Here is a 443,193-nt window from a genome sequence, read left to right as displayed (position 1 = left end):
ACAGCAAACATGATAGCACTGGCCACCACAGACTCGTAAAACATCCTCAGCATCATCCGGCAGATGTTAAAGTACCTCAGTCTCCTCAGGAAATAGAGATAGCTCTGACCCTTCTTGTAGACAGCCTCAGTGTTCTTTGACCAGTCCAGTTTATTGTCCATTCGTATCCCCAGGTATTTGTAATCCTCCACCATGTCCACACTGACCCCTTGGATGGAAACAGGGGTGACCACTGCCTTAGCCCCCCTCAGGTCCACCACCAGCTCCTTAGTCTTTTTCACATTAAGCTGCAGATGATTCTGCTTGCACCATGTGACAAAGTTTCCCACCGTAGCCCTGTACTCAGCCTCATCACCCCTGCTGATGCATCCAACTATGGCAGAGTCATCAGAAGGGTCTCATCCAGAAACATTGACTGATTATTCTACTTGACCTGCTAAGCTCCACCAGCATTTTGTGCATGCTGCACTATCTGTAAGGAGTCTGTAAGTTCTCCCCATGACTACGTAGGTTTCCTCCAGGTGATCCAGTTTCCTCCCGCATTCCAAGGATGTATGAGTTAGGGTTAATGAGTTGTGGGCATGGTCTGTTTGCTCTGGAAGCTTGGCAACACTTGCAGACTGCCCAGCACAATCTCTGCAGGTTTGATTCGATGCTAACTGCACCCTCACTGTATGTGACAAGTAAAGCTAATCTTTAATAGTCATAGAAAACTACAGCACAGAAACAGGCCCTTCAGCCCAATCGTTCCATGCTGACCTATTTAAATTGCCTACTCCCTGCATAGCCCTCCTATCTATGTACCTATCCAACCTATCAAAATCAAATGCACTACTTGTGCTGGCAGCTCGTTCCACACTCACACGACCCTCTGAGAGCAGAAGCTTCCGGTTATGTTTCCTTTAAACGTTTCACCTTTCAACATTATCATTTGATCTTTAAAGATAATCCTTTTCACTTTAATTTTCTTCTCTACTCCATCTAGTTCTCTGAACAATTGACAACTGTCAAGTCACTTTTTATTGTCATTAGGTCATTGATTGTCGGTCCTGTGATTATTGAAACATTAGTAAGAATTCCTGGATATGCCCCCAAAATCTTTCATCCTATTCAAAGCCTGTAATTCTCCTTGTCATAATGATGTAATGATTGATACCAGGGTCCAGAGGAGATTCACATGAATTATCCTGGGAATGAAAGGGTTAACATATCAGGAGCATGTGATGGCTCTGAGCCTGTACATGCTGGAGTTTAGAAGAATGAGATTGAAATTTACCAGATATTGAAAGGCCGAGATAGAGGACATGGGAAGGATGTTCCTATAGTGGGGGAATCCAGGAGCAGAGGGCACAGCTTCAGAATAGTGAGACATCTATTTAGAACAGACTTGACAAGGAATTTCTTTAGCCAGAGTGTGACAGATCTGGAGTTCATTGCCACAGTTGGCTGTGGAGGCCAAGTCTTTGGGTGTATTTAAAATGGAGATTGATAGGTTCTTCATTAATCAGGTGTCAAAGGTCACAGGGAGAAGGCTGGAGAATGGGGTTGAGAGGGATAATAAATTTAGCATGATGGAATGGTGGAGCAGACTCAATGGTCAAATTCTGCTCCTGTATTTTACTGTCTTGTGAAATATCATTAATTGTTCATTTACCTTTGCTGGTGGCCATAAGAAACTTTAAAAGCACTTATGTTACTCACCAGAAGGTTTATTTATAGAGTCATAGAGTTATACAGCATGGAAACAGGCCATTTGGCCCAACTGGTCTCTGCTGAGCAAAGTGTCTCAACCAAGCTGGGCCCATTTGCCAATATTCGGACTACTTATCCAATCAAGATCCCAGTGTAATCTTTGATAACCTTCCTTGCTCTCTCCATTTTAATGTAATCTGCAAAATTACTAACCCTTAAGTTAGTAATTTCTTATCCAAATATAGTGTAAGTTCTTATCCAAATTTCTGATACAGAACACAAAAAACAATAGGCCCAACACCAACCCCTGAGACACACTATTTGTCACAGGCCTTTAGGCCAAGAAACAAACCACTACCATCATCCTCTGATTCTTACCATCAAACTAGTTGTGTAACCAATTAGCCAGATCTTCCTGGATCCTATGCATAGAACATAAAGCAGAGAGCACTACAGCACAGCACAAGCCCTTTGGCCCACAACGTTGTGCTAAACATTTAGCCTAATCTAAGATCAATCTAACCCTTCCTGCCCACAGAGCCCTCCTTTATCCTACCTATCTAAGAGTCTCTTAAATTTCTGTAATGTATCCAGGTACAGTATTGTTTGCCAAGTATGAGGTTGTGGCCATCACTGAATCGCGGCTGAAGGATGGTTGTAGTTGGGAGCTGAATGTCCAAGCTTACACGTTGTATCGGAGGGATAGGAAGGAAGGCAGAGGGGGTGGTGTGGCTCTACTGGTAAAGAATGGCATCAAATCAGTAGAAAGAAGGATCAGAAACTGTTGAATCCTTGTTAAAAAACTGCAAGGGTAAATGGACGTTGATGACAGTTATATACAGGCCTCTCAGCAGTGGGTGGGAAGTGGAACACAGATTACAACAGGAAATAGAAAAGGTGAGTCAAAAGTGCAATGTTATGGTAGTCATGGGAGATTTTAACACACTGGTCGATTGGGAAAATCAGGTTGGTAATGGATCTCAAGAGAGTGAGTTTGTTGAATACCTAAGAGATGGCTTTTTAGAGCGGTTTGTCATTGAGCCTACTAAGGGATCAGCTATACTGGATTGGGTGTTCTGTAATGAACTGGAGGTGATTAGGGAGCTTAAGGTAACAAGAATTGGTAATCACAATATGATTGTGTTCAACTTGAAATTTGATAGGGACAAATTCCCTATCATAGCAGTATTTCAATGGAGTAAGGGAAATTACAGTGGTATGAGAGAGGAGTTGGCCAAAGTAAATTGGAAGGAGATGCTGGCAGGGATGTCAGCAGAGCAGCAATGGAATGCGTTTCGGGGAAAAATGAAGAAGCTGCAGGACATGTGTATTCCAAAACCAAAGAAATACTTAAATGGCAAAATAGTACAACCATGGCTGACAACAGGATTCAAAATTAATGTAAAAACAAAAGAGAGGGCATACACCAAAGCAAAAATTAGAGTGAAGATAGTGGATTTTGAAGTTTTTAAAAACCTACAGAGAGCAATTTAAAAAAATTAGAAGGAAAAAGAAGAAATATGAAAGCAAGATAGAAAATAATATCAAAATGGATAGGAGAAGTTTTTTCAAGTATGTAAAAAATAAAAGAGAGATAAGAGTTGATATAGGACTGCTAGAAAATGAGGCAGGAGAAATAATAATGGGGGACAAGGAGATGGCAGATGAACTACTAAGTATTTTGCATCAGTCTTCACTGTGGAAGTCACTAGCAGTGTGCCAGATGTTGTAGTGTGTGAGGGGAGAGATGTGAGTACAGTTACTATTACAAGAGAGAAGGTGCTCAAAAAGCTGAAAGACCTAAATGTACTTAAGTCACCTGAACCAGGAGAACTGCACCCTAGGGTTCTGAAAGAGTAGCATTAGAGATTGTGTCAGCGTTAGAAATGTTCTTTAAAAAATCATTTCACTCTGACATGGTGCCAGAGGACTGGAAAATTGCAAATGTCACTCCACTCTTTAAAAAAGGAGGAAGGCAGCAGAAAAGAAATTATAGAACAGTTAGCCTGACCTCAGTGGTTGGGAAAATGTTGGAGTCAATTGTTAAATATGAAGTTATGGAGCACTTGGTGACACAGGGAAAGGTAGTTCAAAGTCAGCATGGTTTCCTTCAGGGAAAGTCCTGCCTGACGAACCTGTTGGAATTCTTTGAGGAGATTACAAGTAGGATAGATAAAGGGGATTCAGTGGATGTTGTATATTTGGACTTTCAGAAGGCCTTTGACAAGGTGCCACACATGATGCTGCTTACCAAGATAGGAGCCCATGGTATTACAGAAAAGTTACTAAGGTAGTTAGAGCTTTGGCTGATTGGTAGGAGGCAGCAAGTGGGAATAAAAAGATAGTTGTCTGGTTGGCTGCCAGTGACTAGTGGTGTTCCTCAGGGGTCAGTGTTGGGACCACTTCTTTTTATGTTGTGTATCAATGATTTAGATGATGGAATAGATGGCTTTGTTGCCAAGTTTGCAGATGATACGAATATTAGTGGAGGGGCAGGTAGTGTTGATGAAACAGGTAGGACTTATACAGGTTAGGAGAATGGGCAAGAATGTGGCAAATGAAATATGATTTTCATTTAAAGTGCAGACTATTTTCTAAACAATGAGAAGATCCAGAAATCTGAGATGCAAAGGGACTTGTGCAGAGCACCCTAAAGGTTAACTTGCAGGTTGAGTCGGTGGTAAGGAAGGCAGATACAATGTTAGCATTCATTTGAGGAGGTCTAGAATACAAGAGCAAGGATTTGATGCTGAGGCTTTATAAGGCACTGGTGAGGCCTCACCTTGAGTATTGTGAACAGTTTTGGCTCCTCATCTTAGAAAAGATGTGCTGGCGTTGGAGAGGGTCCAGAGGAGGTTCACAAGGACGATTCCAGGAATGAAAGGGTTATCATTCCTGGAATTATCATTCCTGAGGAATGTTTGATGGCTCTGGGTCTGAACTCATTGGTATTCAGAAGGATGAGGGGGCTCTCATTGAAACATTTCGAATGTTGAAAGGCCTAGACAGAGTAAATGTTTCCCCATGGTGAGAGAGTCTAGGACAAGAGGGTACAGCCTCAGGATAGAGGGGCACCCTTTCAAAACAGAGACGCGGGGAAAATTCTTTAGCCAGAGGGTGGTGAATTTGTGGAATTTGTTGCCACCTGTGGAGGCTAGGTCATTGGGTTTATTTAAGGCAGAGATTGATAGGTTCTTGATTGGACATGGCATCAAAGGTTACAGGGAGGCCAGGAAATGGGGCTGAGGAGGAGAAAAAAGGGATCAGCCATGATTGAATGGCAGAGCAGACTCGATGGGCAAAATTGTCCTATTCTGCTCCTGTCCAAGTTGCATGCCATCTTGGACAATGACTCCCATCCACTCCATAATGTACTGGTTAGGCACAGGAGTACATTCAGCCAGAGACTCATTCCACCGAGATGTAACACTAAGCGTCATAGGAAGTCATTCCTCCTGTGGCCATCAAACTTTACAACTCCTCCCTCAGAGTGTCAGACACCCTGAGCCAATAGGCTGGTCCTGGACTTATTTCCACTTGGCATGATTAACTTATTATTATTTAATTATTTATGGTTTTATATTGCTATATTTCTTCACTATTCTTGGTTGGTGTGGCTGTAACGAAACCCAATTTCCCCTCGGGATCAATAAAGTATGTCTGTCTGTCTGTGTCTTATGGTCTTATGGCATCTGGCTCTACCACCAAGGCTAGCAGGAAAGAGCTTAAGAATAGAATTAGTAGATCCAGAAGGAGCCATGAGAAGGCCTTGGCGAGCAGGATTAAGGAAAACCCCAATGCATTCTACGAGTATGTCAAGAGCAAGAAGATGAGCCATGTGAGAATAGGACCAATCAGGTGCAATTGTGGAAACGTGTGAATGGAGTTGGAGGAGATAGTGGAGGGACTTAATGGATAATTTGCCTCAGTATCCAACAGGGAAAAAGACTTTGGCAATTGTGGGGATGACTTACAGCAGATTGAAACAGTTGAGCATATAGACATTAAGAAAGAGGATGTGCTGGAACTTTTGAAAACCATTGTTCGATAAGTCACGGGACCAGATGAGATATATCTCAGACTACTGTGGGAGGTGAGGGAGGAGATTGCTGAGCCTCTGGCGATGATGTTTGCGTCATCAATAGGGATGGGAGAAGTACCAGAGGATTGGAGGGTTGCAAATGTTGTTCCCTTGTTCAAGAAAGAGAGTAGAGATAACCCAGGAAATTATAGACCTGTGAGTCTGACTTCAGTGGTGGGCAAGTTGTTGGAAAAGATCCTGAAAGGAGGGATTTATGAGCATTTGGAGAGACTAAGGATAATCAGCATGGCTTTGTCAAAGGAAGGTTGTGCCTTATGAGCCTGATTGAATTCTTTGAGAATGTGACAAAACACATTGATGAAGGTAGAGCAGTGGATGTAGTGCTTTCTGTAATATATGGATTTTTGTAAGGCCTTTGATGAGGTACCCCAGGCAAGGCTCATTCAGAAAATAAGGAGGCATGGGATCCAAGGAGACCTTGCTTTGTAGATCCAGAATTGACTTGCCCACTGAAGGCAAAGGATGGTTGTAGATGGTTTGTATTCTGCATGGAGGATGGTGTTCCACAGGGATCTGCTCTGGGACCCCTCCTCTTTGTGATTTTCATAAATGACCTGGATGAGGAAGTAGTGTTGTTAAGAAGGTGTATGGTGTGTTGGCTTTCATCAACCGTGGGATTGAGTTCAAGAGCTGTGAGGTAACATTATAGCTATATAAGACCTTGGTCAGAATCCACTTGGTGTACTGTGTTCAGTTTTGATCACGTCACTACTTAAGGATATGGATGTTATAGAGTGCAGAGGAGATTTACAAAGATGTTGTCTGAATTGGAGAGCATGCCTTATAAGAATAGGTTGAGTGAACTTGGCCTTTTCTCCTTGGTGTGAAGGAGGATGAGAGGTTACCTGATAGCGGTGTATAAGATGATGAGAGGCATTGATCGTGTGGATAGCCAGAGCTTTTTCCAGGGCTGAAATGGCTAACATGAGGAGGCCTAGTTTTAAGGTGCTTGGAAGTAGATACAGAAGGAATGTCAGGGATAAGTTTTTCACACAGAGAGTGGTGGGTGCGTGGAATGCACTGCCAGCAAAGGTGGTAGAGGCTGACACAATAAAGTCTTAGATAGGTACATGCAGCTTAGAAAAATAGAGGGCTATGCGCTAAGGAAATTCTAGGTTGTTTCTAGAGTAGGTTACATTGTTAGCACAACATTGTGGGCCAAAAGGCTTGTAATGTGCTGTAGATTTCTAGGTTCCATTTATATGCTAGTGATATTAAACCTGATTTTGATTCTGATTCTGATTCTGACTAATGAAGAACCTATCAACCTCTGCTTTAAATATACCCAATGACTTGGTCTCCACAGCTATCTGTGCCAATGAATTTAACAGATTCACCACCCTTTGGTTAAAGAAATTTCTCCTCATCTCTGTTCTAAATAGACGCCCCTCTATTCTAAGGCTGTGTCCTCTAGCCCTAAAGACCTCTCTATCAGAAAAATCCTCTCCACATCTATTCTATCTTGGTCTTGCAACATTTGATAAGTTTCAAGATGATTCCCTCTCATTCACCACAGGTAAATCACTCAAAGGCATTATTTTTAATGACAAAGAGTTTCAAATCCCCAACTGTAAAGTACATGTTCACGTGCTTGGTTAAGAACTCTTCTGTTGGAGAGTAACACTTCTGTGGTGGTGCCCATGATGAACTAGCACAGAAGTGGTTGGAGATTGCATCCACAGCAATATCTGTCCCTCAGCTGAGATAAGCCACAGCTTCTGCAACCATGCAATTAGAAATATGAATAGAAATATTCAGCAGGTCAGGCGGCATCTGCTGAAGGAGAAGATGGGTTAATCTTTCAGGAAGAAGACCTTTCAGGCTCCAGCATCTGCAGGGTTTGATTTCCAATGCATTCAGAAAGTTCTGCACTCGTGTCATTCTTCTGCAAAGCACAAACTTGTCTTTACTATCCATTAAAAGTTTTAAAGATCTTTATTTTGTTCTTGTGTGGTGTTGACATTAATGTATGATGTGTGCTGTAAATAACTGATACTCACTGGTGATAAAAAAAAGTTGGTCGATGGAAGTTTTAAAGCTGAAGTGCAGGTTCACCAACACAATTCTTTTCTCAGAATAAATGTGTAAACTGAAATGGGCCGTCAGCGAACTTATTGATAAATCTGCTGTCCTGAAATGGGCCAACATTGAACTTATTGATAAATTAGTTGTCCTGAAATGGGCCAACAGTGAACTTATTGATAATAATCTGCTGTTCTGAAACGGGCCAACAGTGAACTTATTGATAATAATCAGCTGTCCTGAAATGGGCCAATGGTGAACTTATTGATAATTATCTGCTGTTCTGAAATGGGCCAACAGTGAACTTATTGATAAATTAGTTGTCCTGAAATGGGCCAACAGTGAACTTATTGATGATAATCTGCTGTTCTGAAATGGGCCAACAGTGAACTTATTGATGACAATCAGCTGTCCTGTAGTCCTACACTTCAGGACAGATCCTCACACTGTGTTTCCTTCTCATTTCCACCTTCCCTAGGTATCTACCAGAAGAACATATGACAGAGAGGCAGAATTAGGCCATTCAGCTCATCGAGTCTGCTCCACCATTCCATCATGACTGATCCCAGATCCCATTCAACCCCATAAACCTGCTTTCTCACCATATCCCTCGATGCTCTGACCCATCAGGAAATCTATCAACTTCACTTTAAGTATACCCACAGACTTGGCCTCCACTATAGTCTATGGCAGAGAATTCCACAGATTCACCACTCTTTGGCTAAAACAAAATCCTCCTTACTTCTGTTCTAAAAGGTCACCCCTCTAGTTTTGAGGCTGTTCCCCAGAGTTCTGGATACACGCCCCAGAAGAAACATCCTCTCCACATCCATCTTGTCTAGTCCTTTCAACATTCAGCAGGTTTCAATGAGATCGCCAGGCATTCTTCTAAATTCCAGTGAGTACAGGCCCAAAGCTGCCAAATGATCCTCATATGTTAACCCTTCATTCCTGGAATCATCCTTGTGAACCTCCTCTGGACTCTGTCCAATGATACCACATCCTCTCTGAGAGACGGGGTTCAAAACTATTGACAATAGTCTAAGTGCAGCCTGACTAGTGTCTTCGAAGGCTTCAGCATTATTGCCTTATTCTTATATTCTATTCCCTTTGAAATAAATACCAACATTGCCGTTGCCTTCTTTACCTCAGACTCAACCTGTGAATTAACCTTCTGGGAGTCTTGCATGAGGACTCCTATGTCCCTCTGCACCTCTGCCATTTGAATTTTCTCCCCATTTACGTACATAATAGTCCACACTGTTGTTCCTTTTACTAAAATACATTATCATACATTTCCCAAAACTGTATTCCATCTGCCACTTTTTTGCCCATTTTTCCAATTTGTCTAAGTCCTGCTGCAATCACATTGCTTCCTCAGCACTACCTACCCGTCCACCTGTCTTTGTATCATCCACAAACTTTGCCACAAAGCCATCAACTCCATTATCCAAAACATTGACAAACAATGTGAAAAGTAGCGGTCCCAATACTGATCCCTGAGGAACACCAGTAGTCACTGGCAGCTAACCTGAAAAGTCCCCTTTATTCCCACTTGTTGCCTCCAGCCTGTCAGCCATTCCTCTATCCATGCCGGTATCTTTCCTGTAACACCATAGGATTTTATCTTGTTAAACAGCCTCATGTGAGGCACCTTATCAAATGCCTTCTGAAAATCCAAGTAAATGATATCCACTGCCTCTCACTTGTCCACCCTGCTTGTTACTTCTTAAAAGAATCCCAACAGATTTGTCAGGCAAGATTACCCTTTACAGAAACCATGCTGACTTCGTCTTATTTTATCATTAGTCTCCAAGAACATAAAAACATAAGAAATAGGAGCAGGAGTAGGCCATCTGGTCTGTCGAGCCTGCTCTGCCATTCAATAAGATCACGGCTGATCTGGCCATGGACTCATCTCCATCTACCCACCTTTTCATAATAACCCTTAATTCCCCTACAATGTAAAAATCTATCCAACCTTGTCTTAAATATATTTACTGAGGTAGCCTCCACTGCTTCATTGGGCAGAGAATTCCACAGATTCACCACTCTCTGGGAAAAGCAGTTCCCCGACATCTCCGTCCTGATGAAGGGTTTCGGCTTAAAACATTGACTGTTTATTCATTTCTGTAGATGCTGCCCAACCTGCTGAGTTCCTCAAGCATTTTTGTGTGTGTGTGCATCTAATTTTAATAGACTTCTAAAGGCCAAGCCATCACTCAGGCCATGATTTTAAAAATGTTTTATCTTTAGTGAAGGTTATCCACTTCAGAAACATAACCGGCCTCTTCCTGCTCCTGGTGGCAGGTTCACAGCAGAGGAATTGAAGCCGGCTTTGGTCAGACTGAGTGGTGGGGCAGGTTCACAGCAGAGGGGTGGGGATTGGGGGCTGGTGATCTACTTCTGCTCCCATTTCCTTGTGCTAGTCATCCTCTTGTTTTAACAACCATCACCATCAATAATCTTCTAAACACTCAGATTTCTGCTCATTAACTCCAGCCCTTTCTATTCTTTTCCTGTGGCCCTCTAAGACTCTCCTTCTGCCAACCCCAGTCATTAGCATCTCATTGACTTAGAATCCTTCATCCCAACAACACACTCCCCTGCTAATCTTCTCCATACATCATATAACCATATAACAATTACAGCACAGAAACAGGCCATCTCGGCCCTTCTAGTCCGTGCTGTACGCTTACTCTCACCTAGTCCCACTGACCCACACTCAGCCCATAACCCTCCATTCCTTTCCTGTCCATATACCTATCCAATTTTGCTTTAAATGACAATACCGAACCTGCCTCTACCACTTCTACTGGAAGCTCATTCCACACACTCTCTGAGTAAAGAAATTCCCCCTTGTGTTACACCTAAACTTTTGCCTCCTAAGTCTCAACTCATGTCCTCTTGTTTGAATCTCCCCTACTCTCAATGGAAAAAGCCTATCCACGTCAACTCTATTTATCTCCCCCATAATTTTAAATACCTCTATCAAGTCCCCCCTCAACCTTCTACGCTCCAAAGAATAAAGACCTAACTTGTTCAATCTTTCCCTGTAACTTAGGTGCTGAAACCCAGGTAACATTCTAGTAAATCCTCTCTGTACTCTCTCTTTTTTGTTGACAAATCATCTTCAATATCTTCACATTAAGCTCATAACCCCTCACCACGCCCTCTCTCTAGTGTTTCACCCGACTTCCCTTTGCCCTTCCCACTGCATGTGTAACACACGCAAATTGCTGGAGGAGCTCAGCAAGTCAGGTGGCATTTATGAAGGGGAATAAGCAGTTCTGATGAAGGGTCTCAGCCTGAAACATCAACTGTGTACTCCCTTCTGTAGAAGCTGCCTGACCTGCTGAGTTCCTGCAGCATTTGTATGTGTTGTTCTGGATTCTGCAGCATCTGTTGAATCTCTAATTTGATTATGATTTCCTTTGAAGAGTTGTTGCAAATGACCGGTGGTGAGCCTCTCCTTTACAGTGAACAATAATACATTTCATATATGAAAGGAAATCATGCAAAAAATCAATGTGATCATTATATCCTGTTCTTCATGTGTTTATTCAACATTGGACTGGACATGGGTTTCAAAGAACAAATTGGGACTTGTGTATTGAAAATGATAGAGCAGCCTAGATAGAGCCATAGAGTCACAGAAAAGGACAGCACAGAAACAGGTCCTTCCGTTCATCTCGTCCATGCCAAACCATTTAAATTACCTACTCACATTGACCTGCACCAGAACTATAGTCCTCCTTACCTCTGATATCATGTACCTATCGAAATGTTGAAATCAAGCTCTCATGCACCACTTGAGCTGGCTGCTTGTTCCACACCCTCACGACCATCTGAGTGAAGAAGTTTCCCTCATGCTCCCCTTAAATTTTTCATCTTCACCCTTAACCCATGACCTCTAGTTCTAGTCCCATACTCAATGGAAAATGCCCGCTTGCATTTACTCTATATATACCCCTCATAATTTTGTATACTTCTATCAACTCTCTCCTCAATCTTCTAAGTTCAAGGGAATAAAGTCCTAACCTATTCAATCTTTCCATATAACTCAGGCCCTCCAGACCCAGCAACATCCTTGTCAATTTTCTCTGTACTCTTTCTTCACACAGCTGTGTTATTTCTTCACTCCCTGAGGAAGCCTGCAAAAGGTGCATCATTTCCTTTTGATCACCTACTGTAAAACAATTCACTCTAAATTATGTTGAGGTCCATCTGGGCAAAGCTTCTTCTGGGGTTTCCAAGTGTGAAGATGGTAAGGAAAGCAAATGCAATGTTAGTTTTCATTTTGAGACTAGAATATAGCAGCAAAGCTGTAATGCTAAAGTTTTATAAGGCATTACTTAGACTGCACTTGTGTATTGTGAGCAGTTTTGGGACTCTTATCTAAGAAAAGATGTGCTGGCATTGGAGAGGCTCCAGAGGAGCTTCACGGGAATTATTCCAGGAATCAAAGAGTTAATGTAATGAGGTGTTTGATGGCTCTGGGCCTGTACTTGCTGCAGTTTAGAAGAATGGCGGGGGGAGGGGGGGATCTCATTGAAACTTATCGAATACTGAGAGGCCTAGATACAGTGGATGTAGAGAGGGATGTGTATTTAGAACAGAGATGAGAAGGAATTTCTTTAAGTAGAGGGTGATGAAGCTATGGAATTCATTACTAGAAATGGCTGTGGAGGCCAGGTCATTGAGTATATTTAAAGCAGAGGTTGATAGGTTCTTGTTTAGTCAGGATGTCAAAGGTTACAGGGAGAGGACCGGAGAATGGGGTTGAGAGGGTTAATAAATTAGCCATGATGGAATAGCAGAGCAGACTCGATGGGCTGAATGGCCTAATTCTACTCCTGTGTCTAGGTACACAGTGTACTCATGCTATGATTAGAATTGGATTCCTCTCCAGGATACGTACTGAGAACATAGAATGTTACAGCACAGTACAGGTCCCTCGATGTGCCAACATTTTAACCTGCTCTGAGATTAATCTAACCCTTCCCTCCTACAAGCCCTCCATTTTTCTGTCATCCATGTGCCTGCATAAGAGTTTCCTGAATGTCCTTAATGTATCTTCCTCTGGCAAGGCATTCCATACACTCACCACTCTCTGTGATAAAAAGTCACCTTTACATCCACCTATACTTTCCTCCAATCACCATAAAATTATGACCTCTTGTAGTAGCCATTTCCACCCTGGAAGAAGTCTTTGTCTGTCCACTCTATCTATGTCTCTCTGCACCCTCTCTAAAGCTTCCATATCCTTCCTATAACGAGTTGAGTAAAACTGAACACAATATTCCAAGTGTGACATTACCTTGTGGCTCTTGAACTCAGTCCTCTGAATAATGAAGGACAACTCACCAAACACCTTCTTAACCTCCCTATGAAAGGAAAATCTCTGACTGAGTAATTTAGCAGAGGATTTAGTGGATCTGACTCACAGAATAGTGAAGAGTGAGCCAGTGGATCTGCATAATTTGGTTTTCTGAAGTTGTTTGATGAGAGGAGTTGGTCAATAAGGTCAGAGCAGATTGAAACAATCAAAAGAGTTCAACAATCAACATCAGAGCTGCATAAAAAGAGCTACCTTTTAATGCGGATGGCCATCGAGATTTTAAAGGCAGACTTTTGTGGCAGTTTCTCTGAGTTGAGGAGCGACCAGTCAGAGAGAAGTAGTGCATAAAAAGAGCTACCTTTCAATTAGGTCCGCATTCCAAATTTAAAGAGCAGAGCTTCACTGCAATTTTCTCTGAGTGGAGGGGTGACCAATCAGCAAGAAGGTTTCATAAGAAAAGGCAAATAAAAATAACTCAGTCAGAGCAGCCATTCTTTGAGTGCACCTGTGTTCAGAGTGACTTCAGCTCATCAGGCTTAAGCAAGAACAAGCTTGGGTGAGGTAAAGTCAGAATCAGATTTAATATCACCGGCATGTGTTGTGAGATTTGTTAACTATGGTAGCAGTACAATGAAATACATGATAAACAAATATAGAGAAAAAAGCTGAGTTACATTAAGCGTTTATATGTCTATTAAATAGTTAAGTTAAAATAACTAGTGCAAAATAACAGAACTAAAAATCAGTGAGGTAGTGTTGATAGGTTCAATGTCCATTCAGAAATTGGATGCCAAATGGGAAGAAGCTGTTCCTGGGTTGCCTAGTGTACGCCTTCAAGCTTTGAAAAAAGCTCTAAGAAGGGAAAAGATGGAATACAAGGTCAAACCAGCCAATAATATCAAACAGGTCACTGAAAGTATTTGTAGTCATATAAAGATTAAAAGGGAGCTGAGAGTTGATATTGTAGCACTGGAAAATGATTCTACTGAGGTAGTAATGGGGACAAAGAAATGGCAGATGAACTTAATGGGTACTTTGTTTCAGTCTTCACTGTAGAAGACACTAGCAGTGTGCCAGAGGTCCGTGAGCATCAGGGAGCAGGAGTGAGTGCCATTGTTATTACAAAGGAAAAGGTACTAGGCAAACTGAAAGTTTGTAAGGTGGATAAGTCACCTGGACCAGATGGACTACATCCCAGAGTCCTGAGAGAGGTTGCTGAAGAGATAACATGTATTGGTCATGATCCTTCAAGAATCACATGATTCTGGCATGGTCCTGGAGGACTGGAAGATTGCAATTGTCACACCACTCTTCAAGAAGGGAGGAAGGCAAAAGAAAGGAAATTATAGGCCAGTTAGCCTAACCTTAATGGTTGGGAAAGTTTTGGAGTTTATTATTAAGAAAAAAGTTTCAGGGTACTTGGAGACGAATGATAAAATAAGTCAAAGTCAGCATGGTTTCTGTCAAGGGAAATCTTGTCTGACAAATCTGTTAGAACTCTTTGAGGAAATAACAAGCAGGGTGGAGAAAGGAGAGGCAGTGGATGTCATTTACTTGGATTTTCAGAGGCGTTTGTTAAGGTGCCATACATGAGGCTGCTTAACAAGATAAAATCCTACAGTGTTACAGGAAAGATACTGGCATGGATAGAGGAATGGCTGACAGGCAGGAGGCAGTGAGTGGGAATAAAAGGCACTTTCTCTAGTTGGCTGCCAGTGACTAGTGGTGTTCCTCAGGGGTCAGTATTGGGACCGCTGCTTTTCACATTGTTTGTCAATGATTTGGATAATGGATATAATAGCTTTGTGGCAAAGTTTGCATATAATACAAACATAGGTGGAGGGGTAGGTAGTGCTGTGGAGGCAATGCAATTGCAGCAGGACTTAGACAAATTGGAAAAATGGGCAATAAAGTGGCAGATGGAATACAGTGTTGGGAAATGTATGATAATGCATTTTGGTAAAAGGAACAATAGTGCAGACTGTTATCTAAATGGGGAGAAGGTTCAAACATCAGAGGTGCAGAAGGACATAGGCATCCTCCTGGAAGATGCCCAGAAGGTTAATTTACAGGTTGAGTCTGTGGTAAAGCAGGCAAATGCAATGTAGGCATTTATTTCAAGGGGAATAGAATATAAAAGCAAGGAGATAATACAGAACTTTTATAAGACACTGGTCAGGCTGTATTTGGAATATCGACAACAGTTTTGGGCCCCTTATCTCAGAAAGGATGTGTTGTTAATGGAGAGAGTCCAGAGGAGGCTCACGAGGATGATCCAGGGAATGAAGGGGTTAACATATATATTTTAATTTATTCGCTTATGGGATATGGACATCACCAGCTAAGCCAGCATATGTTGCCCATCCCTTGTTGCCCTTGAGAAGACGGTGATGAGCTCCCTTCTTGAACTGCTGCTTTTCCTGAGGTGTCGGTACACCCACAGTGCTGTTGGGGGGGGGGGGGGGGAGGGTGGAATTCCATGATTTTGACCCAGTGACAATGAAGGAATGGTGATATGTTTCCAAGTCAGGATGGTGAGTGACTTGGAGGGGCATTTCCAAGTGGTGGTGTTCCCAGGTATCTGCTGTTCTCGTCCTTCTAGATGGTAGTGGTCATGGGTCTGGAAGGAGCTGCTTTAGGAACTTTGATGTGTTGTTGCAGTGCATTTTGTAGATAGTACAACTATTTGTCAATGGTGGAGGGACTGGATGCTTGAGGAAGGGGTACCAATCAAGTGGGCTGCCTTGTACTGATGGTGTTAAGCTTCTTGAGTGTTGATGGAGCTGCAGTCATCCAGGTGAGTGGCGAGTATTCCATTACACTCTTGACCTGAGCCTTGTAGTTGGTGGACAGGCTTTGGGGAGTCAGGGGATGAGTTACACACTGCAGGATTCCTAGCCTTTGACCTGCTCTGGTAGGCACAGTGTTAAATGGCTAGACCAGTTCAGTTTCCTGTCAATGGTAACCCGCATGATGTTGATAGTAGGGGATTCAGTAATGGTGAAGCCACAGGATGTCAAGGGATGATGGTTAGAGCCTCTCTTGTTGGAGATGGTCATTGTCTGGCACTTGCATGGCTCGAATGTTACTTGCCACTTGTTAGCCCAAACCTGGATATTGTTCAGGTCCTGCTGCTTTTGGGTATCTATCACTATCTGAGGAGTCACGAATGGTGCTGAAAATTGTGCAGTCATCTGTGATCATCCCCACTTCTGACCTTATGACGAAGGTCATTGATGAAGCAGCTGAAGATGGTTGGTCCTAGGACACTTCCCTGAGGAACTCCTGCAGTGATGTCCTGAGGATGAGATAATTGTTCCTTCAACTACCGCAACCATTTCCTTTGTGTCAGGTATGATTCCAACCAGTGGAGGGTTTCCCCCTAATACGCATTGATTCCGTTTTAACTAGGGCACCTTGATGCCATACTTGGTCAAATGCTGCCTTGATATTGAGGGCTAGCACTCTCACCTCACGTGAGGAGCGTTTGGCAGCTGTGGGCCTGTACTCACTGGAATTTGGAAGAATGTGGGGGGTGGGGGAATCTCATTGAAACCTACCGAATGTTGAAAGGACTAGATAGGGTGGTTGTGGAGAGGATATTTCCTATGTTGGGGGTATCCAGAATTAGAGAGCACAGCCTCAAAATTGAGGGGCGACTTCTTAGAATGGAGGTAAGAAAGAATTTTCTTAGCCAGAGAGTAGTTAAATTGTGGAATGTTCTGCCACAGACTGGTGGAGGCCAAATCAGTGGGTATATTTAAAGCAGAAGTTGATAGTTTCCTGATTGGTCAGGGCATCAAAAGATATGGGGAGAAAGCAGGTGAATGGAGTTGAGTGGGATCCGGAATCATTCATGATGGGATAGCGGAGCAGACTCGATGGGCTGAATGGCCTAATTCTGCTCCTATGTCTTATGGTCTTCTGTACCTCTTTTCTGTTGGTAACAGTGTGAAGAGGGCATGTGCTGGGTGGTGGGGATCCTTAATGATGGATGCCACATTTCTGAGGCACCACTCCTTGAAGATGTCTTAGATACTATCGAGGCTGGGTCCCATGATAGAGCTAATTTGACAAGTTTCTGCAACTTATTTTGATCTTGTGTAGTAGCACACCCCGCCCCAACACCAGAGAGTGATGCAGCTAGTCAGAATGCTCTCCATAGTACATTTGGTATGAGTGTTTTAATTGACAGACCAAATCTCCTCAAACTCCTAATGAAATATAGCCACTGTCTTGCCTGCATCAATACGTTGCATCCAGGTTAGGTTCTCAGAGACACTGACGCCCAGGAACTTGAAATTGCTTCCGCTGTCCACTACTGATCCTCCATGAGGATTGGTTTGTGTTCTCTCGTCTTACCCTTTCTGAAGTCCACAATCAAAATTTGGTCTTGCTGACGTTGAGTGCAAGGTTGTTGCTGCAACACCACCCACTAACTGGTAAATGCTTTATGTTACCCTCTCTGCTTATTAATTCTTTGTTCAGCTGTTAGGGCAGAGCAGTTTAGTGAGAATGGCTCCAGGGGCAGTGTTTTGTACTTTGTGTGGGATGTGGGAATTCCGAGAGACCTCCCGTCTCCCAGATAAACACATCTATGCCAGTGCACTAAGTTGCAGCTCCTGAGAGAATGTATTATTCTGATTCTGACATTAAGGAACTGGAGCTGCAGCTCAGTGATCTTCGACTCATATGGAGAATGAGGAGCTGCAGAGAAGTAGGCACTCTTAGGTTGAAGGAGACAGGTAACTGGGTGACTGTCAGGTGAAGGAGGGGAAATGCACAGCCAGAGTAAAGTACACCTGTGGCTGTTCCCCTCAAAAATTAGTATACAACTAAGTATACTATTGAGGGGGATGACCTGCTGGGGGGCAGTGGGGGGAGCCATGGTGACCAGGTCTCTGGCATGGAGTCTAGTGCTGTGGCTCAGAAGAGTAGAGAGGTGAAGAGGACGGCAGTGTTGATAGGAGATTCCACAGTCAGAGGAACAGAGACCATATTATGTGGGCATGATAGAGACACCCGGGTAGTATGTTGCCTCCCTGGTGCCAGGATCAGGGATGTCTCAGATCAGGTCCATGGCATTCTCAAGGGTGAGGGCGAGCAGTCAGAAGTCTTGGTACATATTGGCCCCAATGACATAGGTAGACAAGGTGAGGAGGTCCTGAAGAGAGATTTTAGGCAATTGGGTAGAAAGTTGATAATAATCCAGGGTAATAATCTCTGGATTGCTGTCTGTGCCACATGCCAGTGAGGGCAAGAATAGGATGACTTGGCAGGGGAGTGTGTGGTTGAGGAACTGGTACAGGGGGAAGGGGTTCAGATTTATAGATCATTTGGATCTCTTCTGAAGAAGTTATCCAAAAGGGATGCACAAAACCCATCCTGCACAAAAGGGATGGGTTACATCTGAACCCATAATAGACATCCGTTATTCTCGTAAGACTATGGATTTGCGCCTTGGAAGGTTTCCCGGGCAGGATTGTATGGGAGACTGGCATTTGCCCAAGCTGCAAGACTTCTCCTCTCCACACTACTGATGTTGTCCAAGGGAAGGGCACTAGGACCCATGCAGCTTGGCACCGGTGACGTCACTGAGCAATGTGTTGTTAAGTGCCTTCCTCAAGGACACAACATGCTGCCTCAGCTGAGGATCGAACCAGTGACCTTCAGATTACTAGATCGATGCCTTATCCACTAGGCCATGCGCCAACACATCTGAACCCAAGGCTGTCTAATATCCTTGCGGGTAAGTTGGCTAGAGTTGTTTGGGTGAGTTTAAACCAATTTGGCAGGGGGATGAGAACTGGAGTAATAGTGCTGAACATAATAAGTAGGAACAGGAGTGGGCCATCTGGCCCGTCGAGCTTGCTCTGCCATTCAATATCATGGCTGATCTGGCCATGGACTCATCTCCACCCACCTGCCTTTTCCCCGTAACCCTTATTTCCCCTACTATGCAAAAATCTATCCAACCTTGTCTTAAATATATTTACTGAGGTAGCCTCCACTGCTTCAGGCAGAGAATTCTACAGATTCACCACTCTTTGAGAAAGCAGTTCCTCTTCATCACTGTCTAAAGATAAGGTAGTTGGTTTACAAACAGAGGCAATGTGTAGTGAGACGCCTGGCAAGGAGAGGCTGTTGATAGGGCAACATTGAAATCAACAGGATGAGATGCATCGTAAAAGGTGGGCAATAAGGAAAAGGGTGAATACAGAACTGGGGATCAGTTATTCTGGATTGGATGTTATGCAATGAACTGGATTTAGAGAACTTAAGGTAAAAGAATCCAGGGGAAAGTGATTATAATAAGATCAAACTCACCCTGAAATTTGAGAAGGAGAAGCTAAAGTCAGATGTATCAGTAATACATTGGAGTAAAGGGAATTACAGAGGCATGAGAGAGGAGCTGATTGGAAAAGAACACTGGCAGGGAATGAGGGCAGAGCAGCAATGGCTTAAATTTCTGGAAGCAATTTGGAAGGCACAGGATATATACATCCCAAAGAAGAAGAAGTATTCTACAGGAAAGATGACACAACCATGGATAACAAGAGAAATCAAAGCCAACATAAAAGCCAAAGAAGGGCCTGTAATCGAGCAAAAGTTAGTGGGAAGTTAGAGGACTGGGAAGCTTTTAAAAACTAACATAAGGCAACTAAAAAGTCATTAAGAAGGTAAAGAAGGAATACAAAAGTAAGGTAGCCAATAATATTAACGAGGATGCCAGAAGTTTCTTCAGACACATAAAGTATAAAAGAGAGACAAGAGTGGATTCTGGCTCTGCTGGAAAACAATGCTTGAGAGGTAGTAATGGGGGACAAAGAAATGGTGGACGAACTAAGTATTTTGCATCAGTCTTCACTGTTATAGTTCTACCTCACTGTTTTACAGTCTGATCTCTATGAATAGTATGCAAGACAAGCTTTTCACTGTAATATATACGCACAAATGCCCCTCCACTTTGTGATTTTTATAAATGACCTGGATAAGGAAGTGGGAGGGTGGGTTAGTAAGTTTTCTGATGACACAAAAGTTGAGTGTGTTGTGGATAGTGTGGAGGGTTGTCAGAGGTTATACTGGGACATCAATAGGATACAGAACTGGACTGAGAAGTGGCAGATGGAGTTCAACCCAGGTAAGTGTGAGGTGGTTCATTTTGGTAGGTCAAATTTGAAGACAGAATATTAATGATAAGACTCTTGGCAGTGTGGAGGATCAGTGAGATCTTGGGGTCCATGGATAGTCAGAGGCTTTTTCCCAGGGCTGAAATGGTTAGCACAAGAGGACTTAGTTTTAAGGTGCTTGGAAGTAGGTACAGAGGGGATGTTAGGGATAAGTTTTTCCACACAGAGACTGGTGAGTGCGTGGAATGCACCGCCGGTGAAGGTGGTAGAGGGGGATACGATAGGGTTTTTTAAAAGACTTTAATAGGTACTTGGAGCTTAGAAAAAGAGAGGGCTATGCGGTAGGGGAATTCTAGGCAGCTTCTAGAGTGGGCTGCAGGGCCTGTAGTAGGCTGTAGGTTTCTATGTTTGTTTCCACCTGACCACCCAACATAGAACACTACAGCACTGAAACAGACCTTCGGCCCATCTAGTCCATGCCAAACTGTAATTCTGCCTGGTCCATTTGACCATAGCACTCCCATCCATCCATGTATTTTAATTAGAGATACAACACAGAACTTCTGGCCCAACGAGCTGCATCACCCAGCAACCCACCGATTTAACCCTCGGGTCACTGACCAATTAACCCGTACGTCTTTGGACTGTGGAAGGAAAGTTACTTCCAATCTTCTCTTCAATGGTGTAGCCTCTCGCGTCTTTAAATTATAGGGAAAGTTTTTGCAGAGATAAGTTACTGAGGGATTTACTGACGATTTCCCACCGGGATCATTCTGTGGTGTTCGGTGGGCGATTCCCCCGCCCCCGCTCCGTGTCTGAGCTCCAAATGTGTGGGCGGGGAAGCCCAGTGCCCCGTACTCCGCTGTTCTGCGGCTAACCTCTGCTTGCTGGAGGTGCCCCGCCTTACAATGACTTGTAATTAAATCAGAGGCGATCGGCTTAATTTCAAAACTGCTGTCTTCACTTCCTTAGTTACAGAGAGCTTTGGATAACAAGCAGGAGCGGAGCTGGATTCGCGCAATAGCGTTCAGCCGACCCATCTCAGCACGCCGTCCTGAGGACTCCGCTTGTCCTCAGGGGGCAACGGGAGCCGGCCCGAGATCGCCCCCGGCCCACTGGTAAACGGTGAGACACAGGTGAGATTTCTCTGCGGTTCGTAAGCACATCATCGCCTCCTCGCTCCTGGTGTCGTCAGCTAAACGATAAGACATGCATGGAGAATTAGGCCATTTGGCCCATCCAGCCTACTTCTTGTTTTTATGTATTGCACTGAACTACCTCATTTCAGGATAACACACACAAAAAGCTGGAGGAACTCAGCAGGTCAGGCAGCATTTATGGGAAAGTGTACAGTCGACATTTCTGGCCGAGATCCTTCAGCTGAACTGGAAAGGAGGGGGAAGACGCCAGAAGAAAAGGTGGCGGGAAGAGGAAGGAAGTCAAGCTAGAAAGTGATAGGTGAAGACAAGTGGGTAGGAAAGGTAAAGTGCTGCAGAAGAAGGAATCTTAAAGGAGAAGAGAATGGGCCATGGGAGAAAGGGAAGGAGGAGGGGACCCAGGGGGAGACGATAGGCAGTTGAGATGAGGTAAGAGGCCAGAGTGGGGGATGGAAGAAGGAGGAAGGCAAAATTACTTGAAGGATAAGTTGATGTTCATGCCATCAGTTTGGAGGCTACCTAGATGGAATATAAGATGTTCCTCATCCACCCTGAGGCTGGCCTCATTATGGCACAAGAGCCAGCCACAGACCAACATGTTGGAATGGGTTCTGAATTAAAATGTTTGGCCACCACAAAATTCTGCTTTTGGCGGATGGAGTGGAGATGCTCGGCAAATTGTTCCCCCAATTTATATTGGGTCTCACCAATATAGCGGAGGCCGCACCTGGGGCGGCAGATACAATAGACAACCCCAACAGATTGGCAAGTGAAGTGGGTGCCTCACCTGGAAGAACTGGTTAGTGTGTGGATGTCTGGGAAATGGAGGAGATCTGGGTGACGGCAGCATCAATGGTGGAGGAAGGGAAATCCCATTTTTTGAAGGAGGATATCTCTGATGTCCTGGAAAGGAAAGTCTCATTCTTGGAAGAGATGCACGGGAGATAACTGAACTGAGAAAAGAGAATAAAAACACAAAATGCTGGCAGAACTCAGCAGGCCAGACAGCATCAATGGGAGGAGGTAGTGACGACGTTTCGGCTCGAAACGTCGTCACTACCTCCTCCCTTAGATGCTGTCTGGCCTGCTGAGTTCTGCCAGCATTTTGTGTTTTTATTTATTTCCAGCATCTGCAGATTCACTTGTGTTGCCTGAGAAAAGAGAATAGCAGTTTTACAGGAGGCAGTGTGAGAAGAGGTATAATGGAGTAGTGATCAAGATATGATTGAATTCATTCTGCAATTTGAGAGGGAGAAGCACAACTCACATGTATCAGTATCGTAATGGAATAAAGGGAATTACAGAGGCATGAGAGAGGAGCTTGCTCAGGTGGATTGGAGGAGGACACTGGTGGGGATGATGGCAGAGCAGAGATGGCTGAGGTTTCTGGGAATAATTCACAAGGCGCAGGATAGGTATGTCCCACAGAGGAGGAAGTTCTCAAATGGCAGGCCTAGGCAACCATGGTTGACAAGAGAGCTGTAGTTGTGAACTTCCCACTATTCAGGACATTTACAACACACTTGCGTAAAAAAGGCCCGAAGGATCATTGGGGACCCAAGTCACGAACCACAAACTGTTCCAACTGCTACTATCTGGGAAACGGTACCGCAGCATAAAAGCCAGGACCAACAGGCTCTGGGACAGCTTCTTCCACCAGGCCATCAGACTGAATAATTCATGCTGACACAATTGTATTCCTATGCAATATTGACTGTCCTGTTGTACATACTATGTATTATAAATTACTATGAATTGTACATTCAGATGGAGAAGTAATGTACAGATTTTTACTCGTATGTTTAGGATGTAAGAAATAAAGTCAATTCAAATTAAAAAGAAACATAGGGGATGAAGATCTGGAGGGTGCAACTCAATTGTGTTGCATAGAGACGGTCCATTATCTGCACTAGGCGTCAGCTGATTCGGTTCACTTACACTCCATCAAAAGAATGTAGCAGTGTACATGATGAATTCCTCCTATAAGTATTTGGAAATAATACAGTTTTATAGAACTATTGGTAGTGTTCTGATTTGTTCTGTATTTCATTTAAATACGCCATTTGTTACTCAGTTAAATGGTAGTTTGTCTTTCTCTATACCTTCTAACAATTTCCATGCTATTTCGGCTAATTGGGGCAGGCACTATTGGAACAAAATGTGCTGGTCCTGATTAACCAAAATCCACGGTATGTTCACATATACATAAAACACACTGTTAGTTACAATAGGATTATATGTATTGCACTGTACTGCTACTACAAAACATTTCACCACCCAAATCTGTGAGATTATTTGATATTTATTGTAAACTCTTTGCTGTTATCTGATTATTTTAATACTTGTTAATTTGCGAAACCTTTTTGGAGAGCCTGATCCAGAGGCAGTCTGGAACAAGCTCAATGAGGAAGCAGTAGACAGACACTCTGTTGGTCAGGGTTGACTATGGGTGTTGTGTTGCAAGCCTGGACAGTGCGATAAGGAGAGCAAGCTGTTGACAATGTAGCAGGCTCCCCCTCTCCACACGTCTGATGGACACAAACGAATGGCAGAGACCGATAGAGTTTGGCACCAGGAGTGTCGCAGGCGTTGCCAGTCAGTGTCGAACTCGATGTGGGACTGCCTTAGGGACTCCAGCTCCAGAATTTGCCCTTTGGGTTCACTCCCGAAGCCTTCCCCATGAGTGGGTATTCCCGCAAGGCAGCGGAGGTTTGAGATCAGAGTTTCTCACGGCTGACGGGCCCCATGTGCCCGAAGCCCTCCATCGGCCCTTCTCCTGTCAGTAGAAACTGTTTCGCCGGGCTTTCTACCTAACAGATCTCGCAGCCCGCCTGGGTGGTAGGGCCGCTGTTCAGATCAGCCTGCAGCAATTGCCTCCATCTCTCATGGTTGTGGGCGAGGGCCTGGTCTCTCCGGTCCACTCTGCAATGTGGTCTGCCCATTTCTTCCCTGTCTGCCCCGTAGTCACAGGTAAAGGTCAGGAGTTGGACTTGGTTGTCTGTGGCTATTTGAAGGAAGCCCCTGCCATTGGGAGCATTTATTTAATAGTGAGAACTTATTCCCATCTATCCCCCCCCCCCCCCGCACCCAGCACCATTGGCAAATTACACACTACATTGATTGCGTTGCGGTTTCAGGTAGCCATGAGCAACAGGGCATCAACCAATCGGCTACAGCGGGCGAGTCTTGAACAGCAACTAAACAAGTTGCACAGAAAATAAACTGTTGGAAGAGTTAAGACAACGGAAACTACAACAACTCCACCCATTAAAGAACAAACGGTAGAAGGAGAAGAGTTTTCAGTTAATTATGTATATTGGATATCTCAGTGATAATAAACTTTTCTAGTTGCGGTTACAAAGATTGATTGACAGGGGAATAACCAGATCATCTCCTCTCTACCGAGTTGTAATGGCATGACCTGTAAGGGCAAGTGGTTAACCAGATTAATGAGTTGAGGTCATTATTAAGTATTCACGTCTTCCACCCCTCCACCACCCTAGCCCCGAGTTTTCATGTTTTATTGTTTTCTTGGGTCTTGGTTCTCCAAAATATTCCGCATGGAATTTAAACTGGAGCTGTTTTACAACAATGAATCATAGTGGATTTAATTTTGCTTTTTTTACCTGATCAACAGAAAAATCTCTTTCCTGTCAAAACAGATCTGTACTAAGTGATTTAAATTCATTACAAATTCATTCATTCAGGTGCCTTGCCGTTCGGTGTGGGCAATCATGTCTCTCCATCCATCACGGTCCCTGACCCTCCGAGTTGTAGTTGTTGCCTCCCCTGTTTCTAACCACAATGTTAATCCATCTCTCACTTCCATTCTCTGTCTGCCTCTGTGTCTTTTTCCTTCCAGCTTTCCAGTTGTAACTAAATGTTCCAATGTCTCTCTTCGCATGATGTGTCATTGCAAACACAAAACACAAAATAGTTGATGGCACAAGTACTCACCCTGTTTAATACGACACACCATACGACACACCAAATCATCACTGCTGCAGCCATTTGGTTTTAGAAGTCACATAATTAGTCAAATGGAGATCTGATTTTGGAGACCTGTGTGCAGTCAAGGTGTTTCAATTGATTGTAGTAAATATACACCTCTCTCTGGAAGGCCCAACTGCTGGGGAGTCAGTATCCTGGCAAAAACTACACCAGGAAGACAAAAGAACACTCCAAGCAACTCTGCGAAAAGGTTAATGAGAAACACATGTCAAGAAAATTTCCAAATCACTGAATATCCCTTGGATTACGATTAAGTCAATCATCAAGAAATGGAGAGAATATGGCACAGCTGTAAACCAGCCAAGAGCTGGCCGCCCTCAAAAACTGTGACCATGCAAGAAGGGGACTAGTGAGGGCAGCCACCAAGAGACTTATGACAGCAGTGAATGCAGCAAAATCCTGGAGGAAGACTTGATGCAGACTGCAAGGAACGGCTTAAAAGCTACAAAGTTAATGTTCTGGAGCAGCCAAGTCAGAGTCCAGACCTCAATCCAATTGAGAATTTGTGGCTGTTCACTCACAATCCCCACACAATCTGACAGAGCTTGAGTAGTTCTGTAAAGAAGAATGGGGAAAAATTGCAGTGTCCAGATGTGCAAAGCTGATAGAGACCTATCCACACAGACTCAAGGCTGTAATTGCTGCCAAAGGTGAATCTACTAAATACTGACCTGAAGGGGGTGAATACTTCTGCAATCAATTATTTTGTGTTTTATGTTTGTAATTAATTTAGATCACTTTGTAGAGATCTGTTTGCACTTTGACATGAAAAAGTCTTTTTCTGTTGATCAGTGTCAAAAAAGCCAAATTAAATTCACTGTGATTCAATGTTGAAAAACAATAAAATATGAAAACTTGCAAAGGTGGGGGTGAATACTTTTTATAGGCACTATATTGTTCTCCCACTCACTCAGAGGAACTGTGTATGAACTCCTACACTCAATGTGTGTTGTGCTGTGTCCAGGGGTTTCTGTGGATCCTAGGCTGGGAACCCCAGACCATTCAACCACATTTTATAACACTATTTACATTATCAATGCATGCTAGTATTTCTGTATATTCTATACTGGTAATATCTAACTTTATTTTTACATAATTCTTTATTCTTTATTGCTGATGAATGCTCCTTCTTGTTGCATGTTGCACCCTGAGCAGCACCCCACAGTAAATTCCCAATATATGTAAACAATGGCCAAGACAGGCAAACTCTGCCATCATGGTATGGGAAAAAGGGCAAACCCTAACCACAATGGCCAGAACAGGGCCAATCCCCACCACAATGGCCAAAACAGCGGAAACCCCCACCATCATGGCAAAAACAGGGCGAATCCCCAGAATGGACACAACAAGCCCCTTCAGCAGAGGTGTTACCCGTCCCTGGACACTTCAATATACCCCAGCTCATTTTATAACTATTATTTTAAGGTAGCAATATTATTTTAATTTGTTCTATAATATATCATTGTGTCAAATTTCTCCCTGATTTCCAGGAACGCAGGAACAAAATGCTGTCACAGACTCAGTACTATACCTCCTCAGCAGCTATGACTGGAATCTTGCAGCCTCAGATCTCTGACTGTGGAACCCAGACCTTCAGAGCAGTAGACCCTTACCCTGTCAAGGCTGTAGCACGCATTCGCCCAGCGACTGGTAAGTTTCTCTCTTTACAAATGAGGGAAAGGCAGTTCTGAGGCTGCAGAAGGACGTGGACGGATTAGAATAGTCAAAGAAGTGGCAGATGGAAAACACAGTAACACACACAAAATGCTGGAGGAACTGAGCAGGTCAGACAACATCTGTGGAAATGAATAAACAGTCAACACTTTGGGCCAAGATCCGTCATCAGAATCTCTTATTAGATAGAATATAGTGTTGGGAAGGTGTGGTTGTGCACTTTGGTAGAAGAAAGAAAGGCAGAGACTATATAGAATCAGACTCCGATTCTGTCTCTAACTTCCATCGGAATTACTCTTAAAATTAGCCTTCCTTAGGTCGTACCTGCAGTACTTGTATTGTTCTGGATCACTGGTCTCAGGTACCACTGATCGATCCCTGAGCAGACTGTGAATCTCCTGCTTCATCCATAGTTTTTGGTTTGGGTACGTCTGGTATACTCTTGAAGGCACACTCTCATCCTCATAGGTCTTGATTCAGATCTGAAGATGAATTCCTGAATATGATAAGTTCATAGCTAATCAAAGCAATCCTATAAGCACTCCTCTACCTCCCTTGATCATACCTTCATGGTCTTCACCACTGGTGCTGTGACCCTCAGTCTCTTTTCTATATGGGGAGTGATTTCAGAAATCGGAGGTGCAAAGAGACTTTGGAGGTTAATGCAGGTTGAGTCATTAGTAAGGATGGCAAATGCAATGTTACTATTAACTCCCAGAGACTACAATGTAAAAGCAACAATGCCTTACTTAGCAACACACACAACATGCTGGAGGAACTCAGCAGGTCAGGCAGCATCTGTGGAAGTGAATACACTGTCGATGTTTGAGGCTGACACCCCTCTTCAGGACTGGAAAGGAAGAGGGAAGATGCCAGGATAAAAATCTGGGAGTAGGGAAAGGACTAGCCAGAAGGTGATAGGTGAAGCCAGGTGGATGGGAAAGGTGATGGGTGATGGGCCAGTGATGTTGTGGGGGTGGAACTGGACTTTCTGACGGTGGTGTCTGAAAAGAGGATGTTGTCCAAGTTGCATGCCATCTTGGACAATGTCTCCCATCCACTCCATAATGTACTGGTTAGGCACAGGAGTACATTCAGCCAGAGAGTCATTCTACCGAGATGCAACACTGAGCGTCATAGGAAGTCATTCCTGCCTGTGGCCATCAAACTTTACAACTCCTCCCACGGAGTGTCAGACACTCTGAGCCAATAGGCTGGTCCTGGACTTATTTCCACTAGGCATAATTTACTTATTATTATTTAATTATTTCTGGTTTTATTTTGCTACATTTCTACTCTAGGTTGGTGCAACTGTAACAAAACCCAATTTTCCCTCGGGATCAATAAAGTATGTTTGTCTGTCTGTAAAGGGCTGGAGAAAGGGACCCAGGGTCTACTGTACTTCCATAGATGCTACCTGACCTGCCGAGTTCCTCCAGCATTTTGTGTGGGTTGCTTTAGGATTTCCAGGATCTGCAGAATCTCTTGCATTGATGTTTTATGAGGTATTGGTGCAGCGACTCTCAAACTATTGTGAGCAGTCTGTCACGGATAATCAATCCCAAGCCCGGCTGTGAAAGGAGGAGGGTTGTGTGTGGGGCTAGCAACCCCATTCCATAAAATCCCAGAGCTACAGGAACACCAACACAAGTTCCGAAGACCTCATCCCTAGGAGAGGAAGGAGACAGTGAGAAGCTGGGCTGTACTGGGTGAAAGACTGGTGCAGGACAGAGGGCTCTGCTGAGGTTCTGCTGGTCTGTTTGCCAGTATGGGTGATGGGGCTTAATTAGACCATAAGACCATCAGATATAGGAGCAGAAGTACACCATTCGGCCCATCGAGTCTGCTCCACTGTTCAATCATGGGTTGATCCAATTCTTCCAGTCATCCCCACTCCCATTTTGGAAAACAATGGCTCCTCCATCTCATCATCCTCAACAGGGCTGTCTCCCTGGGCTGTGTGCTGAGCCCATTGCTGTACACTCTGCTCACACGTGACAGCACGGCCAAACAGCCAAGCAATCATATCGTCAAATTTGTCATTGAGACGACAGTGGTGGGGCTCATCACCAACTATGATGAGACGGCCTACAGAGTGGAGGTGGAAGAGCTCGAGGTCAGGTGCCGGGCAAATAACACTTCCTCAATGTCAACAAGGCAAAGGACATGGTTATCGACTTAAGGAGAACTGGATCCACTCACACCATCCTTTTCATTGGCAGCACAGCAGTGAGCAATTTCAAACTCCTGGGAATACTCTCATGGTTCCAGAACACACCTTACACAGTCAGGAAAGCTTGGTATGACATTGCGGACATCACTGAGTCATGGCTGAAAGAAGGTCATAGTTGGGAGCTTAACATCAGAGGATATACTTTGTATCAAAAGGATGCAGGAAAGCATAGGTGGTGGTGTGGCTCTGTTGGTAAGAGATGGAATTACATCTTTACAAAGTGGTGACATAGGGTCTGAGAACGCTGAATCTTTGTGGGCGGAGTTAAGAAACTGCAAGGGTAAAAAAACATTATGGGAATCTTATATAGGCTTCCAAATAGTAGTCAGCAAAGGGAGCTGGAAAAGGCATGTAATAAAGGTAATGTCACAATTGTAATGGGGGACTTCAATGTGCAAAGGGATTGGGCAAATCAGGTTGGTGTCAGATTACAAGAGAGGTAATTGTTGAATGACTACGAGATGGCTTCTTAGAGCAGCTTGTGCTTGAGCCTGTTCGGACAAAGGCTGTCTGAGACTGGGTGTTGTGTAATAACCCAGATCTTATTAGGGAGCTTAATGGAAAGGAACACTAAGGAGTCACAGTTTATAATATGATTGAATTGATACTGCAGTTTGAGAGAGAGAAGCATAAGTCACATGTATCAGTATCGTAATGGGATAAAGGGAATTACAGAGGCATGAGAGAGGAGCTTGCCCAGGTGGATTGGAGGAGGATACTGGTGGGGATGATGGCAGAACAGAGATGGCTGAAGTTTCTGGGAATAGTTCACAAGTCGCAGGATAGATATGTCCCACAGAGGAGGAAGTTCTCAAATGGCAGTGGTAGGCAACTGTGGCTGACAAAGGAAATTAAGGACTGCATAAAAGCCAAGGAAAAGACATATAGCATAGCAAAAGTGAGTGGGAAATTGGATGATTGGGAAGCTTTTAATATTCAACAAAAGGTAACTGAAAAAGCTATAAGAAGGGAAAAGATGAAATATGAGGGCAAACTAGCTAATAATATAAGGCAGGATACCAAAATTTTTTTCAGTTATAAGAAGAGTAAAAGGGAGATGAGAGATGATATTGGATCACTGAAAAATGATGCTGGTGAGGTAGTAATGGGGGACAAAGAAATGGCAGATGGACTTAATGGGTACTTTGCATCAGTCTTCACTGTGGAAGACACTAGCAGTGTGCCAGAGGTCCAAGAGTGTCAGGGAGCAGGAGTGAGCGCCATTGCCATTACAAAGGAAAAAGTGCTAGGGAAGCTCAAAGGTCTGAGTGTGGATAAGTCACCTGGACCAGATGGACTACATCCCAGAGTCCTGAGAGAGGTTGCTGAAGAGATAACGGATGCATTGTTCATGGTTTTTCAAGAATCACTTGATTCTGGCATAGTCCCAGAGGACTGGAAGATTGGAAATGTCACTCCACTCTTTAAGAAGGGAGGAAGGCAAAAGAAAGGAAATTATAGGCCATTTAGTCTAAACTCAGTGGTGGGAAAGGGTTGGAGTTTATTATTACGGATAAGGTTTTAGGATACTTTGAGACTAATGATAAAATAAGTCAAAGTCAGTATGGCTTCTGTAAAGGGAATTCTTGCCTGACAAATCTGTTTGATGTGGCAAAGTTGTTTCCCATGGTGGGGGAGTCTAGTACGAGAGGACATGACTTGAGGATTGCAGGGCGCCCATTCAGAATGGAGATGCAAAAAAATTATTTTAGCCAGAGGGTGGTGAATCTATGGAATTTGTTGCCACGGGTGGCAGTGGAGGCCAAGTCCTTGTGTGTATTTAAGGCAGAGATTGAAAGGTATCTGAGTAGTCAGGGCATCAAAGGTTATGGTGAGAAGGCAGGGGAGTGGGACTAAAGGGGAGATTGGATCAGCTCATGATGAAATGGCAGAGTAGACTCGATGGGCCGAATGGCCGACTTCTGCTCCTTTGTCTTATGGAGTTCTTCGAGGAAGTAACAAGCAGGTGGACAAAAAAGAGGCAGTGGATTTCATTTACTTGGATTTTCAGAAGTAAGTTGATAAGATGCCACACATGAGGCTGCTTAACAAGATAAAATCCTATGGCATTACAGGAAAAATACCTGCATGGTTAGAGGAATGTCTGACAGGCAGGAGTCAGTGAGTGGGAATAAAGGGGGCCTTTTTTAGTGATGTTCCTCAGGGGTTAGTACTGAGACCGTTTCTTTCAAATGGTTTGTCAGTGATTTGGATAATGGATTTGATGGCTTTGTGGCAAAGTTTGCAGATGATATGAAAATGGAGGAGGGAGGAGGGAGGGAGTGTGAATGTGTGAGGGAGGCGGGAGGCACAGAGTGTGAATGTGTGAGGGAGGAGGGAGTGTGAATGTGTGAGGGAGGAGTGTGAATGGAGGAGGGAGGGAAGGAGTGTGAATGTGTGAGGGATGAGTGTGAATGGAGGAGGGAGGGAAGGAGTGTGAATGTGTGAGGGAGGGACGGAGTGTGAATGTGTGGGGGAGGAGGGAGGGATGAGTGTGAATGGAGGAGGGAGGGAGGGAGTGTGAATGTGTGAGGGAGGAGGGAGGGAGTGTAAATGTGTGAGGGAGGAGGGAGGGACGGAGTGTGAATGTGTGGGGGGGGGCGGAGTGTGAATGTGTGGGGGGGGCGGAGTGTGAATGTGTGAGGGAGGAGAGAGGGAGTGTAAATGTGTGAGGGGGAGGGAGGGAGTGTGAATGTGTGAGGGAGGAGGGAGGGATGGAGTGTGAATGTGTGAGGGAAGAGGGAGGGACGGAGTGTGAATGTGTCAGGGAGGAGGGAGGGAGTGTGAATGTGTGTGCGACGGTGAGATGGAGGGAACCTCTCAGGATCTTCTCCATCAACTTACCAGCCACTGAAGTAAGACTCACTGGTCTATAATTTCCTGGTCTATCTCTACTCCCTTTCTTGAATAAGGGAACAACATCCACAACCCTCCAGTCCTCTGGAACCTCTGCCGTCCTCACTGATGATGCAAAGATCATCGCCAGAGGCTCAACAACCTCCTCCCTTGCCTCCCACAGTAGACTGGGGTACATCTCATCCAGTCCGGAGACTTACCCAACTTGATGCTTTCCAAAAGCTCCAACAGGAATTTGTCTGTTCCTATCCCTCTCCAATGCAATGGTAAAGGAGATAAGATTGTGATCACTATCTCCAAAACGCTCCCTGTGAGAGACCTGACACCTGACCAGGTTCATTTCCCAATACCAGTTCAAGTACAGCTTATCTACATGGTTTTATCAAAAAGCTTATGTAGGCTTATCTATATGTTGTGTCAAGAAACCTTCCTGAACACACCTAACAAACTCCACCACATCTAAACCCCTCGCTCTAGGGAGATGCCAATCAATATTTGGGAAATTAAAATCTCCCACCGCAACAACCCTGTTATTATTACACCTTTCCAGAATCTGTCTCCCTATCCACTCCTCCATGTCCCTGTTACTATTGGGCGGTCTATAAAAAACACCCAGTGGAGTTATTGACCCCTTCCTTTCCTAACTTCCACCCACAGAGACTCCGTAGACAACAACCCCTCTATGACTTCCTCCTTTTCTGCAGCCGTGACACTATCTCTGACCAACAGTGTCACAACCCCCCCCCCCCCCCCCCCCTTTGCCTCCTTCCCTGTCCTTTCTGATACATCTAGAGCCTGGCAGTTGAAGTTGCCATTCTTGCCCCTGCACCATCCAGGTCTCTGTAATGGCCACAACATAATAGATCCGAGTGCTGATCCATGCTCTAAGTTCTTCTGCTTTATTCATGATACTCCTTGCATTACATTCGGTCTGAGCGCATCCCTCCTCTATCACTTGCCTATCCTCCCCTTCACACTGTCTCCAAGCTTTCTCTATTTGTGAGCCAACCTCCCTTTCCTCCGTCTCTTCAGTTCGATTCCCACCCCCCCCCCCCCCAGCAATTCTGGTTTAAACTCTTCCCAATAGCCTTAGCAAACCTCCCCGCTAGGATATTGGTCCCCCGGGATTCAAGTGCAACCCATCCTTTTTGTACAGGTCATTCCTGCCCAAAAGAGGTCCTGATGATCCAGAACTCTGAATCCCTGCCCACTGCTCCAATCCCTCAGCCACACATTTATCCTCCACCTCACACTATTCCTATACTCACTGTCACGTGGCACAGGCAGTAATCCTGAGATTACTACCTTTGAGGTCCTGCTTCTCAGCTCCCTCCCTAACCCCCTGTAGTCTGTTTTCTTGTTGAGCATTTTATTTAGAGATCAGTCACGGAACAGGCCCTTCCGGCCAAAGGAGTTGCTCTGTCCACTAACCCACCTATTTAACCCCAACCTAATCACGGGACAATTTACAACGAGCAATGAACTTATTACCCGGTCTGTCTTTGTACAGTGGGAGGAAACCGGAGCACCAGGAGCAAACCCAGGTGCAGATGGGAAAAACACTTCTCCTTCTGACCTTAGTTGTGACTATTGTGCAATGTTTCTCTAAGGTAATTCTACCACTGGGGACCACGGTAGCATTGCAGTTCCTGTGACCCTATTACAGCTTGGGGTGTCGGAGTTCAGAGTTCAATCCTGGCATCCTCTGCAAGAAGTCTGTATGTCCTCCCCATGGAATGTGTGGGTTTTCTCCAAGTGCTCTGGTTTCCTCCCACAGTCCAAGGACGTACCAGTTAGTAGGTTAGTTAACCATTGTAAATTGTCCTGTGATTAGGCTCGGGTGAATGAGGAGTTGCTGGGTGACGGGGCTTGATGGCCTGGAAGGGCCTGTTCAGTGCTGGCCGACTAAATAAAAGGAAAAGGCATAACTCCAACTTGTGATATTGGTTCACAAACACATTAAAGGTGTTCTCCCCTGTTCTTTTCAAACAGGATTCCAGTTCAGGAACATCTCTCCACCCAGAGGTAAACCAGTGTGGAATGATCCCAGAAAAACACGTGAACAGTGGACTGGTGCTTTAAGGAAGTACAGGGTGACCCTAAACCACAGGTTCACTGAGTCTGCCACCAGCAGGAGAGCCCCATATTCCGGTGAGTAATCTTCGTGGTCCATGAACCAAATCGGATGGATTGCACAAATGTGATGAGTATGCGTGCAGCTGATTCATTGCGGGGTAAATCGATCGATCGCAGGATGAATCGATTGATCGCGTGGTGAACCGATTGAGCCTCCTATGTACGCAGGCTCTCTCTTCGAGCAGGTTTTTGAGTGCGGATGTCTCTGATTCAGTGGACTTGGGTCATCACTCCCGCACTGTAATATAACAGGCATGAACCATTACTAACGTGACTCAGTAGAAACACTTAATCCTACTTCTCCATTGTTGTTCCTGCTGTACAGCTGTTCTTGGCACTTTCTTTGAAGTAATATCACAATAGGCAATGTTCATTAACACGGACCCCTGTATTTACCTCATTCACATTGTGGTGTACAGGAACATGGAGCATTCCAGCACAGTACAGTGCTGACTTCTTAACCTACTCTGAGATCAATCTAACCCTTCCCTCCCACACACCCATCCGTTTTTCTACAATCCATGTGCCTATCTAAGAGTTTCTTAAATGCTCCTAATTTATTTGTCTCTACCACATCCTCTGGAAGGGTTTTCCACACACCCACCACTCTGTAAAAAAAAAACCAAAGACAACAAATTATCTCTAACAACCTATCTATACTTTCCTCTAATCAGATTAAAATGATTCCTATTTGTATTAAGCATTTCTGCCCTGGGAAAAAGTCTCTGGCTGTCCACTCTATCTATCGTGTTGTACACCTCTATCAAGTCACCTCTCATTCCCCCAGCTCGCTCAACCTCTCCTCATAAGTGAATCTCCTCTGCATCCTCTCAGAAGCTCCCACATCCTTCCTATAATGAGGCAACCAGAACTGAACACAATATTCCAAGAAAATTAGGCAAGCTCTCTGATCCGGGATTGCTAATACCCAGAAATATGAGAGAAGGATGGATCCAGGGTGTAGATGCTGAGAACCGACAAGGATTCCCAGGATTTGCAGGTTGAATCTACTTGGGAGGGCTTCTGTTGAGACGTTCCAGCGGGTCTGGGTGGTAATGGATTGTCATCTGACTGTACATACATACAACAAAATGAAACACTGTTCCTCCAGACCATGGTGCACCCAGATATCTCACACAGCACATGAAACAAAATATTACTGTAAGTTAGTAAAATATCATTCAAAATGCATGTGGTGCACAACACAGGTAAACAGTAAACAGCTGGCTGTCCTGGTGATGAGACCTCCGTGCTGACAGGGAATTCATTAGTCTCACAGCCTGAGGGAAGAAGCTGCTACCCAGTCAGACGGTCCTCGTCCTGAAGCTTCTGTATCTTTTTCCTGACAGGAGTGGGTCAGGGAGATTGTAGGATGGGTGGTAGGGATCCTCAACAATGCTTCAGACCCTTTGTCTATAATGTTCCCAGTAAATGTCACAAATTGTGGGGAGGGAGATCCTGGTGATCCTCTGTAGGGCTTACGGTCTGATACTTTGCAGCTACCATACCACACAATGATGCAGACAGACAGGACACTCGATGGTGCTCCTGTAGAAAGTGTTAGAATGGGGGTGCAAAGCCTTGCACAGCTCAGACTCCTTGCTGCTGATGTTCCAGCGGGTCTGGGTGGTAAGGGAGTGGATCTGAAACAACATACAGATTTTCAGAGCACTGGAGTACATGCTGTGTAAGATTCGCTCTGGGGAAAGAAGTTCACATCTGTTCATGTGCTCAAAGCATAGCAGAGTAATGTTTGCACTTTTCACTCCGTTTCTCAGTCTGAAGTCACAAAGTGAAGCGAGTGTCTGTGAGTATTACCCAGTGTGAAACGAAGTCCAACCCTCTGTATTCACAGCACGGACTTCCAAGCCTGGTTCCAGATATAGAGACGGTCGCAGCTGCAAGTTTCCTCAGTACCACTCGCTTAACGACGCTCATCTTTTCAACTACTACCTCAGGAAGTTTGGGTTTCAGGAACAGCCACGCCGTCTTTCTGTATGTCCTTTTGTTTTTCTCAGTGAATAGCAGACAGTGCCAGCACCGTGAATCTCCATAAAAGCTGAGCTTTGCTAATATCTGTACAAGTCTTGGAAATGCTGTCAGTGAGTACAGTCACACCATTCCTAAACGTGTCTTTGCACAATTACATGTCCCTAATGTACCTGCCTATATAACTCCCCCACCCCACATCATGTTACACACATCCTTCACTCTCTGTTTCAAAACAAAAGCTGACCTCTGACACCCCCCTCTACTTGCCTCCAGTCACCTTAAAATGATGCCCCCCCTGTGTATTAGTCACTTCTGCCTTGGGAAAAAGGCAAAGGGAACTATATAAAGCATCCTTCTGCCTAAAGTGGAATTTTCCTGGAGGCCAGCCATTTTGATTCCAAACCCCATTCCCATTCCAGCATATCAGACAACAGCCTCCTCTTCTGCCATGATGAAGCCACCCTCATATTACTTCTAGGTAGCCCTAAACCTGATGGCATGAACGTCGATTTCTCCAACTTCTGGAATTTTTCCCCTTTCTTTTACTCTTCTATTCCCCACTCTGACCTCTTATCTCTTCTCCTTATCTACCTATCACCTCCCCCAGTACCTCTCCTCCTTCCCTTTCTCCCATGGTCCACGCTGCTCTCCTATCAGATTCCTTCTTCTCCAGCCCTTTCCTTTTCCCCCAATCACCTCCCAGCTTTTATTTAATCTGGCCACTTGGCTTCACCTATCACCTCCCAGCTTGTCTGCCTTCCCCTTCACCGTCTTCTTATTCTGGCATCTTCCACCTTCCTTCCCAGTCTCATCCCGAAATGTTGACATTTCATTTCCATAGGTGCTGCCTGACTTGCTGAGTTCCTCCAGCACTTTGTGTGTGTTGCTCTGGATTTCTAGCATCTGCAGAATCTTTTGTTTATGATATAAAATATAGTAGCTTGACTACACAAATATCTTTGCACTTTGGGAATAAAGAGAAACTCCCGTCTCTTTGGCTGATGTAATGCATTGAACAGAATTCATCCAATGCCAAAATATATCTGGCCCATGGATAGAATGTGCTTGAAAGACTGAATGGCCTTTTGATGTTCTCTGTGTTAGTCTTATGCCTGGGTTTACCCTGAAATTATTTTTCATTGCTTTTCCAGTTAATTTAATGTGACATAAATCAGTCTTTTATGAAACTGAGCATTACTTTCATGTGATTTTCAGAACTCCAGAAGCGTACTGCTTCCACAATCATCAAACTCGAGGCGTGACCTGTCCAGGACTGGATCCCAAGCGGATGGTGATGTTTTGTACAAAGTGACGGTACAAACAGGCAAGAAAAGAGAAGCAGGGACTGATGCAAAGGTGACATTATATAGATCTTTTAATATTGGCTAAGAAGTCCTCACCTGCATGTCTTATGAGGATATCAGGAACAGGTTTAATATTACTGGCATGTGTTGTGAAATGTGTTTTGTTTTGCAGCAGGACAATGTAATAAATAATAAGTAACTGTGAATGACAACAAGGAGTATCTCAAAAATAAATAAGTAGTGCACAAAGAGAAACAGGTGAGTGTGTGACTGTAATAGAATAGGTTGAGCACGCTCAGGCTTTTCTCTTGGGAGCGAAGGAGGGTGAGAGGTGATGACAGAGGTGTACAAGATGGTAAGAGGCACAGACTGAGTGAAGAGGCAGGAATTTTTCCCAGGGCAGAAGTGGTTAATCCTGGGTCATAACTTTAATGTGATTGGAAGGAAGTATCGGGGGGATGTCAGGGATAAGTTTATAACAGAGAGAGTAGAGTGGTGGGTGTGTGGAACGCAGTGCCAGGGACATTTGAGAAGCTCTTAGGTAGGCACATGGATGGCATACAAAGGGAGGGAAGGGTTCGATTGATCTAGGAGTCAGTTAAAGGTTGGCACAACATCATGGACCGAAGGGCCTGTACTGTGCTGTGCTGTTCTATGCTCTATGGTATCTCAGGGTAAGAACCTAACCTTTAGGAGGATGGTTCAGAATGCCACATTTTTCATCTCGATTCACACATCCTCTATTGAAAACTCATTTTCTCTTCGGTGCTTGCATCTGTGGTAATGTTTTGGATGGGTTATATGGGGAGATAATAGTAATATTACTGTAGATGTTTGCACCTGTGGTGACATTAGGCGTTTACACCTGTGGTGACATTAGGCGTTTACACCTGTGGTGACGTCTGGCGTTTACACCTGTGGTGATATTAGGCGTTTACACCTGTGGTGACGTTCGGCATTTACACCTGTGGTGACATTAGATGTTTGCACCTGTGGTGATGTCTGGTGTTTGCACCTGTGGTGATATTAGGCGTTTACACCTGTGGTGACGTCTGGCGTTTACGCCTGTGGTGATGTCAGGCGTTTGCGCCTGTGGTGACGTCAGGCGTTTGCGCCTGTGGTGACGTCAGGCGTTTGCGCCTGTGGTGACGTCCGGCGTTTGCGCCTGTGGTGACGTTCAGCGTTTGAGCCTATGGTAAGGTTAGGCGTTTGCGCCCTTGGTGATATTAGGCGTTTGCACCCGTGGTGACATTAGGTGTTTGCACCTGTGGTGACGCTCGGCATTTGCACCTGTGGTGATGTCTGGTGTTTACACCTGTGGTGACGTTCAGCATTTGAGCCTATGGTAAGGTTAGGCGTTTGCGCCAGTGGTGACATCTGGCGTTTATGTCTGTGGTGACGTCCGGTGTTTACACCTGTGGTAATGGTTTGGATGGGTTACATTGGGGGTGAAGTAGATAATTGAGAGTAATGCTTGTTTTTGCTGATCAGGCATAATCACACAATCTCATCATAAGTTTTAATATGAATTCTCATCAATAGACACGATTGCAATGGCTTTTTCTTTTATGGAATCAAACCTTAATGATAGTAGCTTGCTCATGAGATTCCCTGTTTTCAATACCGGTATTCGAGTTATGAGTCTAGTAGCAATCCTGTTCCCTGCTATTACAAAGGAAAATGTGCCAGGGAAGCTGAAAGGTCCAAGGTGGTGGGTCAGTCACCTGGACCAGATGGACTACATCCCAGAGTCCTGAGAGAGGTTGCTAAAGAGATAATGGATGCATTGGTCATGATCTTTCAAGAATAACTTGATTCTAGCATGGTCCTGGAGGAATGGAAAATTGCAAATGCCACTCCATTCTTTTAGAAGGGCGGATGACTAAAGCAGGGGATACCAACCTTTTTTGCACCACAGACTGGTTTAATATTGACAATATTCTTGCGGACCAGCCAATGGTGGGGGGGTTGTTGTGAGTGTTAATCATGACCAGAAAATAGGTGATAAATCAACTATAAATCACTTATAAGTGGCTAATACACTCAATTTCGTTTCTAAAAGGGTTTATCTAACGATTTTAATATTAAACACACAGTGCATATTTTCCTCGTATGAACATATAAAATCATTAAAACACACCAATATCGCTGAATCAGTGAGAGCCCTAGCCTTATTTCCCTGCAACAAGACGGTCCCATCGCAGGCTGATGGGAGACAGCGATACTCGAAGGAGGTTCCTTATGTCCAGTCTATTCTGCAATTTAGTTTTCGTGGCTCTCAGCATTTGCTTTTGTCCCGCTTGCTCACGTTTTTTTCACTCAAAAAAACTCAACAGGTTTGTCTTTAAGTGCAGGGTGCTTGGACTCAAGATACTGAAGCAGTTTTGAGTGTTTCATTGCCTCATTAGACAGCCTCCAGGCCCGAACTCCAGCCTCCCACCCGCCCACTGCCAGACGCCTTGGCCAGGTGCGGCTGGGGTGAGAGGACAAGGTCAGGGCCGGAGGTCCCTGTGCCGGGCCGCGGTGGTCACAGTCCGAAGAGAGCGACCGAGCGAGCGAGGAGTGCGACAGGGCACGTGCTCGCCCTTCTTGTAGGTAGGTAAGATCTATCGGCTGACAAAAGTTTGGCTCAAGGGATGACTTTCAGTAGATCACAGCGAGGTAGCTGCTCTGCTACTTACGAAACCCTGAGCCCGAATTAGGTTGTCTGTGAATATTTTAGCACTGGGTTCCCCACGAACATTTGGTGTGCTAAACAGGTTTAGAGGCGACGCCCATCTGTCTGCACTCCAGGCTAGTAGCATCGGCACTGCCCGTCGGCCGCGTGAGGCAGCCGGTTACCCGAGGCCAACCAGTGATCCCTAGCATGAGGGTATCACTGTGTGTAGGCGACTGATGACCTCACGTGCGTTCAAATTCAACAGTGGGCGTGACAGGGAATGAGGAAAGGTGCAGCTGACTCATATCGTTTCATATCGCCAAATCATATTGTTTCCTCGCGGCCCGGTAGCACATGCTTTGCGGCCCGGTGGTTGGGGACCACTGGACTAAAGGACGGAAATTAGGCCAGTTAGCCTAACCTCAGTGTTTGGGAAAGTGTTGGAGTTTATTATTAGAGATGAGGTTTTGGGATACTTGGAGAATAATGATAAAATAAGTCAAAGTCAGCATGGGTTCTGTGAAGGGAATTCTTGCCTGACAAATCTGTTGGAGTTCAAGGAAGTAACAAGCAGGATGGACAGAGGAGAGGTAGTGGATGTCATTTACTTGGATTTTCAGAAGGCATTTGATAAGATGCCACATACAAGGCTGCTTAACAACATAAAATCCTATGGCGTTACAGAAGGGATACTGTCATGGATAGAGGAATGGCTGACAGGCAAGAGGCAGTGAGTGGGAATAAAGGGGTCTTTTTCTGGTTGGCTGCCAGTGATGAATGGTGTTCCTCAGGGTCAGTATTGGGACCGCTATTTTTCACATTGTTTGTCAGTGATTTAGATAATGGAATTGATGGCTTTGTGGCAAAGTTTGTGGGTGATACGAAGATAGGTGAAGGGGTAGGTAATGCTGAGGAAACAATGCAATTGCAGCAGGACTTAAGACAAATTGGAAGAACTTGGAGTGAAGGAAGATGAGAGGTGACCTGATAGAGGTGTATAAGATGATCAGAGGCATTGATTGTGTAGATAGTCAGAGGCTTTTCCCCAGTGTTGAAATGGCTAGCATGAGAGGGCATAGTTTTAATGTGCTTAGTATTAGGTACAGAGGAGATGTCAGTGGTAAGTTTTTTTTGCAGAGAGTGGTGACTGCGTGGAATGGACTGCTGGCGACGGTGGTGGAGGTGGAAATGATAGGCTCTTTTAAGAGACTCCTGGATGGATACTTGGAGCTTAGAAAAATTGAGGGCTATGGGTAACCCTAGGAATTTCTAAGGTAAGGAAATGTTCGGCACAACTTTGTGGGCCAAAGGGCCTGTATTGTGCTTTAGGTTTTCTATGTTTCTGTAATGGGTAAAAGAGTGGCAGATGGAGCATAGTGTTGGGAAATGTATGAAAATGCATTTTGGTAAAAGGAAAAATAGTGTGGACTGTTATCTAAATGGAGAGAAGGTTCAATGATGGAATGGAGGAGCAGACTCAGTAGGCTGAATGGCCTAATTCTGCTCCTATGTCTTATAGTCTTGTGGTCTTACACTGTCAGTAGAATGTGCCTTTTTCTAGCATAGGTGAATTTTTGGAGATTCCAGCAGTTGCCAAAAAAATAGGATTTTACTAAGGTATCAGTGAATTAATTTTAATATTGTGCTGAATACATAAATAATTCTGGTTGTATGAACATGACAATATGCACAAGCACTTCATTATTCTTCCTAGGCCTCTGTTGTTTTTGAATTTAGAATTTAATTGCATCAATGCTTCTGGGCCTGTACTCACTGGAGATTTGAAGAATGATGAGGAATCTCATTGAAACATATTGAATATTGAAAGGTCTGGATAGAGTGGATATGGAGAAGATGTTTCCTGCATTCTGGGAGTCTTGGACCAGAAGACATAGTCTCAGTGTAGAGGGATGTCCATTTAGAATGGAGATGAGGAGGAATTTCTTTCACCAGAGGGTGGTGGACCTCTGGAATTCATTGCCACAGGCTGCTGTGGAGGTCAAGTCATTGAGTATGTTTAAAGCAGAGGTGATGGGTTCTTGCTTTGTCAAGATGTAAAAGGTTACAGGGAGAAGGCAGGAGAATGAGGTTGAGGGGGATAATAACTTAGTCATGATGGAATGGCAGAGCGGCCTCGATAGGACGATATTCCTGCATCTTATGGTTTTATAACAATGTACATCTTTTGTGAAGTAAACTGACTGGCAGGAAATGGGGAAGTGTGAAAGCTAATGCCACTTTGTCATCATGACCCAGTCCATCCCATATGTTTACTTGGGATGTTATTGCTTTGATTGGAAACATCAATTACATCATCCCTTGCTAATGTTTAAATAGAACAGACTTTCAAAATTATAGCTGAAAATATAGAGAACAGCAAGTCAGACAGCATCTTGTGGATAGAGAAACTGAATTAATGTTTTGATTCACTGAAGTTTAATTAGAAACCTGCTGAAAGATCTCTGAGCTACATTAATGCAGTATCTATCTACACAGATGCTGCTGGACCTACTGAACATTTTCTACTTTATTTCAGATTTCCAGTATCTGCAGTAATTTTCTTTTGTTTTTACTCAGAATGTTTACAGTTTGTTTCTATGCCAAGTTGTAAACCACTACACTTTTTATGTTCTTGATTTCTTCTCTAAATACAGTGGATTCTGGTTAATTGGTCCAAAGATTAACCAGGGCAGCTTATTTGGGACACTATTGGCTTAATTGGGGCAGGCAATTGTTGACAAAAATTTCTAACCAGTGTCAGTCACGTGCACTTGTGTGGCTATCAGACACTACCCCGTGCTTAAAGTGGCCAGTTTTTAAATAGCATTACTTGTGTGTGTTCATGTTCAAAAAGCAGTGATTTTTGTCACTGTTATTTGGTGAGAAATAAGCAGGAAGACAATTCAGAACTGCCTTACTCATTGTGGGTTCAAGCATATATGGCAACTCTAGGCCAGTTAGCTTAACATCTGTAGTCGGGAAAATGCTTGAAGCTGTCATTAAGGAAGAAATAGCGAAACATTTAGTAGGGAGTGGTTCCATTAGACAGATGCAGCATGGATTCAGAAAGGGCAGGTCCTGTTTGACAAACTTACTGGAGTTCTTTGAGGACATAATGAGTGCAGTGGATAGAGGGGAACTGGTGGATGTCGTATACTTGGATTTCCAGAAGGCGTTCGATAAGGTGCCGCACAAGAGACTTATAAATAAGATATGGATGCATGGAGTTGGAGGAAGTGTATTGGCATGGATAGTGGACTGGTTAACCGATAGAAGGCAGAGAGTTGGTATAAATGGGTGTTTCTCCGGTTGGCAGTCAGTGGTGAGTGGGGTGCCACAGGGGTCGGTGCAGGGCCTGCAGCTGTTTACCATTTACATTGATGCTTTGGAAGAGGGGACTGAGTGTAGCATAGCAAAATTTGCTAATGACACTAAACTGAGTGGAAAAGCAATTTGTACAGTGGATGTGGAGAGACTGCAGAGGGATATAAATAGGTTAAGTGAGTGGGTCAAGGTCTGACGGATGGAACACAACGTTGGTAAATGCGAGATCATCCACTTTGGAAAGAATAATAGAAGAGCAAATTATTATTTAAATGGTGAAAGATTGCAGCATGCTGTTGTGCAGAGGGACTTGGGAGTGCTTGTTCATGAATCGCAAAAGGTTGTCTTGCAGTTACAACAGGTTATTAAGAAGGCAAAAGGAATGTTGGCCTTCATTGCTAGAGGGATTGAATTCAAGAGCAGGGAGGTCATGCTGCAACTGTACAGGGTACTGGTGAAGCCGCACCTGGAGTACTGTGTGCAGTTCTGGTCTCCATACTTGAGGAAGGATATACTGGCTTTGGAGGCAATGCAGAGGAGGTTCACCAGGTTGATTCCAGAGATGAAGGGGTTAACTTATGAGGAGAGATTGAGTCGCCTGGGACTATACTCTCTGGAATTCAGAAGAATGAGAGGGGATCTAATAGAAACATACAAAATTTTGAAAGGGATAGATAAGATAGAAGTATGAAAGTTGTTTCCATTGGTAGGTGAGATTAGAATTAGGAGACATTGCCTCATGATTCAGGGGAGAAGATTTAGGATGGAGATGAGGAGAAACTGTTTTTCCCAGAGAGTGGTGAATCTGTGGAATTCTCTGCCCAGGGAAGCAGTTGAGGCTTCTTCACTAAATATATTTAAGATACAGTTAGATAGATATTTACATATTAGGGGAATTAAGGGTTATGGAGAAAAGGCAGGTAGGTGGAGATGAGCCAATGATCTTATTGAATGGCAGGGCAGGCTCGATGGGTCAGATGGCCTACTCCTGCTCCTATTTCTTATGTATTCAGACTTGGAGATGCCAGAAACAGGTAAGAGTCAAAATGAAACAATTTCACTACTTCAACAAGTTAAGAACTCTGAAGAATTTGAAATTGATGATAATCATCTTGAATGCTGCAATGAAAATGAAGATCTGGGGGATTCAATCATTAAAAGCATTGCATGAAGGCAGCCCATTATCTACACTAGGTGTCTGTGCTGATATTGTTCATTTACAGACAATCAAAAGAACACAGCAGCATACACTGGATGAATTCATCCTTTGATAAATATTTGGAACTAATACACAACTTGTACTACTGTAGTATTAGTCGTGTTCTAATTTGTTCTGTATTTCATTTAAATACATAACATATTACTCAGTTATATCCTTTTAGCCAATTCCTTGAAACTTCGGCTAATTGGGACAGTCATTTAATTGAGCCAAAATGTACTGGTCCTGATGCGTCTCAGTTAATTGGAATCCACTGTACTTGTGTACTATTATGGTTTGCTTGTTATCGGTGATTTAATTCTAAATTTAGAGTGAATTATGAAACGTCGTAAAGTGAGGATACTTAAAATTAGATTGTAAATTAGAGCATTATATAAAAATAATTTCAAATTTTCTTTAACATTGTTCCAAGAAGAGCCTTCTTTACCTTGTGTTGGGGAATAAAAAGCAGAATCACTGAAGGAACCCCTTAAAAACATGTCAGACAATCCTCAAACCCTGCCTATTGGCCTCCAGCTGCACAGCATCACCCCACAATCCTTTTTGCCACCAATTTCATATCTTTGTCCAGATCTATCTCCACTCATACCTGACCTCTCCTAAGCTCAAATCTGACCCAACCTGTCCAACGCTCAAATCAGATTTGACTTCTCCAATGCTCATTTTGGAACCAATGCTTTCGAGACTGAGTTCGGAGTGGTTAAGTCTGAGAGCTATAGGAAATACTTGCTGTTTCATTTCCTTTAGTCTATCCACATTCACTTGCTTTTTGTCTTCTGCTAACATTGTAAAAGATCCTTTCATGTTTGTAACTGTTGGGCTTTCTTCAGGAGGCTGTTGTGAGGTGACTGAGCTGGCCTCCAAAGGATTACTGCACAGCATGTTGTCTGCCATTTTCTTCTGATCTCTGTGGACCATGGGTTTGAATTCTGTCAGCTGGTCCTGGGGCCCAGTTTCCATGCCACAGCCCTGAGTTGGGTTTCCAGCAGGGCTTTGATCAGCCTCAGCATCTACATGGCTTTCATTAGATTTCAAGCCTTCACATTTATTCAAAGTTGGTTTCTTGGGTCTACATCCTGATCTGATTTTTGAAGTTTGCTCCTGACTGAACTCTGCTAATGACAACGCTTCATGTTCGATTTCCCTTTCATTTTCATTCAAACCAGTTCGTTTTAACTCCAGAACTCCTGCTAGGGAATTCTTCTGCCATCTTCTGCTTTCAGCAGTGAGAAGACTTATTTGTGTCAGGTCTTCTCTGCCCCCATTGGGTGTGACTGGGACATCTAGTTTCTTTGGATCAGGTCCAGATATGGTAGCACTCTTCTGACGACTGCTCGTTGCAAGTTCTTGCTGACCTGATTTCTTCACATCTTCTTCAGAACTCCACAGATCAGAGATTGCAGAAAGACTGCCATGAGTACCAGGCTCCGTCGGACTGATAGGTGACCAGCCTGCATTACGACTCTGATGGGTGGGGCTACTTTGGAGCCTGATCTCTGAGTGATCTTCCCTCTGAACTGGGTTAACTGCAGGGGAATAGTTAATCGAAACTCCAGTGGCACTTTCGTTGAGGCAGAGCTCCACACGGTAGCCCGGCTTTGACAATTCTGAGTTGCCTCTAGACAGTGCGACTAGAAGGCTGCCCTGAGATGTTTCAGCTATAGAGATAGTTCCTTGTTTGACATCTATAATGCCACCGAGATATTGTTGTTCAATAGAATTCCTTTGAATTCCTGCAGTGTTCACTGCCGAAGCATTTTCCTGGTAATTTCCTGCAGACAGACTAACTTGCTTTGACTTTCTCAGCTCCATACTTTGTCTAGGTGTGACGTCTACAGGACTACCCAAATCTGATGATCTTGCACCTTCTCCTGTGGCTGATTCTGGTCTGAATGTAGTAACACTCCCCTGATGACTGATTGCACCAGGATTCTTCAGGCCTGACTTCATTATTTCTGTAAGCGGTCTGCAGGAAGGTGGGACTACACCAGGGAGTTCAGACGTCTGAGTTGAGGGATTGTCTGCTTTACGACTACCTTCAAGTTTAAGAGGCAGAGTCGAAACCTCTGTAGAATTGTCATCGGGGCTGATATGGGTAAGAAGATGTTTCTGCTTAAACTCCATCTGAGTCTCACTGAGGGCAATGTTTCCACAGTTAAGAGATTTTGATAGTTCTGCATCATCTCCACTCGTAAAGCTCTCCTGAGAGCGTTCCAATACTGGGTAATCTTCTTGCTCATCTTCTACAGTACCAGATGGGGTTGACGTGCTCTGTGCTCTGGAATTCCCATGGAGTCTAACCATTGTAACACCCTCTTCATAGGGAGTCCTCTGATACCTTCCTTCAACAAAACAATCAATCTCCAACCTTCTCAACTCAGTGCTCCCCTTGGCAATGACATGTGCATCGAGGTGTATATTTGATATCTTCTGATCTTCTCCAGAAGTTGGTTCTGGTTGGCTTGTAAGGGGGCTCCCCTGATAGTTGACTGTCTCAAGGCTCCTCAGTTCTGACTTCTTCACCTCTTCATCAGAACTCAAGGGAGACAAGGCTGCTTCAAAGCTATTGTCCGATGCCAACGTGGATGGTCTCCCGAGATAAGGTTTGAACTTCATGGGGCTGTCGTCGTGCCTGAGCTCCGTATTGCACCTCTGGGTTGTATCTGTTCCAGGAATGTGTTCAGCTTTGTCCCCCAGCTGTCCCACGTGCAGGTGGACACTCACAGGCTGCTGCCACTCTGACTGCTTTGCATCATTTCCAGATGCAACGTGTAGAGGATTTTCCTCACATGCAGGAAGTTCACCTTGGTTGTTTTCCACAATGCCGGGCATATTTGATTCATTTAGCTGCTCTTCAGAATTCCCACGGGATATAACCGTCATAAGAGATTCTTCGGAAATGACTTCCAAAGGGCTCCACTGGTAGATTCTAGATGTAGGACTGAGAAATGCCAGGGTTCTTGGATCAATGGTCCCTTTCTGTGTAATGTTGGCAGAACCACACTGGTCAGGATCTTCTCCAGTACTTGTTCCCACAGTAAGACCATTGGCGCATCCCTGGCGAATCAGTGCAATCAGACTCTTCAAATTTAGATTCTTCATTTCTTCATCAGTACTCCAGGAAGGTGAGGCTGCATGAAGATTTCCTTCAGAAAGCATGGCAGAATGGCTTCCTGATGCTGCAACAGTTTCAGGGTTGAACAGAGTTTCACTGAGTTCAGTGTGACTCATCTCAATCATGTCCTGCCCAGCATTGTGTTTTGGTTCGCTGCATGCCGAACCACGCATCGGGTTTACTGTTTCACTGGAGGTTAGTCGGCTCCCTCGGTCATCTCCAGGAGGAACCTTAAGATCTTCCTGATCATTTTCTACCACAGAAGTGTTCTCTTGTTTAATCTCTGATTTGATTCTAGCAGCGTTCTCCGGACCCCTGACTGTTCCAGGGGGATGCAGATCGGATTTCCTCATTGCCTCACTGAGGCTGCTCTCGGAACGTCTCCCTAACGATGAAGCTGAGCTAAGACCACCTGCAGGACTGAGACCCACTGGGTCCACTTGCGGCTTGGCTATGGTAACACTCACATTGAACTCTGTGTGAATCCTTTGTTGTTCATTTACCACAGGAGCAGGTTTAGATTTGATGTCTGTTTGATTCGCATTGAACTCAACACTTTCAGAGAACATCGCTGAGTTATCTCCAGAAGTAACCTCAGCAGTATTTTCCTGAGGCTTCTGCGATATGAAAATCTCTTTGTCAATATCTTGGAGATCTTGCTGCTCACCAACGTTCCCATGGTGTTTTCCTGTGACAAGGCTTTCTTTATCACTGACATCCAAAGAATTCTCCTGATCTTTTCTTTCTGTGGGACTATTAAGATTTGGTCCTTTCAGACTGCCACACTCCTGAAGTATGATATCTACAGAATCATCTACATTTGATATCCCATTATCTTGCCCAGGGGGTGTTCCTGGTCTCTCCGGATGACTATTTTTTCTGGGATTCTGTAGATCTGTCATTTTCTCTGTCTCAGAGGAGCTCAACATGGGTGAGCCTACACCAAGACTTCTCCCAGAATCTATTGCCGAAGGACTATCTGGTGGTGAGCCTGCTTTGGAATTGTCTTCAGATTTAACCGAGGGCTCCTCCTGAGGCCTGAGCTTTATTGCACTCTTGTAGAGTTTAACCATGATGTTCAGTCCTTCTTCTCCAAGATGTTCAATTGCCATGTTGACACCCAGCCCACTGGCCTGATCACTACTTGTAGGAGAATGACTAAGAGTTCTGCTTTTCCCAGATTCCATTGCTCTCCCATGATATGTGGTAGAGTCAAAACGACCTCTATGAGACTCTATTATATTATTAGTAATAGCCTGCATTTCTGTTCGAGAACCTTCAGCTTTGGCTACATTACATGGCTGAGGAATGACATTTACTGGAGTAATACAATTTGATTTCCTTGGGCAATTACTGTGATCTGTGGGATATAGGATTGGTACAGGGTCATCTTTTGGTGAAATTTCAATAAAATCCTTTTTAGGATTGACACTTGGACACTGCAGACTTCCTTTTTCACCGCCTTCTGATAGAGTATTCTTATGGAAACCATCTGATACTCCATTTGCCAAGTGTGGTGTTTTAAAATCTTTATTGGGGCTCTCCTGATGTCCGGACATTCTGACTTCCAAAATGTTTTTGTTTGGAACGTCAGTGAGGTTTGATCTCTGGTCCTTCTTAGCACCTTGGCATAGTTCAGGTTCAGTAGGTCTGTGTTGGAGTCCAGCTTCTTGTGGATCCCTCTGGGCTTTTACTCCCATCTCTCCTCCAGAATCCTCTTCCTGGGTTACTGACTTGGTTTTCTCGTAAGAATCCTGTGTAAGATTGATTGTTGCCTCTCCAGTTTCTGATCCTAGATTTGGTTCTAATGAATTTGGATTCCCATTAATTTGAACTGGTGGATGAAGAACCAGATTTTCCTGTGGATGTCTTGTGGGAATCTCTTGAGAACCAAACTGCAGGAAGCTTTCTTTTGTATCTGCTTTCAATTGACTTGGAGGAAGAATGACTGTAAGGGAAATATCGATTGTTGCCTTTTGACCTTCCTCAGGGTTTCTTCCAGGACTGGCTGAAGTGATGGTCTCCAGGACTGTGTCCTGAGGTCTGACGGTTACCATGTTCCCAAAGTCTCTGTTGTGCTCACTTTGTTCATCACACTTCAATGCTTCAGCACAGTCAGGGGGGCTGCCAATTGCACCACACTTCCCACATCCATCTTTTATAAAGTTTCCTTCAGGATACATTCCTACAGAAAGCTTATGGGATTTTATTGTGTCATAGTTCCTGTAGGAAGCACATGGCTTTTGCATACAGTTCAAATGGTTAGGCATTACATTTCCTCCTTCAGCCCTGATCTCTACAGGATTCCCAAGGCTTCCTGTCTTTACAGAGTCAAGTACTCTTGGTTTAATCTGAGATGTTTCATTTAGGTTTTGAACATCGACTGACTTCCTTTCAGGTACAAGTTTCCTGGCACTCCCCAGAGGTCTGTCTGCTGTTGGATCAGCCTGAGGATTGATCTCTATAGAATTTCCAAAGTATTTTGTTACTAAAGGACTATCAGGGGTTGGATAATTCAGGTGAACACCAGAACTGTCTTCATGTCTTGCTGTGGTGAAAGTACCATGGGAACCGGCTGCCAAGGGGCTTTCAGGAGTTGTAAGTTCTGCAGCTGTTGTAATGGGTCTGTGGGGTTTGAAGTTGGCAGGACTGTATAACTGTAGATTTCTGAGCTCATCTGTGGAACTTGGGTATGGTTTAACCATAAAAGGATTCCCATGTACGGGAGCTGATGGTGGACCAACAAAACTTGGCATCTGTATGTGAGCTTCGGTAGTGGATTGGTGCCTGGTGGTGGCAAGGCGTTCTTCAAAACTTAACCCTAAATAACTGCTTGGAGCCCCAGTTCCAACAGACCTCCATTGGAATGGTCCTTCTGTCAAATTATTCCAACCTGGAATCCTCAGGTCTGCTCCAGGATAACTGGTGAAAAGCATTGTGACAGGACTATCATGAGGTCTGACCATTAATGGACTGCTGAAGGTTCTCATTGATGCAGGGACCTCAAGCTGTCCAACTGACAATGGCTTCATACTGGCTGGGACATCAATAGGTCTTTGGAATTGAAGGCTCTCTGAGTCACGCACTGGATTCCAATGACGGCCTAACTGTGTGGGAGTCTCTTGAGTTATAATTGTAGAATCTGCCATTTTCATGGAGTTTAGTGTAGGACATTCTTGCCCTGTTGTTGCATGCCCTTGAGGCTTATTTTCAATGGATTCTACATCATTTCTGAATTCTGAAGGATTCACGTGAACTCTGGCATCTGCAGGAATATCTACACTTGACATCTGCAGGCCCACTTCTTGCTTTCTGAAGGGTCTGACTCCAGTTTCAGCACCTTGGTGAAGCTTTCCTTCCAAAGTATTCCAATGGGGCTCAGTTCGGATAGGACTAGTTGAGCTCAGTATTCCTACAGGAGAGTTGTTCACCACCATCTGTGGATAGCCTCTTGTCACTGCTGGAGACCCAGAAAGGAGATTAGCTGTGGCAAAACTGAACTGATTTGATGTTGGGAAGTCACTTTGCAGATAATTTTGTATGTTAACTGCTGTTGGAGAATGCCATGGTACACGTGTTTCAGGGTTCAATGTTACCAGGCTCTTGGAGAGATTATCCTCTAGAGGGTTTATTATTGTTGGTGCCATCCCTGGGTGTGTCATGTCTGAAGGTTTCACAGCACTGGTCATTATTGAATTGTTGAGGTTCTTTTCATAATTAACTTGAGTCCAGCCTGTTCCATAAAAACCCTGTGCTCCGAGTGCCCATTCGGGACTCCCCATAGGAGGAATGAGAGGTGGATTGACTTCAACAGCATTGCTTACACCTGTTTTCCTCAAGATGTCACTGGAAATGTTTCCAGAGCTGGCTGTGAAGTCAATTACCCCTGGTCTGGTAGCTGGATGAAGATTGAGATTCAACGTCCTCTGATCATCAGGGCTCCTGTAGGACGTGGCCATCACCGCATCCTCCTCAGCTCTGATTGCTTCTAGACTAATTTCTGATTTGACTGTGTCGTGGTATTTGTAGAATTCTTTTCTTTCAGGACTCCCATAACTTCTCATTTCCAAGGGGTTTTCAATAGTTGGCATCTTGGGGATAAAGCTTTCTGTGTTCCCATGTGTCGATGAATCCTTGCAGGATGTTCCTGCTAAATTGATCTCTTCAGTTAGAATCTTCAACGGAGGGTCTGAAGATGACAACTTAGTTATATCATTGGGACCCCAATGGAGGCCAGAACTTCCCTGATGTTCACCATCGTTTGGATCTCTTTCAGATTTCTGGAACTTCCCTCCTGCAGGGTTCCCATGGGGGCTTGTTTGTGTTGACCTCTCAAGGAGCCTTGCTTCTGCTGAATTCTCATGTCTTCTATTTTCTGTTGATTTTTCAGGGGGTTGACTTTCTACTGAACTTCTGATGGGCTTTATTTCTACTGAACCTCCAAATAATCTTGCTTCTATTGTACTTCCAAGAGGTCTGTCTTCTACAAAATTATCCAGGGGCCTAGATCCGGTTGGATTCCAATTGGATTTAATTTCAAATAGATTCTCAGGAGGGGTTGTTTGCACTTGACTCTTTAGAAACCTTGTTTCTCTTAAACCCCCTGGATCAGAGTTCCCAAGCAGCCTTGTGTCTGTTGGACTTCCCTGGTGCCAGTCATCTCTGGTAACCCTGTGGAGGCTGAGTTCCATCTGCTCTCTGGGGATTGTTTGCTGTCTACTACCAAGGGGACTGATTTCCTTTGGACTTCCATGGGACATGACTTCTTCAGGGCTTCTATTGTTTCTTACTTCCGCAGGATTCCCCCAGGGCGTGGCCAGTGTATGGCTATCCAAGTTTGAAAGCTGTGGGTTTGTTTCAGGGCCTCTTTGAGGTTTTGCTCCAACATGTCTGTTCTGATTTAACTCCATGAGTCAACTGCACTTTGGATCTTTTTTCTAGTGTTCCTATTGGAGTTCTGCTGGTTGACTGAGGCTTGTTCACTGAAGAAACACTCCACTCTTAACTTCTGTGACATTGCCATGAAAACTGTGAAGTGTTTAATGTCTAGTGTAGTTCACGTGGAATTGTCTTAAAGTTGGTATTGTTTCATGGAGCTGGATTTCACCAGATCCTGTCAAAGACTGACTTTCTGCCTTTTGCATGATTTCAACATTACCCTGTGATGAATGTTCAAATGTAGACTCACATTAGGCAAAACTTCTGAGCTTCTTGTAAGGCAAGTCCTCCTTTTCCTAGCTCCTCCCTCATTTCATTGTGACAAGAGTGAGAACTGTTGCCATGGTTACACTACAATTGAAACTTTAACCTCTCAGTTGTGGCCTCATAGCAAATCTAACTCTGGTTGGTGCCCAGAAAAGAATGAGGGTAAATCTTGGAGGAGTAACAATGCTTGGCAATGCCCACTCTCTCTCTGCAATCACTCCATTGAGTATGATGTTCTCCTAAGGGGTTATCTATTAATGACTGTAGAGACAGATTCAGGATCCACCTATTCTGGTGCAGTGTGGGTAACAGTAAGTGGTGGTTGTGGTTAGTGTTTGAGTCTTTTGGTTGTTCCGTCTCTTGATTCTCAGCTGCTGCTTGTTCTCTGCCGCACAACAGAGGTTGTCCTCACGTAGTACAGCTCCCTCTTGAACAGATCTCCTCCAGGTGTATCTACTGAGTAGAATGTCTTCCCAGTCTTTGGATGCCATGTTGGAGAGGGATGTAATCCTAAGTAGCTTGGGATGTATCCCATCTGACAGGCAAAATAGTTTTCATGTAAGTAGATGTATTTAGAAGGATGCATGGGGATCTCATTGAAATCTACCAAATGTTGAAAGGACTAGATAGGGTGGATGTGGAGAGTACATGGTGCTCCTATGGGGAGCGTTTTTAGAACTACAGGGCACAGTCTCAAAACTGAGGGGCAACAAAGGTAAAGAGGAATTGTTTTTAGCTAGAGAGTAGTCAATCTGTGGAATGCTGTGCCACAGAGGTGGTGGAGGTCAAGTCCATGTGTATATTTGAAGTGGAAATTGATTGCTTCCTGATTAGTCAGGGCATCAAAGGATACGACGAGAAGGTAGGCGTATGGGATTGAGTGGGATCCAGGATCAGCCATGATGGAATGGCGGAGCAGACTCGATGGGTTGAATGGCCTAATTCTGCTCCTGTGCCTTGTGGTCTTATGGAATTCAGGATGCAATTGTTCAGGAAGATCTAAACAAAATGAAGAATGCAATTCAAGAGCTGCAAACTTGGCAGCTCTAATTTTAACTGGGAAAAGTATCCCAGTCATGGCCATTTGAGGCCCTAGAGGTTTTAACCAAATCAGCAAAAAATCTTTTCCTGTCTCTGTCCTTTTCCATGGGATGCGATTGCTTATATCCATTTGGAAGAACAGACAGATATTACTTTATCTCATCTGCACAGTAGTGGATTATTCTTTTAAATTAAAAGAAAGTAAATTTATTATCAAAGTACCTATGTGTTACCATCTATTACATTGAGATTTGTTTTATAGATCATAAGACACCGGAGCAAAATTAGGCCATTTGGCCCATCAAGTCTCTCCGCCACACTATCATGGCTCATTTACTATCTCACTCAGCCCCGTTCTCCTGCCTTCTCCCCATAACCTTTGATGTCCTGACTAATCAGGAACCTATCAACTTCTGCCTTAAGTATACCCAGTGACATGATCTGAACAGCCATCTCTAGTAATGAATTCCATAGATTCACCACCCTCTAGCTAAATAATTTTTTGTTCATCCCTGTTCTAAAGAAACATTCCTCTTTTCTGAGTTTGTGTCATCTGGTCCTGGACTTCCCCCACTACAGGAGACATCCTTTCCACATCCACTCTATCAAGGTCTTTCAATATTCAATATGTTTCAATAAGATCCTCCCCACCCCCACCCCCCCATTTTTCTAAACTTCAGTGAATACAAGCCTAGAGCCATCATATCCTTTCATTCCTGGGATCATTCTTGTGAACCTCCTCTGGACTCTGTGCCAGCACATCTTTTCTTAGTTAAGGGGCCCAAAACTGCTCACAATACTCCAAGTGTAGTCTGAACAATGCTTTATAAAGACTCAGCATTACAACCTTACTTTCATCTTCTAGTCCTCTCAAAATGAATGCTAACATTGCATTTGCTTCCTTACCACCGACTCAACCTGCAGATTAACCTTTAGGGAATGTTGCATGATGCCTCCCAAGTCCCTTTGCTTTTTGGATTTGTGATTTTTCTCTCCATTTACAAAATAGTCCATGCCTTTATTCCTTCTGCCAAAGTGCATGACCATACACTTTTTGACATTATATTCCATCTGCCACTTCTTTGTCCATTCCCCCAATTAATCTAACTCCTTCTGCAGACTCCCTACTTCCTTAATGCTACTCACCCCTCTACCTATCTTCATATCATCCGCAACCTTGGCCATAAAGCCATCAATTCTTTCATCCAAATCATTGACATACAATGTGAAAAGAAGCAGTCCCAACATGACCCCTGTAGTACACCACTAGAGACCAGCAGCAAGCCAGAAAAGGCCCCGTTTCTTCCCACTCTTTTCCTCCTGCCAATCAGCCAACCTTCTATCCATTTTAGTACCTTTCTCATGCTACCATGGACTCTTGTTTTGTTAAGGAGCTTCATGTGTGCCACCTTGTCAAAGACCTTCCGAAAATCCAAATAAACAACATCCACTGACTCTCCTTTGTCTATACTGGCTATCCTGATTGTTATTTCCTCAAAGAATTTCAACAGATTTGCCAGGCAAGATTTGCTCTTTAGAAACTATACTGACTTTGGCCTAATTTATCATGTGCCTACAAGTACCTTGAAACCTGATCCTTAATTATAGACTCCAACATCTTTCCAACCACTGAAGTAATTGGGGACAAAGAAATGGAAGATCAACTTAATGAATACTTTGCTTCAGTCTTCACTGTGGAACACACTAGCAGTGTGCCAGAGGTCTGTGAGTGTCAGGGAGCAGGAGTGAGTGCCATTACTATTACAAAGGAAAAAGTGCTAGGCAAACTCAAAGGTCTTAAGGTTCAAAGGTTTCAAAGGTACATTTAATGTCAGAGAAATGTATACAATATACATCCTGAAATTCTTTTCTTTGCAACCATCCACGAGAACAGAGGAGTGCCGCCAAAGAATGAATGACAGTTAAATGTTAGAACCCCAAAGCCCCCCCAGCACCCCTCCCCCCGCGCGTAAGCAGCAGTGAAGCAACGATCCCCCCCCCCCACTGGCAAAACAAAGCATCGACACCCGCCACTGAGCACTCAAGTGTAAGCAAAGCAACAGTAAAGACACAGACTTGCAGTTACCCTAAAGACTACTTGTTCATCTGGTATTCGACATACCACAAGCTCTCTCTCTCCCTAATAAAGGAGAAAGAGGTATCTCCATTTCACAGCGAGAGGGGAGACATAACAAACAACTCACTGGTTTATGATGTTAAAAGTCTGTTGTGTTGCTTTTTCTGAGCTCTGTGCCCAAAGATCAATGTAGTTATAAAGAAGGGAAGACAGTGGCTATACTTTATTAGGAGTTTGAAGGGATTTGGTATGTCAACAAATACACTCAAAAACTTTTAACTTTTATAGTTGTACCGTGGAGAGCATTCTGACAGGCTGCATCACTATCTGGTATGGAGGGGCTTCTGCACAGGACTGAAAGAAGCTGCAGAAGGTTGTAAATCTAGTCAGTTCCATCTTGGGTACTGGCCTACAAAGTACCCAGGACATCTTCAAGGAGCGGTGTCTCAGAAAATCAGTGGCCATTATTAGGGACCTCCAGCACCCAGGGCATGCCCTTTTCTGTTACCATCAGGTAGGAGGTACAGAAGCCTGAAGGCACACACTCAGCGATTCAGGAACAGTTTCTTCCCCTCTGCCATCTGATTCCTAAATTGATATTGAACATTACCTCACTTATTTTAATATACAGTTTTTAAGTTTTTTGCATGTTTTTAAAAATCTATTCAATATATGTATCCTGTAATTTATTTATTTGTTATTTTTTCTATAATTATATATATTTATATATTGCATTGAACTGCTGCTCCTAAATTTCACGTCATATGCCGGTGAGAATAAACCTGATTCTGATTCTGATTCAAAGATCTCAGGTCTCTGGGCACACAGCCAGAGATTTTCTGTCTCCAATGACACACTGATCTCTTGCAGAGGCACCAACGTCTGATACCCCCGTCTCCAGAGCCACAAAATCTTGGTTCTCTGAAGGCGAATGAGGTTTTTAGGCTGAGCCCTTGGCGTGCCAAATAACAGCCGGTCGTGAAACACCGAGAGCGGGTCCCATTCCCGCAAAGAACTGTAGTCAGTGTGTGACTCCAGGTCAGGGTCTTCAAAAGAACCCTGAAAGGGAAAGGTGGAGATATTAAAGATGGAAATAGAGCCGTTTTCAAAGATGCAAGCAAAGGAGTCGCCGTTAGGTACCATTAATCCTCCTAGGCTCCTCCAAAGCTGCTTAAGGTGGAGAAGTCACTTGGACCAGATGGACTACATCCCAGAGTCCTGAGAGAGGTTGCTGAAGAGAATACTGATGCATTGGTCATGATCTTTTAAGAATCTCTTGATTCTGGCATAGTCTCAGAGGACTGGAAAATTGCAAATGTCACTTCACTCTTTAAAAAGGGAGGACAGCAAAAGAAAGGAAACTATAGGCCAGTTAGCTTAACCTCAGTGGTTGAGAAAATGTTGGAGTCTATCATTAAGGATGAGGTTTTGCGGTACATGGAGACAATGATATAATAAGTCAAAGTCAGCATTGTTTCTGTGAAGGGAAATCTTGCCTACAAATCTCTATCTGAGTTCTTCGAGGAAGTATTGTTACAAAGGGTGGACAAAGGAAAGGTAGTAGATGTCATTTTCTTGGATCTTCAGAAGATGTTTGGTAAGCTGCCTCACATGATGCTGCTTAACACGATGAAATCCTGTGGCACTACAGGACTGGCAGGAGGTAGCAAGTGGGAATAAAGGGGACCTGTTCTGGTTGACTGCCAGTGACTAGTGATGTCCCTCGGGTCAGTATCGGGACCGTTACTTTTCACATTGTTTGTCAATGATTTGGTTAATGGAATTGATGGCTTTGTGGCAAAGTTTGCAGATGATACAAAGATAGGTTGAGGGGTAGGTAGTGCTGAGGAAGCCTGGTGAAAATAAACTATCTCTGATGTCTCCCCTTACCTTTCATCCTCTCATCATTAAAGGATGTCCTCTTGCTTTGGTCATTGACACATTTGTAAACAGACACTGGCTGTCCACTCTATCTATTCCTCTCGTACACCTCTCATCTTGTACAGCTCAATCAAGTCACCTCTCATCCACGTCCAGCAACATCTGTGGAGGGGAACAAACAGCTGACATTTCAAGCAACACACACAAAATGCTGGTGGAACGCAGCAGTCCTCGTAGCTGACATTTCCGGTGGAGACAGTTCAGCAGGCCATATGACATAGAACACTACAGCACAGGACAAGCCCCTTGGCCCACAGTTTTGTTGAATCAATTGAATTCATAATCAAGTTGGCAGCTGAACTAATCCCCTCTGCCTACACAATGTCCATATCCTTCCATTTTCCTCACATCCTTGTGTCTATCTAAATGTGTCTCAAAAGTCCCTAATGTTTCTGCCATTACCACCGCCCCAGGCAGCACATTCCAGGCTCCCATCTCTCTGTGTACAAACAAACAAACTTGTCTCTCTCATCTTTGAAATTATCCCCTTTCACCTTAAATACCCAATGCCATTTGGACAGGAAAAAAAGTGGGCAACAGGCACAATGAAAGGGTAGGGAGATTGGGAGGAGCACAAGCTGACAGGTGAGGGAGAAGGTAATGAGGTGGGAGCTGGTGAATTGGACGTGATTTGAGTAGCTGGGAAGGGTTAGCTAGAAGTGGCAAAGTGTTGGAGAAAGAAGAATCTGATAAGAGATGAAAGTTGACTATGGAAGAAATTGAAGTAGGAGACGAGCCAGAGGGAGGATATTTGACTCTACTTGGCTCAGTAGTCCTGCTGAATTTCCAGACCTGATTGTGGTGTAGTTCTATTTCTGATACAACTCTTATATTCCATTCTCTGGAGGGAATTCACTACTGTCATATATTCTGTTTGTTCCTTATGCTCTATCTCTACTTGTGACCAAGTTCGTGGATGATACGGTGATACCTGGAGAGCCAGGGAGTGTTGAGGAAGCAGGGAGTCTGCAGAAGGACTTAGATTTGGAGGGTGGGCAAAGAAGTTGCAGATGGAATATAGTGTAGAGAAGTGTATGGTCATGGTAGAAGGAATAAAAGCATAGACTATTTTGTAAGTAGGGAGGAGATTCAGAAATTAGTCGTGCAAAGGGACTTGGGAGTCCCTAAAGGATAGTTGAGTTTGTGATGAGGAAGGCAAATGTGATGTTAGCATTCATTTTAAGAGAACTAGAATATAAAAGAAGGATGTAATGCTGAGGCTTTACAAGGCACTGGTCAGACCTCACGGAGGATTGTGAGCAGCTTTTGGTTCCTTAATGAAGAAAGGATGTGCTGACATTGGAGAAAGTCCAGAGGAAGTTCATGAGAATAATCCCAGGAATGAAAGGGTTAACATGTGGCAAATCTGTTTATTTTCTGATCCTTTGGGTACTTCAGGAATTAAGAATCAACAGCGATCATAATTCTTACGTTTGGTTATTTTAGAACTCAAACACACAAATGCTAAATAAAGAGATGAACTTACAGGACTGCTTTGAATTGGTGGACTGGACCGTATTCAGGGATTCATCTTCAAACCTGGATGAGTATGCTGCAGATGTTACCAAATTCATTAAAACCTGTGTGGATGAGTGTGTACCCACAAAGACTTACTGTACATTCCCAAACCAGAAGCTGTGGATGAACCAGGAGGTACGCTGTCTGCTGAAGGCTAGATCTGTGGCATTCAAGTCTGGCGACCCAGACTTATACCAGCAAACCAGGTATGATTTGCAGAGGGCTATTTCAAAGGCGAAGAGACAATTTTGAATGAGGTTGGAGGCAACATCGGATGCACAGCAACTCTGGCAGGGTCTGCAAGACATTACTTTCAACAAAGCGAAACCCAATAGCAAGAATGGCAGTGATGCTTCATTACCAGATGAATTCAACGCCTTCTGTCCACGCTTTGAAAGGGAGAACACAACTACAGCTGTGAAGATCCCTGCTGCACCTGATGACCCTGGGATCGCTGTCTCGGAGGCTGATGTTAGGCTGTCTTTAAAGAGAACGAACCCTCTCAAGGTGGAAGGTCCCGACGGAGTACCTGGTAAAACTTGTGCCAACCAACTGGCAGGACTATTCAAGGACATTTTCAACTTCTCACTGCTACGGGTGGAAGTTCCCATTTGCTTCAAAAAGGAAACAATATTACCAGAGCCTAAGAAGAATAATGGGGGCTGCCTTAATGACTATTGCCCGGTAGCACTCACATCGAAGGTGATGAAATGCTCTGAGAGCTTGGTTATGACTAGACTGAACTCCTGCCTCATGCAAGGACCTGGACCCACTGCAAGTTGCCTATCATCACAATAGGTCAACGGCAGACACAATCTCAGTGGCTCTTCAGACGGCTTTAGACGAGCTGGACAACACAGACACCTATGTCAGGATGCTGTTCATTGACAAAAGCTCAGCATTTAACACTATCGTTTCCACAATCTTGACTGGTAATTTACAGAACCTGGGCCTCTGTACCTCCCTCCACAATTGGATCCTCAGCTTCTTAACCGGAAGACCACAATCTGAGGATTGGTGATAACATATCCTCCTCGCTGACAATCACCACTGGCACACCTCAGGGGTCTGTGCTTAGCCCACTGCTCTACTCTCTGTATACACATGACTGTGTGGCTAGGCATAGCTCAAATACAATCTACAAATTTGCTGACAATACAAACATTGTTGGTAGAATCTCAGGTGGTGACGAAAGGGCGTACAGGAGTAAGATATACCAACTAGTGGAGTGGTGCCGCAGCAACAAACTGGCACTCAACGTCAGTAAGATGAAAGAGCTGATTGTGGACTTCAGGAAGGGTAAGACTAAGGAACACATACCAATCCTCTTAGAGGGATCAGAAGTGGAGAGAGTGAGCAGTTCCAAATTCCTGGGTGTTGAGATCTCTGAGGATCTAACCTGGTCCCAACATATCGATGCAGTTATAAAGAAGGCAAGACAGCATCTATACTTCATTAGGAGTTTGAAGAGATTTGGTATGTCAGTAAATACACTCAAAAACTTCTATAGATGTACCGTGGAGAGCATTCTGACGGCTCCTCTCTGGTACAGGGGGAGGGGTTGGCTACTGCACAGGACTGAAAGAAGCTGCAGAAGGTTGTAAATTTAGTCAGTGACGAGGAGGTCCATGTGCAGGATTCCCTAAAGCGCTGTGTGAGTCTGTGAGGAGGAGGTCCATGTGCAGGATTCCCTAAAGCGCTGTGTGAGTCTGTGACGAGGAGGTCCATGTGCAGGATCCCTAATGCACTGTGTGAGTCTGTGATGAGGAGGTCCATGTGCAGGATTCCCTAAAGCGCTGTGTGAGTCTGTGAGGAGGAGGTCCATGTGCAGGATTCCCTAAAGCGCTGTGTGAGTCTGTGAGGAGGAGGTCCATGTGCAGGATTCCCTAAAGCGCTGTGTGAGTTTGTGACGAGGAGGTCCATGTGCAGGATTCCCTAAAGCGCTGTGTGAGTCTGTGACGAGGAGGTCCATGTGCAGGATTCCCTAAAGCGCTGTGTGAGTCTGTGAGGAGGAGGTCCATGTGCAGGATTCCCTAAAGCGCTGTGTGAGTCTGTGACGAGGAGGTCCATGTGCAGGATTCCCTAAAGCGCTGTGTGAGTCTGTGAGGAGGAGGTCCATGTGCAGGATTCCCTAAAGCGCTGTGTGAGTCTGTGAGGAGGAGGTCCATGTGCAGGATCCCTAAAGCGCTGTGTGAGTCTGTGACGAGGAGGTCCATGTGCAGGATCCCTAAAGCGCTGTGTGAGTCTGTGAGGAGGAGGTCCATGTGCAGGATTCCCCAAAGCGCTGTGTGAGTCTGTGAGGAGGAGGTCCATGTGCAGGATTCCCTAATGCGCTGTGTGAGTCTGTGAGGAGGAGGTCCATGTGCAGGATTCCCTAAAGCGCTGTGTGAGTCTGTGAGGAGGAGGTCCATGTGCAGGATTCCCTAAAGCGCTGTGTGAGTCTGTGACGAGGAGGTCCATGTGCAGGATTCCCTAAAGCGCTGTGTGAGTCTGTGACGAGGAGGTCCATGTGCAGGATTCCCTAAAGCGCTGTGTGAGTCTGTGAGGAGGAGGTCCATGTGCAGGATTCCCTAAAGCGCTGTGTGAGTCTGTGAGGAGGAGGTCCATGTGCAGGATTCCCTAATGCGCTGTGTGAGTCTGTGAGGAGGAGGTCCATGTGCAGGATTCCCTAAAGCGCTGTGTGAGTCTGTGACGAGGAGGTCCATGTGCAGGATTCCTAATGCGCTGTGTGAGTCTGTGACGAGGAGGTTCATGTGCAGGATTCCCTAAAGCGCTGTGTGAGTCTGTGACGAGGAGGTCCATGTGCAGGATCCCTAAAGCGCTGTGTGAGTCTGTGACGAGGAGGTCCATGTGCAGGATTCCCTAAAGCGCTGTGTGAGTCTGTGACGAGGAGGTCCATGTGCAGGATCCCTAATGCACTGTGTGAGTCTGTGACGAGGAGGTCCATGTGCAGGATTCCCTAAAGCGCTGTGTGAGTCTGTGACGAGGAGGTCCATGTGCAGGATCCCTAATGCACTGTGTGAGTCTGTGACGAGGAGGTCCATGTGCAGGATTCCCTAAAGCGCTGTGTGAGTCTGTGACGAGGAGGTCCATGTGCAGGATCCCTAATGCACTGTGTGAGTCAGTGACGAGGAGGTCCATGTGCAGGATCCCTAAAGCGCTGTGTGAGTCTGTGACGAGGAGGTCCATGTGCAGGATTCCCTAAAGCGCTGCGTGAGTCTGTGACGAGGAGGTCCATGTGCAGGATTCCTAAAGCGCTGTGTGAGTCTGTGACGAGGAGGTCCATGTGCAGGATTCCTAAAGCGCTGTGTGAGTCTGTGAGGAGGAGGTCCATGTGCAGGATTCCTAAAGCGCTGTGTGAGTCTGTGACGAGGAGGTCCATGTGCAGGATTCCCTAAAGCACTGTGTGAGTCTGTGAGGAGGAGGTCCATGTGCAGGATTCCCTAAAGCGCTGTGAGAGTCTGTGAGGAGGAAGGCAAATGCAATGTTAGCTTCATTTTAAGACAAAAATATAAAAGCAAGGACAAATAGATACTTTGTTGATCCCAACGAAAATAACAGTGTCACAGTAGCATTACAAGTGCTCAGATATAAATATTAGAAGAGAAGTAGAAAGAATTTTAAAAAAAAGTTACCACAAACAGTCTAACAGGAGGGAGTTATCACTTCCCAGCTATAGGTTAATTCATTATAGAGCCTAATGGCCGAGGGTAAGAATGGGCTCATACAGCTCTCTTTCGTGCAGCACAGTTGTCTTTGTCTATCAGTAAAAGTGCTCCTCTGTTCAGCCAAGGTGGCATGCAAACATGTCTCCTCATCTCTTATCCTCAACAATAACCGAAACATAAATGGAAAACAAGCAGCTCACACAGAACAGCACAAAATGAAATATATACAGCAGAGCAGTAACATAATATGAACCAGGGCATTACATAAGGCAGAGGTTGATAGATTCTTGATTGATCAGGGCATGAAGGGATACAAGGAGAAGGCAGGAGACTGGGGCTGAGTGGAAAATTGGATCCGCCATGATGAAATGATGGAGCAAACTCAGTGGGCCAAATGGCCTAATTGTGCTCGTGTATCTTATGGTCTAATGGTTTTCTGAAAACCTATCAAATATTGAAAGGTCTGGATAGAGTGGATGTGAAGAGAATGTTTCCTATAGTGGGGGAGTCTAGGACCAGAGGACACAGATAGAGTGGATGTGGAGAGGATGTTTCCTATAGTGGGGGAGTCTAGGACCAGAGGACACAGATAGAGTGGATGTGAAGAGAATGTTTCCTATAGTGGGGGAGTCTAGGACCAGAGGACACAGATAGAGTGGATGTGGAGAGGATGTTTCCTATAGTGGGGGAGTCTAGGACCAGAGGACACAGATAGAGTGGATGTGGAGAGGATGTTTCCTATAGTGGGGGAGTCTAGGACCAGAGGACACAGATAGAGTGGATGTGAAGAGAATGTTTCCTATAGTGGGGGAGTCTAGGACCAGAGGACACAGATAGAGTGGATGTGAAGAGAATGTTTCCTATAGTGGGGGAGTCTAGGACCATAGGACACAGATAGAGTGGATGTGAAGAGAATGTTTCCTATAGTGGGGGAGTCTAAGACCAGAGGACACAGATAGAGTGGATGTGGAGAGGATGTTTCCTATGGTGGGCGAGTCTAGGACCAGAGGACACAGATAGAGTGGATGTGAAGAGAATGTTTCCTATAGTGGGGGAGTCTAGGACCAGAGGACACAGATAGAGTGGATGTGGAGAGGATGTTTCCTATAGTGGGGGAGTCCAGGACCAGAGGACACAGATAGAGTGGATGTGAAGAGAATGTTTCCTATAGTGGGGGAGCCTAGGACCAGAGGACACAGATAGAGTGGATGTGAAGAGAATGTTTCCTATAGTGGGGGAGTCTAGGACCAGAGGACACAGATAGAGTGGATGTGAAGAGAATGTTTCCTATAGTGGGGGAGTCTAGGACCAGAGGACACAGATAGAGTGGATGTGAAGAGGATGTTTCCTATAGTGGGGGAGTCTAGGACCAGAGGACGCAGATAGAGTGGATGTGAAGAGAATGTTTCCTATAGTGGGGGAGTCTAGGACCATAGGACACAGATAGAGAGGATGTGGAGGGGATGTTTCCTATAGTGGGGGAGTCTAGGACCAGAGGACACAGATAGAGTGGATGTGGAGAGGATGTTTCCTATAGTGGGGGAGTCTAGGACCAGAGGACACAGATAGAGTGGATGTGAAGAGGATGTTTCCTATAGTGGGGGAGTCTAGGACCAGAGGACGCAGATAGAGTGGATGTGAAGAGAATGTTTCCTATAGTGGGGGAGTCTAGGACCAAAGGGCACAGTCTCAGAATTTAAGGACTTTAGACAGAGTGAGGAGGAATTTCTTTTGCCAGTGGGTGCTGAATCTGTGGAATTCATTGCCACAGATTGCCATATGGTCAAGTCATTGGGTATATTTAAAGGTACTTTGATAGATTCTTGATTAGTTAGGCCATTGAAGGCAGGCGAATGGGATAATAAATCAGCCATGATGACATGGTGGAGCAGACTCGATGGGATAAATGGCCTAATCTGCTCCTATGTTGTATGGTCTCATGGTCTATGGCAAAGGTCCTTACCTATACCCTGGGAATGGGGCCAACAACTAATCATATCCCATTTTCATCAGGTTTTCCTGCAAATGAAAGGATCAAAAGGAAAAATGAACAAAAAGCGACTGTGGAAGAGTTCTGTGTCAAAACAATTGGATGGGACAAAAACATTTCAGTTTCACCGTGGATCATCGCACACGTTTAAAATCTATGGGCCAGATATAGGGGAGCTCCAGAGCATCATATTAGAGGTAACCATGTTCAGCTGACATTATTAATTAACTCATTGTCATCTTTGGTGGCATTTTCCACATTGAGTCCTGTGGTCACAAGAAGACAATTTACCATCTCATACCTATCTGGGCTCCATGATCTTGCCAGAGAATCTTTTTGGTTTCTTATTCCCCAATTTTACTTTCCATCGAATGAATTTGTGTATGTCAGCAAGAGGATGTATTGCTCACAGCAACAGGAGGCCCCTCTGTTTGTCAGAGTCAGGCATGGATTTCCAAAGCTGGTACACAAGCCAGGGTGGTACGATATGGAGAGCAAGCTGTTGCCCATGTAGCAGATTCCCCCTCTCCACATAGCTGATGAATCCAAAGGAACCGCAGAGACCAATACAGATTGGCACCAGCTGCATTGCGGGAGTTGCCAGTCAGTGTTGAATCTGAGTTCTGCCTTAGGAACTCCAGCTCTGGAATGTTCCTCAGGGTTCACTCCCAAAGTCTTCCCTATGAGTGGGGGTAGCCGTAAGGCCACAGAGGTTTGGGATCAGAGTTTTCCTTCTCCTAGATGAGCTGACAACCACAGGTGATGAGCCCCGTCTGCCCAAAATGACTGGTTTTAAGGCATGTTTGCCCCTTCTGTCAGAAGAAATGGTTCTCCTGGGTTTAGTAGCTAAGCCACGCGTGAAGGCCAAGAGCCAGACTTGGTTTTCAGAGTCTATTTGAGACTCATGCCTTTGGGATCACTTAATAGGTTGTAGGAGCTTGTTCCTTCCAGCCCAGCTATGACAAACTTAGGGACTCCAGCAACAACACTCTGTATAAAATTTGTTCTCTCATATGCTTTTGATAATTTAATTCAGAATCCTCTTTTTATCAATCCTTCTGTCTCGGGGAAACAACTTTCTCCACATCAGTTTTATCCAAACCAGTAATGATCTTGTGTGCCTCTTTTAAATTTCATTGTAACTTTCCCAGCCTTAAATAGAACAATTCCATTGTTGAAAAAGAATATTCCTGGTACTTGCTGTAATAGATTGGTTCAAGTTCAAGTTCAGTTTGTTGTCATTCAACCGTGCACATGTATACCATCAAACGAAGCAATGTTCCTGTAGGCCAAGGTGCACAACACAGTAAATATAACTCACACACATAACACATAAAGATATATTAGCACAAACAAGAGAAAGTCTGTAGATGCTGGAAATCCAAGCAACACACACAAAATGCTGGAGGAACTCAGCAGGCCAGGCAGCTTCTATGGAAAAAATACAGTTGACCTTTTGGCCTGTAACATCAACTGTACCCTTTTCCATAGATGCTGCCTGGCCTGCTGAGTTCCTCCAGCATTTTGTGTGACGATATATTACCACTAGTAAATTAACTAATAATAATAATACAAGTTTCAAAAGTAAACAGTATAACGCTACTGATGTTTCATGCGTAATGAGACCTGGATGCTGGCAGGGAGCTCAATAGTCTCACAGCCTTGGGGAAGAAATCGTTTCTTATCCTAACAGTTCTTGTTCTAAGAACTAAGGTACCTCCTGTCTGATGGTAGGGGGTCAAATGGATTGTTGGATGGATGGGAGGGATGACAATACTAAGGGCCCTGTGTATACAGTGCTCCTGATAAATATCTCTGATGGGTGGAAGAGAGACCCCAGTGATCTTCTCAGCAGTCCTTTGTAGGGACTTGTGGTCAGATCTCTTGTGATTCCCACACTAGGCGGTGATGCTGCTGGTCAGGACACTCCTGATGATGCTCCTGTAAGATTGATTAGAATGGGTGTGGGGTGGAGGAAGCTTCACTTGCCTCAGCCTCCTGAGGAAGTGGAGAAACTTCAGTGTTCAAAGGTACAGTATATCCCTGGTACTCTCTGTAATACATCTCTGACAAATTCCAAAGGCTTGCTATCCTTCTGAAAGTGTGGTGCCCAGAATCAAATGTATTACTCACTCTGAGGACTAATCATTCCTAAGACCGTAGACCATAAAACACAGGAGCAGAATTAGGCCAACGAGTCTGCTGTGTCACTCTATTAATGTCCCATTGTAACATACAAAATATATGTAATATTTCAAGATTCTGGATTGTTTTAATGTCATTCCCAGTACACTAGTGTGATGGAGAATGAAATCCAGAGTTACTCTGGATCCAATACAGCACAAAAACAAAACATAATAAGATAATGAACACAATAATAATATGAAGCCAAAATAAATATAAATACATAGGATAGCTTATACACATTGATTGTATGTCCATAGAGTGACACTAGGCACAGGAGTGTCTGTACATAAGGTGACTGACAGGAAATGATGAAGTAGTGGTGGGTTAGTGGGTGGAGGTGTTGATCAGCCTCACTGCTTGGGGAAGGAACTGTTTTTGAGTCTGGTGGTTCTGGTGTGAATGCTACGTAGATGTTTTTAAGCATTATATTTAATTTGTAAATGTACATCTGACCAGCATTTTTGCCATCTCTGCCCACTTCCTCAGCACGACGGTCTGGAAAAGCGGCATGCGTGGTACGTTGAAGATGTTTCCATCACAAGTACGATCCGGAAGAAGACATGGAGAATTCCGTGCAGGAGCTGGCTCTCGCTGTTTCACAATGATTGCCAATTGAGTCGCACGTTCTCGCCCCTCACTGGGAGATGCAATGAATACACAGGTCAGTATATGCCAGACTGTCGGTCAGCGCAAGGCAGCACATAGGTCACGCGTCAGTCATGCGTCGGTCAGTGCAAGGCAGCCCATTGGTCAGTGTATGCTAGCCCGTTGGTCAGTGCAAGGCAGCCCATTGGTTAGTGTATGCCAGCCCGTTGGTCAATTTAAGGCAGCCCATTGGTTAGTGTATGCCAGCCCGTTGGTCAATTTAAGGCAGCCCATTGGTCAGTGTATGCCAGCCCGTTGGTCAATTTAATGCAGCCCATTGGTCAGTGTATGCCAGCGCGTCAGTCAGTTTAAGGCAGTCCATTGGTCAGTGTATGCCAGCACGTCGGTCAGTTTAAGGCAGCCCGTTGGTCAGTAGGAGCCATCCAGATTACACCCATGTGGTCACGGGGAGAATGTTCAAGCTGCTTCCATACAGTGTCAGGAATTGTTCCCTGTACCTCGCACTGCGTGCTAACTACTTCGCTGCCTTGTTGCCCCCAAATTGTGCAGTTTGCAGACATTTTCTGTTTTCTCGCTGTCTGAAGATCAGGCCTTTCCAGTTGTGAGAATTTGATGCCCTTGGCACATCCACCTTTCCTATAAGGCTGGCATTGAAGTAGGTGATGCTGAGAACATTCATCTCACTGTGCTTAACCTTTCCCTTCTCGACTTTGTTAGTAAGCTTAACAACTTTGAGTCACTGACTCATAGGAAAGTACAGCATAGAAACAGGCCCTTTGGCCCATCTTGTCTGTGGCTGCCATTGAAACCACCTACTTCCATCGACCTGCACTGGGATCACAGCCCTCCATATCCCTACCATCCACATACCTACTCAATCCCCTCTTAAACATTCAAATCGAGCTCGCATGCACCACTTCTGCTGGCAGCTTATTCCACACTCTCATCACCCTCTGAGTGAGAAAGTTACCCTCATGTTCCACTTAAATCATTCACCTTTCAACCTTAACCCATGACCTATGGTTGTAGTCCCACCCAGCCTCAGTGGAAAAAGCCTGTTATCATATCTATACCCCTCATAATTTTGCATAGTGCTGTCAAATCTCCTCTCAATCTGCTAGAATCTAAAGAATACAGTCCTAACCTGTTCTATATTTCCTTACAATGCCTCAGGCCCTTCTGATAGGGCAACATCCTTGTAAATTGTCTCTGTACTCTTTGAACCTTATTTACGTCTTTCCTGTAGGTAGGTGGCTAAAACTGCACACATATATCTGTATAATATATGTATTTTGTGTGTGTGGGTGTGTAGAAAAATAGAGCAAGATCAGAGCAAAAGTAGTAAGGTAGTGTTCATGAATGCATGCACCGTTCAAAAATGTGATGGCAGATGGGAAGGAGCTGTTCCTAAAACGGTAGTGCTGACACTTCGGATCCCATTCCCCTGCAATTCTAGTTTAAACCAACACCTCCCCCTCACCCACTGGTGCACGTGCGTCTGAAATACGGGTCTAATTTCATGTTTTCTTTAAGCGAAGCATACACATATCACATGGTAGCGTGATGACACATGCAATTCATATATTAATAAATATAATCCATAATGAATTATTTAAATGATCAGGAATGCTTAACCTAACCAACCATGGTTCAAGAAAACCAGGAAGTTCTCTCTCCAGCGCTTGTTGTTTGAGCATGTACAGACTTTTTTTCTTGTCATTATTCCCTAAACAATGCAGTATAACAACTATTTACATAGCACTTACATTGTATTAAGTACCATAAGTAATCTAGAGATGATTTAAAGTATACGGGAGAATGTGCATAGGTTACCGCGGATTGGGAATCAAAAAAAAATGGAAGATCTCTAAGTCGGAACAGGTACATCTGGTATTATTTAGCATCAGTTAGTCAAACGTATGTCTTAGTATATAGTATATATTTTACTTTTCTATGCATATAAAACACTTAAGAAATGTATGTATTTCAATAGTTAAACCACTGCATTGCTCAGTAATAATTGTAGCTTTCATTGGGACAGGGCCTTCACATGCTCCATTATTCTCACTTTATCCTTTCAAATTGTTCCGATCGTTGACCGACTGTAGCGTAATACTTTTCCAATGACAGATGGCGTTTCATCTCTTTCCGATCGCTTTATTATTTCCATTTTATTTTCAATCGTGATCATTTTCTGTCAATGGAACAGAAACACTGCGGGTGGCGGGTCCTGAGCTCCGCTGGGTCCTAAAGTCCACCACACTGAGACAGGTTAAATAAGGTCCGGAGCTCTGCCGGGTCCTAAAGTCCATTGCACTGAGACAGATTAAATAAGGGACTTGAGCATCTGCATTATTTGGTATCAGCGGGGGGTCCCGGAACCAATCCTCCGCAGACAAGGAGGGCTGACTATATAAAATTACTCAAACATCACTTAAATATTAAATACAAAATACTCACCCCTGTTTAGCAGTAAACTCCAAATCAATTGACCATCAGACCATAAGATATAGGAGCAGGATTCGGGCATTTGGCCCATAGAATCTGCTTCACCATTTCATCATGGCCAATCCAATTTCCTCTCAGCTCCAATCTCTCACCTTGTCCCTGTATCCCTTCACGTCCTAACCAGGCAAGGATCTATTAACGTGCCATAAATATACATACAAATTTGGCCTCCACCTGCCTGTGGAAATACATTCCATAGATTCACCACTCTCTGGCTGGAGAAATTTCTCCTCATCTCTGTTCTAAAAGGATGCCCTCTATTTTGAGGGTAGGTTCTCTGGTCTTAGACTCTCCCACCAGAGGAAACATCCTCTCAACATCCATTCTGTCAAGGCCTTTCACCATTAGATAGGTTTCAATGATGTAACTCATCATCCTTCTGAATTCTAGTGAATACAGGTCCAGGGTTATCAAACACTCTTCATATGACAAGCCTTTCAAACCTGGAGTCATTTTCGTGAACCTCCTTTGAACCCTCTCCAGTTTTAGCATATCCTTTCTAAGATAAGGGGCCCAAAACTGCTCACAATACTTCAAGTGAGGCCTCACCAGTGCTTTATAAAGTCTCAACATTACATCCTTGCTTTTATATTCTAGTCCTCTTAAGGTGAATGCTAACATCACATTTGCCTTCCTCACCACAGACTCAACCTGCAAATTAACCTCTAGGGAATCCTGCACAAGGACTCCCAAATTCCTTTGCACCTCAGATTTATGTATTTTCTCTCCATTTAGAAATAGTCAACCCTTTCATTTCTTCTACTGAAGTGCATAACACTTCCTTTCCCGACACTGTATTCCATCTGCCATTTCTTTGCCCAGTTTCCTTATCTGTCTAAGTCCTTCTGTAGCCTCTCTTCTTCCTCAGAACTACCTACCCCTCTACCTGTCTTCATATCATTTACAAACCTCTCAACAAAGTCATCAATTCCATCATCCAAATCATTGACATATAATGTAAAAAGAATCGGTCCCAACACAGACCCCTGTGGAACACCACTAGTCACCAGGAGACAGACAGAAAAGGTTCCCTTTATTCCCACTCTTTGCCTCCTGACAACCAGCCACTGCTTTATCCATGCTAGAACCTTTCCTGTAATATCATGGGCTCATAGCATGTTAAGCAGCCTCATATGTGGCAACTTGTCAAATGCCTTCTGAAAATCCAAGTGCACAACATCAACCGATTCTCCTTTGACTATCCTGTTGATATTGGAAAATTGGTTGATATTTCTTTGTACTAGTTGTTATTTCTTCAAAGAATTCCAAAAGCTTTCTATGACAAGATTTTTCCTTAAGGAAACCATGCTGACTATGGCCTATTTTATCTAGTGCATCCAAGTACCCTGAGACTTCATCCTTAATAATCGACTCCAACATCTTCCCAACCTCTGATGTTAGACTAACTGGCCTATAGTTGCCTTCCTTCTGCTTCTCTCCCTTCTTAAAGAGTGGAGTGACATTTACAATCTTCCAAACTGCCAGAACTATTCCAGAATCCAGTGATTCTTGAAAGATTACTACTAATGCCTCCACAATCTCTTCAGCCACCTCTATCAGAACCCTGGAGTATACACCATCTGGTCCAAGTGACTTACCTACCTTCAGAACTTTCAGTTTTCCAAGAACCTTCTCTCTGGTTATGGTAACTTTACACACTTAAAGGCCCCCTGACACCTGGAACTTCCACCATAATGCTTATGTATTCCACAGTGAAGACTGATACAAAATACTGACTCAGTTCGTCCACTATGTCATTGTCCCCCATTGCTACCCCTCCAGCATCATTTTTCAACAGTCCAATATCCATTCTTGCCTCTCTTTTACACTTAATGTTTCTGAAAAAACTTTTGGTATCCTCTTTAATTTACTGGCTGGCTTACTTTCATATTCCATCTTTACCTTCTTAATGACTTTTTAGTTGTCTTCTGTTAGTTTTTAACAGCTTCATAAATCTCTAACTTCCCATTATTTTTGCTCTATTGTATGCCCTCTCTTTGGCTTTTATGTTGGCTTCGACTTCTCTTGTTAACCATGGTTGTGTAATGTTGCCTTTAGAATGCCCCTTTCTCTTTGGGATGTATATATCCTGTGCCTTCTGAATTGCTTCTAGAAATTCCAGCCGTTGCTGATCTGCCGTCACCCCTGCCAGTGTTCTTTTCCAATCAATTCTGGCCAACGCCTCTCTCATGCCTCTGTAATTCCCTTTACTCCACTGTAATACTGATACATCTGACTTTAGCTTCTCCTCAAATTTCAGGGTGAATTCAATCATATTATGATCACTTTCTCCTTAGAGTTCTCTAATCTATGGGTAAGCCTAGTAATTTCTAAGGTAGGGACATGTTTGGCACAACTTTGTGGGCCGAAGGGCCTGTATTGTGCTGTAGGTTTTCTATGTTTCTAATCGATTCTGGTTCATTGCACAACACCTAAACCAGAATAGCTGATTCCTTGTGGGCTTAACCACGAGCTGCTCTGAAAAGCCATCTTGTAGGCATTCTAGAAATTCCCCCTCCTGTAATTCAGCACAAACCTGATTTTCCAACTCTATCTCCACCATGACTATTGTAACATGGCTCTTTCAGCATGCATTTTCTATTTCCTGTTGTTATTTTGTAGACCACATCCTTACTACTGTTTGGGATTCTCTATACAACTTCCATCAGGGTCTTCTTACTCTTGCAGTTCCTTAGCTCTATCCACTATGATCTAATTCCTTCTGACCCTGTGTCACCTCCTTCCAATGATTTCCAATCATTTTTACCAACAGAGCAACACCACCCCCTCTGCCTTCATGCCTATCCTTCCTTGGATGTGTATCCTTGGACATTAAGCTCCCAGCTGTAATCTTTCAGCCATGATTCATTGATGCCTACAACATCATACCTGCCAATCTGTGACTGTGCTGCAAGTTCATCCACCTAATTCTGTGTACTGTGCACATTCAAATATAACACCTTCTGTCCTGCATCCACGCTTAACAATTTTGTTCGCTTTTACATTGTAACTCATCCTGTTGACTGCAATTTTGCCCTATCAACAGCCTCTCCTCACTACACATCACCTCTGTTTGTAAACCAGCTACCTCATCTTCAGCAATATCATCCGCCTTTCCTACGATACTTCTTGCATTGAAATACACCCAGCTCAGGACACTAGTCACACCATGCTTAAGCATTTGATTCTTAACTTTGTCTGAGGTCTTACCAACATCTGTCTCCACAGCCTCTCCACTAACTGTTCTGGCACTCTGGTTCCCATCCCTGTGCAACTCTTGTTTAAATCCCACCTGCAGCATTAACAAACCTTCCCGCTGGGATATTAGTCCCCTCCATTTTAGGTACAAACTGTCCCTTCTGTATGGGTCCCACCTTTCCTGGAAGAGAGACCAATGATCCAAGCATCTTATGCCCTCCCTCCTACACCAAATCCTTAGCCACGTGTTAAGCTGTATAATCTGCCTAGCTCTGGCCTCACTGGCACGTGGCATGCGTAGCAATCCTGAGATCACAACACTGGAGGTCCTGCCCTATAACTTAGTACCTAAATCCCTGAACTCCTATGCAGAACCTCGTCACTTGTCCTGCCCATGTCATGGGTACCTGCATGGATCACGAATTCTGACTGTTCACCCTCCTACTGAACAATGCTGAGGACTCAATCTGAGATATCCCAGATCCTGGCACCCAGGAGGCAAGATACCATTTGGGAATCTCGTTCTCACTCACTGAACCTCCTGTCTGTTCACCTAACTAACTAATCCCCTGTCATCACAGCATGCCTCATCTCCCTCTTCCCTTCTGAGTCGCAGAGGTAGACTCAGTGCCAGAGACCTGACCACTGTGCCTTTCCCTTGTTCGGTTATTCTCCGAAACAGTATCCAAAGTGATATAGCTGTTGTTGAGGGGGTGGCCACAGGGATATTCTGCACTGGCTGCCTTAACCACTTTCCCCTTCCTGACTGTCACCCAGTTTCCTGTGTCCTGCATCTTGTGTGTAACTACCTCTCTATCAGCCCTTCAGCCTCCTGAATGATCTGGACTCCATCCAGTTCTTGCTCCAGTGACTTAACATGGTTTGTTAGAAGCTGCAGTTGGATGCACTTCTCACAGTTATAGTTGTCAGGGACACTGGATGTCTCCCTGCCTTCCCACATCCCACAAGAGAAGCATTTCACTATCCTGTCTGGCATCTCTAATAACATAGCTGAGCGGATATAAAAAAAGGAAAAATATTGAGCTTTTTGTTTTTTTGCTTTCTGACTATAGCCTCTCTTTGCTGAAGCCTCAAAGAGCTAAAGCCTTTATATCATCACTCCATGTCCACTCAGACGATGGCCCTGCCTTCCTTTAATTTGCTCTTACTAATCAATCCTAAATGCTGATTGGTTACGGGTTAAAGCTCTATTATGCTGCTGCAACCTCCTCCTGTCTTTTTCCCTTGGGTGGTGGACCTAATTGGACCTTCCTCTCCAAACTTCCAATGTCCGGACTGGTCACTGGTCAAAGCTCTAATACAATTTCCAAACTGACAATGCTTAGACAGTTTTTTCAATTCAGCCACATATGCTGAAATGGTCTCCCCTGCCTTTTGATTCCTCTTATGAAATGTAAAGTGTGCTGTAATCAACAATGTCTTTGGTTCTAAGTGTTCCTGCATCACTTTTACAATATGAGCAAAGTTCATTTTTGATGGTTTGGATGGAGCAGTGAAACTTCGAAGCAAACTGTATGCCTTTAACCCAATGGACTCAGCAAAATTAGTGCTTGTTTCCCATTGGCTACTTCATTTGCTTCAAAATACTGTTCCAATAGTTCAATTTACATGAGCCAATTACTCGTCAATCTTTCTGATGTAGACAGCCATCTCTGCTCCTTTTTATGATAATTATCACCCAGCACACATTCTTTATGAACCTGGAATTCCTCTGTTTATGGTTTTTTTTGACTGGACACCTCTGCATGAGCTGGGCTGCACGCTTTAGTCATTGCACTTTTTTTAGTTTAAACCTCTCACTATGATTAGCTGGTTGGGATCTATCTTGGGTTTGTTTTAAAAAATACCTTGTTGCCAATGTTATGTTTTGTAATGTCACAACATTAAACTAGTTCAAAGGAAGACACGGGAGTCAGAAATATGTGTCTAGCTTCGAGTTTACTTTCAGCAAGATGCACACATATCATGTGGTAGTGTGATGACGCATGTAATTCACATATCTATGCATGGAACCTAAAATTATTGAAATGAACAAGAGTGCCTAATCAAACAATACATATACAAGATTATTCAAATATTACTTAAATATTAAATACACAACAGAGCCCAATGACCCTAAAATCTGAAGCCCTCCCTCCTACACCAACTTATTAGATGAATAAAGTTGACTGAATCAACTGTGGACTGAAATTTTACTTTGAACAGCAGAAAAATATGTAAGAATGCTTGTAAACTAAATATGTTTTGTTTTTAATGAAGCAATTTTGGAAGAGTAAAAAATACACCTAAATTGAATGCAAGTAATTTCCTTATACAATGAACATTTGGAGTGCTGTGTATAGTTCTGGTTGCCTGGATTAGAGATTCGATTCATGTTCAGGTTCAGATTCGGGTTCAGATTCAGATTCAGGTTCAGATTCAGGTTCAGATTCAGATTCACGTTCAGGTTCAGATTCACGTTCAGGTTCAGATTCACGTTCAGGTTCAGATTCAGATTCAGGTTCAGGTTCAGATTTAGATTCAGATTCAGGTTCTGGTTCGGGATTGGGTCTGGGTTCGGGTTCAGATTTATGTGTCATATCTACATTGAAATGCACCATTTGTGTTAACAGCCTACACACCGGAGGGTGTGCTGGGGGCAGCCGGCAAGTATTGCCACACGTTCTGGCACCAACATAACACGGCCACAATGTTCAGCAGAACAACACTGAACACAATCAATTAAAAATAGTCTTTCATTACTTGGAATTCGAGAGCTTTGGAAAGCAAATGTGAGCAACCCTTCAACCTTGACAGCTGGAACTGATCCACAGAGATCAAAACACTCTCAAATAATTTCTTAACAAAAATAGATCCACCTCAATCTTTTATTAATATAGAAATGGATACCATGAGACCATCACATGTTTAAGTGGCCAGTTTAGTTAAACTGAGAATGAGACTGTAAAATAATGAGAAATATTTCCAAAAAGATATTGAGTTTGGGAGTTTCTTTTCATCTCACAGATGAGTGGTTTCATCATTTGGCAATTAACTGCACTCAATCCAAGCCCATGCTGTTCATGAGCTTGTGTCAGATGTGAATGTTAGTTGTCTGTGCATCACAGGTGAAACTGAATCCATCATCAACATTCAGCCACTCACATACTTTCCCCAGGTAAGTACTTTAACCCTCATTAAGGCCATAAGACCATAGACAATAAGACATAGGAGCAGAATTAGGTCATTTGGCGGATCCTTTTAACCTCTCCTCAGCCCCACTCCCCATAATCTTTGATGCCGTAACCTTTGGTGTCATGCCAATCAGAAACCTATCTATTTCAGCCTTAAATGCATGCAACAACCTGGCTTCCACAGCTGTATGTGGTACAAATTCCAGAAATTCACCACTCTCTAGCTAAAGAAATGTCTCTGCATCTCTTTCAAATGGATGTCCCTCTGTCCTGGGGCATCTCTTGTCCTAGACTCTCTCACCATGGGTAACATCCTTTCCACATATACTCTGTCTAGGTGTTTCAACATTCGAAAGGTTTCAATGAGATCCCCTCTCATCCTTCTAAATTCCAGCAAGTACAGAACCAGAGCCATCAAACATTCTTTGTATGATAATCCTTACATTCCTGGAATCATCCTTGTGAACTTCTTCTGGACCCTCTCCAATGCCAGCACATCTTTTCTAAGACAAGGAGCCCAAAACTGTTCACAATACTCAAGGTGAGGCCTCACCAGTGCCTTATAAAGCCTCAGCATACTATCCCTGCTCTTGTATTCTAGACCTCTTGAAATGAATGCTAACATGGCATTTACCTTCCTCACCACCGACTCTACCTGCAAGTTAACCTTCAGGGTGTCCTGCACAAGGACACCCAGACTTTTGGTTTTTCTCCCTGTTTATAAAATAGTCCGCACATTTATTTCTACTAGTAAAGTGCATGACCACACATTTTCCAATACTGTATTTCATTTGTCACTTTTCTGCACATTGTCCTAATTTGTCTAAGTCCTTCTGCAGCCTTCCTGTTTTCTCAAACTTACCTGCCCCTCTACTAATCTTCAAACCATCTGCAAACTTGGCAATGAAACCATCTATTCCATCATCTAAATTATTTATATACAGCATAAAAAAGTGGTCCCAACACCAACCCCTGTGGAACACCACTAGTCACTGGCAGCCAACCAGAAAAGGATCTTTTTATTCATACTTGCTGCCTCCTATCAATCAGCAGAGCAATCTAACCATGTTAGTAACTTTCTTGTATTACCATGGGCTCTTAACATGGTAAGCAGCCTCATGTGTGGCACCTTGTCAAAGGCCTTTCGAAAGTCCAAATATACAACATCCACTGCATCCCTTTTATCTATCCTACTTGTAATCATCTCAAAGAATTCCAACAGGTTCATTAGGCAAGATTATCCCTTAAGCATTCGGTACGGACTAGAAGGGCCGAGATGGCCTGTTTCCGTACTGTAATTGTTATATGGTTATAAGGAAACCATGCTGACTTTGTACTATCTTGTTCTGTGTCACCAAGTACTCCATTACCTCAACATTAACAATTGACTTTAACATCTTCCCAACCACTGAGGCTAGGCTAACTGGTCTATAATTTCCTCTCTGTTGCCTTTCTTCTTTCTTCAAGAGTGGAGTGACAGTTGTGATTTTCCAGTCCTCTGGCACCACCTGCCTGAGCCCAAGATCATTACTAATGCCACACAATCTCTACCGCTGCCTCTTTCAGAATCCCAGGGTCCAGTTCCTCTGGTCCGGGTGACTTATGTACCTTTAGGTCTTTCAGCTTTTTGAGCACCTTCTCCCTTGTAATAGTAACTGCACCCACTTCTCTTCCTTCACACACTACACCATCAGGCATACTGCTAGTGTCTTCCACAGTGAAGACTGATGCAAAATACTCATTTAGTTCACCTTCCATCTCCTTGTCCCCTGTTATTTCTCCTGCCTCATTTTCTTGTGGTTTCATATCCACTCTCATCCATCTTTTATTTTATATACTGTACTTGAAAAAGCTTTCTCTATACATCTTGATATTGCTTGCTAGCTTGCTTTTCATAGTTCATTTTTCCCTCCTAATAATTATTTTAGTTGCTCTCTGTATAGTTGCTCTCTGTATAGTTTTAAAAGCTTCCCAATCCTCTATCTCCCTGCTCTTCTTTGCTTTGTTGTATTTCCTCTCTTATACTTTTACATTAGCTTTCCTTGTCAGCCACGGTTGTACTTTGTCTTGTGTTACCAAGTGACTCTTACATCTTCGCAACCACTGAGGTCAGGCTAACTGGTCTATAATTTCCTTTCTGCTGCCTTCCTCCTTTCTTATAGAGTGGTGTGACTCTATAGAGACCTCTGGCACCATGCCAGAGTGAAATGATTTTTGAAAGAATGCCACCACAATCTCTAATGCTACCTCCTTCAGAACCCTAGGGTGCAGTTCATCTGGTCCGGGAGACTTATGTACCTTTAAGTCTTTCAGCTTTTTGAGCACCTTCTCGCTTGTGATAGTAACTGCGCCCACTTCTCTCCCCTCACACACTACAACATCTGGCACACTGCTAGTGTCTTCCACAGTGAAGACTGATGCAAAATACTCATTTAGTTCATCAGCCATCTCCTTGTCCCCATTATTATTTCTCCTGCCTCATTTTTAGTGGTCCTATATCCACTCTCATTTCTCTTTTATTTTTAACATACTTGAAAAAGCTTTTGCTATTCACTTTGATATTATTTGCTAGCTTGCTTTCATATTTCATCTTTTCCCTTCTAATGATTTTTTTAGTTGCTCTCTGTAGCTTTTAAAAAACATTCCAATCCTCTATCTTCTCACAAATTTTTGCTTTGTTGTATGCCCTTTCTTTTGCTTTTACAATAGCTTTGACTTCCCTTGTCAGCCATGGTTGTACTATTTTACCATCTGAGTATTTCTTTGATTTTGGAATACATCTATCCTGAACCTTCCTCATTTTTCCCAGAAACTCGTATCATTGCTGCTCTGCTGACATCCCTGCCAGCAGCTCCTTCCAATTTATTTTGGCCAACTCCTCTCTCATACACTGTAATTTCCCTTACTCCACTGAAATACTGCTATGTCAGACTTTACTTTCTCCTTGTCAAATTTCAAGTTGAGCTCAATCATATTGTGATCACTGGCTCCTAAGGGTTCCTTTACCTTAAGCTTCCTAATCACCTCTGGTTCATTACATAACACCCAATCCAGTATAACCGTTCCCCTCGTAGGCTCAATGTCAAACTGCTCTAAAAAGCCATCTCATAGGCATGAGTTTCCACAGGTAAATACTTTAAATCCAGAAGTAAATACTTTTTAAATTCACCTCATTAACATTTACAACAGGTTTTCACTTCTACCAGACTGCTCTGGTAAACCTCAAGATGGAATTGAAAGTGTCACCTCCCCAATAATACTCACTGATTGGCTGATGAAGGGGGGAATTCACTGTTGTGTTCCAAATACAAATTACCAACTCCCACTACACACACACAGATACTCTCACACACACACACGCAAAGGAACCTCTACATCTATATGTGTGTACAATACGTTACTGTACATTTTTACACACACACACACACACACACACACACACACACACACACAAAAACACATACATTTACATACATGTGACCACATGCATGCCATACACACAAACCTCTATATCCCTATCCATGTACAAAACACTACAGTAGTTTTACACACACATACTAAAACACGTGCATACACACTTGCACACCCATATGCATGCTCACACTTTGTCCATACTCTGTACATGCAAAACCTACCACACTCTATTGACATATACATCAATCCATTCAGGCACATCCACACTCAGACAAAATACAACACACAGACAAAATACAACACGCACACACACACAGACAAAATGCAACACGCACACACACACAGACAAAATATAACACATGCACAAAATACAACACCCACACACAGACAAAATACAACGCGCACACACAGACAAAATACAACACGCACACAAAATACAACACCCACACACAGACAAAATGCAACACGCACACACAGACAAAATACAACACGCACACACAGACAAAATACAACACATACACAAAATACAACACCCACACACAGACAAAATACAACACGCACACACAGACAAAATACAACACATACACAAAATACAACACCCACACACAGACAAAATACAACGCGCACACACAGACAAAATACAACGCGCACACACAGACAAAATATAACACGCACACACAGACAAAATATAACACACACACACAAAGTAAAAACACCCACACACAGACAAAATACAACACACACACAAAATACAACACGCACACGCAAGGTACAACACCCACACAGACAAAATATAACACGCACACGCAAGGTACAACACCCACACAGACAAAATATAACATGCACACACAAAGTACAACACCCACACACAGACAAAATACAGTATGCACACATACTGTAGGAAACCCTAAGATACATTTGAGAAAGACAAGTGGAGAGACAGGGGAGAAAAGAGATGGAAAACAACACCTTCACTGAGAAACTATCTTATTTTTCTGTTACTGCTATCCTCAGAACAGCCAGTTTAAAGGCAATGGTTCAAACCTGCTGAACTTGGAATTCTTGGACTGAATTTAAATGATTCTTCACTGTTATCTCCGCATTCATTTCTCTTTATTTCATTCTTTGCGCATCAGCAGGCTTCGTATTTTAAACATCAGCAGGTCAAATCACTCTGTGATAGGTGAGACCTGTAGCCAGGGATGGAATCCCTAGCCTTGCCAGTCCTGTGTCACATCACATTCTTCCGGGCCGGGTTGTGCTCTCAACTGGAGGGAGAGGAAACCTCATGACCTTTACCTCGACAGTGAGCACAAGTGACATGCAGCAGGCAAAGTGGGAGGAATATCACACAGCTGTTACACAGCAACAGAGAAGAGCGTCTCTCTAAAGCAAAGTTACAGACATCACTGTGCTGATGTGGAAATATGGAGAGACAGAAAACTGGTGAGAATGGCACATATCATTTACATTTGCAGCTGATTTTAGGTATCACATTGTCCTTGCTAAGATAACTTAATAACTAAGTATTGAAATGTTATTTGACCTTATGTTTTTAAAGTAGAAAGGAAACAGCCTATTTGTTAGAGTCTGCAGTGTACTTTGGTCTTTAACAACTTAGTCTAAGTTGAGAAAGAGTTATGTATTGACTGTTGATGTCGCAGTAAGTTGTAAGTGCGAGTGAGAGGAGATGTGGCTTATTCTGGGTGTCGTTTATTTCTCAATCCCATGTAAGACTTTGCTTTTAAAGATGGAACATATTTTCCAAACTTTGAGTGCTATGCACTGAGGTCATTTATGGAAATGTGTGCTATAGAATATCAAGAGCAATGAACTGGGGAACCCAATCAAGCATGTCATCGCTGTGCTGCAATTTGTAGTAGGAAATTTCAACCGGGAGGTTCCCATTGCAGCAGACAAAGATCATTTGTATGTGAAGGGAGCCCTGGGCTCCACCCTCCTCCCGTGGCAGAAACACCACAACAGCAAATGATGCCCGAGTGACATGCACTCAATGCTGGACGAGCTCAACAGGTAAGACAGCACCAATGGAGGCCAATAAACAGTTGCTGTTTTTTGAGCCAAGGCCCTTTAATGGCCCTGCAAAGGAAGGGGGACTGAAACCTTGACTGTTTGTTCCCCTTCATAGGTGCTGCCTGATGTGTTGAGTGTGGATGAGTTTAGATTTCCGAAATCTGCAGAATCCCTTGTCATAGAATCAGAGAATGCTGCAGCAGGGAAAATTGCCCTTCGATCCATCTACCCCATGCCAGACTGTCATTCTGCCTAGTCCCATTAACCTCTACCCAAACAGTAGCCTTCCATACCCCTCCCATCTACAGCACACAATGTTGTGCCAACTATGTAACCTACTCAGGAAGCTGCCTAGAATTTCCCGACCACATAGCTCTATTTTTCTAAGGTCTGTGTACCTATCTAAGAGTCTCTTAAAAAACACTGTTGTATCCACCTCTACCATTGCTGGGAGGGCATTCCATAAACCCGCCACTCTCTGTGTGAAAAAACTTGCCCCTGACAGAACATCTGTGCCTGCTTCCAAGCACCTTAAAACAATGCCCCTTGTGTTTGCCAATTCATCCCTGGGAAAAAGCCTCTGACTATCCACATGATCAATACCTCTCATCATCTTGAACACCTCTATCAGGTCACCTCTTGTCCTCCATCGCTCCAAGGAGAAAAGGCCGAGTTCACTCAACCTATCCAAATAAGACATGCTCCCCAATCCAGGCAACATCCTTGTAAATCTCCTCTGCATCCTTTCTATGGTTTCCACATCCTTCCTGTAGTGAGGCGACCAGAACTGAGCACAATACTCCAAGTGGGGTCTGACTAGGGTCCTGTACAGCTGCAACATTACCTCTTGGCTCTGGAACTCAATCCCATGGTCAATGAATGCCAACACACCGTACACCTTCTTAACAACACTGTCAACCTGCGCAGCATCTTTGAGTGTCTCATGGACACGGACCCTAAGTTCCTCTGAATCTCCACACTCTGAAGATACCGTGGAGAGCATTCTGACAGGCTGTATGATACCGTGGAGAGCATTCTGACAGGCTGTATCACTGTCTGGTATGGTGGGGGGGGGGGGTCTACTGCACAGGACCAAAAAAGCTGCAGAGGGTTGTAAATCTAGTCAGCTCCATCTTGGGTACTGGCCTACAAAGCACCCAGTATATCTTCAGGGAGTGGTGTCTCAGGAAGGCAGCGTCCATTATTAAGGACCTCCAGCACCCAGGGCATGCCCAGGTAGGAGGTACAGAAGCCTGAAGGCACACAGTCAGCAATTCAGGAACAGCTTCTTCCCCTCTGCCATCCGATTCCTAAATGGATATTGAACCTTTGGACACCACTTCACTTTTTTAATATATATTATTTCTGGGTTTTTTTGCACAATTTTTAATCTATTCAATAAACATACACTGTAATTGATTTACTCATTATTATTATTATTATTATTATTATTATTTTATTTTGTGTTTTTTTCTTTTATATTACATATTGCATTGAACTGCTGCTGCTAAGTTAAATTTCAACTCACATGCCAGTGATAATAAACCTGATTCTGATTCTTACCATTAATATTATATTCTGTCTTCAAATTTGACCTACCGAAATGAACCACTTCACACTTATCTGGGATGAACTCACCTGCCACTTCTCAGGCCAGTTCTGCATCCTGTCGATATCCCACTGTAACCTCTGACAACCCTCCAGACTATCCACAACTTCTGTGTCATCAGCAAATTTACGAACCCACCCTTCTACTTCCTCATCCAGATTATTTATAAAAATCAGAAAGAGGAGGGGTCCCAGAACAGACCCCTGCGGAACACCACTGGTCACTGACCTCCATACAAAATACGAACCATCTACAACCACGCTGTGCCTTTGTGGGCAAGCCAGTTCTAGATCCACAAAGCAAGGTCTCCTTGGATCTCATGCCTCCTTACTTTCTGAATGTGCCTCGCATGGGGAACCTTATCAAATGCCTTACTGAAATCCATATACACTACATCCACTGCTCTACTTTTACCAAGCGCAAACACGAGGAAATCTGCAGATGCTGGAAATTCAAACAACAACACACACAAAATGCTGGTAGAACACAGCAGGCCAGGCAGCATCTACTTTTACCAATGTGTTTTGTTACATCAGAATCAGGTTTATTATCACTGACGTGTATCATGAAATTTGTTAACTTAGCAGCAGCAGTTCAGTACAATACATAATCTAGCAAAGAGAAAAGAATAAAATAATAATAAATAAATAAGTAAATCAATTACAGTATATGTATATTGAATAGATTAACAATCATGCAAAAAGCAGAAATGATATAGTGTATATTAAAAAGGGACATAGTGTTCAAGAGTTCAATGTCCATTTGGGAATCGGATGGCAGAGGGGAAGAAGCTGTTCCTGAATTGCTGAGTGTGTGCCTCCAGGCTTCTATATCTCCTACCTGATGGTAACAGTGAGAAAAGGGCATGCCCTGGGTGCTGGAGGTCCTTAATAATGGACGCTACCGTTCTGAGACACTGCTCCTTGAAGATGTCCTGGATACGTTATAGGCTAGTACCCAAGATAGAGCTGACTAGATTTACAACCTTCTGCAGCTTCTTTCGGTCCTGTACAGTAGCCCCTCCATACCAGACAGTGATGCAGCCTGTCAATGCTCTCCATGGTACATCTATAGAAGTTTTTGAGTGTATTTGTTGACATACCAAATCTCTTTAAACTCTTAATGAAGTATAGTTGCTGTCTTGCCTTCTCTATAACTGCATCGACATGCTGGGACCAGATTAGATCCTCAGAGATCTTGACACCCAGGAACTTGAAGCTGCTCACTCTCTCCACTTCTGATCCCTCGATGAGGATTGGTATATGTTCCTTCGTCTTACTCTTCCAGAAGTCCACAATCAGCTCTTTTGTCTTACTGATGTTGAGTGCCAGGTTGTTGCTGTGACACCACTCCACTAGTTGCCATATCTTGCTCATATAATTCAATCAGGCTCGTAAGGCACAACCTTTCTTGACAAAGCCATGCTGGCTATCCCTAATCAGATTATGTCTCTCCAAGTGCTCATAAACCCTGTGTCTCAGGATCTTCTCCAACAACTTGCCTATCACTGAAGTAAGACTCACTGGCCTACAGTTTCCTGGATTATCTCTACTCCCTTTCTTGAACAAGGCAACAACATTTGCAACCTTCCAATACTTTGGTACTTCTCCCGTCTCTATTGATGATGGAAAGATCATTGCCAGAGGCTCAGCAATCTCCTCCCTTGCTTCCCACAGTAGCCTGGGGTATAACTTGTCCAGTCCTGGTAACTTATCTAAATTAATTCTTTTCAAAATCTCCAGAACATCCTCTTTCTTAATGTCTATATGCTCAGGTTTCAGTCTGCTGTAAGTCATCCCCACAATTGCCAAGACCATTTTCCTTGATAAATACTGAAGGGAAATTTTCATTAAGTACCTCCACTACTTCCTCCAACTCCATGCACACATTTCCACTATCGCACCTGATTGGTCCAATTCTCACACAGCTCATCCTCTTGCTCTTCACATACGTGTAGAATGACTTGGGGTTATCCTTAATCCTGCCTTCTCATGGCCCCTTCTGGCTCTCCTAATTTCATTAAGCTCCCTCCTGGCACCCTTGTAATTTTCTAGAGCTCTAACTGTAAGTAGTTTCTTGAACCTTTTGTAAGCTTTTCTTTTCTTCTCAACTAGATTTTCTACATCCTTTGTACACCATGGTTCTTTTACCCTACCATCCTTTCCCTGCTTCAATGCAGAATGCATTCATACCAATGCAGAATGCCATGTTCCCTGAACATTTGTCACAGGTCTGCTGTGCATTTACCTGAGAACATCTGCTCCCAATTTGTGTTCCCAAGTGTCTGCCTAATAGCATCGTACTTCCCTCTACCCCAATTAAATATTTTCCTAAATTGTCTGCTCCTATCCCTCTCCAGCACTATGGTAAAGGAGACAGAGTTGTGATCACTGCCTCAAAAATGCTCTCCCACCAAGAGATTTGACACCTGACCAGGTTCATTTCCCAATACCAGATAAAGTACAGCCTCTCCTTTAGTTAGTTTATCTACATATTGTGTCAGGAAACCTTGCTGAAAACACATAACAAACTCCACCCCATCTAAACTCCTTGCCCTAAGGAAATGGCAGTTAATATTGGGAAAGTTAAAATATCCCATCTCAACAACCCTTTTACTATTGCACTGTTCCAGAATCTGCCTCCCTATCTGCTCCTCGATAACCCTGTTACTATTGTGGGGGGACTATAAAAACACCCAATATTGCCCCATTTCTTGTTTCTGACTTCCACCCACAGTGACTCAGGTCTATTCCTGCCCTTGAGACATTCAGGTCTGTGTAATGGCCACAACATCATAGACCCATGCTCTAAGTTCATCCCCCTTGTTTATGATACTCCTTGCATTAAAATAGACACATCTCAAACCATCTGGCTGAATGCATCTTTGCTCTATCATCTGCCTATCCTTCCTCACAAACTCCCTACAAGCTGTCTCTACTTGTGTGTCAACCACCCCATCCTCTGCCTCTTCACTTCAGTTCCTGTCTCTGTAGACCTAGCTGAAACCCTCCTCAATAGCAAGAGTAAACTTTCTCACCAGGATATTGGTCCCCCTCGGATTCATCCTCTTTGTACAGGTCACGCCTGCCCCAAAAGAGGTCCCAATGATCCAGAAATCTGTATCCCTGCCCACTGCTCAAATCCTTCAGCCACGTATTTATCCACCACCTCACTCTATTTCTATATTCGCATGGCACAGGCAGCAATCCCGAGATTACTCCCTTGAGCTCCTGCTTCTCAGCTTCTTTCCTAATTCCCTGTAGTCTGCTTTCAGGACCTCCTCCCTCTTTCTACCTGTGTTGTTGGTACCAATATGTACCATGACCTCTGGCTGCTCACCCTCCCATTCCAGGATATCTTGGACACGTTCAGAAACATCACAAACTCTGGCACTTGGGAGGCAAACTACCATCTGTTTTTTTTTTCTTTTTTATTCTCACTGATATGCCGATCTGCCCCCCAACTAGAGTCCCCTATTACTGCTGCCTTCCTCTTCCTTTCCCTATCCTTCTGAGCCACAGGGCCAGACTCTGTGCCAGAGGCATGGCCACTGTTGCTTTCCCCAGGTGGGTTATTCCTCCCCCCCCCCCCACCAACTACTCAAAATGGAGTACCTGTTGTTAAGGGGGACGGCCACAGGAGTGCTCTCCACTATCTGACACTCTCCCTTCCCTCTCCTGACAGTCACCCACTTACCTATCTCCTGTGGCCCCGGGGTGACTACCTGCCTGCAGCTCCTATCAATTACTTCCTCACTATCCCTAACAAGCCAAAGGTCATCGAGCTGCAGCTCCAGTTCCTAACATAGTCTCTAATGAGATGCACCTGGCGCAGATGTGGCCATCAGGGAGGCTGAAAGTCTCCTGGATATCCCACGTCCTACACCCAGAGCAGAAAACTGGCCTTGCAGTCATACTGACTATTCTTAAGTAGAGGCAAAAAGAGATATGAAAGTAACTTACCTCCTTACCTCACCTAAGCCCGTCCTCGCCAAAGCCCCGATGAACCTAAGCCCTACTACTCTGACTCGCGCTACTCTGGCAACTGCTTCCTTGATGACCACTCTGCTATGCAGTGTCTCTGTTTTATCTCAGAACCTTCTCAGCAGCCTTCTGCACTTCTCCCAATTGAATCTCCCCCTGAAAGAAACTCCTTGCTTTTAAAATCTTCTCAGCGGCCTTGTTTGATGATGAACTACTATGTCTGTGCACTTCTCCCAATCCATGTACCTATCCTGATTTCTCTTAAACGTTGCAATCGAACCCACATTCACCATTTCTCCTGGCAGCTCGTTCCACACTTGCACCACTCTCTGAGTGGAGAAATTCCCCCTCAGGCTCCCCTTAAATATCTCACCTTTCACCCTTAACCTATGACCTTCCATTCTAGTCTCACTAAACTTGAAGGAAAAAATGTATATCTCTATCAAATCTCCCTTCACTCTCCTATGCTCCAGGGAAATAAGTCCCTCCTATTCAATCTTTCCTTAGAACTCAGGTCCTCAAGTCCCAGTAAATTTTTTCTGCTCTCTTTCAGTCTGATTGACATATTTCCTGTAGGTAGATGACCAAAACTGAACACAATACTCCAAATTAGACCTCACCAATGTCTTATGTTGAAGTTGCATAACATCCCAACTTCAGTATTCAATAAGATCATAAGACCACAAGACATAGGAGCAGAATTATGCCATCGGGCCAATCGAATCTGCTCTGCCATTCAATCATGGTTGATCCTTTTTTTAAATCTCCTCCTCAACCCCATTTCCTGGCCTTCTCCCCGTAACCTTTGATGCCATGTCCAATCAAGAACCTATCAACCTCTGCCTTAAATACACCCAAAGACCTGGCCTCCACAGCTGCATGTGGCAACAAACTCCACAAATTCACTATCCTTTGGCTAAAGAAATTTCTCCGCATTTCTGTTTTGAAAGGGCGCCCCCTATCCTGAGGCTTACATGGGGTACCTTATCAAATACCTTGTTGAAATCCATATACACTACATCTGCTGCTCTACCTTCATCAATATGTTTAGTCACATCTTCAAAAAATTCAATCAGGCTCGTAAAAATTCAATCAGACCTGCCTTTGACAAAGCCATGCTGACTATTCCTAATCATATAATACCTCTCCAAATGTTCATAAATCCTGCCTTGCAGGATCTTCTCCATCAACTTACCAACCACTGAGGTAAGACTGACTGGTCTATAATTTCCTGGGTTATCTCTACTCCCTTTCTTGAATAAAAGAACAACATCTGCAACCCTCCAATCCTTCAGAACCTCTTCCGCCCCCATTGATGATGCAAAGATCATCGCCAGAGGCTCAGAAATCTCCTCCTTCACCTCTCACAGTAGCCTGGGGTACATCTTATCTAGTCCCGGTGACTTATCTAACTGTTGGAATCTGTTAGAATTCTTTGAAGAAATAACAAGCAGGATAAACAAAGGAGAATCAGTTGATGTCGTGTACTTGGACTTTCAGAAGGTTTTTGACAAGGTGCCACACATGAAGCTGCTTAACAAACTACAAGCCTATGGTATTACAGGAAAGATTCTAGCATGGATAAAGCAGTGGCTGATTGGCAGGAGGCAAAGAGTGGGAATAAAGGGAGCCTTTTCTGCCTGGCTGCCTGTGACTAGTGATGTTCCTCAGGGGTCTGTTTTGGGACCATTTCTTTTTACATTATTTGTCAGTGATTTGGCTGATAGAATTCATGGCGTTGTTGGAAAATTTGCAGACAATACAAAGTTAGTTGGAGGGGCAGGTAGTTTTGAGGAAGTATAGAGGCTGTAGAAGAACTTAGACAGATTAGGAGAGCAAAGAAATGCAGATGGAATACAGTGTTGGGATGTGTATGGTCATGCAGTTTGATGGAAGAAATGAAAGTTAACTATTTTCTAAATGGAGAGAAAATACAAAAAAAAAACAAGGTGCAAAGGGACTTGGGTGTCCTTGTGCAGGATTTCCTGAAGGTTAATTTGCAGGTTGAGTCTGTGGTGAGGAAGGCAAATGTGATGTTAGCATTCATTTCAATAGGATTAAAACATAAAAGCAAGGATGTAATGTTGAGAGTTTATAAAACACTGGTGAGGCCTCTCTTAAAGTGTTGTGAGCAGTTTTGGGCCCCTTAACTTCAAAAGGATAAACTGACATTGGAGAGCATTCAAAGGAGGTTCACAAGAAAGATTCCAGGATTGAATGGCTTGTCATATGAAGAGCGTTTGATGGCTCTGTACTTGTATTCACTGGAATTCAGAAGAATGAGGGGGGACCTCATTGTGACCTATTAAATGATGAAAGGCCTTGATAGAATAGATGTGGAGTGGATGGTTTCTAAGTTGGGAGAGTCTAAGATCAGAGGACCCAGGCTGAGAATACACAGGCTTCCTTTTAAAACAGAGATGAGGAGGAATTTCTTTAGCCAGAGAGAGGTGAATCTGTGGAATTCTTTGCCACAGGCAGCTGTGGAGGCCAAATCTTTATGTATTTTGAAGGCAGAGGTTGATAGATTTTTGATTGATCAGGGCGTGAAGGGATGTGGGGAGAAACCAGGAGATTGGGGCTGAGAGGAAAATTGGATCAGCCATAATGAGATGGCAGAGCAGACTGATGGGCCTGATGACCTCATTCTCCTATATCTCGTGACCTTGTGGCCTTATGGAAACACATCAAATATTGAAAGCTGAAACAGAGTGGACGTGGAGAGGATTTTTTTCTGTAGTGGGGGAGTCTAGAACCAGAGGACACAGCCTCAGAATGTAGGGGCATCCCTTTAGAACAGATATGAAAAGAAATTTCTTTAGCCAGAGGGTGATGAATCAGTGGAATTCATTGCTACAGAGGCTTACTCACTAGGAATATTTAAAGCAGAGGTTGATTGGTTCTTGTTAGTCAGAGCATCAAATGTCACAGGAAGAAGACAGGAAAATAGAAACATAGAAATCTACAGCACATTACAGGCTCTTCGGCCCACAGTGTTGTGCTGACCATGTAACCTACTCTAGAAGCTGCCTAGAATTTCCCTACTGCATAGCACTCTATTTCTCTAAGCTCCATGTACCTATCTAAGAGTCCCTTAAAATACCCTATTGTATTCTCCTCTACCACCTTCACCGGCAGTACATTCCACGCACTTACCACTCTCTGTGTCAAAAACCAACCCCTGACAACCCCTTGGTACTTATTTCCAAGCACCTTAAAACTATGCTCCCTTGTGTTAGCCATTTCAGCCCTGAGAAAAAGCCTCTGACTATCCACACGATCAATGTCTCTCATCACCTTATACCCCTCTATCAGGTCACCTGTCATTCTCCATCACTCCAAGGAGAAAAGGCCAAGTTCACTCAACCTGTTCTCATAAGGCATGCTCTCCAATCCAGGCAGCTTGGAGTTGAGAAAGATAATAAATCAGCCATGAAGGAATTGTGGAACAGACTCAATGGGCCGAATGACCTTATCTGCCATATGCTTTTTATTTTATGGTCTCAAGGTATAGAATCCAATGGGATTCTCTTTCACCTTGTCTACTTGAGCAAACTTAAGCCTCTTTAGGCCGTCCTGATTTCCTTCTGAAGTGTTTTTTTCACAAACTCAGGGCTGTCTGGTCACTGACCTTGTCGACTTTCTCTGCAATAGATAACGACACAGGTCTGGTCATCGACATTGTCCACTTTCTCTGCAATAGATAACGACACAGGTCTGGTCACCGACCTTGTCCACTTTCTCTGCAATAGATAATGTCACAGGTCTGGTCATCGACCTTGTCCACTTTCTCTTCAATAGATAACGACACAGGTCTGGTCATCGACCTTGTCCACTTTCTCTGCAATAGATAACGACACAGGTCTGGTCATCGACCTTGTCCACTTTCTCTGCAATAGATAACGACACAGGTCTGGTCACTGACCTTGTCCACTTTCTCTGCAATAGATAACGACACAGGTCTGGTCACTGACCTTGTCCACTTTCTCTGCAATAGATAACGACACCGGTCTGGTCATCGACCTTGTCCACTTTCTCTTCAATAGATAATGACACAGGTCTGGTCACCGACCTTGTCCACTTTCTCTTCAATAGATAATGACACAGGTCTGGTCATCGACCTTGTCCACTTTCTCTTCAATAGATAACGACACAGGTCTGGTCATCGACCTTGTCCACTTTCTCTGCAATAGATAACGACACAGGTCTGGTCATCGACCTTGTCCACTTACTCTTCAATAGATAACGACACAGGTCTGGTCACTGACCTTGTCCACTTTCTCTGCAATAGATAACGACACCGGTCTGGTCACTGACCTTGTCCACTTTCTCTTCAATAGATAATGACACAGGTCTGGTCACCGACCTTGTCCACTTTCTCTGCAATAGATAACGACACAGGTCTGGTCACCGACCTTGTCCACTTTCTCTGCAATAGATAATGACACCGGTCTGGTCACTGACCTTGTCGACTTTCTCTGCAATAGATAATGTCACAGGTCTGGTCACTGACCTTGTCGACTTTCTCTTCAATAGATAATGACACAGGTCTGGTCACTGACCTTGTCCACTTTCTCTGCAATAGATAATGTCACAGGTCTGGTCACTGACCTTGTCGACTTTCTCTTCAATAGATAACGACACAGGTCTGGTCACCGACCTTGTCCACTTTCTCTTCAATAGATAACGACACAGGTCTGGTCATCGACCTTGTCCACTTTGTCTTCAATAGATAACGACACAGGTCTGGTCATCGACCTTGTCTACCTTCTCTTCAATAGATAACGACACAGGTCTGGTCATCGACATTGTCCACTTTCTCTGCAATAGATAATGTCACAGGTCTGGTCACTGACCTTGTCAACTTTCTCTTCAATAGATAACGACACAGGTCTGGTCACTGACCTTGTCCACTTTCTCTGCAATAGATAACGACACAGGTCTGGTCACTGACCTTGTCTACCTTCTCTTCAATAGATAACGACACAGGTCTGGTCACTGACCTTGTCGACTTTCTCTTCAATAGATAACGACACAGGTCTGGTCACTGACCTTGTCGACTTTCTCTGCAATAGATAATGTCACAGGTCTGGTCACTGACCTTGTCGACTTTCTCTTCAATAGATAATGACACAGGTCTGGTCACTGACCTTGTCCACTTTCTCTTCAATAGATAACGACACAGGTCTGGTCATCGACCTTGTCCACTTTCTCTTCAATAGATAACGACACAGGTCTGGTCATCGACCTTGTCTACCTTCTCTTCAATAGATAACGACACAGGTCTGGTCACTGACCTTGTCGACTTTCTCTGCAATAGATAATGTCACAGGTCTGGTCACTGACCTTGTCGACTTTCTCTTCAATAGATAATGACACAGGTCTGGTCACTGACCTTGTCCACTTTCTCTTCAATAGATAACGACACAGGTCTGGTCACTGACCTTGTCCACTTTCTCTGCAATAGATAACGACACAGGTCTGGTCACCGACCTTGTCCACTTTCTCTTCAATAGATAACGACACAGGTCTGGTCACTGACCTTGTCCACTTTCTCTTCAATAGATAACGACACAGTTCTGGTCATCGACCTTGTCCACTTTCTCTTCAATAGATAACGACACAGGTCTGGTCACTGACCTTGTCGACTTTCTCTGCAATAGATAATGTCACAGGTCTGGTCACTGACCTTGTCGACTTTCTCTTCAATAGATAATGTCACAGGTCTGGTCACTGACCTTGTCGACATTCTCTTCAATAGATAACGACACAGGCCTGGTCACCGACCTTGTCCACTTTCTCTTCAATAGATAACGACACAGGTCTGGTCATCGACCTTGTCCACTTTCTCTTCAATAGAAAACGACACAGGTCTGGTCATCGACCTTGTCTACCTTCTCTGCAATAGATAATGTCACAGGTCTGGTCACTGACCTTGTCGACTTTCTCTTCAATAGATAACGACACAGGTCTGGTCACTGACCTTGTCGACTTTCTCTTCAATAGATAACGACACAGGTCTGGTCACTGACCTTGTCCACTTTCTCTGCAATAGATAACGACACAGGTCTGGTCACTGACCTTGTCTACCTTCTCTTCAATAGATAACGACACAGGTCTGGTCACTGACCTTGTCGACTTTCTCTTCAATAGATAACGACACAGGTCTGGTCACTGACCTTGTCGACTTTCTCTGCAATAGATAATGTCACAGGTCTGGTCACTGACCTTGTCGACTTTCTCTTCAATAGATAATGACACAGGTCTGGTCACTGACCTTGTCCACTTTCTCTTCAATAGATAACGACACAGGTCTGGTCATCGACCTTGTCCACTTTCTCTTCAATAGATAACGACACAGGTCTGGTCACTGACCTTGTCCACTTTCTCTGCAATAGATAACGACACAGGTCTGGTCACCGACCTTGTCCACTTTCTCTTCAATAGATAACGACACAGGTCTGGTCACTGACCTTGTCGACTTTCTCTTCAATAGATAACGACACAGGTCTGGTCACCGACCTTGTCCACTTTCTCTTCAATAGATAACGACACAGGTCTGGTCATCGACCTTGTCCACTTTCTCTTCAATAGATAACGACACAGGTCTGGTCATCGACCTTGTCTACCTTCTCTGCAATAGATAACGACACAGGTCTGGTCACTGACCTTGTCTACCTTCTCTTCAATAGATAACGACACAGGTCTGGTCACTGACCTTGTCGACTTTCTCTGCAATAGATAATGTCACAGGTCTGGTCACTGACCTTGTCGACTTTCTCTTCAATAGATAATGACACAGGTCTGGTCACTGACCTTGTCCACTTTCTCTTCAATAGATAACGACACAGGTCTGGTCACTGACCTTGTCCACTTTCTCTGCAATAGATAACGACACAGGTCTGGTCACCGACCTTGTCCACTTTCTCTTCAATAGATAACGACACAGGTCTGGTCACTGACCTTGTCGACTTTCTCTTCAATAGATAACGACACAGTTCTGGTCACTGACCTTGTCGACTTTCTCTGCAATAGATAATGTCACAGGTCTGGTCACTGACCTTGTCGACTTTCTCTTCAATAGATAATGTCACAGGTCTGGTCACTGACCTTGTCGACTTTCTCTTCAATAGATAATGTCACAGGTCTGGTCACTGACCTTGTCGACTTTCTCTTCAATAGATAACGACACAGGCCTGGTCACCGACCTTGTCCACTTTCTCTTCAATAGATAACGACACAGGTCTGGTCATCGACCTTGTCCACTTTCTCTTCAATAGATAACGACACAGGTCTGGTCATCGACCTTGTCTACCTTCTCTGCAATAGATAATGTCACAGGTCTGGTCACTGACCTTGTCGACTTTCTCTTCAATAGATAACGACACAGGTCTGGTCACTGACCTTGTCCACTTTCTCTGCAATAGATAACGACACAGGTCTGGTCACTGACCTTGTCGACTTTCTCTGCAATAGATAATGTCACAGGTCTGGTCACTGACCTTGTCGACTTTCTCTTCAATAGATAATGACACAGGTATGGTCACTGACCTTGTCCACTTTCTCTTCAATAGATAACGACACTGTTCTGGTCATCGACCTTGTCCACTTTCTCTTCAATAGATAACGACACAGGTCTGGTCACCGACCTTGTCCACTTTCTCTTCAATAGATAACGACACAAGTCTGGTCACTGACCTTGTCGACTTTCTCTTCAATAGATAACGACACAGGTCTGGTCATCGACCTTGTCCACTTTCTCTGCAATAGATAACAACACAGGTCTGGTCACTGACCTTGTCGACTTTCTCTTCAATAGATAACGACACAGGTCTGGTCATCGACCTTGTCCACTTTCTCTTCAATAGATAACGACACAGGTCTGGTCATCGACCTTGTCTACCTTCTCTTCAATAGATAACGACACAGGTCTGGTCATCGACATTGTCCACTTTCTCTGCAATAGATAATGTCACAGGTCTGGTCACTGACCTTGTCGACTTTCTCTTCAATAGATAACGACACAGGTCTGGTCACTGACCTTGTCCACTTTCTCTGCAATAGATAACGACACAGGTCTGGTCACTGACCTTGTCTACCTTCTCTTCAATAGATAACGACACAGGTCTGGTCACTGACCTTGTCGACTTTCTCTTCAATAGATAACGACACAGGTCTGGTCACTGACCTTGTCGACTTTCTCTGCAATAGATAATGTCACAGGTCTGGTCACTGACCTTGTCGACTTTCTCTTCAATAGATAATGACACAGGTCTGGTCACTGACCTTGTCCACTTTCTCTTCAATAGATAACGACACAGGTCTGGTCATCGACCTTGTCCACTTTCTCTTCAATAGATAACGACACAGGTCTGGTCATCGACCTTGTCTACCTTCTCTGCAATAGATAACGACACAGGTCTGGTCACTGACCTTGTCTACCTTCTCTTCAATAGATAACGACACAGGTCTGGTCACTGACCTTGTCGACTTTCTCTTCAATAGATAATGACACAGGTCTGGTCACTGACCTTGTCCACTTTCTCTTCAATAGATAACGACACAGGTCTGGTCACTGACCTTGTCCACTTTCTCTGCAATAGATAACGACACAGGTCTGGTCACCGACCTTGTCCACTTTCTCTTCAATAGATAACGACACAGGTCTGGTCACTGACCTTGTCCACTTTCTCTTCAATAGATAACGACACAGTTCTGGTCATCGACCTTGTCCACTTTCTCTTCAATAGATAACGACACAGGTCTGGTCACTGACCTTGTCGACTTTCTCTGCAATAGATAATGTCACAGGTCTGATCACTGACCTTGTCGACTTTCTCTTCAATAGATAATGTCACAGGTCTGGTCACTGACCTTGTCGACTTTCTCTTCAATAGATAACGATACAGGCCTGGTCACCGACCTTGTCCACTTTCTCTTCAATAGATAACGACACAGGTCTGGTCATCGACCTTGTCCACTTTCTCTTCAATAGATAACGACACAGGTCTGGTCATCGACCTTGTCTACCTTCTCTGCAATAGATAATGTCACAGGTCTGGTCACTGACCTTGTCGACTTTCTCTTCAATAGATAACGACACAGGTCTGGTCACTGACCTTGTCGACTTTCTCTTCAATAGATAACGACACAGGTCTGGTCACTGACCTTGTCCACTTTCTCTGCAATAGATAACGACACAGGTCTGGTCACTGACCTTGTCTACCTTCTCTTCAATAGATAACGACACAGGTCTGGTCACTGACCTTGTCGACTTTCTCTTCAATAGATAACGACACAGGTCTGGTCACTGACCTTGTCGACTTTCTCTGCAATAGATAATGTCACAGGTCTGGTCACTGACCTTGTCGACTTTCTCTTCAATAGATAATGACACAGGTCTGGTCACTGACCTTGTCCACTTTCTCTTCAATAGATAACGACACAGGTCTGGTCATCGACCTTGTCCACTTTCTCTTCAATAGATAACGACACAGGTCTGGTCACTGACCTTGTCCACTTTCTCTGCAATAGATAACGACACAGGTCTGGTCACCGGCCTTGTCCACTTTCTCTTCAATAGATAACGACACAGGTCTGGTCACTGACCTTGTCGACTTTCTCTTCAATAGATAACGACACAGGTCTGGTCACTGACCTTGTCGACTTTCTCTTCAATAGATAACGACACAGGTCTGGTCACCGACCTTGTCCACTTTCTCTTCAATAGATAACGACACAGGTCTGGTCATCGACCTTGTCCACTTTCTCTTCAATAGATAACGACACAGGTCTGGTCATCGACCTTGTCTACCTTCTCTGCAATAGATAACGACACAGGTCTGGTCACTGACCTTGTCTACCTTCTCTTCAATAGATAACGACACAGGTCTGGTCACTGACCTTGTCGACTTTCTCTGCAATAGATAATGTCACAGGTCTGGTCACTGACCTTGTCGACTTTCTCTTCAATAGATAATGACACAGGTCTGGTCACTGACCTTGTCCACTTTCTCTTCAATAGATAACGACACAGGTCTGGTCACTGACCTTGTCCACTTTCTCTGCAATAGATAACGACACAGGTCTGGTCACCGACCTTGTCCACTTTCTCTTCAATAGATAACGACACAGGTCTGGTCACTGACCTTGTCGACTTTCTCTTCAATAGATAACGACACAGTTCTGGTCACTTACCTTGTCGACTTTCTCTTCAATAGATAATGTCACAGGTCTGGTCACTGACCTTGTCGACTTTCTCTTCAATAGATAATGTCACAGGTCTGGTCACTGACCTTGTCGACTTTCTCTTCAATAGATAACGACACAGGCCTGGTCACCGACCTTGTCCACTTTCTCTTCAATAGATAACGACACAGGTCTGGTCATCGACGTTGTCCACTTTCTCTTCAATAGATAACGACACAGGTCTGGTCATCGACCTTGTCTACCTTCTCTGCAATAGATAATGTCACAGGTCTGGTCACTGACCTTGTCGACTTTCTCTTCAATAGATAACGACACAGGTCTGGTCACTGACCTTGTCCACTTTCTCTGCAATAGATAACGACACAGGTCTGGTCACTGACCTTGTCGACTTTCTCTGCAATAGATAATGTCACAGGTCTGGTCACTGACCTTGTCGACTTTCTCTTCAATAGATAATGACACAGGTCTGGTCACTGAACTTGTCCACTTTCTCTTCAATAGATAACGACACTGTTCTGGTCATCGACCTTGTCCACTTTCTCTTCAATAGATAACGACACAGGTCTGGTCACTGACCTTGTCCACTTTCTCTGCAATAGATAACGACACAGGTCTGGTCATCGACCTTGTCCACTTTCTCTGCAATAGATAACGACACAGGTCTGGTCACTGACCTTGTCCACTTTCTCTGCAATAGATAACGACACAGGTCTGGTCACTGACCTTGTCCACTTTCTCTGCAATAGATAACGACACCGGTCTGGTCATCGACCTTGTCCACTTTCTCTTCAATAGATAATGACACAGGTCTGGTCACCGACCTTGTCCACTTTCTCTTCAATAGATAATGACACAGGTCTGGTCATCGACCTTGTCCACTTTCTCTTCAATAGATAACGACACAGGTCTGGTCATCGACCTTGTCCACTTTCTCTGCAATAGATAACGACACAGGTCTGGTCATCGACCTTGTCCACTTACTCTTCAATAGATAACGACACAGGTCTGGTCACTGACCTTGTCCACTTTCTCTGCAATAGATAACGACACCGGTCTGGTCACTGACCTTGTCCACTTTCTCTTCAATAGATAATGACACAGGTCTGGTCACCGACCTTGTCCACTTTCTCTGCAATAGATAACGACACAGGTCTGGTCACCGACCTTGTCCACTTTCTCTGCAATAGATAATGACACCGGTCTGGTCACTGACCTTGTCGACTTTCTCTGCAATAGATAATGTCACAGGTCTGGTCACTGACCTTGTCGACTTTCTCTTCAATAGATAATGACACAGGTCTGGTCACTGACCTTGTCCACTTTCTCTGCAATAGATAATGTCACAGGTCTGGTCACTGACCTTGTCGACTTTCTCTTCAATAGATAACGACACAGGTCTGGTCACCGACCTTGTCCACTTTCTCTTCAATAGATAACGACACAGGTCTGGTCATCGACCTTGTCCACTTTGTCTTCAATAGATAACGACACAGGTCTGGTCATCGACCTTGTCTACCTTCTCTTCAATAGATAACGACACAGGTCTGGTCATCGACATTGTCCACTTTCTCTGCAATAGATAATGTCACAGGTCTGGTCACTGACCTTGTCAACTTTCTCTTCAATAGATAACGACACAGGTCTGGTCACTGACCTTGTCCACTTTCTCTGCAATAGATAACGACACAGGTCTGGTCACTGACCTTGTCTACCTTCTCTTCAATAGATAACGACACAGGTCTGGTCACTGACCTTGTCGACTTTCTCTTCAATAGATAACGACACAGGTCTGGTCACTGACCTTGTCGACTTTCTCTGCAATAGATAATGTCACAGGTCTGGTCACTGACCTTGTCGACTTTCTCTTCAATAGATAATGACACAGGTCTGGTCACTGACCTTGTCCACTTTCTCTTCAATAGATAACGACACAGGTCTGGTCATCGACCTTGTCCACTTTCTCTTCAATAGATAACGACACAGGTCTGGTCATCGACCTTGTCTACCTTCTCTTCAATAGATAACGACACAGGTCTGGTCACTGACCTTGTCGACTTTCTCTGCAATAGATAATGTCACAGGTCTGGTCACTGACCTTGTCGACTTTCTCTTCAATAGATAATGACACAGGTCTGGTCACTGACCTTGTCCACTTTCTCTTCAATAGATAACGACACAGGTCTGGTCACTGACCTTGTCCACTTTCTCTGCAATAGATAACGACACAGGTCTGGTCACCGACCTTGTCCACTTTCTCTTCAATAGATAACGACACAGGTCTGGTCACTGACCTTGTCCACTTTCTCTTCAATAGATAACGACACAGTTCTGGTCATCGACCTTGTCCACTTTCTCTTCAATAGATAACGACACAGGTCTGGTCACTGACCTTGTCGACTTTCTCTGCAATAGATAATGTCACAGGTCTGGTCACTGACCTTGTCGACTTTCTCTTCAATAGATAATGTCACAGGTCTGGTCACTGACCTTGTCGACATTCTCTTCAATAGATAACGACACAGGCCTGGTCACCGACCTTGTCCACTTTCTCTTCAATAGATAACGACACAGGTCTGGTCATCGACCTTGTCCACTTTCTCTTCAATAGAAAACGACACAGGTCTGGTCATCGACCTTGTCTACCTTCTCTGCAATAGATAATGTCACAGGTCTGGTCACTGACCTTGTCGACTTTCTCTTCAATAGATAACGACACAGGTCTGGTCACTGACCTTGTCGACTTTCTCTTCAATAGATAACGACACAGGTCTGGTCACTGACCTTGTCCACTTTCTCTGCAATAGATAACGACACAGGTCTGGTCACTGACCTTGTCTACCTTCTCTTCAATAGATAACGACACAGGTCTGGTCACTGACCTTGTCGACTTTCTCTTCAATAGATAACGACACAGGTCTGGTCACTGACCTTGTCGACTTTCTCTGCAATAGATAATGTCACAGGTCTGGTCACTGACCTTGTCGACTTTCTCTTCAATAGATAATGACACAGGTCTGGTCACTGACCTTGTCCACTTTCTCTTCAATAGATAACGACACAGGTCTGGTCATCGACCTTGTCCACTTTCTCTTCAATAGATAACGACACAGGTCTGGTCACTGACCTTGTCCACTTTCTCTGCAATAGATAACGACACAGGTCTGGTCACCGACCTTGTCCACTTTCTCTTCAATAGATAACGACACAGGTCTGGTCACTGACCTTGTCGACTTTCTCTTCAATAGATAACGACACAGGTCTGGTCACCGACCTTGTCCACTTTCTCTTCAATAGGTAACGACACAGGTCTGGTCATCGACCTTGTCCACTTTCTCTTCAATAGATAACGACACAGGTCTGGTCATCGACCTTGTCTACCTTCTCTGCAATAGATAACGACACAGGTCTGGTCACTGACCTTGTCTACCTTCTCTTCAATAGATAACGACACAGGTCTGGTCACTGACCTTGTCGACTTTCTCTGCAATAGATAATGTCACAGGTCTGGTCACTGACCTTGTCGACTTTCTCTTCAATAGATAATGACACAGGTCTGGTCACTGACCTTGTCCACTTTCTCTTCAATAGATAACGACACAGGTCTGGTCACTGACCTTGTCCACTTTCTCTGCAATAGATAACGACACAGGTCTGGTCACCGACCTTGTCCACTTTCTCTTCAATAGATAACGACACAGGTCTGGTCACTGACCTTGTCGACTTTCTCTTCAATAGATAACGACACAGTTCTGGTCACTGACCTTGTCGACTTTCTCTGCAATAGATAATGTCACAGGTCTGGTCACTGACCTTGTCGACTTTCTCTTCAATAGATAATGTCACAGGTCTGGTCACTGACCTTGTCGACTTTCTCTTCAATAGATAATGTCACAGGTCTGGTAACTGACCTTGTCGACTTTCTCTTCAATAGATAACGACACAGGCCTGGTCACCGACCTTGTCCACTTTCTCTTCAATAGATAACGACACAGGTCTGGTCATCGACCTTGTCCACTTTCTCTTCAATAGATAACGACACAGGTCTGGTCATCGACCTTGTCTACCTTCTCTGCAATAGATAATGTCACAGGTCTGGTCACTGACCTTGTCGACTTTCTCTTCAATAGATAACGACACAGGTCTGGTCACTGACCTTGTCCACTTTCTCTGCAATAGATAACGACACAGGTCTGGTCACTGACCTTGTCGACTTTCTCTGCAATAGATAATGTCACAGGTCTGGTCACTGACCTTGTCGACTTTCTCTTCAATAGATAATGACACAGGTATGGTCACTGACCTTGTCCACTTTCTCTTCAATAGATAACGACACTGTTCTGGTCATCGACCTTGTCCACTTTCTCTTCAATAGATAACGACACAGGTCTGGTCACCGACCTTGTCCACTTTCTCTTCAATAGATAACGACACAAGTCTGGTCACTGACCTTGTCGACTTTCTCTTCAATAGATAACGACACAGGTCTGGTCATCGACCTTGTCCACTTTCTCTGCAATAGATAACAACACAGGTCTGGTCACTGACCTTGTCGACTTTCTCTTCAATAGATAACGACACAGGTCTGGTCATCGACCTTGTCCACTTTCTCTTCAATAGATAACGACACAGGTCTGGTCATCGACCTTGTCTACCTTCTCTTCAATAGATAACGACACAGGTCTGGTCATCGACATTGTCCACTTTCTCTGCAATAGATAATGTCACAGGTCTGGTCACTGACCTTGTCGACTTTCTCTTCAATAGATAACGACACAGGTCTGGTCACTGACCTTGTCCACTTTCTCTGCAATAGATAACGACACAGGTCTGGTCACTGACCTTGTCTACCTTCTCTTCAATAGATAACGACACAGGTCTGGTCACTGACCTTGTCGACTTTCTCTTCAATAGATAACGACACAGGTCTGGTCATCGACCTTGTCCACTTTCTCTTCAATAGATAACGACACAGGTCTGGTCATCGACCTTGTCTACCTTCTCTGCAATAGATAACGACACAGGTCTGGTCACTGACCTTGTCTACCTTCTCTTCAATAGATAACGACACAGGTCTGGTCACTGACCTTGTCGACTTTCTCTGCAATAGATAATGTCACAGGTCTGGTCACTGACCTTGTCGACTTTCTCTTCAATAGATAATGACACAGGTCTGGTCACTGACCTTGTCCACTTTCTCTTCAATAGATAACGACACAGGTCTGGTCACTGACCTTGTCCACTTTCTCTGCAATAGATAACGACACAGGTCTGGTCACCGACCTTGTCCACTTTCTCTTCAATAGATAACGACACAGGTCTGGTCACTGACCTTGTCGACTTTCTCTTCAATAGATAACGACACAGTTCTGGTCACTGACCTTGTCGACTTTCTCTGCAATAGATAATGTCACAGGTCTGGTCACTGACCTTGTCGACTTTCTCTTCAATAGATAATGTCACAGGTCTGGTCACTGACCTTGTCGACTTTCTCTTCAATAGATAATGTCACAGGTCTGGTCACTGACCTTGTCGACTTTCTCTTCAATAGATAACGACACAGGCCTGGTCACCGACCTTGTCCACTTTCTCTTCAATAGATAACGACACAGGTCTGGTCATCGACCTTGTCCACTTTCTCTTCAATAGATAACGACACAGGTCTGGTCATCGACCTTGTCTACCTTCTCTGCAATAGATAATGTCACAGGTCTGGTCACTGACCTTGTCGACTTTCTCTTCAATAGATAACGACACAGGTCTGGTCACTGACCTTGTCCACTTTCTCTGCAATAGATAACGACACAGGTCTGGTCACTGACCTTGTCGACTTTCTCTGCAATAGATAATGTCACAGGTCTGGTCACTGACCTTGTCGACTTTCTCTTCAATAGATAATGACACAGGTATGGTCACTGACCTTGTCCACTTTCTCTTCAATAGATAACGACACTGTTCTGGTCATCGACCTTGTCCACTTTCTCTTCAATAGATAACGACACAGGTCTGGTCACCGACCTTGTCCACTTTCTCTTCAATAGATAACGACACAAGTCTGGTCACTGACCTTGTCGACTTTCTCTTCAATAGATAACGACACAGGTCTGGTCATCGACCTTGTCGACTTTCTCTGCAATAGATAACAACACAGGTCTGGTCACTGACCTTGTCGACTTTCTCTTCAATAGATAACGACACAGGTCTGGTCATCGACCTTGTCCACTTTCTCTTCAATAGATAACGACACAGGTCTGGTCATCGACCTTGTCTACCTTCTCTTCAATAGATAACGACACAGGTCTGGTCATCGACATTGTCCACTTTCTCTGCAATAGATAATGTCACAGGTCTGGTCACTGACCTTGTCGACTTTCTCTTCAATAGATAACGACACAGGTCTGGTCACTGACCTTGTCCACTTTCTCTTCAATAGATAACGACACAGGTCTGGTCACTGACCTTGTCGACCTTCTCTTCAATAGATAACGACACAGGTCTGGTCACTGACCTTGTCGACTTTCTCTTCAATAGATAACGACACAGGTCTGGTCACTGACCTTGTCGACTTTCTCTGCAATAGATAATGTCACAGGTCTGGTCACTGACCTTGTCGACTTTCTCTTCAATAGATAATGACACAGGTCTGGTCACTGACCTTGTCCACTTTCTCTTCAATAGATAACGACACAGGTCTGGTCATCGACCTTGTCCACTTTCTCTTCAATAGATAACGACACAGGTCTGGTCATCGACCTTGTCTACCTTCTCTGCAATAGATAACGACACAGGTCTGGTCACTGACCTTGTCTACCTTCTCTTCAATAGATAACGACACAGGTCTGGTCACTGACCTTGTCGACTTTCTCTTCAATAGATAATGACACAGGTCTGGTCACTGACCTTGTCCACTTTCTCTTCAATAGATAACGACACAGGTCTGGTCACTGACCTTGTCCACTTTCTCTGCAATAGATAACGACACAGGTCTGGTCACCGACCTTGTCCACTTTCTCTTCAATAGATAACGACACAGGTCTGGTCACTGACCTTGTCCACTTTCTCTTCAATAGATAACGACACAGTTCTGGTCATCGACCTTGTCCACTTTCTCTTCAATAGATAACGACACAGGTCTGGTCACTGACCTTGTCGACTTTCTCTGCAATAGATAATGTCACAGGTCTGATCACTGACCTTGTCGACTTTCTCTTCAATAGATAATGTCACAGGTCTGGTCACTGACCTTGTCGACTTTCTCTTCAATAGATAACGATACAGGCCTGGTCACCGACCTTGTCCACTTTCTCTTCAATAGATAACGACACAGGTCTGGTCATCGACCTTGTCCACTTTCTCTTCAATAGATAACGACACAGGTCTGGTCATCGACCTTGTCTACCTTCTCTGCAATAGATAATGTCACAGGTCTGGTCACTGACCTTGTCGACTTTCTCTTCAATAGATAACGACACAGGTCTGGTCACTGACCTTGTCGACTTTCTCTTCAATAGATAACGACACAGGTCTGGTCACTGACCTTGTCCACTTTCTCTGCAATAGATAACGACACAGGTCTGGTCACTGACCTTGTCTACCTTCTCTTCAATAGATAACGACACAGGTCTGGTCACTGACCTTGTCGACTTTCTCTTCAATAGATAACGACACAGGTCTGGTCACTGACCTTGTCGACTTTCTCTGCAATAGATAATGTCACAGGTCTGGTCACTGACCTTGTCGACTTTCTCTTCAATAGATAATGACACAGGTCTGGTCACTGACCTTGTCCACTTTCTCTTCAATAGATAACGACACAGGTCTGGTCATCGACCTTGTCCACTTTCTCTTCAATAGATAACGACACAGGTCTGGTCACTGACCTTGTCCACTTTCTCTGCAATAGATAACGACACAGGTCTGGTCACCGGCCTTGTCCACTTTCTCTTCAATAGATAACGACACAGGTCTGGTCACTGACCTTGTCGACTTTCTCTTCAATAGATAACGACACAGGTCTGGTCACTGACCTTGTCGACTTTCTCTTCAATAGATAACGACACAGGTCTGGTCACCGACCTTGTCCACTTTCTCTTCAATAGATAACGACACAGGTCTGGTCATCGACCTTGTCCACTTTCTCTTCAATAGATAACGACACAGGTCTGGTCATCGACCTTGTCTACCTTCTCTGCAATAGATAACGACACAGGTCTGGTCACTGACCTTGTCTACCTTCTCTTCAATAGATAACGACACAGGTCTGGTCACTGACCTTGTCGACTTTCTCTGCAATAGATAATGTCACAGGTCTGGTCACTGACCTTGTCAACTTTCTCTTCAATAGATAACGACACAGGTCTGGTCACTGACCTTGTCCACTTTCTCTGCAATAGATAACGACACAGGTCTGGTCACTGACCTTGTCTACCTTCTCTTCAATAGATAACGACACAGGTCTGGTCACTGACCTTGTCGACTTTCTCTTCAATAGATAACGACACAGGTCTGGTCACTGACCTTGTCGACTTTCTCTGCAATAGATAATGTCACAGGTCTGGTCACTGACCTTGTCGACTTTCTCTTCAATAGATAATGACACAGGTCTGGTCACTGACCTTGTCCACTTTCTCTTCAATAGATAACGACACAGGTCTGGTCATCGACCTTGTCCACTTTCTCTTCAATAGATAACGACACAGGTCTGGTCATCGACCTTGTCTACCTTCTCTTCAATAGATAACGACACAGGTCTGGTCACTGACCTTGTCGACTTTCTCTGCAATAGATAATGTCACAGGTCTGGTCACTGACCTTGTCGACTTTCTCTTCAATAGATAATGACACAGGTCTGGTCACTGACCTTGTCCACTTTCTCTTCAATAGATAACGACACAGGTCTGGTCACTGACCTTGTCCACTTTCTCTGCAATAGATAACGACACAGGTCTGGTCACCGACCTTGTCCACTTTCTCTTCAATAGATAACGACACAGGTCTGGTCACTGACCTTGTCCACTTTCTCTTCAATAGATAACGACACAGTTCTGGTCATCGACCTTGTCCACTTTCTCTTCAATAGATAACGACACAGGTCTGGTCACTGACCTTGTCGACTTTCTCTGCAATAGATAATGTCACAGGTCTGGTCACTGACCTTGTCGACTTTCTCTTCAATAGATAATGTCACAGGTCTGGTCACTGACCTTGTCGACATTCTCTTCAATAGATAACGACACAGGCCTGGTCACCGACCTTGTCCACTTTCTCTTCAATAGATAACGACACAGGTCTGGTCATCGACCTTGTCCACTTTCTCTTCAATAGAAAACGACACAGGTCTGGTCATCGACCTTGTCTACCTTCTCTGCAATAGATAATGTCACAGGTCTGGTCACTGACCTTGTCGACTTTCTCTTCAATAGATAACGACACAGGTCTGGTCACTGACCTTGTCGACTTTCTCTTCAATAGATAACGACACAGGTCTGGTCACTGACCTTGTCCACTTTCTCTGCAATAGATAACGACACAGGTCTGGTCACTGACCTTGTCTACCTTCTCTTCAATAGATAACGACACAGGTCTGGTCACTGACCTTGTCGACTTTCTCTTCAATAGATAACGACACAGGTCTGGTCACTGACCTTGTCGACTTTCTCTGCAATAGATAATGTCACAGGTCTGGTCACTGACCTTGTCGACTTTCTCTTCAATAGATAATGACACAGGTCTGGTCACTGACCTTGTCCACTTTCTCTTCAATAGATAACGACACAGGTCTGGTCATCGACCTTGTCCACTTTCTCTTCAATAGATAACGACACAGGTCTGGTCACTGACCTTGTCCACTTTCTCTGCAATAGATAACGACACAGGTCTGGTCACCGACCTTGTCCACTTTCTCTTCAATAGATAACGACACAGGTCTGGTCACTGACCTTGTCGACTTTCTCTTCAATAGATAACGACACAGGTCTGGTCACCGACCTTGTCCACTTTCTCTTCAATAGATAACGACACAGGTCTGGTCATCGACCTTGTCCACTTTCTCTTCAATAGATAACGACACAGGTCTGGTCATCGACCTTGTCTACCTTCTCTGCAATAGATAACGACACAGGTCTGGTCACTGACCTTGTCTACCTTCTCTTCAATAGATAACGACACAGGTCTGGTCACTGACCTTGTCGACTTTCTCTGCAATAGATAATGTCACAGGTCTGGTCACTGACCTTGTCGACTTTCTCTTCAATAGATAATGACACAGGTCTGGTCACTGACCTTGTCCACTTTCTCTTCAATAGATAACGACACAGGTCTGGTCACTGACCTTGTCCACTTTCTCTGCAATAGATAACGACACAGGTCTGGTCACCGACCTTGTCCACTTTCTCTTCAATAGATAACGACACAGGTCTGGTCACTGACCTTGTCGACTTTCTCTTCAATAGATAACGACACAGTTCTGGTCACTGACCTTGTCGACTTTCTCTGCAATAGATAATGTCACAGGTCTGGTCACTGACCTTGTCGACTTTCTCTTCAATAGATAATGTCACAGGTCTGGTCACTGACCTTGTCGACTTTCTCTTCAATAGATAATGTCACAGGTCTGGTCACTGACCTTGTCGACTTTCTCTTCAATAGATAACGACACAGGCCTGGTCACCGACCTTGTCCACTTTCTCTTCAATAGATAACGACACAGGTCTGGTCATCGACCTTGTCCACTTTCTCTTCAATAGATAACGACACAGGTCTGGTCATCGACCTTGTCTACCTTCTCTGCAATAGATAATGTCACAGGTCTGGTCACTGACCTTGTCGACTTTCTCTTCAATAGATAACGACACAGGTCTGGTCACTGACCTTGTCCACTTTCTCTGCAATAGACAACGACACAGGTCTGGTCACTGACCTTGTCGACTTTCTCTGCAATAGATAATGTCACAGGTCTGGTCACTGACCTTGTCGACTTTCTCTTCAATAGATAATGACACAGGTATGGTCACTGACCTTGTCCACTTTCTCTTCAATAGATAACGACACTGTTCTGGTCATCGACCTTGTCCACTTTCTCTTCAATAGATAACGACACAGGTCTGGTCACCGACCTTGTCCACTTTCTCTTCAATAGATAACGACACAAGTCTGGTCACTGACCTTGTCGACTTTCTCTTCAATAGATAACGACACAGGTCTGGTCATCGACCTTGTCCACTTTCTCTGCAATAGATAACAACACAGGTCTGGTCACTGACCTTGTCGACTTTCTCTTCAATAGATAACGACACAGGTCTGGTCATCGACCTTGTCCACTTTCTCTTCAATAGATAACGACACAGGTCTGGTCATCGACCTTGTCTACCTTCTCTTCAATAGATAACGACACAGGTCTGGTCATCGACATTGTCCACTTTCTCTGCAATAGATAATGTCACAGGTCTGGTCACTGACCTTGTCGACTTTCTCTTCAATAGATAACGACACAGGTCTGGTCACTGACCTTGTCCACTTTCTCTGCAATAGATAACGACACAGGTCTGGTCACTGACCTTGTCTACCTTCTCTTCAATAGATAACGACACAGGTCTGGTCACTGACCTTGTCGACTTTCTCTTCAATAGATAACGACACAGGTCTGGTCATCGACCTTGTCCACTTTCTCTTCAATAGATAACGACACAGGTCTGGTCATCGACCTTGTCTACCTTCTCTGCAATAGATAACGACACAGGTCTGGTCACTGACCTTGTCTACCTTCTCTTCAATAGATAACGACACAGGTCTGGTCACTGACCTTGTCGACTTTCTCTGCAATAGATAATGTCACAGGTCTGGTCACTGACCTTGTCGACTTTCTCTTCAATAGATAATGACACAGGTCTGGTCACTGACCTTGTCCACTTTCTCTTCAATAGATAACGACACAGGTCTGGTCACTGACCTTGTCCACTTTCTCTGCAATAGATAACGACACAGGTCTGGTCACCGACCTTGTCCACTTTCTCTTCAATAGATAACGACACAGGTCTGGTCACTGACCTTGTCGACTTTCTCTTCAATAGATAACGACACAGTTCTGGTCACTGACCTTGTCGACTTTCTCTGCAATAGATAATGTCACAGGTCTGGTCACTGACCTTGTCGACTTTCTCTTCAATAGATAATGTCACAGGTCTGGTCACTGACCTTGTCGACTTTCTCTTCAATAGATAATGTCACAGGTCTGGTCACTGACCTTGTCGACTTTCTCTTCAATAGATAACGACACAGGCCTGGTCACCGACCTTGTCCACTTTCTCTTCAATAGATAACGACACAGGTCTGGTCATCGACCTTGTCCACTTTCTCTTCAATAGATAACGACACAGGTCTGGTCATCGACCTTGTCTACCTTCTCTGCAATAGATAATGTCACAGGTCTGGTCACTGACCTTGTCGACTTTCTCTTCAATAGATAACGACACAGGTCTGGTCACTGACCTTGTCCACTTTCTCTGCAATAGATAACGACACAGGTCTGGTCACTGACCTTGTCGACTTTCTCTGCAATAGATAATGTCACAGGTCTGGTCACTGACCTTGTCGACTTTCTCTTCAATAGATAATGACACAGGTATGGTCACTGACCTTGTCCACTTTCTCTTCAATAGATAACGACACTGTTCTGGTCATCGACCTTGTCCACTTTCTCTTCAATAGATAACGACACAGGTCTGGTCACCGACCTTGTCCACTTTCTCTTCAATAGATAACGACACAAGTCTGGTCACTGACCTTGTCGACTTTCTCTTCAATAGATAACGACACAGGTCTGGTCATCGACCTTGTCCACTTTCTCTGCAATAGATAACAACACAGGTCTGGTCACTGACCTTGTCGACTTTCTCTTCAATAGATAACGACACAGGTCTGGTCATCGACCTTGTCCACTTTCTCTTCAATAGATAACGACACAGGTCTGGTCATCGACCTTGTCTACCTTCTCTTCAATAGATAACGACACAGGTCTGGTCATCGACATTGTCCACTTTCTCTGCAATAGATAATGTCACAGGTCTGGTCACTGACCTTGTCGACTTTCTCTTCAATAGATAACGACACAGGTCTGGTCACTGACCTTGTCCACTTTCTCTGCAATAGATAACGACACAGGTCTGGTCACTGACCTTGTCTACCTTCTCTTCAATAGATAACGACACAGGTCTGGTCACTGACCTTGTCGACTTTCTCTTCAATAGATAACGACACAGGTCTGGTCACTGACCTTGTCGACTTTCTCTGCAATAGATAATGTCACAGGTCTGGTCACTGACCTTGTCGACTTTCTCTTCAATAGATAATGACACAGGTCTGGTCACTGACCTTGTCCACTTTCTCTTCAATAGATAACGACACAGGTCTGGTCATCGACCTTGTCCACTTTCTCTTCAATAGATAACGACACAGGTCTGGTCATCGACCTTGTCTACCTTCTCTGCAATAGATAACGACACAGGTCTGGTCACTGACCTTGTCTACCTTCTCTTCAATAGATAACGACACAGGTCTGGTCACTGACCTTGTCGACTTTCTCTTCAATAGATAATGACACAGGTCTGGTCACTGACCTTGTCCACTTTCTCTTCAATAGATAACGACACAGGTCTGGTCACTGACCTTGTCCACTTTCTCTGCAATAGATAACGACACAGGTCTGGTCACCGACCTTGTCCACTTTCTCTTCAATAGATAACGACACAGGTCTGGTCACTGACCTTGTCCACTTTCTCTTCAATAGATAACGACACAGTTCTGGTCATCGACCTTGTCCACTTTCTCTTCAATAGATAACGACACAGGTCTGGTCACTGACCTTGTCGACTTTCTCTGCAATAGATAATGTCACAGGTCTGATCACTGACCTTGTCGACTTTCTCTTCAATAGATAATGTCACAGGTCTGGTCACTGACCTTGTCGACTTTCTCTTCAATAGATAACGATACAGGCCTGGTCACCGACCTTGTCCACTTTCTCTTCAATAGATAACGACACAGGTCTGGTCATCGACCTTGTCCACTTTCTCTTCAATAGATAACGACACAGGTCTGGTCATCGACCTTGTCTACCTTCTCTGCAATAGATAATGTCACAGGTCTGGTCACTGACCTTGTCGACTTTCTCTTCAATAGATAACGACACAGGTCTGGTCACTGACCTTGTCGACTTTCTCTTCAATAGATAACGACACAGGTCTGGTCACTGACCTTGTCCACTTTCTCTGCAATAGATAACGACACAGGTCTGGTCACTGACCTTGTCTACCTTCTCTTCAATAGATAACGACACAGGTCTGGTCACTGACCTTGTCGACTTTCTCTTCAATAGATAACGACACAGGTCTGGTCACTGACCTTGTCGACTTTCTCTGCAATAGATAATGTCACAGGTCTGGTCACTGACCTTGTCGACTTTCTCTTCAATAGATAATGACACAGGTCTGGTCACTGACCTTGTCCACTTTCTCTTCAATAGATAACGACACAGGTCTGGTCATCGACCTTGTCCACTTTCTCTTCAATAGATAACGACACAGGTCTGGTCACTGACCTTGTCCACTTTCTCTGCAATAGATAACGACACAGGTCTGGTCACCGGCCTTGTCCACTTTCTCTTCAATAGATAACGACACAGGTCTGGTCACTGACCTTGTCGACTTTCTCTTCAATAGATAACGACACAGGTCTGGTCACTGACCTTGTCGACTTTCTCTTCAATAGATAACGACACAGGTCTGGTCACCGACCTTGTCCACTTTCTCTTCAATAGATAACGACACAGGTCTGGTCATCGACCTTGTCCACTTTCTCTTCAATAGATAACGACACAGGTCTGGTCATCGACCTTGTCTACCTTCTCTGCAATAGATAACGACACAGGTCTGGTCACTGACCTTGTCTACCTTCTCTTCAATAGATAACGACACAGGTCTGGTCACTGACCTTGTCGACTTTCTCTGCAATAGATAATGTCACAGGTCTGGTCACTGACCTTGTCGACTTTCTCTTCAATAGATAATGACACAGGTCTGGTCACTGACCTTGTCCACTTTCTCTTCAATAGATAACGACACAGGTCTGGTCACTGACCTTGTCCACTTTCTCTGCAATAGATAACGACACAGGTCTGGTCACCGACCTTGTCCACTTTCTCTTCAATAGATAACGACACAGGTCTGGTCACTGACCTTGTCGACTTTCTCTTCAATAGATAACGACACAGTTCTGGTCACTTACCTTGTCGACTTTCTCTTCAATAGATAATGTCACAGGTCTGGTCACTGACCTTGTCGACTTTCTCTTCAATAGATAATGTCACAGGTCTGGTCACTGACCTTGTCGACTTTCTCTTCAATAGATAACGACACAGGCCTGGTCACCGACCTTGTCCACTTTCTCTTCAATAGATAACGACACAGGTCTGGTCATCGACCTTGTCCACTTTCTCTTCAATAGATAACGACACAGGTCTGGTCATCGACCTTGTCTACCTTCTCTGCAATAGATAATGTCACAGGTCTGGTCACTGACCTTGTCGACTTTCTCTTCAATAGATAACGACACAGGTCTGGTCACTGACCTTGTCCACTTTCTCTGCAATAGATAACGACACAGGTCTGGTCACTGACCTTGTCGACTTTCTCTGCAATAGATAATGTCACAGGTCTGGTCACTGACCTTGTCGACTTTCTCTTCAATAGATAATGACACAGGTCTGGTCACTGAACTTGTCCACTTTCTCTTCAATAGATAACGACACTGTTCTGGTCATCGACCTTGTCCACTTTCTCTTCAATAGATAACGACACAGGTCTGGTCACTGACCTTGTCCACTTTCTCTGCAATAGATAACGACACAGGTCTGGTCACCGACCTTGTCCACTTTCTCTTCAATAGATAACGACACAAGTCTGGTCACTGACCTTGTCGACTTTCTCTTCAATAGATAACGACACAGGCCTGGTCACCGACCTTGTCCACTTTCTCTTCAATAGATAACGACACAGGTCTGGTCATCGACCTTGTCCACTTTCTCTTCAATAGATAACGACACAGGTCTGGTCATCGACCTTGTCTACCTTCTCTGCAATAGATAATGTCACAGGTCTGGTCATCGACCTTGTCTACCTTCTCTGCAATAGATAATGTCACAGGTCTGGTCACTGACCTTGTCGACTTTCTCTTCAATAGATAACGACACAGGTCTGGTCACTGACCTTGTCGACTTTCTCTTCAATAGATAACGACACAGGTCTGGTCACTGACCTTGTCCACTTTCTCTGCAATAGATAACGACACAGGTCTGGTCACTGACCTTGTCTACCTTCTCTTCAATAGATAACGACACAGGTCTGGTCACTGACCTTGTCGACTTTCTCTGCAATAGATAATGTCACAGGTCTGGTCACTGACCTTGTCGACTTTCTCTGCAATAGATAATGTCACAGGTCTGGTCACTGACCTTGTCGACTTTCTCTTCAATAGATAATGACACAGGTCTGGTCACTGAACTTGTCCACTTTCTCTTCAATAGATAACGACACTGTTCTGGTCATCGACCTTGTCCACTTTCTCTTCAATAGATAACGACACAGGTCTGGTCACTGACCTTGTCCACTTTCTCTGCAATAGATAACGACACAGGTCTGGTCACCGACCTTGTCCACTTTCTCTTCAATAGATAACGACACAAGTCTGGTCACTGACCTTGTCGACTTTCTCTTCAATAGATAACGACACAGGCCTGGTCACCGACCTTGTCCACTTTCTCTTCAATAGATAACGACACAGGTCTGGTCATCGACCTTGTCCACTTTCTCTTCAATAGATAACGACACAGGTCTGGTCATCGACCTTGTCTACCTTCTCTGCAATAGATAATGTCACAGGTCTGGTCATCGACCTTGTCTACCTTCTCTGCAATAGATAATGTCACAGGTCTGGTCACTGACCTTGTCGACTTTCTCTTCAATAGATAACGACACAGGTCTGGTCACTGACCTTGTCGACTTTCTCTTCAATAGATAACGACACAGGTCTGGTCACTGACCTTGTCCACTTTCTCTGCAATAGATAACGACACAGGTCTGGTCACTGACCTTGTCTACCTTCTCTTCAATAGATAACGACACAGGTCTGGTCACTGACCTTGTCGACTTTCTCTGCAATAGATAATGTCACAGGTCTGGTCACTGACCTTGTCGACTTTCTCTTCAATAGATAATGACACAGGTCTGGTCACTGACCTTGTCCACTTTCTCTTCAATAGATAACGACACAGGTCTGGTCATCGACCTTGTCCACTTTCTCTTCAATAGATAACGACACAGGTCTGGTCACTGACCTTGTCCACTTTCTCTGCAATAGATAACGACACAGGTCTGGTCACCGACCTTGTCCACTTTCTCTTCAATAGATAACGACACAGGTCTGGTCACTGACCTTGTCGACTTTCTCTTCAATAGATAACGACACAGGTCTGGTCACTGACCTTGTCGACTTTCTCTTCAATAGATAACGACACAGGTCTGGTCACCGACCTTGTCCACTTTCTCTTCAATAGATAACGACACAGGTCTGGTCATCGACCTTGTCCACTTTCTCTTCAATAGATAACGACACAGGTCTGGTCATCGACCTTGTCTACCTTCTCTGCAATAGATAACGACACAGGTCTGGTCACTGACCTTGTCTACCTTCTCTTCAATAGATAACGACACAGGTCTGGTCACTGACCTTGTCGACTTTCTCTTCAATAGATAATGACACAGGTCTGGTCACTGACCTTGTCCACTTTCTCTTCAATAGATAACGACACAGGTCTGGTCACTGACCTTGTCCACTTTCTCTGCAATAGATAACGACACAGGTCTGGTCACCGACCTTGTCCACTTTCTCTTCAATAGATAACGACACAGGTCTGGTCACTGACCTTGTCGACTTTCTCTTCAATAGATAACGACACAGTTCTGGTCACTGACCTTGTCGACTTTCTCTGCAATAGATAATGTCACAGGTCTGGTCACTGACCTTGTCGACTTTCTCTTCAATAGATAATGTCACAGGTCTGGTCACTGACCTTGTCGACTTTCTCTTCAATAGATAATGTCACAGGTCTGGTCACTGACCTTGTCGACTTTCTCTTCAATAGATAACGACACAGGCCTGGTCACCGACCTTGTCCACTTTCTCTTCAATAGATAACGACACAGGTCTGGTCATCGACCTTGTCCACTTTCTCTTCAATAGATAACGACACAGGTCTGGTCATCGACCTTGTCTACCTTCTCTGCAATAGATAATGTCACAGGTCTGGTCACTGACCTTGTCGACTTTCTCTTCAATAGATAACGACACAGGTCTGGTCACTGACCTTGTCCACTTTCTCTGCAATAGATAACGACACAGGTCTGGTCACTGACCTTGTCGACTTTCTCTGCAATAGATAATGTCACAGGTCTGGTCACTGACCTTGTCGACTTTCTCTTCAATAGATAATGACACAGGTCTGGTCACTGACCTTGTCCACTTTCTCTTCAATAGATAACGACACTGTTCTGGTCATCGACCTTGTCCACTTTCTCTTCAATAGATAACGACACAGGTCTGGTCACTGACCTTGTCCACTTTCTCTGCAATAGATAACGACACAGGTCTGGTCACCGACCTTGTCCACTTTCTCTTCAATAGATAACGACACAAGTCTGGTCACTGACCTTGTCGACTTTCTCTTCAATAGATAACGACACAGGTCTGGTCATCGACCTTGTCCACTTTCTCTGCAATAGATAACAACACAGGTCTGGTCACTGACCTTGTCGACTTTCTCTTCAATAGATAACGACACAGGTCTGGTCATCGACCTTGTCCACTTTCTCTTCAATAGATAACGACACCGGTCTGGTCACTGACCTTGTCCACTTTCTCTTCAATAGATAACGACACAGGTCTGGTCGCTGACCTTGTCCACTTTCTCTGCAATAGATAATGTCACAGGTCTGATCACCGACCTTGTCCACTTTCTCTGCAATAGATAACGACACCGGTCTGGTCACTGACCTTGTCCACTTTCTCTTCAATAGATAACGAAACAGGTCTGGTCATCGACCTTGTCGACTTTCTCTGCAATAGATAACGACACCGGTCTGGTCACTGACCCCAGATATAATCTGTATTTCTTTTAGGTTTTAAATTGTTTTACTTTAATGAAAAGATGTTAAAGATGATAACAAACAATGACTGAACTTTGAGACAGAATTAATCAGCCTTTGATCTGTAAACAGTATCGATATCTCAGTAAATGATAGGGCACCCTGCAATTAAATACTCAGGTGTTGTAAGCTCTCTGACCCACTACCATCAGGCAGGAGGTACCGTACCAGTAGAACAAGGATTGTTAGGATGGGAAACAGCTTCTTTGCCCAACCAGGAGACCTGCCACCACCCAGGTCTCTCCATGTATGGAACACCAGTAGCGTTATATCGTTTATTTTTTAAACTTGTGTTGTAAATGCACTTTAGTTTTTTGTTAATTTATTTGTGGTAATATTACTTTATGTTATATGTGTTCATAATTCTATCTCCTTTACAATAGCATTGGAGACAGATAGGAACAGACAAGTTAGAAAAGCATTTAATTGGAGTAAGGGGAGTTATGAGGCTATCAGGCAGAGAATTGGAGGCTTAATTTGGAAACAGATGTTCTCAAGGAAAAGTACGGAAGAAATGTGGCAAATATTCAGTGGATATTTGTGTAGAGTTCTGTATAGGTACGTTCCAATGAGACAGGAAAGTTATGGTAGGGTACAGGAACCATGGTGTATAAAGGCTGTAATAAATCTAGTCAAGAAGAAAAGAAAAGCTTACAGAAGGTTCAGAGAGCTTAGGTAATTTTAGAGAGCTAGAAGATTATAAGGCTACTATGAAGGAGCTTAAGAAGGAAATTAGGAGAGCCAGAAGGGGCCATGAGAAGGCCTTGGCGGGCAGAATTAAGGAAAACCCCAAGGCTTTCTACAAGTATGTGAACAGCAAGAGGATAAGACATGAAAGAATGTGACAGTGGGAAAGTGTGCATGGAACTGGAGGAAATAGCAGAGGTATTTAATGAATACTTCAGTATTCACTATGGAAAAGGATCTTGGTGATTGTAGTGATGACTTGCAGCAGACTGAAAAGCTTGAGCATGTAGATATTAAGAAAGAGAATATACTGGAGCTTTTGGAAAGCATCAAGATGGATGGTACCGGCATCAAGTTGCCGGTACCAGAAGAAATGTACCTCAGGCTACTGTGGAGGCGAGGAAGGAGATTGTTGAGCCTCTGGCGATGATCTTTGCATCATCAATGGGGGCGGAAGAGGTTCTGGAGGATTGGAGGGTTGCGGATGTTGTTCCTTTATTTAAGAAAGGGAGTAGAGATAGCACAGGAAATTATAGACCAGTGAGTCTTACCTCAGCGGTTAGTAAGTTGATGGGGAAGATCCTGAGAGGCGGGATTTATGAACATTTGGAGAGTGAACATGATTAAGAGTAGTCAGCATGGCTTTGTCAGGGGCAGTTTGTGCCTTACGAGCCTGATTGAATTTTTTGAGGATGTGACTAAACACATTGATGAAGGTAGAGCAGTAGATGTAGTGTATATGGATTTCAGCAAGGCATTGTAGACGGGTCATATTTTGCATGGAAGTCAGTGACCAGTGGAGTGCCTCAGGGATCTGTGCTGGGACTTTTTCTCTTTGTGATTTTTATAAATGACCTGGATGAGCAAGTGGAGGGATGGGTTAGTAAGTTTGCTGATGACACAAACGATGGAGGTGTTGTGGACAGTGTGGAGGGCTGTCAGAGGTTACAGCGGGACATTGATAGGATGCAAAACTGGGCTGAGAAGTGGCAGATGAAGTTCAACCCAAATAAGTGTGAAGTGGTTCATTTTGGTAGGTCAAATATGATTGCAGAATATAATATTAATGGTAAGACTCTTGGCAGTGTGGAGAATCAGAGGGATCTTGGGGTCTGAGTTTAAAGGACACTCAAAGCTGCTGTGCATGTTGACTCTGTGGTTAAGAGTGTGTGGAATGGGCTGCCAGTGATGGCGATGGAGGCGGAAACGATAGGGTCTTTTAAGAGACTCCTGGATGGGTACATGGAGCTTAGAAAAATAGAGGGCTATGGGTAAAGCCTAGGTAGTGCTAAAGTAGGGGCATGTATTGTGCTATACGGTTTCTATGTTTCTATCTCACCCTCAGAACAAAGGGTACCCTGATCCTCTCTCTGAATGTCCATTCCATTAACTAGTATCCCACCATTGTCCAGCCAGAAGATGCGGTGCTACTCCAAAACTCCTCCCAAACCTGTCACCCCAATGGAGATATCACCACCCACTGGCTCCATCAAGCTCTCACCATCCTGAACTGTGAAGGGGTTTAATTCTGTTGACCCCGTAGGACATTGATAGTGTGGTATAGTGTCCACCATTTTCACTGGTTCTTTGGTGAGACTGATGGCAGGAGACTGTGTGGCTTTGGTTGTTGTCCAGACTAGGCCCTCATGCCACAAGGTCACCTGTTGCAACCACCCGGGGAAGGAGATGCTCGAGCTGGTTGCAAGGATAAGTGCCAGAAGGAAGATCAGTGGGGAGGGACGAATGGACAAGGGAGTTGCATGGGGACTCCCAACGTAGATTGGGAGATCACTTCACTGAGCACCTTTATCGACTGCAAACACAAGGAAATCTGAAGATGATGGAAATTCAACCAACACACAAAGTGCTGGTGGAACATAGCAAGCAAGGCAGCATCTATAAGGAGAAGCACTGTCGATGTTTCGGGCCGAAACCCTTCGTCAGGACTAACTGAAAGGAAAAATAGTAAGAGATTTGAAAGTAGGAGGGGGAGGGGAAAATACGAAATGATAGGAGAAGACCGGAGGGGGTGGGGTGAAGTTGAGAGCTGAAAAGGTGATTGGCAAAAGGGATACAGAGCCAGAGAAGGGAAAGGATCATGGGACCTTTATCGACTGTACTGCTTTCTATAGATGCTGCCTGGCCTGCTGAGTTCCTCCAGCATTTTGTGTGTCGTGCTTGGATTTCCAGCATCTGCAGATTTTCTCTTGTTGGTGATTAAATTGAGAGCTGCTGGGCGCATGGCTTAAAGTGCTGGAATGACCTACTTTATGATGTATCTCAGATTAATAAATAAATAAATGTTCAGCAGGCCAGTCAGCATCTGCAGAGAGAGAAACAGACTTACTGTTTCCAGTCAGTGTTCAGAAGGCCAGTCAGCATCTGCAGAGGGAGAAACAGCGTTAATGTTTCCAGTCAGTCTTTAGCAGGTCAGTCAGCATCTGCAGAGGGAGAAACAGGGTTAATGTTTCCAGTCAGTGTTCAGAAGGCCAGTCAGCATCTACAGAGGGAGAAACAGCGTTAATGTTTCCAGTCAGTCTTTAGCAGGTCAGTCAGCATCTGCAGAGAGAGAAACAGGTTTAATGTTTCCAGTCAGTGTTCAGAAGGCCAGTCAGCATCTGCAGAGGGAGAAACAGGTTTAATGTTTCCAGACAGTGTTCAGCAGGCCAGTCAGCATCTGCAGAGAGAGCAACAGGTTTGATATTTCCAGTCAGTGTTCAGCAGGCCAGTCAGCATCTGCAGAGAGAGAAACAGATAGATAGATAGATAGATAGATACTTTATTCATCCCCATGGGGAAATTCAACTTTTTTCCAATGTCCCATACACTTGTTGTAGCAAAACTAATTACATACAATACTTAACTCAGTAAAAAATATGATATGCATCTAAATCACTATCTCAAAAAGCATTAATAATAGCTTTTAAAAAGTTCTTAAGTCCTGGCGGTAGAATTGTAAAGCCTAATGGCATTGGGGAGTATTGACCTCTTCATCCTGTCTGAGGAGCATTGCATCGATAGTAACCTGTCGCTGAAACTGCTTCTCTGTCTCTGGATGGTGCTATGTAGAGGATGTTCAGAGTTATCCATAATTGACCGTAGCCTACTCAGCGCCCTTCGCTCAGCTACCGATGTTAAACTCTCCAGTACTTTGCCCACGACAGAGCCCGCCTTCCTTACCAGCTTATTAAGACGTGAGGCGTCGCTCTCTTAATGCTTCCTCCCCAACACGCCACCACAAAGAAGAGGGCGCTCTCCACAACTGACCTATAGAACATCTTCAGCATCTCACTACAGACATTGAATGACGCCAACCTTCTTAGGAAGTACAGTCGACTCTGTGCCTTCCTGCACAAGGCATCTGTGTTGGCAGTCCAGTCTAGCTTCTCGTCTAACTGTACTCCCAGATACTTGTAGGTCTTAACCTGCTCCACACATTCTCCATTAATGATCACTGGCTCCATATGATTAATGTTTCCTATTAATGTTCAGCAGTACCAGTCAGCATCTCCAGAAAGAGAAATCTGACATGGTCCAGGAGGACTGGAAGATTGCAAATGTCACTTCACTCTTTAAGATGGGAGGAAGGTAAAATAAAGGAAATTATAGGCCAGTTAGCCTGACCTTAGTGGTTGGGAAAGTGTCAGAGTCCATAATTAGGATGAGATTTCGAGGTATTTGGAGACTAAAGATAAAATAAGTCAAAGTCAGCATGGTTTCTGTAAAGGGAAATCTTGCCTGACGAATCTGTTAGAATTCTACGAGGAGTAACAAGCAGGATGGATAAAGGAAAGGCAGTGGATGTCATTTATTTGGATTTTCAGAAGATGTTTGATAAGGTGCCACACATGAGGCTGCTTAACTACAAACGTTTGTAGATAAAATCCTTTGGCGTTACAGGAAAGCTGCTGGGATGAATAGAGGAATGATTGACAGGCAGGAGGCAGAGAGTAGGAATCAAGACACCTTTTCTGTTTGAATGCCAGTGACTAGTGGTATTCCTCAGGGATCAGTATTGGGACCGCTACTTTTCATGTTGTTTGTTGATGATTTGGATAATGGAATTGATGGTTTTGTGGCAAAGTTTGCAGATGATACAAAGATAGATGGAGGGGTAGGTAGTGCTGAGGAAGCAATACGATTGCAGCAGACTTAGACAAATTGGAAGAATGCACAAAAAAGTGGCAGATGGAATACAGTGTTGGGAAATGTATGATAATGCATTTGGGTAAAAGGAACCGTAATGCAGACTATTATCTAAAAGGGGAGAAGGTTCAAACATCAGAGGTGCAGAGGGACTTGGGAGTCCTCGTGCAAGACCCCCAGAAGGTTAATTCACAGGTTGAGTCTGTGGTACAGAAGGTAAATGCAAAGATTCCTATGGTGGGCGTATCCAGAACTGGAGAGCACAGTCTCAAAATTGAGGGATGATCCTTTGGACCAGAGGTAAGGAGGATCTTTTTTACCCAGGGAGTAATGAATTTGTGGAATGCTCTGCCACTGACTGTGGTGAAGGCCAAGTCCATAGGTGTATTTAAGGCGGAAGTTGATAGTTTCTTGATCGGTCTGGGCATCAAAGGATATGACGAGAAGGCAAGTGTATGCGGTTGAGTGCGATCCAGGATCAGCCATGATGGAATGATGGAGCAGACTTGATGGCCTGAATGACCTAATTCTGCTCCTGCCTTATGGTCTAAATGGGGTTAATGTTTCTGGTCAGTGTTCAGCAGGCCAGTCAACATCTATAGAGAGAGAAACAGAGTTATTGTTTCTGGTCAGTGTTCATCAGGCCAGTCAGCATCTGCAGAGAGAGAAATGGGGTTAATGTTTTCAATGGCATTGCTTTGGAATCTCGTGTCTTTTATTGGCATTGTGCATTTGTCTCGACACCTGCATACATGAGCTAATGTGTGATTGCATAATAATCCTCACATAATGCACCCAAAGAAGACAAGCAGCTACTTGGCATTTAGGTGAACAATTTCATTCATAAAGCCAATGCATTCTAAGGTTACAAGCCAAAGGCACAGAACTTCAGGGTTTGTGTAACTCAACCTGTCTAAAGTTGAAACCTGAGCTACAAGCTAAAATAAACCTTTATGCCAGATGAGCTTATCATTCTCTGTCTTTAAAGCAAAGCCTGTTTTACAGATTATACACTATGGCACCTCTTCTTTAAATATGATGAAGATTGTAACAAGGTGTGTAGCAGGACTTGACAAAACCAAATTGTACGTAGAACATAGAAACTAGAGCAGTACAGCACAATACAGGCCCTTTGGCCCACAATGATTTACTGGACTTTTAATGTATCAATCCAACCTTCCCTCCCACATAGCTCTCCATTTTCTATTATCCATGTGCCTATCCAGGAGCTTCTTAAATGCTATCTCTATTCCACAAGACATTCCACACACCCACCTCTCTCTGTGTAAAGAAGTTGCCTCAGATGTCTCCCCTGTGCTCCCCCCCCCCCCATTACCCTACAGTTAAGGCACCTTGTATGAGCCATTTCCACCCTGGGAAAAGAATGTGACTGTCCACTTGATCTATGCTTCTTATCACCTCATACACCTCTATCAAGTCACCTCTCATCCTCCCTCACTCCGAAGAGAAAAGGCCGAGCTCACTCAAACTGGTGCTGTGGTAGAGTGGGCAATGTGATTGTAATAAGGACAATCTAGTCTAAAACTTGGCATAAACTTTATTCATACTGTCTTTCCATGGTACTTTCCAAGTGTAACATTTAATCTGTGTAAACATTCAATTTACTGAGTGCACTTCAGTCAGCGTAGCGAGATGGTTGGAGATCACAGCTATTACTTAGACGTTCCCCCATCTGTAAGGTGATGCCAGAACCATAAATAATGGAGAGACCCAAAGCCTGACGATAGGGTTGGTGCCTCCGGGCTCTTTTTACACTCTGTTTTCTCTTCTCATCATGTGACCCTTTCAGTGTAGTAATTTTTCATGAGAGCTGTACAGCAATGCAGGAGAGGACAGAGTGTGACTTGTTTTATGAAAGTGACACGGAGAGTAAGGGGTAGAAAAGGAAGTCGAAAATGACGCCAACATGAAAGACAAGAAGAAAAAATCAAAGGAGCATTTAGATAAAGAATTGGAGGATGAAGAGTCTGTGGACAAGAGGAAGAAAAAGAAATCGTCATCAAAGGAAGAGTCAAGTAAACGACCCAAATCGAAAGGTTCAGTTGAAGATGATGATGCTGAAAAGCGCAGGAAGGACAAGAAAAAAGAGAAAAAATCCAAGAAAGTCTCTGATGACAGTGGTGAAGAGAAAAAAGAAAAGAAGAAAGAAAAAGGCAAAGGAGAGAAATCAAAAGGCAAAAAATTCAGGAAAGCGTATAACTATCGGGAAGTGTATGAGCAAGAACTTCTGAACTATCGCACTGAGACTTCAGATGATGGGGAGGATCTGTACCACAGAAAGAAAGGTCATTCTTATGCTAATATTTTGTTAACTGTGTTTGTCTTTCTTGATTCACTCTACCTATAAATTTACTGGTTTCTGTTGGACATTATCTTCCTCCTTAAACTGAGTTTCGGAGAACAGAGAATTATACCACGCACAGTGCAGGTCTGCAGGGCCCTTTCTAAGAGTGAAGGGCTCCACTGACACCCCCACTCTCCTCAAAACATATTGAATTTTCACACTTTTTTCTCAGATATCTGACAGCTGCAGTTTGTAAAGTATAAACCTCTTCTTCATCTGTATCACCTGAATGGAACACAATATTCCACTTACTTTGTGTGTTGTGTTCAGTTCTGGTCATCTCATTGTAGAGAGAGTGCAGAGAAGATTTATCAGGATGCTGCCTGGATTAGAGAGCAGGTGTTATGAGGAACGGTTGAGTGAGCTCGGGCTTTTCTCTTTCGAGCGAAGGAGGATCAGGGTTGACTTGATAGAGGTGTATAAGATGATAAAAGGCACAGGTTGAGTGAATAAGCAGAGACTATCCCAGGGCAGAAATGGCTAATACCAGTGGTCGCAATTTTAAGGTGACTGGAGGGAGATATAGGGAGGATGTCAGAGGCAAGTTTTTTTTACACAGAGTGCTGCAGGGGTGGTGATAGAGGCAGATACATTAGGAACATTTAAGAGACTCTTAGTCTCATGAATGAAAGGAAAAGAGGGAAAGCTGAGATTGATCTTTCTGTAAATGTTCTATGAATCACACTGGCCATGGTGTTAACTCCAGCTATTGAAGGATCCAATAACCATACTCAGAAGGACAGAATTATGTTCTTGTTGATTTTCAGAAATGTTAAGGAGACACCGTCCTCGGTCCGGTAAAGATTCTGACGCTGCATTCCTTGTGGATGTTAATTCTGATGTACAGTTTTCCATATGGTCCTGACTCTGAGGTATTCTCTGTGGAATGTACACCTCCCTCTGTGAGCTTAGCCTCCTTCCTTTTCACCAATTATATATTGTAATGTTATTCTCCAAATGCACACTAGTGTACTAGTTTGTATGTGAAGAAGCTCTGTAGGACAGATTCCAATGGAGAGAATATAGATTCTGAGCCAGTGTGAGTTTGTGTTGTGATAAGATTTGAATCTGAAGCAGGAGTGTTCTCCCTCTCAGCAGCAATTCTAAAGCAGCGTTTTCTATCAGCACACTTTTGCTTAGATTTATTTATTTATTTAGGGATACGGTATTGAATAGGCATTTCCGGCCCTTCAAGTTGCACTGCCAAGCAGCCCACCGATTTAACCCTAGCCTGCTCACAGGACAACTTTCAATGACCAATTAACCTACTAACCCGTACGTCTTCAGACCATGAGAGGAAACTGGAGCACCCGCCCAAACTCCTTACAGAAGACGTTGGTGTTGAAATCCTAATTCCACCCCAAGCTGTGATAGTGTCACCCTAACCACTATGCTACCCTGGCACCTCACGGTCATAGAACCCTATAGCATAGAAACAGGCCCTTCAGCCCATCTGGTTCAAGCTAAACCTATTCTGCCCAGGGTCCTCCAGTGTTGATTGTTGTCAAGTCGTTTGCAAGCTGAGTTTCACTAATACTCACCCTATCTCAGTTTTGATGTAATTTCTGTACAATTCCTCAAGGAAAAACCTTGCCTGACAAATCTGTTGGAATTCTTTGAAGAAATATCAAACAGGATAGACAAAGGAGAATCAGTTGATGTTGTGCACTTGGATTTTCAGAAGGCCTTTGACAAGGTGTCACACATGAGGCTGTTTAACAAACTACGGGCCCATGGTATTGCAGGAAAGACTCTAGCATGGATAAAGCAGTGGCTGATTGGCAGGAAGCAAAGAACGTGAATAAAGGGAGCCTATTCTGACTGACTACCGGTGACTAGTGGTGTTCCACAGGGGTCTGTGTTGGGACCCATTCTTTTTACGTTATATGTCAAAGATTTGAATGATGGAATTGATGGCTTTGTTGCAAAGTTAGTGGATGATATGAAGATAAGTGGAAGAGCAGGAAGTAGAGAGGCTACAGAAGGACAGGCAGGTTAGGAGATTGGGCAAAGAAATGGCAGATGGAATAATGTCGGGAAGTGTATAGTAGAAGAAATGAAAGGATACACTATTTTCTAAATGGAGAGAAAATACTACAAACTGAGGTGCAAAGGGACTTGGGAGCCCTTGTTCAGGATTCCCTAAAGATTAGTTTCCAGGTTGAGTCTGTGGTAAGGAAGGCAAATGCAATGTTAGCATTCATTTCAAGAGACTAGAATATAAAAGCAAGGATGTAATGTTGAGACTTTATAAAGCATGGTGAGGCCTCACTAGGAGTATTGCGAGCAGGTCTGAGGCCCCTATCTTAGAAAGGATGTGCTGACACTGGTTCAAAGGACATTCAGAAAATATTTCCAGGATTGAATAGCTTGTCATATGAGGAGTGATTGACCGCTCTGGCCTGTAGTCACTGGAATTCAGAAGAATGAAGGGAGACTGCATTGAAACCTATCGAATGGTGAAAGGAACGCACACAAAATGCTGGTGGAACACAGCAGGCCAGGCAGCATCTATAGGGAGAAGCACTGTCGACGTTTCGGGCCGAGACCCTTCGTCAGGACATTCGTCAGGAATGGTGAAAGGCCCTTGATTGAGTGGATGTGGTGAGGATGTTTCCTATAGTGGAGGAGTCTAAGACCAGAGGGCACAGCCTCAGAATAGAGGGGCATCCTTTTAAAATGCAGATGAGGAGGAATTTCTTTAGCTAGAGAATAGTGAATCTGTGAAATTCTCAGCCACAGGCAATCGCAGAGGCCAAGTCTATATGTATATGTAAGGCAGACGTTGATAGATTCTTGATTGGTCAGGGGATGAAGGGATATGGGGAGAAGGCAGGAGATTGGGGCTGAGAGGAAAATTGGATCAGCAATGATGAAAGTATGGAGCAGACACGATGGGCCAAATGGCCTAATTCTGCTCCTCTACCTTATGGTCTTATGGTCTTAATTGCAGGCTCGAATATTGATTACTGTGATTATTGATTCTAATACAGTTGTCCAATCTTATTATTGATCTCAATTGTCTTCCACGTGAGATTCTAGCATATTGTTGTGCATGAGTACTAATGGCAGAGTGTGGGACAGCAGCTGGTGGAGAGATTTGTGTTGAGAGAGCAGGAGTCTTTAATAACAAATAGGACCGAGAGAGACACCAAGCACATTAGCTCAATTATAGACAATTCTGGAATGAAGATTTGAGGCAGGCATGTAGAACGTTGCTGATTCACATTTAGAGACAGAAGCATTTGAGAAGGTTTCAGTGGCCATGAGGCCGAAGGAAATGATTAAGAGATTATGTTACAGAGGCAGGAACAAGCAGACTTAATGATGGATTGGATATGTGTTCAAAGCTCAATTCTATATTGAGCAGGGCATCAGGTTTTCATGGCCTGGTTCAGCCTGAATGAGGGGCAGGGTAATCAGTCCTCTCCTATCAGATTCCTTCTTCTTCACTCACCTGGCTTCACCAATCGCTTGCCAGGTTTTAACCCTCCCCTCCCCCCACCTTCTTATTCTACTTCTGCTCTGTTCCTGTCCTGTCCTTTTGAAGGGTCTCAGGCCAAAATGTTGACTGTTTATTCCTCTCCATAGCTGTTGCCTGACCGGCTGGGGGAGGTGGGGGGAGTGTGTGTGTGTGTGTGTGTGTGTGTGTGTGTGTGTGTGTGTGTGTGTGTGTGTGTGTGTGTGTGTGTGTGTGTGTGTGTGTGTGTGTGTGTGTGTGTGTGTGTGTGTGTGTGTGTGTGTGTGTGTGTGTGTGTGTGTGTGTGTGTGTGTGTGTGTGTGTGTGTTGCTCAGTGCCAATGAACTGTTTAAAAAACTATAGTACTCAACTCCGTGATGTTCGCTTGGAGGGCATTGTCTCTCGTACAGTAACAAAATCATAATGTTACCTGTTAATTGTTAAATGTTAATTCCTGTGATCATTAATGGAGAATGTGTGGAGCAGGTTAAGACCTACAAGTATCTGGGAGTGCAGTTAGACGAGAAGCTAGACTGGACTGCCAACACAGATGCATTGTGCAGGAAGGCACAGAGTCGACTGTACTTCCTTAGAAGGTTGGCGTCATTCAATGTTTGTAGTGAGATGCTGAAGATGTTCTATAGGTCAGTTGTGGAGAGCGCCCTCTTCTTTGTGGTGGCGTGTTGGGGAGGCAGCATTAAGAAGAGGGACGCCTCACGTCTTAATAAGCTGGTAAGGAAGGCGGGCTCTGTCGTGGGCACAGAACTGGAGAGTATGACATCGGTAGCAGAGCGAAGGGCGCTGAGTAGGCTACGGTCAATCATGGAAAACCCTGAACATCCTCTGCATTGCACCATCCAGAGACAGAGAAGCAGCTTCAGCGGCAGGTTGCTATCGATGCAATGCTCCTCAGACAGGATGAAGAGATCATTACTCCCCAATGCCATTCGGCTTTACAATTCAACCGCCAGGGGTAAGATATGTTAAAGTGCTGGGGTTAGGACTGAGCTTAAGTTACCATTCAATGTATTTTAGTAAACTATTTAAGAACTTTTTAAAAGCTATTTATTAATGCTTTTTGAGAGGGTGATTTTAGATGCATATCATATTTATACTGAGTTAAGTATTGTATGTAATTAGTTTTGCTACAATAAGTGTATGGGACACTGGAAAAAATGTTGAATTTCCCCATGGGGATGAATAAAGTATCTATCTATCTATCTCTGCAGCAGCTGAAATTTTCATTTGGTTAATTAAACAATTCCACAATAAGAAAGAACCCTGTAAAAGTCAACAAATAAGAATCTGCAGATACTGTAAATTTGAGAGATGCTGAGAATATTCAACAGATCAGACAAAAACCGCAGAGAGAAACACTCAGAATGGTTCAGAATAAGAATCACCAAATGTAAGAGGGGAAATCTGTTGTTTGTGGCAGCAGTTCTATAAGTTACAACAAGTCATTACCTTGGACGGAACAGGAGTGTAGCGTTGGTGTAACAGTCAGGACCAGCAACCTGGCTTCATGATGAAATACAGGAACAGACTGGATGGGCCAAGCCGCCTGACTCTGCTCCTGACTTATGGTCTTATTTCATCTTTAGGAAGAGCTGACATGGGATTGGAAGAGTTAAGGATCTGGAGGGTTAAAAGGACCCTGATGGGAGTTATGTACAGGCGTCTGAACAGTAGCCAGGATGTGGCCTACAGATTACAATGGGAGATAGAAAACACACGCCAAAAGGGCAATGTTATGTTAGTCATAGGGATTTCAATATGCAGGTAGATCGGGAAAATCCCGTTGGTGCTGGTTCCCAAGAAAGAGAAGTTACAGAATGCCTGTGAGGTGGCTTCGTAGAGCACCCTGTGGTTGAGCCCACGAAGGAGCAGCAATTCTGGATTTGGGTGCTGTGTACTGAACTGGATTTGATTCAGGAGCTCAAGGTAAAGGAATCCTGAGGAGAGTGATCATAATATGATAGGCTTCATCCTGCAATTTCAGAGGGAGAAGCTAAGGTCAGAAAAATCCCTATTTGGTGCAGTAAAGGGATGAGAGAGGAGCCGGCCACCGTGGATAGGAAGAGGACACCAGCAGGGATGACAGCAGAACAGCAATGGCTGGAGTTTCGATGAGTAATTCGTAAGGCGAATGATATATACATCCCAAAGAAGTAGTACGCTAAAGGCAGGGTAGCGTAACCGTGGCAGACAAGGGAAGTCAAAAACAACATACAAGCCAAAGAGAGGGCATATAATAGAGCACCAATTAATGGAAGGTTAAAGGATTGGGACCAACAGAAGGCAACTACAAAAGAAGTAAGGAGGGACAGGATGAAATATGAAGGTAAGCTAGCCAATTATATCAAAGAAGATACCAAAAGTATTTTCAGATATATAAAGAGTAAAAGAGACGTGAGAGTAGATATCGGACCACTGGAAAATGATGCTGGAGAGGTACTAATGGGGGACAAGAAAGTGATGGATGAACTAAATAAATATTTTTTTTATCAGTTTTCATTGTGGAAGACAACAGTGTGCTGAACTTCAATAGTGTCAAGGACAGAAGTGAGTGCAGTTGCTATTATTAGGGAGAAGGTGCTTGGGAAGCTGTAAAGTCTGAAGGTAAATTTATTGTAATGCCTGCACTGTTTTGTGCACTTTATGCTGTCCTGGGTAGGTCTGTACTCTAGTGTAGTTTCTTTTTCTGTGTTGTTATTATGTAGTTCAGTGTAGTTTTTGTATTGTTTCATGTAGCACCATGGTCCTGAAAAACGTTGTCTCATTTTTACTGTGTACTGTACCAGCAGTTATGGTCGAAATGACAATAAAAAGTGACTTGACGAGGAGTGATTGATAAGTTTGTGCCCTAAGGTAGAAGGAGTCAATATTAGAAAACCTAGCACATTTATTTTTCAACATAGTCCCCTCCTACATTTACACACTTAGTCCAGCGGTCATGGAGCATACGGATCTTGGACCTCCAGAAAGTGTCCACAGATGGGTGATTGATAAGTTTGTGGCCTAAGGTAGAAGGAAATGAATTATACGGCTCTCGTTACATGCACGTCCAGGTCAACTCTTTGAGTGATTATGCAGAAAGTTTTAAGTTAATAACTCATCTCCGTCTACCTTAGGCCACAAACTTATCAATCACCCCGATGAGTTATTAATTGATGTGTTATTATCTGAGTTTCTTTAAAATAAAATCTTGCCTGACATATCTGTTGAAATTTTTGAAGAAATAACAAGCAGGATAGACAAAGGGGAATTGGTGGATGTTGTGTATTTAGATTTTCAGAACACCTTTGACAAGGTGCTGCACATGAGGCTGCTTACCAAGGTAAGAGCCCATGGTATTATAGGAAACGTACTAGCATGGTTAGAGCATTGGCTGATTGGTAGGAGGCAGCGAATGGGAATAAAAGGATCCTTTTCTGACTGGCTGCCATTGACTAGTGGTGTTCCACAGGGGTTGATGTTGGAACCACTTCTTTTTACTCTATATGTCAATGAATTAGATGATGGAATTGATGACTTTGTGGCCAAGTTTGCAGACAATATGAAGATAGGTGGAGGAAAAGGGAGCATTGAGGAGTAGGGAGGCAACAGAAGGACTTAGATTAGGTGAATGGGGAATGAAGTGGCTGAAGGAATTCAGTTACAGGAAGTGCATGGTTATGCAACTTGGTAGAGGAATTTGTAAGCAGGCAAAAAAATTCAAAAATCTGAGGTGCAGAGGGACTTGGGAGTGCTTGTGCAGGATTCTCTGAAGGTTAATTTGCAGGCAGAATCACTGGTGAGGAAGGCAAATGCAATATTAGCATTCATTTTGAGAGGTCGAGAATATAAAAACAAGGATCTAATGTGAGAACCATAGAACCATAGAACACTACAGCACAGTACAGGCCCTTCAGCCCTCCATGTTGTGCCGACCCATATAATCCTTTAAAAAAAGTACTAAACCCACACTACCCTATAACCCTCCATTTTTCTTTCATCCATGTGCCTGTCCAAGAGGCTCTTAAATACCCCTAATGTTTTAGCCTCCACCACCATCCCTGGCAAGTCATTCCAGGCACTCACAACCCTCTGTGTAAAAAAACTTACCCCTGATGTCTCCCCTAAACTTCCCTCCCTTAATTTTGTACCTATGCCCTCTGGTGTTTGCTATTGGTGCCCTGGGAAACAGGTACTGACTATCCACCCTATCTATGCCTCTGAGGCTTTATGAAACACTGGTGAGGCCTCACGGAGTATAGTGATCAGTTCCGGGCCTGCTGTTTAAGAATGTATGTGTTGCATTGGAGAGGGGTCGGGGCGATTCACAAGACTGATTCAGGGAAGTAGTGAGTTATCGTGTGAGGAACGATTGATGGCTCTGGGACTGTACTCACTAGAAATTAAAAGAAAGTGGGCTGATCTCATTGAAACCTATCAAATTTTGAAAGTCCCGGTTAGAGTGGATGTAAAGAGGATGTTTTCTGTAGTAACTACTTCATGATTGCATCAATGCAGACAATGTTTTTTAAAGTACTTATTCTGAAAGGGGTCAGTAAGGGCAAACTTTTAAAGCTGAACAGTCTCCTCTGGGATTGATTGTGTCTCCAGGAGAGGGGTGTATTAGAGGCTGAACATCAGTCAATTATCAGCTGGAGCAAGGTAGCTCTGGAAGCTGGTTACTGTACCCTGTCCCGTGATAAAACCTGTGTCAGAGCCACATATTCCGCCTTGGAGTCTGGGCAGCCAGCTGAAAGAGGTTGGCAGTTACACTCATGAGAATGCACATTCCAGTCAATTAGGGTTTCTTTGTGGTTGTTCTATATGTAAAGCTGCTAAACGCTCCTCATATGTTAACCCCTTCATTCCCAGAATCATCCTTGTGAACCTCCTCTGGACTCTCTCCAATGACAGTACATCTTTCTGAGATGTGGGGCCCAAAACTGTTGACTATACTCCAAGTGCAGCCTGACTAATGTCTTATAAAGGCTCAGCATTATCCCCTTGCTTTTATATTCTATTCATAAGAATATAAGAAATAGGAGCAGGAGTAGACCATATAAGCCCACCCCACCATTCAATAAGATCATGGCTGATCTGGTCATGGACTCATCTCCACCTACCTGCCTTTTCCCCATAACTCTTAATTCCCCTACTATGCAAAAACCTACACAACCTTGTTTTAAGTATATTTACCAAGGTAGCCTCCATTGTTCATCCACAGATTCACCACTCTCTAGGAAAAGCAGTTTCTCCTCACCTCCATCCTAAATCTACTCCCCTGAATATTGAGGTTTTGTCCCCTAGTTCTAGTTCTAGTCTTTCCTGCCTCTATCTTATCTATCCCTTTCATAATTTTTATATGTTTCTATAATCTCCTCTTCTTCTGAATTCCAGTGAGTACTATCCCAGGCAACTCAATCTCTCCTCATAGTCTAAACCCCTCATCTCTGGAATCAACCTAGTGAACCACCTCTGCACCACCTCCAAAGCCAGTATATCCTTCCTCAAGTAAGGAGACCAGAACTGCATGCAGTACTCCAGGTGTGGCCTCACCAGTATCCTGTATAGTTGCAACGTAACCTCCCAGCTCTTAAATTCAATCCCTCTAGCAAAGAAGGCCAACATTCCATTTGCCTTCTTGATAGCCTGCTGCACCTGCAAACCAACCTTTTGTGATTCATGCACAAGAACTCCCAAGTCCCTCTGCACAGCAGAATGCTGCAATTTTTTACCATTTAAATAATAATCTGCTCTTTCATTTTTCCTTCCAAAGTGGATAACCTCACATTTACCAACATTGTACTCCATCTGCCAGACCCTTGCCCACTCACTTAACCTATCTATATCTCTCTGCAGATTCTCTGTATCTTCTGCACAATATTCTTTTCCACTTGATTGAGTGTCATCAGCAAACTTAGATACACTACACTTGATCCCCTCTTCCAGATCATTAAAGTATATCATGAACAGTTGTGGGCCCAGCACCGACCCCTATGGCACACCGCTCACCACTGATTGCCAATTAGTGTAACACCCATGTATCCCAAATCTCTGCTTTCTATTAGTTAACCAACCTATCCATGCTAATACATCACCCCCAACTCTATACATCCTTATCTTAATGGATAAGTCTTTTATGTGGCACCTTTTTGAACACTTTCTGGAAATCCGAAGTCAATAATGTCCATCTGTTCCCCTCTATCCACTGTACTCATTACGTACTCAAATAACTCCAGTAACTTTGTCAAACAGGAACTGCCTTTGCTGAATCCATGCTACATCTACCTGATGGGTCCATTTCTTTCCAGATGCCTCACTATTTCTTCTTTAATGATACCTTCAAGCATTTTCCTAACTACAGATGTTAAACTAACTGGCCTATAGTTACTTGCCTTTTGCCTACATCCTTTACTGAACAGTGGTGTGACATTTGTCATCTTCCAATCCTCCAGGACCTGCCCAGACTCCAGAGAATTTTGATAAATCATTACCAAAGCCTCTACTGTAACTTCTGCCATTTCTGTCAGTACCCTGGGTGGTCCATCAGGACCATCTATCTTCAGGCCCACAAGTTTGCTCAGCGCTACCTCTTTAATGTATCAAGGTCCTCACCTCCCATCACATCCATAACATCCCTCATCGGCATGTTAGACGTGTCCTCCACCGTGAAGACCAACACAAAATTGTCATTCAAAGCCTCTTCCATTTCATCATTACCCAATATCAATTCCCCCATCTCATCCTCCAAGGGACCTATGTTCACTTTAGTCACCCTTTTCTGCTTTATATAATTATAAATACTTTTACTATCCGTTTTTATATTTTGTGCTAGTTTATTTTCATAATCTAGCTTCCCTTTCTTTATTGCTCGCTTTGTGGTACTCTGTTGCTTTTTAAAGTTTTCCCAATCTTCCAGTTTCCCGCCACTCTTGGTGACTTTGTATGCACGAGCTTTTAGTTTGATGCCTTCTTGTATTGGCTTAGTTATCCAAGACTGTCTCTCCCCACTCTTCCTGTCCTTGCCTTTAACTGGAATATACTTTTGTTGAGCACTGTGAAAAATCTCTTTGAAAGTCTTTCACTGTTCCTCAACTGTCCCACCATATAGCCTGGGTTCCTAGTCTGCACTAGTCAAATCCTCACTCATCTCATTGTAGTCTCCATTGTTTCGGCATATGCACAGTCATGTAGTTTGGTAAGCAGACTCAAAGGCCTGCTGAAAATCCAAGTACACAGCATCAACCAATTCTCCTTTGTCTATCTGCTGTTTCTTCAAAGAATTCCAACAGGTTTGTCAGACAGTATTTTCCCTTCAGGAAACCATGCTGACTACGGCCTATTTTATCATGTGCTTCCAAGTACCCAAAAGACTCATCCTTAGTAATTGACTCCAACATTTTCCCAACCACTGAGGTTAGACTAACAGCCTATAGATTCCTTTCTTCTGCCTCCTTTCCTTCTTGAAGAGTGGAGTGACATTTGCAATTTTCCAGTCTTCCGGAACCATTTCAGAATGCTTGAAAGATCATTACTGATGCCTCCATGATCTCTTCAGCCGCCTCTTTCAGAACCCTGGGTGTACACCATCTGCTTTCAGATTTATGGTTTCCCAAGACCTTCTCTCTAGAAATGGGAACCTCACACACTTAATGACCCCTGACACCTGGAGCTTCCGACATACTGCTAGCGTCTTCCACCATGAAGACTGATGCAACTACTTATTCAGTTCATCTGCCATTTCCTAGTCCCCCATTACTACCTCTCCAGCATAATTTTTCAGTTGTCCAATATTCACTACGGAAAAGGATCTTGGTGATTGTAGTGATGACTTACAGCGGATTGAAAAGCTTGAGCATCTAGATATTAAAAAAGAGGATGAGCTGGAGCTTTTGGAAAGAATCAAGTTGGGTAAGTCACCAGGAGTGGACAAGATGTACCCCAGGCTACTGTGGCTGGCGAGGGTGGAGATTGCTGAGCCTCTGGCGATTATCTTTTCATCATCAATGGGGACGGGAGAGGTTCTAGAGGATTGGAGATTTGCGGATGTTGTTCCCTTATTCAAGAAAGGGAGTAGAGATAGCCCAGGAAATTATAGACCTGTTAGTCTTACTTCAGTGGTTGGTAAGTTGATGGAGAAGATCCTGAGAACAGGGTTTCTGAATAGTTGGAGAGGTATAATATGATTAGGAATAGTCAGCATGGCTTTGTCAAAGGTAGGTCGTGCCTTACGAGCCTGATTGAATTTTCTGAGGATGTGACGAAACACATTGATGAAGGAAGAGCAGTAGATGTAGTGTATATGGATTTCAGCAAGGCATTTGATAAGGTACCCCATGCAAGGCTTATTGAGAAAGTAAGGAGGCATGGGATCCAAGGGGACATTGCTTTGTGGATCCAGAATTGGCTTGCCCACAGAAGGCAAAGTGTGGTTTTAGACGGGTCATATTCTGCATGGAGGTCAGTGACCAGTGATATGCCTCAGGAATCTGTTCTGGGACCCCTACTCTTCATGATTTGTATAAATGACCTGGGTGAGGAAGTGGAGGGATGAGTTAGTAAATTTGCTAATGCATAAAGTTTGGGGGTGTTGTGGATAGTGTGGAGGGCTGTCAGAGGTTACAGTGGGTCATTGATAGGATGCAAAACTGGGCTGAGAAGTGCCAGATGCAGTTCAACCCAGATAAGTGTGAAGTGGTTCATTTTGGTAGGTCAAATATGAAGGCAGAAAATAGCATTAATGGTAAGACACTTGGCAGTGTGAAGGATCAAAGGGAACTTGAGGTCTGAGTCCACAAGACATTCAAAGCTGCTGCGCAGGTTGACTCTGTGGTTAAGAGGGCATACGGTGCATTGGCCTTCATCAATTGAAGGATTGTGTTTAGGAGCTGAGAGGTAATTTTGCAGCTATATAGGACCCTGATCAAACCCCACTTGGAGTACTGTACTCAGTTCTGGTCGCCTTACTACAGGAATGATGTGGAAACCATAGAAAGGGTGTAGGGGAGATTTACAAGGATGTTGCCTGGATTGGGGAGCATGCCTTATGAGAGTAGGTTGAGTGAACTTGACCTTCCTTCCTTGGAGCGACAGAAGATGAGAGGTGACTTGATAGAGGTGTATAAGATGATGAGAGGCATTGATCGTGTGGATAGACAGAGGCATTTTCCCAGGGCTGAAATGGATGACACAAGAGCGCACAGTTTTAAGGTGCTTGGAAGTAGGAGGAGATGTCAGGTAAATTTTTTACTCATAGAGAGTGGGGTGAGTGTGTGGAATGGGCTGCCGGTGATGGTGGTGGAAATGGATGTGATAGGGTCTTTTTAAGAGATTCCTGGATAGATACATGGAGCTTAGTAAAATAGAGGGCTATGGGTAACACTGAGTAATTTCTAAAGTGAGTATATGTTCAAAACAGCATTGTGGGCTGAAGGGCCTGTATTGTGCTGTAGGTTTTCTATGTTTTTATGATATCCACTCTTGCCTCTCTTTTATACTTTATATATCTGAAGAATCTTTTCAAATCCTCTTTAATATTATTGGCTAGCTTATGTATTCCATCTTTATCTTCTTAATGACTTTTTTAGTTGCATTCTGTTGGTATTTAAAAGCTTCCCAATCCTCTAACTTCCTACCAATTTTTGCTCTATTATATGCCCTCTCTTTGGCTTTCCTATTTCATCTCTCCTATTTCCCGCACATCTGCCCTCACCCCATCTGCCCACCACCCCACTTGGGATAGGGTTCCCCTTGTCCTCACTTACCACCCCACCAGCCTCCGAGTCCAACGTATAATTCTTCGTAACTTCTGCCACCTCCAACGGGATCCCACTACCAAGCACATCTTTCTCTCCCCCCATCTTTCTGCTTTCCGCAGGGACTGCTCCCTATGCAACTCCCTTGTCCACTCGTCCCCCCCATCCCTTCCCACCGATCTCCCTCCTGGCACTTATCCTTGTAAGCGGAACAAGTGCTACACGCCCTTACACTTCCTCCCTCATCACCATTCAGGGCCCCAGACAGTCCTTCCAGGTGAGGCGACACTTCACCTGTGAGTCGGCTAGTGTGGTATACTGCGTCCGGTGCTCCCGGTGTGGCCTTTTAAATATTGGTGAGACCCGACGCAGACTGGGAGACCATTTCGCTGAACACCTACGCTCTGTCCGCCAGAGAAAGCAGGATCTCCCAGTGGCCACACATTTTAATTTCACGTCCCATTCTCATTCTGATACGTCTATCCATGGCCTCCTCTACTGTCAAGATGAAGCCACACTCAGGTTGGAGGAACAACACCTTATATACCAGCTGGGTAGCCTCCAACCTGATGGCATGAACATTGACTTCTCTAACTTCTGTTAATGCCCCTCCTCTCCTTACCTCATCCCTGATATATTTAGTTTTTCTCCTCCCTCCTTTTTTTCCCCACTTTCTGCCCATCACTCTGCCTGTTCTCCATCTCCCTCTGGTGCTCCCCTCCCCCTTTCTTTCTCCTGAGGCCTCCCGTCCCATGATCCTTTCCCTTCTCCAGCTCTGTATCACTTTCGCCAATCACCTTTCCAGCTCTTAGCTTCACTCCACCCCCTCCAGTCTTCTCCTATCATTTCGCATTTCCCTCTCCCCCTCCTACTTTCAAATCTCTTACTATCTTTCCTTCCAGTTAGTCCTGACGAAGGGTCTCGGCCAGAAACATCAACAGTGCTTCTCCTTATTGATGCTGCCTGGCCTGCTGTGTTCCTCCAGCATTTTGTGTGTGTTGCTTGAATTTCCAGCATCTGCAGATTTCCTCGTGTTTGCTTTGACTTGTCCTGTTCACCACAGTTGCGTCACCTTTCCTTCTGAATATTGCTTCCTCTCTGGGATGTATATATCCTGTGCCTTCGATACTGCTTCCTCTCTGGGATGTATATATTCTGTGCCTTCGATACTGCTTCCTCTCTGGGATGTATATATCCTGTGCCTTCTATACTGCTCCCCCTCTGGGATGTATATATCCTGTGCCTTCGATACTGCTCCCTCTCTGGGATGTATATATCCTGTGCCTTCGATACTGCTCCCTCTCTGGGATGTATATATCCTGTGCCTTCGATACTGCTCCCTCTCTGGGATGTATATATCCTGTGCCTTCGATACTGCTCCCTCTCTGGGATGTATATATCCTGTGCCTTCGATACTGCTCCCTCTCTGGGATGTATATATCCTGTGCCTTCGATACTGCTCCCTCTCTGGGATGTATATATCCTGTGCCTTCCGAACTGCTTCCAGAAATTCCAGCCGTTGCTGCTCTGCCGTCATCCCTGTCAGTGTTCTTTTCCAATCAATTCTGGCCAACTCCTCTCTCAGGCCTCTGTGATTCCCCTTACTCCACTGTAATACTGATATGTCTGACTTTAGCTTCTCCTTCTCAAATTTCAGAGTGAATTTGCTCATATTATGGTCACTTACCCCTGAGGGTTCTTTTCCCTTTAGCTCTCTAATCAATTCTGGCTCATTGCACAACACCCAATCTAGAATAGCTGATCCTCTAATTGGCTCAACCATGAGCTGCTTTAAAAAGCCATCTTGTAGACACTCTAGGAACTCTCTCTCCTCTAATCTAGCACCAACTTGCACATTGAAGTCCCCCATGACTATTGTAACATTGCCCTTTCGGTATGCATTTTCTATCTCCCATTGTTAATTGTAGGCCACATCCTTACTATTATTTATGGGTCTGTATATAGCGCCCATTAGGATCTTTTTACCCGTGCATTTCCTTAACTCTGTCCATAGTGATTCAAAACCTTCTGACCCTATGACACCCGTTTCTAATGCTTTGACTTCATTTTTTTTACCAACAGAACAATGCCCACCCCACCCCTTTGCCTTCCTGTCTATCCTTTTGATATTTTGTGTATCCTTGAACGTTAAGCTCCCAGCTGTAATCTTTCAGCCATGATACAGTGATACCTACAACATCACATCTACCAATCTGCAACTGTGCAGCAAGTTCATCTCCTGTATTCTGTATACTGTGCACATTCAGATACAACACCTTCAGTTCTTCACTCACCCTTTCAATTTTGTCTGCCTTTTACAATGAAACTCAACTTGTTGACTACAATTTTGCCCTCTACAGCCTCTCCTCACTACACATTGCCTCTGTTTGTAAATCAGCTCCCTCATTTTCAGCACTATTAATCACCTTTCCTACGATACTTCTTGCATTGAAATATACACAGCTCAGGACACTAGTCGCACCATGCTCAACCTTTTGATTCCTGACTTTGTCTGAGATCTTACCAACATCTGCCTCCACAACCTCTCCACTAACTGTTCTGGCACTCTGGTTCCCATCCCCCTGCAACTCTAGTTTAAACCCCACTGTGCGACATTAACAAATCTCCCTGCTAGGATATTAGTCCCCCTCCGGTTCAGGTACAAACCGTCCCTTCTGTATGGGTCCCACCTCTCTTGGAAGGGAGACCAAGGATCCAAAAATCTTATGCCCTCCCTCCTACACCAAATCCTTAGCCACGTATTAAACTGTTAATCTTCCTACCTCAGGCCTCACGAGCATGTGGCACATCCTGAGATCACAACCCTGGTGGTCTTTTATCTTAGCACCTAACTCCCTGAATTTCCTATGAGGAACCTTGTCACTGTCCTGCCCATGTCATTGGTACCTACATGGATCAGAGCCTCTGGCTGTTCACCCTCCCACTGAAGAATGATGAGGACTTGATCTCAGATATTCCGGACTCTGGCACTCAGAAGGCAACATACCATCCGGGAATCTCATTCTTGCCCACAGAACGCCCTGTCCGTTCTCCTGACTAACAAATCCCCTATCACCACAGCACGTCTCTTCTCCTCTCTTCTGAGTCACAGATTCAGCCTCAGTGCCAGAGACCCAACCACTGTGATTTTCCTTTCTTAGGTAATCCTCCAAAACAGTATCCAAAGTGATCAACCTGGTGTTGAGGGGGATGGCCACAGGGGTACTCTGCACTGGCTTCTTAGCCCCTTTCCTCTTCCTGACTGTCACCCGATTTCCTGTGTCCTGCACTTTGGCTATAACCACCTCTCTCTATGTCCTATCTATCACCCCCTCAGCCTTCCGAATGATCCGGAGTTCATCCAGTTCCAGCTCCAACTCTTTAACGCAGAATGTTGGAGAATGCAGAAGCTGCAGTTGTAGTCATCAGGGACACTGGAGATCTCCATTCCCACGTTCCACAAGAGGAGCATTTGCTCCCTGGCCTGTCCTGGCTGAGCAGATATAAAGCATCGAAGCAAAAAACTTGAGCTTTCCTCTCCTTCGCTCCCTCTGACTGACGCCTCGAAGAGCCAAAGCCTTAAGATCACCACTCTGACTCTGTCCACTCTGACGATGGCCACTGCTCCTGCCCCTTCCTTCCTCTGATTTGCTCTTACTAATCTATCCCAGACACCAACTGGCCGCTGGTCAAAGTTCTATTACGCAACCACCACCCATTCCTGCCTTTTATCCTTGGGCAGTGGACTGATTGAAGTCCCACCCTCTCCAAACTTCCAATGTCCTGATTGCTCAAAGCTCTATTGGCCAAGATCCAAGAGGGAATCCAAGATGGCGGTGCGACACAGCTTGCAGCAGCTACTCCAGAGCTGATTATCTGTTATTTGTGAAGCGGGGTGCTGTGCGCAATCATAATCAGATGAAAAACGGACGTGGGAGCACGGAGGAACATCTGAAAATCTCCAGGAAGACCTTCTTCATTGCTGCTGCTGCTGTGAGGTTCGGGTCTCTGCTGGGAAGAACAGGCCCCCAGTCCTTGGGGTTGCGTTGCCGACAGCCGTTGGCGGGGGCATCTTAATACGCTCGGCAGAGGATGGTGTTCGGAGAAGCTGTGCCGGAGGGGATGGTCGGAGGCTTGGAGGTTCGACGGACTCAGAGTCTGCTGCAGTTAGGTCACTTTTGGTGTGTGCTGTGTCTGCGAGGCTGGTTTTGACGGAGCTTTCATTGTGTGCTGCGTCTGCGAGGCTGAGTCGGGCAGCGCCGTGTAAGTCCATAGCGGGGGTATTCCCTTCTGCCACCGGCGTGGGATGGCGAGTCTGTCGGGACCCTGAGGACTTGTGGAAACTGTATGGTGGTTTCTTTTGAATTTATAGTCTTTTAACATCTTTGGACTATTTTTACTGTGCCCATGGTCTGTCTTTTTAATCAATTATGCTATTGTTTGCACTGTTGTAACTATATGTTGTAAATATGTGGTTTCGTGCAGGTCTTGTAGCTTTAGTTTTTGGTCTTGCTTGTCTGGTGGGATTGGAGCTCCTTTCCGGGGAATGCGCTAAGACGGTAGCGCGATATTAATACGCAGCAGCCTCTCTGGACTCTGGATTGGGGATTGCCAAGCGTTATGTGGATTTTCTGGTGTAGTCTGTTTTGACATGTGTTTTTGTGATATCATCCTGGAGGAATGTTGTCTCATTTTTTAACTGCATTGCATTTGTGGTTTTTAAATGACAATAAACTGAATCTGAATCAAAGCTCTATTATAAAAGATGGTAATATAGATACAGGCTCCTCGGCCCATCTAGTCCATGCCAAACTATCAGTCTGCCTAGTCTTGTCGACCTGCACCCAGACCATAGCCTTCCTTTGTTCCATCCATGTAGCTATCTAAGTTTCTCTTAAATGTTGCAATCGAACCTGGATGAACCGCTCCACTGGCAGCTTGTTCCACACTGTCACCACACTCTGAGTGAAGAAGTTCCCTTTCAATTTCCCTTAAACATTTCACCCTTAATCTGTGACCTCGAGTTCTAGTCTCACTCAACCTCAGTGGAAAAAGTATTCTTGCATGTGTACTTAAATACCAGCATGTATTTACAATATAAAGAGTGGTTTAAAGTATTTTTACAGTGACTGAGGTAGTGGGTAGAGGGGGTTGGGGTGCTGAGCTGGAATGATTGATCAGATTAACTGCCGGGGGGAATAAACTTTGAAGACTGTGTGAAGTTATTGTTTTAATAGTCCTGTAGCGCTTTGCAGATGGGAGCTTTTGTGAAAGATAGTTTGCAGGGTGGGTAGTGTCCACAATGAGTTTCCTACCCACTTCTTTGTCCTGGACATACAAGTCCTACAGTGATAGGAGACTGCAGACAATGACCTTTTCTGTTGACCTGACTGTTGACTGTAGCTTTTGTACATTGTGAGAGGATGTTACACCAAACCAGACCGTAATGGCTGATATTCCACAGATTTAATATTCGCAGGCTAAAATAATTCTTCCTTTTCTCTGTCCTAAAGGGTTGCCTATCAATTTTGATGTTATGCCACCACCCTAGGAAACGTCCCTCCACATCACCCTTATCTAATTCTTTCAGTGTTCGATAGGATTCAATGAGATCCCCATGCATTTTTCTAAATTCCAGTGAGTACAGGTCCAAAACTGCCAAACGCCCTCATATGTTAACCCCTTCTTCCCCGGAATCATCCTCGTGAACCTCCTCTGAACTCTTTCCAATGACAACATACCCTTTCTGAGATATGGGGACCAAAACTTTTGACAATACTCTGTGTGGCCTAACTAGTGTCTTATAAGCCATCAGCATTATCTCCTTGCTTTTATGTTCTATTCCCCTTGAAATAAATACCAACATTGCATTTGCCTTCCTTACCACAGACTCAACCTGCAAATTAATCTTCTGGGAGTCTTGCATGAGGACTCCAAAGTCCTTCTGCATCTCTGATATTTGAACCATCTCCCCATTTAGATAACAGTCTGCACAATTGTTCCTTTTACCAAAATGCATTATCATACATTTACCAACACTGTATTCCATCTGCCATTTTTTGCCCATTCTTCCGATTTGTTGAAATCCTGCTGCAATCACATTGCTTCCTCAGCAATACCTACCCCTCCACCTATCTTCATATCATCCGCAAACTTTCCCACAAAGCCATCAATTTCATTATCTAAATCATTGACAAACAATATGAAAAGCTGTGGTCCAGAAAAGGCATGGCAGTTCTACAGTCTTTGAAGTTTATGAAGATTCAGCATGACATCTGAAACTCTGACAAACTTCTATAGATGTGAGGTGGAGAGTGTATTGACTGGCTGCATCGTAGCCTGGTATGGAAGCACCAATGCCTTTGAATGGAAAAACCTGCAAACAGTATTCGATACAGCCCAATCCATCATGGGTAAAGCCCTCCCCACCACTGAGCACGTCTACATGGAGTGCTGTCACGGGAAAGCAGCAACCATCATTAAGGGCCTCCACTATCCAGAATATGCTCTCGTCTCACCGAATTGAATTGACTTTATTTCTTACATCCTTCACATACATGAGGAGTAAAAATCTTTATGTTATGTCTGCCATCAGGAAGAAGGTACAGGAGCCCCAGGACTCACACCACCAGGTTCAGGAACAGTTATTACCCCTCAATCATTCGGCTTCTGAACCAGTGTGGATAAGTTCATTCACCCCAAAACAAAACTTGTTCCACAACCTGTGGACTCATTTTCAAGGACTCAGCAACTCATATTCTTGATAGTTATTGCTTGTTTATTTATTATTATGATTTTCTCTTTCTGTACTTGCACAGTTTTTTGTGTTTTGCACACTGAGTGTTCATCTTACTCTATCTACCCCCTCATAATTTGTACACCTCTATCAAATCTCCCATCATTCTTCTGTGCTCCAGAGAATAAAGCCTGAACCTATTCAATCTTTCTCTGTGACTCTGGTCCTCAAGTCTCATCAGCATCCTTGTAAATTTTCACATCTTATTGACATCTTTCCTGTAGGTAGGTGATCGGAACTGCACACAATCCTCCAAATTTGGCCTTACCAATGCCCTATACAACTTCAACATAACATCACATCTCCTGTACTCAGTACACTGAGTTGTGAAGGTTACTGTGCCAAAAGCTTTCTTTATAAGCCTCTCTACCTGTAACACTGTTGGAGAGCAATGTTTTCCTGATGCTTTCTTAGCTCTTGGTGTTGTCCTTCCCTCTGCAGTTTACGAAGTGGTTACTGTGACAGGAGATGTCCGGGGAGCTGGAACCGATGCCAATGTATTTGTCACTCTCTTTGGCGAGTTTGGAATTACACCAAAGGTACATCTGACCAGCAAGTAAGTGAGCTGCATTCACTGAATTCAAGGCGCGAGCGATGGTTGCCGCGGTTTGCTTCAGCCAGCTACTTAGTGTTCTCCACCAAGGCAAACAGATTCCCTCATGGCAAAGTATTGTTAGTGAGTGAGCAAAACTTACACATTCTTTCAGAGGAAAGTTTACGGGGGATGTCAGCGGTAGGTTTTTTTACAGAGCGATAAGTGTGTGGAATATCCTGCCAGGGATGGTGGTAGAGGAAGATACATTAGGGACGTCTAAGAGATTCTGAAATAGGCACATTGATGCTGTTTTTAGTATCGGCTCTTATTTGCCATTGGTAATAACCTGCTTGGAGAAAGATTAGGAGGAAAGTTAGCAGGATTTCAACATGTTTACAAGGGGTACATCAAGAGAAGCTGTTTCCATGAGTGACTGGTTCAACAATCGGGGAATAGGTTAACACCAAGATGGGCAGTGGCAGAGTGTGGGGATCAATGGTTCACATTTTTAGCCCGAGAGTGATGAATCTATGGAATTTGTTGCCACGGGCAGCAGTGGAGGCCGAGTCATTGGGTGTAGTTAAGGCAGAGATTGATAGGTATCTGAGTAGTCAGGGCATCAAAGGTTATGGTGAGAAGGTGGGGGAATGGGACGAAAGGGGAGATTGGATCAGCTCATGATGAAATGGCGGAACAGACTCGATGGGCCGAATGGCTGACTACTGCTCCTTTGTCTTATGTATCGGTGACCGTGAGTGTGGAGAAACAGAACAATACCAGTCTGTGTGGAGAGAGTAGGGAAATAGCCCTGAGATCACTGACCAGGCAGAGAGCTGGCAGGAAATGAATGATTTCCTTCTTTACTGTGACGATTCTATCACTTGAGATTGAAATAAAAGCCACTCTTGGTCTACTGAGTGAGGTTATTAATATATTTAGGGTGTAAATGGAAAAAAATGCTCTTGATGTCTGATGACATTATATTTAGAATAAAGTTAAATGAGATGAGATATTTTTATTACTATCTTAATCTTTTGTTCTTAATGCAATTGTGGTATGAATTTGAAGGTTATTGGCTCACCGAAGCAGATGGCTAATTTGCTTCAGATTGGCAGGCTGGTGAAAACTTCCATTGAAAATGCCAGTGATAATGTTCACTGAACCAGCTGGTAAACACTAACTTAACCAGAACAAAATGAGGAAAATTCCGACTTACTCACTGTTTCTTAGCTTTCTAATTTCTTCTACAACAATGCAGATATGAAAAGTAACTGGGCAAAGAAAACTCCTGGATATATTGTACACTGTACAGGGACCAAGGTGGTAGAATGATACTACATTCAGAATGCAGAAATAGTATCTAATAATGGTAATGGTGTAATAGTATCCTAATCCTTACGATGTTGCGATACTTATGATCATGATACTTTATAGTGGTGTGATAAAGTTGATTATGAGAATATAATGTACAGTGTTAAACCTGTACTTTGTCTACACGAATGTGACTAATGTATACAATGATAATGGAATATTGAATGTATTTTGACATTTTGTTTGACAATGATTTCTCTTTGTCCATTTCTCCAGCACAGAGAAGAGGTATACACACACATATATAATGTTCAAGGGGAGAGATACTGGGTTGGAGTGATTGAATGTGTTTGTGTTGGCTTGAAGGAAAATACATGAAATTCTAGACCTGTTTTGCTATGTTTTGTCTTTTGAGGGGAAATGAGAAACAGTCTATTGCTGCAGACTTTGTCTCCCTCCAAGTCCCCCCCCACCCCCCCCCCCCCCACACACACACACACACACACACACACACACACACACACACACACACACACACACACACACACACACACACACAGAGGAACATACAGTAGTGCAAAAGCCTTAGACACTTGTAAAAAAAAATCTGTAAAGCAAAGATGCTTTCAAAAATAATGAAATGAAAAGTTTCTAAATATAAAAAAATTACTATAAATAGCAGTAAACAGTAAAAAATTAAATCAAATCAATATTTGGCGTGACCACCCTTTGCCTTTAAAACTGCATAATTTCTCTTAGGTACATTGTCATGCAGTTTTACAAGAAAATTGACTGGTAGGTTGTTCCAAGCATCTTGGAGAACTTTCCATAGTTCTTCTGGAAACTCTAGCTGTCTAGCTTGCTTCTCTCTCTTCAGGCAATCGCAGACAGCCTCGATAATGTTGGGATCAGGGCTCTGAGGAGTCCATACCATCTGAAACCATTAAAAAAATCTAGGGTGCCTAAGACTTTTGCACAGTACTGTACACGCACACACAGACATACACGTACACACACACACACACACACACACGCGCACACACACACACACACGCGCACACACACACACACACACACACACACACACACACACACACACACACACACACACACACACACACACACACACACACACACACACACACACACACACACACACACACACACACACACACACACACAATAATTACAGCACGGAAACAGGCCATCTCGGCCCTTCTAGTCCATGCTGACACTTACACTCACCTAGTCCCACTGTCCCGCACTCAGCCCATAACCCTCCATTCCTTTCCTGTCCATATACCTATCCAATTTTACTTTAAATGACAATACCTGACCTGCCCCTACCACTTCTACTGGAAGCTCATTCCACACAGCTACCATTCTCTGAGTAAAGAAGTTCCCTTTCGTGCTACCCTTAAACTTTTGCCCCCTAACTCTCAAATCATGTCTTCTTGTTTGAATCTTCCCTACTCTCAATGGAAAAAGCCTATCCACATCAACTCTATCTATCCCCCTCATTATTTTAAATACCTCTATCAAGTCCCCCCTCAACCTCAACTTACTTATCTTGCCCCAAAATCCCTACAGAAAAAGACACTATCCATAGGGTCACCATGAGTCAACGATGACTTGACAGCACTCAAGTCAATAACACCTCAATCAACTTGACTCACCCTCCTTCGCTCCAGAGACTAAAGCCCTAGCTTCCTCCACCTGTCTTCATACAAAATGCACAAAAAGCTCTCTCTGCTCCTCTCTAGAGCATCCGCGTCTTTCCTGTGAGAGCTGGAAGATATTCACCAATCCTAATTATGCTGTTGTCGCGGTTTCCACTTGATCAGAACTGTTCTTCAACACGGGATATTGAATTTAAGTTTGACAAACCATAGCAAAAAGGATAGAATATCATGTATCTTCAGCTGTAACTCGATCGTTAACTCAATGTTAAGGTTGGCTATTTGAGAAATAAGACAACACATGAGATTCTACACCTTCTTATCATGAGCTGTTACAGAACCACTGGCCTTTCCATCTAGTATGAACCATCTGTTTTTTATATTCCAGATCTGTGAATTAGAGTTGTAAATCTTCTTCCTCTTAAGCCTGTCACACCTGCTGGGGCATAGACTGGGCCTGTGTTTCCGTCTTTTATGGTGTAACTCATTGAAGATCCTTGCTCGCAATAGGTTGAGGTCTTTGGTACTTCTGCTGGTGTTTCTGTGGCACTGTGTCTAACTGGGCTTGGGACCAAACGTCCATGGTGGAGTTAGAATTGTAACCGGTATGCGTTTATTATCATCACAAGTTCAAGTAAATTTATTATCAAAGTGTGTGTATGTAACTACAGACAACCATGAGATTAATTTTCTAACAGGCACTTACAGAAAAGTAAAGAAACACAGTGGAAAACTACACAGAAAGACTGACAAACATCCAATGTGCAAAAGAAGACAAATTGTGCAAATAATAAATTTATAAAAAGTAAATAAATAAAACTGAGAACATGAGTTGTAGAATCTTTGAAAGGTTGTAGAATTGGTTCAGTGTTGTGGTGAGTGAAGTTATTCATGCTGGTTCAGGAGCCGGAAGGTTATAGGATAATAACTTTTCCTGAACCTGGTGGTGTGGGACCTAAGGTCCTGTCCTCCTGCCCAATGGTACTAGTGAGAAGAGAGCATGGTCTGAATGATATGTCCTTATGATTGATGCTGCTTTCTTGTGACACTCCTTGTAAATCTGCTCAATAATCTGGAGGGGTTTGCTTGTAATGGACTGGGTTGTATCAACCCCTATTTGTAGGCTTTTATGTACAAGTCCATTGGTGTTTCCATAAAAAGCCATAATGCAGCCAGTCAGGATACTCTCCACAGTGTATCAATAGAAGTTTTAGATGTCATGTTGAATCTATACAAACATTTAAGAAAGTAGAAGCACTGTCAAGCCTACTTTGTAATGGCACATACACTCATTGCCAGGACAGATGCTCTGATATAGTAATGCCAAGGAACTTAAAGGTACTCCAGTGTCAGATTTAAGTTTGCTGATGACACTGTTGCAATTTGAGAGGGAGAAGCATAAGTCACGTGCATCACTATCGCAATTGAATACAAGGGCATGAGAGAGGAGCTTGCAGATGTGGACTGGAGGAGGATATTGGCAGGATTGATGGCAGAACAGAGGAGGCTGAAGTTTCTGAGAGCACTTCACAAGGCGCAGGATAGATACGTCCCACAGAGGAAGAAGTTCTCAGATGGCAGGGGTAGGCAATGATAGCTGACAAAGGAAGTTCAAGACTGCATAAAAGCCAAGGAAAGGGCATATAAGGTAGCAAAAGTGAGTGGGAAGTTGGATGATCATGAATTTTTAAAAATCCAACAATAGGCAACAAAAAAAGCTATAAGAATGGAAAAATGAAATATGAGGGCAAGCTAGCCAATAATCTAAAGCAGGATACAAAATGTTTTTTCAGTTATATAAAGAGTAAAAGGGAGGTGAGAGTTTATATTGGATCACCGGAAAATGATGCTGGTGAGGTATTAATGAGGGACAAAGAAATAGCAGATGAACTTAATGGGTACTTTGCATCATTCTTCACTGTGGAGGACACTAGCAGTGTGCCAGAGAGCAGGAGTGAGTGCCATTGCTATTCCAAAGGAAAGAGTGCTAGGCAAACTGAAAGGTCTGAAGGTGGATCAGTCACCTGGACCAGATGGACTACATCCCAGAGTCCTGAGAGAGGTTGCTGAAGAGATTGGTCATGATCATTTAAGAATAATTTGATTCTGGTATGGTCTTGGAGGACTGGAACATTGCAAATGTTTCTCCACTCTTTAAGAAGGGAGAAAGACAAAAGAGAGGAAATTATAGGCCATTTAGCCTAACCTCAGTGGTGGGAAAGTGATGAAGCCTATTATTAAGGTTGAGGCTTCAGGGTACTTGGAGACTAATGATAAAATAAGTCAAAGTCAGCATGGTTTGTGAGAAGGGAAATCTTGCCTGACAAATTTGGAAGTAACAGGCAGGGTGGACAAAGCAGAGGCAGTGGATGTCATTTGATAAGGTGCCACACATGAGGCTGCTTAACAAGATAAAATCCTTTGGTATTACAGGAAAGATACTGGCATGACTAGAGGAATGGCTGACAGGCAGGAGGCAGTGAGTGGAAATAAAAGGGGCCTTTTCTGGTTGGCTGCCAGTGGTGTTCCTCAGGGGTCAGTATTGGGACCGCTGCTTTTCACATTGTTTGTGAATGATTTGGACAATGGAATTGATGGCTTTGAGACAAAGTTTGCGAATAATACGAAGATAGGTGGAGGGGTAGGTAGTGCTGAGGAAGCAATGCGATTGCAGCAGAACTTAGACAAATTGGAAGAAACGGCCAAAAGAGACATATAGAATATAGTGTTGGGAAATGTATGATCATGCATTTTAGTAAAAGGAGCAATTCTGCAGACTATTATCTAAGTGGGGAGAACATTAAAACATCAGAGATGCAGAGGGAATTAAGAGTGCAAGACTCCCAGAAGATTCACAGGTTGAGTCTGCGTAGAGAAGGCAAATGCAATGTTCGCATTTATTTCAAAGGGGAATAGAATATAAAAACAAGGGGATAATGTTGAGCCTTTATAAGACACTAGTCAGGTCACACTTAGAATATTGTCAACAGTTTTGTGCCCCATATCTCAGAAAGAGTCCATAGGAGGTTCATGAGGCTGATTCCAGGAATAAAGGGGTTAACATATGACGAGCACTTGGCAGCTTTGGGCCTGTACTCACTGGAATTTAGAAGACTACTTGGGGATCTCATTGAAACCTACCGAATGTTGAAAGGACGAGATAGGGTGGATGTGGAGAGATTGTTTCTGGGGGGTGGGGGGGGGGGGGGTGGTATCCATAACTAGAGGGCACAGCCTCAAAATTGAGGGATGACCTTTTAGAACAGAAGTAAGGGGGAATTTTTTTAGCCAGAGAGTGGTGAAGCTGGGGAATGCTGTGCCACAGACTGCAGTGGAGGCCAATTCTGTGGGTATATTTAAGGTGGAAGTTGTTAGATTCCTGATTGATCAGGGCCTCAAGGGATATGGTGAGAGGGCAGATGTATGGGGTTGAATGGGACCTGGGATCAGCCGTGATGAAATTGTGGAGTGGACTCAATGAGCTGAATGGCCTAATTCTGCTCCTATGTCTTTTGGTCACTGGCTGAATCAAAGGAAGTGGTGAATCAGCATATAGGAGGGAGATTGAAAATCTGGCTGAGTGGTGCCACAACAGCCACCTCTCACTCAATGTCATCAAGACAAAGGAACTGATTATTGACTGCAGAAGGAGGAAACCAGAGGTCCATGAGCCAGTCCTCATTGGGGGAGAGGGTCGGCAGCTTTAAATTCCTCAGTGTTATCATTTCACAGGATCTGTCCTGTGCCCAGTAGGTAAGTGCCTTTACAGAAAAAGAAATGCAGCACCTCTACTTTCTCAGAAGTTTGAAAGATTCAGCATGACATCTAAAACATAGACAAGCTTCTATAGATTTGTGGTGGAGAGCACATTGACGGGTTGCATCATGGCCTGGTATAGAAACACCAATATCCTTAAATGGAAAAGCCTATAAAAAGTAGTGGAAATAGCCCAGTCCATCAAGGGTAAAGCCTCCCCAGCACTGAGCACATCTACACAGAGCATTGTTGCACGAAAGCCACATCCACCATCAGGGACCCTCAGCATCCAGGACGTGCTTTCTTCTCACTTTTGGCATCAGGACAAAGGTCGAGGATCCTCTTGAAGGACTCTATCTCACGTGGTCAATATCTATTGCCTATTTATTTATTATTGTTGTTATTTCTCTTTTCTTTCATTTTGTATTTGCACAATTTGTTGTCTTTTGTAGACTGGTTGCTTACCAGTCCTGTTGTGTGTGGTCTTTCATTGATTCTATTGTGTTTCTTGTATTTAATGTGAATGCCCACAACAAAATGAATCTCGGTGTCATACGTTGATAACAAATAAAATTACGTTGAACTTCGAGTTGCCGTACTAAGCCATTATTCATCCAGACAGAATGCTGTCCATGGGGCATCAATAAAGATAAGAATGACTGGGGACATGCTGAATTTCTTTGGTCTCCAGAGAAACCTTGGTGATCTTTCTTGGCCATGGAATCTACTTGGTTGGACCAGGACATGCTTTTGATGATGTTTACTAGGAGAAACTTGAAGCTCTGAAACCTCTCAACGTCAACACAGTTGATGCAGACACAGGCGTTTACTCCCCTCCATTTCCTAATGTGAATGACCAGCTCCTTTGTTCTGCTGATATTGAGCGACAGGTCACCAAATGCGTTTTGACAATCTCATTCCAGGCAGGAAATTAGTATCTGGTGAGTGTAGTGTACAGCAGCAACAGTCTACAGCAGGGAATTATTGACCAGAACCTCCTCCCCTGGTGTATTAAGGTCATTTAAAATTTGTCATTAGGAATGGGAAGAGTTTATTGTTGAGGTAACCAAAGCAGCTGCCTACTTTGGTATGTATAAGTCATCATTCTTTCCTGCGTAGGGTCTCTTGATTTTATTTTCCAGTCCATTGGACTGGCATGCTGGAAATGTAAATCTTTCCTGACCTATGCCCTCATCTCTGGTCTCTTTGAGCTTTCCTACTCCTTTTAGAACCAAATGGTTGAAGGGAACCTGGCAGAGGTGGTGGATGTGGGTTCAATTGTAACGTTTCGGGGGATTTGTATAGGCATTTGGATGGGAGGGGTATGGAGGGTTACAGCCCAGGTACAGGTAGTTGGGACTAAGCAGAAGATCAGGTTGACATGGACTAGAGAGGCTGAAGTGTTTGTTTCTGTGCTGTGTGGGACATCAGGCTTCTGTACCTCCTACTCGATGGTAGCTGTGAGATGATGGTTGGCACTGATGATGGATACTGCCTTCCTGAGGCAGTGCCTCCTGTAAGTATTACCCATGGTACTTCTGATACATCACACACTCTTACTCAGATTGTCTTTCAAATTCAAGCCACCTAAAGCCATGATAAGAGGATAGAAAAAGATGTATGGAATGTTCTAGTGATAAGCATTTATCCTCTCTTCTCTTTGAACTTTCAGGTTTTGTTTTTGAGGAAATGCATGAGGTTTCAGACGGATTTATCAGGATTTGGTTGGCAGAAGACTGAGGCTGGAAGAACAGCCGGGAATCTGAGAGCTACCATGTCTGATAAAAACGATGAAACACCATGAATCTTCTGTGGTCCTTCTGGTCATTGCCAGTGGTGTCGTTTTTCTTCAGCAACATGGAGAAAAAAGAATACATGCAATTTTACACCAATTCATCATGCGTATCTCTGTAGCTCTCCGATAAGGGTGCAGGAGATGTGGACCATGATAAGAGGGATAAAAAGACATGTATCTTTCTTTTAAGTGTTCACTTAATTAATAAATAACAGTTTGAAAGTAAATCCATGTTTGGCCATAATCCAGGCAGGTAAGTGTTACCAACAACTCTCCGACCATTTGTGCACATTACCAATGATGGTGGAAAAGCTCCAAAAACATCAGAACAATATCAATATCCTCAGGGCTGCTATGTGTTGCAAAGAAATTAATTAAATAACCAACCAATTTTAATAATAAATTCTTGAAAATACCTGTTTGTATTTTTAAGTAATAAGTATAGTAAATTAAACTAAACTGGATGTGCAGATGACACCAAGATTAGGAGTGACGTGGACAGCGAGGAAGACTATCAAAGCTTGCAATGAGGTCTTAACCACCTGGAAAAAGGGGCTGAAAAATAGCAGATAGAATGTAATGCAGACAAGTGTGAGGTTTTGCAATTTGGCAGGGCAAACCAGTATAGCACTTACACAGTGAGAGGTAGGGCACTGAGGAACGCAATAGAACAGAGGTATTTGGGAATACAGATCCATAATTCCTTAGAAGTGGCATCACAGGTAGATACGGTCATGAAGAGAGTGTTAAGTTGAAGTTGTACAAGACGTTGGTGGGTGCAGGTCTGGTCATCTACCTACAGAAAAGATATCAATGATTGAAAGAGTGCAAAGAAAATTTACAAGGCTGTGGTGTGGGTTCAGGTTGATGGGACTAGGTAGATTATAGTTCAGTATGCACTAGATGGGCTGAAAGGCCTGTTTCTGTTCTGTAGTGTTCTATGAATCTATGACCCTAAGTAATCTTGAAACAAAGCTAGATTGATTTTTTACATAGATTATATACTTCAGATTTGGATATTAATCAAGTGAAGGAATTTAGATGTTTCCATCTGTTTAACTGTTGCTTCTTAAGTCATGATTGACTTGGTGTGAGGAATCTCATGTCAAATTACTACAGTAGGTTTCATTGTTCCAAGATTCCATCATTAGGATTGGCGTATTGCTCATGTGGTTCCATTGTTTAATAAGGGTTCTAAGAGTAAACCTAGCAATTATTGGCCTATAAGTTTGACATCAGTGGTGGGTAAATTAATAGAAAGTATTCTTAGAGATGGTATATATAATTATTTGGATAGACAGGGTCTGATTAAGGACAGTCAACATGGATTTGTGCATGGAAGGTCATGTTTGACAAGTCTTATTGAATTTTTTGAAGAGGTTACTAGGACGTGGGTAAAACAGTGGATGTTGTCTATATGGACTTCAGTAAGGCCTTTGACAAGGTTCCACAGGGAAGGTTAGTTAGGAAGGTTCAATCATTAAGTGTTAGTATTGAAGTAGTAAAATGGATTCAACAGTGGCTGGATGGGAGATGCCAGACAGTAGTGGTGGATTTTGGTATGCTGGCCTTTATAAATCAGAGCATTGAGTATAGGATTTGGGATGTAATGTTAAAATTGTACAAGGCATTGGTGAGGCCAAATTTGGAGTATTGTGTACAGTTCTGGTCACCGAATTATAGGAAAGAGTTCAACAAAATAGAGAGAGTACAGAGGAGATTTACTAGAATGTTACCTGGGTTTCAGCACCTAAGTTACAGAGAAAGTTTGAACAAGTTAGGTCTTTATTCTTTGGAGCGTAGAAGGTTGAGGGGGGACTTAATAGAGGTATTTAAAATTATGAGGGGGATAGATAGAGTTGACATGGATAGGCTTTTTCCATTGAGAGTAAGGGAGATTTAAACAAGAGGGTATGAGTTGAGAGTTAGGGGTCAAAAGTTTAGGGGTAACACGAGGAGGAACTTCTTTACTCAGAGAGTGGTAACTGTGTGGAATGAGCTTCCAGTAGAAGTGGTAGAGGCAGGTTTGATATTGTCATTTAAAATTGGATAGGTATATGGACAGGAAAGGAATGGAGGGTTATGGGCTGGGTGCGGGTCAGTGGGACTAGGTGAGAATAAGCGTTTGGCACAGACTAGAAGGGCCGAGATGGCCGATTTCCGTGCTGTAATTGTTATATTAGAGAGACTGGAGAAGTAACTGGACATGCTTTAGTTGACCTAAAGGTGCTTGTCTCATTACAACTCTTTTACAAACTGATCGTGGGAAATGACAACTCTTTTGTCTGTCTAGTTGTTACAGACAGGACTTTCTGATGGGACAAAAAGGAGTCCAATCTGAAGAGCGATTAACATTGGCTACCTCTGCAATGGCTCTAACCAGATTCATGTTGATTCAGGGAATGCTTATAGATTGATTGTTGTTTGTACCAAGTCTAAAGCAATCAAGAGTTGAAAAGGAACAAAGAGAACCCAGAGGCAAAATCTACCCTTCTAAAGCTTGTTTTGTTTATGCCAGAAACTCTCAGTAACTTCACTATGTTAAGTTGTGGATTCTGTACCTTGCTTTTGTGGGTTAGACAACATGTCTTAGAGCATAGGTTGCCTCTGGTCACCTCATTATAAAAAGGATGAGGAAGCTTTAGATAGCATGCGGAGGAGATTGGCCAGGAAGCTTCCTGGACAGGAGAGCATGTCTTATGAGGTTAGGAGAGTCAGCGAGGGCTTTTCTATTTGGAGCAAGGGAGGATGAGAAATCATGATAGAGATGTACAAGATGATAAGAGGCATAGATCAAGTGGATGGACAGAGACTTTTTCCCAGGGTGAAAATGGCTAATGCAAGAGGGCAGAATTGTAAGGTGATTGGAAGAATGTATTGGGGGATTTTATACAGAGATTGGTAGGTGTGTGTGGAACACTCTGAGGCAGATAATGTGGAACGTTTAAGAGATTCTGAAATAGGCACATAGATGAAAGAAGTATGGAGGGCCATGTGGGAGGGTCAATTTGTTAGAGCTGTTGGGGAGGGTCAAAACTAATTTGGTGGGAGTTGCAGGGGTTGGGAACTGGGTGAAGGGACTCAGGATAGAATGGATGGTAAAAAAGCAAAGATAGCATGCAGTTGGACTGTCAGGAAGGGCAGGCAGATGATAGGACATAATTGCAGCCAGCAGGGTGTCAGTGCATTAGGGATGCACAATCAAAAAGGGTAGCAAATACAGTACTCAAAGGGTTATATCACAATGCATGGAGTATAAGAAATAAGGTGCATGATCTTGTTGCACTACTACAGATTGTCAAGTATGATGTGGCCATCACTGAATCGCGGCTGAAGGATGGTTGTAGTTGGGAGCTGAATGTCCAAGGTTACACGTTGTATCAAAGGATAAGAAGGTAGGTAGAGGGGGTGGTGTGGCTCTGCTGGTAAAGAATGGCATCAAATCAGTAGAAAGATGTGATATAGGATCAGATGTTGAATCCCTGTGGCGTGAGTTAAGAAACTGCAAGAGTAAAAGGACCCTCTTGGCAGTTATATGCAGGCCTCCCAACAGTGGATGGGAGATAGACCACAGATTACAATGGGAAATAGAAAAGACGTGTCAAAAGGGCAATGTTATGATAGTCATGGGAGATTTTGACATGCAGGTCGATTGGGAAAATCAGGTTGGTAATGGATCTCAAGAGAGTGAATTTGTTGAATGCCGACGAGATGGCTTTTTAGAGCAGTTTGTCGTTGAGCCTACTAACGGATCAGCTATACTGGATTGGGTGTTATGTAACAAACTGGAGGTGATTAAGGAGCTTAAGTAAAAGAAACCTTAGGGGCACAGCGATCACAATATGATTGAGTTCAACTTGAAAATTGATAGGGAGAAAGTAAAGTTTGACATAGCAGTATTTCAGTGGAGTAAAGGAAATTACAGTGGGATGAGAGAGGAGTTGGCCAAAGTAAATTGGAAGGAGCTACTGGCTGGGATGACAGCAGAGCAGCAGTGGTGTGAGTTACTGGGAAAAATGAGGAAGGTGCAGGATAGATGCATTCCAAAACCAAAGAAATACTCAGATGGTAAAATAGTACAACCATGGCTGACAAGGGAAGTCAAAGCTGATGTAAAAGCAAAAGTGAGGGCATACAACAAAGCAAATATTAGTGGGAAGACAGAGGATTGGGAAACTTTTAAAAACCTACAATGAGCAACTAAAATAATTAATAGGAGGGAAAAGATGAAATATGAAAGCAAGTTGGCAAATAATATCAAAGTGTATACTAAAAGCTTTCTCAAGTATGTAAAAAATAAAAGAGATGAGAGTGGATATAGAACTAGCAGAAAACTAGGCTGGAGAAGTAATAACGGGGGACAAGGAGATGGTAGATGAACTAAATGAGTATTTTGCATCAGTCTTCACTGTGGAAGACACTAGCAGTGTTGCAGGTACTGACCAGGTGTAAGCAAAGAGAAATGAGTGCAGTTACTATTACATGGGAGAAGGTGCACAAAAAACTGAAAGACCTAAAGTTACATAAGTCACCTGGACCAGATGAATTGCACCTCGGGTTCTGAAAGAGATAGTGGTAGACGTTGTGAAGGCATTAGTAATGATCTTTCAAAAATCATTGGACTCTGGCTTGCTGCCAGAGAGCAGGAAAATAGCAAATGTCACTCCACTCTTTAAGAAAGGAGGAAGGCAGCAGATAGAAAATTATAGACCGTTTAGCCTGACCTCAGTGGTTGGGATGATGTTAGAGTCAATTGTTAACAATGAGGTTATGGAGTACTTTGTGACACAGGACAAAATAGAACAAAGTCAGTATGGTTTCCTTCAGGGAAAATCTTGCCTGATAAAACTGTTGGAATTATTTGAGGAGATTACAAGTAGGATAGATGAAGGGGATGTTGTGGATGTTGTATATTTGGACTTTTGGAAGGCCTTTGCCAAGGTACCACACATGAATGAGGCTGCTTACCAAGTTAAGAGCTCATGGTATTACAGGAAATTACTAACATGGTTAGAGCATTGGCTGATTGTTTGAGGTAGTGAGTGGGAATAAAAGGATCCTTGTTTGGTTGGCTGCCAGTGACTGGTGGTGTTCCACAGTGGTTGGTGATGGGACTGCTTTTTTGCTGTATATCATAGTGGATTTAGATGATAGAATAGATGGCTTTGTTGCAAAGGTTGCAGGTGTTACAAAAATTGGTGAAGGGGCAGGTAGTGTTGAGGAAACAGGAAGGCTGCAGAGGGACTTAGGCAGATTAGGAGAATAGAGAAGAGAATGGCAAACAAAATACAATATTGGAATATGCATGCCTATGTACTTTGGTAGTAGAACTAAATGTACAGACTATTTTCAAAATGGGGGTAAAATCCAAAAACCTGTGATGCAAAGGGACTGGGAGTCCTTGTGCAGAACATCCTAAAGGTTAATTTGCAGGTAGAGTCAGTGGTGAGGAAGGCAAATGCAATGTTAGCATTCATTTCAAGAGCTCTAGGATACAAGAGCAGGGATGTGATACTGAGGCTTTAAAAGGCACTGGGGAGGCCTCACCTTGAGTATTGTGAACAGTTCGGGGCGCTTCATCTAAGAAAAAAATGTACTGGCATTGGAGAAGGTTAATAGCTCAGGGACTGTAATTGATGGAATTTAGAAGGATGATGGGGGATCTCATTGAAACCTTACAAATGTTGAAAGGCCTCGACAGAGTAGGTGTGGAAAGGATGTATCACATGGTGGCTGAGTCGCGACGAGTGGGCACAGCTTTAGGATAGAGGGATATCCATTTAAAACAGAATAAATTTCCCATTGTGGAATTTGTTACCACAGGCAGCTGTGGAGAACAGATCATTAGGTGAATTTAAGGCAGAACCTGATAGGTTCTCGATTGGACACAGCATCAAAGCTGGGGAGAAAGCCAGGGAGTGGGGCTGAGGAGAGGATAAAAGGATGAGCCATGATTGAATGGCAGAGCAGACTCAATGGGCCAGATGGCCTAATTCTGCTCACAAGTCTGATGATCTATGGTCATTAGATTAGATTATAAGATAGGCATAACATTGTGGGCTGAAGGACCTGTACTTTGCTGTAATGTTCTATGTTCTGGAGCAGGAGTTCCCAACCTAGGGTTCATGGAGCCCTTGCTTAGTCCTGTTGATCCATGGGATAGAAAGGTTGGGAATGCCTGCCTGTCCTTGAGGAACGTGAAGCTGCCAGCAGCTTTTCAGAAAATATGACTAGTTGTTCCTTTCTGTTTCTCTCCATTGATGTGAAGAAGGTTGTCCTGCTGTTGGAGAAGATGCTGAATGAGTGAACGTTTCTATCCAAACACAAGTCTCAGTTCACTTGTAACAGTAACCTTACAGGCAAAGTTGGGTGCAGAGCTTGTTAGTATGAGAGTCAGTAAGCATGTTAATCCAGGACAGGGTAGAAGAAAGTTGTCATCAGGAAGTCCCATAGCCCAGAAATCACTGTTCCAGATGCCAACAGCTGAGAACTTTGAATGCTGTATATTGCTGTGTCTTGTACAATACACGCAAAATGCTGGAGGGAACGCTGCACTCAATGTCATTTACTGGGATTTTCAGAAGGCATATGATAAGGTGCCACACATGAGGCTGCTTAACAAGATAAAATCCTATGGCATTACAGGAAAGATACTGGCATGGATAGAGGAATGGCTGACAGGCTGGAGGCAGCGAGTAGTAATAAAATGGACCTTTTCTGTATGTCTGCCGGTGACTAGTGGTGTTCCTCAGGGGTCTGTATTGGGACCACTGTTTTTCACATTGTTTGTCAATGATTTAGATAATGGAATTGATGGCTTTATGGCAAAATTTGCGGTTGATATGAAGATAGGTGGATGGGAAGGTAGTGCTGAGGAAGCAATGCGATTGTAGCAGGTCTTAGACAAATTGGAAGAATGGGCAGAAAAATGGCAGATGGAATATAGTGTTGGGAAATGTATGATACTGCATTTTCATAAAAGGAACAATAGTGCAGGCTGTTATCTAAATGGGGAGAGAATTCAAACATCAGAGATGCAAAGGGACTTAGGAGTCTTCGTACAAGACTCCCAGAAGGTTAATTTACAGCTTGAGTCTGTGGTAAAGAAGGCAAATGCAATGTTGGCATTTATTTCAAGGGGAATAGAATATAAAAACATAGAGATAATGCTGAGCCTTTATAAGACACTAGTCAGGCTGCACTTGGAGTATTGTCAACAGTTTTGGGCCCCATATCTCAGAAAGGATGTGTTGTCATTGGAGAGAGTCCAGAGGAGGTTCATGAGCGTGATTCCAGGAATGAAGGGGTTAACATATGTGGAGTATTTGGCAGCTTAATTGTACTCACTGGAATTTAGAAGAATGTGTAGGAATCTCATTGAAATCACCGAATGTTGGAAAGACCAGATAAGGTGGATGTGGAGAGAATGTTTCCTCTGGTTGGGATATCCAGAACTAGAGGGCACAGCTTCAAAATTGAGGGGTGACCCTTTAGAACAGAGGTAAAGAGAGATTTTTTTTAGCCAGAGAGTAGTGAATCTGTGGAATGCTCTGCCACAGACTGTGGTGGAGGCCAAGTCTGTGCGTATATTTAAGGCAGAAGTTGATTGTTTCCTGATCAGTCAGGGCATCAAAGGATATGGCAAGAAGGCAGGTGTATGGGGTTGAGTGGGATCCGGGATCAGCCGTGATGGAATGGCAAAATTGGAATTCAGCTGAATGGGCAAATTTTCCTCCTATGTCTTATGGTCTTGTGGTTTAACAGGCCATTTGGCCCACAATGTAGCGCTGAGCCAACTAGCAAAAACTCAGCAGGTCAGGCAGGTTCTATGCAGAGGAATAAACAGTGTATGTTACAGACCGAGCAGAAGTCAGGATAAGAAGTTGGGGGGTGTGTGGAGGAAGGGGAAGGAGTACAATTTTAATTTCTGGTTCCTTACTTTCCACTCTTGATGAAGGGTCTTGGCCCAAAATGTTAGCGGTTTACTTCCCTCCATAAATACTGCCTGAGCTGCTGAGTTCCTCCAGTATCCTATGTGCATTGCTTTGGGATTTCCAGCTTCTGCAGAATCTCCTGTGTCTGAGTCCGGTACAAACTTTGGTGATGTAAATAGGCTGAAACTGGTGTTAGTTAGACCTGGGTATTACCTTTGTTTTGTTTAACTCTGACAGATTAGATTGGCTTTATTTTATTGGAGATAATAAATTTGAGAAGGTAGAATTTTCTGAATGAAACAACATAATACAAAATTAAACTAGTTTCCACATACTAGGTGAGTGAAAATCTGGAAGATTGCTTTAATTATTTGGTTTGATAAACTGGGCTTTCATGAATGCACCATTCCTGGGGGTAGCAGGAGATACAGCCAAGAATTGCATTCTTTTTGGTAAAGACTGCATGAGTTTACAACAAATTGTGTGACTGTTCCATTGCATTCATGAATTTCCATTCAATTGGTGTGTGCTTTGCAGGTGCAGAACAGCCTTTGAAAAGAACAAAACTGATGTTTTCCGAATCAAGACCAACAATGTGGGCCCACTAAAGAAAGTAAGGTATTCACACGCCCCTGCAATAGACAATAGACAATAGAAAGTAGGTTCAGGAGTAGGCCATTTGGCCCTTCTAGCCAGCACCGCCATTGTCTGTGATCATGGCTGATCATACACAATCAGTACCCCGTTCCTGCCCTCTTCCCATATAATAGACAGTAGACAGTAGGTGCAGGAGTAGGCCATTTGGCCTACTTATATTTTCCACTCTGCTTATTTTTCACATTAGATGTCTTCCACCTGGGAGGCATTAAATGCCCTCAGACGTGCACTGTGATTGGCGACTCACCAGCTCCGCTACTGTGACTGGGAATGTTGCTGCTCTGTTCTGGCGCCCTGGGTTTGGTCCTGACCTTGTGTGAAAGGTGACCTTGTAGATTTTCTCTGGGTCCTCCAGTTTCCTCCTATATCCCAAAGATATGCTGGCTGATAAGTTAATTGACTTCTGTAAATTGCCATAAGACCATGAGACATAGGAACAGAATTAGGTCATTTTTCCCATTGAATCTGCTCCACCATTCCATCATGGCTGACTAATTATACCTCTCAACCCCATTCTCCTGCCTTCTCCCCATAACCTTTGATGTCCTGACTAATCAAGAACATATCATCCTCTGCTTTAAATGTACCCAATGACTTGTCCTCCACTGTTGTCTGTGGTGATGAATTCCACAGATTCACCACTCTCTGACTGAAGTTCCTCCTCATCTCTGTTCTAAATGGACATCCCTCTATTCTGAGGTTGTGCCTTCTGGTCCGAGACTTGCCAACTATATGAAACGTCCTCTCCACATTCACTGTGTCTCGGTATTTCAATATTTGATAGGTTACAATGAGATCCCCCCTCATTCTTCTAAACTCCAGTGAGTACAGTCACAGAGCCATCAAACATTTCTCATATATTAACCCTTTCATTTCTGTAATCATTTTCATGAACCTCCTCTGGATCATCTCCAGTGCTAACACATCCTTTATTTGATAAGGGGCACCAATGAGCTCACAATACCCCCAGCATGGTCTGACCAATGTCTGTAAAGCTCTAGAGAAGATGGATGGCATAATGGAGTGGAGATGAATTGATGGGTATTTGAGGAAGAATACATTCTAGGGAAGTATGTAGGGGCATTTGCTCCAAGATCCCATGGACTCAGTGGGCTGAATAGCCTCTGTGAGAATCGTAATGATACAGGTGTCAGCTATCTCTGCTCAGGACTTTGTAGCCGGTATCAATGGTGCACGGTTGGGAGCGTGAGTAGCCAGAGGTCATGGTCCACGTCGATACCAATGGCATCGGTAGGAATGAGAGCGAGTCCTGCAGAGTGAATTCAGTCTGTCAAGTGCTAAGTTCGGGATTTTCAGCAGAGAGCATCCTGACGAGCTGCGTCGCTGTGTGGTGTGGAAACTGTACAGCAGCGGACAGGAAGACTCTACAACGGGGAGTCAAAGCTGCCCAACGCATCACCAGCACCAGCCTACCCTCCATCAGGGACGTAGATACAGAAAGGCGCCAGAAAAGGGCCAGTAACGTCATGAAGGATCCCACCCACCCTGCTCATGGACTGTTTGTCCCACTCCCATCAGGGAGGAGGCTACGTAGCATCCACACCAGGATCACCAGACTCAAAAACAGTCACTTTCCCCAAGTAGTGAGGCTGATCAACACCTCCACCCACTAACCCAAACACCACTACTTAATCATTTCCTGTCAGTCACCTTATGTACAGACACTCCTATCCCTAGCATCACTTTATGGATATACAATCTGTCTGTGTATATAAGCTATTTGATGTGTTTATATTTATTGTGTGTTTTTTATTATTGTGTTCTTTATCTTATTGTGTTTTTTTTGTGCTGCACCAGATCCATTGTAACAATTATTTTGTTCTCCTTTACACTTGTGTACTGGAAATGACATTAAACAATCTTGAATCTTGAGGAACAGATGGTCAATCCGTTTTCCTATCTCCTCCTCAACCCCAGTTCCCAGCCTTCTTCCCGTAACCGCCGATACCCTGTCCAATCAAGAACCTATGAATCTCTGCCTTAAATGCACCCAATGATCTGGGCCTCCACAGCTGCACGTGGCAACAAATTCCACAAATCCACCACTGTTTGGCAAAAGTAATTACTCCGTGTCTCTGTTTTGGAAGGGTGCCTCTCTTGTCCTAGACTCTCCCACCATAGGAAACATTCTTTCCACATCTACTCTGTCTAGGCCTTTCAACATTTGAAGGGTTTCAATGAGATTCCCACTCATCCTTCTGAATTCCATTGAGTACAGACCCAGAGCCATCAAACATTCCTCATATGATAACCCTTTCAATCCTGGAATCATCCTTTGAACCTCCTCTGGGCCCTCTCCAATGCCAACACATCTTTTCTAAGATGAGGAACCCAAAACTGTTCAGAATACTCAAGGTGAGGCCTCACCAGTGCTTTATAAAGCCTCAGCATCACATTCCTGCTCTTGTATTCTAGACCTCTTGAAATGAATGCTAACATGGCATTTACCTTCCTCACCACTGACTCTACCTGCAAGTTAACCTTTAGGGTGTCCTGCACAAGGACTCCCAAGTCCCTCTGCATCTCAGATTCCTGGATTTTCTTCCTGTTTAGAAAATAGTCCGCACATTTATTTCTACTACCAAATTGCATGACCATGCATTTTCCAACTTTGTATTTCATTTGCCACTTTCTTGCCCATTCTCCTAATCTGTCTGTCCTTCTGCACCCTACCTGTTTCCTCAACACTATCTGCCCCTCCACCAATCTTCGTATCATCTGCAATCTTGGCAACAAAGCCATCTATTCCATCATCTAAATCATTTATATACAGCAAAAAAAGAAGTGGTCCCAAAACTGACCCCTGTGGAACACCACTAGACACTGGCAGCCAACCAGAAATGAATCCTTTTATTCCCACTCGCTGCCTCCTACCAAATATACAATATCCAGTGCATCCCCTTTATCTATCCTACTTGTAATTTCCTCAAATAAATCCAGCAGGTTCATCAGGCTCTATTTTCCCTGAAGGAAACCATGCTGACTTTGTCTTGTTTTACCAAGTGACTCTTACATCTTCGCAACCACTGAGGTCAAGCTAACTGGTCTATAATTTCCTTTCTGCTGCCTTCCTCCTTTCTTATAGAGTGGAGTGACATTTGCAATTTTCCAGTCCTCTGGCACCATGCCAGAGTGAAATGATTTTTGAAAGAATGCCACCACAATCTCTAATGCTACCTCCTTCAGAACCCTAGGGTGCAGTTCATCTGGTCCGGGTGACTTATGTACCTTTAAGTCTTTCAGCTTTTTGAGCACCTTCTCCCTTGTAATAGTAACTACACCCACTTCTCTTCCTTCACACACTGCAACATCAGGCACACTGCTAGTGTCTTCCACAGTGAAGACTGATGCAAAATACTCATTAGTTCATCAGCCATCTCCTTGTCACCATTATTATTTCTCCTGCCTCATTTTTAGTGGTCCTATATCCACTCTCATTTCTTTTATTTTTAACATACTTGAAAAAGCTTTTGCTATCCACTTTGATATTATTTGCTAGCTTGCTTTCATATTTCATCTTTTCCCTTCTAATGAATTGTTTAGTTGCTCTCTGTAGCTTTTTAAAAACATCCCAATCCTCTCTCTTCTCACAAATTTTTGCTTTGTTGTATGCCCTTTCTTTTGCTTTTACAATAGCTTTGACTTCCCTTGTCAGCCATGGTTGTACTATTTTACCATTTGAGTATTTCTTTGTTTTTGGAAGACATATGTCTTGCACCTTCCTCATTTTTCCCAGAAACGCACACCATTGCTGCTCTGCTGACATCCCTGCCAGCAGCTCCTTCCAATTTACTTTGGCCAACTCCTCTCTCATACCACTGTAATTTCTTTACTCCAATGAAATACTGCTACATCAGACTTTACTTTCTCCCTATCAAATTTCAAGTTGAGCTCAATCATCTTGTGATCACTGGTTCCTATTGGTTCTTTTACCTTAAGCTCCCTAATCTCCCTAGGCTCAATGACAAACTTCTCTAAAAAACCATCTCTTAGGCATTCAACAAACTCATTCTCTTGAGATCCATTACCAACCTGATTTTCCCATTTGACCTGAATGTTGAGATCACCCATGATGTGCGTGGAAAGTCATGTTTGACAAATCTTATTGAATTTTTTGAAGAGGTTACTAGGAAGGTTGACGAGGGTAAAGCAGTGAATGTTGTCTATATGGACTTTAGTAAGTCCTTTGACAAGGTTCCACATGGAAGGTTAGTTAGGAAGGTGCAATCTTTAGATGTTAATATTGAAGTAGTAAAATGGATTCAACAGTGGCTGGATGGGAGATGCCAGAGAGTAGTGGTGGATAACTGTTTGTCAGGTTGGAGGCCGGTGACTAGTGGTGTGCCTCAGGGATCTGTACTGGGTCCAATGTTGTTTGTCATATACATTAATGATCAGGATGATGGGGTGATAAATTGGATTAGTAAGTATGCAGATGATACTAAGGTTGTGGATAATGAAGTAGGTTTTCAAAGTTTGCAGAGAGATTTAGGCCAGTTAGAAGAGTGGGCTGAAAGATGGCAGATGGAGTTTAATGCTGATAAGTGTGAGGTGCTACATTTTGGTAGGAATAATCAAAATAGGACATACATGGTAAATGGTAGGGCACTGAGGAATGCAGTAGAACAGAGTGATCTAGGAATAATGGTGCATAGTTCCCTGAAGGTGGAATCTCATGTGGATAGGGTGGTGAAGAAAGCTTTTGGTATGTTGGCCTTTATAAATCAGAGCACTGAGTATAGGAGTTGGGATGTAATGTTAAAATTGTACAAGGCATTGGTGAGGCCAAATTTGGAGTATTGTGTACAGTTCTGGTCACCAAATTATAGGAAAGATGTCAACAAAATAGAGAGAGTACAGAGAAGATTTACAAGAATGTTACCTGGGTTTCAGCACCTAAGTTACAGAGAAAGGTTGAACAAGTTAGGTCTTTATTCCTTGGAGCATAGAAGGTTGAGGGGGGACTTGATAGAGGTATTTAAAATTATGAGGGGGATAGAGAGAGTTGATGTGGATAGGCTTTTTCCATTGAGGGTAAGGGATATACAAACAAGAGGACATGAGTTGAGAGTTAGGGGGCAAAAGTTTAAGGGTAACACGAGGGGGAACTTCTTTACTCAGAGAGTCATAGCTGTGTGGAACAAGCTTCCAGTAGAAGTGGTAGAGGCAGGTTTGATATTGTCATTTAAAGTAAAATTGGGTAGGTATATGGACAGGAAAGGAATGGAGGGTTATGGGCTGAGTGCAGGTCAGTGGGACTAGGTGAGAGTAAGCATTCGGCACGGACTAGAAGGGCCGAGATGGCCTGTTTCCATGCTGTAATTGTTATATGGTTATATGACTACCATAACATTGCCCTTTTGACTTGCCTTTTCTATTTCCTGTTACAACCTGTCATCCACCTCCCAGATACTGTTGGGAGGCCTGTATATAATTGTCATCAACATACTTTTACCCTTGCAGTTTCTTAAGTCAACCCGCAAGGATTCAACATCTTCCGATCCTATCTCACATCTTTCTAATGATTTGATGCCATTATTTACCAGCAGATCCACGGCACCCCCTCTGCCTACCTTCCTATCCCTTCGATATAACATGTAACCTTGGATCTTCAGTTCCCAGCTACAACCATCCTCCAGCCACAATTCAGCGATGGCCACATGATACCTGACAATCTGTAATATTGCAACAAGATTATCCACCTTATTTCTTATCAAGAGCATTTAGATACAACATCTTGAGTACCGTATTTACTATCCTTTCTGATTCTGCATCTCTAATGGTTTGATACTCAGCCTGTTGGCTACATCTCAGCCCCATCACCTGCCTGCCCTTCCTGACAGTCTGACTGCACACTATCTGTACTTTTTTACCATCTGTCCTATCCTGAGTCCCTTCACTCCAGTTCCCACCCCCTCGCCAAATTAGTTTAAACCCTCCCCAACAGCTCTAACAAACCTGCTCACAAGAATATTGGTCCCCCTTGGGTTCAGGTGCAACCTGTCACTTTTGAACATGTCATACCTCCCCTAGAAACATAGAAAACCTACAGCAAAATACAGGCCCTTTGGCCCAGAAGGTTGTGCTGAACATGTCCCCACCTTAGAAATTACAAGGGTTACCCATAGCCCTCTATTATTCTAAGCTCCATGTGTCTATTTAAAAGTCTCTTAAAAGACCCAGTCATACCCGCCTCCACCACTGTTGCCGGCAGCCCATTCCACGCACTCACCACTGTCTAAGTAAAAAAACTTACCCCTGACATCTCCTCTGTACCTTCTCCCAAGCACCTTAAACCTGTGCCCTCTTGTGGCAGCCATTACAGCCTTGGGAAAAAGCCTCTGACTATCCACACAATCAATGCCTCTCATTATCTTGTACACCTCTATCAGGTCACCTCTCATCCTCTGTCACTCCAAGGAGAAAAGGCTGAGTTCACTCAACCCGCTTTCATAAGGCCTGCTCCCCAATCCAGGCAACATCCTTGTAAATCTCCTCTGCACCATTTCTTTAGCTTCCACATCTTTCCTGTAGTGAGGCAACCGGAAGAAATCCCAATTATCCAAAAACCTGAAGCCCTGCCCCTAGCACCAGTTTCTCAGCCATGCATTTATCTGCCAAATCATCCTGTTTCTCCCCTCACTGGTGCGTGGCATAGGTAGCAATCCTGAAATTACTCTCCGGGAGGCCATGCTTCTCAGCTTTCTACCTAGCTCTCTAAATTCTCTTTTCAGGACCTCATTGCTCTTCCTTCCTATGTCATTGGTACCAAAATGTACCAAGACATTTGGCTGCTCCCCCTCCCTCTCCAAAACGTTGTGGACATGATCTGAGACATTCCTGACCCTGGCACCTGGGAGGCAACATAACATCCAGGTGTCCTGTTCACATCCACAGAATCTCCTGCCGGTCCCCGCACTATTGAGACCCCTATCACTACCGCTCCCTTCTTCTCTCTCTTTCCCTGCTGCACCATGGACCCATGGTCAGTGCCTGTAACCCGGTCATCGTGACATTCTCCCGGGAGGTCATACCCCACAAAAATATCCAAAGCGGTATACTTGTTTTTGAGGGGAATGGCCACAGGGGTGCTCTGCTCTAACTGCCTATTTCCATTTCTCCTGACAGTCACCCAGCTACTTGCCTCCTATAACCTCGAGGTGACTACTTCCGTATAACTTTGATCAATTATATCCTCACTCTCCCGTACAAGCCGAAGGTCATCCATCTGCTGCTTCAGATCCCTAACATGGTCGTCAAGGAGCTGCAGCCGGATGCACTTCTCGCAGATGTAGTTCCCCGGGAGCCTCTGGGTCTCTCAGTTTTCCAACATCTGGCATGAGGAGCACAGCACAGCCATTTAAATGGTACAGAAAGGGAGGAAAAAACAAAAAGGAAACATTAACAGACGCTTTACACAGAGCTGACGCCTCTTCCTAGCCAAAGCCTCTTTTGAGCCAAAGCCTGTCGCTTCCACTCTCGCCATCGGCCTACTCCCAAGAATGGCCGCTCCAGTTATCCCTTCTGTAATGTTATTTAGTTCATAGAGCTCTGTTGACGCTGTTGATAGGCTCCGTACAATGGACAAACATCCACAAAAGCTCTCCTTTTTAAATAACTGCCACCGATTTGCGAGAAATACCTCTTCATAAAGCTCTGTTGATGCCGCTGATAGGCCCCGTACACCACCCACAAAGACCTATCTGCGTGCCTGATTTGTTTTGTTTTGTTTACTTATTCATTAACTCATTCATCTATCTAGCTATGTATGGATGTATGGATGATGTATGTATGGATATATGTATGGATGTATGGATGATGTATGTATGGCTATATGTATGGATGTATGTATGTATGGATGATGTATGTATGGATTCAGAGACACAGTGCTGAACAGGCCCTCCCGGCCACCAGGCTGCACTGCACAGCAATCCACCTATTTAACCCTAGCCAATCAGAGGACAACTTACAATGACCAATTAACCTATTAACTGGTATGTCTTTGGACTGTGGGAGGAAAACTGGTGCATACAAAGGAAACCCACAAACTTACAGGGAGAATATACAAACTCCTTACAGAGGATGCTGGAATTGAACTCTGAACTCTGACGCCCAAGTTGTAATAGTGTCGCGCTAAGCGCTACATTGCCATGGTGACGTAGTTGATGAGAACAGAACCGGGTGTCAGAGGCTGTCAAGCACACGGTGCAGGGGGAGCCATCACTCACAGAGATGAATCTGTCTTGCCAGTCTGTGCTGATGATGCCTTGTTCTTTCTCTCACATCCCATGTGCTGTCAAATCCATTAGGATCGAACATGACAACACAGGAATGAGTGCCAGTTGGTTCTTGGATCGGCTTGTCATCACTGACATGAATCGCCCTCATCTCCGTTTCTACTTCCCCTGTAACCAGTGGCTGAGCAAGGAGGAAGGAGATGGCCTCTACGTCCGTGACCTGCTTGGCAGTTTGAACCCAATGGATGTACCTAAACGTAAGCCATGGGCCACTCTTGTTATTGCATTCAACTGTTATAAAGCATTCAGTAACAGAAGAAAGATTCAGGCCATCCACCTTCCCACATCAGACTATCGCCCAATATTCCCAAAACTGCAATGTTTTCTTCAGCACAACACCTACAAAATACTGGAGGAACTCAACAGGTCAGGCAGCATTCATGGAAATGATTAAATAGTCAATGTCTTGGGCCAAGACTCTTCATCAGAACTGGAAAAGAAGTGGGAAGATGCCAGAATAAAAAGGTACGGGGAGGGGAATGAAGACACTAGAGAAAGAAATCAGAAAGGCTAAAAAAGACATGATGTTTCTCTAGCAGACTAGGTGAAGGAGAATCCTAAGGGATTCTACAGATATGTTAAGAGCAAAAGGATTGCAAGGAACAAAATTGGTCCTCTGGAAGACCAGAATTGTAATTGATGTGTGGAGCCAAAACAGATGGGGTAGGGAGTGATCTTAAATGCATTCTTTGCATCTGTATTTACTCAGGAGGTGGATACAGAGTCTATAGAAGTGAGGCAAAGTGATACCAATTTCAAAGACCCTGCACAGAATACAGAGGAGGAGGTGTTTGCTACCCTGAGTTTTTCAAGGAAGTTATCGGGAATTAGATGAAGGCAAGGCAGTGAATGTTGTCTGCATGGATTTTAGCAAAAGGCAATTGACAAGGTCCTGAATGAAAGACTGGTCAAGAAGGTTTAGTCGCTTGGCAATAGACAATAGGTGCAGGAGTAGGCCATTCAGTCCTTTGAGCCAGCACCGCCATTCACTGTGATCATGGCTGATCATCCACAATCAATACCCCGTTCCTGCCTTCTCCCCATATCCCTTGACTCCGCTATCTTTAAGAGCTCTATCTAATTCTTTCTTGAAAGCATCCAGAGAATTTGCCTCCACTGCCTTCTGACCACACTTGGAGTATTGTGTGCAGTTTCAGGCTGCTTATTTTAGAAAAGATATACTGACATTGGAGAGGGTTCCGAGAAGATTCACGAGAATGATTCCAGGAATGAAAGAGTTACCATATGAGGAATGTCTGGCAGCTCTTGGGCTGTATTCCCTGGAGTTCAGGTGAATGAGGGGGATCTCATAGAAACATTCCAAATGTTAAAAGGTCTGAACAGATTAGATTTGGCAAAGTTATTTCCCATGGTAGGGGAATCTAGGACAAGAGAGGACAAGAGGGCACAACTTCAGGATTGAAATATGTCCATTTGGCACAGAGATACGGGGAAATTACTTTAGTCAGAGGGTGGTAAATCTGTGGAATTTGTTGCCACGAGCGGCTGTGGAAGCCAAGTCATTGGGTGTATTTAATGCAGCGATAGATAGGTTATTGATTAGCCAGAGCATCAAAGGGTATGGGGTGAAGGCAGGGGAGTGGGGATGACTGGAAGAATTGGATCAACCCATGATTGAGTGGCGGAGCAGACTCGATGGGCCAGATGGCCTACTTCCTATATCTTATGATCTTATAGCCTTAAAACTGTTGACTATACTCCAAGTGCCACCTGACCAGTTTCTTATAAAGGCTCAGCATTATCACCTTGCTTTTATATTCTATTCATAAGAAACAGGAGCAGGAGTAGGCCATCTGGCCCGTCAAGCCTGCCCTGCCATTCAATAAGATCATGGCTGATCTGGCCATAGACTCATCTCCACCTACCTGCCTTTTCCCCATAATCCTTAATTTCCCCTACTATGGAAAAATCTATCCAACCTTGTTTTAAATATATTTACTGAGGTAGCCTCCACTGCTTCATTGGGCGGAGAATTCCACAGATTCACCACTCTCTGGGAAAAGTACTTCCTCCTCATTTCCATCCTAAAGTCACTTCCCAGATCTTGAGGCTATGTCCCCTAGTTCTAGTCTCACCTTTGAAAACATATTTCCTGCCCTTATCTTATAACTTTTCATAATAACTGAAAAAACTTGTAGTATCCTGCTTATTATTATTGGCTACTTTGCCCTCATATCTCGCCTTTTCCCTTCTTGCAGATTTTTTAGTTGTTTTTTGTTGGATTTTAAGAGCTTCCCAATCATCCAACTTAACACTCACTTTTGCTACATTATATGCCCTTTCCTGGACTTTTATGTAGTCCTTAATTTCTCCTGTCAGCCATGGTTGGCTACCACTGCCATTTGAGAACTTCTCCCTCTGTGGGACATATCTATCCGGTGCCTTGAGAACTATTTACAGAAACGTCAGCCACCTTTGCACTGCCATCATCCCTGCTAGTGTCATCCTCCAAATTAACTGGGCAAGTTCCTCTCTCATGCCTCTGTAATTCCCTTTATTCCATTGTGTTACTGATACATCTGACTTATGCTTCTTCCTCTCAAATTGCAGTATGAGTTCAATCATATCATGATCACTGGCTGCTGAGGGTTTCGTTACCTTCCCTAATAGGTTCTCGGCTATTACACAACATCCAATCTAAGATAGCCTTTCTCCAAATAGGCTAAAGCACATGTTGTTCTAAAAAGCAATCTCGTAGGCATTCAACAAATTCCCTCTCTTGTGATCTGACACCAACCTGATTTTTCCAATCCTCTTTCATATTGAAGTCCCCCCCTCTTACAATTGTGACATTATCCTTATTACATGCCTTTGCCAGCTCCCTTTGCAGTCTCAATCACACATCCTGGCTACTATTTGGAGGCCTGTATATTATTCCCATATGGACTTTTACCCTTACAGCTTCTTAACTCCACTCACAAAGATTCAACATTCTCTGACCCAATGTCACCTCTTTCTAAAGATGTAATTCCATTTCTTACCAACAAAGTCACACCACCACCAGGGGTGGCCAACCTTTTATATTCCATGCGTCAATTTTTTCTCGCACGAGTTCAGATACGCCATACAGCTTTTGTACCCCCATTCAATTCTTGTAAAAATATGTTAATATAGACTTATTTAGCATTTTACATGATATATTGATTTAATACAAAAACAAGATAAACATTACTTACCTTAATGAGACTTTTAACAAATATATTTTGTCTTCTTTTGATTTCTTCCTTTATCTTAATCACATATTCTTTCCGTAACTCAGACCCAAGCACTAGCTTCAGTTTTCCTTCTGTTTCAGTCTGATGTTGCATTTCATAGTGTCTATTAAGATCGTGTCTTCTATTATGTGAGAAAGTGTTTTCACAAACAATGCACGATGGTTTTCCTGACGAACCCGTTATAAATAAGAACTCATTTCCCCACTGTTCACTGAATTCACGTTTACTATCACTTTCTGCTTTTCTTTTGCACTGTGATGGGTAATTGAATTAAATTAAGGCTTAATTTTCAAAAAGTACAAAACTGCAAACGTTCACAAAGGACGAACAAAGCACAACTCCATAGCGCACGAGTGTCAATTGTAAACTGACTGACAAAACCTGCGACGCACCGCTGGTGCAGACGCCTGGCACCTCAGGATCAAACAAGTATCAAACGTGTATTGAACAGTTATGGAACAACTGCAGAACAAAAGTCCTTCTTTCCTAGTTTGTCTCATTGAAGCAACACACAAAAAATGCTGGTGGAACGCAGCAGGCCAGGCAGCATCTATAGGGAGAAGCGCTGTCGACGTTTCGGGCTGAAACCCTTCGTCAGGACTAACTGAAAGGAAAGATAGTAAGAGATTTGAAAGTAGGAGGGGGAGGGGGAAATTGCAAAATGATAGGAGAAGACCGGGGTGGGGTGAAGCTGAGAGCCAGAAAGGTGATTGGCAAAAGTGATACAGAGCTGGAGAAGGGAAAGGATCATGGGATGGGAGGCCTAGGGAGAAAGAAAGGGGGAGGGGAGCATCAGAGGGAGATGGAGAACAGGCAGAGTGATGGGCAGAGAGAGAAAGAAAAAAAATGGCCTCCATGGCCTCCTCTACTGTCAAGATGAAGCCACACTCAGGTTGGAGGAGCAACACCTTATATACCGGCTGGGTAGCCTCCAACCTGATGGCATGAACATTGACTTCTCTAACTTCCGTTAATGTCCCTCCTCCCCTTCTTACCCCATCCCTGATATATTTAGTTCTTTTCCCCCCTCCCTTTTTTCTTTCTCTCTCTGCCCATCACTCTGCCTGTTCTCCATCTCCCTCTGGTGGTCCCCTCCCCCTTTCTTTCTCCCTAGGCCTCCCGTCCCATGATCCTTTCCCAGCTCCAGCTCTGTATCCCTTTTGCCAATCACCTTTCTGGCTCTCAGCTTCACCCCACCCCCTCCAGTCTTCTCCTATCATTTTGCAATTTCCCCCTCCCCCTCCTACTTTCAAATCTCTTACTATCTTTCCTTTCTGACGAAGGGTCTCGGCCCGAAACGTTGACAGCACTTCTCCCGATAGATGCTGCCTGGCCTGCTGCGTTCCACCAGCATTTTGTGTGTGTTGCTCCTATTTCAATTGTGTCTTGACCAAATGGGTCTTGGTCATATAAGTTGACATACTCATCATAACTTTGTTTGATATCACTAGTCAATCCCTGAATATATTTGGTTCTGCAGCCTCTAGGTATGTTCTGCTGCACTGCTTTCCAGATTAGTCGGACAAATTCATCATAATGATCAGGTTCTGGTGGTATGGTATCGATAAGTTGATCAAGGGATTCTGCAAAAGATGCCCAATTCGCTTTTCTCAGGTTAAATCTTGATAGGTACTTTGATGGTACAGGACTCAGAACTGGAAGGGATTCTACCTGGACTGGGCGGTGTTGGGATTTGGGTGTATGTTGGAGGACTGATCGTGTGAAGAGGTTGGAGCTTGCCGAGGTAACAAAGGCAAGGTCTGGGTTGTATCCTTTTCTCCATCTGGCACTAGTGAAGGTAAGGGTGTGCTACTCATATAGTAGCTCAAGGCTGTTGTTTAGAGCCCATGATACAACTGCTCCATTTGCATCGTCATCTTCGTATCCTCAGTTGGTGCTATGGCTATTAAAGTCATCAGCCTATGAGCTTCTTGTATGCACAAGATGTCCGGTCTTAAGTTTGCCAGGATTTCTGCTTTACTTTGGCTGAAGCCTTTGATGTTGTGGCTAACGATTTTCATGATTTCCAGTGGTTTGAGGGTTTATCCTTTTGCCACCCACTGGATCACTTGGTCTGGCAAGGTACGCGGTACAGCAACACAGTAAATATAACTCACGTAGAACCGTACGCATGTATACCATCAAATGAAACAATGTTCCTCTGGACCAAGGTACAACAACACAGTAAATATAAATCATGTACAACCGTACACATGTATACCAACAAATGAAACATTGCTCCTCTGGACCAAGGTACAGCAACACAGTAAATGTAACTCACATACAACCGTACGCATGTATACCATCAAATGAAACAATGTTCCTCTGGACCAAGGTGGAACAACATAATATATATAATTCACACACCTAACAGAAAGTAATATTACCACAAATAAATTAACAAATAATAAGGTGCATTTACAACAGAAATTAAAAAGTAAACAGTATAACGCTACTGGTGCTTCATACATGATGAGACCTGTGTGGTGGCAGGGAGTTCAGTAGTCTCACAGCCTGACGGAAGCAGCTGTTTCTCATTCAAACAGTTCTTGTCCTAATGCTATGGTACATCCTGCCTGATGGTAAAGGATTTAAAAGATTGTTGAATCCTCACTCTAGTTACAATGTGTATGTACCAGTTCCATGTGCTTTCCACTCAGTCAAAGTGTTTTTTTCCATACATCTATCAGATAGAAAATAGAACAGTACAGCACAGGAACAGGCCCTTCAGCCCACAGTGTCGTGCTGAACCAGATAAATTAGTAATCAAACAGCAAACTGAATTAATCCCCTCTGCCTACACAATGTCCATATGCTTCCAGTTTCCTCACATACATGTGCCTATCTAAACATCTCTTAAAAGTCTCTAATGTTTCTGCCCCTACCCCACCCCAGGCAGCACAATCCAGTCACCCACCACTCTCTATGTGTAAAAAAAAACTTGCTCCTCACATCTCCTTTGAAATTACCCCCTCAGCTTAAATACATGCCCTCTGGTATTAGACATTTCAATGCTGGGAAAAAGATACCATCTGTCTTCTCTATCTATGCCTCTCATAATCCTATGAACCTCTGTTAGATCTCTCTTCAGCCTCTGCTGCTCCAGAGACAGCAACCCAGTTTTGTCCAGCCCCTCATGATAGCAAATGCCCTCTAATCCAGGAAAAATCCTGGTAAACCTCTTGTGTGCCCTCTCCAAACAAACCTGCCTGATCTTGAGCATTTCTAGTTTGGATTAGTTTGCATTAATAATTGTAATTAACAATTATGTAATGGTCTCATAGTGTGTAACACACAAGAGCATCATCTGCTAACGTCTTTTCACTCTCCTTCCTCAGTGAACAAATACATTGTGAGTGTCTTCACTGGTGACGTCAAAGGCAGTGGCACAGATGCTGACGTTTTCATTAACATTTTCGGTGAAAATGGGGACACAGGTAACTGTTGTGTATTTCTAACCAATCTGCTTTACTGAGAGCATTGAGGAAAGAAAGCAAATACAATGTTAGCGTTCATTTCGAGAGGACTAGCAAAGCAAAACAAGGATGTGATGCTGAGGCTTCTCACGGCATTGGTCCGTCTGCACGTGGGGTATTGTCAGCAATTTTGGCCCCTTATCTAAGAAATGATGTGCTGGCATTGGAGAGCAAGTTCACAGAATGATTCCAGGAATGAAAAGGTTAACATATGAGGAGTGTTTGACGGCTCTGGGCCTCTACTCACTGGTGTTTAGAAATATGGGGAGGGGGCAGAATCTCACTGAAACCTATTGAATACTGAAAGGGCTAAACAGAGTGGATGTGGAGAGGGTGTTTCCTGTAGGGGGGAGTCTAGGACCAGAGGGCAGAGATAGAGTGGATGTGGAGGGGATGTTTCCTGTAGTGGGGGAGTCTAGGACCAGAGGACACAGATAGAGTGGATGTGGAAAGGATGTTTCCTGTAGTGGGGGAGTCTAGGACCAGAGGACACAGATAGAGTGGATGTGGAGAGGATGTTTCCTATAGTGGGAGAGTCCAGGACCAGAGGTCACAGATAGAGTGGATGTGGAGAGGATGTTTCCTATAGTGGGGGAGTCTAGGACCAGAGGACACAGAGTGGATGTGGAGAGGTTGTTTCATATAGTAGGGGAGTCTAGGAGCAGAGGACACAGATAGAGTGGATATGGAGAGGATGTTTCCTATAGTGGGGGAGTCTAAGACCAGAGGACACAGATAGAGTGGGTGTGGAGAGGATGTTTCCTATAGTGGGAGAGTCTAGGACCAGAGGACACAGATAGAGTGGGTGTGGAGAGGATGTTTCCTATAGGGGGGAGTTTAGCACCAGAGGGCACAGCCTCAGAATAGAAGGATGTCCATTTAGAACAGAGATGAGAAGGAATTTCTTCAGCCAGAAGGTGGTGAATCTGTGGAATTCATTGCTATAGATGGCTGTGGAAGCCAATTCATTGGGTATATTTGAAGTGGAGGTTGAGCTTAGTCAAGGCATCAAAGGTTACGGGGAGAAAGCAGGAGAAAGGTTGAGAGGGATAATAAATCAGCCATAATGGAATGGTCTAAAAGACTCAATGGGCTGAATGGCTTAATTCAGCTGTTATGTCTTATGGTTTTATGGTTTATTCTGTGCTCTCCCTCTAAATAAATAAAAATAAATTCAATTTATGGTGGGCATTCACAGTGAATACAAGAAACAGAACAGTATCAATGAAAGACCACACCCAACAGGACGAATAAACAACCAATGTGCAAAAGGCAACAAACTGAGCAATTATGTCTAAATTTGTTTATTTGTCTAAATTTGTTATGTCTAAATTTGGAGAAAATTAGAAGTGTTGTATTTGACTCTTCTATTAATTTTGAAAAGACATGGAGACCATTTATTCAATATTTTCATATGATGTAATTTGACCCTGTTCCAATCCTATTCGTTTTTTCAGTTTTGATTATACATATGTTGAGAGGATCGGAGTTGGCGACACTGATGATTTTGTACTTTTTTAATAGATACTATAAACAGCCCATTATTTAATATATTTTTTTTCCTTTTTTTTCTCCTTTTTTTTCTCTTTATTAGTGTTAGGTTGTTAGATTAGTTTTTCTTAGGGTTAATTTTTTTTCTTTTTCTCTTTTTTTATATATGATATATCTAGTTTTGTTCTGTTTATATGATATTTGTATCATTCATGATTTGGGAAGACTTAACTATATTGTAATTATTGCTTGTGTATCCTTTCATGTTCAGTTTAACTTTGTAAGTTTGTAATCCCACTATCTATGTATTAATCTTATCATGTTGATATTAATAATAATAATAATAATAAAGAGATTGAAAAAGAACAAACTGAGCAAATACAGAAAGAAATAATAAATAAAGAAGGTTACAGGGAGAATTCAGGAGAGTGGGGTTGAGATGATAATAAACCAGCCGTGATGAATTGGCAGAGCAGACTCGTTGGGCCAAAAAGGCCTAGTTCTGCTCCTAAATTTTATAGTCTTCTTGGAAATGAAAAACCTGCAGCTGCTGGAAATCTGGGTTATCATTCCAGCTCAACATCCTTTCCATTTCATTATTTATATTCCCATTTGCCTATTTAGGGCATTTGGTCCTTGTGCTGACTCACAGAGATTTCCGATCTCCCATTTTACTGTAACCAATCCCCTTGCACTGGGGTGTACAGTATCCTGAGGGGCACGACCAGGCCAGAGGCTGAGATGATTTCACCAGTCGGGGAGTCCCAGTAAATTCTAGCTTAAGGGTTCATGGAAAATTATTCTCGCAGAGTGCACTAATTGTCTGCAGTTGTCTAACCCAAAGTGTTATGGATCACTGGGGGAATTTAAGGAAGATGCAAATGAACTTTAAACCATTGGTTGATTGGATGTGTAATAAACTGAGAGAGAGATGATGATTGGATGTGTAATAAACTGAGAGAGAGAAAGATGATGATTGGATGTGTAACAAGCTGAGAGATGATGATTGGATGTGTAAATGTGAGGCTACCAGGATGAAGTGATAATCTGGGTTAGGATGATTGTTCTGGATTCCCAACATCTGTAGAATCTCTTGTGTTTAGAATAAAGTCATCTTTCTGTTCGTAAATTTTTCATTTTAAGTTTAGTTTTCTTTAGGGGAGAGACGACTGGACAATGACAAAGACAACTTTGAAAGAGGAAATGAAGACAAGTTCACTATCGAAGCACCCAACCTTGGACGTCTGAAGAAAATTACCATTGGTCACAATGGCAAAGGTTCCTCAGCCGGGTGGTTTCTGGACAAGGTACCTTGTGTTTTGCCAGAAATAAAAGGGCCAACATTCACAGCAAGCTTCTCATTACTTTCTTGTTCTTATTATGACTTTTAACCTTTACGTTGTTTAGTGTGACCAACGTCTCTCAAGAATAAAGGGAATACTTGCTGGGAATACAGGTCCACAAACCCTTGAAAATAGTGTCAAGGTAGATAGGTTTGTAAAGAAAGCTTTAGACACATTGGCCTTTATAAATCAAAATATTGAGTACAGGAGTTGGGATGTTATGTTCAAGTTGTATAAGATATTGGTGAGGCCTAATTTGGAGTATTGTGCGCAGTTCTGATCACCTACCTACAGGAAAGATGTCAATAAGATTGAAAGAGTGCAGAGAAAATTTACAAGGATGTTGCCAGGATTTGAGGACCTGAATTATAGGAAAAGGACGAGTAGGTAGAGCGTAGGAGAATGAGGGGAGATTTGATAGCGGTGTACAAAATTATGAGAGGTATACACGAGGAAATCTGCAGATGCTGGAAATTCAAGCAACACACACAAAATGCTGGTGGAACGCAGCAGGCCAGGCAGCATCTATAAGGAGAAGCGCTGTCGACATTTCGGGCCGAGACCCTTCATCAGTCCTGTCGAAGGGTCTTGACCCGAAACGTCAACAATGCTTCTCCTTATAGATGCTGCCTGGCCTGCTGTGTTCCACCAGCATTTTTTGTGTGTGTTGTTATGAGAGGTATAGATAGGGTAAGACCATAAGACATGGAAGCAGAATTAGGCCATCTGGCCCATCGCGTCTGCTCCACCATTCAATCATGGCTGATCCTTTTTAAAAATTTCTTCCTTAATCCCAGTTCTCAGCCTTCTTCCCGTAACCTTTGATGCCATGTCCAATCGAGAACCTATTAATCTCTGCCTTAAATACACCCAATGACCTGACTTCCACAGCTGCATGGGGCAAAAAATCCACAAATTCACCGCCCTCTGGCTAAAGAAATTTCTCCGCATCTCTGCTTTGAAAGGGCACCCCTCTATCCTGAGGCTGTGTCCTCTTGTCTGAGACTCTCCCACCATGGGAAACATCCTTTCCACATCTAGGGTAAATGCAGGTAGGCTTTTACTACCAACATTGGGTGAGACTACAACTAGAAGTCATGGTTTAAGGGTGAAAGGTGAAAAGTTTCATGAAGAAGCATCTCGACCTGTAACGTCAGCTTTTTGTTCATTTCCATAGATGCTGCCTGACCAACATTTTGTGTGTGTTGCTTTGAATTTCCAGCATTTGCAGATTTTCTCTTGATTTTGAAAGGTGAAATGTTTAAGGGGAACATGAAAGGGAACTTCTTTACTCAGAGGGTGGTGGGAATGTGGAACAAGCTGCCAGGGGAAGTTTTTCTTTCTTTTTCTCTCCAGTCCTGCTGAAGGGTCTCGGCCCGAAACGTCAACTGTACTCTTTTCCATAGATGCTGCCTGGCCTTCTGAGTTCCTCCAGCGTTTTGTGTGTGTTGCTTTGATTTCCAGCATCTGCAGATTTTCTCTTGTTTGTCTGGGGAAGTGTTGAATGTGGAGTTGATTTCAATGGTTAAAAGAAGTTTGGATAGGTACATGGATGGGAGGGGTATGAAGCGCTATGGTCTCGGTGCAGATAGATGGGACTTGGCAGAATAATGGGTTGGCATGTACTAGATGGGCTGAATGGCCTGTTTCTGTGCACTAGTGTTCTATATCTCTATGTCTGGCACAGCATGGTATGGATTTGGGTAATTCACATTACAGCACACAAGATTATCTCACCTATTATCTGTCTCTGCTCCTTTCGAAGGGACGTTCTGTAGACAAACTTCTCAAAATGGAGTCGCATGTCAAACAAGAACATGTCACTTATTGTTCACTCTGGAGCAATCCCCCTCATGTTCCCCTTAAAGATTTCACCTTTCACCCTTAACCCATGACCTCTAGTTGTAATCTCAGTGGAAAAAGCCTGCTTCCATTTACCCGATCTCTACCCCTCATAATTTTGTATCCCTCTATCAAATCTGCCCTCATTCTCCTCCTCTCCAGGGAATAAAGTCCTAACCTATTCAACTTCTGCCTGTAACTCAGATCCTCAAGTCCCAGCAACATCTTTGTAAATGTTTTATACTTTCTTTCAAACTTGTTTACATCTATCCTGTAGAACTGCACATAATACTCCAAACAAGGCCTCACCAACATCTTATACAACAATTATTTCCTGGCTATATGAGTGCATTAGTTCACTGGAAGTCCTTTCTGAGGGCAGGATATCTCGTTCAAATTAATTATCATTCAACTGTTTGTGAATACAGACAGACAAAGCAGAGTTCCTCCACTGAAAATATCACCAAAACACAGAGCACAAAGCACAAATAGCTCATATGATTACGAATGCAGAAAAACATATAAAAAGAAAAATAATATAGTAGAGATCCCAGAATGGCATGAGTGCAGATGGTCCTGGTCCAGCTCGTTCTTCTACCAAGTGAACACTGGAGGGCAGCAATACTGGAGATTCTGAGTTAGTTATTGTATTTGTATCAGCAAACTGGTGAGTCCAATCTCTGAACCCTCAACCTGTCCAAAAGACATTATGTCTTTCGTTCATTCTCATGTTCAGTCTTAGATTTAGTTAGAAGCTAACATGATCCAGGGTGGACAAAGGAGAGGCAGTGAAGGTTATTTACTTGGATTTTCAGAGGTGTTTGATAAGGTGTCTCACATGAGGCTGCTTAACAAGATAAAATCCTACAGTGTTACAGGAAAGATACTGGCATGGATAGAGGAATGGATGACAGGCAGGAGGGAGTGAGCGGGAATAAAGGGGGCCTTTTCTAGTTGGCTGCCAGTTACTGGTGGTGTTCCTCAGGAGTCAGTATTGGGACCGCTACTTTTTACATTGTCATTGATTTAGATAATGGAATTGATGGCTTTGTGGCAAAGTTTGCAGATGTTATGATGATAACTGGAGGGGTACGTAGTGCTGAGGAAGCAATGTGATTGCAGCAGGACTTAGACAAATTGGGAGAATGGGCAAAAAAGTGGCAGATGGAATACAGTGCTGGGAAATGTACAATAATGCATTTTGGTAAATGCATTCTGGAGCCTTCCCCATGAGTGGGTGTAGCCGCAAGTCAGCGAAGGTTTGAGATCAGAGTTTTCCTTCTCCAAGATGAGCTGCCACCATAGCTGACAAGTCCCATCTGCCAAAGATGCCAGTATCCGCCTTTGCCCTTTCTTCTATTAGTAGAAATGGTTCTGCCAGGCTTAGTACTAAGATGGGCAATTGTGGTGAGTCATCTGTGGACTATACCCAAGTCAATTGGCTCCTGTTTACCCTTTGGAGAGGTACGGTTGTACATCTGAACGACGATGGGCAACTTTGGTGAACTGTCTGTGCCCTGTTACACTGTCGGCTTCTGCTTTCTACTTTCCAGGTAATCATTGATGACATTGGAAATAAAACAGTGGTGGAGTTCCCTGTAAACCGGTGGTTTGCAGTGGATGAAGATGACGGTAAAATTCAACGTGACATTTTAGTTGGAGGAAGTCAAACAACAGGTGAGAACTGACTTTTGACATTCTTGTAGCACTTATTTACAGAAAAGCAGATCTTTAATTTAAAAGTTTAATCATCTTTTAATTTTCTGAGGGCTCAGGGAGAAGTTGGTCACAGCTTAAAGACTTATTTGTTTTATTTGTCACATGTACATCGAAACATCAAAACCTGCAGAGAAATGTGACGTTTGCCTCAATGACCAGCCCAGTCTGAGGATGTGCGGGGGAATATCCAAAACATATCCAAGCTGATGGTTTATTAGTTTTTTATTGTCACATGTACTGAGAGATGGTGGAAACCTTGTCTTGTGTACTGCTTATACAGATCAGACCATTACTCAGTGCGTTGAGGTAGAACAAAGTAAAACAGTAACAGAGTGCTTTGTCAAGCACATCGGCTCCATCTGCAAAAAGTGAAATTTTGCAGTGGCCAACCATTTTAATTCCAATCCCCGTTTCAACATGTCAGTCCATGGCCACCTCTTCTGTTATGATGAGACCATCCATATTCTGTCTGGGTTGCCTCCAGCCTAATGGCATGAACATCAATTTCTCCAACTTCCAGAAATTTTCCCCTTCCCCTTCCCTCTTCCTCAATTTCCCTCTCTAGCCTCTTTCTTCTCCTCACCTGCCTATCACCTTCCCCTGGTGCCCATCTGCCTTCCCTTTCTCCTATCGTCCACAGTCCTCTGCTATTAGATTCCTTCCTCTGCAGCCCTGTACCTTTCCCACCCACCTGGTCTCACTTATCACCTTCCAGCTTGACCTCCTTACCCTTCCGCCAACTTCTTCCTGGCATCTGCCCCCTTCCTTCCCAGGCCTGATGAAGAGTTTCAGCCCGAAACATTGACAGTTCATTCATTTCCATAGATGCTGCTTGACCTGCTGAGTTCCTCTGCTATTTTGTGTGTTGCTCAGAACACAGAGCAAAGTGTAACAGCTACGGAGAATGATTAGTGCACAGATGAATATGCAGAAAATGGAGGGATGTGGACCCTATACCATGCAAGACTCTGCAGATGCTGGAAACCTAGAGCAACACACACAAAATGCTGGAGGAACTTAACAGGTCAGGCAGTATCAATGGAAATAAATAAACATTTAATGTTTCAGGCTGAGACCCTTCATCAAGACTGGAAAAGAAGGAGAAAGAAACCAAAATGGGGGGGGGGGGGGGGGGGGGAATGATTGACAAACTTGTCGCTGATAGGTGAGACTAGGTGATTGGGAAGGTGGATGGGTGGAGGAGGGGGATAAAGTAAGAAGCTGGAAGGTGATAGGTGGAAGAGGTAAAGGTTGAAGAAGAAAGAATCTAATAGGAGAGAAGAGTGGATCATGGGAGAAAGAGAAGAAGGGGACCAGAGGGAGGTGATGGGCAGGTGAGGAGAATGGAGGGGGTAATAGTGGAGTCAGAATGGGGAATGGAAAAAGAAGGAGAGAAGGGGTAGAAATTACTAATAGTCAGAGAAATTAATGATCATAGAATGATTTGTTTGGATTGAGCTTACTACAGCTCAGTCTCTGTGATCGTTTCCCATTTTTATATCATCCTTGTATGATTTTACAGGGATCGTTTACAACGTTTCTGTTGTAACTGGGAACATCAGAGGAGCTGGGACCAACTCCAAAGTGCACATCATCCTCCATGGATCGAAAGGTCTTAAAAACAGCGGGAAGATCTTCCTGGAAGGAGGGCAGTTTGAGCGTGGATTGACAGACATATTTAACGTGGAGATCGCGGCTCTCCTGAGCCCCCTCAGCAGGGTCACCATTGGTCACGACAACGGTGGAGTCAGTTCAGGGTGGTTCTGTGAAAAGGTCTGTTTGAAAATGGATTAACAGCGTATTTAACGTGGAGATTGCTGCTCTCCTCACCACTGGCTGCAATAACAGCGTATTGGAGAGCATTTGGGAAGCATGTGGAAGCTTTAGAGGAGGTACAGAGGGGATTTACCAGGATGTTGTTTGAATTATAGAATATGTCTTATGGGAATATCTTATCAGGATATGTTGAGTGAGTTAGGACTTTTCTCTTTGGAGTGGAGGAGGGTGAGAGGTGGTTTGATGGGGGTGTACAAGATGCTTATAGGCTTAGATCGAATGGACAGCCAGAGACTTTTTTCCCAGGACAGAAATGGCTAACGTGAGGTGTCATCATTCTAAAGTGATTGGAGGAAAGTGTAGGGGGATGTCAGAGGTGAGTTTTCCACATAGAGAGTGGGGGGTGTGTGGAACATGTTGCCGGAGTGATGGTAGAGGCAGATACATTAGGGACATTTAAGAAACTCTTAGATAGGCACGTGGACGATAGAAAATTGGAGAGCTACGTGGGAGGGAAGGGTTAGATTGATCTTGGAGTAGGTCAGAGGTCAGCACAATTTTGTGAGCCAAAGGGCCCATGCTTTGCTGTAATGTTTTAGGTTTTCTATTCTAGAATGCTAAAACGAACATTGTCATCTTCAGAATGAATTAGATGGGCTGAAGAACCTGTTTCTGTACTGTGATGTTCTATGACATGACTGGATCTAGTACCTGAGTGACATTTCAAGTGACAACATCTAAAATGCTTTAAATTAACAAAGGCACAAGAAATTCTGCAGATGCTGAAAATACAAAGCAACATACACAAAATGCTGAAGGAACTCAACAAGTCAGGCAGCATCCATGGAAATGAATAAACAGTTGCCATTTCAGGCCGAGACCCTTCATCAGGACCGGAAAGGAAGGGGGGAGATGGGAGATGCCAGAATAGGAAGGTGGGGAAAGGAGAAAGATGAGAAACTAGAAGGTGAAGCCAGCTGGTGGGTATGGGCAGAGAAGAAAAGAAGCTGGGAGGTAATGGCTGGAAAAGTAAAGGGCAGAAGATGGGAACCAGAGTTCCAGAACAGTTAGTGGAGAGGCTGTGGAGGCAGACTAAGTCAGGAATCGAGAAGTTGAGCATGGTGTGTTTCGTGTCCTGAGCTGTGTCTATTTCAATGCAGGAAGTATCTAGGAAAGGTAGATGAGCTCAGGCCATGGATCAACAGCTGGAATTATGATGTTGTAGCCAGTAGTGAGATGGTGCAGGAGGGGCAGGACTAGCAGCTCAGTATTCTGGGGTTCCATTGTTTTAGACACAACAGAGCAGGAGGGATTAAAGGAGAAGGGATGGCGTTACTAGTCAGGGGAAATGTCATGGTAGTGCTCTGTCAGGACAGACTGGAGAACTTGACTAGTGAAACATTATAGTGGAACTGAGTAATAAGCAAGGTATGACCAAGTTAATGGAACTATATAACAGACCACCCAGCAGTCCATGGGATTTAAAGGAACAAAATTTTAAAGAGATTGCAGACTGTTGCAAGAAACATAAGGTTGTTAACTTTCCACATGTGATTTTAACTTTCCACATATTGACTGGGAATCCCATACTGTAAAAGGACTAGAAGGGATAGAGATTGTTCAACGTATTCAGGAAAGTTTTCTTAATCAGTACGCAGAAGTCCCAACTATAGAGCGCGATACTAGTTCTCCTATTAGGGGATGAGACAGGACAGGTGAGAGAGGGGAACACTTTGCATCTAGTGGTCATTATCCATTAGTTTCAAAGTGAATATGCAAAAATATAGGTCTGATTCTAAATTGGAGAAAGTCCAATTTTGATGGTATCAGAAAGGATGTGGCAGGTGTGGATTGGGACAGGCTGTTTTCTGGCAAACGTGCACTTGGTAAGTGGGAGGCCTTCAAAAACAATTTTTTAGAATACAAAGCTTGCATGTGTCTGTCAGAATAAAAAGTAAAAGATAGTAGGTGTTGGGAACCTTGGTTTCAAGAGATATTGGGGCCTTGGTTAAGAAACAAAAGGAGGTTCATAGCAGGTTCAGGGAGCTAGTTTTAAGATGCTTGGAAGTAGGTACAGAGGAGATGTCAGAGGTAAGTTTTTCACACAGTGGTGGTGTGTGGAATGTACAGTCGGTGAAGGTAATCGAGACAGATACAATAGGATATTTTAAGAGCCTCTTAGATAGGTACACGTGGCTTAGAAAAATAGAGGGCTATGCAGTAGGTAAATTTTAGGCAGTTTCTAGAGTAGGTTACATGGCTGATACAACATTGTGGGCCGAAGGGCCTGTAATATGCTGTAGATTTCTATGTCCTATTACCGGAAGTTTGAACATGAACATCGATTTCTTGAACTTCTGGTAATGCCCCCCACCCCCTTCACCATTTCCCATCCTCTTTTCCCTCTCTCACATTATTTCCTTACCTGTCCATCACATCCCTCTAGTGCTCCTCTCCCCTTTTCTTTCTTCCATGGCCTCTGTCCTCTTCTATCAGATTCCCCCTTCTCCTGCCCTGTATCTCTTTCATCAATCAACTTCCCAGCTCTTTACTTCATCCCTCCCCCTCCAGATTTCACCTATCACCTTGTGTTTCTCTCTCCCCTCACCCCACCTTTTAAATCTACTCCTCAGTTTATTTTTCCTGTCCTGCCGAAGCATTTTGTGTGTTTTGTTTGGATTTCCAGCATCTGCAGATTTTCTCTTGTTTGTCAGTGGAACATGAGGGGCAACTTCTTCACTGAGAGGATCCTGAGAGTGTGGAATGAACTGCCCGCACAAGTGGATAGGAAAGTCACAAGCAAGAGAAGATCTGCAGATGCTGGAAATCCAAGCAACACACACAAACTGCAGGAGATAATCAGCAGGCCAGGCAGCATCTGTGGAAAAGAGTACAGTCAATGTTTCAGGCCAAGACCCTTTGGCAGGACATGTATAGATACATGGACTGTACAGGTATGGAGGGCTTTGGCCCTGCTGCAGGCCGATGGGAACAGTTTAAATGTTTCGGCATGGACGAGATGGGCAAATGGGCCTGTCTCTGTGCTGTACTTCTCGGTGACTCTAAGTAATCTGATAGGAGAGGAGAGTGGGCCATGGGAGGAAGGAAAGGAGGAGGGGCATCAGGGGGAGGTGAGAGGCAGAGGAGAAGAGGTCAGAGGCCAGAGTGACGAAATGAACCGGAATCCTGATGAAGGGTCTGGTCCCGAAACGTTGACTGTTGGTTCATTTCCATAGGTGCTGCCTGGCCAGCACCTTCAGTGTGGTGCTTTATTTCAGTTCGATGTAAGCTGTATATAGTTCTGTGATCTTGGAGACATTTCCGAACATTTGCCAATGATGTGCTGTGTGAGCTTGCTTGCAGCAGAATGGGAGTTGACTGTCGTGTTGGATTCACACAGGTCGTTGTTTACTGCCCATTCACTGGGATCGAGCAGACCTTCCCCTGTCGCAAGTGGCTGGACGAAGATGAAGGAGATGGACTCATTGAACGTGAACTATATGAAATGGTTTCACTGCGACAAAAGAGACAGAAAAGTATGTGCTTGTTTTCTGAATTAAACAAAACTGTTACGTTCCAATGGAAATAAAGACCGCTAGAATGGTTCTGATTGTTCACTCAAGCAGGCCCCTGGGCATTTGGAAGTCCCCCTTCAGCAATGTTGTCTTTTCTTTATTTAGAGATACAGAACAGAACAGGCCCATTGGGCCCAGCAGCCCCCGATTTAACCCTAGGCTAATCACAGGACGATTTACAACGACCAATTACCTACTATGTGTGGGAAGAGACTGGAGCACCAGAGGAAAGCCATGCACACACAGGAAGCACGAACAAACTTCTTTCAGAGGTTGCTGGAATTGAACTCTGAACTCCAGTGTCCCCAGCTGTATTAGCGTTGGGCTGACTGCTTCGTTTCCCTGGCATCCATTCTCAATATAAGCCCAGTGGGTTGATTGCTGATTACTAAGAAGGGAAATGATAGCATAGTGTTAGTGTAAGCTTCGCAGTACCAGCAAACCAGTTCAATTCCTGCCGCTGTCTGTAAGGAGTTTATATATTCCCCCCAGTGACCCTGTAGGTTTCCTCAGGGTGTTCTGGTTTCCATCCATGTTCCACAGACGTACGGGACGGGATGGGACAGTAAGCTGTGAACACACTGTGTCTCCCAGTGACCGTGCATGTTTCCTCACAGACGTACGGGATGGGTTAGGGTCAGTAAGCTGTGAACACACTGTGTCTCCCAGTGACCGTGCATGTTTCCTCACAGACGTACGGGACGGGATGGGTCAGTAAGCTGTGAACACACTGTGTCTCCCAGTGACCGTGCATGTTTCCTCACAGACGTACGGGACGGGATGGGTCAGTAAGCTGTGAACACACTGTGTCTCCCAGTGACCGTGCATGTTTCCTCACAGACGTACGGGACGGGATGGGTCAGTAAGCTGTGAACACACTGTGTCTCCCAGTGACCGTGCATGTTTCCTCACAGACGTACGGGACGGGATGGGTCAGTAAGCTGTGAACACACTGTGTCTCCCAGTGACCGTGCATGTTTCCTCACAGACGTACGGGATGGGTTAGGGTCAGTAAGCTGTGAACACACTGTGTCTCCCAGTGACCGTGCATGTTTCCTCACAGACGTACGGGATGGGTCAGTAAGCTGTGAACACACTGTGTCTCCCAGTGACCGTGCATGTTTCCTCACAGACGTACGGGACGGGATGGGTCAGTAAGCTGTGAACACACTGTGTCTCCCAGTGACCGTGCATGTTTCCTCACAGACGTACGGGACGGGTTAGGGTCAGTAAGCTGTGAACACACTGTGTCTCCTAGTGACCGTGCATGTTTCCTCACAGACGTATGGGACGGGATGGGTCAGTAAGCTGTGAACACACTGTGTCTCCCAGTGACCGTGCATGTTTCCTCACAGACGTACGGGATGGGTTAGGGTCAGTAAACTGTGAACACACTGTGTCTCCCAGTGACCGTGCATGTTTCCTCACAGATGTACGGGACGGGATGGGTCAGTAAGCTGTGAACACACTGTGTCTCCCAGTGACCGTGCATGTTTCCTCACAGACGTACGGGACGGGTTAGGGTCAGTAAGCTGTGAACACACTGTGTCTCCCAGTGACCGTGCATGTTTCCTCACAGACGTACGGGATGGGTTAGGGTCAGTAAACTGTGAACACACTGTGTCTCCCAGTGACCGTGCATGTTTCCTCACAGACGTACGGGATGGGATGGGTCAGTAAGCTGTGAACACACTGTGTCTCCCAGTGACCGTGCATGTTTCCTCACAGACGTACGGGACGGGTTAGGGTCAGTAAGCTGTGAACACACTGTGTCTCCCAGTGACCGTGCATGTTTCCTCACAGACGTACGGGACGGGTTAGGGTCAGTAAGCTGTGAACACACTGTGTCTCCCAGTGACCGTGCATGTTTCCTCACAGACGTACGGGACGGGATGGGTCAGTAAACTGTGAACACACTGTGTCTCCCAGTGACCGTGCATGTTTCCTCACAGACGTACGGGACGGGATGGGTCAGTAAACTGTGAACACACTGTGTCTCCCAGTGACCGTGCATGTTTCCTCACAGACGTACGGGACGGGATGGGTCAGTAAACTGTGAACACACTGTGTCTCCCAGTGACCGTGCATGTTTCCTCACAGATGTACGGGACGGGTCAGTAAGCTGTGAACACACTGTGTCTCCCAGTGACCGTGCATGTTTCCTCACAGACGTACGGGATGGGTCAGTAAGCTGTGAACACACTGTGTCTCCCAGTGACCGTGCATGTTTCCTCACAGACATACGGGACGGGTTAGGGTCAGTAAACTGTGAACACACTGTGTCTCCCAGTGACCGTGCATGTTTCCTCACAGACGTACGGGACGGGATGGGTCAGTAAGCTGTGAACACACAGTGTCTCCCAGTGACCGTGCATGTTTCCTCACAGACGTACGGGATGGGTCAGTAAACTGTGAACACACAGTGTCTCCCAGTGACCGTGCATGTTTCCTCACAGACGTACGGGATGGGTCAGTAAACTGTGAACACACTGTGTCTCCCAGTGACCGTGCATGTTTCCTCACAGACGTACGGGACGGGATGGGTCAGTAAACTGTGAACACACTGTGTCTCCCAGTGACCGTGCATGTTTCCTCACAGACGTACGGGACGGGATGGGTCAGTAAGCTGTGAACACACTGTGTTTCCCAGTGACCGTGCATGTTTCCTCACAGACGTACGGGATGGGTCAGTAAGCTGTGAACACACTGTGTCTCCCAGTGACCGTGCATGTTTCCTCACAGACGTACGGGATGGGTTAGGGTCAGTAAACTGTGAACACACTGTGTCTCCCAGTGACCGTGCATGTTTCCTCACAGACGTACGGGACGGGATGGGTCAGTAAGCTGTGAACACACTGTGTCTCCCAGTGACCGTGCATGTTTCCTTACAGACGTACGGGACGGGATGGGTCAGTAAGCTGTGAACACACTGTGTCTCCCAGTGACCGTGCATGTTTCCTCACAGACGTACGGGACGGGTTAGGGTCAGTAAGGTGTGAACACACTGTGTCTCCCAGTGACCGTGCATGTTTCCTCACAGACGTACGGGATGGGTTAGGGTCAGTAAGCTGTGAACACACTGTGTCTCCCAGTGACCGTGCATGTTTCCTCACAGACGTACGGGATGGGTTAGGGTCAGTAAGCTGTGAACACACTGTGTCTCCCAGTGACCGTGCATGTTTCCTCACAGACGTACGGGATGGGTCAGTAAGCTGTGAACACACTGTGTCTCCCAGTGACCGTGCATGTTTCCTCACAGACGTACGGGACGGGTTAGGGTCAGTAAACTGTGAACACACTGTGTCTCCCAGTGACCGTGAATGTTTCCTCACAGACGTACGGGACGGGTCAGTAAGCTGTGAACACACTGTGTCTCCCAGTGACCGTGCATGTTTCCTCACAGACGTACGGGATGGGTCAGTAAGCTGTGAACACACTGTGTCTCCCAGTGACCGTGCATGTTTCCTCTCAGACGTACGGGACGGGTTAGGGTCAGTAAGCTGTGAACACACTGTGTCTCCCAGTGACCGTGCATGTTTCCTCACAGACGTACGGGACGGGATGGGTCAGTAAACTGTGAACACACTGTGTCTCCCAGTGACCGTGCATGGTTTCCTCACAGACGTACGGGACGGGATGGGTCAGTAAGCTGTGAACACACTGTGTCTCCCAGTGACCGTGCATGTTTCCTCACAGACGTACGGGACGGGTTAGGGTCAGTAAGCTGTGAACACACTGTGTCTCCCAGTGACCGTGCATGTTTCCTCACAGACGTACGGGACGGGATGGGTCAGTAAGCTGTGAACACACTGTGTCTCCCAGTGACCGTGCATGTTTCCTCACAGACGTACGGGATGGGTCAGTAAGCTGTGAACACACTGTGTCTCCCAGTGACCGTGCATGTTTCCTCACAGACGTACGGGATGGGTTAGGGTCAGTAAGCTGTGAACACACTGTGTCTCCCAGTGACCGTGCATGTTTCCTCACAGACGTACGGGATGGGTCAGTAAGCTGTGAACACACTGTGTCTCCCAGTGACCGTGCATGTTTCCTCACAGACGTACGGGACGGGATGGGTTAGTAAGCTGTGAACACAGTGTGTCTCCCAGTGACAGTGCATGTTTCCTCACAGATGTACGGGACGGGTCAGTAAGCTGTGAACACACTGTGTCTCCCAGTGACCGTGCATGTTTCCTTACAGATGTACGGGACGGGATGGGTCAGTAAACTGTGAACACACTGTGTCTCCCAGTGACCGTGCATGTTTCCACACAGACGTACGGGACGGGATGGGTCAGTAAACTGTGAACACACTGTGTCTCCCAGTGACCGTGCATGTTTCCTCACAGACGTACGGGATGGGTCAGTAAGCTGTGAACACACTGTGTCTCCCAGTGACCGTGCATGTTTCCTCACAGACGTACGGGATGGGTTAGGGTCAGTAAACTGTGAACACAGTGTGTCTCCCAGTGACCGTGCATGTTTCCTCACAGACGTACGGGATGGGTTAGGGTCAGTAAGCTGTGAACACACTGTGTCTCCCAGTGACTGTGCATATTTCCTCACAGACGTATGGGACGGGATGGGTCAGTAAGCTGTGAACACACTGTGTCTCCCAGTGACCGTGCATGTTTCCTCACAGACGTACGGGATGGGTTAGGGTCAGTAAGCTGTGAACACACTGTGTCTCCCAGTGACCGTGCATATTTCCTCACAGACGTACGGGACGGGTTAGGGTCAGAAAGCTGTGAACACACTGTGTCTCCCAGTGACCGTGCATGTTTCCTCACAGACGTACGGGACGGGTTAGGGTCAGTAAGCTGTGAACACACTGTGTCTCCCAGTGACCGTGCATGTTTCCTCACAGACGTACGGGACGGGATGGGTCAGTAAGCTGTGAACACACTGTGTCTCCCAGTGACCGTGCATGTTTCCTCACAGACGTACGGGACGGGTTAGGGTCAGTAAGCTGTGAACACACTGTGTCTCCCAGTGACCGTGCATGTTTCCTCACAGACGTACGGGATGGGTCAGTAAGCTGTGAACACACTGTGTCTCCCAGTGACCGTGCATGTTTCCTCACAGACGTACGGGACGGGATGGGTCAGTAAGCTGTGAACACACTGTGTCTCCCAGTGACCGTGCATGTTTCCTCACAGACGTACGGGACGGGATGGGTCAGTAAGCTGTGAACACACTGTGTCTCCCAGTGACCATGCATGTTTCCTCACAGACGTACGGGACGGGTCAGTAAACTGTGAACACACTGTGTCTCCCAGTGACCGTGCATGTTTCCTCACAGACGTACGGGACGGGTTAGGGTCAGTAAGCTGTGAACACACTGTGTCTCCCAGTGACCGTGCATGTTTCCTCACAGACGTACGGGATGGGTTAGGGTCAGTAAGCTGTGAACACACTGTGTCTCCCAGTGACCGTGCATGTTTCCTCACAGACGTACGGGACGGGATGGGTCAGTAAGCTGTGAACACACTGTGTCTCCTAGTGACCGTGCATGTTTCCTCACAGACGTACCGGACGGGTCAGTAAACTGTGAACACACTGTGTCTCCCAGTGACCGTGCATGTTTCCTCACAGACGTACGGGATGGGTCAGTAAGCTGTGAACACACTGTGTCTCCCAGTGACCGTGCATGTTTCCTCACAGACGTACGGGACGGGATGGGTTAGTAAGCTGTGAACACAGTGTGTCTCCCAGTGACAGTGCATGTTTCCTCACAGACGTACGGGACGGGTTAGGGTCAGTAAGCTGTGAACACACTGTGTCTCCCAGTGACCGTGCATGTTTCCTCACAGACGTACGGGATGGGTTAGGGTCAGTAAGCTGTGAACACACTGTGTCTCCCAGTGACCGTGCATGTTTCCTCACAGACGTACGGGACGGGATGGGTCAGTAAGCTGTGAACACACTGTGTCTCCCAGTGACCGTGCATGTTTCCTCACAGACGTACGGGATGGGTTAGGGTCAGTAAGCTGTGAACACACTGTGTCTCCCAGTGACCGTGCATGTTTCCTCACAGAAGTACGGGACGGGTTAGGGTCAGTAAGCTGTGAACACACTGTGTCTCCTAGTGACCGTGCATGTTTCCTCACAGACGTACGGGACGGGATGGGTCAGTAAGCTGTGAACACACTGTGTCTCCCAGTGACCGTGCATGTTTCCTCACAGACGTACGGGACGGGATAGGGTCAGTAAGCTGTGAACACACTGTGTCTCCCAGTGACCGTGCATGTTTCCTCACAGACGTACGGGATGGGTCAGTAAGCTGTGAACACACTGTGTCTCCCAGTGACCGTGCATGTTTCCTCACAGACGTACGGGACGGGTTAGGGTCAGTAAGCTGTGAACACACTGTGTCTCCCAGTGACCGTGCATGTTTCCTCACAGACATACGGGACGGGTTAGGGTCAGTAAGCTGTGAACACACTGTGTCTCCTAGTGACCGTGCATGTTTCCTCACAGACGTACGGGATGGGTCAGTAAGCTGTGAACACACTGTGTCTCCCAGTGACCGTGCATGTTTCCTCACAGACGTACGGGATGGGTCAGTAAACTGTGAACACACTGTGTCTCCCAGTGACCGTGCATGTTTCCTCACAGACGTACGGGACGGGATGGGTCAGTAAGCTGTGAACACGCTGTGTCTCCCAGTGACCGTGCATGTTTCCTCACAGACGTACGGGACGGGTTAGGGTCAGTAAGCTGTGAACACACTGTGTCTCCCAGTGACCGTGCATGTTTCCTCACAGACGTACGGGACGGGATGGGTCAGTAAGCTGTGAACACACTGTGTCTCCCAGTGACCGTGCATGTTTCCTCACAGACGTACGGGACGGGTTAGGGTCAGTAAGCTGTGAACACACTGTGTCTCCCAGTGACCGTGCATGTTTCCTCACAGATGTACGGGACGGGATGGGTCAGTAAGCTGTGAACACACTGTGTCTCCCAGTGACCGTGCATGTTTCCTCACAGACGTACGGGACGGGTTAGGGTCAGTAAACTGTGAACACACTGTGTCTCCCAGTGTCCGTGCATGTTTCCTCACAGACGTACGGGATGGGTTAGGGTCAATAAGCTGTGAACACACTGTGTCTCCCAGTGACTGTGCATGTTTCCTCACAGACGTACGGGACGGGATGGGTCAGTAAGCTGTGAACACACTGTGTCTCCCAGTGACCGTGCATGTTTCCTCACAGACGTACGGGATGGGTCAGTAAGCTGTGAACACACTGTGTCTCCCAGTGACCGTGCATGTTTCCTCACAGACGTACGGGACGGGTTAGGGTCAGTAAGCTGTGAACACACTGTGTCTCCCAGTGACCGTGCATGTTTCCTCACAGACGTACGGGATGGGTTAGGGTCAGTAAGCTGTGAACACACTGTGTCTCCCAGTGACCGTGCATGTTTCCTCACAGACGTACGGGACGGGATGGGTCAGTAAGCTGTGAACACACTCTGTCTCCCAGTGACCGTGCATGTTTCCTCACAGACGTATGGGACGGGATGGGTCAGTAAGCTGTGAACACACTGTGTCTCCCAGTGACCGTGCATGTTTCCTCACAGACGTACGGGACGGGTTAGGGTCAGTAAGCTGTGAACACACTGTGTCTCCCAGTGACCGTGCATGTTTCCTCACAGACGTATGGGACGGGATGGGTCAGTAAGCTGTGAACACACTGTGTCTCCCAGTGACCGTGCATGTTTCCTCACAGACATACGGGATGGGTTAGGGTCAGTAAGCTGTGAACACACTGTGTCTCCCTGTGACCGTGCATGTTTCCTCACAGACGTATGGGACGGGATGGGTCAGTAAGCTGTGAACACACTGTGTCTCCCAGTGACCGTGCATGTTTCCTCACAGACATACGGGATGGGTTAGGGTCAGTAAGCTGTGAACACACTGTGTCTCCCAGTGACCGTGCATGTTTCCTCACAGACGTATGGGACGGGATGGGTCAGTAAGCTGTGAAAACACTGTGTCTCCCAGTGACCGTGCATGTTTCCTCACAGACGTACGGGATGGGTCAGTAAGCTGTGAACACACTGTGTCTCCCAGTGACCGTGCATGTTTCCTCACAGACGTATGGGACGGGATGGGTCAGTAAGCTGTGAACACACTGTGTCTCCCAGTGACCGTGCATGTTTCCTCACAGACGTACGGGATGGGTCAGTAAGCTGTGAACACACTGTGTCTCCCAGTGACCGTGCATGTTTCCTCACAGACGTACGGGACGGGATGGGTCAGTAAGCTGTGAACACACTGTGTCTCCCAGTGACCGTGCATGTTTCCTCACAGACGTACCGGACGGGATGGGTCAGTAAGCTGTGAACACACTGTGTCTCCCAGTGACCGTGCATGTTTCCTCACAGACGTACGGGATGGGATGGGTCAGTAAGCTGTGAACACACTGTGTCTCCCAGTGACCGTGCATGTTTCCTCACAGACGTATGGGACGGGATGGGTTAGGGTCAGTAAGCTGTGAACACAGTGTGTCTCCCAGTGACCGTGCATGTTTCCTCACAGATGTACGGGACGGGATGGGTCAGTAAGCTGTGAACACACTGTGTCTCCCAGTGACCGTGCATGTTTCCTCACAGACGTACGGGATGGGTCAGTAAACTGTGAACACACTGTGTCTCCCAGTGACCGTGCATGTTTCCTCACAGACGTACGGGACGGGATGGGTCAGTAAGCTGTGAACACGCTGTGTCTCCCAGTGACCGTGCATGTTTCCTCACAGACGTACGGGACGGGTTAGGGTCAGTAAGCTGTGAACACACTGTGTCTCCCAGTGACCGTGCATGTTTCCTCACAGACGTACGGGACGGGATGGGTCAGTAAGCTGTGAACACACTGTGTCTCCCAGTGACCGTGCATGTTTCCTCACAGACGTACGGGACGGGTTAGGGTCAGTAAGCTGTGAACACACTGTGTCTCCCAGTGACCGTGCATGTTTCCTCACAGATGTACGGGACGGGATGGGTCAGTAAGCTGTGAACACACTGTGTCTCCCAGTGACCGTGCATGTTTCCTCACAGACGTACGGGACGGGTTAGGGTCAGTAAACTGTGAACACACTGTGTCTCCCAGTGTCCGTGCATGTTTCCTCACAGACGTACGGGATGGGTTAGGGTCAATAAGCTGTGAACACACTGTGTCTCCCAGTGACTGTGCATGTTTCCTCACAGACGTACGGGACGGGATGGGTCAGTAAGCTGTGAACACACTGTGTCTCCCAGTGACCGTGCATGTTTCCTCACAGACGTACGGGATGGGTCAGTAAGCTGTGAACACACTGTGTCTCCCAGTGACCGTGCATGTTTCCTCACAGACGTACGGGACGGGTTAGGGTCAGTAAGCTGTGAACACACTGTGTCTCCCAGTGACCGTGCATGTTTCCTCACAGACGTACGGGATGGGTTAGGGTCAGTAAGCTGTGAACACACTGTGTCTCCCAGTGACCGTGCATGTTTCCTCACAGACGTACGGGACGGGATGGGTCAGTAAGCTGTGAACACACTCTGTCTCCCAGTGACCGTGCATGTTTCCTCACAGACGTATGGGACGGGATGGGTCAGTAAGCTGTGAACACACTGTGTCTCCCAGTGACCGTGCATGTTTCCTCACAGACGTACGGGACGGGTTAGGGTCAGTAAGCTGTGAACACACTGTGTCTCCCAGTGACCGTGCATGTTTCCTCACAGACGTATGGGACGGGATGGGTCAGTAAGCTGTGAACACACTGTGTCTCCCAGTGACCGTGCATGTTTCCTCACAGACATACGGGATGGGTTAGGGTCAGTAAGCTGTGAACACACTGTGTCTCCCTGTGACCGTGCATGTTTCCTCACAGACGTATGGGACGGGATGGGTCAGTAAGCTGTGAACACACTGTGTCTCCCAGTGACCGTGCATGTTTCCTCACAGACATACGGGATGGGTTAGGGTCAGTAAGCTGTGAACACACTGTGTCTCCCAGTGACCGTGCATGTTTCCTCACAGACGTATGGGACGGGATGGGTCAGTAAGCTGTGAAAACACTGTGTCTCCCAGTGACCGTGCATGTTTCCTCACAGACGTACGGGATGGGTCAGTAAGCTGTGAACACACTGTGTCTCCCAGTGACCGTGCATGTTTCCTCACAGACGTATGGGACGGGATGGGTCAGTAAGCTGTGAACACACTGTGTCTCCCAGTGACCGTGCATGTTTCCTCACAGACGTACGGGATGGGTCAGTAAGCTGTGAACACACTGTGTCTCCCAGTGACCGTGCATGTTTCCTCACAGACGTACGGGACGGGATGGGTCAGTAAGCTGTGAACACACTGTGTCTTCCAGTGACCGTGCATGTTTCCTCACAGACGTACCGGACGGGATGGGTCAGTAAGCTGTGAACACACTGTGTCTCCCAGTGACCGTGCATGTTTCCTCACAGACGTACGGGATGGGATGGGTCAGTAAGCTGTGAACACACTGTGTCTCCCAGTGACCGTGCATGTTTCCTCACAGACGTATGGGACGGGATGGGTTAGGGTCAGTAAGCTGTGAACACAGTGTGTCTCCCAGTGACCGTGCATGTTTCCTCACAGATGTACGGGACGGGTTAGGGTCAGTAAACTGTGAACACACTGTGTCTCCCAGTGACCGTGCATGTTTCCTCACAGACGTACGGGATGGGTTAGGGTCAGTAAGCTGTGAACACACTGTGTCTCCCAGTGACCGTGCATGTTTCCTCACAGACGTACGGGACGGGATGGGTCAGTAAGCTGTGAACACACTGTGTCTCCCAGTGACCGTGCATGTTTCCTCACAGACGTACGGGATGGGTTAGGGTCAGTAAGCTGTGAACACAGTGTGTCTCCCAGTGACAGTGCATGTTTCCTCACAGACGTATGGGATGGGTTAGGGTCAGTAAGCTGTGAACACAGTGTGTCTCCCAGTGACAGTGCATGTTTCCTCACAGACGTATGGGACGGGTTAGGGTCAGTAAACTGTGAACACACTGTGTCTCCCAGTGACCGTGCATGTTTCCTTACAGATGTACGGGACGGGATGGGTCAGTAAGCTGTGAACACACTGTGTCTCCCAGTGACCGTGCATGTTTCCTCACAGACGTACGGGATGGGTTAGGGTCAGTAAACTGTGAACACACTGTGTCTCCCAGTGACCGTGCATGTTTCCTCACAGACGTACGGGACGGGTTAGGGTCAGTAAGCTGTGAACACACTGTGTCTCCCAGTGACCGTGCATGTTTCCTCACAGACGTATGGGACGGGTTAGGGTCAGTAAACTGTGAACACACTGTGTCTCCCAGTGACTGTGCATGTTTCCTCACAGACGTACGGGATGGGTTAGGGTCAGTAAGCTGTGAACACACTGTGTCTCCCAGTGACCGTGCATGTTTCCTCACAGACGTATGGGACGGGATGGGTCAGTAAACTGTGAACACACTGTGTCTCCCAGTGACCGTGCATGTTTCCTTACAGATGTACGGGACGGGATGGGTCAGTAAGCTGTGAACACACTGTGTCTCCCAGTGACCGTGCATGTTTCCTCACAGACGTACGGGATGGGTTAGGGTCAGTAAGCTGTGAACACACTGTGTCTCCCAGTGACCGTGCATGTTTCCTCACAGACGTACGGGACGGGATGGGTCAGTAAGCTGTGAACACACTGTGTCTCCCAGTGACCGTGCATGTTTCCTCACAGACGTACGGGATGGGTTAGGGTCAGTAAGCTGTGAACACACTGTGTCTCCCAGTGACCGTTCATGTTTCCTCACAGACGTACGGGACGGGATGGGTCAGTAAGCTGTGAACACACTGTGTCTCCCAGTGACCGTGCATGTTTCCTCACAGACGTACGGGATGGGTCAGTAAACTGTGAACACACTGTGTCTCCCAGTGACCGTGCATGTTTCCTCACAGACGTACCGGACGGGTTAGGGTCAGAAAGCTGTGAACACACTGTGTCTCCCAGTGACCGTGCATGTTTCCTCACAGACGTACGGGACGGGATGGGTCAGTAAGCTGTGAACACACTGTGTCTCCCAGTGACCGTGCATGTTTCCTCACAGACGTACGGGACGGGATGGGTCAGTAAGCTGTGAACACACTGTGTCTCCCAGTGACCGTGCATGTTTCCTCACAGACGTACGGGACGGGTTAGGGTCAGTAAGCTGTGAACACACTGTGTCTCCCAGTGACCGTGCATGTTTCCTCACAGACGTATGGGACGGGATGGGTCAGTAAGCTGTGAACACACTGTGTCTCCCAGTGACCGTGCATGTTTCCTCACAGACATACGGGATGGGTTAGGGTCAGTAAGCTGTGAACACACTGTGTCTCCCAGTGACCGTGCATGTTTCCTCACAGACGTATGGGACGGGATGGGTCAGTAAGCTGTGAACACACTGTGTCTCCCAGTGACCGTGCATGTTTCCTCACAGACATACGGGATGGGTTAGGGTCAGTAAGCTGTGAACACACTGTGTCTCCCAGTGACCGTGCATGTTTCCTCACAGACGTATGGGACGGGATGGGTCAGTAAGCTGTGAACACACTGTGTCTCCCAGTGACCGTGCATGTTTCCTCACAGACGTACGGGATGGGTCAGTAAGCTGTGAACACACTGTGTCTCCCAGTGACCGTGCATGTTTCCTCACAGACGTATGGGACGGGATGGGTCAGTAAGCTGTGAACACACTGTGTCTCCCAGTGACCGTGCATGTTTCCTCACAGACGTACGGGATGGGTCAGTAAGCTGTGAACACACTGTGTCTCCCAGTGACCGTGCATGTTTCCTCACAGACGTACGGGACGGGATGGGTCAGTAAGCTGTGAACACACTGTGTCTCCCAGTGACCGTGCATGTTTCCTCACAGACGTACCGGACGGGATGGGTCAGTAAGCTGTGAACACACTGTGTCTCCCAGTGACCGTGCATGTTTCCTCACAGACGTACGGGATGGGATGGGTCAGTAAGCTGTGAACACACTGTGTCTCCCAGTGACCGTGCATGTTTCCTCACAGACGTACGGGATGGGTTAGGGTCAGTAAGCTGTGAACACAGTGTGTCTCCCAGTGACAGTGCATGTTTCCTCACAGACGTATGGGATGGGTTAGGGTCAGTAAGCTGTGAACACAGTGTGTCTCCCAGTGACAGTGCATGTTTCCTCACAGACGTATGGGACGGGTTAGGGTCAGTAAACTGTGAACACACTGTGTCTCCCAGTGACCGTGCATGTTTCCTTACAGATGTACGGGACGGGATGGGTCAGTAAGCTGTGAACACACTGTGTCTCCCAGTGACCGTGCATGTTTCCTCACAGACGTACGGGATGGGTTAGGGTCAGTAAACTGTGAACACACTGTGTCTCCCAGTGACCGTGCATGTTTCCTCACAGACGTACGGGACGGGTTAGGGTCAGTAAGCTGTGAACACACTGTGTCTCCCAGTGACCGTGCATGTTTCCTCACAGACGTACGGGACGGGTTAGGGTCAGTAAACTGTGAACACACTGTGTCTCCCAGTGACTGTGCATGTTTCCTCACAGACGTACGGGATGGGTTAGGGTCAGTAAGCTGTGAACACACTGTGTCTCCCAGTGACCGTGCATGTTTCCTCACAGACGTATGGGACGGGATGGGTCAGTAAACTGTGAACACACTGTGTCTCCCAGTGACCGTGCATGTTTCCTTACAGATGTACGGGACGGGATGGGTCAGTAAGCTGTGAACACACTGTGTCTCCCAGTGACCGTGCATGTTTCCTCACAGACGTACGGGATGGGTTAGGGTCAGTAAGCTGTGAACACACTGTGTCTCCCAGTGACCGTGCATGTTTCCTCACAGACGTACGGGACGGGATGGGTCAGTAAGCTGTGAACACACTGTGTCTCCCAGTGACCGTGCATGTTTCCTCACAGACGTACGGGATGGGTTAGGGTCAGTAAGCTGTGAACACACTGTGTCTCCCAGTGACCGTGCATGTTTCCTCACAGACGTACGGGACGGGATGGGTCAGTAAGCTGTGAACACACTGTGTCTCCCAGTGACCGTGCATGTTTCCTCACAGACGTACGGGATGGGTCAGTAAACTGTGAACACACTGTGTCTCCCAGTGACCGTGCATGTTTCCTCACAGACGTACCGGACGGGTTAGGGTCAGAAAGCTGTGAACACACTGTGTCTCCCAGTGACCGTGCATGTTTCCTCACAGACGTACGGGACGGGATGGGTCAGTAAGCTGTGAACACACTGTGTCTCCCAGTGACCGTGCATGTTTCCTCACAGACGTACGGGACGGGATGGGTCAGTAAGCTGTGAACACACTGTGTCTCCCAGTGACCGTGCATGTTTCCTCACAGACGTACGGGACGGGTTAGGGTCAGTAAGCTGTGAACACACTGTGTCTCCCAGTGACCGTGCATGTTTCCTCACAGACGTACGGGACGGGATGGGTCAGTAAGCTGTGAACACACTGTGTCTCCCAGTGACCGTGCATGTTTCCTCACAGACGTACCGGACGGGTCAGTAAGCTGTGAACACACTGTGTCTCCCAGTGACCGTGCATGTTTCCTCACAGACGTATGGGACGGGATGGGTTAGGGTCAGTAAGCTGTGAACACACTGTGTCTCCCAGTGACCGTGCATGTTTCCTCACAGACGTATGGGATGGGTTAGGGTCAGTAAGCTGTGAACACAGTGTGTCTCCCAGTGACAGTGCATGTTTCCTCACAGACGTATGGGACGGGTTAGGGTCAGTAAACTGTGAACACACTGTGTCTCCCAGTGACCGTGCATGTTTCCTTACAGATGTACGGGACGGGATGGGTCAGTAAGCTGTGAACACACTGTGTCTCCCAGTGACCGTGCATGTTTCCTCACAGACGTACGGGATGGGTTAGGGTCAGTAAACTGTGAACACACTGTGTCTCCCAGTGACCGTGCATGTTTCCTCACAGACGTACGGGACGGGTTAGGGTCAGTAAGCTGTGAACACACTGTGTCTCCCAGTGACCGTGCATGTTTCCTCACAGACGTACGGGACGGGTTAGGGTCAGTAAACTGTGAACACACTGTGTCTCCCAGTGACTGTGCATGTTTCCTCACAGACGTACGGGATGGGTTAGGGTCAGTAAGCTGTGAACACACTGTGTCTCCCAGTGACCGTGCATGTTTCCTCACAGACGTATGGGACGGGATGGGTCAGTAAACTGTGAACACACTGTGTCTCCCAGTGACCGTGCATGTTTCCTTACAGATGTACGGGACGGGATGGGTCAGTAAGCTGTGAACACACTGTGTCTCCCAGTGACCGTGCATGTTTCCTCACAGACGTACGGGATGGGTTAGGGTCAGTAAGCTGTGAACACACTGTGTCTCCCAGTGACCGTGCATGTTTCCTCACAGACGTACGGGACGGGATGGGTCAGTAAGCTGTGAACACACTGTGTCTCCCAGTGACCGTGCATGTTTCCTCACAGACGTACGGGATGGGTTAGGGTCAGTAAGCTGTGAACACACTGTGTCTCCCAGTGACCGTGCATGTTTCCTCACAGACGTACGGGACGGGATGGGTCAGTAAGCTGTGAACACACTGTGTCTCCCAGTGACCGTGCATGTTTCCTCACAGACGTACGGGATGGGTCAGTAAACTGTGAACACACTGTGTCTCCCAGTGACCGTGCATGTTTCCTCACAGACGTACCGGACGGGTTAGGGTCAGAAAGCTGTGAACACACTGTGTCTCCCAGTGACCGTGCATGTTTCCTCACAGACGTACGGGACGGGATGGGTCAGTAAGCTGTGAACACACTGTGTCTCCCAGTGACCGTGCATGTTTCCTCACAGACGTACGGGACGGGATGGGTCAGTAAGCTGTGAACACACTGTGTCTCCCAGTGACCGTGCATGTTTCCTCACAGACGTACGGGACGGGTTAGGGTCAGTAAGCTGTGAACACACTGTGTCTCCCAGTGACCGTGCATGTTTCCTCACAGACGTACGGGACGGGATGGGTCAGTAAGCTGTGAACACACTGTGTCTCCCAGTGACCGTGCATGTTTCCTCACAGACGTACCGGACGGGTCAGTAAGCTGTGAACACACTGTGTCTCCCAGTGACCGTGCATGTTTCCTCACAGACGTATGGGACGGGATGGGTTAGGGTCAGTAAGCTGTGAACACACTGTGTCTCCCAGTGACCGTGCATGTTTCCTCACAGACGTACGGGACGGGATGGGTCAGTAAGCTGTGAACACACTGTGTCTCCCAGTGACCGTGCATGTTTCCTCACAGAGGTACGGGATGGGTCAGTAAGCTGTGAACACACTGTGTCTCCCAGTGACCGTGCATGTTTCCTCACAGACGTACGGGACGGGACGGGTCAGTAAGCTGTGAACACACTGTGTCTCCCAGTGACCGTGCATGTTTCCTCACAGACGTACCGGACGGGTCAGTAAGCTGTGAACACACTGTGTCTCCCAGTGACCGTGCATGTTTCCTCACAGACGTACGGGACGGGATGGGTCAGTAAGCTGTGAACACACTGTGTCTCCCAGTGACCGTGCATGTTTCCTCACAGACGTACGGGACGGGTCAGTAAGCTGTGAACACACTGTGTCTCCCAGTGACCGTGCATGTTTCCTCACAGACGTACGGGACGGGATGGGTCAGTAAGCTGTGAACACACTGTGTCTCCCAGTGACCGTGCATGTTTCCTCACAGACGTACGGGATGGGTTAGAGTCAGTAAGCTGTGAACACACTGTGTCTCCCAGTGACCGTGCATGTTTCCTCACAGACGTACCGGACGGGTCAGTAAGCTGTGAACACACTGTGTCTCCCAGTGACCGTGCATGTTTCCTCACAGACATACGGGACGGGATGGGTCAGTAAACTGTGAACACACTGTGTCTCCCAGTGACCGTGCATGTTTCCTCACAGATGTACGGGACGGGATGGGTTAGGGTCAGTAAGCTGTGAACACACTGTGTCTCCCAGTGACCGTGCATGTTTCCTCACAGACGTACGGGACGGGATGGGTCAGTAAACTGTGAACACACTGTGTCTCCCAGTGACCGTGCATGTTTCCTCACAGACGTACGGGACGGGATGGGTCAGTAAACTGTGAACACACTGTGTCTCCCAGTGACCGTGCATGTTTCCTCACAGACGTACGGGATGGGTTAGAGTCAGTAAGCTGTGAACACACTGTGTCTCCCAGTGACCGTGCATGTTTCCTCACAGACGTACCGGACGGGTCAGTAAGCTGTGAACACACTGTGTCTCCCAGTGACCGTGCATGTTTCCTCACAGACGTACGGGACGGGATGGGTCAGTAAACTGTGAACACACTGTGTCTCCCAGTGACCGTGCATGTTTCCTCACAGACGTACGGGACGGGATGGGTCAGTAAGCTGTGAACACACTGTGTCTCCCAGTGACCGTGCATGTTTCCTCACAGACGTACGGGACGGGATGGGTCAGTAAGCTGTGAACACACTGTGTCTCCCAGTGACCGTGCATGTTTCCTCACAGACGTACGGGACGGGATGGGTCAGTAAGCTGTGAACACACTGTGTCTCCCAGTGACCGTGCATGTTTCCTCACAGACGTACGGGACGGGATGGGTCAGTAAGCTGTGAACACACTGTGTCTCCCAGTGACCGTGCATGTTTCCTCACAGACGTACGGGACGGGATGGGTCAGTAAGCTGTGAACACACTGTGTCTCCCAGTGACCGTGCATGTTTCCTCACAGACGTACGGGACGGGATGGGTCAGTAAGCTGTGAACACACTGTGTCTCCCAGTGACCGTGCATGTTTCCTCACAGACGTACGGGACGGGATGGGTCAGTAAGCTGTGAACACACTGTGTCTCCCAGTGACCGTGCATGTTTCCTCACAGACGTACGGGACGGGATGGGTCAGTAAGCTGTGAACACACTGTGTCTCCCAGTGACCGTGCATGTTTCCTCACAGACGTACGGGACGGGACGGGTCAGTAAGCTGTGAACACACTGTGTCTCCCAGTGACCGTGCATGTTTCCTCACAGACGTATGGGACGGGTTAGGGTCAGTAAGCCGTGAACACACTGTGTCTCCCAGTGACCGTGCATGTTTCCTCACAGACGTACGGGATGGGTCAGTAAGCTGTGAACACAGTGTGTCTCCCAGTGACCGTGCATGTTTCCTCACAGACGTACGGGATGGGTCAGTAAGCTGTGAACACACTGTGTCTCCCAGTGACCGTGCATGTTTCCTCACAGACGTACGGGATGGGTCAGTAAGCTGTGAACACACTGTGTCTCCCAGTGACCGTGCATGTTTCCTCACAGACGTATGGGATGGGTCAGTAAGCTGTGAACACACTGTGTCTCCCAGTGACCGTGCATGTTTCCTCACAGACGTACGGGATGGGTCAGTAAGCTGTGAACACACTGTGTCTCCCAGTGACCGTGCATGTTTCCTCACAGACGTACGGGACGGGATGGGTCAGTAAGCTGTGAACACACTGTGTCTCCCAGTGACCGTGCATGTTTCCTCACAGACGTACGGGATGGGTTAGGGTCAGTAAGCTGTGAACACACTGTGTCTCCCAGTGACCGTGCATGTTTCCTCACAGACGTACGGGATGGGACGGGTCAGTAAGCTGTGAACACACTGTGTCTCCCAGTGACCGTGCATGTTTCCTCACAGATGTACGGGACGGGATGGGTCAGTAAGCTGTGAACACGCTGTGTCTCCCAGTGACCGTGCATGTTTCCACACAGATGTACGGGACGGGATGGGTCAGTAAGCTGTGAACACACTGTGTCTCCCAGTGACCGTGCATGTTTCCTCACAGACGTACGGGATGGGTCAGTAAGCTGTGAACACACTGTGTCTCCCAGTGACCGTGCATGTTTCCTCACAGACCTACGGGATGGGTCAGTAAGCTGTGAACACACTGTGTCTCCCAGTGACCGTGCATGTTTCCTCACAGACGTACGGGATGGGTTAGGGTCAGTAAGCTGTGAACACACTGTGTCTCCCAGTGACCGTGCATGTTTCCTCACAGACGTACGGGACGGGTTAGGGTCAGTAAGCTGTGAACACACTGTGTCTCCCAGTGACCGTGCATGTTTCCTCACAGACGTACGGGACGGGATGGGTCAGTAAGCTGTGAACACACTGTGTCTCCCAGTGACCGTGCATGTTTCCTCACAGACGTACGGGACGGGTTAGGGTCAGTAAGCTGTGAACACACTGTGTCTCCCAGTGACCGTGCATGTTTCCTCACAGATGTACGGGACGGGATGGGTCAGTAAGCTGTGAACACAGTGTGTCTCCCAGTGACCGTGCATGTTTCCTCACAGACGTACGGGACGGCATGGGTCAGTAAGCTCTGAACACACTGTGTCTCCCAGTGACTGTGCATGTTTCCTCACAGACGTACGGGACGGGATGGGTCAGTAAACTGTGAACACACTGTGTCTCCCAGTGACCGTGCATGTTTCCTCACAGACGTACGGGACGGGTTAGGGTCAGTAAGCTGTGAACACACTGTGTCTCCCAGTGACCGTGCATGTTTCCTCACAGATGTACGGGACGGGATGGGTCAGTAAGCTGTGAACACACTGTGTCTCCCAGTGACCGTGCATGTTTCCTCACAGACGTACGGGACGGCATGGGTCAGTAAGCTCTGAACACACTGTGTCTCCCAGTGACCGTGCATGTTTCCTCACAGACGTACGCGACGGGATGGGTCAGTAAACTGTGAACACACTGTGTCTCCCAGTGACCGTGCATGTTTCCTCACAGACGTATGGGACGGGTTAGTAACTTGTGGCCATGCTACATTTGCACCAGAAGCCTGGCAACACTTGCGGGCTGCCCTCTGCCATCCTCGTCTGTGCTGGTGGCAGACACAAATGACACATTTCACTGTGTGTTTCGATGTACACGTGACAAATAAAACTAACTTTTAAAGTGGACCTTTAAATCGTTAAAGTGGACAAGAGGAAGAACTCCAGCGAAAGGTCACTTCCAGCATCTCCAGAGGTCATGAATTCAGCCTTGCCCTTTACCTTGACAGGAAGAGGGTGTCCAGGCATATTCTGTACCCTTTAATGGCAGCTTAGCCTTCACCTGCAGGGCAGAGGGAGGTGTGTTATGAAGAACACCACGAAATGTCTGCGGATTATCATGGTGAAATAATTCACTGTCTGAATCTGAGTTTTATCATTTCAAGAGGACTAGAGAATATAAGAGCAGGATGTAATGTCAAGGCTTTATAAGGCATTAGTCAGACTGCATTTGTGTATTGTGAGCAGTTTTGGGTCTCTTATCTGAGAAAAGATGTGCTGACATTGGAGAGGGTCCAGAGGAGGTTCACAGGAATTATTCCAGGAACAAAAATGTTAACATTTGAGGAATGTTTGACGGCTCTGGATCGTACTCACTGTAGTTTAGAAGAATGCTGGCAGAATCTCATTGAAACCTATTGAATATTGAAAGGCCAAGACAGTGTTGATGTGGGGAGGATGTTTCCTATAGTGGGGGAGTCTAGTACCAGAGGACAAGGCCTCAGAATAGAGGGGTGTCCACTTAGAACAGAGATGAGGAGGAATTTCTTTAGCCAGAGGGTGATGAATCTGTGGAATTCATTGCCACAGACAGCTGTGGAGGCCAGGTCATCGGGTACATTTAAAGCAGAGGTTTTAGTCATGGGGTTCTGGTGGTGAAGAGACAAGATGTGTGGGCCAGTGTTCCTTAAAGAGTGGGTGATAAGTAGATGGAGGGCCATTTCAGCAATAGAAATGCTGTGCTTAATGAGACTGAAGTGGTGTACCAAAAAACTGAAGATGTTCTTCCCGGACAACTCTTGTTAGATTCCTATTGATGCAATAGGTGGCGGTGCAAGCTGCTTTTGGTGCACTGGGTGCTGTCGGACTGTGCCTTTGGTGAACGTGTGGAGAGTTCCTTTACCCCAGCAGAACGAAATTGGTCCTTGTACCTTGCCTGCCAGGACTTAGTGCAACTTTACAGAACCTTGGAAACCAAACCTGGATTTCCAGCCTCTGCAGAATCTCTGGTGTTTAAAGAGAGAAATAGTCCTGCTGAAGGGTCTTGAAAAGTCGACTGTACTCTTTTCCGTAGGTGTTGGCTGGCCGCTGAGTTCCAACATAGAAAACAGGTGCAGGAGTAGGCCCTTCGGCCCTTCGAGCCTGCACCTCCATTCAGTATGATCATGGCTGATCATCCAACTCAGAACCCTGTACCTGCCTTCTCTCCATACCCCCGATCCCTTTAGCCACAAGGGCCATATCTAACTCCCTCTTAAATATAGACAATGAACTGGCCTCAACTGTTTCCTGTGGCAGAGAATTCCACAGATTCACCACTCTCTGTGTGAAGAAGTTTTTCTCATCTCGGTCCTAAAAGGCTTCCCCTTTATCCTTAAACTGTGACCCCTCATTCTGGACTTCCCCAACATCGGGAACAATCTTCCTGCATCTAGCCTGTCCAATCCCTTTAGAATTTTATATGTTTCAATAAGATCCCCCCTCAATCTTCTAAATTCCAATGAGTATAAGCTTAGTCGATCCAGTCTTTCTTCATATGAAAGTCCTGCCATCCCAGGAATCAATCTGGTGAACCTTCTCTGTACTCCCTCTATGGCAAGAATGTCTTTCCTCAGATTAAGGGACCAAAACTGCACACAATACTCCAGATGTGGTCTCACTGCAGAACCTTAGTACTGTACAACTGCAGTAGAACTTCCCTGTGCCTGTACTCGAATCCTCTTGCTATGAATGCCAACATACCATTCGCCTTTTTCACCGCCTGCTGTACCTGCATGCCCACTTTCAATGACTGGTGTACAATGACACCCAGGTCTCGTTGCACCTCCCCTTTTCCTAATCGGCCACCATTCAGATAATAATCTGTTTTCCTGTTCTTGCCACCAAAGTGGATAACCTCACATTTATCCACATTAAATTGCATCTGCCATGAATTTGTCCATTCACCTAACCTATCCAAGTCACCCTGCATCCTCTTAGCATCCTCCTCACAGCTAACACTGCTGCCCAGCTTCGTGTCATCCGCAAACTTGGAGATGCTGCATTTAATTCCCTCAACTAAATCATTAATATATATTGTAAACAACTAGGGTCCCAGCACTGAGCCTTGCGGTACTCCACTAGTCACTGCCTGCCAATCTGAAAAGGTCCTGTTTATTCCCACTCTTTGCTTCCTGTCTGCCAACCAATTCTCTATCCACATCAATACCACACCCCCAATACCGTGTGCTGTAAGTTTGCACACTAATCTCCTGTGTGGGACCTTGTCAAAAGCCTTTTGAAAATCCAAATATACCACATCCACTGGCTCTCCCCTATCCACTCTACTAGTTACATCCTCAAAAAATTCTATAAGATTCATCAGACATGATTTTCCTTTCACAAGTCCATGCTGACTTTGTCCGACGACTTCACCTCTTTCCAAATGTGCTGTTATCACATCTTTGATAACTGACTAGCATTTTCCCCACCACCGATGCCAGGCTAACCGGTCTATAATTCCCTGGTTTCTCTCTCCCTCCTTTTTTAAAAAGTGGGGTTACATTAGCCACCCTCCAATCCTCAGGAACTAATCCAGAATCTAAGGAGTTTTGAAAAATTATCACTAATGCATCCACTATTTCTTGGGCTACTTCCTTCAGCACTCTGGGATGCAGACCATCTGGCCCTGGGGATTTATCTGCCTTTAATCTCATCAATTTACCTAACACCACTTCACTACTAACATGTATTTCCCTCAGTTCCTCCATCTCACTAGACCCTCGGTCCCCTACTATTTCCAGAAGATTATTTATGTCCACCTTAGTGAAGACAGAACCAAAGCAGTTATTCAATTGGTCTGCTATGTCCTTGTTCCCCATGATCAATTCACCTGTTTCTGACTGTAAGGGACCTACATTTGTCTTAACCAATCTTTTTCTTTTCACATATTTATAAAAGCTTTTACAGTCAGTTTTTATGTTCCTTGCCAGCTTTCTCTCATAATCTTTTTTCCCTTTCCTAATTAAGTCCTTTGTCCTCCTCTGCTGGACTCTGAATTTCTCCCAGTCCTCAGGTGTGCTGCTTTTTCTGGCTAATTTGTATGTTTCTTCTTTGGAATTGATACTATCCCTAATTTCCCTTATCAGCCATGGGTGCACTACCTTCCCTGGTTTATTCTTTTGCTAAACTGGGATGAACAATTGTTGTAATTCATCCATGCAATCTTTAAATGCTTGCCATTGCATATCCACCGTCAACCCTTTAAGTATCATTTGCCAGTCTATCTTAGCTAATTCACATCTCATACCTTCAAAGTTACCTTTCTTTAAGTTCAGAACCTTTGTTTCTGAATTAACTATGTCACTCTCCATCTTAATGAAGAATTCAACCATATTATGGTCACTCTTACCCAAGGGGCTCATACGACAAGATTGCTAACTAACCCTTCCTCATTGCTCAATACCCAATCTAGAATGGCCTGCTCTCTAGTTGGTTCCTCGACATGTTGGTTCAGAAAACCATCCCACATACATTCCGAGTAATCCTCTTCCTCAGCACCCTTACCAATTTGGTTCACCCAATCTATATGTAGATTGAAGTCACCCATTATAACTACTGTTCCCTTATTGCACGCATTTCTAATTTCCTGTTTAATGCCATCCCCAACCTCACTACTACTGTTAGGTGGCCTGTACACAACTCCCACCAGTGTTTTCTGCCCCTTAGTGTTATGCAGCTCTACCCATATCAATTCTACATCCTCCAGGCTAATGTCCTTCCTTTCTATAGTGTTAATCTCCTCTCTAACCAGCAATGCTACCCCACCTCCTTTTCTTTCCTGTCTATCCCTCCTGAATATTGAATATCCCTGGATGTTGAGCTCCCATCCTTGGTCACCCTGGAGCCATGTCTCTGTGATCCCAACTATATCATATTCATTAATAACTATCTGCACATTCAATTCATCCACCTTGTTATGAATGCTCCTCGCATTGACACACAAAGCCTTCAGGCTTGATTTTACAACACTTTTAGCCCTTATACAATTATGTTGAAAAGTGGCCCTTTTTGATTTTTGCCCTGGATTTGCCTGCCTGCCACTTTTACTTTTTGCTTCTACCCTCATTTTACACCCTTCTGTCTCTCTGCACTTGTTACCATCTCCCTGCCACATTAATTTAAATCTTCCTGAACAACAGTAGCAAACGCTCCCCCTAGGACATTGGTTCCAGTCCAGCCCAGGTGCAGACCGTCCTGTTTGTACCGGTTCTACCTCCCCCAGAACTGGTTCCAACACCCCAGAAATTTGAATCCCTCCCCCTTGCACCATTTTTCAAGCCACGTATTCATCTGAAGTATCCTCCTATTTCTTCTCTGACTAGCACGTGGCACTGGTAGTAATCCAGAGATTATTACCTTTGTGGTCTTACTTTTTAGTTTATCTCCTAACTCCCTAAATTCACCTTGTAGGACCTCATCCCGTTTTTTACCTATATCGTTGGTACCTATGTGCACCACAACCACTGGCTGTTCACCCTCCCATTCCAGAATGTCCTGCAGCCACTCAGAGACATCCTTGACCCTTGCACCAGGGAGGCAACATACCATCCTGGAGTCTCATTTGCGGCCGCAGAAACGCCTATCTATTCCCCTTACAATCGAATCCCCTATCACTTTAGCTCTCCCACTCCTTTTCCTTTCCTCCTGTGCCGCAGAGCCACCCATGGTGCAATGAACTCGGCTGCTGCTGCCTTCCCCTGATGAGACATCTCCCCCAACAGTATCCAAAACAGTATATCTGTTTAGGAGGGAGATGACCTCAGGGGACCCCTGCACTACCTGCCTACTGCTACGCTGTCTAGTGGCCACCCCTTCCCTTTCTGCCTGTGTAGCCTTTACCTGCGGTGTGGCCAACTCACTGAACGTGCTATTCACGACTTTCTCAGCATCGCGGATGCTCCAGTATGAATCCAATTGCAGCTCCAGACGCTCAATGTGGTCTGCCAGAAGCTGCAGTTGGACACACTTCCTGCACACATAGTCGTCAGGGACACTGGAAGTATCCCTGATTTCCCACATGCTGCAGGATGAACAAACCACGGGGCCGATCTCATCTGCCATGACCTACCCAATACTTGCCTCAACTTTTGAAACTTTCTCCTTTGAAAGGAACTTACCCGGCCTTACCTCACTTGGAGTGAAGCTCGTCCTCAGCCTCTGGAGACAAAGCCTTCCTACTCTGTCTCCCTCTACTCCATCGCCCGCTACAACCTCGTCCTCTAGCACTTTGTGTGTGTTGCTCAGATTTCCAGCGTCTGCGTGTTTTCTCTTGTTTGTGAACAGAGAAACGTTAGTTTCACTTCTCAGAAAAGATAGGAAGATAGATCATAAGGATAGAATGTCTGTGTGAGGGTGGTGAGCAGGGTAGCCCTGTGGATGACATGAGCTAACGACAGCAGTTCAATAGATGACAGGACAAACAGGGTACAAACCATCTCAGAAAGGAGGGCAGAGGGCCTCAGGCAGGTAGATGTTCCCGGTAGAGCTAGGGTTTCCAACAGAGACCCCTTGCTTAATGCTATTGGTCCATGGTATTAAAAGCTGGGAAACCCTGCACTAGAAGGACATCCAGTTAGAACAGAAATGAGGAGGAAGGTCTTGTCAGAGGGTGTTGAATCTGTGGAATTCATTACCACAGATGACCGTGGAGGCCAAGTCAGTGAGTATATTTGAAGCAGACTTTAATAGATTCGTGATTAATAAGGGTTTCAAATGTTAAAGGGAGCAGGCAGGAGAATGGGGTTGAGAGGGATAATAAATCAGCCATGATGGGGTTTCGGAACAGATTCAATGGGCTGAATGGCCCAATTCTGTACCTAACTGTTATGGTCTTAGGGGATTTTATAATCAGGGTATATGTTAGGACTTGAGAAGGCTGAGCTGCAGGCATTTTTCAGGGTGGAAATGGCTCATAAAAGAGGGCATATTTGTAAAGTGATCAGACAAAAGTATAGAGGGATATCAGAGGTAGGATTTTTTACACAGAGAGTAGTGGTTATGCCAGGGGTGGTGGCAGAGGCAGATACCTTAGGAACATTTAAGGAACTCTTAGATAGTCACATGGATAATCAAAAAATGGAGGGTTATGTGGGCAAAAGGATAGGTATATCTTAGAGTAGGTTATATAGTTGGCACAGCATTGTGGGCCGAAGGGCCTGTACTGTGTTGTAATGCTCTATATTCTATGTTCTCCTGAATAACATCCATCATAACAGACAGACATACTTTAACGAAATCCAATTTCCCTTGGGATCAATAAAGTATGTCTGTCTGTCTGGCTGTCATTAGTCTTACTCTCTCTTCGAGGTACAGCACGGTAACAGACTTCCTGGCCCAATTAGATCAGTGAGCTACTAACCTGTACATCTTTGGACTGTGTGTGGAAACCAGATCACTTGGTGGGAAACCCATGCGGTCACGGGGAGAGTGTACAAAGTCCTTACAGACAGTGGCAGGAAGCAAACGCTGGTTGCTAGTGCTGTTTAGCGTTACACAAATCGCTATGCTACCGTATCACCACATGTTCCATCAGTCCATACCTAACCGCACCTGACATTGGCATGCACACATGTCACCGATCATATCACAAATAGCTCCCTCTGTTTGGAACTAGAGCATCCGTGGTCACTGTGGATCTGGACCAGCGATATTAAGAATGCCGGAACGGATGCCAATGTCTTTCTGCAGCTGTACGGTGACAAAGGAAAATCAGACGAGATGTGTCTGGACAACAACTCAGACAACTTTGAAACTGGCCAAACAGATAAGTTTATGGTGGGTGGAACGATTCTGGTCATTCTGCAAAAGTCCATTGATCTGTCATACCATCTCTGTATCTGTGGCCCTCCTTACACCATTTTTCTCAACTTTCCCATAACCCTGGCAAGTTTTTTAACACAAAGGTGGTGTTTCTTTTATCAGGCTCCAGATTGCAGCATCTGTGGTCTCCTATGCCTATAAGACATAGAACAGAATTAGGCCATTCAGCCCATTGAGTCTGCTCCACCATTCCATCATGGCTGATCCCGGATCCCACTCAACCCCATACATCAGCCTTCTTGCCATATCCCTTGATGCCCCGACCAATCAGGATTCTATTAACTATCACTTTAATATACCCACAGACTTGACCTCCACCACGATCTGTGGCAGAGCATTCCACAGATTCACTACTCTCTGGCTAAAAAAATTCCTCCTTACCTCTGTTCCTAAGGGTCACCCTCAATTTTGAGGCTGTGCACTCTAATTCTGGATACCCCCACCAGAGGAAACGTTCTCTCCACATCCACTCGATCTAGTCCTTTCAATAATCAATAGGTTTCAATGAGATCCCCCCGCCCCCACATCCCTCTAAATTCCAGTGAGGACAGGCCTGAAGCTGCCAAATGCTCCGCATATGTTAACCCTTTCATTCTTGGAATCATTCTTGTGAACCTCGGGACTCTCTCCAATGACAATATATCCTTTCTGAAATAAGGAGCCCAAATCTGTTGACAATACTCCAAGAGCAGCTTGACTAGTGTCTTATAAAGCTTCAGCATTATCTCCTTGTTTTTATATTCTATTCCTCTTGAAATAAATGCCAACATTGCATTTGCCTTCCTTACCACAGACTCAACCTGTAAATTAACCTGGGAGTCTTGCATGAGGACTCCTTGGTCCCTCTGCACCTCGGATATTTGAATTTTCTCCCCATTTAGATAATGGTCCGCACTATTGTTCCTTTTACCAAAATGTATTATCATACATTTCCCAACACTGTATTCCATCTGACATTCTTTTGCCCATTCTTCCAACTTGTCTAAGTCCTGCAATTGCATTGCTTCCTCAGCACTACCTACCCCTCCACCTATCTTCATATCATCCGCAAACTTTGCCACAGACCCATCAATTCCATGATCTAAATAATTGACAAACAATGTGAAAAGCAGCAATCCCAATACCAACCCCTGAGGAACATCACTAGTTACTGGCAACCAACTAGAAAAGGTCTTTTTTATTCCCACTCTCTCTCTCCTGCCTGTCAGCCATTCCTCTATCCATGCCAGTATCTTTCCTGTAATGCCATAGGATTTTATCTTGTTAAGCAGCCTCATGTGAGGCACCTTATTAAACGCCTTCTGAAATTCCAAGTTAATGACATCAATTGTCTTCCCTTTGTCCACCACGCTGTTACTTCCTTGAAGAATCCTAATAGATTTGTCAGGCAAGATTTCCCTTTACAGAAACCATGCTGACTTTGACTTATTTTATCATTAGTCTCCAATTACCCCAAAACCTTGTCCTTAATAATGGACTCCAACATTTCCCCAACCACTGAGGTTAGGCTAACTGGCCTATAATTTCCTCTCTTCTGCCTTCCTCTCTTCTTAAAGAGTGGAGTGACATTTGCAGTTTTCCAGCCCTCCGGGACCATGCCAGAATCAAGCGATTCTTGAAAGATCATGACCAATGCATCTGTTATCTCTTCAGCAACCTCTCTCAGGACTTTGGGACGTAGTCCAGCTGGCCCAGGTGACTTATCCACCTTAAGACCTTTCAGTTTGCCCAGCACTTTTTCCTTTGTAATAGTAATGGCACTCACTCCTGCTCCCTGACACTCACAGACCTCTGGCGTAAAACTAGTGTCTTCCACAGTGAAGACTGATGCAAAGTGCTTATTGTTGATCTGCCATTTCTTTGTTCCCATTACAATCTCACCAGTATCATTTTCCAATGGTCCAATAACAACTCTCACCTTCCTTTTACTCTTTATATAACTGAAAAAACTTTTAGTATCCTGCTTTATATTATTGGCTTGTTTGCCCTCATATTTAATCTTTTCCTTTCTTATAGATTTTTTAGTTGCCTGTTGTTGGATTTTAAAAACTTTCCAATCATCCAACTTCCCACTCACTTTTGCTACCTTATATGCCCTTTCCTTAGCTTTTATGTGGTCCTTAGCTTCCTTTGTCAGAATGGTTGCCTGGCACTGCCATTTGAGAACTTCTTCCTCTGTGTGACATATCTTTCCTGCACCTTGTGAACTATTCCCAGAAACTTCAGCCACCTCTGTTCTGCCGTCATCCCCGCCAGTATCCTCCTCCAATCCACCTGGGCAGCCTCCGCTTTCATACCTCTATAATTCCCTTTATTCCATTGTGATATTGATACATGTGAGTTATGCTTCTCCCTCTCAAATTGCAGAATGAATTCAATCATATTATGATCACTGCTCCTAAGGGTTCCTTTCCATTAAGCTCTCTAATAAGATCTGGGTTATTACACAACACCCAGTCTCAGACAGCCTTTCCCTGAGTAGGCTCAAGCACAAGCTGCTCTAAAAAGCCATCTCGTAGGCATTCAACAAATTCCCTGTCTTGTGATCTGACACCAACCTGATTTTCTCAATCCCCTTGCATATTGAAGTGCCCCATTACAATTGTGTCATTATCCTTATTACATGCCTTTTCCAGCTCCCTTTATAATCTCAACCCCATATCTTGGCTACTATTTGGAGGCCTATATATGATTCCCGTTATGGTTTTTTTTTACCTGTTCAATTTCTTAACTCCACCCACAAAGATTCAACATCCTCTGATCCCATGTCACTTCTTTCTAAAGATGTATTTCCATCTCTTACCAACAGAGCCACACCACCACTTATGCCTTCCTGCCTGACCTTTCGATATAAAATTCCTTTGATGTTAAGCTCCCAATTCTGGCCGCCTTTCAGCCACGACTCAGTGATACCCACAACATCATACCAACCAATCTCTAATTGCTCTAAGAGTTCATCCACCTTTTTCCAAAAGCTACTTGCATTTAAATACAGCACCTTCAGTCCTGCATCAAACACTTCTTAAATGTTAACTCTGTCATTCCCGGGATAATTCCTGTGAACCTCCTCTGGACCCTCTCCAACATCTTTTGTTAGACAAGGCACCCAAAGCTGCTCTGAATAGTTGGTGCACTTTGGCCAATGCCTTGTAAAGCCTCAGCATTTGTATTCTCATCTGGAATTTATCAGTGAAGGTCCCACACCACCAGTTTCAGGAACAGTTGTTATTCCTCAACCATCTGGCTCCTGAACCAGTGTGGATAATTTCACTCACCCCAACACTGAACTGACTCCCCAACAGACAGACTGGCTCTGAAGAGCTCTACAATGCATGTTGTCAGTATTTATCACTTATTTATTTATTTGTTTGCTTGTCTTTCGGCTCAAGCTGGTAAAGCCTGAGTACGGGCAGAGCCAAGCATGCTCCTTTCTCAATTGTTAGGAACTTTTGGATTATTCTAGTGGTGTTCAGTACTGTGGCTTTTTGAAGAGTTACATACATTGCATAAACTCTTCTTGGGCTTCCAGCCGGGTACAGGTGTCGATTTTAACCGACATTTCGATGACAAACTCCACCATTCTCATCAGGGATGATGCCTATTGGCACGTCTAACCTGTCGGTATAAATACTAAATTCCTGTCATCCGTCCTTCCTGTTTGGATAGTCTTCAAACTGTTAGATTTCTGCTGTACCACCTTGTTTAAGATTGTATTCCATTTCTTACTTAGAGTGAGACCCTGGTTTTTGTTTAGATTCTTATTCCCTAGTCTTATTTAAAGGCTTCCTTCACCAGACGGTCCCAAAAGCCGTTGGCATGTCACAGTAGTTTTATTTTATCAAAGTCAATCCCATGGCCATTGCAAATGCAATGTTCTGCTACAGCCAATTTCTCCAGGTAACCCAAGTGGATACACCTCCTGTGCTCCTTGATGTGGGTTTCCACTGTCTGGCCAATATACACTGCTCCGCATTCACAGGGAATCCTGTAAACACCAGCCCTCTGAGTCCCAGGTCAGCTGTGATCTGCATAAGCTGTGACTTGAGCTTCTTTACTGATTTGTGGATGGTAATAATCCAACAATTACAATGGAAATGGAGAAGAATGGTTGCCACCCGTTCCTGGACATTCTAATACGACAGAAACCAGACAGTACCCTCTGACATGGCATCTATCACACGGACTTATACCTCAATAATAACAGCCACCATCAAGCCTCCTAGCATAGAGTGGTTCTTTCTACTTTGATTAACCGTGTGAGAACTATTTTGACCTGGAGAGTCTCCCCGAGGAAATAAGACAAATACGCATGATGTTCCCATAGAATGACTACAAGGTGAAAGAAATCAATCTGGCCCTTAAAAAGGCCAACGGGAAAACCAGGAAACCTAACAATGAGGAGGAACCCATCACTACCACCTGCCTTCCCTATATTTCCACGGCTTCTGGAAGGATCGCCAGGACCATAAAGAAATACCGGATTAATACCATCCACAAACCTGTAAGGAAACTCAAGTCACAGCTTATGCAGATCACAGCTGACCTGGGACCCAGGACGGCTGGTGTTTACTGGTTCCCTGTGAATGCAGAGCAGTGTATATCGGCCAGACGGGACGCACAGTAGAAACTCGCATCAAGGAGCATAGGAGGTGTATCCGTTTGGGTTACCCGGAGAAATCAACGATATCTGAACACGGCATTTGCAATGGCCATGGGATTAACTTCGATGGCACAAAACTGCCGTGTGAATGGCTTTTGGGACTGCCAGGTAAAGAAAGCCATTGAAATAAAACACTCTATGTAAGAACTGGAAATCAATAGTAAACAAAGTGGGACCACAGTAACCTGATTGGTTAAGGACAAACCAATCAGGTGGACGAGAGACAGGATTTTAGTATACGTTTTATACTAACAGACTAGACATGCCTAGGCCTCATCCCAGATGAAGATGGCGGAGTATCTCATTGAAACATTGTTTGAAATCAACACCAATACCCAGCTGGAAACCCGATAAGAGTTTTATGTCTCATATACACTGGGAAAGCACTAGATCCTTTTTCATTTACATACATATTAACTTGTGGGCCTAATTGTTTAAAGCTAATGTGTGGTGACTTTGGGATGATGTTAGTTATAGATATTATTATTGGGACAATGTTTACGCTGTTCATGTTCCATAGTATTTCAATTTCCACTTTTAATTCAGCATATTTCTGGTGTTCTTCACTTACTAATTTCTGTCTGTTATGTGTGTTTGGAATGGTAATAAGTAAATTGTTCTTGCTTATTAATCACATAATATTATATCAGGATAATTATTATGGATTGCCCTAACTGTAATAATGGATTGATTGTAATATAATTTGTCGGACTCTGACTTTAAAACTGGATCAGACTTGTGTTTATAATAAGGTATGGTGTCTTTTGTAAGTTTGTATTTTAAAGCAAGATTTTGGTGAATGATGTTTGCCACTGATTGTGCCTGTATAAGTAATCAGATTGAGTTAAACTGTTGCAGGATCCTGTAATGTGCTGGATTGTTTCTGGTTTTTCTTGGCATTTTCTGCATTAATCATCTCAAATTTATTGGTCTTTTATTAAATATTTTTCATTTTTGTTCTTATTTTTTTCCTTTTTTCTCTTTCGTTTTGTATTTGCACAGTTTGTTGTTTTTTTACATATTGGTTATTTGTCCATCCTGTTGGGTACGGTCTTTCATTGATTCTATTGTGTTTCTTGTATTTACTGTGAATGCCTGCAAGAAAATGGATCTCGGATTTTATGTGTGACATACACGTACTTTGATAATGCATTTGCTTTGAACTTTTGCAATGTGGTTCAATGGTCATTATCTGTTTACATTATGTGTCATCATCTCTTGCAGATTGAACTCCCAGACCTGGGAACATTTTACAAACTCCGGATCTGGCATGAGAAACGTCATCCCTTTGCTGGTTGGCATTTGAACAAAGTAAGTCCACAACAATGGAATGGAGGAAACTTGGTAAAAACAAGACTCAGAAATCTGAGGTGCAAAGGGAATAGTGAATCCTCATGCAGAATTTCCAAAAGGTTAACTTGCAGCTTGAGTCGGTGGTGAGGAAGGCAAATGCAATGTCAGCATTCATTTAGGGAGGGCTAGACTATAAGAGCAAGGCTGTAATCCTGGGCCTTATAAGGCATTGGTCAGACTGCACTTTGAGTATTGTGAGGAGCTTTGATCCCCTTAACTGAGAAAGAATAAAACCATAAGACAGGAGCAGAATTAGGCCATTCAGCCCATCGGGTCTGCTCCACCATTCCATCATAGCTGATCCTGGACCCCACTCAACCCCATATACCTACATTCTTGCCACATCCTTTGATGCCCTGTCGATCAGGATAGCTATCAACTTCCCGTTTAAATATACCCACGGACTTGGCAGAGCATCCCACAGCTTCACTAATCTCTGGTTAAAAAAGTTCCTTCTTACCTCTGTTCTGAAGGCCCTCCCCCCTCAAGTTTGAGGCTGTGCCCTCTTATTTTGGATAACCCCACCAGAGGAAACATCCTCTCCACATTCACCCTAACTAGTCCTTTCAACATTCGGTAGGTTTCAATGAGATTCTCCCCCACATTCTTCTAAATTCCAGTGATAAAGACCCAAAGCTGCCAAATGCTCCTCATACGTTAACCTCTTCATTCCTGGAATCATCCTTGTGAACCTCATCTGGACTCTCTTCCAATGACAACACATCCTTTCTGAAATATGGGCCCAGAACTGTTGACAATACTCCAAATACACCTGACTAGTGTCTCGTAAAGGCACAGCATTACCTCCTTGTTTTTATATTCCATTTCCTTTGAAATAAATGCCAACATTGCATTTGTCTTCTTTACCACAGACTCAACCTGTAAATTAACCCTCTGGGAGTCTTGCACAAGGACTTCTAAGTCCCTCTGCACCTCTGATGTTTGAACCTTCTCCCCATTTAGATAGTAGTCTGCACTATTGTTCCTTTTACCCAAATGCATTATCATACATTTACCAACACTGTATTCCATCTGCTACTTTTTTGCCAATTCTTCCAATTTGTCTAAGTCTTGCTGCAATCACGGTGCTTCCACAGCACTACCTACCCCTCCATCTGTCTTTGTATCTTCTGAAAACTTTGCCACAAAGCCATCAATTCGCAAAAACAAAGGAGCTGGTTCTGACTGCAGGAGGAATGGAGATGGGCTAACTCCTATTGACATCAATGGATCTGGGGTTGCGAGAGTGAACAGCTTTAAGTTCCTAGGCATACACATCACCGACAATCTCACATGGTCAGTATGAATCGGTTGGGTGGTGAAAAAGACACAACAGTGCCTTGTTCACCTCAGATGGTTGAAGAAGTTTGGTATGGGCCCCCAAATCCTAAGAACTTTCTACAGGAGCACAATTGAGAGCATCCTGACTGGCTGCATCACTGCCTGGTATGGGAACTGTACTTCCCTCAATCGCAGGACTCTGCAGAGAGTGGTGCGGATAGCCCAGCACATCTGTAATTGTGAACTTCCCATGGTTCAGGACATTTACAAAGACAAGTGTATAAAAAGGGTCTGAAGGATCATTGGGAACCTGAGTCACCCCAACCACAAACTGTTCCAGCTGCTACCATCTGGGAAACGGTACCGCAGCATAAAATTCAGGACCAACAGGCTCCAGGACAGCTTCTTCCACCAGGCCGTCAGACTGATTAATTCAGCTGACACAATTGTATTTCTATGTTATATTGTCTGTCCTATTGTACATACTGTTTATTATTAATTACTATAAATTGCACATTGCACATTTAGACTGAGACGTAACGTAAAGATTTTTAATCCTCATATATATGAAGGATGTAAGTAACAAAATCAATTCAAATCATTGACAATGTGAAAAGCAGCAGTCCCAATACTGACCCCTGAATAACACCACACTTCACCGGCAGCCAACCAGCAAAGGCTCCTTTTATTCCCACTTGCTGCCTCCTGTCTGTCAACCATTCTTCTATCCATGCCGGTATCTTTCCTGTAACACCATAGAATTTTATCTTGTTAAGCAGCCTCATGTGTGGCACCTTATCAAACGCCTTCTGAAAATCCAAGTAAATGACATTCACTACCTCTTCTTTGTCCACCCTGCTTGTTACTTCCTTAAAGAACGCTAACATATTTGTAAGGCAAGATTTCCCTTTACAGAAACCATGCTGACTTTGACTTATTTTATCATTAGTCTCCAATTATCTTGAAACCTCATCCTTAATAATAGACTCCAGCACTTTCCCAATCTTTGAGGTTAGATTAACTGGTTTATAATTTCCTCGCATTTGGCTTCTTCCCTTCTTAAAGAATGGAGTGACATTTGCAATTTTCCAGTCCTCCTGGACCATGTCAGAATCAAGTGCTTCTTGAAAGATCCTGACTAATGCATCTATTAAGAAACTTTTAGATAGGTACTTGGAGCCTAGAAAAATAGTGCACTATGCAGTAAGGAAATTCTAGGCAGTTTCTAGAGTAGCTTTCATGGTCAGCACAACATTGTGGGCCAAAGGGCCTGTAATGTGCTGTAGATTTCTGTGTTTCTATGTTATCTCTTCAGCAAACTCTCAGGACTCTAGGACGTAGTCCATCTAGCCCAGGTGCCTTATCCACCTTAAGACCTTTCAGTTTGCCTGGCACTTTTTCCAGTGAAGAAAGATGCAAAGTACCCGTTAAATTCATCTGCCATTTCTTTGACACCAATTACTACCTCACCAGCATCATTTTCCAGAGGTCCACTATCAACTCTCACCTCCCTTTTCCTCTTTATACAAATCTAACAGATTTGTCCGGCAAGATTTCCTTTTACAGACAGTCAGACATACTTTATTGATCCCGAGGGAAATTGGGTTTCGTTACAGCCGCACCAACCAAGAATAGTGTAGAAATATAGCAATATAAAACCATAAATAATTAAATAATAACAAGTTAATCATGCCAAGTGGAAATACGTCCAGGACCAGCCTATTGGCTCAGGGTGTCTGACACTCCGAGGGAGGAGTTGTAAAGTTTGATGGCCACAGGCAGGAATGACTTCATATAAGTGTTACATCTCGGTGGAATGAGTCTCTGGCTGAATGTACTCCTGTGCCTAACCAGTACATTATGGAGTGGATGGGAGTCATTGTCCAAGATGGCATGCAACTTGGACAGCATCCTCTTTTCAGACACCACCATCAGAGAGTCCAGTTCCACCCCCACAACATCACTGGCCTTACGAATGAGTTTGTTGATTCTGTTGGTGTCTGCTACCCTCAGCCTGCTGCCCCAGCACACAACAGCAAACATGATAGCACTGGCCGCCACAGACTCGTAGAACATCCTCAGCATTGTCCGGCAGATGTTAAAGGACCTCAGTCTCCTCAGGAAATAGAGACGGCTCTGACCCTTCTTGTAGACAGCTTCAATGTTCTTTGACCAGTCCAGTTTATTGTCAATTCGTATCCCCAAGTATTTGTAATCCTCTACCATGTCCACACTGACCCCTTGGATGGAAACAGGGGTCACCGGTGCCTTAGCCCTCCTCATGCCCACCACCAGCCCCTTAGTCTTTTTCACATTAAGCTGCAGATGATTCTGCTCGCACCATGTAACAAAGTTTCCCACCGTAGTCCTGTACTCAGCCTCATCTCCCTTGCTGATGCATCCAACTATGACAGCGTCATCAGAAAACATGCTGGCTTTGACCTATTTTATCATTAGTTTTCAAGTACCCTGAAATCTCATCCTTTATAATAGTCTCCAACACTTTCCCAAACACTGAGGATAGGCTAACTGGCCTATAATTTCCTTTCTTTTGCCTTCATCCCTTCTTAAAGCATGGAGTGACATTTGCAATTTTCCAATCCTCTGGGACCATGCCAGAATCAACTGATTCTTGAAAGATTATGACTAATGCACTCGTAATCTCTAAAGCAACCTCTCTTGTGGCTCGGGATATAATCCATCTGGTCTAGGTGACTTATCCATCTTCAGACCCTTGAGTTTACCTAGTACTTTTTATCCATCACACTCCCTCCTGCTTCCTGACATTCATGGATCTCTGGCACATTGTTAGAGTCTTCCACAGTGAAGGTTGATGCAAAGTGCTTATTAAGTTCATCTATTTCTTTGACACCAATTACTATCTCACCAGCACCATTTTCCAGTGGTCTATCAACTCTCACCTCTCTTTTGCTCTGAAAACATATTTCATATCCTGCTTTATATGATTGGATAGTCTGCCCTCATATTTCATCTTTTCCCTTCTTATAGCTTTTCAGTTGCCTTTTGTGGATTTTAAAAGCTTTCCGATCACCCAGCATCCCATTCACTTTTGCTTCTGTATATGCCCTTTCTTTATGCTGGTATTGGAGAAGGTCCAGAGGTGGCACATGTGAATGATTCTGAGATAGAAAGGGTTAATGTTAAAGTAGTGTTTGATGGCTCTGGGCCTCTACTCACTGCAATTCAGAAGAATGAGGGGGGATCTCATTGAAACCTATTGAATGTTGAAAGACCTAGATGGAGTGGATGTGATGGGAATGTTTCCTTATGAAGGGACATTCTGGCACAGCCTCAGAAGAGGAGGAGGTCCCTTTAGAATGGAGATGAGGAGGAATTTCCTTAGCCAGAGGGTGGTGAATCTGTGGAATTCATTGCCCCAGATGGGTGTGGAGACCAAGTCATTGGGTATATTTAAGGAGAGGTTGATAGACTTTTGATTAGTCAGGGCATCAAGGGATAAGATGAGAAGGCAAGAGATTGGGGCTGAAAGGGAAATGGATTTAAGGACGAGGTCTGAGGTCTCAGGGTACTTGGAGTTACATGATCAATTAGGCTGTAGTCAGCATAGTTTCCTCAAGGGGAAATCATGCCTGACAAATCTGTTGGAATTCTTTGAAGAGGTAACAAACAGATTAGACAAAGGAGATGTTGCGAACTTGGATTTTCAGAAAGCCTTTCACAAGGTGCCACACATGAGGCTGTTTAACAACCTTTGAGCCCATGGTATTGCAGGAAACATTCTAGCACGGATAAAGCAGTGGCTGATTGGCAGGAGGCAAAGAGTGGGAATAAAGGGATCTTTTTCTGGTTGGCTGCCAGTGACTAGTGGTGTTCCACAGGGGTCTGTGTTGCAAGTGATTCTTTTTACTTTACATGTCAATGATTTGAATGATGGATTTGAAAGATTTGTTGCAAAGTTTGCAGGCGATATGAAGATAAGTGGAGGAGAGCAACTGGTTTTGAAGAAGTAGAGAGGCTGCAGAAGGAGTTGAGACAGTTTAGGAGAATGGGCAAAGAAATGGCAGATAGAATAAATTGTCGGGAAGTGTATGGTCATGCAGTTTGGTAGAAGAAATACAAAACTCTGAGGTGCAAGGCAACTTGGGAGTCCTTGTGCTGGATTCCCTAAAGGTTAATTTGCAGTTTGAGTCTGTTGTGAGGAAGGAAGATAAGAAGGAATTTTTTTAACTAGAGAGTGGTGAATCTGTGGAATTCTGTGCCACAGGTAACTGTGGAAGCCATGCCTTTATGTATAGTTAAGGCAGAGAAACATAGAAAACCTACAGTACAACCCACAAAGCTGTGCCGAATAGATCCTTACCTGAGAAATTACCTAGAGTTACCCATAGCCCTTAGTTTTCTGAACTTCATATACTTGTCCAGGAGTCTCTAAAAAGACCCTATCATATCTGCCTCCACCACTGTCACTGGCAGCCCATTCCACGTACTCACCACTCTCTGAGTAAAAAAACTTACCACTGATATCTCCTCTATACCTACTTCCAAGCACCTTAAAACTGTGCCCTCTCATGTTAGCCATTTCAGCCTTGGGAAAAAGCCTCTGACTATCCACAAAATCAATGCCTCTCATCATCTTATACACCTCTATCAGGTAACCTCTCATCCTCCGCTGCTCCAAGGAAAAAAGGCCGAGTTCACTCAACCTATTCTCATAAGGCATGCTCCCCAATCCAGGCAACATCCTTGTAAATCTCCTCTGCACCCTTTCTATGGTTTCCACATCCTTCCTATAGTGAGGCGACCAGAACTGAGCACAGTACTGCAAGTGGGGTCTGACCAGTGTCCTATATAGCTGCAACATCACCTCTCGGCTCCTAAACTCAATCCCACGATTGATGAAGGCCAATACACCGTATGCTTTCTTAACCACAGAGTCGACCTGTGCAGCAGCCTTCAGTGTCCTATGGACTCTGATCCCTCTGATCCTCCAACTGCCAAGAGTCTTACAATTAATACTATATTCTGTCATCATATTTGACCTACCAAAATGAACCACCTCACAATTATCTGGGTTGAACTCCATCTGTGACTTCTCAGCTCAGTTTTGCACACTATCAACATCTTGCTGTAACCTCTGACAGCTCTCCACACTATCCACAACACCAACAACCTTTGTTTTATCAGCAAATTTACTAACCCATCCCTCCACTTCTTCATCCAGGTTATTTATAAAAATCATGAAGAGTCGGGGACCCAGAACAGAGCACTGAGGCACTCCACTGGTCACCGACCTCCATGCAGAATATGACCCATCTACAACCACTCTTTGCCTTCTGCAGGAAAGCTAGTCCCCTTGGATCCCATGTCTCCTTACTTTCTCAATAAGCCTTGCATGGGTACCTTGTTAAATGGTCTTATGGTCTATATGCACCTAGATTTCTAACATTTCACCCTAGTGTATGGGAAATTTGGGATTGTTTTTGGGGCAGTTTGTTGTTTGGACCTGAACTACATGCTAAGTGTAACTACATGCATTGGAAGGAAACAGGTGAATCAGAGTAGGAGTAGGCCACTGGGCCCCTCCAATCTGCTTGCATGGCAGATCAACCCCAGGCCTAAGCTACATCTGCAACAGTTCTCCACTGATCTTAACCCCCTAATAGTGCAAAGTCCTCCTTCATCTTCCTTACATTCCCCAGTAATCCATTCTGCATAACTCTTGGGTGGACAACTGCAGACAATCAATGCTTGATTGAGATTGATAGGTCCTAGTTTAGAAAGGATGTAAGAGATTAAATGGAGAAGGCAGGAGAATGGGGTTGAGAGGGTTAATAAATTAGCTGTGATAGAATAGTGGAGTAGACTCAATGAGCCAAATGACCTAATTTTGCTCCTGTGTCTTACGGTCTAATGTTCTTGCCAGATGGTTCTGTCCACATTGCAATGCTGTGTGTTTTTTATTTTTTTAATTGCAGGTGACTTTAATGAAATCACTGACAAAAGAGAAGTATAATTTCAGATGCAGTCGGTGGCTTGACATCAATGAAGACGATAATGAGATTATACGGGAGCTGCCTGCTGAAGGGGACCTGGTGGATGAGGTCCAGCCTTGTGAGTGAATGGCCAAGTGACGTAGGAGGGATTGCAGGCAGCTGATGCTCAAGCTGTTCACCTGACCTCTGGTTGTTATTATTGCTGTTTTTAAAATCTTATTTCTTGCCATTTTGTTTCTGATCTCCTGCAGAAGCTGTGGTATTCTCTGGAGCCACAACCAAAGAGAAGGGCTTTCTGCACAGTCCACTGGCCCTCAGACACGTCCCCATTTGCCCTGACATTCTTTCTACCCTTCTGGGCCATTCGCTTCCTCACCAGATGGATATCTACCCTCCAGGCTCTGGGTACCTGGGCTTCCCATTTCTAGGTTTCTCAGCCTCCAGGTTCTGGGTACCTGGGTCTCCAGGCTCTGGTTATCTAGGTCTCCAGGCTCTGGGTACCTGGATCTCCAGGTTCTGGTTATCTGGGTCTCCAGGCTCTGGGTATCTAGGCATCAGGCTCCAACCTCCATGTTTCACCATACCGAATTTTTGGGGTGGTACAGTACGATAGTGTATCAATGACATAACACTAATAGTGGGAGCATCTAGGACCAGAGGGCACACCCTCAGAACACAAGGATGTCCCTTTAGAACAGAGATGAGGAGGAATTTCTTCAGCTAGACGGTGGTGAATCTGTGGAATTGTTTGCCACGGACGCCTGTGGAGGCCACATCATTGGGTATATTTAAGGCAAAGTCTGATAGATTCTTGATTAGTCAAATGTTACGGGGAGAAGGCAGGAGAAAGTTGAGAGGGATAATAGATCAGCCATGATGGAATGGTAGAACAGATTTGATGGGCCGAATGCCTAAATTCTCCTCCGATGTCCTGTAGTTTTATGCATCAGCCCATCTGACACAGAAGGAAATTTATGGACTTAATGCAACTCTCTGGCATCCAATGTTTTCCGTTCTAAGTTATTGTCTTAGTTGAAACTGAGGCATATTTGAGATTTAAGCAGTTTGCTGCAGCCGGGACAAGAGAGTCATGACAGATCTGTGGCTCCTGCTTCAAGCTGAAGGTAAGGTAATCATCCTGGCTGGATAGGAATTGGCTGCAAACAAGACTGCTGAGCAGAGCTGAGATCCTACCAGTGTATCACTGTTAATCCTACCAGTGTTATCACTGTTGATCTGTCCAGTGTTATCACTGTTGATCCGACCAGCGTTATCACTGTTGATCCGACCAGCGTTATCACTGTTGATCCGACCAGCGTTATCACTGTTAATTCTACCAGTGTTGTCACTGTTAATCCGACCAGTGTTACACTGTTAATCCTACCAGTGTTACACTGTTAATCCTACCAGTGATATCACTGTTAATCCTACCAGTGATATCACTGTTAATCCTACCAGTGTTATCATGTTAATCCTACCAGTGTTATTCACTGTTAACCCTGCCAGCAGAGTCACTGTTAATCCTAGGTTTCTGTCTGTTCCTTACAGTGGTGAAGTACAGGATCATCATTTACACTGGCACTGTCAGCGGCAGTGGCACAGATGCCAACGTCTTCATCTGCCTGATCGGCGCTCAGGGTGACACAGGAGATCGCATGCTCTACGACAGCAAAAATAACGTCAATAAATTTGAGAAAGGCAACGTGAGTACAGGATGCAATGTCTTACTGAAACTAATCCAGCCTGTGTCAACCTGCCTTCCACAGCGTGTGTACTCCCTCAACAACTGTGCACTGACTACTTTCCAAATAGGCCCAGACTTAACTCACACTGAACAACACACCATAGTACAGGCTCTTTGCCCACGATATTGTGGCACCCTTTCAACACAAGATCAATCTAACCTTTCCCTCCCATGTAATTCTGCATTTCTCCATCTTATGAGAATAGGCTTAGTGATCTTGGCCTTTTCTCCTTGGAGCGACGGAGGATGAGAGGTGACCTGATAGAGGTGTATAAGATGATGCGAGGGAGTGATCGTGTGGATAGCCAGAGGCTTTTTCCCAGGGCTGAAATGGCTGGCTTGAGAGGGCACGGTTTTAAGGTGCTTGGAAGTAAGTTCAAGGGAGATGTCAGAGGTAGGATTTTCACACAGAGAGTGGTGGATACACGGAATGAACTGCCAACAACAGTGGTTGAGGCGGATACAACAGGGTCTTTTAAGAGACTCTTAGATAGGTACATGGAGCTCAGAAAAATAGAGGGCTATGCGGTAAGGAAACTCTAGGCAGTTTCTAGAGTAGGTTACATGGTCGGCACAACATTGTGGGCCAAAGGGCCTGTAATGTGCTGTAGATTTGTATGTTCTATGTTCTATCATCCATGTGCTTATATAAGAGTCTCATAAATGCCCTGAAAGTATCAGTCTTTACCACTACCCCAGCAGAGCATTCCAGTGCTCTGTGTAAACAACTTTTCATAAAATATAGCAGAAGAATTAGGCCATTTGACCCATCGAGTCTGCTCCGACATTTCATCATGATCCAATTTTCCTCTCAGCCTGTATCTCCTGCCTTCTGCCCATAGTCCTTCAACCACACCTCCCCCATCGTCCCATCAACCTCTGCCTTAAATATACATAAAGACTTGGATTCCACAGCTGCCTGTGGCAAAGAATTCCACAGTTTTGCCATGCTCTGGCTAAAGAAATTTCTCTTCATCTCTGTTCTAAAATGATGTCCCTCTATTCTGAACCCATGTCCTCTGCTCTTAGACTCTCCCACCATAGAAAACATCCTCTCCACATCCAGTCGACCATGGTCTTTAACCATTTGATTGGTTCTAATGAGGTCACCCCTGATTATTCTGAATTCTAGTGAATACAGGCCCAGAGCCATCAAACACTCTTCACTTGACAAGCCATTCATTCCTGGAATCATTTTCGTATATCTCCTTTGAACCCTCTCCACTTTCAGCACATCCTTTCTAAGATAAGGGGCCCAAACCTGCTCACAATACTCCAAGTGAAGCTTCACCAGTGCTTTATAAATTTTCAACATTACATCCTCATTTTAATATTCTAGTCCTCTTGAAATTAATGCTATCATTTCATTTGCCTTCCTCACCACAGACTTAACCTGCAAATTAATCTTCAGGAAATCTTGTACAAGGACTCCCAAGTCCCTTTGCATGTCAGTTTATTTGTATTTTCTCTCCATTCAGAAAACAATCAACCCTTTCATTTCTTCTACCAAAGTACATAACCATACAGTTCCCAACACTGTATTCCATCTGCCATTTCTTTGCCCAATTTCCTAATCTGTCTAAGTCCTTCCGTAACCTCTCTACTTCCTCAAAGCTACCTGCCTCTCCATCTATCTTCATGTCATTTGCAAACTTTTCAACAAAGAAGTCAATTTCATCAGCCAAATCTTTGACATATAATGTAAAAAGAATTGGTCCCAACACAGACTCTTGGTAAACACAACTAGTCACTGGCAACTAACAAGAAAAGGCTCCCTTTATTCCCATTCTTTGCCTCCTTCCAATCAGCCACTGCTTTATCCATGCTAGAATCTTTCCTGTAATACCATGGGCTCATAGCTTGTTATTCAGCCTTCTAAAAATTCAAGTACATATCCACCGATTCTCCTTTGTCTATCTAGCTTGTTATTTCTTCAAAGAATTCCACCAGGTTTGTCAGACAAGATTTTCCCTTGAGGAAACCATGCTGACTACAGCCTATTTTATCATGTGCCTCCAAGTACCCTGAGACCTCATCCTTAATAATCAACTCTAACTTCTTCCCAACCACTGAGGTCAGGTTAATGGCCGATAATTTCCTTTCTTCTGCCTCTCCCTTCTTGAAGAGTGGAGTGACGTTTGTAATTTTTCAGTCTTCCAAAATCATTCCAGAATCCAGTGATTCTTGAAAGATGTATATATGCTGCATCTTCCAAATTGCTTCCAGAAATTACAGCCATTGCTGCTCTGTATCATCCCTGCCAGTGTTGTTTTACAGTCATTCTGACCAACTCCTCTCTCATACCTCTGTAATTCCCTGTACTCCACTGTAACACTGATACATCTGACTTTAGCTTCTCCTTCTCAAATTTCACAGTGAATTGTCACATTATGATCACTGGCTCCTAAAGGTTCTTTTACATTAAGCTATCTAATCAATTCTGGTTCATTGCACAACACCCAATCCAAAATACCTGATCCTCCAGTGGGCTTATAGAAGCATAGAAAACCTACAGCACAATACAGGCCCTTCGGCCCACAATGCTGTGCTGAACATGTACTTACTTTAGATATTACCTAGGGTTACCCATAACCCTCTATTTTTCTAAGCTCAACATACCTATCCAAAAGTCTCTTAAGAGACCCTATTGTATCTGCCTCCACCACCGTCGCCAGCAGCCCATTCCATGCACTCACCACTCTCTGAGTAAAAAACTTTCCCCTGACATCTCCTCTGTCCCTACTTCCAAGCACCTTAACACTGTGCCCACTCATGTTAACCATTTCAGCCCAGGGGAAAAGCCTCTGACTATTCAACCTCTGATATACCTAATGTCTCTCATCATCTTATACACCTAAGGCAGGTCACCTCTTATCCTCCATCGCTCCAAGGAGAAAAGACTCAGCCATGAGCTGCTCTAAAAACCCATCTCATAGGCACTCTAGAAATACCTCTCCTGCAATCCTGCACCATCCTGATTTCCTAATCTACATACATTTTTCTCTCAGAAAAATAGAAGGTTATGGGTAACCCTAGGTAATTTCTCAGGACATGTTTGGCACAACTTTGTGGGCTGAAGGGCCTGTATTGTGCTGTAGGTTTTCTATGTTTCTATATTGAAATCCCCCATGACTATTGTAACATTACCCTTTTGGCATGTATTTTCTATTCCCATAGTAATTTGTAGACCACATCCTTACTACTGTTTGGGGGTCTGAATACAACTTCCATCAGGGTCTTTTTACTCTTGCAGTTCCTTAGTTCTATCTACAATGATTCAATCTCTTTCTAATGATTTCATTTCATTTTTTACCAATAGAGCAACGCCTCTCCCTCTGTCTTCCTGCCTGTCCTTTTGATACAATGTGTATCATTGGACATTAAGTTCCTAGCCATGATTCAGTGATGCCAACATCATACCTGCCAATCTGCAGCTATACTGCTAGTTCATCTAACTTAATCCATATACTGCACGTATTCAGATACAATATCTTTGGTCCTGTATTCACCCTTTTCGATTTTGTCCGCCTTTTACGTTGCAACTCATCCTGTTGACTGCAATTTTGCCCTATCAACAGCCCCTCCTCACTACACATTGCCTCTGTTTGTAAACCTCATCTTCAGTGTTATCATCCACCTTTTCTGTGATACTTCTTAAACTGAAATACATGCAGCTCCTGACACTAGTCGTACCACGCTCAACCTTAATTCCTGACTATGTCTGAGGACTTGCCAACATCTGCCTCCACAACCTCTCTGCTAATGTTCTGGCACTCTGGTTCCCATCCCCCGGAAAATTCTAGTTTAAACCCCACCTACAGCATTAACAAACCTTCCCGCTAGGATATTAGTCCCCCTCCGGTTTAGGTGCAAACCATATCCCTCCCGTACAGGTCCCAACTTCCCAAGAAAAGAGCCCAATGATCCAAAAATCTTATGCCCTCCCTCCTACACCAACTCCTTAGCCATCTAACCTGGTCCTAACATATGGATGCAGTTATAAAGAGGGTAAGACAGCGGCTACAGTTCATTAGGAGTTTGAAGAGATTTGGCATGTCAACAAATACACTCAAAAACTTCTATAGTTGTACCATGGAGAGCATTCTTACAGGCTGCATCACTGTCTGATATGGAGGGACTACTGCACAGGACTGAAAGAAGCTGCAGAGGGTTGTAAATCTAGTCAGCTCCGTCTTAGGTACTAGCCTACAAAGTACCCAGGACATCTTTAAGGAGCGGTGTCTCAGAAAGGCAGTGTCCATTATTAAGGACCCCCAGCACCCAGGGCATGCCCTTTTCTCACTGTTACCATCAGGTAGGAGGTACAGAAGCCTGAAGGCACACACTCAGCAACTCAGGAACAACTTCTTCCCCTCTGCCATCTGATTCCTAAATTGACATTGAGTCTTTGGACACTACCTCACTTTTCTAACATACAGTATTTCTGATCTTTGCACATTTTTTAATCTATTTGATATATGTATACTGTTGTTGATGTACTTGTTTATTTATTATTATTTTTATTATATTTAGTATTTTTTCCTCTCTGCTAGATTATGTATTGCATTTAACTGCTGCTGCTAATTTCACGTCACATGCTGGTGATAATAAACCTGATTCTGATGTATTAAACTGTATAATATTCCTAGTTCTGGCCTCAGTAGCACATGGCATGGGTAGCAATCCTGAGATCACAACCTTGGAGGTCCTGCCTTTTAACCTAGCACCTAACACTGAATTCCCTTTGCAGAACCTTGTCACTTGGCCTACCCATGTTATTGGTACCTCCATGGACCATGACTTCTGGCTGTTCACCCTCCCGCTTAAGAATGCTGAGGACTCAATTCGAGATGCCCCCGACCCTGGCACCCGGGAGACAGCATAACATCTGGAAATCCCATTCTCACTCACAGAACCTCCTCTCCTTCCCCTAACTAATGAATCCCCTATCACCACAACATTCCTCTTCTGCCCCGTCCCTTCTGACTAACGGAGTTAGACTCAGCGCCATATACCTGACCACTGTGACTTTCCTCTGTTAGGTCATTTCCCCCCTCCAACAGCATCCAAAGTGGTATATCTGTTGTTGAGGGGATGGCCATAGGGGTACTCTGCACTGGGTCCTTAACCCCTTTCCCTTTCCTGACTGTCACCCAGTTTTCCTGTGTCCTGCACCTTGGGTGTAACTACCTCTCTATGTCCGATCTATCACACCCTCGGCCTCCTGAATGATCCAGAGTTTATCCAATTCAGCTCCAACTCCTTAACACAGGTTGTTAGAAACTGCAGCTGAATGCACTTCTCACAGTTGTAGTGTTCAGGGACACTGGAGATTTCCCTTCCCACATTCTGCAAACAGAGCATTTACTCTCCAGCCTGGCACCCCTAGCTCAGCAGATATAAAGAAGAGAATGAAAAAACTTGAGCTTTTCTTTCCTTTGGTTTCTCTGACTGAAGCCACGCTGACTCTGCCCACTCAGATGACTGCTGCTCTGTTTGCCCCTGTTGTTCTTACTAATCAATCCCATACGCTGACTGCTGGTCAAAGCTCAATCTTCAGAGGTCTCTGATATACCTGTGATCAGCCCCCATACTTTCCTCCAATCACCTTAAAATGATACCTCCTCATGTTAGCCATATCCGTCCAGGGAAAAGGAATTGGTTGTCCTCTCGATCAATGCCTCTATCATCACCTCTTATTGACTTTCGCTCCATAGAGAAAAACCCTAGTTTGCCCTACCTGTCCTCATAAGACATGCTCTGTAATCCGGGCAGCATCCTGATAAAACTCCTCTCTTTGAGGAAACAGTGGATATTTGTATCTCTCTCCTGACAGCGGTCTGAGACAATCCCTGCACCCTAACGGACCCAGTGTGACTTTAGTGAACTCTTTGAGGAAACAGTGGATATGTGTATCTAGATAGATAGATAGATACTTTATTCATCCCCATGGGGAAATTCAAATTTTTTTTCCAATGTCCCATACACTTATTGTAGCGAAACTAATTACATACAATACTTAACTCAGTAAAAATATGATATGCATCTAAAATCACCCTCTCAAAAAGCATTAATAATAGCTTTTAAAAAGTTCTTAAGTAGTTTACTTAAATACATTGAGTCCTAACCCCAGCACTTTAACATATCTTACTCCTGGCGGTTGAACTGTAAAGCCGAATGGCATTGGGGAGTATTGATCTCTTCATCCTGTCTGAGGAGCATTGCATCGCTAGCAACCTGTCGCTGAAACTGCTTCTCTGTCTCTGGATGGTGCTATGTAGAGGATGTTCAGGGTTTTCCATAATTGACCGTAGCCTACTCAGCGCCCTTCGCTCTGCTACCGATGTTATACTCTCCAGTACTTTGCCCACGACAGAGCCCGCCTTCCTTACCAGCTTATTAAGACGTGAGGCGTCCCTCTTCTTAATGCTGCCTCCCCAACACGCCACCACAAAGAAGAGGGCGCTCTCCACAACTGACCTATAGAACATCTTCAGCATCTCACTACAAACATTGAATGACGCCAACCTTCTAAGGAAGTACAGTCGACTCTGTGCCTTCCTGCACAAGGCATCTGTGTTGGCAGTCCAGTCTAGCTTCTCGTCTAACTGTACTCCCAGATACTGTAGGTCTTAACCTGCTCCACACATTCTCCATTAATGATCTCTGGCTCCATATGAGGCCTAGATCTCCTAAAGTCCACCACCATCTCCTTGGTCTTGGTGATATTGAGACGCAGGTAGTTTGAGTTGCACCATATCACAAAGTCCTGTATCAGTTTCCTATACTCTTCCTCCTGTCCATTCCTGACACACCCCACTATGGCCGTGTCATCAGCGAACTTCTGCACATGGCAGGACTCCGAGTTATATTGGAAGTCTGATGTGTACAGGGTGAACAGGACCGGAGAGAGCACGGTCCCCTGCGGCGCTCCTGTGCTGCTGACCACCGTGTCAGACCTACAGTCTCCCAACTGCACATACTGAGGTCTATCTGTCAAGTAGTCCACTATCCAATCCACCATGTGAGAGTCTACTCCCATCTCCGTTAGTTTGTGCCTTAAGATCTTGGGCTGGATGGTGTTAAAGGCACTAGAGAAGTCCAGGAATGTAATCCTCACAGCACCACTGACCCCATCCAGGTGAGAGAGGGATTTGTGCAGCAAATACGTGATAGCATCCTCCACTCCCACCTTCTCCTTATACGCAAACTGAAGAGGATCCCGGGCGTGCCTGGTTTGTGGCCTCAGATTCTGGATTATCAGCCGCTCCATGGTCTTCATCACGTGCGACGTCAAGGCAACAGGTCTGAAGTCATTCAACTCCTTTGGTTGTGGTTTCTTCGGTACCGGGACAATACAGGATGTTTTCCACTGTCTGGGTACTCTTCTCTGCTCCAGGCTCATGTTGAAGATGCGCTGTAGTGGTTCTCCCAGCTCAGTCGCACAGGCCCTCAGTAATCGTGGGGAAACTCCATCCGGTCCCGCCGCCTTGCTGGTACAGATCTTCCTCAGTTGACCTTCCACCTGTGCAGCCGTAATCCTGGGCATGGGCAAGGTCTCCTGTGAGTGGCTATTTTCCTGTGAGGGAAGTAAGAGGGAGGACGAGTAGAAAGACAAGCCTGGTGTGGAGTTCTGCGGTGAGGATGAGATTGTGCTGTTGAACCTATTGAAGAAGTTGTTCAGCTGGTTCGCTTTCTCCACATCTCCACTTATGTTTGCCCCCCGCTTTGCACCGCATCCAGTGATGATCTTCATCCCATCCCACACCTCCTTCATGCTTTTTTTCTGCAGCTTTTGTTCTAGCTTCCTCCTATACTGCTCCTTTGCCCCCCTTATCTGTACTCTGAGTTCCTCCTGAACTCTTTTAAGCTCCAACCGATCACCATCTTTAAAGGCCCTCTTCTTCTGATTTAGGAGGCCTTTGATGTGACTAGTGATCCAGGGCTTATTATTGGGATAGCAGCGAACAGTTCTAACAGGAACAACGACATCCACACAAAAGTTAATATAGTCCGTTGTGCATTCAGTGACCTCCCCAACGCCCCTACAAAGCCCCCCTTGCAGTTCCTGCTGACAGCGGTCTGAGACAATCCCTGCACCCTAACGGACCCAGATTCTGGTCTCAGTGAAGCCAGCCTCAGTGTGTTGGTCTGCTCTCTGTACCCAGGCAGATGAATTTGTCATTGAGGCTGTCAATCTGAAGAAGGTGATGAGGGTGAGGATCGGACACGATGGCAGAGGCGGGAGCTGCGGCTGGTTCCTCGACAAGGTGGTCGTGAAGGAAGAAGGTGCTCCCGAGTCGCAGGCTATGGAATTCCCCTGTTACAGGTGATTCTTCCTCTTGGGCCGTGTGTACGCGGCTCTGCAGGGTGGGAGGTGTCTGTGAATGTGTGTGTGTGTGTATGTGCGTGTCTGTATGTATGTGTGGAAGTGTGTGTGTGTGAGTGTGTGTTTGTGTCTGTGTGTGAGTGCGTGTGTGTGTGTTTGTGTCTGTGTGTGTGTGTGTGAGAGTTGGGTGACAGGAAGAGTAAACAGTGAGATGAGAGTGTTGATTGATCCCCAGGTGGCTGGACAAGAGCGAAGATGATGGGCAGATTGTCCGTGAACTCGTTCCATCTGGAGATGCACAGATGCTGAAAAGTAAGAATGGATTTTTCTGAACTTTACAAAATTGAGAAAGGCAAATCTATAATGAAAGGCCATTGATCATTAGAGCATGCAGCCTAGATTTGATGGAGCAGTGGGATTTTAAGTCACTATCTTTTTCAAAGAATAATGCCATCTGAGTGAGGAATTTTTGTTTAATAAACAGGTCCATTTCATATGCTGGTCCCCAGAAGAGAAGGTTGTAAAGAAAGTTTTGGGTGTATTGACCTCATAAATCAACAGGACTTTGGATGCTATGTTGAAGTTGTACAAGACTCTAGTGAGGCCTAATTTGGAATATTGTGTACAGTTCTGGCCACCTACCGAACCTATCAATAAGATTGAAAGAGTAGAGATAAAATTTACAATAATGCTGGGGGAGAAAAGAGCTTTAACCAGTGGCCAATCCATACATCAAGAGGGGATTTGACTCAGGTCCACTACCCAAAGGTGAAAGACAGCAGCAGATCAGCACAGAAAAAAGAGCTTTGACCAGCAGCCATTCAGTGTTTGCAATTGATTAGCAAGAAGAAACTAAAGGAAGGCAGGGGTAGGCACACAGCCAGCGTCTGAGTGGGCAGAGTCAGAGTGGTGATCTTGAGTCTTTAGCTTTCCGAGGCTTCACTCAGAGAAAGCAAAGGAAAGAAAAGCTCGAGTTTTTTCATTCTCTTTATGTCTGCTCAGCTGGGACAATAGGGATGACTGGCAGGATAGTGAAATGCTTCTCTTACAGGATGTGGGAAAGGAGGGAGACCTCCAGTGTCCCTGATGACTACAGTCAGTCCAGAGGTTTCTTCAGATACATAAAGTGTAAAAGAGAGGTGAGAGCGGATATCAGACCGCTGGAAACACTGCGGAACATCAGGGAGGGGGATTCTCTGTTTCAGGAGGTAGTCACACCCATTAGATTAGCTGCCTCAAATTCAGTCTGTGGTCAGGAACAAGAGGATGTGACTGAGTGAGGTGGGTAGTGAGATCCGAGAGACGGTGTTGGAGGAGCCTCTGTCCTTGAGCTTGTCCAACAGGTCTGAGATTCTTGCTCCCTGTGTGGATGAGAGTGGGGGCTGTAGGTAAGATGACCTAACTGTGGCACCATTTTTCAGGGAGCCATTCAAGAGAAGGGAAAGAAGGGAAATGTAATGATAATTGGGGATAGTATAGTCAGGGGAATAGACAGAGTTCTCTGTTGCGAGGATAGAGCATCCCGAAGGCTGCGTTACCTGCCTGGTGCCCAGGTTAGGGACATCTCATCTGACCTGCAGAGGAATTTGCAGTGGGAGTGGAAAGATCCAGTTGTCGTGGTCCATGTGGGTACCAACGACATAGGTAGAACAAGGAAAGAGTTTCTGCTGAGGGAATTTGAGCAGCTAGGGACTAAATTAAAAAGCAGAAACAAAAATGTAGTAATCTCTGGATTACTACTTGAGCCACATTCAAATTGGCACAGGGTCAAGAAGATTAGAGAGTTAAATGTGTGGCTCAAGGATTGGGGTGGGAGAAATGGGTTTGAATTCATGGGAAATTGGCACCAGTATAATGGAAGGAGGGAACTGTTCCATTAGAACAGGCGCCACCTGAACCACGTTGGGACCTCTAACGAATCACATAATTAGGGCTGTGGATAGGGCTTTAGTAGTAGGGGAGTGTGTTCAACAGATTGCAGAAGTATGGATAAGGTAAAAGAGAAAAGTGTGGATAAAGATAAAGTAAAAGCAAAAGATTAAAAAAGGGATGGAATGCATCCCAGGGCATTGAAAGAAATGGTAGATGTTATAGCAGAGGTTCTGGTGATAATTTACCAAAAATCTCTGGCCTCTGAGCAAGTTCCAGCAGATTAGAAGGTGGCAAATGTCACACCACTGTTCAAAAAAGGATGTAGGCAAAAGGCAGGTAACTATAGGCCAGTTAGTTTAACTTTGAGTTGGGGGTGATGTATTAGCATGGATAGAAGATTGGTTAACTAATAGAAAGCAGAGAGTTGAGATACATGGGTGTTACTCTGTTTAGCTATCAGCTAAAGAGAGCAGTGCGCCACAGGGGGTAGTGCTGGGCCCACAGCTGTTCACGATATACATTAACAATCTGGAAGAGGGGACTGAGTGTAGTGTATCTAAGTTTGCTGATGATACTAAATTGCATGGAAAAGCAAATTGTGCAGAAGATACGGAGAGTCTGCAGAGAGATACAGATAAGTTAAAGGAGTGGGCAAGGATCTGGTGGATGGAGTGCAATGTTAGTTAATGCAAGGCCATCCAATTTGGAAGAAAAAATGGTCGATAAGATTATTATTTAAATGGTAAAAGTTGCAGCATGCTGCTGTGCAGAGGGACTTGGGAGTGCTTGTGCATGAATCACAAAAGGTTGGTTTGCAGGTGCAGCAGAAATGTTGGCCTTCATTGCTAGAGGGATTCTATTTAAGAGCAGGGAGGTTATGCTGCAAATGTACAGGGTACTGGTGAGACCACACCTGGAGTACTGTGTGCAGTTCTGGTCTTCTTACTTGGGGAAGGATAAACTGGCTATGGAGGTGGTGCAGAAAAGGTTCTCCAGTTTGATTCTTAGAGATGAGGGGGTTAGACCATGAGGAGAGATTGAGTCACCTGGAATTCAGAAGAATGAGAGGGGATCTTAGAGAAACATATAAAATTATGAAAGGGATGGATAAGATCAAGGCAGGAAAGTTGTTTCCACTGGTAGGTGAGACAAGAATTAGGGGCCTAATTCTGCTCCTGTGTCTTGAATTGAATTGAATGATCTTTATTGTCATTATACATAGGTACAATGAAACTCTGTTTGGCTACAAAGCGGTAGATAAAAACAAGATAGTAATAGAAAAAACTGCCTGTCACATTATTTGATCTTTAATTTTAAAGTGATGAAAACAGACCAGAATAACTCTTGGTCTGCTTGAGTTTTTAAATTTCGAAAGTCTGTGTGCTCTTTCAATAGCAGGCGGCTTTGATAAAATAGTCAGAAATAAAGTATGAAAGAGCTTACCAAAGTAAACTGTTAAGTCTCAATTTTCAGCTTCTTCTTGCAATCCAATGATTTGTATGTTGTTTCGGCGAGACCTGGTTTCTAAATCTATAATCTTATCATGATATTTTTTGTCAGAAATCCATAAAGCTATTTTTTCAATGCAATCTGGTAAGGCCCCGGGACTTGATGGTTATCCTGTAGAATTTTATAAAAAATTTGGAAAACTGCTTTCTCCATATATGTTGGAGATGTTTAAAGATTGTTTTGTGAAAAGTGACTTACCCTTTACTTTCTATGAAGCTTCTATTTCTTTAATCCTCAAAAAGGATAAAGATCCTACTGACTGTGCCTCATACAGACCTATTTCATTACTGAACGTTGATTCTCTCAAAGATAATGGCCAATTGGTTGGAGAGTATTTTCGGTAACATAATTTTTAAAGATCAAACAGGCTTTATAAAGGGTCGTTATTTTTCAAATGTTTGGAGATTATTTAATATTATATATTCACCCTTTTCTAAAACTCCACAATGTGTTATATCTTTGGATACTGAAAAAGCATTTGATCAAGTCGAATGGAAATATTTATTTAATGTTTTAGAAAAATTTGGCTTTGGTATTAATTTTAATAATTGGATTAAAATGATATATAAAGCTCCTGTTGCTACTGTTGTCACCAATAACTGTAGGTCTCCCCTTTTTCAGCTATCACGGGGGACAAGACAAGGTTGTCCATTAAGTCCTTTGTTATTTAACTTATATTAGAACCCCTTGCTATTGCTCTTCATGAAGCTAGAAATATTCATTGGATTTTTATGAATGGGACCACGCATAAGATTTCTCTTTATGCTGATATTTATTGGTATATATATCTAAGCCTGAAGAATCTATTCCTGCTTTGCTAAAATTATTTGACAAATTTGGAGATTTTTCAGGATATAAAATAAATTTTAGTGGAAGTGAATTACTTGCTTTAAATGAATTTGTCTATATATGATAATATTCCTTTCAAAGTTACGGATTCTTGTAGATATTTAGGTGTCAGAATTACAAAAAAAATAAGGATCTTTATAAAGCTAATTTTCCTCCTTTAGTGGACTCTATGAAGTACTCATTTAGTAAATAGAGCCCACTTACATTTTCACTTGTTGGTCATATTCATATAGTTAAAATGATGATTTTACTGTAATTTTTGTATTTATTTCAGAATATTCCTGTTTTTTTAACTAAGAAGTTTTTTGATTGGATTGACTCTATTATTCTATCTTTTATTTGGGATAATAAAAGACCAAGAATCATGAAAAAACATTTACAAAAGTTGAAAAAGGACGGAGGTCTCACTTTGCCTAATCTAAGAATGTATTATTGGGCTGTTAATTTGCAATATAATGTCCTTTTGGTTATATTGGGGTGATAGGAATGACCAGCCAATCTGGGTAGACCTGGAACTGAGAACTATGAAACAGTTTTATTTAACTTTGTTATTAGGATTTGCTCTACCTATACAATTAGCTAAAGTTGCTAATTTAAATTTATATCCTGTGGTTAAGCACTCTTTACAAATTTGGCTCCAGTTCTGCAATTTTTTTAATCTTAAAAAATTTAAACTTTGTAGTATAATTTATCGTAATTACTTTTTTAAACCTTCCTGGAGTGATCCAATTTTTTTACTTTGGAAAAATAAAGGTATTAAGTCTTTTTTGGACTTAGTTAAAGAAGGCAGATTGATGTCTTTTGAACAATTAGTCGATAAATATTCTCTTTCATATTCACATTTTTTACAATATCTTCAAGTTAGACTTTTTTTTACAAAAATATTTAAGTAATTTTCCTTATATTGGAGGCTGACTTGTTAGATACTATTATGAATATGAACCCCTTGATGAAAGGTTCTATTGGAAGAATTTATAATTTATTATTACAATAATAATTAAGATTACTTAAGATTAAACAGGATTGGGAGAAAGAACTCAATTTGACTTTTATATGGGAGGATTGGACACGGATTCTGAAGTTGGTTAACTCTTCCTCGGTCTGTGCTGGTCATTCACTGATTCAATTTAAAATTGTACATCGTTACCATTGGACAAAAGAGAGACTTTCTAAAATATTTCTCAATGTTGACAAGTATTGTGATAGATGTAAAACTGAGATAGCTACACTGGCACAGATGTTCTGGTCATGTTCTATATTAAAACCGTTCTGGAAGTCAGTCTTTTCGACAATATCTAAAGCACGTAGAATCAATTTACAACCTAATAAATTGACTGTGCTTTTTGGAATAATTCCTCAAAATATTCATGGTATTTCTCTGTCTGACCAACATGTTATTGCGTTTGTTACATTGATAGCTAGGAGGGCCATTTTGTTGAAATGGAAGGATATATCAGCTCCTACTTTGTCACAATGGTTCTCTCAAGTGATGCTGTGTCTCAGTTTAGAGAAAATTAGAAGTCGAACCTTTGAACCTCTATTTGATTTTGAGAAGAGATGGGGCTCATTTGCTCATTACTATCATTTCAGTTAACTGATAGATTTCCTCCACGATCTGAGTGTAAATTTTGTTTTGATATATTTTTTCTTCTTGTTGGCGGTTTGATGTTTATTTTTAGAAGCTTTCTATATGACGCCTGGCTCCGGGGTTGTGCCCTCAATGGGTTCTTTTTTTTTCTCACTTTTCTTGCTTAGTAGGGTTTTTTTATTCACAAAAATTTTCAATCTTTAAGATAATTTTTTTGAGGCATTGTAAGTGTTGTTACTTCAATGTACCTGTGTATTTTGAATAATAATAATAAAAAGATTTGAAAAGAAAAGAAAGAAAAACAGATATTAAATAGATAAGTAGCAGAAAATAAGTTGCAGCAGCACCAGAATATCACAGAAATGTACAAAGTGCCGTTAGTGCAAGTATTTGAGTCCTTGTGTGTGCTCACAGTTTCAGTCATTGTTTTGTGGGAGTGGTGTGATGGAGGCCACAGCTCTGGGGTAGAAGCTGTTCCTCAGTCTATTTGTTCTGGCTTTTAGTGTCCTGAACCTTTTGCTGGACGGAAGCGGGTCAAACAGGGAGTGGCCGGGGTGTGTAGTGTCTCTGGTTATGCTGATTGCTTTCCTCCTGAGTCTGCTGGAATAGATGGTGTCCAGTCCTGGGAGCTCCATCCTGACAATTCGCCGGGCCACCTTCACCACTCGATACAGGACTGGTCGCTCAGTGGCTGTGCAGCTGGCACACCACACTGTGACACTGTTGATCAGGATGGTTTCAATTGTGCTTCTGTAGAAGTTAAGCAACAGCTTTTGTGGGAGTTTGGCATGTTTCAGCTTTCTGAGGAAGAAGAGTTTGTTGTGTCTTTTTTTACAAGCAGCAAGGTGTTGGTGGTCCATGTCAGCTATTTTGACAACATAACTCCAACGAACTTTAGGTTTTCCACACTTTCAACTACCTCTCCATGTATATGGAGCGGGGTGTATACTCTGTCCTTTGATCTCCTGAAGTCAATGATCATCCCTTTTGTTTTAGAAGTGTTAAGGACCAGGTCGTTGTCTTTACACCACTCCGTCAGATGATCCACCTCGACCCTGTAGGCTGTTTCATCCTCGTCCGAGATCAGGCCAACCACTGTGGTATCATCCGCAAATTTAATTATAGAGTTGGAGGTGTAGATGGGGGTGCAGTCATGTGTGAAGAGTGTGTAGAGCATTGAGCTCAGCACACAGCCCTGCAGGGTACCTATTTTTAAGATGAGGTCTTATGGTCTTATTCGTAGTTTCTAAATTCAGATGAAGGGAATCATGGCAATTTGGTCTTTGTCTGACTTTGACCTGGTACCAGGAGCCTTGCAAGCACTTGGCCGTGAGACAAGTCTCTGGTCACCTGTGAATCTGCATATTGTCTCTCTGTCAGTCTCCAGCTCTCATCAACATTTCAGATATCTGCTACCATATCATGGTGAAGACTGGGAATGTGTCCGGAGCCAGCAGTGACTCCAAAGTTTTCATCAAGCTGTACGGAGAGAAGGGAGACACCAGCAAGCAGCCCCTCGTCACCTCCGACAACAACCTGGGCAATTACTTTGAACAGGGACAGGTGGACGTTTTCATCATAGACACGATGAACATCGGAACAGTAAGTACATTCTTCAGGTGCTCTGAGCCATTGTCCAACGTACTCCACACGCTGAATTTATCCATTGCCAACAAACCATATTCAGTAATTTAATCCACCATGATTATTCTCAACACTCATGGTTGTGTCCTCGGCCCTGTCCAGAATCTGGCCAGTGTGGTGTCCGTACAGGAAACTGTTGTAAACCCATCTGTTAGTTTGCAGCTGATACATGGTAGTGGGCCGTATCTCAAATAACGATGAATCAGAGTTCAGGATGGAGATAGAGAGCCCAGTGACATGGTGACAACAGCCTTTCCCCTCAGTGTCAGAAAAACAAAAGAGCTACGCATTAACTTCAGGAAGGGGGTGGTGCACACACTCCTGTCTACATCAACGATGTTCAGGTTGATAGCTTCATGTTCAGTGAGCATCACCAACAGTTTGTTCCTTTTATGTCATGGCCAATGCTTCCACTTCCTGAGGAGGCTAAAGAAATTTGGCAACCTCAGACGGTTGAGTAAGTTCAATATGGGCCCCAAATTCCTGAGAACTTTCCACAGGGGCACGATTGAGAGCATCCTGCCTGGCTGCATCACTGCCTGGTATGGGAACTGTACCTCCCTTAATCGTAGGATTCTGCAGAGAGTGGTGCGGACAGCCCAGCACATCTGTAGATGCGAACTTCCCACTATTCAAGACATTTACAGAGACAGGTATATAAAAAGGGCCTGACCCAAGTCACTCCAACCACAAACTGTTCCAGCTGCTACCATCTGGGAAACAGTACCGCAGCATTAAAGCCAGGACCAACAGTCTCCAGGACAGCTTCTTCCACCAGGCCATCAGACTGATTAATTCATACTGATACATCCTATTTCTATGCTACATTGACTGTCCTGTTGTACATACTATTTATTACTGTAACACTTACCCAACAGGCTGGTATATGTCTAGGGGAAAAAGAGATCCAGCCACTCACCAACCCACCTCCCGTACACGCAGGTGCTGTGAGAATCGCGTTTATGCCTCGCGCCCGCCAACAGTATCAAACCTACAACAAATACCGTTATGAAATACACTTTAAAGAGTTTACTAAAATTAAAAGAGTATTAGGCAATACAATATATATATATATACACAAGAAAAAAACAAAAGGCGCCAACCTATCAAAGTTCAGTCAGTTTAGTGCACATCGGTGGAGCTCATCCAGCGAACCATTCGACTCCTCGGTGGTCGTCCTCCCGAAACTCCCACTTCGGACTCCCCGGTGGTCGTCCGAGCGCACGTCCTCCTTCCTCGGCGTCTCCCTCCGGACTCTCCTCACACCCCAAGCCCGCGCAACCCCTCCCCCAAGTTCCCAGCCTCCCAAAACACAATAACATTCCCCATTGATTAACAAATGAATACAATTACCATATCAGCCATTCTAAAGCGAAACAACGGCAAGAGAAACTTTTAACAGACAAAGAAGCATTCCTACTCGTAACAAACCAAAGAAGCCCTTTTTAGTAATATACACAGGACATTGTACATTCTCTCCCCACCAGCAAATGTCATGCCCTCATGGCATTACTAGAGTTCCCCAAAGCTTCTTGCAACACCCAAAACCCAACCCAGGTGCAGAAAGCAGTGACATAACTACCCAGAGCAGTAGAAATCACACTCGGTTCTCCTGGTACCACATATGTCAACCGCTCCGGGGGGCGCCTAATCCTCTGAGATCTCCATATCCCTTCTGCCCCACTGGGCTCCCTCTTCACCTGCGAACCCACTGTCTCGGACACCCCAGGTCTTCCTGACAGACCCTCACCCCCTTCCTCACGGGGGTCCTCCCTCACCTGAGATCTCTCCGGCTCACACTCGGGCTCCACCCTCTCTCCCACCACTGTTGGCTGCCTCTCCATCTGGCCCTCAAGACCTTCCCTCCTCTCACCCAATTCAGTATGGGAAGGGCCAGGAGCCTCCTCTCCTAGTACTGGAGCACCAGTGAATGGGAACAGGGGCCACTCATCTGAGTCGTCCTCTTCCGAATCAGTAGCCATTTCCAGGCGAGGGACCCGTCCCCGCTCTTCAGCAGCGGTCTCTTCCCTTTCTCTGCGCCCTCGCAGAGTCCTTGTACTAGGCGTAACCTCCCACTCTGGCTCCGTATCCACCTGCACCGCTTGACCCAGCGGCAGCAGGTGATTCCGATGGAGTACCTTGATAGGCCCTTTCCCATCCTCAGGTTTCACCCGGTAAACTGGTAGATTCGGCATCTGGCTCTCTATTACATAGGGGCTGGCCGCCCATCGGTCTGCCAACTTGTGCTTACCAGGGAGTCCCAAATTCTGTAAAAGGACCCGGTCGCCCGGCAATAATTGAACAAACTTCACCTTTTGATCATACCGCATCTTATTCCTCTGATTTTGTTTGGTAGCCGCCACCTCAACCAACTCGTACGCCCGCTGTAACTCCTTCTTCATGTCGGACACATACTTTAGATGGGACTTCCCGGGTAAATCACCCACTTCACCCCCAAAACACAAGTCAATGGGCAACCTCGCTTCCAGCCCGAACATCAGATAATAGGGCGAATATCCTGTAGCATCATTGCGAGTACAATTGTAACAGTGAACCAATTGTCCAATATGACGACTCCACCTGCTTTTCTGCCCAATCTCCAGCGTCCCGAGCATATCCAACAGGGTCCGGTTGAACCTCTCTGGCTGCGGATCTCCCTGTGGGTGATACGGGGTAGTCCTGGATTTCTCAACCCCAAGCATAGTCAGTAATTCATGGATAAGGCGGCTCTCAAAGTCCCGCCCCTGATCGCTATGGATTCGCCTGGGAAGGCCGTAATGAACAAAATACTTCTCCCATAACACCTTCGCCACTGTCGTCGCCTTCTGATCCTTAGTGGGAAATGCCTGAGCATAGCAATGATCGGTGATGACTAAGACATTCGCGGTGTTGCTGGTGTCAGGCTCAATCGACAGAAAATCCATACATACCAGGTCCAGAGGTCCCGCACTCTGCAAGTGCGACAGTGGAGCCGCCAACGCGGGCAAGGTCTTCCTCCGGATGCAACGACTGCAGCCCCTACAGTATTCTTCGACTTCCCCCCTCATCCGGGGCCAGTAGAACCGGTCTTTGAGTAATCCATAGGTCTTTTCCACCCCCAAGTATCCAGAATCATCATGTAGGGCCTGGAGTACAGCCTGCCGATACTCCTCCGGCAGGACCAGTTGCCAACAGTGCGGTTGGTCCGGAGGCGCCGTTACCCGGTACAAGATTTTGTTCTTTAACTTCAACCGAGACCACTCCTTCAACAACAGGGGCACGAATGGGTGTTTCGCCTTCTCAGCCAATGCCCCATCCCCCCTCTCGACCGCTCTCCACACTGTGCCAATGCCCGGGTCATTTTGCTGAGCAGCTGCCACTTCCCCCGGACTCAGTTCCGGCAACTGTTTAGTCCGCAGTGCGGTCAGGTCACAGTAAGCTAGGGGTATGGCGTCGTCAAAACCCGCCAAATGGTCCACGGCTCTTTCCAGCCTCCCTCTTCCCTCGGCCTTCACGGTGATAGCAAACTGGCACATCGCCTTCACTCCAGGGGCAGGGACACTCTCCCACTCCTCGTCCCTCTCCTGTTCCCCCGGCTCCCGATGAGACAAAGCATCCGCATCGACATTCTTGCTTCCGGGCCAGTACCTCAGGCTGAAATCATATACCGACAAGGCCGCCAGCCACCGATGTCCTGTGGCATCCAGCTTTGCTGAAGTCAAAATATAAGTGAGCGGATTATTATCTGTTCGCACCTCAAACTTGGCTCCGTACAGGTAATCGCCCAACTTGTCCACCACCGCCCACTTCAGCGCCAGGAACTCCAACTTGTGAGTGGGATAGTTTCTCTCCGATGGTGACAAGCTTCGGCTGACAAAGGCTACCGGCCTCAATGCTTTGCCATGCTCCTGGTACAGAACAGCCCCGAGACCCTCTCGACTGGCATCCGTGTGCAGCACATATGGCTTCTGGGGATCGGCAAAAGCCAACACCGGGGCCTGGGTCAGTGCCCTTTTCAAAGATCGGAACGCCTCTTCACATTGATCATCCCATCTCGAGCCAAAAGGTTCCGCCGGGTTCCAGTATCCTCCAGCGTCCTGCCTCTGGTCCCCCGTCCTTTTCTTTCCCACCGGGGGATAGCCACACAACAGCTGAGTCAACGGGTGATACACTTTGGCGTATCCTTTCACAAATCGCCGGTAATACCCACAGAATCCCAAAAATGAGCGCAGAGCGCCCACTTTCTGGGGTCTTGGCCAGGTGGTCACGGCCTCTATCTTGGTTGGATCAGTAGCCACTCCCTCTCGCGAAATGATATGGCCAACGTAGCTAACCGACGACTTGCAGAACTGGCATTTGTCCAGGGAAAGCTTCAACCCTTCTTCATTAAGCTGGCCCAACACCTTCAACAGCTTCTCCTCATATTCCTCCAAAGTCGATCCAAACACTATCAAATCGTCCAGGTACACCAGCACCTCTAACAGATTCATATCCCCCACAGTTCTCTCCATGAGCCTCTGGAAGGTGGCTGGGGCTCCCGATATGCCTTGGGGCATTCGTTCGAACTGAAAGAACCCCAGCAGGCAGATAAAAGTGGTCTTCTCTTTATCACCCGCATTCATCGGGATCTGGTAATACCCACTTCTTAAATCCAGCACACTGAACCACTTCGCACCGCTCAGGCAGGCCAGCGCATCCTCGACTCTTGGGACAGTATATTGATCAGGGACAGTTCGCTGATTCAACGGCCTGTAGTCAACACAAGCGCACTCGCCCATTCTTCTTCCGTGCCACTACTATTGGGGACGCATAAGGACTTCGGGACTCAACTATGATTCCGGCCTCCTTCAACGTGCACAAGTGCTGCCGCACGTCCTCAACATCTGTCGGAGCCAGCCGCCGGGATCTCTCTCTGAACGGGGTGTCCTCCGTCACCCGAATGGTGTGGCGAGTGCTTTTGGAGCAGCCAACATTAAACTCGCCCCGAGAAAAAACAGCTTCCATCTTCAGCATCTTCTCCACTAGCCTGTGTTTCCACTCCGGCGACACAGGGGAATCCCCGAAGTTAAAGGCTTTAGCGGTCAGCTCCCTTTGATGCTCCGATCCCTCAATGTCTGGTGCGCTAGACATTACCGTCACCGGGAACAGATGTGCCAGCGGCATTCCCCTCTTAAAGGTGATTTCTCTTGCCGTGGTGTTCCTGACACTTATAGCTATACGCCTCGCATGTACCACCCCTGGTCTCTGCACTTTGGGCCTCACCAGCGCCCCCGCCGGAAATCGTGTCTCCCCTTCAAGATCGTCCGGGGCGTCTACTAACAGGGCTTCGCCCGTCGGCACTCCTGGGAATCTGGGGGTCCCCATCACTAGTGCTACCTCCCCGGGTCGGATCACCTTGGGCCTCGCCTGCGTACACCACACCGTCCCGCGTTTTCACTCCGGGTCCAGTCCTAGTGAGGCAACCCCTTCTTCGAACACTGCTCGAAACACTGGATGCACCGAGAGGGTCTCCAGAAAGTCTTCCCCCGCTTTCTCCTTACAAGCTCCCAGGAGCCGTCGCACAACGGGGGAATTAGTCCCCACCAGGAGGGCAGCACCACCAGTTTCCACCGGGTCAGGACACACCAACACCAACGTCTCAATAGCTTCGGACACTCCCACATCGCCCTCCGAGAACTCCGATCTCACCGATAGGTACCCATCGTACGGGTAGTCACCCTCGCTCACACCCCAAATCTGCAGGGCGTCAAATGGGGTTACGGGCAAATGCTTTAGATATTGGTTGTAGAAAGACTGGTACAATAAGGTCACCTGCGATCCCGTATCCAGAACGGCTTTTGCGTAAACTCCCTCTATCCGTAGACCCACACTGGCACGGGGTCCTACCAGCCCATCTGGAATAGAGGGGTGGGCACCCGGTGGTCCCCTGGCTGATCTCTGGGAACGTGTCCCTCCAGAGGCTCCAGTCCGTTCCCTCACTGAGCCTCTCCTGTTTCCTGACACCTCCCCCTTCTTAGTCGCAGGGGGGCTTGTCCTCCACGGAACTCCTTGTCTCTCACAATCCCACCTAAAGTGTCCCTCCTCTCCACAGCTATAGCACACCCTCGGCCGCCCACAGTCCCGCCTGAAATGCCCTTCTTTCCCACAGTTAAAGCACACGCTGCCTGCCGCCCCTCCTCTCCCAGGACGACTCCCACTCCCAACCCACGGCACTGGTCGCCCCTGAGAGTGGGTACCTCCCCTGTCCCTCTCCTCCAGAGGGGATTCTCTACCCCTCGGTGGGTTGTCATTCCTCCACCCAGCCACCACTTCCTGTATCGCTGAGGATCGCTCCCGTAGGCCCGCGCCCCTTTTTCGCCCCAACGCTCTCTCTTCCTCCCGCACCTCTCTAATCAGTGGCCCGAACGATGGAGGAGGGCCTTTCCTATAAGCCTGCCGGATAGTCCACGCCACCTTGTCCTCCTCCAGAGAGCCACTGAATAACTGACTCATCCTCACGCTAGCCACGTCAGGCGCCTTCACTACCCCCCGGCGCCGCAGTCCCGAGAGCATCCCCTCCATCCTAAATATGTACTCGGAGAGCTTTTCCCCTCTCCATTGTTCCAGGCATTGGAACTCTGCTAAAAGCAGCCAGGGTTCCCCTGACAACCCAAATGCTCCCTCCAAAACTTCTATACATTCCTCCACTGAGGCCCCAGACTTTTCAGCTTTCAACTCCCGAACTGTTTTGGCTGCTAAACCCCTCAAACTTCCCACCAATCGCTGCCTCTTCTCCTCCTCCGAGCCTGGCCACTCCTCTAACATCAAGGACATATGCTCGATCCAGGTCTCATAGTCCACCTCCCCATCCGGAGTCGGATTGGCTCCGGAGAACACCCCCAGCTTCAGCCGTGGCCTCTCGGCCACTCCCACCAGGGAGTTAAGTGCGGCTGCCAGCTCGGAGGCTTCCACCCTACCTGGGGAGCGGGGCCTAGTCACGACTCCCTCCTCCCTCCTCCCTTTGCTAGTGCCTGCCACCTCTCTGGGGTTTTCCTCTAGCTCTAGCTCCTCCTCCGATGTCTCCTCAGCCTCATCCTTGGAGAAGGGGTGGAGCCCCCACAGCCCCTCCTCCCCCGGTACACTGACCGTCGCCGGCAGTTCCAACGTCCTGACGTCAGCACTCGTACTAACCAACACCCAGCTAGACTCCATCTCTTTACCACACCGTCTAGCTACCAATTCTACCTGCCCCATACCCTTCACCAAACTTAACCCCCGCACTACCGCGTCTCCCGAAACTCGAAAATCCACTCCGCTCACTAAGCATGCGTACTGTACTGGTACACCTTCAAATCGGCACCAGCGAACAATTTTCTCTCTGTCCATCTTCGCTCACTACCTGCGCGATTCCACAGCCCCCTGACAATCCAATCCCGGACCAGCACCCCACAAATGTAACACTTACCCAACAGGCTGGTATATGTCTAGGGGAAAAAGAGATCCAGCCACACACCAACCCACCTCCCGTACACGCAGGTGCTGTGAGAATCGCGTTTATGCCTCGCGCCCACCAACAGTATCAAACCCACAACAAATACCGTTATGAAATACACTTTAAGAGTTTACTAAAATTAAAAGAGTATTAGGCAATACTATATATACAAGAAAAAAACAAAAGGCGCCAACTTATCAAAGTTCAGTCAGTTTAGTGCACATCGGTGGAGCTCATCCAGCGAACCATTCGACTCCTCGGTGGTCGTCCTCCCGAAACTCCCACTTTGGACTCCCTGGTGGTCGTCCGAGCGCACGTCCTCCTTCCTCGGCGTCTCCCTCCGGACTCTCCTCACACCCCAAGCCCGCGCAACCCCTCCCCCAAGTTCCCAACCTCCCAAAACACAATAACATTCCCCATTGATTAACAAATGAATACAATTACCATATCAGCCATTCTAAAGCGAAACAACGGCAAGAGAAACTTTTAACAGACAAAGAAGCATTCCTACTCGTAACAAACCAAAGAAGCCCTTTTTAGTAGCATACACAGGACATTGTACATTACAAATTACTGTAAATTGCACATTGCACATTTAGACGGAGTCGTAATGTAAAGATTTTTACTCATCAGGTATATGAAGTCAATCCAATACAATTCTACCCTTACCAATTTTTATCGATGCATAATAGAAAGCGTTCTCTCTGGATACATCACTCTGGAGCAGCAACTGCTCTGCATGTGACCACAAGAAACTGTAGTGTTGTCAACGCAACTCAGGTCATTGAAACAGCACAAACCCTATGGATTCTCTCTTTCAATCTTTTTATTAATATTTAGAATATTATGAATGAGATACAATTCAAATAGTGGTAAGGGATTACAAATATATAGACTCCCATTATACATAAAGTATTACATAAACAATGAATAGAGCATAAGTAAGTTTCCCAAAACATAAACCATATAGTATATATATGAACAAGGTAAGTTTAGATATTTCATAATATATAGTGTAAAAAAGAGAAAAAAAAATCTATCTAGGGAAGTTAGCTAATCTACTAATCTAGTATCAAGAAAAAGAAAAAAAAACAAAGAAGAAAAAAAAAATAAAAAAAACTTGTAAAAAGAGAAAAAAAAAAGGGCTGTTCATAGTATCTCACGAGTATACATAAACATCAATGACGTCAACTCCGATCCTCTCAACATACATACGATTAAAGCTGAAAAAAAAACCAATAAGCCCGGCACAGGGCCATTACATCATATGAAAATATTGAATAAATGGTCTCCATATCTTTTCAAATTTAATAGAAGTATCAAATACAGCACTTCTAATTTTTTCTAAATTTAGACATAACATAGTTTGAGAAAGCCAATGAAATACCGTGGGAGGATTAATTTCCTTCCAATTCAACAAAATAGATCTTCTAGCCATCAAAGTGAGAAAAGCAATCATTCGACAGGCGGAAGGAGATAAGTGAAGTAAGTCCATCATCGGTAAACCAAAAATTGCGGTAATAGGATGGGGTTGTAAATCAATGTTCAATACCGCCGAAATAATATCAAAAATATCTTTCCAATATTTTCTCAAAAGTGGACATGACCAAAACATATGAGTTAAAGAAGCGATTTCTAAATGACATCTGTCACAAATAGGGTTTATATGAGAATAAAAATGAGCTAATTTATCCTTGGACATATGGGCCCTATGTACAACCTTAAATTGTAATAATGAATGTTTGGCACATATAGATGATGTATTAACTAATTTAAGAATTCTATCCCAATTCTCAATAGGAATAATAAGATTAAGTTCTCTTTCCCAATCATTTTTGGTCTTATCAAAGGGCACTGAACGTATCTTCATAATTATATTATAAAGTTTTGATATAAGCCCTTTTTGAAAAGGGTTTAATTCAAACAAACTTTCCAAAGTATCTGAAGACAGAGAATTTGGGAACGAAGGAAGTACCGTACTTAAAAAATGCCTAACCTGTAAGTATCTAAAAAAATGAGATCTAGGCAAATTATATTTATTAGCTAGTTGCTCAAAGGACATAAAACAGTTGTCCAAAAATAAGTCGGAAAATCTTAATAATCCCTTAGTTTTCCAAGCCAAAAAAGCATGATCTATAATTGAGGGATGGAAAAAACAAACCCTATGGATTCTGTCCAGACAACCCATAGCCTCAGTAAAGCAGCCAGCATAATGAAAGATCGCACCCACCCCGGACAGTCTCTCTTCTCCCATCAGACAGAATAATGAAAGATCGCACCCACCCCGGACAGTCTCTCTTCTCCCATCAGACAGAATAATGAAAGATCCCACCCACCCCGGACAGTCTCTCTTCTCCTGTCAAACAGTATAATCAAAGACCCCATTCACCCCGGACAGTCTCTGTTCTCCCCTCTTACTGTCAGGCAGAATAATCAGAAACCCCCAGCCATTCAGGATAATCTCACTTCTCCCCTCTCACTGTCAGGCAGAATAATCAGAAACCCCCAGCCATTCAGGATAATCTCACTTCTCCCCTCTCACCGTCAGGTAGAATAATCAAACACCCCATTCACCCCGAACAATCTCACTTCTCCCCTCTCCCATTGGGCAGAGATACAAAGGCCTGAAAAGACCAGACTAAAGACAGTTTCCACCCAGCTGTACTAAGACCATAATCACTGTTACTACAGTATTTAGTGTTAATAACCTTGGTCCTGGAGCAGTTCGTGAGATGATATCACAGCTCAATGCATTGGAGTAAGGATTTCAATTCCACTATCCTCTGTTAGAAAATTTGTACCTTCCTTCCCATGTGCATGTGGATTTCCTCCAGGTGCTCTGATTTCCTCCCACAGTCCATAGACCAGTTAGTATGTTCATTGATCATTGTAATTGTGTGTGATCAGGCGAGGGTTAAATCGGTAGGGTGTTGAGTGGCACAGCTCAAAGCTAGGAAGGGCCAGTTCCATGCTGTATGTCTAAAGAAATAAACATTTCAATGATTCCCTAGTACAATAAGAGAGACATCTTCATAATCTAGCTTCTTATCATCTTGCATCTTACTGTCTGCCTGCACTGCGCTTTCTCTGTAACAATTGTTCTTGTTTTACGCTGTTCTACCTCAGTGCACTGTGTAATGATCTATCTGTATGACGGTTATACAAGAGAACCTGCTCACTGACTCTCTGTAAATGTGACAATAATAAACTGTTCCCAAGCTGGACAGGAGCTGGACCGGGAGCTGGACCGGGAGCTGGACCAGTAGCTGGACCAGGAGCTGAGCTTCAAGCCAACAAGCACAAACACAAGAGATTCTGCCAATGGTGGAAATCTAGAGCAACACACACAAAATACTGGAGGAATCAGTAGGCCAGGCAGTATTCATGGAGGGGAATAAATAGTCGATGTTTCGGGCCAAGATAACAAGTGTAGGGAACCTTTGTTTTCAAGAGATATTGAGGACCTGGTTCAGCAGGTAGGAACAAATGAGGTGAGGTAAGAAATGCAAGAGAACATTTGAGAAAGAAATCAGAAGGGTTAAAAGAAGGTATGAAGTTGCTCTAGCAGACAAAGTGAAGGAGAATTCAAAGGGATACTACAGATATGTTAAGAGCAAAAGGATTACAAAGTAAAAAATTGGTCTTCTGGAAGATCAGAATGGTAATCCATGTGTGCAGCCAAAACAGATGGAGGAGATTTTAAATTAATTCTTTGCATCTGTATTTACTCGGGAGATGGACACAGAGTCTATAGAACTGAGGCAAAGTGGCATCAACTTCACTGACCCTGTACAGGTTACAAAGGAGGAGATGTTTGCTACCCTGAACCAAATCAGGGGGGGATAAATCCTCAGGGCCTGACAAAGTGATCCCTCGGACCGTAAGGGACGTAAGTGGAGAAATTGCTGAAGCTCTAGCAGAGATATTTAAATCATCCTTAGTGATCGGAGCAGTATCAGAGGATTGGAGGATGGCAATTGTTGTTCTGCTGTTTAAAAAAGGGCTCTAAACAGAAACCAGGAAATTATAGCAACACACACAAAATGCTGGAGGAACGCAGCAGGCCAGGCAGCATCTATGGAGAAGAGTATAGACAACATTTCAGGCTGAGATCCTTCAGCAGGACTGGAAAAACAAAATGAGAAGTTAGAGCAAGAAGGTGGGTGAGGGGAGGAAGAAGTACAAGACCGTAGGTGATGGGTGAAACCGGGAGAGGCGGAGAGGTGAAGTGACAAAAGAGACAAAGGGCTGGAGAAGGGGGAATTTTTCAGGAGAGGATCGAAGACCATGAAAGGGAAGGGGAGGACCACCAGAGGGAGATGATGGGCAGGTAAGGAGATAAGGTGAGAGATGGAAATGTGAATAGAAATGTTGAGGGGAGGGGGGAATTGCTGAAAGTTCATGCCATCAGGTTGGAGGCTACCCAGATGGATAAGATGCTGCTTCTCCAACCTGACTGTGGTCTCATCGTGACAGTAGAGGAAGCCGTGGACTGACATGTCAGAATGGGAAAGGGACGTGGAATTGAAATGGGTGGCTACTGGGAGATTCCACTTCTTCTGGTGGGCAGAGTGTAGGTGCTCAGTGAAGCGGTCTCCCAATCTACATCGGGTCTCACCGATATACAGGAGGCCACACCAGGAGCACCAGATACAGTAGATGACCCCGACAGGTGAAGTATCGTCTCACTTGAAAGACTATTTGGGGCCATGAATGGTAGTGAAGGAGGAGATGTAAGGGCAGGTGTAACACTTGTTCTGCTTGCAAGGATAAGTGCCAAGAGGGAGATCACTGAGGAGGGACGAATGGACAAGGGAGTCACATAGGCAGTGATCCCTGCAGAAAGCTTAAAGTGGGGGAGGGAGGCAAAGATGTGCTTGGTGGTGGTATCCCGTTGGAAATGGCGGAAGTAATAGATGTGGTAGGTGCGGACAGGGGAAACCCTATCCCTGGTGAGGTGGCAGAGGATGGGGTGAGGGCAGATGTGCATGAAATGGAAAAGATGCAGGTGAGGGCAGCTTTGGTGGTGGAGGAAGGAAAACCCATTTCTCTGAAGAAGAAGAACATCTCATTAATTTGGAATGAAAGTCTCATCTTGAAAGCAGATGCAACAGAGATGAAGTAACTGAGAGAAGGAGATGGCGGTTTTAGAAGTGACAGGATGGGAAGAGATATAGTCGGTTAGCTATGAGAATCAGTGGGTTTATGAAATATATCAGTAGATAAACTGTCTCCAGAGATAGAAACAGAGAGATTGAGAAAGGGGAGAGGGGTGTCAGAAATGGACCAGGTACATTTGAGGGCAGGGTGGAAGTTGGAGGCAAAGTTGATGAAGGCGGAGTCAGCACGGGTGCAGGAAGCAGCACCAATGCAGTCGTCAATGTAACATAGGAGAAGTGCAGATGGTCACCAGTGTAGGCTTGGAACATGGCCATGTAGCCAACAAACAGGCAAGCATAGCTGGGACGAATGCAAGTGCCTATGGCTACATCTTTTGATTGCAGGAGGTGGTGGAAGCCAAAGGAGAAATAGTTGAGGGGAGGACTAGAGCTTTAAGATGCTCCTGATAGGGCATGGTGGTGTTTAGGAACTGGATATCCATGCTGAAATTGAGACGATTAGGGGCAGGGAATGAAGTCATTGAAAGATCCAGAGCGTGTGAAGTGTCACTGATATAGGTAGCAAGGGACTAAACTGGGGGGATAAAACAGAGTTGAGGTATGCAGATAAAAGTTTGGTGGGACAGGAACAAGCAGAAACAATGGTCTGCAGACCTTGGAGGATGTTGTGGATCCAGGAAATTAAGGACTGGTGAGTCTGACATCAGTTGTGGGAAAGTTATTGGAAGGTATTCTAAGTATTTGGATAGACATGGACTGATTAAGGATAGTCAGCATGGCTTCATGTGTGGTAGGTGATCTCTAACCAGTGTTGGAGAGTTTTTCAAGGAAGTTACCAGAAACGTGGAAGAAGGCAAGGCAGTGGATTATGTCTACATGGTCTTTAGTAAGGCATATGACAAGGTCTAACATGGGAGGCTGTTCAAGAAAGTTCAATTGCTCAGCATTCAGTATGAGGTAGCAAATTGGATTAGACATTGGCTTTGTGAGAGTAGAGGGTTGCCTCTCTGATTGGAGGCCTGTGACTAGTGGTGTGCCGCAGGGATCAGTGCTGGGTCCAATGTTGTTTGTCATCTATATCAATGATCTGGATGATAATGTGGTTAACTGGATCAGCAGATTTGCAGATGCTACCAAGACTGGAGATGTAGTGGACAGTGACAAAGGCTATCATGGTTTGCAGAGGGATCTGCATCAGCTGAAAAAATGTCTGAGAAATGGCAGATGGAAATTAATGTGACAAATGTGCAGTTTTGCACTTCAGTAAGATCAACCAGAGCAGGTCTTACACAATGAACGATAGAATACTTAGTAGTGTGGTAGAACAAAGGGATCTATGAATACAGATCCATAATTCATTAAAAGTGGTGTCACAGGTAGATAGGGTTGTAAAGAAACCTTTTGGCACATTGGCTTTAATAAATCAATGTATTGAGTGCAGGAGATGGAATGTTGTTTTGAAGTTGTATAAGACATTGGTGAGGCCTAAATTGGAGTAGTGTTTGCAGTTTTTGGTCACCTACCTACAGGAAAGATATATATATAAGGTTGAAATAGTACAGAGCAAATTTACAAGGATGTAGCCAGGTATGGAGGACCTTAATTATAAGGAAAAGTTGAATAGGTGAGGACTATATTCTTTAGAATGTAGAAGACTGAGAGGAGGTTTGAGAGGATGGATATAGATGGGGTTGGGAGGAACTACAACCAGTGGTCATAGTTATGGCCCATAAGACCATAAGATATAGGAGCAGAATTAGGCCATTTGGCCCATCGAATCTGCTCTGCAATTTCATCATGGCTGAACAAAATGTCCTTTTAGCCCCAATCTCCTGCCTTCTCCCCGTATCTCTTCATGCCCTGACCAATCCAGAATATATCAACCTCTGCCTTAAGTACCATAAAGACCATATTGTTTGTGTCTTCTACAGTGAAAACTAATGCAAAGCAATTCATCTGCTATTTTGTTGTCCTCCATTACTACCTCTCTAGCATCATTTTCCAGCGGTCCAATATCCACTCTTGGCTCTCTTTTACACTTTATGTATCTGAAGAAACTTTTGGTATCCTCTTTAATATGATTGGCTAGCTTACTTTCTTACTCCATCTTTACCTTTGCAAACCCCTAACAAAGTAGAGGTGTTATTGTGTTTACTTCATTATTGCCCTTGTGTGCTGAGCCCAGAACAGGTCCTCTGAAATAATAACACTGAGGAATTTCAAGTTGCCGACTCTCTCCACCTCTGATCCCCCAGTAAAGACTGTCTTTTGGATCTCTGGTTTCCCTCTCCTGAAGTCTGCAATCAATTCCTTGGTCTAGCTGACATTGAGTGAGAGGTTGTTGTTATGGCACCACTCAGCCATATGGTTCAGTATGGTGATTTATGACCACCATTCATTCAGCCTCTAACAGTGCTGTCATCAGTAATCTTGAATATGGCATTGGAACTGTGTTTAGCTACTTGGTTATAAGTGTAAGGTGAGTAGAGCAGGGGGCTAAGCACACAGCCTTGTGATGCACCAGTGCTGATGGAGGTTGTGGAGGAGATGTTGTTGCCAATCTGAACTGACTAGGGTCTACAAGTGAGGAAATTGAGGATCCAATTACACAGGAAGCTCCAAAGTTTTGGAGCTTATTGATTAGTTTTGAGATGACGATGGTATTGAATGGCAAGATGCTGTCGATAAAGAGCATCTGATGTAATGTCTTTGCTGTCCAGCTGAATGAAGAGCCAATGAAATGGCAATGAGGAGGTGTTTGCTGTCTCGGGGTAAATTAGGGTGGATAAACCCCTGTGGCACGACAATGTGTTCCCTCGAGCCCTGTAGAGGCTAGTGCAGAAATAGCCAGGGACAGAGTAAAGATATTTAAAACTTCCTTTGCCATGGGTGAGGTGCCAAAGGATTGAGGGACAGCTAATATTGTTCTGTTGTTCAAGAAAGGCTCGAAGAATTAGTCAGGAAATTATAGTCTGGTGAGCCTGATATCAGTAATGGGAAAGTTATGGGAAGGTATTCTGAAAACTGGATATATAAGTATTTGGATAGACTGGGACTGATTAGGGAAAGTCGGTGTGGCTTTGTGCATGGTAGATCATATCTAACCAAACTTAGAGTTTTTCAAGGAAGTTACCAGAAAAGTTGATGAAGGCAAGGCAGTGGATGCTGTCTACATGGTTTTAAGCAAGGCATTTGACAAGATCTCACTTGAGATGCTGGTCAAAAAGGTTCCATCACTTTGCATTCAAGATAAATTAGTAAATTGGAATAGACCCTGGCTTTGCAGGAAAAGCCAGAGAGAGGTATTAGATGGTTGCCCCTCTGACTGGAGGCCTGTGACTAGTGGAATCTCACGAGGATCAGCACTGGGTCCGTTTGTTGTTTGTCATCTATATCAATGATCTGGGTGATAATGTGGTTAATTGGATCAGCAAATTTGCTGATGAAGCCAAGATTGGAGGTGTAGTGGACAGCAAGGAAGACGGCAAAGACTTGCAGTGAGATCTGGACCAGCTGGAAAAATGGCAGGTGGAATTTAATGCTGACAGGAGGGAGGACCAACCAGGATAGGTCTTACACGGTGAGCGGTAGGGCAATGCTGAGTTTGGTAGAACAGAGAGATCTGGGAATACTGGTCCATAATTCCTTGAAAATGGCATCATAGGTAGATAGGGTCGTAAAGAAAGCTTGTGGCATTTTCACCTTCATAAATCAATGTATTGAGTACAGGAGTTGGGATGTTATGTTGAAATTGTATAAGATGTTGGTGAGGCCTAATCTGGAGTATCGTGTGCAGTTTTGGTCACCACCTACAGGAAAGATGTGAATAAAATTGAAAGAGTGGAGAGAAAATTTATAAGGATGTTGCCAGGGCTTGAGGACCTGAGTTACAGGGAAAGATTGACTAGGTTAGGACTTCATTCCCTAGACCTTAGAAGATTAAGGAAATAATTGATTGTAGTATACAGAACTATGAGGGGTATAGATAGAGTAAATGCAAGCAGGCTTTTTCCACTGCGTTTAGATGAGATTACAAGAGTTCACGAGTTAAAGGTGAAAGGTGAAATGTTTAAGGGGAACATGAGGGGGAATTTCTTCACTTAGTGGTGAGGGTGTGGAACGAGCTGCCAGCGTAAGTGGTGGATGCAAGTTCAATGTCAACATTTATGACAAGTTTGAATAGGTACAAGGATGGGAGGGGTATGAAGGGCTACAGTCCAGGCGGACAGAAGGGCCTGTTTCTGTGTGGTTTTTCTCTCTTTCTCTTGCTTTAACTATGAGATAATAATATGGCACATATTATGGTCACCCAGTAACCAAACTTCAGCCTTTCTACTTTGGGTTTGAGCCTGTGTAGAAATGTTTCCAAAACTGATGCTGACTCCTCGTGTCCACAGCTAAAGCGTCTGCTAATTGGACATGATAATGTAGGACTACGAGCCGGCTGGTTCCTGGACAACGTTCGGATTAAGGTTCCAGCCCATGGAAAGGAATACATGTTCCCGGCTCACCGGTGGCTCTGCAAGGACGAAGCAGATGGCAAGACTGAGGTCGAGATATACCCCAGTGAGATCACGGAGATTGAAAAATGTAAGTAAGCATACCAGCATAAGATTTAAATTGAGGATGCTCCTCTCCTCTGAGTTTACTGCAAGAAGGTATTCCTCTTTCCCTGCTCTTTAGTTGATTGTTTATTTATTGAGATACAATGTGGAACGGGCCCTTCTGGCCCTTCCAGCCCCACCACCCAGCAACCCCGCTTTGACCCCAGCCTAATCACAGGACAATTTGCAATGACCTACTAACCGGCATGTCTTTGGACTGTGGGAGAAAACTGGAGACCCAGAGAAAACCAAGCATTCCAAGGGAGGACATACAGACTCTTTACAGATGATGTCAGAATTGAACTCTGAACTCTGACACCCTGAGCTGTAATAACATCGTGCTAACTGTGCTGCTCGAAATGTGTTTGTGATCATTGAGAGTGGTTTGATTTAAGCCCTTGAAACTCTCCCGTTCCCACAGTGCTAATGAAACAAACTGCTCACTTCATACCCAAAACCTCAGTCTTTCTCAGTGTTATATACCCCTAGGGTTCATTTTTTCTGTGGACTGTCACTTTAAAACGCCAAGAGAATGACTCTGACTTTTGGACACTGTTGGATTTCTACTGATTACAAAATTGCTTCGTTACTATGGTGAGAGAGGAGGTGGAGTTATTTGATGGACAATTGATTGTTTATACAAGTTCGCGGCTTGTTTTGAATATACAAGTACACACAGCCACACAGCTCAGAGTTGAGATGGATTCTGTGAATGAAAGACACCAGTGAGTCAGTTGCTGGTTTAAACTTTCAGTAGCCCAAAAGGGTGAGTTGAGATTGATCCAGAGTATTGATAAATGACTCTCACAAGTTTGCTGCAACTAGAAGAAGTTTGCAGAGAGAGGAGAGGAGAGGAAGGTTTGAAACAGAAGAAACAAAGAGATCACTGTTTAAACTCTCTCTAAGTAGCCCATAAGGGTGGGTTTGATTCCATTTGAAAACGCAAGTGTGATTGTCACATAGTTAATCCACAGGAGTGGGTTCTGTGGTGATGGTGGTGGGGGGAATCTTTGTGTGTACCGCATGTGTGTTTACCCTTTGTCTGGGTGTGGTATTTCACTGAAGAAAGGCACCCCTGTGGCAAATCACTGTTGGAGTTACTTCATATGTCGTGGAACTGGATCAGTGGCTATCAGTAAGGGTGACCCTGTGGGAACCACTGGTGCGTCTAACCCTTGCCTGGGTTGGTAACCTTACCACTTGAAGACGTTACCCTTAGTGTAGTCACATTTGGCTGACTTGAAGGATTCGGAGGACAATGGGAAGATTGATGACAACTGTTTATTTGGAGTACAAATACCTTTTTCTCACCTCAGTTCCATGGATTTAAGTGAACTTTCTTGCATACCATCGTAAGACTGCAACTCTTGCCACCTGAGCTTGAATAAGTTTGGGAACTTTATTTACACACCTGTATATGCATTACACTGCTAACTCTTGGTTTACCTGGTTTAAGTTTCTATATTTGGTAGTTACTAATAAAATAGAGATTTGTTGACAGCAACACCAGACTCCAGGTGTGTCCTATTGCTGCTGATATTTTTACAGGGTTGCGCGTACGTAACATCAGCTTCACATTGAACTTCCTATCCCCACATCACAGTGACACAGAACAAGATAGGACATGGTTCAGCATGATTTCCTGAAGAGAAAATCCTGCCTGACAAACCTATTGGAATTCTTTAAGGAGATTACAAGTAGATGCAGTGGATGCAGATAAAGGGGATGCAGTGGATGTTGTATATTTGAACTTTCAGAAGGCCTTTGACAAGGTGCCACACATGAGGCTGCTTACCAAGTTAAGAGCCCATGGTATTACAGAAAAGTTACTAACATGGTTAGAGCATTGGCTGATTGGTTGAGGCAGTGAGTGGGAATAAAAGATCCTTTTTTGGTTGGCTGCCAGTGTCTAGTGGTGTTCCACTGGGGTCAGTGTTGGGACTGCTTCTTTTTATGCTGTATATAAATTATTTAGATGATAGAATAGTTGACTTTGTTGCCAAGTTTGCAGATAATACAAAGATTGTTGGAGGGGTAGATAGTGTTGAGGAAACAGGTAGGATGCAGGACTTAGACAGACTAGGAGAATGGGCAAGGAAGTGGCAAATGAAATACACTGTTGGAAAATGCATGGTCATGCACTTTGGTAGTAGAAATAAATGTATGAACTATTTTCTAAATGGAGAGAATATCCAAAAATCTGAGTTGCAAAGGGACTTGGGAGTCCTTGTACAGAACACCCTAAAGGTTAATTTGCAGGTTGATTCAGCGGTGAAGAAGGCAAATGCAATGTTAGCATTCATTTCAAGAGCTCTAGGATACAAGACCAAGGATGTGATGCTGAGGCTTTATAAAGCACTGGTGAGGCCTCACCTTGAGTATTGTGAACAGTTTTGGGTTCCTCATCTAAGAAAAGTTGTGTTGGCATTGGAGAGGGTCCAGAGGAGGTTCACAAGGATGATTCCAGGAATGAAAGGGTTATCATATGAGGAACTTTTGATACCTCTGGGCTTGTACTCACTGGAATTTAGAAGGATGACGGGGAATCTCATTGAAACCTTTTAAATGTTGAAAGGCCTGGACAGAGTAGATGTGGAAAGGATGTTTCCCATGGTGGGAGTGTCTAGGAGAAGAGGGCACAGCCTCAGGGTAGAGAGGCATCCATTTAAAGCAGAGATGTGTATTAATTTCTTATGCTGCGTGTGGTCAATTTGTGGAATTTGTTACCACAGGCAGCTGTGGAAGCCAGATCACTGGGTGTAATTAAGGTGGAGCTTGATTGGTTCTTGATAGGACACGGTATCAAAAGTTACGGTGAGAAGACCGGGGAGTGGGGCTGAGGAGGGGGAAAAGGATCAACCATGACTGGGTGGCATTTGTGCCTCTTTTAGAGCCCAGTTCAGTGTGGGGAGTAAAACAGGAATTAACTCATTTTAAGATTCTTTGTACCACTCTGCCGTAACCCATCTGATCCTGGTGACTTGCTTAATTTAAGCCACTAATTGCAGCTTTTAATTCAACTTCAGTTATGTCAGCAGTCATCCTTCTATTTTGTTCTTTGCTTAAAGTGGGTTACTCTAGAGAATTCAAGAAGGTGTCACTTTGGGTTATGCTTCCCTCTGGAACTTTGGAATGTAGCATTTTGTAAAACACTTCAAAAGCTTCTTGAATTTCACTTAGCTTATTTTTTATCATTTTCATTCTTGGGTCCCTAATTCTATGAATTGTATTTTCTGCTATCTTTTTTTTCAGTGTCCACGCCAATATTTTCATAGATTTCGATCCACTTTCATAATGTCTCTGTTTCAGAAACATTAAGTTTTTCCTGATTTCTTGCATAGCCAAACTATTTATTTCATTCTTAATTTTTTAAATTTCCCCTAATGTATCCTGTGCCAAATTCAATTTGTGTTTTTTTTCTCTAGTTCCTTCAGCCTATTTTGTAATTCCTCTTATGTTTTATTCCTTATTTTTTTCTTATATGAAGATATCGCTATAATTTTCCCTCTCAAGACAGCCTTCAGAGTATCCCATAAAATGGGAGGTGAAACCTCTCCATTATCATTAAATTCTAAGTAGAGACCAATTTCTTTTTTAATTTGTTCCTTAAAGTACAGATCATTGAGTAGACTTGAATTTAGTTTCCAAATAGTATTCTTTGGTTGTAGGTCAATATCAACAGATAAATATATAGGTGCATGGTCACTTACATCTATTGTCCCAATTCCACAGGTGTTTATTTTGTCTTTGTCTTTTCCAAATGTTATGAATAGTCTATTCTTGTATATACAGAATGTGGAGCAGAATAATGAGTGTAATCCCTTCTGTCAGGGAAAAGGTCTCTCCATATACCAATTAAACCAACATCCTCAAAAAGTGTATTAACTTTCTTATGTAAAGATTTTGTTTCATAGGTTTTTCTATTGGAAGAGTCTAAGTTTGGTAGTAATTGTAAATTTAAGTCTCCCCCACATATCAGGAGACCTTCTGTTTCCATTACCATAATATCAGTAATTTTCTGAAAGAAACCAATAACACTTCCCAGGGGTGCCTATATATTCAATAGAGTAACTGAATTGCCGTCTATATTCCCCCTTACCAGAATATATCTGCCTTCTTTATCTCCCATTTTGAATATTTTTTCAAAATTTAGCTTACTTGAGATAAGAATAGCAACTCCTCTCCTATGTCCTGATTTATATGAGGAGAAAAACAGATTACTGAAGCCCATTCTCTTTAGTTTTTTATGCTCATTATCACTTAAATGAGTTTCCTGTAAATATACTACATGGGTTTGTTCTTTTTTCATTTTGGATAAAATTCTCTTACGTTTGATTGGATTTAATAGCCCATTTACATTAAAAGAAATGAATTTTACCTTGTCCTTAGCCATCTGTGTTTATCTGTCAATGTATCATCGAAATTAGAATAAAACGTAATCGATCTACTGCCTGAACAAATAAGAACCAAGAAACTCAAATAATAGCAAAAATTGCAACGAACGTGTGATTCCAAGGCTGAGGTCTCTAGTAGATGACCCTGCGTTGAGCTAGAGGAAATGTCTAGCTGTGGGGGATAACCCCTCCTATTTGTGAGTTGAGGGCCCCCATTGCAGTATTCATAAAAGTCAGTGAACAAATCCATTACACAGAAAAGATTTCCCTGTGTACTCCTCCTATATATATACACACATATATACGTACACATACATACACACACACACACACACACATTACACACATACACATATATATTCTCATTTTGGTGGGGAAAAAGAAGTAAGTGAGCGAATAAAGAATAACAACTAAGTAATATAAAATCCACGTTATAATAAGTATTTCTCGAGATAGGTATATCACTGTGTACTTTTGCTTCTGTTTAGCTTTTCAGCATTTTTAAAGTTAGCCAAACCTTATGGCTCTTCTGAAAGGGGTGAGGACTATCTTTGGGAAACTCCTGGTCTCTTCCTGATACGTTTCTCTCGGCTTCCTCCCGTCTCCTGCCTTCTCAATTCTCGCACTATTTCCCAAGCCGAGCAGGACAATTCCTCAGTCAGGCTTTCTTTCGTTTTGGTCATGCTGACGGGCAATCCTCTGGCCCTCATGTCTGTAGTCACCTCTTCCACTGTCTGGTATAACTGCATCCCGTTGTCATAAAACACTCGAAGTTTAGCAGGGTACGGAGTTTGAAATCTAATCGTATTTTGCTTTAGTATTCTTTGCGTTTCTGGAGGACTGCAGGGGGGTAATCTTGGTCGAAATATATTAATTTATCCTCTTAAAAACACTATCTTCTTACCCCAGGCCCTTCGTAGAATCTCCGTCTTGGTGCTGTACTGAAGGAATTTAATTATAATTGATCGTGGCTTTCTATCCTGGGCAGGTTTTGGGACTAACGCGCGGTGGGCTCTTTCGACTTCCAGCTCCATAGCCGGGGGAATCTCCAGCGCGTCCCGCAGTAACTTTCCGACAAAGTCCGTTATAGACGGGCCCGCCGCTCCTTCGGGAACATTGGTAGATTCTGATATTTTTCCGCTGTGATCTTCCCTCCAGATCAAGCAGTTTACCTTCTTGGTGATGTATGATTTTTATTGTCTTGCTCAGTGTCCGTTCCACATTTTGAACGCGATCTTCCACCTTCTCAATTCAAGTATCTGCCACCGCTATTTTTTGATTAACGCTGGCAAGCTCTGCCTTAATATCACGGAGCTGCTGCTTTATATCTTTCTGGACCTCCATTATTTCTTTCAGGATTTCGAAGACATTTGCCGCTTCATCTGAACGAGGCCCAGCGGCTGCCTCGCTCGCACGTGGTTGGGTCGGAGAGCCGCTCGCTGCACTCCTCTCAGACACAGGCTCCGCAGTGTTGCTTTTTTTATTTCCATTTCTTCTGCCCATTCTTGCCCCTCTTTTCAGTTCAAATATTTTCCGAAAAATATTATATTTGATGGGTTAATGGGGCTTAATACGCGTTTTTCTGGAGGAACTAGTGACTTAAGCTGCCATTCTCGACGATGATGTCACCGGAAAAAACAGCCTAGTAATTTCTAAGGTAGGGACATGTTCAGCACAGCTTTGTGGGCCGAAGGGCCTGTATTGTACTGTAGGTTTTCTATGTTTCTCCCCGCAGCCTCTGTCACTCCAGAGAATACAACTCAAGTTTGTCTAACCTCTTGTTATAGAACTTGCCCTCTAATCCAGGCATCATTCCTGATGAACCTCTTCTGCACCCTCTCCAAAACTTCAACATCTTTCCTCTCATGGGGCAACCAGAACTGTATGTAATGTTGCAGGTTTTTGTGTGAGGGAACCTGAGGAAAGAGCTGGAGTAAGAACACAAGTAGGGTTTACCCTACATGAACGCATGGTTGCTCTGCACTCTGTATCCCACCTTGATATGGACCTGTAATGTATTTAACTTCAATTGCTTGTGTCTCTGGCCAGTAATAAACTACCAAGTGGAGGTGTGCACGGGAGATGTCACTGGAGCCGGTACTGATGCTAAAGTCTTCATCCAGATGTATGGAAAACTCGGGAAAACTGAATTAATCCGCCTCCATAGTCGTTCAGACAATTTTGTCCGAGGAGAAACAGAAATGTTTAAGGTAGGCTTGGGAGCAGGGAGACTGAAGGAGAGGGTCTGGGGGTTGGGGATGGAGGAGAGAGTGGTTGTTACATCAAGCAGGATTGGGATCAGGACCCACACCACCAGGTTCAGGAACAATCAAACAGTCAAATCTCAGAATTCATCCATCATCTGGGACACCCACCATCCAGGTCATGCTCTCTTCTCACTGCTACCATCAGGAAGAAGGTACAGGAGCCTCAGGACTCACACCACCAGCTTCAGGAACAGTTATTACCCCTCAACCATTAGGCTCCTGAACCAGAGGGGATAACTTCACTCACCCCAACACTGAACTGCTCCCACACCCTATGGACTCACTTTCAAAGACTCTTCATCTCATGTTCTCAATATTTATTGCTTATTTATTTATTATTTATTTTTGTATTTTGTATGCTGGAAATCCAGAGCAAATGCACAAGATGCTGGGGAAACTCAGTAGGTCAAGCAGTGATCTATGGAGGGGAATAAACAGTCGATATTTCGGCTCGAGACCCTTCATCAGGACCAGAAAGGGAGGGGGAAGAAGCCGCAATAAGAAGGAGGGGCAGGGGAAGGAGTACAAGCTGGGAGGTGATGGGTGAGACCAGGTGAGGGGGACAGAAGGTGAGTGGGTGATGGAGGGGAATGAAGTGAGAAGCTGGGAGGTGAAAGGGTGAAAAGGCAAAGGGCTGTAGAAGAAGGAATCTGATAGAGGGGAGTGGACCATGGGAGAAAGGGAAGGAGGAGGATCACCCATGAGATTTGATAGGCAGGCTGTGTACACGTAGGGCCAGTATTGCTCTAATTCCTGAGCAGAATGAGATCCTTTGAAGTATGCAGGCCTCTACTTCACATGCTCTACCAGTCTGTTGGTGCCAGTACAATCTTCTATACGGAGACATGATCCACTCTCGCTGATCACGGTACGTGAAGACAGAGGAGGACACCACGGGCGTTCTGCCGCAGGCAAACATGAGAATTTTTAGAAGCATGGTTCTCCTCTGATAACTCTGTAAACAAACATATCAAAGTATACGCCATCTACCAACGCCTAAGAACCAGTAGAATTCAGAGGTCAGCTGAAGGATAGCCAATCAGGACCTAGGCAATCGAATGACCCGAGCTACCAACATTCACAATCCTAAACCAGACTGCATGCATTTAGGTGAGAGGGAATAATTTTAAACAAGATGTAAAGGGCAAGTTTTTTACACAGAGGGTGGTGGGTGCCTACAAAGGCAAATAGAAGTGTTTAAGAGACGTTTCAATAGACGCATGAATATGAGAAAAAAAATGATATGGACATTATGTTGGCAAAGGGGATTAGTTTAGTTGGTCATTTGATTCCTAATGTAATTGGTTCAGCACAATGTTGTGGGCCACAGGGCCTTTTCTTGTGCTATACCGCTCTGTGTTCAATATAAACTCCCTTTGATTCAAGAGAGGCTGCTAGGGATAGCGGAGAAATTACTTTAGTCAGAGGGTGGTAAATCTGTGGAATTTGTTGCCACAAGCAGCTGTGGAATCCAAGTCATTGGGTGTATTTAAGGCAGAGATAGATAGGTTCTTGATTAGCCAGGGCATCAAAGGGTATGGGGAGAAGGCAGGGGAGTGTGGATGACTGGAAGAATTGGATCAACCCATGATTGAATGGCGGAGCAGACTCGATGGGCCGAATGGCCCACTTCTGCTTCTGTATCTTATGGTCTTACGTTTACACTTCACAGTTCAAGGTAAATTTATTATCAAAGTACATATATGCATTTATTTAGAGATACAGTGTAGAACAGTCCCTCAGTCCCTTCCGGCCCAATGAGCCACACTGCCCAGGAATCCACCAATTTAACATAGAATATAGAAATCCACAGCACATTACAGGCCCTTTGGCCCACAATGTTGTGCCAACCATGTAACCTACTCTAGAAACTGTCAATAATTACCCTACCGAATAGCCCTCTATTTCTCTAAGCTCCACTGACCCACCACTCTCTGTGAAGAACTTACCTCTGACATCGCCCTTGTACCTACTTCCAAGCACCTTAAAACTATTCCCCCTTGTGTTAGCCATCTCAGCCTTCTGGCTATCCACACGATCAATGCCCCGCATCATCTTATACACCTCTATCATGTCACCTCTCATCCTCTGTCACTCCAAGGAGAAAAGGCCGAGTTCACTCAACCACTTAATCCTAACTTACTCACAGAACTATTTACAATGACAACTTATTAACCAGTATGTCTTTGGACTGTGGGAGGAAACCCACGTGTTGATGGGAAAGATGTACAAGCTTTTTACAGAGTGCCGGAATTGAATTCCAAACTCCGATGACGCAAGCTAACCACTCACTATCCCATGGTGGTGCCCCAATAGGTCACCGTTACTACCCTGTTACATTTTCTTATGGGTATTCACAGTAAATACAAAGAAGCACAATAGAATAAATGAAAAACTGTACACAAACTAAGACAAACAAGCAACTAATGTGCAAAAGACAACAGATTATGCAAATACAAAAAAGAAAACAAAATATTAATAATAAGTAAATAATGAACATTGAGAATGTGAGTTGTAGATTCCTTGAAAGTGAGAACATAGATTGTGGGATCAGCTCAGTAATTGGGCAGGTGATTTCATTTTGATTTTACTAAGGCAGTGAGAAGGCATTTCTTGCTTCCTCAGTCAACAGCCAACATAGTCAAAGTCCCCACCCTCCCTGGGCGTTCTCTCTTCTCCCCACTCATCAGGCAGAAGGTTCAAAAGCCTGAAAGCATGTGCCACCAGACTCCAGGACAGCTTCTACGCCACTGTTATATGACTTTTGAATGGTCTCCTAGTACAAAAAGATGAACTTTTGACCTCACAATTTACCTCATTATGATCTTGTACCTTACTGTCTACCTGCACTGCACTTTCTCTGTGGCTGTCACACCTTATTCCACATTGTTATTGGTTTACCTCGTTCTACCTCAATGTATAATGATCTGATCTGTATGAACACTATACAAGACAAGCTTTTCACAGTATCTCCATATGTGTGAGAATTTTAAACCAATTCCAATTGCCTGAAGGGGGAGCACACCACTGCCCTGGTTTCAGTAACATTTCTTTTGATCTTGGCCTATTTTTGTTCCTGTGATTATGTCCTTACTCTCTGATGAAGTGGCTGTTTTGCACATGCACAGATTGAGGCATTGGATGTGGGCAGATTGGTCAAACTACGTGTGGGCCATGATGGGAGTGGTATTGCTCCAGGCTGGTTCCTGGACTGCATCAGGATCAGCCGTCTGAAGCTCCAGACTGTGGAGGATGACAAAAAGAAGAAGAAGAAGAAAAAGAAGGTAGAGGAGGATGTGAATGCCATACCAGAGGAAGTGGTGGAGACCTACACTTTCAACTGTCAACGCTGGCTGGCCAGCGACGAGGGAGACCGACAGCTGGTGGTGGAACTCCTGCCAGAAGATGCTGAGGACCTGGAAGGTAAGGGAGATTCCTGGCTCATTTTCATCTTTGATAAATCGCTTCACTTACACTGTTGAAGTGAGTCATGACACTAATATAGAAAGGCTGAGAGATAGAGTGGGTGTAGAGAGATTGTTTCCTGTAGTGGGGGAGTCTAGGACCAAAGGGCATGGCATCAGAATGGAATGACGTCCATTTAGAACACAGATGAGGAGGAATTTCTTTAGCTAGAGGGTGTTGAATCTGTGGAATTTGCTGCCACAAATGGTTGTGGAGGCTGATAGGTTCTTAATTAGTCAGGGGATCGAAGGTTCTGGGGAGAAGGCAGGGGAATGGGGTTGAAAGGGAAAATAAATCAGCCATGTTGAAATGCTGAAGCAGTCCAGATGGGCTCAATGAGCCTAATTCTGCTCCTTGGTCTTATGGCCTAATGGTCTAAAACTGGTCACAGACCCACTACATCTGCGGATGATGGCTGTATTCCTGCTTTCGAACCTATCTCTAAAGGTAGATACGGTAACATGATGGTTCAGTTACTGAACCAGAGATGTCAGTTCAAGGTTCCACCTAGTGAATTTAAATTCAGTTCTTTAACTAAACCTGGAAGTTAAATAAAGCTTGCAATGATATTGTAGTGCTTGTCTTATCTCGTGTGACTGGCTACACTATGTGCTGGTAGGCCATCAGAGCTCTAGGTATTGGAAGGAGGCAGTGAATAGAAAACACACACTTCTGGAAGCAAGTTTGTTTGTAAAAATAGCAATATATACAAAATATTTACATGAGCAAGAAGAATTCAAAATTCCGACATTCTATTTAGATCCCAAATCTGAGATATCAAACGAAAACCAAATTCCTTTTTAGTTAGAATCAGTGAGATTCATTAAGATGACTTCTATTACTCTAATTTCTCTAATTAGATCTAGTATTATTTCCATTTATCAGCAAGTTTATTTTTACCTCGTTGTACACCTTCCTTACGAGCACTGTTTCCTTCTTCCAACTTTGAAGTTGTCACATGTTTGTCATATCTAGTCTTGTTTCTGTGTGCCATTCTCTGTGAGTTCCCCATAGCTATTTTGAGGCTTTCCTCAAGATGAGATTTTAAGTTTGGTACATACGAGACTGTGATGTACAATGTTTGTCTTTCAAGGGTAGTCCAAAATTTAAGTCAACTGGGAGTTTGGGTTGTCGTCCAAACATCAGTTCATACGAACTAAAGCCACTCGTCTCATTCCTAGTACAGTTACAAGCATGAACTACGGGATTCACGGATTCTTGCCAGTGACTTATACTTATTGTCTCCAGGGTTCCCATCATACTTCAGGGTCCTGTTAGACCTCTCGACAGGGTTTTCTCTGGGATAATATGGAATAGTTTTGACTTTTTGAATTCTAGCTATCTCACACAATTTTTTAATCAAGCGGGATTCAAAGTCAGGCCCTCTATTGCTGTAGGCATTCAGAATAGCTATAATGCAAGGTGAAATGCTCCCATAGGCATTTCACAACCGTCTTGGCTTTTTGGTTAGGTGTAGGAATAGATAAAGTATATTTAGTGAAATGATCAGTGTGTTACTTTGATCGGGTTCTAATGTAAGAAAGTCCATGCAGACCAGCAGTAAGGGTTGAGTAGTCACAATGTTCTCTAACAGCTTTACAGGCAAGGTCTTTCTTCTTCCACATCGACTGCATGTTTTAATTTTGTGTTCAACATCAGCAGCTGTCTTGGGCCAAAAAAATTGGCTTCTGACTAAATCCAGGGTACAATCCAAGTGACCAAAGTCATCGTCAAGACTCTTAAGTACATCAGATCAAAACTTTTCAGGCTAAGCAAGCTCATAGGTTGATTTATCTCTGGCTAATCTTTTCCTGTCTGAGAAATAATTGATTGCATAAGTATTCACCCTCTTCAGGTCAGTATTTAGTAGATGCACCTTTGGCAGCAATTACAGCCTTGAGTCTGTGTGGAAGGTCTCCATCAGTTTTGCACATCTGGACACTGCAATTTTTCCCCATTCTTCTTTAAAAAACTACTCAAGCTCTGTCAGATTGCATGGGGATCATGACTGAACAGACCTTTTCAAGTCCAGCCACAAATTCTCAGTTGGGTTGAGGTCTGGACTCTGACTTGGCCACTCCAGGACATTAACTGTTGTTTTTAAGTCATTCCTGTTTAGCTTTGGCTTTATACTTGGGGTCATTGCCTTGCTGGAAAGCAAATCTTCTCTTAAGTCGTAGTTCTATTGCAAACTGCATGAGGTTTTTCTCCAGGATTTCCTGTATTTTGCTGCATTCATTTTACTCTCTACCTTCACAAGCCTTCCAGGGCCTGCTGCAGAGAAACTTCCCCACAGAATGATGCAGCCACCACCATGCTTCACGATAGGGCTAGTGTGTTTTTGATGATGTGCAATGTTTGGCTTACATCTGAAAAGTCTGGTTTCCTCGGCTGAGTAAGTCTAGGGAGGACAATCTCCAGCCCCACCAAACATGTGAGATTGAGGCACGAGCCCGCCCCAAACCCCCTGTTTGTGTGGGTGCTGTGTAATTCGTTACCCTGTTACAAATGAGTGCCACAAAATAACAGACAGTACACCACATACAATTAAAAGGTTTAGCTTTATAACTCTTAATTTGACTAAAGGGTTAGTAAAGAAAAGAACAAAAAACCAAAAGGGCCCAGTTTTATGGAACAGTCTAACGTGCACAAGTTGAAGCTCACAGTTTCCCCAAGTCACCGATCCTCAATCGATCTCACCCCGGGCTTCGTCAAATCATGCCCCGCTCCATGTCAAATCCTACGACCTCATCTCTCCAGCGTCTTCTGTCTTCATTTCTCTCGAACAACAAAAAAAAACACAAGCCCAGCCTTTGTGCCCCTCACCAGAGACACCTTCCCTTCAATTCGACCGTCCTAATTGGATGGCGGACATGCCTCCTCATCTCTTATCCTCAACAATAACCGAAACATAAGTGGAAAACAAGCAGCTCACACAGAACAGCACAAAATGCAATATATACAGCAGAACAGTAACATAATATAAACCAGGGCATTACACTTCTCTCCCCACCAAAATAGTCATGTCCTCATGACCTTGAAATAATTTGTCACCTCATCTTAATACCACCGCTTTCAAAGGAATTTCATACTGTCAGCACCTCCAATCCATTTGTAAAGGGTAGGGACATATCTATCTCACTAGGGGGATAGTTGCAACACTTTGTTCCCACGCTGCTACATAGGCCAGCCTATCTGGGGGTCTCCTGACTCTTTGAGACCTCCTTACCCCATCATCTACTTCTTCAGTTTCAGACACTCTTTGGGATACTTCTGGTCTACATGGTGAGGCCACCCCCAGTCTATCACTCATGCCTTCAGGTCACTCTGCCACTTGGCTGCGTTCTGCTTCTTCCCTTTTACTGTCCTGCTGAAACCCGGGCTGTCCACAGATAGATCCCCCCTCCCCTCCACCGATTTCACCTGCCTCGGCATGAGCAGGGTTGGGAATCTCTTCCTCAGTCAGTGGGGAGTCAGCAAAGGGCAGCATATGCCACACCCCGATTTCCTTATCCTCCGAGTCAGTATCCCATTCAGGGTCAGGGGTGGGAGCTGGTCTAATCTCTCCTGCTGTTGGTCCTGCAGTCACCCCGTGTTGCCACAGAGACCTCTTACTAGGTGTAGGCTCCAGGTCGGGCTCTGGGTCAACCTGCACCTCCTGTCCCAGGGGCAGAAGGTGGTTCCAATGGAGAATCTTGACAAGCCCATTCCCATCCTCTGGTTTCACCCGGAAAACCGGTACATTGGCATCTGACTGTCCACCACATGGGGTGTAGCCACCCAGTCGTCAGCCAAGTTGTGCTTTCCAGGTAGCCCCAAATTCCTTATGAGGACCCGGTCTCCTGGCATGAGTTAGGAGAACCTTACCTTTTGATCATACCTCTTCTTATTTCCTTGATTCTGCTTGGTAGCCGCGAGCTCAACTAATTCATAAGCGTTTTTCAGCTCTCTTCTCATATCAGACACATTCTTCAGATAAATCTTCAGTAGTAGGTCTTCCTCGTCAGCCCCAAAACAAAGATCAATGGATAACCTCGCCTCGCGCCCAAACATCAGATAATATGGCAAGTACCCGGTGGCTTCATTCTGTGTACAATTGTAGCAGTGGACCAGTTGACTCCACTTGTTCTTCTTGCTGATCTCCAGGGTTCCGAGCTTGTTCAGCAAAGTCCGATTAAACCTCTCAGGCTGGGGTCACCCTGTGGGTGATAAGGCCTCGACTTCTCGTCTCCAAGCATGCTCAGTAACTCATGCATGAGCCTACTCTCAAAATCCCATCCTTGATCACTATGTGTTCACCTGTGGAGGCCGTAATAAATGAAATACTTCTCCCACAAAACTTTGGCCACAGTGGACACCTTCTGATCCTTAGTAGGGAAGGCTTGTGCATATCTGGTGTAGTGATCCATAATGACCAAGACATTTGCCATGTTGCTGGCATCTGGCTTTATTGACAGGAAATCCATAGACACCAGGTCAAGTGGCCCCGCACTCTGCAAGTGGGACAATGGAGCAACCCTCATAAGCAGCGTCTTCCTCCGTATACATCCAATGCACTTGCAGTACTCTTCAACCTCTGGCTTCACTCAATGCCCAGGTCATCTTGCTGAGAAGCTGCCACTTCCCCAGGACTCAATTCTGGCAACTGCTTTGTCTTCAGAGCAGTCAGGTTACAGTGAGCTTGTGGAATGGCTTCATCAGAAGCTCCCGATTGATCTACCGCTCGATCCTGCCCTTGCCTTCCTTCTGCCTTCACCGTGATGGCAAACTGGCACATGGCTTTCACTCCTGGGGAAGGAACGCTTTCCCACTCCTCATCCCCATCCAGTCCCTCATGTGCATTGTATTCGCATCAATGTTCCTACTTCCCGGCCAGTACTTTAGGCTGAAATCAGAGGCAGACAACACCGCCAACCACCGATGATGGCCTGTGGCATCCAGTTTTGCCAAGGTCAGGATTCAAGTTAGGGGATTGTTGTCCGTCTTTACCTCAAAACTTGGCACCATAGAGGTAGTCACTCGGCTTATCCACCACAGCCCATTTCAATGCCAGGATCTCCAACCTGTGTGTGGGATCATTTTTCTCAGAGGGTGACAGACTTCGGCTGACAAACGCAACAGGTCTCCACCCAGTGCCCTGATCCTGACACAGGACACCCCCTAAGCCCTCTCTGCTGGCATCTGGATGCAATACATAGGGTAATCGGGGGTCTTCAAAAGCCAGCACAGGCGCCTGGGTCAGTATCTCCTTCATCAAATGAAAGGCCTCTTCACATTTCACATCCCACCTTGGTCCAAAAGGCTCCAAAGGGCTAAGATACTCTTTAGCCTCCTCTCCTTTTGTCCACCTCCCTTTCTTCCCCAAAGGAGGGTAACCACACAGAAGCTGATTCAACGGGTGACTTACTTTCGCATTGCACCTCACGAACCTCTGATATTAACCACAGAACCCAAGGAACAAGCACAAAGCGCTCACAGTCTGGGGCCTTGGCCATGTGGTCTCCGCCTCTATCTTAGCCGGATCCATACTCCATCCCGTGAGACTATGTGCTGAACATAGCTGATGGACGTCTTGCAGAACTGGCACTTGTCCAGGGAAAGTTTTAACCTTCAGCTTTCAGGTGGCCCAGCACCTTCAGTAGCCTTGCTTCATGTTCCTCCAATTTGGACCCAAACACCATGAGATGATCCAGATTCGCCAATTCCTCAAGGAAGTTCATATCCCCCACTGTTTTCTCCATGACATGCTGGAAAGTCCTGATATGCCCTTCCACCTCTGCAGGTGCCAGTCGCCATGACCTCTCTCTGAATGTGGTGTCCTTGGTCACCCGGATGGTGTGACGAGTGCACATTGAAACCTCCGAATGTTGAAAGGACTAGACAAGGTGGATGTGGAGAGAATGTTTCTTCTGGGGGGGGGGGGTGTATCCAGAGCTAGAGGGCACAGCCTCAAAATTGAGGGGAACCTTTTAGAACAGAAGTAAGGAGGATTTTTTTTTTAGCCATAGAGTGGAATGCTCTGTCACAGACTGCAGTAGAGGCCAAGTCTGTGGGTATATTTAAAGCGGACGCTGATAGATTCCTGATCGGTCAAGGCATCAAAGGATATGGTGAGAGGGCAGGTGTATGGGGTTGAGTGGGATCTGGGATCAGCCATGATGAGATAGCAGAGCAGACTCAATGCACTGAATGGCCTAAATATGCTCCTATGTCTTATGGTCTCTATTTCCCTCTCCACAGATTCTATCTGTCCTACGGAGTCTTTCCGGCATTCCCTGTTTTTATGATGTTGACAGATTTTTCTTCATCTTTGTATTTACAGAGAACTCGTACACTGTCCATGTGTTTACTGGGAATGTCCTCGGTGCAGGAACAGATGCGAACGTCTTCATTAACATTTACGGTGAGACAACTGACACAGGAGAACGACACCTCAAGAGGTCAAATCATCTCAACAAGTTTGAAAAAGGACAGGTAGGGTATAACTGTCAGACTGGAGGGCGTTGTCTTTTGTACATTGTGTGTTTGTCCATCCCTGTCATCAGAGATCCACAGAGATATTGATATGTAGGAACTTGAACATTTTCACTCTTTCCACTTCTGATCCCTCTATGAAGACTGGCATGTGTTCCCTTGTCTTACCCTTTCTGAAGTCCACAATCATCTCTTGTTGACGTTGAATGCAAGGTTGAAGCTGCAACACCATTCAACTACCTGGTCAAGATGGTACCAGTGTGAAACGTTCCCTCAGTCAACATCTTCCACATAGCTCATGAAAATATCCCTTTTACATCTTTTTTCCATATTAAATGTGTTTCTGGGACTGTTGGAGCCTGTGACTTACAGTTTGGCAATCGACTGAGTGATCCTGCACTTTGCTGTCTCCCAGAAGATTCCAGGGAGCGAGTGCATACTTGGACAGCTTTGGTTAGAAGGAACTTTGAGCTGGGGTGCAGGCCACTGTTCAACTCCATTTCACCTGTCAAGGCAGATTGAGACCTTGAGGCAAACATGGAAGTGAGTGAGAGTTTCCATGCCAACTGCGTGCCTTTTGATTGCTGCTGGAGAAGGAATCTGTGAGTGGCCTATCACTCTGGCTTGCTGTGCCAGGGAGGTAGGCCTCACTGACTCGTGTGGTATCCCTCTCTTTCGATGAATGTTGGTGATATCGGAGGATAGTATTGTGGTTCTGTGTTTGTGGATTGTGGACTTTTTCCCATTGCTACCTTGCCCGTTCCTTTTCTGTTTTGTTGTGCGTGGGGAGGGTGATTGGGGTTGATGTTCTGTTAGTTTTTTGTGCCGGTGAGGGGTTGTGTTGTAGGGGTCGATATTCCAGTTCCGTTTTGTGTGTTGGGATGGGGAGTTTTGGGGGGGCGGGTTGATGATTGGGATGCTGTCTGTTTTTGTGGGGGCGGTGGTGCAGTGGATGGGGGGTTGTGCAGGTGAGGGGTTGCTTTTTGGGGGTCAATGTTCCAGTTCCATTTTGTGTGTTAGGATGAGGAGTTATAGGGGGGTGCGGATTGATGATTGGGATGCTGTTTTTTTTTGTGGGGGGGGTTTGATGTTTCTTTCTGATCGACTTTCATACTCTTCCTTGTTTTGTGGCTATCCAGAGAAGACAAATTTCAGAGTTGGATGCGGATACATGCTTTGATAATGAAGTTCTGAAATTCTGTCAACAATGGTGGTATCATCAGCATTTGAGCTGTACCTGGTTGCATTGTCATTGGTGTAGACAGACTAAAGCAGTGGGCTAAGCATACATCCCTGAGGTGCGCCAATGTTGACTGTCAGTGAGGTGGAGATGCTGTTTCCGATTGGCACAGATCGTGGTCTTCTGGTTAGGAAGTTGAGGATCCAGTTGCAGAGGGAGGTACAGAGGCCCAGGTTCTGGAGCTTTTCCATCAGAACTGTGGGAATGATGGTGTTAAACACTGAGCTGTAGTCAATAAACAGCACCCTGATGTAGGTATTTGTGTTGTCCAGGTGATCCAAGGCCACGTAAAGAGCTAATGAGTTTGTGTCTGCTGTAGATCTATTGTAGTGATAGGCAAATTGCAGTGGGCCCAACCTCTAAAAGCACTTCTCTGTCGTAGATGTGAGTGCTATTGGCTGATAGTCACTAAGGCAGCTCACCCTGCTTTTCTTGGGCACTGGTCTAATTGATGCCATAGAACCATAGAACATTATAGCACAGAAAGAGGCCTTTTGGCCCTTCTTGGCTGTGCCGAACCATTTTTCTGCCTAGTAGCACAGACCTGCACCTGGCCCATATCCCTCCATACACCTCTCATCCATATACCTGTCCAAGTTTTTCTTAAATGTTAAAAGTGAGCCCACATTTACCACTTCATCTGGCAGCTCATTCCACACTTCCACCACTCTCTGTGTGAAGAAGCCCCCCCCCCAATGTTCCCTTTAAACTTTTCCCCCTTTACCCTTTACCTATGTCCTCTGGATTTTTTTCTCCCCTAGCCTCAGTGGAAAACACCTCCTTGCATTCGCTCTATCTATACCCATCATAATTTTATATACCTCTATCAAATCTCCCCTCATTCTTCTATACTCCAGGGAATATTTTATTTATTATTTTTTTCTCTCTCTGCTAGATTATGTATTGCATTGAATTGCTGCTAAGTTAACAAATTTCACGTCACGTGCCAGTGATAATAAATCTGATTCTGATTCTGAACTTCTGTTGTAAGTGCACTTTATTACTTGTTAATTTATTTGTGGTAATATTACTTTCTTTTATGTGTGTGAATTATATGTCTTATGTTGTTCCACCTTGATCCAGAGGAACATTGTTTCGTTTGATGGTATATATGTGTACGGTTGTGTGTGAGTTATATTTACTGTGTTGTTATACCTTGGTCCAGAGGAACGATGTTTCATTTGATGGTTTACATGTGTACGGTTGTATGAAAATAAACTGAACCTGAACTTGAACATGAGAAGTTTTGGCGAAATTTCAGTTTTGTCACGCACTTTCTCCAATACACAGCAAAAGAAATGTGGTGAAAAATCCTCAGTTGTGCCTGCAACTGGTGTCCACACAGTATATGAGTGAATTTCTTCCTTCTTTCCTTGCGATTTTTGTCGACCTTGTGTTGATTTTCCTGTAGGATTTATATTAATCATATAAATGAGAACGTATAAATCCCACAGAGAAAACGACATGTTACCTGACCAGGAGTCCCTCAACCTTACAGGAGACTAGTGCACAAATTGCATGGGCCCTAGCAGAGATATTTAAATCACCTCCCTCTGGTGCTCCTCCCCTTTTCTTCCATGGTCTTCTACTCTCTCCTACCAGATTCCCCCTTCTTTCACTTATCAACTTCCCAGCTGTTTACTTCACCTCTCCGCCTCTCCCGGTTTCACCCATCACCCACCACCTTGTATTTCTTCCTCCTCTCCCCCACCTTCTTGCTCTAACTTCTCATCCTTTTCTCCAGTCCTGCTGAAGGGTCTCGGCTTGAACCATCAACTGTACTCTTTTCCATAAATGCCGCCTGTCCTGCTGAGATCCCCCAACAATTTGTGCGTGCTGCTAGCAATCTATTTCATTGTTTTAAACATTCATAGACAGTAATATGGGAGTGATGAACAAGACTCTGAAGACTCACTCTCAAAGTTCTCAGAACTTCTTGTTCGCCTCTGCTATTAGAGTACTGATGGTCAATGAACAGACCGATGAACACTACCTCACTGCTTTTACTCCCCTTTTCAACCATTTCTGAAATTCAATTTCAAATATATATTTCTTATTGTAATTTATAGTATTTTATTTACAGCACAGCCACAGAACTAAAAAATTCACTACATATGTCAATGATATTAAATCTGATTCTGATCTTTTCAGAGCACACGTTTTCATGTTTATATTTTTTTAACAACACAGGAGACCATTCAGTCCATCAAGTTCATGTTGGCTCTGAGCATCCCCAATAATACCCCATTTGTTTTCTTCTGACCTACTCTCACCCACACCTGCATCAACTTATCATCTTGCTATCTTTCTCCAATAATTGTTTGCTTATATTTCTTATTGTAACTTCTAGGAATATTGTATGTATTGCTTTGTAATTCTGGTGCAAAATGAATTTCACATCTGTCAGTGACAATAAGCCTGATTCTGATTCGTTCACTGATCCCTCACTTCAAGACATAGAGCACAACAGCGCAGAAAGAGGCCTTTTGGCCCATCCACCACATACTAGCACACCTCAGAAGGAAATTTACAGCAACCAGTTAAACACTCTGCACACCTTTAGAATTTGAGAGAAAACTGGGGCATCTGGGGAAAGCTGTGAGGGAGCATGCTAACTCCTCACAGACAGCAGCTAGGATCAAGAGGTGGAGCCATGCGGACTCCACACAGACAGCAGCCAGGGTGAAGATTGAGACCATGCGGACTCCACACAGACCCTGACCCCTGTGTATTTGAATTCTGGGTGGGCTGGGAGCACCCAGAGGACGCCCACATGGTGATGGGGAGAAAGTATAAGCTGCTTCCTGATAGTGGCTGTAACTGAGCCCTGAGCACTGATTGCTCGCTCTGTGAAGCATTGTGCTAACTACTACGTTACTGTGCCCTAGTTACAATGTTAAATTGTTTGAATGCAGGAAGATATATTCATGGTCAAAGCCATTGACTTGGGGACATTAAAGAAACTCCGAATTCGGCACGATAACGCAGGGGGGTATGCAGCCTGGTTCCTGGACCGGGTGGAGATCGTCGATGAGAAGGATGACACCAGGTGAGTTCTGAGGCTCGTGAAAAGAGAGAAATTAAAGATTTCATACTGACTGAAAGCATTTCCTTATTTTGCAGTTTAAACAATTTCCTATCCTCCTTTCAACAAGTAAATAAATTATTTACAGAGCAAAATTATATCTACTTCCTGCTTTCTTTTAAAGACTTGCATGAAGAAATCTTTTTATTTATTTATTCAGATACAGCGTGGAACAGACACTCCTGTCCCTTTGAGCTGTACTGTACAGCAACCCCGATTTAACCCTATCTCAATCAAGGGACATTTTACAACGATCAATTAACCTACTGATTGGTACGTCTTTGTACCGTGGGAGAAAACTGGAACAGCCAGAGGAAACTCACACATTCCACAGGGAGGACAAGGACACTCCTTACAAAGGATGCTGGGATTGAACTTCGAAATCCAACACCCTGAGCTCTAATCCCATTGCACTTACTGCTACATGACCATTTTGAAATGATTACAGGGAAAGTGACAAGATGAAGTTGTTTTATAGAAAGAAAGCTGTGAATAACTCAGCGGAGATAGCATCAGAGTGAACTGGTGAAAGGGGCAGATGGAGTTCAACCCAGAAAAGTGTGAAGTGGAAGGTTGGGAACATCTTGAAGAACATGTTAGGGATCTGGAGCAGTGGCTGGATGACCTTCAGCTTGGACGGGAGAGTGAGGAGATAGTCGATCAGAGTTACAGGGAAGTAGTCACCCCGAAGTTGCAGGAGGTGAGTAGCTGGGTGACTGTCAGGAGAAATGGAAATGTGAATAGGCAGCACAGAGCACACCTGTGGCCATTCCCCTCAATAATAAGTATACTGCTTTGGATACTGTTGTGGGGGATGACCTCCCAGGGGAATGCCACAGAGACCAGGTTACCGGCACAGAGCATGGGTCCATGGTGCAGAAAGGAAAGAGGGAGCAGTAGTGATGGGGAACTCTGTAGTGAGGGGAACAGACAGGAGATTCTGTGGACGTGAACGGGACATCCAGTTGGTATGTTGCCTCCTATGTGACAGAGTCAGGGACATCTTGGACTGTGTCCACCGCATTTTGGAGAGGGAGGGAGAGCAGCCAGATGTCTTGGTACATATTGGTACCAATGACATAGAAAGAAAAAGCAATGAGGCCCTGAAAAGAGAAGTTAGAGGGCTAGGTAGAATGCTAGTAATTTCTGGATTGCTACCTGATCTACACACCAGAGAGGCTAGACGCAGGATGATTTGGCAGATAAATGCCTGGCTGAGAAGCTGGTGCAGGGTGCAGGGCTTCAAGTTCTTGGAGACTTGGGATCTCTTCTGGGGGAGGCATGATCTGTTCAAAAGTGATAGGTTGCCCCTGAACCCGAGGGGAACCAATATTCTCACAGGCAGATTTATTAGTGCTGTTGGGGAGGGTTTAAACTAATTTGGTAAGGGGGTGGGACCAGAGTGAAGGGACTTGGATAAGACAGATGGTTGAAAAGCCAAAGATAGCATGCAGTCAGACTGTCAGGAAATGGTAGGCAGATGATAGGACATAATTGCAGCTAGCAGGGTGAGCATCAGTGCATTAGGGAAGCAGAATCAAAAAGGGTAGCAAATACAGTACTCAGTGTTATATCTCAATGCACAGAGTATAATAAATAAGGTGGATGATCTTGTTGCATTATTACAGATTGCCAGGTATGATGTTGTGGCCATCACTGAATCGTGCATGAAGGATGGTTGTAGTTGGGAGCTGAATGTCCAAGGTTACACGTTGTATCGGAGGGATAGGAAGGTAGGCAGAGGGGGTGCTGTGGCTCAACTGGTAAAGAATGGCATCAAATCAGTAGAAAGAGGTGATATAGGATCGGAAGGTGTTGAATCCTTGTGGGTTGAGTTAAGCAGCTCCAAGGGCAAAAGGACGTTGATGGCAGCTTTATACAGGCCTCCCAAAAGTAGCTGGGATGTGGACCACAGATTACAACAGGAAATAGAAAAAGCGAGTCAAAAGGGCAATGTTATGATAATCATGGGAGATCTTAGCATGCTGGTTGATTGGGAAAATCAGGTTGAATATGTATCGCAAGAGAGTGAGTTTGTTGAATGCCTAAGAGATGGCTTTTTAGAGCAGTTTGTCATTGAGCCTAGGAGGAGATCAGCTCTACTGGATTGGGTGTTATGTAATGAACCAGAGACGATTAGGAGATAGCGATCACAATATGATTGAGTTCAACTTGAAATTTGATAGAAAATAAAGTCTGATGTAGCCATATTTCAGTGGAGTAAAGGAAATTACAGTGGTACGAGAGAGGAGTTCACCAAAGTAAATTGGAAGGAGCTGCTGGCAGGGATGACAGCAGAGCAGCGATGGTGCGAGTTTCTGGGAAAAATGAGAAAGATGCAGGATAGATGTATTCAAAAACAAATAAGTGCTCAAATGGTGACATAGTACAACCATGGCTGACAAGGGAAGTCAAAGCTAATTTGAAATCAAAAGAGAGGGCAACAAAGCAGAAATTAGTGGAAAGGTAGAGGATTAGGATGCTTTTAAAAACCTACAGAAAGCAACTGTAAGAATCATTAGGAGGGAAAAGATGAAATATGAAAGCAAACTAGCAAACAATATCAAGGTGAATAGAAAAAGTTTTTTCAAGAATATAAAAAAATTAAAGGAGGTGAGAGTGGATATAGGACCGCTACAAAATGAGGCCGGAGAAATAATAATGGGGGATAAGGAGATGGCTGGCGAATGAAATGAATATTTTGCATTATTCTTCACTGTGGAAGACACTAGCAGTGTCAGATGTTGAACCATGTGAAGGAAGAGAAGTGGGTCCAGTTACTATTACAAGGGAGAAGGTGCTCAAAAAGCTGAAAGACCTAAAGGTACATAAGCTACCTGGAGCAGGTGAACTGAACCCTCGGGTTCTGAAAGAGGTAGCGGTAGAGATTGTGGAGGCATTAATAATGATCTTTCAAGTGTTATTGGACTCTAGCATGGTTCCATTGACTGGAAAATTGCAAATACTGCGCCACTCTTTAAGAAAGTAGGGAAGCAGCAGAAAGGAAACAATAGACCAGTTATCCTGACCTCAGGCGTTGGGAAGACGTTGGTTAAATTGTTAAGGATGAAGTTATGGAGTGCTTGGTAATACAAGACTAGATAGGACAAAGTCATTGTGGTTTATTTAAAGAAAAATCTTGCCTGACGAACCTGTTGGAATTCTTTGAGGAGATTACAAGTAGGATAGATAAAGGGATGCAGTGGCTGTTGTATATTTGGACTTACAGAAGGACTGTGGCAAGGTTCCACACATGAGGCTGTTTATCAAGTTAAGAGCTCATGGTATTACAGGAAAGTTACTAACATGGTTAGAGAATTGGCTGATTGGTAGGAGACAGCGAGTGGGAATAAAAGGATCCTTTCCTGATTGGCTGCTAGTGACTAGTTGTGTTCCACAGGGGTCGGTGTTGGGACTGCTTCTTTTTATGCTGTATATCAATGATTTAGATAATGGAATAGATGGCTTTGTTGTCAAGTTTGCAGCTGATATGAAGATTGATGGAGGAGCAGGTAGTGTTGAGGAAACAGGTAGGCTGCAGAAGGACTTAGAAAGATTAGGAGAACAGGCAAGAAAGTGGCAGATGAAATACAATGTTGGAAAATGCATGGTCGTAAACTTTGGTAGAAGAAATAAATATGCAGACTATTTTCTAAACATGGAAAAAATCCAAAAATCTGAGATGCAGAGAGACTTGGCAGTCCTTGTGCAGAACACCCTAAAGGTTAACTTGCAGGTTGAGTCAGTGGTGAGGAAGGCAAATGCAATGTTAGCATTCATTTCAAGAGATCGAGAGCACAAGAGCAGGGATGTGATGCTGTGGCTTTATAAGGCACCGGTGAGGCCTCACCTTGAGTATTGTAACAGTTTTGGGCCCCTCATCTTAGAAAAGATGTGCTGGCATTGGAGAGGAGGTTCACAAGGATGATTCCAGGAATAAAAGGGTTATCATACGAGGAATGTTTGATAGCTCTACTTATGGATGTCTTGGCATTGGAGATAGTTCAGAGGAGGTTCAGAAGGATGTATACAGGAATGGTAGGGATGTTTGATGAGGAATATTTGATGGCTCTGGGCCTGTATTCACTGGAATTGTGATAGATGAGGGGGGGATCTCATTGAAACATTTCAAATCTTGAAAGGCCTAGACAAAGTTGATGTGGAAAGGATGCTTCCCATGGTGGGGGAGTCTAGGACAAGAGGGTACAGCCTCAGGATAGAGGGGTGTTCATGTAAGATAGAGATGTAGAGAAATTTCTTTAGCCAAAGGATGGTGAATTTGTGTAAGTTATTACCGCTGACAGCTACGAAGGCCAGGTTGTTGGGTATATTTAAGGCCGAGATTGATCGGTTCTTGATTGGGCATGGCATCAAAGGTTATGGGGAGAAGGCCGGGGGGTGGGGCTGAGGAGGGGTAAAAGGAACAGCCATGATTGAATGTCAGAGCAGACTCAATGGGCAAATGGCCTGATTTTCCTCAATTGTCTTATGGTCTTGTGGTCTACATGAGATTTGAAGGCAGAGTTACCGGTTAACAGTGAGATTCTGTGGAGGAACAGAGAGACCTTGGAGTTTATCGACTTGCGTGGTAGCGTTGAGATCTATGGACGTGGACCCCAAAGTCGCTCTGCTCCTGCACAGAATCATACAGTTAACCACGTAATCGGTCTTAAAATTTGACCTTCCACTTCACACTTCCCTGGATTGAGCTCTATCTGTCTCCTGTCAGCCCAGCTCTGCATCCTTTCAATGTCCCATGGTAACCTACGACAACATTTTGCACTAACCACAACTCCTCCGTACCAATTAGGGAAATAGCCAAGCTTTGGAGATCCTTCATTTGTAAAAAAAAAAATACTGTTATTGCACTTTCTGACAGCTTAAGGGGTAGCGTGCAGTAATACGGACAATCTTTCTAATGGGCACATCCGCCTGAAGTTGTAGTGGAGATGAAAAGCCACTGTCGTGGGGATGTAGCCCATAGAACTGGTTCTATCTCCAGTATATGTGTTTCTCTTCCTCATTACCAGGTACTTCTTCCCTTGTGAGCGATGGTTAGCTGTTGACGAGGATGACGGCCAGATAGCCAGGGAACTGGTTCCTGTCGACGAGGCATTCCTGAATAACGATATGGACACAGATGGACAGGCTCAGGCAACGCTAGGCTTGGAGCAAAAAGGTGAGAGATGTTATTGAAAGAACCATGTCAGTATCTAGGCAGGTTATAGGTGAACTTTTGAATTCAAACAGCATACATTCGCTACATCTGTCTCTGCCTTCACCCACCCGTCCCCTTCAGGTGAACACCCAAGTATTTGTACTCTTCCACCACCACAACTAATAGTGATAGTGGGGTCAGCTGAGATTATCTGGGTCTCTCTTCCTGCCATCATGGACATTTATACTACACGCTGCATCTACAAAGGAAACAGCATTATGAAGGACCCCATGCACCCCTCATATAATCTCTTCTCCCTCCTGCCATCTGGGAAAAGGCTCCGAAGCATTCGGGCTCTCACAACCAGACTATGTAACAGTTTCTTCCCCCAAGCTATCAGACTCCTCAATACCCGAAGCCTGGACTGACACCTTGCCCTACTGTCCTGTTTATTATTTATTGTAATGCCTGCACTGTTTTTGTGCACTTTATGCAGTCCAGTGTAGGTCTGTAGTCTAGTGTAGCTTACTCTGTGTTGTTTTTTTTTATTATGTAGTTCAGTCTAGTTTTTTGTACTGTGTCATGTAACACCATGGTCCTGAAAAACATCTCATTTTTACTATGCACTGTACCAGCAGTTATAGTTGAAATGACAATAAAAGTTGACTTGATTTGACTTGACTTGACTTGAACTTCTTCTCCCAGAACGTATACAGGATTCGTCACAGTCCTCTTCCTCCTAAAATCAATCATCATCTCCCTGGTTTTGGCCACATTCAGGAGCAGGTGATTCTTCCCGCTCCACTCCACAAACTTCTCCACCGGTCCTCTGTGCTCCGACTGCTGCCCATCTCTGATACACCCGACCACTGCAGAACCAGCAGAGAACTTCTGCAAGGGACAAGACTCAGATTTGTGCTGAAAGTCTGAGGTGTACAGAGTGAACAGAAATGGAGACAGGACAGTCCCTAGTGGGGCTCCAGTGCCACTCACCACCATCTCAGACAGAGAACTTTCCAGTAGCACAAACTGGGGCCTATCTGTCAGGTAGTCAGTAATCCAGGGGTTAGTGGATTTGTCTACACCTATCCTTTGCAGCTTCTCACTCAGAAGAAGTGGCTGATCATATTGAGGCACTAGAGAAATCAAAAAAGTGATTCTCACAATGCCACCAGCATCCATCCCGGTGGGAGTGAGATCTCTGCAACAACTAGATGATGGCATCATCCACCCGCACATGAGGTGGGTAGGCAAACTGTAGAGGGTCCAATGAAGATTTCACCTGTGGTTCAAGGTAAGTCAGGACAAGCCTCTCCAGCACCTCCATCACATGAGTTGTGAGGGCAGATGGAGTCACCTGCTTGGGTACAGGAACCAAGCAGGAAGTCTTCCATAGCACCGGTATCTTTCCCTGACTCAGACTCGGATTGTAAAGGTGCTACAAAATACCAGACAGCTGGCTCGCACAGGGCACTCCGTTTCAGTACCCTGGGGCTGATAACGTCTGGGTCAGCAGCCTTGCCCTGATGTAGTCTCTCCACTGTCTCTTAACCCAACTACAGTCATAGTCAAGCGGGGGAGGGCGGTCATCCCCATGGAAGCAGGGGACTCCGATGTTGGGGGGGTTGGAACAATGGAGTGGTCTAATTCTAATCCTGTGTCTTACGGTCTTAAGGTCATCAACTTGTCTGTCATTTTCAACCCTCCTTAGTTACATGATTACCCCCAACCCCTCACCTCTTACCCCTCCACACGGCTCTTGACTCACCTCTGCTGTCTCTACACTATCTTCAGTCCCCAGCAGCTTGTTCTGCCTATCCTCACCCCTTTTCAGCCCCCGATCACCATAGGATCCTGTCTTACTAACCACACCTCCCCTTTACCCTCTCCATCCGTCACCCATAAAATGCAGGCCAGGAGGCATCAATGGAAAAGGGTACAGTCGAGGTTTTGGGCCAAGAGCCTTCGGCAGGGCTGCAGAGAAAAAGCTGAATAGATTTAAAAGGTGGGGGAGGGAGAGGGAAACGTCAGGTGGTAGGTGAAATCAGGAGGGGGAGGGATTTAGTAGAGAGCTGGGACGTTGTGAAGTAGGGTGATGAAGGATCTCAATTTGAAATGTTGACTGTTTACTCTTATCCATAGACACTGTCTGACCTGCTGAGTTCCTCCAGAATTTTGTGTGTGTTACTCTGTCCATAGACACTGTCTGACCTGCTGAGTTCCTCCAGCATTTTGTGTGTGTTGCTCTGACCATAGACACTGCCTGACCTGCTGAGTTCCTCCAGCATTTTGTGTGTGTTACTCTGTCCATAGACACTGTCTGACCTGCTGAGTTCCTCCAGCATTTTGTGTGTGTTACTCTGTCCATTGACACTGTCTGACCTGCTGAGTTCCTCCAGCATTTTGTGTGTGTTACTCTGACCATAGACACTGTCTGACCTGCTGAGTTCCTCCAGCATTTTGTGTGTGTTACTCTGACCATGGACACTGTCTGACCTGCTGAGTTCCTCCAGCATTTTGTGTGTGTTACTCTGACCATAGACACTGTCTGACCTGCTGAGTTCCTCCAGCATTTTGTGTGTGTTACTCTGACCATGGACACTGTCTGACCTGCTGAGTTCCTCCAGAATTTTGTGTGTGTTACTCTGTCCATAGACACTGTCTGACCTGCTGAGTTCCTCCAGCACTTTGTGTGTGTTACTCTGTCCATAGACACTGTCTGACCTGCTGAGTTCCTCCAGCACTTTGTGTGTGTTACTCTGTCCATAGACACTGTCTGACCTGCTGAGATCCTCCAGCATTTTGTGTGTGTTACTCTGACCATAGACACTGTCTGACCTGCTGAGTTCCTCCAGCATTTTGTGTGTGTTACTCTGTCCATAGACACTGTCTGACCTGCTGAGTTCCTCCAGCACTTTGTGTGTGTTACTCTGGATTTCCAGCATCTGCAGATTTTCTCTTGTTTGTGCCCTTTTACTTATGTTCAGTACCTGGACACAAGTGCTATGGGGGTGGCGAGGAGTATGGAGTGGTGTGGGAATGAGGCAGGGATATGGAGGGGTGGGGAGGAGTGCAGAGGGACAAGGAGAGTGGGGAGGGTTATGGTCCACGTGCTGCTCAATGTGGCTTACTAAAATAATAGTTTGGCACATACTCGATGGGCTGAAGGGCCTGTTCATCTGCTGTAGTGTTCAACTCTCTCTGTGACTCTGTCACCACATCTCCTCCCCCCATCTCCTCCCATTCCATTCCCTCCCATCCTTTCCCCTCCTCTCAGCCTCCAGTCCCATCCCATCCCATCCCTCCAATCCCCTCCCCTCCCCTCTTCTCCCTCTGCCCCACTTCTCCCCTCCACCCCCTCTTCTTCCCTCCGCTCTCTACTTCTCCCCTCGTGTCTTTCCCCACCTCTCCCCTCCCCTTCCCTCATCTCCCCTCCCATACCCTCCCCTCTCCTCTCCTTCCCACCCCTCTCCTCTCCTTCCCCACCCCTCTCCTCTCCTTCCCCATCCCTCTCCTCTTCTTACCTCCTCACCCCTCTCTTCTTCTTCCTTCCCCACCCCTCCCCACCCCTCTCCTCTTCTCTCTTCTTTCCACCGAGTGTCTCCAGCCGATCACTCCGGGCTCCCCATCCCCTCTTTACTGTCATTCCTGACGCGGGGTCTCGCTCGAGTGTCAGCAATTCCTCTGTCGCTGCAGATGCTGCTCGACCCACTGTGTATCTGCAGATTTTGCGTTGCTGCAAATATTGTTCCTGGACTCTGCAATCCCTGTGTCTCACTGGGCCTTTGTCTCTTCAGCCCGAGCCCAGAATTGAGACTGGGACTGACAGAGAGGTATATTTCTGCAGAGACATTAAACCAATGTTGAGTCACACCCCAATGCAAGAACAGATTGAAGCAGGCCGATGTTTCCTTAATTCTGCAGCTGTGTTACTGCGTTGTTTTGTCTAAGATCACCACTGTAACTTACATTTAGAGACACGGCTGGCTAACAGGCCCTTTGAGACCACGCCATCTATTACACTCATGATCAGTTAAGCCCCCAACTCATATGCCTTTGGAATGCAGAGCACCCAGCGAGAAGCTGCACGGGCTCAAGGGGAACACACAGACTCCTGACAGACAGGTGGAACTGAACCCTGCTCACGGGTGCTGCAGATTTACACTCATCACTACATCAAGAATTACTCCATTAGCTGTGCAGTACTTGGGGACGGCTGGAGGGTCTGCAAGGTGCTTTATAATTACACTATTATAATTCCTCATTCTCACCTACCACCCCACCGGCCTCTGTGCCACGCACATAATTCTCCATAACTTCCAACTGGAACCCCTCACCTCACACTTCCTTCTTTTTGCAGGGTCACTCCCTTGCCCATTCATCCCTCCCCACTGATGTCCCTCCTGGCATCCGCCAGAAAAACTGGGATCTCCCGGTGGCCACCCCTTCTAATTCCTCTTCCCATTCCCATTCCGACATGTCAGTCCATGGCCTCCTCTACTGTCGTGATGTGGCCACACTCAGGTTGGAGGAGCAACACCTTATATTCCGTCTGGGCAGCCTCCAACCTGGTGGCATGAACATTGACTTCTTGAACTTCTGGTAATGGCCCCTCTTTCACCATTCCCTGTCCCCTTTTCCCCCTTTCACATTATCTCCTTGCCCACCCATCACATCCCTCTGGTGCTCCTCCCCACTTTTCTTTCTCCCATGGCTTCTGTCCTTTTCTATCAGACTCCCCCTTCTCCGGCCCTGAATGCCTTTTGCCGATCAGCTTCCAAGCTCTTTACTTCACCCCTCCCCCTCCTGGTTTCACCTATCACCTCCTGTTTCTCCCTACGCCTCCCCCCACCGCCTTCTAACTCTGACTCATTGTTTTTCTCTAGTTGTGCTGAATAGTCTCGGCCTGAAATGTTGACTGTCCTTTTTTTCCATATAAATACTGCTTAGCCTACTGAGTTCCTCCAGCAATTTTGCATGTGTTGCCCCATTCTGGTTCCCCTCTTAGCCCTTCTCATCTCCTGTCACCTCCCTCTGGTGACCGTCCTCCTTCCCTTTTCCCCTTGGTCCACTCTCCTCTCCCATCAGATTCCTTCTTCTCCAGCCTTTCCCAGCTTCTCACCATCACCCCTCTTCCCCCACCCACCTCCCTTCCCTCTCACCTGGCTTCACCTATCACCTCCCAATTTGAACTCCTTCCCCTCCCCTCACCTCCTTATTCTGGCCTCTTTCCCCCTTCCTTTCCAGCATTTTCTCCATCATTTTGTCTGTGTTGCTCTGGACTTCCAGCATCTGCACAATCTTATGCATGTCTTATTTTAGTTATTGTTTCTACAAATATGACCCTTTCCAAAATGTAACCAATGTATAAATGTTTCAACAGCTCAGTCCACCACCTACAACGTGAAGATAAAAACTGGCGAAAAAAAGAACGCAGGGACGGATGCCAACGTGTTCATTATCCTGTTTGGTGAGAAGGACGACACAGGTAATGAAGGTTCCTCCATTTCAGAACCAGGCTCACAAGGCAGGATGTGGATGCGTCACAGAACGTGCTGAGGAGATTCACCAGGATGTTGCCTGGATTAGAGAGGGTGCAGAGGAGATTCACCAGGATGCTGTCTGGATTAGAGAGGGTGCAGAAGAGATTTACCAGGATCTGCCTGGATTAGAGAGGGTGCAGAGGAGATTTACCAGGATGCTGTCTGGATTAGAGAGGGTGCAGAAGAGATTTACCAGGATCTGCCTGGATTAGAGAGCATGTTTTAAGAGGAAAGGTCGAGCAAGCTGGGGCTTGTCTCTTTGGACCAAAGAAAGGTGAATATTTCTTTGTTTTCCTGTAGGTGCCTGCAAGGAAATCAATCTCAAGGTTGTACATGATATATGTGCTTTGATAGTAAATATATTTTGATCTTTGAACTTTGGGAGGTGACTTGATAAAGCTGTACAAGATGATAAGAAGCCTAAAGGGAGCAGGCAGCCAGGGTTGAAATGGTTAATATGAGAGGGCATAACTTTAAGATGTTTGCTAAAATACAGAGGGGCTGTGAAAGATAAACTCTTCACACAGAGTAGTGTGTGCATTTAATGTGCTGCTAGAGGCGCTGGTAGGGACATATACAATAGGAGGCATTGAAGGAACTCTATGTAGGAAGGAAGTGTTAGATAGATCTTAGATATAGGTTAAAATGTCAGCACAACATCGCGGGCAAAGGGGCTGTACTGTGCTGTAGAGTTCTATGTTAAGACAGAGTAAGAGTGCACAACTGGGTGGTGTAGCAGTGGAGTGGGGAACAGGAAGGAGTGAGAGGCACAAACAACAGAGAATCTGCAGATGCTGGAAATCCGTGCAACACAAGCAAAATGCTGGAGGAACTCAGGAGGCCAGGCAGCATCTGTGGAAAAGATAGTTGACATTTTGGGCCGAGACCTTTCCTCGGGACTGGAGAGAAAAAGATGAGGAGTCAGAGTTAGAAGGTGAGGAGAGGCATTACTGGAAGTTAGTGAAATCTATGTTCATGCCATCAGGTTGGAGGCTACCCAGACGGAATATAAGGTGTTGTTCCTCCAATCTGAGTGTGACCTCATCACAACAGTGGAGGAGGCCATGGACTGACATATCAGAATGGGAATAGGAAGTGGAATTAAAATGGGTGGCCACTGGGAGATCCCACTTTCTCTGATGGATGGAGCGTAGGTGCTCAGTGAAGTGGTCTCCTAATCTACATTGAGTCTTACTGATTCATTTGCTTGTGGACAAACTCATTAAATGCAGGAAACATTATAGAATCAATGAAAGTATGCACCCAGCAAGACGGGCAAAGGCGTTTACGATGTATGAAACATTGATTTCTCCTTCTGGGCTTTGTCTTCCTTTGTTTTTTTTTCTTTTCCCCGTCCCTCTTGTACTACACTCCACTCTAGCCTCTTACCTCTTTCTCTCACCTGCCTGCTGCCTAAGACCTCCCTGGTGCCCCTCTCCCTTCCTTTCTCCCACGGTCCACAGTCCTTTCTGATCAGAGAGTACTTCACCTGTGAGTCTGTTGGAGTCATATACTGTGTCTGCCACTCCTGGAGTATATCGGTGAGACCCGATGTAGATTGGGAGAGTGTTTCGTCAAGCACCTACACTCCATCCGCCAGAAGAAGTAGGATCTCCCATTGACCATCCATTGTAATTGAAACTCCCATTCCCACTCCGATATGTCAGTCCATGGCCTCCTCTATTGTTGTGATGAGTCCACACTTAGGTTGGAGGAATAACACCTTACATTCCATCTGGGCAGCCTCCAGCCCTTCTTGGACACAAAGTACACTGCAGATGCTGGGGTCAAAGCAACACGCACAACATGCTGGAGGAACTCAGCAGGTCAGGCAGCATCTGTGGAAACGAACAGTCAACGTTTCGGGCCAAGACCCTTCATCAGGACTGTTTGTTTCCACGGATGCTGCCTGATCTGCTGAGTTCCTCCAGCATGTTGTCTGTGTTGCTCCAACTCTTCTTGACTTCTGGTTACGGTCCCTTCTCTTCTTCACCATTCCCCACCCCCTTTTCCCTCTCTCACCTTATCTCCTTGCCTGCCCATCGCCTCCCTCTGGTGCTCCTCCCACTTTTCTTATTTCCATGGCCTTCTGCCCTCTCCTATCAGACTCCCCCTTCTCCAGCCCCGTATCTCTTTCACCAATCAACTTCCCAGCTCTTTACTTCATCCCTCCCCTCCTGGTTTCATCTATCACCTTATGTTTCTCTCTCTCCCCTATCTTTAAAATCTACTCCTCATCTTTTTTTCTCCAGTCCTGCCTAAGGGCCACGGCCTGATAGGTTGACCATACTCTTTTCCACAGATGCTGCTTTGCCTGCTGAGTTCCTCCAGCATTTTGTCTGTGTTGCTTTGGATTTCCAGCATGTGCAGATCTTCTTTAGTTTCCTTTCTGATCAGATTCCTTCTTCTCCAGCCCTTTACCTTTTCCTCCTATCACCTTCCAGCTTCTCACTTCATTTTCTCCTCCCCCAAACACCTGGCTTCACCTGTCACCTTCTAAATTGAACTCTTTCCCCTCCCACCACCTTATTATTTTGGGATCTTTCCCCTTCCTTTCCAGTCCTGAAGGAGGGTCTTGGCCTGAAACACCAACTGTTCATTCCTCTCTATAGATGCTGCCTGACCTGCTGGATCATACAGCACAGAAACTGGCCCTTTAACTCATCAGGTCTAGCCAAACCATTAACCTTCCTAGCCCCATTGACCTACTCCCAAACCATAGCCCTCCAATCCATGCTACTTTCCAAATTCCTCTTCAATGTTAAAATCAAACCTGCATTTATCACCTTCACTGGCAGCTCATTCCACACTCTCACCACCCTCTGAGTGAAGAAAATCCCTCTCAGGCTCCCCTTTAACCTCACCTTTCACTCTTAACCCACGACCTCTCTATTCCAGGCTCAACCAACCTTAGTGGAAAAAGCCTCATTCCATTTACCCCATCTATACGCTCATAATTTTGTATACCTCTTTCAAATATCCCCTCAATCTTCTACCTACCCTTTCCAAGGGAACAGCTTGTCAGGCCCCGGGGATTAATACCCTCTAATGTGCCTCAAGACAGCAAACACCTCTTCCTCTGTAATCTGTACAGGGTCCATGACCTCGCTGCAGCATAGCCTCACATCTTATAGACTCTGTACCCATCTCCAGAGAAAATACAGATGCAACATCTCCCCCGTCTCTTACAGCTCCACAGAAAGATTACCACTCTGATCTTCCAATTTTGGCCCTTGCTATTCTTGAGCTCTGCATATCTGTAGAACCCTTTTGGATTCTCCTTCACCTTGTCTACTGGAGCAATCTTATGCCTTCTTTTAGCCCTCGTGATTTATTTCTGAAGTGTTCTCTTGCACTTCTTGTACTCCTCAAGTCCCTCATTTGTTGCTATTTGCCTATACCTATTATGAACATCCTTCTTTATCATAACCAGGGCCATGATATCACTCAAAAGCCAAGGTTCTCTAAATTTGTTATCCTTTCCTTTTATTCTGACAGGAACATGCAAAGTCTGTCAAAATTTCACTTTTGAAGGCCTCCCACTTACCAGGTACAGCTATGCCATTGTGGTCACCAGATGCAAGTGTTCCCCTCTCTCACCTGCCCTGTCTCATTCCCTAATAGGAGAACTAGTACCGTACACTCTCTCATTGGGACTTCCACATACTGATTAAGGAAACTTTCCTGAACGCATTTGACAAACTCAATCCCATCTAGTCCTTTGACAGTAAGGAAGCCCCAATCAGTATATGGAAATTTAAAGCCACTTGCTATCGCAACTGAATGTCCCTTGCAACAATCTGCAGTCCCTCTACAAGTTGTTCCTTTAAATCCCACGCTACTTTCATAACCTTCCTCTTAACTAAGGTTTTTTTTCGGTCCCTTGCTTTCAGCTCCTTTTTTTTTTGTAGTAGGCATTAATATCTTCTGTTGCTAAGTGTATCTACAGTTTTGGGGGTTTGATTGTCCTGACTTATATTCTCTATATTGTGTTGTGGTTGGTCTGGAGTTTTTTTTTGTTGCGGGGCTTGGGGAGGATACTAATTTTACATGTCTTCAATTTGGGTGCTTTCTCAATTACCTTTCTTTGTATCATATTATTATTGTATGTTTATTTTTGCACTGTATCAATGTTCTTCATTTTGATCCAGGGTTTTTTATCTGTAGCTATGTAGAAAATATATTTAAAAACTAATAAAAATAAAAAAATCCCACACACTGTTGGGTGGTCTGTAATATAGCCCCATTATCACTGACAGATGTTATGAGCATTCTTGTTGGGCAGCAGCAGTACAATTCAATATAATAAACAAGAATACTATCAATTACAATAGGAAATATATAAAGTAAGTATGTAGTGTAAAAAGAATTACTGTTCATGGGTTCAGTGTCCATTCAGAAATCTGTTGTCAGATGGGGAGAAGCTGTTCCTGAAACATTGAGTGTGTGTCTCCAGGCTCCTGTACCTCCTCCCTGATGGTAACAATGGGAAGAGGGCATGTACTGGGTGATAGAGGTCCTTAGAGCTGCCATTTTGAGGCCAGAGAGGCTAGTGTCTGTGATGGAGCTGGTTGAGTTGACAATTTTCTGCAGTTTTTTCTGATTCTGTGCATTGCCCACCCCTCTATACCAGATGGTGATGCAGCCAGTTAGAATGCTCTCCACAGTATGTCTGTAGAAATTTGCTAGAGCCTTCAATCTGTGGAGCAAGATTGGTCCAGAATCAAATAGAAGGCTAGTGAGTGTGGCCAGTGAGTGAGTGGACCAGTGAAGGAGTGGAGATTTGAGGCTTTGACTCGAGAGATTCTGGCAGTTTTGGCAGTTGGACTGTGCAATGAAGTCAATCAAGATTTGAATAGCTCAGCAGAAAGCCGCTGATTAGACAATCAAGATTTGAATAGCTCAGACTCAGCAGAAAGCAGCTGATTGGGCAATCGAGGTCAGGTGACCAAGCAGTTTGAAAAGCTCAAACAAATAAATAGAGGGATACCTCAAGCGGAGCGGCCTGTGGAAAGCAACCAGTGAGTGAGTGGGCCAGTGAAGGAGTGGAGATTTGAGGCTTTGACGAGAAGAGGCTGAGGACGAGCTTCACTCCAAGTGAGGAAAGGCTGGGTAAGTTCCTTTCAAAGGAGAAAGTTTCAAAAGTTGAGGCAAGTATTGGGTAGGTCATGGCAGATGAGATCGGCCCTGTGGTTTGTTCATCCTGCAGCATGTGGGAAATCAGGGATACTTCCAGTGTCCCTGACGACTATGTGTGCAGGAAGTGTGTCCAGCTGCAGCTTCTGGCAGACCGCATTGAGCATCTGGAGCTGCGATTGGATTCATACTGGAGCATCCGCAATGCTGAGAAAGTTGTGAATAGCACGTTCAGTGAGTTGGCCACACCGCAGGTAAAGGCTACACAGGCAGAAAGGGAAGGGGTGGCCACTAGACAGCGTAGCAGTAGGCAGGTAGTGCAGGAGGCCCCTGGGGTCATCTCCCTCCTAAACAGATATACTGTTTTGGATACTGTTGGGGGAGATGTCTCATCGGGGAAGGCAACAGCAGCTGAGTTCATGGGTGGCTCTGTGGCACAGGAGGGAAGGAAAAGGAGTGGGAGAGCTAAAGTGATAGGGGATTCGATTGTAAGGGGAATAGATAGGCGTTTCTGTGGCCGCAAACGAGACTCCAGGATGGTATGTTGCCTCCCTGGTGCAAGGGTCAAGGATGTCTCTGAGCCGCTGCAGGACATTCTGGAATGGGAGGGTGAACAGCCAGTGGTCGTGGTGCACATAGGTACCAACGATATAGGTAAAAAATGGGATGAGGTCCTACAAGATGAATTTAGGGAGTTAGGAGATAAACTAAAAAGTAGGACCACAAAGGTAATAATCTCTGGATTACTACCAATGCCACATGCTAGTCAGAGTAGAAATAGGAGGATATTTCAGATGAATACGTGGCTTGAAAAATGGTGCAAGGGGGAGGGAATCAAATTTCTGGGGCATTGGAACCAGTTCTGGGGGAGGTGGGACCGGTATAAACAGGACGGTCTGCACCTGGGCTGGACTGGAACCAATGTCCTAGGGGGAGCGTTTGCTACTGCTGTTCAGGAGGCTTTAAGCTAATGTGGCAGGGGGATGGGAACAAGTGCAGAGAGACAGAGGGGTGTAAAATGAGGGTAGAAGCAAAAAGTAGTAAAGTGAAAAGTAAAAGTGGCAGGCAGGCAAATCCAGGGCAAAAAGCAAAAAGGGCCACTTTTTAACATAATTGTATAAGGGCTAAGAGTGTTGTAAAAACAAGCCTGAAGGCTTTGTGTGTCAATGCGAGGAGCATTCGTAACAAGGTGGATGAATTGAATGTGCAGATAGTTATTAATGAATATGATATAGTTGGGATCACAGAGACATGGCTCCAGGGTGACCAAGGATGGGAGCTCAACATCCAGGGATATTCAATATTCAGGAGAAATAGACAGGAAAGAAAAGGAGGTGGGGTAGCATTGCTGGTTAGAGAGGAGATTAACGCAATAGAAAGGAAGGACATTAGCCTGGAGGATGTGGAATCGATATGGGTAGAGCTGCGTAACACTAAGGGGCAGAAAACGCTGGTGGGAGTTGTGTACAGGCCACCTAACAGTAGTAGTGAGGTTGGGGATGTCATTAAATAGGAAATTAGAAATGCATGCAATAAAGGAACAGTAGTTATAATGGGTGACTTCAATCTACATATAGATTGGGTGAACCAAATTGGTAAGGGTGCTGAGGAAGAGGATTTCTTGGGATGTGTACGGGATGGTTTTCTGAACCAACATGTCGAGGAACCAATGAGAGAGCAGGCCATTCTAGATTGGGTATTGAGCAATGAGGAAGGGTTAGTTAGCAATCTTGTTGTGCGAGGCCCCTTGGGTAAGAGTGACCATAATATGGTGGAATTCTTCATTAAGATGGAGAGTGACATAGTTAATTCAGAAACAAAGGTTCTGAACTTAAAGAAGGGTAACTTTGAAGGTATGAGACGTGAATTAGCTAAGATAGACTGGCAAACGATACTTAAAGGGTTGATGGTGGATATGCAATGGCAAGCATTTAAAGATCACATGGATGAACTACAACAATTGTTCATCCCAGTTTGGCAAAAGAATAAACCAGGGAAGGTAGTGCACCCATGGCTGACAACGGAAATTAGGGATAGTATCAAGTCCAAAGAAGAAACCTAAATTAGCAAAAAAAAGAGGCACACCTGAGGACTGGGAGAAATTCAGAGACCAGCAGTGGAGGACAAAGGGCTTAATTAGGAAAGGGAAAAAAGATTATGAGAGAAAGCTGGCAGGGAACATAAAAACTGACTGTAAAAGCTTTTATAGATACATGAAAAGAAAAAGATTGGTCAAGACAAATGTAGGTCCTTTACAGTCAGAAACAGGTGAAATGATCATAGGGAACAAAGACATGGCAGACCAATTGAATAACTACTTTGGTTCTGTCTTCACTAAGGAGGACATAAATAATCTTCCGGAAATAGTAAGGGACCGAGGGTCGAGTGAGATGGAGGAACTGAGGCAAATACATGTTAGTAGGGAAGTGGTGTCAGGTAAATTGAAGGGATTAAAGGCAGATCAATCCCCAGGGCCAGATGGTCTGCATCCCAGAGTGCTTAAGGATGTAGCCCAAGAAATAGTGGATGCATTAGTGATAATTTTTCAAAACTCCTTAGATTCTGGATTAGTTCCTGAGGATTGGAGGGTGGCTAATGTAACCTCACTTTTTAAAAAAGGAAGGAGAGAGAAACCGGGGAATTATAGACCGGTTAGTCTGACATCGGTGGTGGGGAAAATGCTAGAGTCGGTTATCACAGATGTGATAACAGCACATTTGGAAAGAGGTGAAATCATTGGACAAAGTCAGCATGGATTTGTGAAAGGAAAATCATGTCTGATGAATCTTATAGAATTTTTTGAAGATGTAACTAGTAGAGTGGATAGGGGAGAGCCAGTGGATGTGGTATATTTAGATTTTCAAAAGGCTTTTGACAAGGTCCCACACAGGAGATTAGTGTGCAAACTTAAAGCACATGGTATTGGGGGTATGGTATTGATGTGGATAGAGAATTGGTTGGCAGACAGGAAGCAAAGAGTGGGAGTAAACGGGACCTTTTCAGAATGGCAGGCAGTGACTAGTGGGGTACCACAAGGCTCAGTGCTGGGACCCCAGTTGTTTACAATATATACTAATGATTTAGACGAGGGAATTAAATGTAGCATCTCCAAGTCTGCGGATGACACGAAGCTGGGCGGCGGTGTTAGCTGTGAGGAGGATGCCAAGAGGATGCAGGGTGACTTGGATATGTTAGGTGAATGGGCAAATTCATGGCAGATGCAATTTAATGTGGATAAATGTGGGGTTATCCACTTTGGTTGCAAGAACAGGAAAACAGATTATTATCAACTTCCTCTTAAATATAGCCAATGAACCGGCCTCAACTGTTTCCTGTGGCAGAGAATTCCACAGATTCACCAATAGACAATAGATAGATAACAGTTATCGGGAGGTAGTCACACCAAAAAAACAGGAGGTTGGCAAATGGGTGACAGTCAAGAGAGGCAGGGGGATCAGACAGAGAGAGCAGAGCACCCCTGTGGTCGTTCCCATCAACAATAAGTATACCGTTTTGGATTCTGTTGGTGGGGATGACCTACCAGGAACAAGTTGCAGTGGTCCTGTCTCTGGCACTGAGGTTGGACCCTCGACTAGGAAGTGGAGGAGGGAAGAGAAGAGAGCGGTAGTGATAGGGGATTCTATAGTCAGAGGGGCAGATAGGAGATTTTGTGGGGAAGATCAGGAGTCTTGGATGGTATGTTGCCTCCCTGGTGCCGGGGTCTGGGACATCTCAGATCGGGTACAGGTTATTCTCGAGAGGGAGATGTTGAACCCAGATGTTGTGGTCCATGTAGGGACCAACGACGTGGGTAGGATGAGTGAGGGGGTCCTGCGTAGTGAGTTCAGGGAGTTAGGTGCAAAGCTGAAGGGCAGGACCTCCAGGGTAACAATCTCAGGATTGCTACCTGTGCCACATGCGAGTGAGGCAAGGAACAGAAGGATTATACAGATTAATACATGGCTGAGAGGATGGTGCAGGAGGGAGGGCTTCAGGTTTTTAGATAATTGGGCTTTGTTCCTGGGAAGGTGGGATCTGTTCCAATGGGACAGTTTACACCTGAACTGGAGCGGTACTAACATTCTTGCAGGGAAGTTTGCTAGTGCTTCTCGGGGGGGTTTAAACTAAATTTGCAGGGGGCAGGGATCCAGAATGTGAGAGAGGATAGCGAGATGAAGAATAAAGGACAGGTGGGGACTACACGGTTCCGGAATATTAAGTGTGTAGTAGAGAAAGGTGAGGCGGAACAAATGATAAGGAGGACACATGTACAGAGGGATGGTCTGACGGAACATGGAGTTAAATGTGCAGAAAGAATAAGTAAATTTAGAAAGGACAACAAAATTCAAGGGGCATATAGCCCGATGGGAGTTCGGGGAGCTGGGTTAAGCACAATAGGCAGAGATTTAAACAGAGAGAGGAGAAATGGGTTAAAAATTCTATATCTGAATGCACGAAGTGTCAGAAATAAGGCGGATGAGCTTGAAACTCAGGTGCGAATGGGTAACTATGATGTTGTTGGGATAACGGAGATATGGCTGCAGGGAGATCAGACCTGGGAAATGAATGTACAAGGGTATACGTGCTATCGTAGGGACAGAAATGTGGGCAGAGGGGGTGGGGTGGCCCTGTTGGTGAGGAATGAGATTCAGTCCTTTGCAAGGGGGGGGACATAGGATCAGGAGAAGTGGAGTCTGTGTGGATAGAACTGAGGAACAGTAAGGGCAATAATACCCTAATGGGTGTTGTCTACAGGCTCCCAATTAGAAGCATGGATATTGGGTGCAAGTTGAATAGGGAGTGAACATTGGCATGTGGCAAAGGTAATGTCGCAGTAGTAATGGGGGATTTCAACATGCAGGTGAACTGGGAGAATCAGGTTGGTTCTGGGCCCCAGGATAGGGAGTTTGTAGAGTGCCTACGGGATGCATTCTTGGAACAGCTTGTACGAGAGCCGACCAGGGACAAGGCTATTCTGGATTTAGTGTTGTGTAATGAACAGGATTTGATAAGCGATCTTGAAGTAAAGGAGCCATTAGGAGGTAGTGACCATAATATGATAAGTTTTTATCTGCAATTTGAGAAGGATAAGGGCAGATCGGAGGTGTCAGTGATGCAGTTGAACAAAGGAGACTATGGAGCCATGAGGGAGGAGCTGGCCAAAGTTAACTGGATGGATATTCTAGCAGAAAAGACAGTGGAACAGCAATGGCAGGTATTCTTGGGAATAATGCACAAGGTGCAAAATCAGTTCATCCCCCGGAGAAGGAAGAATTCAAAGGGGGGAAAGGGGCCACAGTGGTTGACAAAGGAAGTCAGAGATTGCATAGCATTTTAAAAAAAGGAAGTATGACAGAGCTAAGGTGAGTGGGAGGACAGATGATTGGGAAATTTTTAAGGAACACCAGAACTTAACTAAAAAGGCAATACGGGGAGAAAAAATGAGGTACGAACGCAAGCTAGCCAGGAATATAAAGGAGGATAGCAAAAACTTTTTTAGGTATGTGAAGAGAAAGAAGATAGTTAAGAACAATGTTGGGCCCTTGAAGAATGAATTGGGTGAAATTGTTATGGGAAACAGAGAAATGGCAGAAGAATTTAATAAGTACTTTAGATCTGTCTTCACTAGGGAAGACACAAGCAATCTCCCAGATGTATGGATGGGCCAAGGACATACGGTAATAGAGGAAATAAAACAGATTAACATTAGGAAGGAAACGGTGATGAGTAGACTGATGGGACTGAAGGCTGACAAATCCCCAGGTCCAGATGGTCTGCATCCTACGGTACTAAAGGAGGTGGCTCTGGAAATTGCGGATGCATTGGTAATCATTTTCCAATGTTCCTTAGATTCAGGATCAGTTCCTGAGGATTGGAGAATGGCTAATGTTATTCCACTTTTTAAGAAAGGAGGGAGGGAGAAAACAGAGAACTATCATCCTGTCAGCCTAACATCAGTAGTGGGGAAGATGCTAGAGTCCATTATTAAAGATGAAATAGTGGCATATCTAGATAGCAGTGATAGGATTGGGCCAAGCCAGCATGGATTTACCAAGGGCAAATCATGCTTGACTAATCTATTGGAGTTTTTCGAGGATGTAACCAGGAAGTTAGACAAGGGAAATCCAGTGGATGTAGTGTACCTCGATTTTCAGAAGGCATTTGACGAGGTCCCACATAGGAGATTGGTGGGTAAAATCAAAGCTCATGGCATTGGGGGGAAGATATTGACATGGATAGAAAACTGGTTGGCAGATAGAAAGCAAAGGGTAACGGTGAATGGGTGTTTCTCGGAATGGCAGGTGGTGACCAGTGGGGTGCCACAGGGCTCGGTATTGGGACCACAGCTGTTTACCATTTACATCAATGATTTAGATGAAGGCATTGAGAATAACATCAGCAAGTTTGCTGATGATACTAAGCTGGGTGGCAGTGTGACGTGATGAGGATGTTAGGAGAATTCAGGGTGACTTGGATAGGCTGAGTGAGTGGGCAGATACTTGGCAGATGACGTTTAATGTGAATAAGTGTGAGGTTATCCACTTAGGGAGTAAGAACAGGAAGGCAGATTATTATCTGAATGGTGTAGAGTTAGGTAAGGGAGAAATACAAAGGGATCTAGGAGTCCTTGTTCATCAGTCACTGAAGGTGAATGAGCAAGTGCAGCAGGCAGTGAAGAAGGCTAATGGAATGTTGGCCTTTATTACAAAGGGAATTGAGTACAAGAGCAAGGAAATCCTCTTGCATTTGTACAGAGCCCTGGTGAGACCACACCTGGAGTATTGTGTACAGTTTTGGTCTCCAGGGTTAAGGAAGGACATCCTGGCTATAGAGGAAGTGCAGCGTAGATTCACAAGGTTAGTTCCTGGGATGTCCGGACTGTCTTACGCAGAGAGGTTAGAGAGACTGGGCTTGTACATGCTGGAATTAAGGAGATTGAGAGGGGATCTGATTGCAACATATAAGATTATTAAGGGATTGGACAAGATAGAGGCAGGAAATATGTTCCAGATGCTGGGAGAGTCCAGTACCAGAGGGCATGGTTTGAGAATAAGGGGTAGGTCATTTAGGACAGAGTTAAGGAAAAACTTCTTCTCCCAGAGAGTTGTGGGGGTCTGGAATGCACTGCCTCGGAAGGCAGTGGAGGCCAATTCTCTGGATGCTTTCAAGAAGGAGCTAGATGGGTATCTTATGGATAGGGGAATCAAGGGATATGGGGACAAGGCAGGAACCGGGTATTGATAGTAGATGATCAGCCATGATCTCTGAATGGCGGTGTAGGCTCGAAGGGCCGAATGGTCTACTTCTGCACCTATTGTCTATTGTCTATCTGAACGGTGGCCGATTAGGAAAAGGGGAGATGCAACGAGACCTGGGTGTCATTGTACACCAGTCATTGAAGGTGGGCATGTAGGTACAGCAGGCAGTGAAAAAGGCAAATGGTATGTTGGCATTCATAGCAAAAGGATTTGAGTACAGGAGCAGGGAGGTTCTACTGCAGTTGTACAAGGCCTTGGTGAGACCGCACCTAGAATATTGTGTGCAATTTTGGTCCCCTAATCTGAGGAAAGACATTCTTGCCATAGAGGGAGTACAGAGAAGGTTCACTAGATTGATTCCTGGGATGGCAGGACTTTCATATGAAGAAAGACTGGATCGACTAGGCTTATACTCACTGAAATTTAGAAGATTGAGGGGGGATCTTATTGAAACGTATAAAATTCTAAAGGGATTGGACGGACTAGATACAGGAAGATTGTTTCTGATGTTGGGGAAGTCCAGAATGAGGGGTCACAGTTTAAGGATAAAGGGGAAGCCTTTTAGGACCGAGATGAGGAAAAACTTCTTCACACAGAGAGTGGTGAATCTGTGGAATTCTCTGCCACAGGAAACAGTTGAGGCTGGTTCATTGGCTATATTTAAGAGGAAGTTAGATATGGCCCTTGTGGCTAAAAGGATCAGGGGGTATGGAGAGAAAGCAGGTACAGGGTTCTGAGTTGGATGATCAGCCATGATCATACTGAATGGCAGTGCAGGCTCAAAGGGCCGAATGGCCTACTCCTGCACCTATTTTCTATGTTTCTATGTTAATAGAATGTTGGGCACTATAATGTGTTCAGTGGAGTTCAGGTCTAGAGACGTTCTCCTTAACTGTATAGTGCACTTGTGAGGCCACACCTTGAGTACAGTGTACAATTCCGGTCTCCATATTGTGTGAGGGATGTGAATGCATCGGAGAGTCTAGGGAAAGGCAGTGAGCCTAATTCCAGTTCTGCAGGGAATGAGCTATGAAGAAAGATTGAAAGTATTAAATCCTTTTAGCCTAAGCAGACATAGAATGAGAGGAGACATGATAGAAGTGTTCAAAATCATTAGGGGTATAAGTAAGGTGGACACCAGTCCAGCTGCTGCTTCAAAATTAATCCATCATCAAGGACACAGGGCATAGGTGGAGACCGGTGAAGGAGGCAATGTCAGATTAACGTCAGGAAGCATCTCTTAACACAGTGAGTTCTGGACACATGGAACAGACTACCTAGTTGTGTAGTTAGTAGTACCTTAGAGACTTTCAAATCAACATTCGATAATAATTTCAACAAACTATGCGAACAGGAATTTAGCAAGCTTTGTTGGGACAAATGACCTGTTCTAGTCAAATACCTTTTAATGTTCTACGATCCAGTTGCTGCCATTGCTATAATGCTACTAGCAGTTCAATATATTGAATGATTTAAATGCTTTGGCATGGACTAGATGGGCCAAAGATCTGGGTTCCGTACTCTAGTTTTCTATCACTCTGTGACTTTATGATGAACGCGAATGTGAAATCTCCTATTTTTCTCCAGATCTTCTTAATTTTAGTTTAATCTGTTTCCAAATGTAATTAAAATTCGCTGTCACTCTGTGGATTAGTGGGCCTGATTCTTGAAGCTAAACAAATACACCTCAAAGCAATATTCGGCAAATTTGTTTTACCTCAGTCTGCTTTTGTGTCCAATTCTAGGAACTGTCAATCTCAAGGCATCAAAAACTCATAAAAATAAGTTTGAAAAGGGAAATATTGATGAGTTTACTATTGAGGCCGTGGACATTGGTGCACTGAAGAAGATCCGAATAGGACACGATAATTATGGTAAGCATGCGGGAGAGACCCTCAGAGCGGCTGGACAGACCCTCAGAGTGACTGGACAGACCCTCAGACAGGCTGGACAGACCCTCGGAGCGGCTGGACAGACCCTCAGAGCGACTGGACAGACCCTCAGACAGGCTGGACAGACCCTCAGACAGGCTGGACAGACCCTCAGAGCGACTGGACAGACCCTCAGAGTGACTGGACAGACCCTCAGACAGGCTGGACAGACCCTCAGACAGGCTGGACAGACCCTCAGAGCGACTGGACAGACCCTCAGACAGGCTGGACAGACCCTCAGACAGGCTGGACAGACCCTCGGAGCGACTGGACAGACCCTCAGAGTGACTGGACAGACCCTCGGAGCGGCTGGACAGACCCTCAGACAGGCTGGACAGACCCTCGGAGCGGCTGGACAGACCCTCAGAGCGGCTGGACAGACCCTCAGAGCGACTGGACAGACCCTCAGACAGGCTGGACAGACCCTCGGAGCGGCTGGACAGACCCTCAGAGCGACTGGACAGACCCTCAGACAGGCTGGACAGACCCTCAGACAGGCTGGACAGACCCTCGGAGCGGCTGGACAGACCCTCAGAGCGACTGGTCAGACCCTCAGACAGGCTGGACAGACCCTCAGACAGGCTGGACAGACCCTCAGAGCGACTGGACAGACCCTCAGACAGGCTGGACAGACCCTCGGAGCGGCTGGACAGGCCCTCGGAGCGACTGGACAGACCCTCGGAGCGACTGGACAGACCCTCGGAGCGGCTGGACAGACCCTCGGAGCGGCTGGACAGACCCTCGGAGCGGCTGGACAGGCCCTCGGAGCGACTGGACAGACCCTCAGACAGGCTGGACAGACCCTCGGAGCGACTGGACAGACCCTCGGAGCGACTGGACAGACCCTCGGAGCGGCTGGACAGACCCTCAGAGCGACTGGACAGACCCTCAGACAGGCTGGACAGACCCTCGGAGCGGCTGGACAGACCCTCGGAGCGGCTGGACAGACCCTCAGAGCGACTGGACAGACCCTCAGACAGGCTGGACAGACCCTCGGAGCGGCTGGACAGACCCTCAGACAGGCTGGACAGACCCTCAGACATGTTGGACAGCAACAGGTTGCTGCAGAAACCTGGCTGCCACAATGTTTATTGTTCTGAACTCATCTTTCCTGTTCTACCATCTGGGGTGCCACAGTTGCTTCGTGGTTACTGTGACGCTAATAAAGCTGAGGATGTCAGAGTTCAATCCCAGCATCCTCTGTAAGGAGCTTTTATGTTTTCCTGTGGAACGTGTGGGTTTACTCTGGGTTCCCCAGAATTCCCCTGCAGATGTACCGGTAGGAATGTTAAATTGGTCATTGGAAACTGTTCCGTGATTAGGTTAGGGTTAAATCGGAGCTTGCTGGGTGGCTTGGCTTGAAGGGCTAGAAGGGTTTGTTCTGTTCTCTATCTTTAAATATAAAAAATATAGAATAAATAAACATACATAACCTATGTACTTGAGGGCAAATCTCTTTGTTGGTTATTGATTGAACCTCACCTTTCCTTTTCCATAAATTCTATGTAATCTCTGTCCTTAAGAGTACAAACCCTTCAATCTACCAAATGCAAATTCTGCAGAAACATTCTTTGCTAGAAGACTCAGGCACAATGAGTTCTGAATTAACAGTACTCTGGATTAACACAGAAACATGGTGATCTGGATTCACAGTGCTCTAAGTTAAATCAAGAACATTGTGCTCAGGATTGACTCAGGTACATGATGCTCCAGATTGACTCATGATGCCTTTGTGTGACTCAGAAAGATGGTGCTCCAGATTCATGGTACTCTGAATTGACTCAGGAACTTGGTGTTCTAGATTGACTCGGGAACATTATGTTCTGGTTTGTCCCAGGAACGTGGTACCCTGGATTGACTCAGGAAAATAGTGTTCTGGATTGTCTCAGGAACATGGTGGTCTGGATTAATTCAAGAACGTGATGATCTGGATTGAGACAGGAACATGATGCTCTGGATTCATGATACTCTGGATTGACCCAAGAACATGGTGCTCTGGGTTCATGTGCTTTGGATTCACTCAGGAACATGGCAGTCTGGACTCGTGTTGCTCCGGATTGACTCAGGAGTATTGTAGTCTGAATTTGTGGTGCCCTGGATTGATTCAGGAACATTGTACTCTGGATTTGTCCTGCTCTGGATTGACTCAGGAACATGGTAAAGGTGAAGTCAGGATGTTCCTGGACAGTACTCTCTCTGTTGCACAGTTCACTATTTTACTAATGCTTCCCCTGTTGTTGCTACATGACCTGACTTTTCTTGATGTAGCTTTGAACGCAATTCCATTTTTACCATGAACTGCTTTTTTCCCATATATCCTTGCAGGGGGATGTGCTGGCTGGTTTCTGGACTGGGTGGAAATCGATGCCCCATCACTCGGACAATTGCTGCGATTCCCATGTGGCCGTTGGCTGGATAAAGCTGAGGATGATGGGTACATAGTAAGGGACCTCTTCCCTGCAGACCTGCAGACCAAAGACTACATTCCATGTACGCTACTTTCTGCTACTTCAGTTCATGAGAATGCTGCAAAGAGTCTGAGCTCACAGCAAAAAAATGATCTGCTTCCTTCGCATTGTATCGCATGAAGGCAAATGGGAAGGTTGTACTGGGTTTGGGGATTCAGAATCAGAATTAGGTTTAATATTGCTAGTATACTGTATGTCGTGAAGTTTGTTGTTTTGCAGCAGCAGTATATTATTCTGTAAGTTACATCTACAGATAAATATGTAGTGGAAAAAGACCAAAATAGTGAGGAAGTGTTCATGAGTTCATGATGGTGGAGGAGAAGCTGTTCCTGAAACGGTAAGTGTGTGTCTTCAGGCTCCTATACCTCCTCCCTGATGGTAGCAATGAGAAGAAGGCTTGCCCTGAGTAACAAGGGTCCTTAACGGTGGATGCTGCTTTCTTGAGGCACCACCTTCTGAATGTGAGCTGGATGCTGGGGGTGGCTAGTGCCCATGATGGAGCTGAGTGAGTTTACTACCCTTTGCAGCTTTTATTGATCCTGTGCAGCGGCCCTTCTAGACCAGACAGGGAGGCTCAATAACTGCCAAAGCCAATGGATCTAGGCAGAGCAGCACTTGCCTCTCTGGAGGTCTGTTCCCAACCTCCAGAATACAAATACAAAGGAGCTGAATCTGTACTTCTCCCTGTTCCTGTTGCAGTTGTCCCCTATGAAATCACCGTACATACCTCTGACATACATGGGGCAGGAACAGACGCTGATGTCTTCATCGTCCTGTACGGCAGAGATGGCATCTGCACTCACCAGAAGTCACTGTGCATGAACAAGCGAGAGCGGAAGATGTACTTTAAGAGAGGCGCTGTGAATAAGTTCATCATAGAGGTATGCAGAAATGCTTTTGTGGATCTAATCCATGTGTGTACCTTCATAGGAAGACAGTAAACACCAAGACAGTGAAGTATATAATCACATCATACTCTTCATCAGCCAATCTAACGCGCTGCTCTGATACATCTTGGCCTTTAGCCCTGGTCTTACTGAAGTATGGAATGAAGGGAATCTCACTGAAACCCATCAAATATTGAAATGCAAGCAACAAGCCGAGACAGAGTGAACGTGCTGAGGATACTTCCAAAAGTGGAGAGCCTAGGGCCAGGAGCACAGCCTCTGAATGTAAGGACATTCCTTTAGAACAGAGATGTAGGGGGCCAGAGAATCACAACAAGAGAAAATCTGCAGACGTTGAAAATCCAAGCAATTCGCACAAAATGCTGAAGGAACTCAGCAGGCCAGGCAGCATCTATGGAGAAGAGTACAGTTGATGTTTCAGGCTGAGATCCTTCGACAGGACTGGAGAAAAAAAGATGAGGAGTCAGAATAAGGTGAGGTGGAGGGAAGAGAGAAACACGAGGTGACAGGTGAAACCAGGAGGGGGAGGGATGAAGTAAAGAGCTGAGAAGTTGATTAGTGAAAGAGATACAAAACCAATAGAAAATGACACTGGAGATATTGTAATGAGAGACACAGAGGTGTCAGAGGAACTGAATGCGTATTTTGCATCAGTCGTCACGGGGAAGACATCTGCAGTACACCAGACATTCAAAAGTGTCAGGGAAGTGAAGTATGTACAGTGAAAATTACGACTGAAAAGGTGCTCAGGAAGCTTAATGGTCTGAGGGTGGATAAATCTCTTGGACCTGACGGAATGCACCCTCGGGTTCTGAAGAAAGGAGCTGGAGAGATTGTGGATACAGTGGACGGGATGTGGAGAGAATGTTTCCTTAGTGGGGCAGTCTAGGACCAGAGGGTGTAGTCTCAGAATAGAGGGACCTTCATTTACAAAGTTAGAAACATAGAAAACTTACAGCACAATACAGGCCCTTCGGCCCACCCTTAGAAATTACCTAGGCTTACCCATAACCCTCTATTTTTCTGAGCTCCATGTACCTATCCAGGAGTCTCTTAAAAGACCCTGTTGAATCCACCTCCACCACCGTTGTCGGCAGCCCATTCCACGCACTCACCACTCCCTGAGTAAAAAGCTTACCCCTGACATCTCCTCTGTACCTATTTCCAAGCATCTTAAACCTGTGCCCTCTTGTGGCAACCATTTCAGCCCTGGGAAAAAGCCTCTGACTATCCACACGATCAATGCCTCTCATCATCTTATACATCTCTATCAGGTCACCCCTCATCCTCCGTCGTTCCAAGGAGAAAAGGCCAAGTTCACTCAACCTATTCTCATAAGGCATGCTCCCCAATCCAGGCAACATCCTTGTAAATCTCCTCTGTAGCCTTTCTATGGTTTCCACGTCCTTCCTGTAGTGAGGCAACCAGAATTGAGCACAGTACTCCAAGTTGGGTCTGACCAGGGTCCGATATAGCTACAACATTACCTCTTGGCTCTTGAACTCAATCCCATGGTTGATGAAGGCCAATGCACCGTATGCCTTCTTAACCACAGAGTCAACCTACATTGCAGCTTTGAGTGTCCTATGGACTCGGACTCCAAGATCCCTCTGATCCTCCACACTGCCAAGAGTCTTACCATTAACATTATATTCTGCCATCATATTTCACCTCCCAAAATGAACCACCTCACACTTCTCTGATTTGAACTCCATCTGCCACTTCTCAGCCCAGTTTTGCATTCTATCAATGTCCCATTATAACTTCTGACAGCTCTCTACACTATCCATAACACCACCAACCTTTGTGTCACCAACAAATTTACTAACCCATCCCTCCACTTACTCATCAAAGTCACTTACAAGGATCATGAAGAGAAGGGGTCCCAGAACAGATCCCTGAGGCACCCCACTGGTCACCGACCTCCGTGAAGAATACGACCCGTTGAGGAGCAGATAGGAAGACAGATTCTGGAAAGATGGATATGGATTTAGAACATCTAATTTTAAACTGTCTGAGGCTAGCAAGCTGCCTACCAAGATCAAGTGTCCGACATGGACAATCTTGGATGCTGCAGTCATGCAGCAATCAGTGATATACTATTAGAACGCGGACATCGGAGTTCAATTCCGGCATCCTCCGTAAGGAGCTTGTTCATCCTCCCTGTGGAATAACCTTTGGCCAGTTAATAGGTTAATTGCTCATTGTAAACTGTCCTCTGATTAGGCAAGGGTTAAACAGGGGGGTTGCTGGGCCGGTAGAGCCTTTTCCGCTCTGTCTCGCTAAATAAATAAACAAACAAAAGTTAATGAGCAAAAGACATTAAGTGAAATCTGAAGCAAATATTAGAATAAAGCCTGTTCCTTTCAGTTGGAAGACGTTGGGGAGTGCATCGAGAAGATCCGAATTGGGCATGATGGACGAGGCATCAGCTCTGGGTGGCACTTGGATAGCGTGGAGATCCGGAGGCTGCTCTCCAAGGGGAAGGTCAGTCTCATGGCAGATATTGAATTGGATTGACTCTGTTTCTTACATCCTTCACATGCAGGAGGAGTAAAAACCTTTATGTTACGTCTCCATCTAAATGTGCAATTTATAGTCATTTGTAATAAATAATATGTACAACAGGACAGTCAATGTAGCATAGAAATACAACTGTATCAACATGAATTTAATCAGTCTGATTGCCTGGTGGAAGAAGCTGTCCCGGAGCCTGTTGGTCCTGGCTTTTATGCTGCGGTACCATTTCCTGCATGGTAGCAGCTGAAACAGTTTGTGGTTGGGGTGACTTGAGTCCCCAATGATCCTTCAGGCCCTTTTTACACACCTGTCTTTATAAGTGTCCTGATTCATGGGAAGTTCACATCCACAGATGCAATGGGCTGTCCGCACCACTCTCTGTAGAGTCCTGCGACTGAGGGAAGTATAGTTCCCATACCAGGCAATGATACAGCCAGTCAGGATGCTCTCTATTGTGCCCCTGTAGAATGTTCTTAGGATTTGGGGACTCATACCAAACTTACTCAACTGTCTGAGGTGGAAGAGGCACTGTTGTGCCTTTTTCACCACATGGCTGGTGTGTACTTTTGGCATACACCAAAACTGTTCACCCTCGCAACCATAGATCCATTGATGTCAATAGGAGTTATCCCGTCTCCATTCCTCCTGTAGTCAGCAACCAGTTCCTTTGTTTTTGCAACATTGAGGGAGAGGTTGTTTTCTTGACACCACTGTGTCAGGGTGATGATTTCTTCCCTGTTGGCTCTGATATTCACTGGATCCGGATTTTCAGCAGAGATCCCGGGGAAGGCATGGGAATACAGCCTTTTAATGTGTTCTTCAGCCTCCGGGCAGATTTCATTTGCTCTCTGTGTGTACTAGCTAACATTGTTTGTGTAAAATCCCAGTGCCTATTCATTTATTAGTCTCTAGCTTTTCTCTCCTGAGCTCTGAACTGAGTTTATAATTTAGTTGCTGGAAAGACCTTCATTCAGAAAATATTCAAGGGAATTTACCTACATTTTGGGGCATACACTCCCTGAGGAAATTAAAATCCCAAAAATGTTTTGCAGAGATCTTCAGCAATTATGCAGATCTGTCAACAATATTATCTGAATAATTTAAAGTTATAGAGTGATAGAAAACTACACACAGGAAGAGGCTTTTCCAGTCCATGCCGAAATACTAATCTGCCTAGTCACATCGACCTGCACCTGGACGGTAGCCCTCCATACCCCTCCCATCCATGCATTTATCAAAATTTCTCTTCAATGGTGCAAACAAGCCCACATTCTTCACTATAAAATTATAAATAACAAAGACTGAGAAACGACTGGCATGCAAAAGTAACCAAATTCTGCAAGTAATGAAAAAAATAACACTGAGAACACGAGTTGTCGAATCCTGGAAAGTAAGTCCGTAGGCTGTGGAATCAGTTCAGTGACGGGTGAGTGAAATTGCCCACACTGGTTCAGGAGCCTGATGGATAAAGGGTAAAAACTCTTCCTAAGCTTGGTGGTGTGGGGCCTAAGGCTCCTGTAACTCTTTCCCAATGGCAGCAGTGAGAAGCATGTCCTGGATGGTGGACATTGCTTTCCTGTGGCAATGTGCTTCTAGATGTGCTCAATGGTGGGGAGAGCTTTACCCCTGATGGTCTGGGCCATCTCCACTGCTTTTTGAAGGAATTTCCGTTGAAGGGCATTGGTATTTCCATAGCAGGCCGTGATGCACCCAATCAGTATACACTCCACCACACATCTATAGAAGTTTATCAAATACATGAAAACTTCAAAGATAGTAGAGGACTAACTACAGTTGAAGTAGAAATGAAGGAATTATCACACGTTACTACAGAGATTCTAAAACAGACACAAGCCATCAGCAAGTGCAACCAGATCTCCCACTGTGTTTGTGACGCTTGTGATTCTGGACTATAGAACATGGTCATCAGCTGCATATTCTTAAAAGATGCAAAGTCTAGTCAAGCCAAGAAGACAGACATTGAAAAAAGCAATGGGCCAATTTGTTTTGTCAACTCAGACTGTGATACGTCCACTTTCTAGTTCACTTGCTCACTGTCTCATTCACAGTTAGGATGAAAATACATATAATTTCAATAGAAATCTAGCAAAGTACTGGACTGCATTAACAGGAAAGTAGCAAGCAAGAGGCTATATGTTATATGGACTTTATTTAATAAAGACGACTGCAGGATAAAATTCAACTATCACAAGATTCAGAATGGTGCATTCTCTGTCAACAACACGAGGAATTCTGTTCAGAGCGGAAATGCACTCGACCGCAACGTTCTTCTCCTTCAGGAGACAGTCACAATGAGAACCAATCAAAACTCAGTGTCTAGTAACTAAGAATCAGGATCCAGCTTGAACTGAAATGATGAAAGATATTTTGCTCACTGTTCAATTATTGAAAAATATGGGTAAACAAAAGTACTTCTGCTCTCTTCTTCAAAAGAAAGCTTAGTTTCCTTGCAGCACACAAAATTCTGCAGGAACTCAACAAGTCAGGCAGTATCTGTGGACTGAAATAAGCAATCAATATTTTGGACTGTTTCCCCTCAGTTTTCTCCCACATTGGGTTAGGGTTGAGTTACGGTCGTGATGTGTTGCTACTGGGAGCATGACGATACTTGCTGATTTGATTCAACACAAATGACGCATTTCACTATATGTTTTGATGTTTCAGTGTACACGTGACAAATTTAAAATGTTCAAGTTTAATTGTCATTCAACTGTACTGACTAAGACATCTGCATGAGGTCATTCTTGCCCTCAACCATCAGGCTCTGTAATGAGTCAGCCTATAGCCAGGGAAGTGATCTTGCAATCTTTGGCCTGTAAATGTGGTACATCTTATTTTAAGGTAACTTATTTTTATTCTTTCTTACTTCTTTTCTAATATTTGTACACCTGTGCACTTGTAATGTTACTGTGACAATGCAATTTCCTTTGGGATCAGTAGAGTATCTCTCTATCTGTCTATATAAATACCCATGAATATAGCCAAACAAAACAGCATTACTCCGGGGCCAAGATACAAGACACGGTACCAACAATCACACACATTATAGGGGACATATAATGCCATAAGACATAGGAGCAGAATTAGGCCATTCAACCCATTGAGTCTGCTCCACCATTTCATCATGGCTGATCCCGGATCCCACTCATCCCCATACACCTGCCTTCTTGCCGAATCCTATGATGCCCTGACTGATCAAGAAACTATGAACCGCTTTAAATATACCCACAGAATTGGCCTCCACCACAGTTTGTAGTAGAGTGTTCCACAGATTTACTACTCTCTGGATAAAAAAAATCCTCCTTACCTCTGTTCTAAAGGGTGGTCCCTTAATTGTGAGGCTGTGCTCTCTAGTTCTGGATACCCCCACCATAGGAAATATCCTCTCCACATCCTCCCTATCCAGTCCTTTCAACATTCGGTAGGTTTCAACGAGATCCCCATGCATTCTTCTAAATTCCAGTGAGTACAGGCCTAAAGCTGATAAATGCTCCTCATATGTTAACCCCTTCATTCCTGGAATCATTCTTATGAACCTCCTCTGGACTCTCTCCAATGACAACACATCCTTTATGAGATATGGGACCCAAAACTGTTGACAATACTTTAAGAGCAGCTTGACTAGTGTCTTATAAACCATCAGCATTATCCCCTTGCTTTTATATTCTATTCCCCTCAAAATAAATGCCAACATTGAATTTGTCTTCTTTATCACAGACTCAACCTGTAAATTAAGCTTCTGGGAGTCTTGCATGAGGACTTCAAAGTCCCTCTGCACCTCTGATCTTTGACCCTTCTCCCCATTTAGATTATAGTCTGTACTATTGTTCCTTTTACCTAAATGCATTATCATACATTTCCCAACACTATATTCCATCTGCCCCATTTTTGCTCATTCTTCCAATTTGTCCAAGTCCTGCTGCAATCACACTGCTTCCTCAGCACTACCTACCCCTCCACCTATCTTTGTATCATCAGCAAACTTTACCACAAATCCATCAATTCGATTATCTAGATTATTGACAAACAATCTGAAAAGTAGTGGTCCCAGTACAGACCCCTGAGGAATACCACTAGTCACTGGCAGCTAAACAGAAAAGGCTCCCTTTATTCCCACTCGCTGCCTCCTGCCTGTCAGCCATTCCTCTGTCCATGCCAGTATCTTGCCTGTAACGCCATAACACTTTATCTTGTTAAATAGCCTCATGTGCAGCACCCTATCAAACGCTTTCTGAAAATCCAAGTAAATGACATTCATGGTGTCTCCTTTGTCCACCCTGCTTGTTACTTCCATGAAGAACTCTAACAGATTTGTCAGAGAAGATTTCCTTTTCCATAAACCATGCTGACTTTGACTTATTTTATTATTAGTGTCCAAGTACCTCAAAACCTCATCATTAATAACAGACTCCAACACTTTCCCAACCACTGAGGTTAGGCTAACTGCCCTATAATTTCCTTTCTTTTGCCTTCCTCCCTTCTTAAAGAGTGGAGTGACATTTGCAATCTTCCAGTCCTCCGGGACCATGGCAGAATCAAGTGATTCTTGAAAGATCATGACCAATGCATCCGTAACCTCTCCGTACTCTCTCTCTGGACTCTGGGATGTAATCCATCTGGTCCAGGTGACTTATCCACACTTAAACCCCTTCAGTTTACCTTGCACTTTTTCCTTTGTAATAGCAATGGTACTCACTCATGCTCCCTGACACTCACTGACCTCCGACACATTGTCTTCCACAGTGTAGACTGATGCAAAGTACCCATTAAGTTCATCAGCCACTTCTTTGTCCCCATTACTACCTCACCAGTATCATTTTTCAGTGGTCCAATATCAACTCTCACCTTTTTACTATTTATATAACTGAAAAACTTTTAGTATCCTGCTTTATATTATCGGCTAGTCTGCCTTCGTATTTCATCTTTTCCCTTCTTATAGATGTTTCAGTTGCCTTTTGTGGGATTTTAAAAGTTTCCCAATCATCCAACATCCCATTCACTTTTGCTACCTTATATGCCCCTTCCTTGGCTTTTTATGCAGTCCTTAGCTTCCTTTGTCAGCCACGGTTGCCTACACCTGTCATTTGAGGACTCCTTCCTCTGTGGGACATATCTATCCTGCACCTTGTGAACTATTCCCAGAAAATTCAGCCACCTCTGTTCTGCCGTCATCCATGCCAGTATCCTCCTCCAATCCACCTGGGCAGCCTCCACTTTCATACCTCTATAATTCCCTTTATTCCATTGTGATATTGATACATGTGAGTTATGTTTCTCCCTCACAAATTGCAGTACGAATTCAATCATACTATGATCACTGCCTCCTAATGGTTCCTTTACATTAAGCTCCCTAATAAGATCTGGATTATTACACAACACCCGATCTCAGACAGCCTTTCCCCTGAGTGGACTCAAGTACAAGCTGCTCTAAAAAGCCATCTCATCGGCATTCAACAAATTCCCTCTCTTGCAATCTGACACCAACCTAATTTTCCCAATCCCCTTGCATATTGAAGTCCCCCATTACAATTGTGACATTACCCTTACTACATGCCCTTTCCAGCTCCCTTTGCAATCTCAACCCCACATCTTAGCTATTATTTGGAGGCCTATACACGATTCACCTAACAGTTTTTTTTATCCTTGCAGTTCCTTAAACCCACCCACAAAGATTCAGCATTCTCTGACCCTATGTCACCTCTTTCTAAAGATGTAATTCCATCTTTTATCAACAGAGCCACACCACCACCTATGCCTTCCTGTCTGTCCTTTTGATACAAAGTATATCTGTTGATATTAAGCTCCCAGCTATGGCCTTCATTCAGCCACGACTCAGTGATGCCCATAATATCATACTGACCAATCTGTAATTGCACCACGAGTTCGTCCATCATATTCTGAATGCTACACACATTTAAAAACAGCACCTGTATACTTCACCCTTTTGAATTTTGCCTCTGTGGTACAATTTAACTCTTTGCTCTGTCTGCATTTATACCCAATCATTGGCTTGTCCACCCTAACATTCATATTATATATTGCATCATCTACTTGTAAACCTGCTGGCTCATCCTTAGCTCTGTCATACTGCTTCCCATCCTCTGCTATGTTAGTTTAAACCACTCCCAATAGCTCTAGTAAACCTCCCTGCAAGAATATCCCCCACTTGAATCCCCCTCGGATTCAAGTGCAACCCGTCCCTTTTGGACAGATCCCACCTGCCAAAGACAAGGTCCCAATGATCCAGAAATCTGAATTCCTGCTCCCTGCTCCAATTCTTCAGCCATACATTTATCTGCCACTTTATTCTATTCCTATCCGCACTGTTGCGTGGCACAGGCAGCAATCTGAGATTACTACCTTTGAGGTCCTGTTTCTCAGCTTCTTTCCTGACTTTCTATATTCTTTTCTCAGGCCCTTGTGCCTATTTCTACCTACCAATATGTACCACAACTCTGCCTGTTTACTCTTCCTTTCAGGATATTGTGGATGCATCCAGAATCATTTCAGCCCCCACCATCTGCCCTCACTATTCGCCAATCTCCCTGGCACCTGGGAGCCAAACTAACATCCGTGTTTCCTTTCACGTCCACAGAACCACCTGTCTGACCCCCTAACTGTTCCCTACCCTTCTGAGCCACAGGGCCAGCAGACTCAGTGCCAGAGATACTGTTGCTTCCCCCAGGTAGGGCCCCCCTCAACAACAGTACTCAAACTGGAGTGCTTATTGTTGAAGGAATGGCCACAGGGATGCTCTCCACTATCTGACGTTCTCCCTTCCCTCTCCTGACAGTCATGCATTTATCTGTCTCCTGTAGCCCTGGGGTGACTCACTTTCTGTAGCTCCTGTCTATCACTCCTTCACTTTCCCTAACAAGCTGAAGGTCATCAAGCTGCAGCTCCAAGCCCCTGACACTGTCTCCAAGGAGCTGTATCTCAATGCACCTGGTGCAGATGTACACATATGATACGGCAGTAAAATATAGTCACATTAAAAATATGCAGTCCAAGTCCCTGAGTCCATGAATGTTGCACAATCCAGCTTGTCTTCTGCCAAGCAAACACTGGGGGGCAGCACTGACTCCAGCTTGGGCACTGCCTCACCATTCCAGTGGAGCTCATGACTCCAGTTCATTCCCGAGTAGCTGCTAACAGGAAACACTGCGGTGTGAGGTATAGCTCTTGCTATGACTGAGGCCACACAGCCCCCCCTCCCCCCCCCCCCACTATCTGCCACCACTATTCGCATCAATGACTTGCATTTGCAGCATTCCACACCATCAATGTCAAACAGGGTCTTGCAATCACAGGAAAAGTGACTGGAGTGCACACCTCCTACACGCACTGACTTCTCTCTGTTGCAGGCAGCATCAGGTTCTGCACCAAGTCTTCTGTTTCTCCGCCAATGAGTGTAGATCTGCGATACCTTAAGTTCTTAAAATCCAGCGGGGTCTTGCAATCATAAAGGATACATTTAAAAGAACCTTTGTTGATCCTGTAGAGCATGCTGCACCTGGGCATGCCACCATCTTACCAGAAACTATTTATTTAATTTTATATGATTGAGCGAGTAGTGCAAAAAGAGAGGGGAACAAGATTGAGGAAGTGTTCAAGGGTTCATTGTCCATTCAGAAATCTGATGGAGGTGGGGAAGAGGTTGTTCCTGAAATATTGTGTGTGTCTTCAGGCTCCTCTACCTCCTCCCTGATGGTATCGATGAGAAGAGGACATGTCCTGGGTGACGCGGGTGCTTAATCACCTTTTTGAGGCCTCACCTTTTGAAGGTGTCCTGGATGCTGGGGAAGCGACTGCTCATGATGGAGATGACTGAGCTTACGACTTTCTTCAGCTTTTTCTGATCCTGTGCCGTGGCCTCTCCACACCAGACGGTGATGCAGCCAGTTAGAATGCTCTCCACGCACATCTGTGGAAACTTGCGTTTATCTTTTGTGACAGAGCAAGTCAAAGAAGTTGTGTTTGTGGGTCACTAAAATGTCACATTTATACAATGCCAGGGCTCAGAAACGATAGTGTTTCCCTGTGAACGGTGGCTGGCAAAGTCCGAGGACGATGGAGAAATCATCCGAGAACTGGTTCCCTTGGAGATTATTCAGAAAAAGCTGCTGAAAGACGGCAAGCTGAAGCAGACTGAACAAACCGTGGATGATGCCCTGGAGAGTGAGTATTCCTGCAGAGGGGTAGGGATGAGAGATGCCCGAGAGAGTGAGTATTCCTGTAGAGGGGTAGGGGTGAGAGATGCCCGAGAGAGTGAGTATTCCTGTAGAGGGGGTAGGGATGAGAGATGCCCGAGAGAGTGAGTATTCCTGTAGAGGGGGTAGGAATGAGAGATGGTGAAAAGACCAGGGCACTACCTTCTGTGTCTTCAAAAGGCAAGCAGAAGGGCTTACCCTGGGGGCAGTGAGAATGGGGTGCAGGTCAGGTAATGGCAATGGATAGCCACAGAGGGGGTTACCCTGGGGGCAGGGGAGATTGGGGGGTGTGATGGCCATGGATAGCCACTTCACCCCTGTAAGGATGTAAGCAAGGATGCTCCAGAGTCCCCTCCTGTCCCTTAGAGGGAGATTAGCGTATGTCACACATATATTGAAACATCAAAGCATACAGTGAAATGTGTCATTCACCCATCAGACCATAAGACACAGGAGCAGAATTAGGCCTATTGGCCCATCAAGTCTGCTGCACCATTCAATCATGGCTGATCCTTTCTCCCCTCCTCAGCCCCACTCCCGAGCTTTCTCCCCATAACCTGATGCTGTGTCCGATCAAGAACCTATCAATCTCTGCCGAAATACACCCAACAACCTGGCCTCCACAGCTGCCTGTGGTAATAAATTCCACAAATTCACCACCCTCTGGCTAAAGAAATTTCCTGCATCTCTGTTTTGAAAGGGTGCCCCTCTATCCTGAGGCTGTGCCCTCTTGTCCTGGACTCTCCTAACATGGGAAACATCCTTTCCACATCTACTCTGTCTAGGCCTTTCAACATTCAAAAGGTTTCAATGAGATCCCCCTCATCTTTCTGAATTCCAGCGAGTACAGATGTCAGTACCTCCAGCTGAACTCTGTCATTTTGTGTGTTTCCCCCTGTGTCATTCTGTGGTTCAGTATTGCCATGTGCTTTTGTTTGTTTTCATGCCCCAGGTGCTCGTGTTCCTGTCCCTGCCCCTGCTCTACCCCGGCCCCTGTATTACTGAGTACTCCGTCTCTCATCTGTTTCTCATTATTACCTGTTTTGCCCTCACCTGTATCTCATTGTGCTCCACCTATCATCTGTCTCTCTGTTTATTGCTCGGTGTATTTCTGTCATCTGTTTTCACCTGTTTGTTGCCAAATTGTGCCAGTGAGTTTTCCTGGGCCTTTCCAGCATTCGTATCCGTCTGAACATTGACTCTGCCTGTTTCTCGATTCCGGTTTTTGGATTTCTCTGGATGTTTTGATCTTTGCCTGAACTTTGACGCTGACTTTGTTTGCACCTTGGGATTTGTTACTCAATTAATACCACCGTATGCACAGTACTGGGTCTGCGATTGAATCCCTCCTCCAGTGTCCTGACAATAGACCCAGAGCCATCAAAAGTTCCTCATATGATAACCCTTTCATTCCTGGAATAATCCTTGTCAACCTCCTCTGGACCCTCTCCAATCTTTCCATCTTTTCTAAGACAAGGAGCCCAAAAGTGTTCACAATACACAAGGTGAGGCCTCACCAGTGCCTTATAAAGCCTCAGCATCAGAGCCCCACTCTTGTATTCTAGACCTCTTGAAATGAATGCTAACATTGCATTTGCCTTCCTCACCACTGACTCAACCTAAAAGTTAACTTTTAGGGTGTTCTGCACAAGGACTCCCAAGTCCCTTTGCATCTCAGATTTTTGGATTTTCTCTATGTTTAGAAAATAGTTTGCACATTTATTTCCACTACCAAAGCACATAAACCATGCATTTTCCAACATTGTATTTCATTTGCCACTTTCTTGCCCATTCTCCTAATCTGTCTCAGTCCTCAGTCAGCAAAGGAGATTTACAAGGATGTTGCCTGGATTGGGTAGCATGCCTTATGAGAATAGGTTGAGTGAACTCGGCCTTTTCTCCTTAAAGTGACGGAGGATGAGAGGTTACCTGATAGAGGTGTATAAGATGATGAGAGGCATTGATCATGTGGATAGTCAGAGGCTTTTTCCCAGGGCTGAAATGGTTGCCACAAGAGTACCCGGTTTAAGGTGCTGGAGAGTAGGTACAGAGGAGACGTCAGGGGTAAGTTTTTTACTCAGAGTGGTGAGTGCATGGAATGGGCTGCCGGCAACGGTGGTGGAGGCAGATACGATAGGGTCTTTTAAGAGACTTTTGGTTAGGTACATGGAGCTTAGAAAAATAGAGGGCTATGGGTAAGCCTAGCAATTTCTAGGGTTGAGACATGTTCGGCACAACTTTGTGGGCCGAAGGGCCTGTATTGTGCTGTAGATTTTCTATGTTTCTGCATCCTACCTGTATCCTCAACACTTCCTGCCCCTCCACTAATCTTCATATCATCTGCAAACTTGGTAACAAAGCCATCTATTCCATCATCTAAATTATTTATATACAGCATAAAATAAGCAGTTCCACTACTGACCCCTGTGGAACACCACTAGCCACTGGCAGCCAACGAAAAAAGGATCCTTTTATTCCCACTCGTTGCTTCCTATCAATCAGCCAATGTTCTAACCATGTAATGCACCATCAATAACTCTCGGAGACGTGAGTCGAGATAGGCTTTTATTAGCTGGAAGGAAGCACCGTCAGCAGCAAGAGATCACCACACAACATCCTGGAGACTGAGGGAGGAGCAGTGCCTCCAACCGCCTTTATACAGGGGTCTGTGGGAGGAGCCACAGGAGCAGTCAGCAGAGGGGCATGTCCAGACAGGTATATGTAGTTCACCACACCATGTTAGTAACTTTCCTGTAATACCATGGGCTCTTAACTTGGTAAGCAGCCTCATGTGGTATCTTGTCAAGGCCTTCTGAAAGTCCAACTATACAACGTAGACTGCATCCCCTTTGTCTATCCCATGAGTAATCTCCTCAAAGAATTCCAAAAGGTTCATCATGCAGGATTTTCCCCGAAGGAAATCATGCTGACTTTGTCCTATTGTGTCACCAAGTACTCCATCACAGTCCTAGCAATTGGCTCTAACAACTTCCAACCACTGAGGCCAGGCTAACTGGTCTATAATTTCCTTTCTGCTGCCTTCCTCCTTTCTTAAAGAATGGAGTGACATTTGTAACTTGCCACTCCTCTGGCACCATACCACTGTCCAATGATTTTTGGATGTCTCTACAATCTCTAACACTACCTCTTTCAGAACCTTCGAGTATAGTTCTTCTGGTCCGGGTGACTTATGTACCTTTGGGTTTTTCAGCTTTTTGAGCACCTTCTCCCTTGTAATAGTAACTGCACCCACTTCTCTTCCTTCTCACACTACAACATCTGACACACTTCTAGTGTCTTCCACAGTGAAGACTGATGTGAAATGCTCATTTAATTTATCTGCTATTTTTCCCCCAATTATTACTTCTCCTGCCTCATTTTCTTGCAGTCCTATATCCACTCTCACCCTTTTATTTTTTGCATACTTGAAAAAGTTTTTACTATCCTCTTTGATATTGCTTTTGTATTTCATCTTTTTCTTCCAAATGATTCTTTTAGTTGCTTTCTTTAGCGTTTTAAAAGCTTCCCAATCCTGCATCTTCCCACTAATTTTTGCTTTGTTGTATGCCCTCTCTTTTGCTTTTACATCAGCTTTGACTTTCCCTTGTCAGCCATGGTTGTACTATGTCACCATTTGAGTATTTCTTTGTTTTTGGAATACATCTATCCTGCACCTTCCTAATTTTTCCCAGAAACTCACACCATTGCTGCTCTGCTGACATCCCTGCCAGTAGCTCCTTCCAGTTTACTTTGGCCAACTCCTCTCTCATACCTATGTAATTTCCTTTACTCCACTGAAATACTGCTATATCAGACTTTACTTTCTCCCTATCAAATTTCAAGTTGAACTCAATCATATTGTGATCAATGTTCTAAGGGTTCTTTTGCCTTAAGCTTTCTGATAACCTCTGGTTCATTACAGAACACTTAATCCAGTATTGCTGATCCTCCAGTAGTCTCAACGACAAACTGCTCTAAAAAGCCTTTCAACAAACTCACTCTCTCGAGATCCATGACCAACCTGATATTCCCAATCGACCTGTATGTTGAAATCTCCCATGACTATCATAACATTGCCCTTTGACACGCCTTTTCTGTTTCCCATTGTACTCTGTTGTCCATATCCCAGCTACTGTTGGGAGGCCTGTATATAACACTTCGAGTGTTGTATTTGCTCCCCTTTTTGATTCTGCATCCCTAATGCACTGATACTCACCTTGCTGTCTTCCCTTCCTGACAGTCTGACTACACGGTATCTTTGCAAACCCGAGGAAATCTGCAGATGCTGTAAATTCAAGCAACACACTACCTTTGCTTTTTTTTTACCATCGGTCCTATCCTGAGTCCCTTCACTCCAGTTCCCACACCCTCGCCAAATTAGTTTAAACCCTCACCAACAGCTCTAACAAACCTGCTCACAAGAATATTGGTTCCCCTCGGGTTCAGATGCAACCCGTCACTTTTGAACAGGTCATACCTCCCCCAGAAGAGATCCCAGTGATCCAGGAACCTGAAGCCCTGCCCCCTGCACCAGCTTCTCAGCCACGCATTCATCTGCCATCTCATCCTGTTTCTACCCTCACTGGTGCGTGGCACAGGCAACAATCCAGAAATTACTATCCAGGAGGTCCTGCTTGTCAGCTTTCTACCTAGCTCTCCAAATTCTCTTTTCAGGACCTCTTTGCTTTTCCTTCCTGTGTCAATGGTACCGATACGTATCAAGGCTGCTCTCCCTCCCTCTGTAAAATATTGCATGCGATCTGAGACATTCCTGACCCTGCACCTGGGAGGCAAATACCATTCCGGTGTCCCGTTCACATCTACAGAATCTCCTGTCTGTTCCCCTATCACTACCGCTCCCCTCTTCTCCCTCTTTACCTTCTGCATCATGGACCCATGATCTGTTGCAGTAACCTGGTCTCTGTGGCATTCCCCTGGGAGGTCATCCCCCACAACAGTATCCAAAACAGTATATTTATTATTGAGGGGAATGGCCACAGGGGTGCTCTGCACTAAATGCCAATTCATATTTCCATTTCTCCTGATGGTCACCCAGCTACTCACCTCCTGCAACTTTGGGGTGACTACTTAACCTGTAACTCTGATCGATAATCTCCTCACTCTCCTGTAAAAACCAAAGGTAATCCAGCTGCTGCTCCAGATCCCTAATGCAATCTTCAAGGAGCTGCAGCTGCACTTCATGTAGATGTAGTTCCTCGGGAGACTCTGGGTCTCCCAGGACTCCCAACATCCGGCATGAAGAACATACCACAGTCACTTACTACATTAGGTGCAGTAAGAGGAAAAACAAGGGTACCTTAACAGAAGCTTACCCAGACCTAACACCTCTTTCAAGCCGAAGCCTCCTTTGAGCTAAAGCCTGACACTCCTACTCTCACCACTGGCCCCTCCCGACAAAGGCTGCCCCCCTTGTCTTTTATGTACTTTTAAACAAGCGTCGCTGCCTTGTGAGAAATCTCAGCAATGTGGCCTGCTCCTGCCACTGACTGAACCGTCGACCCAATGAAGATGTCCTTTCTTCACTATTCTGTGTTGGGACTGATACTTTTTACATTATATGTCAATGATTTGGATGATGGAATGATGGCTTTGTTGCAAAGTTATGAAGATATGATTGGTGGAGGGATATGAAGATAGGTGGAAGGGCAAGCAGTTTTGAGGAAGTAAAGAGGCTACATAAGCACTTAGATTATGAGAATCACCAATTAGGAGAATGGGCAAAGAAATGGCAGATGGAATACAATGCTGGGAAGAGTATTGTCATGTGGTTTGGTAGAAGAAACGAAAGGGTTGACTATTTTCTAAATGGACAAAAAATACAAAAATCTGAAGCACAAAGGGATTTGGGAGTCCTTGTGTAGGCTTCCCTAAAGGCTTATTTGCAGGTTGAGTCTGTGGTGAGGAAAGCAAATGCAATGTTAGCATTCATTTCAAGAGAATTAGAATATAAAAGCAAGGGTGTAATATGGAGGCTTTATAAAGCACTGGAGAGGGTTCACTGGAGTATTGTGAGGAGTTTTGGGTCACTTACCTTAGAAAGGATGTGCTGACACTGGAGAGGGTTCAAAGAAGGTTCATGAAAATATTCCAGGATTGAATGGCTTGTCATATGAAGGGCATTTGATTGCTCTGTAATCACTAGAATTCATAAGAATGAGGAGTGACCTAATTGAAACCTATCAATTGGTGAAATGTGGAGAGGATGCTTTCTATGGTGGGAGAGTCTAAGACCAGAAGATATAGCCTCAGAATAGAGGGGTGTCCTTTTAGAACGGAGATGAGGAGGAATTTATTTAACCAAAGGTGGTAAATCTGTGGAATTCTTTGCCACGGGCATCTGTGGAGGCCAAGTCTTTATGTATATTTATGGCAGAGATGATAGATTCTTGATTGGTCAGGGCATGAAGGGATACAGGAGATTGGGGCTGAGAGGAAAATTGGATCAGCCATGATGAAATGGCAGAGCAGACTTGATGGGCCAAATGGCTTAATTCTACTCCTATATATTATGGTTTTATGGTCTTATAGTCTCAAACAGTGCTTCACAGAGTTGAGAAAATGGCACCAAAGATTCTAAATTTAAAGTCTTAGAGTCAAAGAGTCACAAAACAGGCTCTTTGATCCATCTGGTCTATGCTGAACTGTTATTCAACCTAGTTGTTTACCACAGGTAGATAGGGTTGTTAAAGAAAGCTTCTGATACACTGGCCTTCTTGGTGTATAAGGTGTTGGTGAGGCCTTATTTGGTATGTTGTGTGCAGTTTTGGAAACCTGTAAACATGTAAAAAAGGTTGAAAGAATCTAGAAAAAATTTACAAGGATGTTTTCAGATCCGGAGTATTTGAGTTATATTGGAAAGCTTGAATAGGTTGGAACTTTATTCTTTGGAATGTAGAAGATTGAGGGGAGATTCGATAGAAGTATACACAATTATGAAGCTAGATAGGGCAAATGCAAGCAGGATTTTTCCACTGAGGTTGGGTGAGACTGCAACCAGAGGTCATGGGTTAAGGTGAAAGGTGAGGTTTATGGAGAACATGAGGGGAAACTTTTTCACTCAGAGGGTCATGAGAGTGTGAAATGAGCTGCCAGTACAGGTGGTCAATTTCAGCTTTTAAGAGAGAGTTTGGATGGGTACATGGATGGTAGGGGTATGGAGGGATAGGGTCCCAGTGCAGGTCTGTGGGAGTGGGCAGTTTAAAGGGTTTGGGCATGGATTAGATGGGCTGAAGAGCCTACTGTACTTCTATGACTCTCATCCCATACCTGCCCATACCCCTCCATCCATGTAGCTATCCAAATTTCTCTTCACGTTGCACTCAGACTCAGATCTACCACTTCCTCCTGCAGCTCTGAGTGAAGGAGATCCCCTCAGGTTTCCCTTAAATATTTCACCTTTAGCCTTTAGCTCATCTTTAGTTCTGGTTTCACCCAAGCTCAGCGGAAAAAGCTTGCTTCCATTTACCCTCTCTGTACCCCTCATCATTTGGTATATGGAGGTATTTAAACACAAGGGTTAAGGACCATCTTCTGAGGTATGGGGAGGGAAGCTGAGTACAAGTTAACCTGTACCTCCAAGTGAGGAATTTCTGAAGAAGCTAATGTCAACCCAGCGATTCTTTCAAAGCAATCTGGAACCATGCTGATTCTCATTGATACAAGTTAGAATGAAACACCTCAGAGTTGCTTCAAGTTGTTATTCTCGGGGGTGGGGTGGGGTGGGGTGGTAGTGGGGATAAGCTCCCACTGGTGTCTCAAGTAACCTCTGATCAACTCCCGGCTTTCACATGCGGCTTAGCTTCTAAGCCCGACTGAACCATTTCTACTGACAGGAGAAGGGACAAAGGCAGGTCACTGGCTCCTTAAAAGCAGTTGCTTCGGGTAGATGGGGCTCATCAGCCATGGTTGACAGCTCACCTGTGTGAAGGAAAACTCTGATCTCAAACCTCCACTGTCTTGTGGCTATACCCACTGATGGGAAAGGCTTCAGGAGTAAATCCCGAGGTTTAGGGAGCTGGAGTCCCTGAGGCAGTTCAACGCTGACCTGCAACTCCTATGATGCTGTTGCTGCCAAACTGTATCAGCTTTCTTTGGATTTAGCTACTGCATGTCAAGCAGGAGCCTGCTTGCTCTCCATATTGTACTGCCCTGGCTTGCCTACTGGTCTGCATATCACTCAGATAGCTACAGCAATATCCATGATCAACTCCAAACCTCAGAGGGCCTCAAACTCATCCGTCCTTTCCTGTACACAGGACATTCTGCAGAGAGGAATAAACTATCGATGTTTCAGGCTGAGACCCTTCATCAGGACTAGAAAGGATGGGGGGGAGATGCCAGAATAAGGAGGTGCAGGGGGAGGGGAAGGAAAACTAGAGGATGATGGGTGAAGCCAGCTGGGTGGGGAAGGGCTAGAGAAGAAAGAATCTGATAGGAGAGGAAAGTGAACCATGGGTGAAAGAGAAGGAGGGGCACCAGGGGGAGATGATAGGCAGGTGAGGTGAAGAGGTAAGAGGCCAGAATGTGGAAGAGAAGAAGAGGGAAGGGGGAAGGAAAAATTAAAGTTCATGCCATCAGATTGGATGCTCCTAGATGGAATATGAGATATTGCTCCTCCAATCAGAGAGTAGCCTTAATCATGGCAGAAAAGTAGGCCATAGACCAATGCTGGAACGGGTGTGGGGATTAGAATTAAAATGGTTGACCACCGAGAATTTCAGCTTTTTGCAGATGGAGTGTAGGTGTTCAACAAAGTGGTCCCACAATTTGCGTTGGATCTCACCGGTGTAGAGGAGGCCACATTGGGAGCTCTCATTTCATTTTAAACTTTTTTTTGGATTATGTTTAACATTTTAGTTTCATGAAAGTATCCTTCAATGATGTCTGTTTGATTGAAGCTCACAAATATAAGATTTCTGTCTACACGGGTGATGTCTACAGAGCGGGGACGGATGCCAATGTCTTCATCACCATTTACGGAGACCTGGGTGACACCGGCGAACGGAAGCTCAGTAAATCTGACTCGCACGCCAATAAGTTTGAACGAAACCAGGTCAGTGTGCAGCTTTGGATTGGAGGGATATATCTCCCACTGTATTTTCTGGAAAGACCTTTCAATAAAATTCACCCCTGTTTCTTCTCAACTGCAGGAAGTACAGGCTCAGAACCATCAAACACTCTTCATACATTAGCCCTTTCATTCCCTGAATCATTTTCATGAACCTCTTCTGTCCTCTCTCCAATGCCAGGACATTTTTCTTAGATCAGGGGCCCATGCTGCTTACAGCACTCCAAGTGCAGCCTGACCAGTGTCTTATAAAGTCTCAGCATCACGTCGCTGCTCTTGTATTCTAGACGTCGCAAATTGAATGTTAACATTGCATTTGCCTTCTTTACCAAAGACTCAACCTACAAGTTAACCTTCAGGGAATCCTATACATTCTCCTTTGTCTATTTTGCCCGTTATTTCCTCAAAGAATTCCAATAAATTTGTCGGGCAAGATTTTCCCATACAAACCCGTCTATATTATCATGTGTCTCTAAGTATCCCAAAACCTAATTTGTAGTAATCAACAGAATTGTAATAGCAACAACACTCACATCTTCCTCCTAATTTCTTGAACTTCCAGCATACTGCTAGTGTCTTTCCCAGTGAGGAATGTTGCAAAATACGTCACGAAGCCATTTCCTTCTCACCCATTATGGCCTCTCCAGTGGTACGATATCCACTCTCGCCTTGCTTTTACTCTTTATATATTTGAAAAAAACTTTGGTAACTACTTTGATATTATTGACTAGCATACCTTTATGTGCCTTTTTTCCCCTCTTTATGACTTTTTAAGTTGCCTTCTGTTTGTTTTTAAAAGCTTCCCAATCTTTTAACTTCCCACTAATTTTTGCCTTCTTGCTTTTATGTTGGCTTTGACTTCCCTTGTCAGCCACGGTTACGTCATCATGCCTGTAGAATACTTCCTAATCTTTGGTTTGTATCTTTACTGCCAAATTGCTCCCAGAAACTCCATCCATTCCTTTTATGCCATCATCCCTGGAGGTGTTCCCTTCCAATAACTTTGGCCAGCTCCCCTCTTTTACCTCTGTACTTCCTTTTACTGTAGTCCTGATACAGCTGTTTTCAGCTTCTCCTGAAACTGCAGGGTGAATACTATCATATTATGATCACTTTCTCCTTAGAGTTCCTTTCTTTAAGCTCATTGATAAATTTAGTTCATTACACATCATCCAAACCAGAATTTCCTTTCCTCTAAAATTTCCTTTTCTTCAAAAGGACATCTTGCAGGTATTCTACAAACTCCCTCTCTTGGGATCCAGCACCAACCCAATTATCCCAATCTACCTGCATTTTGAAATCCCCCCTGATTATTGTAACATGCCTCTTCTATTTCCCATTGTAATGTGTATTGCACATTCTGGCTACTCTTCGGGGGGGGGGGGGGGCTGTATACAACTCCCATCAGGGTCCTTTTACCCTTGCAGTTTTCTTAACTCTACCCACAAGGATTCTGCATCATCTGAACCTATGTCACCTCTTTCTAAGGATTTGATTTCATTTTTTTTATCAACTGAGACACACCACCCCCTCTGGCTTCCTGCCTGGCCTTTCAATACAATGAGCAGCTCCACAGTTATAATCTTAAACAGAAATATAGAAAACCTACAGCACAATACAGGCCCTTCGGCCCACAATGCTGTGCCAAAGATGAACTTACTTTAGAAATTACCTAGTGTTACACATAGCCCTCTATTTTTCAAAGCTCCATGTACCTATCCAGGAGTCTCTTAAAGACCTTATCGTATCCACCTCCACCACCATCGCCGGCAGCCCATTCCACGCACTCACCACTCTCTGCATAAAAAACCTTACCCCTGACATCTCCTCTGTACCTACTTCCAAGCAACTTACAACTGTGTCCTCTTGTGTTAACCATTTCAGCCGTGGGAAAAAGCCTCTGACTATCCACACGATCAATGCCTCTCATCATGTTATACACCTCTATCAGGTCACCTCTCATCCTCCGTCGCTCCAAGGAGAATAGGCCGAGTTCACTCAACCTATTCTCATAAGGCATGTTCCCCAATCCAAGCAACATCCTTGAAAATCACCTCTGCACCCTTTCTATGGTTTCCACATCCTTCCTGTAGTGAGGTGACCAGAACTGAGCACAGTACTCCAAGTGGGGTCTGATCAGGGTCCTACATAGCTGTAACATTACTTCTTGGCTCTTAAACTCAATCCCACGATTGATGAAGGCCAATACACTGTATGCCTTCTTAACCACAGAGTCAACCTGTGCAGCAGCTTTGAGTGTCCTATGGACTCGGACCCCAAGATCCCTCTGATCCTCCACACTGCCAAGAGTCTTACCATTAATACTATATTCTGCTATCATATTTGACCTACCAAAATGAACCACCTCACACTTATCTGGGTTGAACTCCATCTACCACTTCTCAGCCCAGTTTTGCATCTTATTGATGTCCCACTGTAACCTTTGACAGCCTTCCACACTATCCACAACACCCCCAACCTTAGTGTCATCAACAAATTTACTAACCCATCGCTCCACCTCCTCGTCCAGGTCATTTATAAAAATCATGAGGAGAAGGGGTCCCAGAACAGGTCTCTGAGGCACACCACTGGTCACCAACCTCCATGCAGAATACGACCCGTTCACAACCACTCTTTGCCTTCTGTGTACAAGCCAGTTCTGGATCCACAGAGCAAGGTCCCCTTGGATCCCATGCCTCCTTACTTTCTCAATAAGCCTTGCATGGGGTACCTTATCAAATGCCTCGCTGAAATCGCTGAAAGACTGCTCTACCTTCATCAATGTGTTTAGTCACATCCTCAAAAAAATTCAATCAGGCTCAAAAGGCACGACCTGCCTTTGACAAAGCCATGCTGACTATTCCTGATCATGTTACGCCTCTCCAAATGTTCATATATCCTGCCTCTCAGGATCTTTTTCATCAACTTACCAACCACTGAAGTAAGACTCACTGGTCTATAATTTCCTGAGCTATCTCTACTTCCTTTCTTGAATAATGGAACAAAATCTGCAACCCTCCAATCCTCCAGAACCTCTCCTATCCCCACTGATGATGCAAAGATCATTGCCAGAGGTTCAGCAATCTCCTCCTTCGCCTCCCACAGTACATCTCATCCGGTCCTGGTGACTTATCCAACTTTTCTTTCAGCCACATTTCAGAGATGCTTACAACATCATACATGCCAACCATGTAACAATGCCACAAGTTCATCTGCCTTATTCTGTATACTGTGTGCTTTCAAATACAATACCTTCAGTCCTGTATAAGAAATTAAGAACATAAGAAATAAGAGCAGGAGTCGGCCATCTGGCCCGTCAAGCCTGCTCTGCCATTCAATAAGATCATGACTGATCTGACCATGGACTCATCTCCACCTGCCTTTTCCCCACAACCGTTAATTCCCCTACTATGCAAAAACCTATCCAACCTTGTCTTAAATATATTTACTGAGGTAGCCTCCTCTGTTACATTGGGCAGCAAATTCCACAGATTCAGAACTCTCTGGGAAACGCAGTTTCTCCTCATCTCCATTGTAAATCTACTCCCCCGAATCTTAAGGCTGTGTACCGCAATTCTAGTCTCACCTACCAGTGGAAAGAAATTTCTTGCCTCAGTCTTATCAATCCCTTTCATAATTTCATATGTTTCTATAAGATCTCCTCTCATTCTTCTGAATTCCAGCGAGTACAGTACCAGGCAACTCAATCTCTCCTCGTAGTATAATTCCTCATCTCTGGAATTAAACTGGTGAACCTCCTCTGCACCACCTCCAAAGCCAGTATATTCTTCCTCAAGTAAGGAGACCAGAACTGCACTCAGTACTCCAGGTGCGGCCTCACCAGTACCCTGTATAGTTGCAACATAACCTCCCTGCTCTTAAATTCAATCCCTCTAGCAATGAAGGCCAACATTCCATTTGCCTTCTAGGTACAAGCACTCCCAAGTCCCTCTGCACAGCAGCATGCTGCAATTTATTACCATTTAAATAATAATCTGCTTTTCCATTTTCCCTTCCAAAGTGGATGACCTCACATTTACCAACATTGTACTCTATCTGCCAAACCCTTGCCCACTCACTTAACCTATCTATATCTCTCTGCAGATTTTCCATATCTTCTGCACAATTTGCTTTTCCACTCAATTTAGTATCATCAGCAAACTTAGATACACTACACTCAGTCCCTCTTCCAGATTGTTAATGTATATTGTGAACAGTTGTGGACCCAACACCGAACCCTGAGGCACACCACTCACCACTGATTGCCAACCAGAGTAACAACCATGTATCCCAGCTCTCTGCTTTAACCAATCCTCTATCCATGCTAATATATCACCACCAACTCTCTGCATCCTTATCTTATGGATAGGGCTTTTATGTGGCACCTTATCAAACACCTTCTGTAAATAATGTCCATCTGTTCCCCTCTATCCACTGCGCTCATTATATCCTCAAAGAACTCCAGTACATTTGTCGAATGGGACCTGCTTTTGCTGAATCCATGCTGTAACTGTATTTATCACTTTTCAGTTTTGTCCCTCTGTTTATACTTTAGCTCATCCTACTGACTACAACTCTCCCCTATCATCTGCCTGTCCTTCCTCACAGTCTCTCTACCCACTATGTCTGCTTGTACACCAACTGCCCTATCCTCAGCCTTATCACTCCAGTTCAGATCCCCTACCAAAGTAGTATTTACAGTTGCTCCTGACCTGCTGAGTGCATCCAGGCTTTTTTGATTTCCAGCATCTGCAGATTTTTGTTCTGATATTTATTACTTTGTACTAACAGGTTGATACCTTCACCTTGGAAGCCGTAGACCTTGGCCAAATATACAAGATCAGGATTCGCCATGACAACACCATGGCGAGCCCTGATTGGTTTCTGGAGAAGGTGGAAGTGGTTGATATGGACCTAGAGGAGAACTACCTGTTCATGTGTGAGCGCTGGCTTTCAAAGACCAAGGAGGACAAGAGCATTGAAAGGATATTGTACGCCAAGGTACTCCATGCAAAAACAAAAAATGCTCTGCACACAGTAACATAATCAGACTTACTGCCTGGGGATAGTAACTGTTTTTAAGTCTGTTGGTCCTGGCGTGGATGCTATGTAGCCTCCTCTTTGATGGCAGTGGGACAAACAATCCATGAGCAGGGTGTGTGGGATCCTTCATGATGTTACTGGCCCTTTTCTAGCATATTTCTGTATATAAGACCATAAGACATAGGAGCAGAATTAGGCCATTTGGCCCATCGAGTCTGCTCATCAATTTAATCATGGCTGAGGAGGATTTTCCCCTCCTCAGCTCCACTCCCCAGCCTCCACCCCATAACCTTTTGATGCCTTGTCCAATCAAGAACCTATCAAGCTCTTCTTTGAATACACCCAGCGACCTGGCCTTCACAGCTGTCTGTGGTAATAATTTCCACAAATTCACCACCATCTGGCTAAAGAAATTTCTCTAAATCTCTGTTCTAAAAGGACACCCCTTTATCCGGAGGTTGTGCGCTCTTGTCCTAGACTCCTCCACCACTGGAAACATCCTTCCCACATCAACTCTGCCTAAGCCTTTCAACGTTTGAAAGGCTTCAATGAGATCCCCCCCCTCCTTCTAAGTTCCAGCGAGTACAGACCCAGAGCCATCAAATGTCCCTCAGATAATAACTCTTACATTCCCAGAATCATTCTTGGGAACCTCCTCTGAATCCTCTCCAATGCCAGCACATCATTTCTTAGATGAAGAACCCAAAACCGTTCACAATACTCAAATGCAATACTCAACATTTTATTTGCCTTCCTCACCACTGACTCAACCTGCAAGCTAACCTTCAGGGTGTTCTGCACAAGGACTCCCAAGTCCCTTAACATCTCAGATTTTTGGATTTTCTCCCCGTTTAGAAAATAGTCTGTACATTTATTTCTACTACCAAAGTGCTTGACCATGTGTAACGTATGATAATGCATTTTGGTAAAAGGAGCAATAGTGCAGACTATTATCTAAATGAGGAGAAGGGTCAAACATAAGAGATACAGAGGGACTTAGGAGTCCTCGTGCAAGACTCCCAAAAGGTTAATTTACAGGTTGAGTCTGTGGTAAAGAAGGCAAATGCAATGTTGGCATTTATTTCAAGGGGAATGGAATATAAAAGCACGGAGATAATGCTGAAGCTTTATAAGACACTGGTCAGGCTGCACTTGTCAACAGTTTTGGACCCCGTATCTTAGAAAGAATGTGTTGTCATCGGAGAGAGTGCAGAAGAGATTCATGAGGATGATTCCAGGAATGAAGGAGTTAACATATGAGGAGCATTTATCAGCTTTAGGCTTGTACTTACTGGAATTTAGAATAATGCAAGGGGGATCTCATTGAAACTTACTGAATGTTGAAAGGACTAGATAAAGTAATGTGGAAAGGATGTTTCCTCTGGTGGGGGTATCCAGAACTAGAGGACACAGCCTCAAAATTGAGGGGCAACTTTTAGAATGGAGGAATTGTTTTAGTTGTAAATCTGTGACATGCTCTGCCCCAGACTGCGGTGCAGGCTAAGTCTGTGGTTTTACTTAAGGCGGTTGTTGATCAAAGGATATGTTGAAAGGGCAGGTGTATGGGGTTGAGTGGAATCTGGGATGAGCCATGATGGAATGGTGGAGCAGACTCGATGGGCTGAATGGCCTAATTCTGCTCCTATGTCTTATAATCTATACAGTATAACATCAAGAGGTTGATATTGGACTGTGTCAAACACTAAGGCTCAGGACAGGGTGGGTTACTGGTGTCATGGGTTTGGAAGGAACATCATTCTATGTTGTTTGATGCTTTTTATTTTCCTCAGGGATATGAAGGGGATCGGATCAGTGTTCACAGCTCTGCTAAAAGCCCATATGGCTCCTCCCTGAGTCTCCGGAATCTGAACAACTCTGCCCTCAGCAAGAAGGGCAAACGGAAAAGTATTCTTGAAGACACCATTGAGGAAGGCCCAAGTAAGGCCAACTGTGGCTTTAATTTGTTCATCTTAATACAAACGTTGAGTAAATTTCATAACTTCAGATAAAGCTTTAGTGACCCTCTGTTGTAAAGTGTGTGATACTCAATAATAGCTGACACAAGCATCATTGGAAGCTCTCCATATCTTCTATCTATCTTTATCTCTCTCTTCAATCCTCCCCTCTCTCTTTCCCGTCCCCCTCTCTCTTTCCCGTCCCCCTCACTCTCTCTCATCCCCCTCGCTTTCTCCTTCCCACCCTCTCTACCCTACCATTATCTCTCTCTCTCTCTCTCTCTCTCTCTCTCTCTCTCTCTCTCTCTGTCTTTCACTCACGCTCTCTCTCTCTCGCCTCAGAAGGCTGTTGTCCGTGAGCAGTAATGCGTTAGGCTGGAGCTCATGGGTTAGAGTCATTATTGCTTTGCTGGCCAGCATTACTTGGGTTGAACAACAAAGAAAAGAGAAATTCATGGTAGTGAAGGAGATAGACAAGAAACATTCTGATTGGTCGAGGTAGACAGGGAGGAGGTGGTCAGAAATGTAAAGGAAACACTCTGACTGGTGGAGGTGAACAGCAATGGAGATGATAGGACCTGGACGTGGAAACACTGACAGGTGAATATGACAGGGATGGAGCTGGTCAGAGCTGTAAGGGAAACTATGACTGGTGGAGGTCAACAGGAATGGGGATGGTCGGAGATGTAAGGGAAACACTCTGACTGGTGGAGATGTACAGCGATGAAGATAGCCAGTGATGGATGGAAGACACCATAACTGGTGAGATAGACAGAGATTGTGGTGGACAGGAAAACACTTTGATTAGTGGAGACAGGCAGGGATGGAGACGGTTGAAGATGGAGGGGAAACACTCTGACTGGTGCAGGTGGACATGGATGGAGATGGTAGGTGATGGGGAAAATTCTCTGACTGGTGGAGAAGGGCAGGGATAGAGATGGTAGGAGATGGACAGGAAGACATCATGACTGCTGAGATGGATGGGGAAATGCTCTAGTTGGTGAGATGTACGGGCAAACACTCTAAATAGTGGAGGTGGATAAAGTTGGGGATGGTAGGAGATGTATATGGATAGAGATGGGAGGAGATGGACAGGGATGAAAATAGTAGGAGAATAATGGGAAAACACTGACTGGTGGAGTTGGACAATGATGGAAATGGTAGGAGATGGACAGGGAGGAGATGTTGGGAGATGGGAAAAACTGATGGATGGAGATGGTGGGAGATGAGGGGAAAAACTGATGGATGAAGATGGTGAGATGAGGGAAACTGATGGATGGAGATGATGTACAGGGATGGGGATGGTTGGAAATGCAAGGGAAACTCTGACAGGTGGAGATGTACAGGAATGGGGATGGTGGGAGATGGAAGGGAAACTGACTGGTGGAGATGTGCAAGAATGGGGATGGTGGGAGATGGGGGAAACACTGATGGATGAAGATGGTGAGAAACGGGGGAAAAACACTGATGGATGGAGATGGATCGGGATGGAGATCGTCGGAGATTGATGGGAAAGCACTGACTGGTGGAGATGGAGAGTGATGGACATGGTGGGAGAATGGGGAAAATCAATGATGGGTGGAGGTGGACATGGATGGAGATGGTGGAGAAGGGGGAAACACTGATGGGTGTTATATATTGAGGTGGTACAGGATAAACTAGAAATCTTTCTGGGGAGATAGACAGTGATAGTGATGGTCAGACATGGACTGGGATACACTTTATTTGATGAGCTGGATGGGGAAACACTCTGGTGTAGATGAACAGGGATGGACACGTTAGGAGACGGATTGGAAAAACACTGGTGAAGATGGATAATGATGGGGATGGTAGGAGATGGGGAAATCACTCTGGTTAGTGGAGATGGTCAGGGATGGAGACAGATGGAGAAGGACGAAAAAATGCCCTGACTGTTGAGATGGGTAAGATCATAAGATCATGAGATTTAGGAGCAGAAGTAGGCCATTTGGCCCAATGAGTCTGTTCTGCCATTCAATCATGGGCTGATCCAATTCTTCCAGTCATCCCCACTCCCCTGCTTTCACCCCATACCCTTTGATGCCCTGGCTAATCAAGAACCTATCTATCTCTGCCTTAAATACATCTGATGACTTGGCTTCCACAGCTACGTGGCAATAAATTCCACAGATTTACCACCCTCTGACTAAAGTAATTTCTCCGCATCTCTGTTCTAAATGGACATCGTTCAATCCTGAAGTTGTGCCCTCTTGTCCTAGACTCCCCATATAACTTTGCCATATCTAATCTGTTCAGGCCTTTTAACATTCAGAATGTTTCTATGAGATCCCCCCTCATTGTCCTGAGATCCAGGGAATACAGCCCAAGAGCTGCCAGACGTTCCTCATATGGTAACCCTTTCATTCCTGGAATCATTCTTGTGACTCTTTTCTGAACCAACTCCAATGTCAGTATATCCTTTCTAAAATAAGGAGCCCAAAACTGCACACAATACTCCAAGAATAATCTCACGAGTACCTTATAGAGCCTCAACATCACACCCCTGCTCTTAGATTCTATACCTCTAGAATTGAATGCCAATATATTGCATTCACCTTCTTCACCACCGACTCAGCCAGGAGGTTAACCTGGAGGCTATCCTGCACAAGGACTCCCAAGTCCTTTGCATCTCTGCATTTTGAATTCTCTCCCCATCTAAATAATAGTCTGCCCATTAATTTCTTACTTGCTACTTCTTTGCCCATTCCCCTAAACTATCTAAGCCTCTCTGCAGGTTCTCTGTTTCCTCAACACTACCCGCTTCGCCAGCTATCTTTGTATCATCGGCAAATTTAACCACAAATCCATTAATCCCATAGTCCAAATCATTGACATACATCATAAAAAGCAGTGGTCCCAACACTGACCCCAGTGGAACTCCAGTGGTAACTGGCAGCCAGCCAGAATAGGATCCCTTTATTCCCACTCTCTGTTTTCTGCCGATCAGCCAGTGCTCCACCCATGCTAGTAACTTCCCTGTAATTCCATGAGCTCTTATCTTGCTAAGCAGCCTCATGCACGGCACCTTCTGAAAGGCCTTCTGAAAATCCAAGTACACCACATCTACTGCATCTTTTGTCTACCCTGCTTGTAATTTCCTCAAAGAATTACAGTAGGTTTGTCAGGCAAGATTTTCCTTTCAGGAAACCATGCAGACTTTGGTCTATCTTGTCATGTGCCTCCAGGTACTCCATAATCTCATCCCTAACTATCGATTCCAAAACCTTAGACGTGTATAAGATGATGAGAGGCATTGATCGTGTGGTTAGTCAGAAGCTTTTTCCCAGGGCTGAAATGGCTGCCAGAAGAGGACACAGGTTTAAGGTGCTGGGGAATAGGTACAGAGGAGATGGTGATTGTTGGAGGTGGACAGCTTGTTGTTGAGCCGACTAGGGGATTGGCTGCACTGGATTGGGTGTTGTGCAATGATCTGGAGGTAATAAGAGAGCTTAAGGTTAAGGAACCCTTAGGGAACAGTGATCACAATATGGTTGAATTCACTTTGAAATTTGAAATGCTGTTCATTTTCTGTTCTCAGCCTCAACAATTTTAATCTTGCTGCAAGCTTTAATTGGCTCTGGATAATGGAGCTGACCATGGGTTTGTGTTCTGCCATCACACTTCCAGCAATGGCCACCCCAGCTCTATGTGCACTCTCAGGGTCTGGTTTGCCAAATCCCTCAGGAGATCGCAGAAGTGCCAGATCGTTTAGTCGGCTCAAAAGTACACCCTTAAAAGGGAATTACATGCGGCAGACAGCAGCAATCGCAGTTCAGAAGAAGCATATCTACTAGAGTACCTAGTAATTTTGTGAGTTGTCTGCAAAACATTACTGTAGGGTCACTAGTGTCTTCTTATTTATATGTCTGTCCTGCCGAACGGTCTAGGCCCGAAACGTCGACTGTACTCTCTTCCTTCGAAGCAACCTGACCTGCTGAGTTCCTCCAGCATTTGGTGTGCATTACTTGGATTTCCAGCATCTGCAGATTTTGTCATTTAATATTTATATTATTTGTGTTTTTTAATTATGATTGTGTTTTATCTTATTGTGTTACTTTTTGTGCTGCATCAGACTAGGAGTAACAATTATTTTGTTCTCCCTTACACTTGTGTACTGGAAATGACATTAAACAATCTTGAGTCCTGTTGATGAGAGTTCATAGTTGGTGTTCAAAACACACGGTAAACACATCCTTTTGCCACTTGTGTCCACAGCCATCCCCTACCAAATCTCCATCACCACTGGCCCGGAACGAGACGCAGGTACCACCAGCCGAGCTTACATCATCATCATGGGGCCACAGAAGGTTCACACCGCTCGGATGTGGCTCCAACTTCCTGAAGGCAGGAATGGATTTAAGCCCGGGTCAGTGGAAAAGTTCCAAATGATGGGTTTGGATGTTGGAGACATCAAGAAAATTGAGGTGAGCTTTGTCAGTGATTTCTACCCTGTGGGAAGTGAACATTGTTCACCTGTACAGTAATACAGGCTGAACAATGTTCACCTGTATAATAACGTCAGCTGATCAATGTCCGCCTATACGGCAAAACCAGTTGAATATTGTCCCTACTGTGTGCCGAACATGTCACTACCTTAGAAATTACTAGGTTTACCTATAGCCCTCTATTTTTTCGAAGCTCCAGGTACCTATCCAGGAGTCTCTTAAAAGACCCTATCGTATCCACCTCCACCACTGTTGCCTGTAGCCCATTCCACGCACTCACCACTCTCTGAGTAAAAAAACTTACCCCTGACATCTCCTCTGTTCCTATTCCCCAGCATCTTAAACCGGGTACTCTTGTGGCAACCATTTCAGCCCTGGGAAAAAGCCTCTGACTATCCACATGATCAATGCCTCTCATCATCTTGTACACCTCTATCAGGTCACCTCTCATCCTCTGTCGCTCCAAGGAGAAAAGGCCGTGTTCACTCAACCTGTTTTCATAAGGCATGCTCCCCAATCCAGGCAACATCCTTGTAAATCTCCTTGCACCCTTTCTATGGCTTCCACATTCTTCCTGTAGAGAGATGACTGAAATGAGCACAGTACTCCAAGTGGGGTCTGACTAGGGTCCTATATAGCTGCAACATTACGTTTTGGCTCCTAAATTCAATTCCACAATTAATGAAGGCCAATACTCTGTACGCCTTCTTAACCACAGAGTCAACCTGCGCAGCTGCTTTGAGTGTGCTATGGACTTGGACCCCAAGATCACTCTGATCCTCCACACTGCCAAGAGTCTTACCATTAATGCTATATTCTGCCATCATATTTGACCTACCAAAATGAACCACTTCACACTTATCTGGGTTGATTTGTTAAATTTGTTAATTTACATGTGAAAATATCACTTATCTGTTGTGTGTGTGAGTTATATGGACTGCTTGGGGCACCTTGGTCTGCAGGAAAGTGGTTTTGTTTGTTGGTGTACATGAGTACAGCTGAATGACAATAGACAACAGACATTAGGTGCAGGAGTAGACCATTCGGCCCTTCAAGACAGCACCGCCATTCACTGTGATCATGGCTGATTATCCACAATCCACAAGTACCCCGTTCCTGCCTTCTCCCCATATCCCTTGACTCCGCTATCTTTAAGAGCTCTATCTAACTCTTTCTTGAAAACATCCAGAGAATTGGCCTCCACTGCCTTCTGAGGCAGAGCATTCCACAGATCCACAACTCTCTGGGTGAAAAAAGTTTTCCTCAACTCCGTTCTAAATGGCCTACCCCTTATTCTTAAACTGTGTCTTCTGTTTCTGGACTCCCCCAACATCAGGAACATGTTTCCTGCCTCTAGCATGTCGAATCCCTTAATAATCTTATATGTTTCAATCAGATCCCCTCTCATCCTTCTAAATTCCAGTGTATACAAGCCTAGTCGCTCCAATCTTTCAACCTATGACAGTCCTGCCATCCCGGGAATTAATCTTGTGAACCTTTGCTGTACTCCCTTAATAGCAAGAATGTCCTTCCTCAAATTTAGAGACCAAAACTGCACACAATACTCCAGGTGTGGTCTCACCAGGGCCCTGTACAACTGCAGAAGGACCTCTTTGCTCCTATACTCAACTCCCCTTGTTATGAAGGCCAACATGCCATTAGCTTTCTTCACTGCCTGCTGTACCTGTATGCTTATTTTCAGTGACTGATGTACAAGGACACCTAGATCTTGTTGTACTTCCCCTTTTCCTAACTTGACATCATTCAGATAGTAATCTGCCTTCCTGTTCTTGCCACCAAAATGGATAATCTATCATTTATCCACATTAAACTGCATCTGCCATGCATCAGCCCACTCACCCAACCTGTCCAAGTCACCCTGCATTCTCCTAGCATCCTCCTCATATTTCACACTGCCACCCAGCTTTGTGTCATCTGCAAGAAACTGAAACTGAACTTGAACTTAAACCCTAACAGGAGGGAACAAAGGACTTCATAACACCTGAAAGATGAGCTATTCTACGACTGGTAAATGTTAACTCCACAGATGCTGCTATACCTGCTAAGTATTTACAGTTCTTTGTTTTATTTCAGAAACAACCCAGACTGTGTCCCAGTGCTTGGTCAATGTCATTCATGAATTCTTGCATGGTCCAAGTCTGCCTGTTATCCCTCCTACATTTTACCATTACCTGTACTTCCAAATCACTCTGAGATATGCGGAAGTTGTGGATGTTCAAGTTTAATTGTCATTCAACCATACCCATGAATACAGCCAAATGAAACAGTGTTCCTCTGGGGCCAGAGTGCAAAACCAAGTACCACCAGTCACACACAGTACACAGCACATAGAATATGTATAATTGTAACAGCAGAAAAACATGCAGTTACAAAAAAATCTAAAAAAAATAACCAAGCCCAAGTCCCTGAGTGTAATACCCTGTAGATTGGTGGTGTGTGCATATTGTCCTGGAGCCATGTTAATGCAAACTTTATCACAGAAACATAGAAAACCTACAGTGCAATACAGGTCCTTGGGCCCACAAAGCTGTGCGGAACATGTCCTTACCTTAGAACTACCTAGGCTTACCCATAGCCCTCTATTTTTCTAAGCTCCATGTACCTATCCAGAAGTCTCTTACCCTATTGTTCCGCCTTCACCACCACTGCCGGCAGCCCATTCCACACATTCACCACTCTCTGCGTTAATAAAAAAAAACTACCCCTGACATCTCCTCTGTACCTACTTCTAAGCACCTTTAAACTATGCCCTCTCGTGCTAGCCATTTCAGCCCTGGGAAAAAGCCTTTGCCTATCCACACGATCAATGCCTCTCATTATCTTGTGCACCTCTATCAGGTCACCTCTCATCCTCCATCACTCCAAGGAGAAAAGGCTGAGTTCACTCAACCTTTTCTCATAAGGCATGCTCCCCAATCCAGGCAACAACTTTGTAAATCACCTCTGCACCCTTTCTATGGTTTCCACATCTTTCCTGTAGTGAGGTGACCAGAACTGAGCAGTGGGGTCTGACCAGGGACATGTATAGCTGCAACTTTACCTCCTGGCTCTTAAACCCAATCCCACGATTGATGAAGGCCAATGCACTGTATGCCTTCTTAACCATAGAGTCAACTTGCACAGCAGCTTTGAGTGTCCTGTGGTCTCAAACCTCAAGATCCCTCTGACCCTCCACACTGCCAAGAGTCCTTCCATTAATGCTATATTCTGCCATCATATTTGATCTACCAAAATGAACCACTTCACATTTACCTGAATTGAACTTCATCGGCCACTTCTCAGCCCAGTTTTACATCCTATCAATGTCCCGTTGTAATCTCTGACAGCCCTCCACACTGTCCACAACACCCCCAACCTTTGTGTCATCAGCAAACTTACTAACCCATCCCTCCACTTCCTCATCCAGGTCATTTATAAAAATCACAAAGAGTAGGAGTCCCAGAACAGATCCCTGAGGCACACCACTGGTCACCAACTGCCATGCAGAATATGACCCATCTACAACCACTCTTTGCCTTCTGTGAGCAAGCCAGTTCTGGATCAACAAAGCAATGTCCCCTTGGATCCCATGCCTCATTACTTTCTCAATAAGCCTTGCATGGGGTACCTTATCAAATGCCTTGCTGAAATCCATATAAACTACATCTACGGCTCTACCTTCATCAATGTGTTTAGTCATATCCTCAAAAAATTCAATCAGGCTCATAACACACGGCCTGCCTTTGGCAAAGCTATGCTGACTATTCCTAATTATATTATGCCTCTCCAAATGTTCATAAATCCTGCCTCTCAGGATCTTCTCCATCAACTTACCAACCACTGAGGTAAGACTCACTGGTCTATAATTTCCTGGGCTATCTCTACTCCCTTTCTTGAATAAGGAAACTACATCCACAACCTCCAGTCCTCCAGAACCTCTCCTGTCCCATTTGTTGATGCAAAGATCAAAACCAGAGGCTCAGCAATCTCCTCCCTTGCCTCCCACAGTAGCCTGGGGTACATCCCATCCAGTCCCAGTGACTTTTCCAACTTGATGCTTTCCAAAAGCTCTAGTACATCCTCTTCCTTAATATCTACATGCTCAAGCTTTTCAGTCTGCTGCAAGTTATCTCTACAATCACCAAGATTCTTTTCCGTAGTGAATACTGAAGCAAAGTATTCATTAAGTACCTCTGCTATTTCCTCCAGTTCCATACACACTTCCCTTTGTCACACTTGATAGCTCCTATTTTCTCACACCTTATCCTCTTGCTCTTCACATACTTGTAGAATGCCTTGGGGTTTTCCCTTGATTCTGTCCGCCAAGGCCTTCTCATGGATCCTTCTGGCTCTCCTAATTTCATTCTTAAGCTCCTTCCTGCTTGCCTTATAATCTTCTGGATCTCTATCACTACAACTAGTTTTTGAACCTTTCGTAAGCTCTTCTTTTCTTCTTGACTAGATTTAAAACAGCCTTTTTACACCATGGTTCCTGTACCCTACCAACCTTTCCCTGTCTCATTGGAATGTACCTATGCAGAACCCCACGCAAATATCCCCTGAACATTTGCCACATTTCTTCCATATGTTTCCCTGAGAACATCTGTTTCCAATTTATGCTTCGAAGTTCCTGCCTGATAGCTTCATATCTCCCTTACTCCAATTAAACATTTCCCTAACTTGTCTGTTCCTATCCCTCTCCAGTGCTATGGTAAAGGAGATAGAATTGTGATCACTATCTCCAAAATGTTCTCCCACTGAGAGACCTGACACCTGACCAGGTTCATTTCCCAATACCAGATCAAGTACAGCCTCTCCTCTTGTAGGCTTATCTACAAGAGGAACCTTCCTAAACACACCTAACAAACACCACCCCATCTAAAACCCTCACTCTAGGAGCATGCCAATCAATATTTGGGAAATTAAAATCTCCCACAACAACCCTGTTATTATTACACATTAGCAGAATCTGTCTCCCTATCTGCTCCTCGATGTCCCTGTTGCTATTGGGTGGTCTATAAAAAAAACACCCAGTAGAGTTATTGACCCCTTCCTGTTCCTAACTTCCACCCACAGAGACTCTGTAGACAACCCCTCCATGACTTCCTCCTTTTCTGCAGCCGTGACACTATCCCTGATCAACAGTGCCATGCCCCCACCTCTTTTGCCTCCCTCCCTATCCTTTCTGAAATATCTCAAGCCTGGCACTTGAAGTAGCCATTCCTGCCCCTGAACCATCCAAATCTCTGTAATGGCCACATCATCATAGCTCCAAGTGCTGATCCACGCTCTAAGCTCATCTGCTTTGTTCATTATACTCCTTGCTTTAAAATAGACACATCTCAAATCATCATGTCTGAGTGCATCCCTTCTCTATCACCTCCCTATCCTCCCTTTTTCACTGTCTCCAAACTTTCTCTATTTGTGAGCCAACTTCCTCTTCCCCAGTCTCTTCAGTTTGGTTCCCGTCCCCCAGCAATACTGGTTTAAACTCTTCCTAGTAGCCTTAGCAAAACTCCCCGCCAGGATATTGTAGTGAACTACATATACCTGTCTGGACACGCCCCCCCCCCCCCCCGCTGACTGCTCCTGTGGCTCCTCCCACAGACCCCGGTATAAAGGCGATTGAGGCCTAAGCCTGCCCTCAGTCTCCAGGATGTAGTATGGTGGTCAATTGCTGCTTGTTGCTTGTTCTTTCTTCCAGTCAATAAGAGCCAATATCTCGCCTCACGTCTCGGAGAGTTATTGATGGTGCATCAGATATTGGTCCCCCTGGGATTCAAGTGCAACCCATCCTTTTTGTACAGGTCACACCTGCCCCAAAAGAGGTCCCAATGACCCAGAAATCTGAATCCCTGCCCCCTGCTCCAATCCCTCAGCCACGCATTTATCGTGCCCTTTCTCTGTCTGACCAAACAGCTGGGTCACGATGGCGCGACCCCAGAGAGCTGCTGGCTAGTGGATGAAATGGAGATCACCGTGCCCACCAAAGGCATCATGTACATCTTTCAGTGCAAGTGCTGGCTGGCCAGGGACCGAGGGGATGGGCTGACAGCGAGGGTCTTCAGCATTCTTGATGCAGAAACTATCCAAGTTGGCCAGAAGGTAAGGGTTGTTGTGCATCTTCTCAGGACTTGTCTCAGATTTACATGCTCAGCCTCTATCAGATAGACTATGCAGGCACATTGGGCTTCATAAATCAACGGACTGAGTACAGAAGAGGGTTGTTATGCTGAAGTTGTATAAGACACTGGTGAGGCCTATTTTGGAGTACTGTATGCAGTTCTGGTCCTACCTACAGGAAAGATGTCAATAAGATTGAAGGAGTGCAGAGAAAATTTACAAGAATGTGCTGATATTTGAGCACCTTAGTTATAGGGAAAGGTTAAGTAGATTAGGACTTTATTCCCTGGAGCGTAGGTGAATGAGGGTCCTGCTGAAGGGTCTCGGCCTGAAACCTTGACTGTACTTTTTTCCATAGACGTTGCCTGGCCTGCTGAGTGCCTCCAGCATTTTGTGTGTGCTGCTCGGATTTCCAACATCTTCAGATTTTCTCTTGTTTGTGAGAATGAGGGGAGATTTGACAGGTATACAAAATTATGAGGGGTATAGATTGGGTATATGTAAGTAGACATTTTCCACTGAGGTGGGTGAGATTAGAACTAGAGGTCATAGGTTTCTAATAAAAGGTGAAATATCTAGAGGAAATATTTTAGGGAAAGCTGAGAAGGAACTTTTTCACTCCGAGGGTGGTGCGAATGTGGAATAGGCTGCCAGCAGAAGTGGTGGATGCGTCTTTGTTCTCAACATTTCAGAGAAGTTTGGAAGTGAACATGGATGGGAGGGCTATGGCTTGGTGCAATTTAATGAAGCTAAGCAGATTAATAGTTTGGCATGGACTAGATGGGCCAAAGGGCCTGTTTCTGTGCTGTAATGCTCTATGACTCTATGATATGGACTCCAAATAGGAATAATGCAGATAGAGCATACAGAAGAGAAATGATTGATAATGGCAAAATTCACTGGTTCTATTTGGTATTTGTCAGGATTCAAGAATATTTTATGTCATTTCCAGTACACAACTGTAAAGGAGAACAAAATAATTGTTACTCTGATCTAGTACAGCACAAAAAAAATGATAAAGACCACAATAATAAAAAATACAATAAATACATAAGATAGCTTATATACATAGAATGATTGTCCATAAAGTGACACAAGGCTGCACATAAGGTAACTAACAGGAAATAGTGGGTGGAGTTAATGGGTGGAGGTGTTGATCAGTCTTACTGCTTGGAGAAAGTAACTGTTTTTGAGTCTGGTGGTTGTGGTGAGGATGCTATGTAGCCTCTCCCCTGATGGGAGTGGGACAAGCAGTCTAAGCTCAGGGTAGGTGGAATGCTTCATTATGCTACAAAGAGTTTACAGTAAATGTAATTGTTGACCAGGTGCCTTATGAAGTAACTGTTGTCACTGGTGACACTCCAAGTGCAGGAACTGATGCCAACATTTACATGTCAGTCTTTGGGGCCAATGGGACAACGGAGGAGATGCTCCTTGAGAAGAATGGTGACAGGTGAGTTCAAACTTTCAGAAGTCTAGTGCTTCACATCAGCCGTGGTTTCCCCTCACTTTATAATCCATATTGCCATTGTTGGAGCACACCTATACAACTCATCACGTGGTATATTGTAACTGCCACTTTACTGTGGCCACAATCATCAACTGAGAAGAACAAGAATCCTAGTGAACACAGCCTTCCGGGGGCTGTTACCAACAAAATAATTTCTGCCATTTCTCAAGGGTCTTGTCCTGAAACATCAGCTGTTTATTCCCCTCCGTAGATGCTGCCTGACCTCCTGAGTTCCTCCAGCATGTTGTGTGCTCTGCAGAATTTCTTATGTTTACGTCCGTCATGGGCACGAGCATCCATACCATCGAGAACATCTTCAAAAGACGAAGCCTGTAAAAGGTAGCATCCATCACCCAGGACTTGCTCTCTTCTCATTGCTGCCATCAGGGAGGAAGTACAGAAGCCTGAAGACACACACTCAACACTTCAGCATTAGCTTCTTCCGCTCTGCCATCAGATTTCTGAACAATGGACCCATGAACTGTACACTACTGTTTTCTGGGGTTTTTGCTCTATTTATCAAACTTCAAAAAGTTCAAAGTAACTGGGTTACCATCAAGCGAGGGAAGGGGAAAGGGCAGGTAGTGTAGGGTTTCCCTGTGGCCATTCCCCTCCAAAGCAGGTATACCGATTTGGATACTGTTGGGGGGGGGGGGAATGGCTTACCTGGGACAAGCTGCAGCAGCCGGATCTCTGGCACTGTCTGGTTCTGCAGTGCAGAAGGGAGGGAGGAAGAAGAGGAGAGCGGTAGTGATAGGGGACTCCATAGTCAGGGGTACAGACAGGAGATTCTGTGGTCATGACAGAGACTCCCGGATGGTTTGTTGCCTCCCAGGTGCCAGAGTCAGGGATGTCTCTGATCGAGTGCACAGCATTCTGAGGTGGGAGGATGATCAGCCAGATGTCGTGGTACACATCGGTACCAATGACATAGGTAGAAAGAGTCAGGAGGTCCTGAAGAGTGAGTACAGAGAGTTTGGTAGGAAGTTGAAAAACAGAACCTCGAGGGATTGCTACCTGTGCCACGTGCCAGTGAGGGTAAGAGTAGGATGCTCTGGCAGATGAACACGTGGCTGAGAAACTGGTGTAGGGGGCAGGGTTTCAGATTTCTATATCATTGGGATCTCTTCTGGGGCAGGTGGGACCTGTACAAGAGAGACGGGTTACACCTGAACTACAAGGGGACCGATACACTTGCAGGGAGGTTTGCTAGTGTTATTGGGGAGGGTTTAAACTAGATTTGCAGGGGGATGGGAACCAGAGTGCCAGAGTAGATAGTGGAACAGGGGTAAAAATACATGATGTTAGTAGTTCATGCAAAGTCACAAATAGTAAGTTTGTGTGTGGTGGTAATAATCTTCTGAGGTGTGTATATTTCAATGCGAGGAGTATTGTGGGAAAGGCAGACGAGCTGAGGTCCTGGATTGACACATGGAATTATGACATCATAGCCATTACTGAAATTTGGCTACAGGAGGGGCAGGACTGGCAGCTCAATGTTCCAGGGTTCCGAAGTTTCAGACGTGATAGAGGCAGAGGGATGAAGGGTGGGGGATGGCTTTGCTAGTCAGGGAAAATATTACAGCAGTGCTTCAGCAGGACAGATTAGAGGGCTTGTCTACTGAGGCCATATGGGTGGAGCTGAGAAACAGGAAAGGTATGACCACATTAATAGGGTTGTATTATAGGCCACCCAATAGTCAGCGAGAATTGGAGGAGCAAATCTGCAGAGAGATAACAGACAACTGCAGGAGACAGAAAATGTGATTGTGGGGGATTTTAATTTTCCACACATTGATTGGGACTGCCATACTGTTAAAGGTCTAGATGGGTTAGAGTTTGTAAAATGTGTTCAGGAAAAGTTTTCTAAATCAATATATAGATGTATCAACTAGGGAGGATGCAATATTAAATCTCCTATTAGGAAATGAGTTAGGGCAGGTGACAGAAGTGTGTGTAGGGGAACACTTTGGTTCCAGTGATCATAATGTCATTAGTTTCAACTTGATCATGGATAAAGATAGATCTGGTCCTTGGGTTGAAGTTCTGAACTGGAAAAAGGCCAAATTTGAAGAAATGAGAAAGGATCTAAAAAGCGTAGATTGGGACAGGTTGTTCTTTGGCAAAGAAATGATTGGTAAGTGGGAGGTCTTCAAAGGAGAAATTTTGAGAGTGCAGAGTTTGTATGTTCCTATCAGGGTTAAAGACAAAATGAATAAGAATAAAGAACCTTGGTTCTCGAGGGATATTGGAACTCTGATAAAGAAGAAGAGAGAGATGTATAACATGTATAGGCAACAGGGAGGAAATAAGATGCTTGAGGAGTATAAAAAGAGTAAGAAAATACTTAAGAAAGAAATCAGGAGGGCTAAAAGAAGACATGAGGTTGCTTTGGCAGTCAGGGTGAAGGATAATCCTAAGATGTTCTACAGGTATGTTAAGAACAAGAGGATAGTAAGGGATAAAATTGGTCCTCTTGAAGATCAGAGTGGTTGGCTATGTATGGAACCAAAAGAAATGGGAGAGATATTAAATGGGTTTTTTGCACCTGTATTTACTAAGGAAACTGGAATGGAGTCTATGGAAACAAGGCAAACAAGTAGGGAGGTCATGGAACTTCTGCAGATTAAAGAGGAGGAGGTGCTTGCTGTCTTGATGCAAATTAGAGTAGGTAAATCCCCAGGACCTGACAGGGTATTCCCTCGGACCTTGAAGGAGACTAGTGTTGAAATTGCAGGGGCCCTGGCAGAAATATTTAAAATGTTGATATCCATGGGTCAAGTGCCGGAGATTGGAGGATAGCTGATGTAGTTCCGTTGTTTAAAAACGGCTCAAAAAGTAAGCCGGGAAATTATAGGCTGGTAAGTTTGACATCGGTAGTAGGTAAATTATTGGAAGGAATACTAACAGATAGGATCTACAAGTATTTGAATAGACAGGGACTTATTAGAAAAAGTCAGCATGGCTTTGTGTGTGGTAGGTCATGTTTAACCAATCTGTTAGAGTTTTTCAAGGAAGTTACCAGGAAAAGTGGATGAAGGGAAGGCAGTGGATGTTGTATACATGGACTTCAGTAAGGCCCTCATGGGAGGTTAGTTAGGAAGATTCAGTCGCTAGTTATACATGGAGAGGTAGTAAATTGGTTTAGACATTGGCTCAATGGAAGAAGCCAGAGAGTGGTAGTGGAGGATTGCTACTCTGAGTGGAGGCCTGTGACCAGTGGTGTGCCACAGGGATCAGTGCTGGGTCCATTGTTACTTGTCATCTATATCAATGATCTGGATGATAATGTGGCAATTTGGATCAGCAAATTTGCTGATGATACAAAGATTGGAGGTGTAGTGGACAGTGAGGAAGGTTTTCAAAGCTTGCAGAGGGATTTGGACCAGTTGGAGGAATGGGCTGAAAAATGGCAGATGGAGTTTAATGCGGACAAGTGTGAGCTATTGCACTTCAGAAGGTCAAACCAAGGTGGAACATACAAGGTAAGTGGTAGGACACTGAGGAGTGCAGTAGAACAGAGGGATCTGGGAGTACAGATACATAATTCCCTAAAAGTGGTGTCACAGATAGATAGGGTCGTAAAGAGAGCTTTTGGTACTTTGGCCTTTATAAATCAAAGTATTGAGTATAAGAGTTGGAATGTTATAGTGAGGTTGTGTACGACATTGGTGAGGCTGAATTTGGAGTATTATGTGCAGTTTTGGTCACCAAATTACAGGAAGGATATTAATAAGGTTGAAAGAGTGCAGAGAAGGTTTACAAGGATGTTGCCGGGACTTAAGAAACTAAGTTACAGAGAAAGGTTGAATAAGTTAGGGCTTTATTCCCCGGAGCGTAGGAGAATGAGGGGTGATTTGATAGAGGTATATGATGGGTATAGATAGAGTGAATGCAAGCAGGCCTTTTCCACTGAGGCTAGTGGAGAAAAAACCAGAGGTCATGGGTTAAGGGTGAAGGGGGAAAAGTTTAAAGGGAATATTGGGGGGGGGGCTTCTTCGCGCAGAGAGTGGTGGGAGTATGGAATGAGCTGCCAGATGAAGTGGTGAATGCGGACTCACTTTTGACATTTAAGAAAAACTTGGACAGGTATATGGATGAGAGGGGTTTGGAGGGATATGAACATCGAACATAGAATAGTACAGCACATTACAGGCCCTTCGGCCCACAATGTTGTGCCAACCCTCAAACCCTGCCTCCCATATAACCCTCCACCTTAAATTCCTCCATATACCTGTCTAGTAGTCTCTTAAACTTTACTAGTGTATCTGCCTCCACCACTGACTCAGGCAGTGCTTTCCACGCACCAACCACTCTCTGAGTGAAAAACCTTCCTATAATATCCCCCTTGAACTTCCCTCCCCTTACCTTAAAGCCATGTCCTCTTGTACTGAGCAGTGGTGCCCTGGGGAAGAGGCACTGGCTGTCCACTTTGCCTATTCCTCTTAATATCTTGTACACCTCTTTCATGTCTCCTCTCATCTTCCTTCTCTCCAAAGAGTAAAGCCCTAGCTCCCTTAATCTCTGATCATAATTCATACTCTCTAAACCAGGCAGCATCCTGGTAAATCTCCTCTGTACCCTTTCCAATGCTTCCACATCCTTCCTATAGTGAGGCGACCAGAACTGGACACAGTACTCCAAGTGTGGCCTAACTAGAGTTTTATAGAGCTGCATCATTACATCGAGTCTCTTAAACTCTATCCCTTGACTTATGAAAGCTAACACCCCATAAACTTTCTTAACTACCCTATGGCCCAGGTACAGGTCAGTGGGACTAGGCAGAAACATGATTCAGCAAAGCCAAGAAGGGTCAAAAGGCCTGTTTCTGTGCTGTAATGTTCTATGGTTCTATGGATCTAAATTTATTATCAGAGTACATACATGTCACCACATACAACCCTGAGATTCTTTTTCCTGCGGGCATACTTAGCAAAACTATAGAATAGTAACTATAAACAGGATCAATAACCAACAAACTATGCAAATGCAAATATAAATAAATAGCACTAAATAATGACCATTAGATATAGGAATGGAATTAGGCCATTTGGCCCATTTCATCTTGGCTGTTCCAATTTTCCTCTCAACATCCCTTCGTGTCCTGACAAATCAAGAATCTATCAACCTCTGCCTTAGATATACATAAGCACTTGGCCTCCACAGCATGAAATAGCAAAATAAAGAGTCCTTAAAGTGAGACCATCAGTTGTGGGAGCACCAGAAATCGAATACAATAATTACCCCTTTTGTTCAAGAGCCTGATGATTGTGGGGTAGTAACTATTCTTGAACCTGGTGGTGCAAGTCCTGAGACTCCTGTACCTTCTACCTGATGGCAGCAGTGAGAAAAGAGCATGGCCTGGGTGGTGAGGATCTTTGATGATGGATGCTGCTATTCTACAGTAATGTTTCATGTAGATGTGCTCAATGGTTGGGAGGGTTTTATTCGTGATGTACTGGGCTGAATCAACTACCTTTTGTAGGATTTTCTGTCAAAAACATTGCTGTTCCTGTAATGTGGCCAGCCAGCACACTTTCTATCACACATCTAGAGAAGTTTGCCAAGGTTTTTGATGACATGCCTGTGGTAAACTATGTATACCTGTCTGGACACGCCCCTCTGCTGACCCACAGACCCCTGTATAAAGGCGATTGGAGGCATTGCTCCCCCCCTCAGTCTCCGAGATGCTGTGCTCCGTTTTGCTGCTAATAAAAGCCTTTCGCTCACCTCCCGTCTCTGAGAGTTATTGATGGTGCATCAATGCCAAACTACTTACTTACTTAGCAAACACGAGGAAATCTGCAGATGCTGGAAATTCAACTTACTTACTTTTTACTTGTTATTTATTTATTTATTTACTTACTTACTTTTTGTACTATTTATTTAATTATATATATGTTTATTTCTTATTGAAATTTATAGCAATTACTTTTTTATGTATTTCAATGTACTACTGCTATAAAACAACAAATTTCATGAGATATCTGGGGACACAGCCACAAGATTCAGGGGAGTGGATTTAGGATGGAGATGAGGAGGAACTGCTTTTCCCAGAGCGTGGTGAATCTGTGGAATTCTCTCCTCAGTGAAATAGTTGAGGCTACCTCAGTAAATATATTTAAGACAAAGTTGGATAGATTTTTGCATAGTAGGGGAATTAAAGGTTATGGGGAAAAGGCAGGTAGGTGGAGATGAGTTTATGGCCAGATCAGCCATGATCTTATTGAATGGCAGGGCAGGCTCGATGGGCCAGATGGCCTACTCCTGCTCCTATTTCCTAGTCCAATAATATATACATTGCAGACAAGACTTTTGCCAGCACTCTCCTGAACAGACCTGTCACTGTCTCGGAAAGGAACCTCCCAGAGGCACAGTGTGGCTGTCAGCGAGAACGGAGTACAGTAGACATGATATTTGCCGTGAGGCAAGTCAAGAGAAGTGCATCGAGCAGAGCAAGCCTCTTTACCCTGTCTTCATTGACCTGACAATTTGACACTGTGAACAGGCAGGCTGTCTGGATCATCCTGAGACGTTACGGATGCCCAAAGAAATTCATGAAGATGATTCATTTGCTCCAGGACGGAATGACAGGACAGGTCCTTTGCAGTGGTGATACGTCAGCTGCATTTGCCATTTCCAATGGGGTGAAGCAGGGCTGTGTACTAGCCCCAGTCCAGTTCAATCTGTTCCTCACTTGCATGTTGTCACATGCTCTCCAAGGTCTGAAGGAGGGAGTGTACATCAGGTACTGATTGGATGGCTCTCCATACTCATTCAAGAAACCCTTTTTGCAGATGACTGTACGCTCCTGGTGCGCAAAGACAGCGATCTACAGTTGATGCTGAACAAATTCTCAGATGCTGCTATGCTCTTTGGCCTGACTATCAGCCTGAACAAGACTGAAGTATTTCACCAGCCCGTGCCAAACACCAACCCCATAGAACCAAAAATCACTGTTGATGACATCCAGCTGACAAATGTAAACAGCTTCAAATACTTGGGAAGCATCATCTCGAATGATGGGTCTTCAGACAAAGAAATTGACTCCAGGATCAGCAAGGCCAGCCAGGCTCTGGGGAGGCTGCATACCAGAGTGCTCAATCAACACAATGTCCGTGTCTCCACAAAGCTGGAAGTCTACAGAGCTGTGGTCATCCCTTCTCTCCTATATGGATATGAGACCTGGACTCTGTACCGACGACACATCAAAGTAGAGAAATTTCACATGTGCGCTCTCCTCTCCATCCTTGGCGTTTGTTGGCAAGACCGTGTCTCCAACCTGGAGGTCTTGGATCGTGCAGAGTCCACCAGCATTGAGTCCCTGATCATCAGAGCATAGATGCGGTGGGTGGGACATGTCATCGGAATGGACGACCACTGTATGCCTCGCCAGCTGCTCTATGGTGAACTGGAAACTGGAAAGAGACCTCAAGGTCATCCACACATGCGCTACAAAGACGCTGTGAAGGAAACCCTGCACTACTGTGACATCCAGCCAAGGGAACTAGAAGTTGTGGCTGCTGACAGAACCCGCTGGTGAGCCCTGTGCTATGAAGCCTACACCAGTTTTGAAGAAGAAACTGATGGAAAACCATGAACAGCATCACAGAACAGCAGCCACAATTATTACAATGGACTCCCAGTGCCCCCATTGTGCTTGACTCTGCACTCCCAGACTGGGACTGCAGAGCCACCTCTGTGTTCACAGATGAACTGCAAACAGCATGTCTTCTTCTAATCCGAAGGACTACCACTATACACACACACAGTGCATTATGGTTAATTGGGACGCATTTGGAACAGTACATTTTGGCCCAATTAAGTGGCTGCCCCAATTAGCCAAAGTTTCATGGAAATAGTTACAAAGATATAAAAAGACAAACTGAGTAACAAATTATGTATTTAACTGAAATACTGAACAAACTAAAACACTTGTAAAACTGCTACAGTATTATAAAACTGTATATTAGTTCCTCATGGTTATAGACAAAGGAATTCATCCAATGTACAGTGTCTCAAGATTTTCTCTTGTTTGTGAGTGTACAGTGTGGTGTTCTTTTGATTGACTGTAAATGAACAAAATCAGTGCAGACACTGCAGAAAATGCTTTCATACACTGCTGTCAATGACTGCATCTTCCAAATCTTCATTTTCATTGTAACATTCAAGATGATTGTCGATACCTTCAAATTGTTCATAGTACCCAACTTGCTGAAGTAATGAAATTGCTTAATTTTCACTCCTGCCCATTTCTGGCATCTCCAAGTCTGAATGCTTGAAACCACAGTGAGCAAGACAGTTTCAAATTGACTTACTGCTTTTTTCTCACCAACAATGTGTAATTGGGCAGTAGAGGGAGAGACAGTGACAAAAATCGCTGCTTTTTCAACACAAAGATATGCAACTGATGTTATTTGAATACTGTTTGCTTCAAGTATGGTGTAACATCTAATGGTCACACTAGCAAACACAACTAACCTAGTTAGAAACTGTTTGGCAACAGTCTCCTGCCCCAATTAAGTGACACAGTGACCTAAATAAATGAAGGGATCCCGTCTGTTTTCCTGGTTCATTTTTGTTCTTTCAGAGTTGTCCCAAATAAGCAGCTGCCCTGATAAACTGATGGCCCAATTAACCAGTATCCACTGTATGTATCCATTAAATATAGGAACAGTATTAGGCCATTTGGCCCATTGGGTCTGCTCCTCCATTTCTTCATGGCTGATCCATTTCACTCTCAGCCCCAATCTCCTGCCTTCTCCCCGTATCCCTTCATGTCCTGACTAATCAAGAATCCATCAACCTCTGCCTTCAATATACCCAATGACTTGGGCTCCAAAGCCACCTGTGGTAAGGAATTTCACAGATTCACCACTCTCTAGCTGAAGAAGTTCCTCCTCATCTCCATTTTAAATGGATGTCCCTCTATTCTGAAGCTGTGTCCTCTAGTCTTAGACTACCCATCATGGGAAACATCCTCTCCACATCCACTCTATCAAGGACATTCACCATTTGATAGGTTTCAACGAGATCCCTATCATTCTTTTATTCTGAATTCCAGGGAGCACAAGCCCAAAACCATCAAAGCCTACTCATATAATAAGTCTTTCAATCACAGAATCTTCTTAGTGAACCTCTTTTGAACCCTCTCCAATGTCGGAATATCCTTTCTAAAATAATGGGCCTAAAACCACTCACGATACTCCAAGTGAGGCCTCACCAGTGCCTTATAAAGCCTCAATATTACATCCTTACTTTTATATTCTAGTCCTCTTGAAATTAATGCTATTATTGCATTTGCCTTCCTCACCACCAACTGAACCTGCAAATTAACCTTTAACACCTGATACACAATACGTATTCAGTTCATCTGCCCTTTTCTTGTCCACCATTACAACCTCTCCAGCATCATTTTCCAGCAATCTGCTATCTATTCTCACCTCTCTTTTACACTTCATGCATCTGAAGAAACATTTAGTATCCTCTGATTGTCTCATCCTGCCTTTAGAATACTTCTTAACCATATAACAATAAACAGGCCATCTCGGCCCTTCTAGTCCATGCTGAACGCTTACTCTCACCTAATCCCACTGACCCACACTCAGCCCATAACCCTCCATTCCTTTCCTGTCCATATACCTATCCAATTTTGATTTAAATGACAATACCAAACCTGCCTCTACCACTTCTACTGGAAGCTCATTCCACACAGCTACCACTCTGAGTAAAGAAATTCCCCCTCATGTTACCCTTAAACTTTTGCCCCGTCTCAACTCATGTCCTCTTGTTTGAATCTCCCTTACTCTCAATGGAAAAAGCCTATCCACGTCAACTCTATCTATCCCCCTCATAATTTTAAATACCTCTATCAAGTCCCCCCTCAATCTTCTATGCTCCAAAGAATAAAGACCCAACTTGTTCAACCTTTCTCTGTAACTTAGATGCTGAAAACCAGGTAATATTCTAGTAAATCTTCTCTGTACTCTCTCTATCTTGTTGACATCTTTCCTATAATTCGGTGACCAGAACTGTACACAATACTCCAAATTCGGCCTTACCAATGCCTTGTACAATTTTAACATTACATCCCAACTCCTATACTCAATGCTCTGATTTATAAAGGCCAGCATACCAAAAGCTTTCTCCACCACCCTATCCACATGAGATTCCACCTTCAGGGAACTATGCACCATTATTCCTAGATCACTCTGTCCTACTGCATTCTTCAATGCCCTACCATTTACCATGTAAGGCCTATTTGGATTATTCCTACCAAAATGTAGCACCTCACACTTATCAGCATTAAACTCCATCTGCCATCGTTTAGCCCACTCTTCTAACTGGTCTAAATCTCTCTGGAAGCTTTGAAAACCTACTTCATTATCCACAACACCACCTACCTTAGTATCATCTGCATTCTTACTAATCCAATTTACTACCCCATCATCCAGATCATTAATGTATATGACAAACAACATTGGAACAACATTCTTCTTTGGGAAGTATCTATCCTGTGCCTTCCGAATTACTCCCAGAAACTGCAAACATTGCTGCTCTGCCACCATCCCTGCTAGTGTTCCTTTCCAATTAATTGAATTGAAATGAATTGAATTGACTTTATTTCTTACATCCTTCACATACATGAGGAGTAAAAATCTTAACAGTACATCTCCATCTAAATGTGCAATGTGCAATCATAGTAATTTATAGTAAATAGACCAGTCAACGTAACATAGAAAACACTCAAATCAGCGTGAGTTAATCAGTCTGATGGCATGGTGGAAGAAGTTGTCCCAGAGCCTATTGGTTCTGGCTTTTATGCTGCTGTACCATTTTCCGAATGCTAGCAGCTGGAATGGTTTGTGGTTGGGGTGACTCATATCTCCAATGATCCTTTGGACCCTTTTTACATACCTGTCTCTGTAAGTGTCCTGAATAGTGGGAGGTTTACATCTACTAATGCACTGGGCTGTCCGCACCACTCTCTGCAGAGTCCTGCGATTAAGGGAGGTACAGTTCCCATACCAGGCAGAGATGCAGCCAGTCAGGATGCTCTCAATTGTGCCCCTGTAGAAAGTTCTTGGGATTTGGGAGCCCATACCAAACTTCCTCAACCATCTGAGGTGAAAGAGGTGCTGTTGTGCCTTTTTCACCACACAGCTGGTGTGTACAGACCATGTGAGGTCCTCGGTGATGTGGATGCCGAGGAACTTAAAGCTGTTTACCCGCTCAACCCCATTGATGTCAATAGGGGTTAACCCATCTCCATTCCTCCCATAATTCACAACCAGCTCCTTTGTTTTTGCGACATTGAGGGAGTGGTTGTTTTCTTGACACCACTGTGTCAGAAAGATGACTTCTTCTCTGGAGGCTGCCTTGTTATTGGTTGAGATTAGGCCAATCAATGTAGTGTCATCTGCAAATTTAATTAGCAGATTAGAGCTGTGGGTGGCAACAGTCATTGGTATACAGAGAGTAAAGGAGGGGACTTAATACACAGCCATGAGGTGTTCCTGTATTGAGAGTCAGAGGGTTGGAGGTGAGGGAGCCCACTCTTACCACCTTCCGGCCATTTGACAGGAATTCCAGGATCCAGCTGCACGGCAGGGTCAAGGTCGAGGTCTCTGAGCTTCCTGTTGAGCCTGGATGGAATTATGGTGTTGAATGTTGAACTATAGCCCAAGAACAGCATTCTCACATTGGCATCCTTCTCTAGATGTGTAAGGATAGTATATAGAGCTGTGGCTATTGCATCATCTGTCGATCGATGGCGTCAGTAGGTGAATTGTAGGGGTCCAGTGTGGGTGGTAGCATGCTGCTGATGTAGTCCTTGACCAGCCTCTCAAAGCATTTGCTTATTATTGAGGTGAGTGTGACAGGACGCCAGTCGTTCAGGCATGTTACCTTGGTCTTTTTAGATACAGGGACTATGGTGGATGTTTTGAAGCAGGAGGGCACTCTACACTGGGAGAGGGAGAGATTAAAAATGTCTGTAAACACAGCTGCCAGTTGTGCACATCCTGAGTACTCGCCCTGGGATGCCGTCTGATCCCGCAGCCTTGCGACTGTCCACTTGTTGGAAACATCTGCATACCTCAGCCTCAGAGATGACCAGGTTGCAGGTTGTAGCAGAGGTTTTCCTCGGAGGCTCAGAGTTAGTGACATCGAACCGAGTGTAAAACCGATTGAGCTCATGTGGGAGAGAGGTGGCGAAGTTGGTGGCACCACGTTTGGCTTGAAGTCTGTGATGGTATGCAGCCCTCGCCACAAGTCACGTGTGCTATTTGTTGTGAATCTTGACTCAATCTTGTCCCTGTATTGTTTCGCAGCCTTGATAGCTTTGCACAGATCGTAGCTGCTTTTCATGAGCTTCTGCTGATTGCTGACAGTGTAAACTCTATGTCGCGCGGTAAGTGCTGCTCACACGGAACTATTGAACCAGAGATTCTGGTTCAGGGAGACCCTGACCGACAACATCGTTGATGCACTTCCAGATGAAGCACGTGACTCCATCTGTGAACTCAGAGACATCCTCATCCTGGAAGACATTCCAGTTGACGTCATCGAAGCAGTCCTGCTGCATGGAGACCGATTGGTCAGATCAATAGTGGACAGTTTTAACCATGGCCACCTCTTGTTTCAGCTTCTGCCTGTATGTCGGCAAGAGCAGGATCACAGAGCGATCTGATTTTCCAAAAGCTGGGCGAGGGAGAGCTTTGTAAGCGTTGCGGAAGGGAATGTAGCAGTGGTCAAGTATGTTATCTCCATGAGTGCTCACCTGGATGTGCTGACAAAACTTTCATCAGTGACACTCGATTAACATCACTGGCGACAATGAAAGCAGCCTCTGAGTGTGCATTCTCCCGTGTGTTGATGATCTTGTTCATTTCCTTGAGAGCCCGGTCAGTATCAGCCTGCAGCAGAATGTACACCACTGTGATGATAACAGCCGTGAGCAGCCAGTAGGGTCTGCACAGCAGCACCAGATATTCCAGATCTGGGGCACAAAAGGATTTGAGGGCATGCACATTCCAGGGATCGCACCAAGCATTGTTGACCATGAATGTTACTCTGCTATTTAAGAAGGGTGGGAGGCAGCTGAAAGGAAACTATAGACCTATTAGCCTGATGTCCATGGTTGGGAAGTTGTTGGAATCGATTGTTAGGGATGAGATTACTGAGTACCTGGAGGCACATGACAAGATAGGCCAAAGCTGGCATGGTTTCCTGAAAGGAAATTCCTGCCTGACAAACCTCCTGCAATTTTTTGAGGGAATTACAAGCAGGGAAGACCAAGGAGATGTGGTAGATGTGCTGTACTTGGATTTTCAGAAGGCCTTTGATAGGTGCTGCACATGAAGCTGCTTAGCAAGATAAGAGCCCATGGAATTACAGGGAAGTTACTAGCATGGGTGGAGCATTGGCTGATCAGCAGAAAACAGAGAGTGGGAATAAAGGGATCCTATTCTGGCTGGCTGCCAGTTACCAGTGGAATTCCACAGGGGTCAGTGTTGGGACCGCTGCTTTTTTGATGTAAGTCAATGATTTGGACTATGGTATTAATGGATTTGTGGCTAAATTTGTCGATGATACAAAGATAGGTGGCGGAGCGGGTAGTGTGAGGAAACAGGGAGCCTGCAGAGAGACTTAGTAGTTTAGGGGAATGGGCAAAGAAGTGGCAAATGAAATACAATGTTGGAAAGTGTATGGTCATGCACTTTGGTGGAAAAAATAAATGGGCAGACTATTATTTAGATGGGGAGATAATTCAAAATGCAGAGATGCAAAGGGACTTGGGGGTCCTTGTGCAGGATACCCTAAAGGTTAACCTCCAGGTTGAGTCGGTGGTGAAGAAGGCAAATGCAATCTTGGCATTCATTTTTAGAGGTATAGAATATAAGAGCAGGGATGTGATGTTGAGCCTCTATAAGGCACTCGTGAGCAATGTTCCCTCGAACTTTTAGTAGTGTGCGCAAAATTCTTATGTTGTGCAAATATTTTTCCTGTGATAAAAGTATGTGCGCACTGCATGCACACGTGGCACAGTTTATGTAGGTTTACAAAATATTTGACATAAAACTGCACAGAATAACAACAAAATAACATACATATTGAAGTCACTCAGTTATTTTTCCCTCTCCTGTCTCTGACATTTCAATAAGTATAATTATTAATTACTACATTATTTTAGGTAACTAACCTTTTGTGCACAGATTAATTTCCTTTGTGTGCTGGTTGAAAAATGTGTGTGTGCGCACAGCTTGGAGGAAACACAGCTCACGAGACCACACCTGAAGTATTGTGTGCAGTTATGGGTTCCTTATTTTAGAAAGGATATACTGACATTGGAGAGGGTTCAGAAAAGATTCACAAGAATGATTCCAAGATTGAAAGGGTTACTGTCTGGCAGCTCTTGGGCTGTATTCCCTGGAGTTCAGGAGAATGAGAGGGGATCTCATAGAAACATTTCAAATGTTAAAAGGCCTGTACAGATTAGATATGACAAAGTTATTTCCCATGGTAGGGGAGTCTAGGACAAGAGGACAAAGTGACCAAAGGTGTACTTGAAAGTCAGAGGCAGACAAAAACAAAAGTTTGAGAGGAAAAAGGAGGTACATAGCAGGAATAGGCAAGTAGGAACAAGTGAGGTGCTCGAGGAGTACAAGAAATATGAGAGAACACTTGAGAAAGAAATCAGAAATCATCCTTAGTGACAGGAGAGGTACCAGAGTATTGGTGGATAGCCAATGCTGTTCCACTGTTTAAGAAAGGCTCTAAACATAAATACATAAACCAGGAAATTATAGGCCAGGAGCCTGACATCAGCTGTGGAAGAGTTATTGGAAGGTATTCAAAGGGACTCGATATGAGTATTTGGATAGACATAAGACTGATTAAGGATGGTCAGCATGGCTTCCTGTGTGGTAGGTCATGTCTAACCAATCTTATAGTATTTTGAGAATATTTCTAGGGAAGTGGCCGAGGTCAAGGCAGTGAAATTTGTCTACGTGGATTTAATAAGGCCCTGCAGGGGTGGCTGATCAGGAAGGTCCGTTCACTTAGTGCAGATGTGGTTATCTGGGAGGCTGAAGGTCTCCCAGAATTTCCACATCTCACGCACAGAACAAAGCACAGCCCCTGGAACTACTCCTACTGCCCTAACAGGCAAGGAAAGAAGAAGAAACTTACCTTGCCCAATCAGATCTTGCCAAAGCCTTCCCACTGCAGACTGGCTAACTCGCACAATGGCCACTCCGCTTGCCCCTGTCTTTTCTTTTTATTTGCCTTTTCTAATGAATCCTGTTCACTGATTGGGTGCAATCCAGTTCTAAAAATTGCCATGAAGCACTGCCTTTTTAATCTTTAGTCATGGACCTAAATTAAATTGATGTCTCTTCTGAAGTAAATTGTGTTAAATTATCATCGCAAACAGTGAGCGATGGCAAGGAAAATTTGGGGCATGGATCGATGCAGATGGAGTTCCGATGCTCATACAGATGGCCTGGGAGCAAGGTTGGATTGCTGTAGATGTCGAGCTGATTTAAAGAGCTTGAGAGTGGCTTCGGGCTGGGTGGCAAAATCTGGGTATGGAGTGACTCACCGGGTGGCAACATCTGGGCCCAGAGTGAGTTGCTGAGCAGCGTGGTCTAGGCCTGGAGCCTTTCATGTCACCAGTGCCTGGGTCCTAGTGCAGGGTACAATATGTTGTTTAGACAATTTAAACACTGCCCAGATTGGGGGCGAAAGCCAATTTTGCTCACTTTCCACAATCTTCACTCCTCTCTTCAGGGCACAGAGCCTTTTGCTGTTCTGTCGTCGGGTCAATTTAAATGCTGGCCTAGATGCACTGAAAAGACACGGTGTCATTCAGGATAAGAGCTGATTTTGCTTGCTCTCTGTGATGGTGATTTCCATGTTGCTGAGGCTATGAAGACTGCCCCGGCTGCTGTGCTTCATGCTCGCTAATATGATATTCTGATAAGCGAGGCTTTGGGCCTAGTCTAGGCTGCTCTTGGGTTCAGATCTGATGATGCCATTTTGGTTCTGAATGCTGTTGTTCACTTCAACTGTTTGTATGATTAGTATTTTTTCCCTTTCTCTTGTGCATCAAGTGTAGGTCTTTTTCTTTTTCTTCTTTTCTTTAAATTGGGTTCTTTCAGGTTTCTTGCTTTGTGGCCAGTGTGAGCAAGCAAATCTCAAGGTTGTATAATCTATACATTCTTTAATAATAAATGTGCTTGAATCTTGAATAATTGGAACCAGAGTGTTAAGTGGTCAAGAACTAAATGCACAAACCACCTCAATGGTCAGGCTCAAACCCAGTCACTAGAGCTGGGAGCCACCACCCAACAACAAAGCCGAGCAGTGAGGAAGCAATGTTCCACAGCCACTGGGCAGCTTCCATTCAATGTTCCGAATCTTTAGGCATTGAGAGGTGTCCATCACATGTCATCACTTGCCTTGGTTGATACACAGTGCTGCCACAATCTGCCAACACCACTGGGAGGATGAAAGATCTTGTGAATGATGTAATCTGATACTATTGCATTATTTGGGAACAGGACCACTGATCTGCTGACCAAGCTAACATGATCAAGCAGCACACATACAAACTGCTGGAGGAACTCAGCAGGCCAGGCAGCATTATGGCAAAGAGTAGTCAAAGTTTCAGGCCCACACAATTCATCAGGTCTCTTTTCCATAGATACTGCCAGGCCTGCTGAGTTCCTCCAGCATTTTAACCATAGAACCATAGAACACTACAGCACAGTACAGGACCTTCAGCCCTCCATGTTGTGCTGACTCATATAATCCTTAAAACAAAAGTACTAAACCCACACTACCCCATAACTCTCCATTTTTCTTTCATCCATGTGCCTGTCCAAGAGGCTCTTAAATACCCCTAATGTTTTAGCCTCCACCACCATCCCTGGCAAGTCATTCCAGGCACTCACAACCCTCTGTGTAAAAAAACTTACCCCTGATGTCTCCCCTAAACTTCCCTCCCTTAATTTTGTACATATGCCCTCTGGAGTTTGCTATTGGTGCCCTGGGAAACAGGTACTGACTATCCACCCTATCTATGCCTCTCATAATCTTGTAGACCTCTATCAAGTCCCCTCTCATTCTATGCTCCAAAGAGAAAAGTCCCAGCTCTGCTAATCTTGCTTCATATGACTTGTTCTCCAAACCAGGCAACATCCTGGTAAATCTCCTCTGCACCCTCTCTATAGCTTCCACATCCTTCCTATAATGAGGTGACCAGAATTGAACACAATACTCTAAGTGCGGTCTCACCAGAGATTTGTAGAGTTGCAACATGACCTCTCCACTCTTGAACTCAATCCCCCTGTTAATGAAGCCTAGCATCCCAATAGGCCTTCTTAACCACCCTATCAACCTGTGCAGCGACCTTAAGGGATGTATGGATTTGAGCCCCAAGGTCCCTTTGTCCATCCACACTCTTAAGTAACTGACCATTAATCCTGTACTCAGTCTTCTGGTTTGTCCTACCAAAATGCATCACCTCACACTTGTCCGGATTGAACTCCATCTGCCATTTTTCTGCCCAACTCTGCAGCCTGTCTATATCCTCTTTTAACCTTCGACCACCTACAGCACCATCCACAACTCCTCCAATCTTCGTGTCATCCGCAAACTTACTCACCCATTCTTCCGCCTCTACATCCAGGTCATTTATAAAAATCACAAATAACAGGGGTCCCAGGACAGATCCCTGCAGCACTCCAGTAGTCACTGACCTTCAGGCAGAATACTTCCCTTCCACTACTACCCTCTGCTTTCTTCCTTTAAGCCAATTTTTTATCCAAACAGCCAAGGTTCTACTGATCCCATGCCTCATGACTTTCCAGATGAGTCTCTCATGAGAGACCTTGTCAAATGCTTTGCTAAAGTCCATGTAGACCACATCCACTGCCCTACCCTCATCAGTTTCTTTTGTTACCTCTTCAAAAAACTCAATCGGGCTCGTGAGGCATGATCTTCCCTTCACAAAGCCATCTTGACTATCCATGAGTAGACTGTACTTGTCCAAATGCTCGTAGATCCTATCCTTAAGAATCCTTTCCAGTAGTTTGCATACCACCGACGTAAGACTCACTGGTCTATAGTTCCCAGGTTTCTCCCTATTACCTTTTTTAAACAAGAGAACTACATTTGCCATTCTCCAGTCCTCCGGCACTTCCCCTGCAGCCAAAGAGGATTCAAAGATCATAGCTAATGCTTCTGCGATCTCTCCCCTCAATTCCCACAACAACCTGGGGTGTATCATATCTGGCCCTAGGGATTTATCAATCTTAATGTTTTTAAGAAGATCCAGCGCTTCTTCTTCCTTAATCTCCACATTGTCCAGTACACAGGCCTGCTCTACTTCGACCTCATCCTGATCAAGATCCTTTTCACTTGTTAATACCCAAGCAAAGTATTCATTTAGGACCTCCCCAACCTCTTCTGCATCCAGGCACATGTTGCCCTCTTTATCCTTTAGCAGTCCCACCTTCGTTCTCGTCATCCTCCTATTCTTCACATATGCATAGAATGCCTTGGGGTTTTCCTTAATCCTGCATGCCTTCTCATGCCCCCTTTGAGCTCTCCTAAGTCCTTTCTTTAGCTCTTCCCTGGCTACCCTATATTTCTCATAAGTGCCTCCTACTTCTTGCTTCTCATATCTAACATATGCTTCCTTTTCCCTCTTGACGAGTTGCCTCACGTGTTTCGTCAGCCACAGTTCCCTTTTCCTACCATTTTTTCCTTGCCTCAGTGGGACAAACCTATCCTGAACTCAGCTCAAGTGGTCCCTAAACTTCTCCCACATTACTTTTGTGCTTTTGAACATCTGTTTCCAATTTACTCTCGCTAGTTCCTGCCTCATCCCTTCAAAGTTAGCCTTTCCCCAGTTAAGCACTTTACCATTTTGTCTGATTTTATCCCTTTCCATAGCTATGCTGAAGCTAAGGGAGTTGTGGTCACTCTCACCAAAATGCTCCCCCACCAAGAGGTCTGTCACCTGACCAGGTTCATTACCCAGAACTAGATCCAGTATAGCCTCTCCTCTCGTTGGCCGGTCCACATACTGTGTTAGGAATCCTTCTTGAACACACCTGACAAATTCAGCCCCATCTATCCCCCTTGCACTCAGGAGGTGCCAGTCAATATGAGGGAAGTTGAAATCACCCATAACAACTACCCTGTATTTCCTGCACCATTCTAAAATCTGCCTGCTTATCTGCTCCTCGGTGTCCTGAGGGCTATTTAGGGGCTTATAGACTACTCCCAGCACAGTGATTGATTCCTTCCTATTTCTGACTTCCACCCAGACTGATTCCGAGGACACTCCCTCTGCAGCGTCCTCCCTTTCTATAGCCGTGATACTATCCCTGACCAGCAATGCCACTCCCCCCGCCCCTTTTCTACCTCCCATCCTGTTCCTTTTAAAACACCTGAACCCCAGGACCTGCATCATCCAATCCTGCCCTTACTTCAACCAAGTTTCAGTAACGGCCACAACATCATAGTTCCACGTACTAATCCATGCTCTATGTTCATCCTCCTTGTTCCTAATACTCCTAGCATTGAAATAGACACATTTCAACCCCTTTAACTGGCTACAATTATATTCTGTCCCCTGCCTGTCCTTCCTCATCAACTCAGAACTCTTAGCATCAAGCCCTTGTCCTTCTACCTTAATCCCTGCACTCACATTCTGATTCCCACCCCCCTGCCAAACTAGTTTAAACCCTCCCCAAAAGCTCTATCAAACCTGCCCACCAGGATATTGGTCCCCCTGGGATTTAAGTGCAACCTGTCCTTTTTGTACAGGTCACACCCGCCCCAAAAGAGGTCCCAATGATCCAGAAATCTGAATCCCTGCCCCCTGCTCCAATCCCTTAGCCATGCATTTATCCTCCACTTCATTCTATTCCTATACTCACTATCGTGTGACACAGGCAGTAATCCCGAGATTACTACCTTTGAGGTCCTGCTTTTCAACTTCCTTCCTAACTCCCTGTAGTCTTCTTTCAGGACCTCTTCCCTTTTCCTACCTATGTCATTGGTACCAATATGTACCATGACCTCTGGCTGTTCTCCCTCCCAACGCAAGATATCTTGGACATGATCAGAAACGTCCCGGACCCTGGCACCTGGGAGACAAACTACCATCCGAGTTTCTTTCCTGCGTTCACAGAATCGCCTGTCTGACCCCCTGACTATAGAGTCCCGTATCATTACTGCCTTCCTCTTCCTTTCCCTACCCTTCTGAGCCACAGGGCCAGACTCTGTGCTGGAGGCATGGCCACTGTTGCTTCCCCCAGGTAGGCTGTCCCCCCCAACAGTACTCAAACAGGAGTACTTATTGTCAAGGGGTACAGCCACAGGGGTACTCTCTGGTACCTGACTCTTCCCCTTCCCTCTCCTGACTGTGACCCATTTCTCTGTCCCCTGTGGCCCTGGAGTGACCACCTGTCTGTAACTCCTCTCTGTCACCTCCTCACTCTCCCTGACCAGACGAAGGTCATCGAGCTGCAGCTCCAGTTCCCTAACATGGTCCCTTAGGAGTTGCATCTCTATGCACCGAGTGCAGATGTGGCCGTCCAGGACACCGGGAGACTCCAGGTCCTCCCACATCTGACACCGACCTCAGAAAACTGGCCTCACACACACACACACTATCTCCTTTTGCAATCAACAACTGCCTTACCTTGTTCCATTACCACCGAAGCCCGTGGAGCCAAAGTCCTTTCACTCTGCTGCCCCTCACTCCACTGTCTGCTGGATATGGCTGCCTTCTTTTTAAACTGTTTGCGCTCAACAGGCTGACGTCATGCGCCTGTGCAGTCTGGCCTCTCCCTTCACCCGAGAACTCAAAATGTCTTCCCGCTGGAAATCCTTGGGTGCTCTCCCGCTGCCTTCTTGTCCTGAATTTTGTGTGTGTTGCTTGGATTTCCAGCATCTGCAGATTTTCTCTTGTTTGTGAAAGGCATGATCAAGGTCACCAACCTACAGGAAAGATATCAATAAGATTAAAAGAGCACAAAGAAAATTTACAAGGATGTTGCTGGGAATTGAGGACCAGAGTTATAGGGAAAGGTTGAATAGGTTAGGACTTTATACCCTGGAACACAGAAGACTGAGGGGAGATTTGATAGAGGTATACAGAATTATGAAGGGTATAGGTAGAGTAAATGCAAACAGACTCTTTCCACTGAGATCGAGTGAGACTAGAGCCAGAGGTCACAGGCTAAGGGTGAAAGGTGAAATGTTTAGAGGAAACCTGAGGGGGTAGTGAAATTGTGGAACAAGCTGACAGAAAAAGTGGTGTATGAGGGTTTGATTTCAATATTTCAGAGAAGATAGGATAAGTAAATGTTTGGGAGTGGTATAGAGAGTCATGTCCAGGTTGGACGAGGCAGAATAATAGTTCCGGATAGACTGGATGGGCCAAAAAGCCTGTTTCTGTTCTATAGCTCTGTGAGAGTGAAACCTGGGTAGAGTTATTGTGCTATCTTGGGTCTGGATTATCACATCAGTGTGTCAACCATATAACTTCTCACAGCTCTTATTCTCACCCTGCCTTCATCTTTCAGGTTTGAGAGGGGTCAGGAGGACACCTTCAACATGGTGATTGCCGACATTGGGCAGCTCAGAAAAATAAGGATTCGCACTGATGCTAAAGGATGCCGTTCTGACTGGTTCCTGGATAAGGTGATTGTGACACCACAACATCAGCCCAGAGCTGAACAGGAGACAGTGGTCAGGGATGTACGATAAGGGAGGGAGAAGACAGCTGCAATCCATTTCCTTGGGTCTATAGAATAGGAAAGGGATGCATAATGTTATGTTTTTCCATTTCTCTTCAACAAAGGCAGAAATTTCTCTGTGTGTGATAAAGTTTATCTCGAAGGAAGTGCCTTCCCTACGCAGTAAGTTTGATCAACATCTCCACCCACAAACCTATAAGATCTTAAGACATAGGAGCAGAATTTAACAAGACTGATCCCAATGATCCTGTTTAACCAGATTGTGATCCCAACGATCCCGTTCAACCAGACTCTTCTCCCAAGATTCCCCTTTGACCAGAATGTGCTACAAACGTTCCTCTTTCAACAGACTGTGATCCCAACGATCCTCTTTAGGACTATGAGAGACATTGATCATGTGGATAGCCAGAGGCTTTTTCCCAGGGCTGAAATATCTACCACAAGAGGGCACAGTTTTAAGGTGCTTGTAAGTAGGTACAGAGGAGATGTCAGGGGTAAGTATTTTATGCAGAGAGTGGTGTGTGCATGGAATGGGCTGCCAGCTACAGTGGTGGAGGTGGAAATGATAGGGTCTTTTAAGAGACTCCTGGATGGGTACATGGAGCATAGAAAAATAGAGGGCTGTGGGTAAGTCTAGGTAGTTCTATGGTAAGGACATGTTTGGCACAGTTTCATGGGCCAAAGGGCCTGTATTGTGCTGTAGGTTTTCTATGTTTCTAAGACCATAAGACATGAGAGCAAAATTATGCCATTTGGCCTATTGAGTCTCCTCTACCACTCAATCATGGCTGATCCTATTTTATTTCCATCTTCAGCCCCACTCCCCGGCCTTCTCCCCATGACCTTTGATGCCATATCCAATCAAGAACCTATCAATCTCTCCCTTGAACATACCCAACGACCTACTACCAAAGTGCATGACCCTGCATTTTCCAACATTGTATTTCATTTGCCACTTTCTTGCCCATTCTCCAAATCTGTCTGAGTCCTTCTGCATCCCACCTGTTTCTACATTACCTGCCCCTCCACCTATCTTTGTATTATCTGCAAACTTGGTAACAAAGTCATCTATTCCATCATCTAAATCCACTATGATATACAGCAAAAAAGCAGTCACATCACCGACCCCTATGGAACACCGCTAGTCACTGAAATCCAATCAGAAAAGGATCCTTTTATTCCCACTTGCTGCCTCCTACCAATCAGTCAATACTCTAACCATGTTAGTAACTTTCCTGTAATACCATTGGCTCTTAACTTGTCAAAGGCCTTCTGAAAGTCCAAATATACAACGTCCACTGAATCCCCTTTATCGATCCTACTTGTAATCTCCTCAAAGAATTCCAACAGGTTCATCAGGCAGGATTTTCCCTGAAGGAAACCATGCTGACTTTGTCCGATCTTGTCCTGTGTCACCAAGTACTCCATAACTTCACCCTTAACAATTGATTCCAACATCTTCCCAACCACTGAGGTCAGGCCTGTAATTTCCTTTCTGCTGCCATCCTCCTTTCTTAACGACTGGAGTGACATTTGCAATTTTCCAGTCCTCTGGCACCATGCCAAAGTCCAGTGATTTTTGAAAGATCATTTCTAATGCCACCACAATCTCTAATGCTACCTCTTTCAGAACCCTAGGGTGCAGTTCATCTGGTCCGGGTGACTTATGTACCTTTAGGTCTTTCAGCTTTTTGAGCACCTTCTCCCTTGTAATAGTAACTGCACCCACTTCTCTTCCTTCACACACTACAACATCAGGCATACTGCTAGTGTCTTCCACAGTGAAGAATGATGCAAAATACTCATTTAGTTCATCAGCCATCTCCTTGTCCCCCGTTATTATTTCTCCTGCCTCATTTTCTAGCGGTCCTATATCCACTCTCATTTCTCTTTTATTTTTCACATACTTGAAAAAACTTTTACTATCCACTTTGATAATATTTGCTCGCTTGCTTTCATATTTCATCTTTTCCCTTCACATGATTTTTAGTTGCTCTCTGTAGTTTTTAAAAGCTTCCCAATCCTCTATCTTCCCACTAATTTTTGCTTTGTTGTATGCCCTTTCTTTTGCTTTTACAATGGCTTTGACTTCCCTTGTCAGCCATGGTTGTACTATTTTACCATTTTTGAGAGTTCCTTCATTTTTTGGAATACACATGTCCCGCATTTTCCTCATTTTTCCCAGAAATGCACACCATTGCTGCTCTGCTAACATCCCTGCCAGCAGCTCCTTCCAATTTACTTTGGCAATTCTTCTCTCATACCACTGTAATTTCCCTTACTCCACTGAAATACTGCTAATCAGACTTTACTTTCTCCAATTAAATTTCAAGTTGAACTTAGTCATATTGTGATTACTGTCTCCTAAAGGTTCTTTTACCTAAGGTTCCCTAATCACCTCTGGTTCATTACATAACACCCAGTTATACATAACAGTATAGCAGATCCCCTAGTAGGCTCAATGACAAACTACTTTAAAAAGCCATCTCTTAGGCATTTAATAAACTCACTCTCTTGAGATCCATTACCAACCTGATTTTCCCAATTGACCTGCATGCCATGTTGGGAGGCATGTATATAACTGCCATCAATGTCCTTTTACCCTTGCAGTTTCTTAACTCAACCCACAAGGATTCAACATCTTCCAATCCTATGTCACATCTTTCTACTGATTTACCAGTAGAGCCACACCACCCCCTCTGCCTACCTTCCTGTCCCTCCACCAATGCTTCACCTTGGACATTCAACTCACAACTACAACCATCCTTCAGCCACACTTCAGTAATGACTACAACATTATATCTTGGCAATCTCTAATATTGCAACAAGATCATCCACCTTACTTCTAATGCTATGTACATTTAGATACAACAGCTTGAGTACCGTATTTGCTGCCCTTTCTGATTCTGCATCCGTAATGATTTGCTACTCAGCCTGTTGGCTGCAACTAAGTCCCATCACTTGCCTGCCCTTCCCGACAGTCTGACTGCACACTACATTTTTACCATCCATCCTATCCGAGTCCCTTCACTCCAGTTCCTACCTCCCCGCCAAGTTAGTATAAACCCTCCCCCAACAGCGCTAACAAACCTGCCCATGAGAATTTTGGTTCCCCTCGGGTTCAGGTGCAACCCGTTACTTTTGTACAGGTCATACCTCTCCCAGAAGAAATCCCAATAATCCAAAAACCTGAAGCCCTGCCCCCTGCACCAGCTTCTCAGTCACACGTTTATCTGCCAAATCGTCCTGTTTCTACCCTCACTGGTGCGTGGCACAGGCAGCAATCCAGAGATTACTACTCAGGAGGCCCTGCTTCTCAGCTTTCTATCTAGCTCTCTAAATTCTCTTTTCAGAATATCATTGCTTTTCCTTCCTGTGTCATTGGTACCAAAATGTACCAAGACATCTGGCTGCTCCCCCTCCCTCTCCAAAATGTTGTAGACATGATCTGAAACATCCCTGACCCTGGCACCTGGGAGGCAACATAACATCCGGGTGTCCTATTCACATCCACAGAATCTCCTGCAGGTCCCCGCACTATCGAGTCCCCTGTCACTACCACTCCCTTCTTCTCTCTCTTGCCCTTCTGCACCACGGACCCATGGTCAGTGCCTGTAACCCGGTCTCTGTGGCATTCTCCTGGGAGGTCATCCCCCACAAATTATCCAAAGTGGTATATTTGTTTTTAAGTGGAATAGCCACAGGGGTGCTCTGCTCTAACTGCCTATTTCCATTTCTCCTGATAGTCACCCAGCTACTCGCCTCCTGCAACTTCAGGGTGACTACTCCCCTGTAACTCTGATCACCACCCCTCCACACCCCTGCCCCTCCACAGCCCCATCCCCACCCCTCCACACCCCCACCCACCACTACTTTATCATTTCCTCTCAGTCACTTTATGTACAGATACACCTGTGCCTAGCATCAGTTTATGGACATACAATCAATCTGTGTTTTTAAATTTATCGCGTTTATTATTAGTGTACTGTTCTTTATCCTACTGTGCTTTTGTGCTGCATCGGATCCAGAGTAACAATTATTTAAATTTTCCTTTACACTGGAAATGACATTAAACAATCTTGAATCTTGAGTCACAGAAATCACAAAGTTTATTCCCTGGAATGGTGTTGGCCTGTGATTTGCAAATGAAACTGATTGAGGTTTGTTGGGCTACGGGCTATGGAACTGATGAGAGTAAAAATCGTTGTGTAGAAGAGCAGTTGGCTTTCCATTCCTGACCATTGCCCAGTTTCCATTGAAAGTACATGTCACGTAAGAATGATGAAACATTCTGAATCAGAATCAGCTTCACATCACTGACATTTGTTGTTTTGCGGCACCAGTACGTTGCAATAGAGGGTTATGGGTAATCCTTGGTCATTTCTAAGGTAAGGACATGTTTGGCACAGCTTTGTGGGCCAAAAGGCCTGTATTGTGCTGTAGGTTTTCTATGTTTCTATTTATAAAAATCATGAAGAGTAGGACTCACAGAACAGATCCCTGAGGCACAGCATTGTTCACCAACCTCCATGCAGAATATGACCTGTCTACAACCACTCTGTGGACAAGCCAGCTCTGGATCCACAAAGCAATGTCCCCTTGGATCCCATGCCTCCTTACTTTCTCAATAAGCCTTGCATGGGGTACCTTATCAAATACCTTGCTGAAATCTATATACACTACATCTACTGCTCTACCTTCATCAATGTGTTTACTCACATCCTCAAAAAATTCAATCAGGCTCGTAAGGTACGATCTGCCCTTGACAAAGCCATGCTGACTATTTCTGATCATATTATGCCTCTCCAAATCTTCATAAATCCTGCCTCTCAGGATCTTCTCCATCAACTTAACAACTACTGAAGTAAGACTCACTGGTCTATAATTTCCTAGACTATCTCTACTCCCTTTCTTGAATAATGGAACAACATCCACAACCCTCCAATCCTCTCCTGTCCCAATTGATGATGCAAATATCTTTGGCAGAGACTCAGCAACCTCCTCCCTCGCCTCCCACAGTAGCCTGGGGTACATCTCGTCTGGTCCTGGTGACTTATCCAACTTGATGCTTTCCAAAAGCTCCAGCACATCCTCTTTCTTAATATCTACATACTCAAGCTTTTCAGTCTACTGTAAGTCATCCCTACAATCGCCAAGATCCTTTTCCATAGTGAATACTGAAGCAAAGTATTGATTAAGTACCTCTGCTATCTCTTCCGGTTCCATACACACTTTTCCACAATCACACTTGATTGGTCCTATTTTCTCATGTCTTATCCTCTTGCTCTTCACATACATACTTGTAGAATGCCTAGGGGTTTTCCTTAATCCTGTCCACCAGGGCCTTCTCATGGCCCCCTCTGGCTCTCCTAATTTCCTTCTTAAGCTCCTTAAGTCCCCTATCATTGCTGCCATCCTCTTCCTTTCAAGGGGTTTAGAATATATAAGCAAGGAGATAATGCTGAGCTTTTTAAAGACGCTGGTCAGGCCACACTTAAAGCGTTGTCAACTGTTTTGAACCCCATATCCCAGAAAGGATGTATTATCATTGGAGAGAGTCCTGAGGAGGTTCACAAAGATTATTCGGGAATGAAGGGGTTAATATATGAGGAGCGTTTGGCAGCTTTGGACCTGTACTCACTGGAATTTAGAAGAATGATTGGAGATCCCATTGAAACCTACCGAATGCTGAAAGGACTGGATAAGGTGGATGTGGAGAGGATGTTCCCTGTGGAGGGGGTGTTCAGAGCTAGAGGGTACGGCCTTTAAATTGTTTTAGCCAAAGAGTAGTAAATCTGTGGAATGTTCTGCCACAAACTTCAGTGGAGGCCAAGTCTGTGTGTATATTTAAGGTGGAAGTTGATATTTTCCTTATCAGTCAAAGTATCCAAGGACATGGTGAGAAGGCAGGTGTATGGGGTTGAGTGGGATCCAGGATCAGCCATGATGGAATGAGGGAGCAGACTCGATCTGAATGGCCTAATTCTCCTATGTCTTGAGGTTTTGTGGTTTTACTATTAATGGTGAGGAGGTAGATGTGATGAAGATCTGCAAGTACTTGGGGGTGCACCTGGATGACAGACTTGAGTGGAGCACCAGCACAGAGGCTATATACAAAAACGGCCAGAGTCACCTCTACTTCCTGAGGAGACTGACGTCCTTTGGAGTATGCAGGCCTCTCCTTCACATATTCTACCAGTCTGTTGCTGCCAGTACAGTCTTCTAAGCAGTAGTGTGCTGGGGCAATGGCATCAACACAGGTGATGCCAGCAGACTCAATAAACTGATTAGAAAGGCTGCTTCTGTTAAAGGGGTCAAACTGAACACACTGGAGACTGTGGTAGAACAAAGGACCCTACGGAAAATCCTGGCAATTCTGGACAATGTTTCCCACCCTACACTTACCACCTTGGCTGAACAGAGGAGCACTTATAGACGAAGCCAACTGCACTTCTCCAAAGGGTGCTATATGAGGTCATTCTTACCCTCAGCCATTAGTCTCTATAATCAGTCAACCTACTGCCAGGGAAGTGATGATACATTTTTTTTCTTTTAGATCTTCATGCTGAATCAGAACACAAATGAGATGACCACTTTTACATATAACGACTGGCTATCAAAGACACGCGGCACCAAGCGGTTGACTACCTGTGAGCTTGCTGCTGTAGTGGATGAGGAGGCGATGGTGGAGAAAACAATCTACGTCATTAGTGTGAAAACCAGTGATATCTCAGGTTGGTGAGAGCAGGCCAGATATCTCAGCAACATGTCTGGTTGATAGCTCATTGATATCTCAGGTTGTATCAGTAGGTTGGATGAGTTTTAGCCCCCTACTACCCATATCAACGTGTAATGTAATGATGGAGGAGAAGTCATCATTAGTGTTAACCAGTGTGTTACAAGGAAAAGAAACTGTAGGAAGCCAGAGGTTAACGCTCAAGTTCAAGTTTAATGGACATTCCACCACACATAGAAACCCTACAGCATAATACAGGGCCTTCGGCCCACAAAGTTGTGTTAAACATGTCCCTACCTTAGAAATTACTAGACTTCCCCACAGCCCTCTATTTTTCTAAGGTCCATGTACCTTTCCAAAAGTCTCTTAAAAGACCCTATCGTATCCGCCTCCACCACCATCGCCGGCAGCCCATTCTACACACTCACCACTCTCTGAGTAAAAAACTTGCCCAACGTCTCCTCTGTACCTACTCCCCAGCACCTTAAACCTGTGTCCTCTTGTGGCAACCATTTCAGCCCTGGGAAAAAGCCTCTGACTATCCACACAATCAATGCCTCTCATCATCTTATACACCTCTATCAGGTCACCTCTCATCCTCCGTCGCTCCAAGGAGTAAAGGCCCAGTTCACTCAACCTATTTTCATAAGGCATGCTCCCCAATCCAGGCAACATCCTTGTAAATCTCCTCTGCACCCCTTCTGTGGATTCCACATTATTCCTGTAGTGTGGCGACCCGAACTGAGCACAGTACATGAATACAACCAAATGAAACAGCATTGTTCTGGGCAAAGGGCATACCAAGTCACAATTAGAATACATCACATTTACCACATATAATTATGATAGAAGAACAACGTACAATTACAGAAAATATATAAAATAATGATGATATAGCCCAGTCCTGTTGCGTCGCACCTTCCTCGTAATATAGGTTCCTGATTTCACAGTCTGTGGACTGATGGTGCACAAATGTGTCACAAATTCCCATCCGATCCGGACCAGTCACAGTTTAAGAATAAGGGGTAGGCCATTTAGAATGGAGTTGAGAAAAAACTTTTTCACCGAGAGAGGTGTGGATCTGCGGAATGCTCTGCCTCAGAAGACACCTTCCCCGTCCAGTTCCGGCCCGTCGCGTCGCATCTCCCCATCCAGTTCCATCCCGTCGCGTCGCATCTCCCCATCCAGTTCCATCCCGTCGCGTCACATCGCCCCTGTCCAGTTCCATCCCATCACGTCGCATCGCCCCCGTCCAGTTCCGTCCCGTCGCGTCCCATCTCCCCCGTCCAGTTCCGTCCTGTCACGTCTCATCTTCCCCGTCCAGTTCCGTCCCGTCGCACGTTCCCCATCCCGTCCAGTCCTGTCCCCTCCCATCTTCCCCATTCCGTCCCATATTACTATTACAAGGGAGAAGGTGCTCAAAAAGCTGAAAGACCGAAGGGTACATAAGTCACCAGGACCAGATGAACTGCACCCTAGCGTTCTGAAAGAGGTAGTGTTAGAGATTGTGGTGGCATTAGAAATGTTCTTTCAAAAATCATTGGACTCCGGCATGGTGCCAGAGGACCGGAAAATTGCAAATGCCACTCCACTCTTTGAGAAAGGAGGAAGGTATCAGGAAGGAACTTATAGACCAGTTAGCCTGACTTCAGTGGTTGAGAAGATGTTGGAGTCAGTTGTTAAGGATGAAATTATGGATATTTGGTGACACAAGACGAGATAGGACAAAGCCAGCATGCTTTCCTTAAAGGAAAATCTTGCATGATGAACCTGTTGGAATTCTTTGAGGAAATTACAAGTAGGATAGATGAAGGGGATGCAGTGGATGTTATATATTTGGATTTTCAGAAGGCCTTTGACAAGGTGCCACACATGAGGCTGCTTACCAAGTTAAGAGCCCATGCTATTACAGGAAAGTTACTAGCATCGATAAAGCATTGGCTGATTGGTAGGAGGCAGCAAGTAGGAATAAAAGGATCCTTTTCTGGCTGGCTGCCAGTGACTAGTGGTATTCCGCAGGGTTCAGCATTGGGACCACTTCTTTTTATGCTGTGTATCAATGGTTTAGATGATGGAATAGATGGCTTTGTTGCCAAGTTTGCAGATAGTACGAAGGTTGGTGGAGGGGCAGGTAGTGTTATGGGAACAGGTAGAATGCAGAAGGACTTGGACAGATTAGGAGAATGGACAAAGAAGTGACAAATGAAATATAATGTTGGAAAATGCATGGTCATGCACTTTGGTAGAAGAAATAATTGTGCAGACTATGTTCTAAATGAGGAGAAAATCCAAAACTCTGAGATGCAGAGGGACTTGGAGAGTGTCTTGAAGGTTAACTTGCAGGTAGAGTCGGTGGTGAGGAAGGGAAATCCAATGGTAGCATTTATTTCAAGAGGTCTAGAATACAAGAGCAGGGATTTGATGCTGAGACTTTATAAGGTGCTAGTGAGGCCTCAGCTTCAGTATTATCAACAGTTTTGGTTTCCTCATCTAAGGAAAGATGTGCTGGCATTGGAGAGGGTTCCGGGAAGTACAAAAGGATGATTCCAGGAACGAAAGGGTTATCATTTGAGGAACGTTTGATGGCTCTGGGACTGTACTTGCTAGAATTTAGAAGGATTGGGGGGGGGGGGGGGAAATCTATTTAAAACCTTCTGAATGGTGAAAGCCCTGGACAATGTAGATGGGGAGAGGATACTTCCTATACTACAGAAGTGTATGACCAGAGGGCACAGCCTCAAAATAGAAAAACATCCCTTTGAGGTGGGAATTCTTTAGCTGTACACGGACAGCTGTAGAAGCCAAGCTATTAAGAATATTTAAATCAGAAGTTAATCGGTCCTTGATTGGTCAAGACATCAAAGGTTACAGAGAGAAGGCAGGAGAATGGGGTTGAGAGGGATAATAAATTAGCCATGATGGAATTTCAGAGCAGACTCGATGGGCTGAATGGCCTAATTCTGCTCTTATGTCTTATGATTTTTTGGGGTTACATTTGATCAGCAGTCAGTAGTTTACATTAAGTTTACACTAATTTACGATCTGTCAATCACAGGCGCAGGCACTGATGCTAATGTGTTTCTCATCATCTTTGGAGAGAATGGGGACACTGGCACCCTGGCGTTGAAACAGTCCAACAATTCCAACAAATTTGAGAGGAAAGCTTTGGATGTCTTTAAGTTTGTGGATATGCTGAGCCTGGGAAACCTGTCCAAGGTCCGAATATGGCATGACAACAAGGGTAAGTCGATGCTGAGCCTGGGAAACCTGTATAAAAAGACCATTGTTTTGGGATTTTCAATATGCAGGTAGATTAGGAAAATTAGACTGGTGCTGGATCCCTAGAAAGGGGATTGGTAGAATACCTGTAAGAAGGCTACAGTCAGATGTATCAGTATTACAAAGAAGAGAAAATCTGTAGATGCTGGAAATCCAAACATCAGACAATGTTTCAGACTGAGACCCTTGGGTTTCGGCCCAAAACATCAACTGTACTCTTTTCCACAGATGCTGGCTGGCCAGGCCAGCATTTTCTGTGTGTTGTTTACATTGCTATTACGGTGGAGTAAAGGGAATTACAGAGGCATGAGAGATGACAGGAAGGGAACACTAGCAGGGATAATGGCAGAACAGCAATACCTAAAGTTTGTGGGATCAATCTGGAAGCTGCAGAGATACATTCCAAAGAAGAGGAGGTATTCTAAAGGCAGGATAATACAACTGAAAGAAAACATAAAGGCAAATGAGAGGGCACATAATGTAAAAATTTAGTTGGAAGTTCAAGGACTGAGCTTTTAAAAACCAACAGAAGGCAACTAAGAAGCATGGGGGAAAAGATGAAATATGAAGGTAAGCTAGACAAAGACTAAAGTAGATATCAGACTGCTGAAAAATGATGCTGGAGAGGTAGAAATGGAGGATGAGGAAATGGCAGAAGAACTGAGTAAGTATTTTGCATTGGTCTTCACTGTGGAATATGCAGGAAGTTCGAGAGTGTCAGGGGACAGAAGGGAATTCAGCTGCTATTACTAGGGAGAAGGTGCTTGGGATATTGAAGTGGGGTCTGACCAGGGTCCTATATAGCTGCAACATTACCTCTCAGCTCTTAAACTCAATCCCACGATTGATGAAGGCCAATACACCGTATGCCTTCTTAACCATGGAGACAACCTGCACAGCAGCTTCAACTGCCCTATGGACTGTCAGAAGGAAAATGTCAAGATAATTATGGGGGATTTTAATATGAAAGTGGATTGGGGAAGTCAGGAAGGTACTGGATCTCAGGAGAGGGAGTCTGTAGAATGCCTACAGGATGGCTTTTTGGAGCAGCTTGTCCATAAGCCCACCAGGGGATCTGCTGTTTTGGATTGGGTGCTGTGTAATGAACCTGAGGCGATTAGGGAGCTAGAGGTAATGGAACCCCTTGGAAGTAGTGATCATAATATGATTGAGTTCAGTTTCTAATTTGAAAAGGAGAAGCTGGTATCAGGTGTATCCATATTTCAGTGGAATAAAGGAAATTACAGTGGTATGAGAGAGGAACCGGCCCAATTTGATTGGAAAAGTAAGCTAGATGGAGGGACGATAGAGCAAAATTGAATGAAATTCCTACAAGAAATGAGGAAAGTGCAGGAAAAATATATTCCAAGAAAAAAGAAAATCATGAATGGGAAAATGGCACAAATGTGGCTAACAAGAGAGGTTAAAGCTAAAATAAAAGCAAAAGAGATGGTGTACAAGGAAGCAAAAATTAGTGGGAAAACTGAGGACTGGACGACTTTTAAGAACTTACAGAAGGAAACTAAGAAAGTCATTAGGAAAGAAAAGATGAATTATGAAAGGAAGTTGGCAATTAACATAAAAAAGGATACTAAGTTTTTTTTAGATATATGAAGAGTAAAAGAGTGACACAGGTAAATATAGGCCCAATTGAAACTGATGCTGGAGAAATTATAATGGGTAACAAAGAGATGGCAGAGGAACTTAATGAGTAACATACCTGATAGCCAGAGGTCTCAGGAAATAGAATTAGGTACAGTCAAGATTACTAGAGAGAAAGTGCTTGGGAAGCTAAATGGACTAAGGATAGATAAGTCTCCTGGACCGGATGAGGTGCATCCAGGGATTCTGAAGGATGGCGGCTTTGGAGATTGTGGAGGCATTGGAAATGATCTTCCAGGAATCAATAGACTCTGGCATGCTTCCAGAGGACTGGAAGGTCGCAAATGTAGTTCCGCTGTTTAAGCAAGGAGGGAGGCAGCAAAAAGAAAATTACAGAGCAGTTGGTAAATTATTGGAGTCAATCCTCAAGGACGAGGTTATGAAATACCTCGAGGTGCATGACAAGTTAGGCCCAAGCCAGCATGGTTTCATGAAGGGAAGATCCTGCCTCACCAACCTATTGGAATTTTTTTGAGGTAATTTCAAATAAGATTGACAAGTGAGAGGCTGTGGATGTTGTGTATTTGGATTTTGTGAATCTTGAATACACTGTCCTACCACCAGGCATCAATGTTGCTGCAATACCTGATGATGCTACAGCAATAGTAACACCTCCATCTCCCCCAACTTTAGCAAGGATCAAGTTGATGATAAATATCTTGCCCGTTCCTCTTGGTGCATCAATGAAAATCATTGAAGAGAGATTCCTTTCCAAGCAGTCGCACACATATTCATTATTCAATAGGGGCTCCTTCTGTGAAACAAATTCCTGCTGTTCGTCTCTGTTGTATTGCAGTTCACGCAATAATTCCAGATTGCCAGCACTTTGAGTAATTGTACCATTTTATCGTGTTGGCAAATTATATTCTTCAGGTGTTTTGCCCAAGTTCTCAAGTTTCTCTTGGAAATTCAGAAGAGCTTGTCCATGATGCCTCTCATCGATCATGAAATTAGGATCATTGAGAGCTCTCCTCTCCATTTGTAAGAAATCTTCAGAGATTGTTTGTTAGCAAGACAACAAACAAATCTCTCATTGCTCTGGGCATTCTTGTTCTCTCTGCTTCTTCCATAGTTTGCTGCCAATGATGGTCAGCTTGCAACAATCCTCTCTCTCTGTAGACATCTTTGAATGATGGAAGGATATCTCCATCATGTGTTTTCAATGATTCGAAAGATACTGGTCCCTTTATGAGATGAAGAAGAAGTCTCAAATAGTAGAGGTTACCACTTCATGGAGAAACTGTGTACACTCGACCCAGGACATTTGCTTCAAAAATCCCAGAGTACTCCTCCGCTCTTTTCCCCATTTTCCTTCTTTCCCATCTCTTATTAGCCCAAGTGTAGAATCTACATAGTACAGGGTTCTTGCAAATGAATCGCTAGTGCAAAGATCCATGAATTCCATTAAACTGGTTCTTGCCATGTCATCATTCAGTTGCACAGCAGCATTATCTCGAAAAAAACACGATGCTGTTGGGGAAGGTGCACTTGAAGGCAAACAACGGCTGGTTCCCTCTCGTGAATTGGAAATCCAAGTATTGATCCAACAGCTTCAGAGGGCCCGATATATCTGCCTGTCAAATACTGTGTGATTTCGTCTTCTCTATTCACTGCAAAAATTGCCCGATCACTCAAAGGTAGAATCGGCTCTGTGAGCATTGTGAGACACTGCTGAGGCTGGCTGTATGCATGCGTCGTGGTGTCACGTCCTGATTTCCGTGATGGCAGATCGGCTCTCGGGTCAAAACAGGACAGTTGATTTTGGCAAATGAACGATTTTATGCTAATATATAATCATGAATTTTGCCTGCATTCTGTAAGTTAGCGCATTTTAAGTCGATTTAGCCAAAAATAGTGCCACTGTAATGCACCGTTTGCGCTAACTGGAGGTCACAAACAGACACACAGAGCATGAGAGTTTTAGTATTATATAGATACTCCTAGCATTGAAATAGACACATTTTTCAACCCCTCTAACTGGCTACATTTATGTTTTGTCCCCTACCTGTCCTTCCTCACCAACTCAGAACACATAGCATCAAGCCCTTATCCTTCTACCCTAATCTCTGCACTCACATTCTGATTCCCACCCCCCTGCCAAACTAGTTTAAACCCTCCCCGACAGCTCTCAAACCTGCCCGCCAGGATATTGGTCCCTTTCCAGTTGAGGTGCAGCCCGTCCTTTATGTACAGGACAGACCTTCCCCAGAAGAGATCCCAATGATCCAGAAATCTGAACCCCTGCCCCTGCACCAACTCTTCAGCCACGCATTCATCTTCCATAACTGCCTGTTCCTACCCCTTCTGTCTCGTGGCACAGGCAGCAATCCCGAGATTACCACCCTTGAGGTCCTGCTTTTTTAACTTCTTTCCTAACTCCCTGTATTCCTTCTTCAAAACCTCATCCCTGCCTGCTCACCAGTGAGGCCTCATCAGTGCTTTATAAAGTTTCAACATTACATCCTTGCCTTTATATTCTAGTCTTGAAATGATTGCTAATGTTGCATTTGTCTTCATCACCACAGACTCAACCTGCAAGTTAACCTTTAGTAAATCTTGTACAAGTCCCTTTATATCTTAGGTTTTTGTATTTTCTTTCCCTATTGTGAACAGCTTCCACATCTAAAAAAAGATGTGCTGGCATTGGAGAGGGTTCAAGGAGGTTCACAAGGATGATTCCGGGAATGAAAGGGTTATCATACGAGGAACATTTGATGGCTCTAGGTCTGTGCTCATTGGAATTTAGAAGGATGAGGAGGGATTTCATTGAAACTCTTTGAATGTTGAAAGGCCTAGATATGGTAGATGTTGAAAGGATAAACATGGTGGGGGAGTCTAGGACAAGAGGGTACAGCCTCAGGATAGACAGACATCCATTTTAAACAGAGATGCAGAGAAATTTCTTTAGCCAGATGGTGGTAAATTTGTGGAATTTATTACCACAGGCAGCAGTGGAGGCCAGGTTGTTGTGTGTATTTAAGGCAGAGTTTGATAGGTTCTTGGCTGGACACGGGATCAAAGGTTACAGGGAGAAGGCTGGGGAGTGGAGCTGAGGAGGGAAAAAAACAGGATCAGCCATGACTGAATGGTGGAGCAGATTCAATGGGCCAAATGGCTTAATTCCGCTCCTATGTCTTGTAGTCTTATTTATAAAATAATCAACACTTTAGTTTCTTCTACCAAAGATAATAGACTTCCTGACACTATATATCCATCTTCCATTTCTTAACCTATTCACCTAGTCTGTCTCAGTCTTTCAGGAGCCTCAAAACTACCTGCCTCTCCACCTATCTTCATATCATCTACAAGCTTTGGAACAAAGCCATAAATTCCATCATCCAAAACTTTGACATATAATGTAAAAACAATCAGTCCAAAACAGGCCCTTGTGCAACACCACGAGAAAAGAACATATAGAACATAGAACAGTACAGCACATTACAGGCCCTTTGGTCCACAATGTTGTGCTGACCCTCAAACCCTGCCTCCCATATAACCCCCCCCCACCTTAAATTCCTCTATATACCTGTCTAGTGGTCTTTTAAACTTCACTAGTGTATCTGAAAAGGCTCCCTTTATTCCTATACTTTGCCTCCTGCCAATCAGCCATGGCTTTATCCATGCTAGGATCTTTCCTGTAATACCATGGGCTAATAGCTTGTTAAGTAGCCTCGTGTATGGCACCTTGTCAAAGGCCTTCTGAAAATCCTAGTACACAACATCAACCAATTGGCTTTGTCTATCCTGCTTGTTATTTCTTCAAAGAATTCCAACCGATTTCTCAGACAAGATTTTTCCTTCAGGAAACCATGCTGACCATGGCATTTTTGTCATGTGCCTCCAAGTAGCTGGAGATCTCATCCTTAATAATCGACTTTAATATCTTCCCAACCGCTGAGGTCAGACGAACTGGCCTATAGTTTCCTTTCTTCTGCCTCCTTCCCTTCTTGAAGTGAAGTGACATTTGCAATTTTCCAGTCTTCAGGAACCATTCCAGAATCTAGTGATTCCTGAAAGATTATTACTAATGCCTCCATGATCTCTTTTGCCTCTTCTTTCAGAACTCTGTTGTGTACACCATCTGGTCCAGGTGACTTATCCACCTTCAGACCTTTCAGTTTCCCAATAACTTTATCTCTAGTTATAGTAACTTCACACACTTCATGACCCCTGACACCTGGAACTTCCAATATATTGCTAGTGTCTACAGTGAAGACTGATGTAAAATACTTAATTCAGTTCATCCACCATTTCCTTGTCCCCCACTACTGTCTCTCCAGCATCAATTTCCAGTGCTCCGATATCCACTCTTGCCTCTCTTTTACACTTTATGCATCCGAATAAACTTTTCATATCCTCTTTAATATTATTGGCTAGCTTATTTTCATATTCCATCTTTACCTTTTTAATGACCTTTTTAGTTGTCTTCTGTTGTTTTTTGAAAACTTCCCAATCTTCTAACTTTGCATTAATCTTTGCTCTATTATATGCTCTTTGGCTTTTATGTTGGCTTTAACTTCCCATAGTTGTGTCATCTTTCCTTTAGAATACTTCTTCTTTAGGATGAAAATATCCTGTGCCTTCTGAATTGCTCCCAGAAATTCCAGCCATTGCCGATCTGTCATCATCCCTGCCAGTGTTCTTTTCCAGTCAATTCTGGCCAACTCCTCTCTCATGCCTCTGTAATCCCCTTTTCTCCACCATATTACTAATACTTCTGACTTTAGCTTCTCCTACTGAAATTTCAGGATGGATTCAATATTATGATCACTTGTCCCTAATGGTTTTTTTTTACCTTATGCTCTCTAATTAAATTTGGGTCATTGCACACAACACCCAATCCAGAACAGCTGATCCTCTAGTGGGCTCGACCATGAGCTGCTCTAAAAGGCTATCTTGTAGGCATTCTAGAAATTCCCCCACCTGGAATCCAGACCAACCTGATTTTCCCAATCTACCTCCATATGGAAATCCTCCATGACTATTGTAACATTGCCCTTTTGGCATACATTTTCTATCTCCCATTGCAATTTGTAGACCACATCTTTACTACTGTTTGGGGGTCTGTATACAACTCCCATCAGGGTCTTTTTATCCTTGTAGTTCCTTAACTCTATCCATAATGATTCAACACCTTCCAGCCCTATGTCACCTCTTTCTAATGATTCAATTTCATTTTTTACCTACAGAGCAATGTCACCCCCTCTGCCTTCCTGCCTATCCTTCCAATGCAATGTGTATCCTTGGACATTAAGTTTCCAGCTAAAATCTTTCAGCCATGATTCTGTGATGCCTACAACATCATACCTACCAATCTGCAACTGTGTTTCAAGTTCATCTACCTTATTCTGTATATTGCTTGCATTCAAATACAACGCCTTCAGTCCTGTATTCATCTTTTTCAATTTTGTCACACCATGCTCGACCTATTGATTCCTAGCTGTGTCTGAGGTCTTACCAACATCAGCCTCCACATCCTCTTCACTCAAGTTCCCATTCTCCTGCAATTCTGGTTTAAACGTCAGTGTACAACATTAACAAACCTTGACAAAGTTGAGGCCTTTGTTGCAAAATTTTTGGACAATACTAAGGTACGTGGAGGGACAAAAACTTTGAGAAAATAGAGAGCTACAGAAGGGCTTAGACAGATTAGGAGAATGGGCAGAGAAGTGGTAGATGGAATAGTGTCAGGAAATGTATGGTCTGCACTTTGGTAGAAGAAATTAAAGGGTAGACTGTTGTATGAATGGAGAGGAAATTCAAAAATCTGAGGTGCAAAGATGCAGAATTCCCTAAAGATTAATGTACAGTTTAAGTCAGTGCTGAGGAAGGCAAATGCAATGTTAGCATTCATTTCAAACAGACTACAATATAAAAGCAAGGATTTAATGTTGAGACTTTATAAAGCACTGGTGAGGCCTCACTTGGAGTATTGTGAGCAGTTTCGAGACCCCTTATCTTGGAAAAGATGTGCTGACACTGGAGAGGCTTCACAAAAATGATTCCAGGATTGAATGGCTTGTCATATGAAGAGTGTTTGATGGCTCTGGGCCTGTATTCACGAGAATTCAGAAGAACGAGGGTTGACAGCTAGTCTTTGAAACATAGTGAATGTTGAAAGGCCTTGATAGAGTGGATGTGGAGAGGATGTTTCCTATGGTGGGAGAGCCTAGGACCAGAGGATGCAGCCTCAGAATAGAGGGATGTCCTTGTAGAATGGAGGAATTTCTTTAGCCAGAGAGCGGAGAATCTGTGGAATTCTTTGGCACAGGCAGCTGTGGAGGCCGAGTCTTTATGTATATTTAGATAGATAGATAGATACTTTATTCATCCCCATGGGGAAATTCAACTTTTTTTCCAATGTCCCATACACTTGTTGTAGCAAAACTAATTACATACAATACTTAACTCAGTAAAAAATATGATATGCATCTAAATCACTATCTCAAAAAGCATTAATAATAGCTTTTAAAAAGTTCTTAAGTCCTGGCGGTTGAATTGTAAAGCCTAATGGCATTGGGGAGTATTGACCTCTTCATCCTGTCTGAGGAGCATTGCATCGATAGTAACCTGTCGCTGAAACTGCTTCTCTGTCTCTGGATGGTGTTATGTAGAGGATGTTCAGAGTTTTCCATAATTGACCGTAGCCTACTCAGCGCCCTTCGCTCAGCTACCGATGTTAAACTCTCCAGTACTTTGCCCACGACAGAGCCCGCCTTCCTTACCAGCTTATTAAGACGTGAGGCGTCCCTCTTCTTAATGCTTCCTCCCCAACACGCCACCACAAAGAAGAGGGCGCTCTCCACAACTGACCTATAGAACATCTTCAGCATCTCACTACAGACATTGAATGACGCCAACCTTCTAAGGAAGTACAGTCGACTCTGTGCCTTCCTGCACAAGGCATCTGTGTTGGCAGTCCAGTCTAGCTTCTCGTCTAACTGTACTCCCAGATACTTGTAGGTCTTAACCTGCTCCACACATTCTCCATTAATGATCACTGGCTCCATATGAGGCCTAGATCTCCTAAAGTCCACCACCATCTCCTTGGTCTTGGTGATATTGAGACGCAGGTAGTTTGAGTTGCACCATATCACAAAGTCCTGTATCAGTTTCCTATACTCCTCCTCCTGTCCATTCCTGACACACCCCACTATGGCCGTGTCATCAGCGAACTTCTGCACATGGCAGGACTCCGAGTTATATTGGAAGTCTGATGTGTACAGGGTGAACAGGACCGGAGAGAATATAGTTCCCTGCGGCGCTCCTGTGCTGCTGACCACCGTGTCAGACCTACAGTCTCCCAACCACACATACTGAGGTCTATCTGTCAAGTAGTCCACTATCCAATCCACCATGTGAGAGTCTACTCCCATCTCCGTTAGTTTGTGCCTTAAGATCTTGGGCTGGATGGTGTTAGAGGCACTAGAGAAGTCAAGGAATGTAATCCTCACAGCACAACTGGCCCCATCTAGGTGAGAGAGTGATTTGTGCAGCAAATACATGATAGCATCCTCCACTCCCACCTTCTCCTTATACGCAAACTGAAGAGGATCCTGGGTGTGCCTGGTTTGTGGCCTCAGATTCTGTATTATCAGCCGCTCCATGGTCTTCATCACGTGCGACGTCAAGGCAACAGGTCTGAAGTCATTCAACTCCTTTGGTTGTGGTTTCTTCGGTACCGGGACAATACAGGTAGAGGTTGATAGATGCTTCATTGGTCAGGGCATGAAGGGATACGGGGAGAAGGCAGAAGATTGAGGCTGAGAGGAAAAATAGATCTGCCATGATGATGGGGTGGTAAACTGGATTAGTAAGTATGCAGATGATACTAAGGTAGGTGGCGTTGTGGATAATGAAATAGGTTTTCAAAGCTTGCAGAGAGATTTAGACCAGTTAGAAGAGTGGGCTGAACGATGGCAGATGGAGTTTAATGCTGATAAGTGTGAGGTGCTACATTTTGGTAGGAATAATCCAAATAGGACATACATGGTAAATGGTAGGGCATTGAAGAATGCAGTAGAACAGAGTGATCTAGGAATAATGGTGCATAGTTCCCTGAAGGTGGAATCTCATGTGGATAGGGTGGTGAAGAAAGCTTTTGGTATGCTGGCCTTTATAAATCAGAGCATTGAGTATAGGAGTTGGGATGTAATGTTAAAATTGTACAAGGCATTGGTAAGGCCGAATTTGGAGTATTGTGTACAGTTCTGGTCACCGAATTATAGGAAAGATGTCAACAAGATAGAGAGAGTACAGAGAAGATTTACTAGAATGTTACCTGGGTTTCAGCACCTAAGTTACAGGGAAAGGTTGAACAAGTTAGGTCTTTATTCTTTGGAGCGTAGAAGGTTGAGGGGGGACTTGATAGAGGTATTTAAAATTATGAGGGGGATAAATAGAGTTGACGTGGATAGGCTTTTTCCATTGAGAGTAGGGGAGATTCAAACGAGGACGAGTTGAGAGTTAGGGGGCAAAAGTTTAAGGGTAACACGAGGGGGAATTTCTTTACTCAGAGAGTGGTAGCTGTGTGGAACAAGCTTCCAGTAGAAGTGGTAGAGGTAGGTTCGGTATTGTCATTTTAAAGTAAAATTGGATAGGTATATGGACAGGAAAGGAATGGAGGGTTATGGGCTGAGTGCGGGCCAATGGGACTAGGTGAGAGTAAGCATTTGGCACGGACTAGAAGGGCTGAAATGGCCTGTTTCCGTGCTGTAATTGTTATATGGTTATGAAATGGTGGAGCAGACACATTGAGCTAAATGGCCTAATTCTGCCCTGTATCTTTAGTCTTACTTGTGCCCACTTTAGACAAAAATCCACAGACTGCTTAGTGCCATTCTATACAAGTAAAAAAGTGGTTTATTCAACTCTCTGTTGCTTACCTGTGCCGATGATGAACACCACAAAGTTTTCCACCCCTTTGCCACGGCTAATCCTGCTCCTCTATCTGATGGTCATATGGAAACTCTTGTGCTGCCACTGGTGCCAAACTGTGCTGGTCTCTGCCATTCCTATGGATGCATCAGCCATGTGGAGAGGGGGAGTGGGAGCTTGCTGCATGGGCAACAGCTTGCTCTCCATATCGAGTTGCCACAGTTTTCATGTCAAGTGAACAGCTGGATGCAACATCCATGGTTGATCCTGACCAATGGAGAGCCTAGCTAACTTACCCAGTCAGAAAAAATTTAAATACTGAAACAGCAACTATTTGTTCTATTCTATAGACGCTGATGAAGAATCTCTTGTGTTTTAAGGAGTGTAAGGACAGGAAGATGCTTAGTTTAAACTATTGACTTTTTACCAATGCACCATAGAAAGCACTCACAGAAACAGTTTCCCCTCTATGGACTCTGTCTATACCTCTCACTGCCTCAGTAAAGCGCCAGCATAATCAAACACCTTACCCATCCCAGATTTACTCTGTTCTCCCCTCTTCCATTGGGCAGAAAATACAGAAACTTGAAAGCATGTACCACAAGGCTCAAGGACAGCTTCAATCCAGCAGTTACCAGACTCTCGAATGGACTTGTTGTATGATGAGCTAGACTCGTCATCACAATTTACCTCATTATAACCTTGCACTTTATCTGCACTTCTTGTAGCTTTTACAGTTTATTCTGCATTACTATTGTTTTAAACATGAGATTCTGCAGATGCAGGAAAGATAGAACAACTCACACAAAATGCTGGAGGAACTCAGCAGGTCAGGCAGCGTCTGTGGAAATGAATAAACTGTTGACATTTCAGGCTGAGACCCTTCATCTGGAATGGAAGGGGGAAGGTACAGAACAAAAATTATGAGGGGAGAGGAAGGAGGACAAGCTGGAATGATATAGGTGAAGCCAGGTGAGTGGAAAAAGGAAAGGGCTGGAGAAGAAGGATTGTGATAGGGGTGGAGAGTGGACCGTGGGGGAAAGGGGAAATGATAGGCAGGTGAGAAGAGGTAAGAGACCAGAGTGGGAATAGGAGGAGGACAAGAGGGGAAATAGTAGAAGAAGAATCAATGTTCATGCCATTAGGTTAGAGGTTACCTAGGTAGAATATGAGGTGTTGCTGCAGTCTAAATGGAATATTGTTTTACTTTTTTCAGGCTCAATGCATTGTGTAATGATTTGATCAGTATGAACACTATATCAGTCATATGACAATGGTAAACCAATACCAATGGCAATTAAATTCCGACCTGATCTGGGCGCATCCCTATCCAGCCACAATTGCAGATCTGAACAACCTGACCCTAAGGAGCAAACACGAGGAAATCTGCAGATGCTGGAAATTCAAACAACAACACACACCAAATGCTGGTAGAACACAGCAGGCCAGGCAGCATCTATAGGGAGAAGCACTGTCAACGTTTCGGGCTGAGACCGTTCGTCAGGACTAACCGAAAGGAAAGATATTAAGAGATTTGAAAGTAGTGGGGGGAGGGGGAAATGCGAAATGATAGGAGAAGACCGGAGGGGGTGGGATGAAGCTAAGAGCTGGAAAGGTGATTGGCGAAAGTGATACAGAGCTGGAGAAGGGAAAGGATCATGGGACGGGAGGCCTCAGGAGAAAGAAAGGAGGGGGGAGGAGCACCAGCGGGAGATGGAGAACAGGCAAACAACTAAGTATGTCAGGGATGGGGTAAGAAGGGGAGGAGGGGATTCATCTTTCTGAATATGACCCAACCAGGAGATATTTAGAAGCCTGGCTCATTGCCAGACTTAACATTCAAGACTAAGGAAGTCCACCCAGAGACTGGTGGTGTACTTCAACCATCCCTGGGCACATGTCCCTCCTACCCACACAAGAACTTTGTCCAAGGCTTCCCCACCTGCCCACTTTGTTAAGAGGCGTCACACCCTGGCATGCATTCAGTAAACAAGAATGAAGTAATTATTACTCTGGAGATGCAGTACAAACAAAGACAACAAATAAAAAAACACAATGATTTAAAAAACACACAATAAATATGAAACACACTGGTTTCCTTGGCTGAGTAAGTCTAGGGAGGACAATCTCCAGCCCCACCAAACATGTGAGATTGAGGCACGAGCCCGCCCCAAACCCCCTGTTTGTGTGGGTGCTGTGTAATTTGTTACCTTGTTACAAATGAGTGCCATGACATAACAGACAGTACAGCACATACAATTAAAAGATTTAGCTTTATAACTCTTAATTTGACTAAGTGGTTAGTAAAGAAAACAACAAAAGAACAAAAAAAAAGGTCCCAGTTTAATGAAACAGTGTAATGTGCACAAGTTGGAGCTCACGGTTTCTCCAGTTGATTTCACCCTTGTCTCCATCGAATCACGGTCCCGGTCCAGGTTGAGTCCTACAAGCTCTGCTCTCCTGCATCGTCCATCTTCAGCTCCTCTCGAACAAAAGCCCCAAAACCAACGTTAGTGTCCCTCACCAAAGAAACCCCCCTTTCAATTTGACCATCCTAGTTGGATGGCAGACATTTCTCCTCATCTCTTGTCTTCAACAATAACCCAAACATAAGTTGAAAACAAACAGTGCTCACAGGACTGCCAAAATCAAATACAGCAGAACAGTAAAAATATGAAATATATGAACCAGGGCATTACAAATATAAATACATATGAGCTTATATACACAGACTGATTGTATGTCCATAAAGCTAGGCACAGGAGTGTTTGTACGTCAGGTGACTGACAGGAAATGATAAAGTAGTGGTGGTTGGGGGTGTAGAGGGGTGGGTTAGTGGGTGGAGGTGTTGATCAGCCTCACTGCTTGGGGAAAGTAACTGTTTTTGAGTCTGGTGGTCCTGTGTGGATGTTACTTAGCCCGCTCCCTGATGGGAGTCCGTGAAAACAGTCCGTGAGCAGGATTGGTGGGATCCTTCATGATGTTACTGGCCCTTTTCCAGTGCCTTTCTGTATACATGTCCTTGATGGTGGATAGGCTGATGCCAGTAGTGCATTGGGCAGTTTTGACTCCCTGTTGTAGAGGCTTCCTGCCCGCTGGAGTGCAGTTTCTGTACCATACAGTGATGTTAAGATGCTCTCTACTGCACATCTGTAGAAGATCATGAGTGTGGATGTGTAAAGTCCAGCTCCCTCCAGCCTCCTCAAAAAGTAGAGGCATTGGTGAGCTTGCTTGACTGTGTTCTGGAACCATGAGAGATTATGTGCAACGTGCACTCCCAGGGGTTTGAAACGGCTCACAATTTCCACTGCTGTGCTGCCGATGTAAAGAGGGGATACCAAGGACAGTGAGAAAGCAACACTCAGCAGTTAGGTCAAGTTCCTCATTGCTTTGAGTCAGGGATAATGATAAAATGATGATCTCGTCTGATACTCATCGAACTAATCCCAGTCCAAATTTCATCGGAGTATACACCTTTCCCAACTTAAGCCAAAATGTTTCGGCAGAGTACACTGACTCCAGAATGAACACGTAATGGGATCCCTTTGGGCTGGGTCCCAGGGATGATTCCAGGAATGAAAGGGTTATCATACGAGGAATGTTTGGTGGCTCTGGGTCTGTACTCGCAGGAATTCAGAAGGATGAAGGGTATCTCATTGAACCATTTTGAATGTTGAAAGGCCTAGACAGAGTAGATGTGGAAAGGATGTTTCCCATGGTGGGAGAGTCTAGGACAAGAGGGCACAGCCTCAGGATACAGGGGCACCCTTTCAAAACAGAGATGCTGAGAAATTTCTTTAGCCAAAGTCTGGTGAATTTGTGGAATTTGTTGCCACGTGCAGCTGAGGAGGCCAGGTTGTTGGGTGTATTTAAGGCAGAGATTGATAGGTTCTTGATTGGACATGATATCAAAGGTTTCAGGGAGAAGGCTGGGAAATGGGATTTAGGAGGAAAAAAGGATCAGCCATGATTGAATGTTGGAGCAGACTCGATGGGTCAGATGGCCTAATTCTGCTCTATGTCTCATGGTCCAATTTAAGCTCTGAGCCAGATTTAAAAGATGAAGGTGTTCAGGCCAGGGGCAAAGGATAAACAGGTGTTCAGCTCAATACTCAGTGAGGCTTAACTCACCTCAACACTAAACCTGACCCCGTGTCTGTGGCCTGCAGGCATCAGTACTCACCTCAACACTGAACTGGCTTGCAGCCATCCGGCTCCTGGACTGGCTGTAGCACTGACCCTGACCCTGTGGCTGTGAACTCACTCTCAGGGACTCTGCGGTTCATGTTCTGTGTGTTATCTGTTGACTTTTTTTGAATTACTTGCACAATTTCTTTTTTTACACATTGGGTGTTTGATGACCTTTGTGGGGATTTTCATAGATTCTGTTGTGTTGCTTTGTGGCTGCCTGCAAGACAATGAATCTCAAAGCTGTTATATGGCATACACACATTGATAATAGTAAAACTTTGAACATTGAGATCCCTGGATCCCTTCAGCAAGGACGCATGGAGCCGACAGAGGTAACCTGGTATGCGACTGATGAACACACTCAAAATGCTGGAGGAACTCAGCAGGCCAGGCAGCATCTATGGAGAGGAATAAAGAGTCAAAGTTTCAGGGCATGTTCTAGTAGAACATAGAACATAGAATAGTACAGCACATTACAGGCCCTTCGGCCTACAATGTTGTGCTAACCCTCAAACCCTGCCTCACATATAACCCCCCACCTTAAATTCCTCTATATACTTGTCTAATAGTCTCTTAAACTTCACTAGTGTGTCCGCCTCCACCACTGACTCAGGCAGTGCATTCCACGCACCAACCACTCTCTGAGTGAAAAACCTTCCTCTAATATCCCCCTTGAACTTCCCTCACCTTAACTTAAAGCCATGTCCTCTTGTACTGAGCAGTGGTGCCCTGGGGAAGAGGCGCTGGCTGTCCACTCTGTCTATTCCTCTTAACCTCTATCATGTCTCCTCTCATCCTCCTTCTCTCCAAAGAGTAAAGCCCTAGCTCCCTTAATCTCTGATCATAATCCATACTCTCTAAACCAGGCAGCATCCTGGTAAATCTCCTCTGTACCCTTTCCAATGCATCCACATAGTGAGGCAACCAGAACTGGACACAGTACTCCAAGTGTGGCCTAAATAGAGTTTTATAGAGCTGCATCATTACATTGCGTCTCTTAAACTCTATCCCTCGACTTATGAAAGCTAACACCCCATGTTTTCTTAACAACCCTATCTACCTGTGAGGCAACTTTCAGGGATCTGTGGACATGTACCCCTAGATCCCTCTGCTCCTCCACACTACCAAGTATCCTGCCATTTACTTTGTACTCTGCCTTGGAGTTTGTCCTTCCAAAGTGTACCACTTCACACTTCTCCGGGTTGAACTTCATCTGCCACTGCTCAGCCCACTTCTGCATCCTATCAATGTCTCTCTGCAATCTTCGACAATCCTCTACACTATCTACAACACCACCAACCTTTGTGTCGTCTGCAAACTTGCCAACCCACCCTTCTACCCCCACATCCAGGTCGTTAATAAATCACGAAAAGTAGAGGTCCCAGAACAGATCCTTGTGGGACACCACTAGTCACAACCCTCCAATCTGAATGTACTCCCTCCACCGCAACCCTCTGCTTTCTGCAGGCAAGCCAATTCTGAATCCACCTGGCCAAACTTCCCTGGATCCCATGCCTTCTGACTTTCTGAATAAGCCTACCATGTGGAACCTTGTCAAATGCCTTACTAAAATCCATGTAGATCACATCCACTGCACTACCCTCATCTATATGCCTGGTCACCTCCTCAAAGAACTCTTATCAGGCTTGTTAGGCACGATCTGCCCTTCACAAAGCCATGCTGACTGTCCCTGATCAGACCATGATTCTCTAAATGCCCATAGATCCTATCTCTAAGAATCTTTTCCAACAGCTTTCCCACCACAGACGTAAGGCTCACTGGTCTATAATTACCTGGACTATCCCTACTACCATTTTGAAACAAGAGGACAACATTCACCTCCCTCCAATCCTCCGGTACTATTCCTGTGGACAATGAGGACATAAAGATCCTAGCCAGAGGCTCAGCAATCTCTTCCCTCGCTTTGTGGAGCAACCTGGGGAATATTCCGTCAGGCCCCGGGGACTTGTCCATCCTAATGTATTTTAACAACTCCAACACCTCCTCTCCCTTAATATCAACATGCTCCAGAACATCAACCTCACTCATATTGTCCTCACCGTCATCAAGTTCCCTCTCAGTGGTGAATATTGAAGAGAAGTATTCATTGAGGACCTCGCTCACTTCCACAGCCTCCAGGCACATCTTCCCACTTTTATCTCTGAACGGTCCTACCTTCAATCCTGTCATCCTTTTGTTCTTCACATAATTGAAGAATGCCTTGGGGTTTTCCTTTACCCTACTCACCAAGGCCTTCTCATGACCCCTTCTTGCTCTTCTCAGCCCCTTCTTAAGCTCCTTTCTTGCTACCCTATATTCAATAGACCCATCTGATCCTTGCTTCCTAAACCTCATGTATGCTGCCTTCTTCCACCTGACTAGATTTTTCACTTCACTTGTCACCCATGGTTCCTTCACCCTACCGTTCTTTATCTTCCTCACTGGGACAAATTTATCCCTAACATCCTGCAAGATATCCCTAAACATCGACCACATGTCCATAGTACATTTCCCTGCAAAAACATCATCCCAATTCACACCCACAAATTCTAGCCTTATGGCCTCATAATTAGCCCTTCCCCAATTAAAAATTTTCCTGTCCTCTCTGATTCTATCCTTTTCCATGATAATGCTAAAGGTCAGGGAGCGGTGATCACTGTCCTCCAGATGCTCACCCACTGACAGATCTGTGACCTGACCAGGTTCGTTACCTAATAATAGATCTAGTATGGCATTCCCCCTAGTCAGTCTGTCAACATACTGTGACAGGAATCCATCCTGGACACACTTAAACTCTGCCCCATCTAAACCCTTGGAACTAATCAGAAGCCAATCAATATTAGGGAAGTTAAAGTCACCCATGATAACAACCCTGTTATTTCTGCACCTTTCCAAAATCTGCCTCCCAATCTGCTCCTTGGTATCTCTGCTGCTACCAGGGGGCCTATAGAATACCCCCAGTAGAGTAACTGCTCCCTTCCTGTTCCTGTCTTCCACACATACTGACTCAAAAGAGGATCCTGCTACATCACCCAGCCTTTCTGCAGCTGTAATAGTATCCCTGACCAGTAATGCCACCCCTCCTCCCCTTTTCCCCCCTCTCTATCCCTTTTAAAGCACTGAAATCCAGGAATATTGAGAATCCATTCCTGCCCTGGTGCCAGCCAAGTCTCCGTAATGGCCATTACATCATAATTCCATGTATGTATCCAAGCTCTCAGTTCATTACATTTGTTCCTAATGCATCTTGCATTGAAGTATACACACTTTAGCCCTTCTACCTTACTACCTTTATACCCTATATTCTGCTGCTCTTTCCTCAAAGCCTCTCTATATGTTAGATCTGGCTTTACTCCATGCACTTCTTTCACTGCTCTATCGCTCCGGGTCCCTTCCCCCTTGCAAATTAGTTTAAACCTTCCCGAACCATGCTAGCAAACCTACCAGCAAGGATATTGCTCCCCCTCGAGTTCAGATGCAACCCATCCAATCTGTACAGGTCCCACCTTCCTCAGAAGAGATCCCAATGGTCCAAAAATCTAAAACCCTGCCCCCTGCATCAACTCCTCAGCCACGCATTCAACTGCCATCTCCTCCAATTCTTACCATCACTATCACGTAGTACTGGCAGCAATCCTGAGAATGCCACCCTTGAGGTTCTGTTCTTCAGCCTTCTCCTAGTTCCCAAAACTCACACTTCAGGACCTCATCCCTCTTCCTGCCTATGTCATTGGTCCCAACATGTATCACGACTTCTGGTTGCTTTCCCTCTCGTACCAGGATGCCATGCACCCGGTCAGAGACATCCCGGACCCTGGCACCCGGGAGGCAACAAACCATGCAGGTTTCCTTCTCACGTCCACAAAATCTCCTGTCTGCTCCCCTGACTATAGAGTCTCCAATGACGACAGCTCTCCTCTTCTCCTCTTCAGTGAAATGGCTACAGGGGTGCTCTGCACTACCTGTCTACTCTCCTTTGCATTTCCCCCTCAGACTGTCACCCAACGACCTGCTTACGGCAGCCTAGGTGTGACTACCTCCCTGTAGCTCTCATCTATGACTGCCTCATTCTCCCTTATGAGTCGAAGGTCATCCAGCTGCTGCTCCAGATTCCTCACACGGTCTTCCAGATCGCCCAGCCGCATGCACTTCTGGCAGATGTGACTGCAGGAGAGGGGAGTTCCCCCAAGATTGCCACATCTCACAGGAGAACCACATCACTGTCTCAGGAGACATTGTAAAGTCTAACTGGGAACAAGCTCGTCCTCCGCCTCTTCTCATCGAAGCCTCTCGAGTCAAAGCCTCAAATCTCCACTCCTTCACTGGCCCACTCACTTACTGGCTGCTTTCCATGAGTCTCGGCCCAAAACATTAACTGTTCATTCCCCTCCATAGATGCTGTGTGACCTGCTGAGTTCCTCCAGCACGTTGTGCCTGTTTCTCTGGATTTCTGCAGAGCCTGTGTTGCTGTTACTGACAAAAGGCTTTTCTCACCCCTCAGGCCCAGCAGCCGGGTGGCACCTGGATTTCATCGAGGTGAAAGATGAGAGCATGGAAGAAACATTCCGATTCCCCTGTGACCGCTGGCTTGCCAAGAGCGAGGACGATGGCCAGATCCTTCGTGAACTCCCCTGTGCCAACAATGACATCCTGGACCTTTCAGAACGCACACGTGTGTTTGATTTACAAACGTTCCATATACCTATGCTGAACACATATTCACCAAACCTACCTTTACCTCTCCCCCACTCTCCACCTTCCACAGGGATCGTTCCCTCTGTTATTCCCTTGTCCATTCATCCCACCCCACTAAACTCCCTCCTGGTAATTATCCATGCAAGCAGAAGCAGTTCTCACCTGCCTTTCCACCTCCCACCTCACCTCCATTCAGGGTGCTGACCAGTCCTTCCAGCACTTCACTTGCCAATCTGTTGGGGTTATCTATTGTGTCCAGTGCTCCTGATGCAGCCTCCTCTACACTGGTGAGACCCATTGTAAATGGGGGGAATCGCTTTGTCGAGCACCTCTACACCATCTGCAAAAAACGGGAATTCCTAGTGCCTAAACATTTTAATTCAAATCCCCATATGCATCCTGACTTGTTGGTCTGTGGCCTCCTCTACTGCCACGATGAGGCCACACTCAAGTTGGAGGAGCAACACCTCATATTTTGTCTTGGTAGCCTCCAGCCTGATGGCATAGACATCGAATTCTCCAACTTCTGGCAACTTTTCCCCCTTCATCTTCCCCTTTTTTCCATTCCCCACTCTGGCTCCCTCTTGCTTCTCCTCCATCTTGTAGTGGGGAGTCTAGGACCAGAGGGCACAGCCTCAATCCAGAGGGACATCCACTTAGAGATGAGGAGGAACTTCTTTAGCCAAAGGGTGGGGAATCTGTGGAATTCATTGCAATAGATGGCTTTAAGTCATTAGGTTCAATTTCAACCCATTGGGTTAATTTAAAACAGAGGTTGATAGGCTCTTAATTAGAATGGGTGTCAAATGTTATGGGGAGAAATTAGGAGACTGGGGTTGAAAGAGATAATTAGTCAGCCATGGTGGAATGGTGGAGCAGGAGCAGATTCGAAGGGCTGAATGGCCTAGTTCTGCTCCTTTGTATTATGGTCTAAATGCTGCAGCACAGACAAATAATTAAAAAGGGGCTGAAATCTTGGACCTCGATCTCGGCAAAGCAACAGTTACAGACAAATAGCTGCATCCTGCTACACATGAACAGAGTTCATGCAGACCGCTACACAGTAATGGGGAGAACGTACACACTCCTTACAGACAGTGACGGGAATTGAACCCGGGTCATTGACACTGTAATACCGTTATACTGACCAGTACACAGTAATGGTGAGAACATACACATTCCTTACAGACAGTGACGAGAATTGAAGCCGGGTCACGGACACTGTAATACCATTATGCTTCTGTGCTGTGTCCATCGATAAAAATGGGTCTGGAGGGCCTGAACCCAGAGCAAGGTAAATCGGCATTCTCACAGTCTGCCTGCTTCAAAGCTAATCCTCAGTCAAGCTAAAAGCTTCATCCAGTGCCCTAATCCTGTGGAAAGCATTGTTCAATTTATGAGAAAATAATTTTCTATACTAAGCAACACACACAAAATGCTGGAGGAGCTCAGCAGGCCAGGCAGCATCTAAGGAAAAGAGTATAGTCTGCGTTTCAGGCCAAGACCCATGTCAGAGGAGAATGGCCAGCTTGGTTCAAGGTGACAGTAACTCAAATAAGCATGTGTTAAAACAGTCATGTGCAGAAGAGTATCTCTGAATGCACAAGTCGAACCTTGAAGTAGATGGGCTGCCACAGCAGAAGACCACAAGGTACAGGAGCTAACTAATAAAGTGGCCACTGAGTGTAGTTAAGTGTTAAATGCTTTATACAATCTACCATAACTGTAAGGTAGTGTCTCTGTAGAGTTTATTCAGTCAGATAGAGGAATAGTACAGTTATTATTTTGGTTTATTAATTTTGGGAATATTGGTAACTGTCCCACACAACAGGGCTTCCTCATATTTAAGAATGAACCCCAAGTGCATGTTTTAAAAGCTGCTACTGAGAGTAATACTTCATTATCTTCCAAACATGTCTCAGTAATCTTTCCTTTGTAGGGTATGAGATCCTTGTCGTGACCAGTGACAGAGATTATGCTGAGACAAAGGAGAATGTGTGGATTGTGCTGGAAGGGAAAAAGGGAAAATCCAAGGAATTCCTGCTAGAAAACTCATCCAAGAAGAAGAAGTTCCTGAGGTAGCATTCTTGTGCATTGTTTTTGTTCCTTTCCAAAGGGTAATGTGAATAGAATTCAAGTTCAAGTTTAATTGTCATTCAACCATCCCCATGGATACAGCCAAATGAAACAGCATTCCTTCTGGACCAAGATGCACAACACAGCCCACAGTCACACGCACTCACAGCACGTATGATTATAATAGCAGAAAAGCAGACAGTTACAAAATATATATTTAAAAAATGCCCAATTGCCCAAGTGTCGTGGCCTGGAGCTACATTTCTGCAAGAACAAGCCTGCAACACTTCCTCATCTCGAGCAAAATGCAGCTGCAGAAGAACACATTTCACCGGGCGAATGCCAGCAGGAGGGGCCAGTCCACCAGCATCAGGTGACAGTGTCAACAGCGGCAACTTCACAGAACTATGTCATGGAATGAATATGAACATAGATAAGGCCCTTTGTGGTACCGACTTTATAACCTACTCCCAAGATCAATCTAACCCTTCCCTCCCATATAGCCCTCCATTTTTCTATCATCCATGTGCCTGTCTAAGTGTCCCTTAAATGTCCCTGATATACAGTATCTGCCTCTTCCACCACCTCTGGCAGCACGTTCCACACACCCACCACTCTCGGTGTAAAGAACTTTCCTCTGACGTCCCCCTGTACCACCAGCCCACTTCAAATTATGTCTCCTGGTATTAGCCGTAATACTAATGAAGAGGAAGATTTGTCCAGGATGACAACAACCATAAGTCTGTACAGTGGCCCATCTGGAATTTAATATGAACATTCAAAAAAATCATAAAAACAGCTCTCTGGTAAGCTTATGTCTTTATTTCATGAGAAAGCTTTAGAATTGATTACATGCACAAAATGCTGGAGGAACTCAGCAGATCAGGTAGCATCTATGCAGGAGATTGAACAATTGATATTTTTGGGCCAAGACCCTTCATAGGCATGAGAGAGGAGTTGACCAGAATTGATTGGAAAGGAACACTGGCAGGGATGACAGCAGAGCAGCAATGGCTGGAATTTCTGGGAGCCATTCGGAAGACACAAGGTATATACATCCCAAAGAGAAAGAAGTATTCCAAAGGAAAGATGACACAGCTGTGGCTAATGTTACGTATTCAGGCAACAATAATTATAGATGAGTTAGACGAAGGGTTTTATAACAAATAACACGTTTATTAAACACTGATAACAAACCCCCTTCAAATGTAAACAAACCCAAACAATGATCCGAGCTCAGCTGCTCAAACAGTCCTTAATAGCGTTGCAGTCCCAAACAGTCTTCAAAGCGGTATTGAAAAGAACTCAGTTCGTTAAAACGGTATGCCGAAAGAAAACAGACTTTAAAACGATATGCCGACAGTTCAAAAGCTCACGGTACTTTTAAAAGGAGAGACTTTTTAAAGCGATGTAAATTCTCTTCCACGTCGATGTCCTTCGATTCCCAGCGTCGAACTCCCACGTCGAATTTTATTAAATATAACAACTTAAAGTGACTGACCTTCCTTCCACAATATTCTCAATCTCCCGCTTTTTCCAGCGGAGACTATCATGAGAATAGTAAACGAAATCCTTCCGAATGAGGATCACACAAGGTCGAAGTCAATCCATCGAAAATCGATTTTTCTTGATCTCCATTTTCCAAACTTCACTCTCCTTTAGCAAAGAAACCGTTGGCTCTGACCTTTTAAACTTTAGGCATTATATAAAACTTCATTTTTAACTAAACTGCGTCATCACATTAAATCATACAGTAACATGAAGTCATCTTGGCAAATCCTGCCACGAACTGCCCCACCTGACAGGGTGGGTCTTCCTTTTATACCCTGTAGAAAAAACCTGTCACATGACCTCTACTGGCGGGAAAATGACATCACTCCACCATTACCTCATGTCCAGTATAACTTCAACCCCAGTCACGTGACAAGGGTACCACTGTCACGTGTCACGGGTACGTAACACCTCCCTCCAAAAAAAACATTTTTGGTCTGACAAGAACAAAAATTTTAACAATTACTTACAAGAAAAAAAACAAATGTATAAATCATATAACATACACAATATACAATACAGTAGGAGTGTTACAATAAAAAAAAACCACTCCAAAAAAAAACATTGTACATTCAACATCGAGATAGACAATCAGCAACCACATTATCTTTACCTTTAATATGAGTTATCACAATATTGTACTCTTGTAACATCAAACTCCAATTTAACAATCTTCTGTTTTTGTTTTTCATCTTACTCAGAAAAACTAACGGATTATGATCAGTGTAAACAATAAGTGGGTTTTGAGTTGTACCAACATATACCTCAAAATATTCCAAAGCTAAAACAAGAGATAACAATTCTTTCTCTATTGTTGAATAGTTTCTTTGATGCTTATTAAATTTCTTAGAAAAGTAAGCTACTGGATGATCAACCTCATCACCCTCATTCCTCTGCATCAATACTGCTCCCGCAGCTTCATCACTAGCATCCACAGCTAATGAAAAAGGTTTTTCAAAGTCAGGTGCCTTAAGCACAGGTTGTTCACATATCATTGTTTTCAATTTTTCAAATGCTTCCTGACAAAACACTGTCCACACAAACTTCACATTCTTCTGCAGAAGATTAGTTAATGGAAGGGCAACATTAGCAAAATTCTTACAAAATTTTCGATAATATCCTACCATTCCCAAAAACCTTCTGAGAGTTTTTTTCCCCGTCGGAGTGGGAATTTCCAAAATTGCCTGAACTTTTGCCTGAACAGGAGCTACCTTACCTTGACCTACAACATAACCAAGGTAAGTCACAGTAGCATGTCCAAATTCACTCTTGGCTAAATTAATAGTCAAGTTAGCTTTTGAAAGCTTTTCAAACAATTTCTCCACCGCAATAATGTGTGCTTCCCAAGTATCATTTCCTGTCACTAAATCATCAATATAAGCATCAGTATCTTTCAATCCCTGAATCACAGAATTAATCATCCTCTGAAAAGTACCTGGGGCATTCTTCATCCCAAATGGAAGAACATTATACTCATATAACCCAGATGGAGTTACAAATGCAGAAATCTCTCTACCTCTGTCCGTTAATGGAACACACCAATACCCTTTCAATAAATCAATCTTTGTAAGGAACTTTGCTTTCCCAACTTTATCTACACAATCATCTACTCTAGGAATTGGATATGCATCTGTTTTCGTTACAGCATTCACCTTCCTATAGTCCGTACAAAACCTAATACTACCATCAGGTTTTGGCACCATTACACGTGGTGAACTCCAATTCGAGTTAGAATGTCTAATAATATCATTCTCTAACATGTATTCAATTTCCTTCTCAGCAAGTTCACATTTTTCCATGTTCATCCTATATGGATGTTGTTTAATAGGTTTGGCATCTCCAACATCTACATCATGTGAAGCTATAGTAGTCCTTCTCGGAACATCTGGAAACAAATCCTTATACTTAAAAATCAATTCCTTCATCTGTTGTTTCTGCTCTAGCTGTAAATGTGCTAATTTCTCATCCATATTTTCCAAAATAGTCGAATTAGGTAACCTAACAGAAACAATGTTAGATTTAGAATGAAAGTCAGATGAATCATCTATCATGTTCCCAGTTAAATCCAACTCATTCTCACTAACCACAACAGTCACAGTATCAGATTGTTTCTCAAAATATGGTTTAATCATATTTATGTGGCAAAGTTGTGTTGACCTTCTACGATCTGGAGTTTTTATTACATAATCCACATCATTAACTCTAGACACAATTTCATAAGGTCCATGAAATCTAGCTTGTAAAGGATTTGTCTGCACTGGGAAAAGAACCAACACCTTATCTCTAGGCTTAAACATCCTCATCCTAGCTTCCTTATCATACCAAGTCTTCATTTTCTCCTGAGCCAACTTCAAATTTTCCTTGGCTAAGCTACAAGCTTTATGTAACCTGTCCTTAAATTTCAAAACATAGTCCAACAAATTAGTATGCACTTCCTTACTAATCCACTGTTCCTTCAATAAAGCTAAAGGTCCTCTAACTCTATGTCCAAACACAAGTTCAAATGGACCTAACCCTAAAGATTCCTGTACCGATTCCCTTACTGCAAATAAAAGTAAGTTTATACTCTCATCCCAGTCACCTTCATTCTCCACACAATATGTCCTAATCATATTCTTGAGAGTAGAATGAAACCTCTCCAAGGCACCTTGCGATTCTGGATGGTATGCAGACGAAGTAATTTGCTTAGCTCCCAATTTATAAACTATCTGTTGAAACAATCCAGACATAAAATTACTACCTTGATCAGTTTGTATTTCCTTAGGCAATCCAAAATAAGTAAAGAATTTTATAAGAGCCTTCGTCACAGTTTTAGCTTTTATATTCCTAAGTGGTACTGCCTCTGGAAACCTAGACGAAGTACACATGATAGTCAACAAATACTGATAACCAATTTTTGTCTTTGGTAATGGACCAACACAATCTACAATAACTTTAGAAAACGGTTCACCAAATGCTGGAATAGGTTGTAATGGAGCTACTGGTGTAACCTGATTTGGTTTACCCACAATTTGACAAGTATGGCACGTCTTACAAAACATCGCCACATCTTTTCTTAAACCAGGCCAGTAAAAATGTTTTAAAATCTTGTCCACAGTTTTCCTTACCCCTTGATGTCCACCTAAAGGCACACTATGAGCTAAAGTCAAAATCTCATTCCGATAAACTTTAGGAACAACTACCTGGTAAACAACATTCCATTCCTCACTTGCAGGAATTGTAGGCGACCTCCACTTCCTCATCAACACTCCTTTTTCCAAGTAATATCCTACTGACACCTTCTCAATTTCACTACCTAGTAAAGCTTGTTCCCTTAATTTTACAATCTCAGGATCTCTATTCTGCTCTGCTATCATCTCCTTCCGAGACAGAGATAAATCTTCATAGTCAGACTTACTCCCAGAATCTTGTTCAAACAACGAAGGTAAGAAAGTCTCTGACACATCCTCAAAACTCAAATCCTGAGTTGAACAGTCATGAGTAACAACCTCATTCTGCACATCAATCTTTTTAGCCATAGCTCTAGTCACAACACAAGAAGAATCTGTGTTAGAATTCACCTCAGGTACTTCTGATTCCATTGTCAAATGCACTTCAGGAAAAACTTGTCCACCTGCCAAGTCATTACCTAACAATAAAGAAATACCCTTCACAGGTAAGCTATGCTGTAGTCCTACTTTAACAAATCCTGTAACTAACCCTGACTTTAAATTTACTTCATGTAAACGTACAGGCATAAAATCACTTCCAACACCTCTTATGTAATTTACCTCACCAGTATCACTCTCTTCATTAAACTTCAACACACTATCTAACATCAGTGATTGAGAAGCTCCAGTATCCCTAAGAATCTTTATTGGCACCAGAGTAGATCCTTCTTTCAAGGATACAAACCCTTCAGTTATAAAATGATCATATCCCTTTCTAACTTTGTCAGACTCTAACAAATCCTCATTTGTGTTTACCAAACCCTGTAACTTTACAGGTGCTTCAGTATGTTGCACACAAGCATCTGGAACTGCTTCCTTCTCTTTCTTTTTCAATTTGAAACAGTTAGCTATTACATGGCCAGGCTTCTTACAATAGTTACAAATAAGACCAAACTGTCTTTCCTTCACAGGTTTTCCTTCCTCCTTACCTCTCTCATTAACCTCTGATTTAATTTCTAATTTACCTGGAGTCTCCATATTATTTTTCCTCTTGAAAATTCTACCCTGAGGAAATTTATTCTTATGGATTAAAACATACTCATCAGCTAATCTAGCACAGTCCTGCAATTTATCAGTATCCCTCTCATTTAAGTAGGTCCTTACTTCAACAGGAATGCTTCTTTTAAATTCCTCCATCAAAATCAGCTCTCTCAATGTCTCATAGTCCCCATTTACATTTTTAGAAGAAACCCATCTCTCAAAACACATAGCTTTATCATAGGCAAATTCCACATAAGTCTTTTCCACAGACTTTTTCAAACTCCTGAATCTTTCCCTATACGCTTCTGGGACCAATTCATACGATTTGAGAATATTTTCTTTCACAATATCATAATCTAATGCTTGCGCAGCAGTTAAAGCTGTGTAAACCTGTTGTGCCTTGCCTTTGATTACACTCTGTAATAACACTGACCATTTATCTTTCGGCCACTCTGACATCCGAGCAATAGTTTCAAAATGTTGAAAATATCTCTCCACTTCTGTTTCACTAAATGGAGGGACCAATTTAATTTCTTGGCTAGCAACAAACGGTTTTCTAGAATCAGAAGACTGATTCTCAGACCTTAAATTCACCATTGCATATTCAAATTCTCTTTTCTTCTGCTCAGATTCCAATTTACACCTCTCTAACTCTGCTTTACTTTGTTCCAACCTCATTTGTTCAATTTGCAACTGCATCTCCAGATTACTTATTGGAAACGATTCTAAAATCGATTCTTCAAAATGACCCGAAGCCACAAAATGTGATGCGATCTTTCTCTGTATTACAGCTTTTGATGTAGTTGGCAAAATCCCTTTAAGATGCAACCGATTAGCAAGTTCAGAGACTTCAGTTTTTTTCGCCTTCGCTAACAAGTCCGCGTCTGGCGAATCCAGAAACTCATCAATATTCATCGTTGCCGAATACCACTCACAAGCCAATCAAACAAAAAAAAATTGAGCAATCCCCGTTACCAAAACACCGACTCAAAATTCAAAAAGCTTATTAAACTCAAACAATTCAATTCCGGACGTAGCCCCCATATTTATGTTACGTATTCAGGCAACAATAATTATAGATGAGTTAGACGAAGGGTTTTATAACAAATAACACGTTTATTAAACACTGATAACAAACCCCCTTCAAATGTAAACAAACCCAAACAATGATCCGAGCTCAGCTGCTCAAACAGTCCTTAATAGCGTTGCAGTCCCAAACAGTCTTCAAAGCGGTATTGAAAAGAACTCAGTTCGTTAAAACGGTATGCCGAAAGAAAACAGACTTTAAAACGATATGCCGACAGTTCAAAAGCTCACGGTACTTTTAAAAGGAGAGACTTTTTAAAGCGATGTAAATTCTCTTCCACGTCGATGTCCTTCGATTCCCAGCGTCGAACTCCCACGTCGAATTTTATTAAATATAACAACTTAAAGTGACTGACCTTCCTTCCACAATATTCTCAATCTCCCGCTTTTTCCAGCGGAGACTATCATGAGAATAGTAAACGAAATCCTTCCGAATGAGGATCACACAAGGTCGAAGTCAATCCATCGAAAATCGATTTTTCTTGATCTCCATTTTCCAAACTTCACTCTCCTTTAGCAAAGAAACCGTTGGCTCTGACCTTTTAAACTTTAGGCATTATATAAAACTTCATTTTTAACTAAACTGCGTCATCACATTAAATCATACAGTAACATGAAGTCATCTTGGCAAATCCTGCCACGAACTGCCCCACCTGACAGGGTGGGTCTTCCTTTTATACCCTGTAGAAAAAACCTGTCACATGACCTCTACTGGCGGGAAAATGACATCACTCCACCATTACCTCATGTCCAGTATAACTTCAACCCCAGTCACGTGACAAGGGTACCACTGTCACGTGTCACGGGTACGTAACACTAACGAGAAGTCAAAGTCAACGCCAACATAAAAGCCAGAGAGAGGGCATATAATAGAGCAAAAATTAGTGGGAAGTTAGAGGACTGGGAAGTTTTTAACTACCAACAGAAGGCAACTAAAATAGTCATTAAGAAGGTAAAGCTGGAATACAAAAGTAAACCAGCCAGTAACATTAAAGAGGATACCAAAAGTTTCTTCACATACGTCAAGTGTAAAAGAAAAGTGAGAGTGGATACTACCTCTCCAGCTGGAAAACAATGCTAGAGAGGTAGTAATAGAGGAGAAAGAAATGGCGGATGAACTGATTAAGTATTTTGCATTAGTCTTTATTGTGCAAGGCACTACCAGTATGGTGGAAATTCCAGGTGTCAGGAGGCATAAAGTGTGTGAAGTTACCATAACTAGAGAGAAGGTTCTTGGGAAACTGAAAGGTCTGAAGGTAGATAAGTCACCTGGACCAGATGGTGTACACAACAGGGTTCTGAAGGAGGTGGGTGAAGAGATTATGGAGTCATTATTAAAGATCTTTCAAGAATCACTGGATTCAGGAATTGTTCCCGAAGACTGTAAAGTTGCAAATGTCACTCTACTGTTCAAGAAGGGAGAGAGGCAGAAGAAAGGAAACTATAGGCCAGTTAGTCTGACCTCAGCGGTTGGAAAGATGGTGGAGTTGATTATCAAGGATGAGTTCTCAGGACACTTGGAGACATATGATAAAATGGCAGAGACTGAAGATTACAGCACCAGAGTGAGGACCAAGAAGGTGTGGACAAGGGAAGCACAGGAGTGCCTACAGGACTGCTTTGAATCAGTGGACTGGACTGCATTCAGGGATTCATCTTTAAACCTGGATGAATATGCTGCACTTGTTACTGACTTCATTAAAACCTGTGTGGATGAGTGTGTACCTATAAAGACTTACTGTACGTTCCCAAACCAAAAGGCGTAGACGAAGTAGGAGGTACGTCATCTGCTGAAGGTTAGATATGTGGTATTCAAGGCTAGCGACACCAAGTCTGCACCAGAAAACCAGTTATGACTTGCAGAGGGCTATTTCAAGGATGAAGGGACAATTTTGAATGAGGTTGGAGGTGACATCGGATGTACAACAATTCTGGCAGGGTTTGCAAGACATTACTTCCTACAAAGCAATACCCAATAGCATGAATGGCAGCAATGCTTCACTACCAGATGAACTGAACACCTTCTATGCACGCTTTGAAAGGGAGAACACAACTACAGCTGTGAAGATTCCTGCTGCATCCGGTGACCCTGTGATCTCTGTCTCAGAGGCCAATGTTAGGCTGTATTTAAAGAGAGTGAACCCTCACAAAGCAGACGGTCCCGATGGAGTACTTGGTAAGGCTTTGGAAAACTTGTGCCAACCATCTAGCGGGAGTATTCAAGGACATTTTCAATCTCTCACTGCTATGGACAGAAGTTCCCACTTGCTTCAAAAAGGCAACAATTATGCCAGTGCCTAAGAAGAATAATGTGAGCTGCCTTAATGACTATCACACGGTAGCACTCACATCTCCAGTGATGAAATGCTTTGAGAGGTTGGTCATGACTAGACTGAACTCCTGCCTCAGCAAGGACCTGGACTCACTGCAATTTGCCTATCGCCACAATAGGACAGTGGCAGATGCAATCTCAATGGCTCTCCACATGGCCTTAGACCACTTGGACAACACAAACACATATGTCAGGGTGCTGTTCATCAACTATAGCTCAACATTTAACACCAGCATTCCCACAATCCTGATTGAGAAGTTCAGAACCTGGGTCTCTGTACCTCACTCTGCAATTTGATCCTCAACTCCCTAATTGGAAGACCACAATCTGTACGAATTGGTGATAACATCTCCTCCTCACTGACGATCAACACTGGTGCACCACAGGAGTGAGTGCTTATCCCACTGCTCTACTCTCTCTATACCCATGACTGTGTGGCTAGGCATAGCTCAGATACCATCGATAAGTTTGCTGATGATACAACCATTGTTGGTAGAATCTCAGATGGAGACGAGAGGGTGTACAACAGTGAGATATGCCAACTAGTGGAGTGGTGCCGCAGCAACAACCTTGCACTAAACATCAGTAAACAAAAGATCTGATTGTGGACTTCAGGAAGGGTAAGACAAAGAAACACATACCAATCCTCAGGGGGATCAGAAGAGGAGAGAGTGAGCAGTTTCAAGTTCCTGGGTGTCAAGATCTCTGAGGATCTAAACTGGTCCCAACATATTGATGTAGTCATAAAGAAGGCAAGACAACTTCTGTACTTCATTAGGAGTTTGAAGAGATTTGGTATGCCAATAAATACACTAGAAAACTTCTACAGATGTACCGAGGAGAGCATTCTGACAGGCTGCATCACTGTCTGGTATGGAGGGGCTACTGCACAGGACGGAAAGAAGCTGCAGAGGGTTGTAAATTTAGTCAATTCCATCTTGGGTACTAGCTTATAAAGTACCTAAGACATCTTCAAGGAGCTGTGTCTTAGAAAGGCAGCATCCATTATTAAGGACCTCCAGCACCCAGGGCATGCCCTTTTCTCACTGTTACCATCAGGTAGGAGGTACAGAAGCCTGAAGGCATACACTCAGTGATTCAGGAACAGCTTTCTCCCCTTTACCATCCAATTCCTAAACGGACATTGAATCTGTGAACACTACTACACTTTTTAAATATATATTATTAATGCTTTATGCATGATTTTTCATCTATTCAATATATGTATACTGTAATTGATTATTTATTTATTTATTTATTATTATTTTCTTCTATATTATGCATTGTATTGGACTGCAGCTACTAAGTTAACAAATTTGACGACACATGCCAGTGATAATAAACCTGATTTTGATTCTGAAATAGACTGTAGTCAGCATAGTTTCCTCAAGAGAAAATTTTTACTGACAAATCTGTTGGAATTCTTTTAAGAAATAACAGGCAGGAAAGACAAAGGAGAATCCGTTGATGTTGTGTATTTGGATTTTCAGAAAGCCTTTGATCAGATGCCACATTTGAGGCTGCTTAACAAGCTATGAGCCCATGGTGATGAGGAGGAATTTCTTTAATCAGACGCAAAATCTGAATCTGTGGAATTTTTTGCCACAGACAGCTGTGGAGGCCAAGTCTTTATGTATACAGTATTTAAGGCAGAAGTGATAGACTTCTAATTGGTCGGGGCATGAAGGGATACAGGGAGAAGGCAGGAGACTGGGGACTGGTCAGGGCATGAAGGGATACAGGGAGAAGGCTGGAGATTGGGGTTTGGTCGGGGCATGAAGGGATACAGGGAGAAGGCAGGAGACTGGGGATTGGTCGGGGCATGAAGGGAGCTGGGGAGAAGGCAGGAGACTGGGGATTGGTCAGGGCATGAAGGGAGCTGGGGAGAAGGCAGGAGATTGGGACAGAGAAGAAAATTGGATTAGCCATGGTGAAATGGAGGGGCAGACTCATTGGGCCAAATGGCAAAATTCTGCTCCGATATTTTATGGTCTTATCAGGACTCGAGAGGGGGAAGAAGCCAAGATAAGAAGGTGAGAGAAAAGGGAGGTGTACAAGCTGACAGGTGATAGGTGAGCCCAGGTGGGTGTGGGAGGCCGGATGAACTAAGCTGCAAGGAAGTGATGGATGGAAGAGGTAAGAGGTTGAAGAAGTAGGAATCTGGATAGAAGAAGGAAGTGGACTATGGGAGAAAGAAAAGGAGGAGGGGAAGTATAAGGAGATGATGGGCAAGTGAGGAGAAGGGGTGAAAGAATCCAGAAAGGAAAAGGGGAAAAGAGAGAAGGGGGAAGAGGGAGAAATTGCCAGAAGTTAGAGAAATCAATGTTCATGCCATCAAGTTGGAGGAAACTCAAGCAGAATATGAAATTTCTCCCTGAGAGTGGTCTGATCATAGCAGTAGAGTGGGCCATGGACTGACATGTGAGAATAGCAATGCGGATTGGAATTAAAATGGGTGGCTACTGGGAAATGCTGTTTTGGAGAGAGCAATCCTTGGAAAGCAGAGAGTGGGGAGGAGGGACAGATGTTATCTCATGGTAGAGGGCACAATTAACAGAGAATGAGGTGCTGGATGAGGATGTTCATGAGGTGGTAGGTGAGGACAAGGGCAACTTACTTACATCCCTGTTAAGAATTGATCGCTGGATTAAACATTCGTACTTTTTTATCATTAGGGGGGCAAAGGACAAATTTGAATTTTCTTCAAAAAACGTTGGTGACATCGCAACAATTTTAGTGGGTCACTGTCCGCGAGATGGGCGGAGAGTCACTTCGAAAGGTGACGTGGACTGGCACGTCCAGCAGATCATTGTCACAGAGAAAGAGCTTGGAAACAAGTAAGTCCTGCTGAGAGTGAGGAGGACCATTGAACCTGGTTGAGAGCCCCACAGGGTGGGGAGAGGGCTCAGAACCCCCGGAATTACAATTCTTTCCTTGCAGATCAGGAACCCTGATACATTAGGAAGATATATCACCCCAGCTCCCTCTACACTGCCTGCAGTTTTCCCAGAGTTTTAGCATCTCAATCTATTGCCCACCAACATAAAACTGACCACAACAGATTGGATCTTGAAGTCCAGTTTTAGATCGTAATAGTACGAACACAATTAGGCCATTTAGCCCTTCGAGTCTGCTCCATCAGGGCTTATTTATTATCTCTCTCAACTCCTTTTACAAAGATTAGCTTTATTTATCACGTTTACATCGAAACATCAAAGCATAAGTGAATTGCGTCATTTGCATCAATGACCAAGGAGGGACTCGGAAACTTGTAGGTGTCACCATGCTTCCGGGACCAACCTAGCAAGCTCAAAACTCATTAACCCCAACCCATACATTGTTTGAATGTAGGAGGAAACTGAAGCACCCAGAGGAACTCACACGGTCACAGGGACAACGTACAAGCTCCTTACAGAAAGCAGTGGTATTGAACACTGAACTTGCAGCTGCCATTGTATAGCATTACACTAACCTACATTAACTTACCACTCTTTACCAAATTTGAATGGGAATCTCTGAGGCAAAAATGGAGAGTAGTCGAAGATAAAATATACAGTTCTGATGTAGAGATGACATGAATGAGTTTTTAAAAAGTCTTGATTGTTCAAGATTTCCTCAAGGGGAGGTGCCCTCATCAGAAACTATGCTTATCTTCACAATGTGGCTTCCTGATGGCCTACGTCTTTACGGTAATAGGTGTTACCCTAACTGTGAAATCACATAAATACATTTCTTTTTCAGCTACATCTTTGAGTGCAATGCAAGAGTAAAGCTCAGCCACAAAAGGGATGACTGCCAGGTGTTTGAGTGCACAAAGGTATTGGAGAGTTTTGCCAGCAAGGTTCGCAGTCTAGTACCCGTCAAATATGAGATTATCGTACTCACTGGTGACGTGAAGGGTGCTGGAACTGATGCCAATGTCTCCATAACCATTTATGGAACAAACGGTGACTCAGGCCTTCGTAGGCTGAAGCACAGATTCCGGAATCTCTTTGAGCGCGGCAACACTGACCGTTTCATTCTGGAAATGCTGGATTTGGGGGAATTGACCAAGGTGAAAATTGAGCATGACAATGCCAACGCAAATGCTGGCTGGATGCTGGAACGTGTTGAGATTACCAACACCGCTACCGGTGTCACCACCATTTTTCCATGTGGCAAATGGCTGGACAAGAAGAGAGGAGATGGGCTGATATTCAGAGAGTTATACCCTAAGTATTAACCTGTGGCAGGAACATTCCCTCCTCTCTGTGGAAGCCTCTCTTCCAATGAGGATACAGACACCTGCCGAGGTGGACCCACAGACAACATACCCTAGCAGTGGCTTTAATAGATGATCATTAGCAGAAAAGCATAAGCAGATGATTTAACACCGAATTTATTCTTATCAAGTTCCTATGAACTATGCAGTATCAGTTTTGGAAGCTCCGATCATGCACGTGGCAAAGTGGGATATCGGGACAGTAGGGAAAATGCTTACCATCTCCAAACAGTGTGAATTGGGATTGAATGGACAACCTCTGGTCCAGCTTTGTTGTGGTTCGGAGATCCTTGAGCCAAACAAGATCCATCATCTTCTTCATTTCTAAAGTTTGTCACCTCCTGTGCCACCCTCCTCCTCAATCTGTTCATACACTTGGCAGAAGAGAGCTGAGTATCTTCCAGTATTGAGTGGTCCGCTGAAGGGCAGTTTCTCTAAAACTGGCTCAACCACACTCAGAGTACTGTGCTCAGTTCTGGTCGCCTCATTACAGGAGGTTGTGGAAGCTTTAGAGAGGGTGCAGAGGGGATTTACCAGGATGCTGCCTAGATTAAAGAGTATACCTTATGAGGATAGGTTAAGTGAACTAGGGTTCATCTCTTTGGAGCAAAGAAGGATGAAAGATAACTTGATAGAGGTATACAAGATGATAAGAAGCATAGATCCAGTAGATTACCAGACTTTTTCCCAGAGTGACAATGGCTAATATGAGGGGATATCATTTCAATGTGATTGGAGGAGAGTATGCAGGGGACGTTAGAGGTACCTTTCATTAAAAAGAGAGTGGTAGGTGTATGGAATCTGCTGTCATGGGTGGTGATAGAGGCAGATACATTAGGGACATTTAGAAAGTTCTTAGGCACATGATGACAGAAGAATGGAGGGTTAAGTGCGAGGGAAGGGTTAGATTGATCTTAGAGTAAGTTGAAAGTTTGACACAAAGGCTTTATGTGATGTTTTATATTCTTGGTCTAATTTAGACAGGAACCTTCTCTTGACATCCTACGGCTCCTCTGATCTCCCTCAATACTTCATTTCATACACCTCCCACTCAACCCATGGTCTGTTTCAACTCAAACTCAAGTCTTTCAAACTTCCAAAAGCTGGCCTGATAGGAATCTTGAACTGTTTGTTATTGGTTGGTTGTTATCTTAGCCAAAATTGGTTCAGTCAGCACAACAATGGACAGAAGCATTTTCCAGCAGGGGCCTCACATGTGACGCCAGTTACCACCAAGCTTCTCAAGTGGGAGGGAAAGGAGGAGAATCAAAAAGTTATCCAAATTCACCTTGGATTTGTCCCCAAGGAAGTCAGGGAGACTGAAATACTGAAGGCCATCCTAGCCCTTTCTATAATTTATCTGTTATGGAATTAATTTCATTAGCTCTATAACTGATGAGATTAATTTGCTGATTAATCGATTGTAAGTTTTGCCAATTACTGTTTTGTGTGGCAGCACACAATACGAGAAGCAGACAAGCCAAACCATTCTTGTTAAGTCACAGAACCTCAGAATCCAGTAGAATGCTTCAGACATAATGTTGAAGAAAAGATGTCTTCATTAAAAAGACCTTCAACCCCAGAGTCCCCAAACAATCTGAAATCTTATTTCAGAAACCAGAGGCCTAGGTAGCATGAACATGGAGAGGATGCTTCCTATAGATGAGTTTAGGACCAGAGAGCACAGACTCAGAATAGAGGATTGTCCATTTAGATGAGAGACAAGGAGGAACTTCTTTACTAGAGGGCAGTGAATCTGTGGAATTCATTACCACAGACAGCTGTGGAGGCCAAGTCATTGAGTATATTTAAAATAGAGGTTGATAGGTTTGTGATTAGTCATGGTGTCAAAGGTTATGGAGAGAAGGCAGGAGAATGGGGCTGGAAGAGGTAATAAGAACTTATGGAGAACATCCTCAGAGGATGGTGAGAGTTTGAAATGAGCTGCCAGCACAAGTGGTGGATGCGATTTTGATTTCACCATTTAAGGGAAATTTGGATAGGTACGTGGATAGGAGGGGTACGGAGGGCTGTGGTTGATGGGATTAGGCAGATTAATAGTTTGTCATGGATGAGATGAGTAAAGGGCCTGTTTCTGTGTTGTAGTTTTCTATGAATAGGTACACTACTGAGATCATCTAGAGCTTGTTAAATGAAGTATTTGTGTGTTACTAGGCTGGGTGGCAGGAAGTGAGTGAAACTGTTGGGAAAGTGAGTGGGGGAGAGGTGGAACTCCTGGGAAAGTGAGTGGGGGAGAGATGGAATTCATGGGAAAGTGAGTGGGGGAGAGGTGGAACTCCTGGGAAAGTGAGTGGGGGAGAGGTGGAACTCCTGGGAAAGTGAGTGGGGGAGAGGTGGAATTCATGGGAAAGTGAGTGGGGGAGAGGTGGAACTCCTGGGAAAGTGAGTGGGGGAGAGGTGGAACTCCTGGGAAAGTGAGTGGGGGAGAGGTGGAATTCATGGGAAAGTGAGTACAGGAGAAGTGGAATTCATGGGAAGGACTGGGACTCAGAATTTGGGTTCTTTTCATTGACAAATGTTGGGAACTGTGTTCCTCTGTAGTGGCAGTACAGTGCAATACATTTACTACGAGTTACAATAAATTAAATAAATAATGGAACAGAGGAACAGTGGGGTAGTGTTCCTGGACCATTCAGAAATCTGATGGCAGAGGGGAAGAAGGTGTTCATGAATCATTGAGCATGTGTCCTTGTGCTCTTCATTAGGAGTCTGAGATTTGATACGTCACCTAAGACTAGCAAATTTCTACAGATGTATCGTGGAGAGCATTGCATCCCTGTCTGGTATGGAGAGGCTACTGAAAAGGCTGCAGAAAGTTTGTTATCTCAGCCAGCTCCATCATGAGCATGACCCTCCCCAGCATCCAGGTCAAGTTCAAAAGGCAATGCCTCGAAAATGCAGCATCCATCATTAAGCACCTCCACCACCCAGAACATATGTTCCTCTCACTGCCACCAGTAAGGAGGTGGTAAGGGTCTTGAAGACACACAACTCAGTGTTTGAGGAACAGCTTTTTCCCTCCGCCATCAGACTTTTGAATGGACAATGAACACTGCCTCCTTTTTGCACGATATGTTTATTGTATCTCGCTCTGTGCTGCAGCTGCAAATGTCACGATCTGTCAGTGATATTACACCCGATTCTGCTTGGGCTAATCAGAGAAACTTCCCTGTACGCTTGGGTGAGTGGGTCACTGCCTGGTTGAACACAACGCAGCACCGGTCAGTATCATCCAACTGCTTGTTTTACAGCCTCCTTTTTATTAACAAGAAAATAAAAGCATGTCTTTGATATCCCATAATAAAGAAATGTTAAGTTGATTTTTACAATACATTTTTGCTGACTGCTTATTTCACTGACTGCAAAGTTCACATTTATCATCTCAGTATGTATACCACGTACAACCTTGAGAGTGATCTTCCTGCAGGCAGCCACAAAACAAAGAAACACAACAGAATCCATGAGAAACCACACAGCACAAAGACCATTAATGTGTGATAAACAAACAAATTGTGCAACAAAAAAAACACACCAACATTGGCCAGACCATGAAATGCAGAGTCTGCGAAAGTAAGTTACAGCCACGGGGACTGTTCACAGAACCTTAATCGTTTAAATATTCCCATCAAACACAATTGTTTGTCTCTCTCCAACATCAATAGTTCATTTCTTTGCCTGAATACATAGACATTTCACGACACATCAGTGACATTAATTCTGATTCTGATAGATGAGCTATGACTGATTTCCAATGTGACCACAGTATAAAGAAATGGTTGTGCTTTATTTTCCCCGAAATAACAGATAGTGGAGGTCATTTCAGAGATTAAGATGGTACCAAACTGGAACAGGAATTAAATTTACCACAAGCACAGCAGTTCTTCTTTAGTGCTAATGAGGCTCACACCCATCAGGAAGAAGCATTACTGCCACCTACTGGTCTGGAGTATGAAGGAAGCCATGACAGGGATTGTACCCTGCCTCCCAAATTATTCACGACTTAACCTTTCCTACCTCAGATGTCAGAAAACCCTGCAAACTAGGTACCCCAGATCTACCCAATAATTGCCTAAACAATTCTGTATGTTTCAAAGAATATCTGTGGCACACCATGATCACATGCTCCACTGTCTCCGGGACCTTACAAAAACCTCACCACCCATTCCCTTGCTTAGCCATAAGTCCCAAAGTGGAGTGCAAACTTGTGTGTCCAAACCTCAGCGTCACCAACCACACATCTTCCCTCCTGTTCCTTCCCAAAAGGTGCCTCCTCTGAACTGATGGAATCAAATTGTAATATCACCTCCCAGTCCCACTCCTATCCTACAGTATCTGCCATTTCCCAACCCCAGCCAACCAAATGCAACATTTAGCTTCATACTTTGCCATATTAACTATAAAAGCTATCTCAAACACAGGGGCTTGTTATGAAATAACATCTCCCTTTCATTACCGATATACCCACATATGCAGGTACCCAACAAAACTGAACTCCTATTCCCACCCTCTCCAGAACATGTAGATTACAATACTCTTCCATCAACAGGTCATGTCTCCTTGAACGCTTTGATTCCAAACTCGACAGTACCGAGGCAGAATCAGAGCAGATCACAACTCTGTTTGGCTTAACCTGGTCAACCCATTGTAGACTAATAATAATGGCCAAAAATTCTGCTGTATGGACAGACAACCCATCTGCCAGCCTTTTCCCCAGCTCAACATTAAACCAGGGGATAAATAACCCAGAGCCTACCCACTTACTAACGGGGTTTTCAGAACCATTTGTGAAGATAGGCAGGAAAGAAAAATAGAGCTGCCATAAATAACCAACACCTTCTCACTACAGTACTCACAAGATCCTATCTATCCCCCAGTAATGTCAAATCTATTCTCAAATCTGCAAATTTCCAAGGTAGAACTCCTGGCCCGGCCACTGTTGGGCTAATTCACAAATCCTCAAGATCAAACTCCCACATATATTCATATAACCATATAACAATTACAGCACGGAAACAGGCCATCTCGGCCCTTCTAGTCCATGCCAAACGCTTACTCTCACCTAGTCCCACCGACCTGCACTCAGCCCATAACCCTCCATTCCTTTCTTGTCCATATACCTATCCAACAACTATCCAATTCCCAAACTATCTGTCCAAAACTTTACCAATTTTGCTAATATATTCCCAACAATTCATTAAAACTGAAGACATAGGAACATAATTAGACCATTTGGCCCATCAAGTCTGCTCCACCATTCAATTCTATTTTCCCCTCCTCAGCCCCACTCCCCAGCCTTCTCCCCATAATCTTTGATCCCATGTCCAATCAAGAACCTATCAATCTCTGCCTTCAATACACCCATCGACCTGGCCTCCACAGCTGCCTGTGGTAACAAATTCCACAAATTCACCAACCTCTAGCTAAAGAAATTTCTCCGGATCTCTGTTTTGAATGGATGCCCCTCTAACCTGAGTCTGTGTCCTGTTGTCCTATACTCTCCCACCATGGGAAACATCCTTTCCATATCCACTCTGCCTAGGCCTTTCAACATTCAAAATGTTTCAATGAAATCCCCCCTCATCCTTGTGAATTCCAACAAGTACAGACCAGGAGCCAGCAAGCATTCCTCGTATGATAACCCTTTCATTCCTGGAATCATCTTTGTGAACCTCCTCTGGACCCTCTCCTATGCCAGTACATCTTTTCTAAGATGAGGGGCCCAAAACTGTTCACAATACTCAAGGTGAGGTCTCACCAGTGCCTCATAAAGCCTCAGCATCACATCCTTGTTCTTGTATTCTAGATCTCTTGAAATGAATGCTAACATTGCATTTACCTTCCTCATACGTCAAATTGGATACCCCATCCTACTATCAAAGTTCAATATGCAAAGCTCAATTTTTCTCTCTGCAAGTCGAGGCATCTGGCCTAGTTCAACCCCCAGTGCATCTCTGGCTGTGCCCCCTGATGGTCCACTACAGATTCAAAGTGAACTGGCCTGTAGAACATCCAACCAATATAAAGCTGAACAAGCTGTTTCCCATATAATGCAGACAAGAGTATATTAAAGTTGTCAATAGAAGCTCCCAGTCACACAGCACATAAAGTTAATGACCTGCACACATTTATCCTCCAAAAACTTTATATGTGTTCTCTAAGTCTGTCTCGCATCTGGCCATAGCCCCATAACCACAGGAACCCTAGACCCATACAGTGAATGTAATACAGTGTTTCCAAGTAAAAAACATACATTTTGACTTAAAAACAGAAAATTTGAAACCCCAGTCCAAAGACCATTCTTCCATTGCTGATAACGCTGTTTGCACAGACCAGACCACAGGTAGTATGATGTCTCCTTTTCCACAGAAACCCACCATCAGCATATAAAGCCCAACCAAAGCCAGGCCCAGGCCCAACACCATCAATCATCAAGCACAGCAGCTGCTGACTCCAGAGAGGAGGTCCTCAGGAAGTGGGGCAGCTCCACTGCGCCCAGTCATCCTTCATTGCCCATTCATGCAAATACCTCATCAGCCAATCGTGGCAGCAACTCAGTGCAGACATGATCAAGAGGTTCAGTTGTTAGGTGAGAGATGTGGACATTCAAATAAATTATAGTAAAGGTGAAATAAAAAAACATTAAAAGTGATTTATTTTAAAATGTGGAGAAAGCAATGGGATGAAGAGAGAACAAGAAGAAATGAATGAATGAAAGAAAGAAATTTTATTTCGGTCAGTACAAACCTAACCATATAACATTTACAGCATGGAAACAGGCCATCTCGGCCCTTCTAGTCAGTGCCGAACGCTTACTCTCACCTAGTCCCACTGACCCGCACCCAGCTCATAACCCTCCATTCCTTTCCTGTCCATATACCTATCCAATTTTACTTTAAATGACAATACCAAACCTGCCTCTACCACTTCTACAGGAAGCTCATTCCACACAGCTACCACTCTCTGAGTAAAGAAATTCCCCCTCGTGTTACCCCTAAACTTTTGCCCCCTAACTCTCAACTCATGTCCTCTTGTTTGAATTTCCCCTACCCTCAATGGAAAGCATATCCACGTCAACTCTATCTATCCCCCTCATAATTTTAAATTCCTCTATCAAGTCCCCCCTCAACCTTCTACGCTCCAAAGAATAAAGACCTAACCTGTTCAACCTTCCTCTGTAACTTAGGTGCTGAAACCCAGGTAACATTCTAGTAATCTTCTCTGTACTCTCTCTATTTCATTGACATCTTTCCTATAATTTGGTGACCAGAACTGTACACAGTACTCCAAATTCGGCCTCACCAATGCCTTGTACAATTTTAACATTACATCCCAACTCCTATTCTCAATGCTCTGATTTATAAAGGCCAGCATACCAAAAGCTTTCTTCACCACCCTATCCACATGAGATTCCACCTTCAGGGAACGATGCACCATTATTCCTAGATCACTCTGTTCTACTGCATTCTTCAATGCCCTACCATTTACCATGTATGTCCTATTTGGATTATTCCTACCATCATTTTCAATGATGATTTCATAACGATGATTTCAGCTTACTACACCCCCCCCCTCTTACTTATACAAAAACATATTTGGTGTCAGTCATCACATCAAAACAAAATCTTTTAACACAAAATCCAATTCCAAGTTATTTACATTACTGCCATTAATTTTTAATCATGTATTTTATATTTGTTTATTAAATTATTTTAAAATAATGTTTTAAACTTGTTAAGTGTGGTGCATTGGTACAAATGTGCCACAACTCTGAGGGGCCAAACGGTACAAAGTAGCCCCCTCCTTTTTGAGAATCGCAAGATCGCTATTAATTCAGGTCTGGGGACCCAGGAAATGAGAGAGAATCCTCGTTTGGAATGTGTGTCCTGCCCTCAGCGAGACAAAGCCACGGATACCGGCCATTGTCTCTTGGAGACGGAATTGTGTATTGAGTACTGTACTATTCATTGAAGCCCTCAGGGAATGACCAGAGTGGGCTGGTTGAGGGATTGCATCATCCCAACCTGATTGACATCGGAGACCCTGTGAGTAAGGATAAAAGAGGGTCTGGGGAACAACCCCTTCAGACGCACCAGGAGAAACGCTAGAAATCCCGTGACAGCGCTTAATAGCGACAGCCGGTGGGAGGCCCGCGTGCGTCCTTTCCCTTGCCTGGGATTGGCGGGCCTGACCACGGAAGAACGGCTTAGCTAAAAAGAAAAGGACACCAACGAAATTTTGAAGGGTCGACATCATAAAAAGGAAAAACTGGCAAGTTTCAAAAATCTCTCTCTTGACTCCAACCAAAGGCTGCAGCCTGAATGAACTAAAGTGACTTTTATATTTCCATTGGACAATACATTATCCCCTAGACAACGATAGAGCTATTTCTTATTGATTATTATTATACCCGTGCTTTTAGATTTAGTATGGACGACGTATATTATCTGTATATTTGCATTGATATTATTTTTGTGTATTTTTATCAATAAATACTGTTAAAAATAGTACCATCAGACTTCAACGGACCTCTCTATCTTTGCTGGTAAGTGACCCAGTTACGGGGTACGTAACAGCATATTTTAAAATTCTTACTACAACTGTTCCATAGATTCACCCCTCTATGAAATACAATAATTTTTTACAATTGTTCTTATCCTTTGTTTTTGAGATATACATGTCCCTCTCAAATCATGTTGACTTTCTCTCATTTTAAACAATCTTTGGATACTTTGTGGTAACTCCAATTTTTACTTTATACATAATTTGTATTATTTTAAAATCTACAAAATCGCTGAATTTTAAAGTGTTTACTTGAATAAATAGTGGATTGGTTGGCTCATAATAATTTGTCTTATTTACAATTTGTATGGCTTTCTTTTGGAGTAGAAAAATTGAGTTTGTATTTGTTTTGTATGTATTTCCCCATAAGTTATGAATGGGACTATAAGTGAACAGTGTAATGTATACAAAGATTCCTGATTTAAGAAATCTTGCGCTTTGTACAGTATTGCAATAGATTTTGACATTTTTGCTTTGACATAATTTATTTGTGGTTTCCAGCTTAATTTACTATCTATTACCACCCCTAAAAATTTTGTTTCCGATACCTTATCAATTTCAACATCATTTATTCTAAGTTTCCTAAATGAGTTTGGTACACAGTTTCCAAATATTGTGAATTTTACTTACATACAGTGATAATTTGTTAGTATCAAACCATTTCCTCATAATTTTTAGTTCTTTCCCCATTGTAACCTTGGAACTGGCCAAGGTTGACTGGAAAGGGACACTAGCAGGAAGGACAGCAGTGGCTGGAGTTTATGCGATAAGTGAGGAAGGTGCAAGATAGATATATTCCAAAGAAGAAGAAATTTTTGAATGGAAAAAGGATGCAACCGTGGCTGACAAGTGAAGTCAAAGCCATGGTAAAAGCAAAGCAACACACACAAAATGCTGGTGGAACACAGCAGGCCAGGCAGTATCTATAAGGAGAAGCACTGTCGACATTTTGGGCCGAGACCCTTCGTCAGGACTAACTGAAGGGAAAGATACTAAGAGATTTGAAAGTAGTGGGGGGAGGGGGAAATGCAAAATGATAGGAGAAGACTGGAGGGGGTGGGGTGAAGCTAAGAGCTGGAAAGGTGATTGGCGAAAGTGATATCAAGCTGGAGAAGGGAAAGGATCATGGGACAGGAGGCCTCGGGAGAAAGAAAGTGGGGGGGGGAGCACCAGAGGGAGATGGAGAACAGGCAGAGTGATGGGCAGAGAGAGAGAGAGAAAAAAAAACAATTAAATATGTCAGGGATGGGGTAAGAAGGGGAGGAGGGGCATTAACGGAAGTTAGAGAAGTCAATGTTCATGCCATCAGGTTGGAGGCTACTCAGCCGGTATATAAGGTGTTGTTCCTCCAACCTGAGTGTGGCTTCATCTTGACAGTAGAGGAGGCCATGGATAGACATATCAAAATGGGAATGGGACGTGGAATTAAAATGTGTGTCCACTGGGAGATCCTGCTTTCTCTGGCGGACCGAGCGTAGGTGTTCAGTGAAACGGGGCATACAAGGAAGCAAAAATTAGTGGGAAGACAGAGGATTGGGAAGTTTTTAAAAGCTTACAAAAGGAAGCTAAGAAGGTCATTAAGAGGGAAAAGATGAACTATGTAAGGAAGCTAGTAAATAATATCAAAGAGGATACCAAAAGCTTTTTCAAGTATATAAAGAGTAAAAGACAGGTGAGAGCAGATATAGGACCAATAGAAAATTATGCTGGAGAAATTGTAATGGGAGATAAGGAGATGGTGGAGGAACTGAATGAGTATTTTGCATCAGTCTTCACTGAGGAAGACATCAGCAATATACCAGGCATTCAAGGGTGTCAGGGAAGAGAAATATGCGCAGTCGTAATTACGACACAGAAAGTACTCAGGAAGCCGAATAGTCTAAGGGTAGATAAATCTCCCGGACCAGATGGAATGCACCCTCGTGTTCTGAAGGAAGTAGCTGTGGAGATTGCAGAGGCATTAGCAATGATCTTTCAAAAGTCGATAGATTCTGGCCTGGTTCCAGAGGATTGGAAGATTGCAAATGTCACTCCACTATTTAAGAAGGGGGAAAGGAAGCAAAAAGGAAATTATAGACTAGTTAGCTTAACATCGGTGGTTGGGAAGTTGTTGGAGTCGATTGTCAAGGATAAGGTTACAGAGTACCTGGAGGCATATGACATGATAGGCCGAACTCAGCATGGTTTCCTTAAAGGAAAATCCTGCCTGACAAACCTAGTGCAATTTTTTGAGGAAATTACAAGTAGGCTAGACAAGGGAGATGTAGTGGATGTTGTGTATTTGGATTTTCAGAAGACCTTTGACAAGGTGCTGCACACGAGGCTGCTAAACAATATAAGAGCCCATGGAATTACGGGAAAGTTACATACGTGGATAGAGCGTTGGCTGATTGGCAGGAAACAGAAAGTGGGAATAAAAGGATCCCATTCTGGTTGGCTGCCGGTTACCAGTGGTGTTCCACAGAGGTCCGTGTTGGGGCCGCTTCTTTTTATGTTGTATATCAATGATTTGGATTATGGAATAGATGGCTTTGTGGCTAAGTTTGCTGATGATACAAAGATAGGTGGAGGGGCTGGTAGTGCTGAGGAAACAGAGAGTCTGCAGAGAGACTTGGATAGATTGGGGGAAATGGGCAAAGAAGTGGCAAATGAATTACAATGTCAGAAAGTGTACGGTCATGCACTTTGGTAGAAGAAATAAAGGGGCAGACTATTATTTAAATGGGGAGAGAATTCAAAATTTTGAGATGCAATGGGACTTGGGAATCCTCGTGCAGGATACCCTTAAGGTTAACCTCCAGGTTGTGTCAGTGGTGAAGAAGGCAAATGCAATTTTGGCATTCATTTGTAGAGGAATAGAGTATAGGAGCAGGGATGTGATGTTGAGGTTCTATAAGGCACTGGTAAGACCTCACTTGGAATACTGTGTGCAGTTTTGGGCTCTTTATTTAAGAAAGGATGTGCTGACATTGGAGAGGGTTCAGAGAAGATTCACTAGAATGATTCCGGGAATGAGAGGGTTAACATGTGAGGAACGTATGACCACTCTTGGACTGTACTCCTTGGAGTTTAGAAGAATGATGGGGGACCTCATAGAAACATTTCGAATGTTGAAAGACATGGACAGAGTGGATGTAGCAAAGTTGTTTCCCATGGTGGGGGAGTCTAGTACGAGAGGACATGACTTAAGGATTGCAGGGCGCCCATTCAGAACAGAGATGCGAAAAAAAATTTTTAGCCCGAGGGTGGTGAATCTGTGGAATTTGTTGCCACGGGCAGCAGTGGAGGTCAAGTCATTGGGTGCATTTAAGGCAGAGATTGAAAGGTATCTGAGTAGTCAGGACATCAAAAGTTATGGTGAGAAGGTGGGGGAATGGGACTAAAGGGGAGATTGGATCAGCTCATGATGAAATGGCGGAGCAGACTCGATGGGCCGAATGGCCGACTTCTGCTCCTTTGTCTTATGGTATCCAAAAGTTGTTTCAGATGTTCCCCACTACAAAATATAGTTGTATCATCAGCAAATAATATACATTTTAATGTCTGAGAGACCATACATATATCGTTTATATACAAAATGAACAGCAATGGACCAAGCACTGAACCCTCAAACGTTCTCAATTCGAGTTGTTTATATGTACATACTGATACCTGTCTTCCAAATAACTACCCTTCTAATACCAAATCTTTCTAATTTTAATAATAATTTATGGTCAATGGTGTCAAATGCTTTTTTAAAATCAAGGAATATTCCCACTGTGTTTTCATTTCTTTCTATAGTGTTTGATATTTCTTCTACAAAATCTATTAATGCTATTGTAGTGTTTGTTTTTTCTGAAAACATATTGCTGTTCACAGAGTATATTAATCTTTATGAAATCTGGAAAGCAGTGGGAAAGGTGAGGAATGTAGGAAAGAGCAGGAAGGAGGAGGTGATAATGTGGAGATTGAGGTTTGGCACACAGGGTTTAATAATGAAGAAAAACAATAATGGGAGGTGTGAGTTTTGTAATCAACAAGAAATGGCTGGGCATGTACCGGTGAGGTTTTCAAGATATAATCAAGAGAGGGATGGTTGATTTTAAAGCTGTCATGGAATAAAATAAAATTTCTCACTGTGGGTTTCCTCGGGGTGCTCCGGCTTCCTCTCACAGTCTAAAGACATCCCTGCTGGTCGTTGTAAACTGTCCTGAGATTAGGCGGGGGTTAAATCGGGGGATCACTGGGTGGCTTGCTCAAAGAGCTGTAAGGGCCTGTCCCATGCAGTCTCAATAAATAACAAAATACAATTTAACATTAACAAAATTTTGCAGAAAGGAATACAGGATTATTGCTTTAAATATTCTTTAGGGATATAGGTCTTTTTATACAGGATTTGATACAAATGTAAATATATAGGATTAGATATCCTGACCCACACTGCAGTCGAGTAGGTGGCAGCAATGCACCTTAAAGCTTTTGCCAACCGCTATAAAACCTCAGAAGACAAAGAGGTTCAGTTATTGAGACCAAACATCAGAATGGGGAAGAAATGTGATTCAAGTGACGTGGACTGTGGAATGATTATTGGTGCCAGACAGGGTGGTTTGAGTATCTCAGAAACTGCTGATCTCCTGGGACTTTCATGCAGAACAGTCTCTAGAGTTTACAGAGAATAGTGTGAAAAACAAAAAAAAAATCCAGTGGAGGCAGTCCTGTGGGTGAAAACACCTTGTTAATGAAAGAGATCAGAGGAGAATGGCCAGATTGCTTCAAGCTGACAGAAAGGCAAAGGTAATTTCTTCAGCGGTGTGAACGGGGCAGGACTGCGCAAGAGTGTGGACATCAGCCAGCGAGAACAGTGAGAAGAGTTTAAAAAGAAGACAGATTTATACAGCAGGCAGCAGAGTAGAGGGAGACAGAGTAGGAAGGATTTGGCTCAACGGGTCGAGGCGAGGTTAGGTTTTCTGTGTAGAATACAGACACGAAGAATGTGTACAAGGCTGGTGTTCTGTGCTCGGTGTCAAATGTGGGAAGTCTTGGAGTCTCCCGGCCTCCCAGACGGCCACATCTGCACCCGGTGTGTTGAGCTGCAGCTCCTTAGGGACAGTGTTAGGGAACCGGAGATGCAGCTCGATTACCTTCATCTGGTCAGGGAGAGTGAGGAGGTGATAGAAAGGAGCTATAGGCAGGTAGTCACTCCAGGGCCTGGGGAGGCAGATAAGTGGGTAACAGTCAAGAGAGGGAAGGCCAAGAGGCAGATGCTAGAGAGCACCCCAGTGGCTGTACCCCTTGACGATAAGTACTCCTGTTTGAGTACTGTTGGGGGGGACAGCCTACCTGGGGGAAGCAACAGTGGCCACACCTCTGGCACAGAGTCCGTCCCTGTGGCTCAGAAGGGTAGGGAAAGGAAGAGGAAGGCAGCAGTGATAGGGGACTCTATAGTTAGGGGTCAGACAGGCGATTCTGTGGACGCAGGAAAGAAACTCGGATGGTAATTTGCCTCCCAGGTGCCAGGGTCCGGGATGTTTCAGATCATGTCCACGATATCCTGCAGTGGGAGGGAGAACAGCCAGAGGCCGTGGTACATATTGGTACCAATGACATAGGTAGGAAAAGGGAAGAGGTCCTGGAAACAGACTACAGGGAGTGAGGAAGGAAGTTGAGAAGCAGGACCACAAAGGTAGTAATCTCAGGATTACTGCCTGGGCCACACGACAGTGAGTATAGGAATAGAATGAGGTGGAGGATTAATGCATGGCTGAGGGATTGGAGCAGGGGGCAGGGATTCAGATTTCTGAGGGTAGGCGTGCACTTGAATCCCAGGGGGAACCAACATCCTGGTGGGGAGGTTTGCTAAGGCTACTGGAGAGAGTTTAAACTAGAATTGCTGGGGTGGGGGGGGGGGGGTGGGAACCAAACTGAAGTGACGGAGGAAAGGGAGGTTGGCTCACAAATAGAGAAAGCTTGGAGACAGTGCGAAGGGGAGGATAGGCCAGTGATAGAGAAGGGACGCACTCAGACCAATGGTTTGAGATGTGTCTATTTTAATGCAAGGAGTTATTATGAATAAATAGGATGAGAGAGCATGCATCAGCACTTGTAGATATGATTGTTGTGGCCATTACAGAGACCTGGATGGATCAGGGGCAGGAATGGTTACTTCAAGTGCCAGACTTTAGATGTTTCAGAAAGGACAGGGAGGGAAGCAAAAGAGGTGGGGGCATGGCACTGTTTATCAGAGATAGTGTCACGGCTGCAAAAAAGGAGGAAGTCAAGGAAGGGTTGTCTATGGAGTCTCTGTGGGTGGAAGTTAGGAATAGGAAGGGGTCAATACTGGGTGTTTTTTATAGACCACCCAATAATAACAGGGACATCAAGGAGCAGATAGGGAGACAGATTCTGGAAAGGAGTAATAATAGCAGGGTTGTTGTGGTGGGAGATTTTAATTTCCCAGATATTAGAAACATAGAAAACCTACAGCACAATACAAGCCCTTCGGCCCACAAAGTTGTGCCAAACATGTCCCTACCTTAGAAATTACTAGGGTTACCCATAGCCCTCTATTTCTCTATCCAAAAGTCTCTTAAAAGACCCTATCGTATCCACCTCCACCACCTTGAACCTGTGCCCTCTTGTGGCAGCCATTTCAGCCCTGGAAAATAGCCTCTGGCTATCCACACAATCGATGCCTCTCATCATCTTATACACCTCTATCAGGTGACCTCTTATCCTCCATCACTCCAAGAGAAAAGGCTAAGTTCACTCAACCTGTTTTCATAAGGCATGCACCCCAATCCAGGCAACACCCCAGAGTTATATTGATTGGCATCTCCCTAGAGTGAGGGGTTTAGATGGGGTGGAGTTTGTTAGATGTGTTCAGTAAGGTTTCTTGACACAATATGTAGATAAGCCTACAAGAGGAGAGGTTGTACTTGATCTGGTATTGGGAAATGAACCTGGTCAGGTTTCAGGTCTCTCAGAGGGAGAGCATTTTGGAGATAGTGATCACAATTTTATCTCCTTTACCATAGCATTGGAGAGGGATAGGAACAGACAAGTTAGGGAAACATTTAATTGGAGTAAGGGGAGATATGAGGAACTTGGAAGCATAAATTGGAAACAGATGTTCTCAGGGAAACATACGGAAAAAATGTGGCAAATGTTCAGGGGATATTTGTGTGGAGTTCTGCGTAGATACATTCCAATGAGACAGGGAAAGGATGGTAGGGTACAGGAACTGTGGTGTACAAAGGCTGTTGTAAATCTAGTCAAGAAGAAAAGGAGAGCTTACAAAAGGTTCAAAAAACTAGGTAATGATAGAGATCTAGAAGATTATAAGGCTAGCAGGAAGGAGCTTAAGAATGAAATTAGGAGAGCCAGAAAGGGCCATGAAAAGGCCTTGGCGGACAGGATTAAGAAAAACTCCAAGGCATTCTACAAGTATGTGAAGAGCAAGAGGATAAGACATGAGAGAATAGACCAATCAGTGTTACAGTGGAAAAGTGTGTATGTAACTGGAGGAGATGGCAGAGGTACTTAATGAATAATTTGCTTCAGTATTCACTACGGAAAAGGATCTTGGCGATTGTAGGGATGACTTGCAGCAGACTGAAAAGCTTGAGCATGTAGATATTAAGAAAGAGGATGTGCTGGAGCTTTTGGAAAGCATCAAGTCAGATAAGTCGCCAGGACCAGACAGGATGTACCCCAGGCTACTGTGGGAAGTGAGGGAGGAGTTTGCTGAGACTCTGGTGATGATCTTTTCACCATCAAAGAAGACAGGAGAGGTTCCAGAGGATTGGAGAGTTGGGGATGTTGTTCCCTTATGCAAGAAAGGGAGTAGAGATAGCCCTGGAAATTATAGACCAGTGAGTCTTTCTTCAGTGGTTGGTAAGTTGATGGAGAAGATCCTAAGAGGCAGGGTTTATGAAAATTTGGAGAGGTATATTATGATTGGGAATAGTCAGCATGGCTTTGTCAAAGGCAGGTTGTGCCTTACAAGCCTGATTGAATTTTCTGATGATGTGTCAAGTCAAATCAAGTCAGTTATATTGTCATTTCGACCATAACTGCTGGTACAGTACATAGTGAAAATGAGACAACGTTTTTCAGGACCATGGTGTTACATGGCACGGTACAAAAGTACAATGTGACTGAACACATTGATGAAGGTAGAACTGTAGATGTAGTGTATATGGATTTCAGCAAGGCTTTTGATAAGGTTCCCCATGCAAAGCTTATTGAGAAAGGAAGGAGGCATGGGATCCAAGGGGACTTTGCTTTGTGGATCCAGAACAGGCTTGCTCACAGAAGGCAAAGAGCAATTGTAGACAGGACATATTCTGCATGGAGGTTGGTGACCACTGGTGTGCCTCAGGGATCTGTTCTGGGACCCCTATTCTTTGTGGTTTTTATCTATAGGGCTCTCAGTACTATTAAGTGTGGTGTTAACTGTTAAGGCTAACAAAATGGCTTCTCTGTAATGTTACTTAAAGCTGTAATGGGTGTCTGTAGCTTGAATGTTTGGATTATGACTACAGATAAGGGGGGGAACTAACCAATGGAGAATTGTTATGCTATCTTGTATGTGTGAGCTGAGCAGGAGTTTGCGGTCTTTGTCGGGAGGCGAGCGAGGAGGATGGACGTGTGAGGAGCGGACAGCAGATCCATGGCAGCCGATATGGGATGTTGACTGTTCAGATGGTGGCCGAAGACTTGGAAGGTCATTGTGGATGGAACCGGAGGCATGAGCACCAACGTATTAAAATATTATGTGCACAAACTGATAAACTTACTGATTTGGTGCCTTTAGGTTATCTGTTTCTACTAACCCATCACTAAGAAATCATTATAAAGTTATAATTATTCACTCGCCTTTGGTGTTTTGTTTGATATTTGTGTTGTGGGTGTGTACTGGGGGGCATTGCATCATATTTACACCAAAGTATTGCACTGTTGGTGGGGCGACGGCTGTTCACCCAACAAAACGGGAGTAAATTGGGGGCACAGACGCTACATATAAATGACTTGGATGAGATAGTGGAGGGGTGATGACACAAAGGTTGGAGGTGTTGTGGGTAGTATGGAGGACTGTCAGAGGTTACAACATTGCCTCGATCGGATGCAAAACTGGGCTGAGAAGTGGCAGATGGAGTTCAGCCCAGATAAGTGTGAAGTGGTTCATTTTGGTAGGTCAACTATGATGGCAGAATATAGTATTAATAGTAAGCCTCTTGGCAGTGTGGTGGATCAGAGGGATCTTGGGGTCCGAGTCCATAGGACACTCAAAGCTGCTATGCAGGTTGACTCTGTGGTTAAGAAGGCATATGGTGCATTGGCCTTCATTAACTGTGGGATTGAGTTTAAGAGCCGAGAGGTAATGTTCCAGCTATATAGGACCCTGGTCAGACCCCACTTCTTAAGGAGTGGAGTGACATTTGCAATCTTCCAGTCCTCCGGGACCATGCCAGAATCAAGTGATTCTTGAAAGATCATGACCAATGCATCTGTTGTCTCTTCAGCAACCTCTCTCAGGACTTTGGGATGGAGTTCATCTGGTCTGGGTGACTTATCCACCTTAAGGTAGGTGGTCTGCCTAGTATCTTTTCCTTTGTAATAGCAATGACACTCACTCCTGCTCCCTGACACTCACGGACCTCTGGCACAAAAATAGTGTCTTCCACAGTGAAGACAGATGCAAAGTACCCATTAAATTCATCGGCCATTTCTTTATCCCCCATTAATACCTCACCAGCATCATTTTCCACTAGTGAACTATCAACTCTTATCTCCTTTTTTCTTCTTTATATTAATGAGAAAGTTCTTGGTATTCTCCTTAATTCTGCTTCAGCTAGTTTGGCCTCGTATTTCATCATTTCCCTTCTTATAGCTTTTTTAGATGCCTTTTGTTGGATTTTAAAAACTTCCCAATCATCCAACTCCTCACTCACTTTTGCTACCTTATATGCTCTTTCCTTGGCTTTTATGCAGTCCTTAACTTCCTTCGTCAGCCACGGTTGCCTCCCTCTGCCATTGAGAACTACTTCCTCTGTGGAACATATCTATCCTGCTCTTTGTGAACTATTCCCAGAAACTTCAGCCATCTCTGCTCTGCCGTCATCCCCACCAGTCTCCTCCTCCAATCCACCTGGGCAAGCTCCTCTCTCATGCCTCTGTAATTCCCTTTATTCCATTGTGATATTGATACATGTGAGATGCTTCTCCCTCTTAAATTGCAAAATGAATTCAATCATGTTATGATCACTGCCTAAGGGTTCCTTTACGTTAACCTGCCTAATAACATCTGGGTTATTACACAATCTAAGATGGCCTTTCCCAGAGCAGGGTCAAGCACAAGCTGCTCTAAAAATCCATCTCATAGGCATTCAACAAATTCCTTCCATCTCTTGCAATCCGCCACTGACTTGATTTTCCCAATCCCGTTGTATATTGAAATCCCCCATCACTATTGCAACATTACTCTTACTGCATGCTTTTCACAGCTCCTTTTGCAGTCTCAACTCCATATGCTGGCTATATCTGGAGGCCTATAAAATATTCCCATCATTTTTTTTTACCCTTGCAGCTTCTTAACTCTACCCACAAAGATTCAACGTTCTAATGAGTCTATAATTTCCTTTCTGCTTGTTTTCTCCTTTCTTGAAGACTGGAGTGACATTTGCAATTTTCCAGTCCTCTGGCACCATGCCAGAGTCCAATGATTTTTGAAAAATCATTTCTAATGCCACCTCAATCTCTGACGCTACAAGGAGTGATGCCAAAAAAAGGCAGCTTCCATCCTTCAGGACCCCCGCCACCCAGGGCATGCCCTGTTCTCACTGTTACCGTCAGGAAGGAGGTACACACTCAGCGATCAGGAACAGCTTCTTCCCTTCTGCCATCTGATTTCTGACTGGACAAAGGGCCCATGAACCAGAATCTGGTTTAATATCACTGGCATTTGTCATGAAATTTGTTAACTTTGTGGGAGCAGCACAATGCAATACATAATAATAGAGGCAAAATATTGTGAATTACAGTAAGTCTATATATTAAATAGTTAAATTAAACAAGTAGTATTGAGGTTAGTAGATCCTCATAAATATTAACACCCAGGAAATCGAAGTTGCTCACTCTCTCCACTTCTGATTCCTTGATGAGGATTGGTATGTGTTCCTTCGTCTTACCCTTCCTGAAGTCCACAATCAGCTCTTTCGTCTTACTAACGTTGAGTACCAGGTTGTTGCTGTGGCACTACTCAAGTAGCTGGTGTGTCTTGCTCCTGTACGTTGTAACATCAGTGAATTTACAGATGGTAGCCACACAGTCATTTAATATAGATAATGCAATTTAGAGTTTATTATTATTCGGCATGGACTAGAAGGGCCAAGATGGCCTGTTTCCGTGCTGTAATTGTTATATGGTTATAATGTATTAATTGTACTGCTGTAGTAAAGACAACATATGCTGGAGATGTGCCTGATTCTGGACCAGTGGCTCCTTGACTGAAGTTAATTTTTCTCACCCCACATTTCATTGTTAAATATTTCAAATGTTAACATGAAAGCAGACTATATACAGGGAGCTGGGGGTTTGGAGTGGGGCTGGAATTTAGAAGGAAGTTCAGATTGGAAGGAATCTCATTGAAACCTTTCGAATGTTTAAAGGCCGAGACAGAGGATGATTCCCACTCAGAGAAGATGTGGAAAGGATGATTCCCATGTGGGTGAGACTAGGACAAAAGGGCACAGCCTCAGGATAGAGGGACATCCAGTTAAGAAATTATTTCTTTGCACAAACAGATACAAATCCTTAGAACATAAGAGTATTACAGCACAGTACAGGCCTTTCAGCCCACAATGTTGTGTCTTTAAACCTACTCTAAGATCAATCTAACCGTCCCTCACACACTAACCATCACTCTCTGCCCACCACCTTGGCTGAACAGAGGAGCACTTTTGGTAATAGACTAAGGCAACTGCACTGCTCCAAAGAACGCTAAATGAAGTCATTCTTACCCTCCGCCATTAGGCTCTATAATGAGTTAACTTACACCCTCTCCTGTTAAGATTGTTTGTGGTAACTAATTTTTTTATTCTTTCTTACTTCTCTTCTAACATTGACATCTGTGCTCTTTCTAATGCCACCACAATCTCTAATGCTACCTCTTTCAGAACCCTAGGGTGCAGTTCATCTGGTCTGGGTGACTTGTGTACCTTTAGGCCGTTCAGCACCCTTGCACCCACTTCTCTTCCTTCACACTCTTCAATATCTGGCATACTACTGGTGTCTTCCACAGTGAAGATTGATGCAAAGTATTCCTTTAGTTCATCAGCTGTCTCCTTATCCCACATTATTATTTCTCCGGCCTCATTTTTTAGCAGTCCAATATCCACTGTCATCTCTCTATTATTTATATATACTTGAAAAAGCTTTGATATTGTTAGCAAGCTTACTTTCATATTTCATCTTTTCCCTCCTAAAAATTCTTCTAGTTGCACTCTGTAGGTTTTTAAAAGCCTCCCAATCCTTTTCTTACCACTATTTTTTTGCTTTGTTGTATGTCCTCTCCTTTGCTTTGACTTAGATTTGACTTCCCTTGTCGGCCACGGTTGTATTAATATTTCTTTGTTTTTGAAATACATCTATCCTGTATCTTCCTCATTTTTCTCAGAAACTCAAGCCATTGCTGCTCTGCTGACATCCCTCCCAGCATCTCTTTCCAATTTACTTTGGCCAACTTCCCTCTCGTATCACTGTAATTTCCTTTACTCCACTGAAATACTGCTACGTCAGACTTTACTTCAAATTTCAAGTTGAACTCAATCATATTGTGATCACTGGTTCCTAAGGGTTCTTTTACCTTAAGCTCCCTAATCGCCTCTGGTAACACCCAATCCAGTAGAGCTGATTCCCTAGTAGGCTCAGCCACAAATTGCTCTAAAAAAAACACTATCTCGTAAGCATTCAACAAACTTGCTCTCTCGAGATCCATTACCAAAAATCCTCTTGCACTTCGGGTACGGTGATGCCAGCAATGTTCCCAAATGCGGGATACTCGACTGCAAAATTTGTGGTAGTGGGGGACTGCGTTCGCGCTTTCCCCTTTTCAATGGTTAATAATAACTTATCTTATTGTCATATGCGTTGCTATCTATAAGTGCACAATATTCCAGGAATAGCTTCTTTATTGTATTGTTCTTTATCTATTCCACTTTAAATTTCGTATTTTGATTTCCACACTATCGATACAGCAAAGCAGGACAATTGTTTCCTCTGATGCTGAGGTATTATTATTAATGACATTGTCAAAGCCAATTTCTGTGTAAACAAAGTACCCACCTTTGTTTCTCCCCCCCTCCCATACTTTTCTCCAGTCACCTTAAGCATATTCCCATGAGCGCAAGTTCACGAAGTATGCAGTATTAAGATCAGAGACAGACGATGCTATCCATTTGAAGTAGGTTGCCGTGGCTTTATTTTCCAGAAGTGGCTACCAGCAGGGCAGCAGACAGGCTCATCATGGGTGTGGACCAAGTACGTCCAGAGGGGCAGATAGTCGGACATCTTTTGCAAACCCTTCAGTAGTTGCATGGACACGGATAGATGGAAGCGACCAACAACTCTGATAGAGGCAGATGCCAAATTTCTAAGCTCACCAGTGGGAGGTGGTGCTTTAGCACTGCTGGCCCACCACCTCGAGGGAGTCTTGATCATAAGCGGGCCGAAACTCCTGAAGACAGGTGGCAGATCAACTGATGATAGCACAGGACAGTTAACACCTTAGTCCACGTGTATTTTCAATTCTTCGGTACTGACCAATGCAACCCTGGGAAAAAGGTGCAGGGTCACTTTTAACAGTCTTAATACACTTCTGTCAACTTACCTTTGTTCAAGGGAAAAAGCCCTAACCTATCTTCATAAGACATGCTCTCTAATCCAGGCAGCATCCTAGTAAATCTCCTCCGCAGCCTCTCTAAAGCTTCCACCTCTTTCCTATAACAAGATGACCAGAAGTGAACACATTACTCCAAGTGTGGTCTAACCATAGAAAACCTACAGCACAATAAAGGCCCTTAAGAAATTTCCTAGAGGTTACCCATAGCCCTCTATTTTTCTAAGCTCCATGTACCTATCCAAGGGTCTCTTTTTTAAAAGACCCTATCACATAAGCTTCCTCCACCACCATCAGTGGCAGCCCATTCCACTCACTCACTACTCTCTGAGTAAAAAACTTACCCCTGACATCTCCTCTGTACCTACTTCCAAGCACCTTAAAACTGTGCCCTCTTGTGTTAGCCATTTCAGCCCTGGCAAAAAAGCCTTTGGCTATCCATACAATCAATGCCTCTTATACACCTCTATCAGGTCACTTCTCATCCTCCGCTGATCCAAGGAGAAAAGGCCGAGTTCACACAACCTATTCTCAATCAGTTTTACAGAGCTGAAACATTACCTTGCAACTCTTGAATTCAATTCCACGATTAATGGGCGATTCAGTATTTCTTGTTATATTGGTAATCGGTTGTTGGATGAATTAATCCCACAAGTTCCTGCATTGCTCCCTTAAATAAAAATAGCAATATTCTCTATTGTTTCATTTTTTTAGACTTTCACAAGACTTTTTACATTACATTAATTTTCTATCAACCACCATTTTTTATTTCAGGTTTGTCTAAATACTTTTATTTACACACAGGGTACAGGGGGTGGTGCCATAGTGTTTAAGGTTAAAAACAAGGAATGAATCTGTAACCAAGCAAACAAACATTAGAAAACACCAGAAATACATTCAAACAGCCAAGAGTTGACATCCCATCCCGAAATGTAGCAAATTTCAATGGACTGACACAGCCTGACTGTAACAAATTAACATTATTTTCAACTGGATTTTTTTTGGGAGAAATCCTTGTGTTTTCCCAGTTTCTACAATCACAACAGCAAATCCCAAATAGCTTCAATCAACTTTCAAATATTTTCTCAACATAACCCAGGTTACGAGATCATTTATTTTTGGGGATAGCAACCCACCAATTTACCCCTAGCCTAATCACAGGACAATTTACAATCATAATTAAACTGTTAACCAGCATAAGCAATGAAATGGTGGAGCAGACTCACTGGGTCAAATGGCCTAAATCTGCTCCTGTTTCTGTATGGTCAAATGCAAGTAGAAAATGTGAGGGCACCCTTCCCCCAAGCTCCAGACCGCTCCTCTGACTAGCCGTTTGTCAGTGAGAGCTTCCTCCCCACCCCGATCACTCCTCTGTCCAGCCATTGGTGAGAGCTCCCTCCCTGCCCCGATCACGCCTCTGTCTAGCTGTCTGTCAGTGAAGCTGCACTGAGTGTCCAGCGCAGACTTGTGCAAAACTGATGTGTCAGTTAGTTTCAGCTCCTCCTACCTCAGGGATGAGTTTCTCCCCAAGTGAGGGTTCATACTTACACCAAGCTGTGGGAGGAGGTGACCAGCAGAAAAC

At 44.5% G+C, this 443,193-nt stretch overlaps 1 protein-coding gene across 1 annotated transcript; it reads left to right on the top strand.

Annotated features, from left to right (window-relative positions):
• Positions 1-26,960: 26,960 nt before the first annotated feature.
• LOC140737585 (lipoxygenase homology domain-containing protein 1-like) lies at positions 26,961-421,433 on the top strand. The gene is made up of 47 exons (XM_073064021.1): positions 26,961-27,105; positions 34,211-34,369; positions 36,210-36,341; positions 36,393-36,396; positions 37,570-37,702; positions 65,431-65,604; positions 68,081-68,255; positions 145,247-145,361; positions 162,353-162,433; positions 170,803-170,987; positions 177,365-177,463; positions 180,152-180,300; positions 183,732-183,855; positions 185,420-185,670; positions 189,074-189,209; positions 215,993-216,153; positions 222,083-222,169; positions 229,450-229,585; positions 231,016-231,170; positions 239,380-239,540; positions 239,776-239,852; positions 246,764-246,960; positions 263,970-264,162; positions 270,620-270,780; positions 273,966-274,260; positions 280,625-280,776; positions 284,932-285,065; positions 290,132-290,280; positions 295,643-295,747; positions 309,943-310,071; positions 312,454-312,618; positions 313,296-313,477; positions 315,875-315,991; positions 324,061-324,223; positions 333,174-333,328; positions 338,135-338,344; positions 340,177-340,324; positions 344,575-344,783; positions 350,724-350,909; positions 352,253-352,380; positions 374,046-374,163; positions 380,776-380,953; positions 384,011-384,196; positions 403,466-403,636; positions 405,599-405,737; positions 417,570-417,731; positions 418,636-421,433. The coding sequence occupies exons 1-47, from the start codon at positions 26,961-26,963 to the stop codon at positions 419,114-419,116; spliced, it is 7,452 nt and encodes a 2,483-aa protein (XP_072920122.1). The 3' UTR covers positions 419,117-421,433.
• The last annotated feature ends 21,760 nt before the right edge of the window (positions 421,434-443,193 follow it).

This window comes from Hemitrygon akajei, chromosome 13 (genome assembly GCF_048418815.1).
Source record: "Hemitrygon akajei chromosome 13, sHemAka1.3, whole genome shotgun sequence".
Taxonomy (NCBI): Eukaryota; Metazoa; Chordata; class Chondrichthyes; order Myliobatiformes; family Dasyatidae; genus Hemitrygon; species Hemitrygon akajei.
The sequence above is the reverse complement of the archived record's forward strand: the minus strand, read 5'-3'. Positions and strand labels throughout refer to the sequence as shown.

Coding starts and splice junctions, on each gene's coding strand:
- LOC140737585 (XM_073064021.1), top strand. CDS start 26,961: ATGCTGTCACAGACTCAGTACTATACCTCCTCAGCAGCTATGACTGGA. Junction 34,370..36,209: donor CAGGAGAGCCCCATATTCCG/GTGAGTAATCTT, acceptor CTGTATTCACAG/CACGGACTTCCAAGCCTGGT. Junction 145,362..162,352: donor AAGGTACATCTGACCAGCAA/GTAAGTGAGCTG, acceptor TGTGCTTTGCAG/GTGCAGAACAGCCTTTGAAA.